Source organism: Schistocerca nitens, chromosome 3, assembly GCF_023898315.1.
Source record: "Schistocerca nitens isolate TAMUIC-IGC-003100 chromosome 3, iqSchNite1.1, whole genome shotgun sequence".
Classification (NCBI taxonomy): Eukaryota; Metazoa; Arthropoda; class Insecta; order Orthoptera; family Acrididae; genus Schistocerca; species Schistocerca nitens.
The window spans coordinates 718,843,751-719,420,466 of NC_064616.1; the positions used below are offsets into that span (position 1 = coordinate 718,843,751).

The 576,716-nt window shown below is 43.2% G+C and overlaps 1 protein-coding gene and 1 non-coding gene across 2 annotated transcripts; one reads left to right on the top strand and one right to left on the bottom strand.

The window, feature by feature from the left end:
* Window positions 1-67,624: 67,624 nt before the first annotated feature.
* LOC126249404 (glutamate receptor ionotropic, kainate 2-like) lies at window positions 67,625-443,768 on the bottom strand. The gene is made up of 16 exons (XM_049951058.1): window positions 443,759-443,768; window positions 443,529-443,711; window positions 427,162-427,349; window positions 390,339-390,523; window positions 327,333-327,474; window positions 318,270-318,431; window positions 306,234-306,386; window positions 281,886-282,104; window positions 276,280-276,489; window positions 214,296-214,380; window positions 175,830-175,968; window positions 171,838-171,975; window positions 169,554-169,752; window positions 113,551-113,782; window positions 97,034-97,302; window positions 67,625-68,097 (listed from the first exon to the last, which is right to left on the bottom strand). Exons 1-16 carry the CDS (start codon window positions 443,766-443,768, stop codon window positions 67,960-67,962), a joined length of 2,652 nt encoding a protein of 883 aa, XP_049807015.1. The 3' UTR covers window positions 67,625-67,959.
* Trnaw-cca (transfer RNA tryptophan (anticodon CCA)) lies at window positions 82,548-82,622 on the top strand. Its single transcript has one exon. It is a non-coding gene; the product is annotated as a tRNA-Trp (tRNA).
* Window positions 443,769-576,716: the final 132,948 nt, after the last annotated feature.

Genomic DNA, 576,716 nt, shown 5'->3' on the forward strand with positions numbered 1-576,716 from the left:
GATAACTCTGTTTGGGAAGTACGAGAAGCTATGAATCGTCGTTTGTACGATGTAATAGATTGTTTTGTTATGTACTTAGGTGCTAACACTATAGGGTATGGTATAATGAACTCGTGGGGGACGGTTGCGTATAGGCGAACCGCACCAATGTTTAAAGCTGCGGGCAGGAAACTCCATTAACTCTATGATGCGTACACTGACAAGGTCAGTCCTCGTTTAAAAGTCTGTAAAAAAATCTTTCTAGTTACAGATTGAAGAGTACAGTCTGACAATCCTCGTGGAGTGATGTTCTACCTGACTATGAAATTATCATACGTTTTCGGCCATCGAGAATCTCCACGCTATTGTCGTGAAGATGCGTCAAGAGAGACTTCTAGTGGACCTTTGGGCTGACACAGTCAGTGGTTGGTTAATAGGTCCGTTCCTGCTTTCTCCCCATTCGTCTGCACCAAAGTACATAGTCTTCCAGGGAGAAATTCTCCCCATATTATTGGTAGATACATCAGGTGGAGATCCTCATACATTTATCTAACATGCTGGATCCCCAGATCATTACAACCACATTTTGCCGGAGAAAAGCTTCATGAGGAGTTCCCAGAGAGGTTAATCGGAAAACGATGTCCTGTTTCGTTGCTAATTTGTTCTCCTATCTGGCTGCACTCGATTTGTTCTTGTGGAGTCCTATGAAAATTATTCTGCGCGAACGTCTGTCGAGACTGAAGAGGATCTCCTGGCAAGACATGACTCAAAGAACATCGGGGTTTTTCGAACGGGTACGACATAACCTTGAGCGACCACGTCATGGCTGCAGAGAAGCTGGATGACAGCACGTTGAAAAACAGTTGTAAACGTAGCAAATTTTGCAGATAAACAAAATAATTACAAAAATGTATCGTTTTGGAGTTTTTCATCTTCAGCAGACCAGAGAGAAATTTCTTTTTTTCCTGACCGTTGCTCGCTATCTGAGATTTGTACATTTTTACCTTCCCCATCAAGAAATTGTTAACAGAAAATCACTTTTATGTTAAAGCGACACAGAATGGATGGATAAATGAGAAACAAAAACATAGCAAATGTGATGACAGACAGATTTCAACACTGAAATCATTTTTTTCTATTCTACACTCCTGGAAATGGAAAAAAGAACACATTGACACCGGTGTGTCAGACCCACCATACTTGCTCCGGACACTGCGAGAGGGCTGTACAAGCAATGATCACACGCACGGCACAGCGGGCACACCAGGAACCGCGGTGTTGGCCGTCGAATGGCACTAGCTGCGCAGCATTTGTGCACCGCCGCCGTCAGTGTCAGCCAGTTTGCCGTGGCATACGGAGCTCCATCGCAGTCTTTAACACTGGTAGCATGCCGCGACAGCGTGGACGTGAACCGTATGTGCAGTTGACGGACTTTGAGCGAGGGCGTATAGTGGGCATGCGGGAGGCCGGGTGGACGTACCGCCGAATTGCTCAACACGTGGGGCGTGATGTCTCCACAGTACATCGATGTTGTCGCCAGTGGTCGGCGGAAGGTGCACGTGCCCGTCGACCTGGGACCGGGCCGCAGCGACGCACGGATGCACGCCAAGACCGTAGGATCCTACGCAGTGCCGTAGGGGACCGCACCGCCACTTCCCAGCAAATTATGGACACTGTTGCTCCTGGGGTATCGGCGAGGACCATTCGCAACCGTCTCCATGAAGCTGGGCTACGGTCCCGCACACCGTTAGGCCGTCTTCCGCTCACGCCCCAACATCGTGCAGCCCGCCTCCAGTGGTGTCGCGACAGGCGTGAATGGAGGGACGAATGGAGACGTGTCGTCTTCAGCGATGAGAGTCGCTTCTGCCTTGGTGCCAATGATGGTCGTATGCGTGTTTGTCGCCGTGCAGGTGAGCGCCACAATCAGGACTGCATACGACCGAGGTACACAGGGCCAACACCCGGCATCATGGTGTGGGGAGCGATCTCCTACACTGGCCGTACACCACTGGTGATCGTCGAGGGGACACTGAATAGTGCACGGTACATCCAAACCGTCATCGAACCCATCGTTCTACCATTCCTAGACCGGCAAGGGAACTTGCTGTTCCAACAGGACAATGCACGTCCGCATGTATCCCGTGCCACCCAACGTGCTCTAGAAGGTGTAAGTCAACTACCCTGGCCAGCAAGATCTCCGGATCTGTCCCCCATTGAGCATGTTTGGGACTGGATGAAGCGTCGTCTCACGCGGTCTGCACGTCCAGCACGAACGCTGGTCCAACTGAGGCGCCAGGTGGAAATGGCATGGCAAGCCGTTCCACAGGACTACATCCAGCATCTCTACGATCGTCTCCATGGGAGAATAGCAGCCTGCATTGCTGCGAAAGGTGGATATACACTGTACTAGTGCCGACATTGTGCATGGTCTGTTGCCTGTGTCTATGTGCCTGTGGTTCTGTCAGTGTGATCATGTGATGTATCTGACCCCAGGAATGTGTCAATAAAGTTCCCCCTTCCTGGGACAATGAATTCACGGTGTTCTTATTTCAATTTCCAGGAGTGTAGAAATGTTTCTTGTACGGTCACCAAGATGGTATACAACGTGTAAATTGAAGGGGATCACTGCCTTAGCTGCAGCTGGACGTTATGCAGAATCAGAGGCGGCGAGTGAAAAATGTGTACCGGACCAAGATTCGAACCTTGGTTCTCCTGCTCTCTAGGCAGGTACGTTAACCACTGTGCCATCCGGAACGCAGCGGAATCGCCACTCCACGGACAATCGCAGCCGATCCACATTCCCACTGATCGCCGCCTGTCCACAGTCCCTGTCCATTTTACTCCCGTTCGCTACTCTCAGATTCTCACAGGAGATCTGACGTATTTGTGCATCCGCACTGAAGAAGGTGGATCACTCGTCGCCACTGATTCCGCGTAATGTCCCGCTGCAACTGACAGCAGTGATCCCTTTCAATATGCATGTAAGGTTTCACAGCTGCGAATTTTACATGGTGTCTGTGCTTGCGGACATTCAAATAGTGATATAAAACGCTCTACTTACTGCAATATTCCATTATGCTAACACTACAGCTGATGTCTCAGAGTGATGATGTTCCCCAGCAAGGCTGTTAAGCCATGTTTATGCTTCATACAGTCAAAGAGAATGTGGTTTATTTCCGAAACGAAAGCGTTGTTTGAATGGTTTAAACCAACCGTGTTTAAACATCAAATGGGATACGGTAACCAAAGCTTGCTGCCCGTAGCCATATATACCAACGTTCACTAATATGGTTCATGTTATTATGATTTAGTGTTTTGGTATCACTTGTGACATTTTCTAGCCCTAGTCCCAATATTTCTTTATTACATTCTTCACCTTTCAAGAAAGTCTCTCCATGCTACCAGAGTTTATATTTATCTTTGGCATACTACCTGATTAGGAACCGTAACTGTGTAGGATAATTATGTGTAATTTTCTGCTCTCAGTCACATTTACTTTATGTTTAATTTAACATGTTGCAAGTGTTTCACATATGTTTTGCTCATCATCAGGTATCTATCCGTACCGCTGTAAGTTACTTGAAATAACATAGATCTCTATGCATAAATACCTGATGGTGAACAAAACGTGCTTAAAACGCATTGCAGTACGTTAAATTTAACATAAGGTGAATGAATGTACCGCAGTATATCCTTCTTTGCTATTGCGAACATAAATCTTTGGTATTTAATTAACTTGGGTATTAATTTCTCTTTTATACATAAAACTACAACGCGATGCTCTTTCCTAGTGTGTCAGCAAATGTTTCTTACTATCAAGTAGGTTGTTACATGGTATGAGTGCCCTATCTTCGGGTATTTAAGCAAGTTGATCACTGATTATGCATTGGTCACGGTGACGTGCATCTCTGTTAACAATTATACATTCGTCACTAGGTCCAAGACACTTGTAGACTCTGCTGTCATATTGATGACGTCGTTCTTTAATTTCTAGTTTATTTCATATCACCCTGTAAGAGCTTAGAATGAGTACACAGTTGTCATCCTTGTTCTTTGAGCTCTTCGTGTATTCTAGCGCGTGGATGCGTTATTCGTAGCTCATTTAGGTCCGCTCTACGGCTTCCTGTTGCACTAAGAGAACCACCTTCATGCCTAGCGCCAAGTCCAAATTGTATGGTTGTTGCTCAAATAACAAAATTCGCTGTGTGGACGTGGATGAAAATCTGTCCAATCTAGCTGTTCTGAGAGATGGTGGAAGGTTTTTACCGATCAGAATGGAGTGGCGAGATAAGTAGCAGAAAGAGTCTGTTCGTTATCCAGGAAGACACTCTTCACCAGGAATTCGTGGATGAAGTATTTCTGCCGAAAATGCAATGTTAACTCCTTAGGTTTCATTAGCAAGACATTTGCTGAAGTCGAAGCCGCAACCTCTAGACATATTATTGTTGTTGTAAAGCAGTGTTTAATGAGCTTTATTAATAGCAGAGATGTGGTCGTAGGTGAGGTGGGGGGGGGGGAGGTTGTAGATGTTGATGCTCGTTTCATAACTGGTATTTCAGCTGGTACCTGCTGCTGCATGAAGCCTGTTGATAGATTTTTCTCTTCATTTTGCAACGTATTTTATGAGAACCGCTGCTTACTGTCAGTATAGAGACCAAGGTATTTGGCACTCTCTCCTCATGCATGTCCGCAGCTCGTGGTCGTGCAGTAGCGTTCTCGCTTCCCACGCCCGGGTTCCCGTGTTCGATTCCCGGCGGGGTCAGGGATTTTCTCTGCCTCGTGATGACTGGGTGTTGTGTGATGTCCTTAGGTTAGTTAGGTTTAAGTAGTTCTAGGTGACTGGTGACCATAGATGTTAAGTCCCATAGTTCTCAGAGCCATTTGAACCCTTTTTTCCTCATGCATGTTGTTGGGTCCCAGTGCCCCTGCTGCCAGGTACAGAATTTTATCGTCGATTTTAGCGTCGCGGATTTAGTAATAAATGTTTTAATCCATTTTGACAGAGACGCATATTTAACTTTGCAAGGGTTAATCCCTCCAACAGCATCTCTCATCTAAGATTGAGTGGTCTTGTAACACAACTCGGGGTTCAGAATACTTGCTGATATTACGGGAGTGCTGCACAGTCGTCGTTTACTACCATGCACGATATTTCAGCTGGGTACCTGCTAGACAACTTCAGGTGAGCCATCGAAGACTGGCAGTGGCAACACACATCGCAGAGTTTATTATCACGCTATACACTAGCTGATCAGATGTATCCAGACTGCCCTATGTAACGCGGAGTTGTCCACTAGATGTCACGAGAGGCGGACCCACCAGTGTAAAAGTAGGAGGGAAGTATTGTGTTGTCAGTACAGAAGCAGTAACAGCAGGATGGGTCAGTCAAGAGAGATTAGTGACTGAACGTGGACAAGTAGTTGGATTTAAAATCCACCAATGACATTTCAACCAATTTATAGCTGCCCAAAGCAACTGTTGGTGATGTTATTGTGGAGTGGCAACACGAAGGAACAACCACAGCCAAACCAAGATCAGACAGACCTTATGAACTGACGGAGAGAACCCGTCGCCCGTGAGATTCAAAGTGATACCAGCAGTGCAGCTAGCACGGTGACTGGGCGTAGGGAGTTAAAATAATGAGGAACGCTCGTCGAGCAGCTCCTTATAAACCACACATTTTATTAGTCAGTCCTAAGCAACGCTTGAGATAGTGTAAAGTGAATGAATGGAAACGTGAGTGACGAATCACGCTGTATCCCGTGGGAATCCTACGGAAGGCAGCAGCGTTGGCTAATGCCTGGAGGACGTTACCTGCTTTCATGTGTAGTACCAACAATGAAGTACAGACGAGGTGGAGTTACGCTATAGCCGTGTTTTTTGTCGTTAGGATGTGGTCTCCTAATTGTGATTAAAAAAACGGGAAAAATGTTGCAGCATATTGCGGCGATCTGCAGCGCACGCATTGTAGGATGGTGGATAGCGCTGCTGCTGGCATGCTACAGGTTGTCAGTTTAACCACCCAGCCACAATCATTTTTTTACTGAATATTTTTCAAGTCTGGAAGGTTATTGAAATACCTTATGGTTGTAATGTTTGTATTTTCTGGAATATACAATTCTAGCATTCTGGAATATTCAGTGTTTTTATAAATACACTACGTGATCAAATCTATCCGGACACCTGGCTGAAAATGACTTACAAGTTCGTGGCGCTCTCCATCGGTAATGCTGGAATTCAGTATGGTGTTGTCCCACCCTTAGCCTTGATGATAGCTTCCACTCTCGCAGGCATACGTTCAGAGAGGTGCTGGGAGGTTTCTTGGGAAATGGCAGCCCATTCTTCACTAAGGAGAGATATCGATGTTGGTCGGTGAGGCGTGGCACGAAGTCGGCGTTCCGAAACATCCCAAAGGTGTTCTTTAGGATTCAGGTCGGGACTCTGGGCAGGCCAGTCCATTACAGGGATGTTACTGTCGTGTAACCACTCCGCCACAGGCCGTGCATTATGGACAGGTACTCGATCGTGTTGATAGATGCAATCGCCATCCCCGAAATGCCCTTCAACAGTGGGAGGCAAGAAGGTGCTTTAAAAATCAATATAGGCCTGTGCTGTGATAGTGTCAACCAAAATAACAAGGGCGTAAGCCCCCTCCATGAAAAATACAACTCACCACAACACCAACGCCTCCGAATTTTACTGTTGGCGCCACACACGCTGGCAGATGTTCAGCGGGCATTCGCCATACCCAAAGCCTGCCATCGGATCGCCACATTATGTACCGTGATTCGTCTCTCCCCACAACGTTTTTCCACTGTTCAGTCGTCCAGTGTTTACGCTCCTTACACCAAGCCAGGGGTCGTTTGGCATTTACCGGTGTGATGTGTGGCTTATGAGCAGCCGCTCGATCATGAAATCCAAGTTTTCTCACCTCCCGCCTAACTGTCATAGTACTTGCAGTGTATCCTGATGCAGTTTGTAAACCCTGTGTGATGGTCTAGATAGATGTCTGCCTATTACACATTACGACCCTCTTCAACTGTCGGCGGTTTCTGTCAGTCAACATACGAGGTCGGCCTGTACGCTTTTGTGCTGTACGTGTCCCTTCACGTTTCCATTTCACTATCACATCGGAATTAGTTGACCTAGGGATGTTCAGGAGTGTGGAAATCTCGTGTACAGACGTATGACACAAGTGACACCCATTAACCTGACCACTTTCACAGTTTGTGTGTTCCGCGGAGCGCCCCATTCTGCTCTCTCACGATGTCTAATGAATACTGACGTCGCTGATACGGAGTACGTGGCAATAGGTGGCAGCACAATACAGCTAATATGAAGAACGTATGTTTTTGGGAGTGTCCGGATACTTTTGATCACTTCGTGCAGGTGCATTCTCTGTCAAATGTCAGTCCTGTTCTGGTTGTACGTTGGTCTCTGTAATAAGTATTCTTTCAATTCTAAATTTTGTACTTCACGGACGACGCTGCGTTCGGATTTGGACTCAATCGTGGTTTCGATGTGACAGTATGACCATCTTTTACAACACTGTGTACTGTGTTCATCAGAGGACTATTTTGGATAAAACGGTTGTTTGTATCAGCATTACAATACACCCTGTCATAAAGGAACCTGTGGAAGGTAATTGTTTGTGGACAATAACATTCGTGAAATCGACTGACATGAACCCTATGGAACATCTATGGAACGATTTAGAATGTCGACTTCGCTCCAGAACCCAGCGACCAATATCACTACCTTCTCTGGTTTCGACTGTTGAGGAAGAATGGGGCTGCCATCCCTCCACAGACTTTCATACGCTTCACTGAAAGTGTTCCCAGTGGAGGTCAAGACTCCATAAAGCCGAAGGGTGGACACATCCCATGATAATGTTCACTAATAGCTGCCTGGATACGTTTGGTCAGACAGCCTATGCGTTTCGCACATGGTTCATGATAGTAAGAGCAACACCGACCATAGTGCCAGCAGACATCAGCCTCGACAGCGTCAATGTTAAGCTCAACTCGCAGGTGTGTTCCGCTTGCCCTAGCCCATGGTGTACTTTGCTGTCTTCACCTAGAGAAACCTATGAAAATAATGAGACTCCATACGTTATGTAACTGATAGCTGCTGTCCTTGTAAACGTTTTCTGTCATGCGTGTCTCCATTGACTATTTATTAATGGAAACCCAAAGCGAGCGAGCAGTAGCCAGAGTTGTTGTTTCATCGTATTGCACTGGGTTCCCTGTGGATATGGATAATGTTCAGCAGTGGCATACTTCGGGGGCAGCAAAAGGTGAGAGCAGCTTTGATGTTCTACGCAACGCTCTTCTACGCTGCATGTGGTCTGACCTAAGTAAGCCACAGACATTGGCAAGCAGTTTTATTCACTATTGCCTTTCACAATGGTAAATCACCCTTCACCTATCCAAGGCGGTCTCAGATGGTCGACGGAAAACCACTTTAGCTTGAGGTTTATGGAGTATCCTGCCTGTCGTAAACGAGACGTTGCCAACAAACCGAATACATGTCCATCCATACTGCATCCGACGATGCAACTGGCAGAAGATGACAAGGCGGTCGGTCTAGGGCCAGAACAAGGAAATGGCTATTAGATGGGCGAGATCATTAGATAAACTCTCAGAAATGGAAAGTATGTGTGTCCTTCGTGCAAGCGTTTAGAGCGCTCTCCTAGTTTGTAATGGAGGATGACCACTAGAAGATTGTAAATATAAATCCGTGTGACTGGATTTATCATAAACTGAATGACCCAGTGACTGACCAGAACGTCCAAGAACAGTAAGCCTACACAACTATCTCTTCAAGTTTCCATGGTAAACTGGAAATTCTTATAAATGGAGTTTGGGTTTAATATCTGTTAATTTTAGCAAGACGTTGTCATAGCTTTTATTTCGATGTCCTACTTTTGAAAATAAAACAAATGGATTTCCTAAAGAGTGCTCTCATGTGTGTACAGGGTGCAGTTAGTCAAGGAATATTTTAGGGAACTGGATTAAGACCCAGTGAAATATTTACAAGTTTTCTCCCAGAGCAACTTACGCTGTGCCTATGTGACACAAGTTGCTTGTCTTTCGGAACCGAGGCAGGTCTGTCCAGTTAAAGCTGCTGACAAGAGACACCTTGAGCAGTTTGCTGAAACTGCTAGCGAATTTAGCCAATAGCGTGCGTGGGCTACAGTTCACGTGTATGAATTATGGGGGCTTCTGCAGTTGCAGAACACAGTTGCCAGGCTCTCTTGTGATCCAAACCACGAGCAGAGCAGACGTCTTTCGTGGGAGGCAGAGCGTCCGGTTGTGCGTTTCACGACCGGCCACCAATATACCTTAACATGAACCGCCTCCCCTTATTTAGTTGTTCGACCTCCTAGACTGGCCTAAACCTGGTAACTTCCTCCCTAGAAGCACCCTCTGTATTCTGTACACTGAAATATATTCTCTTTATTTTACCTAATTTTCTGTTCTGTCATTTAACGGCAGCCCTGGATGCCCACTTAGAAGTCCTGACCGCTCGACCTCCTGCACATTGTCGTCCTAAGCCGGATGCTACAACCTTATCTCCCTTTCCCTGCCCATGTACATGTGGTTCGACAGTTACCCGAGAAACAGAGAAGGGGTCGATGAAAGAAAGTGCTAACCCTCGACTCAGCTAAAATTAGATCGATCACACAATCTTTTTGAATTCAGTACATGCCGTAAACATGTAGTTCAATTTGCGGCGCTAGAAAGCACCGTCTGCTACATATGTATTGTTCTGTCTTATCGTACTTACGTTCTTGACTTCGGATGAAGAGAGTGTCTACATGGAACTGACATCGAAACCTTGTAATCGGGTAACGAGACTACTGTTTAGAAACACTATGTCAGTGAAGGTCATATATTAAGTGACTGCATGCACCTGTAAATCGTTATTATGCTGATAGTCTTCAAGTGAATAACAAAGTCAATGATGATTCGGAATTGCTTTTATCTGTATTATAAATGCGCGTTTTTGTAGAGTTTTCTGTACCTATTGCGTTTCTCATGCAAAAGTAAATGAACTTGGAAGCTTGGGGGCACCTTTGGTAGTAATTAAATTTAGAATAAAACTGACATTTTTGATGTTGTGGATTGCTTAGGGTTACTATTATTTTTCTTTATTAGGTTTAGAGACTTTGATATGATGTTCTTTGATGTAAGACAATATAAGTTACACATATTCTCACAAAATATTTTCAGATACTGTTCTATAAAGACATTGCTATCTGCCGATATTAGTGACAATATAACAAGTAAACCAATTTTATGGGACTTTGATATACTACATAGCTAAAAAAAAATGTGTAACATATCGTAGATTTGTGGATGAGCATAAAACCCTTGTCTCAAAATAAACGCTAAATACTCACATGTATTCATTATATCGCACCAACATTTGATCAGTAGTCCTTTTGGTGAGGAACTTCCATGTAAACCCCTTAATGGCACCAAGTGCCTTAAAAAAAAGAAAAAATACCTTCTCATTTGCATGTATATGAATAAAAAATTTCGAAAAATATTTTCCCCTAAAATTAAGCGAGTCCACCCATTCATCCACCTGACATCTGCGATGTAGTCCAATAGGACACAAACAGTAAAAACTCCAAACGTCCCGATATAGGTGTGAATACTTGAGTAAGACGTGTAACTCTCATAATGTATGGAAAGTTCTGGTTGAAAATAACGCATTGTTTAGGAATAAAGGAGATAACTCACATAAAGGCAGAAGCACTGCGTCGTTGACAGATACACACACGAAAGGTACAGAGCTTAACTTTGCTAGCTTTCAGAATTGAATTCCTTTCTCAAGCTGTAGGAGAAACATGTACACAAACCCACACTCACTCTCATGCACATGCCTGTCCCACTACATTGCACTCATTTGACTGGCAGCTCTTTCCGGGCCCATGGTGGGTGTACTGGGATGAGGTAGGGGTGCAGTGTGGGCTGGGGTGATGGATGAAGAGAGGCGGGAGGCAGCGAGGGGGTTGGAGGGAAGCGTCTAGCGGCTCATGGGAGAGTGGGGATTTGAGCTAGCTAGGGGTGCAAATAGAGGGGCACATGGCAGATGGCTGAGTTGCAAAACACAAGGTGGACCACCCAGTGGCACAACATGCAGCAGAGCACAATGTGCGAGGTTTCAATGGCTGCTTCACAACCCATGCCGTCTGGATCCTCCCCACCACCTTCAGCTTTTCTGAGCTTCACAGACAGGAGCTATCCTTACAGCACATCCTTCAGTCCCATACCCTCCCTGGCCTAAACCTAAAGTAACTCGCTGTCCTCCCACCACCGTCAAATAGTATGTTTGTTTGTTTCTGTGCGTGTATGTGTGTGTGTGTGTGTGTGTGTGTGTGTGTGTGTGTGTGTGTACACAACCCCTTTCCCATTACCCCCTCCCAATACGTGTCAGCTAGTTGTGTGCTGCCATCTCGGGCCCTAACCTGTGAAATCGAGTGCTCAGCCATCTGCCACGTGCCCCCTCTACCTGCACCCCTAGATAGCCCATTGATGGATCCCCACTCTCCCACGAGCCGCTAGACGCTTTCCCCCAACCCCCTCTCTGCCTCCCACCTCTCTCCATCCCTCATCCCACCACACACGGCACCCCCACCTTGTCCCAGTACACTCACTGTGGACCAGAAAAGAGCTGGTCGTCAAATGAGCACAATGTAGGGAGACTGGCATGTGTGTGTGTGTGTGTGTGTGTACGTGCATGTTTCTCCTACAACACGAGAAAGGAATTCCATTCCGAAAGCTAGCAAAGTAAAGCTCTGTACATTTTATATGTGTATCCATTGACGACACAGCTCTTCTGCCTTTAGGAAAGTCGTTTCCTTTATTCCTAAATAATATGTAACATTCAGTTTTTCGTCTTTAACTTTTCAACGACTAACGAATAATTCATTAAATTTCGTGCATGTTGCATTGTAAATTTCAACCGATGCTCTTAGATTTCGGCCGCATATTTTCCGCCCACAATCGCTGTGAGCAACCAGACTGGGATGCTGCCTTCTGAATTAAAATACATACTGTGAGCAATGTGGTTAAGGCTATATGGGTCTTCCACAATTATTCGTCAGCAAAAAACTTGTTACCAGTGGGTGACTCTTGACACTGATGAACTGCAATAAACTTAAAAATCATTTACTTCCATCGCAACGTACTAGATCTGTAGTTTCGGTACACAATTTCACGAGTTCAAAAATGACTTTAGCAGCACCATACTGACCGAGATGTCGCGGTGGTTAATACGCCGCATTCGCATTCTGGAGGACGACGGTTCAAATCCCCATCAACTTTCTAGATTTAGGTTTTCCATGATTTCTCTAAATCATTCAAAGCAAATGTCAGGATGGTTACTTTGAAGGGGCACGGAAGTTTTGCTTCTTCATCCTTCCCTAATTTGAGCTTGTGATCCGTCTCTAATGACTTCGTTGTCAGCTGAACGTTAAACACCAATCTTCCTTCAACAGCACCAAAGATGATGTGTCCTTGCATTCAGAAAATATCAATTAGCGGCCGAGTTGGGTTTGATAGTTTAGCAGTAAAGCGCGTGCCTGGAAACCGAGAGGTCGTGGAATCAAATCTCGGTCGGATCACGGACATTTTCAAACCTTCTTTAATCTAGCCTACATCTCTTAACGATGTAAGAAGTCGTCTGGAATGACACGTGGTTCAAATTGCGTGTCAGATTGTAGGTCCCCTTTCCCCTGTTGGATAACAGAAGTAGATTAGCGGCACGCAAGTCGCCGAAGTGGTGTTGAATTAAAAGGGTTGCACTCAACCATTAAGCCACACGAAACTATTAGCAAACGCCGGTGCTTAGTTAATTTACTGGACGCAGTATTGATTTAACTTTATGTTATCGATAAAACGTTATTTTGATTTATTTTGTCACCGTTTAGTTAGAAAGGGAACAACAACTCATATACGTGGTGTAAATTCGGTTTTATTACCTCAGAATACTTTTTTCCCCCTTAACTACCGTGTCGTACAGAAAATGTTATTTACATGGTAGTTCCATCTATTCTTCTGACTTTGTAGCAACGAGACAGCAAGCAAATGCACTGCACCGCGCAAAGGGTGGGTAACTGTGTCATCGCCACAAGCCTCGCATAGCTCGGGGCTGTTGGCCACAGTTGCGCTCCCCTCCCCCCCCCCCCCTTGTGTGGCAGTGTACGCAGCGCCTTTTAAAAGGACGCGATAAAAAAAACAACGACGCTCTGGCCGCACTGCCTGCTTCCAACTACACGGCTAGCCTCTATGTCTATACCTGTGAAGAAAAATACCATACTTCTTCCCTGAAAATCTTTCGGTAGTGCCTTATGTAAACCCTTAATAACTGTAAAATTTGCAGTAATTATCCTAGTGTAAGACCTACATGGCCTGAAATTGAACTATTTACGTTACTGGAAGGAAAATGCTCTGATAATTTTATCGTTGTCCCATAAGCTGTAAGCTTTCCTTCACTGATTCAAAAAATCAGAACGAAGATTTAGGGGTAACAAGCCTTAATTCGCAGTGCGTAGGGACTAAGAAAACTCCGAATAATATTACATAGAGTTAAAGAACATACGAGATATCTCTCTGTGTTCCTCTCACTCTAATATCTGAAGCTAGAAATATCATCCACTAACGACACTCCCAAATAAACTAGCTTTCCCAAAAGTTACGTTTTATCGATCCCAAAATGTGTCTTCCAATACGAGGGCTACAGAAAATGAATTTTCTTTACAATGTGAAACAAAATAAAAACCTACACATGACAGTAATAACATAATAGTTTATTATGCGTGCAACTATACACTGATCAGCCAGAACATTATGACCACCTACGAAATAGCCGGTATGTCCTCCTTTGGTACGGATGTAAGCGGCAACGCGTTGTGACATGGAAGCAATGAGGCCTTGGGAGGTCGCTGGAGGGAGTTGGCACCATATGTGCTACCACAAGTCACCTAAATCCCATAAATTCTGGGGAGGGAGACGATGAACTCTGACGCCACGTTCAATCACATCCCATATATGTTCTATCGGGTTCAGATCTGGCGAGTTGGGAGACCAGCACATCAACTGGAACTCACCAGTGTGTTCCTCGAACTACTCCATCACATTCATGTTCTTGTGACATGGTGCATTACCTTGTTGAAAAATACCTGCCGTCTGGAAACCTTATGGTCATGAAAGCGTGTACGTGGTCTGCAACCAGTGTACGACAGTCCTTGGCCGCCATGGTTCCTTGCACAAGCTCCACTGGACCCATGGATGTCCACTTGAATGTTTTTTAGAGCATAATGGAACCGCCACCGGCTTGTCTCCGTCCCACAGTCAGGTGTCAAGGAACTGTTCCGCTGAAAGACGACGGATTCGCGCCCTCCCATAAGCGTGATGAAGAAGATATCGGGATTCACCAAGTCCTGCAACTCTCTGCCACTGGACCAACATCCAGTGTCGACGGTCACGAGCTCATTTCATCCGTAGTTGCCGATGTCGTGGTGTTAACATTGCCACATGTATGGGTCATCGGATGCAGAGGCCCACCGTTAGGAGTGTTCGGTGCATTGTGTATTCACACACACTTGTACTCTGCCCAGCATTAAAGTCTGATGTTAATTCTGCCATAGATCGCCGCTTGTCCTGTTTTACCAGCCTGCCCAGACTACGACGTCCGAGATCTGTAATGAGGGATGGCCGCTCAACCCCACTACGTCTGGACGTGGTTTCATCTTGGTTTCGGCACGTGGTGAAGACACTCACAACAGCACATCTCGAACACCCGACAAGTTGTGCAGTTTCAGAAATGCTCATGCCAAGTCTCCGGACCGTCACAATCTGCCCACGGTCAAACTAAGATAGATCGCTACTCATGGACAGCAGGCTCGCTGATACTACATGCGCCTTGCGTATGTCTGACTAGCAGTCATTCCTCTCCAGGTGGCGCTGCTACCGCCTGGACGGCTTTACATCGATAGTAGGTCGGTGGTGCCCTGGACCGTTTTTCTGGGCAGCCGCCTCTGCTTTTGAGACACACATCGGCTCGTGTGACCAGGTATTCTACAACTCTGTTGCAGAAATTTGGAGTCTATTATGACGATTTAATGCAGAATTGTGCTGTAAAAGTCTGCAAATTAGATCACAAGCGATACTTTACCCATAAATGATCCTTATATGGAAAAGACAGAAATCTCAGCACTCTTACGATGCCAGAAAAAATTATTACACCCTTTTAGAGGTTTCCAGTTCACCCAAGATTTATTGTTGCGACAGTATATATAGAGTACATTAAATTATTGGAGATCAAAACGCCGCGCGGAGTGGCCGCGCGGTTTAGGGCGCCATTTCACGGATCGTGCGGCCCCTCCCGCTGGGGGTTCGAGTCCTCCCTCGGGCATGGGTGTGTGTGTTGTTGTTAGTGTAAGTTAGTTTAAGTTAATTTAAGTAGTATGTAAGTCTAGGGACCGACGACCCCAGCAGTCTGGCCCCTTAGGTATTCACACACATTTGAACAGATCAAAAGCACAAGCGGTTCTGAGGTGTCAGATTTCGTCGACCCATGCTGAAACAACCATATTATTACGTGGTATAGCCTCCACGGGCGGCAGTGAAGGCACTGACTCTGGTATCCAATCAATCGTACAGATGGTGAAAATTTCCCAGGGATACGTTGTGCCACACCTTTTTTCGACCCTTCCACCCAGTTCTGTAAAGAGTTATTGGTTGACGAGTCGCACGAGTCAAGTCTCGTCCCATCAAATCACACCCGTGCTTGATTGGAAGAAAGTCTGGAGTTCTTGCTCGCCAGCAGAGCATGTTGAGTTCCACGGGCAGTGTGTGGGTGAGCATTTCACTGTTAGAACAAGACACCATTTTCTTGTTGCAAGAACGGCAAAAGAACGGGTCTGACAACATTCTGCATGTGCCGAGTGCTGGTTAGCGTCCCCTCCAAAAACACCAAAGGTGAACGAGAGTTGTAGCTTATCCGACGCCAGACCATAAAGCATGGGGTGTGGCCAGTGTGTCTTGGGCGAATGCACTCTACGAGATAGCGCTCACCAGGTCTATGTCGTACACACCAACAACCGCCACTTGGGTGCAGGCAGAATCTACTTTCATTACTGAGGACCGCGGTTCGTGTTGACACGTCTGGGCTCACAAGACCTCTTGTCCGTGCTGTGGCAGCTGCCCTTACAATACGATAATCGTGGTGGTCGTCTGTGTTGTGTGGACGTCCAGAACGTCGTCTACGGCTGTGAGAATGTTCACCTGACTACTAATAACAGTATCGTTGCACATCAGACACAGCACCTCCAACTTAAGTGGCAGTTCTCTGAAAGGACCATCCCACCACTCGGAAGGCCACAATCTGATCCATTTCAAACTCGCTCATTTGGCTGTAGGAAGCACGAGTGCGTTTCCGTGGCATGGTTGCCTGCTTTCCTCGCACGCTTGCACCACACTGAGCCTTCTGGTTGTGAGAATTCCCTATTAAAGGGTAGACGCAGATGGCGCTCTGGCAGCTATGCCACTACGCTATTGTTGGCGGATGATATTGAAACCATTATAAGTACATCTACTATCCCCCAGGTGGCATACGCAGTCATCGGATCAAAACCGACGTCATCTTGCCAGGTGTCCTAATTTTTTTTTCCGTCAGTTTGTTTACATGTAAAATTAAATACGCACCTTCTAAAGATGGACCTGAAAACATTCGAAACTACCCAAGGAAAGAATAGTGCATTTCAATATCTAAGTTCTGATCGGTTATTGTATATTCTGCCATCAGTAACGCAATGCAAGTGTCGAAGTGGTGAAACATGTTTCGCAGAGTGAGTAAGCCGTCTGGTATCAGCGCTTTTAATTGCTGCTAGATAGCTGGTGGACAGCGATTCGGACACTGCATCTCTGATGCTGTGTGGAAAGTGGGCTTTACGTACGCCACCATGTCAAGAGTATATCGTGAGTAAAACTGCCGCCGCCGGCTGCGAGTCAGGGTCGTCGTCTGCTGTTATGCGACTAGACGAACCACAGTGCAGCAAAGCACTCCCCATTGTAGCACTGGACAACAACAAATAGTGAACAGAAATTTTTTGAGTCAATTGTCTTCGGACTTGTTTGATGCTGTCCGCCATATATTCCTCTCTTGTGCCAACATCTTCATCTTGAGTAGTATTTGTATCCTGTCCTCAGTTCCAAGATCCAGTCACATGTACGTGACCAACGTCCGTCTTCCACGTCGACGCGCAATAGCCATAGACGGCAGGTGGTCGCACTAGCAGTGGAGGGTATACAGGGTGGTCATTTGATCGCGACCGGGCCAAATACCTCACGAAATAAGCGTCAAACGAAAAAACTAAAAAAGAACGAAACTTGTCAAGATTGAAGGGGGAAACCAGATGGCGCTATGTTTGACCCTCTAGATGGCGCTATCATAGATCAAACGGACATCAACTGTGTTTTTTAAAATAGAAACCCCCATTTTTATTACATATTCGTGTAGCACGTAAAGAAATATGAATGTTTTAGTTGGACCACTTTTTTCGCTTTGTGATAGATGGCGCTGTAATAGTCACAAAGATATGGCTCACAATTTTAGACTAAAAGTTGGTAACAGGTAGGTTTTATAAATTAAAATACAGAACGTAGGTACGTTTGAACATTTTATTTCGGTTGTTCCAATGTGATACATGTACCTTTGTGAACTTATCATTTCTGAGAACGCATGCTGTTACAGCGTGATTACCTGTAAATAAATGCTCAAAATGATGTCCGTCAACCTCAATGCATTTGGCAATACGTGTAACGACATTCCTCTCAACAGCGAGTAGCTTGCCTTCCGTAATGTTCGCACATGCATTGACAATGCGCTGACGCATGTTGTCAGGCGTTGTCGGTGGATCACGATAACAAATATCCTTCAACTTTCCCCACAGAAAGGAATTCGGGGACGTCAGATCCGGTGAACGTGCGGGCCATGGTATGGTGCTTCGAAGACCAATCCACCTGCCATGAAATATGTTATTCAATACCGCTTCAACTGCACGCGGCCCGCATCTCGTGGTCGTGCGGTAGCGTTCTCGCTTCCCACGCCCGGGTTCCCGGGTTCGATTCCCGGCGGGGTCAGGGATTTTCTCTGCCCCGTGATGGCTGGGTGTTGTGTGATGTCCTTAGGTTAGTTAGGTTTAAGTAGTTCTAAGTTCTAGGGGACTGATGACCATAGCTGTTACGTCCCATAGTGCTCAGAGCCATTTGAACCATTTGAACTGCACGCGATCTATGTGCCGGACATCCATCATGTTGGAAGTACATCGCCATTCTGTCATGCAGTGAAACATCTTGTAGTAACATCGGTAGAACATTACATAGGAAATCAGCATACATTGCACCATTCAGATTGCCATCGATAAAATGGGGGCCAATTATCCTTCCTCCCATAACGCCGCACCATACATTAACCCGCCAAGGTCGCTGATGTTCCACTTGTCGCAGCCATCGTGGATTTTCCGTTGGCCAGTAGTGCATATTATGCCGGTTTACGTTGCCGCTGTTGGTGAATGACGCTTCGTCGCTAAATAGAACGCGTGCAAAAATCTGTCATCTTCCCGTAATTTCTCTTGTGCCCAGTGGCAGAACTGTACACGACGTTCAAAGTCGTCGCCATGCAATTCCTGGTGCATAGAAATACGGTACGGGTCCAATCGATGTTGATGTAGCATTCTCAACACCGACGTTTTTGAGATTCCCGATTGTCGCGCAATTTGTCTGCTACTGATGTGCGGATTAGCCGCGACAGCAGCTAAAACTCCTACTTGGGCATCATCATTTGTTGCAGGCCGTGGTTGACGTTACACATGTGTCTGAACACTTCCTGTTTCCTTAAATAACGTAACTATTCGGCGAACGGTCCGGACACTTGGATGATGTCGTCCAGGATACCGAGCAGGCTACACAGCACACGCGCGTTGGGCATTTTGATCCCAATAGCCATACATCAACACGATATCGACATTTTCCGCAGTTGGTAAACGGTCCATTTTAACACGGGTAATGTATCACGAAGCAGATACAGTCCACACTGGCGGAATGTTACGTGATACCACGTACTTTTACGTTTGTGACTATTACAGTACCATCTGTCACAAAGCGAAAAAAGTGGTCCAACTAAAACATTCATATTTCTTTACGTACTACACGAATATGTAATAAAATGGGGGTTCCTATTTTTAAAAAAACGCAGTTGATATCCGTTTGACCTATGGCAACTCCATCTAGCTGGCCAACCATAGCGCCATCTGGTTTCCCCCTTCAAGCTAGCCGAGTTTCGTGCTTTGTATTGTTTTCGTTCGATGCTTATTTCGTGAGATATTTGGCCCGGTCACTATCACTGGACCACCCTGTATCAAGCGTGTCGGGGAGATGCGGAAAATAGAGCGATCTTCGTAATACGGAAAAGGAGCGATTTACCTTATGTCCGAAAGGGCGTGATCCTTGTCTTTAGGGCCAAGGGCAGAGGCATTTCTGAAACGACTACATTTGTAAATTATACGCGTGCCGCCGTGGCTAAAGTTTAGCGTGCAAGGAAAAATGGCGCTATCGAAAACTAGTGCCGTGGTAACTGTGGTGCACCACGGACCATAGGTGACAGGGGTGAACGACAGCTGCGGAGATCTGCACGGGCGGATAATCGTGCAACTGTTGAACAACTAACCATCCAGATGAAAGAAGGAGCTATCAACGGTGTATCCTCGCTGACCGTTCAGCGAACGTTGCTGTGGATTGGCCTCCGTAGCACCCGCCTGTTTCAAGCACCCATGCTGAATGCTATCCATTGGCGGCGAAAGCTGGAATTTTCACCCCAATACCACAACTGGAAGTCCACTGAATGGCGACAGGTGGCCTTTTCAGGTAGCTCAAATTTTGTGTTCCATGTGACAAATGGCCGTTGGCGCGTATGGAATGAAACGTCTGAATGGAAACACCCTGCAGGAGGGAGCGTTATGATCTGGAGAATGCTTTAGTGGCATTCTGGAATGCATAATGGATCGACACAATTATGCATCTATCCTTGGGGACCATGCCCACCCCTGCATGTAGTTTGTTTTTCTTCGGCACAATGTATTGTGTCACACAGCTCGCAGTGCGTGCGTAGTTCGAAGAGCACCAGTATGAGTTTACCGTACTTCCTTGGCCACCAAAATTCCCAGTTTTAAACACAACTGAGTATCTGTGAGACCACCTCGATCGGGCTACAGCACTGGAGTCGACAGGCTCCATATCCCTGCAGGTAACTTCCAGAACATGATTGAAGTCTTCCTGCCCATCTCGTAGCGTTCCGTGGAATTTTGACAAGTGTCCACCTTAATGTGACTCGACAATGTATTTGTTGGATGTATTCTAATTTCCGCCTTTCATGGCAATTTTTATCTTGTGTTTCACCCTCTGGTACTACTGAAGTTATTCCCTGACGACTCAAATCGTATCCTACCATTCTGTCCCTTCTTGTCAGTGATCTTCATAGTTTCCTTTCTTCGCTGACTTTGGAAAAGACTGTCCATTCGAAAGAATCTGCCAATTTCAACATCCATCTAAAGCACTGCGTATCAGACGCTTCGATTATCTTCTTCTCCGGTTTTCCCACAGTCCGTGATTCACTTCCATTTCACAGACATACGTTCTCAGAATTTTCTTCCTCAGATTAACGCCGATATCTGATACTAGTAAACTTTTATGGCAAGGAATATCCTCTTCATTTGCGTTATTCTGCTTTTTATGTCATCGTTACTTCGTCCGTCATACGTCACTTCACTTCAAAGGTAGCAGAATTACTACCATTCTTTTACTTCTTGGTCCCCAATTTAGATGTTAAGTTTACCAATAATCTCGTTTTTTATCTCTTCATTACTTTCTTGTTTCTTCGGTTTACTCTCAATGTTGCCCATGATAGTCTTTTACCAAGAACTTTCCGAGCGGTTCTAGGCGCTTCAGTCTGGAACAGCGCGACCGCTACGGTCGCAGGTTCGAATCCTGCCTCGGGCATGAATGTCTGTGATGTCCTTAGGTTAGTTAGGTATATGTAGTTCCAAGTTCTAGGGGACTGATGACCTCAGATGTTAAGTCCCATAGTGCTCAGAGCCATTTGAACAATTTGAACCAAGAACTTTAGTTCTACTGCTGAACCTATCTTTTATTGAATAGTAGGGGAGAAAGACTGCAAACCATGTTTAACACCTTTTTTAGTGCGAGAATTTCGTTCTTGGTCTTCCACACTTATTATTCCATCTTCGTTTTTACACATATAGTACACTACACGTCTTTCCCTATATCTTATACCAATTTTTTTGAACATTTCGGATATCTTGCACAATTTTCAAAAGTCTATCGTTTTTCTCAGGTCGACGTATCCTATACTAGGTGTAGAAGTATGAAACCAGAATTTCCGTATAGATGATGCTAGCCGTCAGTGTAGAGCCCGTGAGACAGCGTCTGCAGCGCCAACTGCTAGTTGTAACGGCTGACGACGAATGTCCACACACAGGAACCCAAGTTCCATACATCAGTATCTGTTTCAAACCCATAAACATGTCAAATTTTGTGCCTATGAACTACGATTTGCAACCAGCATTGGTTTTCTGTTATCATTTGAAGAAAACTGCTGCAGAATCGCATCGAATGCTTTTCGAAGCTTTTGGCGAATATGCTCTTGGGAAAACATAGTATTTCAAGTGGTTCAAAAAATTCAAAAGTGATGATTTTGACATGAGAAACGACAAGCGCGGGAAACCACCAAAAAAGTTAGAAGACAACGAATTGCAGGCCTTATTGGATGAAGATGATACTCAAACTCGACAGGAACTCGCGGAACAACTGAATGTGACGTAGAAAGCCATTGCTCTTCGGTTGAAAGCTACGGGAAAGGTGCAGAAAGTGGGACAGGGGGTTCCGTATGAACTGAATGAAAGACAGTAAGCAGATCGAAAGACCATTTTTGAAATGCTGTTCGCCAGATAGGAAAGAAAGTCGTTTCTCCATCGAACAGTGACATGTGATGAAAAATGGATATATTTTGAGAATCCTAAGCATCGTAAAATATGGATGAACCCAGGTAAATCATCGACATCCACTGCAAGACCAAATCGCTTTGGTAAGAAGACAATGCTTTGTGTTTGGTGGATTCAGAAGGATGAGCTGTTAAAAGCTGGCGAAACCGTTAACACTGATCGCTGCCAACAGCGAATGATCGATTTAAATCTAACATTACGTGTAAAACGACCAGGATATGGAAAATGCAACATAAAGTCATATTTCTCCATGATAATGCCCCATCACACACAGCAAAACGGGTCAGGGAAACGATCGAGGCATTCAGTTGGGGGAAATACTAGGGTATGCGGCGTAATCTCCAGACTTGGCCACGTTCGGTTATCACCTTTTTCATCACTGGGACACGCTCTCCCTGAACAACGCTTCAATTCGTATAAAAATTCACGAAAATGGCTCGCTGACTAGTTCGCTTCAAAATAAGAATTGTTTTTCCGGCGTGGCATTCATAGCTTGCAGGAGAGGAGGGAGAAATATATATATAGCAGTAGAGATGATTTTGAATAAAATCTTGTTATCAGTTTCAAGCAACAGACTTGTAGTTATTGCAACCAAATTCTGGTTTCATACTTCTTCACCTGGTAAACGCACAACGTAGAAACGTCAGACTCACCTCTCTAGTGCCTTTACCTTTCCGAAACCCAAACTGACAAATCCTCGATTACTTTTGCCAGCAGCTTGGATGCATGAGCTGTTAAGCTGAATGTAGAATAGCTCTCTCACTTATCGGCCATTAATGTCTTCGGGACAGTGTGCATGATATTTTTCCGAAAGTCTAACGGTACTTCCCCAGCTTCATAGCTTTTACATATCGTTTGGGTGCCACTTCCCCCAATGTGTTTAGAAATTTCGGAGGAATTTTATTTATCGCTTCTGCATTATTTGTTTATAAATCTTCCAAAGCTCTGACAATCACGATATTAGACAAGTCCTTCCCCTCGTAGAGGCCTTCGTAGTACACTTTCCGCTCCCTCCTCTGCATTTAACAGTGGAATTCCCATTTCACTCTTAATGTTGACGCCCTTACTTTTAATTTCGCCGAAGTCAGTTTTGACTTTTCCATCTGCTGAATCAGTCCTTCCGAGTACCATATATTTTTCGATTTCTTCACATTTTTCCTCTGGTTATTTCTCCTTGGCTCTCCCCCACTTTACCGAGCGAGGTGGCGCAGTGGTTAGACACTGGACTCGCATTCGGGAGGACGACGGTTCAATCCCGCGTCCGGCCATCCTGATTTAGGTTTTCCGTGATTTCCCTAAATCGCTCCAGGCAAATGCCGGGATGGTTCCTTTGAAAGGGCACGGCCGACTTCCTTCCCTAATCCGATGAGACCGATGACCTCGCTGTCTGGTCTCCTTCCCCAAACAACCCAACCCAAACTCTCCCGCACTTTCTGTTTGTTTCATTCCTAAGTGATTTACGATACTGTATTCCTGTCTTTCCTGAACATTTCTACGTTTCCTTCTTCTGTCGATCAGTTGAAGTATTTCATCCGTAATCCACGGTACCTTGACAGCAACCTTCCTTCTACTTCTGTTTTTCCGTCCAGCTTCTGTGGTTACCCTTCTTAGAGATGGCCACTCCTCTTCAACTGAACTGGCTATTAAGGTATTCATTGCGCACAGCCTCACAGAACTTCAACCGCATCTCATCGTTTCTCAGTACTTCTATATCCCACTTCTTTCCACGTTGATTCTTCCGGGCCTTTCTTTTAAAGCTGCGTTTGCTATTCATCGCTATGAAATAGTGGACTCAGTCCGAATCTGCTCCTGGGGTGCGCCTTACGGTCGAATATCCGATTGCAGAGTCCGTGTTTGACCATGATGTAATTCAGTTGTAATCTTCTCGTGTCTCTACGCCTTTTCATAGTGTACCACCTCCTTTCGTGAGAGCTAAACAGCGTATTCGGTAGCACTAACTAGAATTTAATGCATATCTCAACTGGGCCTTCGCGTCTCTCATTCCTACTACGAAGTTCATATTGTCCCGTAACACCGTTTTCAGTTCCTTCCCTTGGTAAAGTGCGCCAGTCCTCCATGATTATTAGATTATCATCTACCTTCATATACTGAATTACCCATTCAATATCCTCATATACGAGGGCTATATTTTTCTAAAGTCCGATCGATCTCAAATTAAAACCATAGCGAAAATCCAGTGAAGCTTTGTGGAGATAAGTTGCGCAGTGTGTTTCAGTCGATCGCGTCAGGCATCGCTATTTTTAGTCCTGAGAGCACAGTGAGGACGTGAAGATGCCTATAACGACTGAGTCTCATGATAGGTGTGAAGTGCGTGCTGTCATTCGATTTCTTCATGCTGAGGGGCTCCCCTTGATTGTCATGCAGCCCACATAACGTAACTGTCATGACTAACAGCAAAGTGCAGCAGTGGTGCAGGAACTTTGAATCAGGACGCAGTTCATGACACAGGCGATTAGAGAATGAAGCGAGGAGTAACCAATGATCTTGTTCAGCTAGCGGATCGAGAAAATCATCTACGAATGGCAATTCAGAACAAGCTAAGAGGAATGTTGTCTTCAGGAAATGACCTTCGTGACAATGCTCGGCCGCACACTGTAGCTGTAACGAAGACGCTCCTTCAGCGTTTTTGATGGTAAGTAATTGATCACTCGCCATACTGCTTGGAATTGGCCCCCCTGTTTTCATGGTTTTGCCAACATGGAACGCTGGCTGGCTATGAGGACAGCATTTTGGCACAGGCAACGAGCTGCATACCGGCGATGAGAATTGTCAGAAAGCACACGCCAGTGCCTTCTATGACGAGGCTATTGGAAAGTTGGTACCACGCTACGACCAATGTCGAAGTCGGAGGGGCGACTATGTAGAGAAGTTGTTGGAAGGTGTGCCTAAACGTCCCACATAAAACGGTTTTGATTTTCACTGTGGTTTCCATTTCGCGACAATGAAAAAAGTAGCCGACGCACTCTCCCTATCTTTTCGTCTTCTGCTTGTGACGTCGACATGTACACCTGCGTTGGATTGCCATCAGTTCTGACGAGAACAACTCTGTCACTGAATTGGACGCAGCAACACACTCTCTACCCTACCTTTCTATTCATAACAAGTCCTACTCCAGTTAAACGATTTTACTCGGCTGTTGATGTTACCCTATATGAGTCTGACCAGAAATCCTTATTATTCTTCCATTTCATTTCATTGTACCCCAATATATCGAGATTGAGCCTTTGCATATGATCCAGAAACACCTTCTCGCTTTAGACGTGGATATTCGAAGAATCGAAAAGTCGTCTGTTATGATGAGACGTGGTAAAAATTCGTAGAAGCCGGTGGCAGACACTGCTTGTATAAAAAAGTCGGTGAGGCGATGCATTATACTTACCCACAGGGCACTGCTCAGACAGGTTGTGATGCCAAACACTCGAAGGATTGCAGTAAAGCGGCAAAAATTATAATTGCTTAGATTAAAGAAGACGAAGCGCATGAGGCTAAAAATTCAGTCAGGAACTTTCGTGATTACTAAGCAAAATAGCATATCACTTTCATCTGTGGTACGAGGGTGTCCAGAGATGATAAATGAGTAAGGACGCCGGCCTTTGTCGCCATGCGGTTCTAGGCGCTTCAGTCTGGAACCGCGCGACCGCTACGGTCACAGGTTCGAATCCTGCCTGGGGCATGGATGTGTGTGATGTCCTTAGGTTAGTTAGGTTTAAGTAGTTCTAAGTTCTAGGGGACTGATGACCTCAGATGTTAAGTCCCATAGTGCTCAGAGCCATTTGAACCATTTCAGTAAGGACGATACATTGGTGCAGAAGTTTTTTTCCCCCCAGTTTTTGCTAGTCAGCACTTTTTGTACTGAAAAATTACTAATTATCGCCAAGGTGGTGATTTCTGTTAAAACCAGCTAGTTGTGTGAATATGAACGCTTTCACACTAAAGGATGCACCGGCAAGGTGAAGTTAACCATTGGGTGAAGCCAGTCCAGGTACCACCATTTTTAGAGCGTCAATGACAAGTCAACATACACTTTCGTGTTAGGTACGGCCACTCTCCGGGGCCACATGAACCAAAAGTTCAGGCGCTAAGCTGTAGCGGTGTGTTCCTTAGCGCTGAAACGCCGGAGCCGGCTTTCGAAGAGCAACCCACTGAAGCATCTGAGTGTCAAATCAAAACATCTTTGAGTCGTCTCATATTCTAAAATGTTATTTTATTGAGCAACCAGTTTCGGCTATATATTACGTCGTCTTCAGGTCCCCTGGCCGATGTATCAAGGGCCCTAAAAGTCTGTGGTAAGGTCTTATGGGACCAAACTGCTGAAGTCATCGGTCCCTAAGCTTACACACTATTTAATCTAACTTAAACAAACTTACGCTAAGGATGATACATATACCCACGCCCGAGGGAGGACTCAAACCTCCGACGGGGGGAGCCGTGCGGACCGTGACAAGACGCCTGAGACCACGCGGCTACCCCGCGCGGCCTGGGGCCCTGAAGATGGCGTAATATATTGTCAAAACTGGTTGCTCAATAAAATAACATTTTGGAAATTTAGACGGGTGAAATATGTTTTGATGTGACATCCTGTACTGAACAGCCGAGGTCGCTCAACCATTTGCATAAAGATGGAAATATAGAGACTGCAGCATCTTGTTGCTCGCTAGTCGCGGGTTCAAAAAATGTTTCAAATGGCTCTGAGCACTATGGGACTTAACATCTTAGGTCATCAGTCCCCTAGAACTTAGAACTACTTAAACCTAACTAACCTAAGGACATCACACACATCCATGCCCGGGCAGGATTCGAACCTGCGACCGTAGCAGTCCCGCGGTGCTAGTCGCGGGATCTCGGTTAGTAGCTATTACGATGATGGTTCTAACGTGGTCCATGCTGTCGCACGGGTAACTTTAAATGTTCTAATGCCGTCATATCATCATTGGACAGAACGTCTCTCTCGCTCGCCTTCATTTTCTTTTATTTTTCAATAATTCTTGCATGTGATTCGCTCCTTTGACTCAGCAGTGACAGCTGGTCCAATAAACACTGCACAGTTTATGCCCGTTTTGTCAGTCATTCCAGTGATATCACATTAAATGATTAACTGGGCTTTCAGTATCTGCAATTCAGGACTTCATTTAATACACACATCAAAAAAAGTTTTGCACTACCCCGGTTCCCAGAACTCCTGAATACAGACGTTAACTGTGGATGTTGTATCACAGACACAGTCCCTTTGACTGTTCAGAGATGTCACTAAACCCGCCCAAAGATGTAAACAGCCATTCATGAGCAGCGCCTGTTAGACGGAGGGGGTCCGACAGCCGTCCAGTTTCAGTCATTCCCCCAGCAGGTACACCGCTCGTGTTGTCTGTAGTTCAACCATGCCTAGACGACCAACACCGCGGTTCGATCGCATCCACGTTGTTACTTAGTGCCAGGAAGGGCTCTCAACATGGAAAGTGTCCAGGCGTCTCGAAGTGAACCAAAGCGATTTTATTCGGACATGGAGGAGATACAGAGAGACAGGAACTCTCGATGACATGACTCTCTCAGATCGCCCAAAGGCTACTACTGCAGTGGATGACCGCTACCTACGGATTATGGTTCGGAGGAACCCTGACAGCAACACCACCATGTTGAATAATAGTTTTCATGCAGCCACAGGAGGTGGTGTTAGGACTCAAACTGTGCGCAGTAGGCCGATGATGTGCAACTTAACTGGCGGCGTCCACGGCGAGGTCCATCTTTGCAACCACATCATTATGCAGCGCTGTACAGATGGGCCCAACAACATGCCGAAAGGACCGCTCAGGATTGGAACTACGTTCTCTTCACCGACGAGTGTCGCACATGTCTTCAACCAGAGAATCGTCGCCGACGTGTTTGGAGGCAACCCGGTCAGGCTGAACGTCTTAGACACACTGTTCAGCGAGTGCAGCAAGGTGGAGCTTCCCTGATGTTTTGGGGTGGCATTATGTGGGGCCGACGTACGTCGCTGGTGATCATGGAAGGCGCCGTAACGGCTGTACGATGCGTGAATGCTATCCTCCGACCGATAGTGCAGCCATATCGGCAGCGTATTGGCGAGGCATTCGCCTTCATTGGCGACAATTCGCGCCCCCATCGTGCACATCTTGTGAATGACCTCCTTCATGATAACGACATCGCTCGACTAGAGTGGCCAGCATGTTCTCCAGACATGAACCCTATCGAATATGCCTTGGATAGATTGAAAAGGGCTGTTTATAGACGACGTGACCCACCAGCCACACTGAGGGATCTACGCCGAATCGCCGTTGTGGAGTGGGACAGTCTGGACTAACAGTGCCATGATGAACTTGTGGATAGTATGCCACGACGAATACAGGCATCCATCAATGCAAGAGGACGTGCTACTGGGTATTAGGGGTACAGGAATGTACAGCAAAATGGACGACCATCTCTGAAGGTTTCGCTGTATGGTGCTGCAACATGCAATGTTTTGTTTTCATGAGCAATAAAAAGGGCGGAGATGATGTTTACGTTGATCTCAATTCCTATTTTCTGTACAGGATCCGGAACTCTCGGAACAAATGTGATCCAAAACATTTTTTGATGTGTGTATATTTGTTTATTTGACTCTCATTTACATAGTTTTTTTGTAATGTCCCCACATGTCTATAATGTTATATCTGTCAGTAGCTTGACCATAATCACAGTGCTTACGCGAAAGGCCGAAGTTAATTACGACTAAACGTACGATAGGAAGGTGATGCCTGGGTTACAGCCGTGACAGGAAGCTGTAAGGCATGTGATCATTTTAGTAAAAAAAAACTGCCACAGGGGAAGGAGACAGTAAAAGTTACGTGAGGCATTCTCTTGTGGAGGCTGCTTACGTGCAATTCACGACAGATCTCCCGTAGTCTCTCACCGACGTACTGCACAGAAACTTATTGTCTACACTTGTGTATCTGCTTGTTGGTCTACAAACGTCAGCAGACGATTTTTATTTTTCAGAACACACTACTACATGGTATCACTTCTTATATGGGTTAGAATGGTGTTAGAAAGATGTCACGGACGTAAGAATGCAAGCTCTTATACCAGTGAGACGGTATCTTTTCTTTCTCTCATCAGTGCGGTAACGTGATGGAGATCACAAAGCTCTCAATTACCTTGTGATGGGAAAGCATGTTCAATATTACGTCCATATTTTCCACGGCACTAAAATAAATTTTTTAGATTAAAGTCTAGTCACTGAAAACTTCTTTTTATTTCCCATTAGCAGTGAAGCCTTTAAGAGAAATTTTCACTTTTGGTTGATAAGTGTGAGAAACAGAAGGTATCGTGGGATATTCTTCGAACCATTGCCTGGAAGAGGGTTCAATGAACCACCTTCATGCTGTCTCTCTACCGTTCCACTCTCGAACAGCGAGCGGGAAAAACGAGCACTTAAATTTTTCTGCGCGAGCCCTGATTTCTCTTATTTTATAGTGATGGTCATTTCTCCCTTTGTAGGTGGGTGCCAACAGAATGTTTTCGCAATCGGAGGAGGAAACTGGTGATTGAAATTTCATGAGAAGATCCCGTCGCAACGAAAAACGCATTTGTTTTAATGATTGCCACTCCAATTCACGATCATGTCTGTGCCACTATCGACCCTATTTCGGCATAATACAAAACGAGCTGGCCTTATTTGAACTTTTTCGATGTCATTCGTCAGTCCCACCTGATACGGATCCCACACCGCACAGCAATACTCCGGAATAGGGCGGACAAGCGTGATCTAAGCAGTCTCTTTAGTAGACCTGTGGCACCTTCTAAGTGTTTTGCGAATGACTCGCAGTCTTTGGTTTGCTCTACCCACAACATTATATATGTGATCGTTCCAATTTAAGTTATTTGTAATTGTAATCCCTAAGTATTTAGTTGAATTTACAGCCTTCAGAATTGTGTGACTTATCGAGTAATCGAAATTTAGCGGATTTCTTTTAGTACTCATGTGAATAACTTCACACTTTTCTTTATTCAGGGTCAACAGTCACTTTTCGCGCCATACAGGTATCGTATCTAAATCGTTTTGCAATTCGATTTGGTATCTGATGACTTTACAAGACGGTAAATGACAGCATCATCTGCAAACAATCTAAGACGTCTACTCAGATTGTCTCTTACGTCGTTAATATAGATCAGGAACAGTAGATGGCCTGTAACACTACCCTGTGGAACGCCGGATATTACTTCTGTTTTACTCGATGACTTTCCGTCAGTTACCACGAACTGCGACCTTTCTAACAGGAAATCACGAATCCAGTCGCACAACTGAGGCGATATTCTATAGGCACGCAGTTTGGTTAGATGACGCTAGTGAGGAACGGCGTCGAAAGCCTTTTGGAATCTAAAATTATGGGATCAATTTGGCATCTCCTGTCGATAGCACTCATTACTTCACGAGTATAAAGAGCGAGTTGTGTTTCACAAGAACGACATTTTTTGAATCCATGCTGACTATGCGTGAAGAAATCGTTTTCTTCGAGGTAAGTCATGATTTTCGAATACCCTACCGCAAATCGACGTTAGTGATATGGGCCTGTAATTCAGCAGATTACTCCTATTTCCCTTTTTGGGTATTGGTGAGACCTGAGGAATTTTCCAGTCTTTAGGTTCAAATGGCTCTGAGCACTATGGGACTTAACTTCTGAGATCATCATTCCCCTAGAACTTCGAACTACTTAAACCTAACTAACCTAAGGACATCACACACATCCATGCCCGAGGCAGGAATCGAACCTGCGACCGCAGCGGTCGCGCGGTTCCAGACTGTAGCGACTAGAACCGCTCGGCCACCCTGGTCGGCCAGTCTTTAGGTGCGGATCTTTCTGTGAGCGAGCGACTGCATATAATTGCTGAATATGGAGCTATTGTATCTGCCTACTCTGAAAGAAACCTGACTGGTATGCAATCTGGACCGGAGGCCTTGCCTTTATTAATTGATTTAAGCTGCTTTGCTACCCCGAGGATATAATAATAATGATAATAATAATAATAATAATACCCGTGGAGGCCCGGGAAAAGAATAGGCCTCCGGTATGTTCTGCCAGTCGTAAAAGGCGACGAAAAGAACAAACCACTAATAGGGCTAACCCCCCTTTAGTGTGATTAGTTGGTTCAGGACAGAACTAAAGAAGCCTCGGACAAGCGCCGTCATGGTCGGGGACGACGCTTGAACCCTATGCCCGCCCACAATGGTAACGACACTGCTAGCCAACTGGAAAATGATTTAAATCCAAATAGAGGTGTTTTGCAGGATATGCTTCCTGCAACCACCCTAGAAGGAAAACAAAGACAGAGGATGAGATGGTCAGATGAAGTTAATCGACACCTCATGGTCTGTTATTACCAAGCAACTAACCTAGGAACCAACACAACTGGATACAGATCACAAGTATACACAACATTTATTACCAGATACCCAGAATTAAAATTTTTAACAGAACAACGACTAGCTGATCAGATCCGTGTAATAATCAAAAATAACAGGATACCCCAGTCAGAATTAGAAAACATCAAACAACAAGTACAACAAATACTGGAACAAAATAATGTGCAATCAGAAGAAGAAGAACATACAGTAATGGACTCAAACATCCCAGAACAAACAAACAAAGAACAACACGCACCAATTAAACAATCAGAGGAAATCGAAATCTTGCGACAGCCACCAGAACAAGCACAAATAGAACACGAAGTGACACACATGTTAGATATAGAAGAAAAATTTCAGCTGACATATATAGAACACAAAGACACAAATACAGACATTAGACCATTCTTGCATAGACCACCAAATAACCCACAAGTCGAAACAACAATAAAAACTATCAACACAATCATACACAACAAAATAAATGAAAACACAACTATGGAAGAGTTACAACTACTGGTTTATATAGGAGCACTCACTACACTAAATATACACACTAGACAGAGATCAGAACCAACCAACACACAGAAGAAACCCACAAAACCAGCATGGCAACACAGGCTACAGATCAGAATAGAAAAACTGAGAAAAGACATCGGACAGCTAACACAATTTATCAGAAATGAAATCTCGGAAAAAAAACGTAAAAGGTTAGGTAAAATCTCACAACAAGAAGCGACAGAGCAATTAGACGAAAAGAAGCAGAAATTACAAGCATTAGCCAAACGACTCAGAAGATACAAAAAAAGTGAAAATAGAAGGAAACAAAACCAAACATTCAACACAAACCAAAAGAAATTTTACCAGACAATAGATAACACACACATTAAAATAAACAATCCACCAAACATTACAGACATGGAACACTTCTGGAGCAACATATGGTCAAACCCGGTACAACATAACAGGCATGCACGGTGGATACAAGCAGAAACAGACACATACAAGATGATACCACAAATGCCTGAAGTGATAATTTTGCAACATGAAGTCACCCAAGCAATTAATTCTACTCACAATTGGAAAGCCCCTGGAAATGATAAAATAGCAAATTTCTGGTTAAAGAAGTTCACCTCAGCACATTCACATCTAACTAAATTATTTAACAGTTACATTGCAGACCCATACACATTCCCCGATACACTTACACATGGAATAACTTATCTGAAACCTAAAGATCAAGCAGACACAGCGAACCCAGCTAAATATCGCCCCATAACATGCCTACCAACAATATACAAAATATTGACTTCAATCATTAAACAGAAATTAATGACACATACAACACAGAACAAAATTATAAATGAAGAACAAAAAGGCTGTTGCAAAGGAGCACGAGGATGTAAAGAGCAACTTATAATAGATGCAGAGGTGACATATCAAGCTAAAACTAAACAAAGGTCGCTACACTACGCATACATTGATTACCAAAAAGCTTTTGATAGTGTACCCCACTCATGGTTACTACAAATATTGGAAATATACAAAGTAGATCCTAAATTGATACAGTTCCTAAACATAGTAATGAAAAACTGGAAAACCACACTTAATATCCAAACAAATTCAGATAATATCACATCACAGCCAATACAGATTAAGCGTGGAATATACCAAGGAGACTCATTAAGTCCTTTCTGGTTCTGCCTTGCTCTGAACCCACTATCCAACATGCTAAATAATACAAATTATGGATACAATATTACTGGAACATACCCACACAAAATCACACATTTGCTATACATGGATGATCTAAAACTACTGGCAGCAACAAATCAACAACTCAACCAATTACTAAAGATAACAGAAGTATTCAGCAATGATATAAGTATGGCTTTTGGAACAGACAAATGTAAGAAAAATAGCATAGTCAAGGGAAAACACACTAAACAAGAAGATTACATGTTGGATAACCACAGCGACTGCATAGAAGCGATGGAAAAAACGGATGCCTATAAATATCTAGGATACAGACAAAAAATAGGAATAGATAATACAAATATTAAAGAAGAACTAAAAGAAAAATATAGACATAGACTAACAAAAATACTGAAAACAGAATTGACAGCAAGAAACAAGACCAAAGCTATAAATACTTATGCCATACCAATACTGACCTACTCATTTGGAGTAGTGAAATGGAGTAACACAGACCTAGAAGCACTCAATACACTTACACGATCACAATGCCACAAATATAGAATACATCACATACATTCAGCAACAGAAAGATTCACACTAAGCAGAAAGGAAGGAGGAAGGGGATTTATCGATATAAAAAACCTACATTATGGACAGGTAGACAATTTAAGAAAATTCTTTATAGAACGAGCAGAAACTAGCAAAATACACAAAGCAATCACTCATATAAATACATCGGCTACACCACTACAATTTCATAACCACCTCTACAACCCTTTAGACCACATAACATCAACAGATACGAAGAAAGTAAATTGGAAAAAGAAAACACTTCATGGCAAGCACCCGTATCATCTAACACAGCCACACATCGATCAAGACGCATCCAACACATGGCTAAGAAAAGGCAATATATACAGTGAGACAGAAGGATTCATGATTGCAATACAGGATCAAACAATAAACACCAGGTATTACAGCAAGCATATTATTAAAGATCCCAATACCACAACAGATAAATGCAGACTTTGTAAACAACAAATAGAAACAGTAGATCACATCACAAGCGGATGTACAATACTAGCAAATACAGAATACCCCAGAAGACATGACAATGTCGCAAAAATAATACATCAACAGCTTGCCTTACAACATAAACTCTTAAAACAACAAGTCCCTACATACAAGTATGCACCACAAAATGTACTGGAGAATGATGAATACAAATTATACTGGAACAGAACCATTATAACAGATAAAACAACGCCACATAACAAACCTGACATCATACTCACCAATAAAAAGAAGAAATTGACACAACTAATCGAAATATCCATACCCAATACAACAAATATACAAAAGAAAACAGGAGAAAAAATTGAAAAATACATCCAACTGGCTGAGGAAGTCAAAGACATGTGGCATCAGGATAAAGTTGACATCATACCAATTATAGTATCAACTACAGGAGTCGTACCACACAATATCCACCAGTACATCAATGCAATACAGCTACATCCAAACACATATATACAACTACAGAAATCCGTAATTATTGATACATGTTCAATTACCCGAAAGTTCCTAAATGCAATATAACACATACCGTACAGTTAATAGGAAGTGACGCTTGATCAAGGTCCGCGTCATATTCCATTCTCAACCAGACTTAACGTCTGAGAAAGTAAAGAAATAATAATAATAAATACTGTGTAGTCCTCACAGCAATGTAGCAGTCACTACACAGTTACTGTTGTGTCTTGCTGTCAATTACTTCATTTATCTGTTACCAAGTGACTAATAAAGCAATTTATGATCCATTGCGGTTAACATGTACAATTCAAAGAAGGCATTCTCACGAGATATTTAAGCATATAAGATGTATATGAATTTCACTGTCATGGATGGATGATGTAAAGTGCAAAGTATGTGTCTTGTGGGTGGAGTACCGCTAAGTGGAGTTCATACATTTGTTTAAAAAACTGTAACCTCCACCACACTGCGTCATGTGTTAAAAAATGCAATTACTGGTAACTTTCGTAACCAGTATTACAGTCTTATGAAAAGAGATAATACTAATTATCTTTATAAATAATTTAGTTTTGTGACCGAAACACAATCGAACCCTTTTGTTTTTTACTGCTTAAAAAATTTCATTTTACCGCTCAGGGAGTAATCATCTCCAAGCTGGGAACCCCTGCCCTAGAGGCTATATTTTAACATTCGCCTAGGCAGACAGACTGCTGATGTGCGGAGAGGGATTCAAACAACAGGTCCGCTTTACTTTTTGTCACTGGTCATCCTCCAATACCTTGACAGAATAAAGGACATGAGTTATCAGGAGACACTTTCGGGTTCACTGTACATTTACACCACAATTTTTTTACATGGCCTCGGTACGTATTTTGCAACAGCTGTTCCAGTGTAATTGTAATTATAGCATGAGTGCGAATTTTTGTTGTTCTTCCTTTGGTGTTTTTCCTGTGTACTTTAACCTCACAGTAGTGCTGCAGTTCTTGTACCAGAACGCCGGCGTTTTCCCCTTCGCTTCCGTAATCAGCTTCTGGTGGCTGGGGAGTCCAGTTTCCGGCCTACGTTGGAAAGACGTCTGGCTCCGTGTTGTTCGTTTCTGTCTCAGGATATTAAATTTCCGGAAACAGGTATAGTATTTTCTACTTCCGAAACTGAAAATGAGGCTTGCCTCGAAAATAAAGACAATCTCGCAGTTTGCAGAGTATCATTTTGGTGTCTGCTTCAATAACACCGTTTATCATTAGCAAAAGGAGCAACTCAACACGGAAAATAACTGGAAATGAAAGTACGAAATTTTAACTCATTTGATTTCACTGTATATCCAGGTTCGAAATTCAACAGTTCGAAATGAGAGGAAAACCGATATAGATATCGGCTTAGGCAGGCTCCTGGGCTGTGTTTTATTTACCTCTTAATTTGGTTTACTTATAGACAAATACTGAACAGAACACAGTTAAGAATCAAGTTTTACGTTTAGTAATACGAAAACAAGAAACTACTATAAAATGTTTCGACTGTTGCGTTGGCGTAGTGTTCTTTGTCCTTGTAGACTCTGAATCTTCACTAAAATTGCAAGACAGGCGAGAGACTTGAGTTGGAAATGGAACCTCTCGAGAAATTTTCTCGTTGTGAACGACTATTTTTGTAACATTTTGTGGTGTTTCCTTCGATAGAAGGATCCTTTATTCGGCTGGGCGTTAATTTACTTTATAAATAAACTGGCTCTACGCAGCGGAGTGTTGACTGGTTGCTGCAGGACACAGCACTGTTACACTGTATCCATTTGCTGCTGTTGGGACTTCCCGTCTCTACAGATATTTTTATTATTTTTTGATTTTAATTTATACACGTAAGGTAATCTTTAGTATGTGCTGTAGTAATATTACTTTTCGACACTGCATAAGTGACTGTGTGTAGTCTGGATGTTGTTTATGAATTCTGCGCTACTATGTGATATTTTACATATAATTTGTAACTGGTTTTCCCAACTGAAGAAATGAACCCTGTAGTAGGAAGTGCAGCCATAGCAATGCCCTTAAGTTTTTTAAACTATGTAAAATAATGAATTCACCTGAGGGTTAGAATAGGGCATATTTAGCTTAAAAAACTGTCATTGTTTGAAACTGAGTGCCCGTGAGAAGTCGCGATTATAAGAGAGAGTTGAGTAGTAGCCCTAATGGCGTCGAGTAGAAATACGGATACCATGATCCAAGAGTTCACGACCTACATGATACCGCTAGGTTGTATCCAATTGAGGCGGAACAATGGACAATCCGAAACAAATTTAATTTTTAACGAGGTCTGGAGCAGATATCTGAAGGTGACTGCTGCCCCCGTAGTATTATGGCCTAGATAATTTCTAACTTATGTAATTGTACCCTCCTTTACAGACATAAAGTTTAATCAGTACATCGGTCTAAACTACAACATGAATCCGTGGCGTGCAATATTCCTCTATAGCAGCCTCATTCCTGTTTGCAACTAACATCCATCACATCATTGCTTTTTATCGCAGAGCATGCGTTACAGTGAACTGCAGTAACTCTAGCATGACTAAAGTTTGCAATACGCTGATAGATCCAGCTTAATTATTGAACAGAGCATCTAAATTACTAATTTACACTGTGATTTTGTGAATCAGTGCCCATCCCATAGCGCTGAAGTGGGTCAGCAACCTCAATTAAACAAATATTATTACTGCGACTGATTCCTGAGTAATTAGTCTCTGTGCTGTGTTAATGCATATGTGTACGAATCTGATGACACGATTTACAGGGACAGAGTAGGGGAACGAGAGGGAGAGAGAGAGAGAGAGAGAGAGAGAGAGAGAGAGAGAATACGTCATTTCAAATTCGTTTTCAGTGTCTGATAATCAGGGTTTCTATGTTGCCTGTCTGTTTTCTGGTGATGATTCATTATCGGTTGTCAATCTGTCAATGCCATTTGTCTATTCGTTAGAACAGGCTTTTCGAAAACTAGTGTGGAAGTTTCGTAATTCACTTTTCGTTTATTTATTTTGCTTGTGCATTATGAGGACGCTTGCAGCGTCGTGTACAGTAGTAGTCAAATTTTCATTATAATAGTTTGTTTAGTGTGTCTGATTTCTATTAAGGTACTGTATATGGCCTGTAGTCTGATTACTATTTCTTATTTCTGTTAAGGTTCCGTTTACGGTAGGAATAGCCTAACACGCTTCATTGTGTAACTTTGTTGAAGAAAAAAAGCGTTATGGGACCAGTCATCAGTTTCAAGAGTATTTACACATACCACATTACAATGTTCGCACACTAATACTTATCTGAACATTACAAACTAGGCAACAACAGAAGAATATAAAACTCCATAGTATTAATCAGAAACGTAACAGTTATAAACATCCCACCAACTGCCGGCCGGTGTGGCCGAGCGGTTCTAGGCGCTACAGTCTGGAACCGCTCGACCGCTACGGTCGCAGGTTCGAATCCTGTCCCGGGCATGGATGTGTGTGATGTCCTTAGGTTAGTTAGGTTTAAGTAGTTCTAAGTTCTATGGGACTGATGACCTCAGAAGTTAAGTCCCATAGTGCTCAGAGCCATTTGAACCATTTTTTTGAACCCACCAACTGCAGGATGATATCCTTTTGTGTGAAATACGTGAACACTTCAAACCCGCTCGGTGACACAATCGACTTCATAAAACAACAACCGACAGGAACCCCAGAAATCCCAAATACCGAGAAAGAAGAACTAATACGACTCGTAAAGTAATCGCTGAGGAAAAGTGCTTTGAATTTAACAATTCATTTTTTACAATGTCAAACTCAAACTCACATTTGCAAAATAATATAGTAATGAAACCACATCTCTTACGTATTAACGACAGAACAGGTGTACCGGCAGACGGCGAGCCGAGAGGGCACGCCAGCAGCGGTAGCAGCAGCAGCAGTAGTTTTCTGATACTCAGTAATTTAGTTTCTGTTTTTTCTTTTTTTTTTTTTCAAGTACTTCTGCAAAGAAGTGAACCATACCTGTGTGTTTTACTGTGTGGATTAAAACTAAAACCAAACTCCGTCCGAACAGGCCATGAAGGCGCAACAGTTCCGAGCGGCCGCCGTGTCATCCTCAGCCCACAGGCATCACTGGATGCGGATATGGAGGGGCATGTGGTCAGCACACCGCTCTCCCGGCCGCATGTCAGTTTACGATACCGGAGCCGCTACTTCTCAATCAAGTAGCTCCTCAGTTTGCGTCACAAGGGCTGAGTGAACCCCGCTTGCCAACAGCGCTCGGAAGACCGGATGGTCACCCATTCAAGTGCCCAACAGCGCTTAACTTCGGTGATCCGACGGGAACTGGAGTTACCACTGCGGCAAGGCCGTTGGCACTGTGTAGACTAGTGGTTAACAAATTGCCCTAAGTTTTGTTTTTGCGTAAATCTTTGTGGATACCCTTGTGTAAGTTGGTTTCCTAAAGTAATCTGACCGCTGACAGAAGCTCCACGTCACGCCACCAAGTTTAAATCTCGTGCTAGTACACAGCATATGGTTTAGATCAGTGCATTCCACTTTGCATACTTACCTCGTGCGGTAGCTTTTGGGTAAGCAGAGCTTCTAGTAGCAGATAACTGTAGATACATCCACTTCAGCGGAGAAATTTACTTCTAGAATGAGATTTTCACTCTGCAGCGGAGTGTGCGCTGATATGAAACTTCCTGGCAGATTAAAACTGTGTGCCCGACCGAGACTCGAACTCGGGACCTTTGCCTTTCGCGGGCAAGTGCTCTACCATCTGAGCTACCGAAGCACGACTCACGCCCGGTACTCACAGCTTTACTTCTGCCAGTATCTCGTCTCCTACCTTCCAAACTTTACAGAAGCTCTCCTGCGAACCTCGCAGAACTAGCACTCCTGAAAGAAAGGATACTGCGGAGACATGGTAGAGCACTTGCCCGCGAAAGGCAAAGGTCCCGAGTTCAAGTCTCGGTCGGACGCACAGTTTTAATCTGCCAGGAAGTTTCAAATTTACTTCTGTTTAAGAGCGTACCATCTCAGGGTGTTGTGAGAAATCTGCAATGCAGTTTTTAGCGTTTCTTTATTCTCTTTGTTATATTTTGCGTACATTACAAACTCAGCAGCGCCATTTGAGCTCTTATATCTATTGTTTACACTCTACGATATGGCTAGGGACTGTGCTTGTTGTGAGTGGACACAAGAGGAATTGGCTGCTGTCAGTAAACAGCTGGAAGCTGCGTTGACTACCGTCGACATGCTATGCCTAACGCTCAAAGTTGCAGCGACATCGAGGAGCTGGTGACGAGACCTCCGACACCTTTGGTGACGTTGGAGTCCTCTGGTGACCCTGGTGTCGCTGTATCTTCTGAAACGCGGCATCTAGCTGTTCCTTCCTCACTCGAGTGTGACTAGCAGAGGTGGGTTCGCGTGTTACTGGACCGAAAGCGAAAAAGGGAGCAGTCGCGCGGCTGGCTCCCTGCGCCTTAGCAACAGGTACGAGGTGCTAGCCTGTGCTGATGATGACTCTGAGCCAGCACGGGATGCCTCCTGTTGGGCCAGCGGCCGATTTTCCTGCCCAGTCCGGACAAGTGTAGAGGGTGGGTATGCTTCTCATTGGGAGCTCCAATGTTAGGCAGATGATGGAGCTCCTCAGGGAAAGCAGGTCAAGCGGGAAAGTATGCCTGTAGGTACTCGGCATGTTTGCCGGGGAGTCTCGTGCATGATGTGGAGGGGACCCTGCCGACGATTATGGACGTCACTGGGTTCGACCGGCTGCATATAGTGGCCAGAATGACACCTACCACTTGGATTCTGATGGAATCCTCGGCTCCTTTAGGTGGATGGCCGATTTGGGTAAGGCAACTAGCACGCACGCGGGGTGCAGGCTAAGCTGTCTATTTGCAACATCTAATCCAGGGCTGATCGCGGTCCTCTGGTTTGGAGCAGAGTGGCAGATCTAAACCAGAGGCTCAGACGACTCTGCGACGGTGTCGGATATGAATTTATCGACCTCAACTACGGTGTGAGAATTGTAGTGTTTCATTTAATAGGTGAGTAGTACACCACAAGCAGGAAGCGGCTGCTAGGGTAGTAGAGTAGTGCGACGTTCTCATGGGGCTCTTCTATATTAGAGAACCCCTCCATTCGGATCAAAGAGGACGTGCCTGATAAATTAGCCACAATATCTGCAGACAAAATTCTTCGTCGCAGAACAGAGACAGCAGAGGTTAATGTGATTCTTGTAAACTGCAGGAGCATCCAAGGAAAGATCTCAGAATTAGTACCACTTGCTCAGGTAGTGTTAGGAACAGAAAGTTGGTTGAAACCGGACGTTACTAACATCGAAATCCTAAGTTCAGAATGGAATATTTATCGTAAGTATAGATTAGTCACCAATGGTGGCAGTGTATTTATTACCGTAAGGAATTCGATAAAATCTAGCAAGGTTATCAAGGATTCCGACTGTAAATTAATCTGCCTGAAGTGAAGTACGAAAGATCGGTCAAAAATGGCAATTGAATACTTTTATAGACAGCCTGGAACAGGAGCTCTAGTGATAGAGTGCTTCAGCCAGAACTTGCACAACATCGTTAATAATTTTCCTGATCATTACGTTGTAATAGGGGGTGACTTGAACTTGCCAAGTATAGATTGGGAGTGTCATGCTATCAAAACTGATGCCAAAAACAGGGATTCGTGTGACATTGTTCTGAATGCCTTTTACGAAAATTTATTTGAGCAGACAGTTAGAGAACCAATTTGTGAGGATAATGTCTTAGACCTCCTCGGCAACAATCAGACCTGAACTTATCGAATAAGTTAACGTAGAGGAAGGTATCAGTGATCACGAGGCTGTGATAGCATTTATGACAACGTGCCTTACAAAGAATGTTAAGAAAGAAAGGAAGATTTTTTGCTTAGCAAAAGTGACATGATACAAATTTCAGAGTATCGAAGCAGTCAGCATCAAATTTTCGGTGATGAGGACGAAAATGTGGAGAACAAATGGAAAAAAAAAATTCAAAGACATCGTGCAATACGCCACAGACAAGTATGTTTCGAGAAAGGTCTTAAGCGGTGGAAAAACCCACCATGGTTTAATAGCCGTATTAGAAAAGTGATACGTAAACAAAGAGAACTTCATCTCAGATGAAACACAAGTAAAAACCTAGATGACAAACAAAAGCTGAAGTAAGCGAAAATGAGCGTAAAGAGAGCAGTGAGAGAAGCGTTCAATGACTCCGAAAGTAAAACCTTGTCAACCGATCTGAGTAAAAACACTAATAGATTTAGGGTGTATGTAAAATCAGTAAGCAGGTTAAAATCATCTATTCATTCACTCAGTGACCATACTGGAATCGAAACGGAAGATAACAGAGAGAAGGTTGAAATAGTGAATTTGGTCTTCCAAAATTGTTTCACCGCGGACGATCTTAACATTGTCCCTCCTTTCGTTCGTCGTACAAACGTCGACAAGTCGGATATTGAGATAACCTATCAATAATGGTTCAAATGGCTGTGAGCACTATGGGTCTTAACTTCTGAGGTCATCAGTCCCCAAGAACTTAGAACTATTTAAACCTAACTAACCTAAGGACATCACAAACATCCATGCCCGAGGCAGGATTCGAACCTGCGACCGTAGCGATCGCGCAGTTCCGAGATAACCTATCGCGGAATAGAAAAACAACTACAGTCGCTTAGTAGTTGAAAGGTGTCAGGACCAGATGAGACATCTATAAGGTTTTACAAAGATTATGCGAAAGAACTTGCTCCCCCTATAACATTAATTTATGGTAGATTGCTTGAGCAACGAAAAGTACCTAACAACTGGAAAAAAAACGCAGGTCATTTTCTTTTTCAAGAAGGACGGTAGGACGGATGCGCACAATTATAGACCTATATCGTTGACGTCAGTCTGTTTTAGAACTGTGGAACATGTTTTATGATCAAGAATTATGATGTTTTGGGGGAATAGAAACCTCTTCTATAAAAATCAACATGGATTCCGCAAACAGAGAACCAGCGAAACTCAGCTCACTCTGTTCCTCCGTGAGATTCACAGTGACGTAGACAACGACACTCAGGTTGACGTGATGTTCCTTGACTTCAGAAAGGCATTTGACACCATCACGCACTGGCGTTTAGTGAAAAAATTACGAGTTTATCGACTATCGAAGCAGATTTGCGACTGGATTCAAGACTTCCTTGCAGACAGAACTCAACACGTCGCTCTTAACGAAACAAAAGCAACGGATGTAAAGATAACTTTCCGCGTACTCCAAGGAAGTGTGATAGGGTTGTTACTGTTTGCAATGTACATAAATGATAGAGTAGAAAGCGTCGAATGCTCTTTAAGGCTGTTCGCAGATGATGCGGTTCTCTATAACAAAGTAGCAACGCCAGAAGATGATAACGATTTGCAGAATGACCTCCAGCGACTTGATGAGTCCGGCAGTTTATCCTGAACGAAAATACACGTAACATATTGCGCGTACATAGGAAAATGAATTCACTATTGCACAGCTACACTACTCATAAAAAACCTCTGGAATCAGTATCTACCGTAAAATATCTAGGAGTAACTATTCAGAGCGACCTTAAGTGGAATGTCCATACAAAACAAATGGCGGGAAAAGCAGGTGCCAGACTCAGATTCATAGGAAAAACCTTAAGAAAATGTAACTCATCCACGAAGGAAGTGGCTTATAAGGCGCTTGTTCTACCTATTCTTGACTATTGTTCATCTGTCTGGGATCCCTACGAGATAGGACTAATAGAAGGGATAGAGAAGATCCAGTGAAGAGCGGTACGTCTCGTCACGGGATTGTTTAGTCGGGACGAGAACGTTACGGATATGCTCAACAAACTCCATTGTCAGGCATTGTAAGAGAGGTGTTTTGCATCACGAAGAGATTTACTATTGAAATTTCGAGAGGTCACTTTCCGGAAAGAGTCGGACAACATATTACTTCCTCCCACATACGTCTCGCGTAATGACCACGAGGAGAGAATTCGAGAAATTAGGGCCAATATAGAGGCTTGCCGACAATCATTCTTCTCACGCGCTATTCGCGAGTGGTTCAAATGGTTCAAATGGCTCTGAGCACTATGGGACTCAACTGCTGTGGTCATAAGTCCCCTAGAACTTAGAACTAATTAAACCTAACTAACCTAAGGACATCACACACATCCATGCCCGAGGCAGGATTCGAACCTGCGACCGTAGCGGTCGTGTGGTTTCAGACTGTAGCGCCTTTAACCGCTCGGCCACTCCGGCCGGCTATTCGCGAGTGGAATTGGGTTGGAGGGCTCTGTTAGTGGTACAAAAGGTACCTTCCGCCACACACCATTAGGTGGCTTGCGAAGAATGATGTAGATGAACATGTAAACAGTTCACACATGCTAGCAAATACTATATACCGTAACATTAAGTTCATTATAGAAATGGAAACAGGGCGAGCAATACCCCACTTTGACTTCAGAATCACAAAATTCAATAAGAGACACAGTTCCAGTATTTTCAGAAAAGCACCAGCAGCAGACATGAAAAAACACAAGAAATAAAACCACCTTCATTCTCAAAAAATAACAGTATTCAGTCATATAGTATACAGACACTGTAGAACACTTTTGAGCAAAAATAACTATCATCAACATAGCAACACCCCACCCCACTCTCTACCCTCTCTCTATCGCTACCCATCACCACACCCTATTCTTTCCCTCTACAGCGTGTTACCTGACGATTTCTTGAATATCATATTCCTTCCACACAGTTTTTATAATAGGTTTTTTCTTTTATTATGCACGAGTACTACAATGTTACTTTTGTCTGCTGTTGTAGCTATTACCCCCCCCCCCCCCCCCCAAGCGTGCATTTTCTCTAGTTTTCTCCTTAATAACTTAATTGTTATTGCTTCTTTGTTATATTCTTGTTTGTTTGTATGGTGTTTTCTTGTTGTAATTACGCTATTTACTTGTTTTACTATCAGTGCCTTGATTAGACCTGCACTTACATAATTGTCTTTGTGTTTTTCCTTTTTGCGCTACATTATGTTACATGTCTATTACTATGACCCTATTGTCTGCATTTGTTAATTTTTTCTTGCTAATGTTATATTTAAGACCTTTCACAAAGAATTTGGTTTCCGCTTCGCTCAGTTGTATATCAGTGAGATGCATTATCGTTGGGCAAAATGGAATGTTTCAGAAGGTTTAACTATGTGTATGTGTATGTGGGTGTATTTTCCTGCAGTTGTTTTTTAATGAGCACATTTAATTGCTTTTTTGTGTCTACTGCTGTTCTCTTGAGTTTTTAAAAACTATTTTGCTTTATCTATTACACGCCAAAGGATTGCAATATTTCTCAGATAAATTTCTATCTACAGGTGCAAATTTCCCAGTTTTTTGTTTAGTTCAGTATTTTTGCATACTGTTGGCCAATTGTTTAACCAAGATGTCTCTGCTCCTGACATAGCTTTGTGTGTTGCTTGAAAATCACTATTTATCTTTATATAATTGTAATTTGTACTCATAATGATTAAAGATTTTGTTGGATTTCAGATTGTTTCTTGTGCTGTGAAATCAGATGAGGGCCGTCCTGTGTGTGTGTTGTGAGTCTGTAATGGAAAATACTCGACAGCTGGTAATAAAATTTTTAATATATGCAGTCATTCTTCCTCAGTTGCTACTTCAGTTACGTTTATTATGTAGATAATAAATGTTAACCATCCCAGTACAACATAACTTCAGTTCTTCCTAAAACCAAAATAGATGTAAGCTATATGCAATGAGGTTCAAAAATGGCTCTAAGCACTATGGGACTTAACATCTGAGGTCATCAGTCCCCTAGACTTACAACTACTTAACCTAACTAACCTAAGGACATCACACACATCCATGTCCGAGGCAGGATTCGAACCTGCAACCGTAGCAGCAGCGCGGTTCCGGACTGAAGCACCTAGAACCGCTCGGCCATATACAATGAGGGGACAAAAGTTTTGGGATACCTTCTAATATCGTGCCGGACCTACTTTTACCCGGCATAGTGCATCACCTCGAGGTGGCATGGACTCAACAAGTCGTTAGAAGTCTCCTGTTGAAATACACTCCTGGAAATGGAAAAAAGAACACATTGACACCGGTGTGTCAGACCCACCATACTTGCTCCGGACACTGCGAGAGGGCTGTACAAGCAATGATCACACGCACGGCACAGCGGACACACCAGGAACCGCGGTGTTGGCCGTCGAATGGCGCTATCTGCGCAGCATTTGTGCACCGCCGCCGTCAGTGTCAGCCAGTTTGCCGTGGCATACGGAGCTCCATCGCAGTATTTAACACTGGTAGCATGCCGCGACAGCGTGGACGTGAACCGTATGTGCAGTTGACGGACTTTGAGCGAGGGCGTATAGTGGGCATGCGGGAGGCCGGGTGGACGTACCGCCGAATTGCTCAACACGTGGGGCGTGAGGTCTCCACAGTACATCGATGTTGTCGCCAGTGGTCGGCGGAAGGTGCACGTGCCCGTCGACCTGGGACCGGACCGCAGCGACGCACGGGTGCACGCCAAGAGCGTAGGATCCTATGCAGTGCCGTAGGGGACCGCACCGCCACTTCCCAGCAAATTAGGGACACTGTTGCTCCTGGGGTATCGGCGAGGACCATTCGCAACCGTCTCCATGAAGCTGGGCTACGGTCCCGCACACCGTTAGGCCGTCTTCCGCTCACGCCCAAACATCGTGCAGCCCGCCTCCAGTGGTGTCGAGACAGGCGTGAATGGAGGGACGAATGGAGACGTGTCGTCTTCAGCGATGAGAGTCGCTTCTGCCTTGGTGCCAATGATGGTCGTATGCGTGTTTGGCGCCGTGCAGGTGAGCGCCACAATCAGGACTGCATACGACCGAGGCACACAGGGCCAACACCCGGCATCATGGTGTGGGGAGCGATCTCCTACACTGGCCGTACACCACTGGTGATCGTCGAGGGGACACTGAATAGTGCACGGTACATCCAAACCGTCATCGAACCCATCGTTCTACCATTCCTAGACCGGCAAGGGAACTTGCTGTTCCACCAGGACAATGCACGTCCGCATGTATCCCGTGCCACCCAACGTGCTCTAGAAGGTGTAAGTCAACTACCCTGGCCAGCAAGATCTCCGGATCTGTCCCCCATTGAGCATGTTTGGGACTGGATGAAGCGTCGTCTCACGCGGTCTGCACGTCCAGCACGAACGCTGGTCCAACTGAGGCGCCAGGTGGAAATGGCATGGCAAGCCGTTCCACAGGACTACATCCAGCATCTCTACGATCGTCTCCATGGGAGAATAGCAGCCTGCATTGCTGCGAAAGGTGGATATACACTGTACTAGTGCCGACATTGTGCATGCTCTGTTGCCTGTGTCTATGTGCCTGTGGTTCTGTCAGTGTGATCATGTGATGTATCTGACCCCAGGAATGTATCAATAAAGTTTCCCCTTCCTGGGACAATGAAATGACGGTGTTCTTATTTCAATTTCCAGGAGTGTATGATCCATGCTGCCTCTATAGCCTTCCATAACTGCGAAAGTGTTGCTGTTGTATGATTTTGTGCACGAACTGACCTCTCGATTATGTCGCGTAAATGTTTGATGGGATTCATGTCGGCCGATCTGGATGGCCATATCATTCACTCAAATTGTCCAGAATGTTCTTCGAATCAAATGTGAGCAATTGAGGCCCGGTGACATGGCGCAATGTCATCCACAAAAATTCCATCGTTGTTTTGGAACATTAAGTCCATGAATGGCCGCAAATGCTCTCCAAGTAGCCAGACACAACCAATTCTGGTCAATGATCGGTTTAGTTGGACGAGAGGACGCAGTCCATTACATGTAAACAAAGCCCACACCATCATGTAGCCACCTCCAGCTTGCACAGTGCCTTGTTGAGAAGTTGGGTCCATGACTTTGTGTCGTCGGCGCCACACTCGAATCCTACCGTCAGCTCTTACCAACTGAAATTGGGACTCATCTGACCAGTCCAGGGTTTTCCAGCCGTTTTGGTTCCAAATCACGCCACTCTGGTCTCATGCTAGCCAGTGCCTCCCATCTGTTTGTGTCGATTCCAAAGATCTCCATATCTCGTTTACAGGAGTCCATGAAGCTCAATACAGGACGTCCTACAGGTCTTTTGGCTATAGAGATCTCTCCAATGCTACCACTGCTCCTGCCTCAGCAGCCAGATACACTTGTAACAATTGCGGCAAGAGATGCCGTGCTGCCACTGGCTTGACAAGTAATATGAAAAAATGCAACCCATAAACATACAGACCTTGCAACAATCATCTACCAAGATGTCGTGGCCAATGTATATGGTTCCAAATGATATGGTCATGAGACCAGGAGAGACGCTGTAGGCGATGTCTTGGTGCTAGAAAAGCACTCGTATCTGTCGTCTGCAGCTGTAACTTGTTAACGCCAAAATTTCGCCGCATTGTCTTAACGGACACGTTTGCCGTACGTGCCACATTGATTTATGCGGTTATTGTGTTGCTTGTGTGTTAGCACTGACAATTCTAAGCAAACGCCGCTACTGTCAGTAGTGAAGTGAAGGCCATGGGCCACGGAGTTGTCTGTGGCGAGAAGTAATGCCTGAAGTATGATATTCTCGGCACGCTCTTGGCTATGTGGATCTCGAAATATTGAATTCCCTAACGATTTCCGAAGTGGAATGTCCCATGCATTTGGCTCCAAGTACCATTCTGCGTTCAAATCCTGTTAATTCCCGTCGTGTGGCCATAATCACATCAGAAACCGTTTGACGCGAATCACCTGTATACAAATGACAGCTCCACCAATGTACTGCCCTTTTATACCTTACGCGATACTACCGACATCTGTATATGTATCTCGCTATCCCGTGACTTTTGTCATCTCAGTTTACATTCGTCCGCCAAAAACACCAATTATACAGGGTGTATCATAATTAATGGCGTAAACGCAGACAGTTGAAAGTACACGGAACTAGAAGCAAAAAAGTCTCAGTAAACACAGGGTCGAGAATGCATAGTTACGATCGCAGGTTCGAATCCTGCCTCGGACATGTATGTGTGTGATGTCCTTAGGTTAGTTAGGTTTAAGTCCCATAGTGCTCAGAGCCATTTGAACCGTTGGAAAATTCATACCTTAAGAGCTACGAGCAATTTTTCATTTTCTATACTGTGAAACAAATCTCTTCTACTGCAAGCTCCTTGCTTTCCATATTTTGGGAAGTGACAGTATGGACCAAAACAAAAAAAAAAAAGTGCAGTAAACATGTGTTCTAAAATGCATACGTTAAGAGCTGTGAGCACTTTTTCATCTTCGCTACTTTGAAACATAAGTCTTCTAATGAACAAATGCTCATACCTTTTAAGGTTTGCTTTTTAGAGCACATATTTACTGGGAATTTTTTTCCTGTTTTGGTCCATACTGCCTCTTCCCAAAATATGGAAAGCAAAGAGCTTGCAGTGGAAGAGATTTGATTCATAGTATCGAAGATGAAGAATTGCTCGTAGCTCTTAAGATGTGCATTTTCGACCCTATGTTTACTGAGACTCTTTTGCTTCTAGTATCGTGTACTTTAAAAAAAAATGGTTCAAATGGCTCTGAGCACTATGGGACTTAACTTCTTAGGTCATCAGTCGCCTAGAACTTAGAACTACTTCAACCTAACTAACCTAAGGACATCACACACATCCATGCCCGAGGCAGGATTCGAACCTGCGACCGTAGCGTCACGCGGTTCCAGACTGAAGCGCCTAGAACCGCACGGCCACAGCGGCCGGCGTACTTTCAACTGTATGCGTTTACGCCATTAATTAAGATACACCCTGTATTTTCTAGTGTAGCACATTATGCATTATCATCTTTTTCTCCTTAAATGGTAGTTGGAGAAGTGCACCATTCCTGAAAAACTTCTAAAGACGTCAGGTGATGAAAGCACGTTTTTCGTACCCACTTTTCCTTGGATTCATTGCAATAACAAATTTTAATCCTCATCGCACACAAGACTACCATCAAAATTCAGTGCGTTTAAGTTGGAATGTTGTGACTTCTACATCTACATCTATACCCATACTCCGCAAGCCACCTGACGGTGTGTGGCGGAGGGTACTTTGAGTACCTATCGGTTCTCCCTTCTATTCCAGTCTCGTATTGTTCGTGGAAAGAAAGATCGTCGGTACGTCTCTGTGTGGGCTCTAATCTCTCTGATTTTATCCTCATGGTCTCTTCGCGGGATATACGTAGGAGGTAGCAATATACTGCTTGACTCATCGGTGAAGGTATGTTCTCGAAACTTCGACAAAAGCCCGTATCGAGCTACTGAGTGTCTCTCCTGCAGAGTCTTCCACTGGAGTTTATCTAGGAACTATTCAATCCAATCACACAATTGGTCTGATAGTCCATATGCTCTTAATTTGTTCATTAAACGATTGTGGGGAACTGTATCGAACGCCTTGCGGAAGTCAAGAAAAACGGCATCTACCTGTGAACCCGTGTCTATGGCCCTCTGAGTCTCGTGGACGAATAGCGCGAGCTGGGTTTCACACGATCGTCTTATTTCGAAACCCATGCTGATTCCTACAGAGTAGATTTCTAGTCTCCAGAAAAGTCATTATACTCGAACATAATACGTCTTCCAAAATTCTACAACTGATCGACGTTAGAGATATAGGTCTATAGTTCTGCACATCTGTTCGACGTCCCTTCTTGAAAACGGGGATGACCTGTGCCCTTTTCCACTCCTTTGGAACGCTACGCTCTTCTAGAGACCTACGGTACATCGCTGCAAGAAGGGGGGCACGTTCCTGCGCGTACTCTGTAAAATCGAACTGGTATCCCATGAGGTCCAGCGGCCTTTCCTCTTTTGAGCGAATTTAATTGTTTTCCTATCCCTCTGTCATCTATTTCGATATCTACCATTTTGTCATCTGTGCGACAATCTAGAGAATGAACTACAGTGCAGTCTTCCTCTGTGAAACAGCTTTGGAAAAAGACATTTAGTATTTCGGCCTTTAGTCTGTCATCCTCTGTTTCAGTACCATTTTGGTCACAGAGTGTCTGGACATTCTGTTTTGATCCACCTACCGCTTCGATTGGTTCAAATGGCTCTGAGCACTATGGGACTTAACTTCTAAGGACATCAGTCCCCTAGAACTTAGAACTACTTAAACCTAACTAACCTAAGGACATCATACACATCCATGCCCGAGGCAGGATTCGAACCTGCGACCGTAGCGCCTAGAACCGCTCGGCCACCCCGACCGGCTACCGCTTCCACATAAGACCAAAATTTCTTAGGATTTTCTGTCAAGTCAATATATAGAATTTTACTTTCGAATTCATTGAACGCCTCGCTCATAGCCCTCCTCACACTACATTTCGCTTCGCGTAATTTTTGTTTGTCTGCAAGGCTTTGGCTGTGTTTATGTTTGCTGTGAAGTTCCTTTTGCTTCCGAGGCAGTTTTTTAACTCGGTTGTTGTACCACGGTGGCTTTTTTCCATCTCTTACGATCTTGCTTGGCACATACTCATCTAATGCATATTGTACGATGGTTTTGAACTTTGTCCACTGATCCTCAACACTATCTGTACTTAAGACAAAACTTTTGTGTTGAGCCGTCAATTACTTTGAAATCTGCTTTTTATCACTTTTGATAAACAGTAAAATCTTCCTAACTTTATTAATATTTCTATTTGCGGCTGAAATCATCGACGCAGTAACCGCTTTATGATCGCTGATTCCCTGTTCTGCGTTAACTGTTTCAAATAGTTCGGGTCTGTTTGTCACCAGAAGGTCTAATATATTATCGCCACGAGTCGGTTCTTAATAACAAAAAGTTATAGTATATAGTAAGTAAACGAACTGTTTCATAGTTTGTTCACAAATGCTTAAGACTTAATTTAAAATATACGAGGGGCGTTCAATAAATAATGCAACACTTTTTCTTCTCGACGAGTTTCGGTTGAAAGAATATAGACTATTTTGTGGCACTCCGGGGAATAATCCCATTTCAGCCCCTATAGTTTCATGATGTTCCGATAGGTGGCGGCGCTTTAGGTAACCTGTGAAATGGCGGCTGTTACGGAGGTGCGTCCCAAAAAGAGAGCTGTCACTGAGTTTCTTATGGTGGAAACCAGAGCATCGCAGATATTCACAGGAGTATTTTGATGCATATTTTTTACAATGTCGTACATAAATTACGAAATATTCAGAGGAGGATCCACTATGTAACGTTTACCGAAACGACTGTAACTTCAAATCTATTTTTTCCGCTCAAAACGTGAAAATACGAAATAGAGCCAACAAAAGCATTATACTACGATCTGTTTGCGACGATCACTAGGTCAAAACACACTTGTTAAGGTACTTTCTGCTCACAATAGCTATACCTAAAACAGAAAATCTACCAAAATAAGTCATTTATATACTCTCCGAGCTGCTCATAGCATAATGTTTCACCTTTTCAGCTCAGCGAAGTGTGAGAAAGTAACTATCGTTGGCGATGGCGCCAATATGTCCAACCCCATGCTGAAATTACGCAATTTCCATCACCGCTGTTAGAGAATTATGTCATGACCCGCCTATCCATGCCATAAGAAAATTGTTCGAGCCGATTTGGCACTAAAATACTGAGCTGTAACTGGTAAATCTAAATATGTGTTTACTGTAATTCATTTGGCTTACAAGTTGGCCGATTGGTCTTTTGTCAAGAAAGGGGTCTTCCTTTTGTAATGGAGGGGCATGATGACATCATCCATTTACCCCCACCCCTGACCCTGTGCCTGCATGTAGGCAACTCAAAGATCAAAGATAATATTTTATCCAAAGCCGTAATTGCACTTCTCCCAAGATGCAAAATGCCTGTTTAATTTCTATTGGTCTCTCTAATTTTCAAATCTGTTTCTTATAAACACCAACACAGCGGTCTTCTATGCGCTAGGAGATTCCGTCTATCCACATGTGTCCTGAACCTATTGATGTTCCATTGTAGTAGGCGCGCCATCTTAGCGGTGAGGCTTTTCTCCGACATTCCCCCTGTCGTTCCTTGGTGGGCAGGAATATGCAGCAGAAGCGATGGATGGGGGTCACTTGAAGGAGTATCCCGTTTCTTCAGGGAGACTATCGCAGCTATGATCACTGTCTCATCATTAAACGGGCCAAGGGCACACAATATGATGGTATTGAGCCTGATCTATTTGGAAAGCTGTTCGACTCCAGCTTGGATTTTCGAGACTTCTTCTCGTCATATTTTTCCTTCTCCTGGTAGGGTTTATTATTTTTCCTGACTGCACCTTCTGTTGTCACTACTGTTTCAGTTGTATGTAACCATGTTGGTTTAATGAGTGTGCACGAGCGGTTCTAGACACTTTAGTTCGGAACCGCGCTGCTGCTACGGTCGCAGGTTCGAATCCTGCCTCGGGCATGGATGTGTGTGTTGTCCTTAGGTTAGTAAGGTTTAAGTAGTTGTACGTCTAGGGACTGATGACCTCAGATGTTAAGTCCCATAGTGCTTAGAGCCATTTGAATTTAATGAGTGTGCAGATTTGCAAGTACCTTTGCAGATTTACTTGTAGGTTCTTGTGCCGTGTGCAACTGTCACCGCCTTGGTGCATACACTAGTCTTCGGGACAAGTTGCTTCAATACCGAGGTGAACGATTTCACAGAAGCATGTGCCCGTGAGGCCTTCGCTTCAGGATGTGAGATACGTTGTATAATCTTTATCTATTGGATTTTGGGATCGTGTACATTCTCCAAACTGAATTGATTTGAGAGCATGTAACACACATGGAAGGGGCAGTGCACTGAATGCATGATTCGTGGGCTGCAGAACCGCATCTCCCATGCGTAGTTGGACTTTCGCAAAACATGATAGTGCAACTAAAGTGTTGTCACTTAAAGCAGCGCATAGGGTTAGGTATGAGAGGCCTAACTTTAAGGAGGATAAAGCCTGCTACAGTGTACTCGGCTAACCTTTGCGGATTGGATGTGGGAACATGAGGTGGTGCTTCTCGACTTCAGCGTTTACTCTTTTCATAAAATGCTTGACTTTGATGAGTCCTTCGCTTTTCCCATTGGCGTTGGAAGTCTTTGGCATCTATATTCACGATGTCCCGAATGGCTACAGCTCCCTTACAGCAGTTTAGTGCATTGTGCAGTTCGCTGTTGATGGCATATTCTTCAAGTTATTTGACATTTAATAGGTTATTTACTTTGGTGAATTTCTTTGCCTCGGAGAGAAAGTTACCGTTACGCAGGTTCTTAATATATTAAAAATGCTCTATAAGTCCCTCTAAAGCCTTACATATGTTGAAGGGCGACAATTTCTCGAATGAACTTTCCGCACGTTTAATAACTACGAAAACCTCTGTCAAATTGTGTGGTCTGCCACTGTGCGTGCTCTCTCTGATATTCATAGAGATCGCAAGTGTACTAGCCACGGAGGTCTCCTTGGGGTTCGGGTGTTAATACTGCCCAACGAATCACCCGAACAGATGGGAGTGTTTGAAGCTGATGTAGGCTTCATGGACGTCCCACGACGAGCTATGGAAGTAAGAGACCAACCAGAGGGAGTCCTGGGTGACTGGGTAAGGTTATACGACTGAGTTGTGGCAGCTTTCCCTGAGGTTGCAACGTAACGACTCCTTCACCTCAACAACCATTCACCTCATCAACGTGCAGCACACACTGAGATTGAAGTTTATTTTTTATTTGCATTTTATTTACTTTTTAAGAGGTTTGTACCATTCTCGCTATTTGGGCTTTTAATTCGGAGCCCCATTCTCTGTGAAACAACGTTCCACAGTAGCGCCGCGCGGTGGTCGCTCAAGCATGCCCAGAGCTTATGATTACAGGGTACTGGCGGCGTTCATCAGACCCCGGCTTAGGAACCCCGGCTTTACTACGAACTTAACAAGAATATTAAAGTATTTCTGCACAAACTCCTCTCTTAGTTTACTCTACTGCGTATGTTTACGTTAGTAGGGCACCTGTATATGACCCACGCCATACGGTGCTGTTCCCGCAGAACATACCACGATAACCCACCCTAACCATATATCTCAACAATGGCCACCCATAACAATGAATTTGTAATAACTTGAACCTAAACAAGACTGGTGAGTCCAATAACGTTACACTATAAATGAAAAATCTAGACTAACATTTCTGAAAACCTTGCAAACACTGTAAATATGTAACTATGTAAAGATGGTTACCATCCATGTTCAGGCTGTTAACTGTTTTCGAAGCAGATAAATTTTGATGATATACTCCGCTGATATAATACATTTCCATTCATAACAATATGACAAGGAAAAAATCGAGTGATATTTCACTTGAATTAGGCAGCTGAATAACACTAAAGGTTTCTATGTCAATTCAGATGCTAACAGTATTAATTGTTGGAAAAGCACAATTTGAAGAGCAAAATAACAAAACACATTAACATAGCATTGAAAATAATATCTAGTTAATTGCAAGCGCAGCTCCGAAACACTTGGTGCAAATCTACATGCATGCCACAACTGTGTACGATAAAGAAATCTACAACTACAAAGGAAATTCTCTCTGTAATTACGCGCTAGCAATAAACAAAAGCTACACTAATTACACAAACTACAAGAAAAAATCAGAAGATTCCAGTGAGGTATCATCGGCTAAGGGTCGACATATGAAACGTCCCCTTTGAACAATTATACATGACTGCGCTTAAACTGACACACAATATTTTTAGCGCAACGCAATCTGACTTTCAAAAATCCCTACAAAAGAATGGCCCTGACTAACATTAACCTATACCTTTCACAAATCACTTACCTCACAAAAATCTTCGTTACTCGAACTACTGCAATACAGCGAGCGCCACTACTGCCAGCTAAATAAAAGATTCAAACTACGGAAGGCACTAACTACTGATAGGCATAGTTAGCAAATGAAAGATTTTAATAGAGAACAAACAATGTAATTACCTTAATAGTGTTGAAAAATCATAATATACATAGCAGTTCATGACATCCAGTCTTACAAATTTCAAAACTCCGCCATTTCTCTCCCCACATCCACCACTGCTGGCGGCTCACCTCCAACTGCGCAACGCTACGCGCTGTTAACATCCAGCTGCCCAACACTACAATGGCAGACAACAATGCAAACTAGCCACAGACTGCACACAGCACAGCCAGTGATTTTCATACAGAGCGCTACGTGGCGTTACCAATACAGCCTACTTACATAGCCCCCATACTCCCCACAAAAAATTTTACAAATTGTTTTGGGCACTGGCCAATACATATTTGTTAAAAAATTTTTCACAATTACAATAACAAAGGAATCATATGCACACACTTATTGATACAATGTTGGTCAAAAGCTAAAATTTTCTCACAGTCCATAAAGACAGTCCTGATCATTCTCACAGTAAAATTGTAGTTTTTTTTTCAAAGTCTGAGCAGTAAAAGACAATGCACACGGAAGTAGTGAATTTCAATGCAGTCTTGAAGAAGTAGTGTTGTTTCCAACAGAAGGACAGTGCTGACTCTTGACATGCAGACAGGTAATGGTCCACAACAGAGCAAACCCACAGCAGATTCAGCCGAAGTTTTGAAGAATATTGGTAGGTAGGTCGTCACAGAGTAGACCCACTGTAGTCCTGGTAGAGAGTAAGGTATTGGTGGGCCACCAGAGGTGCAGACCCACTGCCGTCCTTGTAGAAATAATGGTATTGGTGAGTCATCAAAGATGTAGACCCACTGTAGTCCTTGTAGAGATGGCCAGCAGCCATTTGCTGCGACTGTGCAGGTGCACAATCACCATCGAAGAGTCTTGCGGACAATATAGCAAGTCCATAAACCACCACTTGTGCACTTACAAAGTTTTTGGAATTGTCCTTAGAACCAGCAATGCTGTTAATCAGTCCCTTGCTGAATTATTAGCACACGTCCAAACACTAACAGTCCCAACTTCTCACATATTTTGCATATACTATGACCATCAGAAATTTGATGAACTGGTGTCAATGACAATTTTATAACATGAGAATACAATACCAAAGGTACAAAATACATTATTAAAGAACATAAGCCGGCCGAAGTGGCCGTGCGGTTAAAGGCGCTGCAGTCTGGAACCGCAAGACCGCTACGGTCGCAGGTTCGAATCCTGCCTCGGGCATGGATGTTTGTGATGTCATTAGGTTAGTTAGGTTTAACTAGTTCTAAGTTCTAGGGGACTAATGACCTCAGCAGTTGAGTCCCATAGTGCTCAGAGCCATTTGAACCATTAAAGAACATAACAATACAGATAAATTTGTAGTAGTACAGGCTTTACAAAAGAATAGAAATAAACAGATACATCAGTGTTACAGGAATTATGACAAAGAAAATAACATATTATCAGAAAAATTCCACAACATAACTCTTCTTAGCTAAACACATTAAGGCAGGAGAAACACAAATTCACATAGTGTAATAACACAAAAATACAGGACAGGGTTTGTTTTCAGTGTGACATTTGGTACTGCAGTCCACCCCAAAACTTCATTCCATAGACCTTTCGTCTTATTTCAACATTTGTTTCCACCAAAAAAATTCAATCCAAGCTTGCGTTCAGTATTCTGTTCACATCCTCTTTCAAAATTCTTTTTTGGCCAAACCATTTTCTTATAGCTTCCCAATGCATTTCTTCCAATTCATCACAACTCGTTCTCACATATAGCCTACTTAAATCTACTGAGCTCAGATGCTAAACTAAGGGACGAGGCAATGCAGCAGCACAAAACAATTAACACAAACAGCAATGACAAAAAAATGGAAATTGGCAAAGCAAGCTACAGTAAATCTAAATTACCAAGCAAATGCAACATTTCAACTAATATGAGCCAATGTACAGCAACAAGAAAAATAAATCAGTAGTAAAACTAGCTTAATACAATGTAAAATTCAGTAGAACTATGCCTGGCAAACAGCAGCAGCAAATGCAATAACTTATACCTAAACATGACATGGCTCAAGCAGAAAAAATATTACAGTAAAAATGGCCATGTTTAATACCTATGTCACATCTGAACACTAGAGTGATGCATCACGAGAACTTACACTAGCAGATAAGTTACCAAATCGTAAAAAAATTATTTATGCAATTCCTGTGAAGGGAAATGTCTATTTATGCGCCCTCGTTTTCTTGGAAGTAGATCATAAATTTCTTATTGACTGGATCTGTAGGCATAAAATAACTATATTAGTACATCTATTAAATTTTATTTTCACCAATGCTGCAGTGCAGCTAGAAACTAGATATTAAACAAATTGAGTAAATAAATACATAAAGCAAGCCATATGGCATTTCTCTCAACTAGCAAGACAATAGCCGTAAATGTTTCTCATCATTTCATTAGGTATTTTAGTAAATATCATAAATTAAGAGCTCCACAGTATAATCATATGTTTTCAAGTTTGAGCGTGTGAAAGGCACACACTAATGGCTTTTTTCCAGGCGACTGTCACGCAGCTGGGTGCCCACGATGCGTTACGTGCAGGTGGTCACTTAACTTTCTTACCGAAATATTTACAACACCAGTTTCCGCTACAGTGACAGTCTCATATGAAAATTTCACAGGTCGAACATTTACGTTATAAATGTGTAGAAACAAAATCCTGTAAATATAACAGTGTCCAAAAATTTTTCGGCGGAATTGTGATACATTCACGCATGTACACACATTTCATAACTCTTCAAAGTACGATTCTCAGCTTATTGATCATAAACGTACCTCAATAGCATAATACACATCGTCATCGCAATAATAAGATCATAACAGATCAATCACATCTCAGAATCGTCGCAGCTTCTTTCAATAATTTCAAAACCTAAAAAAAATTCTCTGCTCATGTCAAAAGTTTCATCTACCTCAAACTTACTTTAAAAATCATGATCTCATACCAAATACATCATTCAAAGCCCTCATAGTATCACAATGGTTCTGAAAAATATGAAGGGTTCACACAGTACAGACAAAATACAATTTCATAAGTGTGAAGTTATCCACCTGTGTAATTTCGTAAACATCTGTCACTGACGTAGAAAAAAAATGTTTGTTTCTCTGTTAAATAATCAGGTAGCTGTGTATTTTGTGTTGGAGAAATATGGTACCGATGTGTAAAGTTGTATAAGCAAATACCATATTAGCTAGGGCTCCTTGTGCTGGCCACACACATGGTACACAAAGTAAGCGTGTACCCCCTTGAGGATTAATGTAATTATACCCTCAGGTGTTACAGATTATTGCAATGGAATGAAATGTATCACGGAAAAACTTTGTATCACTGTACTTCAAATATCTTTAAAAATAAATGTTTTAAGTACAAAATTAATCACTCAAATACGTGTACTGTAGCGCTAAACTGTGCGTCTTGTTGTAAGATAATCTCTGTGGAAGTGTCGTAGTTATCGTCCTCCGCAAGCTAAGTTCTGCAGAAGTCAATGTACTTATCTCATCATAAACGAAAGTGAAATTCTTTGCGTATAGATATCGTAGTTATTACGTACCTTACCGTGATCAAGAAAGTACTATAATGTAACGTATTGTTGTGCTTCGGAAAAGGCTGTCTCATTGTAGCTATACCACAAAATTTACTACTAAAACATGTTTTACTTTCCAGAATAATACAGAAAAACTGTGCAGATATAAAACAGAAACACTGAAAAAGCAACATTGTAAATTGTCACTCATTAGTAGCGTCGTGATAAAATCGTGTAGCTGTCACATAAACTAACCACTGTGTCATCTGGTATCTCACAGAAAGTATTTTAAATCCAGAATGTATTTTCAAGTAAACCAAAATGTTGCATTAAAATCTCATTAGCAGTACCAGTATGTGTCCTAAGTATGTAAGCCTGATAGTCGTTACGTAATCGTGCAACTAACAAGCAAGAATATACAAATACAACATTGTGTCGTCTGTTCACTATAACAATGCATTCGTAATTTCTGTTTAAAAATGTTCCCTAGGTTCTAGACTGGATATTTAACTTCAAACATTGTTGCATGTTAACAGTTTCTTAAGTCTGACAAAGCATACTAGAAATGTGAAGTGAAAAGTTTTATGGCAAAGACAATGTTAAAAAGCAGATTATCTTTCAATAAATGGTTTTACATGTGAAATGTGGTGTAAACCTTTACTCTTCCTAGTACGCAGAGTTTCAACTTCAACGCAATTATCATGTGGTATACGTCGGATTCTGTAAGGTCCATTGTAAACTAGAAAGAATTTGTGACTCAAGTGTTTCTTCTTATGTGACAATGAATGAGCTTTAATGAGAACTTTCTGACCAATATATAATTTCTTTGCATTTGCTTTACCGTGTAGTTTTCTCCTTTTGTCTGCTGCAGATTTTATATTTTTAATAGCCAAATCAATTATGTCTTTGTGTCGAAGTTTACGTGTATTCGGGAAAGGTACAAGCTCTCTGATTCTGTTCGGTGGTTCTTCATTCTTCAGTACAAGAGTAGGTGGTAAAGCAGTGGAGTCATGAGGCATTTCATTCAGCACATTTTGAAATAAGTGTAAATATCTGTCCCAATGCTGATGCTTTCTGTGACAATAAAGTCTGCAAAGCTTATTGATTTCTTTCGTAATCCGTTCGGAGGGGTTACAATGTGGTGAGTACAATGAAATAAAAAAAGGTTTGATTTTATGGTTCCGAAGCATGCGTGACCAAACAGCAGATCTGAATTGCGGTCCGTTATCTGAAATGACTTTACTAACGTGTCCAACTTCACGTAAAAAATTTTTAACAAAGGCGTTGGATACAGACCGTCCAGTGGGTTTACGTAACGGTGTGAAAGAAACAAATTTTGAAGTAAGTTCAACAGCGACTAGAACGTACGAAAATCCATTAGATGTTCTGAGAAGCGGTCCCAAGAGATCAACAGCAGCAATTTCTTTTAATTTAGAAGGAATGATAGGAAACAGCGGAGCACGATGGGAGATAGTAGATGGTTTCACCTTTTGACAAAGTTTACAAATAGACAAGACTCTTCGAATTCTCTTTTCCATATTGTTAAAATAACAAGTCGTTCGAAGAATATGATAACATTTTCGTGGGCCAAAATGTGCATAGCTGAAATGAATGTACCAAATGAGCTTATTAACAAAATCGTCAGGAATGCAAAGTACCCATAGCTTGTCATCAACAGTGCAGCGTTTGAACAGTATGTTGTTTCTAACCAGATAATAATGCCGAATCTGTGTGTGTGTCTCTTTTCATGCCATTTGCTTTTGATGTCTTTCCAAATCGGATCTTTATCTTGTTCATGAGCAATGCCCTTTAAAGATGTGGTGATGAAGTTTTCAAAGGCGACTTTCTGAATGTAAAGAATACTGAAATTTTTTTCGAGGTTGCCTTCTGTGTTACTTTTCTCAAGCCCAGCCGGTGCGCGTGACAGTGCGTCCGCAACAGTGTTCTCCTTGCCGGGAATGTAGACTATTGTGAAGTGGAATTCTTGCAGAAACAATGCCCAACGTTTTAACCTGTCATGATTTAATTTTGAAGACATAGGAAATTGTAATGCACGATGATCACTGTATACTTTTACGTGCTTACCAGAAAGAAAGAAACGGAATTTGTTAAATGCCCAAACGATAGCTAAAGCTTCTAATTCAGTAACGGAATAATTTTTTTCAGATTTTGTTAGCACTCGGCTAGCAAAAGCAATGGTTTTCTGAACGGTAGTGTCATTTTCTATGGCTTCTTGAAATAAATGGGTACCAAGACCGACTTTAGAAGAATCCGTGCTAAGGCAGAAATCTTGTGACAGATCTGGATGAGCTAGTATTGGCGCGTTAGGTAGCGATACTTTCAAAGAATTGAATTCCAACTGTGCTTGTTTGTCCCAGTTCCAAATTGTATTTTTTCCAGTGAGAGAACAAAGTTTTGGTGAATTTGCATATTCAGAAAACGACGGTAAAAATTTACGAGACCTAGAAAACTGCAGACTTGTTTTTTTGTGGATGGAACTGGAATGGCTCTGATTGCTTCTAACTTTTCAGGATCCGGCTGAATGCCTTCAGAAGAAATGATATGTCCCAAAAACCTCACCTTCGACCTACCGAATTCAGACTTTTCCAAGTTAACTGCAATTCCAGATTCTGCAAAAATACGTAACAAACTGTTGAGGATGCAATTATGTTGTTCCCATGAAGCTTCTGCTGTTAGAATATCATACACATATAAGGTGATGTGACGTTTTAAGAACTCAGGTAATATGGAATTTAGCCCGTGAATGAATGCTGCCGAAGAAATGTTCAGACCAAAAGGAAGTTTACGAAACTGATAACAAACGCCGAAACAAAGGCAAGCTGTGTATTTTCTACATTCTGAATGAAGTTCGATCTGATAAAAGCTGGATCTGAGATAAATGGAAGACATCACTTTTACACCATTAAAATTTTGAAGAAGTTCTTCCAACGTTTGCGGCCTGTCTGTTTCAGGAATAATGATAGTATTGATTTGTCTCGAATCTAAGACAAGCCTGATCGATCCATTTTTCTCCTCAGCAACATGTAATGGATTGTTGTATAAGCTTACTGCAGGCTCAATAATGCCTTCGTCAAGCATAGATTGTATTTCTGTTCTGACACGGTCCCTATAATGTGCTGGAATTACGTATGGTCTAACACAAAATTTAGTATGCTCACGAACACGAAATTGGTATTGAAATCCCGTGATTGTTCCTGTTTTGTGAGTAAAAACTGTGGAATGTGCTTGTAAAATCTCAAAAAGGTCCTGCCTATCACTGTCATTACAATTGTCAATTGTTTGAATTTTATTCTGAATTAACTCATTAGTATCAAATGCGCCGTCGATATCATCCCTGTCAGTACTTGCAGAGTGATTGTTAGTGTCTAATTCCGTAGAAAATTCCGAACTGTTGTCTAACAGAAGGTAAAGCCGATTAATTTCCTCGTCATGATTTGAGAGCCAATCTTCAAATTTCAAAGCTATTGACTTACCTTCTTTCTCTAAACTTATTTCAGCATCGTGAAAATTTAAGATTGCTTTGTATTCATTCAAAAAGTCTACTCCCAGTATAATTTCCGTCGACAATAATGGAACAATAAGAAAGTTCATAGAGAAGCTGTGGCTTTGACAAAAGGATTCTAAGTTGGTTTGTTGGCATACATCTACACTTTTTCCAAAGATTGCACCTTGTAATTTAATCTTACGTAACGGAAGTGTGGGGCAATCGTTCGATTTGTTACATTTGCTAAAGGCTGTTTCACTAATTACTGAAATGGGACTGCCAGAGTCAAGCACTGCCGTAAATTTTACGTCATTTACTGTAATGTGAATCACAGGATATGCAATGTTGTTATGTTTTACGTCGTGTTCCTGGAGTAAGATGTCCCTAATGTCTTCCATTTTTACGTAATTACTAGCTACGGCAGCTGCGTCGTCAGTTTCATACGTACGTTTCGTGGCTGCCAGCGGTATGAGTCATTGCCTATTGTCTCTTTGTTGGCGCGCGTTGTTATGGGGATTTGGAGACCTAACTTCTACAAATTCATTTTGTCGAGAGGACCCTGCTCTGTTTGAATCCCGCCAGTTCTGATGCAATTCAGGTCTGTCGTTACGATCATATCGTCTGTCGTCAGGTCAGTAGATTCCATAGTTTCTTTCTTGTCGGTCACTTAGTGGAGAACTTCTCCCTGAATCGTAACTGCGCGCTGGTCTGTTGCGTCTAAAGTTATTCTGTCTCCCTTGATAATATTTATTTTGGTTCCCATATTGTCTGTTTCTCTGATTGTCTCTGTGATAGTCATTACCGTGGAGAGGTGATCTTTCCCTGTAGTTATTACTACTCTGCCAACGGTTGTCATACGGGTGGTGTCTGTTTTGGTCACGATTTGTGTTGTGAGAATAGCCTTGTCGTGTCAAGTTACTATTTCTTTCATCGCGGAATTGCGACGGATGTGACCTGTAATTGTTGTGTTCCTGTTTTCGCGTTCCGCGATTATCAGTGTCAATTTCTAATTCTTGTAAGAGTCCCTGACAAGCTTCAATGTCGTCTTTGCAACGTCCTGCCAAAATAATATGTCGTAAATGTTCAGGTAATTTGATTAAGCAAATGCGGATGAGTTCTGAGGGGCTGTATGGGTTTGACAGATACTGATTCTTGTGCAACATGTCTTCAAAATATTTCACAAGAGTGGAGAATTCAGATTGTTCGAAATGTTTCATCATTATGATGCTATGTTTTACTCGGTCTTGTGTAGTTTGAGACCAATATGCTGAGAGGAAGGCATGATAAAATTCTCCTTCACTGTGACAATCGTGAATGACCGATCGCATTCTTACAGCTGGTTCATTCTCTAAGTAGCCACACATAAATTCTAATCTGTGCTGCAATGACCAGTTGGGAGGAAAACAATGAGAGAATTGATGAAGCCATGCTCGTGGATGAATGTCGTTGCCAGAATTCTTAAATGTTTTGAATTTACGTGTAGTAATGAACAGCTTATAGTCAAAATCATCGTGTCGGCGAGTCGCACATCGCTCATTGTTACTTCGTTTCTGCGGTTCCATCTCAAAATTCAATGCACCTTGCCAATTTCTTTCATAATTTCCGAAGTGTCCTGTGTTATTATTTTGTGGTTGCTCCGTATTTCTATGTCCCTCTTCCCGTACTGGAGCGCGAGTGTCCTCTGAAATATGTAATTCTTGTATTACTTGTGCCAACTGATCTTGTACTTCCCGGATTTCTCTTTTGTACTGTGTATTGATTTGATTTTGATTTTGTTTGAATTTTCTAATTTGTTCATACTCTTCAGTGTCAGTGAAAGCTACAAGTCTTGTGTCATTCAGATCATCATCTACCTTTGTAGATAAGTTAGTGAACTGATCTGAAAGTTCGGCTACTTTATCCGATAGTGTAATTATTTCCTCTGTGTGTTTGTCTGAACCAAGTTTCAGAGTGTCCATTTGTGTTGAAATCGTATCTACCGTGTCCTTTAAGTTTTCCTGAGTTTTTGCAAGTTGCGTAACCGAATCGGTAGATGCAACTGAGTCAATTTTAGCTTGCAAGGCCTCATGATTTTCATGAACAATAATTTGCAGTTCTTTTATGGCTGCTTCGTGATTCTGTAATGCATTTTCATGCCGCGAGAAAATATGTTGAAAATGCTCACAAATTTGTGTTTTTACGTCATTACAGGCTTTTTGACATTTCGATTCAATGCTATGTAACTCAGTAGTTAAAACTTCACGTGTTTGTTCAAGTGTGATGTCTAACTTTTGAAGCTTTTGTCCCATTGTGTCTAACTTTTGAAGCTTTTGCTATGTTTGTCTCTGATTTTGTTCCATTTGTTGCATTAATTGCAATAATAATGTATTAGTGTCTGGAATGTGTTTCTCTATGCTTTTTGGCAGTGCATTTTCACCGGCAACATTCACGTTTTGACAAGCAGAAAATGTGTCTTGACTCATTTGAGAAAACGGTGAGGACCTAAAACCTGAATCTACAGTATTTGCAATATTGTTTTCTGTCCTTTCGGATTCCTGAGGCGAGCTGTTGGCGACCGATCGATCGATAATGCTTCCTTGTTCACTAATTGTTTCATTGACTATACCATTATTTGCAGCCCGCTCCATTTCCATATGCACAATTACCAAATTACTACTTCGAACATTAGTTAATTCATTACTCTGCGGCGCTAACACACTGCTTTCGTCTTCACTGTCATTTCTCAGTTTACTTTGGAGCCTAGTATTACGTTTTTCACACGCCATTACTGTCACAATATTTCACACGCGCGACTGCTACGGTCGCAGGTTCGAATCCTGCCTCGGGCATGGATGTGTGTGATGTCCTTAGGTTAGTTAGGTTTAAGTAGTTCTAAGTTCTAGGGGACTAATGACCTCAGCAGTTGAGTCCCATAGTGCTCAGAGCCATTTGAACCATTTATTTCACACGACAACACAGAAAAGCACAATTTGAAGAGCAAAATAACAAAACACATTAACATAGCATTGAAAATAATATCTAGTTAATTGCAAGCGCAGCTCCGAAACACTTGGTGCAAATCTACATGCATGCCACAACTGTGTACGATAAAGAAATCTACAACTACAAAGGAAATTCTCTCTGTAATTACGCGCTAGCAATAAACAAAAGCTACACTAATTACACAAACTACAAGAAAAAATCAGAAGATTCCAGTGAGGTATCATCGGCTAAGGGTCGACATATGAAACGTCCCCTTTGAACAATTATACATGACTGTGCTTAAACTGACACACAATATTTTTAGAGCAACGCAATCTGACTTTCAAAAATCCCTACAAAAGAATGGCCCTGACTAACATTAACCTATACCTTTCACAAATCACTTACCTCACAAAAATCTTCGTTACTCGAACTACTGCAATACAGCGAGCGCCACTACTGCCAGCTAAATAAAAGATTCAAACTACGGAAGGCACTAACTACTGATAGGCATAGTTAGCAAATGAAAGATTTTAATAGAGAACAAACAATGTAATTACCTTAATAGTGTTGAAAAATCATAATACACATAGCAGTTCATGACATCCAGTCTTACAAATTTCAAAACTCCGCCATTTCTCTCCCCACATCCACCACTGCTGGCGGCTCTCCTCCAACTGCGCAACGCTACGCGCTGTTAACATTTAGCTGCCCAACACTACATTGGCAGACAACAATGCAAACTAGCCACAGACTGCACACAGCACAGCCAGTGATTTTCATACAGAGCGCTACGTGGTGTTACCAATACAGCCTACTTACAAAATATTATTTCCGATATGATTTTTCACTCTGCAGTGGATGGCGTGTTGAATTTAAACTTCGCGGCAGATTAAAACCTGATGCTGGACCGGAACTCGAACAATGGACCTTTGACTTCGTGGGCAGTTGCTCTACTAACTGAGCTAGGTCCCAGCATACAGTTTTAATCCACCACGAAATCTCAAATCAGCGCACACTGAGCTGAAGGGTGAAAATTATTTCTGGACACAAACCCCCTGGCTGTGCTTATGGGATTTCTCCGCGCTACCCTTTTTTCCAGCGGTACTAGTCCCGCAAGTTGTGGAGGAGAACTTCTGTGAAGTTTGGAATGTAGGAGATGAGGTACTACCGGAACTGAAGTTGTGAGGGTCTGTCCTGAGTGGTGCTTGGGTAGTTCAGTGCGTAGAGCATTTTCCCACGAAAGACAAAAGTCCCAAGTTCATGTTCCGCTCTGGAACACAGTTTTAATCTTCCAGGAAGCTTCAAAAATATTAATATCAGAGTAAAAGTAATTAGCACAGAAGTACATTTGCACAGGTAATGTAATGTGATAGAGGGATTCTGTATGAAAAGATATGAGTAATTTTTTATCAATCATTTAACGACCAAATGTCCTGTTCGAGAATACTGGCATTTTTAATGACGAATATGAGATTTCCTCTGCAACAGAGGAACAACGTCTTCCATTTCCTTGTAGCTTGAATCTTCGCTGTTTATCACTCCCGAGGTAATGGCTGTAAAAAGGAATTCAATTTTCTAAAATTTTTGGACTTGTGACGCTCTTTTGTCTTAGGTGGCAAATATAAGGCCGACTATTAGCCCACGTTGCTCCCCTGTGTATACAGGTACAAAACAAATTACTGGTAAATATTTGGACAGGTACTTAATGGATCTGAGGGCCGTGCTTATGACATTAACTGATGCTATTTCGTATTTTTATTTGACTGCTGTATTGCATTTTGACCTGCTGTCTGGTTTCTCTTAGTGGGTCGATCGACCGAGCAACAGATGATGAGCGACTAGTGGTTGATGTTGTGGACTGAAAAGTTTCCTAAACATCTACTGAACTAAATACGACTAGCAGAACAACAATTTTTTTATTTTTACTAATCAAGTAAATTACTGCTTAATGTTTAAATATTAAAAATTCTACTAATAAAAAAGCTACTGTATTTAAGTGTACTTTGTTATTCTGCTTCAAAAACCTCTCATGTCAAATATATCTCCTACGAGTAGCTTTACCATGTGGGCTATAAATTACATGAAGTGCATGTATCATTACGTTGCTGTTTATGATTGTTAACAGCTGCTGTCTAACGTCATGGTACATAGGGATGTATTCGATGCACGTGAGACACTACAGCTTCACTTGCATTCTGTTCCCATAGTAGTGGTAATGTGGCGAGCAGTCCCAGTCACTACTGCCGCAGATAGGAGTCGTCGTAGCTGCCCGTTCCGGAAGTGGAATCGACGCGACGGGGCCGCACAGGCTTGCTGTTGTTGCTGCACTGGACCACGAAGCGCAGCTCGCTCACCAGCGCCTCCCACGGCGTCATCTGGCAACAATTTCAAACTTAAATTCATTCTAGTTCCTACTTTTCCCGCAGTTCAATTAAGACACAGGTATAGATATGTCTCATTTATCTTTACCGCCCCAAATAACGTTTTGTCCAGGAACAAAATAAATGAGTGTCAAGCAAATGATGTTTAGTCATCAGAGTACATCAATCAGCATGATTGTTTTTTGTGTAACTTTTTTCGTTACGAAGATATGAATAACACTACGTGTTTTTCAAGTAGCATCCTATATTTTTCGATAATTCACTTCCGCTTCTCAAGAAATGTTCATAAACGCATGACTGAGTACCATGCTAGTAAACCCGCCGTTATTAAAAACGTAACACAGAACTGACTTGGACCCTTTGGTACTAAGCACAAAATGCAGCTATTGGGGGTAACGTAACTCATCCACTTGCGGGAGTTGACGTAAGCAAATGAAAACGTAAGCAACACGCACACCAGTCACCCTGTCAACCGTCTTCATTTGAAAGTTGTGTGAGTAAAGTGTGCAGTAAGTAAGAGAAGTTAGAAATGCTACTCATCTATGGGGAATGTAAGTTAGAGTAAAAAGAGGCCTGTACACAACAGAGGAGAGGTGTCAAAAGCAAACCTTTCAACTTAAATGTAAGTACTTGGAGTCTATCACTGATTTTTTTCACTTTTACCTGAACCTTGTGAACGGTGTACATCTTTCATTCTGAACAATGTTTAAAGAAATGTGATGCAAGTGGATATAGTTTTTCCGTTTAGTTTTCACTGAATGAATGTTTCAGTTTCTTCTGAAGGAGTCAACTTATCAACTACAAATCCCACGATACACGGACGACAGATTTAAAATTCTGCCGGCTTGTGTGGCCGAGCGGTTCTAGGCGCTTCAGTCAGGTTCGAATCCTGCCTCGGGTATGGATGTGTGTGATGTACTTAGGTTAGTTAGGTTAAAGTAGTTCTAAGTTCTAGGGGACTGATAGCCTCAGATGTTAAGTCCCATAGTGCTCAGAGCCATTTGAACCTTTTTTTTTGGGATAAAACTACCCAAAGTAAACAAGCCTTTGCTTTTCGGGGTCAGAGACAGTAGAGGTTATTGTCATATTGAAGGTAGCAGCGTTCAGCTTCTGCATCGCGATATTTCAAAGGAACCTTTATAGCACAGGAAAAGAAGCCCTAAAAACGGCTGCGCTGGGCAGTAAATATGCACACGCTGGAAATATTTTTAATCGACGCTATGCATCCAAAATAATAAATGAGTCTGCGACGGTTTCTGGCTTGTGCTAAGCTTTTGAGGGCCGAAAAATGACGAAAGTTTTCGATTTTTTTTTAGTTTTTCACCTATAAATCGAAAACGATACATCTTACGTAAAATTTCCAAAAACAACAGAATGATAAAGCATAAATGTGCTCGTATAGTCACCTAGTTAAAAGTTGAAATCGGCTCCGTCATTTACACACAATCGATAATAAAAAATCGTCGGTTTTATCAATTTGGCGGAAAAGTGAGTTTTGCTCATGTTAGAAAGGCTGTAATTCAAAAAGGGCTACTAAAAATGAAAAGTGTCATGCATAAAAGTTGTAGAGCATCAAGTTCTTCATAAAAAAGCTTCAAAGTTTTGAAATTACAAAGATACAAATAAAACCATGAAAATTTACGTAGCGCTAAATACCTGTTAAGAACTGTTTGTGGAGCCAAATTAATTTTTAACCCCTAAAATCATGCACATTAGTCCAAATATTCAAATTTAACAGCACTGATGTGGAAAAATTCACTAGGTGGTTTGATTCACCATGCCGTCCAGTCATGTGCATTAGTACTGAAGTGTTGGGACGTGATGACAGCAACTGCCAAGAGGCTTATGAAAAACAGAAAAATGCATGGAAAATATGAGAGGGACGAGCCGTGAGCCGTGAAGTTTACAGTCAAGATAAACGTTGAACCAGTCCCTGTCAGTCCAGATACAATTTTCCGCAGAATCCCTTTCGATATGAAGTCACCATAACAGCTCGAGCCATACTTCGCTTTTCAGTTAGCCCCATATCCATTAACTCTTTTTGATGACGAAGGAATAATGCGCGAGACAAGGAAATCAGAGCGTTTTAAACAGCTCAATCCAGTCAAGATTTTCACAAGCAACACAGACTTTGTCCTTGACGGTGGGTTTATCTTACACTGAGCTGTGTGGAATACTGATTAAGATTTTTCCTCCATCCTTGAAAAGTATGTAAACTAAGTTAACGACACTTTGGGTCCAGTTGCACCATAGCGTTTGATGGATAGCCTGAGGAGGGATCTGAGAAAAGCATAAAATCTGCCGAACGTGCTTGAAGAGCCTGCTCTGCATCATCTGCTTCTGCTTTATTTGATGAGATGAGGTCACCATCAATGCCAAAAGACTGTTTCTTATTAAAAGAAGTTAATAAGAAATGCCTTATCCCAACGTTGTGAGAAAATTATATGGTGAAGGGTATCAGGCGAAGCAGGCCATTGAGGATGGAAACCCCTTGTTGGTTGGCACAGCTATAGAGAAGACGTGTCACAGGGAGGTAACATCTTCATTGCCAGGGAAGACACTGATTTGTTGGTCCTGCTGACTGACGACATAGCTGATAATAGAGAGCAGGATGAAACCGTCACCAATATCTTCTTTATGAAACCTGGATAAAGGCAACCAAGACACACTCATTTACACCTACAGTTCTATGCCCTCCGAAGAAGTCAAAAAACATGTATTATTTCTTCACACCTTCACTGACTGTCACAACACCTGTGCACTTTTTCGCCAGGGTAAAATCAAATTCACAAACACATTTCAAAAGAACGCGAATCTCCAACATGTTGCCTCATAGTTCACGGATCACAGCATCACTCCTGGTAAGATCGCTGACGCTAGAGTGAAGTTCATTGTGTGTTTGTAAACAGGTGGCAGTTCCCAACTTTCGGATGAAATTCGTTTGAAAATGTTCCAGATAGCAGTTCAGTTGGGCAAGTTTGCTTCCCACCGAAGACGACTCTTGCCAGCACTCCCTCAGGGTCCACTTGCAGGTTCATATGCTGAGGAACAATCAGCTCGATGCACTGAGATGATGATGGAAGTGCACAAAAACGACCTAATCCCCATAGCAAACGCCCAACCACCAACATCCCGGGAACTGCTAAACATAATATTCAGCACGTATGAAGTGTATAAAGTGCTCGGCTATATGCAACTGATAGCAAGGGGCTTTCATGTCTGATCTCTCCAACAGAAGAGGACATCTTCCTTGATTCGACGCAAATCGACGATGAGATTGATATCTACTAGGAGGAAATCGATTTAGGTCCCATGCCAGAAGGAGGCGAAGAACTGGACGACAACGTTTCCTCCTCGGGACCATCTTACCAGAAACGCAGAAAAAAATAAAAAAAATATAAATTAATGTAAATATGGAACAATTATTATTAAAGAATGTTTTTGTAAGATTCATCTCTCATCAATTTTATACTGCAACTGATTTATTTTTCCATTGATAAAACCTGTCATTTGGAATGGTCTTTTTCATTTTTAGACCTGTTTATTAGCATCTTGGACTGGCATGATAATTAATAAATATTAATACTTACAGTTAACTATCTAGGTAGGTAAGTAGTTAGGCAGCTAACTAAACTGCCTGAAAATCTGAATATTTGGACGAATGTGGATGATTTGGGGTTCAAAAGTAATTTGACTTCAGAAAGATGTCTTAGCACGAATTTAGCGCTTTGAATACTGTCACATTTTTATTTGTATCTTTGAAAAGCTGTGAGTGAATTTTAAAATTTAGTAGCTCTTTTTACCCAAAAATTGATGTTCTACAACTTTCATGCATGACACATTTCATATGTAGTAGCCATTTTTGAGTTACAGGCGTTGGAACACGAACACAACTCACTTTCTCACCAAGGTGACAAAATTGCCTATTTTGACGATCGATTGTAGCTAAACGGTAAACTGATTTTCAGTAGATCATCCACGCGAAATTTTATGTTCTATCAGTTTTATGTCTTGGAAATTCTCTGCAGGATGTATCGCTTTCGAGTTATAAGAGATAAACTGAAAAAAGCCCAAAACTTTCGTGGTTTTTCGGCTCTCAGAAGTTTAGCACGAGCGTGAAACTGCCGCAAACACATTTAACTCTTATTTGGGATGCATAACGTCGATTAAAATTATTTGTAGCTTGTGCTTATTTATTGGCCAGTAAAAGTCCAATTTTCCTGCACTATTACTCTTACCCTGGGTTCTAAGAATTTAAAATGGTTGACGTCACAGACTGAGCATCTCGGGACAGTAAAATTTCGCTTTTACAACAGTTCCGTCGGAGAAGCTCCATGCATTGCGTTTTGCTGCATTTAATCCTTAATCTGTCCCCTGAAAGCTACATGCTCGGGTCACCACCTATCCTTTTAACAACAGAATTTTACCACGTTCTACGTCTTTCACAATAACACTTGCGCCATTTGCAAAGAGAAAAGCTGTTTAGTCATTTGCCAAGTCTAGTAGATCATTGATTTATATCAGGAAAAGCTACGGATCCAGGGCAGAAACTTGGCGCACCGTCCCCCCCCCCCCCCCCTTTACATGACCCGAGTGACATTGTACTTTCTTCCTTATCTGTTAACACTAGAAGACAACCACTCCTTTCTACTTTCAAGATATGAACTAAATTAATATTGAGCATTTTTCCCAATTAGATAACGTTAAATTTATGGAGAAGTACTAGAAGGTCCACACAAGCAAATGCCTCAAACTCTAAAGAATAAATTACTATTTCTATGACTACGCCTCTCCTGAAGCCAAACTGCGCATTTGACAGCAAACAATGTGTACTGAGTTGTGCCAATACTCTCTTATACAATGCTTCCTTAAAAACTTTTGAAAACACTGGTAGCAAAGAAATTGGAAGATAATGATCTAAATTATCTCTTTCCCATTATTAAAAGCGTTATCATGAACGAGTATTTCAATATCACAAGAAAATAATCACACCTGAAAGATACATTGCCGAAGTGGCTGAGTATAGGAGTAATATATGGCGCACTGATCTTCAAAATCCTACTTGTTATTTCATCGTACCCAAGGGGACCTTCACTCTTAAGTGATTTAACAATCGATTCGATTTCATCTTGCTTGTTTGATGTAGCTGTATGTGATGTAGCTGCCCAGGAACACCAACTTATAAGAGTTTTGCATACTTACCTGTACAAATATGATTGTGATAGAACTGGCCGACTTTTGACAGGCAGTATTTATTAAATATTTTTCTGAATTATGGAACATAGTTAGGCGTTTCATCAGCTGAACACTGGCAAAATCGTGACTCGTCGGACGACGCAATACGCCTCCAGTCAGCAACTGCCCAACTACTATGTTGTTTGCTCCACTCGAGACGTGCACCTTTATGTGACACTGTGAGAAATGACCTTGTAAGAGGTATTCGACTCTGATTGCCTACTGCATGCCGTTACCCCTGCAATGTTCACTCGGAAACTGGTTGAGCTGGATCTGCATTCACTGACAGCAGAAATTTCTGTCGGGTTTGAAAACGACTGCCATTGACAAGGCGTAAGACTCGTCTGTGTCATGTACGACTGTTTTACGAACACTGTTCTTACGGAGTGTTAAGTGAGTGTGAATGGTATACTATTTCTTGTAGACTCGTCGGACAGTTCACGTTGATATTCCCGTAGACTGCCCAGTCACATTAATGTGACCACCTGTTAAAAGTCTGAATAATCACCTTTTGCGGCGCGAACCACTGCAAGAACAGTCATCGAAGTTCTATGAGTAGAAAGGACCGACAGGGATGTGTATCCATGTCGACTCCAGTGCCGTTGACAGCTGCGCTAGCTTTCTCGGTCGAAGATCCATAGCGCCTACAGCCCGATAGAGGTGGTCCCGCAGATTCTCGATTGGGCATAAATCCGGGTGGTCTGGTGACCAGGGGAGTCCGATAAACTCTTTGCGGTGCCCTTCGAACCACAGACGTACACTGCGAGCTATATGAAACGTTGCATTCTTGTGCTGGTAAATGCCATCGTGCCGAGGAAAGAACAACTGCTTCTAAAGGTGTACATGATCTCCAGGGACAGATGCATACTTGTGATGATCCATTTTGCCTTCCCGAATGTTGAGATAATCCAGGGAATGCAATAAAAACGTGCCCCATACAATAACCCTCCCTCCTGATTGCAGGGTGTGTGCTTTCACACGCTTAACGCCAGACACATCAACGGGCATCTGTCCGATGGAACTTAAAGCATGATTCATCTGAAAAACCTGCCTCGAGATGACTGGGTGTTTGTGTTGTCCATATCATTCCATTATCATTCATGAAAGTGCCGAGACTGGACTGTTTCAAGATTGGGAATTTGTACGGGCGCTGATAACCGCGCTGTTGAGAACCTCACAAACCTAATATCGTCATCACCTAAATTTTCTCAATTGTGTTTCACGAAAAGAACGTAGTCTTCCCTCCAGGAATTGTTATTTATGTTCACGAAGCACGTCCGTAATACTCGCGAGTTGATAGAACCTCAGGTTAACAAGTCTAGCAGCGCGCTTGTGAATTGTTTCGGTGCCTTCTTTTAATCCGACCAGATGGGGATCTCAAACACTTGAGCAGTACTCAATAATGTTTTGCACGCAGTCTCTTTAATAGATGAGCTAAATGTTCCTCGAATTCTCCGAATAAATCGGAGCCGACCATACGCTTTTCTCGAAAGCGACTTATTGCTCGTTACAATTAATGCCGCTTAGCATCGTTACGCCTCGATATTAAGTCGATGAAACTGTATTAGGCAGCACACCAGTCACACTGTATTCGAACGTTAGAGGACTAATCTGAATTAAGTTACATTTTTTCCAAATTTATACCAAGCTAACACTGATCACACCAACAAAATTTCTCTTCAGGTCATCCTGTATCTTTCTACAGTCATTCAACGATGACGCTTTCCCGTACATTAGAACGTTATCAACAAACAGTTGCAGATAGCTGCTCATCCTATCCGCCAAATAGTTTACTCATGTAGGGAACAAGAGTGGTTCTATCACACTGCCCTGGGACACTCATGACGATACCGTAGGCTGTGTTTAACGCTCGTCGTCAAGGATAAAGTGGTGGGTTCTATTACTTAAAAAGTCTTCCAGCGATTGGTATATCTCAAGACCTATTCCATACTCTTGGACCTTCTTTATCAGTCTGCAGTGGGACACTGTCAAACGCTTTCTGGAAATATAGGTAAATGGAATCCCTCTGTTACTCTTCATTTATGGTTCGCAGGATATCATGCAACGAAAGGGCAAGCTGATATTTGCGAGAGCGATACTTGGCGAAGTATGGACAGAAGCTTTTCGGTCTCAACGAAATTTATTACAATCGAACTTAGGCCATAATAGTGATACAGAACTCACGTAGACGACTTGGGCACCAAATTCGCCTGATCTGAACCCGGAGGAACACATCAGGGACGCTATGGGGCGCTAGCTCCGCACCCATAGACCGTCAGCTCATAATTTACTGAGTGACCTGTGCGCAAACATATGGCCTTCGGAAGCCTACCTGTTTAAATCCATGCTGCTCATAATCGCTGCTGTACTGCGTTCCAAAATTGGACAAGCACGTTGTTACGCTGGTTGTCACGATGTTTTGACTTGTCAGTAGAAGCAACAATAATGAAATAATCACTCTAATACTGTATAAAACGAAACACAGAAATAAAAAAAAATCTTTAAATCGCTTACCGGATTGGTCCCATTGAAAAGAACTTAGACGGTTTGCTTCCTCACCTTTGTGTCACATGAACTTGTGCTCCGTGTATGGCAGTGGTTCGAAACCGGGTGTAATTGGCCCCTGAGAAGTGAAATGAAATTTTCTAACGCGTAAAAGCGAAAGTTCAACTTATTCGCTCAAGCAATTACATTATTTTTAAATTTCATTACGATTATCACTATTTCGTGAGGCTAATGCTGATTACTTAGGTCACCAATAATTACATCTTTTAATCTCAAAACTAGCACAAACGCGTGACACAGTGTGGTTTGGGTTACAGCCCGTGAAAGGAATGTACGAACATCTTCCTCACATTGTGCACCCAAATACTTTCTGCTTCGTACCATGCATCTGTTACAATAAAACTGAAACATATACAGGCTGACTCTGTGGTGACGTTACATACTTTTAGCGATTATTGAGAAGGCTAAATGTATCAATTAGAGGTAAGGGACTCTTGTCAGAAAACGACCAAGTCGAACGTTATAAGCGAAACATCGTACTGATACCTCAGAGAGTAGATCTCTTCTGCTGCAAGTTTTTTGTTTTCAATATTTTGGGAGGAGGTTGTATGGATCAAAACAAGAAAAAAGTCTAGTAAACATGAGCTCTAAAATGCATACGTGAAGAGCTATGAGCATTTGTTCAGTAGAAAATATGTGTTTCACAGTAGTAAAGATGTTCACTGGAGCTTTTTCCCCCTGTTTTACATACTAACATCTCCCAGTATATGGAAAGGAAGGTGCTTCCAGTAGGAGAGGTGTATTATCAGAGGTATCAGAAATACATTAACTTATAACTTTCGACAAGATTGTTTACGAACCATGGTCTCACACCTCAAATTGATACGTTTACCCTTTTCTATGATCCCTAAATGTTTGTAACATCATCACTCTCTACACTACGTATGACTGAATATCTCATGAAAACGTCTTGTCTGAGATGTAGGTAGGTCTCTCAGTATATCATAAATCGTTTCATTATTCATCTCGTTGCAATAAACGAAATAATTGACAGCAAGACAAACAGTAACTTCGCAATCCTACTATCCTGCTACGGCATACACAACATTGTTATTATTATTATTGTTAGTGGTAGTGGTCAAGCATAAAGCGTTGTCAGCCTAAGGTCTTCGAATTTCTGTGAAGTAATGAGTCGAAAAATCGAGTGATTTACAAACGGTAAAAATGGTGCACACATTTTAAATTGCTTAATTTTGAATGGGATTCAGAATGAGGGTGAGGCAGGTGTCAGTAGCGAAGGGAGTGGTGCAGAGGAAGAATGTTTTTTACGAATGAAAAGTGTCTGCTCTCAATGTATTTTCTGATGAGGAATTGTAGGCTGCGGTTCACTGAGAACTGCCTCATCAATCTATAAAAAAGGTTGTTAGAAATAAGCAGTCTCAGTGACTCTTTAGATAGTGGTTTAAAAAAAACTACAAAAACTGAAAATAATTTGTCTATAATTTTAAAAATAAAAGTATTGAAAAGAAAATTCTTATGCATTCTGAAGTTTAGTTAGGCACTGATGGTGATGACGGTGTGGTGCGGGGGGGGGGGGGGGGGGGGGTGATTGCACTCAGGGGTAATGAACTGAGGAAGGTTGGGAACCATTGTCTATGAAGAACTCGTTACCAAAGAGTCGCTTTCCTTCCATTTTGAGAAATTACGTCGCCGATAGTAGGCTACCTCACGGTTTCATTTGCTGAACAAACCTGCAGGAGGAATTCCGATGAGCGTAGTTCAATCGTAACAAAAGTCACTTATGTATGGACTTTTGTGTTCTCCATAAATCATACAGGAATAATAATTTTAGCAATTCTGTGAACTATTCCTTGTCTCCTAGTTACAACAGCTAAGCAACAGTTCAATATTATTCAGTATTAAACGATCTCTTGTCGACAGAATATCGATCTCTATCTGTGAAATATCTTGCTCACAGCTAAGGGAGAGCGATACTAAGATTTTGATGTGGGGAAAAAATGACAGGCAGCGATTCATCGCAAGAATTCTGAGATTTGTAGGTTATCTATGAATATAAGATGTAAGGAGGTGATACGCCCAAACTTTCAGGACACATTTGTCACACTAAAAAATCTAAGATATACTATTATATAGAAATGGGTCTAGAAACGCTTTTTTTCACATTAGAACTCATTTTCTACAACTCTTCGTCACGCATTAATCATGGGAAACACGAGAACACAACGTACAGGAATAGCACTAACACTTCTTCCATGAAATGTTGAAAATGCTCTGATGACACATGCATCAACACTCAGCAATTATGGATGCGGTGTTACATCCCTGTGGAAATGTAAATGGTTTTGCAGTCTTCCACAACGCGGACGTGACGATTCTCGGCAACCTACACTGTGGTTGGTTGGTTGATTCGGGGGGATGGGACCAAACAGCGGTCCCCGCATTTACCTGAAACGATTTAGAAAAATGGTTCAAATGGCTCTGGGCACTATGGGACTTAACATGTGAGGTCATCAGTCCCCTAGAACTTAGAATTACTTAAACCTAACTAACCTAAGGACATCACACACAGCCATGCCCGAGGCAGGATTCAAACCTGCGACCGTAGCGGTCGCGCGGTTCCAGACTGAAGCGCCTAGAACCGCTCGGCCACACCGGCCGGCGAAGCGATTTAGAGAAATTACGGAAAACTTAAATCGGGATGGACGGACGCGGGGTTTGAACCATCGTCCTCCCGGATGAGAGTCCAGTGTGCTGACCACTGCGCCATCTCGCTCGGTCTTATAGTGTGGTTCGTCACGCAAAAGCTTTCGAAGTATTTTTAATATTACATATGAGAGTTTCAGGTGATACGCCACCACGTCCTCTTCCTACGTGTTTAAACCATTAATATACTTTTGAAAATAAACCATTAATGTAGTTTTATGGACCTTGCCGATGGTGGAGAGGCTCGGGTGCCTCAGCGATACAGAAGATAGCGGTATCGTAGGTGTAACCACAACGGAGGGGAATCTGTCGATGAGAGGCCGGACAAACGTGTGGTTCCTGAAGAGGGCAGCATCCTTTTCAGTAGTTGCAAGTGCAACAGTCTGTATGATTAACTGATCTGGCCTGTAACATCAACCAAAACGGTCATTCTGTGCTGGTATTGCGAGCAGGCGAAAGCAATGGGAAACTACAGCCGTATTTTTTCCCGAGGGCATGCAGCTCTACTGTATGATTAAATGATGATGGCATCATCTTGGGTAAAATATACTGGAGGTAAGATACTCCCCCATTCGGATTTCCGGGCAGGGACCACTCAGGAGGAAGTCATCATCAGGCGATACAAAACTGGCATTCTATGGATCAAAGCGTGGAATGCCACATCCCTTAATCGGGTAGTTAGGTTATAAAGTTTAAAAAGGGAAATGGATAGGATAGTTCGGTCACAGGAGGAACAGGACTTCTGGTCAGGCGAATATAGGGTTATAAATACGAAATCAGACAGGGATAATGCAGAAGTAGGTTTAATAATGAGCAAAAAAAAAAAAAAAAATAGGAACTCGGATAAGCTATTATGAATACCATAGTGAACGCATCATTGCAGCCATGACTGACACGAAGCCCACAAACACCACAGTAGTACAGGTTTGTGTGCCAACTATCTCTGCACATGAGGAGGAGATGGAGAAAATGTACGATGAGATAAAAAAATTATTTAGAGACTTAAGGGAGCCGAAAATTTGATAGTCATGGGGGACTGGAATTCGATAGTAGGAAAAGGAACAGAACGAAAAGTAGTAGGTAAATATGGACTGGGGGAATTGTAGAATTTCACACATAGCATAATTTAATCATAGCTTACAACTGGTTTAGGGTTCATGAGACAAGGTTGTATACGTGGAAGAGACCTGGAGACACCGGAGGGTTTCAGATTGATTATACACACATCAAAAAAGTTTTACATCACCTTGGTTCCGAGAGTTCCATGACCTGTGCAGAAAATTGGAATAGAGATCAACATAAACATCATTTCCGCCCTTTTTATTGCTGATGAAAACCACGCATTGCACCACCATACCGCGTGACCTTCAGAGGTGGTGGTCCAGACTGCTGTACACAGCGGTACCTCTAATACCCAGTAGCACGTCCTCTGGCATTGATGCATGCCTGTATTCGCCGTGGCATACTAGGTCCACATTGTCCCACTCCTCAACGGCGATTCGGCGTAGATCCCTCAGAGTGGTTGGTGTGTCAAGTAGTCAATAAACAGCCCTTTTAAATCTATCCCAGGCATGTTCAATAGGGTTCATGTCTCGAAAAAATGCTAGACACTCTAGTCGAGTGATGTCGTTATCCTAAAGGAAGTCATTCACAAGATGTGCACGATGGGGGCGCGAATTGTCATCCATGAAGACGAATGCCTCGCCATTATGCTGGCGATATGGTTGCACTATCGGTCGGAGGATGGTATTCACGTATCGTACAGCCGTTACGGCGCCTTCCATGAACACCAGCGGCGTACGTCGGCAACACGTAATGCCACCCCAAAACAGCAAGGAACCTCCACCTTGCTGCACTCGCTGGACAGTTTGTCTAAGGCGTTCAGCCTGACCGGGTTGCCTCCAAACACGTCTACAGCGTTTGTCTGGTTGAAGGCAAAGGCGACACTCATCGGTGAAGAGAACGTGATGCCAATCCTGAGCAGTCCATCCGGCATGTTGTTGGGCCCATCTGTAGCGCGTTGCCTGGTGTCGTGGTTGCAAAGATTGACCTCTCCGTGGACGTCGGGAGTGAAGCTGCGCATCATGTAGCCTATTGCGCGCGGTTTGAGTCGTAACACGACGTCCTGTGGCTGCAAGAAAAGCGTTATTCAACATGGTGGTGTTGCTGTCAGGGTTCCTCCGAGCCATAATTCGTATGTAGCGTCATCTACTGCAGTAGTAGCCCTTGGGCGGCTAGAGCGAGGCATGTAATCGACGGTTCCTGTATCTCTGTATCTCGTCCACGTCCGAACAACATCGCTTTGGTTCACTCTGAGACGCCTGGACACAGCCCTTGCTGAGATTCCTTCCTGGCACAAAGTAACAATGCGGACGCGATCGAACCGCGGTGTTGACCATCTACACACAACACAAGCCGTGTACATCCTTCCTCGTGGAACGACTGGAACACATCGGCTGTCGGACCTCCTCCGTGTAACAGGCGCTGCTCATGTATGGTTGTTTATAACTTTGGAAGGGGGGGGGGGGGGGAGGTTTAGTGTCGTCCCTGAACAGTCAAAGGAACTGTGTCTGTGATACAATATCCACAGTCAACGTCTATCTTCAGGTGTTCTGGAAACCGGGCTGAAGCAAAACTTTTTTTGATGTGTGTATAAAATGCAGTCCTCGATTGCAGATACTAAAAGTTCACTTAATCATTTAATGTAATATCACTGGAATGACTGGCAAAACGGGCTTAAATTGTGCAGTTTTTATTGGACCAGCAGTCACTGCTGAGTCAAAGGAGCCAATCACATGCAAGAATTATTGAAAAATAAAAGAAAATGAAGGCGAGCGTGAGAGAAGTTCTGTCCAATGATGATATCACGGCATTAGAACAAAAGGCGAAAAGGAATACAAACGTCTATAGAATGAGACTGACAGGAAGTGCAAAATGGCTAAGCAGGAATGGCTAGAGGACAAATGTAAGGATGTAGAAGTATATACCACTAGGGGTAAGATAGATATTGCCTGTAGGAAAATTAAAGAGACCTTTGGAGAAAAGAGAACCGCCAGTATGAATATCAAGAGCTCAGATGGAAACCAGACCTAAGCAAAGAAGGGCAAGCAGGAAGGTGGAAAGAGTATATTGAGAGTCTATACAAGGTAGATGCACTTGAGGGCAATATTATGGAAGTGGTAGTAGCCGATTGTTATGTGTAATACGAGCCGAGTTGGTGACACTTCGCTCTCAGCTTCAGGCTGTGATGGCTTCAGTTACACAGATTGAGGCTTCAGTGGATGGGCACCAGTGTTGTGGGCCAACCGTGGGGATCCAATGGACGTCCAGCCCGTCCGAGTCCTTCGATCGGTCCTCACCGGTGGCCCACCCACTTACTGCTCGCGCTGAGGTTGACCACTCACCTGCGATCGTGTGGGAGGTCGCCCCGGGGCGAAGCAGGCAGCGAAAGATTTCCCAGGCGGCTGCACTTAAGTCCTCCCGGTTTGTCTGACAAACAGGTTCCAGGTGCTGTCTGTGTCTGACACTATCGCTGAGCCAGATGCTGTCGCCTGTCCTGTTTCAGAGGAAACCACTCAGCCGGCAAGATCAGGACAATCACAGAGGGTGAGACTTTGGTAGCTGGGAGCTCCAAAGTTAGGCGCATTAGGGGCCCCTTAGGGACTTCGCTGACAAAAAGGGAAACAAAATCAATGTGCACTCTGAAACTTCCTGGCAGATTAAAACTGTGTGCCCGACCGAGACTCGAACTCGGGACCTTTGCCTTTCGCGGGCAAGTTACATATCAGCGCACACTCCGCTGCAGAGTGAAAATCTCATTCTGGAAACATCCCCCAGGCTGTGGCTAAGCCATGTCTCCGCAATATCCTTTCTTTCAGGAGTGCTAGTTCTGCAGGGTTCGCAGGAGAGCTTCTGTAAAGTTTGGAAGGTAGGAGACGAGATACTGGCGGAAGTAAAGCTGTGAGACCGGGCGTGAGTCGTGCTTCGGTAGCTCAGTTGGTAGAGCACTTGCCCGCCAAAGGCAAAGGTCCCGAGTTCGAGTCTCGGTCGGGCACACAGTTTTAATCTGCCAGGAAGTTTCATATCAGCGCACACTCCGCTGCAGAGTGAAAATCTCATACTGGAAACATCTCCCAGGCTGTGGCTAAGCCATGTCTCCGCAATATCCTTTGTTTCAGGAGTGCTAGTTCTGCAGGGTTCGCAGGAGAGCTTCTGTAAAGTTTGGAAGGTAGGAGACGAGATACTGGCGGAAGTAAAGCTGTGAGACCGGGCGTGAGTCGTGCTTCGGTAGCTCAGTTGGTAGAGCACTTGCCCGCGAAAGGCAAAGGTCCCGAGTTCGAGTCTCGGTCGGGCACACAGTTTTAATCTGCCAGGAAGTTTCATATCAGCGCACACTCCGCTGCAGAGTGAAAATCTCATTCTTAATGTGCACTCTGTCTGCATACCGAGTGGAGTTATTCCAGATGTGGAAAGGGTCCTCGCAGATGCCATGAAGAGCACAGGTTGCAGCCAATTGCAGGTGGTTTCTCACGTCGGTACCAATGATGTGTGTCACTTTTGATCAGAAGAGGTTCTCTCTGGTTTCGAGCGGCTAACAGAAGCGGTAAAGGCTGCCATTCTTGCATGCAAGGTGAAAGCAGATCTCACCATTTGCAGCATAGTCGACAGGACCGTTTAGGGACCTCTGGTATAGAGCCGAAGGTCTGAAAGAGACTGAGACGGTTCTGCGACCGTGTAGGCTGCAGATTCCTCGACCTGCACCAGAGGGTGGTTGGGTTTAGGGTTCCGCTGAATAGGTCAGGTGCCCACTATACGCAGGAAGTGGATACACGGGTAGCAGGGGCTGTGTGGCGTGGACTGGGCGGGTTTTTAGGTAAGAGGGTCTCAGGAAAACGCAAGAAGGGCTTCAGTCACAAAGGGTGCAGGCCGAACACAGAAAGAACGTAGATACAGGAACCATTGGTATAATAGTTGTAAATATAGTCGTAGCTGTGTTGGGAAAGTACCAGAACTCCAAGCGCTAACAGAAAGCACTGACGCTCAAATCGTTATAGCCACTGAAAGCTGGCTAAAGCCGGATATAAGCTCAGCCGAAATTTTTGCGAAGAACCTGGCGATGTTCCGAAAGGATAAGCTAAACACGGTTGGCGGTGGCGTGTTGTTGGTGTTAGAAGTAGTTTGACTTGTCGCGAAATTGAGGTAGATACTTCCTGTGAGTTAGTATGGGCAAAGGTCATTGTTGGCAACCGGAATAAAATAATAATAGGGTCCTTTTACCAATCTCCCGATTCAGATGATACAGTTGCTGAAAGGTTCAAAGAAAACTTGAGTTTGATTTCAAACACGTACCCGACTCATACGATAATAGTTGGTGGTGACTTTAATTTACCCTCGATATGTTGGCGAAAATACATGTTTAAATCCAGAGGTACGCATAAAACATCATCCGAAATTGTGTCTCTGAAAATTATTTCAACCAGTTAGTTCATGAGCCCACGCGAATAGTAAACGTTTGTGAAAACACACTTGAACTCTTAGCAACAAATAATACTGAGTTAATAACGTGCATCAAAACCGATACAGGGATTAGTGAACACAGGGCTGTCGTAGCGAGATTGAATGTTGTAATCCCCAAATCCTCCAAAAATAAGCTAAAAATATACCTATTCAAAACAGGAGATAAAAATTCACTTGACGCCTTCCTGAGAGACAATCTCCACTCATTCCAAATTAATAATATAAGTGTGGACCAGATGTGGATTGAATTCAGAGAAATTTTATTGGCAGCAATTGAAAGATTTATACCAAATAAATTAACAAACGACGGAGCTGATCCTCCTTGGTACACAGAACGGGTTAGAACACTGTTGCAGAAACAACGAAACAAACATGCCAAATTTAAATAAACGCAAAATCCCCAAGATTGGAGATCTTTTACAGAAGCTCTAAACTTAGCGCGGACTTCAATGCGAGATGCTTATAACAGTTTCCATAACGAAACTTTGTCTCGCAACCTGGCAGAAAATCCAAAGAGATTATGGTCGTATGTGAAGTAGGTTAGCGGCAAGAAACTATCAATGCCTTCTCTGTGTGATAGCAATGGAGATACCATCGAAGACAGTGCTGCCAAATCAGAGTTAATAAGCACAGCCTTCTGAAGTGCCTTCACAAAAGAAGAGAAAGTAAATAATCCAGAATTCGAATCGAGAACAGCTGCCAACATGAGTAACGTAGAAGTAAATATCCTCGGAGTAGTGAAGCAACTTAAATCACTTAATAAAAGCAAGTCTTCTGGTCCAGACTGTATACCAGTTAGGTTCCTTTCGGGGTATGCTGATGCATTAGCTACATACGTAACAATCATATACAACCGTTCGCTCGACGAAAGACCCGTACCCAAAGACTGGAAAGTTGCTGAAATCACACCAATATTCAAGAAAGGTAGCAGGAATAATCCACTAAATTATAGGCCCATATCGTTAACGTCGATATGCAGCAGGATTTTGGAACGTATATTGTGTTCAAACATTATGAATTACATGATCTGAGGCTTTCCCGGCGAATGTGCTGTATCCAAGGTTCTCGGGTGTCCAGCCGCATCCGATCGTCGAAGTTCCACGATATTTAGGCGAATAATCGTTCCGCCATCATCAGGTGGTGCTGATGGATTCCATCAGCACCACCTTGAATACATTATGAATTACTTCGAAGAAAACTGTCTATTGAGACATAGTCAGCATGGGTTTAGAAAAAAATCGTTCCTGTGAAACACAACTAGCTCTTTATTGACATGAAGTGTTGAATGCTGCTGACAAGGGATCTCAGATCGATTCCGTATTTATGGATTTCCTGGCTGGTCCTGGCGGAGGTTCGAGTCCTTCCTCGGGCATGGGTGTGTGTATGTCCTTAGGATAATTTAGGCTAAGTAGAGTGTAAGCTTAGGGACTGATAACTTTAGCAGTTAAGTCCCATAAGATTTCACACACATTTGAACATTTTTTTATGAAGTTCCGGAAGGCGTTTGGCGCTGTTCAAATGGTTCAAATGGCTCTGAGCACTATGGGACTTAACTGCTGAGGTCATCAGTCCCCTAGAACTCAGAACTACTTAAACCTAATTAACCTAAGGACATCACACACATCCACGCCCGGTTTAGGATTCGAACCTGCGACCGTAGCGGCCGCGCGGTTGCAGACTGTAGCGCCTAGAACCGCTCGGCCGGCTATGGCACTGTGCCACACAAGCGGTTTGTAGTGAAATTGCGTGCTTATGGAACATCATCTCAGTTATGTGACTGGATCTGTGCTTTCCTGTCAGAGAGGTCACAGTTCGTAGTAATTGACGGATAGTCATCGAGTAAAACAGAAGTGATTTCTGGTGTTCCCCAAGGCAGTGTTATAGGCCCTTTGCTGTTCCTTATCTATATAAACGATTTGGGAGGCAATCTGAGCAGCCGTCTTAGGTTGTTTGCAGATGACGCTGTCGTTTATCGACTAATAAAGTCATCAGAAGATCAAAACAAATTGCAAAACGATTTAAAAAAGATATCTGAATGTTACTAAAATTGGCAGTTGACCCTAAATAACGAAAAGTATGAGGTCATCCACATGATTGCTAAAAGTAATTCGTTAAACTTCCGCTACGCGATAAATCAGTCTAATCTAAAAGCCGTAAATTCAACTAAATGCCTAGGTATTACAATTACGAACAACTTAAATTGGAAGGGACACGTAGAAAATATTGTGAGGAAGGCTAACCAAAGTCTGCGTTTTATTGACAGGACACTTAGAAAATGTAACAGATCTACTAAGCCACTAAGGATTCTGCCCACACTACCCTTGTTCGTCCTCTTTTAGAATACTGCTGCGCGGTGTGTATCCTTACCAGATAATACTGACGGAGTACATTGAAGAAGTTCAAAGAAGGGCAGTAAACTTTGTATTATCGCGAAATATGGGAGAGAGTGCCACAGAAATGATACAGGATTTGGGTTGGACATCATTAAAAGAAAGACCGATAAAATAATGGAAATCAGAGCTCGTACGGAGAGATATATGTGTTCGTTCCTTCCGCGCGCTATACGAGTTTGGAATAATAGAGAATTGTGAAAGTGGTTCGATAAACCCTCTGCCAGGCACTTAAATGTGATTTGCAGAGTATCCATGCAGATGTAGAAGAGGACGTAGAGACAGATGGGGAGGAAGATATGATACTGCGTGAAGAATTTGACAAAGCACTGACAGACCAAAGTCGAAACTAGGGCCCGGGAGTACACAACATTCCGTTAGAGCTACTGATAGCCCTGGGAGAGGCATCCGTGACAAAACTCTTCCATCTGGTGAGCAAGATTTACAAGGCAGGCGAGATACCCTCAGACTTCAAGAAAAATATAATAATCCCAGTTCCAAAGAAAGCAGGTTTTGACAGTTGTGAAAATTACCGAACTATCAGTTTACGAAAAGAAAAGAAAAGCTTGGAGTAGGAATTAAAGTCCAGGGAGAAGATATAAAAACTTTGAAGTTAGCCAATGACATTGCAATTTTGGCAGAGACAGCAAAGGACTTGGAAAAGCAGTTGAACGGTATGGACATTATTTGAAAGGAGGTACGAGATGAATATCATCAACAAAATCAAAACGAGGATAACGGAATGTAGTCGAATTAAATCAGTTGATGCTGAGGGAATTACATTAGGAAATGAGGCACTTAAAGTAGTAAGTGAGTTTTGCTATGTGGGAAGCAAAGCAACTGATGATGGTCGTAGTAGGAAGGATATAAAATGCAGACTGGCAATGGCAAGAAAAGCGGTTCTGAAGAAGAGAAAGCTGTTAACGTCGAGTATAGATTTAAGTGTCAGGATCTCCTTTCTGAAAGTATTTGTTTGGGGTACAGCCATGTATGGAAATGCAAAATGGACGATAAATGGTTTAGACAAGAAGAGAATAGAAGCTTTTGAAATGTGGTGCTACAGATGAATGCTTAAGATTAGATGGGTAGGTCACGTAACGAATGAGGAGGTATTGAACAGAAATGGGGAGAAGAGAAATTTGTGGTGCAACCTTACCAAAGGAAGGGATCGGTTGGTAGGACACATTATGAGACATCAAGGGATCAACAATTTAGTACTGGAGGGAAGCGTGTGGGGTAAAAATCGTAAAGGGAGACCAGTAAACCGATTCAGAGGGATGTAGGTTGCAGTAGTTACTCGGAGAAGAAGAGCCTTGTACAGGATAGAGTAGCACGGAGAGCTGCAGCAAACCAGTCTTCGGACTGAAGACCACAACAACAACAAATCCTTATACCATATTTCCTTCTTCTGCGTGTTTGGCACATTTCCTGAGGGATTATCAGTACCTTTTTGCTACACCCTGCATAATACGTATTTTGCTAAGGAAGGAAGGTTAGCCGGCCGCTGTGACCGAGCGGTTCTAGGCGCTTCAGTCCGGATCCGCGCTGCTGCTACGGTCGCAGGTTCGATTCCTGCCTCGGGCACGGATGTGTGTGATGTTCTTAGGTTAGTTACGTTTAAGTAGTTCTAAGACTAGGAGACTGATGACCTCAGATGTTAAGTCCCATAGTGCTTAGAGCCATTTGAACCAGTTTTTGAAGGAAGGTTGGCGTGTAACGTCTCTTCGATAACGAGGTTATTAGAGACAGAGCACAAGCTCGGATAAGGATAAAAACGGCCGTGTACTTTCAATGGACGTATTCGGGCGTTTGCCTTAAGTGATTTAGGAAAATCATAGGAAACCGTGGCCGGACGGAAATTTGAACTGTCGTCCTCCCGAATGCGCATCCGGCTTGGTAACCAACGCGCCGCTTCGCTCGGTTACGTTGTCTGACTGGCGGATGGGTTTAAGACGCATCAAAGAAGAGTCGAAAGCTTTGTGGAAGCATTTTCTTTCAGAATTTTTATGGTGACGTAGCTCCAATGGAAGAATATGCAGTAGAAGCGGTTCGTGTTATGAGTTGACAGACATGTGTGGCTAGGTGAACGCAAGTTTGACAGGCGGCGAGAGTCAAGGCACAGGGAGCACAGTTAACGAGGAGGTAGCGTGTGGAGGCGTTAGTCTGAGTGCAGACGACACCTGCGCCTCTGCCATTAGCAAAATGTACGGACAACGGAGTAAGCCGGTTGTCACATGGCCAGCGAGTAAACTGGTGGGTTACTGCGAGTGCCTTTCCCCGGGTGAGTGGCCCTTACAGCTCCTCGCGTGGTGTAGGGGTTACGCCGTGGCGTAAACTCAATAGCTGCAAATTATTTCACGACCGCAGCGTAAGTAAAATCCATACTAATAAAGACACAGAACAGACAATGCTATCACGCGAAAGAGAAAAACGAGGTGAGGAAGCATTTCTTTAACATCCACTCTGTCGGTGTATTAGTGTTTTAGATATTGACGATGGAAGGTATGAATATACCCGCTTCCTTCAAAAATTAATAATTTCTAAACGCTTTAAGCGATCTTAACGAGCAAAATGGCAACTGATAGCACTTGAACAGCACTACCAAAAATCTACTTCAGAAATTTCTTTTATGGCAGTAGATGTTGAAGTACGATCCAGAATGATGATTCTGAGCGTTAAACAACGCATTTAAGTAGAAAATAAATTGCAGAACAGTAAGTGTAGCGGCAATATTAGATAAGAGACTACACTAGCTATCTGCAGAGGTGTAATTCTTCTTAGTTTTCAAACAGATTATGGTAAATAATTCTAATGTTAAACATTTCACAATCTAAGATGCAAATGAGCCAAAAGCTGGACACCCCAACGAAAACCTAACACCACCACCAAATACTGGTGGAATTATAGCCCTAATTTGTGTGAAATACTAACAGTAGCCGTAAGTTTAATGTAATTTTTATTCGTTATATAGTTCACGCGCAACCAACAAGAGAGTTTACCGGAATGTAAGGGGTGAGTCTTGTAAGGTGTTTAAAAGTCTAGTTTCAATAGGGTTTTTTTTTTTTTTTTTTTTTTTTTTCAACAGAAGACGGAGGCTATTTAAGAGCAGCGGCCATGTTGGCCTGGGGGTCAGTTAGTTAGACGAACTCGGTGAGTCGAGATATGCACGGGAGAGCAGCTTGGCAGTTGCGATTAAAATGTTTGAAATTTTTCAGGTAACAAGTCTCCGGTTCAAAAAATGGTTCAAATGGCTCTGAGCACTATGGGACTCAACTGCTGTGGTCATAAGTCCCATAGAACTTAGAACTAGTTAAACCTAACTAACCTAAGGACATCACAAACATCCATGCCCGAGGCAGGATTCGAACCTGCGACCGTAGCGGTCGCGCGGTTCCAGACTGTAGCGCCCAGAACCGCAAGGCCATTTCGGCCGGCAACAAGTCTACGGACTTGAAGAATTTCTGCAGGAGTTGGGGTACTTAAGAGAAGTTTTAAACAGTCGCTCTCCTGAGCTCTAATTCTGAAGAGCAGCGTGTTGTTAAAAGACTTGTAAAATTTCCGTGTAGTTTCATAGACTGGGCAGTTAATAAAACAGTAACAGGATGGACGTCCCTAGTCACCTACTAAGTCAACAAAATTTGAGAATCGGACACGCACTATATTAAGAAATGAAATGATCGTATGGCATTACTGGCCAGGAGACGCCATCTGCGGTTGTTCGGCCGCCTGATGGAAGTCTTTCTATTTGACGCTAGTTCGGAGACTTGCGAGTCAATGAAGGTGTGATGAAATTTTTGTAACAAAACAAACACCCAATCCCCCAGAGAAAAAAATCTCCGACCCGTCTGGGAATCCAACCCGGGAAGGCAACGACGCTAACCACTAGACCACGAGTTGTGGCGTTGTTAAGCCTTTTTATATGAAGAGTGGGTACGTTTCAGTGTATCTCGTAAACAGCTACCGCTTCGAGTTGGCACAGTGGCTCAGACAAGAACTCGTGTGAGAGTAAAGTTCAAGTTTCTATTCGACAAATCTGAATTACGTTTTCATCTTACACCTAAACAATTGCAGAAAAAACTGCGACGATTTGCTAAAATTAATTTTTTCATCACATTGGGTGCAGAACTTCGGTTTGAATCCCATCTAAAATGCAGGCTGCCTTAGTCGCTCACAAAAGACTTATTACCCCTCAGTTCAGAGAACTTCTTCCACCCTTAATCCTAAACGGCACAAAAACAACTTTTTCTTCTTCTGAAAACAACTTGGAAATAATTCTGAACAATCACTTCGACCGGTCTTCACATGCACGCATGTAGTCTGTAAAAAGGTGTCAGTGTCACTTCATTCGCTACAGAAACATAAAAAAGTACTTCCTTCGAGCCTAAACACAGACTTGTGGAGCCGGCCGCGGTGGCCGTGCGGTTCTAGGCGCTCCAGTCCGGAGCCGCGCTGCTGCTACGGTCGCAGGTTCGAATCCTGCCTCGGGCATGGGTGTGTGTGATGTTCTTAGGTAAGTTAGGTTTAAGTAGTTCTAAGTTCTAGGGGACTGATGACCACAGAAGTTGAGTCCCATAGTGCTCAGAGCCATTTGAACCATTTTTAGACTTGTGGAATCACACCCCGTATTTGATTATGGTGATCCTATTCTCCAACGGCTTTCGTTGACAGTTTACGCCTGCTGGAACTGGTGATGAACGATTGTGTGCGATACAATTGTGGCGTATGCGACTTTGATCATATCATTCCTAGCTACAAACAGTTGTGGCTATGTTCCAATAATCACAGAAACTGTCAAACCATATGTTTCCTCTATCGCCTTCTCCATCACTCCACTCCCTCTTGTTTATCTTCAACTCTTACACTACTGTCGAAACAGCACCACGGAAATGCTCGTTCTCAACTAAGTAAAATGCAATCTATACTGCAACACAACACAACCATCTTCCCAAAAGTATTTTCTTCGTTAGAAACCCGACTTCGGAGTAATCTTCTGCAAATATCAGAGGAATTAATTTACTTCTAACTTCAACAGACAGTTAATGGCCCACCTTCTGTCTCAATAGCTAGCTCTTCCATACACTTGTCTTGCAGCTCCCTCTCGTCAGTCCCTCTCCCCAACCCCTGTTCGCTTTCCTAGATGTACAGAGTTCTCTATTTAAAGTCTGTTCTTTCTTAACAGCCATGACCACTGCCAATTCAACCTTCTTCTCTTTCATTAATCCTTCCGTTTCTAATGATACTAAACATGGCGTCAAATGTGCTAAGCAGCTCAGTATGGAAAACGGAGGTGGTGTATTTGCCGCAGTAGACAAGAAACGCAGGTCCACCGAGACGGAAATTGCAACTCCATGTGGGAATCTTTAGGTAGGACTCAGTATGAGGGGTGACCACAAAATGGTAACTGGAGTCTTCTATCGCCCACCAGACATCCCAACCACACTACAATCATTGATGGCGACTTTAATCATCCAACAATCAATAGGGAAAATTACAGTTTGGATAGTGGTGGGCGTGATAAGGCATCCTGTCAAACTAAATGACTTCTCTGAAAACTACCTAGAACAGATAGTTCGGAACCCCACTCATGATGGAAATATGTTGGATGTAATGGGAACAACTGGAGCTTACTCCTTTGAGGATGCCGAAATCTAAACTGGAATAGTGACCATGGCGCTGTTGTGGCAATGATGATTACCAAAGTACAAAGTACAACTAAAACAAGCAGAAAATAAATATCTTTAGTAAATTAGATAAAAAATCAGTAGTGTCATATCTCAATCAGGAACTTGAACCTTTCAGCAAATGGCAGGAGCATGTAGAAGAACCTTAGCTCAAGTTTAAAAGAATAATAGACAATGCACCGGATAGATATGTGCCCAGTAGAGCTGTTAATAATGGGAGAGACCATCCATGGTATTGACACATTTAGGATAACTGATTGTCTATGTTGAACATGACATAATTTTTTGCAGCAAACTGGAGTAAGTCCATAATTCTCTCTTTTCCTTACAAGGTGCAGCATTTTCGTATTGCTGTTAGAAATTTCCTCCATTATCAGTGCAGTAGTAAAGTAATTCCATGCTATTGTGAAAGACAGATTTGAGTGGTGAATATATTGATACTGAGCCGCGCGGAGTGGCCGCGCGGTTAGAGGCGCCATATCACGGATTGCGCCGCCCCTCCCGCCGGAGGTTCGAGTCCTCTCTCGGGCATGGTTGTGTGTGTTGTTCTTAGCATAAGTTAGTTTAAGTAGCGTGTAAGTCTAGGGTCGGCTGACCTCAGCAGTTTGGTCTCTTAGGAATTCACACACATTTGAACATTTCTGATACTGAACTTTCTGAAATGGTAGAACATGATCAACGCAATCAGAATAACTCGTCAAACATGACTAGAATCAAAGTAAAATCCAAATTGCATGTATATCACTCGACTTGTTGATTTTAGATTAGTTGTTAAACTTAGATTGTGAAACAAAATTAAAGCTAGACCTGTTTCTTTTAAGAATTTACGAGGTTTTAATACAGTAATTTCTGGAACTACAGTTTAACTTCATATTGTAGTGAAAGGTGCAGTTGGAACAGTTTAGTTTAATTCATATTTCAGGTTCATCTGTCAGCAGTACACCAAGAGGACAGAAAAGAAGCAGGAACGCAACTTCATGGTTAGAATCTATTTGGAACGCTTGTCGCAGCTCTGGAGAATCCTATTTAAATGAAAAAGGAAACGATGATTGAGTATATGCAGTAAAAACTGCTAAATGAAAAGTGTGACTATGATGTAATATGAATTGCATATACTCAGTCACTTGAAACTTGCATTTACACACTCACCTGAAAAATCTGTAACAAAACGGGAAAAAAACTGTTGTCCGAATAGATATAAATAGAGGGAAAATAAAGTGGTTACGAATTACGAGGTATGATTCCCTTTTCCATTAAACTGAAAGATACATACAACCCTGAGTTAGATTTCTGTTCGATAATTCTCATAAAGAGTCAGAGTCATCCACCAAGTTCTCTTTCGGTGGTTGACCAAGAGGAACTGTTTTTGACGAGAGGACCTTTAACAGGACGGAAGAAAAAAAGGATTTGATGGATTTATTACCTTTTACTTCTCCAAGTCGACATGCTTTGTTGAGAAAATTGGTTGTGGTTCAAATGGCTCTGAGCACTATGGGACTTAACATCTACGGTCATCAATCCCCTAGAGCTTAGAACTACTTAAACCTAACTAACCTAAGGCCAGCACACAACACCCAGTCATCACGAGGCAGAGAAAATCCCTGACCCCGCCGGGAATCGAACCCGGGAACCCGGGCGTGGGAAGCGAGAACGCTACCGCACGACCACGAGATGCAAAATTAGTTGCGATTTGACACATCAGGGAAATGCCGCCACGCCAGCAACAATGACCAAGACGGTGACGGTGATGAACCATTGTATGACATTAAATTTGTTAAGCAATGGATTATCATTTCTCGTAGAAGTGGGATGTCAATCTTAGAAGGATTGTAATATTAGGTTCAGAACCACAGTAACTCCATTTAATTACAATATTTTGTTCTAACTGCTTAATAATACACTCCTGGAAATTGAACTAAGAACACCGTGAATTCATTGTCCCAGGAAGGGGAAACTTTATTGACACATTCCTGGGATCAGATACATCACATGATCACACTGACAGAACCACAGGCACATAGACACAGGCAACAGAGCATGCACAATGTCGGCACTAGTACAGTGTATATCCACCTTTCGCAGCAATGCAGGCTGCTATTCTCCCATGGAGACGATCGTAGAGATGCTGGATGTAGTCCTGTGGAACGGCTTGCCATGCCATTTCCACCTGGCGCCTCAGTTGGACCAGCGTTCGTGCTGGACGTGCAGACCGCGTGAGACGACGCTTCATCCAGTCCCAAACATGCTCATTGGGGGACAGATCCGGAGATCTTGCTGGCCAGGGTAGTTGACTTACACCTTCTAGAGCACGTTGGGTGGCACGGGATACATGCGGACGTGCATTGTCCTGTTGGAACAGCAAGTTCCCTTGCCGGTCTAGGAATGGTAGAACGATGGGTTCGATGACGGTTTGGATATACCGTGCACTATTCAGTGTCCCCTCGACGATCACCAGTGGTGTACGGCCAGTGTAGGAGATCGCTCCCCACACCATGATGCCGGGTATTGGCCCTGTGTGCCTCGGTCGTATGCAGTCCTGATTGTGGCGCTCACCTGCACGGCGCCAAACACGCATACGACCATCATTGGCACCAAAGCAGAAGCGACTCTCATCGCTGAAGACGACACGTCTCCATTCGTCCCTCCATTCACGCCTGTCGCGACACCACTGGAGGCGGGCTGCACGATGTTGGGGCGTGAGCGGAAGACGGCCTAACGGTGTGCGGGACCGTAGCCCAGCTTCATGGAGACGGTTGCGAATGGTCCTCGCCGATACCCCAGGAGCAACGGTGTCCCTAATTTGCTGGGAAGTGGCGGTGCGGTCCCCTACGGCACTGCGTAGGATCCGACGGTCTTGGCGTGCATCCGTGCGTCGCTGCGGTCCGGTCCCAGGTCGACGGGCACGTGCACCTTCCGCCGACCACTGGCGACAACATCGATGTACTGTGGAGACCTCACGCCCCCACGTGTTGAGCAATTCGGCGGTACGTCCACCCGGCCTCCCGCATGCCCACTATACGCCCTCGCTCAAAGTCCGTCAACTGCACATACGGTTCACGTCCACGCTGTCGCGGCATGCTACCAGTGTTAAAGACTGCGATGGAGCTCCGTATGCCACGGCAAACTGCCTGACACTGACGGCGGCGGTGCACAAATGCTGCGCAGCTAGCGCCATTCGACGGCCAACACCGCGGTTCCTGGTGTGTCCGCTGTGCCGTGCGTGTGATCATTGCTTGTACAGCCCTCTCGCAATGTCCGGAGCAAGTATGGTGGGTCTGACACAACGGTGTCAATGTGTTCTTTTTTCCATTTCGAGGAGTGTATGACCAAGAAATCAATATTTCCATTATCGTAATATATGTGTTTTACTTTATTAAACAACTATTTCCAAATAAAACAGTGTACTTCATAAATAGTTGTTATTTTCAATTTTTTAAAATTCGTGTTGTTCTCCAAACCATGTTTTTAGATTAGCACCACTTCTGCCCTACACCTCTCAAATACCTTTAGCAAAGTATGGTAAATGACTGCTAAGTGTAAATTTAGACATTCATATAAATTTAGACCTCCCCCCCCCCCCCCCAAAAGAAAAAAAAAAAACACGGAATTTACCGCGTCGAGATGGCTTCCGTGCCTCAACGACACAGATGGACGTACTGTAGGTGTAAACACAGCGGAGGGGAATATGTAGAAAGGCCAGACTAACACATAGTTCTTGACTGGGGTCCGTAGCTCGTTGTAGTGCGGTAGCGTTCTCGCTCCCCACGCCCGGGTTCCCGGGTTCGATTCCCGGCGGGGTCAGGGATTTTCTCTGCCTCGTGATGACTGGGTGTTGCCGGCCGAAGTGGCCGCGCGGTTCTGGCGCTGCAGTCTGGAACCGCGAGACCGCTACGGTCGCAGGTTCGAATCCTGCCTCGGTCATGGATGTGTGTGATGTCCTTAGGTTAGTTAGGTTTAACTAGTTCTAAGTTCTTGGGGACTAATGACCTCAGCAGTTGAGTCCCATAGTGCTCAGAGCCATTTTTGACTGGGTGTTGTGTGATGTCCTTAGGTTAGTTAGGTTTAAGTAGTTCTAAGTTCTAGGGGACTGATGACCATAGATGTTAAGTCCCATAGTGCTCAGAGCCATTTGAACCATCTTGACTGGGGAAAACAGTTTCTCAATAGTTGCAGGGGCATCAGTCTGTATGTTGATATTGCAAACGGCCGAAATCGAGGGGAAACTACAGCCATCATATTCGCTGAGGGGATCCCTGCTTTATGGCGTAATGATGATGTCATCTTATTGGGTAAAAATATTCCGGAGCGAGGTGGCACAGTGGTTAGCACACTGGTCTCGCATTCGGGAGGACGACGGTTCAATCCCGCGTCCGGCCATCTTGGTTTAGGTTTTCCATGATTTTCCTAAATCGCTTCAGGCAAATTCCGGGATGGTTCCTTTGAAAGGGCACGGCCGACTTCCATCCCCGTCCTTCCCTAATCCGATGAGACCGATGACCTCGCTGTTTGGTCTCTTCCCCCAAAACAACCCAACAAAATAGTCCTTCATTCTAATCTCTGGGCAGGGGCTGCTCAGGAGAATGTTGTCATCACGAGAAACAAGGAGCAATAGGCTAACAGCACATATTATGAGCCCTTAAGAAATCATCAGTAAGGTAGGGGCGGGAATGATAGGAGTTAAACATTTTACAGGGTCATGAAGACTTGACTGCATTAAGCAGGTTCAAGTGGATGTAAGTTGTGGAGTTAAGTAAAAATAAGTTGGCTTGCACAGGATAGACTGGTGTGGAGACTGCATAAAATCCGCGTTGGGGCTGAGCACCACCACCACAACAACAACAACAACAAATTTTGATTTGGATTTTTACTAACAGAGACCTGCTCGTCAACGGCGATCCGGCGGCAGTTCCACAGGAACTCTAGAATGGCGATGAGGAAGGCTGCGAGTGTGCCGACGAGCAGAACGAGGAAGACGCCGCCCACGTTTAGTAGGACGAGCTCGTCGCTGGACTTCTGCACGCCATCCTCATCCGTGTTGTCGCAGCCGGGGCCCTCCGCCTTCCACCAGTGCGACTTGAGAGCGCTCAGGTTCCCGCGCTCCTGAAGCATCAGCACTGCGCCGCTCACAGCCGTCCGAAACGGCGAGTCTGCAAGCAAACCGTGGTCGTTACTCTAAGCGCACTCTTCTCTTGATCTATCGTGAGAGTACTTACTAATAATTTCGGATGGAATATTGGTTTAATCTGAATTAATAAATATTGAAAGAGCTTAAGGGGGATAGGACGTCAAATGGGCCGACTTGGAGCAGGAGAGGCACCACAGGACATTTTAATTTCCACTGTTTATACTTTTAAGAATAAATTAATAAAACTTTGTCAGCATGACCAGGAAGGATTCAGAATTCACACTCATAGCAGTGGAAGTTCGAAAACATAACGAAGTATTTTTTTTTACTTGTGAAATTTCATAATTTTTTTCACTTACTAATTGCAGCATTTGTTACTATAGGTACACTTTTCTTCATAAGTAAGAGAGATGGTTCGATGAATTTTGCACAGTATACAAACCATACTTATAGGTGTATGAAACTCCAGAATTTTCCAAATCTATTAAAAACTGTGGTAAAAATTGAAATAATCAACTACAAAATTTGTGTTTTTTTTTCTAAACACGAAATTTAAAATACAACAGATCATTCGTTTTTTCATAAATTAAATAAATTCTAGAGTTTCATACACCTGTAAGTATGGTATGTATGCTGTGCAAAATTCATCGAAGAATATCTCTAACTATGAAGAAAAGTGTACCTATAGCAACAAATGCAGCCATTAGTAAGTGAAAAAATGATGAAATTTCACACGTAAAAAATAATTATTTTGCTATGTTTTCGAACTTCCACTGCAATGAGTGTGAATCCTGAGTCCTTCCTGGTGATGCTGTCAAAGTTTTATGAATTTATTTGTAAAAGTATAGACACTGGAAATTAAAATGTCCTGTGATGCCTCTCCTGCTCCAAGTCGGCCCGTTTGACGTCCTACCCCCCCCCCCCCCCCTTAAACAGAAATGGTATATAGACCTGCAAATAAACTTGATCATTAAGCACCTGTTCTGAAAAGGAAATTTCGTACTTGTTCAAAATGTACACCAGTAATAAGTTTACGCAGGCGTTCTGTAATCCTTTGTAAACTTGTTTCGCAATGTGTCGTACGAGAGTGGGAAATCAGGAAATTTAAAGAAATTCTGTTGTATTATAAGAGAAAGTGGGATTAATAAAACGTGACAAAATACGCGCTACGGTTAGAGATGGAGACAGCAAGAGAGAGAGAGAGAACTCTTTCATATGAGAAAATACAAACTTCGCTGTTGTGAAGGTGAGGAATTTTTTCTGATGTGACGGCGGCAGAGCCCAATCCGATGAAAAATGGGGCAGAAATATAACAGTCCAGGAGTCAGCAGTTTCTTAGTAGGCTCATCTCGAATTGAAAATTGGACAAGCAGCCATATATATCTTTATATTATAAATAAAATTCATTCAGCTGTACACCGTCAGTTCAAAAAGTTTTGACTCTATATTAATAAAAAGCAGAAAACTTTTAATGCTCCGAGTTTTCTACATGGTCCACCCCATTTTGAGTACAACACACGTAGTCGGTTATGTCGTCAGAGCGGTGATGGTTCTGAGCACTATGGGACTTAACTGCTGAGGTCATCAGTGCCCTAGAACTCAGAACTACTTAAACCTAACTAACCTAAGGACATCACACACATCCATGCCCGAGGCAGGATTCTAACCTGTGACAGTAGTGGTCGCGCGGTTCCAGACTGTAGTACCTAGAGCCGCTCGGCCACCCCGGCCAGAGCTGTGATCCCTCTTGTGAATTTATGGTACGTACATATTGATAATACCAAGTCTCATCACCTGTGATGATTTCTTACAGAAGAGAACTGTCCGTGTTTTGCATTTCAATCAAATCATGGAAACCGTAAATTTAAAACCGATGGAATAACGACATTCAATCGACACTCATTTGAAAAAAATTGCAAACATTAAGTTCTATACGGAAATTCTGCAAGAATCTGCAGCAGAAGAGTTGCCAACGCACACCCAGGAAGATGTGGCGGTTTCTAATAATAGTGTCATCGAGGAGTTAAGAAGCAAACTTACAATCCGCAAATGCTCTCACCTACAGGAACTGTGGAAAGGAACAGAGCTAATTGTTAAGGCCATAAAACAGCTGTTATACTGGAAGAAAATTAGATTTGTACTGAAATGCGAGAATATTCCTACTTTTTATTTGTCAGATTACTGGCTGCAGTAACAAATGGCTGATACACATGTAGATTAAAATTATAAGTTAAAAATTAAGCTGAATGTTATTAAAAATACACCAAATAAAAATAAATAAGGAGTTGTTTTTTGTGTGTAAATATATACGCCATAATTAATAAAGTTTATGCACAAGAACGTATTATGCTTTTTTACTTGCTGCCCTGCCTATAATCCTAAAAGTCTCCTTTTTACGACGATCTACGCGTGTGGGATGTGGGTAGTTACGTGACCTTGAAAAGTAGTTGAAACTAGATACCTGAAAGCATAGCGACCCTTTTTACGTACTTAATATAACATGGGCAATTGCGTGGGATTTTCCACAATGACGTCTTGGTTAGGGTTATCCAGTTCTCTCCTTGCCACCCTACTCTGTCGTCCACACGTCGTTGTCTTTGTTCGTGAGTCAAGGTGTGCAGGACAGACGTGAGACACACCTTTTTCTTCTTGAAACCATTACGGAAAATGTCTCGAACACTTGATTTAGAGATGTTGCTCCATTGCGATTTGTGACAGTACAACGGTAACACATTACAGCCACTGTCCACTACGTAGCACTGTGTGCTGACAAGTAATTGCTGGAACGCACATATGTTGTTTACAGTTGTCAGTTCCAGCTGTCACCGCAGTTGCTGCGCTGAAGTCAACTACACGTTAGCAATGAAATCAGTCACGGAACTTTTGGGATGGACGGGGTAAGTTCACGCATAGCACATTTGTGTTACACAATTAATTTGTTATCAACGAAATTTTAAATATTTTAGAACTGATCTCAGTGAACAAACTTTACTGACTGCTGGATAACGTATATTGCTTAAGAAGTTAAAAGTTATGGACCTTGCTGGCGGAAATCCATCACTTTCGGATTTTAAAGTCACAAAGGCCCTTACTATTAGGCACGCTGATGTCTCAACGAGATTTGTTGACATGAGTTATAAGATTGGCGTAAATACAGTTGTATTACTTATGAGGTATCCTATAGCTAAAAAATAATATTTACAACTGAATTCAATGTAGAAAACAGAATAAGAAATGTAAGAGGAAAAGCAATGCCCTATGATGAGCCAAATTTACAACTAATAAATAGGGACTAACTTATACCACAGCATTCCTATAGTGCGCTTCTTTGCTATTATAACAACTATAAGAATGAGGTGTCGAAAAAAAGTGAAGTAAAACTGGAGGCAGAATGCTCTCAGAATTCAGATTAAAAAGGAAATAGTGAAGAAGCGATTTGGAGACAATTTTAAACCCTCTGCCTAAATACTGCTGAAGAGAGGAAGCTGTGGCTGCAGAGACAAGACTTAGCCTTTTGAAAGAGGCAGAAGACCTAAACGGCTACTTCACAGTGAGCATTGAAATATCTTCTTGAAGTAAGAAAAATATAATTATTTAACATAAAACGCCAGGTAGCATTTCCATTCCCATAATAAAAGAAAACAGTTGAGAAGCTACTTTAGAGCAGTAATGTGAGGGTGAGAATGTGCTATTGTTAACATGTGTACGAAAGCGTCTAGGAGAGAGGGACAAATTTTTCTAAAGAAATGCCTTGGTAGCAACTCAGAACTGCTGAAGCTACGAAAATTTTCACACTTCGTGAGGATATTGTGAAGAAAGTGCGAATGAATTCGGTGGAGATTGTGACCCATACGGTCGGCGGTTTAAAATTAAAACAGTTATATCACTTGATGCAAGTGATCCGAATGTTAAGTTTGCTTTTCCATATACGTCGAGGAAAAATTCGAGGAGCGATAGGTTCCGAGTATTGGTTACAAAACTCCTAAAAGTAAGAACTTATCCCAGGCAACAGAAACACTTTAAAACATAGAGAAGTAACGCGAGTGACGATTAGAATGACTGAGGAAATGGAGCTAAGCTCCTGGGAATCATCAGAATGCTTAAACCCATTTACAGCGTTACAAACGAAATATAGGAGTGTATGTTGCATTGACGCAAGAAACGAACAGTTACCGTTTGTCTCTTGAAAATGGTTAGCGGGATTTGTATAATTTAAGGTTACATTGTCATGACATAATGAGTTGTATCAGTTAACTTTTTCTCGCTGTATCAAACAACGTTTCATTACGTAGCGTTACTGAGTTGTCAGTACTGTGTGGACCGTCGGTGAGTATGCTCGTGTGTTGACGCTGTTATATTCATGAAAATTTCATAGAAAACATGTGCAACAGTGTCTGTCGTTAGTTTTTTATTGGCAATCTGATTTGTATCTACATATTATTAAAAGAAACCGAGAAGTTCATAAATGTGGGTCCTAGGCGTGATTTTTCTTAGGTTTTGGGCGAAGCAAAGAAGTAGTGTAAATTTTAATAGACATGCATCGCAGAATTTTCACAGTCCCCTGTTGTCCATATGAAGCCGCGTATGTGTGTAATTTCTGAAACCACGTGTTCTCGTTTACTCGGTGATATATTAACTTATTGTTGCTAGATCATTGTAATTTACCAATAGTGAAAAGTGCTTGACAGACCTTTGAAACAACAATATCACGATACTGTGTGATAGCTGCAATAGTTTATTTCCCATCAGGTGTGATACCTGCAACAGTTTATTTTCCATTTATGTGACTGTAGTGGCGTAGGCATGGGAAAGTAAATGACTCTTCAATGGTTGTGTGGGACATGCGGTGAGGATAGCGAGGTAATAGAACACATAGAGGGAAGTCTTGTACTTCAAGCTGAGTTAGGTAAGGACAGGAAAATGTCCGTACGGTTTAAGAAGGAAAGATTGTGAAAAAAGGTGAGAAGTTGAAATAAGTAATACGATGAAGATGCATAGGACTTTTTGGACAGCTGTATACTGAATCAAGAAAATAAGTTTGGTCTTTTGCTTCAGCTGTGAAGGATCACCCTTCGACGAATGTGGGTGCAGACTGAAAAAAAAAAAAAAAAAAGGACAGGCACGAATTCAGGCATACTTTGATTACTTTCATTCCGCAAAGTCCAAAAATGTGTAATGAGTATTATTTTTGGTGTGAATTCAACAAATTGCCACAGAGTTCTGTTCAAAGACTTGGAAATACTAACTACTCGTTGTCCTTGTATTTACTCCTTACTGACGTTTGTCATTAATAATGTACGCTACCGGAAATAAATTAGCACACCTATAAAGACGACGTCGATTTTGATCCGATAACGGCACATGTCTCCTGGGGAAAAGTAGATGTGCTGATAAACGTTTCAACGTAGTCCGCCAACACGTAGCGGGGTAGCTTCGCTACCAGAGTGCCATCTGTGTCTACCCTTAACACGGAATGCTCAGAACCAGAAGGCTAAGTGTGACGCAAACGAGTGAAACAGACAACCGTGCCACGGAGAAGCGTTCGTGCTTCCTGCAGCCAGCTGAGCTTGTTTGAACAGAGTCAAATTGTGTCCTTCCGAGTGGTGGGATTGTCCTTTCGGAGAACTGCCACACAAGTTGGAAGTGCTGCGTCAGTTGTGCAACGATGCTGGTATCAGTGGTCACATGAAAATTCTCACACCCGTAGACGAGGTTCTGGACGCCCACACAGCACAGTGCCTGCCAGGATTGTCGTATTGGCAGATCTTAGAGCTACTACATCACAGATACGAGGGCTTGTGAGCCAAGACGTGTCTAAACGAGCTGTTGCGAACCAGTTATTAGAAGTGAAACTACGGGTAATCACACCTCTAGCCCGTCTTCCACTCACGTAACAGCATCGGCGTGCACCACCCGACTGGTGCCGTCAGAGGATCACTAGGAAGATGGAATGGCCGTGGTCTTCAGCGATGAAAGCAGATTCTGCCTGCATGCATGTGATGGTCGCTTGCGTGTATGACGTAGACCTGGTGAACGATGTCTTGTAGAGTGCGTTCGTCCAAGACACAGTGATCTCACCCCAGGCCTTATGGTATGGAGTGCGCTAAGCCACAACACTCGTTCACCTTTGGTGTTTCTGGAAGGAACGCTAACCAGCGCTCGGTACGTGCAGAATATTGTTAGACTTCTTCTCTTGCAACAATAAGGTGATGTATTGTTCCTACAGGATAATGCTCGACCACACACTGCCCGTGAAACTCAGCGTGCTCTGCAACTTCCCTGGCCGACCGCAGTGGCCTAGCGGATCTAGGCGCTTCAGTCTGGAACCACGCGACCGCTACGGTCACAGGTTCGAATCCTGCCTCGGGAATGTATGTGTGTGATGTCCTTAGGTTGGTTAGGTTTAAGTAGTTTTAAGTTCTAGGGGACTGATGACCTCAGATGTTAAGTCCCATAGTCCTCAGAGCCATTTGAACCATTTTGCAACTTCCCTGGCATGTGTAGGATATGATGGGACGAGAAGTAACTCGTTCGATTCGTCAACCGTCAACTCTTATAGAACTACGCGAACAGACCCAACAGGCGTGACATAACGTATCCCAGGGTGGTATTCGCCATCTCTACGATCGACTGTACGCCAGAGTCAGTGCCGGTGTTGACGCCCGTGAACGCTACATCACATTTGTTTCATAATGGGTAGATACCTGGTGTCTCAGAACCGCTCGTGCTGTTGATCTGTAAATGTAATCATTCATCAGTGCTCACTGTTGCAACAATAAATCTTGAGTGAATTGGAAACCTCTGAAAGGGTGTGCTATTTTGTTCCGGCCATGTATTTCTTTTACATACCAACAGATAATTTCATAGACGATACTGGAACTAAGAAGAATCTTCATAAAGACTTAAAATCGTTTACTTTGACCCGGAAATGCGCCCGACCTTTGCATTATCCGATTTACGGAAACACGGAAAACCAAAATCTATATGGCTGCAGGGATATGAACTACCGTTCTCCCGAATGTCACTCTATTGTCTTACCACTTACCACAACCTGCATTTACAGACACTTCCGTGCGTGCAGCCTTCAACGGAGGGAGTAAACTCAATACGAGAACCCTCCTTACAAAGCAAAAGCAATAAACAAATTAACATTTATCACAGAGCTTACGTGAGATATGTTCATTAGTGGTTAAAGACAATGCTGCAATGAATAAAGACCTTAGGAATGATAGCTGACGTCTTAAAAAGACAAATAAATGAGTAAAGAAAAAACGCAAGTTTAGCCTTAAGCTTCTCCTTGCTGACGAGGCCATTAGAGACGGAGCCTAAGGGGAAGATAGCGTAGAGATGGGGAAGAAAATCGGCAGCGTCCTTTTCAAAGGAACTCTAAGATACACTACAGGCCATTAAAATTGCAACACCAAGAAGAAATCCAGATGATAAACGGGTATTCATTGGACAAATATAATATACTAGAACTGACATGTGATTACTGTTTCACGCAATTTGGGGGCATAGATCCTGAGAAATCAGTACCCAGAACAACCACCTCTGGCCGTAATAACGGACTTGATACGCCTGGACATTGAGTCAAACAGAGCTTGGATGGCGTGTACAGGTACAGCTGCCCATGCAGCTTCAACACGATACCACAGTTCACTGCGCCACTTCTTATAATAGTATTTTTGTTTATATAAATACTGGAATTCATTTTGCCTCGCACCTCACTCCGTTTGGGGTATGACTATCCAGGTTTTCTGAAACCAGTTTCCAGCCGGTAGCGACAGCTTTGAGCAGGTCAGAAGAGCTGATTAGTGGCGGCAATCCGTGTTGGTAGAGTAGTGTCTCATTTCTCAAGACATCATGCGGACATGTCGATGAAGGAGTGGAATTTTAGTGCTGGCAGGACGTAAGGGCGGGGCACAGGGGAGAAAAGTGATTACGACTAAGTGCAGTAGTCTATGCTGTTGGAGGAAGGAAATGACATCTCCTAGAAGAAAAATAAAAGAGAAAATATTTTGAGGCTGATGATTGCAGGACTAATTTATTTTAGCAAAATGCATTATGAAGGACGCGTTAGTGTAATTGCTAACTTTGTATGAGTTACTCAAAATTAACAATGGTATCAAACAGAGCAAACAAAGGTTTATATTAATAAGTCACAGCTGCAAAATACTAACGCGAATTCTTTACGGACGAATGGAAAAACTGCTAGAAGCCGACCTCGGAGAAGATCAGTTTGGATTCCGCAGAAATGATGGAACACGTGAGGCAATACTGACCCTACGACTTATCCTAGAAGCTAGATAAAGGAAAGGCAAACCTACATTTCTGGCATTTGTGGACTTAGAGAAAGCTTTTGACAATGTTGACTGGAATACTCTCTTTCAAATTCTAAAGGTGGTAGGGGTAAAATACAGGAAGCGAAAGGCTATTTACAATTTGTACAGAAACCAGATGGCAGTTATTAGAGTCGAGGGGCATGAAAGGGAAGCAGTGGTTGGTAAGGGAGTGAGACGGGGTTGTAGCCTCTCCCCGATGTTATTCAATCTGCATATTGAGCAAGCAGTAAAGGAAACAAAAGAAAAATTCGGAGTAGGTATTAAAATCCATGGAGAAGAAATAAAAACGTTGAGGTTCGCCGATGACATTGTAATTCTATCAGAGACAGCAAAGGACTTGGAAGAGCAGTTGAACGGAATGGACAGTGTTTTGAAAGGAGGACATAAGATGAACATCAAAAAAAGGAAAACGAGGATAATGGAATGTAGTCGAATTAAGTCGGGTGATGCTGAGGGAATTAGATTAGGAAATGAGACACTTAAAGTAGTAAAGGAGTTTGGCTATTTGGGGAGCAAAATAACTGATGATGGTCGAAGTAGAGAGGACATAAAATGTAGACTGGCAATGGCAAGGAAAGCGTTTCTGAAGAAGAGAAATTTGTTAACATGGAGTATAGATTTGAGTGTCAGGAAGTCGTTTCTGAAAGTATTTGTATGGAATGTAGCCATGTATGGAAGTGAAACATGGACGATAAATAGTTTGGACAAGAAGAGAATAGAAGCTTTCGAAATGTGGTGCTACAGAAGAATGCTGAAGATTAGATGGGTAGATCACATAACTAATGAGGAGGTATTGAATAGAATTGGGGAGAAGAGGAGCTTGTGGCACAACTTGACAAGAAGAAGGGACCGGTTGGTAGGACATGTTCTGAGGCATCAAGGGATCACAAATTTAGCATTGGAGGGCAGCGTAGAGAGTAAAAATCGTAGAGGGAGACCAAGAGATGAATACACTAAGCAGATTCAGAAGGATGTAGGTTGCAGTAAGTACTGGGAGGTGAAGAAGCTTGCACAGGATAGGGTAGCATGGAGAGCTGCATCAAACCAGTCTCAGGACTGAAGACAACAACAACAACAACAAGACATCACGACTCTAGTTGCGGACGTCTTGGAACCTCTTACATGTCATGTTGTTTTGCCATGGCTAGCTATGCGACGCGACATTCTTCATCTTCAGTGTACGTCCCATCAACTTCTCCGTGAGAAAAATTATATTCAGAAGCTCGAGGTTTCAGGGCGTCTTTCAGAAATATAAATACTTTTTCTGACTGAAATTAAACACAGCAACACTAAATATCTCAAAAAACTTGTCTCTGGCAGAAGGTAGTTGTCATCGGAAGAACAGTTACCAATTTCTGACGTTGTTGCACCTTACGTATTTTTGGCGAATGAAGCATTTGTCCTCACTACCCTCCTAATGCGACTTCTTTACCCGCAAGAACAGTGATAAGGCAACACAGCTTGAACGTTATTCAACCAGGAATTATCTGTGTCAGGAATCTCAGTAGAATGTACTTTCTATATAACTGCTGCCAAATTTCAGATTCTGCTGAAGGCTATGTAGAAACAACCGTTGGCTACGCAATAAAAATAGTTCGGATAGTTTGCCTTTTGCATAATATTATATTAGAAAAAGACAGCTCTTTAACAACACCAGAAACTATAAACCAGCCTCAGATATTTACAAACGTTATGCCATCAAGAGGAAACAATAGGACAATCAGTGACGTTATTATTGCAAGAGAGAACTCCTCTGCTTATTTCTTTACTAGTATATAAATTACGTTTGTTGGTGTGCTTCAGAAGTGAATATTATTTCGTTAAGGTAGGAAATGTTTGTAATAAATAACAGTAGTTCAAATAAATTCTTTTCAGTGTGAATACTTATTTTCTTCAAGTTTCGCGCAACTGCCTCCCTCTCCTGGTCTTATTACAGACGATTTTTATTATTTCCATGTCTATTAACTCACATAACTGGAGCGAGCTTTCTTCTAGAAATAAATGCTCTTCAGAAATCATGGAATTCTAGTTGCTCGTTGTATACGTGCCCAACGACCACGCGATGAAAAAACAAACCAGTTTGTCTTTCATTGCGCCGGTCGGACGTAACGCTCGCGCGACAGTTACAAAGGATCCCTGTGTACTGCACGTATTTCAATTGTAACTGTTCGTATGAGTGCGATGGCGCAATGGAAAAACAAACATGATTGATTGCGCGATTCGGCGGCGCCACATCACGTGATCTACTTCGGTCTACAATACGGACAGTTCCCACTTCTCCTTCTACTTATCTTTTTGATCGCGCGAGCTAGCAGCGATTGTCGCTCTCCGGCTCGCACAACGACCGTCAATTAAGACGTAGCCTTGAGTGCTCTATAGACTGGTAACGTCTAGTCGACAGAGATGCGAATTGCCATATACAAGCCTGCTGTCCCATAGGAAATATTTCTAGATAAAACGACCTCAAAGTGTTCCAGGCCAGGTAACAATAAATTTTTGAAACTAACTGTTTAAATGCGTCCCGGACTATTACTATTTTTTTTTACCAAATCACGCTGAAGTGCGTAATAGTGTCTTTCCTTTTTATATAATCACGTACAGTTCATGTATGTTCATCAGGCTTTTACTAACAAATGCGTTTTTCTGCACTGAGTGTCATTGCATGCACTGCAGTCTTGCACCTAGCAAATTAATGAACACACTAAACTGAATTCAACAGAGTAAGAAAATAAATAGCTGCCATGAAGTCCGCAATATCAAGGAACAACACATAGTAAGTCCATCGGATGGCCAGTAGTGAAGGCAGAGTGAAATTATGACGATTTGCTTCTCTTTAGCCAGAATGGAGAATCGTCAAAAAAATCCTTCTGTACAGACTGTACACTGATTAGCCAAAATCCTATGACCACCGCCCTACTATCGATAGCAACCTGTCCAGGCGACAACAGCGTTCCCTGGCGAGGAATGACTGCTAATGAGACATACGCACTGTGCATGTAGTATTAGCGAGAGTGCTGTCCATGTGTAAAATGGGGAAGGCGCGTGATCTATCTGAGTTTGACAGAGGGTAGATTGTGATCGCCCAGAGGCTCGGCACGAGCATTTCTGAAACTGCACGACGTGTCGGGTGTTCGAGGAGTGCTATGGTGAGAGTCTTCAGCACGTGGCAAAACCAAGGTGAAACCACGTCCAAACGTCGTGGGGTTGGGCGACCACTCCTCATTGCAGACGTCGAACGTCGTCGGCTGGGCAGCCTGGTAAAACAGGACAGGCGGCGAACTGTGGCGGAAGTAACTCCAGACTTTAATGCTGGGCAGAGTACAAGTGTGTATGAACGCACTGTGCACCGAACGCTCCTAACGATGGGCCTCCGCAGCAGACGACCCATGTATGTGGCAATATTGCATCGGTAACTATGTCTGAAATGGGCACATGACCATCAGCACTGGACGTTGGCCCAGTGTCAGAGCGTTCCATGGTCTCATGAATCCCGATATCTTCTTCATCATGCCGATAGGAGGACGTTGCTGCGTCTTCTTCCAGGGGAACAGCTCCTTGACACTTGTACTGTGGGAGGAAGACAAGCTGGCGGCGGCTCCATTATGCTCTGGGAAACATTCAAGTGGGCATCCACGGATCCAGTGCAGCTTGTGCAAAGTACCATGACCGCCAAGGAGTATCGTTCACTGATTGCGGACCACGTACAATACTTCTTGACGATCTTGTTTCCCGACGGCAGTGACATTTTTCAACCAGATAATGCGCCATGTCACAAGACCGGGAGTAGTTCGAGGAACGCAGTGGCTAGTTCCAATTGATGTGCCGACCCCCACATCTCTAGATCTGAAGCCAATCGAACACCTCTGGGATGTGATTCAACGTGGCGTCAGAGCTCATCACCCCCTTTCTCGGAATTTATGGGGTTAGGTGACTTGTGTGTGCAGATGTGGTGCCAACTCTATCCAGTGACCTACCAAAGCCTCACTGCTTCCATGCCACGACGCGTCGCTATTGTTATCTGTACGGAAGGTGGACATATCGGCTATTAGGTAAGTGTTCATAATGTCCGGGCTGATCAGTGTAGGTTACATACCGTCTTTAGCGACTAAGTCTTATTTAGACCATACGCATTTCACTTTATTTTAAGAAATCTTCTTTGGTCAATGTGACAATGTTGTTTTTCTTACAAATCTATTTGGCAAGATCGTAAACAGTCCCCATGTTTTAAATTACTACTATTAAACAGTATTAAATTACTATCACTACTCACGTTTTTATCTTGTTCCCTGCTTCGTTCCTATCGTACTTCTACACATAGATGATATAACTTAGTACATTTCACAACACAGACAAGGTATACTTTTTCGTCTTCAAGTTGTGGAGGTCCACTTACATTTCGTCTCCTTTTTTTGATGTTGTGGGGTGTGATCGTCTTTTGTTTTGATTTTGTCATTGTTGAAGGGTCTGGTATTCCTCAGGGAGCGTGTTTATTTCTTTTAGTGGTGTATATTACATACTGTTTTAAGAAAAATAAGGCATATGGGGTAGCGTGATATGTTCTAACTTGTGTGACTGAGTGCGTGAGTGAAAGTGTGATTTTATTCAGCTTTTTTAGTGTGTGTGTGTGTGTGTGTGTGTGTGTGTGTGTGTGTGTGGTTGATAACGTTTGTTTCATCATTTATTATGTGTTTCGCATTTGTGATTTCCTTTTGGATTTTGAAGTTTTCTTGTAGTGTTATTTGTTACTCTATTTGATTATTTTAATGTACGTATGTTGTGGTAGGACGGTGGTTTTCTTGTCAGAGGTGCTGTGAGAATCTTGAATGGCTGGTGCCATATTTCCACGCTCTTTTATGCTCTTTATATCTCATGTCAAATGTTTCACTGGTCAGTCCTAAGTATAGAGCATCACAACTGTTACACTGAAGCAGGTAAATGCCAGATTTGTTTATATACGTCAGTATCATCATCCTTCTTTAAACAATTCTCAATTAAGTAATTACTTTGGTAGGCTGGGTTTATTTCTTGTTGCTTAAGGGTGCTATCAATTAGATATCAGTTTGTTTCCATATGTCTGTGTGTACTAGCTTATCTGTTGAGATTTGATGTGTCCTTGTTGTGTAGTAGTGGTATACTTGCTGTGTATGTATTGGTGACTGTTTAGTTACGATTTGACATTGCCTGGCATCGAGGTCTTGAGCAGCTAACAGTAGGTTACCTAGAAATGGAAAGGTAACATCCAAACTTTTCTGAGGAAATCATCTTGTAACTCAGCTTAAAAAATTGAGGGAAGCTACAAAATATACAAATCGAGGTGCGCAGACAGTTGTCTGTTCATAGCTGTTTCCAAATACGATCCGTTTGTCTGAACCACTCTAAAATCTTTCCGTTCCGATCGAATTATCAACAGCCTGAGTTAAAGTATTAGAGCGTTAATCGAGAAAGTATTGAACTTAAAAAAGGCGTCACGAATCTGGGAGAGGCCTTGTACCGGGTGGTTATAATTAAAGCGGAGCTACTCACACAGGTCCAGTGTGGGCTGCAATTATCGTAAGGCAGTGAAACTTGGTAGATATTCTAATGCATTAATGCAGAACCGATTTACACTGGAGAAAATGAGTTCCAGTTTTGGCCACCTGGTGCAAATCTGGTGCCCTGAATGCAATAAAGACGTACAGAAAGACGTTCCATATGTAATGGGTCAGGAACGGGACGTGGGCTGCTGTACAGCGTCAGATCTGCATGCGGTGTCCAAAATTGGAACTAATTCTCTCCAGCATAAATCTGTTACGCATTAACGCATTAGGATATCAAACAAGTTTCGCTGCCATGCGACGATTACAGCCCACATTGGACGTCTGTGAGTAGCTGAACTATAACTACCCGGTACGTTATAGAAGTCATGTAAAAATGGAGGACAGTAGAAAATAATATAATAAGCAAAAGGAGTAATCAATACGTACATAAAATCGGTTATAAGGAAGCCAAAAAAGAGAACCTGAAGAAGTAGAGAAACGAGGCAGCAATACAACAAGGATAATTGTATTTACGTAGCGCGGATTGAGAACGAGTAGGGGTATAGGAACAATTCGGAAAAGGAGATTGACACTAATGCAAACCTGCGGAATTACTCACATGAAGCAGATACCTTTTAGTCAGCTTGAATAAAATATACCATTCTCATAAGACATGGCTTTTACTTGCAAGGAAACAAGAAAACAACTAACGAGTTACGATATCGGTTAAAGCGCTATAATGAAATTAATGAATCGATGTTGCAGAAATCGGCGAAAAAGAAATGGCATTAAATTACACTGATGAGTCAAAACATTATGACCACCTTCTTTGTCCGTCTTTGTAATGAAATACATCACTGATTCTGCATATCAGGGATCCGACAGTTTGTTGGTTTTGTGGAGGTATGTGGCATTAGATGTCAACTCACAGGTCATGTAAGTCGCGTAAATAACGGGGCGCTGATTTGCGTACACCGAGATGGCACCCGACAGCGACCTAGATGGGTTCCATAGGATTTAAATTAGGCGAAATTGGTCGCCGAGTCATCAACGTGAGTTCACTATAATGCTCCTCAACCCACGGTAGCACGGTTCTGGCTCCGAGACACCGACAGTTATACTGCCGAAAGGTGATGTCGCCGTCAGAGAAGACATCAAGCGTGAAGCGAAGCAAGTGTTTCGCAGCTGTAAGCGTGTCTTAGATTAGTACTACAGGTCCCATGCAAGCGTAGGGCATGTCTCCCATAGTATAATACTGCTCCCACCAGCCTGCGTCCGTGGAGCGCTGCACGTTTCGAGGCGCCGTTCACCTCGATGGCGGCGTTTGTGGAGACGGCCATCGACTTAGTGTAGCAAAAATGTGATTCGTCAGAAGACCAGACACGTTTAGATTGATCGACTTTCGAATCCCGATGACCCCGTGCCCACTGCAGTCGTAATTGACGATGTCGTTGGGTCAACATGTGAACACGTAGGGGTGGTCTACTGCGCAGCTCTATGTTCAACAGAGTACGATGAACGGTGTGCTCCGAAACACTTGTCCGCGCACCAGCATTCTGCTGTTACGGAAGATATGCCACAGATCACCATCTATCCTACTTTACAGAGCAGACAAGCCCCCGAACTCGTTCACAGGTTCTGCGTAGTTCAAATGGCTCAAATGGCTCTGAGCACTATGGGACTCAACTGCTGTGGTCATTAGTCCCCTAGAACTTAGAACTACTTAAACCTAACTAACCTAAGGACATCACACACATCCATGCCCGAGGCAGGATTCGAACCTGCGACCGTAGCAGTCGCACGGTTCCGGACTGCGCGCCTAGAACCGCGAGACCACCGCGGCCGGCTTCTGCGTAGTAATAACCTGTTATTTGCCAAAATCGCTTATCTGAATGGATTTCTCCATTTGCAGCCCATGTTTTCGCTAGGGTGATCCCCCGACAGTGTCTGCTCCACTTACACACCTTTGTTACGACACCACGTGCCCGCAACACCAACAGGAGGCATCCAACGTCGCGGTGATCAGTGGTCATACTGTTTTGGCTTATCAGTGTATATTACTCAAATAATATTTATAAAAAATACTTATCCATCACTTTCTTATCACCAACCAAATGTCACAATCATTATCGTCACTGGTAATACAGTAATTCCAAATTTCAAGTGTCTTTTTATCTAATCATCTTTCCTCTCGCAGTGGCAATCTTTCCTTTATTCGGAAGGACCCACATTTTTAATTCGCCGATCTCTTACAGGAGCCTAACTTATTGCCATGTACTCATACAACAGTTTTATTTGTGTTACTTTTTTCCTACTCCATGAGTAGAACACGCCATGCGGTTAGAAATATGTGAAACATCAATTTAAAAAAAATTCTAAGCTATCGGCTGCGAAAAAGGGACATGCACGTACTGCGAGGGAGAGCTATCCCATAGCCTTTGGAGTCAAGCAAACCGCCAACTTTGCGCAAGTCGCAGTCGAGCGCTGTTTGGTACTCTATAGTGGTGGACTCCATGAAGAAGGCGTAGTCGCCCTTCTGCTTCTTGACGCGCTCCACCCCCTCCATGTTGTCGTTGGTAAACACATCTGGGCGGGCCTGCTTCATCACGGTCCACATGCGTTGATACAGCGAGTCGTTCGATGTCTACAACATACAATACAAGGTGGAACTGACAGATTTTACAGCACTTATCAATGTCACCAGTGTAGAGTCAGAGTGACATAGTGAATGAGACAGAGACGCAGAAAAGGACTAACGTTATAGATTTATATTGAGAACAGTGTTGTAAAAGTATCAAGTATCTTACAACAGCAAGAGTTCTCATAACTACGAAACTGTAATATATTAAACCAGTCTTTCATTATTAAACATTGAATCCTTATTTAGCATCTTTAGCCATTATCAAAATAACATTATATTAGAACCAAATTAATGCTCCCCACCTCTATCTGTCTGTCTGTCTCTCTCTCATATATATATATATATATACATATATATATATATATATATATATATATATATATATATATATATATATATATAGGGTGAGTCACCTAACGTTACCGCTGGATATATTTCGTAAACCACATCAAATACTGACGAACCGTTTCCACAGACCGAACGTGAGGGGAGGGGCTAGTGTATCTGTTTAATACAAACCATACAAAAATGCACGGAAGTATGTTTTTTAACACAAACCTACGTTTTTTTAAATGGAACCACGTTAGTTTTTTTAGCACATCTGAACATATAAACAAATACGTAATCAGTGCCGTTTGTTGCATTGTAAAATGTTAATTACATCCGGAGATATTGTAACCTAAAGTTGACGCTTGAAACCTCCGACGTTCAGTTGCGTGTTGTAACAAACACGGGCCACGGTCGGCGAGCAGCATCTGTAGGGACATGTTTACGATGACGACCGTGTTTCCGAGTGTGGCTGTAGTGCACTGTTGTGGTTTGGTCTAGCTGTCGCAGTGTCCGCATGTAGCGCTTGCTGCTATTGTTATTCTACATTCGTCTCCGCAGGCAGACCAACTGTAGTACACCGTGTTACCAGACGTCTGTGATAGTGTAGTGTTGTAGGAACTGTGACCATGGTGTATTCGAACTCTGAAAAGGCGGAGATGATACTCATCTATGGCGAGTGTCGACGAAATGGTGCTGAAGCCTGCAGGGTGTATGCAGAACGGTACCCGGACAGAGAGCATTCAACGTGCCGCACATTGCAAAACATCTACCGCCAACTGTATGCAACAGGTATGGTCGAAACACGCAAACGGGTCCGTAACAGACCCGTCACGGGAGAAGCGGGTGCAGTTGGTGTGTTAGCTGCTGTTGCCATGAACCCACACATGAGCAGTCCGGAACCGCGGGACTGCTACGGTCGTAGGTTCGAATCCTGCCTCGGGCATGGGTGTGTGTGATGTCCTTAGGTTAGTTAGGTTTAAGTAGTTCTAAGTTCTAGGGGACTTATGACCTAAGATGTTGAGTCCCATAGTGCTCAGAGCCATTTGAACCATTTTAGAGCCACACATGAGTACACGGGACATTGCGAGAGCCGGTGGACTGAGTCAAAGTAGTGTCATGCGCATACTGCATCGTCACCGCTTTCACCCGTTTCATGTGTCGCTACATGGTGATGACTTTAATCATCGAGTGCAATTCTGTCAATGGGCATTAACAGAGAATGCGTTGCAGTTCTACCTGTTTACCGATGAAGCGGGTTTCACAAACCACGGGGTAGTGAATCTACGGAACATGCATTACTGGTCCGTGGATAATCCTCGCTGGCTCAGACAGGTAGAGCGACAGCGACCGTGGACTGTAAATGTATAGTGCGGAATCATTGGCGACCACCTCATTGGTCCTCTCTTCATTGCAGGGGCCCAAACAGCTGCAACATAACATCGCGTTGCTACAGAATGATCTGCCAACGTTGCTCGAAAATGTCCCACTGGAAACGCGTCGACGTATGTGGTATCAGCATGATGGTGCACCTGCACATTCCGCAATTAACACTAGGCTGACCCTTGACAGGATGTTCGACGGGCGTATCATAGGACGTGGAGGACGCATAAATTGGCCAGCCCGTTCTCCTGATCTTACACCTCTGGATTTCTTTCTGTGGGGTACGTTAAAGGAGAATGTGTAACGTGATGTGCCTACAACCCCAGAGGATATGAAACAACGTATTGTGGCAGCCTGCGGCGACATTACACCAGATGTACTGCGGCGTGTACGACATTCATTACGCCAGAGATTGCAATTGTGTGCAGCAAATGATGGCCACCACATTGAACATCTATTGGCCTGACATGTCGGGACACACTCTATTCCACTCCGTAATTGAAAACGGAAACCACGTGTGTACGTGTACCTCACCCCTCATGGTAATGTACATGTGCGTCAGTGAAAAAGACCAATAAAAAGGTGTTAGCATGTGGACGTAATGTGCTGTTCCAGTCTCTTCAGTCTCTTCTGTTCCCTTTGGATCCCTACGTAATTCGGTGCTCTCCGATACACACGATCGAACAGCGGAGGAGTGGTACTCAAGCGTCAACTTTAGGTTACAATATCTCCGGATGTAATTAACATTTTACAATGCAACAAACGGCACTGATTACGTATTTGTTTATATGTTCAGATGTGTTAACAAAACTAACGGGGTTCCATTCAAAAAAATGTAGGTTTGTGTTAAAAAACATACTCCCGTGCATTTTTGTATGGTTTGTATTAACCAATTACACTATCCCCTCTCCTCACGTTCGGTCTGTGGAATCGATTCGTCAGTATTTGATGTGGTTTACGAAATATATCCAGCGGTAATGTTAGGTGACTCACCCTGTATATACTATATAGTCATAAAATGAGCATCAACTAGGAGAATGTTCAGAGGTCAACAGTGGTAGTCACCCTTCAAATACCATTTGTGGTATCCAAATTCCCCCCTGCCACATCAATTCGGCGAACCTTATTGCGTTTGAGGCACGCAACTATCCATCCACTTGAGAGAGAATGGTGACGAGATCGTTTTTACGGCTCTTATTTCCATAGTAAGTCTAGGGGTCACTGCAAATAAGCTAACTATTGCCAGAATATACAGGTTGATTTAGCTAAATGGGGGAAAAACTGCAGGGAACTACTCCTGAGAGAATACGGAACATAAAAGGTCATTCGGACGTATGGCCGGAAATGCGTTCTAGCGGAGGTACATCCACTTGAAGCTGAAGACAACAAATGTTTGACAGTGTAGGTTTCATAGACTGAAAGCATACAGGAGAACGCGCCACGATAATGGGAATTTTCGGCTTGTACTTGCGTTTTAGCTCCACACTCGAGAGGGCAGTGAGCTGGAGCATCATCATGTAGATATGTAGTAAGCACACTACCGTTCGTACCTCCAAAGGCACGTCTTAGGCAGTGCCACTCACAGGAAATGCTACTACAGCCCGCATGTGGCGCTGAACAGGGCCAGAGGGTTCGTTGCAGCCCACAGTCGGGTGTTGTGAAGCTGATGATATCGCCGCTCGTAAGGGTAGCCTATTTGTTAAGAGAATGGATAACAGAAATCCCAGCGCCGTGGTGGCCTGTGAGACGAACCAACGACAAAACCGTCGCCGCGGAGGCAAGTCCGTAGGTAATACCGTCTGCGCATCTTGTGAGTGGTAGTTTTCGTGTAGAATGTTCCACACGGTCGTCTGGCTTGTCACATACTGAGAGGCCACCTGCCTGGAGCAGATACCACGGTCACTGTTAAAGATCTTTTGTCTCCATCTTCAAGTGTGTGAACCCGACACCACCTAGATGAGAAGGCCGAACAACTGCGAGAACTCGGGGCTGTGATGTCAGCGAAAAGCGGGGAATGTCAACAGCTGTTTTCCGCTGCATCAACAACGTTCTGGATATTAAAATCTCATTCTGCTATGTGATCGTTAATACGTTATTATTTAAGTACACGGAAATCATATTATGTGTTAATAACATATGTCTGTGTGCGTTTAGCGCAACGTAAAATACACTGAAGAGCCACAGAATCTGGTACACCTGCCTAATATCGTGGAGGGCTCCCGCGAGCATGCAGAAGTGCCGCAACACGACGGGGCATGGACTCGACTAATGTCTGAAGTAGTGCTGGAGGGAATTGACACCATGAATTCTGCAGAGCTGTCCATAAATCCGTAAGAGTACGAGGGGGCGGAGATCTCTTCTGAACAGCACATTGCAAGGCATCTCAGATATGCCCAATAATGTTCATGTCTGGGGAGTTTGGTGGCCAGCGGAAGTGCTGAAACTTAGAAGAGTGCTCCTGGTGACACTCTGGAGCAGTTCTGGACGTGTGCGGTGTCATATTGTCCTGCGGGAATTGTCCAAGTGCGTCGGAATGCTCAATGGACACGGATGGATTCAGGTGATCTGACAGGATGGTTACGTACGTGTCACCAGTCAGAGTCTTATCTAGACGTATCAGGGGTCCCATATCACACCAACTGCACACTCCCCACACCATTACAGAGCATCCACCAGCTTGATCAGTCCTCTGCTGATATGCAGGACCCATGGATTGATGAGGTTGTCTCCATACCCGTACACGTCCATCCACTCGATACAGTATGAAACGAGGCTCGTCCGACCAGGCAACATGTTTTTGGTCATCAACAGTCCAATGTCGATTTTGTTGCGCCCAGGCGAGGCATAAAGCTTTGTGTCTTGCAGTCATCAAAGGTAAACGAGTGGGTCTTCGGCACAGAAAGCCCATATCGATGATGTTTCGTTGAATGGTTCGCACGCTGACACTTGTTGGTGGCCGAGCATTGAAATCTGAAGCAATTTACGGAAGGGTTGCACTTCTGTGACGCTGAATGATTCTCTTCAGTCGTTGTTGGTCCCAATCTTGCAGGATGTTTCTCCGGCCGCGGTTATGTCAGAGATTTGATGTTTTACCCGATTCCTGATCTTCACAGTACACTCGTGAAATGGCCGTACGGGATAATCCCCAGTTCATTGCTACCTCTGAGATACTGTGTCCCATCGCTCGTGCGTCGACTGTAACACCATGTTCAAACTCACTTAAATTTTGATAACCTGCCTTTGTAGCAGCAGTAACCGATCTAACAACTGCGCCAGGCACATGTTGTCTTACATAGGCGTTGCCGACCGCAGCGCCGTATTCCGCTTGTTTACATATCTCTTTAATTGAATACGCATGCCAACGCCAGTTTCTTTGGCGCTTTGGTGTAGGATGGTGCCGTGTCATCTTCATTGTGATTTTGAAGTGTTGCATACCGAAATTTAATGGAAATTACACAACAGAAAAAAGGTTAATGTTTTCGAGTTTTTTAAAGACTATGTAATCAGAGGGGAATGGTTCCACGGGAGGATTCCACACTAACTTATTCAGTGGTAAATTTCACATTTTTCTTTGTTTAGAGTTGTTTTCAATATAATTTACTAATGGGTGTTTTACATTTTGGTATATTAATGTCTGTAGGGGTATTTTGCTTGTATTATGATTACTGTACTTCACTGCTCATTTTTCAGGTGTGTCACAGAAAAATCAAAGCTACCGATATTGTCTGTGAAGTACTTGCCACAGACAGAAAACCATAACTACTTCACTTTCAAATCCTCGGCTTCATCCAGACGCTGTGCCATGCATTTTTCAGATCTGCCCATACTATCTTTTTTCAATATCTGGACCATCGAGAGAGAGACCAGAACAAAAAAGGAAAGCATCATTGTTAACCAACCATAATGAATATTTAGAGACAATATAATATAACAGCGCCGGCCGGGGTGGCCGAGCGGTTCTAGGCGCTACAGTCTGGAACCGCGCGACCGCTACGGTCGCAGGTTCGAATCCCGCCCCGGGCATGGATGTGTGTGATGTCCTTAGGCTAGGTAGCTTTAAGTAGTTCTAAGTTCTAGGGGAATGATGACCTCAGAAGTTAAGTCCCATAGTGCTCAGAGCCATTTTAATATGACAGCATTCAGCAACTGGAAGAGAAGGTTAATGTAATATCTTTACAGAAGAAATCGAAGAAAACAGTGAATGAAGAGTGTGTTATTTTTATGTATATTGATTTATACGAGGTGCAGTCCCATTACATAGAATATATCGTGACTGATAATAATTTGGAAGCGGAGGTCTGTTCGAAATGTGTTTCATGAAACCAAGTTCTAATTACCGAATATGTTCTTGAAGTTTCACTGCTAACAGGAAAAAGTGTGAACACAACCGACTGTCATGGGCATGGCTGAGTATTTTGATGCAAAAATATTGTTTGGAAAATGTGTGAATGTTTCATCAAACAACTACTGTACATATAAAAATGCTCCAGATGTTCCTAACAGTTCATACCCATGAAAATAACGGATTTTTCAAAGACGTTAGCAGCTTCGTTTACAAATGTACTAGTCATGTTTTATATGCTACGCACAAAAAATAGCTGTTATACGTTCTTAATTGTTTTTGTATCATTTCCTCATAAACAGCTGTACCTTTTTTGTCTGTTAACTAACCTAATTCAAATATCAACTCAGAACTCAGTAATTTTATGAGCCACGCAATTCTTTTGTTTTTGGCTGCTTTATATTACGATCGCCGCTTGGCTACGGCATCACGGTATAGTTGTTTGTCCTTGCCTCTATGTGATGCTTGTGTATCTCCCTTGGAATTTGCAATTCATTTCCGGCCGGAAGTCCAACGACCTTTTTTGCTGCTTATCCCCAGAGGGGTCACTTCCTGCAGTTTGTACCCATTTAACAAAACCACCATGCGTAGGCACTCCAGTCACATGGGAACGGCCGTTAGTCCTCTCACGATGGACTGGTTGGTAGTTTTTAGTTTATTTAGTTTTTAGTTCTTTAATTTTTAGTTTTTAGTTCTTTAATGATATCATAGTTACGCCGACTCTCGAATACAACTATTACCCAAGTTTCTGAACCAGGGCTTTGGAACTCTGTTTGAGTGTACGACGATTCTGGCTTCCGTTCATCGGACTGATTCGGGCTCACTTCACGTACATTTAATCGTGGGCTCCCTTTTTACTGCGTCTTTGGTTTGCACACACTAAGTAGTTCACGGCAGTAACCTGCCTTGTTCAGTGTCAGGCTATGATACCTGTGTGTTGACGATGAAGTCAAACCCTTGCATGTTGTTAGTGCACCAAGGACGCGAAGTTTATTGAATAGTTACAACAGCAGTTGGTGCCGCAACAGCAGCCGTGACAGCGACAACAGTAAATTCAGATTCAATCTGACGTACTACAGAAACAGAAGTGTGAAATGTTGAAGGGCTTTTCAGAGGGGAACAAAACTCCGCCAGCAGCATCAACATCGCTGGTACGTACGCCAGCACTGTCCGTACCTATGTTTCCGGCCTTTGAGGTATCGAAGGAAACTTAACATACATCTGTGCAACGGTTTCTGCTGTTTTGTCAGGCTAACAACGCTTCTGATACTCCTGTATAGTTTGCGTTTCTTATTGTTTTGCGCTGGCTCGCAAATTACGAGCAGACGTATCATTTGATGTCTCACGTAGTTTGTTGTCAGCTTATTCTAAGAGGTAAACGATTATGATAAGTGAAAGGCAAAGTTTCAACCTGTGCTGGAAGAAAGTGAAGCGGTGGTATAAATTCTAGTTGGTCGATCTACAAAATTTTAGTCGCCAGTGCAGTTGTCTGTGCTCAGAGTACAACCCATCTTGCGTCAAATCTTTGAGTCGAAATATACAGGGTGAGTGAGAAGTCGTTCCCCAGTTTTAAATTTCCACAAGTTTTTTGTCTGTTGGTATTTATTAATGAACATTGTTTCCTGAGAATACCTCGACCGTCCGTACTATCTTCTTACGGGTAACAACGAGGTGGCAGGAAAGTTGCTTTTAAAAGTAAGCACCCAGATCGCTTCGCGGTTTGAAGTGTGACAGTCTGTAGCCCTTGTCCAGGGACGGTGGTAGGATGTTCATAGCCCACATACAACACTCGATGCTAAAACCAGTTCACTTGGAGGGCTAATATTTTTTCGTAAAATTCACACACACACACACACACACACACACACACACACACACACACACACACACACACACACCGTAATGTCAAAATATCACACGTTAATATTTACCACCATTTCGTGGAATATGCTATGACGTCACACACACACTGGAGTGTCAAAGTATGTCACCTCGCAATTTTATTATTTTTCAAACTATACCTCTCACTACAGTGCATTTGGATGGCAGCAGTTGATCAGTCATTAATGCACAGCACTTAAATATTTCGTAATGTAAATGCACATCCGCAAGAATGGATGTATTTACACATCCACCAATTCTGTTTTGGCTGATACGTCTGCATTTTAGTCTTTCTACCAATTCGCCTATTTCTGGATTTGGCGGCCTACCAATTAACCGGTTGTACAGCCAGTTTACCAATATCCGGACATGGCATGCTAAAATTTACCATTTTCCGTTTTGGCGTCCCACAAATTTGACCAATATCACCCATTTCCCACCTATTTTAAACGTGATAAAGCTAACAGTTACAAGACCCTCCTGCTGCAAGGTCAGCTGCTAGCATTTTATAAACTGCAAGTGTAGGTGCTGTTATTTGTTGATAGGGCTGAAAATAAAAAAAGGCAATTATATAGGATCTATATGTATATCGTCAATTTACAACCGAAAATTACAGTAACAACCACTCACTGCTATGCTATATTCCTCCTGACTGCCTGTCAGTCCAAATAAACTGTTATGTCATGATGTAGAAGTCTGCTCCTGTGACTCAGACAATAGTAGCTCCTAAAACACCACCACGTCCGGGACCAGCAGTTCTACCGGCATTGGAAGAAGGAAGGAAGACTGGGTTTAAGGTCCCTTCGACATCGAGGTCGATAGAAATGGAGCACAAGCTCGGATTAGGGAAAGGCTGGAATCATCCTGGCATTTGCCTTAAACGATATAGGGAAATCTTGAAAAACCTAAATCACGATAGCCGGGCTCGGGTTTGAACCATCGTCCTCCCGAATGCGTGTCCAGTGGGCTAACCAATACGCCACCTCGGTCTGTACTTGGATTGGAATATGGCTGTTTCGGCTATAGGTGGTTGCTGCGGCGGCTGTGCCACGGCATAGTCTAAAGATAAGTGGCCGGATAGTTGGGGAAAACGCCCTGTGAACAATTGCTGCTGCTGACTCAATAGTGCGTCATGGAGCAAATCCATGTCATGGTCCAGCACCAGTTCAGAGACTGTAGCAATAACAACAAGACCTAAGTATAAACACATTAAATATGTGTGGTGTGTACAGACAACGCCATAACGTTATTAATTTATCACAGTAGGTCAACCCGCCTGTAAAATATTCATGCATTAGTTCTGCAAGTCATGCATGGAAGCAGTACATTGATCGTTGCTGCTCTCGCGCTGCGTTGAACTGCTGTGATGTGGGTACGCAGATTAATGGCTTTTACTAATAACAACCATTCTGTTACAAGAAAAAGAAAAATTGACTAATAGTTATTGTCCGTCTTCTTCTCCCCAGCTGATCGCTGATGCTGCTGGCGCGCTTCATACTGGACAAAGTACAGGCAGTAAAAGATGGCACTCACGCAATAGAATTATAGAAATTAAAATAGCTCTAAGAGGAGGGGAGGAAGGAGGGAGCCGTTCTTGCACACCATTAGCGACGTGGGGCACCGCAGCGATTAGTACATATGTATCGCCATTGGCCTCTTTAAACAGCACCGCACGCAAATTAATTACATCGCTCCCGCGATGCAACCGCTATGGTGAAGCGGGGGCACAATTGCTGAGGGTCGGATGGTGGCGGGATCGCGGAATAGGAGTGGCCTCCACAGGGAAGTGACATGATACTGTCATGGTCTTGGTACAGCTGTCCTCCTGCGAGTACGTGAGGATTTCAGTAATGTTGGTACGAAATGCACAGACGAAAAAAAATCCCAGTGCCAAGAAATAATTGAAGTCGAGCCATGAAATTTTGGGAATACCTTTGTCCATGTAACATATTTAAGTGATTAACGTTGCAACACCATAGGTTAATGTAGGAGCGAGAAAGACTATTACAAATGTGAAATGATGGTATATTAATAACCGGTGCAACGCCAGAATGTTTAATGCAAGAATGCAAATGTGCGTGCACTGTGTCTTAGAGGTGCCAGATTTCAGTTTGTGGGATGGAGTTCCATGATTCTTGCACTTGGTGGGCCAATACAGGGACGGTTAATGCTGTTTGTGGATGACGCTTGAGATGTCTTTCGATCATGTCCCATATGTGCTCGACTGGAGACAGATCTGGTGATCGAGCGGACTAAGGCAACATGTCAACATTCTATAAAGATGCGCTACAAAGGTATGTGAGCGAGCTTTAACCTGTTGGAAAACATCCCTGGGAATGATACACTGTTGGCCATTAAAATTGCTACACCACAAAGATGACATGCTAAAGACGCGAAATTTAACCGACAGGAAGAAGATGATGTGATATGCAAATGATGAGCTTTTCAGAGCATTCACGCAAGGTTGGCGCCGGTGGCGACACCTACAACGTGCTGACATGAATAAAGTTTCCAACCGATTACTAATACACAAACATCAGTTGACCGGCGTTGCCTGGTGAAACGTTGTTGTGATGCCTCGTGTAAGGAGGAGAAATGCGTACTATCACGTTTCCGACTTTGATAAAGGTCGGATTGCGGTTTATCGTATCGCGACAGTGCTGCTCGCGTTGGTCGAGATCCAATGACTGTTAGCAGAATATGGAATCGGTGGGTTCAGGAGAGTAATACGGAACGCCGTGCTGGATCCCAACGGCCCCGTATCACTAGCAGTCGATATGACAGGCATCTTATCCGCATGGCTGTAACGGGTCGTGCAGCCACGTCTCGACCCCTGAGTCTACAGATGGGGACGTTTGCAAGACAACGACCACCTGCGCGAACAGTTCGACGACGTTTGTAGCAGCACGGACTATCAGCTCGGAGACCATGGCTGCGGTTACCCTTGACGCTGCATCACAGACAGGAGCGCCTGCGATGGTGTACTCAACGACGAACCTGGGTGCACGAATGGCAAAACGTCATTTTGTCGGATGACTCCAGGTTCTGTTTGCAGCATCATGATGGTCGCATCCGTGTTAGGCGACATCGCGGTGAACGCACATTGGAAGCGTGTGTTGGTCATCGCCATACTGGCGTATCACCCGGTGTGATGGTATGGGGTACCATTAGTTACACGTTTCGGTCACCTCTTGTTCGCATTGTCGGCACTTTGAACAGTGGACGTTACATTTAAGATGTGTTACGACCCGTGGCTTTGCCCTTCATTCGATCCCTGCGAAATCCTACATTTCAGCAGGATATTGCACGACCGCATGATGCAGATCCTGTACGAGCCTTTCTGGATTCAGAAAATGCTCGACTGCTGCCCTGGCCAGCACATTCTCCAGATCTCTCACCAATTGAAAATGTCTGGTCAATGGTGGCCGAGCAACTGGCTCGTCACAATATGCCAGTCACTACTCTTGATGAACTGTGGTATCGTGTTGAAATTGCATGGGCAGCTGTACCTGTACACGCCATCCAAGCTCTGTTTGACTCAATGCCCAGGCGTATCAAGGCCGTTATTACGGGCATAGATGGTTGTTCTGGGTACTGATTTCTCAGAATCTATACACCCAAATTGCGTGAAAATATTAATCACATGTCAGTTCTAGTATAATATATTTGTCCAATGAATACCCGTTTATCATCTGCATTTCTTCTTGGTGTAGCAATTTTAATGGCCAGTAGTGTATTTATGAATGAGAGCACAAAAGGTCGAACAACCAGGCTAACGTAAAAATGTGCAGTCAGGATGCTTCTGATAACCACGAGAGTGCTCGTGTTGTCACAGTAAATCACACCCCTGACCATTACTTCAGGTGTAGGTCCATTGTGTCTAGGCCGCAGACAGGTTGGGTGCAGACGCTGCCGTCACTGGCACCCAGACGGAACGGGCTTTCATCATAAAAGACAACAGATCTCCACTCCGCCCTACAACGAGCCCTCTCTTGACACCACTGAAGTCGCAGTCGGCGGTGGTTTGAGGTCAGTGGAATGTACGCTACAGCGTGTCTGGCTCGGAGCTGTCCTTGAAGTAGCCGATTTGTAACAGTTCGTTGTGTCACTGTGGTGGCAACTGCTGCTCAAATTGCTGCTGTAGATGAATTATGATTTGCCAGAGCCGTACGCCAAACGTGAGCTGCCGGTAGTGCCACGTGGCAGACTGGAGTCCAGTCTTGTTGCGACTGTACATACTCGTGACTACCACTGCCAGCAATCAGGTACAGTGGCTATATTCCTGCCAAGCCTTTCTGCAATATCACAGAAGGAACATCCCGCTTCTCGTAGCTCTATTATGTGACCTCGTTCAAACGCAGTGAGGTGTTTATAAAGGCGTTTTCGTCGTTTTAAAGGAATTGTTAACACCAACTTAGTACCTCAAGTCTCAAAGGTAACTAACACTCCCGACCATTATAGCGCGTAATTAAAACAAACCTGAACTGTACACTCATAGAGGCGCCACTCCTATGCGACTGGCATGAAACCCGTATAGACGTCATGTTTCAGATGTAGAAACACACCTACTAGCTTTCGTTTGTCTTGCACAACTCTTATGCTAGGTGCTGTCATTTTATATCAAGTACAATTGCCTGAGCACCTCATGATGATGTCAACGTTTCGAGGAATGCTGATAGTGATGTCAATGAATCCGGGAATACTGACGCTGACGTCAACGGATTCAAGAATACTGATGTTGACGTCGGCGGTCCCGGAAAGTCTGATTCTGACGTCGACGATTCCGGGAACATTGAATATTAAGGATTGTGGGAATGCTGACAGGTATCATGGAATTCCTGGCCAGAACATTCACTACGCCCCTACTTTCGTGTCTGTGTTCAAAAATTGTATGGCTCTGTGGATCATGGGACTTAACTTCTGAGGGCATCAGTCCCCTAGAGCTTAGAACTACTTAAACCTAACTAACCTAAGGACATCACACACGTCCATGCCCGAGGCAGGATTCGAACCTGCGACCGTAGCGGTCACGCGGTTTGAGACTGTAGCGCCTAGAACCACTCGGCCAGCCCGGCCGGCCGTGTCAGTGTTGTTGATGCTGATGAAAGAGAAGGGAGACGGTGAAATCCGGTATCGTCGCACTAGTTACTTTTCTAAAAGTCTCTGTCCCATTTAGAAAAACACCATACACTGTGCGTCACATTCCCTGACTGCGTGAGTTATCGCGTGGTGATTTTTTTTTTTTTTTCCAGAGGGGGACGATACCACAACTCCTCTTCTGAGTTAAATACTATTAACGCAAATTTCGCGATTGATTTTGATAATAAGCCTGTTTATTAGATCACTCAACATGTCTCCTTTGAACAGCGTAACTAGTATATTTAGGTGCTGAACAATAATACGGAGGAAACAGCGAGAAATGCATGTTTGAACATAAATGCGGATGCTAGCCACTACTGCAGGTTGCACTGTCGTTTTTGACCGCAAACCGCAGCTGCTGTCAATACGTTGCAAGTGCCAGTCGTGGTCAGAACAGAGTTTTGTGTAGTTGTGAGTGCATTATGTCGGAGGCAATCGAATTCGAACGTGGGCAAATCGTTGTTGCTCTGGTGGCGGGTGTTCCCTTATCCAAGGTAGCTGGAGTGTTAGGTGTTTCAGGAGACACCGTATCGAAGATGTACACCACATACAGGGAAAGCGGAAAACATTATCCGCTAAGTCACAACGCGGACTAAAATTTGTGCTTGAGTGATCGTGATAGACAGTCACTAACGAGGACTGTGACGAGAAATAAGACGACGACAGCAGAAAAACTCACTTCAGGAATGAATGTTGCACTCGCAAACCCTGTCAGCCGGCCGAGGTGGCCGAGCGGTTCTAGGCGCTACAGTCTGGAACCACGCGACCGCTGCGGTCGCAGGTTCGAATCCTGCCTCCGGCATGGATGTGTGTGATGTCCTTAGGTTAGTTAGGTTTAAGTAGTTCTAGGTTCTAGGGGACTGATGAACTCAGAAGTTAAGTCCCATAGTGCTCAGACCCATCTGAACCATTTGAAACCCTGTCAGCACTGAAACAACACGAAGGGAGCTCCAGAAACTGTGAACTCCAGGGCGAGCTGGAATTCCAAAACCAATCACCAGTCATGCAAATGCCCCGCAACATGAAAAAGTGGTGTCGAAGCCATAAAACTTGAACTATGAAACGATGGAAGAAAGTAATGTGGTGTTGTTTCACACTGTTTCCAACTTCTGGGCGAGTTTAAGTTCCAATAGTGAAACATGTTAGAGGGATTTGGTGATGGTTGGGCAGATATATCATGGTATTCCATGGGTGCTATCACTACTCTGCAAGGTCATATTACTGCCAAAGATTATGTGACTATTTTGGCTGACCACGTCCATCCCATGCTACAGTGTTTGCAGTTTTCCAGTTCTCCAAGAGGACAATTTCACACAGCTCACATCGCCCAGGACTAGCTTTGTGAGCACAAGAATGAATTGTATCTTGCATGGTCACCATAGTCACCAGACCTCAATATTAGTGAGTCTTTGTGGTCTACTTTGGAATTAAATTGCGTGATCGCTATCCACCTTCATCATCGTCACCTAAACTTGCCACCATATTCCAGGAATAATGGTATAATATTCCCTTCAATACCACATAGGACTTGTAATTATCCATTCCGAGACGAGTGGAAGCTGTTTTTAATGTCACCTTGTACCCTGTGTCATCTTAGACATAGTAATGGGCTGGGTTTTTGGTGTTACTACACTACTGGCCATTAAAATTGCTACACCAAGAAGAAATGCAGATGATAAACGGGTATTCATTGGACAAATATATTATACTAGAACTGACATGTGATTAATATTTTCACGCAATTTGGGTGTATAGATTCTGAGAAATCAGTACCCAGAACAACCATCTATGCCCGTAATAACGGCCTTGATACGCCTGGGCATTGAGTCAAACAGAGCTTGGATGGCGTGTACAGGTACAGCTGCCCATGCAATTTCAACACGATACCACAGTTCATCAACAGTAGTGACCGGCGTATTGTGAGGAGCCAGTTGCTCGGCCACCATTGACCAAACGTTTTCAGTTGGTGAGATATCTGAAGAATGTGCTGGCCAGGGCAGCAGTCGAACATTTTCTGTATCCAGAAAGGCCCGCACAGGACCTGCAACATGTGGTCGTGCATTATCCTGCTGAAATGTAGGGTTTCGCAGGGATCGAATTAAGGGTAGAGTCACGGATTGTAACACATCTGAAATGTAACGTCCAAAGTGCCGTCAACGCGTACAAGAGGTGACAGAGACGTGTAACTAATGGCACCCCACACCGTCTCGCCGGATGATACGCCAGTATGTCGATGGCGAATACACGCTATACACGCTTCCAATGTGCGTTCACCGCGATGTCACCAAACACGGAAGCGACCATCATGATTCTGTAAACAGAACCTGGATTCATCCGAAAAAATGACGTTTTGTCATTCGTGCACCCAGGTTCGTCGTTGAGTACACCATCGTAGGCGCTCCAGTCTGTGATGCAGCGTCAAGGGTAACCACAGCCATGGTCTCCGAGCTGATAGTCCATGCTGCTGCAAACGTTATTTAACTGTTCGTGCAGATGGTTGTTGTCTTGCAAACGTCCCCATCTGATGACTCCGGGATAGAGACGTGGCTGCACGACCCGTTACAGCCATGAGGATAAGATGCCTGTCATCTCGACTGCTAGTGATACGAGGCCGTTGGGATCCAGCACGGCGTTCCGTATTACCCTCCTGAACCCACCGGTTCCATATTCTGCTAACAGTCATTGGATCTCGACCAACGCGAGCAGCAATGTCGCGATACGATAAACCGCAATCGCGATAGGCTACAATCTGACCTTTATCAAAGTCGGAAACGTGATGGTACGCATTTCTTCCCCTTACACGAGGCATCACAACAACGTTTCACCAGGCAACGCCGGTCAACTGCTGTTTGTGTATGAGAAATTGGTTGGAAACTTTCCTCATGTCAGCACGTTGTAGATGTCGCCACCGGCGCCAACCTTGTGTGAATGCTCTGAAAGGCTAATCATTTGCATATCAGAGCATGTCATTCCTGTCGGTTAAATTTCGCGTCTGTAGCACGCCATCTTCGTGGTGTGAAAATTTTAATGGCCACTTGTGTATATTTTGTCCATCCCGTTTGTAAGTCACTTATTTCTTGCTACCATTAGTACAGCTATCGGAGAATGTTGTTACAGCTTGTCTTTAGATCGATTCTCGAGTAAAAATCATGGCACAATCAGCATAGGGATACTCTAATATACTGTTCTAAATCTTTATTATGTGTGAATCAGCTCTTTCCTGTCTGTATCTCTTGCGTGTGTGGTAGAGAATAGTGTAGTTCACTGAGGATATCAAACTTATGACTACCGGAGGCTGTTGAAAGGTCCATCTGTCTTCATCGTTATGACAATCAGATATTCAAAATTAATTACTTACATCAAATAATTTCATGATTTTAAAGCCAAATGAAGCTGCAAAACACTAATGTACGTACGTTGCTTACGTTTTATTCTTGTAATTTATGCTACCACTCTTTATTTTTAATGAAAAGAGAAACGGAATTTTTACATGGTGATATGTTGGTCAACAAACAATGATTTTAGAAATTTTAAACTAAAAGCAATTATAGAGACTTACTTCATAGCGTATAGTATTTTCTTCAACCAAATTAAACGTTTCACATCGAGTTATGAACATTGAAGCTGATCTGACCATTAGTTTCTACAGAATAATATCAGCTCAAAGAGAAATTTCATATTTGCCAATATTCTGTTTTGTCCTCTGCGATAAAATAACATGCAGCAGCGCAGAGAGTCCACAGTTTACCGCGATGAACTCTAATTCACAGTTTAAATCTGTTAAGAGTAATTACTTTATCTGCTCGCCGAGAAATTCACAAAAATAAAATAATCACTTTTACAGCACTCACACATCCGTAACACCGGAGCAGCGTATGTGAACCAGCCAACGCTTCAGATATAACTGTGAATCGAAGCACATGAAGACCAAAAGGACGTAAAGCGTTAGTGATCCTCCATTTAAAGGTAATTGCACTGAAAATCGCCGATATATATCCAACGCGTCACTGAAAAGTGGAATCAGTTACGAAATTTGATTATTATCCGGGTTGCTATGATTCACTAAGCAACTAACGTAAATATCTGTTAGAAATACAGAAAAGCAGTAAAATTCATTAGATCAGATAAAATTTCGATGTACCTACAAGTTAAATTCCATGTTCATTTAAGCGATCTGTCTAACGCAACTGAGAAATATCTTTTCGTGTATTAATTTAATTTTTACTCAAACCGAGTTTCAGAAACGTATTAGTATTACAATGCTATGCTGAAAGATACAAAAAAGGTTGCTACTTTAAGAACAGTCATTTCTTTCTGATGCCACAACGAATATCTTAGCTACAGAATTAGTTTTCCAAACCAGCAAACACGTAGAAACAGGTAATGTGGATATTCATGAGTTTAGAAGTCAATAAACTCATATTATGCTATTTACAGCAAATAAATAGTAACGGTGAATAGTGACGTGACACAGAAATAATTATGGACAGTTCTCGATGAATGTAACAGAACCACTCCTGTTCATGTCATGTTTAAATGTACACTCCTGGAAATTGAAATAAGAACACCGTGAATTCATTGTCCCAGGAAGGGGAAACTTTATTTACACATTCCTGGGGTCAGATACATCACATGATCACACTGACAGAACCACAGGCACATAGACACAGGCAACAGAGCATGCACAATGTCGGCACTAGTACAGTGTATATCCACCTTTCGCAGCAATGCAGGCTGCTATTCTCCCATGGAGACGATCGTAGAGATGCTGGATGTAGTCCTGTGGAACGGCTTGCCATGCCATTTCCACCTGGCGCCTCAGTTGGACCAGCGTTCGTGCTGGACGTGCAGACCGCGTGAGACGACGCTTCATCCAGTCCCAAACATGCTCAATGGGGGACAGATCCGGAGATCTTGCTGGCCAGGGTAGTTGACTTACACCTTCTAGAGCACGTTGGGTGGTACGGGATACATGCGGACGTGCATTGTCCTGTTGGAACAGCAAGTTCCCTTGCCGGTCTAGGAATGGTAGAACGATGGGTTCGATGACGGTTTGGATGTACCGTGCACTATTCAGTGTCCCCTCGACGATCACCAGTGGTGTACGGCCAGTGTAGGAGATCGCTCCCCACACCATGATGCCGGGTGTTGGCCCTGTGTGCCTCGGCCGTATGCAGTCCTGATTGTGGCGCTCACCTGCACGGCGCCAAACACGCATACGACCATCATTGGCACCAAGGCAGAAGCGACTCTCATCGCTGAAGACGACACGTCTCCATTCGTCCCTCCATTCACGCCTGTCGCGACACCACTGGAGGCGGGCTGCACGATGTTGGGGCGTGAGCGGAAGACGGCCTAACGGTGTGCGGGACCGTAGCCCAGCTTCATGGAGACGGTTGCGAATGGTCCTCGCCGATACCCCAGGAGCAACAGTGTCCCTAATTTGCTGGGAAGTGGCGGTGCGGTCCCCTACGGCACTGCGTAGGATCCTACGGTATTGGCGTGCATCCGTGCGTCGCTGCGGTCCGGTCCCAGGTCGACGGGCACGTGCACCTTCCGCCGACCACTGGCGACAACATCGATGTACTGTGGAGACCTCACGCCCCACGTGTTGAGCAATTCGGCGGTACGTCCACCAGGCCTCCCGCATGCCCACTATACGCCCTTGCTCAAAGTCTGTCAGCTGCACATACGGTTCACGTCCACGCTGTCGCGGCATGCTACCAGTGTTAAAGACTGCGATGGAGCTCCGTATGCCACGGCAAACTGCCTGACACTGACGGCGGCGGTGCACAAATGCTGCGCAGCTAGCGCCATTCGACGGCCAACACCGCGGTTCCTGGTGTGTCCGTTGTGCCGTGCGTGTGATCATTGCTTGTACAGCCCTCTCGCAGTGTCCGGAGCAAGTATGGTGGGTCTGACACACCGGTGTCAATGTGTTCTTTTTTCCATTTCCAGGAGTGTATAATGTTACTAGCAAACTCTCACTTTTTGGCAGACGGCGTGGCTGTATTTTCTGAAATAGTATCCGGTGAGGCATTTATGGCTCTCGCCATCAAGAGAATTTTATGTTATTGTTCACAAATGGAGGTAGTTTTGTATTAAAAAGACCTGGGAGTAACAATACGTGCAAATATGAAGTGAGACGACCACATATTTATTCCTGAATGATGGGACACGAAGAAAATTTAGTTAGTGCACGAAAGAGATGGCCTACACAGTCCCTTTAAAGGCGATACTGAAATACAGATCTAGTGTATAAACTCAATATAAGGATGAGATAAAGAAGAGGCGACAAGCAGAAATTAAGAAGAGCGTCCTGAATAGTCAAAATATTGTTAGACTCAATTTTGTCTCAGTATTCTCAATAATCTTAGTCAGCAGATATTAGGAGTAAAAACTCCCATCACCTCAAGAAAACCAACTTAGAAAAATAAGAACTAGCATAGAGGTATGCAGATAAGTGCTCTTCCCTCATTCCGCCTGCGAATAGAACCAGAGGAAATACTGACTCACGGCACTATAAAACGTACCCCACTCTTTGGCGTGGATTCGCCTAGTGTAGGTGTAAATGTACATGGTGTACATAATTAAAGTTCCAGTTTCAAAACACTGTAGCAGGAGAAGAACAGCTCAGAATGACGTCATATCCTATTTGAACAATATGTTACTACGCAACGGGAAACTTCATGGAAAAAAAGTAATGAAAATTGTACGAATACTGCTGCAAGTGTCTTCACGTAAATGTGGTCGGCTACAAATGACTGACGAATCGCAATGCGACGGCAATAGTTTAAGTTGCTCATTTCATCACCAGTACTGTACAACGCACATGACTGCACAAGTTCTGCAGTCATTAATTGCGGCACTGTAAGATCGTACCACATACGACGGAAAATTCAGTTTTTAATTCGTCTAGGGCGTAAAATTGGATAAAAATAAAAAATGACGTAAGTTTCTATTTGTCCTGGAGTCAAAAACCGCTTAAAAAGGAAAATGACGTCGGTTTATAACTGTCGTGAGACTTGCGCAAGACACGTTCACTGTGCTGCCTACCGTTTTCTACCGCAAGTTGAAGTCGAGAAACAGAATGTTCCGCAACGGATCGGAGTGTCTCAGGGGTCACGTGAAGAATGCGTCGCCTTCAATTCAGCTTCTTTCGCAACTGGAGTTCAGAATACAACATCCTTCAGATACACCCACAGCCAGAAGTCACACGGATTAAGTAAGATCGGGTGATCTGGACGCCAAGGATGTAAGGAAATGACAGCTGATAATTCTAGCATATCCGAAATGCCTCTGCAGAGCCGCTTGACTGGCTGGGTAATGTGCGGAGGGGCGCCATCTCGTATACAAATGATCCTACCCACATAACCACATTATTGAAGGATTGGCTTAACGTTGGTGCTCAAAAAATTTCCATACATCTACCACCGTCGATACAGGTAACAGGAACCGCAGGACTTATCTGCACGATAAAATACGACCCTAGCATAAACGATTCGATCAACACGCACCGCACAGTCACTTTTGCAGAATGAAGTGGTACAGATTCATGTACGAGCTGTTTTTGTGTTGCCCATATTCTGAAATACTGCATATTGACATGTTCTTCGAGATGGGAATAGACTTCGAGTGTCCACAGGAGTTCCATGGTAGTTCATAGCCCACTTCCATGCGAACAATAAATTCAAGAGCGGATGTTTGTCTTACTGGCAGATCAGCAGGAAGCAACTCCTGAAGATGGGTGATTTTGTAGGGACAGCAATGCAAGATGGGTTGGGTTGTTTGAGGGAAGAGACCAAACAGCGAGGTCGTCGGTCTCATCGGATTAGGGAAGAACGGGGAAGAAAGTCGGCCGTGCCTTTTGAAAGAAACCATCCCGGCATTTGTCTGGAGCGCTTTAGGGAAATCGCGGAAAACCTAAATCAGGATGGCCGGACGCGGGATTGAACCGTCGTCCTCCCGAATGCGAGTCCAGTGTGCTAACCATTGCGCCACCTCGCTCGGTGCAATGCAAGATGTTTCGAAGTGTTTTATGCACTATGCTCGCAGGCATGGCTAACGTCCAGGCAATTCCCCACGCACCACATTTTTGCACACTAACGCTCGACCCCTCCGGCAAAGTTGTAGCCACATCCTCGGCAGACGTCAGATAAATTGCTTTCTCCTTCGGCCGCATTACATTTCAAAAGATCCTGTCTTTTCGAAGTTTGTAATCATTTTCTTCTGACCAATGCCTTTCTTCATATCCGTGAGTGTCAGGAACTTCTCCAGGGTGACTGGCGCACAGTCACCGTTCTTATAAAAGGGCTTTACCAGCAGCGCGTGACCCTTCATGGAGACAGTCATGTTGGGCTATCATCCGCAAACTGAGAAACAGCAGTGTGCCTCTCATCTTTTGGTGTGGATATTCTGACACTTACAACACCATCTATTGATCAAATTTTCTTTAAATTTTGTTTTGTTTCGTGATGTTTCAAAAATATGCGGTTCAAATTTGACATCATTCTGGGCAGCGGTTCTCTTTCTACAGCGTTTTGAAGCCGGAGCTTTAATCATGGATATCCTGTATATATATCTACATCTACATCTACATCTACGTCCATACTACGCAAGCCACCTGATGGTGTGTGGCGGAGGGTTCCTTGAGTACCTCTATCGGTTCTCCCTTCTATTTCAGTCTCGTATTGTTCGTGGAATATACGAGTGATTCTGAGTCGTATGATGAAGAATACTGAACATGAAATGGCACCATCAGTGCATAAATACAGCAGTTAATGCTCTGCGAATTCACGTAACTTTCAGATCCTTGATTACATTCAGTGAAAGCATTTCAGTCTGAACGGGACATCATAGTGATTGTAATGTCTAACAGACACTTTACTTCCGTAGCTGCCACTAAGCGAGTGGAAATTTCTGAATTTGTGGTAAAGTTCTATGGGACCAAATTGCTGAAGTCATTTGTCCCAGCAGGCCGCTGGTGGCCGAGCGGTTCTAGGCGCTTCAGTCTGAAACCGCGCGACCGCTACGGTCGCAGGTTCGAATCCTGCCTCGAGCATGGATGTGTGTGATGTTCTTAGGTTAGTTAGGTTTAAGTAGTTCTAAGTTCTAGAGGACTGATGACCTGAGATGGTAAGTCCCATAGTGCTCAAAGCCATTTGAACCATTTCATCTGTCCCTAGGCTTACACACTCATTAATCTAACTTAAACAAACTTATGACAAGGACAACACACACACCCATGGCCCAGGGAGGACTCGAACGTCCGACGGGGGGGAGCCGCGCGAACCGTGACAAGACGCCACAGACTGCGCGGCTGCCCCGCTCGGCCTAATCGAGTGGCGTAGTGATTAGAACACTGCATTCATATTCGGGATTAGGGGCGTAGTGATTAGTACGCTGGATTCACATGAGGGAGGAATGTGTTTCAAATCGCCATCTGTGAGCCCAGACTTCTCAAAATTTCCCTGGATCACTTTGGATAAAAATTGTGATTGTTAGTTTGAAAAGGATACGGCTGATTTCCTTGTCCAGTTCTAGCTTCCATAACTATAAGGCCTTTCGACTGGTAAAACGTGCGCATCGAGAATACTGTACTGAACATACGCTCTGGCTATTACACTATCCAGTCACATTAATATGACCATCTGTCAAAAGTCTGACTAACGATCTATTTCAGAGCGGCCAGCTGCGAGTCGTGCTGGAAGACAGTGAATGAGGTTCTGGAAGGTACCGACAAGGATGTGGAGCCATACTGACTCCAGGGCCGTGGCCAGTGTGCTAGGTTTCTGGGATGAGAATTCATGGAGCGAACAGCCCGATCGAGGTGGTCCTACAGATTCCAGATTGGCTTTAAATCTGAGGAGTGTGGTGGCCAGTGGAGTACGGTAAACTCATCCTGATGCTCTCCGAACTACGTACGTTCGGTGTGAGCTGTGATATGTAGCATTGTCTTGCTGGTAGATGTCATCGTGACGAGGAAATAGCCATCTGTCCGAAGGAGTATAAAGTGCGATCCATCTGAAAAGGCCACCTGCCACCACTCAGTGAAGGTCCATTTGTGGTGTTAGCTTGCAAATGCCAGCCTTCGTCGCCGATGAACCACAGTCGGCAAAGGTTCATGAACCAGGCGGCTGCTGTGAACGCCCATATACAGCAATGTTCGGTGAACGTTCGGCTATGAGAGAGACACTGTTAGTAGCTTCTTGTTCCGTCTGGGCGGTCAGTTTTCCAACAGTTGTACGTCTATTCGTCTGTTCACATCTCCACTGCCGTTGTTCACTCCTTTCATCTGTGACCCGTGGTGCACAACAGTTGCTTTGGCTCCGGTTTTGGATGGCGCCATTATGCTACGCATGGTATACTTTAACAACGGCGGCGCGTGGACAATTTACAGATTTACCCGTTTCGGAAATGCTTGCACCATTGGCCCGATACCCAATGATGCCCTTTTGGACGTCAGATAAATCGCTCCTTTTCCACATTACAACAACAGCTGCATTGTTGTCTGGGTCGCCTGGACATGCTTTATATATCCTCCACTCCTAGTGATGCCACCTGCTGTCTCCGAGTGATCTTGCAGGTTGAAAGTAAACATGGGCTGTGGTAACATTAATGTGATTGGACCGTGTACAACACCGTGAAGACAGAATGCAACAAACTTCAAATTGCCCTGTTACGATATGAAAATGATTAGCATTTTAGTGCAACCGAAGATACAACTTAGGAGAAACGCCATTTCCATTCTGTATACAAGCGAAGATCATGCACCGGATTTCTCTTTTACGAACTAAATTTGAATTTTGTTTGGTTGTGAGAAGATCATGTAAGAAGGAGAAACGTCTCCCAGTTCATGTCAGAATTTGACAGCGGTAGGATCTTGGCCTGCGGAGACTATGATTTATCGTTCCGCGGTATTGATAAACGCGTTGATCAGAATCTTACGACTGACACGCGAATATGGAAATTATTGATTCAGGAGGCACATGCTTGGCGCCACGTGTGATTTCAGCAGCATCTTCATCCGGACATGGCTGCTTGTCCTGTTCCACAGGTTGCCCCTCAGTCTGCAAGATCCGGGCGGTCGCAGAGGGTGGGCTTACTGGTAGTTGGCAGCTCCAACGTCAGGCGCGTAATGGGGCCCCTTAGGGATATGGCAGCAAGAGAGCGGAAGAAAACCAATGTGCACACCGTGTGCATGCCGGGGGGAGTCATTCCAGATGTGGAAAGGGTCCTTCCGGATGCTATGAAGGATACAGGGTGCACCCATCTGCAGGTGGTCGCTCATGTCGGCACCAATGATGTGTGTCGCTATGGATCGGAGGAAATCCTCTCTGGCTTCCAGCGGCTATCTGATTTGGTGAAGACTGCCAGTCTCGCTAGCGGGATGAAAGCAGAGCTCACCATCTGCAGCATCGTCGACAGGACTGACTGCGGACCTTTGGTACAGAGCCGAGTGGAGGGTCTGAATCAGAGGCTGAGACGGTTCTGCGACCGTGTGGGCTGCAGATTCCTCGACTTGCGCCATAGGGTGGTGGGGTTTCGGGTTCCGCTGGACAGGTCAGGAGTCCACTACACGCAGCAAGCGGCTACACGGGTAGCAAGGGTTGTGTGGCGTGGACTGGGCGGTTTTTTAGGTTAGATGGCCTCGGGCAAGTACAGAAAGGGCAGCAGCCTCAAAGGGTGAGGGGCAAAGTCAGGACATGCGGGGGCCAAGCAGCAATCGGTATTGTAGTTGTGAACTGTCGAAGCTGCATTGGTAAAGTACCGGAACTTCAAGCGCTGATAGGAGGCACCGAAGCTGAAATCGTTATAGGTACAGAAAGCTGGCTGAAGACAGAGATCAATTCTGCCGAAATTTTTACAAAGGCACAGAGGTGTTTAGAAAGGATAGATTGCATGCAACCGGTGGTGGCGTGTTTGTCGCTGTTAGTAGTAGTTTATCCTGTAGTGTTGTAGAAGTAGATAGTTCCTGTGAAATATTATGGGTGGAGGTTACACTCAACAACCGAGCTAGGTTGATGGTTGGCTCCTTTTACCGACCTCCCTATTCAGCAGCATTAGTGGCAGAACAACTGAGAGAAAATTTGGAATACATTGCACATAAATTTTCTCAGCATATTATAGTCTTAGGTGGAGATTTCAATTTACCTGATATAGACTGGGACACTCAGATGTTTAGGACGGGTGGTAGGGACAGAGCATCGAGTGACATTATACTGAGTGCACTATATGAAAATTACCTCGAGCAATTAAACAGAGAACCGACTCGTGGAGATAACATGGTGGACCTACTGATAACAAAGACCCGAACTTTTCGACTCTGTAAGTGCAGAACAGGGAATCAGTGATGATAAGGCCGTTGCAGCATCCCTGAATATGGAAGTTAATAGGAATATAAAAAAAGGGAGGAAGGTTTATCTGTTTAGCAAGAGTAATAGAAGGCAGATTTCAGACTAACTAACAGATCAAAACGAAAATTTCTGTTCCAACACTGACAATGTTGAATGTTTATGGAAAAGTTCAAGGGGCAATCGTAAAATGCGTTTTAGACAGGTACGTGCCGAATAAAACTGTGAGGGACGGGAAAAACCCACCGTGGTTCAACAACAAAGTTACGAAACTACTGCGAAAGCAAAGAGAGCTTCACTCCAAGTGTAAACGCAGCCAGAACCTCTCAGACAAACTGAAGCTAAACGATGTCAAAGTTAGTGTAAGGAGGGCTATGCGTGAAGCGTTCAGTGAATTCGAAAGTAAAATTCTATGTACCGACTTTACAGAAAATCCTAGGAAGTTCTGGTCTTACGTTAAATCAGTAAGTGGCTCGAAACAGCATATCTAGACACTCCGGGATGATGATGGCATTGAAACAGAGGATGACACGCGTAAAGCTGAAATACTAAACACCTTTTTCCAAAGCTGTTTCACTGCAGTTCCTTCTCTAAATCCTCGCACAAACGAAAAAATGGCTGACATCGAAATAAGTGTCCAAGGAATAGAAAAGCAACTGGAATCACTCAACAGAGGAAAGTCCACTGGACCTGACGGGATACCAATTCGATTCTACACAGAGTACGCGAAAGAACTTGCCCCCCTTCTAACAGCCGTGTACCGCAAGTCTCTAGAGGAACGGAAGGTTCCAAATGATTGGAAAAGAGCACAGGTAGTCCCAGTCTTCAAGAAGGGTCGTCGAGCAGATGCGCAAAACTATAGACCTATATCTCTGACGTCGATCTGTTGTAGAATTTTAGAACATGTTTTTTGCTCGAGTATCGTCGTTTTTGGAAACCCAGAATCTACTCTATAGGAATCAACATGGGTTCCGGAAACAGCGATCGTGTGAGACCCAACTCGCTTTATTTGTCCATGAGACCCAGAAAATATTAGATACAGGCTCCCAGGTAATTGCTATTTTTCTTGACTTCCGGAAGGCGTTCGATACAGTTCCGCACTGTCGCCTGATAAACAAAGTAAGAGCCTACGGAATATCAGACCAGCTGTGTGGCTGGATTGAAGAGTTTTTAGCAAACAGAACACATCATGTTGTTATCAATGGAGAGACGTCTACAGACGCTAAAGTAACCTCTGGCGTGCCACAGGGGAGTGTTATGGGACCATTGCTTTTCACAATATATATAAATGACCTAGTAGATAGTGTCGAAAGTTCCATGCGGCTTTTCGCGGATGATGCTGTAGAAAATTGTAGCGGAATGCAGGAAGATCTGCAGCGGATAGGCAGTTGGTGCAGGGAGTGGCAACTGACCCTTAACATAGACAAATGTAATGTATTTCGAATACATAGAAAGAAGGATCCTTTATTGTATGATTATATGATAGCGGAACAAACACTGGAAGCAGTTACTTCTGTAAAATATCTGGGAGTATGCGTGCGGAACGATTTGAAGTGGAATGATCATATAAAATTAATTGTTGGTAAGGCGGGTACCAGGTTGAGATTCATTGGGAGAGTCCTTAGAAAATGTAGTCCATCAACAAAGGAGGTGGCTTACAAAACACTCGTTCGACCTATACTTGAGTATTGCTCAACAGTGTGGGATCCGTACCAAATCGGGTTGACGGAGGAGATAGAGAAGATCCAAAGAAGAGCGGCGCGTTTCGTCACAGGGTTATTTGGTAACCGTGATAGCGTTACGGAGATTTTTAGCAAACTCAAGTGGCAGACTCTGCAAGAGAGGCGCTCTGCATCGCGGTGTAGCTTGCTCGCCAGGTTACGAGGGTGCGTTTCTGGATGAGGTATCGAATATATTGCTTCCTCCTGCTTATACCTCCCGAGGAGATCACGAATGTAAAATTAGAGAGATTCAAGCGCGCACGGAGGCTTTCAGACAGTCGTTCTTCCCGCGAACCATACGCGACTGGAACAGAAAAGGGAGGTGCCCTCCGCCACACACCGTTGGGTGGCTTGCGGAGTATAAATGTAGATGTAGATGTAGATGGTGCGACTAGTGCGCGAAAGGCCAGGGACATTGTTCGCTGGACCGTGTACGATCTTACAGCCATGTCACATATCTGGATTCAGGATATGGACTTGTTTGCAGCAAGATAACTATCCACCCTCAAGGAAGACTGACAGAGCGACGACGCCTGGCGCTACATGGACTGTTAAGTCGGGGATCGTTAACTCGTATTCCCTTGACGCGGCAGGAAAGTGAGACGAGCCCCTAACGACAACACTTTAAAGTCGAGTTTCATCGTGTCGTCTTTTCAGACGATTCCCGGTTTTGTTGACAGCATCACGAAGGACGTATCCTCTTATCGAGGTTCTGGGGAGAACGAATGTTACCAGATTGCAGTCTTCATCATCATAAAGACTCAGTGCCCTGCACGATTGTGTGGAGTGACACTGGATACATAACGCCATCACCTCAGGTTCAGGTAGCCGGTAATTTGGATAGCAGCCTCTACATTTCTGACGAGTTAAAGGTAGTAGCTGTACCCTAACTAAAAGGTCTACAAGGCGTTATCTTTGGACAAGATAATGCAAGACCATGTGTTGCACATGTGGCTCTGGCCTACCCAGGGGTAGAGGGTGAGCGACTTCTGCCGTGGCCAGCAGGTTCTGCAGATCTCTTACCCACTGAAAGCATTCAGTCTGCCGGCCGCTGTGGCCGATCGGTTATAGGCGCTTCAGTACGGAACTGCGCTGCTGCTACGGTCGCAGGTTCGAATTTAAGTAGTTCTAAGTGCAGGGGACTGATGACCTCAGGTGTTAAGTCCCATAGTGCTTAGAGCCATTTGAACCATTTGAACCATTCAGTCTTCGGCTGCCGAGGGACTGGTGCACCAACAGTCCCTTGCCAATACAACTGAAAAGTGTTGAAGCCGCATCGGATGAAGTGTACAGACATGTCATCCAAGCTCAGTTTGCTTAGAGACGTTGTTGCTGTCACGGGAGACAGTCATTTGCACTAAGTTTCGCATCTTGTATACTCCAATACACCTACAAATTTAATAGTGTAATTCTGCTGTACGCACTATAATTAAAATTTAGTTATTTGGTATCATTCTTGGTACTGCAGTTTTAATGGCGAGTGATATATTAGCGACCATCGTTGATATGGCACTCATCGATCAGGGATACTCCGTATTTCGTCATCTCTCCAATAGGCAAGCACCAGCTTAACTTATTTACATATTTATCTTCAATATGAGTGTGTCCACTGCTGCAGCTGTTATGTACAAAACAATAGTTTCTTCAGAGGCCACATTTTTGATATTTTTCTTTGTGTGTGTGTGTGTGTGTGTGTGTGTGTGTGTGTGTGTGGGTGTGTGTGTGTGTGCTTTCCGAGCACATAAAAGGCTAATATGCTCTTGTTTTAAACTACTGAAGCTATCTCATTCCACCTTCCTCAGCACCTTTAAAAATTTTGGCACGAGAACAGATTCGCACTTTTTTGAACTTGCAACTCCTCTCTCACTCTCACAAGCTACCTTAACTGTAACTATCTCACACCCACTACTGAAAATCGCTCATATCAATCCATTCCCACTTGCCCATTCTCACTCACTCATTGTCATCAAGAGATCTTTGTGTCTCTCTAAATGTCACAGCCACAGTCTCCTTCGTACTTTCCTGCTAAAACCGTCTCCTCTCACTTTCAGTGCTCCCACTTACTACTACCACCTCATTCACTCCTTCCCACCACTTTTTCTCTTATCACTGTCACTGTCTCTCCTTTCCTCATTGTCATTGACATAGACTGCCTCTCATTATCACTTGCTCTCACCCACTTCCACTTCCTCTGTCCCTTTATTCCTCACTCACTGGCACTGTCTCCTTGGCTCTTTACCTAGCATTGCTCTGTCTCTGTCAACTATGTTCCACTGCTGCAGTTTCCCTCTCTTTCTCTCTGACTGCTATTATCTTCTTCACTCTTTCTATACCATAATCAACATCTTCCAATATATGTTGTTTTTCCGTCTCCCTCCCACTGCCACTGTCTCCTCCTCCCTCCTCTACCAGCATAAAAAACCTCAATATGTTCGGATACTAATATTTTACGGAACATTTTTAAAGGTCCTGAGGAAAGTAGAATGAGACAGCTGCTACCTCACTTTTCAGTCATAGTCTTCTATACAAACAGGAGCATATTCGCATTTTTGTGCTCCGATAGGAACACTTTTCCGCTGTTTCCCTTCTTTTCCCTGCTGCAATAGGGCATGTTACTCATATGAAAAGAAATGTATTGGTCAGTAAAATTCAGATACTTTACTCATATGAAATTGGAATAATGCAAAACTAATTTTACATGTGAGACCGGATTTTAAGTGACCCAAAATTTTTCATGTGCTTCATTACTACAACAGGAGGTTCCCAGGTCATAACGAAGACACTTTACAGCATATTTCTCCGTGCTAAGTCACTACGTCACTTTATAAACTACGTTTTTGCCTCACACCATATTTTACCAGTGTATTGTACGACTACAAACAGGGTAACTTAGAACCTCTGTCTCTCGGGAATGGATAAATATAGGAAGAAAATTTTCAAGTTTCCTTGAGATTGGAATCTTAGGAATGTATGGTAAAAATTACAGCCATCTGCTATGCATAGCCGTCTTGGAATCCACTGTCGATTTTTGTACCCAGAGACCATGTTTTTGGGCTATTTCTCGATAACTGTTAAGGATTTTTGAAAACAGTAAGATGTTGCTTATAGATACATGCCTAGAGAATGTACCGTTAAAATTTGAACAAGTTGCTATGTTAGTTATTTAGATACCCGCTTCTGACGCCGAAAAATGGAGAAAAACGATTTTTTCGGCTTTTCTCAGGACCCGCCATGGAACTAAATGGTGCCTCTTAATCCCCATAAGGCGAACCGTAGACCCCATCTAATGCAAATAGAGCCAACCTATTTGCTCCATTTTCCTAAGCTGGAGGAAGCGCGTAATATTCAGACTTATGACCCTGTATTGCAGTATAGTTACAGTAACACAATCCTCCTATTGGGTATACAAATAGTCCATAGCCCAAAGGCTAGACAGAACGCTTGACCTTATCTTCCTATCACCAATACAACACGAAGTATGAGCGCTGAAAAATACCGTTTTCATGGGCGCCGTTTTGGAACATATTGGTAGCACATACTGTCTGATGCGTACCGATTATGAGAACCAATAACCGAGCTCAAGTGTAACGTACTCTCAAGATCAGAATTCAGTGTTAACCTACCGGATGTTTACCCTGTTGGTCTGTATGTTACTAGTTCAGGAAAGATGTTTTTCAACCTTACTTATCCGTAAATTGAAAACTTTCTCCTATGAGCACAGTAACCGAACTGATCGGCGTAATTAATCTTAAAGAAAGCACTATACGTGTTGTTAGCAGTTTCGTGGAAGTTTGGTGCGTTTACCTGCATCAACTGATCTACATGTATAGAATGAAGGTAACATCAATTCATACTCTAAGACATTTTGAATTGGAAACACGTCTGGGAAGTCAGTAAGAATATTTAGTATTTAGTGGCTCCACATTGTCCTTTGAACTTCGAAGGTAATTATTAGTTTTACGAGTTTCAGTGCTTTCGTTGGACATAGTTTCGACACGTTCCGGATAAGACACATTTGGATTTGAGGTTCTAAGACACTCCCTCTACTCTGATCTGCATTTTGAACAGAAAATATTGAATGTTTCTTTTAGTGCCTTCGACCTGTCTGTATTAAGTTTTGAGGACTTTATGTTCCACATCATTATACCGTTATGAAAAAAAATCTTACTTTTTCTGCATCGGGGTGCACGTCTCCTTTTAACGCTTACGTATACATCTTACGATCCATAATTCCTGCAGTGAAGTCATGCACTCTCATGAACAGAACGACGCTCTAAAAGACTTAAATTTCCTCTCGTGGTCAAAAAATTATAAGTACGTTGTTGTGATAGCCTATGACAGGACTTCAGTACTGTGTGGCAAATACGAGGAGAGACTTTCGAGTTATACCACTAATTCTTTTGTAACCAGCTCTACATTGATTTCTCATTGGATTTACTCTAAGGGGAAAATGTATCAGTAGTTCAGAAGATATTTACAGAGATCTTATCTTCCAGTCTGATACTGTGCAGGTTATACTGCATTCGATATCCGTGGGAGTAATACACACATCAGCAAAGGTTTAGCGTCGCCCCTTCGTTTCGAAATTCGGGGTACAGAAAAAAAAATGATTCTGAACCAATCTGTATACAGTCTGAAAAGCTTGTGAGGGTGTTGCTGGGTAGGTTGCGCTGAGAAATAACTGTTACGAAAAAACTTCGATAATTTGTGCCGTTTCTGAGTTAATTAGCATTAAACTTAGCGAATCAGACAGTTAACCCCGCAGATTCAAGGGGCCCGCCAGGGACGGTGTCGCTAAAAGTGTTCTAAGTGTGATTTCCTAAAACAAGAGGGCGATACAAGAATTGGATATGGGACGGTAGTAAGGATTGAACCCGAGCCGAAGGCTGTGCAGCCTCGTGCGCTACCATCTACGTTATGAAAACAACTGACGCTAATTTTATCTGGCAGGCCGGTTCAATTTGTGCGCGCAACGGCCTAATTGACTAATTACAACATTAATTAAACCGGAAACGTCGTAAAGTATCGAATTTTTTTCTTGACAATTGTTTCTCAGCACAGCCTAACCTTCAACAGCATTACAAGCTTTTCAGACAGTTTCTGGCCATTGTGGATGTTCATTTTCAATGTTTACAGATCATTAAATTAAAAAGAAAGAAATCAAAGCAAAAAAGAAAAAAACTGTAATGACAAAGTTGTCTGTTCCCAAATTTTTTACAGCATTCCTGAGCAATGCCAATACGTGGTGGGGCGTCTCCTTGCTCGGATGAAAGCTTGAAACCATCATGGCATATCGTCGATCTTGAACCCATCATTGCATATCTTCGATGAGATCATGAAGACAGCCCTCTCTTCAATGGTGATTCTGTGTAAGTCGCACAGAGTACATGGTTGTTATCGACGCCCAAAATCGGCTCGTCTCAATCGATCTCACACATGTTCGATTGCGTTTATTTATGGACAATTGGCAGGCCACTCCTTTCTGGTGGTCCTAGCATGCTCAAGGAACATGTTCACCAGAACAGCATGATAAGTACGCGAGTTATTATCCATCAAGACGAGATTACTGCCAAAATGTTGGCGATATAGTCTCATTATTGGTTGCAGAATGTCATTCCTGTATTGTAGAGCAGTGAGATTGCAGTCAACAGACACGAGAGTTCTACTATGGATCTATGTAATGCCATCCCAGAATTTCATCACCTTTTGGCACATGTGTGACACAGAACTAGAGGCATTCGATATTGTCGGGTTGTCTCCAAGGAGGTTTCCTGTTATTATCGGAGTACAAACATATCCGAGTTTCGTCCGTGAAGGACATCCGACGCCTGTACTGGGATGTCCATTCTGCATGATTTCCTGCCCATCTGCAACGGAATCAGATGTTCAAATGTTGAAACGTGTGTGAATTTCTAAGGGACCAAAGTGCTCAGGTCATCGGTCCCTAGACTTACACACTGGTCAAACTACCTTAAACTAACTTATACTAAGAACAACATAGACACCCATGCCCGAAGGAGGACTCGAACCTCCGGCGGGAGGGGTCGCGCAATCGGTGACATGGCGCCTCTAACCGCGCGGCCACTCACCGCAGCGCAATGGAGTCCATGTTGCTATGGAGTACGATGTGGTGTTCGCGATTCTCCACATCCTGTAGCCTCTTCGAACGCACGCCGAATTCAGTTCTGAAGCACTCAACCCACGGTTTCCTTGACTCAAGCGTCGTAGATATCTACAACCTACTCTCATGCCGAACGTAAACGGCCTGTGCGATGTAAGTCCTCTAAGTGCTCAGCCTGTAGTTGGAACCACGTCCGCATCACATCACTTTGTCTGTGGTGCAGACGTCGAGCAACTTCCTTGGTTGGCGTGGCTACTGCACGAAACGTGATGATGCTGACCTGACCACTGCTCGCGACTATCCTTCGTGGCATGACGGACGTTCACTCTACTGCTCCACAGATGTCTCTACTGGTGCGTTACTTTCTACCTAAATGTTGCAGCCCGTTTGGTGCGGCGTTTTACCCACAGGTATCGGTCGTGGTAGAATTGTGTATTATTACAGACAACGTCAGGAGCGACCTGATCGGTACAGGAACAGTCACAATAGCAACCCACCTGCACGGCAAATCGGAGTTGTGCGACACTGTCGCTGATGTGCGTCGTTTATCTTCTAACTTAGTTTCAATTTCTCGAAACTTAAAAGCAATGTAGAACTTCTTGTACAGGGTGTCCATAATTAAAAGTCAAGTTTCAAAACGCTGCATGAAGAGAACAACCGCTCAGAATGACGTCAAATTTGAACAGAGTATTATTTATGCAAGGAGAAAGGTCGAAAAAAAAAGCAAGAAACCTGTAACACCATAGCTCTAATGTTGTACTGATTTATTTCGCCTTTGTTTCATTTAATGTTACATCGCTGAGCTTCTGTAAATGTGTGTGATTGAGTCGATAACATAAAACTGTATATTTCTTTCTTTGCACAAACTTTGATGTCATGGTTTGGTTCTATGCAGTCGTTTAAATGCTTTGTCCCATTTGGAGGGAACAAAACTTACTGTATATAATTGTAATTTTGTGTGAATAATTTTTTGTAGAAATGTATATATGTGCAAATGTTCTGTTTTGTTCAAAATGATTGTTTACTGTTATGTAAACTGCTGATCCTCACTTAGAGTTCTTAGTTAGTTTGTATGTGAAAGGTGTAGTGGTTCCCCTCGGCAACGGAACTGTGTAGCGCGCGCAAATTGTGGTTGGCCTATGTAGAAAAGGTGGAACTGATAGTCAGTCGGGGACGAGCTACGAGTCGGGGACTGCCATGTAAAAGATGCATATTGTGCTGGTTCCGAGAGAGGCTTTTCCTGCCGCTTTCCAATGCCTCGGAAGAATGGATAAGTAGCTGGAAATATTCTGGGATTGGTATCAATCATCGCCACCAAGAAATGACAGAGTCCAGCATTTCTACTTGCAATTCCATCTAACAACATGCAGTTGCCACCACATTGCGCAATCATTACATCGGAATACTACAATGATGTACAGTGAAGGATCAGCTTAATGGATGTGTTAGTGTGCTTAAATATAAGGTAAATTTTATCTGAATTTATGTACTTACCCTGATTTTTTTTCCTAATCATAACACCTCTCAGGTTCCTCTCCGTTTGAGCTAAAGTGATATCCGAGTGTCCTTACTAAAAGAACATTAAAGCCCAATATTTTGCTCATCAGTGCCTCTTCAACATAGTAAAAAGAAAGTTAAAATTAAGGTGGTAAGAGAGTGAGTTAAAGTAAATGTTGTTTGCTGAAAATATTCCTATTAAAACTGCTTATTAAAGTGCTGTTGCTAACTTCAAAATTAAAAGTTCTTAAGACTGAGGCTTATAAAACAAATGATCACATTGTTGTCTGTAGTAAATTCTAAACGGTGAGTCAGTTTCTTGCAATTTTGTCAACATTGTGTTTCGCTGTAGTAAAAGTGAGAAAACTGCAGTTGTGAAACGTTATATACTCATGTTTGCTAATTGTTTGTCTCTCTTGTGTATTAGAAGTGCATATTAATAGTAATGTTATAAAGACCATTCACTTTATGTAAGCCCTGAAAGTAATAGTGTGTTTCGGTATCTGTTATAATTTTGCAAATTGTTTCTGCTGCTCTGTTAGTTCCAATCTTACCGTAAACATATGTATGTGTAAGAGTTCACTGCACTCGCGTGTGACAAAGTATAGGTTGTGTTTATCCGTTAAAATTACTAATAACTATTTTCTTGAACGAGAATGTTAATCATTCTCTTGCCTAGTTAGGCTGGCGACCGTTTTCTTTATACGTTAAACAGTGCAGATAGTCAAAAATCTTGTTTGTTACTGTTCGAATATTTACGTAATTCTGACTTTCATTTCCGATAAGCCACCTCCGTTAGGTACAACACGGTCAACTTAACAAAATTCCTCTCAGAGGGTAACACTGCTCTGCTGCTTTATACCATAATTGCTTTAACAAAATAGTTTTATTTCACAACTTGTTTCCGGCTTTAATGTTATGGTACAGCAGTAGCGGACAGGAGTGTTATAAACCTAACGAAAATCTGAACAATACATGGCGTTGTAAGCGTCATAGTACACGACACACGACTGTTCCTCAGCATGCGTCCGAGACCCGCCACATGACTTTCTCCATTAAGGATTGCGCGCTGCTGGTGAAGGTATTTTGCAAGAGTAATGACTGTGCGTCAGTAGCCCTCCATAAGTTCCGGACACTCAGGGGTATCAAAAACGGCATTCGTCCGATGTCTGCTAACGGTATGGAGAAAATGATTACAAAATTACAAAAGACATGTTCTTTTGAAGTACAATGTGGCAGAGGGAGGAAAGCAGTTCATATGTCATCTGTCGAAGTGTGGCCACAGCATTGCCGGATGGATCGAACGGTGGTGCGCAAACATGCGGTCCACTCGGAACTGCCGGGACGTTTCACATGCCTGCGAGCGTGGTGCGTCAAATCCTACGAAACCTCCTACATTGCTATCGGTAGAAACTCACTTGTCTTTAGGAGTTGCTTCCTGCTGACCTACCAGCAAGATAAACGTTCACTCTGGTATTTCTTGTTCGCTTGGAAGTGGACTATGAATGGCCATGGAACATTCTGTGAACAGACGAAGTCCATTTCCATCTCTATGGGCATATCAATACGCAGAACTACAGTATATGGGCAACTCAAAAGCTGTATGCACATCAAACGGTACCACTTCATTCTGCAAAAGTGACTGTGGTTAGTAATGACGGCAGCGTTTATTGTAGGGTCCTATTTCTTCGTATTGATGGGTCCTGTGGGTCGTATTACCTGTGCCGTCACTGATAAACGCTATGAGAGTCTTCTGCGAACCAATGTAATTCCAATACTTGAAAAGCACGTGTGTGGGTATGGTCATTTCTATGCAAGATGGCGCTCATCTGCACATTGCACAACCAGTGAAGCGGCTGCTGCAAAGGTATTTCGGAAATGCTTAAATTATCTGTCGTCATTTCCCTACAGCCTGGCCGTCTAGAGCATCTGATCTAAATCCATGTGACTTCTGTCCGTGGAGTTATATGAAAGATGCTGTGTTCGGTATTCCAATTACGAACGTAGCCGCACTGAAGGCACGCACTGCGGAATGCACTCCGAACGTGACCCCAGAGACATTCCGAGCTGTCGTGGAACGTTGTGTTGCTCGATTTCAGCTTGTGGCATGAAATGGTGAGCAGCCTACTCAACATGTCTTGCGCGTCTCACGACAGTTAGAAACCAACGTCATTTTGCTTTTTATCCTGTTTTTTTGGGCCCAGAACAATCAAAAACAGATGATTTTATGCGGGTTTTGGCCTCAGGATAACAAAAACCGCTTTTGCCCATCCGATATGTTACGACCTGGCAGTGGTGGACGGGATTACCTAACAGTGCCACATCCGTTTGCTGTCGAACTTCTGTAGTCATGCACATTGAACAGAGCGAATGGTGCAATGTGGGAGTCAAACCCTAGCCGTCTTATTGCGATTTATCTGTCATTTATAGCCGACCCCATCTACGTTAAGACGCTTACAGCGAGATCTATTGGTAAGATTTTCGTTGCCTTTTTTCCATGACCTTTCCTCCAGCGTCAAGAATATGCTTGCCAAACTTGACGACATTCTGAGCAGAGACTCTCTTTTGACTGTGTTTTGAAACTGGAACTTTAACTCATCCTGTGTATGGTGGAAGATGCGTCGTACTTGCCGTCTCCGCGTCTTAAGAGTTTTGGAAATTGAAAGGATTTTTGTAAGTGTGTAACCGATTTAATGTTGTTTGGCTACTTTGGTGTCTAGGGTACGGTCAAACATCTGTCGCATTATCAATTGCATTCAGGATTTTTCTCAGCAGGTAAATAATGATGATCTAAATACTAGTTTGTTCATATTTAGAAACAGAAACGTTTGTTGAAATTTTGTTTAATATTGTGAAAGAAATGGTATATAGAGTCATCCGCTAAATTACGAAAGTGCTAAGTCCAACACACCACATTACTATTCACAGTTAAAGTTCAGGAAGCTATGTGGAGGAAAGACCAAATATATTGCAGTTCCAGCACACGAAACTAACTGGCGAAAAATTCCTAAGTCCGAATGTGATTCTTCCCAAAGTTAGAGTTCACCAAGCTAGCTGTCCAAACTTTAGAGCTCCTGCATAACATTTTACAAGTCCACAAACTGTCGCTGGAAATATTTTAATCACTTAAAATGCAACCGACACATCGCTCATAAACCCATACATCCGTACCTGGTACTTTCTCAAGGCTAATTATCTACAGCCAATATGGCAGCCGCCCTTTAGTAGACTCGACCTGTCGTTGCAAATACACAAATTTACATTTACCTTACTGTTGTTGCACATATTACACACAAACTAAGATTAGAATTTCACCAGTTTTCCCGAAGTGACATCAGACTTTTGCTGAGGTCCTTGGTTTTCTCATAATTTAAATTTTAAACAGTGAAATAGTTCACATACCCTTATTTGCTTTCACCTAATACTAAAAATAATGAAATGTATACGTTTAAAAATAACTATGGGCTTCTACTGTCTCATACTGTCGCTGCATTCATTCGTTTGTAATTTATTTCGTGTTAAAATACTTTTTTAACTCTCGGAATTAATATTCCAGGTTTGAACACAATAAATAATAAATTAACACAAATTTTAAAAATTTATTTAGATAACAGCGTTATCTACAGACACGTGGTTCTTTAAAATTAGTTAGGACATTTAAAAGTTAGTAATTTTTGAGGACAACAGGTGTTTTGAAATCTCACACCTTCAATACACTGAGGTGACAGAATCATGGGATAGCGATATGCACACATGCAGATGGCGGTAGTATCGAGATATGAAAGGACAGTGCACTGGCGGAGCTGTCATTTGTACTCGGATAATTCATGTGGAGAGGTTATTTTCTACCCCTCCCTTTCTTGTTGTTGCTACTGTGCACGATGGTGAAGTCCCTCCGGAAAATTCGAGAGGAGTAAGATTTACAATACACTTTTTACTTATCTTTTCTCGCAGAGTTGACTCCAGTTCTTCATGTCTACGAGTCTGATTCTTGAAGCTGAATCTCTCACATTTTAGGTTCCCATGGTTCAATTGATCTAAATAATTTTGAAGAATGTCTTTGCAGGATTTTTGTCTTCACAATAATTTATTGTCTCACATTTTACTATATCACACTGTCTTTTGAATTTTCACACTCAAAGCCGAAATTACGTTGTTCGTCAAAAACACAAAAATACGTCCGATCACATCAGAAGCATGCTAACTATTACTTCACTCTGCAGTGCTAAAAATATTCCACAGGGTTTAAAATTTTCTTTGACAAATGAATTTCCGTTAGTTTAGATTATTATTTCTTAAATTAATCCAGAAATAAACATAATAAACAGTACTAGATTGCGTAATTAATAATAGAAATTTTAAGAGTGCCAAATACGAGAGTTGTCCATAAAGTACGTTCCGAACGGTCGCGAAATGGAAACCACTGGGAAAATCCGGTAAAGGTTTGCATAGATGTGTTGGGCAGTGTCTGTGGTATGCCCATCGATCGTGTCGCGTCGCTCTTTTCAGTTTTGAGTGAACAGTGAGCACGTAAAGATGCGTAGGGAATAGCGTCTCCCGCCAAGTATGAAGGCCTGATTAGATATTTCGCCTGTGTCATGCAGCCCACATAACACAAATGTCGAGCAGTTCCTTTTTCATGCCAATTCTCGGCCGCACACTGCAGGGGCAATAAAAATGCTTCTGCAGCATTCCCGATGAGAAGTGTTTCACCACCCACAATACAGTCCATAATTGGCTCCCCCTGAGTCTCATCTCTGCTCACAAGAACCCCTGGCTATGAAGACAAAATTTTTCCACGGACAACGAGCTGCAGATCAGTGCAGGTAACTGGCACAGGCGGCTGCTTTCTATGACGAGGATATTGGTAAGTTGATACAACACTACGACAAAACTCGAAGTTGGAGCGGCGACTATGTAGAGAAGTAGGTGGGAGGTGTACCTAATTGTTGCAAATAAAACGTGTCTGGTTTTCACTGTGGTTTCCATTTCTTGAGCGATCGGAACTTTCTTTCTGGACAACCCTCGTATTTGGTAATTTCAAATCTGTCTATAAAAGAATTTAACTGTACATTCAGAGCTAGTTCATATCGATTGTAACAACGAAAACAAAGTAATTAGTTTTCATAAATTTTAGCTTGAAGTATTACATATTCTGTATAAGATTATATGAAAATTTTCAGAAATACAACTGAGATAATATTGACCTCTTAAAAATTCGAAAAATATTTCAGGTATCGACTACTACTGGTGAGGAAAAGTAATGCTAGAAGAGGATGTCCCTTTACAATGTGTCCGGCGTGATTATGGCCGCGGGAATTAATGGACTTCGAATACGAAATGGCAGTTGGAACTAGACACATGGGACATTCCAGTCTGAAAATCGTTAGGGAATTCAGTATTCCTAGATTCACAGTGTCAAGAGTGTGCCGAGAATACCAGATTTCAGGCATTACATCTCAGCACAGACAACGTAGTGGCCGACGCCCTTGACTGAACGACCAAGAACATCGGCGTTTTCGTTAAGTTGTCAGTGCTTACAGACAAGCAGCACTGCGTGAAACAACCGTAGTAGTCAATGTGGGATGGAGTACGAACGCACCCGTCAGGACAGTGCGGTGAAATGTGGCGTTAATGGGCTATGGAAGCAGACAACCGAAACGAGTGCCTTTGCTGATAGGACGACATCGCCTGCAGCTCCTCTCTTGGCCTCGTGATGAGATCGGTTGGACCCCAGACGACTGGGTCTGATAAGTCCAGATTTCAACTGGTAGTAACTGATGGTCCCTCGGGAGAGTCTAAAACCCCTAGAGGGCGTGTCCCCAGGTGGAGGATCGGGGAACGCCTCCCAGATATGGGTGGTAAGAAGGAAATCAAATACCTCCCCCAGACCAACAAGCAGCTGCAGTGTCTGACTCAGAGTGAGCGACTGCAAACAGCGTCTGACCCAGAGTGGGCGGCTGGTATCATACGTGGAAAGCAACTGGAAGCTACCACATTACTACTCCCAAGGCGCACTTGACATGGCCCTCTATGTGCAAAATAGTGATTCCGGAGGTAAAACATCCCCTCTGTCGGATCTCCGGGAGGGGAGTACATCGAGGCTAATTGAAAGCGTGAAGATAAAGAAAAAAAAAAAAGGAAAGAGGAAAAGCTTAGGATTGGTACATGGAACGTTCGCACCCTCTTACAATCTGGCTAATAGGAAAGCGCGAAAAAAGACATGGAGCACAGCAACATAGATATTCTTGGAATGTGCGAGGTGAGATGGGGGAAAAATACGGAATGTATGGAGTAGTTGCCATGGTAAAGAAGAAGGTAAAAACCATGGTAATGAAGGTGGAATACATAAATAGCAGATTGATGGTTCTGAGGTTGAAAGGTCACAAGAAAGATGTAGTTCTGATACAGGTCTACATGTCAACCAGCCAGCACAGCGACGATGAGATTGAAGAGTGCTACAGCAGAATTGAATCACTGGTGGAGAGAGAGAAGAAAAAGGCGTACATCATAGTAATGGGAGATTGGAACGTGGTGGTTGGCGAAGGGAAAGACGGAGATATGGTTGGAAAGTTTGGATTGGGCAACAGAAACGAAAGAGGTGCGAGAACGGTCAGATTTTGTAAGGAAAACTCATTGTTAGTTGGAAACACGCTTTTTGAACATCACAAAAGAAGACGGTACACATGGACATCGAATATAGACTATAGCAGATACCAGATCGATTACATATTAATACAGAGTAGATTCCGGACATGCATGAGAAATACCAAGGCTTATCCAGGAGCAGATATTAACTCTGACCGCAACTTGGTTGTAGCAGATGTGCGGGTTGGATTGAAAAGAATGTTGGTAGGTAAAGTGAGAGAGAAATTTAACTCGGATGCTCTAAAGGAAGAAGGAATAACCAAGAAGCTTGAAGAAGAGTTCCGAGACAAGTGGAAAATTAGAGAAAAGACAGAGGGCCTAAATGAACAGTGGAACCAGTTCAGAGACACCCTGAAAGCAACCAGTAAAGATGTTGTTGGTCTGGTGAAGTGCAAGCGGAGAAGGAAATCATGGGTTACCGATGACATGATCATGAAGATGGTAGAAAGGATAAATTGGAAAAACGCACAAACTGATGAAGGAAAAAGGCAATGCAGAAGACTTAACAATGAGCTCAGAAGAGTAACTGACCAGGCCACGGAAACATGGACGAGAGAAATCTGCTCAGAAACTGAGACACAGGAGAAAGAGGGCAAGTACGAAAAGATGTATTGAGTAACCAACGAAATAGTATTTCAGGGAAGGAAGAACGAAAAAAACATGGAGATAAAAGGGAAAGATGGAACTCTTAAGTCACCCACACCCTGTTCAGAATAGATGGAAAGGATATACTGAAACTCTCTATGAATCGGATCAAAGACCTTCCGATCTGCAGATTGAGATGGAAGAATCAGTAAATGAAAATGAAATAGGAGAGTTTATCCTAGGTTCAGAGGTAAATAAAGCATTGGGAGAACCTTAAAAAACAACAAAGCGTGTGGCGTAAATGACATTTCGGCAGAAATCGTAAAGAGTTTCAAAGAAACAGGCAAAAATGAGTTGATCTCGCTTTGCAACTACATCTATGACAAAAGGGAATGGCCAGAAGACTTTCTTGTAAGTATAATAGTCCAAATCCCAAAGACTAATAATCCCAAAATGTGTGATGACCTCAGGACAATCAGCCTAATATCGCAGTCAGCAAAAGTATTCTGAATAGGAGGCTATATGGAACGCAGGAAGACACACTTGGCGAAGGACAATATGGTTTCATAAGGGGAAAGGGAACACGAGATGCCATTGAACTTCTAAGAATCATCGGCGAAAGATAAAGAGAAAAGGGCAAAGAAGTGTATGCTGTCTTCATAGATCTCGAAAAGGTCTTTGATAGAGTTCAGTAGGATAAACTGCTAGATATCTTCAAAAGAAGGGAGTAAAGTGGAAGGAGAGAATATTCATCGCAAATCTGTATCTGAATCAGAATGTTCGGGTACGAATAGTTAATGGGATCTCTGAAGACAGCAAGATTGGGAGAGGTGCTAGACAGGGCTGTCGTCTCTCGCCGATCCTATTTAACGTCTATCTGGAGGAAGTACTGGAAAGCTGTGTGGATGGGACAAGAGGCGTCAGGATAGGTGGGTGGAAAATTGAATGTACAAGATTTGCAGATGACATGACGATCCTCTCAGAAAATCAAGAGACGCTGACTCAAATACCAAATGACCTGAATGAAGCCTGTGCATCAAATGGTATGAAAATTAATAAAAGTAAAACCAAAAGCATGGACATAGGCCTAAAGAAAAGAAAAGTGAAAATTAAGTTGGGGTCAGAAATCATAGTACAGATATGAACATTCAAGTATTTGGGAAGTTGAATTAAAGAAGACATGGATTGCCAACAAGATATCAAAGTGAGAATGGCTCTGGCGAAAGAGGCATTTCAAAAACAGAGAAGACTCCTAACCAGTTGTTTAAACAAGGAATTAAGGAAACAGCTGGTTAAGTGCTTAATATGGAGCGTGGTCTCGTATGGAGCAGAAACGTGGACTTTGAGAAAGCAGTATGAGAAGAGAACTGAAGCTTGTGAAATGTGGATATGACGTAGAACGGAGATCAGCTGGACTGATAAAGTTAGGAATGAAGAAGTACTGAGGAGAGTTGGAGAAGGACGGAGGATGCTGCTGACGGTGAAGAACAGGAAACTAAACTAGATAGGCCACAATCTACGAAGACATTGCCTTCTAGTAGAGGCAATTGAAGGTTTCGTTCCGGGAAAGAGGGGGAAGTGCAGAAGAAGGTTCCAGATGCTGGATTATGTCAGCAGGCCACAAGGAGGGTACCAAAGAATGAAGAGGAACGCAGAAGACAGAAGTATGGAGGGATATGCAGTCAAACCGGCCGCAAGCAGACAACCAGATGATGATGACGATGAACTGATGGTAGAGTTTTAGTGTGGCACAGTCCCTACGAAACCATGGACCCCGTTTGTCAACAAGGCACTGTGTAAGCAGGTGGTTGCTCCATAATGGTGTGGGCTGTGTTTACATGGAATGGACTGGGTCACTGACTGGAAATACACTCCTGGAAATTGAAATAAGAACACCGTGAATTCATTGTCCCAGGAAGGGGAAACTTTATTGACACATTCCTGGGGTCAGATACATCACATGATCACACTGACAGAACCACAGGCACATAGACACAGGCAACAGAGCATGCACAATGTCGGCACTAGTACAGTGTATATCCACCTTTCGCAGCAATGCAGGCTGCTATTCTCCCATGGAGACGATCGTAGAGATGCTGGATGTAGTCCTGTGGAACGGCTTGCCATGCCATTTCCACCTGGCGCCTCAGTTGGACCAGCGTTCGTGCTGGACGTGCAGACCGCGTGAGACGACGCTTCATCCAGTCCCAAACATGCTCAATGGGGGACAGATCCGGAGATCTTGCTGGCCAGGGTAGTTGACTTACACCTTCTAGAGCACGTTGGGTGGCACGGGATACATGCGGACGTGCATTGTCCTGTTGGAACAGCAAGTTCCCTTGCCGGCCTAGGAATGGTAGAACGATGGGTTCGATGACGGTTTGGATGTACCGTGCACTATTCAGTGTCCCCTCGACGATCACCAGTGGTGTACGGCCAGTGTAGGAGATCGCTCCCCACACCATGATGCCGGGTGTTGGCCCTGTGTGCCTCGGTCGTATGCAGTCCTGATTGTGGCGCTCACCTGCACGGCGCCAAACACGCATACGACCATCATTGGCACCAAGGCAGAAGCGACTCTCATCGCTGAAGACGACACGTCTCCATTCGTCCCTCCATTCACGCCTGTCGCGACACCACTGGAGGCGGGCTGCACGATGTTGGGGCGTGAGCGGAAGACGGCCTAACGGTGTGCGGGACCGTAGCCCAGCTTCATGGAGACGGTTGCGAATGGTCCTCGCCGATACCCCAGGAGCAACAGTGTCCCTAATTTGCTGGGAAGTGGCGGTGCGGTCCCCTACGGCACGGCGTAGGATCCTACGGTCTTGGCGTGCATCCGTGCGTCGCTGCGGTCCGGTCCCAGGTCGACGGGCACGTGCACCTTCCGCCGACCATTGGCGACAACATCGATGTACTGTGGAGACCTCACGCCCCACGTGTTGAGCAATTCGGCGGTACGTCCACCCGGCCTCCCGCATGCCCACTATACGCCCTCGCTCAAAGTCCGTCAACTGCACATACGGTTCACGTCCACGCTGTCGCGGCATGCTGCCAGTGTTAAAGACTGCGATGGAGCTCCGTATGCCACGGCAAACTGGCTGACACTGACGGCGGCGGTGCACAAATGCTGCGTAGCTAGCGCCATTCGACGGCCAACACCGCGGTTCCTGGTGTGTCCGCTGTGCCGTGCGTGTGATCATTGGTTGTACAGCCCTCTCGCAGTGTCCGGAGCAAGTATGGTGGGTCTGACACACCGGTGTCAATGTGTTCTTTTCTCCATTTCCAGGAGTGTAGTTATGTTGGGCAACTTCGAGACCATTTGCAGTCATCCATGGACTTAATGTTCCCAAAAAACGATGGAATTTTTAGGGATGAAAATGTGCCATGGCACTGTACCACAACTGTTCGCGATTGGTTTGAAGAACATTCTGAACAATTCGAGCGAATGATGTGGTCAAATAGATCGCTCGACATAAATCTCATCCAGCATTTATGGTACATAATCGAAAGGTCAGTACGTGCACAAAATCCTACTTTGACAATACTTTCGCAATTATGGACGATTATAGAGGCAGGATGGCTCAGTATTTCTGCAGGGGACTTCGAAAGACTTGTTGAGTCCATGCCGCGTCGAGTTGCTGCGCTACGTCGACCAAAAGGAGATCCGACAAGATATTAGGAGGTATTACATGATTTCTGTCACCTCAGTATATCGTAAGTACTATTCAGTCTACAGTGGGCGCCTGGACATAATTTCTCCTCTCGTTGTTATCTTTCGTTTGGTGGCCTTGCTTTTTTGTTACTTCATTAGTCTGAAATTTTGTGCCCGTGATATCATCTTGTGGACCCTGACTCAGCGCCATGGCACCACCTAGGCGCACATGTAGCAACGGCCAAGCACGCGGGGAAAACCCACTCTCAGTAACTATTCAGGTTACCTGCACCATTTCTGATATCTGGCTTACATCGTCGATTCTCTTTTCACCAACTGTAGTGGCTGAACTGTTGTCTGCTGGCTAGCAGAGAGCTCCACTCCCTACGTCCTACAGATTTGTGTTCACTTGTGTCGGGAATCGCCCGTTATGCCTCACCTGATCAACCAGAGCGCGTATAGCCGCGCCAAACTAACGTTTCAAGGTTCGGAAAGCTATGTACAATTATTTTTGCTACTGCGTTATTGCAGGTCCACCAGGGCTTTCTTATTCATTTCTTCTTCGTATAAGTACTGCTGCAAATTCGCATCTGAACTTGACGTTGCTAAATACGATACGACATCTCTGTTGAAACGTTATGGGGACTGACGAGTAATGATTTAAGATCGTTCCTGATCTCAGAACGAACGTTAGCATCATGTAACTCCACCTTGTGTCAGTAACACGAATGAGTGAACTTTATATCAAAAATCAGGTGAACAACATAACTGGAGGACGAAAATGGAATCTTAATATTAAGTCTTACTGGAAAAGTTAATTTTCCAGTGACCGTAAATAAATGAAGCACTTCGGAGGCATATTGTGTCTACAACTCCCATCTTACAAGATGCTTAAGTATAGCTCACAGACATGATGCAATAATGTATTCAAAACATTATATTTTTCACCACGAGTTTTTTTGTGTTGTATGTAACTCTCGCTGTTAACAAATATCTGTGTGTGATATGGTCTTTGATCGAAATCGATCGCTCGATAAAGAATAAATTTAACAGCAGTTTAAGGGGTTACAAGATGTGATGTCTTCAATTTAGAAAAGCTGTGGACCACATTCAACAAAATGTATTTTCGTATCATACAATGACTCTTTTTCTGATTCTGTCACCCAGTGAAGTGTGAGGCTATTTCTAATCGCCTTGAGGAATCACTCAGTCTTTAAATTTTGCTCCGCAGAGCAAAAATTTACATTTATAACATAAATAGTATGTTCTCCCACGGAAATTCGTTCCTTTACTCGCCTCACTGATCCCAAGTCACATAACTGAAATACTTTAAAGAAGATTTTGTACTTTCAATTAGCCAGTTCTTCGTAACTACGTAGTAACTTTTAATTGCTTGCATGGAGGTTCATTTTTGAGCAGCTGATGATATACTGAACAATACGTCGACTTGAAACTATTGCTTTACTTTACGAAAAATTATTTAGTAGATAAAATGTTTTCATTGACAGAAACTTCAAATTTCTTCACTGTTTGTAAAATGCTGTAAATGTAAATGAAACTAACAAAAGACTGTTGTTGTTATGGTCTTCAGTCCAAAGACTGGTTTGATGTATCTCCATGCTACTCTATCCTGTGCAAACTGCTTTATCTCCGAGTAACTACTGCAACCTACATCCTTCTGAATCTCCTTAGTGTATTCATACCTTGGTCTCCCTCTACGATTTTCACCCTCCGCTTTTCCTTCCAATACTAAAGTGATGACCTTGATGCCCGAGAACGTGTCCTACCAACCGATCTCTTCTTCTAGTCAAGTTGTGCCACAAATTCTTCTCCTCCCCGATTCTATTCAGTACCTCCTCATTAGTTACGTGATCTATCCATCTACTCTTCTGTGGTACCACGTTTCGAAAGCTTCTGTTCTCTTCTTGTCTAAACTATTTATCGTCCACGTTTCACTTCCATACACAGCTAGACTCCATACAAATACTTTCAGAAAATACTTCCTGACACTTAAATCTACACTCAATGTTAGCACACATCTCTTCTTCACAGACGCTTGCCTTGCCGTGGACAGTCTTCATTTTATAGCCTCTCTGCTTCCACCGTCATCAGTTATTTTGCTCCCCAAATAGCAAAAGTCATCTACAACAAAAGATGTCTCTTGTTTATTTATTCCAATCAACGAACATTGCGCATCTGGGAAAATATTGGTTAAATACACTACTGGTCATTAAAATTGCTGCACCAAGAACAAATGCAGATGATAAACGGGTATTCATTGGACAAATATATTATACTAGAACTGACATGTGATAACATTTTCACGCAATGTGGGTGCATAGATCCTGAGAAATCAGTACCCAGAACAACCACCTCTGGCCGTAATAACGGCCTTGATACGCCTGGGTATTGAGTCAAACAGAGCTTGGATGGTGTGTACGGGTACAGCAGCCCATGCAGTTTCAACACGATAACACAGTTCATCAAGAGTAGTGACTGGCGTATTGTGACGAGCCAGTTGCTCGCCCACCATTGACCAGACGTTTTCAGTTGGTGAGAGATCTGGAGAATGTGCTGGCCAGGGCAGCAGTCGAACATTTTATGTATCCTGAAAGGCCTGTACAGGACCTGCAACATGGGGTCGTGCGTTATCCTGCTGAAATGTAGGGTTTCGCACGGATCGAATGGAGGGTAGAGCTCTAGGCGCGCAGTCCGAAACCGTGCGACTGCTACGGTCGCAGGTTCGAATCCTGCCTCGGGCATGGATGTGTGTGATGTTCCTAGGTTAGTTAGGTTTACGTAGTTCTAAGTTCTAGGGGACTTATGACCACAGCAGTTGAGTCCCATAGTGCTCAGAGCCATTTTTTGAGGGTAGAGCCACGGGTCGCATCACATGTGAAATGTAACGTCCACTATTCAAAGTGCCGTCAATGCGAACAAGAGGTGACCGAGACGTGTAACCAATGGCACCCCATACCATCACGCCGGGTGATACGCCAGTATGGCGATGACGAAAACACGCTTCCAATGTGCGTTCACCGCGATGTCGCCAAACACGGATGCGACCACCTTGATGCTGTAAACAGAACCTAGATTCATTCGAGAAAATGACGTTTTGCCATTCGTACACCCAGGATTGTCGTTGAGTACACCATCGCAGGCGCTCCTGTCTGTGATGCAGCGTCAAGGGTAACGGCAGCCATGCTCTTCGAGCTGATAGTACATGCTGCTGCAAACGTCGTCGAACTGTTCGTGCAGATGGTTGTTGTTTTGCAAACGTCCCCATCTGTTGACTCAGGAATCGCGACGTGGCTGTACGATCCGTTACAACCATGCGGATAAAATGCCTGTCATCTCGGTGCTAGTGATACGAGGCCTTTGGGATCCAGCACGGAGTTCCGTATTACCCTCCTGAACCCACCGATTCCATATTCTGCTAACAGTCATTGGATCTCGACTAACGCGAGCAGCAACGTCGCGATACGATAAACCGCAATCGCGATAGGCTACAATCCGACCTTTATCAAAGTCGTAAACGTGATGGTACGCATTTCTCGTCCTTACACGTGGCATCACAACAACGTTTCACCAGGCAACGCCGGTCAACTGCTGTTTGTGTATGAGAAATCGGTTGGAAACTTTCCTCATGTCAGCACGTTGTAGGTGTCGCCACCGGTGCCAACCTTGTGCGAATGCTCTGAAAGGCTAATCATTTGCATACCACAGCATCTTATTCCTGTCGGTTAAATTTCGCGTCTGTAGCACATCATCTTCGTGGTGTAGCAATTTTAATGGCCAGTAGTGTAATTGTATGAGTGTTCTGTAGCCGTGAATTGCATAGTTAAGTCAGTCTCTTCCATGATGTTCAAAAAATATAGCGATTATTGCCAATTTTGTCAGACACAGTTTTGTATGCCAATTCATTTACGAACAACCTTTTCCATCAATAGTTTTAATACGTCGTGACTGAGTCTGCAAATACAGCAATTTTCACAAAGTTTCATCCGCGTGCAAGTTAAAAAATCCTTAATAACGACCTCTACTATAGCTCATGTGAATGGCATGATGTACATTTAAACGTTATTTCGCATCGCTAACAGCACGAGACCACTTTTATTTTTTAAACAGGCTTTTGTCACAAGCGTGTCCGTTAGTCAGAAACTTCAGTTAAGATACAAGCCCCAATCTCCGGTACCATTGTTTTTAAATACCTCATACCTTTTTGGTGTGTTTGTTACGAACAGAGATGACAAAATGTCGCAAAAAGTCTTTGCACTGCTACCAAGCAGTAACAACTTGCTAGAATTTTGTAATGAAAATACTGAATGTAAGTAGTAATAACGGAAATAAAATCCTTCAGAGTACGTTGCCTAGTGCGCTTTCTTGTGGAGAGGTGGCAGAGGCTGTGTGTGTGGCTGTGGGCCCGCTGCGCAGGCACGGGTCCTCAGTCTGTATGGCTCTCCTGGCGAGAGCCTCCGCTGTTGACTGAACAGCGCTAACTACGGCTCCTCTCACTCCCGCAAGCTTTTTCTTTCTTTCTTTTTTGTCTCTTTCGTTTGTGAAGCGTTGGGAGTAATCAGCAAGCTCACAGGACACGAACAAAAGAGACGAGAAGGGTGTAAATACTTTAAGAGCAGCTGGTTAATGATACATACTGAATATGAAGATTGCACTCATTGTTGTCCACCCCGTCTGCGTCACGAAGAGGGTAAGAGCGCAGAATTTTCCGTGTAGCGAAACTCTGTGCACATGTTTGCCCCTTTTCTGCTTTATACGCGCTCAAACTGATAATCTTGTTTGGTTGTTCTGTTGAATATACGTTAAAGGTAATATCTACTTCATCGTATATAGTGGTCAGTGAAGATTAACCCTCCAAATGTATATAATTAATTCATACCGAGCTACAGTATGGGATGCTGCTCTGCAAACGGCTGTAGACCGTCTTGAGCTAGCATAACTAGCTTCTGTTAGATGACAGTTGGTTAAATTCTACAGCTCTACAAGAAGTAATTGGATTCCTCATTTCAGCTTGGTCTGCAATAAATGTGATCGGAACTAACAGATTTTTTTTTTCGTGGTAGTTTTCCACAGCTCTAAAGTAAACCTATATCGTCGTTCGTTTCTATCATCCTCATTTCAGACAAAATTTTGTATTAAGTAATGAATAGACGTTTATGTCCCGCAGAATGATTGTCATGAGTACATGAAGATCTGTCGAAAGTGTTACTTGTCAGACTGAAATTATAGAATCCACGACTAAAATTTAATTGTGTTTAGGAGAAGTTGATATTTTACACATTAACACATTAAAGGGGAGACGTTTATGAAACACACGAACTATTTAAAAGATGCACCAGGTCCACTATTTTGAAGATACAGCAATGAAGTTTTGTACTATGCTTTACATGAAATTAACACATTTACTGTTAAGTTCCTTTGATTATATATATTTAACTTTTTATAAAATTTTAAAATTTTTCTTTCAAAAACTAATACATATACATTTTTCATAGAAACTATTCAAGAGATTTCTATAAAATGTTCTCTGTTTAATCTCTTTGCATATCGTAAGCTTCTATAATGAGAATTTTTGAGAATCTTAATAATTTTTAATCGCAGTTCTGTAAGCAGTCCTGTTTTTCTGGGGGAACGCTGGGGGATGCGTACCCCTAAACTTTTTCGTCGACAAAGTAATTTTTTTTACGATGCTGAGAACTTGGAAGAGTGCCAAAGATTTATTTCATGGACGTAATTTTTTTATTTCATTTTTTCGTGTTGGTAATTGCAATGCGAACGATAGCAGTGCAGTTTTTGGTGGAAAAAGCGATGCCATTGACTGTTCAAGCATTTCGAAGCAGTAGCCGGTATAATTTTTTTTTTAGTTCGACATGTTGATGATGTCATGGCTAAAAGCAGACGGGTGGTATCCCATGCATCAGTTATAAGTAATTTTCGCTGCATTATATCCAATGTCGGAGTACCCTCAAACTTTTTTTTAGAAAAAAAGCACTTTCTGTAAGTATAATATAAAACTCATGCAGAATTCAAAGTACTTTGTCCCATATCTCAATTTAAACTGATAATTTCAAAATTTACTCTTGAGACAGTATTTACTGTGTTTACAGAAAGAAGTATACAAAATTTCATTCATAGATTCTGAGAGGAAGGTATATAAACATTAAAAAACATAATTTTCAGGAAATGGAATTGAAAGTTCAACTTAACGTTTTTTCTTTTGTCACATCTTCAGAAGGCTCCATATTTGTACTCAGGGTCCTATTTCCCTTCAAAGTTTCTCCCCTGCTAAGCTTCTTTTCTGGTTTCTGCCTTTTTTCCTTTACTATGTCTTTAACTGTGGTTTCAGCTGCAGAAAGACGCTGTAAATCTATTTTTCTCAAGATGTTTTGAGTGAAATTTCCTATCTTGAAGCCCATTCTCTCTAATACCTTCATCCTTCCTACGTTACCATCATTAAATACAAAAACTGCATCATAAGATGCAATTCTGAGAACTGTAGCAGATAAAATGTGGTTTTAGTCGTTTCCATATGAGCGAATGTAGAGACTAATTTGGATTCTGGGTTTTGCCATGAGTACCCATTTTTAGAACTTAAGGATCGGCCAGAAAACAGATAGTGAGTTTGGCAAAATCCAGAATACAATTTTCAGGCTTCTCCTTTAATGTGGGTGTTGTTATTCCTCTGAGCCTGTAGATACTGAAGTATTGCTTCAAAAAATGGACATGGCCGGAAGGCCTAGTCACATATTTAATTATTTTTCAGGCATTTCGGATACGATGTATGAACTTATTACCCATGAGTTCCTCTAATAAACAAAAAGTATATTGGAAATGGACATTTTCGATCGATTTTATGAACGTCCCCCTTAAAATCAGTCTCTTGTCCTTACACTAAGAGGAAGTTTTAACTCTGTCTGTACGTTCGTAGAACTTTTAGGATAAACCATAATCCGTTGCAGGCACGATTGTTATAGTAATCCATTACGTGACAAAGGTTCGTACTAGTAGCTCATCCTATGTAATTTGTGCGACATGATAGTGAACATCCGGCACCTATAGTTACAAAGGCGCATCAGTACCGTCTTCAGCTTACACTTTTGATGGCAAGTTTCATTGTTAGCTGGCACTCGCGAGTAATTTTTAAGCGTGATACTACGACGAACGTTAGACTAGATGGTGTGGTCAGATTCAAGTGTAATTGCTATTCCAAGTTACTGTAAGTATTGTAATGACTACGCGCGACGTACTGTTTGCTGAATCGATCTTCAGTACACTCTGAAGTCAATTTTCGCAATTCCATATCCCATCACGTATTTCATGTAAGCCCAAACATTCTTCATAGGACAACGCATACAACATTTTCTCCGACTTAACTGCTATGTGACTCCCAGTGTTTAGAAACATGAAATATCTTCTCAATGGTGTATTTATCAACTTGAATCAAGATATCTTGGTGCATAATCTCAGAAAAACGCATCTCTTTGACTTCATTCCCTCATACAATAACTTTGTTACAGTTCTTGATGGTGTCGAATACATAAGCTTTTGTGTAGAATTGTAACTGGATAAATCATACAGTTTTATCGTTTACTGTATCACTATGTGAGCCAGCTACGTATTTTAGATTTTCTGGCGATTCAATTAAGCCGTCATTTTTTTCCTAAATGAGCATGTATGTCCGTAGATTATCTGCTAAGACATAACGAAGGTGAGAGATTTATCTCACGCTCCTATTTCGTCCATTCTCTGATAATTATTCTCCGGCGAGGGTAACCTGCTTCCTTTCTCCCTGTCAATTATTCTTTTTTGCGGACAAATAACCTACTACATTTATCACAACATCACAGTTTCTATGATGTGCGAGAGTATTAAGTCCCTAATTTGTAGAATGTTCTGTGAGAAGGACGAGAATACCTCGCTACACGCGTGACTTGACTCCTTAGAAATGAGGCCAATATGCGGACTAAAAATGAGAAAGTATTGCTAAAAAAGATGGTATGTATCAGTACAGTCTATTTTCAAGGAAGTGCGGCTGGAATTATTACTTAGCCATCAGTATGTGAACGAGTTTTTAAACAATCAATTTTTTAACAAATTCTTCACACCGAATATTAGAAAAGCTATAGGGCCGATTACTATTTTGTGTTTCTCTGATTACACATATTAGTTATAATTAATTTTCGCTACTTGACTCAGTGGAGACAGAACACTGTTTATCGTTTGGGTACCCAACTTTATAGGAATGATGTTCAGATCGTGTGCTGGACGATTTGCGTTGTTAGTGGTGTTACGTATCATGACTTGTCCTTAGGCTCCGACACGGTTGCGAAGACGTAGGGTTGAAACACAACCATCAGGGTACTTCACAGTTGCAGACAGTCAACATGGGTCTGGAATACGTGAGCAAGTCTTTACTCGTAAACCTGTTTTATCAAAACAATAGCAACAGTGTTGCAGCTCTTTGCGAGTATCGACGCATTAGGAATACAGAGAGGTTCCCTTTCGGCACCGGGGTTGGATTTGGGAATTGCTTCTGGGAGAGGTCGACAGCCAGTTGCGCTACAAATTGTTGAAGAAGTTACTGTTGCCGTGCCTGAGAGTGCTGGACGCACTGTGTGATCTTCAAGCAATGCACGAGCTGTGTCACTGCAGCTTAACATTCCACGTTCCACCGTTCGAAAAGTGCTGTGAACAGTTGTGAAGTGTTACGGTGTATTGATAATTTTTACTTTGCGGGTCGTCTGACAGCAACCGAATGAAACACTATTTTAGGGCTTACGCGTTTCGCCTTTATTTTCTGCAAGGCATCTTCAGTGGCCTGAAATATGTACTGTACATATGTTTGCTATTTAATTTACATTTTGGTCACTGTACCTATAGGTTACAAACAGTTCTGGTGGTTGGTATTTCCTATTAGGTAGTAATGTTTTGAACTGTACTTACAGGTTGCGTAGACGATTTCCTACATATTACGCTCCTGTTGCATTTTTAGTGTTGTTGTTCTTCTTGTAAATGCCAATTTGCGGTTTTTTCCCACGTTTCACAGCACTATGAACTTGACACCTGTTTCGATGCAATGTTTTGGTTTGTGCTGCCGACTGACAGATGTTATTTCCAAAGATCGAATGTTATTGCCGAACATCTGACAGTCGGCAACACAAACCAAAACATTGCATCGAAACAAGTGTCAAGTTGATAGTTCTGTGAAATGAGGGAAAAAACCGCAAATTGGCATTTACAAGAAGAACAACAACACTAAAAATGCAACAGGAGCGTAATATGTAGGAAATCGTCCACGCAACCTGTAAGTACAGTTCAAAACATTACTACCTAATAGGAAATACCAACCACCAGAACTGTTTGTAACCTATAGGTACAGTGACCAAAATGTAAATTAAATAGCAAACATATGTACATATTCCAGGCCACTAAAAATGCCTTGCAGAAAATAAAGGCGAAACGCGTATGGCACTAAAATTGTGTTTCATTCAGTTTCTGTCAGACGGCCCGCAAAGTAAAAATATCAGTATACTGTAATATTACAAGCAACTGAGGAAGTCAAGACTACAAACGTTGAAGTTGTGAAATGGTATCTAACGTGGCTTCAGGCTGTGGTGGATGCAGATGGTCGTCACACTGAGCAACGTTTGTAACCTGGACTGTAAACATGGCACGCTATTAATAGATGTTACCTTCTCATGTTGAGATTAAAATGTGTTTCTTTCAATGGTTTAGTCGTTATTTCGCTTCCACATGTCCTTACAAATGTTTCCACGTTTCATTGTCCTACGGTCATTCATGTTTCATGGGGGGTCCTCTCACGCAGCGAAAGTTTGCTTATAGCCACCCTGTACTATGGCAACAGAACAGCTGTTCAGAAGCAGATATTTTATATTTATAAGCCGTATAAATTCTAAATAAAGTGAACATTCATAACAGGAGAACCGTATGAAGCATAATATCCCAAGTTACTGATTATGACAGATCAGTATTGGTGCTGTGAGCAACAGGGTATCATTAATAGTGATTCGTAGCTGGAGTTCAGCTGAAGCATTCAGAATACTAGCACAATTCGTTAGCACTAGAGCAAGAAACGAACTAACTTACTCGAAAGAAGGCTGCAGTCGATCCCCTCTCGAAGGTTCCGTACTTAATTTTGGATTGCTTGGCGAGATCTTGAGCACTGTTTATCGGGAAGTCCATCCTTGTGACTGTAAGGAACGCTGCAAGATTTGCAGTGTACGAAGAGATCATGATGAGAGTGAAGAACCACCAGATTCCTGCTACCATCCGCGTCGAAATAGCTCTGAAATGAGACCACAGCATATGTTACTTTCGATAGTAAGAATAATGTCAAAAACATGTTCTAAATTGTCTGTTAGAACACACTCATTAAGGTCTGGTCTGCATTGTGTTAATCAATGCAATAGTACAGATGTTAGAAAGTTTAACTTTACGTTGCTTAGTGGAGCCACCAAAATTTTTTGAACTTACTTTCATTCGCAAAATTCGCATCGAGTAACTGTTAAAATTCTATTAGTTTTCATATTGGTTGCTGATGTATATACACTGAACTGATATCCTTTAGTGATTTTGTGAACCTATTCGAATCCTTAGAAGGAACTGATACTTTCGTGCTTTGGTTGTATTGTGCGGCATCTCTCCCGACATTTTTGAGTAAACGAGTGTATTGATAGAAATAAACTCCGCTGTTAAAGGGAATAATTAATTTATAACGACCTTCATATCATGGAAATTTAAAAGAACGCTAAGCTTATTTTGAATTCTTGCAGAACTTGCTTAATAAGTCAAAACAATATTTTGTTTCACTTATCTATACAACGTACCTCAAAGCTGCTCTGACATGGTAGTAAAGTATAAGATAGTCTGCTGCTATCTTCTTTATGAATTATTAAGGACTACGGAATACGAACTACTTACAGTAATATTAGTTTACAGAAATCTGTTGTCAGTTCCTATCAGGCACAAAGGAACATATGAGTGACACTGGAAAAGAAAAGCAGAGAACCTGAGGAAAATTACATAAAATATATGTGAGGTGGAAGAACTGCAGCTTCCTCTAATATTAAGTGGTGTGTGTACGTCCCGATCATATGTGGCATTTCGTGACGTCCTATTGGTAAGTTTGGAAAATAATTAAACTGATGCAACTCCCCTTTAACGCAGTATTTTCTGCTGGCGTCAGATCAAAACGAAATCCATAAAAAGGTAACGGACAACACGCACTTATCTCTACTGGTCTGAACCCTGACACTAATCATGATCGATCCATAACATTACGCAAAAAAAATGTGCTTATGGGCATATGAGAGCTCAAAGTGGAGTACAAGCTGTCAACAAAATGACCATTCTCTGGGCAACAGCAATGTTGTCTATTTTGTTGCTCCACACAAATCGTTTCCTTAGTTAATCCGTTTGACGCCATTCGTCAACGAGCACAATTTTGATATCCGTATGGGCGCCATAATAAATCGTATCTAAATGTCAGGTATTAAAACGCGAAACGCAAAAGGCAAAGACAACGTCTGCGGCACAAGCCCGTGACCAGGATATTGGCCTGACTAGAGGAAGAGGCCAGTTTGTCTTCGCCGTGGCGTCCGCAGCCTCATGGTCTAGTTTACCCGCCGGGGAGACGCGATTTTTTGGGCGGCACGGTAGCTCAGCGTGTTCGGTCAGAGGGTGTAGCTACCCTCCGTAATAAAAAACTGAGTAAACGGATCAACGAACAACCTGAACGAGTGTCATCGGACGTCCGCCACGAACAAATTCAACGAACAATATAGAACAAAATGAGATTAAAAAAAAAAAGTGACTAGCGTTGCTGCCTCTAGATCACGGGGTCCCGGGTACGATACCCGGCCGGACTGGGGAATTTCTCTGCCCGGGGACTTGGTGTTTGTGTTGTCATCATCATTCGTGACAGTGGCTAAACTGGACTGTGTAAAAAAGTTGGGGAGGAAAAAAATTGGGACTTCGTACGGGCGCTGATGACCGCGCAGACATCATCATCTTCGCCGTAGCACTAGAAGTGGGATGGTGGCAGGCCTATGGCTCCGATCGCTTTTTACCCCTGGAGAAGGTTTCCGGTCTAGTTTCATAGCAGGCTGAATCGACCTAGGGCCATCTTGGCAGGATTGTAATGAAGGAAAATCCCCGTCTCTATTCCAGATTGAATACGAGACATGTAGGGCCAGAATCTTGTGCTCTATCCAATAGACCACCACGGCTACAAAACACGAACCGAATCTTACAATATTAACAAACTAAACTGTGACAGTCTACAACTTTTAATTCGTTTTTGAGCTATTTAAAGCGTACATTTACAAATATTAAAACTGACGATAGAATATCAAGAACGCCTTAGACTTACTGTGGAGCTATATCGGATCCCTGCTGCATTATGGAGCCACAGTTGTGCCAGATAGAGTTGCTCATGGTGAGTGTATTCTCTAGCTCTTCCGATTCCGCAGAGCATGGGTGCGAAGATTTCCACTCGGACGGTGTAGCTCTGCAGAAAGATAATTGGTTTACAATTTACGAAAGAAACTAGATGACAAGAAAATTAAATCAGTGCAATCAAATAATATGTTACACATTCCCGACATATTATCGGTAGAACGGCGACCCCTGTAATACTGAAAAAGTGTATGTTTTAGTCTACAGTAGCAATGTAATTATTTTGCCGATTGGCTATGTACTTCGGTACCGCAATGCTGTCTTCGGGCCATCCGCTGGCACGAACTCGTAGCACTGGTTTCCCAACTAGGTTTGTCAAAATTGACACAGCTACTTGGGAAGCCAGTGTGACGACTGCGTGCCAGGGGATAGCCTGAAAGTGGTACAGTGTACAACCGGTAGCCAGTCGGCAAAGTAAATAAATTGCGACTACAGATTAAAATATATATTTTTCAAATAATATATTGCTCAAATAATGATATAATAGTCAATGTAATGAGGTATCTGAAAAATCTGCAAATGAATATGAAATGCGCTGGTAATATTTCAAACCGTTTGTGCACTTCATTGTAAAACAGATCGCAAAATAGTTTAAAAGCCTACATAAAACTGATTTAATGTTAAAAATGGTTTAATCACTCAGAATTTTCTCTTGAACTGTTATTTTACGGGCACTCAGAGCTTATCAATAAAATCATTGTAGGCTGATTACATGAACAAAACTCACGCTATATACCAAAATCTAGAGAAGTGTGCAAGCAGTACGTAAATCGTAAACGGGACAGTACGTCGGAAACAGCCTTGGACATTGTTTCAAGTAATACCCACGGTGGGATAAATAACACACAAAGAAACAGAATGAAATAAATCTCAAAATATTTGCACATCGATCCACATACATTCCATATCATACTTTTGCTGCCGTAAGTGTAACAGTATTTACTGTGCGACAAAAGTCAAGTGCAAAGGTGAATCACTTCTGAAATATTTCATAAATGTTCTTTGTACTCATTTACACTGCAAGAAATTTACAGATATCTTATGTTATTCCTGAAACAATCTAATAAGTAACCAAAAAATACTGAAATAAAACATAAAAAGACATTTTGGGTGAAATTAAGGATCTGATTCGTTTTTTCTTTGCAGCAGTGAAAGTAATCAAAAATTCGAATCTCAAAGGTTATCTGAAACCTAATAGTATTGACTTCGACTCCTGAAACTAATTCAGTTTACTTACTTCTGCCCGGCCGTTGGTGGCCGAGCGGTTCTAGGCGCTTCAGTCTGGAACCGCGCGACCGCTACGGTCGCATGTTCGAATCCTGCCTCGGGCATGGATGTGTGTGATGTCCTTAGGTTAGTTAGATTTAAGTAGTTCTAAGTTCTAGGGGACTGATGACCTCAGATGTTAAGTCCCATAGTGCTCAGAGCCATTTTTGAACTTATTTCTGCTCCTAAATTTATACCAAATTTATACACTGTATTATGGCTGCTTGAACAAGGACAGATTAAATGGTCCGACATTTAATGACTGGACTTTTCTAGTAAATTTATCTGTGAGTCAACGTGAATTTTACCATTTGCAGTTCTTTATAGTGGGTAAATACCACCTTCATTGGGGCTAACCCTAGTAGAGGAGTAAACCAATGGCCTTAATCACATATTACTACTAGGAACGTACATTTCTCAGGGTTGCATGATGTAATACGTCCGACTTCTCCTGCAGAAAGAATTAATCCTGTTAGTAGCCGTTATTGTTACTTAAAACCGTACTGGCATGCGGTTGGTACACTGTCTCTTACAGTTACGTTCGTGCTACCTTCAGTAAAGTAGCAGGACATACCTCGCGGAATAATAATAATAATGATAATAATAATAAGTTTAACTGTTCAAAGCTCTAACTGTGCTAGATAAAGACTTGTCACTGCATGCTCTGTTGGCAGTGTTGTCAATAAAACATGTTTCTAGCATACTTACAGTATTCCCTTCCACCGTAGTCATCCCTGACAATTATCAACTCAAAGCAGAAATACGAAGCGACCAATAAGCGTTTCTGAAGATAAACGGCACTGAAACACGATATTTGCGCGTAAGAGGCACTGCACGTTATGTGGTGGCAAGCAAATCGGAACTGTCGAGTCGTTTATTTCACCTGGAGAACCTTATCATATTTAACAGTTAAAAAGAATTCCAAACAGAGACATGATCAAACAAGGAGCAGCGTCTCACACGTCTACCAGTGTGTGTGACAGCGGGGAAGATTAATTCATGTCAGGCGTGAGGCTGTCTGTGATTTCGGTCTAGTAAGACCGGCTAGAATCACTTTCTGAGACTTCCGCACACAATCTACCTAAGAGAGTGATTGGAACGCGAACAGGAATAAACTCAGAGATAAAGGAACACTAAAAGAAGAAAACGGCTGCAATATTGGCAGCTTTACGGGGCAGATTTACATCGACGAAATGTAGACACAACGCAACAGTGCTTCAAACTGAAACAACAGACACTTGGAACAATTACATTTTTATTTTATTTAATTGTTGAGTGTCATTTCTCTTTTACATAGCTGATAATGTGAGTCAAAAACTCCTTTCTTCCAGGAGTGCTAGTTCTGCAAGGTATGCAGGAGAGCTTCTGCGAAGTTTGGAAAGCTCGAGACGAGGTACTGGAGGAATTAAAGCTGTGAGGACGGGGCGTGAGTCGTGCTTGGGTAGCTGAGTTGGTAGAGCACTTGCCCGCGAATGGCAAAGGTCCCAAGTTCGAGTCTCGGTCCGGCACACAGTTTTGATCTGCCAGAAAGTTTCAACTCATTATTTATTATCTAACTAGGAAAAAAGTTTTGTTGAACTCCTTTCTGAACCACTGGCAGTTGTATTGTTGGGTGATAAAGGTCATTCTTTCCTGTAGTGTTGTAGGAATGGATATGACTGTTTTTCTCAAATTGTGATGGATTATTTGTGACGAATTTCATTAGCGAATGTATGTATTATGACGGTGCAGTTAAAACTCCTTGAAAAGGTACCTACATGATGATCGCGTGTGAATATCATATATTATTCTTACTGCTCGCTTTTGTACAATCAATACTTTTTTTATAAGTGTTGAGTTATTCTAGAAAATTATTCCATAAGACATTACTGAGTGTAAATAAGTCAAAAGTCAACGGGTAAAAGCCTTAATAAATGGTACAGTGTTACGTACCCTCGGCCATGCACTTTACAGTAATCCGCATGAGTACAGATGTAGATGTAGAAAATGTATCAGGAGGTTGATTGATTCGTTTCCAAGGCTAGCAGTTATCGAAGAGCGAATGTAGCTTAATTTAATTGTTTGAGAAGCTCAGTAATAAGCTTCTTTTATTTCAAGTTTTCCATCAATGTGTTCAACAAAACTTTGGAGCAGTCTACCCTGTTTACTATTAGCAGACCTCTATCATTCTTTTTTAGGAGACCAGGCGTATTATCTTAAATGACCTGCATATCAGTAAGTTACTAAACTCTAACCTTCGTTTCTGAAGAAATAAATGGTATCATAGGTAATAGTTTTTCGCGGAAACTCTAGAAGTACGTAACAACCAGTTTCGTTGCTAGCTGCACTGACAGTGTGAAGGTACCTTCCCATATGAGTTGCCCCTAAAGAAATATCTACGTTGTGAAAGTGTGCACACGAGAGTATAAATTAGTTAGCTGGAAACATTCGACATGCTATAAATACAGTTGCTGCAAATTATTTTATAATTTGCAACAAATGAGAAATAAGTTAATATTAATTATTTTAACTGACTTTTCACAAAAATTAATTTAACTATCTGAATTCCTCTATTAAATTTCCTTCGATTTTGAAGCAGAGAGAAATGATTGTAATCTAATTAGACTTATTGTGTGGATCGATTATTATTATTAAGCTTACCGTGCTAGTAGAAACAGCATCACAGACACTCCGAGGAAAGCTGTAGCCACGTAGATCCAGACATCGATGGTGAACGGCTCCAGAAATGAAAACATATTTCTTTGCGGTCTCTCTGACTTTGTATACAGTATGCTGATTCCTGTCGAATGACAATAGAATATCAACATTTTTTTCTATTATTTTTTAAAATCTTCTGCTCGATTATATCATCAGATAATTTTGATGTACGGTAAAGTTGAATAGATTTTTTTAACAAATTTCTGATTTGTAGTATTGAAACTAAATGCTGACTTTTGATAATATCTCATTAAAGTGAAATCAATTCTGAATGATGGTAAAACATGCACTGCAAGGAAGATTAGTCTATCTGAATGTACCTGTTAAATTTCCTTCGCTTTTGAAGCAGAGAGGAATGATTACAATTTAATTTCACTGATTGTGTGGTTCAATTACGATCATTAAGTTTACCGTGGTAGTAGAAACACTATGCCAGACACTCCGAGAAACGCTGAAGCCATGTAACCATGCCTCTCTAGCACCGATGTGATAATGGATTTTGAGTTATCGAGAGACGGCGAGACACTGTAATAACGTTTTATCATGCTTTGGGAGTACAGATAGAAAGATTGTACTATAAAAATATCTCTGTAGCCAAGTACGCTAGGAAACACTGATGTGCAGCGGAAAATCTCTGTTATTGACTATAAACACTAATGCAGCATGTTTCAAATACACGGTTTCACGTCTACATAAATGACGACAGAAGCATGGGGTAAATTTTATCTTACGCATAAAGACATTAAAGTTTTTTGAAGGACATCATCTTTACGCCAGTGACTGTTATAAGTTTTTATTACACTATTGCAATTTCGGCCTTAGGCCATTATCAAGTGCTGATATTATGGCACTTGATATTGGCCTAAGGCTGAAATTGCAATAGTGTAATAAAATCTTATAACAGTCACTGGCGTAAAGACGATGTCCTTCAAAAAATTTGTTATGATTGTGAATCCTAGCTACAACAAGTTTATACATAAAAGTTTATCTTCGCGCCAATTCCAACTGCTGGTTCACGTGGTTGCCGATAGGTTGTCTCTGGTACACCTAGTTTTCTCGCTCGCTCTTTTGTTATCAAGGTGGCGATAATGCAGCAACAATAAGCATTGCGATCTCTGTTTAAACAGTTGCAATGCATTTACAACTGAGTGGCGTGATTTTAGTCGAGAGTAGTCCTTCAAAAAAATTTTTAGGACTGTGAATCCTAGCTACAACAAGCTTATACATAAAAGTTTATCTTGGCACCAATTCCAACCGACAGACCGACAAACTTGGACGTGTGCAGCCACTTTGGCAACCGCCGACCAACCATCCGACAGTTGACACCCCCCCCCCCCCCCCTCTCGCCAACCATCCGACAAAAGTTCGTTTTTTGTTAATGCGTGCGGGATTAAATGCTGTTGTAGTGTAGATGATTGAGTTCGAGGTTGACGAAACTTTAATTGCTTGGTTGGTTGATTCGGAGGACCAAACAGCGAGGTCATCGGCCCCATCGGATTAGGGAAGGATGGGAAAAGAAGTCGGCCGTGCCTTTTCAAAGGAACCAGCCCGGCATTTCCCTGAAGCGATTTACGGAAATCATGAAAAACCTAAATCAGGGTGACCGGACGCTGGTTTGCACCGGCGTGCTCCAAAAATGAGAGGTCAGTGTGCTAACCACTGCGCCACCAAGCTCGGTAAACTTTAATTACAGAATTCTTGGAGAAATTTAAAGCTCGCGAGGAGTTTGGCATTAGAAAGGCAAGAAATGAAGCATCTGTTTCATTTTTTAACGAATTTATAATGGTTTCATGTGGTACACAGAGAGAGTAAAAGACATATATTTTGTGAATAGACATCAGTCGATGTTATGTATTTCGGTTTTTAGGTTTCATTTCCAATACTGCCGGAAATGAAATCTAATAACCGAAATGCAGACATATTTGATCTTAGCTTTAATTTCCGATGCGTGTAGGAAGTAAAATCTGAAAAGCGAAATATAGACAGTCCACGGACATTTATTGGCTCAAATGGCTCTGAGCACTATGGGACTTAACTTCTGAGGTCATCAGTCCCCTAGAACTTAGAACTACTTAAACCTAACTAACCTAAGGACATCACACACATCCATGCCCGAGGCAGGATTCTAACCTGCGACCGCAGCGGTCGCGCGGTTCCTGACTGCAGCGCCTAGAACCGCTCAGCCACTCCGGCCGGCGGATTTTTATTCATAAAAAATGCTTGCTTCATTGTTAAAAAGTGTTGAAACATCCAGCCTCCATCCAAACCTTCTCCTATGAAGAGCAAATCTGCTAAACGTTTCATTTCTTGTGTGTCTTGTTTATGCTAAGTACATAATGAGTTAATAAAGTTTACACATCATTTTCTTAGGCAACTCTAAGTCACGTTGCAGGCTTGAGGACTCATTTTAGATAGTAGCTGTGGGGATACAACTGCACTGAATTTGAACCCCTCGTAACACCTGGTAGCAGCTGGAAACCGTGGAGTAGCTAAGTCCTCCTCGCAGCTTACAGACTATCTCAGGTCTGTATTCTCTTTCTTTAACAATGTTTGTATGATGTTCAGCTTCAAAATGCATTTTTCAGTCATTTTTTGATGATTTCGAAAATCATCGGCTCCCAGCTCCTTAAGTAACAGAGCGTGGGCGAATTTCTTTCTTTGTATTAGCCGCTTCTTTGATCATAGCTTTCTCTCGGCTTTTTTTTGACCTTGTTGTCTCTAAAACACCCAAGACAAAGCGTAGTTTTTGTTTCGGTGTAAAACGAGTCCGAATCTCGTGGAACATAGCCTCAACTTAAGATTAAAAAAATCGCAATACGGCGGCATTATAATCGCTGATTGCAATTAATACGGACATGTGTAGGCTGCCACGAAGTTGATCGGTCGGTCAGTCGGCCAATATGTTACAGCACAAAGCACTCGAGAACGACACCAGCAGTTTAGAGACAGTTGTGTATGTAAGAGGAAATCCCCAGGTCTACTCGTTGTGCCAGCTGAGAGATATCGGATGAATTAACTCCAGAAGTGTGGGATGAATGTGACCACCGTATGGTTGATGTGCGTCCGGTGGAAGGCATATTGAATATTTGTGAAATATCAGTGAAAACTTTGGTCCTAAAATTGTGAAACGTACTGCAAGATTGTATGTGCATGCATGGAAAAGGTATACCCTTGCAAAAGCAGCTGGTTCTTTTGAAAAATATAAACTTTTTACTCCTATTGGTAAGTTAAGATTTGTCCCAAGTTTCTGTCTTCAATGATGTTGAAGATACAGCCTTTCTGAAATTGGATGAATGTTTAGGAAATGCCCTGAGTAAACAGTATTTACATGTCTTACACAGTAATCTAAGAGTGTTGCAACGAATCCATTGCTACCTATTTCATTATGTTCGAGGAAGTCAGGGAGGTTTCGATTGTTCGGCTCAAGACGCCACACATGTGCAAATATCTACATGATAAATTACGGCTTAGCTACTGCTAAAGTCGTGAAATTCTGTAATTGTTCAAAAGTGGACTCGAGACAGTAAATTTTAGTTTATTTCAATTTGCTGCAGAAAAGTTGCATTGTCGATTCGTTTAACGTTGAATTTATACATTTGCCACTTCTGCAACCGATAAATTGGAAGTGTATGGTGATACTATTGTATACACGAATCTAAGTTGATAAGAAAAGGAAATTGATGTATTTAGATTTTATACCGTGTGACGTGACAGCAAATGGTATGCCTTCTTAACTAAAATGCGTTTAAAGGTGGGTCGATACAGCTGTCAGCGTGGGAGCGATGCGGAAGGCAACAGCAGTACACATGTTGCAACACGGCAGTAATCTGTCCAGCCAACAATTACATTACATCAGCAGGCTGGACAGCGACAGCGCCACTGACATGGTTTACAATATTCCAAATTACCCGTATGCAAATTAACATCTGCCACGCCGCGACCCAGCCCAGCAATATTAGTGGAGCCACTTACTTTACAGCTGCGACGTAATAGGAAGAAATATGAAGCACAGAATTGACAGCACGTTTAGAAAGACTTTGCAAGACAGACTCGTACGAACCATAACGTTTAGTTGAACTCTAGTAACCGATACCAACATTAGCTTTTTTTATTGGCTGCTCGAATTACTGCGTTAAAAACATTTGGCAGTGATGAATTATAAATGTAGCTTACAGATAATATAAAAACCAATCTGAACATTTAAGCGTACTTCACAGTGCATGTACAGGAACGTACGTACTGGAAGCACACATTTCACGAAGTAGTGGCCGTGAAGTATATCTGAAAGTGTTACCAATAAGAATATAATTAAATACGATAAAACTGATCTTCATAAGGACACAACGAGAAAACTGGCCTTCTTCTGTGCGCAAAGCAGTGTAACAAATCTATCAAAAACATTCATTCCCTTGTTTCTACCGAGCGAGGTGGCGCAGTGGTTAGCACCCTGGACTCGCATTCGGGAGGACGACGGTTCAAACCCGCGTCCGGCCATCCAGATTTAGGGTTTCCGTAAATTCCCTAAATCGCTTCAGGCAAACGTCGAGATGGTTCTTTTGAAAGGGCACAGCCGATTTCCTTCCCCGTCCTTCCCTAATCCGATGGGACCGATGACCTCGCTGTTTGGTCCCCTCTCCCGAATCAACCAACCAACTGTTATTTCGTTCTAGATCTGTCAAAGGCCACGATGTCTCGATCCTAGTTATCGTCTCACACATGATGTTCGTTTCAACTGTCAGCTGGAAACGCTCACACATGATGTTCGTTTTTACTGTCAGCTGGAAACGCCATCAGCCTTTTCTTCGGTTTCCAGGCTATGGTGAGCACTATACAGGGTGTTACAAAAAGGTACGGCCAAACTTTCAAGAAACATTCCTCATACACAAATAAAGAAAAGATGTTATGTGGACATGTGTCCGGAAACGCTTAATTTCCATGTTAGAGGTCATTTTAGTTTCGTCAGTATGTACTGTTCTTCCTCGATTCACCGCCAGTTGGCCCAAATGAAGGAAGGTAATGTTGACTTCGGTGCTTGTGTTGACATGCGACTCGTTACTCTACAGTACTAGCGTCAAGCACATCAGTACGTAGCGTCAACAGGTTAGTGTTCATCACGAACGTGGTTTTGCAGTCAGTGCAATGTTTACAAATGCGGGGTTGGCAGATGCCCATTTGATGTATGGATTAGCACGGGGCAATAGCCGTGGCGCGGTACGTTTGTATCGAGACAGATTTCCAGAACGAAGGTGTCCCGACAGGAAGACGTTCGAAGCAATGGATCGGCGTCTTAGGGAGCACGGAACATTCCAGCCTATGACTCGCGACTGGGGAAGACCTAGAACGACGAGGACACCTGCAATGGACGAGGCAATTCTTCGTGCAGTTGACGATAACCCTAATGTCAGCGTCAGAGAAGTTGCTGCTGTACAAGGTAACGTTGACCACGTCACTGTATGGAGAGTGCTACGGGAGAACCAGTTGTTTCCGTACCATGTACAGCGTGTGCAGGCACTATCAGCAGCTGATTGGCCTCCACTGGTACACTTCTGCGAATGGTTCATCCAACAATGTGTCAATCCTCAGTTTAGTGCAAATGTTCTCTTTACGGATGAGGCTTGATTCCAACGTGATCAAATTGTAAATTTTCACAATCAACATGTGTGGGCTGATGAGAATCCGCACGCAGCTGTGCAATCACGTCATCAACACAGATTTTCTGTGAACGTTTGGGCAGGCATTGTTGGTGATGTCTTGATTGGGCCCCATGTTCTTCCACCTACGCTCAATGGAGCACGTTATCATGATTTCATACGGGATACTCTACCTGTGCTGCTAGAACATGTGCCTTTACAAGTACGACACAACACGTGGTTCATGCACGATGGAGCTCCTGCACATTTCAGTCGAAGTGTTCGTACGCTTCCCAACAACAGATTCGGTGACCGATGGATTGGTAGAGGCTGATCAATTCCATGGCCTCCACGCTCTCCTTACCTCAACCCTCTTGACTTTCATTTATGGGGGCATTTGAAAGCTCTTGTCTACGCAACCCCGGTACCAAATGTAGAGACTCTTCGTGCTCTTATTGTGGACGGCTGTGATACAATACGCCATTCTCCAGGGCTACATCAGCGCATCAGGGATTCCATGCGACGGAGGGTGGATGCATGTATCCTCGCTAACGGAGGACATTTTGAACATTTCCTGTAACGAAGTGTTTGAAGTCACGCTGGTACGTTCTGTTGCTGTGTGTTTCCATTCCATGATTAATGTGATTTGAAGAGAAGTAATAAAATGAGCTCTAACATGGAAAGTAAGCGTTTCCGGACACATGTCCACATAACATATTTTCTTTCTTTGTGTGTGAGGAATGTTTCCTGAAAGTTTGGCCGTACCTTTTTGTAACACCCTGTATATATGAGTTGCCTATGGCTCTCCGTTCCCTTACAACCTATAATTTGTGAGATGATAGATAGGAAAGGCTAAAGCGCGCGGGTATGACAGACGACATGGTAGCGCGATTCCGTACACAGGTGGGCATAGTTGCGAGAGGGTATCATATTGCTATTAGATTATAGCATACGGCACGTGCTAATCAGCAATTGGCGGGCTGTACCGCCCACGATTTAATACGCGGCTTTCAGAACGGTAGCAGCATAATTGAAGGTTACTACGAGTGGCTTTCTCCAAGCGAGTGGCCGTTGAAATTGGTGCATGGCGGGAGGGTGCCGATATGACAGAAACACAAATGTGGCTAATTATTTCACGGCCACATGAATAAAACCAATACTAATGAATCTACGTAATTGGAAATGGCACCACTAGAAAGAGAAACATAAGGCAAGGATACACGTTTAATGACCCTCTTTGTCTGGTGGAATAGTGCATTATCTAAGGATGATGAAAGTGTAGATTTACATTTTTTAACGTAAAACGTGGTCGGCGGCCGCAGAGTCTAAGTCCGCGTCGGTCGAGACACTGGACAAATCACAAGGCTAAGCTGATACTTCCTCAAGTACGGCTATCCGCACAATCTGCAACAATATAGGCTGCCGAAGTTACTGGAGGAAGTTTGTCTTCTGTTTCAGCTGTTATGAAACGCCCGTAGACTACTGGTAAACAGCGCGTCGTCTGAATGCAGTTTCTTGCAGTCGAAACTACTCGTTGCCTAAACTTTCATAGCATCTTTCGAGTGAATGCTGAAGTCCTGAATGTAATGGTGGAACAGCTACAACGTATTTTATTTTCTGACATACCAGTGGTAATAGTTCCGTCCAATAATATTTTTCGACAAATTTCTTGGCAGATTGTCTGCCTTTGAACGTCGCTAACGTCAGACCTCCCCAGGACCTAATGCTGGCACAAGGCAGCGGCTGTCGCGACGGAGCCCTCGCCTTGTGACGAAAGCGTCAGATACCGCTCATCGCATTGAGGAGTATTAAGTGCTTTAATGTTGTCGAGTAATGCTCCACAAAAAAGTCTATGTCTTGCATTACACCTAAACTACGTTGTTTAATGCTATTATTAATACTTTCTATCTCGTTTATTTTCCATTTAGAAACGATTCCCCATGTAGTTGTTCGTCAGTAATTCGCAGTTTTTCGTCAGGCCGCACTAAGTAACTGTGGTGTAATGAGTTTTACTGTCACCGTCTTATTTCTTACCGTAAATGTATGCGATAAACTGTGTGAAAACCTTGCAGTGCTTGCTCTATATTAGCGCAGGCACACTACACATTTTGAGATAGCCGGCCGAAGTGGCCGAGTTGTTCGAGGCGCTACAGTCTGGAACCGCGCGACCGCTACGGTCGCAGGTTCGAATCCTGCCTCGGGCATGGATGTGTGTGATGTCCTTAGGTTAGTTAGGTTTAAGTGGTTCTATGTTCTAGGGGACTGATAACGCCAGAAGTTAAGTCCCATAGTACTCAGAGCCATTTGAACAAACATTTTGAGATACACAAATGGATTCATGGGGAACTTAACGCTGATCGAAAGTGATATTTAAGGTACTGAATTGCTGATTTTTGAAGCTACACAGAGTGGAAGGAAGCTGCTAGAGTCGGTGTCAGCAAACATCTACGGGGGTTCCTAATTGCTCTTACACAGATTTAGCACGGAGAAACTATTCCCCCGACATTACGTCCCACGAGACGAACAAAACTCAAATTCGTGTCGTTGACGGTCAAGTCGAGGTTCTTCAGAGACGTCTGTTTAGTGAAAAAGCTTGGTACTCACAAAACAGACATCTATGACCATTAACAAAGTCTACTGATTCGACCTTGTGAGAAGACTACTTCTTACAATATGCAGCTCAACTAAAAAATAAAAAGAAGAACCAATTAGTGTACTGAGCTGGACTGCGATAAGACCTGAGTAATAACACCATCCGTACATCACAGGACATGTGTGGGACCACTGATCTGAGTCTGACCGAGGGAAGATTATAATAGCCCGGAGGCTCGGCTCGAGCATTTCGGAAACAGCACGACTTGTTGGGTGTTCGAGGAGTGTTGTGGTGAGTGTCTTCAACACGTGGCGAAACCAAAGTGAAACCACGTCCAGACGTTATGGGGTTGGGTACCCACCTCTCATTACAGATGTCGGCATCAGACTAACACTGGGCAAAGTACAAGACTGTATGAAACTTACTGGCAGATTAAAACTGTGTGCCGGACCGAGACTCGAACTCGGGACCTTTGCTTTTCGCGGGCAAGTGCTCTATCAACTGAGCTACCCAAGCACGACTCACGCCCCGTCCTCACAGCTTTAATTCTGCCAGTACCTCGTCCCCTACCTTACTGGCAGAAGTAAAGCTGTGAGGACGGGGCGTGAGTCGTGCTTGGGTAGCTCAGTAGGTAGAGCACTTGCCCGCGAAAGGCAAAGGTCCCGAGTTCGAGTCTCGTTCCGGCACACAGTTTTAATCTGCCAGGAAGTTTCATATCAGCGCACACTCCGCTGCAGGGTGAAAATCTCATTCTGGAAACATCCCCCAGGCTGTGGCTAAGCCATGTCCCCGCAATATCCTTTCTTTCAGGAGTGCTAGTTCTGCAAGTTTCGCAGGAGAGCTTCTGTAAAGTTTGGAAGGTATGGGACGAGGTACTGGCAGAATTAAAGCTGTGAGGACGGGACGTGAGTCGTGCTTGGGTAGCTCAGTTGGTAGAGCACTTGCCCGCGAAAGGCAAAGGTCCCGAGTTCGAGTCTCGTTCCGGCACACAGTTTTAATCTGCCAGGAAGTTTCATATCAGCGCCCACTCCGCTGCAGGGTGAAAATCTCATTCTGGATCGTGTGTATCGTGCTCTGGTTGCAGGCCACGTATACCCCTTCATGACGAACATGTTTCCCGACGGCAGAGACATTTTTCAGCAAGATAGTACGACATGCCACAAGGCCCGGAGTGTGATGGAGAGATCGAGAAACACTGTGGTGAGTTCCAGTTGATGTTCTGACCCCCTAACTCGCCAGATCTAAACCCGATCGAACACATCTGGCATGTGATTGAACGTGGCGTCAGAGCTCATCGTCCGTCCCCGGAATTTACGGAAATTAGGTGGCTTACGTGTGCGGATGTGGTGATACTCCATCCAGCGACCTACCAAGTCCTCATTACATCCATACCACGACGCGTCGCCGCTGTTATCGGTGTCAAAGATGGATATACCGGCTATTGGGTAGATGGTCATTGTGTTCTGGCTGATCATTGTATGTAGCAGTGGCAGAGTTCATACTACATATTCGATTGTTGAATAATATACTGTGACAATAATATACCCGTCGTTACGGTGTGAAACCAACAGAATTTGTTGCGAAGTTTTATCTTCGTCACCGGCCTCCTGGTGTCTCCTTAGTTATTGTGCTTTTCCTATTGCCCGACTAACGAAACGATACGGCAAATGTGCGTATTCCGTTTGGCGAAACATCCGACACTCGATTCTTCCAGATTCACTGGTCATGTGAACTGGTACTAAATAGGGATACGAAAGGTCTTGCGAGTGAACGAGTAGCAATAATAATCATCATAGTAACAATAACACAATAATAACGAATGAAGTTTATTGCATTGGAGAGGAAAGTGAATGAATAAAAACAATAAATAAAAGTTGGCTGATCATTCAGTTGGCACGATGAAAAGATTTTCTTAGCATTTTAGCACTGAGTTACGTTTTGGCTATTTGCTGAGAAAAAAGAATAACTGAAGCGATATACATTGGTAATACAACGAAATTTGAACCAGCAACTACCCTTGCCTTAGATCACGGGAACAGCATGGCGCCATGCAGCAAACATGACGCAGCTTAGTTTAACTCTCTGCCATTGCTCTAGTAGTAATTAATGATGACAGTTCACAACATGAAATACAACAACAGTTAAAATTTAAGCTTTGAATTACCTTCCTAGAATAGAAAAATGAAATTTATGATCTCGATGTTATATAAACGCTGTGACTATTCAGATTATTTCATCAGTATGAAAAAACTATATATTACAAGACTTAATAATTTCATTCCCGAACGGGAATGAACGATCAGGATGATCCAGACACACTATCATCTGCATTAGCGTCTGCGTCTTATCTGCACTGGCAGTATGTAGAACTTCATAACTGTTCGCAGTGTCTTCACTTCTTTCCACAGCATGCTCCCACCAGTTCACAGTCGAGTTGCGCTTGCAGACGCCAATATAATGAATGGCTGCAAACGAATAGTACATCACACCATTGGAAAAAGGGGCTTCCGGCGAAAGCTTCTTTTAACGAAACTAAGAATGTGTTTTGTCAAATGGCTCAAATGGCTTTGAGCACTATGCGACTTAACTTCTGAGGTCATCAGTCGCCTAGAACTTAGAACTAATTAAACCTAACTAACCTAAGGACATCACAACATCCATGCCCGAGGCAGGATTCGAACCTGCGACCGTAGCGGTCGCTCGGCTCCGTACTGTAGCGCCTAGAACCGCACGGCCACTCCGGCCGGCTGTGTTTTGTCCAGAATGTCAAGAAACAGTAAGGTGAAATGCACTGCTGCCCCAAACGGGCTGTATCTGCATGTAGTCTTGTGGTATATACAACTAGAATATGAGAAATACCACCAAGTTGTGGATATGTTTTCGACAATAGCTTAATACATGGTTGACACAGAATAATAATAAATGAAATTGTGAATTCGTAGGGGAGCATTGAACATATTACTATTGAAGCTCAAACAAAATAGAAGAAATAAGCAAATGTGCAGTTGCATGCACTTCCATAAGTTTTTGACTTCCAGATCTGCTATAGGTAATGAATAATAACAAGTTTGTTAATTGCTTCCGCGATTTTTCCCGTCTTGGTTGACACCGAGATGATGAACAAAATACACATTCTTGCCACTGATAGTTCCTACGAATCTGTTCAGAGCGTTTCTCTTGTTTTGTTGGTGACGTAAGTTGGTATTCACGAAGCAGACGACTACTGCTACACCTGCGAGGCTGCCAGGTGACACATGGCATGGAGGATTAAGATTTGTCACTTATGACAGTTAGCAATCCACTTAAAGATGCGGCGAAAGGTATTTGTAAAATACACCTTTTGTAGCAAAATTGGAACTGATTTCGGAAGCAGCTACCGTTTTAGAAAGTGAGCACTTTACATCTACGTGGACAAGGCATTGCTGAAGTAAACATTCTCTCATTGCAATAATCGTAGCTGAGGTAGATACCTTGTAACGTGAAAGGTGAGAGTAAGGGTAGCTCATACAAGAAGCGACACTTTTGGAATCAAAAACTTTTGCTTTACCAACCCAGAGTGATATCTTAAGTTGGAGTTATTCAGAATACTTAATCAAGCTGACAAGAAAACTTCAAGCGAATTTAGCAGGATCAATCAGTCTCACACCTGCAATTCATTGTTACGACAACAGAGTCGTCAAAACAAAATATAAGACGTTGCAACGCCTTCACTTCTCTAGTGGCAAGAAGAATGCGTTGTGGTAGCTGGAATCATGCTTAATCGGGACTGAACTACCGATGTAGTACATTGCCCCACACTAGACTGGATCATACATGGTTCCAGCTACGATAAAGCATTTTGCTTGCCACAAGCGTAATAAAGACTTCCTGCGTTGTACGCATTTTTGGCAGCTCTATTGTCATGACAATTATATGTTTCTGAGATGGGGGTGACGAACTTAAGCCCACTTCTTGTTCCCATAAATTAATACTCACGACCAAAAATGTAGTAAATTGATTGTGAACCTTTACAACCACAGTTATTTGATACAATATAGTCATTTAATTTTTGGTAGCAGAAACGTCGTGAGCAGAACATAAAAACAAAAGAAAAACATGGTAAAGGCGGGAAACGAGCCACCAGTGTTTATGGTTGCTGACCAATGTTATGTCAGCTGGAGAGAGTTAACGAGTAAGTGACTTTTTTTAGCAGTGATGTGATTAAATCATTTGCAGTTTTAATAATACTGAAGGGTCGCATACTCTATGAAGAGATCACTGTAACCCTGAAAAAATTTGAAAAGCAACTGGAAAAACCATATAATGGCGTAACACCAAACGAACTTTTCGAAGCCATGTGTTCACAAACAGATAACGATTTCTTTTATTTCCTATTTTGTGATGGTGACAAAAAACTAAATTTCGTTTGCAGGTAACATTCGGAGTCTTCATTTGCTACGATTTCCACCTCTGTCGTTGTCTAATTCAAATTGACTCCACCCCAGTTGGTAGCTGGGGACATCATGTCACAATGAGATTCCGAACAAAGGTAGAGACCTACCATCTTCATCATCTTCATTTGGCTTTTCCAGAGGTGAAGGACGTCTTTTCGAGCGTTTTAGAATTTTTGACTCAGTTTATAATCTAAAACGAGACCACTGGAATACTGAGCAAGAACCAACCCACTGGCCCACACGAACCCACAAAAATCCTTTCCCAGCCATCGACTTACATTGAAATTGCTCAATAATATCAGCTTACTACATCTAAATATACATGATTACTCTGCAGTTCATATTTATGTACCTGGCGGAGGGTTCATCGAACCATCTTCAAGCTACTTCTCTACCGTTCCACTCTCGAACAGCGTGGGAAAACCGAACACTCAAATCTACCCGTGTGAGCTTCTATTTCTCTTAATGTGTTGTGATGATAATTTCTCCCTATGTAGATATTTGACGCTCTGAGGCGAAAGTTGATGACTGAAATTTCATGAGAAGGTTCTGTCGCAGCGAAAAACGCCTTTGTTATAATGACTACCGCCCCAATTCGTGTATCATATCCGTGCCACTCTCTTCCCTATTTTCCTATTTCACGATAATACAAAACGAGCTGCCCTTCTTTACACTTTTTCGATGATCTCCGTCAGTTCTATCTGATACGAATCTGACACTACACAGTAGTACTTCAGAAGAGGGCGGACAAGAATAGTAGAAGCAGCCTCTGTAGTAGACCTGTAGCATTTTCTAAGTGTTCTGCCTATAAATCGCAGCCTTTGGTTTGCTTTCCTCACAGCATTACTTATGTCATCGTTCCAGTTTAAGGTATTCATAATTTTAATTCCTAACTGTTTAGGTCAGCCTACAGCCTTTTGATTTGAGTGATTTATCGTGTAACCTAAATTTTGCGGATTCCTTTCAATACTCATGCGGATGACTCAACACTTTTCATTATTTAGAGTCAAGTTTCACTACTTGCGCCATACAGATGCCTTGTCTAAGTCATTTTGCAACTCGTTTTGATCATCTGATGACTTTACAACATGGTAAATGATAGTATCATCTGCAAACAATTTAAGAGGGCTGCTTAGACTGTCTCCTAAATCGTTTTCGTAGATCAGGAACAGCGGAGGGCCTATAACACTTCCTTGGGAAACGCCAGGTATTAGTCCTGTTTTACTCGATGACTTCGCGTCAGTTGCTACGAACTGTGGCCTTTCTGACAGGAAATCATGAATCCAGTCACACTACCACCTTTATTTACTAAACTACAATAACACTGCAAAAGGTGTCTGTCTGATGGAACCGCAAATATAATTTACTTCACATTGTAAGTCGTCAATAATAGCTAAACCTATCAAGAACATATCCCGGAAAGAGCTCGCGGTTGCCTGTCCTGGTCAGAGTAGTTACTGCGCGAGAGCTTCCTGTCGATGCAGGAGAGGACAGCCCGAAGACGCCGGCCGGCTAACGTCAGGCAATGCAGGTCAGGTCATCACTATGCATCGCTCGTTGTACCTATGACCTACGGCGCACGTTGCTGCACTCGTATAGCAAGGGTATAATTATTTATTTACAGTGTATGATTCGATATTTTGTGCGAAATACCGTGTAATCGAAAAGTCAGTATAAATTTTGAAACTGAATAAATCACGGAATAATGTAGATAGAGAGGTACAAATTGACACACATGCTTGGAATGACATAGGGTTGTATTAGAACCAAAAAAAAATACAAAAGTTCAAAAAATGTCCGACAGATGGCACTTTAACTGATCAGAATAGCAATAATTAGCATAACAAAGTAAGACAAAGCAAAGATGATGTTCGATTCAGGAAATGCTCAATATGTCCACCATCATTCCTCAACAATAGCTGTAGTCGAGGAATAATGTTGTGAACAGCACTGTAAAGCATGTCCGGAGTTATGGTAAGGCATTGACGTCGGATGTTGTCTTTCAGCATCCCTAGAGATGTCGGTCGATCACGATACACTTGCGACTTCAGGTAACCCCAAAGCCAATAATCGCACGGACTGAGGTCTGGGGACCTGGGAGGCCAAACATGACGAAAGTGGCGGCTGAGCACACGATCATCACCAAAGAGATCTTTCACGCGTCTAGCCATATGGGGTGGAGCGCCATCCTGCATAAACATCGTACGTTCCAGCAGGTGTTTATCAGCCAGGCTGGGGATGATGCGATTCTGTAACATATCGGCGTACATCTCACCCGTCACGGTAGCAGTTACAAAACCAGAATCACGCATTTCCTCGAAGAAAAAAGCCCGATAACGGTAGATGTGGTAAATCCAACCCATACCGTGACTTTCTCGTCGTGCAATGGAGTTTCCACGACAGTTCTAGGATTTTCTGTTGCCCAAATTCTGCAGTTGTGGGCGTTGACAGACCCTCGGAGCGTGAAATGAGCTTCGTCGGTCCACAACACGTTACTCAATCAATCGTCATCTTCCGCCATCTTTTGAAACACCCACACCGCAAATGCCCTCCGCTTCACTAAATCGCCAGGTAACAGTTCATGATTCCGATGGATTTTGTACGGATAGCATCGGAGGGTACGCCTAAGTGCCAACCAAACAGTAGTGTATGGAATGCCTGTGCGACGTGCGACTGCACGAGCGCTGACTTCCCCGTGCATAGACGAACCCGCTACAGCCTCCATTTCTTCCAGAACTGTCTCAGCAGCATTACGCCTTGCGCTCGGTCGGCCACTACGGGGTCTATGGTCTAAACAACCCGTGGCTTCGAACTTCCAAATCATTCTTGCCACAGCTGCATTTGTCAACGGACCTTGATCCATTCGAATCCCCTTCCTATGGCGTTAGGATCATAACGCTGAACCAGCACATTCCCCATTCTGGTAATACAGCTTCATTAAAAGCGCCTTTTCAGGTAACGTCAACATGCTGCGACTGCTGGCGCATCTGATCCTCTCTCTCATTACAGCTCCTTTTATACATGATTGTCATGCGCAGTCACTGACGTTTTGCTGTCCAGCGCCATCTGTCGGTCATTTTGTGAACTTAGTTTTTTTTTCTTAACAAAACCCCATGTCATTCCAAGCATGTGTGTCAATTTTTACCTCTCTACCTACATTATTCCGTGGTTTATTAAGTTTTCAAATTTATACTGACTTTTTGATCACCCGGTATCTTCGGTAAGCCGAGTGAACACCGCGCAGTAACAACACCGTTGTGACCATCACTCATGAAACAAGTTACGCTGGGAATATTGAAGCATGTGATTTAACATTGTCACTAAATTTTGTCTGAAAAGAATACGAGAGCACAAGTTCAAAAACAGGTTGTGACATTAAATGATACTCTGTTTGTGGCTGACTACAATTCAGTCTACTACACTAATTTTAATTTCATTCCTTCTGCTGATAATATCCAGAACGAATTCCCACCTGCTCTGAACTTTGCGTTGCCTGCGTGGTGAAAGTAAGTAAGACAGTTTTGTGTCAGTTGACAATCTGAAATGATTACAGGCAAGCGCAAAGCTTTTCACTGTTATACAGTTTTTCTCCTCTTTACAACTTGTTACTCACTACAGTACTTCGCAGAATAATGTAGGGGATTCTCCGTCTGAAGGGAGCAATGAATACAAGACCGTAAATAAAAAAGAAGAGAATTACAAGGCCGTAAATAAAAAAGAAGAGAATTGAAACTCAGAGCTGTGTTTAAACTCAGATCAATTGGTAAATAAATGTGACGGTACATCGGCGAAGTCTGTGGTATAATACGTGAACAGTATCGAGATGCTTCTGAAGCATCATGCCAGACAATTCTCACTGTCCAACAACGGCTGTTACAATCGATACCTAATTCTGGCCACGGAAAGAACTGCCCAGCTGTACGTTACTTTCACGGAGACTATAATACCCAGAACACTACACAGATGCTCCATCTTAGTTGGTGGATAAATTATTTATTATTTAGATTATAGATTGTTCGGTTAGGTGAAAGGAATTTTCTGTTCTAACTAAAGCCCTTCGGCTAAGAATTGTTGCAGAAGGGGTCATCACTGACAGCAGCTTTAGTGTCATGTAAACAAAGTCCTTCGATAGCTCGTGAGATAATGGATGTAACTGACGAAAGGAGAAAAATAGAGAAATGCATCAAATGAAGCAGACACAAGAGAAAAAAAAAATGTTCAAACGTGTGTGAAATCTTATGGGACTTAACTGCTAAGGTCATCAGTCCCTAAGCTTACACACGACTTAACCTAAATTATCCTAAGGACAACATACACACACCCATGCCCAAGGGAGGACTCGAACCTCCGCCGGGACCAGACGCACAGTCCATGACTACAGCGCCTTAGACCGCACGGCTAATATCGCGCGGCAGACACAAGAGAATACGAACGTCTAAAATATGAGATTGTCAGGAAGTGCAAAATGGCTAGGTCGGAAGAGCTGGAGGAAAAATGCAAGGTCTTAGGACCATGCTTGAGTATGGGAATGACAGATGGCACATGTAACAAAATGAGAGATACACGTAGAAAAGAGAATCAGCTGCATGAATATCACGAGTTCAGATGGCAATCCAATATTAAGTAAAGAACGGAAAGCTGAATGGCGGAACAAGAACACAAGAAGGCTATGTAAGGGATAGAAAGAGAGGAGCAGGCAGGTGAAGGTAAGTTGAGAGATACGATACTGTGAAAAGAATTTGGCAGAGCATTGAAAGAGCTAATTCGAAAGAAGGCACCTGGTGTTTATGACATTCCTTAAAAATTGACATGCTTGGGAGGAAATACGATGATAAAACTTTTCGCTTCGTATGCAAGTTATACGATACAGGAGAGATACCTCTAGACTTCAAATGGTTCAAATGGCTCTGAGCACTATGGCACTTAATTACTAAGGTCATCAGTCCCCTAGAACTTAGAAATACTTAAACCTAACTAAGCTAAGGACATCACACACATCCATGCCCGAGGCAGGATTCGAACCCGCGACCGTAGCGGTAGCGCGGTTCCAGACTGTAGCGCCTAGAACCGCTCGGCCACTCTGGCCGGCTCCAGACTTCAAAAGGACGTCACAATTTCAGTTCCACAGGAGGAAAAAGTTGAGAGGTGCGAATATTGCGGAACTTTCATTCTAGTAAGTCATGACTGCAAAGTATTGAAAGAAATTACGAGTATTTAAACAAAAATTGGAAATATGGCAAAAACTGAACTCAGAGGAGATCATTTTCGGATCCGGAGAAAAGTAGCAACATGTGAAGCAATACTGACGTTAGGATTTACACGGTAATTAGGGGAAGGCAAATCTATGTTTATAGCGATTGTGGATTTTGAGAAAACGTTTGACAATGCTGACTTGGACTTACCCTGAAAGTCTGAAGAGCAGAGTAAAATACAGGAAGAGATCAGTTAATAACCTTTATAGAAATCAGTCTGCAGCCGAAGGCCATGAAAGAGGAGCAGTAGTTGAAAAAGAACTGAGAGACTTTTGTTGCCTATTCTTGATGTAATTCTCGCTGTGCACTGAGCACACCACAGAACTGCAGAAACGCCTTAACAAATCTGTATTTGCAATTCGAGTGTTAGCAGACATAGTCGACATAAAAATAAGAAAGCTTGCATACTTTGCTTACTTTCATTACATAATGTCATATGGTATAATATTTTGGGGTAACTCTTCAAATCAAACAAAAGTTTTCAGAGTCCAAAAGCGTGTAATACGTATTATTTGTGGAGTAAATTCACGGACGTCCTGTAGAAACCCTCTTCAAAGAACTGGTTATACTAACTACTGCCTCTCAGTATATTTACTCCTTAATGAAATTTGTCCTAAATAATGCGTCTCTTTTTCCAACAAACAGCTCAGTTCATACATACAATACCAGGAACAAAAATGATCTGCACAAGGATTTAAAAGCACTTTAGTTCAAAAAGCGGTCCACTACTCAGGAACACTCATCTTCAATAATTTGCCAGCAAACATAAGATGGTTCAAATGGCTCTGAGCACTATGGGACTCAACTGCTGAGGTCATTAGTCCCCTAGAACTTAGAACTAGTTAAACCTAACTAACCTAAGGACATCACAAACATCCATGCCCGAGGCAGGATTCGAACCTGCGACCGTAGCGGTCTTGCGGTTCCAGACTGCAGCGCCTTTAACCGCACGGCCACTTCGGCCGGCAGCAAACATAAGAAATTTAGTTACAAATGAAGATCAGTTTAAAAGGAGTCTGAAAGACTTACTAGTGGCCAACTCCTTCTACTTCATTGACGAAATTTTTAATAGAAACAAATGATGTATTGTATATAATCATACTATTAGTATTGTTATTTCAGCTTAAAAAAAAAAACAACTGACATGTTCCACATCCACGAGGATCTCCTCAGCACGGATCTATGGAACGAGAAACTAATCTGATCTAATATAATCTAATCTAAAGCAGGTAGTAAAGAAAACCAAGGAGAAGTTTGGAACGTGAAATAAAGTTCTGGACAAGATAATGAAAACTTTGAAGTTTGCGAATGACGTTATAATTCTGTCAAAAACGGCAAAATACTAGGAAGAGCAGTTGAATGGAATGTACAACGTCACGAATGTAAATGAAAGGTAATTGAGTTCAGTAAAATTAAATCAGGCTATGCTGAAGAAATTTTATAAGGAAATGAGACACTAAAAGTAGTAAATGAGTTTACTTACTTAGGCAGCAAAATAAGTGAAGATGGCAAAAGTAGAGATGATATACAAAATTCAGAGCGGCAATAGCAATAGAAGCATTTCTCAAAAAGAAGAACTTGTTGACATTAATACAATGTTAAGAGTTGGAAAGCTTTTTCGCGGTGTATTTGTCTGGGTTGTAGCCTTGTACGGAAGTGAAACGTGGACGATGATCAGTCCAGACAATAAGAAAATGAAAGCTTTTGAAATGTGATGCTACAGAAGAATGCTGTAAATGAGAATACTGAGGTGGTACCGAATCGAATTGGAAAGAAATTTATGTCACAGCTTGATTAAAAAGTAGTATCGGTTGAAAGGACGGTTTTTGTGTTATCAAGGAATCATCAGTTTGGTAATGAATGAAGTGTGGGGTGGCAAAAATAGATGAGGAAGACCAAGACTTGAATACAGTAAGTAACTTCAAATGAATGTATGTTGCATTAGTAATTCACAGTTGAACAGAATAGTTGATTGATAATGTCACTACAGAATGTTTCATTTTATTGACTGAACCACAAGGTCACCTCTTCTTGCATTGCTTCATCATTATCGAAATGAAGTCCTCAGTGATCTTTTAGTTTTGTAAACAGATAAGAATCGGACGACACCAAGTCAGGACTGTATGTAAGATGATCGAGGACAGTGAACACAAGACGTCGGATTGTCGCAGAAGTGGCAGCCCTCGATTGTGGTCTGGCATTTTCATTTTGAAGGAGAGGGTGCTCTACGTGTGGACGAACTCGATTACAGCCACGCTGTTTCTCACCCACCGACATCTTTACGTTACACACCGTCATTTTACACGCTACTATTTGGAGGCCTCTACCAACAGCGGGATGCAAATATGTAGATATCAATAATAAAGATATAGAATGTTAATAATGTTTGTTTTATTCAAAAAGCGTTAAGAGTTGTCACATAAAGGTTTGGTGGCGATACTTTTCCACACGCCATCGTACATGAGAGGGGAACTCATGAAAGGACAAGGCACACGCTGTTATCGAATGCTTCTTACCCAAATGTTAACGTTTTGTTAAACAGCCTCTGCACCGACGTCAGCATACGCGCATATCTGTAACAGTTGATTTGCGAAGCGGCCAACCATCACACCCCTTGATGGGGTCACCAGGGCCCAACCCCCAACTGCAGCTCATCACACCGCTCTTCCTACCGTTAATAAACCTTTCATACGTCCCGTCGACCATGTCATCAGCTCAAAACGCGGTTAAATCAGTGCTCCGTACATTCTCACCTCAGATTAAAAAGCTGGTAAAGAAAAGTGATTTTCATAATAATAAACAAGTAGTGCAGCTAATATCTACCCAAACTTTCTCAGAGTGTAATCAAATACGAGGGGCGTTTGAAAAGTCCGTGCAAAAATAAAAACTACTTACGTGTTTGGGGTAAACCTTTTTTATTTTTCAACAAGGTATCCTTTTATACTTATACACTTCGTCCAACGCTGTTCTAATTTGTTGATCCCTTCCGAATAATAGGAATTGTCCAAGTGTGCAAAATAGCTATTAGTTGCTGCAATCACCTTCTTGTTTGAATAAAATCTTTGTCCCGCCAGCCATTTCTTCAAATTGGGGAACAAATAGTATTCCGAGGGAACCAAGTCTGGAGAATAGTGGGATGTGAAACGAGTTGGAATCCTATTTCCATTAATTTTGCGACCACAACTGCTGAGGTGTGTGCTGGTGCATTGTCTTGATAGAAAAGGACTTTTTTGTGATCCAATCGCCGGCGTTTATCTTGCAGCTCGGTTTTCAAACTGTCCAATAACGATGAATAATATGCACCTGTAATAGTTTTACCCTTTTCCAGATAGTCGATGATGATTATCCCTTGCTAATCCCAAAAGACAGTCGCCATAACCTTTCCAGCCGAAAGACTGCTCTTCGCCTTTTTTAGTATAGATTCTCCCTTGGTAACGCATTGTTTAGATTGTTGTTCGGTCTCAGGAGTGTAGTAATGTATCCATGTTCTATCCACAATGACGAAACGATGCTTAAAGTCCTGCGGATTCTTCCTGAACAGCTGCAAACCATCCTTGCAACACTTCACACGATTCCGTTTTTGGTGAATTGTGAGAAATCACGGAACCCATCTTGCGGATAGATTTCTCATGTCCAAACGTTTATGTAAAATATTATGTACCCGTTCATTCGAGATGCCCACAGCACTAGTAATCACACGCACCTTAACTCTTCTGTCATCCGTCACCATATCAAGGATTTTATCAAGGATTTCTGGAGTCATAACCTCCACAGGGCATCCAGAACGCTCAGCGTCACTTGTGCCCACATGGCCACTCCGAAAATTTTGAAACCACTTAAAAACTGTTCTAAACGAAGGTGCTGAGTCACCGTAATGTTTATCAAGCTTCTCTTTAGTCCCCTGCGGCGTTTTTCTTTTCATAAAGTAATATTTAATCACTACACGAAATTCTTGTTCGTCCATTTTTTGACAATCACTCGACTTCCTTGATTCTCACATATACCAAACACAAAGAAATAGACCAATATGGCTGAAACTTGGAGTGCGTACATTCCAAAGATGCTACTAACTAAACATGACCTCGATACTCGCCGGTGGTGCCATCTCTCGGACTTTGCACACACTTTCCAAACGCCCCTAGTATTTGCTACATAGCCGCGTTAGCAACTGCTTCACAAGTGACTTATGTAAAAACAGACACATATATAGCCATTTTGACAAAGTTCAGTACGCTGTAGTCTTAAGTATACATTCGTATGAAGAAACACGAGAATCCACGCATTCAAGTTTACACGTATTCGGTAATCATTTAACACGTGAAGACGTAAACATTCTCCTAAGGTAATTTACATGACTTTATAACTGCGTACATTCTTGTGAACGTTCTAAAGCACTAAAAGAAGCAGTTAAATCTGAAAACCGCATGGAATGCCAAAGTGATTTCGTAGGTGGCCCCCAAAAATGTCTAGGGCTTCTTGCTTTTAGTTTGTTACCATAGCATGTCCCACTCTCATTTTTGTTAATTGTCGCCACTTTTGTACAATTTTACTGCTCACTCCTCAGCATAAACTGAGAAAGTAGTAATGCTACTCAGCTAGCCGATCACATAACTCACCACACACCAACGTCTTATCGTGATAACTACAGGAGTTCACAAAATGTCCATAATGTGGGGTTGAACAAAATGGATGTATGTTCAGCACTAGAGGGTTCAGAGCTACCTGTGACCACTCTCACTTAGGCTTATAATAGCTTTCCCAAAACATTTTGGCGTAAGTATCAATAATTTCGTTAACAAGGACATGGCCAAATTCCATTCCCATCCTTGTCCAGTTTATGGAGTACTCCGCCTCCTATGATATTCTCGAAGAGATAGTAAACATTAACTTTACAGCCTTTCCAAAACTCGCACTTACATAGCTGAAATACGCAATTTAGTCATATGATGACATGTTGGAGACCGTGGCTGTTTTTGAAGACAAATGTTGATATCATAGCATCTGTGACACTCATATGTTTGTAAGCTCTTTGTATGTGTCAAAACATGTGGTGTGTGGTTGGAATGATCTCAGCGACAAATCTAAAGTGTACAGTGAGAACTATTACGTGTGCAACAACGAGGATGCAGTGGGAATGCATTCACATCGATTGGATGAACATTATGAAAACAATCACTCGAAACCGACGTTTCACGTAAGTCACTTGCAATGAAAATCTGCAACGCAACCATCTGCGTGTGGCGTGTTTGTAATTATGTTTTATTTATATTTTAGGACAATTAATCTATAAAAACACACCAAATGTCAGAAAGAAAGCGTAAACCGTCTGATGATGAATCGCAACGATTCGAAACCGGTAACGGTTTCCTTTGAATAAAGGAACTCAAAGTAAATTTGTGGCTGGTTGCTGTCCTAACACCATCAACATAGCTGAAATAATCTAAAAATTGAATGTAGGTGTCCAGTTTACTACATTCATCAACGAAAACTTCACATTACAAGGATAAATTCACTAGTGTGCAAAACTTCAGGGTGAAAGTAACTTTCGCATAATGTGTCACTGCCAAGTAACATAGCTTGATGAGACATGGACCGTGCATACAAAGAACTGCTGCAATATAATGCAGAAGGCAACTGAAATAAAACGCAGTGAGATGAACAGAAATGTCACTTTTCTTCAAAGACAATAGTTACACTTAAATCACCACGAGTTATGATGGTCCCCTGTACATTACAGAAGGCAGGACATGGTTCTTAATAGGATGTATGATCACCACGGGCGGCAGTGAATGCTGTACAACGTGTTCCCATGTTGGTCAGAAGATTGGTAAAGAGTTTCTGTAGTAGGTCGTTCTATTCCTTTATCAGTGCGGTTGACACTGGCTGTTTGGTTGTTCGTGCAGGTGGTTTTGCTGCCGTACGTCTCCCCAGCGCATTCCTCTCGTACTCAATGGGATATAGGCCTAAGTTGGGGCAACGGGCAGGTCACTCCATTCGTCAAATATACTCTCATTCAAAGAACTCCTCCACTTGCGCAGTTCGATGCGGTCGCGCATTATCTTCCATAAAAATGTAGTCAGGGCCGGATGCTCCCTGAAGGGACGTACCGAGCGAGGTGGCGCAGTGGTTAGACACTGCACTCGCATTCGGGAGGACGACGGTTCAATCCCGCGTCCGGCCATCCTGATGTAGGTTTCCCGTGCTTTCCCTAAATCACTCCAGGCAAATGCCGGGATGGTTCCTCTGAAAGGGTACGGCCGACTTCCTTCCCCATCCTTCCCAAATCCGATGAGACCGATGACCTCGCTGTCTGGTCTCCTTCCCAAACAACCCAACTGAAGGGACGTACATCGGGAAGGCGTACGATGAGATGATAAAATTGCCAGGTGGGCGTAACGTGTTCAGAGATTTTGATATCAGTACGCCCATGCGACATTATGCCTGTCCACAACACATCACCTGGACCACAAAAATGATCATGTTTGACAATATTCTGGATGAATTACGTGTTCCCACCTCTCGCCGTATGGGGGTACGCCCAGACTCACTAGTCAGACTGTATCTGTTCTTAACGGAGGAGATTAAGCAACCCCACTCCTCGTTGGCCCAGTCCCGGTGCCCTTTGCACCATTGCAAACTACCTCTGGATTACGGGGCCCGGGTTCGATTCCCGGCAGGGTTGGGTATTTTCTCCGCCCGGGAGCTAGGTGTCTGTGTTGCCCTTATCATCTCATCATCATCATCATTCCGGTAGCGGCGAAATTGGAAATGGAAAGATTGGAACTTGTAAGGGCGCTGATTACCACGATGTTGAGTACCCCACAAACCAACATCATCATCATCATTATCACCACCACCATAGCAAACGGTGCATCCTATGTGCGGGTGTCAACGTAACGTACTGGTCGTTGGGCAAAGAAAGGACTCCCATGGAGTCGCCGTGACGCTCTGTGCAGTAATACTGCTTGCACTGCAATCCTGTTTAATGTAGTTGCAATTGCACCCGCTGTTTGATGTGGGTGACTTATTGCCTGTTGCATAATGTAGTCGTTATCTGCTCTTTTACCTGACTGTGGCCGTCTACCCCATCTCCTTTGGGCAGCGGTCCCTGTGGTCCGGAACACTCTCCATGGACATAAAACGATGCTGTGAGCAATACCATACTTCTGTCTACACTCGCCACCCTTAGTCCTTCTTCCAGTTTCCCGATGGTCCTTCCCCGAATAAAGTCAATAAGATGTTGTCTCTGGACCATGTTGTAAGGAAGAACACGACTGCAGTGCACCGTAACTGTTAGCTGATTGATACGTAATCTCTTTTCCCGCTTCTTCAACTGCCTCGTGTTCCGAGGCCAGCCGCATTAGGCGGTACAGTCAGGCTGATCTCACGCAGAGTGGCGTCCAGCTTCCTGAACACGACTTGGAGACTTCTGGCAACATGACAGTGCACATTAATTCATTTCCGCCCGGTTGTTCACATGTTACGTTTCTTTATCTGTCTCGTCTTTAAACTTTTCAGAGCAGTATAGTTCTCACCAACACTTCTAAATATTGGTCCTTCCTGCTGCCCACTCCGTCTTCAAATAGTAGCTGCATGCCTAACTACGTAAGTTTAAGACTACGAATCCAGAGTTCTACAGTTGAAGCTTTGGTCGGATCTAGAATTTCTTTCTGTTGCGTATCGCTTCTTTTGCTTCTGAGAATAATTATTAATGAGAAAAGCGCAAAATTGCACTATCATATTTAACTGTAGTACCCCTGTAACTGTCTGGGCAGTCAAACTTGTCTTTCATCATAGGAGCCGCGCGGGATTAGCCGAGCGCTCTAGGCGCTGCAGTCATGGACTGTGCGGCTGGTCCCGGCGGAAGTTCGAGTCCTCCCTCGGGCATGGGTGTGTGTGTTTGTCTTTAGGATAATTTAGCTTAAGTAGTGTGTAAGCTTAGGGACTGATGACCTTAGCAGTTAACTCCCATAAGATTTCACACACATTTGAACATTTTCATCATATGCTTCACTCATTCAGTTTCCTGTTCCATGCGGCCAGTCGCAACGTCGTTCCGAACTGTGAGTACTGTTTCCCAAATATTACGGAGTCATCAAGAAGCTAAAATATCCTCCCCTTTGGTTTCACTGATGGCCAGAAACATGCACGAATATCAAAGGCTACTCAGTGGTTAGCGGATGTAATTGCTCTTCATGTAGTCAAACTGTTAGGTCGTCAGTTCGAGTCTCTTGTGAATAAGTGTAATTAATGACGAAGTAATGCTCGAGAGGTGACATACCGCATCCGCTAGCGATGTTTAAAAAGAGTCAGTGTCTGATGCGGAACTGGTTTTAGCATAGGACGTGTACACAATATGCCCTTCGACACGCCCAAAGCCGTAATACATAATGCTTTGCCTCCCTACTGTTCAGAACTTCAGATAAATAACCAAAAGGAACGTCTAAAAGTTTATTCAATGTCGATTACAGTGCCCGAATTTTACGCATGGAATTAAAGAGACAGTATACTGTTTTATGTTACTACAAATGACCTTAAAGTATTAGTAATTTATCCAGGGGCAACCGCGTACGTAACTCAAACTGCGGCTCTTCCGATTATCTGTGTACTCAATACCACTCCACGCCCCTCTAGCGAAGCGATACACAACGGTCTCAAACGGCGGTGGCCCAGCTTACATTTCTCTTTACCTATATCGATAAAGTTAATGGGGCGCCTCATTCACTTCCTAGCAGACCGTAACTGCCAGTTACGTACATGCGAAAAGCAAATCCGAGCCACTGCTCCAGCCTCGAAGACTGCACAGCTCATCGATCATCGACTGTCGCAATCTCTTGTAGCACGCAGCCGTCCACAGTTGCTGCGAAAGTCGAATGTGTATGTGGATCTCGCTGCTACCGGGAATGATGCTGTCCAAAATAGATCTATCACTGTCAATGGAAACAACACCGAGTGTTCCCGCAGATGCGTTATCTGCGTCAATACCAGCTGGCTACAAGACAGCGAGCAGCGGCGAAGTAGCCCCAGCAGCCCACAGATCATACTCCTCTAACGTCTGCTCTCAGTTGCTAGATCTTTTGTGACCTAAGGACGAGAACTCCAACACAGCAGAATCTTGAAATATGTCAACAACGTGACTTATCTGACTTCTTAACCAACACCTCAGTGCCATGAAAAAGATTCGCAATGATCCAGAATTCTTAAATTTATGTCATAGATACAAGATCTATAGGAATGTGCTGATTGCTGCATAAAAGTCATTTAATGACAAAATAACATGTAATGCAGAGAATAAAAGCAAAGTAGTCTGGGATGTTATGAAAAAGGATACGGGAAGAGGCAAACAAAGGCGGAATAACATACTGCTAAGGGAGGGGGATAAAGTAATAAATGATCCAGAGCACTAAGCAAACTATGTAAACAAGCATTTTTCAAGTATTGCAGAGAAGTTACAGCAAAAATTCCCCCAAACAAATACAAAACCTGTAAATAATTTTGCACTAAATACAATGATCTTACTTCCAACCACAGAGAATGAAGTCAGTAAAACAATTCAAAAAGTAAAAAATAAAAAGGCAGTAGGCTTAGATGAAGTACCAATGTGTGTACTGAAACAATGCATAGGGATTATACAAGGCCCATAACAGATATAATAAATGAATCCTTCACATCAGGGACATTTCCAGAGCAGTTAAAACAAGCAAGAGTTGTACCTTTGCTTAAGAAAGATAATGCACAAGACATAGAAAATTACCGGCCCATTTCCCTGCTGTCAGCATTCTCAAAAATAATAGAAACAATAATGAAAGACAGATTAATGAATTACTTGAATAAATACAATCACTCAAGCGAATCGCAGTTTGGTTTCCGAAGTGGCAAAAATACGGAGTCAGCCATAGTAGAATTCACAAAAGTTCTACTTGATGCTCTTGTTAAAGATGAGTGTGTCACAGGTATATTTTTGGATCTTTCTAAGGCGTTTGATACATTCGACCACAACATTCTATTAAATAAATTAGAAGCATTAGGAATAAGAGGGGCAGCTAACGACTGGTATCGATCATACGTGACAGATAGAGCACAAGGAAACTACAAATAGATATAAACATTTAGTAAAACACTTATCAGAACTAAGATACATTAATATAGGTGTTCCGCAGGATAGCATATTAGGACCAATACTGTTCCTGATATACATCAATGACTTTCCCAGTAGAGTTACTCATGGTGAAAAAATCCTCTTCGCTGATGACAGCAATATTATAGTCACCGAGAAAACAAGAGAACTCCTTGCCGAGAAAGCAAATAAAACTCTCAAGGACGTTTATGATTGGTCAATAAGTAATAAACTGACATTGAACATAAAGAAAACTAATACCATGAATTTCAGTTTAAAGATGAAAAATGACAATGTTAAACGAAATGTAGATGGCACCTCTATAGACTGTGTAACAAATGCAAAATTTCTAGGAATGAATATTGATTCTCAGTTGAAGTGGTGTGAACACACAAAGGTACTTGCAAGCAGAATGTCATCAGCATGTTATGCCCTTAGAATCCTATCATCAGTGTGTAACATGCAGTGTCTTTTAGTTACATATTATTCACATGTACACTCAATTCTTAGCTATGGAATTCTTTTTTGGGGAACAAATGCACAAAATATGAACACAGTTTTCAAACTCCGCAACAGAGCCATAAGAATAATAACCAAAAATACTAGTCGAGCTCATTGTGAAGATCTGTTCAGAACACTGGGGATTTATCTGCTCCATGTGAATACATTTACCAGTCAGTTGTATACATCAAAAATAACATTGGTAATTACTGCACAAACAACTCTGTCCATGACCATGCGACAAGAGATAGACTCAACTTACATTTACTAAGAAAAAATAAACATAAAACTCAAAACAGCATTTTCTACCAAGGAATAAAACTGTACAAAGGCAGCTAAAAATTGCCTGTTATGCAATACATTTTATACATTGAAGGATTACTTAGCTAAAACAGAGTAGGGGTTTGATAAAAAATTTTATACAAATAAATAATAATATTAATGATTATAAAATATCCAACATTCCACATAACACCTTCACTTTATGTTTTTTTCCTTCTTTTTTTCCTTTCTAGAAATATTTACCCCAAAGCTATGCATAGCACAATGCTAACACCTCTCCCTGTTTCTGAGCTCAACAACTCATTATGGAGGGATGCTGACTCAGTTTTTCAGGATAGCAAATGGGAAGTTGCGGTTCAGGAAATGACTCAGAGATCACCAGTGTGTGTGTGTGTGTGTGTGTGTGTGTGTGTGTGTGTGTGTGTGTGTGTGTGTGTGAGGTGAGTGAAGTGTTATGAAACAATGTGTATATAGTGTGTGCAGTGACTGATAGTGAGATATGAGTGAACAATGTGGCATTACATTATTTAATAAGTTATTTGTAAAAAAAGTATTGTATACCAGGAGTAAATCTAATGATTGTTTCTAACTAGAAGTCTGTAAATAAATGTGTATACGAATGAGCTTATTTTAAATTGATCTAAATTTGCAAATACTTTGACATGTCCTATATCCTTGTAAAAAGAGATCTACGGATGAATAAAGCTACTACTACTACTATTGCTACCACCCCTGACTTCGTAACCAAAACAGTGTCGAACGGACGCACCAGCAAAACAGACACTGAATCTCCATGACTGTACCACCGATTGATAGGCCTCAAAGGCGGATGCCAAACCTGACGCAATCAATGTCCAGTTGCCTTTTGAATTGTAGAATTGTGCTTAGGTCATCAAAACATGGCTCTGAGCATTATCGGACTTAACATCTGAGGCCATCAGTCCCCTAGAACTTAGAACTACTTAAACCTAACTAACCTAAGGACATCACACACATCCGTGCCCGAGGCAGAATTCGAACCTGCGACCGTAGCGGTCGCGATGTCCCAGACTGAAGCGCCTAGAAGCGCTTGGCCACTACGGCCGGCGCTTAGGTCATTGGTCCCTAAGCTTACATACTACTTATTCTAACTTAAACTAACTTACGCTATGGACAACACAAACACACACACACACACACACACACACACACACACACACACACACACACACACACACACACACCCATGCCCGAAGTCGGCCGCTGTGACCGAGCGATTCTAGGCGCCAGTCCGGAACCGCTTTGCTGCTACGGTCGCAGGCTCGAATCCTGCCTCGGGCATGGATGTATGTGATGTCCTTAGGTTAGTTAGGTTTAAGTAGTTCTAAGTCTAGGGGACTGATGACCTCAGATGTTAAGTCCCATAGTGCTCAGTGCCATTTGAACCATTTGAACCATGCCCGCGGGAGGATTCGAACCTCCGACGGGAGGAGCCGCGCGGTCCGTGACAAGACGCCTTTTGAACGTGACATTGTGTGGGTAGACGACCAGTACAAATAATATGACGACTATGTCACGCGATCTTAAGTTATCGCTACCCTCAACCTAATTCCAGTGTCTTCCTAGGCCAATAGGCTAATTTTCCGTGAATATTTTCGTGCAACCGCTGAAGATAATGCTTCCCTTCAAAGAATGTGTTCACACGGTGTTATGAAATTTTCTGAATGCTTTGCAATTGACAACATCAGACAAGATGCTGGCACGGCAGTTATGTTCAACATAACACGTAGTTGCTCCTCCATGTCACTACTGGGAATCCATTAAAATTAGGATGGCAGATAACATTATAAATAAAGTCAAGGTCTATTCTTTAAGTAAAATGTGGATTCCTGTTTGATCTGCAATTAAAAACAGTCTTAATCTGAGCCGACAGAGGTACGTTCTCCTTAGAGTTCATCGTTTCAGCCAGCATTGAACAATGGGGTGCTGCTCCTTCATTTTGCGTTATGGAGCAGCAGCGAGAAGTTCGCTCGCAGGGCATTTGGTTCACCATGATGTCCAAAGGGGCCGCCGTTCACAACAGGATTACACAAAAGTGCTTCAGTCAATTCCCACAGAAGGAGACATTATTCTCTGTCGACTATATTTTCAAATTTTCATTTTCTGCAGAATTAGACAAACATTCGCAACATAAACGAAATTCCGTGATCACAGTATCACGTTATCAAGATCACTGAGGTAATATGAAGATACATAAGCCAGAACATCAGGCAACCAATCACAGCAGGGGTTTTTTCGGCCAAGAGGTATTTCTCTCAACCGTAATGCGAACGCTGGAATTTGGAATGAAGAAAACTTACACAACAACATGTTCCTCTCAACTATCCATTTATATGCAATTAAAAATCCTACAGAATTACATAAGCACCCAATTGCCCTGAATACATGGTGTCAAAAGAGAACAAAGCACAACTACTGGCTGAAAAGGGCTATGCTCTCCCAGCCGGCCGGGGTGGCCGAGCTGTTCTAGGCGCTACAGTCTGGATCCGCGCGACCGCTACGGTTGCAGGTTCGAATCCTGCCTCGGGCATGGATGTGTGTAACGTCCTTAGGTTAGTTAGGTTTAAGTAGTTCTAAGTTCTAGGGGACTGATGACATTAGAAGTTAAGTCCCCTAGTGCTCAGAGCCACTTGAACCATTTTTTATGCTCTCCTACAGCCCACCATCTCCTTCAGAGGTGGAATGGAAGATGAAAAAAAAAAGAAAGAAAAGGTTCCAGTCAAATTTTGCGAAGAGCGTTATTAACTGAAGAAGGCAGTCAGAAGGGTCGCTAAAATATTGTGTCAAGACGACTCTATGATCCGGCTGCAGACTCGACAAGAATGAAACCAATTAATACACCGGGAAAGTTTACGTAATCAGAGAGCACTTCTTGTTTCCCACAAGCTATCCTCTCATCGAGGCGTGACATCGCCGTACAATTTTATGAAATTTTTCTAGTTAATATTTACTCTCCTTTCAACATCCAGTGGCACGCAGAACGCTGGGAATTTTTATCACGGACTTACTCAATGAAAATCGCACGCCGATACTTTTTGACGGGATAAGTAAACCTGGGTGAGATCTTCATCGACGCTGAAATAGAACAAGAGTGACTCACAAGCCTAATGTTCCTACCGAGATTTCCTTCACCCATGCTTTGGCGGAGACGTGTTGCGAAATTCTCATTGATCAGTTGCCCATATTGTAAACCATCAATCAGATGCTCTGGACCAAGCTAACCGAAGCGCATTAATTTAAGCCCTTCGAAAAAATTTGCAGCACCTAATCGTTTCTGGAAAATGCCAGCACTGTTATAAGCGCATCAAAGCAAAACTCACTGCCTTCATGGCTATGCAGTTTACTCATCACTCACAGAGGTATTATGGACGACTATGTATTAAATAGGAAGAGGGATGTCTTTATGGGAAGGACTGATAGTTTGGGTCCGACCCTAGTAGCTGAGTGGTCAGCGCGACGGAATGTCATACCTAACGGCCCGGGTTCGATTCCCAGCTGGGTCGGAGATTTTCTCCGCTCAGGGACTGAGTGTTGTCCTTATCATCGTCATTTCATCCCCATCGATACCCACCTCTCCGAAGAGGCGTCAATTCGAAAGACTTGCACAAGGCGAACGGTCTACCCGAAGGGAGGCCCCAGCCGCACGGCATTATCATTTATCACTCACAAACCCCACAGATCGTACAAAGGAGCTGAAATGTAACCAGTCCTGTGTAACTGTGATCCTCGACGACAATTTGGGCGTTTATACCGAGCGAGATGCCGCAGTGGTTAGCACAATGGACTCGTATTCTGGAGGACTAAGGTTCAAACCCGCGTCCGGACATCCAAATTTATGTTTCCCATGATTTCCCTAAATCATTCCAGGCATATGCAAGGATGGTTCCTTTTAAAGGGCACGGCCGTTTACCTTCCTTACCCTTGACACAATCTGAGCCTGTTCTCCGTCCCTATTGACGGAACCTTAAACCCAATCTTCCTTTTTTTCATGCGTTTATATTCTCACAATGGAAGTAACCCAACTCGAATCGCTAAAACACAATAAACACTATATGAAAACACAGAGATTTCTGTTATACCATCTATCAAGGTCACTCATCAGTAAAAATCTGTACTTGTGTGTAAATGATGTTTGGAAGTTAATCAATGGAAATACTACAAAAGCATAAGTTGTCTAAGAAACAATCTCGAGTTAACAGACAGCGATGACCAGCAGATTCACAAGAGTCATGAATGAGCTATTATTTGGCACAAAGCTTAACATTGGCTTAAAACAATATACATTAGCACATGCAGTACTTACACAGTCATACATCCCACGAAATAAGTTTCTCTGTTGTCGAATGTTCTTCCCTTATTTCTCATCGAATTACAATGAAGTAGTTAAAATACGGTGGATTGGAACAAAAGTCTCACTTGACAAGGACTATATGTGGGCATGCTACTTCATCTTCAGTGAATCCATACTACAGAAGTTCAGTATCAAAAGTCATAGTGATCACAATGTCAAATGATGCAGCAGGACAGTTTTGCTTACAGTTAACTAACTTTTTTCTGTATTCTTTTTAATATCAGCTGCTACAAAAGGAAATATACAAATCAGAGAGGTAAACTTAACATCCTATGTAATGTGATCATTAATATTCACCGACTGGGAGGGGGTGAGGGAGGAGAGATTTGCGGTGGGTTGCAAAGCTCTGTCTCACTAAACGCTATGTTTCCCAGAACATTGCCATACATAGCTGCTTAGAACTCAGGTGTAACTGAGTTAAGACTAGTCTCCAATAGAGGGTGCACAAGGTAACAATTATTTTCTGGTTGTTCCTTATGTCACTAAAATAGTTCCCAAGTAAACATCTGTATACTAAACGCAGGTTTCAGCTGACGCACGGCTCCACTCAAGACATATTCGCACATTATCAACAGTATCTCAAAACAGCATCCAGCCCGTGTCTGCAGTCGTTGCCAAGAAGAGTCAAAATTGACATTGCTCAAGTGATAGTCGTTATTGTTCACTGAATTCAGGACTAGGTCAGATGTAAAGACAGATCCGTACCAGTGAAAATTGAACTGTTACCACGCACTCTATTTACGCTACATTTAGGCGTTATAAAGTTTCTGTTAAGAAATTATAGGAAATTGTTGCTAATCCGTGTTGCTATCACTTTTGCCCAACTGTCGCCAAAGCCTGTTTGGCCTTGTGACGAGACGTTCAGCTGCTGCCTGCAAGCGAGCCATCACATTGCAGAATCTACCTTCGATGGTAAATAGTACTCTTCCCGCAACATTATTATGTTTGGTGCCTAGAGTATGTGGTGAATACAAGACAAAAGCCTGACGATGACGACAAAAGAGTAAGAACGTGGAACAAAAAATAGGAGTGAAAGTGAAGTTTTTCTGACACTATAAACAGCCTATAATTAATTGTGAGGCATTTTCAGTACTACGTTTTGGCTGCTAACCACATTTCATTTTCAGGAAGCTATCTCAGAATAAAATATACTGTTCAGAATGTTTTTGGAAATAGTTCAACCAGACATATTACAACCCATTCTGGTGCTGCTGCAACAATTCTCTACAAAGCTAGAACTTTCGGTGACAAGATTATCAAAGTTCAAATGCTTCAAATGGCTCTAAGCACTATGGGACTTAACATCTGAGGTGATCAGTCCCCTAGACTTAGAACTACTTAAACCTAACTAACCTAAGGACAACACACACACCCATGCCCGAGGCAGGATTCGAACCTGCGACCGTAGCTGCAGCGCGGTTCCGGATTGAAGCGCCTAGAACCGCTCGGCCACGGCGGGCGGCAGATTATCAAAGCTAGAAGCAGAGAACGAAGATGATAAAGAAAATACCGCAATTTCCGGCTTTCAATAGGGAGATAGAATCATGACCAAAATATATATCAAGACTGAAGCAACATTCCATCATTCTGAATTATCAGGTGATGTTGAATGGAAGTTATTGCTTCTTACTAATGCTGGTGCGGATATTTTGAAATTAATTCAAAAGATATGTCCAGAAGTAGAAGGTAAGCTAAAATCTTATTTTGAAACTCAAGTGCGCAGCAGCGGCCAGTCACAAATTTTTTCCACTATTTTAAAAAATCAAATGAAGGTTGAAAAGGGTGGGTAGCACTGGAGACTGAAAATTTCTTTGGGAAAATGAGAAAAGCAAAAGTCTTGCGCTGATTGTTTCATTCTTGACATGTTCATTATGGACTAGCATTATCTTCGTGTGGAGTTAACACGGAAAAAGGAGGAGTTGCTACACATATAAAAGTTAGACACAAAGTAAAAAAAAATTACTGCCGGCCGTGGTGGTCTAGCGGTTCTAGGCGCTCAGTCCGGAACCGCGCGACTGCTACGGTCGCAGGTTCGAATCCTGCCTCGGGCATGGATGTGTGTGATGTCCTTAGGTTAGTTAGGTTTAAGTAGTTCTAAGTTCTAGGGGACTGATGACCACAGATGTTAAGTCCCATAGTGCTCAGAGCCATTTAAAAATTACTGAAAAAAATAATTTTTGTGTTGATCAGAACCTAGAAACATGTGCTTTTGAGTTGTTACTTCAGAATGCTTATCTGACAAATATTTAACAGTCTACAGATCCCCTCTAGCTACTTACAAAAAATCTAGATGCATCATCGAGCTACCTGTCAGACAAGAAGAAACAGTTAGTAGTTTGCGGTTATTTCAATGTCGATTGCTTAAAAGATACAGACAGGAAAAATGAAACAGAATGATAATCTGGTTGTTTCAATCTAATTTCAGTAGTAGATTTTTGCAACTCGTTGCAGAAAAATAGTAGAACACTGATAGATAAAATTTTTATGGGCAGTGCTCAGGCTGAAATAATTAATGTGAACTGTATTATTGATGGACTAACAGGTCATCATGCCCAGTCAAAGGAAATAAACAACATGACACTAGCAGCCCTGAGGCAGGTTCATACAAACCAATGAGACTTATTAATGAGAACAGAATATTACGTTTTAACAGTACATTGCCGGCCGGAGTGACCGTGCGGTCCTAGGCGCTACAGTCTGGAGCCGAGCGACCGCTACGATCGCAGGTTCGAATCCTGCCTCAGGCATGGATGTGTGTGATGTCCTTAGGTTAGTTAGGTTTAATTGGTTCTAAGCTCTAGGCGACTGATGACCTCAGAAGTTAAGTCGCATAGTGCTGAGAGCCCTTTGAACCAGCCATAACAGTACTTTAAAAGATGTGGTATGGGATGAGGTGTGTAAATAGACAGAGAAGTTAATGTCAGATTCAATTTATTCCACAGCAAATTTGTGTCAATATTTGAAATTATCTTCCCTAAAGAGTTATCCAGATGATACATTAGAAACATGAAAACGGTGGATAACTAAAGGGATTAAATTCTCAAGTATGGAGAAGACGAAAATTTATACAGAGGTCAGACATATTGTAGTATTTTAAGGAAACTCATTAAAATTTCCAGACGTATGCACGTCCTAAGAAAAATAAATAATCCAGGTAATAAGATTAAAGCTTTGTGTGATATTGTCAAACAAGAGACAGCACAGCCAGTCATTTCAAAAGATACAATAACAATTGTACGAACTGACATTGTTATAACTGATAATTCTCAAGATGTAAGTACGTTCATCAGTAACTTTCTAAATGTAGCAGCAGAAGTGGAATAAAGTGTTTCAGTTGAAGAAGCATGAAAACGTATTAAAAATGTCATTCTACAAAATTTTAAGCTACTAGAAACAGCACCAATATCCTTCGCTGAATTCTAAAAATTGTAAAAAGCAAAAGTTTATGTGTTGTTGATGGAATTTCAAACATCATTTTGAGAATTTGTTCCAACTTAATAAGTAATTTATACGAAATAGGAAATGGGGAAAGTAACATAAGGGATAGGCTAGAACTCGTGATTTCCAGCAGCACAAGGGACTGCGCTAATGCAATAGCGAAAGTTGAAAATTTGTGCCAGACCTGGACTCGAGCCCTGATTTACCGCTTCTCTTGAGCGGTTGCCTTAACCCTTTAGCTGCTCTCTACCGGTCCCTGACCAACTCTGATTTCCAACTTATCGCACGCTGCAATGCAGCGTCCCTCGTCCATTACCGATTACTTGCAAATTTGGACGCTATTGGCGCATCCGCACTGAAACGAATGTGAAGGAGCCGCAACGCTCTTACAGAAATGTATGTATTTAAATGTTATCCGTTTTGTCGGACATGTTTGGATTCCAGAAAGGTTGCTCGACTGAGAATGTTATTTATATATTCACTCATGAAAGAGTACAGACCTTTATACAAACAATGTTGGAAGGATAGGAAATTTTAGTGACTGGAGGGAAATAAAAAAGAGAATCCCACAGGCTTCAATTTTCAGCCCACTCCTATTCTTTACAAATGTGAATGACCTTCCGCTTAACGTTCAAGAATTGGTACTTTTTACAGACAATACTGGTGTCATAACAGATTCCATTAGAGAGAAAGCAACAGAAGAGATTGTTAAGGATGTTTTTCAACGAATTATTCAGTGGTTCTCAGATAATGGAGGCTACCTAAATATTCAAAAACAACAAACAGAGCCATACCAACAATTGACTTAACACATGATCAGGAGTCAGTACCTTGGACAGAATTCTCCAGATTGTTGGATCTAGATATTGATGGAAACTTGGACTGGAAGAAACATGTTACTGAGCTTCTCAGTAATTGCTAATCTTGGTAGCAAGGAAATTAACCTCCTGATATATTTCGAGTATTTCCACTCAGTAATGTGTTATGCAATAATTTTGTGCGCTAAGTCATCGGTTAGAGAGAAGTCACTAACTGACAAAAGGGGTAGTAAAGATGCCATGTGGCGTTCACCCACGGTCATCATGTAGATACCTCTTCAAGGAGATAGGCGTTTTAACTGCGCAGCCACAACACATAAAATGTCTGACAGCAAAAAAAAAAAAAAAAAAAAAAAAAAAAAAAAAAAAAAAAAAAATTAAGCCTATTATCATGAGTAGGAGAAAATAGTAATATGTTAATGCTAACACTACTCATGTATACATGCGGTGTAAACTTACTTATTGCATATCATTTCGATAAAAGAATCGTTCAGACGATCTGTGGAACATTAAGTGGCTAACTAACTAACTTTCTAAAATTATAAAAGAATGTTAAACTGACGAAAAAAACAAGTAATTTGTAGTTCGAAGTAGCATCATTGCCAGTCGGTGAGTGTGGAAGGGCATGGGCAGGAGCGCGCATCTATGAGTCTCACTATTGAAGTAACTATACATTATACAACAAATTTATTATACAATAACTTTTTTACATGATTTATGTTCACTGATACAAAAAATGATGTTCATTTCCCCACTTAATTTCCTTTGGGATCGTCATCTTTTGTTTTATTTTTTATTTTTATTTTTTCCTCTTTACTTTCTATGTTCTTCCTCAGGGTGCAAGCTGTATCTATACCGAATTTCATCAAAATTAGTTCAGCAGTTTAGTCATGAAAACGTATCAAACAGAATTACTTTTGTATTTATAATATTAATAAGGATAAGTGCTACTTACCTAGATTCATGAAAGGCATTGTGAAGTCCACAACTGATTCCCGCTCGTAAGTTATCGTCAGGTCACATATTGCCAGATCCGCTCTCTGCAATTTAAGGAAGAGAAACTTCTTTGTGAGTTCCATTGACAACGCGATTATTGATATTTCAGAATTATAGCGCACAGGACATTTAAATCCAGTCTTAGTAATCGCTATAGACATTTCTATAATTAAAAGTATTCATAAATAAACAGCATAGTAAAAGATTCAGAAACATAAAATAACTTTCCTTCTTGAACTTCACTTTTCTATTGGTCTGATATTGTCTTTTATTCCTATTCGCTATTGGTCTGATATTGTTTTTTATTCCTATTCGCCCTGTGACAGTTTCTGTATCTCCACTTATATAGCGTCACCAACATCATCGTAATTTGTGGCATATGTTTTTATCTTGCTCTTCTTAAAGGGATGATCACTGCGTTATTAGCGTAATCATTCGTAGATATGACAACAATTTCCTATCAACTTGATATTCTTATAATAATTTTTTTTAGAAATTTCTTCCCAGGCTTGTTCTGACACCTTTAATAACATATTTTATTAGGCTACGTAAGATTTTACGCTACAGTATCAGTTACATAGCCCATTAATTGTGAAATTACGATCAGCAGTCTCGGACATAAGGCAAAAGATTATTTTTGTTTCTACAGATTAGAGAAACAGCTTGGCGTGAGCTCTCGAATTGTTAAACTATTGTTCAGATATCTCATTTGAGTGATCGTTGGTTATACCTGCTAATTACACAGGAGTTTGTCTGGCTGATGATGCGTTAACTTACGTAAGCAATGTATATCTAATTCCACAACAAATCACACTCATTCACTGAAAGTAATCCAAGCGGATTTAGGTTTAGGAATATAATGAAATTAGTTTACTAAATAATGTACGGGCGTAGGAACGAGTAATTTCAAAGTACCGCTTTATTCACACTACACGCAAGGCGAGGTCCCGCTTCATGTGTGACGATGGGACACCTTTCAGTTTCGATAGAGGTGAAGCAGACACCAAAACCTAAGATCCACTTCCTGTGTTATGTCCCATGTGTGCTGGATGCATTCTTGCAGACTGATCTACACATTCACCAAAACTACGGACGCCCTACACACAGGACATGCTCCGCACGCTGACACACTATAAATTAACCCATTCCATCCCCAGTACGTTAGCAAATGTACCTATACTTTGCTACGGTTTCTCCATTTCTTAAAACTGACGACCGTGAAAATTTACCAATAAAACTTCTACAGTTCATAATAAATGTCTTTTGGGCTTTTATTCTGCAATTTGGATTATCCTGCAGTACAGTGAAATATGACACACTCCATGATTTATTAATAAATATGGCCCCGACTTCTTTTATAGGTAATTAATTAAAAATTCTTTTTAAGCGATCATTCAAATTTTGTACTTTTATACACACAAGAGTGATATCAATATAGACCAATTTTCTATCTACAGTCAACTGGTGCGATTGATTAAGTTATACTTCATTGTATCCAAAGGTTGACACTTATCAACATAAAAGAAGGTGACTTATTACCCCATTTCATACGCCTGCGGTATCATGACGACCGCACAGTTAGAAATACATACAAATAGGGGAACTCCATGGAGAACAGGATACTTAACGTTTAACAAATTTTGTAAAATAAAGGTGCACAAGAAAACACTTCTTAAAGGTAGATAAATTCGCCTCGTGATATAGTCTAACACATCTTGCTTGAGAATCACTTACTGTATGACACACATTTCATAAATTTTTCCAAAGAAATTCTTACATATTTACCGTTCTGCCCCATCCACGAGGCAAAAGTGGATAAGGCAACTTTTAGTGAAACTATTGGATACACGTTAAAATTATTGGGAATATCATCTTAAAACAAGATATAACGTTGTTTAACAAACAGTTTTTACCAAAGAATAGAGGTTCTTCAAAAAATCATTAACGACAAGAAAGTATTTACTGTTATTTTGAAAAAGGTACAATTATTTTTAATGTTTATAACTGTTAAATCTACTTTGTTGAATCTCATCGCTCATGCACCAAATGTATTTTCTGCCTCACGAACAGACAAGAAACGATGCCTAGTAATAAATACTATAGCCTAGGTCTGCCCTAGCAAACAAGTTTTTTTTTGCTTCATATCTGTATGTTACGTCATTTCCTTATTCTAGCTGATACGTTAGTGATCTGATAATGATATTTCATCGTTGGACTGAAACGTCTGCTCTTCATTAACTTCCGATATGCTACCAGCTCGTCTTTTTGTACTCAGTCAACACATTCTCGAATTTCCCATTTGATTTGTCAACTCTGCAATTGGAATATTACTTGCAACGTAGTTCTTAATTTGGATCTGAATCAGTTCGGTTGGCTCAAAATGGCTGTAACGAGGTGGCAAACTAATGGCTGTGTGCCCAAATGGTATTACCAGCTCGTCCTTCGCAGCTAAAGCAGTCTTGAAACAGACTGTGGCGCCGAGTAGCCCGGCACTAGACATGCAGTTTGAGATCATGCACGTGACACTGCTGAGTACTTCTTGGCCGGAGAAGTAAAGAAAGTAGGCTCACGTGCAAACGCCTGGTAGAAACACGGTAACGACCGCCTCAAAATGGTATCAGGACTGACGGTTTTTTGTTAAGAAAATCTACCGGCACACACACGAGTTAGGTGGCACGCAGGAGTAACTTGGTTTCCCCCCCTCCCCCCCCCCCCCAAAATGTATGTAACCGATTCGAAATGAACAGATGCTGGGCGCCAGCATCTCGTGGTCGTGCGGTAGCGTTCTCGCTTCCCACGCCCGGGTTCCCGGGTTCGATTCCCGGCGGGGTCAGGGATTTTCTCTGCCTCGTAATGGCTGGGTGTTGTGTGCTGTCCTTAGGTTAGTTAGGTTTAAGTAGTTCTAAGTTCTAGGGGACTTATGACCACAGCAGTTGAGTCCCATAGTGCTCAGAGCCATTTGAACCATTTAGATGCTGGGCCTTTGAAAGAAAGCGAACTCAGTAGTTAAAAACAGAATGTCTGATTTGTAGTTGTGCAGTTCCGCTGTACGGATATAGATTTAATTCATGAATGCTGTATTTTTAATGAAACTACGATGGGCGTGGCAGATTGTGACTGTGCCCTTGTAACAATACAACGCTCGTTCCGATACGTGTCTGAAAAGTGCGACTGCAATCCCTAAAACGAGGTACCACTTACTGCCAAACCCACTGTATTCTGCTGAGTTGACCGCTTCTGATTACCACCTGTTCGGGGCTATGAAGAAACCTCTCCGACGACATTATTTCGCTGCCATCCAGGAACCGAGAACAGCCGCCCTGTGGTGAGTGCGACACACTCGAAAAAATGTTTAGAGGAGAACCTTCAGAAGTTAACGAGGCAGATTCACAATTATACTGTGTGGCAGTACCTGGAACCCTGTTTCAGTGATGGCTATGCTTTTCCGACTCGTGTGAGGACGAGCGTTGTCATGTTGCTAGAGCACTTTTCGTGATGGTGCATACTCGGCACACACTGCAACCCATACCCTGTGAATATCCGTAGTGTTTACATCTTCCTTCTACAAAACCACGTCGTCCATGCTGTAGTTGATGATGACAGTCAATGTTGTCCCATCACATAACGACGGCAGTTTGGTAAACGAGCTGGACTGTGCAGTGATTAAACTTCTAGTAATTATCCTGCCACCTACGGTTAGAGCAAAACACTGCATATTTGCCACTGTAATAATGAGTAAAACGAGGCACCGTGAATGATGGGAAAAAAATAAAGTGTAAATCAACGTGCGCCTCGTGCAATTATATGGATGAAGACCAAAGAAAGTTTGAATCTTCCTGATGCACTTCAAGCGATGAATGTAGGAGTTGCTGGAGTCTTGATTTGCCGCCCCCTTTGTGGCCGAGCGGTTTTAGGCGCTTCATTCTGGAACCGCATGACCGCTACTGTCGCAGGTTCGAATCCTGCCTCGGGCATGGAAGTGTGTGATGTCCTTAGGTTAGTTAGGTTTAAGTGGTTCTAAGTTGTAGGGGACTGATGACCTCAGATGTTAAGTCCCATAGTGCTCAGAGCCATTTGAATCATTCTTGATTTAATATTCCGCATCAATATTGTGAACCATCAAAAATTAACTGAATTGTTTCTCACATGCCGTGCTGCACTCACTCACTTGCAATTTTCCTCAACAAAAACTATACAATAAAATGATTCAAATGGCTCTAAGCACTATGGGACTTAACATCTGAGGTCATCAGTCTCCTAGACTTAGAACTAATTAAACCTAACTAACCTAAGGACATCACACACATCCATGCCCGAGGCAGGATTCGAACCTGCGACCCTACCAACAGCGCGGTTCCGGACTGAAGCGCCTAGAACCGCTAGGCAACAGCGGCCGGTACTGTACAATAATTTTATCTTTTCCACATTGGAATTCCATATCTTTAATTGTTTTTGTCTTACAAGGAACCCATCGAGTGCGAGGTATCAAAAGGCCAATGATGTTTGCGGCATTCGACGCTACACATAGTGTCTGTCATGCAACCACAATATTGGCTGCTAACCGCAACAGGGTGCGGGACTGGAGGTATCTTATGGTGAGCACATCCTGAGGCTATGGAGCGTAGTTGAACAGTTTAGTCGACGAGTAACCCACAACAGTGCTAAGATTCTAGTGGTGTAGATAGAAAGCAGAGCAATGGAAAGGGTAAAAAAAGCAAACATTGCATTATATCTACAACAACAGTTATCGAAGCTGACATTTCGTCAGAAAGGAACCCAAGAAATTTCGCAGAGTGAGAAAGAGGTGCCAGCTGAAATATTAGCGTTTCTGCATTATGTGTCAGAAGAATGTGTGGTATTGTATAAGCTCGATTATGCGAACAATGCACATGAGGAACACAATGATGACGATACGTGCTTAACAACTGAAATTGATACTGAAACAGGCGTCGAACCATGTAGTTCATGATCGTTGTGGGACAGGGAGTCACAAATCCCGTCTCCAGTGAAAGGGTAGTAAAACACAATCGTTGTCCAGGCAGCGGGTACTAAATATAATTACGTACATGGAAGATAATCTTCAGCAAAATACATTTCGAATAAGTATGCAGCAATATGACAGTGCAGCGCACAAGAGAAACCATGGTTATTCAAAGAAGAACAAGGCGCACTTATTACAGAAACTGGTGTTTACACGTTTCGAGGATGCTCGGTACAATTTGGAGGATATGCGTGGTAGTGACCTACTACGTTATGCACATCAAATCACGCTCAAAAGACAGGGTGATTATAATTAAAGTTAAACTTACAAAACACTGTAGAACTAACAAACTGGTCAGAATGGCGCCAAATTGCAACAGAATATTACCAGAGAAGGGAGCTAACGTATGGCAAAAGAAAAGAAATAGTGTGAAAATTGATCAATAGATGGCACTGTACGTGTCAGAATACGTAAATGAAAACACCTCTCATGCGCACGACCCACTGAAGTTGATATAAACACGCCGGGCATGCGGTTTTTCCTACACACCCAGGTCGAAAGTCACAACCCTACCCTCCAATCTCCTGACATCTCCCGAACCGCTACCTTGACTGACGCCGAAGCCGTCCATATCCCTACCAAAGCCATCCACCCTCACCGTCCAGCCCTGCCCTCACAGGCCGTCGTTCTCCTTCGTGAATTCCGTTACCTCTACTGATCCTTCCTCCGCACTCGTGACTGGGACACATTCACTCGCTACCGGTAATTAGAACGACACGTCCGCAACATGCTTCCTGCGAATAAACGCCGTGCCTGGCGATAGATATGCACACAAGTCAGCGCCACGCTCCCAATAAACCCTTCCAAGTATTGGTCTGCTTTCTACCGCTTTACTGGGAATCGCCCTACCCCACAATACCATCTCCCTCTTGATAAAGGCCCCTTTCCTGATAACCTCAGTAAGGGCACCCACTTTGCGTCCCACCTATCCGATGTCTTTTCCATTCCAGATGATCCCCAATTTGATTATTCCCTCTTCCCCGACGTCATCAAATGTATAGGTACCTCCGCTTCTCCCCTTGCTCATAGCCTCCAGTACTTGGGCCACACACCACCATTGGAACTTAACACTCCCATCACTACACAGGGCATCATCCTCACACTCCGCACTAAAAGCAACACTGCCCCTGGCCACAACCACATTACCTACCACCATCACAAACACTGCCCTCCATCCTTCCTTGCAGTCCTTGCCGCCCTCTACAACGTAATCCTTGCCACCAGCTTCTACCCCCACCTGTGGAGAACCTCCTGCATCCCAATGTTCCTCAAACCTAACAAGCCTCCGTTTGATGCCTCTTCCTATCGCCCTATAATGTCTCACCTTGGTGTTCAGCAAGCTCTTGGAATGGATCCTTACCTGGTGCATCCACCACCACCACCTCCATCAACACCACCTCCTCCCCAACACCCACTGTGGCTTTCGACCTTCCTTCTTTGCTCACGATCAACTCCTACACCTCACAAATCTCCTCTTCCTCCAGCTTAATTCCCGTTGCTCAGCCTATTTTGTATCTGTAGACCTTGAAAAGACCTACAACTGCATATGGCATCCCAGTCTCCTGTTTAAACGCCAGACCTACGCCCTTCCTATTAACTACACTCCTGGAAATTGAAATAAGAACACCGTGAATTCATTGTCCCAGGAAGGGGAAACTTTATTGACACATTCCTGGGGTCAGATACATCACATGATCACACTGACAGAACCACAGGCACATAGACACAGGCAACAGAGCATGCACAATGTCGGCACTAGTACAGTGTATATCCACCTTTCGCAGCAATGCAGGCTGCTATTCTCCCATGGAGACGATCGTAGAGATGCTGGATGTAGTCCTGTGGAACGGCTTGCCATGCCATTTCCACCTGGCGCCTCAGTTGGACCAGCGTTCGTGCTGGACGTGCAGACCGCGTGAGACGACGCTTCATCCAGTCCCAAACATGCTCAATGGGGGACAGATCCGGAGATCTTGCTGGCCAGGGTAGTTGACTTACACCTTCTAGAGCACGTTGGGTGGCACGGGATACATGCGGACGTGCATTGTCCTGTTGGAACAGCAAGTTCCCTTGCCGGTCTAGGAATGGTAGAACGATGGGTTCGATGACGGTTTTGATGTACCGTGCACTATTCAGTGTCCCCTCGACGATCACCAGTGGTGTACGGCCAGTGTAGGAGATCGCTCCCCACACCATGATGCCGGGTGTTGGCCATGTGTGCCTCGGTCGTATGCAGTCCTGATTGTGGCGCTCACCTGTACGGCGCCAAACACGCATACGACCATCATTGGCACCAAGGCAGAAGCGACTCTCATCGCTGAAGACCACACGTCTCCATTCGTCCCTCCATTCACACGTTGGGTGGCACGGGATACATGCGGACGTGCATTGTCCTGTTGGAACAGCAAGTTCCCTTGCCGGTCTAGGAATGGTAGAACGATGGGTTCGATGACGGTTTGGATGTACCGTGCACTATTCAGTGTCCCCTCGACGATCACCAGTGGTGTACGGCCAGTGTAGGAGATCGCTCCCCACACCATGATGCCGGGTGTTGGCCATGTGTGCCTCGGTCGTATGCAGTCCTGATTGTGGCGCTCACCTGTACGGCGCCAAACACGCATACGACCATCATTGGCACCAAGGCAGAAGCGACTCTCATCGCTGAAGACCACACGTCTCCATTCGTCCCTCCATTCACACGTTGGGTGGCACGGGATACATGCGGACGTGCATTGTCCTGTTGGAACAGCAAGTTCCCTTGCCGGTCTAGGAATGGTAGAACGATGGGTTCGATGACGGTTTGGATGTACCGTGCACTATTCAGTGTCCCCTCGACGATCACCAGTGGTGTACGGCCAGTGTAGGAGATCGCTCCCCACACCATGATGCCGGGTGTTGGCCCTGTGTGCCTCGGTCGTATGCAGTCCTGATTGTGGCGCTCACCTGCACGGCGCCAAACACGCATACGACCATCATTGGCACCAAGGCAGAAGCAACTCTCATCGCTGAAGACCACACGTCTCCATTCGTCCCTCCATTCACGCCTGTCGCGACACCACTGGAGGCGGGCTGCACGATGTTGGGGCGTGAGCGGAAGACGGCCTAACGGTGTGCGGGACCGTAGCCCAGCTTCATGGAGACGGTTGCGAATGGTCCTCGCCGATACCCCAGGAGCAACAGTGTCCCTAATTTGCTGGGAAGTGGCGGTGCGGTCCCCTACGGCACTGCGTAGGATCCTACGGTCTTGGCGTGCATCCGTGCGTCGCTGCGGTCCGGTCCCAGGTCGACGGGCACGTGCACCTTCCGCCGACCACTGGCGACAACATCGATGTACTGTGGAGACCTCACGCCCCACGTGTTGAGCAATTCGGCGGTACGTCCACCCGGCCTCCCGCATGCCCACTATACGCCCTCGCTCAAAGTCCGTCAACTGCACATACGGTTCACGTCCACGCTGTCGCGGCATGCTACCAGTGTTAAAGACTGCGATGGAGCTCCGTATGCCACGGCAAACTGGCTGACACTGACGGCGGCGGTGCACAAATGCTGCGCAGCTAGCGCCATTCGACGGCCAACACCGCGGTTCCTGGTGTGTCCGCTGTGCCGTGCGTGTGATCATAGCTTGTACAGCCCTCTCGCAGTGTCCGGAGCAAGTATGGTGGGCCTGACACACCGGTGTCAATGTGCTCTTTTTTCCATTTCCAGGAGTGTATGTGCATATGATTGCCTCCTTCCTCTCCTGCCACCCATCGTATGTTACCATCCACAACACTGATTCCTGCACCCTCTACGCCTCCGTGGGTGTGCCCAGGGCTCTGCCCTTTCCCCTCTCCTCTACCTCCTGTACACAGCAGATATGCTGAGACCCCCCTCCAGTCCACCTCCTGCAGTATGCTGATGGCACCGCATTCCTTGCCCTCGCTCCTACCCTTCAATAATCCCAACGCCTACGCCAGGATCACTTTTACCTTTTTGCCACATGGTGTAACCAGTGGCTCCTAAAAATCAGTGCTGCCAAGACCCAGGCAATCACCATAGTTCATACCACTCACTCCTTCCGGCTCCTTGATTTTTTTCCTTATCATCTGTGCCCATCCAGTCCGCCTCTCCACCACCCTCACCTAACTTGGACTCACCATTGACCGTCACCTCACCTGGATCCCTTATCTCCACTCTAACCAATCCAAAGCCCACAACTGCCTTCATGTCCTTAAACTCCTTTCTGGCCAGACATGAGGGTTGAACCCCTCTACCATCCTCCACACCTACAAATCTTTGATCTGTCCCATCCTCTGTTATGCTGTTACTGCCGAGATATCTGCTACCCCAAATTCTGTAACTCCCTCCAGATCCTCGAGGGCCATGCACTCTGCTTTGCCTTACATATACACCTCCAACCCCCCCCCCCATGGATCCTCTATGACCTGATTCCTTTCTCCCATCTGCTCCTTTTCCTTAAACATATTTGAGTGATCTACACTTCCCGCCCGCTTGATCCCCCCATCCCCTGGTTGCTCCTGTCTTCTCCAACCCCTACTCGCTGCTGTCCCTTCGCCGTTGTGTCCCCCCTACCCTCCAACTCTACACCCTTCATCTTCTTTCCCAAGGTGGCTGGCTTCCATCAACGTCCCCTCCCAGATGTGCCTTCTGTCCCTCCATTTATTCCTCCTATCAACTCTGATCATCACCTTCCCATCCCTACCTCTGTCCTTTTCCTGGGCCCCCTCTTGCTCCCTCCCCCTTTCCATCCTGTTTTTCCTTGCCTACCCTCACTTTGACTCCATTCCTCTACCAAGTCCTTTTGCTTTCCTCTCCTCTGTCTTCCCCACTCCTTTACACGTCTGTCCTGCCCCCCATTGGCTCCCTCCCCACTTGCTCCCCCCCCATTTTTCCCCCATCTGCCTTAAGGTGTAGTGAGTCATCTTCGTATCTACTCTATAGTGTGGTCTTTAAGTGAGTGTTCTGTGTTGCGTGTCGCCTTTTTTCGTGTTGCAAACAGAACCCATATGTCGCTAGGTGTGATTTTTTATCTCTTGCGAACAGAAAACTGACTTTTGCCATGTTTTTTTTAACTGTCTGTCTACAAGTGTACCTGTCTACTTACTGTGTGTCTTAATTAGCACCACTAACCCTTTGTTTTTTATGTTTTAACATCCACAACTTTCCGCCATTTTACAGTTTTAAAAAGTCACCGTTTTTATCGCCTGTTTTTATTGTTTGTTATCTTCTCATGTTTTTAACTCTTCTGTAGGCTGTGGAGCGGCATATTAAGCTGCTGCCAGCCCGTCCGCCACTGGGGGGAATCTGAACTTAATATATCTACATTTACACTCCGCAAGCCACCCAACGGTGTGTGGAGGATGGCAATTTACGTGCCACTGTCATTACCTCCCTTTTCTGTTCCAGTCGCGTATGGTTCGCGGGAAGAACGACTGTCTGAAAGCCTCCGTGCGCGCTCGAATCTCTCTAATTTTACATTCATGATCTCCTCGGGAGGTATAAGTAGGGGGAAGCAATATATTCGATACCTCATCCAGAAACGCACCCTCTCGAAACCTGGACAGCAAGCTACACCGCGATGCAGAGCGCCTCTCTTGCAGAGTCTGCCACTTGAGTTTGCTAAACATCTCCGTAACGCTATCACGGTTACCAAATAACCCTGTGACGAAACGCGCCGCTCTTCTTTGGATCTTCTCTATCTCCTCCGTCAACCCGATCTGGTACGGATCCCACACTGTTGAGCAATACTCAAGTATAGGTCGAACGAGTGTTTTGTAAGCCACCTCCTTTGTTGATGGACTACATTTTCTAAGGACTGTTGAGCAATACTCAAGTATAGGTCGAACGAGTGTTTTGTAAGCCACCTCCTTTGTTGATGGACTACATTTTCTAAGGACTCTCCCAATGAATCTCAACCTGGTACCCGCCTTACCAACAATTAATTTTATATGATCATTCCACTTCAAATCGTTCCGCACGCATACTCCCAGATATTTTACAGAAGTAACTGCTACCAGTGTTTGTTCCGCTATCATATAATCATACAATAAAGGATCCTTCTTTCTATGTATTCGCAATACATTACATTTGTCTATGTTAAGGGACAGTTGCCACTCCCTGCACCAAGTGCCTATCCGCTGCAGATCTTCCTGCATTTCGCTACAATTTTCTAATGCTGCAACTTCTCTGTATACTACAGCATCATCCGCGAAAAGCCGCATGGAACTTCCGACACTATCTACTAGGTCATTTATATATATTGTGAAAAGCAATGGTCCCATTACACTCCCCTGTGGCACGCCAGAGGTTACTTTAACGTCTGTAGACGTCTCTCCATTGATAACAACATGATGTGTTCTGTTTGCTAAAACCTCTTCAATCCAGCCACACAGCTGGTCTGATTTTCCGTAGGCTATTACATTGTTTATCAGGCGACAGTGCGGAACTGTATCGAACGCCTTCCGGAAGTCAAGGAAAATAGCATCTACCTGGGAGCCTGTATCTAATATTTTCTGGGTCTCATGAACAAATAAAGCGAGTTGGGTCTCACACGATCGCTGTTTCCGGAACCCATGCTGATTCCTAGAGTAGATTCTGGGTTTCCAAAAACGACGATACTCGAGCAAAAAACATGTTCTAAAATTCTACAACAGATCGACGTCAGAGATATACACTCCTGGAAATGCAAAAAAGAACACATTGACACCGGTGTGTCAGACCCACCATACTTGCTCCGGACACTGCGAGAGGGCTGTACAAGCTATGATCACACGCACGGCACAGCGGACACACCAGGAACCGCGGTGTGGGCCGTCGAATGGCGCTAGCTGCGCAGCATTTGTGCACCGCCGCCGTCAGTGTCAGCCAGTTTGCCGTGGCATACGGAGCTCCATCGCAGTCTTTAACACTGGTAGCATGCCGCGACAGAGTGGACGTGAACCGTATGTGGAGTTGACGGACTTTGAGTGAGGGCGTATAGTGGGCATGCGGGAGGTCGGGTGGACGTACCGCCGAATTGCTCAACACGTGGGGCGTGAGGTCTCCACAGTACATCGATGTTGTCGCCAGTGGTCGGCGGAAGGTGCACGTGCCCGTCGACCTGGGACCGGACCGCAGCGACGCACGGATGCACGCCAAGACCGTAGGATCCTACGCAGTGCCGTAGGGGACCGCACCGCCACTTCCCAGCAAATTAGGGACACTGTTGCTCCTGGGGTATCGGCGAGGACCATTCGCAACCGTCTCCATGAAGCTGGGCTACGGTCCCGCACACCGTTAGGCTGTCTTCCGCTCACGCCCCAACATCGTGCAGCCCGCCCCCAGTGGTGTCGCGACAGGCGTGAATGGAGGGACGAATGGAGACGTGTCGTCTTCAGCGATGAGAGTTGCTTCTGCCTTGGTGCCAATGATGGTCGTATGCGTGTTTGGCGCCGTGCAGGTGAGCGCCACAATCAGGACTGCATACGACCGAGGCACACAGGGCCAACACCCGGCATCATGGTGTGGGGAGCGATCTCCTACACTGGCCGTACACCACTGGTGATCGTCGAGGGGACACTGAATAGTGCACGGTACATCCAAACCGTCATCGAACCCATCGTTCTACCATTCCTAGACCGGCAAGGGAACTTGCTGTTCCAACAGGACAATGCACGTCCGCATGTATCTCGTGCCACCCAACGTGCTCTAGAAGGTGTAAGTCAACTACCCTGGCCAGCAAGATCTCCGGATCTGTCCCCCATTGAGCATGTTTGGGACTGGATGAAGCGTCGTCTCACGCGGTCTGCACGTCCAGCACGAACGCTGGTCCAACTGAGGCGCCAGGTGGAAATGGCATGGCAAGCCGTTCCACAGGACTACATCCAGCATCTCTACGATCGTCTCCATGGGAGAATAGCAGCCTGCATTGCTGCGAAAGGTGGATATACACTGTACTAGTGCCGACATTGTGCATGCTCTGTTGCCTGTGTCTATGTGCCTGTGGTTCTGTCAGTGTGATCATGTGCTGTATCTGACCCCAGGAATGTGTCAATAAAGTTTCCCCTTCCTGGGACAATGAATTCACGGTGTTCTTATTTCAGTTTCCAGGAGTGTAGGTCTATAGTTTTGCGCATCTGCTCGACGACCCTTCTTGAAGACTGGGACTACCTGTGCTCTTTTCCAATCATTTGGAACCTTCCGTTCCTCTAGAGACTTGCGGTACACGGCTGTTAGAAGGGGGGCAAGTTCTTTCGCGTACTCTGTGTAGAATCGAATTGGTATCCCGTCAGGTCCAGTGGACTTTCCTCTGTTGAGTGATTCCAGTTGCTTTTCTATTCCTTGGACACTTATTTCGATGTCAACCATTTTTTCGTTTGTGCGAGGATTTAGAGAAGGAACTGCAGTGAAACAGCTTTGGAAAAAGGTGTTTAGTATTTCAGCTTTACGCGTGTCATCCTCTGTTTCAATGCCATCATCATCCCGGAGTGTCTAGATATGCTGTTTCGAGCCACTTACTGATATAACGTAAGACCAGAACTTCCTAGGATTTTCTGTTAAGTCGGTACATAGAATTTTACTTTCGAATTCACTGAACGCTTCACGCATAGCCCTCCTTACGCTAACTTTGACATCGTTTAGCTTCTGTTTGTCTGAGAGGTTTTGGCTGCGTTTAAACTTGGAGTGAAGCTCTCTTTGCTTTCGCAGTAGCTTCCTAACTTTGTTGTTGAACCACGGTGGGTGTTTCCCGTCCCTCACAGGTTTACTCGGCACGTACCTGTCTAAAACGCATTTTACAATTGCCTTAAACTTTTTCCATAAACACTCAACATTGTCAGTGTCGGAACAGAAATTTTCGTTTTGATCTGTTAGGTAGTCTGAAATCTGCCTTCTATTACTCTTGCTAAACAGATAAACCTTCCTCCCTTTTTTTATATTCCTATTAACTTCCATATTCAGGGATGCTGCAATGGCCTTATGATCACTGATTCCCTGTTCTGCACATACAGAGTCGAAAAGTTCGGGTTTGTTTGTTATCAGTAGGTCCAAGATGTTATCTCCACGAGTCGGTTCTCTGTTTAATTGCTCGAGGTAATTTTCGGATAGTGCACTCAGTATAATGTCACTCGATGTTCTGTCCCTACCACCCGTCCTAAACATCTGAGTGTCCCAGTCTATATCTGGTAAATTGAAATCTCCACCTAAGACTATAATATGCTGAGAAAATTTATGTGCAATGTATTCCAAATTTTCTCTCAGTTGCTCTGCAACTAATGCTGCTGAGTCGGGAGGTCGGTAAAAGGAGCCAATTATTAACCTAGCTCGGTTGTTGAGTGTAACCTCCACCCATAATATTTCACAGGAACTATCCACTTCTACAACACTACAGGATAAACTACTACTAACAGCGACAAACACGCCACCACCGGTTGCATGCAATCTATCCTTTCTAAACACCGTCTGTGCCTTTGTAAAAATTTCGAACGAATTTATCTCTGGCTTCAGCCAGCTTTCTGTACCTATAACGATTTCAGCTTCGGTGCTTTCTATCAGCGCTTTAAGTTCCGGTACTTTACCAATGCAGCTTCGACAATTTACAATTACAATACCGATTGCTGCTTGGTCCCCGCATGTCCTGACTTTGCCCCGCACCCTTTGAGGCTGTTGCCATTTCTGTACATGCCCGAGACCATCTAACCTAAAAAACCGCCCGTCCACGCCACACAACCCCTGCTACCCGTGTAGCCGCTTGCTGCGTGTAGTGGACACCCGACCTATCCAGCGGAACCCGAAACCCGACCACCTTATGGCGCAAGTCGAGGAATCTGCAGCCCACACGGTCGCAGAACCGTCTCAGCCTCTGATTCAGACCCTCCACTCGGCTCTGTACCAAAGGTCCGCAGTCAGTCCTGTCGACGATGCTGCAGATGGTGAGCTCTGCTTTCATCCCGCTAGCGAGAGTGGCAGTCTTCACCAAATCAGATAGCCGCCGGAAGCCAGAGAGGATTTCCTCCGATCCATAGCGACACACATCATTGGTGCCGACATGAGCGACCACCTGCAGATGGGTGCACCCTGTACCCTTCATGGCATCCGGAAGGACCCTTTCCACAGCTGGAATGACTCCCCCCGGTATGCACACGGAGTGCACATTGGTTTTCTTCCCCTCTCTTGCTGCCATATCCCTAAGGGGCCCCATTACGGGCCTGACGTTGGAGCTCCCAACTATCAGTAAGCCCACCCTCTGCGACTGCCCGGATCTTGCAGACTGAGGGGCAACCTCTGGAACAGGACAAGCAGCCATCTCCGGCAGAACATCAGTATCAGCCGGAGACAGAGCCTGAAACCGGTTCATCAGACAAACTGGAGAGGCCTTCCGTTCAGCCCTCCGGAATGTCTTTCGCCCCCTGCCACACCTCGAGATGACCTCCCACTCTACCACAGGTGAAGGATCAGCCTCAATGTGGGCAGTATCCCGGGCAGCCACAGTCTTAGTCCGATCAGGGGATGCGTGGGACGAGCTGGTCGTCCCCGACAAACCCCCATCCGGACCCCCACAGTGATGCCCATTGGCAACAGCCTCAAGCTGTGTGACCGAAGCCAACACTGCCTGAAGCTGGGAGCGAAGGGATGTCAACTCAGCCTGCATCCGAGCACAGCAGTTGCAGTCCCTATCCATGCTAAAAACTGTTGTGCAACGAACGTCTGAACTAATCTACAGAGAGCACAAACAAATCGACACAAAACTTAAACGGTTATTAAAATACAAGATTGCCTAGTAAATGCAGTAATGCTGCTACTTGCGCACTGCTGACACACTGCTTGGGGGCGGAGGGAGACTACGCGATTTTACACTATTCAGGTACTAAAACGCGATGCTACAACTCTCAAATACTGTAATACGCCCGAAATTTATGAATTAGAATAATGCAAGTACCAAAAACACGCAAAGAAATTAAGAATTAAACTATGTAACAAATGAGTAAGCTAGGAGTATACGACTTTCTGCTGGCAGCTGCTTATCCAACGGCGGCAAGGAGCATAAAGGAAAGAAAAGGCTCAAAAATGGTTCAAATGGCTCTGAGCACTATGGGACTTAACATCTATGGTCATCAGTCCCCTAGAACTCAGAACTACTTAAACCTAACTAACCTGAGGACATCGAACCCGGGAACCCGGGCGCGGGAAGCGAGAACGCTACCGCACGACCACGAGCTGCGGACGGAAAGAAAAGGCTTTTCCTCCTTTCGCGTCTGCAATGTTCGCCATGACTGTTTCAATGCAGGATCGCGCTCTGCTTGTAAAGCTGTATTACATGAATAATGACTCTGCACACGTCGCTCTGCAGAAGTTCCTGACACTGAAGGGTTTGAAAAAAAGCCTTGGTCCGATGACTGCCGTGGGTCTGGGTAAAATGATTCGGAAATTCGAAAATATGGATTCTTTTTTATGTGCAACCTGGTAGAGGGAGGAAACGAATTGATTCTACGACAGTGGAAGCAGTGACCACAGCAATGCAGGACGAGATGAGTGTTGGTGTGCAAACGTCTAGTGCACAGAGAATTGCCTGAACATTGGACATACCCGTGAGCACGGTGCATAAAATCCTACGAAACATCCATCTTTGCTATCCATTCAGAACTACCCATGTACATGAGTATGATTGGCCGTGGAAGATTTTGCGGACAGACGAAGCTAACTTAAATTTGACGTAATATGTCAATACACAGAATTTTCGAATATGAGCAACGGAAAATCCACACGCAAATCAGCCAGTACCACTTCTTCCTCAAAATGTCCCTGTGTGGTGCGGATTTACTGCATCATTTATCATTAGGCCATATTTTTTCGAAGAGACGAGCGCTGCCGGTCCTGTTACCTATACCATCACTAGTGAGCGCTATGAGTGCCTTTGACGCAACCACGTCATTCCAGCCGGCCGCGGTGGCCGAGCGGTTCTAGGCGCTTCAGTCCAGAACCGCGCGACTGCTACGGTCGCAGGTTCGAATCCTGTCTCGGGCATGAATGTGTGTGATGTTAGTTAGGTTTAAGTAGTTCTAAGTTCTAGGGGACTGATGACCTCACCTGTTAAGTCCCATAGTACTCAGAGCCAATTTGAACCACGACATTCCAGCTCTCCAACTGCGTGGATGTGTGGATGGGATCATTTTTATGCAAGATGGCGCACCTTCGCACATTGCAAATCCAGTTACGTTAGTGCTAAAGCGCCATTTCGGAAATTCTAGTATTATCTGCCGCCATTTCCCCACAGCCTGGCCGTCCCGATCACCTGATCTTAATCCGTGTGACTTCTGGCTGTGGGGCTATCTGAAAGATGTTGTGTTAAGTGTTCCGATTGCAGACATAGCTGCATTGAAGGCACGCATTGCGCTACACATTCTGAACATGACCCCGGAAACACTTCGATCAGTTGTGGAACATGCTGTTTCTCGATTTCAACTTGTTACAGAAAACGGGGACAGCATACTGAAGACGTTTTGCGTAAGTCACAAGGAAATCAATAATCCGATTTGATTTTGATTGATGCTTTTTATGCGGGTTTTGGCCTGAGGACAGTTAAAAACCCGTCTGATTCATGCTTTTTATGCGGTTTTTGGCAGCAGGACAATTAAAAACCGATGTGAGTGATGCTTTTTATGCGGATTTTGGCCTTAGGACAACTAAAAATCGTTATTTCCCATCCCATGTGATATGACCTTGCCGTGGTGGACGGGCTTACGTAACCGATGCACATTGAGTAGTACAGTTTGTTTAACGTCAAACGTACACCTGAGGCATTGGTGTATGATTCATCTGTCATTTATTGTGGACCACTATTCAATTATGATGCTTACAGCGCTAACTGTTGCTACATTTTGTAACTATTTATTTTTCATCTGCCATACGTTTTCTACATTCTCCGATAATATTCCGTTGCAATTTGACGTCATTCTGACCGGTAGTGTTATTTCTACAGCGGTTTGAAAGTTTAACTTTAATTATAAGCACCCTGTAGATTATAGTAATTTCAAGGGAAGCAGTGGATGGTTGCATGACTTTAAACAGTGGTACAGTATTGGAAGACGTGAGATATCGAAATTTAAAAACAGCATGAACTTGGCGATGCACAACAAACTGCAGAATAGGCCCGAAATTGGTAAATGAGATTAACAAACTGATTCCATCGTTCAGTAAGGCACTTGTTTTTAACTCTGATCAATCGGTATTTGAAGAGGAAATGCATATGAAAGGAATCCTGGAAATTAGAGGTATCAAAAGAGTTGTATGAAGATCAGCTAAAATCCACGCCTTAACCCATTATTATACACGTACAATTATGCCGACCGTAAATCTGAATCAGTCGTGGCTCGTGATTCCCATACTGGGGAAGGCTGCGGTAGTTATCGATCGGAACTAACCTAGACCTCGGGATACGCCACAGATCTAGCCAAACGTTTACATACTGTACCTTCTTTCCGTTTCATAATTACGTACTAAATAGCATGAAAAGCTAACTCCGAGATAAAATTTATAGGTGGGTTATTTGTCTCCTGATGTCGTATTTCCCTACAGTTTACAACAACAAATCGTATTGAAAGACGGGTTTTGGAGAGATCTTTAATGCGGTGTATGTTAGCTTCGTTGCATGCTTAATGTTTTTGCTGTATTCGTTTCCAAACTTCGGAGGTTTAATGTTTTGAGTGCTGAGACCGCGGTGTTTGTGTTTGCGTGACGACACGGATCTTGTGCTGTGACTGGCTGATGTGAGCAACCGGCATGTTAATTTACATACCATATTTATCGTACTGTTTAGATTTCTGGGTTACGAATTTATGTATTTTAAGTGATATAGCGCATGGAAGATCTCTCCCAAACGTGTAGTTTTTAGCACGGTTTCTTGTGCTAAACTGTCGGCAAATTGGACACAACAGGCCGCATTTTGGAAAATATAACGTCAGCAGCTAAACATGTCACTACTCTTTCTTTTGCTCTTTATTTCCTAAGATAAACTAATAGTTACAACAAAGGAATTGCTTCATATCACCTATTCATGCATTTTTGCTTACCTTAATTCATTTGTTTGTAGATGAAATCATCTTGTCTCCCCTTCTGCGCTCCAAAATGGTCTATGACCATTTCACTGAAATTTGGCTGATTCAGTAGTTATTTTTCGAGAGAACATACCGCATGTGCACGAAGGCTGTCCTCATTCATAGTATTACGGACGAATGTTTTTACTCGCTTCAGTGTAGAGAAGCCTCTCCTGTTGCCATTTGAAAGGTTACTGTCATCTGCAGAAGTTTAATACTCTCAGGAAAAGCTTTTTGCCAAATTGTTTTAGTAAAGAAAGTTCAACAAAGTCATAGCGCTTGACGCTTTCATAAAATTATTTCCGCTGTGTAGCACATTCAGTTCATGACGTAAGTCTGCACACTAATTTAAACAAATTGAAAGCTAATTTCAGTTCTTTTTCTGGGAAAACAATTGCGTGTTAGGAAAGCAAGGGTGGTTCAGAGAGTTGTGCAACTGACAAGTGATAATTAAAATTGAATCGATCACTGCCCTGAGTCATGATGCGGTTGAAGGGTTGTGGTGCACACGCCATTCTTGATTCAATTAAATGTCTTCTTTTTGCTGTTGGCTCTTCCTGTTCCCAGTGATCGTCAGTGTCTATTGAGACCCTAACATGCTAGACAGAAGTTGCAGAGTGAGATACATATTCAACACTTTTCACTGCATCAGTATTCCGTTGCTGGAGTTGATTGAACAGAATGACATAATGAGGTATGACTTTATTAAAAAGGTAGCTAGAAGAGAAAATCTTCGTCTTGCAGGAAGCCTTTGAGAGTCATAGCCTTGTTTATTGTCTCGTAATCATTACTATCATCATCAATGATTTTTCCATGCACTCAACAATTTCTTTTTGGTATTCGTGTATAGCTGTTACGCTCCGTGATTTGAAATTCCATCTAATGGACTGAGGGCAAGTAGGAATACGTTTCTTCACTACCTCGTCAAAACATCTGAGCATTCAGGAGACTGGGAAAAAAAGGCACGAATTCGTTACCAGTTGCTTCAGAGGATTCGCACTTACTTATTGTCTGTCACAAAACGTTCAATAATTAAATTTAACAATTGTGCAAAAGAGTGAATGAAGTGAGCGTTTCTATACAACTCTTGAACGCTGACAGTTCTTTTCTGGTCAGATTTAGCTATACCTCGTAAATTGATTTCAGCAGTTCATTTCGAATTATTTTGGAAAGGCCCAAGAAAACCCGGTTTCCCTATTTTTCAATGTGCTGCTACAAGACGTCGTCCAGTTCTGCCATCAGATCAACTAGACATCGAAAAATTCCTGGGTTCCTGGAATCCTCTGTTTCGTCAAGCTCGAATTTGCCTCAAAATTTAATGTAGTCTCAAGATATACCGTTTTTCTGAGACATTTCCGTTGTATGTCATTACATTAAGGCGGTAAGCACAGTCTAGTTGGCACATCATGACTACTTTCAGAGCCGGCGGCGGTGGTCTCGCGGTTCTAGGCGCTACAGTCTGGAACCGCGCGACTGCTACGGTCGCAGGTTCGAATCCTGCCTCGGGCATGGATGTGTGTGATGTCCTTAGGTTAGTTAGGTTTAAGTAGTTCTAAGTTCTAGGGGACTGATGACCACAGCAGTTGAATCCCATAGTGCTCAGAGCCATTTGAACTACTTTCAGTAGCATTGAAAACTCACCAAATCTATTTAAATGTTTTACTGGAATTGTGTTTTTTTCACCTTTGTGTGAAATTTTTTTAAGTCTGAATTACCATACTCAGTACAGGCACTATCATTACTATCTATCACAAGAAAGGTGAAAAAGGAAAATGGATTTTTCACTTCATAACCACACAACCATTCAGCTGCATTGTACACTGTTGTGCCGGCCGGGGTGGTCGAGCGGTTCTAGGCGATACAGTCTGGAACCGCGCGACCGCTACGGTCGCAGGTTCGAATCCTGCAGCGGGCATGGATGTGTGTGATGTCCTTAGGTTAGTTAGGTTTAAGTAGTTCTATGTTCTAGGGGACTGATGAGCTCAGAAGTTAAGTCCCATAGTGCTCAGAGCCAATTGAGCCATTTTTGTACACTGTTGTGCTAAATCGTGTGGTTTTACACTGTTTTGTTCTTGACTGATTTTCATGTATGGTCTAGACGCCTCAAGTTTCTTCACTCTCATCCTTTCCTCATGTTCCAAATTTTTACCTAATAAATTGCACACTGAACTCACACTGTGCCGTTTTTAAACTCGTGTTATGCTACAGTTATTAGGAAGATACTATAGCTCACCCGTTTTTAAACTCGTGTTATGCTACAGTTATTAGGAAGATACTATAGCTCACTTAACTCCAGCCAATACCCTCATAAAAAGAAACAAAATCAGAAAAATAACACACGTTACCCCTAAACACCGTCAGCAAGAAGGGAACTTAAGTAACAGAAAGTATTTCGAGCGCTTTTTTCCACTAATTGTTCGAGAAACTCTCGCTGGGAAGTGATACTTATGTTACCGTATCCTAGTGCACTTTGGAGAGAGATTTGCAAACTTATTTTAACAGTTGATAGAACAGCTAATAGCAGAATCAAAAAAACTATCTAAACCGCTTTTAAAAACAATAATACTAAACGTTGATTAACGATGCATCAAAGCATAATAGAAATATACTGAGGTGTGGATTCGATAGCGATGTTTCTGCAACTCTGTTAATTCCCTTTTGGTACAAGCAGCGAAACGCGAAAGCTACTCGGGGTTGGTAGCACACGCCTAGGCCGAACGACTACAGCTCTACTCAGTAGAAACCACGCCACCAAACTTCTGCTGCATAGAGATAAGCACCATTTCAAGTAGGACTGTTGATATTTTTAAGAATATCGGGACTACAATATATCGATATTTAAAGAATATTTCCCAATCTGTCCTCGATATATCGTAAAAAGTATCGATATGTCAATGGGGGAAATATCGACGTACCGACCTATAAAAATATCGGCTGAACATCGTAAATATACCGCTGTTTTTAGAGCTGCATATTTAAGTATTGATTTATTATTAGATGTTCTCTACCTCAAGAAGCTAGTAGCCTGCCTACCCCACTTAGAGTAAGGACTGATAGGAAAACGAGGCATGTTCACCTTTGAAAGTAACCACTTTGATAACAATGGTAACTGCATGTACGAGGGTTGCCCAGAAAGTAATGCACCGCATTTTTTTCTCAGCCGGAAACAATGCTACGACTGCGAAACGTTATGTATGTATTATTTGAAGTTTCCTGAGTGAGCGCACCAAGTTTCCGTCACTTCCGACAGATATCGTAGCTGCAGGACAGTATCAAAATGGCGTCTGTAGGTGACGTACGTTACAAGCAACGTGCCGTCATTGAATTTCTCACTGCAGAGAAAGAAACTGTGGGGTGTGGTGTCACCGCCAGACACCACACTTGCTAGGTGGTAGCTTAAATCGGCCGCGGTCCATTAGTACATGTCGGACCCGCGTGTCGCCACTGAGTGATCGCAGACCGAGCGCCACCACGAGGCAGGTCTCGAGAGACGTACTAGCACTCGCCCCAGTTGTACGACGACTTTGCTAGCGACTACACTGACGAAGCCTTTCTCTCATTTGCCGAGAGACAGTTAGAATAGCCTTCAGCTAAGTCCTTGGCTACGGCCTAGCAAGGCGCCATTAGTTACTTCATGAATCTAAAGAGTCTCACTTGTATCATCAAGAATGCTGTATACCAAAGGACGATATAAAAGTTAAGTGTTCTAGTAGCTACGTTCTTTTCTTTATCACATTCATTACGAATCCTGTTCCAGACTTAACGCCAGACGGCGTGAGTTGACGCGTGCCCTTTCGGCTACTTCACTGTGGACTGGCTGCCTTAACAGTCCACTACATGGGGAATATTGACAAACGCTTGTGGAAAGTCTATGGAGCATCTGCTGTGGACAGAGGTACAGTTAGCCTCTGGGCATGGAGAGTGAGGTCATCAGAAGGTGGTTTAGCGGAGCTCCACGACTTGCAGCGGTCGGGGAGACCATCCACCTGACATGTTGCAGCGACCTGATGTTGTCACTTGCGGGGCCGTATTAAAGGATGCCATTCGTGGAAGATTATTTGAAGACGACGAGGAGGTGATTCATACAGTGAAGCACTGGCTCTGCCACCAGGATAACGATTGATACCGACAGAATTTTCAGGAGGGATAGTTTGCTCTAAAGAGGAATGATTTTTATATGCAGACCAGGAATCAAGCAACAGAAAGATAGTTTGACCAGCTATTGGCCAAAATCAGTTGCAGTTCTCTTACGCCCATTTTCCCACCGTTGCTTGCTGTAGTGTGGACATTCCCTATTGCCCTTGCAAGATCACACACACGAGAAAGATTGTAGGGTATAGAGCACCTCCAACTTCTCGCACCACAATAAATAACTTTCCAACCAATTTATCATCCAGACTAGGTGTGGCTCGTAATTAAAGTCTCTGAATCAGAGTCTCTCTAAAATATAGAGGGTGGCAATTATTGGACCATACGAAAAAAAAACCTAAATTAGTTGGAAACTACGGCGTGCACACACTTTATTCAACATGTAAACGTCACTACAGGTATTAAGATTTAGGTTATGACTTGTTCGATATGCCTGCGATCATTGGGGATGATGTGGCGCAGACGAATAACGAAATTATGCATGACCCGCTGAAGTGTCGGAACATCGATGCTCTCGCTGACCTCCTGAATGGCTGGTTTCAGCTCAGCAATAGTTTTGGGGCTATTGCTGTACTTCTTGTCTTTAACATTGCTCCACAAAAAGGAGTCATATGTGTTCAGATCCGGAGAATATGGCGGCCAATCGAGGCCCATGCCAGTAACCTGCGGGTACCCCAGAGCCAGAATGCGGTCCACAAAGTGATCCTCCTCCAGGACATTAAACACTCTCCTGCTTCGATGCGGTCGAGCTCAGTCTTGCATGAGCCACATCTTGTCGAAATCAGGGTCACTTTGGATAATGGGGATGAAATCATCTCCCAGACCGTTCATGTACCGCTCTGCAGTCACCGTGCCATCAAGGAATATCGCAGACTATTCCGTGACTGCACATAGACTCCCGGCTACCCCGAGCAGCAGTGCGAGCTCTGTTGCTTAAATTACCGAGCTTCTAGGGCTCACAAACACATTCATTCATGCCACCGTTCTGTCCATTTCACCAGTACCAGAGAGAATATCGGTGTATTGACTTTCAATGAAACGACGAGAAAGTGATCTATAATGGTCTGCCTGCTTCCTCCTTGCTGACTTCGATGCTGAGACGCAGCCATTCGGATGCAAGCCACTGCCGTGGTCTGCTGGAGTACTGGAAGCCTTCCACCAGTAAGGGTCATTTATGGATAATTTGCAAGCTGTCATCCGCACACCGTCCAGACAGCTCCCTGGCAAACTCTGAGAGCACCTGCTGTAGTCTTGGTCGTCCCATGGCGGGAGACTGGGGACTGCCTTTCACAGCATCTGTCATCCTGGACTGCGACGTCAGCTATACTCGCCTAAGTGTATGACCGACCATGCCTGAGAGTTCTGAGGTGTAGAAGCACCCTGTGCTGTTAAAACGTGTGGTAGTGGACAACACCTACTTATCTCCCTCAATGCAGCCTCGAACCCACTGCGCTAGCCAGTGCCACCGATCTGCAGCACCAGCATCACGATTTGTTCATGGGGTGTGTCAACAGTTCTATCCTGTACACCCCCGAGGCCCACACACTGCGCACCACTTTGCAGCAGCTTCATTAATCTGTGGATTCATCCTGATAAAAAAAAAAAATGTTGTTCCAGATGTCGCTGTGTTGCCTTCGGCCGTAGCACCCGACCACGCTCGGCTCCCTAACGCGAAGCAGTCGAAGTCAAACTGGGTCATTACATTTGGTATTAGGAGTGTTCTCCAGAAACCCTGACGTTGCTACTTCTGGTGACAGCGGTAGGTGTCATCTCAACGGTTCTTTGGTACCACATCTGCAGCAACGTCCTTCATCTCCCAGTACCAGCATAATGCGGTCCAGTGAGTAATAATTTCTCCTTATTGTTGGCCTTTTGCGTGTGTGGCCATGGTAGGACGTAGGATCATTCGTCAAAACCTTAAGGTTACCGTTGTCCGGCAACTGGAACCTGCAGATTTATCGCAAATTAGAGGAATTTTTAAACAGACATGTTTAAGGCCAAAGCCGCTTAATTTCTGTAACCTTTCGGGGCATGAGTTGGCATGTGCTAAGATTGTGCTGGTCACAGGCACTATTAGGGCGTGCTAAAAAGTAATGCCTCCAAATTCATGTGAAAACTCCTGCAGCGTTTTGAGTGAAACAAACTTTATTAACATTCTACATCTTTATTCTTCATATCTACCGTTTTTATTTCTCACCGTTGTCACTCTGGCAATGAACACATTTCTCCTAAGGAGAGACCAGTTTGTTGATGCCGTCATTGTAGAATGTTTGAACTTTTTGGCGGAGTTACAACCTCACCTCTGCTTGCACCATTGATCACTATCGAAGTGAAGACCTCGAATGAAAATGGGATGAGGCCAAGTCAGGACTATATGGTGAATGATCGATGGAAGTGTATCAAAGGCGTCGGGTTGTTGCAGATGTTGCAGCGCTCGTGTGTGGTCTGGCATTTTCATGTTGAGCGAGAGATTGCTCTATTTGCAAATAAACCCTTCAAATTCGAAACTCGATTACAGTACACTGTTTCTCATGAACCAACAGAGTTACGATACACACCACCATGTTACACGTTACAATTCGGAGCCCTCTAGTGGCAGAGGGATTGTTTGTTATTGTAAACAGCAGTTGTAGTTTATACAAGATGCCAAACACAGATCAAGTATAGCCACTGTTAAATGTGAATTCTCAGCAACGCCAGTGTGTAATTAATGGTTACTTTGCAAGTTGAAGCTTTACATGGCGTTCAGCAAAAACTGCAACTGGAATCAAATGAGCTAAGGCAGTTTTGAGTGTACCGTCTCCTCCTCTGAATCCATCAGCAATTACATTAATAAGGCCTTTCTCTTTCAAAATGACCAAAGATGTAACTATGACCATTAACGATATTATGGCTACCGCGGCAATGAGTGATTGTTCAGGCGAGACTTGTCTCTGCGTGGTTAATTTGCGACTGACAGACGAAGCTTAAGTAAACATTTTATATTAAGAATTATTACCAAGACACAGACGTTTCAACAGTTGGCTTACTGTTTATGTAAGCAGAATAACACAAAGTTCTTCAGAGAAGAGCTGAGTACTTTAACGCAAAAGCATTGTGAATTGGTAGAAGCCTTTCCCGATGGTATTCGGAAGATTAACATACAGACGTATTCACTGATGCAAAACACAGAAGCTGAAACATTCTTACTGCTTGTTACGACTACAGATCTCAATGCTAAGACAGTGACTGACGCATATACGATTCCAAACAGTACAGATATGAGATATGTTGAACAACTTAGGACAGTGACATTAATTTGCAGTGATGGATGGAATAAGTGGATATCACCAGCTATTGGTAGTCCTAGAGGATAGACCAAAGACAGCTTTCACAGTACCATGAGGTCATTACCAGTACAACAGTGTGCCGTGTGCTCCTGCGATTTGATTGTTCCGGTGTAGTGTGTTCGATCTCTTTCGATTCGCTTCGCGGTGCGCGGGTTGGTGCGCCCTCTGGGATTCCGTGGGGAAGCCGAAAGGGAGTCTCAGGCAGAGAGAGAGAGAGAGAGAGAGAGAGAGAGAGAGAGAGAGACGAGCGGGCTGGGCGGAGCGACGCCGGAAGATCGCCGAAGTCGCGTCGGCAAGTGGTGTGAGTGTGGCAGCTGCATTTGGGCCGGCCGAGCAGCGGAACTGGAGGTGCTGCAGTGACTCGCTGTCGTTCGTTCTGTTTACGAGTTCAACCTTCCTCACGCTGTGGCTACGGGCTGCTGCTATTCTGGCCATTACCTTATTAGCGGCATTTGAATCAATATTGTTAAAGGTGAGCTGTTAGTTTGGTGCATCTTCATCTAGTGGAGTTACAGCGAGACATCTTTCCGTCGTATTCTGGCTTGCGCTGCTGAGCAGTGAGTGTTCCCACGTCGCGTGTCGAAATACTGACTTGTGCCCTGGTTGATTTACGTATGAACTGGGGTGCCTATGTGGGCGTGTTTGCTTAAATTGTTGATAAAGTGTTTCACAATACCCTTACTTGAGTGTCTTTAAATTGCATTTCAGTTCGTTACTGATCTTATGTCACTTAAGGGACGCCCAAATTGTCACGCTAGTCAAGTAAAGTTTAAGTCTACTGTGACACCTCTGTTTACCTATCTGTTGCCCTACGACTATTGATGGATTTCTGTGGTAAAATTCAAATGGAGTCACTGTCTTGTTAACTTGTCTGAACTGAATGTGATTGCCTTGTAAAACAGTTCATTACTGATTCTGAGTAGTTTAATCAGTGGTAGGGCACTCGTTATTCTGGACCAGACTGTACTTGGCATTAATTTTATTGTCTTGGTAAATCGGTGTGCTACGTAAGATTACAACGCAAGCGCCATTGTGGGTAATATTTACCAATTAACTATATGAGTTGGTTCTGTGAATCATTGTGGCACAGAAGGTCACGTAAGACAGTGCTGTAGTGGGCAGATATTGCTATACGTCTGTGATATTATTTCCTGTAAGCCATTGTGCCCATTAGGTTGGTTATGTAAGGCCTAAATACAGTGACCTGTTTGGTAATTTTCTGTGTTTCGTAATAACATTTTACAAGCATTACAATTTTGGGAAAGTTTTAAATCTCATTTTTGCAGATTGTTTGATGTTAGACAAATTGTTGATGATTCCTGTTAAATCAGGTGATGTACATTTATATTGAACAAGTTATATGTCAATATGTTGTTACCAGTACCTTGCATGACTTTTCCTGCGCAATAAATTAAAATTTATATTCTATCCTCAATTTGTTGCTCAGCCTTCCACTCCAGCAGCCCCTGTTTCCTGCTCTCAACCATATTAAATAGGATGCGGTTTTGACTCAAAAACACACCAGCCACATTTCAGATGTTATTAGACAGTGCTAATTGGACCGAAGCTTAAAGCATGCATGGTATATTTGGACACTATCATTCTATTCTTGAAAGATATGGCAGAACATGTGAAACGTCCAGTAGACCAAAATCAGCATGTCTGACGCTTAGCACAGATAAATGTCATTTTTTGCAGGCACAGGTGAACTACCTGTGATATGTGATTAGGAGGGGGTTCAAATTAATCCACACCTAACAGACGCAATTCAGAACATTGCATCGTCACAGACCACGAAGCAACTGCAGTCATTTGTGGGCTTGGTAATTATCATTGAAAATTCCCGAATGAGATTTTCACTCTGCAGCGGAGTGTGCGCTGATATGAAACTTCCTGGCAGATTAAAACTGTGTGCCCGACCGAGACTCGAACTCGGGACCTTTGCCTTTCGCGGGCAAGTGCTCTACCAACTGAGCTACCGAAGCACGACTCACGCCCGGTCTCACAGCTTTACTTCTGCCAGTATCTCGTCTCCTACCTTCCAAACTTTACAGAAGCTCTCCTGCGAACCTTGCAGAACTAGCACTCCTGAAAGAAAGGATATTGCGGAGACATGGCTTAGCCACAGCCTGGGGGATGTTTCCAGAATGAGATTTTCACTCTGCAGCGGAGTGTGCGCTGATATGAAACTTCCTGGCAGATTAAAACTGTGTGCCCGACCGAGACTCGAACTCGGGACCTTTGCCTTTCGCGGGCAAGTGCTCTACCAACTGAGCTACCGAAGCACGACTCACGCCCGGTCTCACAGCTTCCGGTCGGGCACACAGTTTTAATCTGCCAGGAAGTTTCATCATTGAAAATTGATAAAAATGTTTGCACAGATCACAGAACCACTGAATCGATTATTAAGGAAAGGTTGTGAAGTTCCAGTGACCAGAAGAATGTGAAATGGCGTTTGAAACTGTGAAGACAGCTTTAAATTCTGATCCAATACTGATTGTTCCCGATTTTGAGAAGGAAGTTACTCTCTTGGGCGATACCGGCTATGAAGTGGTTGGTTGTATTCTGAGCCAGAATATTGATGGAATGGAACATGCAGCAGCGTATGCTTCAAGACAGCTGAACAAAACAGATTGTAACTACCGCAGTATGGAAAAGGAAAAGCTAGCGTTTTTATATGTTTTTTTTATATGGCTAGAAATTTAGTGCGATAACAGATCACACATAATTGAAATAACTGTTACGGCCGAAAGTGCCTTCAAGTGGGTTAACAAGGTGAGCACTAAAACTCTGAGTTTGATTACGAGATTTTTCATAAAGCAGTTAGAAAACTCAGTAATGTAGATACGTTGAGTAGAAAGGCTGCATTATTAACACACTTGGGAAAAATGTAATGGAGTGGCATTGAACACAGGCATGTCATGGCTTCCAATGCGATGTTGCAACAAGCACATGACCAGATGGATGGATGCATAATGATAGACAGACAAGTCACGGAAAGATTCTGGTGTAAGACAAGAAAACGCGATGTTCAGCAGCACATAAAGGACTGTGTAACCTGTGCTCAGATAGCAGATCTTATTCATCGAAAAATCCCTTTGCAAAGATTACCAGAAGCGTCAAGCCTTTTCAGATGATTATGCTAATAACCAGGGACTGTTCAGTAGAATACCCATAGGGATTAAAACATACTGGCAATTATAGATCACCTTTCAAGGTTTGCGGCAATGGTAGCGATTCGTGATCAGCAGGCTGATACGTAGCTCATACTATAGTTAACAGCTTGATACTTAAATCTGCTGTCCCTGACAACATAATTACAGATCAGGGAAAAAATTTTGTATCATAATTAATGAAGCAGTTATGTCATGTACCTCATATCTGGATATTAGAAACAAGTCGGTTCCATCCACAGACTAATGGCAGAACAAAGTGAGTAAATAGCACAATTTCTAAAATATTTGATTTTCACATTAACAGTCAGCACACTGATTGGGATACATACCTCTAATAAATAGCTTCTGCCTGTAATTCTAAAGAAGATTCTAGCATCAGTTTATTAGCATTTGTGGTGGTGTACAGCAGGAAAATACCATCCCACCTTGACATCATGATTTCTAAATTAGGACGTAACTGTGAATCAGTCAAAATATTTGCGAAGAGGATAGATGAGGTATGGCAGAAAGTGAACTGAGCCAACACTAAAGCCTTGGTACGACAAGAACAGTAAGAACAGCATGTAGGAAAGCTACCTCAATATCGAGTGTGTCAGTGCGTGTTAGTCACTGATCCTTACATTCCTAAGGAAAAGAAGAAGAAGCTCTTGACTAAGTTTCAGGGTTCTCATCAAGTCATTGAGATGACTTCACGAGTGAACGTTAATGTGCAACCAACTAAAACGTCCATTGGCCATGTCAGTATAGTTAAATAGTTAAACCTTTTAAAGGGATGATGGTTGCATTACTAAAAATTCCAGCAACCAAGCCAGTGACGTGAAAACGACTAAGAAAGTCAGTAACCATTTACCGATAGGTAAGCAAGATACGTGTAGCATACATTACGCATTGAGGTCACGTGACACTTAGTAACATTTGGATTTTGTTATGTTATGTCTGAAGTTATTTAATGCCTTCTTCATTTTTTTATTCTTGTTAAAACGTTATTGTGATTTTATGCTTATTTTAGTTACTGTGGGTCATTACTGTTAGTGTTTTTTAATACAGGTTACTTCACAGTTGATTTCTTATGTATACGCGTTTTTGAAGGAGGAAGGGAATTATCAAATTCTCTTCCTCAGGTGGCAGATCAGCAAGGACAACCGGACAGTTGTTGTAGTCCTGATGCTGCTACATTTCACCAGCAGAGGAATAATGCACACAGTTCACAATCAGCCATTAGAATCAGGTGTGTTGTTTGCCAGATAAATGAGCGTGCTGCTTCCAATCATCAGTGGATATGATGGTTGACTTTTGATGTGTGGGAATAAGGAACGAAGTTTGCAGCTTGCAAGATGCATTCGTAGAGTTCCACAAAGAAGCACAGAAGAACAAAGTTCTCACTGAGATACAGGGCGAATACCAAGAATTGAGGCTATCATGTGACAAACTAAGAGCTCAACTGTCGTACATGACTGCCACTGTGTCACAGACGCCAGTTCATGAGAAAAGAGGCTGGTTGGAAGCAGTAGTAGTAGTAGAGGGGTTTTTTGGGCGCACGTCAGCTAGGTCTTCAGCGCCCGCTCAGTAACATAGTGAGACGGGTGTCAAGAAAAAACTCAGAACAGTAATATAAAACAGAACATAAACAGGAGGAAAGACAATGAAGACGGTATTTCAAACAGTGGATAATGAGGATTTACGTAAGTTGAACGACATGACTGGGCAACTACAACTGATGGCGGGCACTACCAAAATTATGTGTAATGGCATACCAAGCAACCTTCGAATTCAGGAAAGATTATTCTAAGGAACACCAACATGAGACGTGAGTTAACTAGGAAGGTAGAACGGTACACATGGAATACAATTAAAACAGTAAGCAGTGCTTTGGGAAAAGTACAGAATTTTTCGAGCATACTGGGCAACAAAGTGACAGTAGCTGGATTGTTCCAAACTGATGATCCCCGAGGTCGGCTTCTACCAGTTTTTCCATTCGTCTGAAAAGAATTCGCGTTAGTAGCTGTGACTTATAAAACTGGTAGTTCTGTAATTTTCATACCTGTCAACACCTGCTTTCTTTGTGATTTGAATTAATATATTCTTCTTTAAGTCTGAGGGTATTCCGCCTGTCTCATACATCTTGTTGACTAGATGGTAGGGTTTTGTCATGGCTGGCTATCCCAAGGCTATCAGTAGTTCTAATGGAATATTGTCTACACCCGGGGCCTTGTTTCGACTTAGGTCTTTAAGTGCTCTGTGAAATTCTTCACGTAGTATCATATCTCCCATTTCATTTTCATCTATGTGCTCTTCCATTTCCATAATATTGCCCTGAACTACTGTACAATGGGCTTGTATAGATCCTCTATATTCTCCTTCCACCTTTCTGCTTTCCCTTCTTTCTTAGAACTAGTTTTCCACCTCAGCTCTTGATATTCATACAGATGGTTCTCTTTTCTCCAAAGCTCTTATTAATTTTTCTGTAGGCAGTATCTATCTTACCCCAAGTGATGTATGCCTCTACATTCTTATATTTCCCGCTTAGCCATTTTGCACTTCCTGTGGATCTCGTTTTTGAGACGTTTGTATTCCTTTTTGCCTGCTTCATTTACTGCGTTTCTATATTTTCTCCTTTTATTAACTAAATTCAATATCTTTTCTGTTACCCAAGGATTTCTACTAGCCCTCGACATTTTACCTACTTGATCCTCTGCTGCCGTCACTATTTCATCTCTCAAAGCTATCCATTCTTCTTCTACTGTATTTCTTTTCCTCGTTCTCGTCAATCGTTCCCTAGTGCTCTCTCTGAAACTCTCTACAACCTCTCGCACTTTCAGTTTATCCAGGTCAGAGTCAACATCTGCCCCCTGGAAATGTCTTACAGTTTAAAACCTGGTTCCTAAATCTCTGTCTTACCATTATATAATCTATCTGAAACCTTTCAGTGTATCCAGGCCTCTTCCACATATACAACCTTCTTTCGTGATTCTTAAACCGAGTGTTAGCTATTATTAAGTTATGTTCTGCGAAAAATTCTACCAGGCGGCTTCCTCCTTCATTCCTTACCCCCATTCCTTATTCACCTACTACTTTTCCTCCTCTTCCTTTTCCTACTATCGAATTCCAGTCCCCCATGACTATTAAATTTTTGTCTCCCGTCACTATCTGAATAATTTCTATTATCGCATCATACATTTCTTCAGTCTCTTCATCATCTGCAGAGCTAGTTCGAATATAAACTCTTACTACTATGGTAGGCGTGGGCATCGTGTCTGTCTTGGCTATAATAATGCGTTCACTATGCTGTTCTTAGTAGCTTACCAGCGCTCCTATTTTCTTATTCATTATGAAACCTATTCCTGCATTACCCTTATTTCATTTTGTATTTGTAACCCTGTGTTCGCTTGACCAAAAGTCTGGTTCTTCCTGCTACCCAACTTCACTAATTCCCACTATATCTAACTTGAAACTATCCATTTCCATTTTCAAATTTTGTAACCTACCTGCCCTATCAAGGGATCTAACATTCCATGCTCCTTTCCGTAGTACGCCAGTTTTCTTTCTCCTGATAACGACGTCCTCCTGAGTGGTCCCCACCCGGAGATCCGAATGGGGGACCATTTTACCTCAGCAGTAATTTACCCAAGAGGACGCCATCATCATTTAACCATGCAGTAAAGCTGTATGCCCTCTGGAAAAATTGCGGCTGTAGTTTCCCCTTGCTTTCAGCCGTTCGCATTACTAGCACAGCGTGGCCGTTTTGGTTAATGTTACAAGGCCAGATCAGTCACTCTTCCAGACTGTTGCCCCTGAAAATACTGAAAAGGCTGCTGCCCCTCTTCAGGAACCACACGTTTGTCTGGCCTCTCAACAGATATCCCTCCGTTGTGGTTCCACCTACGATACGGCTGTCTGTATCGCCGAGGCACGCAAGCCTCCCCACCAACGTCAGTGTCCATGGTTCAAGGGGGGAGAATAAGATAAAGTTCGCAAATATTGCTATTGGTGCTAGCAAAAAAGCACAGAATCGATGCTACTTCAAGGTGATATGTGAATACTTTCAATGGAAAATCAAGAAGAATGAAATTACCTCACAGAAAGAATAGTTAGATATTTACTGAAACAGAAGTATCAAAGAGTAAAGGTAAAGAAAATTAAAATGATTAACAAATCTGTAAAAGGGGTATTAAAGAATTTTCTTTGAAAATAACAGCATGTGTTTTCAAACAAGGCAGGTTTATTGAAATATGAGTAAGACAGCGAATTTTTACGATATTTTTGTATACCAGTATGTAGTGAGTAGAGCACCTTACCAAACTGCATTAGAGGTAGCCGGCCGGAGTGGCCGAGCGGTTCTAGGTGCTATAGTCTGGAACCGCGCGACCGCTACGGTCGCAGGTTCGAATCCTGCCTCGGGCGTGGATGTGTGTGATGTCCTTAGGTTAGTTATGTTTAAGTAGTTCTAAGTTCTAGGGGACTGATGACCTCAGAAGTTAAGTCCCATAGTGCCTAGAGCCATGTGAACCATTAGAGGTATCACGTTCTACGTTAAAATCGGTGAAAGGAGAATAATGTTGTAGATACAGAAAAAGGGTCGAGGTACTTAGGGGAAAGCTGTTTGGCTATGATAAACATAAATACGGAATGTTAAGTAATAAATAGTGCCCTAAAAAATAAATGTAAATGTCATGTCACTAGGGCATCCCGTCGAGTAGACCGTTTGCCAGGTGCAAGTCTTTCGATTTGACGCCACTTCGGCGACTTGCGCGTCGATGGGGATGAAATGATAAATGATGGTTAGGACAACACAACACCCAGTCCCTGAGCGGAGAAAATTTCCGACCCAGCCAGGAATCGAACCCGGGCCTTTAGGAGTGACATTCTGTCGGGCTGACCACTTAGATACCGGGGGCGGACGGAATATTAAGTAGAGTTGAATGTATATCGTACTGTAATGAAATGTAATATTACAGAAAGACTAATAACATGTTTTGCTTAATGTTTGTAAATATGCACAAGATGCTGCCAGTGCTCAATGAGCACATTACGGTGAATGAACGGAGTGGATTATGGACAGGCAAGGCGTTTAAAGGGCGATGGTGTCTCGCTGCTAATAACCTTTCGGAATGTGCCAGACACTGTCAATGCTGGAGCGAGCCAGGGGGTGCATTCCGGGTCCCCGCGCGGTTGCCTGTTGCCCGGCCTGCCGAAGTAGCGCGGTGTGACGTCACTGGGCAGCTACGCAAAAGCCTTCTATTTTTTATAGATAGTCTAGGTGGCGTTGAGCTACGGCTCAGTGTCTACGGGATAGTGATGAGAAAACCGACTAATTTTAACAACCGATTGCCGACTCGATTGGTTTTTCCTTCAGTCGGTTTTTTTCACTCGAATGTAACAACCTAATGAAACTAAACAGAGTCTCTGCTTTCACGTCAGCTACATGAAACGTTTTTACTCACTCTCCAGGTTTGAGTGCTTTCACGTAATCTGAAACAACCTACTGACGCAAGTCTCTGACAATTACGTCTGTCGTATGATAGCTTTATCTCGCTAGGTCTCTAGGTTTGAGTGATTCTCGCTTTTTTTTTCAGCGCTTTTTCCGTCTGGTGGCGGAGCTGCGTCGTTAGGACCGTGAGTGTGGTACCGCCGCCGGCAGACTTCGGCAGCCAGGAGTACAACCGGCGCAAAGAGATGCCCTGGCCACGCGTGCAGTGATGCTGGTTGGCCACCTCCTCGTGCCGGATGCACACCTGGCAGCAGGAGGAGGCAGAGCGCCGCCTCCTGATTCAATTGGTGGTTTTTTAACTAATAGTCACCATCATTATTTTTCAGTAAAACAGAGTGCATGCAAACAGTCGCTAAAATTTGGCAGTGTTCCTTTCTTCTTCACTCTCCTCCAAGGAAACTTTTATGCTCATTAGCTATACCTTAATTGCATCTGGAACACCTTTATCCTATTTGTTAATCACTTTTAAATGACTGAAAGAAGAATTTGTCTTAAAGGCATATGTATAATGCTTATTTTAACTTTCGCGAATCTGTGCAATGTCTTTACGTAGCCCCAGGGATAGGGCATTAGGAGAAGAATGAATGGGTAACTCAGTCAACTGAAATAGTGAAGAGTGGTTTTAGCTGAAAGAACGAATAAAATACATGGTTCTACCGACAGAAAAAACTGCAGACTGGTTTGACTTGAAAAGATAGAAGGAATAACTTAGTCAATACGCAAAAAAATCTGTAACGACTGTTTCCATCGTTTGTTCCCACAAACTGGTTTCACTTAAAAAAAAAGGGGAAAAAGAGTGAATGATCAAACCGATATGTAATCCTACAACTGAATGAGTCTGTTGTTTTCCACCTACCGACTCAAAGCATTGTTTTTATTCGGTTGTTCCCGTCACTATCACAGGAGTCACGCTGTTGTTGGTAGTGTTGTGTTCTCGACTTCCTGTGTGTAGTTCGTTACTTGTGGTGTATTCCTGTACGAAATATCTTTTGTAATCTTGTGAGCTGTTCACTATATTTTGCGAGTGAAATGTGCAAAACACGCTGTATTGCGCTGTTGCTAACTAACTACTCGAGTAACTGTCTGCGTACAACCGAGGGCGCTCGTTACCATAGGTTTCCGAAAGTCTTTGAAATCCAACGTGAACGGCTGTCTCGTTGTAAATGTGAGGACAAGATCAACATTAAAAATACAAGGATATGTTCCGTAAACTTTCGTCCACGGGATTACAAACGCGACGTCCAAGATGAGTTGTGACCTACAGTAAATTTGCCGAAGTCAGATGCTCCATCCCATAAAATACCTAACTGGCATGGAAATAAACCTGGTGCTGCAGGTTCTGACCACACATAAGATGACTTAACATGAAGAGAACGTCTAATAACATCAAAGCAGCATGGGGGAGGGCTGTCATAGCATTGGAAGTTGTGTCTCCTAAGAAAACAAAATTAGACAAATCAATAAACACAGAAATTCCTTCTGATCCGATCGTTGTAACTAAAGAGCAAGAATTTAAGAACGTATAGAAAGAATTGGCTATTGTAAAGAAACGCTTTACCGGAACAAAAAACTGCAGCTTGAAAGAAAGCTTAGAAACAGACAGTACCTCTAAAAACATATGTTCCTGTTAGTAATACTAGAGGAAGAGTAAATAAGGAGGTTAAGAATATACTGTCTCAGTGTTTCACCCGGGCAAAAAATTCAGTGCCTGATGAAGGAAAAAAAGTGTAAAGTAGAATTCGGGGGACATTGCAAATACCCAACTTAGAGCGCTTTGTCTGCAAAAGCATATGCTTATTTAAGAAGAAAGAACTACCCTTTGTCCTGTCTATCAACAGTGTAAAAATGGATAAAGTGGTTTAAGTGTCCACAAGGCATTTTAAAGGAAGTGCTGGATTTAATTAACGGTAGGTAAGCAATGTTTACACCATCTGATGCCATGACTGTCCTAAGCTTTGATGAAATGAACAATGACTGTCGTGTGAGCTACGATTCATCTGACGATGTCATAATTGGTCCACACAGGAACGTTCAAGTAGCCATGATAAGATGTTCATTGTCCAAGTGGAAGCAGCCAATATATTACGGTGTGAGAATGACAACCAACTTGTTGCAGACAATCATTAAAGAACTTGAAGGAGATGGGCTTCCTGTTGCAGTGATAACATGCGATATGAGAGCGAAAAATTCAAAACTATGGGAACAACTTAGATGTATTTTTCGAACCCTGTGGACAATACGTGGATTTATTTTTACGACGTACTGAATTTGCTAAAATCATTAAGAAATAGCTTTGTTGACGGCAGGATAACCTAGCCTAACGATACAGTATTTACAAAGGCGGTAATAGAAGATATTCTGCAGTAACCGACAAGTGATCTTTCGATCACCTATCACTTATCAGAGGCTCACATGAATACTAGTGCGCATCAAAACGTTAGAATTGCTGCACAGTTATTCGCACGTCGCACTGGCCGAGCTTCAACCTCCATACGCGAAGGAAGCTTCATTGAATTAACAGACAACGTTTTTGATGAGTAGAACTTCAGGTACACCCTAGATCAAGAAGCTCCCCTTAGAAGTTGGTAAGTCAAAAACATTTCCCATAAGAAGTTTTGGTAAATCTGCTCGGAAGTGCAAGTAGGGAAAAGAAACAGTCTTCCCCCATTAAAAAAAAGATTTGTTACATTAATAAATTCATTTTCTGAACTTTTCATAGGTGTGAAATGTGGAAATGTACTGTAGCAACCTACATACCGATTGTCAGACTGTTTCAAGATTGTCTCTAAAATTTCTTTTCTAGAATTCGTGGTCTTGGTGCATTATTTTATAATGGCCCCATCCCTTCTAGGTGACAAATACAACTTTTTCTCTTGCTGTTTCCATTGCAGAGGACAAAGACGAAAATTCAAAAAGAAAAAAAAAGTGGGAGAATTCGAGAATTTTATTTCTTGTGAGTTCTGCAGCAAAGCGGCTGACAGGTCACACTACGATTTTATAGATTAAGAATATTTGCTTGGAAATTCCGATCTTGGTGATTGAGCGAGCTCCAATGAAGACTTTACTCACGATGCCTTAAAATACCTGACAAGATGTATCGCATTCAAGTAGAAAAACATATACAAGTCATTAAGAATTGCAACAGCAAAATGCCATGTCGATGCACAAATAATAGCCAAACGAGAAAGGATAAATGTACTTTTGAAAAGTGGGCTTACTTCTCCATCACCTAAGTTGTTTGCTGCAATCTCAGATTTCGAAATTATTTTTGCGATTTTTTTCATGGAGCAGACATTTCACGTTGCAGACGCATGATGGAATCATTAGCATCATTAATACAATCAAGTTTTCCGCAGTCGAAAAGAAAATCCTTGATTTGCATGTAGGAACGAGAACTTTCATTCGCATTAGATTTTTGAGTATAAGAACCAAATGGGATGCAGTGAAGTGGGCTTCGACGAAAATAAATGTTGTCTGTACAGCGTCGTCTTCAGGTACTTCGCGTTAAATTTTCCGCGTCAACATCACAAGGGAATTTCGTCATCTCTATCGTAATATACTCTAAATATGTCTGAATTAAAATAGGACTCAAAATTATAAATATTCAGTGCAATCGTGTTTTTAAGCTGGAAGCAGCTTAGGATCATGAAATGTGTTGTTATCAGTGCTTTTGCCACTTGACATTTCCTTTCCAATATTTCAAATAGTAATTCTTTCGAAACATCTTGAACCCTATCAATGAGATGCCCAAAATCGAACGAAAAGAGACATGAAAAAGTGTTTTACTGTGTGAGATTCCCATTAGCGAGTATGTATTTGCGCCAGCACTGGCTATCAAGTGACGTAACACGTCGCTGATCAATGAGAGCGTCCTCACAGCAATGGCTTACCTTTCAAGTCTATGTACACTCCTGGAAATTGAAATAAGAACACCGTGAATTCATTGTCCCAGGAAGGGGAAACTTTATTGACACATTCCTGGGGTCAGATACATCACACGATCACACTGACAGAACCACAGGCACATAGACACAGGCAACAGAGCATGCACAATGTCGGCACTAGTACAGTGTATATCCACCTTTCGCAGCAATGCAGGCTGCTATTCTCCCATGGAGACGATCGTAGAGATGCTGGATGTAGTCCTGTGGAACGGCTTGCCATGCCATTTCCACCTGGCGCCTCAGTTGGACCAGCGTTCGTGCTGGACGTGCAGACCGCGTGAGACGACGCTTCATCCAGTCCCAAACATGCTCAATGGGGGACAGATCCGGAGATCTTGCTGGCCAGGGTAGTTGACGTACACCTTCTAGAGCACGTTGGGTGGCACGGGATACTTGCGGACGTGCATTGTCCTGTTGGAACAGCAAGTTCCCTTGCCGGTCTAGGAATGGTAGAACGATGGGTTCGATGACGGTTTGGATGTACCGTGCACTATTCAGTGTCCCCTCGACGATCACCAGTGGTGTACGGCCAGTGTAGGAGATCGCTCCCCACACCATGATGCCGGGTGTTGGCCCTGTGTGCCTCGGTCGTATGCAGTCCTGATTGTGGCGCTCACCTGCACGGCGCCAAACACGCATACGACCATCATTGGCACCAAGGCAGAAGCGACTCTCATCGCTGAAGACGACACGTCTCCATTCGTCCCTCCATTCACGCCTGTCGCGACACCACTGGAGGCGGGCTGCACGATGTTGGGGCGTGAGCGGAAGACGGCCTAACGGTGTGCGGGACCGTAGCCCAGCTTCATGGAGACGGTTGCGAATGGTCCTCGCCGATACCCCAGGAGCAACAGTGTCCCTAATTTGCTGGGAAGTGGCGGTGCGGTCCCCTACGGCACTGCGTAGGATCCTACGGTCTTGGCGTGCATCCGTGCGTCGCTGCGGTCCGGTCCCAGGTCGACGGGCACGTGCACCTTCCGCCGACCACTGGCGACAACATCGATGTACTGTGGAGACCTCACGCCCCACGTGTTGAACAATTCGGCGGTACGTCCACCCGGCCTCCCGCATGCCCACTATACGCCCTCGCTCAAAGTCCGTCAACTGCACATACGGTTCACGTCCACGCTGTCGCGGCATGCTACCAGTGTTAAAGACTGCGATGGAGCTCCGTATGCCACGGAAAACTGGCTGACACTGACGGCGGCGGTGCACAAATGCTGCGCAGCTAGCGCCATTCGACGGCCAACACCGCGGTTCCTGGTGTGTCCGCTGTGCCGTGCGTGTAATCATTGCTTGTACAGCCCTCTCGCAGTGTCCGGAGCAAGTATAGTGAGTCTGACACACCGGTGTCAATGTGTTCTTTTTTCCATTTCCAGGAGTGTATATTGGGAGCGAGAAGTGAGGTCTCGATGATGTGATAGTGGGTGCGTCACAGTGCGATATGTTTATAAACACAAGATGTAAATACTGACTTTATCATGGGATGGATTGATATCCTTGTAAGATAACTCAATTGAAGAATATTATTTTCTATCCAAAGAAGTAAATTCTATAACTAATTATCTGTAAAATTGGACGAGAAAAATTGATAAGAATTTGCGAGCATTATGGAAAATGTAAAAATATTTGGTATGTTTTGTCCAAAACATAACGTTTTTTACATGAAATGTTAATGTAGACGGTGCTCATATGTATTCTAACAGATGGTACTCAGGCTGGATAAAAGCGTGGGTGCAATGTTTCTTTGTATATACAGAGTGGTGTAAAAATGAAATTTGTGTGATGATTATCTTCAAAACTTTATTTAACAAGAACATTTGAAATTTTATGTAATGTGCAATTTGAAAAAGAATTTATACTGGAATTCAATATGGTGTTGGCAAACCCTTAGCCTTGATGACAGCTTCTACTTTCCACAGGCATACGTTCAATCAGGTGCTGGAAGGATTCTTGGGGAATGGCAGCCCATTCTATACGGAGTGCTGCACTGAGGCGAGGTATCGATGTCGGTCGGTGAGGCCTGGCACGAAGTCGGCGTTCCAAAACATCCCAAAGGTGTTCTGTAGGATTTAAGCCAAGACTTCGTGCAGGCCAGTCCATTACGTGGATGTTACTGTCGTGTAACCACTACACCACAAGCCGTGCATTATGATCTGGTGCTCGATCGTGTTGAAAGATGCAATCGCCATCCCCAAATTGCTCTTCAACAGTGGGTAGCAAGAAGGTGCTTAACACATCAATGTAGGTCTGTGCTGTGATAGTTCCACTCAAAACAACAAGGGGTGCAAGCCTTGTCCATTGAAAAACACGACCACACCATAACATCCGAATTTTACTATTGGCACTACACACACTGGCAGATGACGTTCACCGGGCATTCGTCATACCCACACCATGCCATCGGATCGCCACACTGTGTACCGTGATTTGTCACTCCACACAATGTTTTCCCACTGTTTAGTCGACTAATGTTAACGCTTCTTACACAAAGCGATGCGTGGTTTGGCATTTCCGGCGTGATGCGTGGCTTACGAGCAGCCACTCGACCATGAAATCCAAGTTGTCTCACCTCCCGCCCAACTGTCATAGTACTTGCAGTGGATCCTGATGCAGCTTTAAATTCCTGTGTGATGGCCTGGATTGATGTCTGCCTATTACACATTACGGCCCCCTTCAACTGTCGGCGGTTTCTGTCAGTCAAGGCCGGCCGATGTGGCCGAGAGGTTCTAGGCGCTTCAGTCTGGAAACGCGCGACCGCTAATGTCGCAGGTTCGAATCCTGGCTCGGACATGGATGTGTGTGATGTCCTTAGGTTAGTTAGGTTTAAGTAGTTCTAAGTTCTAGTGGACTGATGACCTCAGATGTTAAGTCCCATAGTGCTCAGAGCCATTTGAACCATTCTGTCAGTGAACAGACGAGGCCGGCTTATACGCTTTTGTGCTGTACGTGTCTCTTCACGTTTCCACTTCACTATCACATCGGAAACAGTGGACCTCGGGCTGTTTAGAAGTGTGGAAATCTCGCGTGAAGACGCATGACGCAAGTGACACCCAATCACCTGACCGCGTTCGAAGTTCGTGAGTTCCGCCGAGTGCCCCATTCTGCTCTCAAACGATGTCTGATGGCTACTGAAGTCCCTGATATGGAGTACCTCGCAGTAGGTGGGGTACAATGCACCTAATACGAAAAATGTAAGTGCTTAAGTGACAAATGGATGTTCCGCTATTTTTCCTTTCGAATTGGTACCTAAGAACTGTACTGTGTCACGACTAATTCAGTTCCTCAAACAGAAGTGAATACCGTTTCCGGACGTGGGTTCCTATTCAAAATATTACGTACTTACTCCCCTCAAGATATCGTGAAAGTTTGTAATGGGAATTTCCGAACACCCTGTATATTCTAATCTCGGTCTCCCCCTACAGTATTTTACCCTCTACAGCTCCCTCTAGTACCATAGAGGTAATTCTCTGATGTATTAACACATGCCCTACCATCCTGCACCTTCGTCTTGTCAGTATTTACCACATAGTTGATTCCTCGCCGGTTATGTGGAGAAACTTATTTTTTATGTTAACAGTTCTATTAATTTTCAACACCTTTGAAAGCGCCATGTCTCGATCGCTTCGTTTCCCTTCTTTTCCGGTTTCCTCCAGTCGATAATTCACTTCCACCCAAAGGTGTGCTCCAGAAGTACATTCAAAAGCTTCATCCTCAAACTAAGGTCAATGTTTAATACTGGCAAAATTATTTTCGCCATGAATGCCCTGTATGACTATTCTACTCTGTTTTTATGTCTTACCTTGCTTCTCAGGTAACAAAATTTCTTCATTTCGTCTGCCACGTGGTCCCCAATTTTGATTGTAAATTTCTCAATAAACTCATTAGTAGGAGGAGAAAAACTGCTTCCTTGTGTTACACACTTTATAATCACAGCACTTGGGTTTTGGTCTTCCACTCTCATTATTACTTTTCGGTTTTTATACGTATTGTATATTACCCGTCTTTTCTTACAGCATACATCCATTTTTCTGAAAATTTAAAATATATTCGTACATTTAACTTTATTGAACACGTTTATCAATCGATACAGCTTACGAAGGTGACTTGATTTTCATTAGCTCTTGCTTCCATAATCAAGCCCAACCTCAGAAGTATCTCTTCTTGAATATACTGTTACAACGGTAGTCAGAAACAGTCTGAAAATCTTGTTAGGGTGTTGCAAAGTAAGTTCTGCTGAGAAACAACTGTTAAGAAAAAAATCGATACATTGAGCGTTTTCGAGTGAATTAGCACTGAAGTTAGCCAATCAAGCCGTTGCACGCGCAATTAAAGCTTCCTGCCAGATATAATTATTGTCACTAGTTCTCATAGCATAGATGACAGCGCACGAGACTGATCAGCCTTGGGCTCGGGTTCGATTCCTACTATCGACCCATGTGCAATTTTTGTATGGCTCTCTTGCTCGGTTTCAGGAAACCAAACGAAGGACATGTTTGACGATACAGTCTCTGACGGGTCGACTGAATTTGGGCTCGAAATGGTCTGATTTGCTAACTTCAATACTAATTAACTCAGAAAGGAACAACGTATAGAATTTTTTTTAGCAGTTATTTCTCAGCACAGCTTACTCTATAACACCTTTAATAGCTTTTAAGACTGTTTCGGACCACCTTATATAACGACGCACGACACCGTTCAAGTTTTTGTAACTGGTGATTTATTGTTGGAGTTCCAGAAGATGTGCAGATAATGTTGGAATGGTAGGTTTGGATTCCTCACGCTAGACTTGACGAAAGAGTTAGACGACGAGAACTTTCGTAACAAGACTAAAGATTTGCAACATAATAAACATTAACACAAATAACAACGTAAACATGGACGGTTTAGTTGTAGGCTGGAGGGCACGCATTTGAGGAGGAGATTAGTGTTTAACGTCCCGTCGACAACGAGGTCATTAGAGACGGAGCACAAGCTCGGATTAGGGAAGGAAATCAGCCGTGCCCTTTCGAAGGAACCATCCCGGCATTTGCCTGAAGTAATTTAGGGAAATCACGGAAAAACTAAATCAGGATGGCCGGACGCGGGTTTGAACCGTCGTCCTCCCGAATGCGAGTCCAGTGTGCCAACCACTGCACCACCTAGCTCGGTAGCACACAGCTGACATTTTGGTTGCACTGTCTATAAATTACCTCAATGAATTGCGTCTGTGTGAGCAATGCAGAGTGGAGTGTGTAAATAGGAAGTTTATTTTCATATGCGGATGTAATTCATGCAAAGTATTTTATACACATCTCAGTTGTTGCGCACTGGAACTGTGTTATGTGTGGCACTGTAAGCGTCACAATATTATAGCGCTTGTTACAAAATGGTTCAAATGGCTCTGAGCACTATGTGGCTTAACTGCTGAGGTCATCAGTCCCCTAGAACTTAGAACTACTTAACCCTAACTAACCTAAGGACATCACACAACACCCAGTCATCACGAGGCAGAGAAAATCTCTGACCATCTGACTGTGTGTGGGCACACTGTGGCTATGTTGTGGACCCTATTTGTGACCAGCCATGTGGCTGTTTTCACCATTTCAAAACAGAACAGGTGTGTCAGCTGGCAATTAGAGTTTGGAGCTAGTAGGTAGTGGTGTGATGGTGGAGCTGACACACCCGAACCTTGGACTTGACCACTATAAAATTGTACACCACAAAGGCGAACATGTTGGTGCAGACCAGCTTGGCAGGGGGTGGGGGGGGTGGGGGTTGGTGAACTGGTTGACCTGTGAATGGGCAGTTTAAAAAACGCGAGAGCTGTCCTGGCGGACATTGTAAAGCCACCCAGTCACAGGCTGACCAGTCGTCCAACGCCCCCTGCACCACATGCACCATTGCAGTGTATGATTTTATAGCGGCTGGGTCAAGGGTCTAGGTGTGTCGGCTTCTTTGGCGCACTGCTACTGTTAGCTCCAACCTCTACCTGCCAGCCCACACTCCAACCATTTCCCTTCTGTTTTGGTTTGATGAAAACTGCCATGCCATTGGGAGCAGGTAGTGTCCAGGGGCTCCGAGACCCATCCGACATAAATCCGGCTGTGTCTGTCCACTTTTCATGAAGGGACAGCAGTAAAGCGGCCCTTTTCGCCTTTTACCTGTGGCGAGCTTTCCTTCGCCTAGCCACAGGGGCAACTGTTCACCAATGCAGTCCTGTCCTGTCACCTCTAATTGTTGTATGCAATAAGTTACTAATAAACTTAGAGCGAGGTGGCGCCGTGGTTAGCACACTGGATTCGCACTTGGGAGGACGAATATTCAAAGCTGTGTCCGGTCATCCTGATTTAGGTTTTCCATGATTTCACTAATTTACTTCAGGCAAATCCTGAGATGGTTCCTTTGAAAGGGCGTGGCCGACTTCCTTCCCCAACCTTTCCTAATCCGATGGGACTGAGGACCTCACTGTTTGGTCTCCTCCCCTGAATCAACCAACCAACCAACTAATGAACTTAGTACCCAACCGCCGTCAACCCTCCTTAAATAAACGTTATATCGACCTCATTTCATCAGAACTCGGTATAAGCACCCTAACTGCGTATGTCTTCACATACTGAATAGTTGAGAGTGGTAGAGAGGCCAGCCCGAAGGACTTGCCAGTTTTCAGCATTTCAAACGAGCTGACAGAAGAACTGAGTAGGTTAAGCCATGGCACTGTGTCAGTTGACCCATTGTCAAATGAGTTTAATAGTAAAGAAAGTAATGTTGTGGGACAAAACTAGAATCAGTCGACAGAGCCAGTTTTGAGATAAAAGTTAGCAAGGCACAAGGAAACTAAAGACGACATAAAAAAGGAACTTACAAAAGATAATAAAAAATCAGAAGCAGAGTTAGATGCAGCATAAGAAGAACAAAAAGAACCAAAGACGGAAAACAATTTCAAAGTATAGCAAGATGAAATTATTAATAACTTCAAGGACATAGATCAAAAAGTTCCAAAACTTGAAGGTAAAACTGACATTATCATCAATGAAATAGTGCAGAAACAGAAGAATGAATTAAAAATTTAAACAAGCGTCATGATAAAATGGAGGGTAAGATGGAGAAAAAAAATTAAGGTCTGGAAAGCGCAACTCGACGCTCCGTGGTTTTCACTAATCAAATAAGCCATAGCTTCAATAAAATCGATAACACACAAACACAGTAGAGCAGAAAATTAGAATCTGTTGCAAGTGAACATTGTAAACTTAGCAGCAAAATTTCCAATGCAGAAACCAAATGTACAGATAAGAAAAAAGTTAAACTGAGAGGAATCGAGGAAAAGGTAGAAAAACGTCCCTGAACAGAATCTGTAGATAATAATGTCACTAAAGTAGAAGCAGAAATTAAACAATGATTGGAAACGTGGTATGAACAAGAAAAGAGGAAAGGCAGCATTCGTGTAGGTGATTCAGTAGATTATCTTAGTGCATGTAAATTCCACCATTTCTCATTAACAGGTAACTTACATTCTTCGTTTGGCAGTTTAAGGGTATTATTCCTGAACATCGGCCAGAACAACAAAAAATTAAGTAGATTGCTAAAAATCTCAAGGCGATGTCATATCGTAGGTAACAGAGCAATTAACACATGTAAAACTTATGATGAATTTGGGCACACATTTCTGAATCAACAGCGATTCACGGCACTACACAGAATAGCGATAGTAGTGAAATATTTGGAAGTAGATGCTTTGCCAGTAGTGGTTGTGGTAGTTACAAAGAATTTTTCCAATACTACTGTGTGAAAAATACCTATTCGACTGACCCATTAAAAGTATATGACTTAACTGCAGTTGTACTGAAAGTCTCTGTATCGTTAGAGAAAAATATCTTATTAGCATTCAAAAATACGACGTCTGTAACTTGTTGCATGTACTTGACCAGTTAGATTCGCTGTTAAATAATATGAGGGCAGTATGGATGGAGAAGAAACAGATGGCATGTCACGGAGAAAAGCAGAGGTAGCTGCAAAGACAGGAATGAGACGTGTCGCTGGTGGGAAGAGAGTTAATCAACGTGACATAACCACAGCCTATATAGAAGAAAGCGGGGTATATTTCAGCGGGGCATGAATAGAGGAAGAAACAGAGAGTAATAGAACGGTTAACATCAGGACACACACGGAAGAGATAGAATTTGCGATGTACAGGGAAACTAGAGTAACAACGTCAGGGGGCGTGCGCAGTTTGCATTGCCAAGTAACTACCGTTTACCTAGTTCGCGAGTTAATTGACAATGTTATTTCATTTTAGTTTCATATTGTCTTCTTTCATTCAGAACTACATCTTTCGTCTATGTTATTTTTCACTATCGGAGATCAGAAAGACAGTAATTACGTCGGGAATAAATGTAAGAGAAATGAGCAAAGTTAGCTGATGTGAGTAAAGTATGTGTTATGTTAATCTGATTTAACGTTAAATGATTTGCATATGTGAACGTCATATGAAAATCCATGAAATTATTAATATGAGACATCATTATACTAATATGTAAGGATGTTTCGCAATGAGCACATGGAATGGACACAAATTTTTGACACAGTCTTTATATCTAGACTAGATACTAAAGAAGAACAAATAGCGAAAGGTTTTTCTCGTTAAGAGAACACGTACTCGTTTTTGGATTAGCATTAAGCACAACCAACAGTTAATTAAAGTATGATTGAAGTATTTATGGAGCAACTTATTTGTAAATTAGATACACAAAGGACTCAGTTGCGTATAACACATTAATGGACACAGTTTATGAACAAACACTATTTTTTAGTAAAATAAAGAGGTAAAGAGATTTAACTGATGCTCATGAAGGCTTTTAAGAAACGTACGACACAAAAACTAGACAGTATTGTATAAGCTCGCCGCAGCAGAAAAAGTGGATTGCACCAAAGAAATTAAGTGGCCATGACGAGATAATAAAGCAGTGAAGTAACAGGACTTTTCAGAGGTGGTAACAAAGAGTGTCACAGCTAGTACGCTGTCTCGTGGTCATTATAAAGTGGAGGTTGTGTAAGGTGGGCATGTTATTTCTAAGTTTTATAAGTTATCTATGTGTACGTCAGACAGAGAGGAAATAATGTTACTATTAACCAATCTTTGGTCTTTTTGTGGCACAGGCTTTGCCTCTGCGCGGTCTGAACCATTCTTAGTTGAAGTGTGGTAGGTGATGGACGTATTCAATATTGCTGCGTTAACTTGTGATTGTATCTGTTAGCTGAAGAAAGATTTATTGTAAAGGACTACAAGAATGAATATTATGTATACCTTGGAAGGCAAAAGGAATATAAGTTTTGAATAATGTTATTATTTTTGAAGAGAAGAAGTTTAAGGTAAGACTACGGCACTGCTTAACTAGTTTCTCGGAATGATTATTGTCAGCTAGTGAACTTGTGCAGAGGCGAGAGAAAGACCACCGACCTCTACGGTCGCAGGTTCGAATCCTGCCTCGGGATGAATGTGTGTGATGTCCTTAGGTTAGTTAGGCTTAAGTAGTACTAAGTTCTAGGGGACTGATGACCTCAAATGTTAAGTCCCATAGTGCTCAGAGCCATTTTTGACAGACCACCTCACTTCCCTGAGTCATGCATTAAAATATCAAATGATTAAGCTTTTTGATTTTTACAGAAATCCTCTGTTAACGCTGTATCCTTTTCAAATCATTGTCCACTTTGTTAAGCATAGTATTGTTCAGACTAATGCTGTGTGAAGATCATGCGAGGTTTTACTTTGTCTTCTTTAATACATACTTAATTCTAAAATCTTCGTCTTGGAATATCATTACGCATTACCACATTGCAACACATGGTATGCAACAATTTGAATACTGTTTGGAAATTTTATTAAAAAAAAAAAACAGAAATCCAGTTTACCACTGCCTTCTTGCTGTTTGCTGTTGTGCTCTCGAGAAATCTGCAAAGAAGCGAGGTAAGTGGAAATTTTGATTAGGGATAGTTAATTGTTGTACTTTAGTTGCGCATTTAATATATAAACAAGTTGTATTCGATAAACTTAGAGTCCAATTCAAATTAGGTTCTGTTTAGTAGAAGGTTAGCATACGAGTTTAAGCTGTATAATAATTAGTCGGTACATGATTTTGGTAATATGTAGACTTTTTATAGAGTGGGAGGGAAAATTTGGCTTCGTTTCACACAGAAAGAAATATTGGGGAGGTTACAGTTGTACCACGTACGAGCACTGGTACGCTGTTATGGTGACAGTCTCTGTGCGGATGGTCCCGGCGGAGGGACCATCCTCATGGTGAAGAAGTATTAAGAAAAACAACGTAAAGTATTTATGGAGATATTAAAATATATTGAGGGTCATTAGAAGTTGTTATTTATTTCAGGCTTGGACTGTGCGGACGAGCTGAATAATTAATGCCATTTTTTGTGTTTTGCATGTGAATATGTACCCGTGCTGTCGATGGAGACAAGAGAAAATAGAAACAACATTCATTCCTATCTCAGTTTGGGGAAATATGAAATCATACAATGTACGGTCACATTACTGATTGATGATTCAGGTCTAGGTATCAATGACATACCTATGCCACGCCACAGTCGCCTATCAAGTTAAAGAAATCCTTCGTCTCCATGTCTATAAAAATTGTTTATGTATAATGCAGTGTTTAATGAAAGTGCGCGTGAATGTGACGGCTGTAAAACTCTATAAAAGTACATTGTTTAAAAGTAGTGTATTATGGAAAGAGAACGTAAAAGTGACGAAATTAATAAATGGTACCGTCATAGGATAGCAATCTGCTGAAGAGAAAAGTTTTTTAATAATAAATTGTCTGTGCTGATGTAAAATCTCCAACTTGATGGGAGGATTTCCGTTGCACGTATTCGAACATAAACGTATTTTTGTAGGACATTAGTAAAGGTATCAGTTATTGGGTTGACGAGGGATGTTCGAAATTACGAAAAAAATAGAGGGATGCTATAGTGAAAGACGGGTAACATACAATACGTACAAGAGAAAATAGGGAGCAGTAAGAGTGGACGACCAAGAGCGAAGTTCTCGGATTAAAAAGGGTGTGAGACTAGGATGTAGTCTTTCACACCTACTACTCAGTCTCATTGTATACACCGAAGAAGCAATAATGGAAATTAAAAAAAAGGTTGAAAAGTGGAATTAAAATTCAAGGTGAAAGGATGTCAATGATGAGATTCGCTGATGACATTGCAATCCTCAATGAAAGTGAAGGAGAATTACAGGATCTGGTGAATGGAATGAACAGTCTAATGAGTAAGGAATATGGATTGAGGGTAAATCTAAGAAAGACGAAAGTAATGATAAACAGTAGAAATTAGAATAGCAAGAAACTTAACATTTGGATTGGTGATCACCGAAATTTCACCTTTCAGAGTGCGGCTTACACAAACTCAAACACGTGAAGGAACTGGACCAGGGTTTGAAGTACACATCATTCACTATTAGACAGACTTTATTACAATTAAAAAACAATATATAAACTGAAAGAAACAATTTGTGAGATCAGTGCAAATTACATTAACAGCAATTAAAAGGGGAACAACAGTTTGGATACCAACAAGCGCTGCCTCTGTATCTCCAGCGAGAAATAAATTCCAGTGCCGTACGTAGCGTTAGAATTCAATGAGTGAAGAAACAAATTTAATATTTGGCACTGCGGCCTAATCTTGCAGAAATTCCGCAAAAGAAAACTAAAATGACTTAATTTCTCCACGCTCTTGCAGGGACTGAGGAAACATGGATGATGATGTTCGATTAGTGGGGCGCTCAATTACGCGGTTATCAGTGCCCGTACAAAATCCCAATCTGTACACAGTACAAACTCGCCACTTGCACGAATGATGATGAAATGATGAGGACAACAGAAAAACCCCCAGCCCGGCCGGCAATCGAATCCGGGGCCCCGTGATCCAGAGGCAGCAACGCTAGCCGCTAGACGAGGAACCATGGAGCCAGTTTACTAGCGTAACGCGCTTCCCTTTTTAAGGTGACGTTGGGGCTCCACACAAAAACTCGGACCCCTGCTTTACCTTCTAACTTCTTACAACCACGATTTTAACACCTCCCTAACTTCTGATGGGAATGTTGGATGCTGCATCTCGCCTTTCTCCAGTTACGCTGAATAATTTCCGGACTAACCTGCTCCAGAAGAAGGTTATTAATAGACCATAAGTTAACTAAAGGGAAGTTCTGTAAATTGAAGGAGGAGGGGGGGGGGGGGGGGGAAACGAAAGGAAAGGGACTTTGCGGAGCACAGTGTGGTGAGAACAATACTGTACGTGCCAGATGGTAGAATGAAGGTTTTCCGGCTAGCCAACAACTTGCAAGTGACAGGGTGAGGCTTCCCCCTACTTATACCTCCTGAGGAGATCACGAATGTAAAATTAGAGAGATTAGAGCACGCACGGAGGCTTTCAGACAGTCGTTCTTCCCGAGAACCATACGCGACTGGAAAGTCTACAGAAACGTCAGATTTCTCTTTCTGTCAGCCTGCAGAGTCCGGTGCAGAAAAATGATCAGTGGTGCACACCAGCTGGAGAGTTGCACAGCTGGAGAAGGAGACAGGGATGCTACCGTGACACTGGGCAACTTCACAACTGCAGTACTAAATTTGAGGTCGTACGTCTTCCGGCTAGCCAACAACTTGCAAGTGACAGGGTGAGGCTTCCCCCTACTTATACCTCCTGAGGAGATCATGAATGTAAAATTAGAGAGATTAGAGCACGCACGGAGGCTTTCAGACAGTCGTTCTTCCCGAGAACCATACGCGACTGGAAAGTCTACAGAAACGTCAGATTTCTCTTTCTGTCAGCCTGCAGAGTCCGGTACAGAAAAATGATCAGTGGTGCACACCAGCTGGAGAGTTGCACAGCTGGAGAAGGAGACAGGGATGCTACCGTGACACTGGGCAACTTCACACCTGCAGTACTAAATTTGAGGTCGTACGTCTGTGTGGCCGCGTCCTTTGCGGAGCACAGTGTGGTGAGAACAATACTGTACGTGCCAGATGGTAGAATGAAGGTTTTCCGGCTAGCCAACAACTTGCAAGTGACAGGGTGAGGCTTCCCCCTACTTATACCTCCCGAGGAGATCACGAATGTAAAATTAGAGAGATTAGAGCACGCACGGAGGCTTTCAGACAGTCGTTCTTCCCGCGAACCATACGCGACTCGAACAGGAAAGGGAGGTAATGACAGTGGCACGTAAAGTGCCCTCCGCCACACACCGTTGGGTGGCTTGCGGAGTATAAATGTAGATGTAGATGTAGATGTAGATTTATATCAGCTTTATGAGGACTTTGTGCGGCACCAGGAGCAATGAGTCAAAATGTGGGCGAGACCGCGATTTGAGCCTGGGATCTCCTGCTTAACGAGGGAGTTACGTTAACCACTGCGTCACCAGAACGTTTATCGCAAGTGCGCGGGCTATCTAGAGGAGCCTGCCGGCCGATCCACATTCCTACCTAACACCACCTATCCGCAGTCCTTGACCATGTCCTACATGCTCGCTACTTAGAGATTCCCACAGGAGGTCGGATGCAGCTGTACATCCGCACTGAATTCGATGGATTCATTGCCCGTCGAGGGGAATCAATAACGTATGTGTCGTGTCTGATGTCTCAGACATGACCGAAAGGACAGACACCATGCATTCATATAACTGATTCACCTCAATGGGCAATGACTCCATTAGTGGTCTGAACTTGCAAAATTGCTTTCACTCGAGTTCATTTTTAATACGGGGTGAAAGCTTAAACTCAGTAATACGCCTCCGAATACCTTTCAGTTCCCCTTGCTCTTGCAGGACTTCGGAAAATATACGGCTTAAAACCCCATATGTCAAAGGATACAACAACTGAAGTAGAATATCATGTGACATCACCAAAGTGTTAGCATGAAATTCAAACTTAATTGTAAGCCACAAAACGTATTTTACCCCCCTCAGATTCTTCACCGAGAGTTGCTTAATATCCTGGAGGCAATTTACCAAAGACACCTCCAGATTATTACTGAACCCCATCTACCACCTGACCATTGCTCTCGAGCATTACTTATTCGGACGAAAATTCCTGCTCGCCACTCGCCGTTCTCAAGTCCTCGAAACCAAAACGGCTTGTAAATCCCGCACCTGAGAATGAAAATCTTGATTGAGTTTACTCTGTTCGGAAATAAACTGCCGAACATCACTCAAACGGTTTTCCCAGTGAATTAGTTGGGCTTAGATCCTATGTGACATTGTAGTGTGCGATGGTGGGATCACTCATGGGAAAATTTCTGTAGTAGTCTGTGATAGAGCTGCACCTTTTTTAGACTGAAGTCAGCTGGTATTCCTGCGTATAGGAAGTTTCTCTAACAAAGAAACCACCTTCAAAGAAGGTCAGGCATCAAAGTAGTGAAGGGACTAACAAAGTTCATCAAAATATAAGAGTTATTAGAAATAAAGTTAGCGAACTGCTTATAGATGCTGACACTGACATTATTGGTATATTGGAGCACCGCTTACATAATCTGACAATTCAGAGACTTCCTCTACCAGGTTACAGATTAGCTGGCTGGTTTCCAAGGGGTTCTTTGCGGAGTGAGGGGTGGCAGTTTACTTAAAAAACAGTACTCCGTTTGAGTCCACAGATGTATCAAAACACTGCACTGAACAGGTAATTGAATGTTATGCACGGGCAGTTGAATATAGTGAAACTAAACTTCTGATTGTTGTTATTTATAGGTCCTCTAACTCTGACTTCAGAACATTTCTGCTCAAGCTAGATAGGGTTCTTCGTTAACTTTACAGGAACTACCATAAATTAGTTGTATGTGGTGATTTCAATATTAATTTTGTAAGTGACTGTGTAAGAAAAAGGATGTTGAAAGATCTTCGAAATTCATATGATCTGATGCGGACTGTATTTTTTCCAACCAGGATGCAACGGAACAGCAGCACAACCATAGAAAATATTTTTATTCCTTCTTCATTACTAGATGGACATTGTATTAGTAAAAGGGTGAATGGCCTCTCAGAAAATGTTGCATAAATTTTAATCCTGAAAGGTTTTTGTACTTAAACAAATGTTACATATAATTACAAACTATGTAGAAGAGCTTATTCAACGGCAATAGAGACTTTTTTAAACCTCATTAACGGACAAGAGTGGCAGGAAGTTTATAGTGCTGATAACATAGAGGACAAATATAAAGCTTTCCTTAACACATTTCTCAGGCTCTTTGAAAGCTGCTTTCCATTATAACGTTCTAAACAGGATACTAACAGTAAAAGGCAGGTGGGTGGTTGACTAATGGGATAAGGGAATCATGTAGAACAAAGTGAGAATTATATCAGAATGTTAGTAGTCACAATCGAGCCCGAGTAGCCCATTACAAACAGTATTGTAAGATTCTTAAAAATGTTATTAGGAAGACAAAGAGTATGTGGTACGCAAATATAACAGCTAAGTCAGAGGATAAAATTAAAATCTTATGGTCAGCTACAAAGGTAGTGTCCTGTCAGCAGCACAAGGTCCAGGACATGAAGTCAGTACGTAGTAAAAATGTTACTAATACTCATAAGTCAGACATATGTACAGTATTTCACTATTACTTTCAGTGCATAGCTGGTGGTTCGAATAAAAACTCAGTTTCTGCAGGGAATCATATAACTCTCCTGGAAAATGCCTTTCCGAGACTGATATCTGAACGTGCGAAAATACCGTTATACATGCCAGTGATACTCCATCGACCAACGCTCTAGGCACTTTGTCTCCTGTTGCCGAGCTGTACATTGAGATGAGAAATGCCGTGGGATATCCCCCAATATCGTGTCGGACCTCCTTTGTCCCGGTGTAGTGCTGCAGCTCGACGTGGCATGGATTCAACAAGTCGTTGGAAGTCCCCAGCCGAAATATAGACGTACATAATTGCGAAAGTGTTGCCGGTGAAGGATTTTGTGCACGAATTGACCTCTCGATTACGTCCCATAAACGTTCTCTGCGATTTATTTCGGGCGATCCGGGTGGCCAAAACGTTAGCCCGAACTGTCTAGAATGTTCTTCAAACAAATCACGAACAACTGTGGCCTGGTGACATGAGCTGGCATGACGCATTATCATCCAAAAAAATTCCACCGTTGCGTGGGAACGTGAAGTCCATGAATGGCTGCAAATGGTCTCTAACTAGCCTACCGTAACCGTTTTCAGTCAACGATAGGTCCAGTTGGACCAGAGGACCCATTCCCTTCTATGTAAATACAGCCCACACCATCATGGAGCCACCACTAGCTTGCTCAGTGTCTTGTTGACAGCTTGGGTCCATAGCTTCGCGTGCCACACTGGTACTCTACCATCAGCTCTTACCAACTGAAATCCGGACTCACCTGACCAGGCCACGGTTTTTCAGTCGTCTAGGGTCCAACCGATAAGGTCATAAGCCCAGGAGAGGCGCTGCAGGCGATGTGCTGTTACCAAAGACACTCGCATCGGCTGTCTGATCACATAGCTCAGTAATGCCATAATTCGCCGCTCTGTCCTAACAGATACGTTCGTCGTGTGGCCCACATTGATCTCTGCTGCTATTTCACACATTCTTGCTTGTCTGTTAGCACTGACAGCACTATTCAAAGGCCTCTGCTCTCGGTCGTTAAGAGATGACCGTCCGCGACTGTGTTGTCTGTGGTGAGAGGCAATGCCTGAAAATTGGTATTCTCGGCACACTCTTGACACTGTAAGTCTTGGAATATTGAATTCCCTAACAATTTCCGAAATTGAATCTCGTATGAGTATAGCTCCAACTACCACTCCGCGTTCAAAGTCTGTTAATTCCTTTCGTACGGCCATTACCACGTCGGACACCTTTTCATGCGAATCACCTGAGTACAAATGACAGTTGCGCCAATGCACTAGACTTATATACCTTGTGTAAGCGATACTACTGCCATCTATATACGTGTATGTCGCTATCGCATGACATTTGTCACCTCACTGTAAGCAGTCTACTGCAATTACTCGGTGTAATCGTGAATATTCGTTTTGAAGCATAGTTGCTAAAATTGGTGAGAGCAGAGATTTATTCACTTAAATTACGCAGTATAAAATATTTTTGTTTAAATTCCCGAATTATTTCATTAAAACTCAGGCGTGATGTATGAACTTGTAACAGTACTTTGGGTCTGGTCAAGATCTTACCACATGAATTCGACTGCTCCGGCAGTTACTTCGTAGCTGTTTCCCATAAGTTTGCTAGTTAATGTCTCTCACTGTGTTAAGTCAGTGGAGTAGTTGATTTTGTCATAATGATGATGACATGATGAACGAGTGACAGACTACCGAGTGATGTTCTAATCATGTAAAATTTTGAAATATTCAGAGCATTCAGTAAATCGATCTCCTTCAGTGATTTTCTCGTACTGTTTCCGCGTGCCTCATGTTGAAGTTATAGTGGTTTTATAGATATTTCCGTCTGTTAACTGAGCTCACCCTTTGTGTACGTATGCAACCACTGTAGCAAAATCAACGATATGCCAATGGAGACAAGCTCTATTCATAAGTATAGAGAATTATGAACAGAACGAATCCTCCTATGTATGGTAAATTTTCACCCGTTAGTAGTTTATAGATTTTAATCCGTTTTGTAGTATATCCACCACTTGGTGTGAGCACAGAATCACGCGTTATGAAATCCATAGTCGACCAGTGTAGAATAGCTGCATTCAACAGCACAGAGAGTTTCGAGTAAAACGAGAAATTAGCATGAATATGGATTTATCGATTTTATAGTAATTTTTCTGGGAGAGCCTGGACTTCTTTATCACTGTTTGAAACTGTAACGATATGGTTACCCCAAGACAGTAAAAAACATATAAGTACATTCACTTTGAACACACAATGACACAGCATAAATTTGATTCATGTATTTGTCAATTTCAGCTGTCAATCCAGTTTCAGGTATTTTGAAGTATGTGTCAATGTTCTGTAAATGTAACAAAAATGGTTCAAATGGCTCTGAGAGCTTGGGACTTAACTTCTAAGGTCATTAGTCCCCTAGAAATTAGAACTACTTAAACCTAACTAACCTAAGGACATCACAGACCTCCATGCCCGAGACAAGATTCGAACCTGAGACAGTAGCGGGCCCGCGGCTCCAGACTGTAGCGCCTAGAACCGCTCGGCCACGCCGACCGGCTGTAAATGTAACAAGTAACGCCATCTGTTAAGGTAGTATTTGCATAAATGTTGTCATATTTGTGCCTGAACAGACTAGCAGTTGTAGATGCTATTTTGTGGTACATTTTCTAAACCCTAAACTACACGGAAACAGAAGAATATATAATAAAAAGAAACAAAATGTATAAAAACATCTTATTATGCCTGTAGGAGAACAGCACCAGTTATTCAGAGACTTTATTTATCATAACAGCATCGAGAGCTATAGTCTGTGGCAGTCTATCGCTATTGTGGTGTGTGGTCTGAATAAAGCTGCGTGCGTTTGTGATAATCGAGGAAAAGTAAATGAGAAATACCTATAATGTGCCTGTACAGGGTGAGTCACGAGATTTTCCGCCGGTTTCTGGAAGGTATTCCTTAGCTTACTTGGAACAAAAAATGTAAATACAGTAATGGGATCAACTCCATAACTAAGGAGCTACGGTAATTGAAAAACCCAGGAAAATGGTAGAAAAAATTTATTGTAGGATTTCACTATCAAAAATGCACGTAATAATTAATTTAAACAATTTCGTAGCAGCTTCTTGCATTCAGAGTAGATTTAGAGTAAGTGTTCAAAATTTCCTCCCTGCATTTGAAGGCAAAGATTCGCACTGGAGTGAATCGCGCGAGTAGCATTTCGTAATTTCAGGTGCTCTTTCCTTATTGACGTTGCGGCATCGAAAATGCGTTGTATTAATTCTTCTCGTGTTTCCACCTTAACTTCGTACACGATGTCTTTTATCCACCCCCAGATGCAGTGATCTAGGGGTGTTAAATCTGGGGATTTGGCAGGCCAGTTGATAGGGACCCCGCGACCTATCCATCGATGTGGGAATTGCTGATTAAGATAAGCTGCTACCACATGGTGGAAGTGTGCAGGTGCCCCGTCATGTTGGACGTACATGTGCCGTCTTGTTTCCAGAGGAACATCTTGAAAAAGCTGCGAAGTCTTTTCGCAAAAACTTACGGTACATCTGGCCATTTTAATTTCCCGGGAGAATAGAAGGCCCTAGTAACTGGTCACACACAGCACCACACCAGACATGATACTGAATCTGTGTTGAAACTGAAATACTATCGTGACATGGAGATTTTCGTCTGCCCAGACATGCATGTTATGCAAGTTGCTGATGCCATCTCTTGTAAAGGTTCCCTCATCACTGAACATTATGAAGCGATAGAGCCGGTTTCCGTTTAACCAGTTACAAAAGTGCAAACGGTTGGCACAATCATGTGGCTCTAAATGGTGAACTTTCTGCACATGGAAAGGATAGAGTCCATTCTCATGAAGAATCCTACATACCTGAGATTGTGAAACGTTCAATCGGGTAGCTAGGCGTCTTTTACTTGAACGAGGACTGCGCTCTACTCAATTAAGAAAGAGTGTTTTCCTCTTCTTGAACGTCACGATGACTTTCGGAATGAATACGAATAATGGGAAGAGTACCAGTTTCTAGCAATGTTCGATATGTTCCACTAAATGTTTTGGCACTCGGAATCCTACGATTAGGATACCGACAGTGGTATTCGGCAACGGCAGATTTCGCATTTTCATCACAGAAGCCCAAAATGTACACCATCTCTCCATACTCCTGCGATGAAAACTTGTACGGCATCGTAAAATGTACTGTACATAGGAGACATTAACAGCAAACAGTGGCTGCAGTGGTTCAACAAATGGTTCAAATGGCTCTGAGTACTATGGGACTTAACATATGAGGTCAGCAGTCCCCTAGAACTTAGAACTACTTAAACCTAACTAACCTAAGAACACCACACATATCCATGCCCGAGGCAGGATTCGAACCTGCGACCGCAGCGGTCGCGCGGTTACGGACCGAAGCGCCTAGAACCGCTCGGCCACAACGGCCGGCCATCAACGTGTTTATTATACAAACGTACCACTCGCTGCACTTGTTACCCAAGACTGATCGTGTGTCCTGTGAACACAAGTGCAGCGCTCCTTACACCGTGGCATGGTCAGGGACTTTGTTGTAGCTCCTTAATTATGGATCTCATCACATTACTGTATTTACATTTTTTTGTTGCAAATCACCTAAGGAATAGCCTCCAGCAACCAGTGGAAAACCTCGTGACTCATCCTGTATATAGAGGTGCCAGAAGAAGAGGTTCGTCATTATGAAATAATTAACATAACACTGCAATAGAATAAACGACACAGAACATGGAGACTATCTGCCACTTAACCACGGCGCTTGAGTGACAATCCTATATCCTACCTGTCTCTAAAGTGCAGTTTCACGATAACTCTTTTCGCTCACATTCAGCAACCTAAGAATAACAACAGTGTAGACAACTTGTTTCTTTGATTAAGTAGTTTTCAAATGTTCAAATATGTGTGAAATCTTATGGGACTTAACTGCTAAGGTCATCAGTACCTAAGCTTACACACTACTTAACCTAAATTATCCCAAGGACAAACACACACACCCATGCCCGAGGGAGGACTCGAACCTCCGCCGGGATAGCCGCACAGTCCATGACTGCAGCGCCCTAGACCGCTCGGCTAATCCCGCGCGGCTAAGTATTTTTACAACCCACCATCATAAAAATTTTTGGCACTAAAGTATGAAGTCTCTTTAAAAACGTTATGTTCTGTCATTACAGTAAATTATGAAGTGCGATCCAATAGTTTCCGTTTGACGGCCATACAGTCCAGAATCGGTATGACAACCAGACGAAATCGTTGTGAGCATTGAGGCAATCATCTCACCGATGCACCAGGTTGGTAAAACACTGTGTTTTGATACGTGAAGACATCCGTAACTACCTGCTTCACATCTTCCTCCGACAGGTTCAAATGGTTCAAATGGCTCTGAGCACTATGGGACTTAACTTCTGAGGTCATCAGTCCCCGAGAACTTAGAACTACTAAACCTAACTAACCTAAGTACATCACACACATCCATGCTCGAGGCAGGATTCGAACCTGCGACCGTAGCGGTCGTGCGGTTCCAGACTGTAGCGCCTAGAACCGCTCGGCCACTCCGGCCGGCCCTCCGACAGGAATCATCGACTTTTCAAGGCCTTTTTTTAAATGACCGTGGGCGGGGTAATCGAATGCGGAGGACTCAGGACTATAGGACGGGTGCTCGAGTATTGGTCTTGTTTGGAGGCATAATGTCGCCACAGTTCAGTCATCTGCGTTCACGACACGCACGTCTGAAAGTCATGATGACACACTAATCCTTGCACTTACCTTCATGTTTGTGCTTATATACCCGCATCGAAATCTCGCTACATTGCATATACGCTGCAGCAACGCCTTCACACATAATATTTTTGATAGCCTATTATAACTTATTTATTAACTGCACAATATTATCCACAGAAATATATCGATTGAATAGTTCATGACTAGTAGTATAGTTTGGATGTATGAGTGTGTGATTGGTTATTATATTTATTACGACTCTAGGTTACAATGCGATACAGTACTACTGTATATTACAACATTAACAAACGTACGTCAGCCTTGCAATATCGTGAATCTTTTCTTTCTTTCTAATTTAATATCATCAAATAGTTCACTTAAAAGTGAAATATAATTACTGCGTATACTTGAGATTTCGTTATAACACGGCGTTGGGTAGTCCTGCATTCACGGCTATTTTCTTAACAATGCAGTATAATTACATAGTAAATCCCGACGGTTGAGTTATGACCCCCCCTCCCCGTCCGTTTTAATTAAGTTTCCTTGTAGTGGTTTGGTTAAGTAGAAATACTCACAGTTTTCTTTGTGTGAATGTTTAAATGAATCGTGATGCAAAATTACTATGTTTTTGGAGACTCTTCCCACTCCCAGTGTATGTTAAGGGATCGATTTTAATTAATTTATTGATAAATTATTTCATTGTTTGTAGAGGGACCATTATATGTTGAAAATAATAAACAGCCACTTTATTCATGCGTAATCTTCTTCTTGCTATCGTCGTAAGCTCATACCACCTTTCTTGCGCTCCGTGTTAGACCACCTCCCAGAATATTTAAATCTCAGCTTTGCTTCTCTAGCAGGTTCATGATGTATATAAACAATTAAATGATTAACGTCACTTTAGTCTTCATTACACGGTCTAGCGAAACGAAAGCATTATGCATTGCTTGCGTCAAAAGATATTTTTCATTTCACTGGGTTTAATAAGAAAAGTAGCTTACCGTTTCACTCGGCATTGCACTCCTATTGTTTGGAAACAAAAAGTAAATCCATGAGCAATCCTTCCCCCCTTTATCTCGTGAACCTGTCTAGGCTTTTCTTGTTCGCCATAGCTAATACAAAATCTATTACATGACTAAGACCCTGCTTTTAGGTTTACCTAATGCTGATTTTTTTTATTTGGATTTTGTTTACTCTTACTTTTCAAAATAGTATATACATAATGGGATAGTGAGGGCATATTTCATCAAAATTTGAGTGAAGAAGGAGAAGAAAGGATTTTGGGATATTGCATGTATTAACACATTACTCATCTATTTGAAGCCAATGTAATATTTACAGTGTTGGGAAAATGAAGCTCGTAACTTACCCTGGAAATGAGTTCTCCAATGAGCCCATTCCATCTCTGGGTACGTGGATTGTAGGTTCCATACTCGCCATCTGACACCAGCTGGAATTCGAAGGTGAAATTCAGTATTTCTGAGATTTGTGTGATTAGATCCATTGAATATCCCTCATAACGGTCGTTTCCTATTCGAGGTGGGACCTTCTTTGGCTTTTCACGCAAGTAAGGAGGACCCTGAAACAAGTCATACTACTGTGAATAGAGTGATTTGTAATTTCATGGAAGCAATAGCAGCTACTGTTGACAAAACCAAAACAATTAAAGGAATGGAGAACTTAATAATGAAGTCTGTCTACTGCCTTTCAGCTGACTGAAGCCCTGAAGATGAAACTGGGTTTCTAAACATACAATGACGAATAAAATACGCCATTAAAAACACAGAAGATCCACTTTCTTATTCCATTTTCCTTGCATTTATAGTTGTTTATAAATATTTATAAAATATCTCCATTAACAAATACTGCTAACGTTCAACCACTTTGTAGGTGACGACACGCAGCCTTTTCCAGGAACTGTGAGATAAGTGTACCTGTTAGCAAATGAATTATAGACGCTTATCCTGTGGTTTGTAACACAGTGTATTTCCGTGATGAAGGCTGGGATGTGTCGTAGAATGAACAGGGGATACTCAAAGTATTAGAGGAGCTATCGTGATCCATGTCGGTTCTGCTGCCGGCCACAACTCATAGTCATTGATCTAATATGGGTCCCTAATGTCAACATCTTGCTAGATGGCATCCCTGATGTGCTCAAGAAGATTTAGATGAAGTGACCTTGGGGATATAGAAGCATCCTTCTGACCATGGACTGCATATAAAATCATGAAGGAATGAAGGGTGATAAATATTCCTTCTGACGGGTCACCTGTGGTCGTACTGTCGGTGGGGAAGCAGTACGTTTCTTTACCGTTCCCGTTGAAACGCAGTCGCAGATCCATCAATCATCATATTTTATATCACGTAAACATTCCTCTTTCGAGAACTTCTCCACCGCGTCTCTGAATGGTGTCCTGTTAATGAACGGGATGAATGGCCTCAAGATATTTCGACTGCTCGTACCTCGATGTCGATTAGTACTGGCGTGCACTGCGCATCAGTCCGAGTGAACTTTTTCCGTGCTTTTTATGTTCAATAGTAATGTTGCGTTATCCATGCTAACCTCTTGTCCCCTTAGAGGCACAGTTAACGTATGTACAAATGTGGAGTAGTGGTTTTATGCCCCATAACGAGTTTCCGACTGTATGCCTGGTCACCAACTGTTGTTATGCCCTCCGGCATGGTGACTTGCGTTGTAAACTATCTATCCACAGTTACGATCAGCGATACTCGAAGTCGACCATTGTGTTCAATACATTAATTCCCACGACTGTAGGCTCTGATGGTGGCGCTTTTCTCGTATCGAGCTTCTCACAGCACACCCTCGACATAGTGACACACCAATAGCCCAGTGCGGGCACGACTTCTAAGGTGGAGCGACTTCTGTGTTGGGCACCCACAAACCGGACGAAATCGAATCCGTTGATATCGCGTATTTTTCCAGGCCAAGCTCGACTGTCACTCGATGGCCAGTACAGCATTCGAAAAAATCCCATACTAGAAACACGAGGAACTATTCGATTCGCTGTGGTGCCAGGAGCGCTATCTCTGGCTCAGTTGCTCTGAATGTAAAGTAGGTGCGGGCATATAACTAGCTGTTAACATTAGTATGACATCTGTTGAATTTAAAGGCTCAATCTTGACAAATAGGTAGGAATTATCGCTGACAAAGTAAAAGGTTTGCTGTTACTAAGTAACTGGGTAGTGTATCAAATCTGTCATTGCGATTTATATAGGGTGTACAATATTCTAAAGATAGATACACGAGGCTGCAACTGTGATTTTTAATGGTATACAAGCACTCTTTCTATCGACACTAACAGACTATGGTAACGAAGAAACAACCTGCCATATGTACACCTGTGGAGAATATGTGCAGGACTATCAATTTCGTCTAGGAGCATTTGTAAAATCAGTATCAATAATTTTTCTTGGTAATTATTTTGTGTAGCTAATATGTTGGCAGCTTGCATATTGAGTATATGTGGTTAGTGCAAGATGACTATGATGATTATTGAACGCAGTTTTCCGAAATTCCTTCACCAGGGAAGACGAATGGAATATTCCAGAATTTGAAACACGAACAGCGGCTAGCATGAGTTTCTTAGAAGTAGATACCTTATGGGTTGCGAAGCAACTCAAATCGCTTTATACGGGCAAGTCTTCAGGTCCAGATTGTATACCGATTAGGTTCCTTTCAGATTACGCTGGTACAATAGCTCCCTACTTAGCAATCATATACAACCGCTCCCTCACCGATAGATCTGTACCTACAGATTGGAAAATTGCACAGGTCGCACCAGTGTTTAAGAAGGGTAGTAGGAGTAATCCATCGTACTACAGACCTATATCATTGACGTCGCTTTGCAGTAGGGTTTTAGAACATATACTGTATTCAAACATTATGAATCACCTCGAAGGGAACGATCTATTGACACGTAATCAGCATGGTTTCGGAAAACATCGTTCTTGTGCAACGCAGCTAGCTCTTTATTCGCACGAAGTAATGGCCGCTATCGACAGGGGATCTCAAGTTGATTCCGTATTTCCGGATTTCCGTAAAGCTTTTGACACCGTTCCTCACAAGCGACTTATAATCAAGCTGCGGGCCTATGGGGTATCGTCTCAGTTGTGCGACTGGATTCGTGATTTCCTGTCAGGAAGGTCGCAGTTCGTAGTAATAGACGGCAAATCATCGAGTAAAACTGAAGTGATATCAGGTGTTCCCCAGGAAAGCGTCCTGGGACCTCTGCTGTTCCTGGTCTATATAAATGACCTGGGTAGCAATCTGAGCAGTTCTCTTAGGTTGTTCGCAGATGATGCTGTAATTTACCGTCTAGTAAGGTCATCCGAAGACCAGTATCAGTTGCAAAGCGATTTAGAAAAGATTGCTGTATGGTGTGGCAGGTGGCAGTTGAGGCTAAATAACGAGAAGTGTGAGGTGATCCACATGAGTTCCAAAAGAAATCCGTTGGAATTCTGTTACTCGATAAATGGTAAAATTCTCAAGGCTGTCAATTCAACTAAGTACCTGGGTGTTAAAATTACGAACAACTTCAGTTGGAAAGACCACATAGATAATATTGTGGGGAAGGCGAGCCAAAGGTTACGTTTCATTGGCAGGACACTTAGAAGATGCAAAAAGTCCACTAAAGAGCCAGCTTACACTACACTCGTTCGTCCTCTGTTAGAATATTGCTGCGCGGTGTGGGATCCTTACCAGGTGGGATTGACGGAGGACATCGAAAGGGTGCAAAAAAGGCAGCTCGTTTTGTATTATCACGTAATAGGGGAGAGAGTGTGGCAGATATGATACACGAATTGGGATGGAAGTCATTAAAACAAAGACGTTTTTGGTCGCGGCGAGATCTACACTCCTGGAAATTGAAATAAGAACACCGTGAATTCATTGTCCCAGGAAGGGGAAACTTTATTGACACATTCCTGGGGTCAGATACATCACATGATCACACTGACAGAACCACAGGCACATAGACACAGGCAACAGAGCATGCACAATGTCGGCACTAGTACGGTGTATATCCACCTTTCGCAGCAATGCAGGCTGCTATTCTCCCATGGAGACGATCGTAGAGATGCTGGATGTAGTCCTGTGGAACGGCTTGCCATGCCATTTCCACCTAGCGCCTCAGTTGGACCAGCGTTCGTGCTGGACGTGCAGACCGCGTGAGACGACGCTTCATCCAGTCCCAAACATGCTCAATGGGGGACAGATCCGGAGATCTTGCTGGCCAGGGTAGTTGACGTACACCTTCTAGAGCACGTTGGGTGGCACGGGATACATGCGGACGTGCATTGTCCTGTTGGAACAGCAAGTTCCCTTGCCGGTCTAGGAATGGTAGAACGATGGGTTCGATGACGGTTTGGATGTACCGTGCACTATTCAGTGTCCCCTCGACGATCACCAGTGGTGTACGGCCAGTGTAGGAGATCGCTCCCCACACCATGATGCCGTGTGTTGGCCCTGTGTGCCTCGGTCGTATGCAGTCCTGATTGTGGCGCTCACCTGCACGGCGCCAAACACGCATACGACCATCATTGGCACCAAGGCAGAAGCGACTCTCATCGCTGAAGACGACACGTCTCCATTCGTCCCTCCATTCACGCCTGTCGCGACACCACTGGAGGCGGGCTGCACGATGTTGGGGCGTGAGCGGAAGACGGCCTAACGGTGTGCGGGACCGTAGCCCAACTTCATGGAGACGGTTGCGAATGGTCCTCGTCGATACCCTAGGAGCAACAGTGTCCCTAATTTGCTGGGAAGTGGCGGTGCGGTCCCCTACGGCACTGCGTAGGATCCTACGGTCTTGGCGTGCATCCGTGCGTCGCTGCGGTCCGGTCCCAGGTCGACGGGCACGTGCACCTTCCGCCGACCACTGGCGACAACATCGATGTACTGTGGAGACCTCACGCCCCAAGTGTTGAGCAATTCGGCGGTACGTCCACCGGGCCTCCCGCATGCCCACTATACGCCCTCGCTCAAAGTCCGTCAACTGCACATACGGTTCACGTCCACGCTGTCGCGGCATGCTACCAGTGTTAAAGACTGCGATGGAGCTCCGTATGCCACGGCAAACTGGCTGACACTGACGGCGGCGGTGCACAAATGCTGCGCAGCTAGCGCCATTCGACGGCCAACACCGCGGTTCCTGGTGTGTCCGCTGTGCCGTGCGTGTGATCATTGCTTGTACAGCCCTCTCGCAGTGTCCGGAGCAAGTATGGTGGGTCTGACACACCGGTGTCAATGTGTTCTTTTTTCCATTTCCAGGAGTGTATTTACGAAATTTCAGTCACCAGATTTCTCTTCCGAATGCGAAAATATTTTGTTGAGCCCAACCTATATAGGTAGGAATGATCATCAAAATAAAATAAGAGAAATCAGAGCTCGAACAGAAAGGTTTAGGTGTTCGTTTTTCCCGCGCGCTATTCGGGAGTGGAATGGTAGAGAGATAGTATGATTGTGGTTCGATGAACCCTCTGCCAAGCACTTAAACGTGAATTGCAGAGTAGTCATGTAGATGTAGATTGTGCGTAATGTATATCATCCAAAGTGGATTGCTGATAATGATCAGAAACAAGGCTTACAGCGAAACACAGTCTATTCTTCTCGCCGAAGCTACCGTCCCTATTTGCCATAATGATGATCACCAGCACCGGATGATCACCAACAATGTCGTATGAAAACTGAGGCGATATTTGGAACTTTACTGAGTACTATAACACACAGCCAGACGATAAGGTAAGATTACGCCTCAACCTCGTCTCTTATCCGAGAATGTAGTGGCGATGAAAATCCAGTGACCTCCAGGGTGTGAAACGATTACTTCCGAGTCTAGTGCCAATCCGCGACATTCCTTAGTGGTATCGTCTACTGAGACGGCTATTATCTCTTACACTAAACATTTTCTCGCCGTGTGTGACAACAAATCAGTGACGAAGTGTCTTCGTACTCACCAATCTGGAAGCGACAATCAGATGGCGGCCATAAATTTTGTGTAGAGTATCATCGATGGTTTCCTTTTCTGTCCTGGCAGAGGAGAAGCCGTTTTCTGGTGTCCATGTGCCAATGCGCTTGAAGCCTGCAGCGGATAACTCGACGGCCTCGAGTGTGAATCCGACTCGAGTCCCCATGCTGTCGAACATGATGCTACCCGTAAGGCCCTCGTGTTCCATCTGCAACAAAAACGCTTCTGGTCACATTTTTACGTTATATTGTTCGCAGTAATATCTTCTCTGATTATCTTGTCGAATGTGACGCCGCCCGACAGGCTCTCGTGTCCCTTCTGCAACACAAATGCTTCTGGTCACATTCCTGCATTATACTGTCCACAATTACATCTTTTTTGGTTACGAATGATAATGCACTGCTTGCTTTTTACCGTTCGGCTTATTTACAGCCAAGTTGTAAGGGGCCACCAAAAAGTTTCCGTTTGTAGGCCGTACAGTCCGGAATAGATATGCCCAGTCAAAGTCGCCGTAAGCATTGAGTCACTGAAGGTTTGATAACCACACTCGAAGGGATCAAGACTACAGGGCGAGTGTCTGAGTGTCGCCCACTTGAGTTGGTGTAACTTTTGCGCTACATCATTTGTGATATGGGTAAGTGTGTTATCATGAAGCACCAGCTACGTTGCATACTCGCTGCAGCAACGTCCTCAAAAGGAAAATATTTGAACGCATTATAAAATTACTGTTGTGTACCTCATACCTTTAATTCCATTAATATCTACATAGCTTCCAATACATTCATAATTCTGCGCTGTTCACACTTTTGATATGCACATATTCTCAAAATGATCGTGTGATTGGTTTGTAATAAGTAAATGTGCTTCACTCTTTGTGGAAAGTATTTAATTCAAAGTTGCACATTAGAATGTTTACCAATAACAAACGGCCTCAGTAACGCGTAGTTTCAAAGCAACCGCTGTTTGCACTCTCTCTACTAATCATTAAGTCATACTGTACCAGCTGTACCAGTCCTATTCGTATCTCTGGAAATTAAAAGGTTGGACCTATACCAATGAAATCCATAATGTAATGTTTTGAGGGCTGCGACTGTCAATTAAAATGGGAAATCATATACACTACTGGCCATTAAAATTGCTACGCCACGAAGATGACTTGCTACAGACGCGAAATTTAACCGACAGGAAGGAGATGCTGTGATATGCAAATGGTTAGCTTTTCAGAGCATTCACACAAGGTTGGCGCCGGTGGCGCAACCTACAACGTGCTGACATGAGGAAAGTTTCCAATGGATTTCTTATCCACAAACAGCAGTTGACCGGCGTTGCCTGGTGAAACGTTTTTGTGATGGCTCGTGTAAGGAGGAGAAATGCGTACCATCACGTTTCCGACTTTGATAAAGGTCGGATTGTAGCTTATCGCGACTGCGGTTCATCGTATCGCGACATTGCTGCTCGCGTTGATCGAGATCCAATGACTGTTAGCAGAATACGGAATCGGTGAGTTCAGGAGGTTAATAAGGAACGCCGTGCTGGGTCCCAACGGCCTCGTATCACTAGCAGTCGAGATGACAGGCATCTTATCCGCATGGCTGTAACGGATCGTGCAGCCACGTCTCGATCCCTGAGTTAACAGATGGGGACGTTAGCAAGACAACAACCATCTGCACGAACAGTTCGACGACGTTTGCAGCAGTATGGACTATCAGCTCGGAGACCATTGCTGCGGTTACCCTTGACGCTGCATCACACACAGGAGCAGCTGCGATAGTGTACTCAACGACGAACCTGGGTGTACGAATGGCAAAACGTCATTTTTTCGGATGAATCCAGGTTCCGTTTACAGCATCATGATGGTCGCATCCCTGTTTGGCGACATCGCGGCGAACACACATTAGAAGCGTGTATTCGTCATCGCCGTACTGGTGTATTACCCGGCGTGATGGTATGGGGTGCCATTAGTTGCACGTCTCGGTCACCTCTTGTTTGCATTGACTGCACTTTGAACAGTGGACGTTACATTTCAGATATGTTACGACCCGTGGCTCTACCCTTCATTCGATCCCTGCGAAACCCTACATTTCAGCAGGATAATGCACGACCGCATGTTGCAGGTCCTGTACGGGCCTTTCTGGATACAGAAAATGTTCGACTGCTGCCCTGGCCAGCACATTCTCCAGATCTTTCACCAACTGAAAACATCGGGTCGATGGTGGCCGAGCAACTGGCTCGTCACAATACGCCAGTCACTACTCTTGATGAACTGTGGTATCGTGTTGAAGCTTCATAGGCTGTACACGCCATCCAAGCTCTGTTTGACTCAATGCCCAGGCGCCGTATCAAGGCCGTGAATATATTTGTCCAATGAATACCCGTTCATCATCTGCATTTGTTCTTGGTGTAGCAATTTTAATGGCCAGTAGTGTAATTCTGTGTCAGTCATGATGTTTTATTTTATCCATACACTTTTAGAAGGTCAACCATCATTATCAGGTTGAAGACGTATTCTACACTCCTGGAAATGGAAAAAAGAACACACTGACACCGGTGTGTCAGACCCACCATACTTGCTCCGGACACTGCGAGAGGGCTGTACAAGCAATGATCACACGCACGGCACAGCGGACACACCAGGAACCGCGGTGTTGGCCGTCGAATGGCGCTAGCTGCGCAGCATTTGTGCACCGCCGCCGTCAGTGTCAGCCAGTTTGCCGTGGCATACGGAGCTCCATCGCAGTCTTTAACACTGGTAGCATGCCGCGACAGCGTGGACGTGAACCGTATGTGCAGTTGACGGACTTTGAGCGAGGGCGTATAGCGGGCATGCGGGAGGCCGGGTGGACGTACCGCCGAATTGCTCAACGCGTGGGGCGTGAGGTCTCCACAGTACATCGATGTTGTCGCCAGTGGTCGGCGGAAGGTGCACGTGCCCGTCGACCTGGGACCGGACCGCAGCGACGCACGGATGCACGCCAAGACCGTAGGATCCTACGCAGTGCCGTAGGGGACCGCACCGCCACTTCCCAGCAAATTAGGGACACTGTTGCTCCTGGGGTATCGGCGAGGACCATTCGCAACCGTCTCCATGAAGCTGGGCTACGGTCCCGCACACCGTTAGGCCGTCTTCCACTCACGCCCCAACATCGTGCAACCCGCCTCCAGTGGTGTCGCGACAGGCGTGAATGGAGGGACGAATGGAGACGTGTCGTCTTCAGCGATGAGAGTCGCTTCTGCCTTGGTGCCAATGATGGTCGTATGCGTGTTTGGCGCCGTGCAGGTGAGCGCCACAATCAGGACTGCATACGACCGAGGCACACAGGGCCAACACACGGCATCATGGTGTGGGGAGCGATCTCCTACACTGGCCGTACACCACTGGTGATCGTCGAGGGGACACTGAATAGTGCACGGTACATCCAAACCGTCATCGAACCCATCGTTCTACCATTCCTAGACCGGCAAGGGAACTTGCTGTTCCAACAGGACAATGCACGTCCCCATGTATCCCGTGCCACCCAACGTGCTCTAGAAGGTGTACGTCAACTACCCTGGCCAGCAAGATCTCCGGATCTGTCCCCCATTGAGCATGTTTGGCACTGGATGAAGCGTCGTCTCACGCGGTCTGCACGTCCAGCACGAACGCTGGTCCAACTGAGGCGCCAGGTGGAAATGGCATGGCAAGCCGTTCCACAGGACTACATCCAGCATCTCTACGATCGTCTCCATGGGAGAATAGCAGCCTGCATTGCTGCGAAAGGTGGATATACACTGTACTAGTGCCGACATTGTGCATGCTCTGTTGCCTGTGTCTATGTGCCTGTGGTTCTGTCAGTGTGATCATGTGATGTATCTGATGCCAGGAATGTGTCAATAAAGTTTCCCCTTCCTGGGACAATGAATTCACGGTGTTCTTATTTCAATTTCCAGGAGTGTATATGGTTGTTATTAGTGGAAAGCACTGGTGATTTGGCGCAGCAACATGTGAAGCATTCAAGGGTTTATATTGCGATATGTGCTGCTGATAAATGAGCGAATTAACGACAGAACTTATAGACGTAATGCAGCAGGGAGTTTAAAGTTATTAAAAGTAATTGTAGTGCATGCGAAGCAGTATTTGTGCTGCACTGTACCGCCGAAAATCGTAATTGCCTCTCTCTGTGCATCACCACTGGTTCATATAGCTGATGATTTGAGCAGCAGGCACTACATCATTTTTGACATATTAAATCTGAATCCTGCACTTTATCTTTGAGGTCCCTGTGACGATAGGTTTCAAGAGGTTAACACAAGACCACATAATTCTCATGCTTTCCCGCCCTACCTTGATGAGAAGTAGATCTTTGTCCAGCACACCACTCCCATACTTCCCAACCTCCCTGCTGAGGAAGTAGGTATGGCATATGTTACACAGTCCTACAAAATCAGTGAATCTATGGTGGAAAAGTTATAAGTGAATTTCACAAAACATGAATTTCTCTTTGTTTTCGAGTAGTTTATGATTAGCATCATCATGATCACAATCATTACTCTTATTGAATCTTACCATTATTGAACTGAACTAAATTAAATTTCCCCATCTTTCTCTGTTTTCTATTTTTCTAAGATTCTTCTCTCTTGTCCCAATTTCATCAATATCTACCTTCATTCCCAATTTCTTGTTTTATACAATGACATCTTTCCAAACTCAGTGGTAAGAGCATTTTTTTCTGATAAATGAATAATTTGCTTTCAGAAATTGTTTGATAACTGTGAGCCAAAGTGTATTTGGTTTCCTTCCTTATAACTACAGGTTTTTTATTACTCTATTTACTATTTTTTTATGTTGAAGTTCCAATATCTTCAATTTTCATTTTACGTCTACAACAGATATTTAATATTCTCATTACTTTATATTCATCAAATACCGTTTGTTTACAGGGCACTCATCAGTTTTATCTACTATAATTCTTATTTCTGCTATCTCTTTTCTATTATACATGCTTCATGGGTACATAAATGTAAACATTACATTTGTTCAGTAATTATAGGATGGCAAATTATATGATAAACAGTTGTGGCTTAACCAAACATTTTTACATTTTCTTGTTATTTATAATTATTGTTTTATTTTTTTTTCAGTATAGGCAATATCTCTAATTACTACACTGTCTTTTGCAGTTTCCATTTCTTTTCATATGTTTCTTTCAATTTTCTAATCTTTCTTAACATTCTGAATAAATTTTCAGTGATGTCTATTCGCTAAACTGTCTCAACAGTTTATATATGTTGCTGCTACAACTAATTCTGTGGAAATATTATGAAGTAGTTTACATTATAACAAACAGTTTATTTCCCTAACAATTAAAACTATTCTAATAGTGACTAATATTATTTTATCATTTATTGAAAAACAGAGTTGAATATTCAAAATGACATGCAATCTCCTTTTTCATTTTACCATTTATTTTGAATAGCTGAGATAATATTCCTGTGAGTGATTCACTAAATATTAAACTTATTATGGTTTTATAAACTGTTTTTAACGTAGAGTAATGTATTAGCTTTTTTTAATGTTTCCATATTTAGTTAACCGTTATTTGTGAAGTATTAATTGATATTATTATATTTTACTCTATGTGATTCAGTCCCAAATTCTAATGAGAATTCTCGGGTGTTCATTATAGTTTGTCCAATTTAATAATTGTCTTCTCTTAAACCATACTGACATTCTTCAGACTGTATTTAATTTACTATGACTAAGCTTCTAAAAATGTAGGATAATGTTTCATATGTTGCTGCTTAATGTGATACTTCTCTCGATTAGAAAATACAGTTATTCCGGTATTGAGCAGTGTGCATCTGAATGGTATTTTCCGATTTTGAAAGTTTATATCCTCTTTTCTACTGTTCTAAAAAGGAACTTTCATAATGTTTGAGTTCTCACAGTTTCAATAAATCTGGCATTATTATTTGTTTTCCTTAGCTTCGTCATTCTAAAATGGTTTCATGTGTTAGTGACGCAGTTTTTCTCTTCGTGAGAAATCCTCATTCTGCTATAGTGAATATGCCAATTCAAATATTGTAACTAGAAATTTATACATATCTATAAGAGTGTCATAATATATCATGATTCTCGTATTTTTTAACAGCATGTTTCCTGTCGATTTTTGAAAAAACAGCTCATTTTAGATATCGAGTGAGCTTTTCCTTAAGGGTTTGACGAAAATCGGCAAAATCTGTGAAATTTCTCTGATTTCCTTAAGTTGTCATATTTTAACGATCTTTTGAGCTTCCAAATTATCCGTCTTTTTTATTTTATTTTAAGATTTATTTATTCTTGAAATCTATTTTTTATCCTAATATATTTTGCTATCATTAATTTTACTACCTTTAGTAGAAAATACTTAGTTATCTGTTCTCCGTAGACAGTATTACTTCATAGCAAATAGCTCTAAGCGAGCAGTAAAGAAAATAACGTTCCTATTAATGACGGAGCAGTTTTCTGTATTTTAACATTTTATGCTCACAGCTCAGATCATAATACTGTGGTGGATCCTGAATAGAAATGACCTCTGCCGCCACGGTATCTCGTTTCAACATTTTCTTCTGAGCCCGTAGGATTTAAACAAATCCGCTAGCTGACAAGGTTCTCGCTAACGGTGGGCGACGAAGTGCTTTTGACGCTGAAGCGGCAGTGAGAGCGGGGCAGCCTTCCTGCACATCAAAGGGAGCCCGCAGAAACCAATTAGTAACGGAGCTTGCGCGCCCGACGCTTGTTACTGGAAAGCAAACAGTGCGGGCCTTAGCAGTCACGCATACTGCTCACGCCCGCACCACAGGCAGCTTTAGACTCCATATTCATTACAAACTGCATGCCTTACCTAGCACAGATTGCTACAAAACAGCATTACTCAATTCGCACCACTTAACACTACTACTTATCAGAGATTTGGTCTGGCGCATAAGGAATAAGGTAGACTGAGATGTAATTTAAGTCAGTTTATGGGGTGAGGTATTTTAATGGTTTTCTGTTTAAAACACAGCGTCGGATGTTGTTGCAGTTCCTGCATCACATTTCTATTGGGTAGCTTCCCATCATCTTAATTTACTACAGTAATATTCAACGGTACGTACGAGTATCATTAAAATAGTTATTACGTTGGGAAAGCTTCAAACAGAACGCATCCGGTACATCTACAGGGAGAATATGTTCAACAAGATAAGGAAGTTACGTTTTAAATTGCTAATAGTATACATACACAGATACATGTTGAAAGATTCCTGTACGTATTTGAAAGGTTCCTGTTACGGGGAACGCTCGTTTCATGGAAATATTTTTGTTAATGGAACAAGTACAAAGATTCCTGGGCGTGTGTAGGGTTAATAAAAGGTTCTCCTTCTAACGCTTCTAGATTATTTATTATTCTATCTTTCTCTGATAATTACTTCTCTGATTTTCATTCTCATTATAAATACGGGATTCCATTTTAATTGTTTGGAATAACAGCAAACCAATGAGTTAAACATTAATTTATTTTACTGATTGCAACATTTAACATCTCGATAATATATGTTAATCTCATGGGTGCCTTTACAATTATAAGCCAACGGGTAATTTACTCAGGTAATGGATGAGGACTGGATGTATTCATATTCATGCTAGTGCTTGTGTGCTAGAGTCATATATTTACTGCACACCGGATTTTATTTCATGCATCACGATTAGTATGGTGCAACAAGTTACAAGTAATGCACCACAGTCGAACGCTGCCTGGGCTTCGTTACGAAATTCCGAGCTAAGGTGCATTTCGCGATTCTAAATTAGCAGAGGTCTGGCCGAAAGCTCCGCACACTAACGAGCAGCTACACTTTGCTTAGAGGGCCCCCTTTATGCTCGCCTCCAAGACGGCGGATTTCCCCAGAGCGACCAGAATTCGGTCCATCACAGCCTCTGTCCCTTCTGCACAATTCGGTATCTTACCTTTCAGACTCGAACGCTAAGAGGGTTCCTTAAGCAAACTGCCGACTAGGGTCTGTTCCTGCAGTGAAGCCACACGTATAGCTTAACTAAGAGAAACTGTCCAAGAATGGAATATTGCTGTCGCTACTCACAACGCTAATAAGACAGGCTAATTCATGTAAGGTACGTGACATTCCCTGGACTATAAGATCGAAGCCATGTGTTACTTCGAACCTTCATAAACATTATCCACATGATGATTATTAAAATCGTCCTACAATATACGAGTGACCATTGGTTTTGCCTTCCTTGAGTTTGCTATTACATTTTCTCTTCTAACTGAGTTTACTTTTATGATTTTCATTACATTTTCTACTCAAACTGAGTTTATTTCTATGAGAGAGTCCAAGCAGGGACCTCTCAATGTATATTGGGTCCATCAAACTACAGCAACGCTCGTGAAACTTCCAGAATGAATGCACTTTCTGGCCACCAACAGAAATAAATGAGTCAGCAGGGGGCTGGAGTGAGAAAGGTGATACCTGTAATCCGCGGCATGGATTAGGCAGTTCTTGAGACACTACATTCACTTAATTTGAAACCCCGTCACGTTTATCAATCGATCATTGGGAGTCGTTTAAGGCGTTACATTTTTTTTCAGACTAAGATCGATAACAACTTCTTTTTTCAGATTGATTTGATGCGGCCCATCATGACTTTGGTCCCGTGCCTGCTCTTTATTTCAGAGTAGCAGATTCTCCCTCGAATATTTTTTGTGGGATATATTCCACTCTTTGTCTTCCCCTACAGTTTTGCCGGCTTTGGCTCCCTCTAGTATCATGGAACTGTTCCCTTATTACTTAACATATATCCTCTCATCCTGTCCCTTCGTACAGTTAGTGTTTTCCACATATTCATTTCTTAGTCGATTCAGCAGAGAACTTCTTCATTCATTATCTTATCAGTCAACCTAATTTCAGACATCATTCTGTCACACGTCTGAATCGCTTTGATTCTCTTGTTTTCCGGTTTTCCCACTGTCGATCAGTCAGTCTGTCAGTCAGTTAGTTACTTAGTTAGTTTCAAGTTCCGTTGATCATTTTTATGATTTATCATAATGATGTGAAACCAGTCATTTTACATTTATATTATACACTTATTTGGAAATATGGCTACAGGCTGATGATCATTTACTAGCATTTCTTCACGTGGATAAAAATTAGTGTATCCTACCTACCAGATTTTAAGTATTACTTAAATAGAAATCCATCTACGGAAAAGAAGTTGTCAAGGAGAAACTTTTTCAGTTCGTTTTCAGAGTTAATTTGAGTGAACCTTTGGGAGGCCATATAATGGAAGTGGGCGAGATGCCTGAGGGAAGAGCTTTTTAACGACACTTTCTTCCAGTGAAGACTGCTTGAAAAACTCCGAGGTCTTCCTCATTATTCTAGATGTTAAGTCCTTTGATAGTTTTTGATACGTCTCGTTATAGCCAATCTATTTATGAAGTACTTTGGGGATATCGCCCTTTATACAGCCTCTGAAAAGTCTAGTTGCTTTTATCGTTACCTCGAGGACACGTTTGTTATCTGATCTCATGGACCTGAAAAGCAGGAAGAATTGTTGGACCACATCAGCAGCAATCATGAAAACATCAAGTTTACGATGGGGAGATGGTGTCTTGCCTTTTCTTGACGTCCTAGTTCACCGTAAGGAAAATAGGCGACTCAGCCATAGTGTTTAATGGAAACTTACCCACACAAACCGATATCTGCATGCTACCAGCTATCACCACCCTTCGCAGAAAAGTTCTGTTCTGAGGACCTTAGTGCATCTAGTGGAAGCCGTCTCAGACTTTGAAAACCTTGCGAAGGAAGTGAAGCATTTGCGAAAGGTACTCAAGGAAAACGGCTGCAACAACCGACAGATTTCACAAGCCATCTTACCGAAGAAACGTAAGTAGAAGTCCGCCGAGGAGGACACGAAGATGCTCGCTTTTTTGCCATTCATTGGTTCAATAACAGGAAAGATTAGCCGGATTCTAAAGTGGCATAAAATCGATTCAGTCTTCAGGGCACTAGGTACAATTCGACAACTGATGACGCCTGTGAAAGACGATGTAAGTCTCAGAACGCCAGGGGTATACGAAATACCGTGGGGGTGTTGGCATTTTATGTCCGATAAACTGTACGTGCTATTGAACAGCGCCGTGTAGAACACAAGAGATGTTTTCGCCTACAGTATCCTGAGAAATCAGCCGTAACACAACACGATTTAGAAAACGGACACCATATTGCATTTGCCGAAACATTTGTTATTACGCGAACTAATAGTTTCTGGTTCAAAATTGGCTCTGAGCACTATGGGACCTAACATCTATGGTCATCAGTACCCTAGAACTTAGAACTACTTAAACCTAACTAACCTAAGGACATCACACACATCCATGCCCGAGGCAGGATTCGAACCTGCAACCGTAGCGGTCACGCGGTTCCAGACTGAAGCGCCTAGAACCGCACGGCCACACCGGCCGGCACAGTTTCTGGCACAGCATTGTAAAAGAACTGATAGATGTAAAAATTTCTGAGAACATCCGCAATGAAGATGGTGGTCTATAGCTAAGCACAGCTTGGAACCCGCCCACCGGAAGGCTAAAGATGGCGCAGGCAATTGCGCAACGGAAACAGTACCATGTACGGCGCTAGAGCGAGCACAGGTGTGCTCACTGAGGGCAGTGTCGCTATATAAGGACGGCAGCAGCAATTATTGGACACGCTTGAAGCCTGAGAGAATTTAATCAGTTCTTTTTATAGTTTCGAACCATTCTAGAAGCAAAACGGCAGAATGAGGAAGAGTAAAAACATTGCATTCGAGGATACAGCTAGAATTGATAGGTGAAAATATGTGTTACGCAGTGTCCCATAAGTAATAATTTTCAATTTATATTAGTCTCGTTGTAGTTGAATATATGAACAGAAGTTACGAGTTTTGGAAGAAGAAAAGAAAAAAAAATTAAACATTGCATAAGTGTTACCGGATTAGAGTCAATGCGGGATGCAATTTGCTCTCATAAGAATTGCATTGGATGTGATCTAGACATTGACAACATTAGCTCTATTAAAATTCATAAGAATACTTACTTTCAAAAAAGAGAACAGCGTGGGAGGGTGGCCTTGTAGTCACACGTGCTCCTGTTTAAATGAATCATTATACCGCGTCGCCATATTGTAATTAATTTAGTTCCTTTACGAAAATGTTTTAAACGTATATCACTGTATACAATGTCAAAATAATATTTAACTCACTTCCCTGTTTAGTAAGGGCGTAGCTTGTAGTACAGAACAAAATACCACAAGGAAGCAAAATATTCCTTCACTAACAATTAAACATAACATGCGTGCCCTTACTCGTTTGCTAATCAGACTGCACCGACGCGTTTGTGGAAAGACGACGGTATTGTTACCAGCAACCTCCTTGGTAGGTACGTATTCTAATGGCAGTTTAACGAAATCATACGAATTGGCCACCATGCCCCTATGGCCAGTGTGGTCCAGTCTCCCCCAATATCCTGATGAGCTTTATTTTTGAGAGGATATACGGTTTTCTTAGTTTCCAAATTCACTTAGCGCACATGTGACTTCTCTTTGAATCCCATAGGTAGGAAACCGTGAAAACAACAGCTGCATTTCGGAAGACTTCTCACAAGGTCTAAGGAACTTCCTTCTCAAGTCATTTCACATGTCAGCTAATTTTGTCGTACCTCTATTTATGTACCAGTGCCTCGTATGGAGTCTACACCTATCTACAACAGGGGCGTGGATTTGGGGGGGGGGGGGGGGGAGACCAAGGGGATCCTACCCTTCCCTGGTGACACGAAGTTCTTTTTAATAAATATGACAGCTACTAGTTGTAATGAATATGATTTTTGCCTGTTGAACTCTTACAATGACAGACTGCAGGGAAAAGTTGCACGATGTCTCTAAAGCCACGGCCACACCGGCCGCTCCGCGCAAAAACGAAAAAATTTCCGCGCTATATCGGTACATCAAAGGAAATGGTTCGTTCGTGTACTGCTTGATTTGAAGGGAGTTTCTCGTTTTCGAATGTTATTGACTTCCACGCGTGCACACTAGGACATTGCTCCGCATCCACAAGTACTCTGCTCTATTTACGCTGCTATGCGCCGTTCTGCGCCGTCCTGCGCCACGCGTTTGCGGACGGCGCACCCAGTGTACACACGATTTAAATTGTCGGGTTATGAGTTGAGCTTCGGCTCCCTACTTGTTATCAGTACATGTCGGTACATTTCGTGTCGATTTCTTGCGTTTAAGACTGCTGCCATCTTCAGGGACAGAACAACTGTAGCACTATAGCAACGCGACAAACTCGTGTGTCAAGTGAAAAGCGTAACGAGTGTGTTTCAACATGAACAACTCTATGCTTTCACATAACCTTGTTACTTCTGTGTGTTACTTATATTATAGCTGCTGATTACCTGTGCCTACACATGTCTAAAGTTACATCACTTTATAGAAGACTTACAACCCTCCTCAACTTGAGGACAAAGTTCTCCTTCCTGCTTTCTGCGCACCTCACACTCCACTGAGGTCGAAGCTCTGCCGTAGAAAAGATGATGTTAATCATCTTTGACTGCCACAGAAGGTATCAAGAAACTAAGAAACTAGTACAGCACCTAATGACCTCTGTAAATGCTTTAGCAAAAAACATTAAAACTTTTTTAGCAACAAAAGACATAAAATCGAATAAGTTTGTATACGATTTTATAACAAAAAAAAAATGGCTCTGAGCACTATGGGACTCAACATCTTAGGTCATAAGTCCCCTAGAACTTAGAACTACTTAAACCTAACTAACCTAAGGACATCACACACACCCATGCCCGAGGCAGGATTCGAACCTGCGACCGTAGCAGTCCCGCGGTTCCGGACTGCAGCGCCAGAACCGCTAGACCACCGCGGCCGGCTGATTTTATAACAGAGATTCAAATTAAAATATATGAAAAGTGATTTTGTTACGTTATAACGTCGGTTCTTTTGTATCTTAACCACCTGGGGAACCAAGATTGAGATCTCCATTTGTCAACAAATTTCAGCTGTTTCTCAAAAATAGTCTTGATAGTTTTGTAGCATCAGATCTCAGACTTTACAGCTCTTGTCTAGTGCCTTCAACTACTTTCATGGCTTCTCTCAAACGTGTTATTGGTTTATTAAGTCACATTTCCACTCAAAACGTAGTATTAAATGGATGATACAAAGTTATATTTATTATCATGTGACGTTAGCATGATTAAATTAAAACAATTACTTCATAACACTTCACTCTTACTAAATATAAGCAAAAAGACTTACCTAGATTCACTTCAGATGAACTGAATCTCAGTCACACTAAGTACTGCAACCACCTTCGTCCTATCAGTATGACAAAAAGTTTCAAAACTTCCACAGACGTATTCATCCTTTACCCGTTTGCAAGCAAACAGACACACACACACACACAGACAGTGATTTGTCTGTGACACCACTCTAAAACGACGCACCGTGATGGAGTTATTCGATTGGGACGGAAATCGGCAGATGTGAAGTACATTTACAGACAAACATTTGATTACAATTTCAGAAACTGAATGATTTATTCCAGAGAAAGAGCTTCACAAATTGAGCAATTCGGTAAAGCTCTGGTCCACATCTGGCATTTATGCAAGTAGTTATTCGGCTTGGCAGTGATTGATAGGGGGATTGGATACCGTCCTGAGGGATATCATGCCAGCTGGCCGCTGTGGTTGAGCGGTTCTAGGCGCTTCAGTCCGGAACCACGCTGCTGCTACGGTCGTAGGTTCGAATCCTTCTTCGGGCATGGATGTGTGTGATGTCTTTAGGTTAGTTAGGTTTAAGTAGTTCTAAGTTCTAGGGGACTGATGACCTCAGATGTTAAGTCCCATAGTGCTAAGAACCATTTCTGTACCCATTTGATATCGTGCCAAATGGTGCGTTGGATCGTCAAAATTGTCGTCGCTGGAGCATTATGGGTAGGGCCCTCTTCGGAATTTTGACGATCCAAAGCGCCAGTTGGACAGCATTTGACACGATAACCCTCGGGAGGACATCCTACAACTTAAACAATGAACGGCAAGCGGAGTAATTTCTTGCATAGGAGCCAGAGTTGAACCAACGCGTTATTGACTTACTCAATTTGTGAAGCTCTTTCTCTTGAATAAATCATCCAATCTTTCTGAAACTATAATCATTTGTTTGTCTGCACGTGTACATCACATCTACTTATTTGCGTCCCATTCGGGTAGTTCCTTCGTTGTGCACCATTTTTTTTATCTTAGTGTGTACGTTAATCCGCTTAGATTTTTGATTTAAGTTCTGTTTAAGTGGGTGTAACAGATAATTTTTTTATGGGTCTGAGATTGGCAGTGCTTGTGATACCCGAAAGCTATAAAAAAATTGGCAGTGGCAACTTACGCCGACTGCTATCGATATCTACAGAGCGGAGTAATTGAGTCTGTGGTCGCTAAAACTTGAAATAAAAGAAACATGGCTTAAAAAACATAGACGTTATCAAAAGTTTGAAGGTTTCCAGTACTTCAGGTTTTAGAGTATCTCAGAGTACATTTCGTAGTCATGTAACAATGATATACATAATACCTAACTTAGACCTATTTTCAATGGCGTAACAACACCCGGTTGATGTGTCGTTGGGTCACCGACAAATCACTGTCTGTGTGTGTGTGTGTGTCTGTTTGTTTACAAACCGATAAAGGATGAATACGTCTGTGGAAGTTCTGAAACTTTTCGTCATACTGATAGGACGAAGGTGGTTTCAGTACTTAGTGTGACTGAGATTCAGTTCATCTGAAGTGAATCTAGGTAAGTCTTTTTGCTTATATTTCGGAAGAGTGAAGCGTTATTAATTAATTGTTTTAATTTAATCATGCTAACTTCACATGATAATAAATATAACTTTGTATCATCCATTTAATACTACGTTTTGAGTGGAAATGTGACTTAATAAACCAATAACACGTTTGAGAGGAGCCATGAAAGTAGTTGAAGGCACTAGAGCTGTAAAGTCTGAGGTGTGATGCTACAAAACTATCAAGACTGTTTTTGAGAAACAGATGAAATTTGTCAACAAATGGAGATCTCAATCTTGGTTCCCCAGGTGGTTAAGATACAAAAGAACCGTCCAAACTACTTGATGGATGGGTGACCCCGAAGAGCACTTCCAAGAGGTCGTCTTCATCCCATTTCTAGATTGTTGTATAACAGAGTTGAAGTTTGCAGAACATAAGAAACTGCTGTTTGCATTTTCTTCACACTTATCGATTTCAAACAGTGAAGTACTCTTAAACAATGAAAAAGAGAAGATTTGAAGGCCTTAATTGAATTTTACATTGAAGATATGGAATGTGGAGTTGAAGACGTTCTTGCTAAATTACATTTACAGAGAAGTAAGTCTGTGAAAGAAGATTCCAGATTTTCAACTTCCATGGAAGCACTTCAGTTACACATCGAAGACATGTATTCAAATATGAACAACCTTCTGAAGATACTGACCACACTTTCTGTAACTACAACCACAGCAGAGATGTCATTCTCCACACATCTGCTAAATTCAACAGAACAGGTCAGTTTTGAAGTTTATTTCATCACATCACGTCGTATGACAGTTATTAGGTTATATTTTATTAATATTTACGAGTTCTAAACATAAATGATATATTCTGCTGGATCAGTTTAATTAATTTGATAATTGTGCTTCATCCTTTCAGGAAAGATTAAATGAACTAACCCTCTCGTCCATTCATCATCCAGTATCTATAACACCATAAGGTGTTATAGACAACCCCGCCAAGAAGAATGAACTGGATATGTTGATATAAAGAAGATGCTTATTGTCTTCTGCTACTTTCGTTTCACATTTAACTATTTGAAGCCATGATTTATTTATTCATCTATAGAACAATATAGACTTATGTGGCATGGACGTCGTCGGTACTTCGCACAATGCTTCTTATGTTTAGTCTTAAATCTTTCAGAAATACTAATTTTCAGGTCGACTAATGGTTTGCCCCTTTATTCTAATGCGTGCCATGTTTTGCAAAGTGCCTTCTTTCTAGATAACTGTACTGGAAAAGAAAGCATTTGAATTGGCCTGTCGAGTCACATGCAGTTTATAGATGATAAATGTTAGTGATTTACGTCAACGCCAATACGCGTCGAAATTTTTCTAGTGCAGTGGCAGAATCTTCATTCATTTGTACCTATATCGAATGCCGTCAGATCGTTCGCAGCTTGTGGTCTTGCGGTAGCGTTCTCCCTTCCCGCTCACGGGGTCCCGGATTCGATTCCCGGCGGGGTCAGGGATTTTCTCTGCCTCGTGATGACTGCGTGTTGTGTGTTCTTCTTAATCATTGACTCGCAAGCCGCCGAAGTGGCGTCAACTAAAAAGGACCTGCAATACGGCGGCCGAACTTCCCCGCATTGGGCCTCCCGACCTACAATGCCATATAATCATTTCATTTTCCATTTCCGTCAGATGACCGAGCCGTTCTGAACAAGCGCCGAACGGCTGTGGCTATTCTGCGCGCCCAGCACCAAAGCCTTCTAGATACAAGGCCTACGCACAGCGGCCATATTGGCACGTGACGTCACAAACTGTTGGCCATCTTATCTTTAGTCGGTAGTCCTGTTGGCGTGTATGTTGTGTTGAAAGTGTGTGCCACGTGAAAGTGATATATATTTCATACAGTATTCGCCTACCGTTCTTCGAAGTATGGGATACAAGTGTTGCGTACCCTTTTTCCAGGGAAATTATAAATCCCAAAAAGGCATGAAAGTGCACATGTTTCGGTTTCCCAAATGTGTGAAGTTGAGAAATCGCCGGATTGCAGCTATTCCCAGACAGGAATTTGTGTCTACTCATCATTCAAGGATAAGTAAATGACAAAAAATTTATAGCGTGTTATTTGTGTCCATTGCACCACATTTGCCAATTGTTTTTAAAAGCAGTTATGTATCATGTGCCAGTATAATTTGTTTCTTAATTCTGGACCATTGCTGCGAGGCTAACACGAAGCTGGCTGTGAAATGTCTCTCATATTTGCAACTATTGTCACACAGAATATTTATATTAATTAGTGTGGCTCGAAAATGTTTAGTATTCCTTATCATTCCTACCAGATTATTGAGTTTCCAGTACTTTTATTTGGAAGAGCTACAGAATCATTTTGTTCAGTTTTACATGTACAGCTATTCGTAAATAATTTCAATTTGAGTAAACTACCTTAGAAAATTGCTTTAATGAATTCAGTGTTCGACAGATTAAGCAGTATAGAAAGCAGAATTTCGAGGTAAGTGCATTGTGATTAAATTAACAGCACTCTGTGACACGAATTTCAGTCAAGGATATAGGAGAAACAATCTTTTCATGTTTAAGGTTCTAAAATTCTGGAGAAACAGGGAAATAAAATATTTTTTCGGTATTTTTTATTTACTAAACATTATGTCAGGAGGAGCTACATTTCGTCGAATGATTTGAGTTTCGTGTGAGGTGAGCAAGTTTTGAAGTGGAGAGGAAAATTTACGAAAATAACCGGGCAAACAAATTCTTAAATTCTGTAGGAGCTCCAGCTGCTTTTTTTAAAACCGAAAACGTCTACTTGTTATTGCATATTGCCGATATTTTACTGCAAAAAAACGTAGCTCCTGAGGTAAAAGACAGAATTTAAAATTACAGTTTGTATTCAAGCCTAGAAACGCGTATTTACGGGAAATCGTCAAAATAATTTTACAGCTCGGAATAACATAGGGCAGTTTTGTTCAGTTACTTTACGCAATGATATAAATTTCCATACTTTCATTACAAGGCCATGTAGAAGAGGAAAGCACGAGAATCCCTATGCGCTGTCAGCTCTAAAACTCGTAAAGTTCGTATAGCTGCAGAGTACTTAACAGGAGCGTTCCGATACAGACCCGGCCATCACTATGTGACGTCACAGGTGTGCGCACAGGCCTGTAGTCTAGGTGGTGTTGCCTGCACACGCTCGCCACGGGGCTCGTTCAGGCGGCGCTGCTTTCCGAGCATAGTCTTCTTTATCGAGCGACCAGCATCGTCTGTCACCTCACCGGCGGTCCCTCTGATGTGTGTGTCACGTGCCTCGACCTACTGAGAAGCTGCACCCACCAACAAGATTTGCCGCCGGCATGTTACCTTGGGTCTGTATCTGCTCAGTTTGGCTTGTATGGAATGGAGCTTAAGTGCATTGAATTTTTGTCTCGCTGGAAACTTGATAGGTGTCAGGACCATATGGTTGCGGACGTCCTATAAACTCCGCTATTGACATGTTTAATGGAGATTATGTTCTTTATTTGTACAAATGTTTTCTATTCATTACAGAGTAGTAGTTGTAAGTGCCAAGATGAATTATGTTGCCATTCCAATGTTAGTAGCTGTTTCTTTCTTTCCTTTTAAAAGAAGTCAGTCTGTGGTAACGGGAAGCAATATTCTGGTAATGTTTTGAGTATTGAGTAAGTGGTCCTATTTTGACTATTTCTTAAAACCTCTCTTAAGGCTGATTTTTATTTTGAAAGGATCTGCCTGGATTTAAAATCACAATGCATGTTATGTAATTGTTTTAAAAAGGTAAACGTAAATGGCGCCACAGATCCGAAATTTTTAGGGTATTTCAGTAGTGGCACTGGCAGCTGAATCCTGTTGTTGTTGTTGTGGTCTTCAGTCCTGAGACTGGTTTGATGCAGCTTTCCACGCTACTCTATCCTGTGCCAGCTTCTTCATCTCCCAGTACCTACTGCAACCTACATCCTTCTGAACCCGCTTAGTGGTCTCCCTCTACGATTTTTACCCTCCACGCTGCCCTCCAATACTAAATTGGTGATCCCTTTATGCCTCAGAACATGTCCTACAAACCGATCCCTTCATCTAGTCAAGTTGTGCCACAAACTTCTCTTCTCCCCAATCCTATTCAATACCTCCTCATTAGTTACGTGATCTACCCACCTTATCTTCAGAATTCTTCTGTAGCACCACATTTCGAAAGCTTCTATTCTCTTCTTGTCCAAACTAGTTATTGTCCATGTTTCACTTCCATACATGGCTACACTCCATACAAATACTTTCAGAAACGACTTTCTGACACTTAAATCTATACTCGATGTTAACAAATTTCTCTTCTTGAGAAACGCTTTCCTTGCCATTGCCAGTCTACATTTTATATCCTCTCTACTTCGACCATCATCAGATATTTTGCTCCCCAAATAGCAAAACTCCTTTACTACTTCAAGTGTCTCATTTCCTAACCTAATTCCCTCAGCATCACCCGACTTAATTCGACTACATTCCATTATCCTCGTTTTACTTTTGTTGATGTTCATCTTATATCCTCCTTTCAAGACGCTATCCATTCCATTCAACTGCTCTTCCAAGTCCTTTGTTGTCTCTGACAGAATTACAATATCATTTGCGAACCTCAAAGTTTTTATTTCTTCTCCATGGATTTTAATAGCTACTCCAAACTTTTCTTTTGTTTCCTTTACTGCTTGCTCAATATACAGATTGAATAACATCGGGGAGAGGCTACAACCCTGTCTCACTCCCTTCCCAACCACTGCTTCCCTTTCATGCCACTCGACTCTTATAACTGCCATCTGGTTTCTGTACAAATTGTAAATAGCCTTTCGCTCCCTGTATTTTACCCCTGCCACCTTCAGAATTTGAAAGAGAGTATTCCAATGAGCATTGTCGAAAGCTTTCTCAAAGTCTACAAATGCTAGAAACATAGGTTTGCCTTTCCTTAATCTTTCTTTTAAGATAAGTCGTAGGGTCAGTATTGCCTCACGTGTTCCAACATTTGTACGGAATCCGAACTGATCTTCCCCGAGATCGGCTACTTTTAGTTTTTCCATTTGTCTGTAAAGAATTCGCGTTAGTATTTTGCAACTGTGACTTATTAAACTGATAGTTCGGTAATTTTCACATCTGTCAACACCTGCTTTCTTTGGGATTGGAATTATTATATTCTTCTTGAATTCTGAGGGTATTTCGCCTGTCTCATACATCTTGCTCACCAGATGGTAGAATTTTGTCAGGACTGGCTCTCCCCAGGCTGTCAGTAGTTCTAATGGAATTTGGTCTACTCCGGGGGCCTTGTTTCGACTCAGGTCTTTCAGTGTTCTGTCAAACTCTTTACGCAGTATCATATCCTCCATTTCATCTTTATCCTCTTCCATTTCCATAACATTGTCTCAAGTATGTCGCCCTTGTATAGACACTCTATATATTCCTTCCACCTTTCTGCTTTCCCTTCTTTGGTTAGAACTGGGTTTCCATCTAAGCTCTTGATATTCATGCAAGTGTTTCTCTCTTCTCCAAAGGTCTCTTTAATTTTCCTGTAAGCAGTATCTATTTTACCCCTAGTGAGATAAGCCTCCACATCCTTACATTTGTCCTCTAGCCATCCCTGCTTAGCCATTTTGCACTTCCTGTCGATCTCATTTTTGAGACGTTTGTATTCCTTTTTGCTGCTTCATTTACTGCATTTTTATATTTTCTCCTTTCATCAATTTAATTCAATATTTCTTCTGTTACCCAAGGGTTTCTACTAGCCCTCGTCTTTTTACCTATTTGATCCTCTGCTGCCTTCACTATTTCATCCCTCAAAGCTACCCATTGTTCTTCTACTGTATTTCTTTCCACCATTCTTGTCAATTGTTCCCTTATGCTCTCCCTGAAACTCTGTACACATCTGGTTCTTTCAGTTCATCCAGGTCCCACCTCCTTAAATTCCCACCTTTTTGCAGTTTCTTCAGTTTTAATCTACAGTTCATAACCAATAGATTTTGGTCAGAGTCCACATCTGCCCCTGGAAATGTCTTACAATTTAAAACCTGGTTCCTAAATCTCTGTCTTACCATTATATTATCTGTCTGATACCTTTTCGTATCCCCAGGGTTCTTCGATGTATGCAACCTTCTTTCATGATTCTTGAACCAAGTGTTAGCTATGATTAAGTTATGTTCTGTGCAAAATGCTACCAGACGGCTTCCTCTTTCATTTCTTAGTCCCAATCCATATTCACCTACTATGTTTCCTTCTCTCCCTTTTCCTACTGACGAATTCCAGTCACCCATGACTATTAAATTTTCGTCTCCGTTCACTATCTGAATAATTTATTGTTTCTCATCATACATTTCATCAATTTCTTCGTCATCTGCAGAACTAGTTGGCTTATAAACTTGTACTACTGTAGTAGGCGTGGGCTTTGTGTCTATCTTGGCCACAATAATGCGTTCACTATGCTGTTTGTAGTAGCTTACCTGCACTCCTATTTTTTATTCATTATTAAACCTACTCCTGCATTACCCCTATTTGCTTTTGTATTTATAACCCTGTATTCACCTGACCAAAAGTCTTGTTCCTCCTGCCACCGAACTTCACTAATTCCCATTATATCTAACTTTAACCTATCCATTTCCCTTTCTAAATTTTCTAACCTACCTGCCCGTTTAAGGGATCTGACATTCCACGCTCCGATCCGTAGAACGCCAGTTTTCTTTCTCCTGATAACGACGTCCTCTTGAGTAGTCCCCGCCCAGAGATCCGAATGGGGGACTATTTTACCTCAGGAATATTTTACCCAAGAGGACGCCATCATCATTTAATCATACAGTAAAGCTGCATGCCCTCGGGAAAAATTACGGTTGTAGTTTCCCCTTGCTTTCAGCCGTTCGCAGTACCAGAACAGCAAGGCCATTTTGGTTAGTGTTACAAGGCCAGATGAGTCAATCATCCCAACTGTTGCTCCTGCAACTACTGAAAAGGCTGCTGCCCCTCTTCAGAAACTGCACGTTTGTCTGGCCTCTCAACAGATACCATCTGAGCACCGAAGCACGACTCACGCCCGGTCCTCACAGCTTTACTTCTGCCAGTATCTCGTCTCCTACCTTCCAAACTTTTGTGCTTCGGTAGCTCAGATAGTAGAGCACTTGCCCGCGAAAGGCAAAGGTCCCGAGTTCGAGTCTCGGTCGGGCACACAGTTTTAATCTGCCAGGAAGTTTCATTTTAAAACTATTTGTGATATTAAAATTTTAATATCTTAGGAAACTTTGATGTAAGAAAGATACTGTAGGTGTGAAACACTGGTCCAAAGTAAGAGAGGGCTTGATGGCCCTAATCAGGTCAGGTTGAATAAATAAATCAATTAATAAATGCCTCCATATGAGCCATAATTTGTTATATTTTCTTCATGGTTCTTATGCAACATGTGTATTGGCACTAGTAGAATCATCCTACAGTCATTGCAAATGCTGACTCTGTAAGTTTTTCAACAGTTTTTCTCAAAAAGAACATCGTCTTTGTTCAAGTGATTTCCATTTTAGGAAAAGGCCATGTGCACTTTACTAGAACCTGCTACCTAAGTATGTGTGTAGTGCACACCTGACGTATGAAGGAGAGTCCTAAAATTCTCTACACAATAATGCACACTTACCAAATAAAAAATTATTGAACTCATCCACTTGTAATATTTGATAAATATCTGCGAAACTCATACTGCCTTAATATTACTTCTAGCTGTAGATGGATTATAGGACGTGAAAATTTGTGTATTATGTTTAATAAACTTGTCTGTAGTTCTTTATACATGCCTGGTTTTAAATGTGGTTTTTTGTGTTGTCTACTTATACCGTCAGATTTCAAGCGGCAAATAATATGATCAGACTGCTCCAGTTGTTAATTTTTTATTAATCTTATAATATATTGCAATTCCAAATAACAGTAAATTTTACAATAAGAATCCTAGTATCATACTTGAAGTTGCATTGAACTCATCAACTAGACACAATACCTCTGGTGTATTTGCTTTTTTTGTGTAATGTTTGTATGGTCTGTAATGTAATTTCACTGAAAATATGTATTATCTCTCATTCATTTAATACCTCTAATCGGCTACAGTGTCGTCTCCACCCCATTAAGTCAGTGGGTACACACCTCCTCAGAAATACCTGTATCCTGAGGCTCAACCAACAACTCTACCTGAATATCTCGCAAGCTTCATCTGGCTTTCTAGCCACGGCTAGCTGGACAAGTCATCAAATACTTAACACTGTCCCTCACACCACAAGCTAGCTTCTAGTGCTGTCACAAATATTATTGCACCATCCTTCGTGCTTGATGCATTATCTGACAGTGATGGTATCTTCAAGAATAATAACTGTCCATGTTACAAGATGAGAATTCTACTACAGTGGTTTGGGAAAGATGATACTGAATGCATATTGACATCTTGGCGTCTGGGAACCTACCGCACGCCAGCTCTGCATGTAAAAACCATGGGCCCTTTCATTTACAAGGACTGTGTGACCTGTGCAATGATGCGTGGTACGACACCTCTGGATACGACCAAGGACTTCCCAAACTGAAGGCACTTATTATCAATATTGTTGGTTGGTTGGTTGGTTTGAGGATGAAAGGGACCAAACTACAAAGGTCATCGGTCCCATCAATATTGTACTGCAAAGGTTGTTGCAAAGGTGGACCAGCACGATATTAAGCAGGTGGTCATAATTTTTTTGGTAGTCACTTCATACTAGAGATAAAAAGTATAGTGATACGGCATGCTTTGCTGGGAAACCCCAAAGTGGAAGTTCAGGGACCTAACTGGAGATATTTTCGTTTCCTTCTCGCGCAATGGCAGCTTTCCTTGGTGAAGTTTGAGAGTTATCTGTTTTAAGTGTATCTGAAAAGTGTATGTGACTATAATGGTGGTGTAGTGTCACATTTGTGTTGAATGGTGGTGAGAAAAGGGAGATGTAACCCAATTCCAGCACATGCCTACTCCTGTCGAATAGCTCTCAGGAGAGACTTGGAATTTTATCCAGGATTTGGCGCAAAGTCTGGTGATCAGGAATTCTGCATCACTACCACACCTTCCATTGCGCCAGATGGACATTCACATAAGATGCATTCCAACACAAACATATAGCGCAACCATTTTGGTTACACATTTGTGAATTCTACATTACTGTTCATCATAGGGAAACACACAGGAAACCAGTGTATTGTTGAAAGAATGAAAAAAATGTCATGATGAATTGTGAAAAATTCGAAACTGTTAACGGCACTTTTTGAATAAAATAATGTAAAACCAGTTTGTGGTTTGTTGCTGTTCATCATCAACAAAGCATTTTTGTTTAACCATGTCTCATTGATGGACTTTAAGTACACAGTCAAATGACTTTCAAGTGGCTCAAGGACGCTATTATATGCAGCAGTGTGTTAGTCATAATATTCTGGCTACACATTTCATTAATGATGTATCTGGGAACAGAAGTCTTTAGGTTCATTAGGTCTTACCTTCAACATAAAATCACGGACGCTGATGCCATGGTCCCACACGAGGCTGTCGTTGCAGAAGAGCCTCTCGTCGGCCACTGGTACAGCTGTCTCTCGCTTGAACAACGCATTTGCATAAACATGCACTGCGTCGTACGCCAGTGCTGTTTCCACCTGTAATATAAATGATAATTGCGCCTCATTGTCTCTGTTGATAAAGATGGTGACAATCTATCTAACCGTCTACACTTTTTCTCAATCGTGTTTCTCAAAGACTTTATCATTTTAACATTGCTGTTACCTGTAGTATTTTCTTATATAAATATATTTTTTCTTGTGATTTCATATCTCTCAGTGTTGCATAAGTGTCGAGTTAACAGTCATGTTTCAAAAATAAAGCGTTAAAACAATTAGTAATACACGGATCTTCATTAGAATTTACCATCTCATGAATAATTCTGAAGTAGTGAAAGAATTTAAGTAGTACTTTAGATCTATGAGAATAATTTCGTCGAAAATGAGCTACGAGAGGTGTTCAATAAGTAAAGCAGCCCACTTTGTATTCTGAGCCAGTTTCTGTTGAAAATATGCGAATTTTTTTACAGAATGTCGTGGAATATTCCCACTTTAGCCCCTGTAGTTACACGAAGTTCCGATAGGTAGCGGTGCGTTCCAAGCAGAGAGCTGTCATTGATTTTTTTATTTTTTTTTTTTATTTTTTTGCGGTAAACCATACCATGACAGATATTCATAGGCGCTTGTAGAATGTCTACGGAGACCTGGTAGTGAACAACAGCACGGTGAGTCATTGGGCGAGGCGTCTCTCATCATCACGACAAGGTTGCACAAACCTGACCGATCTCCCTCGTACCGGCCAACAGCACACAGCTGTGACTCCAGCAATGTTGGAAAGTGCGGACACTCTCATTCTAGGTGGTGGATGGATCTCAAACAAACACCTCGCTGCTCAACCGGATGTCTCTTTTGGTTTTCTTCAAAAGACTTGATTAGTCTATTCTTCCTCAGCCACCCTACAGGCCAGATCTCGCATCTTCCGACTTCCATCTGTTTGGCCCAATGAAGGCTGCACTCACGTGAACTAGTACATGGATGACGGGGAGGTTATTGATGCTGTAAGACATTGGCTCTGGCGTTGACCGGTAGAGTGGTGCCGTGAGGACATAGAGCCCCTCTCAGTAACGTGACGTAAGGACGTTGCATTGAACGGAGTTTATGCTGAAATATAGAGTTTTGTAGCCAAACGATTGAGGAATAACATGGTATACTGGAGTCTTGAATAAAACCAATCTGCTTTCAGAAAGAAAAATGTGTTGCATTACTTATTGAACGCCCCTCATAACAAGCGTCTGGATTAAAAATGAACAGTTGGTGCGCATTGTTCGAATTAGAGTTACTTTGTACACATATCAAAAAGCCTGCGGCAATGAAGTAAAGATAAGTTGTCTAGCAGTTGGTGTAACTTACATTACTTATCCGTTGAACAAGTATGAGACTTAAATGTTATCAACTGATGCTTAAGGAATCCCGTTTCTTAGAATATTAGGATAGGTGAAATTTAAACGTTCGATTTGTTCATAATGGCCTCAATTAAATCTTCCTGCCCCACGACTAAAGTAATCTGTTTTTGCATTATCCAGCGTTAAACCGTCTCTTCAGTGCCTTATCCCTTAACATGAAGTAGGTTAAAAGTTTATTGAATACCGCCATAAAGCAGAGGATACAAACAAGATCTTCAAACTAATCTCAACTTGCCGCGATACAACTTATATACCGCTTACGAAGCCATTGAAAACTGTTAACGAAGTATACGGAAATCGAAGAAGTGATGTCACAATTGTGTGGGTACTCGTCGAAATACGTATGTGGAAATATGTTCTATGGCCGTTGGGATCGATATGACAGAAGCAGGTCTCATCCTCTGCAATGATTGTTTGCAGAAAACGAGATCCTTGGTCATAATTGTCAATAAAATCTCCAGCAGCAGCTAACAGTAATAGTTCATCTAATGAAGCGGTCGAAAGAAATCAAACACTAAACGTTACTCAGAACTGGACTGCACTGTTACCTCAGGTTCTCTCCACATGGAGTATATAAAGATCTTATGTTAATAGAGGTGTAAAACCACTCACAGTAACTTACAAGTACAGAATCCAAAAATGAAACAGCGTCATGTGGCTTGCTTTTCGCCTGATTAACGGTCAAACTAATGATCCACAGTCTCTAGCCCCTCTTCTGAGGCGATTTTTGCCACATATTGTCAATATCACCTCCGCTATGGGATAATGTATGTAAAAATGCAAATTCATAGTGTAATTCATATTTCATGTTAAGCGGCAGTTGTTTTATATCTGTATCTACGTCTGTACTTAGCAAGTCACCTTACGATGTGCAGTGAAATGTACTTTGTGTTCGTTTAAATTTGGCATGCTTTCTTCGTTGTTTCCGCAACTGTGTTCTGACCTGTTTTGTGTACCATGAGGGGTCAGTTCCGTCTTTTGTTAATGTCTTTGGTACAAATTGCTCAGTCGCTGTTGATACTACTTCTCTGAATGAAAGCCACATCTGGTCTACACTTACATTGTTAATTTGGAAGGAGTGGAGATTGTCTCTCAGGAAGGCTTTCCTGAATAAATGTATTTTTCGATTATTTTTGGTGGATTTGGGAGTTAACGGTATTCAGTCTCGCTACGACAACGCTGTATTCACTAATTCCTGTACCTGTTTTGGTGCACGTTATCAGCTGAGAATTTTTTGTTAGTAGTTGGCCAAGTGTTTTTTCACAACCGTTTACTGTCCGAGTGGGCCAGTGAACTAACTGCACCAAATAATTTTCAGAGATTGCGTTAGCACAATTTCGGATGATGTTTTATGCATACCTCCACATTTAAACATCAATTTTCGCCAACATATTGAAGTCACCACCAACTATAATTGTATGAGCCTGATATTCGTTTTAAACTAGACTCAAGGTTTCTGTGAACCTTTCAGAAATTGTATCATCTGAGTTGGGAGGTCAGTAAAAGAATCCAATTATTATTTTATTTCAGTTGCCAGGAATGACCTCTAGCCATACTAACTCACAGGAAATGTCTGCTTTAATTTCGCTACAACATAAACTACTTCTAACAGGAACAAATACGCCATCACTAACTGTATTCAGCATATCCTTTCTGAATACTGTTAAGTCCTTCACAAAAATTTCGGCTGAATTTATTTCCGACTTTAGCCAGCTTTCAGTGCCTATAGCGATATTAGCATCAATGAGTTCTAATAGCGCTTCGAGCTCTGGAGCTCTGGTATTTTCCCAACACAGCTACGGCAGCTTCAATTTTTATACCGATAGTACTAGATCTGTATTCTTCCTGTGTTCGACCTGGACCCATTGAGACTGAAGCCCTGTTTGTGTTTCCTCGAGGCCCTCTATCCTAAAAACCGCCCAGACCACGCCACAAGCCCCTCTACCTGTGTAGCCGTCTCCTGTGTGTAATGGGCTCCTGAACTATGTATTTAGCGTAATCCGAAAAGCCACCACCTAATGGCGCAAATCGAGGAATCTGAAGCCTACATGGCCGCAGAACGGTCTCAGCCTTTAATTCGAATCCTACACTTGGCTCCATAGTAAGAGGTCCGCAGTTAGTTCTGTCGTCTATACAACAAATGGTGAACTCTGTTTTCATCTCGCAAGCGCGACTGGTAGCCTTTACCACTTCAGACACCCGCTAAAAACCAGAGACAATCTCTTCCAGTTCAAAGCGACATATATCATTGGTACCGACGTGAGTCACCACCTGCAGATGGCTGCATCCTATGCTCTTCGTGGTATCCGGAACGACTCAATCCATGTCTGGAATGACTCCACCTGGTATGCACATGGAGTGCACACAGGCTTTCTTCACCTTGTTGGTAATCACATCCTAAGGAACCCCATAACGTGCACCGAGCGAGGTTTCGCAGTGGTTAGCATACTGGACTCGCACTCGGGATGGCGACGGTTCAATCCCGCGTCCGGCCATCCTGATTTAGGTTTTCCGTGATTTCCCTAAATCGCTCCAGGCCAATGCCGGGATGGTTCCTTTGAAAGGGCACTGCCGACTTCCATCCCCGTCCTTCCCTAATCCGATGAGACCGATGACCTCGCTGTCTGGTCTCCTCCCCCAAACAATCCAACCCAACCCATAACGTGCCTAACCCTGGGGCTCCCTACTTCCAATAATTCCACACTCTGTGACTGCCCAGATTTTGCAGGTTAAGAGGTTTCCTCAGAAACAGGTCAAGCGACTGCGTCTTGAGTGAGAGACATTGTCAGCCACAGACACTATCTGGAATCTATTTGTCAAACTAACCAGGGAGGCCTTACGTTTGGGCCCCGGGAAGTCTTTGGCAGTATGCCACTCTCCTGCGTGACCTCCCATTCGACCACGGGTGAGGGGTCAGCTTCAATGAGAGCAGTAACTGGGCTGGTCATCTGTGCGAAACAATCGACCATCTCGTGGGTCGTGCTGGACGTCCAGTTGGTCCCCACGGCCGCTCCACAACAGTGATGCCCATCCACTGCAGTCTCAAACTGTGTAACCAAAACCAACACAGTCTAGAATTGAGACTGAAGAGTCACCAAGTCAGCTCGCGTCCTCACACAGCAATCACAGTCCCTAGCCATACTAAAGACCGTGGAAAACTACGCTACACAGACAAACGATTATCGACACGAACTGCGGAACTCTGCTGTAGACACTAACGAACATAGAACTGTGTTTAGTAAATTTGATTAACACGCAGAGATTCAAACACTAAACAACCAAAGCACACAGATGAGACTAAATAACTCGTTCCTTGTTAGAAACTTGTAAAATGTCACAAAAATGGTTACTTTTCGACACAAACGAAAACGCAAGAACTGTGTCTCGTGAATAATTTAACACGTAGAAATACAAAAAATAAACTACCAAATCATACAGATGAAAATTTATAATTCGCTCCAGGTTAGAAACTCTAAAAATGTCCTAAAATCAATTACTTCCCTGATGTTGCTGTTGCTCAGTCGGCGGCTGCCGCCTGATTGGCCGGACTGCTGCCTACGAGTGACCACTAGCTTTCCATTCTGTTGCATCACCTGCAACTAATTTTGGACGAGCATCTCTGTAACTCTTCGTAAATGAACCAGTGAGTAAACTCTCTTTGTTTATTTGGACCATGTTTTGATTTTCGCTCTCAATCCTATCTGCTATGGATGGCACAAATGGTTCAAATGGCTCTGATCACTATGGGACTTAAAATCTGAGGTCATCAGTCCCCTAGAACTTAGAACTACTTAAACATAACTAACCTAATTACGTCACATACATCCATGCCCGAGGCATGATCGAACCTGCGACCGTAGCAGTCGCGCGGTTCCGGATTGAAGCGCTTATAACCGCTCGGCCACCGCGGCCGGCTTGTCTGCTATGTATCCCAGACTGAAGAGCAATATTCAAGCATTGGTCGAATGAGAGTTCTGTAAGCTACCTCCTTCGTAGGCAAATAGGTCACACACGGTATGTGTTCGGAGCCATCTTTTGAACTAATGAAAGGAAATTTCATCTGCAACCAAGATCGCTGGATAATAATTTTATTTCACTATGACCTGTTTCGACATATGCTCTCTGTCGTCATCCGATCTTCGGAGTTCCTGACTTGATGCTGTCGGTGAACAAAGATACTTTTCACCGCTATGTCACTCCAGTGAACACGAATGGTGCTAAGCGTATCTTATATTCTTATTACTGACAAACCATGTAGTCTGTACTATATCTCAAACTGAACATTGGTCTGTAGTTCAACTGATGAAGTTAATTATTGTTTTTTCTTTCGTGTGTCATTACAAGGTGTTTTGTGGCTGAATTCATATTCCACGGAAATAGTTAATGAATGTATTACTGTCCTGTGATACACGCATCTGATAGCTCTCGAATTAATTTCAGATACTGCGTTACCCAAAGTGTCTAGCTGACTGTTTTGCAAATGTTTGCCGGCCGGAGTGGCCGTGCGGTTCTAGGCACTACAGTCTGGAGCCGAGCGACCGCTACGGTCGCAGGTTCGAATCCTGCCTCGGGCATGGATGTGTGTGATGTCCTTAGGTTAGTTAGGTTTAATTAGTTCTAAGCTCTAGGCGACTGATGACCTCAGAGGTTAAGTCGCATAGTGCTCAGAGCCATTTTAACCATTTTTTTTGCAAATGTTTGATCGCCAACGACAGCCGTGTTTGAGAAATAGTCGGTATCAGTAATGGCGTTGAATATGAAGATTATAATGCCAACAATGCAGTGTTTGATACATACAGTGAATCAGACGCCGACTAGTCGTATCCATTCGTCACCTTGCAACATATGCTGTTCAGTTTTCGAGAATCTACGTAATGTCACTGGGATCACGCCAATATGTAAACATACCAGTGAGATAGATATGTGTATTTTCAAAACACTGAATATCCTGACTGCGCCACTTGATCGAGACTGTTGTATGATCCCAGCTATCCTAATCAAATCGTTAATAAGATAGATTGCGATGTCGTATACGATAAAAGCTGTTTAAATGTCAGAACACTTCACAGCTATTGGTTTTCCCTTCTAATGTGAGCATTCGCAGCAATTACATTTTGGAACGGATTTCTTTACTACTACCTCTCTATCAACCAAATAGCACAAGTTTTAATTACACCATCTTGAAATAGTTCACACATACACCCAGGAACACTGAAAATAGCGCACCCAGAGGGGAGAACGGTACAAACTGCTGTCGGACAGGGGCCTATTTAAACGGCGCATGGTGGGCGAGTCATTTAAGTGACGATCACATCCCGATTCAAGGAGAACGTTAGTAGTTGCAGAATTCTAAATGGAAAATTTGGAAATTTGTGGTAAGATCTTATGGGACCAAACCGCTGAGGTCATCGGTTCCTAATCTTACACACTACTTAATCTAACTTATGATAAGGACAACACACACACCCATGCCCGAGGGAGGACTCGAACCTCTGACGGGGGGAGCCGCGCGAACAGTGACAAGGCGCCTTAGACCGCACGGCTACACCTCGCTGCGATTCTACATGGACGTCCGCCTCCATAGCCGAGTGGTCACCGCGACAAAATGCCATGCAAGCGGACCGGGTTCTGTTCCCGGCCGGGTCGGAGATTTTTCCAGCACGGGGACTGGCTGGTGTGTTGTCTTAATCATCATCCCATTCTCATCGACATGCAAGTCGCCCAAGTGGCGTCAACTGGAAGGATTTGCACCAGGCAACCGGTCTACATGACGGAAGGTCCTAGTGAAATGCACATTTCACTTCCACTTAGAAGTGTTAGATGACATTTCTCACAGTTAAGCCGGTTTGAGAAGGGTCTACCTAGCGGTATGAAAACCGCAGGCTAGTCGACACGTCAAGTGGCTCGCAAGGTCGATCCTTCGGAGTGTTCCATGAGACGACGTTGGGAGCAGTGGACACGAGATAGCACCCACGGTGCGACGTACCTTATCTGGAGCGACAAGGAAGACGACGAAGCGAGGTGATCGAAGGATCGTGCGGCAAGCGATCAGGGATCCTACAGTGGCTCGCACCACGACACAAGTAGGTGTACTGGCTCCGGTATTTTCTCATACCATCCTTGCGGATGTGAATTTGCAACCTAGGCGCCCTTGTCGTGTGCTAACGTTAGCAGCGAGACAACGGCCACTCCGTCTACAGTGGTGCCCAGCGAGAACGGTGTGTACTGCTACAGACTGGCGAAACATGCTGTTTAGTGACGAATACCGATTCGCTTTGGGGAGAGATGATAACCATATACGGGTGTGGAGATATCCTGGTAACGATATACCTACGCTTTCGTGCGCCACACCGCTCGCACAGCTGGTGCCATAGCCTATGATAGCCGATCCCCTGTAACTGTGGTATGTGTAACCTTAACAGGCCAGGTTATATTGAAGTCTTTCTTCAGCCCCGTTGTGGAAGCTTTCCTACATGGTCTACCAAGGGCCCTTTTCCAGCAAGATAACACTCATCAGCATACAGGTCGAGTTGCTTAAGACTTCCTACGTCATGTTCCGAGTCTTCTATGGCCGGCCGCTCCCCGGAATTGTCCCTACAGAGCATGTGTGGAACCAGCTGGAACGCCAGAAGCCCCCGTGCCACTCTGTACGTGGTTTGGAGGTGTCTGTCCAAGAGTTGTGGGCCAGTCTACTTCAGGACAACATCAGACGTCTCATCAACTCGATGCGGAACCATGTTGCGGCATGTATTGCAGCAAAAGGTGGTCCAACGCTTTACTGATGTTGCACTGTATTTATTTATTTGTCTTGATTTTGGGATCAAGTGAATCTCTCATCTGTATCACTATGTCTAATAAATTTCATTTCGAACCGATATTCCTCTCTTGTGCGCTACTTTCATCGTTCTTGAGTATATATGGGTAAATCTAAAAGACATTTAATACTGCTGTATACTCATAGAGCGCGTTCACTAGTCTTATCTGCTACTAATTTTCTGTGACGGGGAGTTTCTTGGTCTTTGATAATGTTCATGAATGCAAAGAACGACGTCTTCATTTAAAATAAATGAAGGTTGAAAACAAATTCTGTATCAGAAGGACTGCGGAAGATGTAAGAGAATAGAACAGAACTTGAAGTGACCATAAAACATAAAATGTAAAAAGAACAACATCAGACGTCTCATCAACTCGATGCCGAACTATGTTGCGGCATGTATTGCAGCAAAAGGTGGTCCAACGCTTTACTGATGTTGCACTGTATTTGTCTATTTGTACGCACTGTATTTATTTGTCTTGATTTTGGGATCAAGTGAATCTCTCATCTGTATCACTATGGCTAATAAATTTTATTTCGAACCGATATTCCTCTCTTGTGCGCTATTTTCATCGTTCTTGAGTATACATGGGTAAATCTTCATATATCTTCATATAATCTTATGCAAACCGTATTCTTTCCAACGAGAGTGCAAGGGAACAGTAGAACAACCATAGACAACATTTTTGTTCATTCCTCATTACTAGAAGGGCATTCTGTTAGCAAAAAGGTGAATGGCCTTTCAGATCATGATGCACAAATTTTAAGTCTAAAAGATTTTTGTGCTACAACACGTGTTAAATATAGTCATCAGCTGTTTAGGAAAGCTGATCCAGTTGCTGTAGAGACCTTTGTAAACCTTATCAAGGAACAAGAGTGGCAAGATGTTTATAGCGCTGATACAGTAGACGATAAATATAACGCTTTTCTCAAGACTTTTCTCGTGCTCTTTGAAAGTTTCTTTCCGTTAGAACGTTCAAAACAGGGTACTAGCACAAACAGGCAGCCTGGGTGGATGACTAGAGGGATAAGAATATCTTGTAGAACAAAGTGGCAATTATATCAAAACGTTAGAAACTGTCAAAATCTAAATGCAGCAGCCCATTACAAACAGTATTGTAAGGTACTGAAAAATGTTATTAGGAAGGCAAAAAGTATGTGGTATGCAGATAGAATAGCTAAGTCTCAGGATAAAATTAAAACCGTACGGTCAGTCGTAAAGGAAGTGGCTGGTCTGCAGAGACAGATCGAGGATATAGAATCAGTGCGTAGTGGGAATGTCCGTGTTACTGATAAGTCGCATATATGTACAGTATTTAATAATCACTTTCTGAATATAGCAGGTAAACTAAATAGAAACCTGGTCCCAACAGGGAATCATATAGCGCTCTTAGAAAAAAGTGCTCCGAGACTGTTACCTCAAACGCTCCTCCATGATACTGACAAGAGGAAGATTGAGTTAATAATTAAATCACTAAAGACCAAGAACTCTCATGGATATGACGGGGTATCTAGCAGAATACTGAAGTATTGTTCCACGTATGTTAGCTCAGTACTTAGCCATATATGTAACTTTTCCTTTAGGAGTGGTCGGTTTCCTGACCGATTAAAGTACTCGGTAGTGAAGCCACTTTATAAAAAGGGAGACAGGGATAATGTTGACAATTATAGACCTATTTCTATGACATTGGTGTTTGCTAAAGTTATCGAGAAGCTTGTATATACAAGGTTACTGGAGCATTTAAATTCACATAATTTGCTGTCAAATGTTCAGTTTGGTTTTAGAAATGGTTAACAACTGAAAATGCTATATTCTCTTTTCTCTGTGAGGTTTAGGACGGATTAAATAAAAGGTTGCGAACGCTAGGTGTTTTCTTTGATTTAACGAAGGCTTTTGACTGTGTTGACCACAAAATATTACTGCAGAAGTTGGATCATTATGGAGTAAGGGAAGTAGCTTACAATTGGTTTGCCTCTTACTTTAAGAACAGAAAGCAGAAGGTAATTCTCCGCAATATTGAGACTGGTAGTGATGTTCAGTCCCAATGGGGCACTGTTAAGTGGGGCGTTCCCCAAGGGTCGGTGCTGGGGCCACTGCTGTTTCTTATTTATATAAATGATATTACTTCTAGTATTACAGGTCATTCAAAAATATTTCTGTTTGCTGATGACACCAGCTTGATAGTGAAGGATCTTGTGTGTAATATTGAAACAGTATCAAATAATGTAGTTCATGAAATAAGTTCATGGCTTGATGAAAATAATTTGATGCTAAATCACAGTAAGACTCAGTTTTTACAGTTTCTAACTCACAATTCAACAAGAACCGATATTTTGATCAGACAGAATGGGCATATTATAAGCGAGACGGAACAGTTCAAGTTCCTAGGCGTTCGTATAGATAGTAAGCTGTTGTGGAAAGCCCATGTCCAGGATCTTGTTCAGAAACTAAACGCTGCTTTATTTACCATTAGAACAGTATCTGAAATAAGTGACACTTCAACACGAAAAGTAGTCTACTTCGCATATTTTCATACGCTTATGTCGTATGGTATTATTTTTTGGGGTAATTCTTCTGATTCAAAAAGGGTATTTTTGGCTCAAAAACGGGCTGTTTGAGCTATATGTGGTTTAAGTTCGAGAACCTCTTGTCGACCCCTATTCAATAGTCTGGGAATTCTGACATTGCCCTCACAGTATATATTTTCTTTAATGTCGTTTGTTGTTAGCAATATTAGCCTATTCCCAAGAGTTAGCAGCTTTCACTCAGTTAATACTAGGCAGAAATCCAATCTGCATGTGGAATGCACTTCCTTGACTCTTGTGCAGAAAGGAGTGCAGTATTCTGCTGCATCCATTTTCAATAAGCTACCACAAGAACTCAAAAATCTTAGCAGTAGCCCAAACTCTTTTAAGTCTAAACTGAAGAGTTTCCTCATGGCTCACTCCTTCTATTCTGTCGAGGAGCTCCTGGAAGAGCTAAAAAATTAAGCAAATTCCAGTGTTACATTGTTGATTTTCTTTATTTAAACTTACTACCTGTCACCTGAATATGTTTTTTTTATATTTCATTTTATCTGTTTCTAATATCGTGTTATAATTTCATGTATTGACTCGTTCCATGACCATGGAGACTTCTCCTTAATTTGGTCCCACGGAACAATAAATAAATAAATAAATAAAAATAAAAGAAGAGTTTCAAAGTGCTTGTGCTCATGAGACAGATTTTCTTCTTTTCAATAACACTATTGCTATGCAAAAATGGTTGTTTCTTGTACGGAAAATGAGTCAGCATCTCTTGCTCCATCTACTACATATGAATAAGAATGTCTGATGACTTTGGCCTTAATAGAACTATCTTTAGCAAATCATCTTTTTTCCCATCAAGAAAAGTAAATTACCGTGGACTGTGTACATTTTCTAGGCAACGGAGGCACCACGTTTTTCAAATACTGTTTGCTCACAAGAACAATATTCAGATGAGGTTTGTTTGACGCACTGTTGAGAGTTAATGGTGGTCAGAAGTAAGTAGGTAACAACAAAAAATCATTTTCTTAATTAATTGTAACGAGTGATGCCTGTGAAACAGGAATATTACTTTGCTGAGTAGCTCCACAACCTTATTATGGCAGTGGTTAATATCAGCTATACATCTAAACCTAAAAGGTAAGCGGCGGAGAAAGGGACAAACAGTTAGTAGCTCACCCTGATTCTCTCTGGCTTCAGGAGTTCTCTATTGTAGTATTTTCCGTAAGTAAAGTCTTGCATCTTCTTAATGACGGACTCCCGCCCGGGTTGGATTAAACGCAACGTTGTGATATTTATTCCACTCTTCAGGAACTGCGTGTAGTCTACGGTGTGGGCATCCTGTGAATGATTACAAAGACTGTATAGCTTTGTACTCTATTACAAATCGAAAGGTAATCTACACCTACTAGGTTATCTGCAACTGTCTACAATTCATCTAATTCATGACATACAAAAAAATTTATGAATATTCATTATTGTTATCCATTTTATTTTCTTTATGAGTAGAAGAATTAAATGTTATATATTAATGAACACTGATTAATTCCTCATTTCAAAATATAACGAACTTGTGTACAAATGGATATTTCTTCCGAGCAAAAGGCACTTTGAACGACCGACTACAGCATTATCTCCAGTCATTACAAAATCCAACAAAAAGGTATTTTAGATTGCCATTTGTAAGGTAATAGCTTAATCTCATGGATTTTTTTTTTTTTGGAAATTCAACCCATATTCAGATATAATTTCCAAAAAAATCCATGAGATTAAACTATTGCCTAAAAAATGGCAATCTAAAATAGTTTTTCGTTGGATTTTGTAATGACTGAAGATATCGTTGTAATCGGCAGTTCAAAGTGCCTTTTGCTCGGAAGAAACTTTTTGTAGTATGTATAGTTTCTAGCACGTTTAGTTTTGGCATAGTATTATTCTACTGTTGCTGTTTTTGTGGTTGTTCTTGTTGTTGACTTCATTCCAAAGATTGATTTTATACAGCTTTCTACGCTAGTTTGTCCTGTGTGAAGTCCTTCATCTCTGCGGAACTACTGTAGCCTACAGCCAGCAAAGCCTGCTTAACGTAGTCAGTCACTGGTCTCCCTTTACAACAGTTCCCTTCTTTTAATCAAGTTGTGCCAAAAGTTTCTTTTCTCCCCAATTCTGTTCAGTTCCTCCTTATTCGTAATCTGATCCACCCATCTAATTTTCAACATTCTTTTGTAGCACAACACCGCTATAGCTTATATTCCTTTCTTGTCTGAATCGTTTGTAGAACATTTTTCACAATCGTACACTCCAGACAAATGCCTTCAGAAGAGAGTTCCTAACATTTAAATTTATATTGAATGTTAACAAATATCTCTTTTTAGGAACGGTTTTCTTGATGTTTATTGTTAGTCTGTATTGTATATTCTCTCTAGTACAGCCACTGTCAGTTATTTGCTCCCTAAACAGAGAAATTAATTTCTGCTTTTAGTGTCTCATTTCCTAATCTAATTCCTTTAGCACAGCCTGATTTAATTTGGCCACATTCCGTTGTTTATATTCAGCTTTTAATCAGTTTTCGACAGAATTGTAACATCACAGGTAAGGCTCAAAATTTTTGTTTCTTCTCCCTGTACTTTAATTTACCTCTGAATATCTCCTTAGTTTCCTTTACTGCTTGCTGAAGGTACAGATTGAATACATCGCCCATAGGCTACAACAGTGTCTTACTCCCTTCTAAACTATTGCTTCCTTTTCGAGTCCTTCGGCTCTTGTAACTGTAGTCTATTTTCTGCAGAATCCTAGACAAGCAGACAATCATTCAGTCCTAGTTTTGTATACCCGCTACATTCGGTATTTAAAAGAGTGTATTCCCATCGAACCTGTCAAAAGCTTTCTCTAAATTTATAAGTGTTTAAACGCAGATTTACTTTCTTCAGTGTATCTTCAAACATAGGCCGTAGGGTCGGTATTTCCTCGTATGGTCCTATGTTTCTCCGAAAAATAAACTGACCATCCCTGATGTCGGCATACCAGTTTTTTCCATTCTTCTGTGAATAATTCGTGTCAGTATCTTGCCACGATTTGTTATTAAATTGGTCGTTCTGTAATATTCACAGCTGCCATCACCTGCTTTCTTTGGAATTGGACTGACAATATTCTTCTTGAAGTCTGAGGGTATTTCATCTCTCTCATGCATCTTGCATACCAGGTTGAATAATTTTACGTGGAGTGTTCTTGCAAGGATCTTAATCATTCTGAGGGAATACCACCTCCTACAGGTGCTTATTTCGGCTAAAGTCTCTCAGTGTTTGACAAATTATTCTCGCACAATCAAATATCTCACATCATATCAATCTACTTCTTCCTCCCTATACATAATGTTGTCTTTATGATCGTTTTCCTTTCGTACCCTTTCAATGGATTCTTTCCCCCTATCACCCTTTCCTCCTTTGCATGGTACTGACTTGGATCAGAGTTCTTAATAGTCATACAGGGATTTTTCTCTTTAAAGGTCTCTCAAATTTTTTATCTTTGCCATAGCCATACGTGATTCTAGAGCTTTGCATTTCTTCTCTAACGATGCCCCCTTGGCAAATTTGCACTTTCTGTTACATGTTCGTTGTGAAAAACTACAGCTAAATGAGTGACATGTTAAGTTGACTTTTGGTGCAGATACAATGATTTTATGTTCTCATACATATGTTCAAAAAGCAATTCATGGGGATGGATTAGCAGTATCATAACCATAGTTATTTTCTCAAAATCTCAGGGACCATCTACCACAGCTCTTGTGAGATTATGTGCTGTTTTGCGTTTACTCCTTTGCTCTACCGCTGCTGTAATGCCACATGCACAATCATTTACCATAAATACAGCTTGCTGAGGTTGTTTCACTTCCCTTTTCATAATTTGTCACCATATTTAGTAATGTAAACATGCTTCCTCAGCAGATACGATCCCTTTAGAGGCGTAATTTCATACGGCAAACGCCATTTTCATTTTCGTGGCAGAGCTATCGTAGATACTCAGCTTTTTTTATCAGTAATTGCGTGAGTCAGATAATGCATGACTTTTTGGATAATACGTATGATTGCAAGAGCTTCCTTCTCCATTACTGTATCTCGCCTCTACCACCTGGTTTGTACACACATTATTACAAAAGTTTTATTTGTTTCTTATTGCTTGGAACTGGTTAGTCTAAATACGTTCCCTCTTCCAGGACTAATTGATTTGCCTCACATTGATACTATGTGTCTCGAATATACACATTTTCACCAAATCTGAGTTTTCTAAATTCGTTGTTAAGTAGTTCCTACAAAATTAGAAGAATATGTTTTTTAATATTTCTTTAAGTTTCTGTAAAATCTTTCCTCTGATGAAGACTCTATCCATTTATACTGTAACCTTGGCTAGTAATTCATAAAATTATGCTTAGACATTATTTACAAACTATAGTGTTAAAACGTTTATTCTGAAAAGAGACACCAAGAATTGATAGCTCCCACCAAAATAAACAAAAGTCCTGTATAGCTGACATTCAACCCCCAGAATACTTACCAATAGCCCATCATACTACAGAAGAACACATGTATCATAGTGTTTTGTGGAACACTCATGTGTTCCCCACCAGATAATATAGCCACATTCAGTGTGTAGTATCAATGAACGGTTCTCTTAACAGCGGAGCGTTATATGGCTGTACAGGGTGGTCAAAAACAGCCTGAAAGTTTGTAAGGGTGTTGCAGGATGGGTTGTCTCCTCCGTCCGAACAGGCCTCGGAAGGCTCAACGCTACCGACCGACCGCCGTGTCATTCTAAGTCCTTACGTGTCACTGATGGAGGGATGGAGAGGCATGTGGTCAACACACCGCTCTCTCGGCCGTTGCCAGCTTTCGTGACAAAAGCCGCTACTTCTCAGACAAGTGGCTCCACAATCAGCTTCACAAGGGCTGAGTGCACCTCGCTTACCAACAGCACTCGGCAGATTCGGACGATAACCAAACCAAGTGCTAGCGAAACCTGAGAGTGCTTAAATTTGTGGACCTGATGGAAAACTCTGCTACCACTGGGCAAGGACATTGGCTTGGAGAGCTTGTGCTGATAAATAATTGTTAAGAAAAAAATTCGATAACTTGCGCCGTTTCCGAGTCATTTAGCATTGAAGTTAGCCAATAAGGTTATTGCGTACGTAAAGTGAAGCACTTGCATACACTAAAATGCGGTAATGCACAGAGATCTATGGGCTCGTGAATTACCACTTGTTACAATGCCCATTACTAGTTGAAACGTGCCTTTTTCGGAAGTGATAAATTTAAGCTAGGTGAGCAAATGCGACGTTTATTCGGTTTGAGAACACGTTAGGCGACACTGCCTTTTGCAGGCTGCTTGAATTTGCGCGCTCGACTACCTGATCGGTTAACTTCAACATTCAGTAACTCTAAAACGGCGCAACAGGTAGAATTCTTTCCTTAACGGTTATTTCTCAGCACATCATCTCTTTCAACACCATAACAAGTTTTTCAGACTGTTTCTGATCACCCTGTATAAGTGAAGTAACAGGAATTTGATTCATCACACTAGACAACTCGTTTCCATTGCTCCCTGTTACAAACACGAACCTTCTACGCCGACAGTAGTCACAAGCGATGATACTGTGAATTCAGCAAAATGTATTTTTCGTCTGTTTTGCCACTGCTTGTTGACGATTCACTTCTACAGAAGTGGCAAGCCTCCATTATTCCCACCTTGTCATGTGACAGAGTTCAGTCTCTTTAGATAAAAGCTAATGATAGCAGTATGACAAGATCAGATGAGCATTGACGTTTCTGTGGTACTCACAGCCGCCATATCGATCACGCCTTTGTTCATCAGCTATTCTTTGGAATTATAGTTTACCGTATGATTTCTCTGGATCTTCAACCCCTTTCCAAACCTTTCTCGTCACCAGCAGATCAAGTGAGCGAGTAATGCTTATTCTAATAACCACGAAGACGTCATAATACGTTGGCTGATTATAGTAAACTGTCTGTATAAGTAACAGGCTGCACGACGTTATATCTGTACTTGAAAAGAGCAATAGTCGTGTTTGTGAAACAAATAATATTTGATTTCCCAAATACACTGGTGTGCAAAACTTAAAAATGAAAGTAACAGAGCGACCACTACGGTCGCAGGTTCGAATCCTGCCTCGGGCATGGATGTGTGTGATGTCCTTGGGTTAGTTAGGTTTAATTAGTTCTAAGTTCAAGGCGACTGATGACCTCATTACGTAAGTCGTATAGTGCTCAGAGCCATTTTTGAAAGTAACTTTCGCATGATGTGTCAATGCCGAGTACACAGCTCTATGAAACTTGGACCACACATAAGACCTGCTACAGTGTAGTACAGTACAGCAGAGTACAGTACGCTAGAGTACAGAAGATAACAGAAATACGCAGTGAGACCAACAGAAAAGACACTTTTATTCAAGAGAGTGTTTACAGTAAAGTGACCACGATTTATGATAGTCACCTACACGGTACAAACGACTGTTCTGGCCACGCGGTTCTAGGCGCTGCAGTCCGGAACCGCGCGACCGCTACGGTCGCGGGTTCGAATCCTGCCTCGGGCATGGATTTGTGTGATGTCCTTAGGTTAGTTAGGTTTAAGTAGTTCTAAGTTCTAGGGGACTTATGACCTCAGCAGTTGAGTCCCATAGTGCTCAGAGCCCTTTTTGAACCTAACGACTGTGCATTCTTCTTGTTAGGGAGTTTGATTACCATGGACGGCAGTTAATGCTCTGCAACGTGCTCACATGTTGTTCACAAGGCTGGTAAGCAGTTCTTGTGGTAGAGCGTTCCATTTTTCCAACAGCGCGGTTGACAAGTGCTGGATGGTCGGTGGTCATGCGGACATGCTGCAATACGTCTTCCCAATGCGTACCACACGTCATCAGTGGGATTTATGTACTGCAGCGGACAGCAAGTTCATTCGGCGAATATCCCCTCGTTCCAAGAACTCCTCCGCCTGCTCTGTTCGATGTGGTCGCTGTAGTCATGCATAAAAGTAGAGTCGGGGCCGAATGCATTCCTGGGAAAACGCACTTTGGGAGGAGTACAGTGTCACAATAACACTGACCGGTGAGTGAACCGCGTTCAAAGATTTGGAGGCAAGTACGCCCATTCAACATTATGCCTCCCTACATAACACCTGGATCACAAAATCGATGCCGGCCGAAGTGGCCGTGCGGTTAAAGGCGCTGCAGCCTGGAACCGCGAGACCGCTACGGTCGCAGGTTCGAATCCTGCCTCGGGCATGGATGTTTGTGATGTCATTAGGTTAGTTAGGTTTAACTAGTTCTAAGTTCTAGGGGACTAATGACCTCAGCAGTTGAGTCCCATAGTGCTCAGAACCATTTGAACCATTTGAACAAAATCGATCATGTGCGAGAATGTTTCTCAGTGCGTTATGTGTTCTCACCTTTCGCCTTATGTGAGTACGTCCAGCATCGTCTCTAAAATGTTTATTTTGGTTGTCCAGGCGTTATGGTGTAGTGTGGAGGGTGGATTGTGGCATGGGTATACTCACCACGAAATCTTTGAGCATGGTTACGTTATTGTTGTTTTATCCTGCCTACTCGTCAAATATGGGGTGCCTAGGAAGCTAGATTTCTTGGATCGCTAGACAACAATTCAAGAAAGTCGTATTCGTGAATCGTATTACAGTCAATAAATGACAGTACTTAATTTTGAGAAACACAGATGTGTCGCAAGCAAAGAGTGACGTAAAATGTAATCAATGCCCTTCAGTATAGCGATTCCAATACAAGTCAAGTAATACAGAGGATGCATCTATACAGGTCGGTGGTCTTGATGCTACCGTAAAATTGGGCGCGACCAGTTGGGAGCGGTGATTATGTTCACTTCGACTAGAGGCCGCTGCTGTAGCGTTGCCGTCCTAGAGAGGGGTCGGTCAGCGTGCTATTGGCTGACGTCTTCTTCACAGCCCTCTCTGCTCTATTGTTCCCGACTGGCTTGCCGGCGCTTGACTTTGCGCGGGAGCAATTGTGACACTGTACTGCTTGCCCATGTGCGTCTTTCGCCCATGACATCATATTTGTTGATGAGAATGCGCGGTCGCATCGAACAGCGCAGGTGTAGAAGCATTTGGAAGGAGAGGGTATTTGGCGAATGGACTGCCCTGTCCCTTCCCCCAACGTCAATCACCTAGAACGATTGTGTGATGCGTTGGGGAGATGTATTGCAAATGTCCACATGTAGCAATGAGCATCAAGCAGTTGGCAACCGTGTTGCTGGAAACATGGGGACCCTACCACAAGAACTCCTTACCAACCTTGCGGCCAGCATGCGAGCACATTACAGAACATGATGCATTGCTGTCCACAGTGACCACACACCCTATTAAGAACCACGTCCCTCCTTTTGTAATGTCCAGGGGACCTTCATAAATTGCTGTGACTTTAACGTAATTTTTGTCTTTGAATAAAAGTGTCACTTCTGTTTGTCTCATTGCGTATTTCCTTCAGTTGCCTTCTGTCCTATGCTGTAGTAGTTCTTTACATACATCGTCCAACTTTCATCGAGTAATACATTAAGCGGACGTTACTTTCGGCCTTTAATTTTGCACACCAATATACAGGGTGTTACAAAAAGGTACGGCCAAACTTTCAGGAAACATTCCTCACACACAAAGAAAGAAAATATGTTATGTGGACATGTGTCCGGAAATGCTTACTTTCCATGTTAGAGCTCATTTTATTACTTCTCTTCAAATCACATTAATCGTGGAATGGAAACACACAGCAACAGAACGTACCAGCGTGACTTCAAACACTTTGTTACAGGTAATGTTCAAAATGTCATCCGTTAGCGAGGATACATGCATCCACCCTCCGTCACATGGAATCCCTGATGCGCTGATGCAGCCCTGGAGAATGACGTGTTGTATCACAGCCGTCCACAATACGAGCACGAAGAGTCTCTACATTTGGTACCGGGGTTGCGTAGACAAGAGCTTTCAAATGCCCCCATAAATGAAAGTCAAGAGGGTTGAGGTCAGGAGAGCGTGGAGGCCATGGAATTGGTCCGCCTCTACCAATCCATCGGTCACCGAATCTGTTGTTGAGAAGCGTACTAACACTTCGACTGAAATGTGCAGGAGCTCCGTCGTGCATGAACCACATGTTGTGTCGTACTTGTAAAGGCACATGTTCTAGCAGCACAGGTACAGTATCCCGTACGAAATCATGATAACGTGCTCCATTGAGCGTAGGTGGAAGAACATGGGGCCCAATCAAGACATCACCAACAATGCCTGCCCAAACGTTCACAGAAAATCTGTGTTGACGACGTGATTGCACAATTGCGTGCGGATTCTCGTCAGCCCACACATGTTGATGGTGAAAATTTACAATTTGATCACGTTGGAATGAAGCCTCATCCGTAAAGAGAACATTTGCACTGAAATGAGGACTGACACATTGTTGGATGAACCATTCGCAGAAGTGTACCCGTGGAGGCCAATCAGCTGCTGATAGTGCCTGCACACGCTGTACATGGTACGGAAACAACTGGTTCTTCCGTAGCACTCTCCATACAGTGACGTGGTCAACGTTACCTTGTACAGCAGCAACTTCTCTGACGCTGACATTAGGGTTATCGTCAACTGCACGAAGAATTGTCTCGTCCATTGCAGGTGTCCTCGTCGTTCTAGGACTTCCGCAGTCGCGAGTCATAGGCTGCAATGTTCCATGCTCCCTAAGACGCCGATCAATTGCTTCGAACGTCTTCCTGTCGGGACACCTTCGTCCTGCAAATCTGTCTCGATACAAACGTACCGCGCCACGGCTATTGTCCCGTGCTAATCCATACATCAAATGGGCATCTGCCAACTCCGCATTTGTAAACATTGCACTGACTGCAAATCCACGTTCGTGATGAACACTAACCTGTTGATGCTACGAACTGATGTGCTTGATGCTAGTACTGTAGAGCAATAAGTCGCATGTCAACACAAGCACCGAAGTCAACATTACCTTCCTTCAATTGGGCCAACTGGCGGTGAATCGAGGAAGTACAGTACATACTGACGAAACTAAAATGAGCTCTAACATGGAAATTAAGCGTTTCTGGACACATGTTCACATAACATCTTTTCTTTATTTGTGTGTGAGGAATGTTTCCTGAAAGTTTGGCCGTACCTTTTTGTAACACCCTGTAGATACTCTAATGAGTTTCAGACTCCATGATGTCTCACCAGAGAAGTGATGAAAAATGACTGGTAAACGTGCATCAGTTTGACCTCGTCTGCCTGGCGCAGAACGTCCAGTATGAGGTCCGGCTCACAGTCCAGGACTACTCGCGTCTCCGAGGACTTCTTCACTTCCTTGAGAAGCGGCCTGTGGATGAAAATTCACTGGTTCGTTATCATCACCATACAGAATGACTAGATACGTATATTACATTAAAACTGAACCTGGCAAGAACACATCAGACCAGGCACCCTCTAAAGAACAGAGGTTGTAATAAATTACTTTTAATTCCACCCAGAAGAAACATATCACAGTAACTTTTAGATAGAAAACGTACGATCAGATCAAGCAGCGTATAATAGTTGGTGTTAATGCAAGCAGTTACTCAGGTCCTATAATTTTACCATTGTTGTGTTATATCACATTCACATCACCATTCTTCTTGCGAAATAGTGGGAAGTTCAGGTAAGGATGATGGAGGTGGGTAGCAATTATGCACCCTTCTTTCCAATGTAGACCACAAAGGCTCAATAATATTGAAATCTGGTGACTGGTGGTCAGGGTTTCATCCTAGTCCTCACGAAACCAGTCCTGGACGATGCGAACTGTGTGGACAGGGTCCTGTCGTCAGGGAACACAGCGTCGACATTAGAGAACAAACATTGTACCATGGGACGGACCTGATCAGTCAAACTTGTCTTATAATCCCTGGCAGTAATGCGACAGTACAAAGTAGCTATCGTGCCCATGGAATATCACGATATGGCTTCCCAAAACATCACCGAATCCCCGCCATGTTTCACTCTCGGGGCGTATACTTTGCCAGAAGATGGAAACAGTGTGAAAGAAGACTCGTCCGACCAAATGACTTACTTCCATTGCTTCACAGTCCAGGTTTTATGGCTTCGGCACCGAGTTTTCCTGTGACGGGCACAGGCATGAGTGATGAATGGTTCTGGAATTCCACCTCGCCCTTCGGTTCCCCTTTTACGGAGCTCCGTTGTGTTGTTGCGCTGCACGGGTTCGCAAGTGCGATATTAGATTCTGCAGTAACTTTTGCAGCTCTCACCTTCTTATTTGTTGTTGCTATCCTCTTCAGTAACCGTCTGTGACGATCACTCAACTGATATTTTCCTCCGGGCTGTGGCTCTGAGCACTATGGAACTTAACATCTATGGTCATCAGTCCCCTAGAACTTAGAACTACTTAAACCTAACTAACCTAAGGACAGCACACAACACCCAGTCATCACGAGGCAGAGAAAATCCCTGACCCCGCCGGGAATCGAACCCGGGAACCCGGGCGCGGGAAGCGAGAACGCTACCGCACGACCACGAGCTGCGGACCCTCCGGGCTGTGACTAAGCGGATGGTGTTCTCCCGCTTTCCCTGTATGCAGTATAAATCTTTGATATAATGCCTCCCAAAGCACAAAACCCTTCGGGTGCCTTGGTTACAGAAGCACTCACGATATGTGCACCAAAAATTTGCTCACAAAGTCACTTAGCTCCGACATAACGCACTCACTACCCAGAACACTATTATGATCATGACTGACACTTGCAACGTATTGAGGAAACTGCACAGATGCCGTTCGTGGTCAGATACAACAGCACAACCTGCAGGCTTGGTCTGCATCCACATTTATGTTTAAGCCTGCATTTCTCGCGGTGTTTCCATATTTCTGACCAACCCCTGTACTTTGTTAGTACATACACTCCTGGAAATTGAAATAAGAACACCGTGAATTCATTGTCCCAGGAAGGGGAAACTTTATTGACACATTCCTGGGGTCAGATACATCACATGATCACACTGACAGAACCACAGGCACATAGACACAGGCAACAGAGCATGCACAATGTCGGCACTAGTACAGTGTATATCCACCTTTCGCAGCAATGCAGGCTGCTATTCTCCCATGGAGACGATCGTAGAGATGCTGGATGTAGTCCTGTGGAACGGCTTGCCATGCCATTTCCACCTGGCGCCTCAGTTGGACCAGCGTTCGTGCTGGACGTGCAGACCGCGTGAGACGACGCTTCATCCAGTCCCAAACATGCTGAATGGGGGACAGATCCGGAGATCTTGCTGGCCAGGGTAGTTGACTTACACCTTCTAGAGCACGTTGGGTGGCACGGGATACATGCGGACGTGCATTGTCCTGTTGGAACAGCAAGTTCCCTTGCCGGTCTAGGAATGGTAGAACGATGGGTTCGATGACGGTTTGGATGTACCGTGCACTATTCAGTGTCCCCTCGACGATTACCAGTGGTGTACGGCCAGTGTAGGAGATCGCTCCCCACACCATGATGCCGGGTGTTGGCCCTGTGTGCCTCGGTCGTATGCAGTCCTGATTGTGGCGCTCACCTGCACGGCGCCAAACACGCATACGACCATCATTGGCACCAAGGCAGAAGCGACTCTCATCGCTGAAGACGACACGTCTCCATTCGTCCCTCCATTCACGCCTGTCGCGACACCACTGGAGGCGGGCTGCACGATGTTGAGGCGTGAGCGGAAGACGGCCTAACGGTGTGCGGGACCGTAGCCCAGCTTCATGGAGACGGTTGCGAATGGTCCTCGCCGATACCCCAGGAGCAACAGTGTCCCTAATTTGCTGGGAAGTGGCGGTGCGGTCCCCTACGGCACTGCGTAGGATCCTACGGTCTTGGCGTGCATCCGTGCGTCGCTGCGGTCCGGTCCCAGGTCGACGGGCACGTGCACCTTCCGCCGACCACTGGCGACAACATCGATGTACTGTGGAGACCTCACGCCCCACGTGTTGAGCAATTCGGCGGTACGTCCACCCGGCCTCCCGCATGCCCACTATACGCCCTCGCTCAAAGTCCGTCAACTGCACATACGGTTCACGTCCACGCTGTCGCGGCATGCTACCAGTGTTAAAGACTGCGATGGAGCTCCGTATGCCACGGCAAACTGGCTGACACTGACGGCGGCGGTGCACAAATGCTGCGCAGCTAGCGCCATTCGACGGCCAACACCGCGGTTCCTGGCGTGTCCGCTGTGCCGTGCGTGTGATCATTGCTTTTACAGCCCTCTCGCAGTGTCCGGAGCAACTATGGTGAGTCTGCACACCGGTGTCAATGTGTTCTTTTTTCCATTTCCAGGAGTGTATTTGATTATTTATAATGATATACACAATAAAGTTGGTCCTTCGTATGTGACACTCGTTTCTTCTTTTTTGTACTTAATTTCTAACTCATTATTTCACGGACTTCGAGATGGTTAGGAAAATGTTAAGTTTCAAAAGCGTACCTCGCCACGAGTGACTTCCGCCGTCAGTTCTTCTCATTTTGTTAGCTATTCGTGAAGAAAGCATACATATCCTGAGAAGAGTATCGTTCGCTGTGTCCTTTTGGGAAAGCAAGTGCAGCTTCCTATACAGGACCCAGGTGGTGATTAGCCTCAAGTGCCCTGCGGAGCTGGGTATCCCGGCACTGCATGCAGCAGCTGGCGCTAGGTATGGCGTGTCGCTTGATGACAGGGACTGGCCAATAACACATCATCAGAATAATTGATGTATGGCCCACATAAAGGCCGCCACACGCGAGCCGTCCGCTCAGCCGTAGTCCGTTTTGACTGGTTCGATTAACCGCTGCCCTTATGACGGAGATACGAATGAGCCACACAGAGCCGAGTGGCTATAGGTCTCCTGTTCGGAGTGGTTTGTGACTGTGAAGTGTGAAGCACTTTCAGGAAACTACCGTGGCTATGAACAACGCAAATTTAGGTGCCGCTGTACTCTGCATTTGCAAAAAGAAAAGGAAACTGAAAAGGAAATAACAGGAAATACGGCTTTCAGCTAGAAGGCTACTGAGACATTTAAAGTTGTTGCAGAAACTCTCATTCGAATTTGGTGATTGGTGAAATTATTTATGAAGGGACGTAAATTGCTCCAAATCGAGGGAAAGGAGTAAACACGACACAAGCCGTCACCCTGCACAAGAGATTGACGGCTGCACAACGGCACGTTGCATGTGGCAGTACCTATGAGGAACTGAATTACAGCCATTTCAATTCATTCTTTCGGCAAATAAATCGTGACACCTGCAACATGATTCTGCTTGAAGTGCGTGTAATCAGAATAATAGCTGGAGTCCACCCAAGATCATCCTGCAGACATTTATTTAAGGATCTAGGGATATTCACAGTAGCTTCTCAGTATATATACTCTCTTATGAAATTTGTTATTAACAACCAAACCCAATTCAAAAGTAATAGCAGTGTGCATAACTACAATACTAGGAGAAAGGATGATCTTCACTATTCAAGATTAAATCTAACTTTGGTACAGAAAGGGGTGAATCATACTGGCACTAAAGTCTTTGGTCACTTACCAAATAGTATCAAATGTCTGACAGATAACCGACAAGTATTTAAGAAGAAATTAAAAGAATTTCTGAATGACAACTCCTTCTACTCCATAGAGGAATTTTTAGATATAAATTAAGAAAAAAAAATATTAAAAAAATAAAAATAAAAAATAAAGAAAAACAAAAAAACACAAAAAATAAAGTTGTTGTATTAACTTAAGTGTGTTGTTAAATTAACCTAATTATGTCATGTATTGGAAAATTTGACTCGTTCCACATCATTACGAAATATCGTATTCATGATCCATGGAACTAGTATTAATCTAATCTAATCTAATCTTCATGACTGCAGGAATCTATTAAAATATTTTTTCAGTGACGTGTTAACAGTTGTCTATTATTATAGTACAGTACAGTACAGAAATAATACAATTCACAAGTAATTTTTGGTAAGCAAAGACAACGTGTATCAAATATCTTTAATTTTGCGATTTTCCTACTCATAATTATCATCAACTAATTTGAAAGATATGTAAAATACTGCCATAACTGTTTCCTTACTTCTGGCTGACGGATCAGCATTTGTCTGTTCAGTAACTACCCTAGAGGATAATTCAATTTCTGCGTCTCTGCCAAGAAAACAGCATCGTTTATTATTTTCTGGCAGTAAGGGGCCAGAGAGATTATCAACTATAGAAATTTCTCTGCAAATTTCTCACACTTGACATGAGGGTGGTTCAAGACTCTGAAAACAAGAGTTAAATTAAAATATCACCCATAATATATCGAATGCTATTGTTAGTAACAGACCTTACTTTTTTGTGAGGCAGCTGTGACTGCTACTTTAAGTGAACGAATTCTAATAATTAAACACTGTCTCCAGTCACTGTTTTTAATTTTCTTATTCATTTACAACGTGGTTCGAGTCGTAGCTCAATATCCAGCGCCTATAGATTGCGTTTAAATTTACATCGTTTTCCGTTTTTGTCAGGTAGCGACCGAAAGAAGTAGTCAGTTATTATATGGTGGGACAGTATGTCGTTTTAAATAGAGAGAGTTTGTGGATGGGGCTGTGTACTGCGGAGGGTGGTTGATGGATGTGCGACTGTGAAAAACATCAGTAGTGCCATTTATTATCAAGGGGATAGTTTACGAGGAGATGTTCAGTGCTAAATATAGGAAACAATGTATTCACTGTCCGTTTGTTTATTATTCACGTCTGTGGATTGTAGGTTCTGTTGTCTGCATATTTCTAGGGCCTTTAAACATGAGTTTCTGTTGACAATTTGTGTTGTATATTTAATCGTAGAACTGCAATATTCATGGTACTATACATCAAATTATCTGTCTGTCCTATTTCTGTAAAACCTCGGACAGTGTGAACGTATGATCTTGAAGACACGTGGTGCTTACATTTACCCTGTCTGTTGGTACTGTGAGACAAGACCACGTTTACTTTTAATTGAATGAGCTTACTTTCACTACTTGTCTTGAAAAGTGGTAACCATGTTTAGAACGTTCTTCCAATCAAGGGAATATTAAAATATTTCATGGGAATCGTTCTGTCTGCTCCACGACTGCCCCTTCCATTCCACAACACATTAACTAGCAGTATATACAAGGAGTCACAGGAGGAATGGTCCATAATGTGGGATATGACAGGAACGCTCATTTGAAACTAAAAACTTCATATTGACATAAGCCGTACGCAGAGAGGTTTCCGAGATAGACCACATTTAATGTATAATGGGCATCGAGACATGTAAAATCTGTGAATTGTTTATTATTTCAAAAGTAATTGCCATAGCTGTTAATACATTTATCCCACTGTGAAACAAGAAGGACAATGCATTCACGGAAAAATGTTTGCTGTTGCCTGTAGAACCATGATTGTACCCAGGCGTGCACCTGTTAGTCCGAAGCAAATCGGCGATCACCAGTGTCTTTCTTCGGAGCTCCAAAAATATCGAAACCACATGGGAAGAGATCGGGACTCTATGGAGGATGTGTAACAGCTTCCCATCGAAACTTCTGGATCGTAGTCAAAACAACCTTGGTACAGTATGGGCGGGGATTATTCTGCAACAGAATGATGCCGTCAATATTCCTGGGCATTTGAACTTGATGACCCGCTTCAACTGTAACAAAGTGTCGAAGTACCAACATAGGAAGCACATAGATTCACCCCCATCGAAAAATCCAAAGCTGTCCAGTAAAGTCACGATGACCCTTCTCTTTGACAGCAAGGGCCTGCTGCTCATTTACTTTCTGGAACATAGTGTCACAGCTAACGCACAACGATGTAGGGACAATCTGCAAAAACTGCATTAAGTCCTAATACCAGGAATGTTGACGGAAAGGATCATTTTTGTTGCAAAATATTGCCCCCGCCCCTCTTCCCTCCACAAGTTTCAAGTTGCCAAGGTTGTGTGGATTACATTGCAGAGGTTCCGCTGGCAAGCCCTCACATATTTTCCATACAGTCCTGGTCTCTCCCTATACGATTTAAATATTTGTTGAGACTTGGAGAAAGACATTCGTGGCCGTTGATTTGCTTCGGACGAAGAGGTGCACGCCTGGGTGCAGTCATGCTTCTTTATGCAACCGTAAACATTTTTCCCTGAAGGCAATGACCGCGTTGTCTCACAGCTGTGGCGATTATCTTTGAAATAATAAACAATATACATTCATGCTCATAAATTAATGATAATGCTGATACATGGTGAAACAACGCTCTGGTGGGCGGTTTTCGGGTTTAAATCACCTCGGGGTATGACCATGTGGTGCACTTGACCTTCGGTCGTCGCACGGTGGCGCTGGCAGCAGTCCACATACGCAGAGGTGTGTTGGTGCACGTCAGAGTACGGTGCAGCGAGTAAGTGTGCAGACGTTTTCTGACGTGCTAATGGTGATAGCGTGTTGAAAATGGCTCAAAGAACACACATTGATGACGTTATGAGGGGTAGAATACTAGGGCGACTGGAGGCTGGTCAAATACAGCAGGTCGTAGCACGGGCCCTCCGTGTGCCACAAAGTGTGATCTCAAGATTATGGCAACGATTCCAGCAGACAGGAAATGTGTCCGGGCGCTACAGTACGGGACGTCCACAGTGTAAAACACCACAAGAAGACCGATGTCTCATCATCAGTGCCCACAGACGGCCACGGAGTACTTCAGGTAGCCGTGCTCGGGACCTTACCGCAGCCACTGGAACAGTTGTCACCAGACACACAGTCTACAGACGGCTGAACAAACATGGTTTATTCTCCCGGAGACCTGCAAGGTGCATTCCACTGACCCCTGGTCACAGGAGAGCCCGTAAAGCCTGGTGTCAGGAACACATTACATGGTTATTGGAACAGTGGTCCCAGATTATGTTCACGGACGAGTCCAGGTATACCCTGAACAGTGATTATCGCCGGGTTTTCATCTGTCGTGAACCAGGAACCAGATACCAACCCCTTAATGTCCTTGAAATGGACCTGTATGGAGGTCGTGGTTTGATGATGTGGGGTGGGATTATGATTGGTGCACGTACACCCCTGCATGTCTTCGACAGAGGAACAGTAACAGGTCAGGTGTATCGGGACGTCATTTTGCAGCAGTATGTCCGCCTTTTCAGGAATGCAGTGGGTCCCACCTTCCTCCTGATGGATGATAACGCACGGTCCTACCGAGCTGCCATCGTGGAGGAGTACCTTGAAACAGAAGATATCAGGCGAATGGAGTGGCCTGCCTGCTCTCCAGACCTAAGCCCCATCGAGTACGTCTGGGATGCTCTCAGTCGACGTATCGCTGCACGTCTTCAAACCCCTAGGACACTTCAAGAGCTCCGACAGGCACTGGTGCAAGAATGGGAGGCTATACCCCAGCAGCTGCTCGACCACCTGATCCAGAATATGTCAACCCGTTGTGCGGCCTGTGTACATGTGCATGGTTATCATATCCCATATTGATGTCAGGGTGCTTGCGCAGGAAACAGAGGCGTTTTGTAGCACATGTGTTTCGGGACGGTTTTCTCAACTTATCACCAATACCGTGGACTTACAGATTTGTGTCGTGTGTGTTCCCTATGTACCTATGCTATTAGCGCCTGTTTTGTGTAGTGCCACGTTGTGTGGCACCACATTCTGCAATTATCCTTAATTTATGAGCATGAGTGTAGTTACTTTTTATTCATCTGTCTCGTTTTCATTTGACTCTACTAATAAATTTGTTTTTGAGCTAGTGACGCATACTTATGTGTCTTAGCCACCTAAACTCTCTGACATTTTATTCCAGTTCAGCCTACCTCGTTGCTTTCAGCCTCTTTGCTCAGGATGTCTTTCTGCCATTAAACTAGCCCGTGGAACACGCCGATGTCCATGGTCTATTGTGAATGATGTAGTGCGAGGGATTGCGAGTGTATCAAAGAGAAGCATCAGTTAACTGTATTTGTACATACGCTGGCTAAAATGCCAAACATCTAAACTGATGAAGAATATACAGATATGGAGTATGTTTAAGGCTTCTGCGATACTAGTGTTCCTCCTGCTGTCGAAGAATACCGTCAGCAGGTTCCGACAAGTCGAACTCCTATTTGTAGAGTGTTTACCATATTTTTGGCGCATTGTGTGAAACAGATATTCTTCGAAATTCCCAGTTTTTTCTGAACGTATAGTTCAATAACCTGTGCATGAACAGCAACACATTTTTGAAATGGTGCAGCGTAGTCCTATCGTCACACGACTACTTTCTGCACATATCAATGTGTCACGAACATGTGTATGGCGAACGTTACATGCGGAAAACTTATACCCATTTCACTTACAGAACGTGTATAGCCTTAAGGTTGGCGACAATGCCACATGACTATAATTTTGTCACTGGTTAAATGACAGTCGTTATTTGCTTCCACTAACACTATTCACTGATGAAACCGCGTTTACACGGAATGGAATCACATGTAAATCCACACAATACAGTGGAAATCAGTTTCCAAGTTTGTTTTTCGATTAATGTTTGGCGCGGTATGATCAGTAACGTGTTGATGGGTCCAGTCATTTCAGAAGAGCGGATGACGGAGGAGAATTACCTTTATTTTTTGCAAAATTCGTTCGTTGAATATCTTGAGGACTTCTTTTGGATACGCGGACTGCAATGCATTTCCAGTATGAGAGAGCGCCTCCACATTTTACCTAACCTGTGAGGAAACGTCTCAACCATACTTACCTTAATCGCAGCATTGGTTGTGGTAGTAGAGTTAACTTGCCATCAAAATCGTCAGACCTTACGCCATTAGATTTTTGTTTGTGGAGTTGGGTGAAGCCTGAAGCGTAAAAAGAAAGGTGAATACACGAGATGAACTGTTTGGTCGCATCATGGACGCTGCTAACCTCATTAGGGCACGTGTAGAGGCAGTGAAACAAGCAACACATATTCTCCCAAGAGTACACAAATGCACTGAAGTTCACGACGGGAAATTCGAACATTTCTTGTGTACTGTCAAAAGCTGGAATGTGATGTGGATGATAATACTTAGAGGTTAATGTGTTAAAAATAATTATTTTTCAGTTGATACTTTGTAAATCGCATATTGTAACTTTTACAAACTGTTGAACATGTGTAAATCTTACAATGTACTGAATGTTACAGAAAATAAATAACAGTGTACATTAAATGTGTTCTATCTCGGAAACCATTCGGAACAGGCCATAAGTTCATATGAAGTTCTTTGTTCCAAATTATCGTTTCTGTAATATCCCTGAATAATAACAATTTCCTCCTGGGACATCATATATAAGCATGATGAAAACTATAATGAACACACCTAAGGGGCAAAAATAACGTGAATATGCAATTAGGGGAGTAAATATCCTAAAATAACGGTTATCTACCATCCACAATGACCTGTGTACCTTAATACAAATAATAAACAACAACAAAATTGAAATTGCCTCCTTGCTAGCAACAGGCACGATAAAAGTAAGTTGTCTTACTATTCCCTTCATTCGAAAAGCGCCTAAAAATTATCAATGAACATGCCCTAAAACGAAACTTCCAAAATAAAAGGAAAATTTATGCTTTCACCGGACATTATTACTCTAGACTGGCACACATGAACTATCTAATTTGCCAAGTGGTCTCGCTCTGAGCTAAACCTTGTGGACTGTCCGGAATCTCAGCTGGACTGCCACTTTGGATCTCTCACACACGAAAGCAAGGCTAACACTGGCTTGGTTGCTCGGCGCGACATACTCTGGACATTTCGAAAAAAAAAAAAAAAGCCGGCTGCGTCACATCAGTCCATATGAGTTTCCTGCATATGGTGAGGTTTGCCTTGCTGCGAGGTCATTTGGCCAACTGAATCGTTCGTGAGTGGCGGCTTTAAATATTTTAAGACATACGATGCTATGTATGTGAAGACATACAATGCTATCTATGTGAAGACAAATAATTTCAAGCATTTTTCTTAATTTTAAAGAGTATTTTTCGAGATATTTCATTTTATTTCGTAAAATTTAGGGCCACTGCAAACAATAGCTGCAAAATTGAAAGTTGCAGGATACGTGAGTTTTACCATGAAAACATCGTTCGAAAGGCCATTTTGGAATGTTTTCATTATCGTCTTATTGGGGAAAATGTTATTTTCAACTATACAAGATAAAAACATTGCGGAGTAACTACTTGTTAGAACTGGGAAACGGTTCAGAAGTTGCGGCATCATTTTCAATTAAATAAGTAAGAAAATTGTACCAAATTTTATCAGTATATCTGTACTACTTTGCTGTGCGCTCAACTTCCGTAGCAGATAAGCCACTATGCTTGCATGGCATATGGAAGATCCGTGTTGGATTCCCAGTACTTCCAGGGAATTTTGCTCGTTGGGAGGACTGAAAAGGAGCGAACATAGCCTCATGAGGCAATCTGAGGAGTTTCTTGAAAGAAAAGCTGCAGTCACGGACTGTGCGGCTGGTCCCGGCGGAGGTTCGAGTCCTCCCTCGGGCACGGGTGTTTGTGTTTGTCCTTAAGATAATTTAGGGTAAGTAGTGTGTAAGCTTAGGGACTGATGACCTTAGCAGTTAAGTCCCATAAGATTTCACACACGTTTGAAAATTTTTTACAAGTCTAGAAAGCTGACAATTGGCTCCTCCATACCGTATACAAATGATGTCATATCAATGAGGATGACGTGGCGGCCTATCAACATCGCATGGTATTCTGGATCAGATTGTGGAGTTGATTTTTTTTTCACTTAATTTTAAATACATTGTGTTGGAAATGAAGGGCTATGTTTTCACTCCAGTTTTACTTTTTTATTAAGAATGTTTACTAAATCATGGGATAGGATTTTTTCAGGTTCAATATAAGATTATCCTGTATCGTAAATAAAATAAGTCGCTATAGCAAAAACCAATATGAGAAAGTCATAAGCGATTACATGAAGAGGTAGAGGTATTTCGCAGATATGGCCTGGGTTCGCACCAAGCTTTAGGAAGGTGTTCCATATGCCGTCTGCGTCAAGGTACGCCTACAGGAGCGTCGCAGAGGGCCTTCTCAGTCTCCGCTGTACAGTCATAGCAGTCAAGCTGTGAGAGAACCTACGCTGATAGTGTTATTAAAACTGCATATCACGAATGAAATTGTAAAAATTTACCGAGTAATATAAGTGTGCAGTACCTCGGAAATGACTGTTCTATCACATAGTAAAGAACATGTTAAATGGTATTTCATGTGTAAAACCGTTATGGAACGCTGACGTAATTTCAATTAGCTGCCCCCATAAATTAAGAACTTACAATGTTTTATTGATATGCTAGTAAAATTAGAATTCTACTAGTTGATAGAGTCCAGGACACTGTTCTATGCATTTAGGAATTCTGTCTGAGTTTGCACTGATTTATGAGTGGAAATTTTGCAGCCACGTTGGTAAAAATATTCAAATTTTCACACTTTTTCCAGTCTTCCTCTAGTTCCACAAAAATCAAAGCTTTTGAAGTATACCAGTTCAAAAAATATAGATCATCGTGTGATGGCGTAAGCTGGCGCCAGCACACCGATCGTCAAGGAGGCTGCGAGAAGGTCGGTAGTAGGCACCGGAGCAAGTGAGCCTATGAGAAGAGTAGCCAAAGACAAACTCTCAAGAAACGCGCCACCAATGCCCTCTCGACCACCAGTATTTAGATCGCCGCCGCGGACCAGAGGCTCCAGTCAGTAGCAGACACAGTCACTCATCCAGTGAGTCATCAGTCACAGCCCAGTGGGTGTCGCAGTCGCAGTTAGCTCAGCCTCTAACTCAGAGTCAGTCAGTGCCTAGTGACCACAGTAGTGCACATAGCGGACTTGTACTTCACCAGCTGTGAGGCTAATGTCGACTGTTAGGTAACAGCTTGTACCACAACAACTACCTTAAGTTAAGTTACTTTCTTATACTTATGAATAGAGAATCTGTTAATATACGCTTGCAGTTATGTTATAGAAAGGGGATACCGGCCACCAAACAATATCCTCTCCTTGCTTCTCAGGGTACAAGCATATAATGACAATGAGACGACACAAAAAATCGTATATTCAGTCGTTTAACACCCGATACGTTTAAATTCGATGAAGAGATGCATACCAAGAAAAATGTAGCGTTGAGTGACCGCTACGGTTGGTGGCGAGGTTGGCTGTGATAGATCAGGTTGCCTTCAGTTTACCGCCCTGGGCGGCGCTGTAGTGCTGTGGTGTCAGGTGTCGGGTGATAAGCCGCCACGGAAACTATACTTGTTGAATAAATTCTCTGTTTCACAACAACCGTAGCAGTGAGGACCAGGCTGGAAAGGCGGCCAACAGCCCACAGTAACATAGGCGGCCACAGCCAGCGAAATCTACAGGTGTCAGCAGTGGCCCGTCGGGAGGATGGTGTGCTACATGTTCCCTGAGGCGGTGGTGACAGTTGGTAACAACACTGACTCAGGAGTGGGTGCAACGGGTGGTGCGAGACAGACAGACAACGCATGGGTTACCGTATTTAGCCTAGCTCTGTTGCTCAGCACGAGGTGTACTAGACTAGGAGGGATCAAAATGCGGCCCCCAGCACGGATGATGATGTTGGTGCGTGCCTGCACTGGGTGATGATGAAAAGCAGCAATAGGTGCCCACTCAGATGGAGGCTTCTGGCAGCTAGATGGCCCAGACTCGAAGCCCGGTCCGTCAGATGGGCGACAAGCAGTAGCTGATAGTCACCCAGTGAGTGGCCCGCCGATGGAAAGGCACCATGTCGGCTGCATTCTGACTCAGCATAGGCAGCGGCCGACAGCTACTGTCAGCATCAGCGTGCTGGGTTATCCCAGACAGCGGATAGGTGTGGACCTCTCCTCGTGACTAGTGGCTGACGATAACTGCATGACTGACACCGACAGTCTGCATTAGGTGGTGTATATGCAAGCCACGTAAAATGTAAATGTCGTGTGACTAGGGCCTCCCGTCGGGTAGACCGTTCGCCGGGTGCAAGTCTTTCGATTTGACGCCACTTCGGTGACATGCGCGTCGATGGGGATGAAATGATAATGATTAAGACAACACAACACCAAGTCCCTGAGAGGAGAAAATTTCCGAGCCAGTCGGGAATCGAGCCCGGGCCTTTAGGATTGACATTCTGACCACTCAACTACCGGGGGCGGACGCAATCCAGGTGAGTTAGTGTTTCTGAAGCCTCAGCTATCCTGCCTGCTATGTTATAATAGGGCTGAGGTGCCGGCCGTTAGCTTTGTGTGATCATGGCGTCATTTGCCATAGATTTCGTGTCATGCCATCGCCTCCAGAAGCCCTGTCGGCGTTGCAATGTGTATAACTTCTGCTTTCACTCTTCTGCAGTGCCAGCTTCATGACTACATGTTCCTGCGTCAGGGTGCCTAGTTACTGAGGGGTCCTGCATTGCCCTCCTTATGACGTCGGTTTGCTCAGTCGGACCCAAGAGCCGTTCGCTATTCCAGGCTGAACAGTAGCACAACAAAAAGGCAAAACAACACTGTATGCCTACAAATTGTAATGAATGCCTTCCTCCACATTACCTGCTATCCCAGAACAAAGGGACTTTACAGATTCAACATCAGAAAAATGATCATGGAATGAAAACAGCCATACAACTTCCTGGCATTTAAAATATTTCTTTCTGTTCTTGATGTTCTAGCTTCCACCTTGTAACCTCCGTCTTACTAATCGGCCTATCCTGCTTGCGATATAAAATATGGCCATGGATCGCGTGTATGCCTAATCGATTTTTTTCTGATTGTATAAGGCTATCTTTCCCGAACAAGTGATACAGATAAGTAGGAGGAAAGTGTACAACCAACGCTTCTGATGAAAAGCCTACTAAAAATAAAAGTAATTAAACCGAACAGGGCTACAATTTGGAAAATGAAAGTTATTTTGTGCATTCGCTCACGAACAACACTGGACAGAAAGGGGTACCACCGATCATGAATCCAAAAGTTACACTAATGAACGAAAAGGAAGTAATTAACGGTCGCCAGCCCACTAGAGTTATTTACATCCAAAATTAAAGGTTGCCACGATTTTTTTGACACCTATTTTAAGTGAGTATGTAATGATAGAGAAAACTGAGAAGTCACTCTTACGTTATGTTTGGCATTAAATTTTATAAAGGGCAATCGAGTAATGATTTGAAAATATGCAATTAAACTATATGTTAGTACTGAACTTCGTTACGTGAACAATGACTTTCAGTGACCTCAGCATAACGTCATCAAAGACATTTAGAAAAAAAGCAAGCACTTTTTACTTTTGCCGTTACTTATTTTGCAAATTGGATTTCATATTATTGTCTGAACAACTGAGGCTTTTTTACTGACTTGAACAGAATTAAATACTAGAATATGTACCAAACCAAACAGCCATGTGCTCCAAGCTGTATGTAAAATAAATAAAACTTCCGTACTCTTAATTTGTACATTTCTTTAGATTTGGATTTTTCCAGTGACTGATTCTCAAACTTGAAAAATGAAATTCCTTTACGTTAGTCATATACTGAAGCCTCTGTTGTACAACAGTTAACTGAAAGTAGAGTGAGGCTAAAATTCTTAAGAGAGAAATTATTCATTAATAAACTGGCTGTAACTATTCAATTTGTTTCTTATGACACTCAGTTAGCATATTAGGAAAAAAAAAAGGAACAAGGATCCTGCTTGGTAACAATGTCTGGGGCAAAGAGGACACAATCACCCTGAGTCTAACTGATTATTATTTAAATAAATCTTATCAATCAAATCACATTCAGTTGTGCTGTTGCGTTAGCCGTTAATACTTTCTACCAACGAACAGTCTTACTTCAGTGTTGTGCATACGACGAAACTCGGAGCCGACGACGAAACTGTGCTCCTGGAACTGCTGCTGTTGTTGACGACAGCTGCATGTTGTGGAGCCACGGCTAATTATAGGAACGGGCAATCGTAATTAATACAGCGTCTTCCGCCCGTCCACTGTCCGTACTCCTGCTCTAGACATCTGGCCGGCGCGCGAACATGATGCCGCCGAAAATGGTACTCCCTACTGCGAGAGCGTTAACACCACACTTCCGCGCACTACAAGCGCTGGAACCCGTCTCCCTCTCTCTCCATGCGCTCTGCGCAACAACTACCTACCCAAAGATTTTACAACGCACAAGCACTGCTATTATCGTTGCTAGTCGATGCAAATAACAATTCCTTTGGCTTTTTTCCAGAGCTTATAAGTTTCACAGTAAAATACTGATAAATACAATGAAACGTCAACAGACCTCTACCTGAATGTACACATACAGTGAAGCAATGTCCTTAATTATTAAAAGAAATCGTTTAAATTACAAATATTTACATACAGTTCAGGAAAAAAGTTATATATCGTTAGCAGGTGCCATGCATCCTGCATTTTCGGTGTTACAACCTGCTGCTCACTAGTTTCAAACGACACTCCACAACATTTTTAGACTTGTTCTAGGACGTCAACAACTGTAGCGTCGAAGCAAGCAAGCAATCCTCTGCCGTGTGCTAAGCCCCCAGAACTATTCACTTATCGCATCATTGTCTGTTCTACAGTCATTTCTGACCAAATGCCTGCCCCCTGTTTTCCTGACCTTCGGCTTATAAACTATCCTTTGTCACAAATTGATCATACTCTGGAATGGTAACTTTGGTTCTGTATTCAGCCATATTTTGTAAGCATAAATGGCATGACTTCACACAGAGGTAGTGGTGAACGAAGGAGAAGATGCTCAAACCGATTATGGTCTCACGAGAATGCAGCAGATGCACTGGCAGTATAATGGAGGAGCAAGGGGTCGAAACAGATGGATAGTGGAGCACAGCTATACAGGTACATATTCATAGAGGAATAGCTTCCTTCACTCTCTTTTTGATGACATTCGTAAGTTACAATGCCGTGTTGCAGTAAGCTATAATACTTGGTTTCGAACAAAGAAAGGCATTCATTGCAGTTTGTATTCTTACTGTGTTATATTACATTTGTATTAGTTTAGTGTTTGTACAGTACTCATTCATTGAATTGAAGCGTATTAGTACTTAATCGGCCAACCGGAGTGGCCTTGCGGTTCTAGGCGCTACAGTCTGGAACCGCGTGACCGCTACAGTCGCAGGTTCGAATCCTGTCTCGGGCATGGATGTGTGTGTTGTCCTTAGGTTAGTTAGGTTTAAGTAGTTCTAAGTTCTAGGGGACTTATGACCTCAGCAGTTGAGTCCCATAGTGCTCAGAGCCATTTCAACCAAAACCAGTACTTAATCGATTCAGAATGTAGTTTTCTATGTTTTATGTGCATGTATCCTTTTGGATTGAAAGCTTAGTTCCTGAGAAATAGTAGGAAAAGTGGAAAAAGTCTGAAAATTTCGATGTTCTGTCAATCTGGTGGCGGAAGCTCCTCTCGGAAATCGGAATAAATTCAGACTGGTTATAAATGAGGCATTCTTGAGTATTTAAATATTTGCTAGAGCTCCACCAGTTTTTCTAAAGCTTCCCCTTTTGTGGCTCTGTCAAACTGCGTAGAAAGTGGAACTCAAGTTAAAATCTATTTGTTTTATGGCGAGAAAACTTTATTCTGAAGCTGGCAGCCAGTTACTTTCTATTCATTGTGTTGAACTAAGGAGCCTTCATAGTTTTTCATTTCTAATGGGTGCAATGTATTATTAGTTAAAATTTGTGAACTGTTTGTTTGTACATGGAAAGTTTTGAATCGATACTCATTTATTTATCCATGACGGAATTCATGTGAATTCAACAGAAAGCTTTTAATTGCCCTAAAGCAGATGGTAGCTCTATTTCTCTTCGTGCTATACAAAACATAGCTTTCCTTTAGCGCTACAACTGAGATGTCAGTTAGTCGACAACAGATCGCAAGTATTGAGCTTCTGACTATTACCCACAGAAGTTTTCCGCTGACCGTCGTTGACTGAGTGTCAAGAAAGAATGGTTACAACGAAAACAGCTACTAATGAATTTTAGCAGAATGAAGGATCAAACCTGCATCCAAATGCCGTCTCGAATTTGGATTAGTAGCTACAATGAAAGGAACTTGCTGCGATTTCCTTGTAGGAAATGTTACAGCTTTTTCCGCTATGATTCAGGAAAAGCAATGGCCACTTTCCCCCCAGGGGGTCCACAACTCTTTTGTGGATACATGCGCAGCGAGCACGGGACCCCGAACTAATGTGGCCCTCCTTCCTTTCCGTGCTGCATACCTTCCTTTTCCGCATCCTTCCCCATCCCCAATCTTCGCCCCCCCCCCTCACCTCCGCCTCTTTCCTTCCCTTTCTCCCCCTCTGGGAGTATGTTTTGTGCCTACATCCGGAGACGGACGCTTGAAAATGTAACACATTCTTCGCTTTCTCTGCTTGCAAGTCTTCGTCCTTCCTTTGTCCTTCTCTTCTCCTTACCTCTTCTCTTTACCCTTTTCTCCGCTGCGGCGTTTGAGACCTCTCTTCTTTCCTTTCCCTTTCTTTGTTTTTCCCTTTCTCTTTTTTCCTCCCTGTGCGTGTCTGAAGGCCGACCCACGCATTTCCATGCGTAGCCGGTGACGGGGTAGAGCGTAATTCCCCACCCCAGGTAGACAGGTAGGACGCGTACGTACCCCCTGGTAACGGCCAGGCCCAGGGAGGGGTGATTACCCAAGCTGATACCTTCCGAAAGTGCCGATTGGTCCCTCAGAGAGGGTCCCCACAAGGGAGGAGCGCGCCATTGGAGACGCCGGTAATCATGGGGGATACTTCTGCAATGGTTTCCTCATCTTCTACTATGTCTTCTCACAAGTAAGTTCAATGAGTCTCAGCCACCGACAGTTCTTCCATCGTTGCCACAGTTCCTTGTTGTTTCTCGGTCTGACGAAGGTCACGAATTCTCCACGGTCAACCCTTTCATTATTCAGAAAGGTGTCGACGCAATTGCAGGTCCTGTAAAGTCTTGTTCCAGATTACGAAATGGCACCTTGTTGTTAGAAACAGTCAGTGCCCTCCAGGCACAAAAATTACTGCGTACTTCACTGCTACACACCTTCCCTGTCCAGGTGGAAGCGCACCGCACTTTAAATTCCTCACGTGGGGTTGTTTATACGCACTCCCTTGACAGATTGTCCGACAATGAAATTCAACGCTACCTCTCTGACCAGGGAATAACGGCCGTTCATCGAGTTATGAAAAGGGTTGACACGAACATTGTTCCAACCCATACTGTCTTCTTGACATTTGACAGAGTTCAACTCCCATCGGACATAAAAGCAGGCTATGAGATAATTTTCGTTCGCCCTTACATCCCAAACCCTATGCGTTGTTATCAGTGTCAGCAGTTCAATCATACCAGCCAGTCCTGTTCCAAACTGGCCAAATGTGTAACGTGTGGCAAGGATGCCCATGAGGGTGCTTGTCCACCTCCATCCCCTCGTTGCATCAACTGTATGGGTGACCCCGCTGCTTCCTCTAGAGATTGCCCCATTTTTAAAACCGAACGGCTCATTCAGGAAATCATAGTGAAGGAAAAGGTGTCGACCTTTGCTGCTCGAAAATTATTCACCAGTCGAAAGCCCACTGTGTCTCAGACAGGTAAATACAGCACTGTCCTTGCCTCTCCTCGGCCAAGAAAGGAGGCGGCCACTCAGACTTGTGATCTCACCTTTAGTGCCAGTGGTCGTCAGATCGGCCAGCGCAAAGATCGCCCGTTCAACCTCCCCGCTTTCGCCTGCTCACTCTGTGGCTCACCCTTCACCGGGTTCTGCTAAATCTCGAGCCCAAAAGTCAGACACCCGGACTTCCAAAAAGGAGCCTACTCGTGAAGATTTTTTACGTACCCCAACTTCACAACCATCGGTTCCTCCTTCATCTAAACATCCTGTCTCCAAGAAGGCTAATAAGAAACCCAGTTCCTCTCCTTCTCCGCCATGGCGTGTCTCATCTACAGCACCACCTGGCGGTAGCCGCCCTCGCCCGTCTTCTGTGTCGCTGAGGTGCACTGCTGGCTGCCGATCAACCGGCCGATCGCTGGTGGCAGGAGCTGCTCCTGAGCAACCTATCGATCAGGATCTTCTGCCTTGGGCTGAATGCCGTTCCACGCTGTCGGTCGCAAGCTCTGAGCAGTCGTTGAGTTGAGGGCAACCTTGGTCACATTCTTCCATTTTCTGTCCACCCTATGTCCATTATCCATTGGAATATCCGCTCCATTCGAGTCAATCGGGACCCTATGTCCATTATCCATTGGAATATCCGCGCCATTCGAGCCAATCGGGATGAATTGTCGATCCTCTTACGATCCTACTCGCCGCTCATCTTCTGTCTTCGGGAAACAAAGCTGTGACCCCACGACTGCTTTGTTTTCCCCCATTTTCAGTCAGTCCGATTTGATCTGCCCTCTGTTGAAGGCACTCCAGCACATGGAGGACTCATGATTCTTCTCCATGATACTCTCCATTATCACCCAGTCCCCTTAAACACTTCCTTCCAAGCTGTCGCTGTCCGTCTTTCCCTTTCTGGATACACCTTCTCTCTTTGTACTGTATACATTCCATCATCCACACCAACGGCACGAGCTGATCTCCTTCATCTTCTTGGTCAGCTTTCAGCCCCCTATTTGCTGGTTGGGGACTTCAATGCCCACCAACCGCCTTGGGGATCTCCACATCCTTGTCCGCGTGGCTCACAATTGATAGACGTCTTCCACCAAGCGGATCTTGTTTGCCTCAATACTGGGGACCCTACATTTTTGACAGCCTCCACGACAAATTTCTCTCATTTGGACCTTTCGGTCGGTACTGTTCCGCTAGCTCGGCGCTTCGAATGGTTCGCCCTTGCTCAGAAACACTCGAGTGACCACTTTCCATGTGCCCTTAGATTGCAGCCACAATCGCCATATATGCGCCCGCGACACTGGAAGTTTGCCCAAGCCGATTGGACACTTTTTTCGTCTCTAGCGACATTCGATGACCGTCACTTTCCTATCGTCGACGATGAGGTCACTCATATTACAGAAGTTATTCTTATAGCTGCGGAACTTTCAATACCTCGCACCTCCGAATTGCCCCAGCGTCCCCCAGTTCCTTGGTGGAACGAGGCATGCCGTGATGCACAACGTGAGCGGCGACGTGCTCTTTGCGTTTTCAGACACCGTCCTACTTTGGCCAACTGTATCCGCTATTAGCAGTTCCGTGCGCGATGCTGTCGCGTCATCCGCGATAGCAAGAAGGCAAGCTGGGACTTCTTTACTAGCTCATTTAACACCTTCGCTCCCACCTCGGAAGTTTGGAGTCGGATTCGACGGTTATCTGGCGCGCCTAGTTTCTCCCTGGTCTCTGGGCTCACTGTCGCGCATGATACGCTAGTGGACCCCGTCGCAATTTCTAACTCATTGGGTCAACACTTTGCTGAGGTTTCGAGCTCTTCAAATTACCCGCCAGCGTTTCTCCCGAAGAAACGTGCAGCGGAAGTGCAACCTCTTGCTTTCTCCTCTCAAAATCGCGAAAGCTATAATGCTGTTTTCTCCATGCGGGAACTCCAACATGCACTCTCTTCTTCTCGCTCCTCCGCCCCAGGACCGGATGGAATCCACATCCAAATGTTGCTGCATTTAACATACCGTAGTCTGCGTTACCTCCTTCGCCTTTATAATCGAATTTGGACCGACAGTGCTTTTCCCAGACGTTGGCGGGAAGCTATCGTCGTTCCTGTTCCGAAACCTGGAAAGGACAAACATCTCCCCTCTAGCTATCACCCCATTTCTTTCACGAGTAGTGTATGTAAGGTTTTGGAGCGTATGGTGAATTGCCGTTTAGCTTGGTGGCTTGAGTCCCGCAGTCTTTTAACACCTGCCCAATGCGGTTTCCGAAAGCATCGTTCTGCAGTTGACCATCTTGTTGCTCTCTCCACTTATATCATGAACAATTTTCTCCGGAAACGCCAAACAGTAGCAATATTTTTTGATCTGGAGAGAGCATACGATACCTGTTGGAGGACAGGCATCCTCCGCACACTCTTCTCTTGGGGCTTTCGAGGTCGGCTGCCCCTTTTTCTTCGCGAATTTATGGCAGAGTGCACATTTAGAGTGCGGGTGAACACTACTCTCTCCCGTACTTTCTCCCAAGAGAACGGGGTACCCCAGGGCTCCGTGCTAAGTGTTGTACTGTTTGCCATTGCCATAAATCCAATTATGGATTGTCTCCTTCCTGATGTCTCGGGCTCCCTCTTTGTGGACGATTTTGCGATCTACTACAGCTCTCAACGAACCAGCCTTCTTGGACGACGTCTTGAGGGATGTCTCGATCGCCTCCACTCTTGGAGCATCGAAACAGGCTTCCGCTTTTCTCCCAGTAAGACCGTTTGTGTTAATTTTTGACGTCGTACGGAGTTTCTTCCACCTTCCCTACATCTAGGACCTGTCAACCTTCCGTTTTCGGACTTCGCTAAATTCTTGGGTCTTATGTTTGGCAGAAACGTGTGCTGGTCCTCCCACGTTTCCTATCTTTCGGCTCGCTGTCTGCGATCCCTCAACACCCTCCGTGTCCTGAATGGTACTTCCTGGGGAGCGGACCGAGTGGTCCTTCACCGCCTCTATCGCGCCTTAGTGCGCTCGAAATTGGACTATGGAAGCATAGTTTACTCCTCCGCTCGGCCGTCTATTCTTCGGCGTCTCGACTCTATCCACCACCGTGGATTACGTTTAGTGTCTGGAGCTTTTTACACCAGCCCTGTGGAAAGCCTTTATGCCGAGACTGCTGAACCTCCGCTGTCCAATCGGCGAGCTGTCCTTCTGAGTCGTTATACTAGCCATCTGTCTTCCATGCCTGCTAATCCGGCCCATGACATTTTTTTCGACGCCTCCTTGGATTTAGGGTATGCAGGCCGCCCTTCCTCCCTACTACCACCGGGAGTCCGCTTCCGTCAACTGCTCCATTCTCTTTCCTTCCGCTTCCCTAAAACTTTTTTGACAACTTGGGGTACAGCACCGCCTTGGCTCCGTCCCCGGACCTGCCTGCTCCGTGACCTTTGTCAGTTTCCCAAGGATGGTACCCCTTCACTTGTTTATCGTCGGGCATTTGCTGCTCTATGTGCACAAATGATGGAAGCCACATTTATTTACACTGATGGCTCAAAAACATCGTTTGGTGTAGGGAGTGCTTATATTGTTGGCGACACCCCAAATCGATTTCGGCTTCCCGACCAGTGTTCGGTTTATTCTGCGGAGCTTTACGCTGTTCTCCAGGCTGTCCAATACATCCGTCGCAATCAGCGGATACAGTATGTTATCTGTTCAGATTCTCTCAGCTCTCTCCTCAGTCTCCAAGCTCTCTACCCTGTCCACCCTCTGGTCCACCGGATTCAGGACTGTCTCCACTTGCTCCACTTGAGGGGCGTCTCTGTGGCGTTCCTCTGGATCCCAGGACACGTTGGTATCTGTGGAAATGAGGCGGCCGATATAGCGACCAAGGCTGCAGTCTCTCTTCTTCAGCCAGCTATTCGCATGATTCCCTTCGCCGATCTACGGAGTGTTTTATGTCGTCGTGTTGCTCTTTTATGGCACGCACAATGGCCGACACTTCCCAATAATAAATTGCGGGACGTGAAAGCTCTTCCCTGTGCTTGGACCTCTTCCCCCCGAACTCGTCGCCGAGAGGAGGTCATTTTAACTAGACTCTGGATAGAGCACCGTCTTTTTAGCCATCGACATTCTTTTAAGTGGCGATCCTCCCCCACTCTGTCCCCACTGCTCTCAGCAGTGCCCCTATTTTACTCCGTTACGCGCCAGTCTACAGCTGTCTTCCATTTTAGCAGATGACACGCGCTCAGCCGATCGCGTTCTCGAGTTTATTAGTGCCAGTGAGATGACGTCAGTCATTTGAAGCTCTTTTTGGGGACAACCAACCCCCTTCTATAGTGGTTTTTTAAGCTTTCCTTCTGTTTTTAGTTTCTCCAATTTTTTGAGTTCCGTTCCCATTGCTGCTGGTTTCTGAATTGGTTTTTTTACCTTTTCCTAAGTCACAGACCGGGCGCGCGCTACTGACCGTAGCAGTTTTGCGCCCTAAAACCATAGCAAAAAAAAAAAAAAAACGGCCACTTTAATTCGTGTGGTCAGATTCGGATTTGAAACCAACGTTTTACTGTTAGACAACGTCAGTCAGTTCTGTCGTCACTTATCTGCACGGAAAGATGTATTTTCCGATTATTTCGTAGAAACAGTTGAATTTGGATGAGTGCAATGTACGAACTGTATCCCGAGACAAGTGTGGTGCTTTAGCTAACTTTCTCGAAATAGAAATCACTTATGTTATTTCTCATACAAAGTTTTATGGTAATATAATTTTCGAGGGAAATTTTGTTACAGGACAAAGCTATTTGGCCATTTTGATACCAAATGAGGAGCCAGGCCTCGGTAATTTCTACTTTCAGGTGATTGAATTAGCTCCAGCGAAGCAAAACGACATATTAATTTTCTAAATGATGTCAAAATTAACGCTAGGTTGGTCCTGGAAGACATGGAAACTCAGTCACAAAGACGTACCAGTAGTCCCTCTTACTTTTGTAGGGATAAATGAAAAAACATGTTTTGCATCCCCTAATATCGACAGATTTTTGTATCTCAAAACCCGAGTGACGTACTCAGCGGAGGGAGACAATACCGATTCTCGTTTACATACTCTCCGTGTTCGTCTACAAAAAATTCTAGAACTGTTTCAGTGTTGTGTATGTGAGACGAAAACCATCTAACAATACCGCTACTGTTGTCTGCCATCCTGATTCTGTCGAATCAGGTTGCGCTACTTCAGAGACGAAGAAACGTTTAATGCCGTGCTTATTCCTCAATAGCGTGTTAAGCTTTGCGGAATGAATAATGCAGAACCTGACTTGCCATCTCTGAAAGCTTCTTTTCCTTAGAATCTCAATTTATCACTCCTAATGTATTTCACAGCACATAAAAGAGGTTTCCAACATTTAATGGTCTGCAATATCGAATAAAAGAGAAATGTCTGTACTAAGTGATTGGGAGACGCAATCAATACTGTAGTGTAGGGAATGGATGGTACTACTGCAGACAGAAGTCGTTTTTGGAGAGATTTACATGTCGATGTGACATTGACGTATATTTATTAAACTCAAATATGCTCTCATTGATCAATCCGTTATATCCTAATAAAATTTGTGTCATAGTTTTTTCTATCAATTTTAGATTCACACATCTGTTGCAAGAACGGAAGAGACATCATTGTAATCCTTCATAAAATAAAATAAGATCACAGTATGATATGAAAGGATATAAATTTGATTTTATAGAGGAAAACACGGATAATCCGATTGTTAACTAAAGCCGATTCCAGCAAATATTCTGATCTTTTGTAGGTAACGCGTACAAAGGGTACAAATCGTTTTGAAATAGGTGCCTTACTTGCAACAGCACATTATAGAAGTTTGGTACATAATGTGATCGCTGCTTTATCACTGCCTATCAAATTATATGAAGGTCGGGCGATCGACTCCGGTATAGCAGCTGTCTTGATGCGGCAATGTTTTAATGAAGAGCCAATAGCAGTCTTGTGGCATAACCAAGCAACCAGCGTGTTGTGTGGACTACAGTATCGGAACTGATGAGATGCATGTATCGACTAACGGATGTGTCGGTTCATGAAGTCTCACAACTCTTCAGACATTACCATCTGGTGAGATTGAGTCTTGTGAACTGATATGAACTGGTTTGAAGGCATTAAAACTGACATCGCGTTGCTAGAAATATGAGCTCGGGCGTGGACAAATACAGTAACGGAAATGGTAAGTTTTACACCATGAACACCTGCAGCGAACCCTACGAAACTGAAACTACAGTATTTCAAAGCGTCAGGGATAATTTTATTAAAGCTTAATTTTCAGAACAGGAAAAAGCCATTTCTATTACTGAGGAATGGTTACTGGGTGTGTCGAATGTTGTTTGAAATTTTCGTGTGGAGAACTCAACACAGCCCTCCCAGATGAATGAAAGTTCGGCTTATCGCCATATTCCATGGTGTGAGAAAAATCGAATCATTGGCAAATAATTGGGGCATCGGAGCATCATACCGACAGATCGGACAGACAGCTGACTGCAGCGCAATGAGAACAGAGCGTGAAGTGACAAGATGGACTGAGGACAAAAGTCTGAGGAAAAGAGTAGTCACGGGTCCTTCCAAAAGGACTACACCACAAGATCGTAGAACTGTGTGAGTGGCACTGACAAGTAGACGGATCACAACAACTGAAACCAGACCAGAGTTTGTAGGCGGAGTGTCAGCACGAGTAGTTGGAAAGAGATTACTGGAAACTGGGTTCCAATGTCGAGTCATTTACCGCTGACCCCATACCTCAGACAACAGAGACTTGTACGGAGTTAAGCCAGAGTCAACTGAGACACTGAGCGGCATTCTGCGGTGTTCAGCTATGAGTCTCGCTTCTTTTTGTGTAGATGACAATGACGCCATCGTGTCCATAGACTGTCTGGAGAAAGAGCACAGCCAGCAGCCGTTGTCGATGCCCATAGCTCTTCAACTCCTGGAATAATGATGTGTGGAGCATTTCGATCCGACAATAAGACTGATTTGGCAATTGCAAAAGGGAGGCTGAATGCTCGCCAGTATGTGACAAGACTGTTAAACCTAGTTTTCAAGCCCTTCATGACAAGGCACCAAGCGGTTGATGCTAGAAGGATAGTATAAGAAGTTCACACCACAGATACTTAGAATGGCGTACCCGTTTCCCTAGCATGCCTTGTGTATGAAACGAATAGGAATCCTTACACACCAGCTTTCAACTAGCAATATTCACCAACTGTCACAGCATGCATGACAAAAAATCCCTAAAGATGACATTCGGTGGCTAGTTGCTTCCATACAACGACGAATAAAAGAATGTGTTCGTGGCTGTGAAGAACACAGTTCAGACCGATGTTGCTGATGGAAATCAGTTCTGAATGATATCAAAGTTTAAACTTTTAATACCCGTTATGTGATAAACATCTCCTCAGTGTTTGTCGAATACCAGACTGGTGCTTTATGGTGCAACATTTTTAATTTCTGTCAGTATAACAAGGTCAATTGGACAAGTCTCGCCAATCGAGACACATGTCGCAACTCATTCGCTTCCCACTCTGTAACAGCTGCTGCTCTTTCCGTCTATGTTATGCTTCGAGTTACTGGACTAGATTTACACCACAGACTCTCACTGATAGCAGCTGACTTTACAAGGAATGAACGTCTATTTATAGATATTGTGTGCTTACTTACTGAATTCTATTTGCACAGTGCATCTGAAACTTTAAAATTTTTGCTCGTTTCCTTGTGATGAACCCGCACCACTTGATTGTCTATATTTTTGAATGTGTAGCCGTCCTTTGTCTCTACCAAAACTGAAGGGAAATAAATCGCTCTCCAGATGGAAGTAACATATGTTACCAAATGTAGGTAACATATTGGACTACTCTTTAAACTTGGGATGGGATTTATAATTCGCCTGCATTCTGAAAAAATAAACTGTATATAGTGCACTCCAATTCGATCGCAAGATCAGACTTTAAAGCGAGAGTTAAATGTTCGTAACACCCTTGCATCTCATAAACGATTTGAAATATCGAAACGAGATTTTCGCAAATGGTAGAACACAAAGAGGAGAGCTTGTTGCATGTGGTTACAGTGTATAACTTCCTTTTTAGCGCGATATACAAGTAAATACGGATTTTTTCAATGGAATAATGTAATTTTTAAGTGTCATTGAAAACTGTAAATCGAGAATTGTTACAGATTCATGGAATTCAGAAGAATTTTTTTGGGGTATGGCTCTGACATTCACAACAGGATTCACAACCATTGCAAGAATTTAGGAGTCAACCACCAACGCCTCCAGCCACTCCACATGAGAATCATCCTCTGTAGCTGAGTTGTCAGAGTGGCTGACTGACATGTGGAGGACCCATGTTCGATTACCGCTAGTGCAAGAGACTCAACCTTGCGAGGCGAACTGAGGAGCTACTCGACCGATTAGTAACGGTTCTAAGCTTAAGAAACTCGACGACAACCGAAAGAGCGGCGGGCGGTCGGGCCCGAATGTCCCGTCCAAGGCCAGAACACGAAATTTGGCTAACGAACCTACTCCACACGAGAGTGCCTTTTGTTGTTGACTTTCTAAATACTGTAAATGATTTATAGAACATACAGAACTTTCTAAATGTACTTGCCGATGTACAATTTAGCGCCAAAGAAACTGGTATAGGCGTGCGTATTCAAATACAGAGATATGAAAACAGGCAGAATACGGCGCTGCGGTCAAATGGTTCAAATGGCTCTGAGCACTATGGGACATAACATCTTAGGTCATCAGTCCCCTAGAACTTAGAACTACTTAAACCTAACTAACCTAAGGACATCACACACATCCATGTCCGAGGCAGGATTCGAACCTGCGACCGTAGCGGTCGCGCGGTTCCAGACTGAAGCGCCTAGAACCGCTCGGCCACTTCGGCCGGCCAGGCGCTGCGGTCGGCAACGCCTATATAAGACAACAAGTGTCGGGTGCAGTTATTAGATCGGGCAATGCTGCTACAATGGTATGTTATCAAGATTTAAGTGAGTTTGAACATGGTGTTATAGTCGATGCACTAGCGATGGGACACAGCACTTCCGAGGTAGCGAGGAAGTGGGGATTTCCCGCACGACCATTTCACGAGTGTACCGTGAATATCAAGAATCCGGTAAAACGTCACATCTCCGACATCGCTGCGGCCAGAAAAAGATCCTGCAAGAACGGGACCAACGACGACTGAAGGAAATCTTTCAACATGACAGAAGTGCAATGCGAGCGAACCATTCAACGAAACATCGTCGATATGGGCTTTCGGAGCCAGTGGCCCACTCGTGTACCGTTGATGACTGCACGACACAAAGCTTTACGCCTCGCCTGAGCCCATCAACACCGACATTGGACTGTTGATGACTGGAAACAAGTTGTCTGGTCGGACGAGTCTAGTTTCAAATTGTATGGAGCAGACGGACGTGTACGGGTATGGATACAGTCTCATGAATCCATGGACCTTGCATATCATCAGGGGACTGTTCAAGCTGGTGGAGGCTCTTTTATGGTGTCGGGCGAGAATATTGGAGTAATTGGGACCACTGACAGGACTAGATACGACTCTGACGGGTGACACGTACGTAAGCATCCTGTCTTATCACCTGCATCCGTTCATGTCCCTTGTGCATTCCAAAGGACTTTGGCAATACCAGCAGTACAATGCGGCAACCCACAAATCCAGAATTTCTCTTTTGACTTTAAACACGTCCGTTGGCCACCTAACTCCTCAGACATAAACATTATTGAGCATACTGGAATGCCTTACAACGTGCTGTTGAGAAGACATCTCCACCCCTCGTACTCTTACGGATTTATGGACAGCACTGCAGGATTCATGTTGTCAATTCCCTTCAGCAGTACTTCAGACATTAGTCGAGTCTATACCACGTTGTGTTCCGACACTTTTGTGTGGGGACCCTACACAACATGAGGCAGGTGTACCAGTTTCTTCGACTCTTCAGTGTGGATGGAAAACATAATTCTGTAAAATGCCTAGAAAATTCTGGTACAGTGTTTTATAGTTATAAACGTTTTATTCAATTGTACTACAGGAAGCTGCACATCCTTAGGGGGCCGGCCGGAGTGGCCGTGCGGTTCTAGGCGCTACAGTCTGGAACCGAGCGACCGCTATGGTCGCAGGTTCGAATCCTGCCTCGGGCATGGATGTGTGTGATGTCCTTAGGTTAGTTAGGTTTAATTAGTTCTAAGTTCTAGGCGACTGATGACCTCAGAAGTTAAGTCGCATAGTTCTCAGAGCCATTTGAACCATCCTTACGGGAAATACACTACAATCGATGTTGGTGGATACAGAAAGGGAAGCGATGGTGCAAGAAGAGGAGCTTCAGATACTGCCAGACTATCTACTACGAAACGCATCAGTTGGATTGCCTTTTTTATTAATTGGAAATGAGGCGTATCCATTGTTGAGGTATTTTATCAAATCTTAGAGACGATGGGTTTTGGATCCAGGGAAAGAATTTTGCAGCAAACGGTGTTCCAGACCACGGCAAGTAATTGACAGGAGCCTATTTTGGAAGACAACAGAACTTCACCACAGTTTGCTGACAGTATTGTGAATTGTACATTTGTTCCCAAAAACACTATCATTGACCTAGAAGGACCCCTGAGTGTCAATTAGCTATATATAGTAGAAATCGCGCGTTCTACATAAGGCACTTACCAGACAGGAAGAAACTTCAACAGAACTTTAAATGAAGCTGTCCAAATGAGAGACGATTTTGCAAACTTTTTATCTGCTCGTAAAACATGATTATTATGTGTTCGTCAGCTATGCTACTTAAACTTATTGTATACTCCCATTTTAATGCAACGAAACAAATTATCCACATGTAGCCTGTACTTCTGTTGTCACCTCATCACTTGTTGTTGTTGTTGTGGTCTTCAGTCCGAGGACTGGTTTGCTGCAGCTCTACGTACTTCTCTATCCTGTGTGAGCCTCTTCATCTCCAAATAACTACTGCAGCCTACATATTTCTGAATATGCTTCGTGTATTCATCTCTTGGTCTGCCTCTACGAGTTTTACCCTCCACACTTCCCTTCAATACTAAATTCCAGATTCATTGATGTCTCAGAATGTGCCCTATCAACCGATCCCTTCTTTTGGTCACGTTGTGTCACAAATATCTTGTAGCCCAAATTCTATTCATTACCTCCTCATTAGTTACCGAATTTGCCTATCTAATCTTCAACATGCTTCTGTAGCACCACATTTCGAAAGCTTCTATCCTCTTTTTGTCTAAACTGTTTATCGTCGATGTTTCCCTTCCATACACGGCTACATTCCGTACAAATACTTTTACAAAAGACGTAGTTACATCTAAATCTATATTCGATGTTAAACAGTTTCTACTCTTAAGCAGTGCTTTTCTTTCCATAGCCACTCTACATTTTAATCCGCTCTACTTTGGCCATCATCAGTTATTTTGCTGCCCAAATAGCAAAATTAATGTACCACTTCAAGTGTCTCATTTCCTCATCTAATTACCTCAGCATCACCTGATTTAATTCGACTACATCACTTTGTCCCTGTTTTGCTTTTGTTCATGTTCATCTTATATCCTTCTTTCGAGACAATGTCCATTCCGAACTGCTCTTCCAAGTCCTTTGTTGTCTGTGACAAAACCCCCTTCCGCAAACCCCATAATTTTTATTTTTTCTCCCTGAACTTTAATACCTACTCCCAATTTTTCTTTTTTTCCGTTATTGCTTACTCATTGTACAGACTAAATAACGCAGGTGACAGGCTACAAACCTGTCTCGCTCCCTTCTCAACCACTGCTTACCTTTCATGCCTCTCGACTCTAATAACTGCCGTCTGGTTTCTTTACAAGTGTTAAATAGCCTTTCGCTCCTAGTATTTTACCCCTGCTACCTTCAGAATTTCAAAGAGAGTATTCCAGTCAACACTGTCAAAAGCTTTCTCTAAGTCTGCTTACTCATTGTACAGACTAAATAACGCAGGTGACAGGCTACAAACCTGTCTCGCTCCCTTCTCAACCACTGCTTACCTTTCATGCCTCTCGACTCTTCTGTAGCACCACATTTCGAAAGCTTCTATCCTCTTTTTGTCTAAACTGTTTATCGTCGATGTTTCCCTTCCATACACGGCTACATTCCGTACAAATACTTTTACAAAAGACGTAGTTACATCTAAATCTATATTCGATGTTAAAAAGTTTCTACTCTTAAGCAGTGCTTTTCTTTCCATAGCCACTCTACATTTTAATCCGCTCTACTTTGGCCATCTACCTATCTACTAAGATAAGTCGTAGGGTCAGTACTGCCCCACATGTGCCTACATTTCTCCGGAATCCAAACTGATCTTTCCCAAAAGTCGGCTTCTACCAGTTTTTCCCGTGTTAGTGTTTTGCAACAACGACTTACTAAACTGTTGGTTCAGTAATTTTCGCAACCATCAGTAACTGTTTTCCTTGGAATTGGAATTATTGCATTCTTCTCGCAATCTGCGGGTATTTCAAGTGTCTCATACATCTTACACGCCAGGTGCTTTACAAGATTGTCGTGAATCCGAATTTTGATTGACTCTTGTATGACGCTGTCCCAACAGCGGGCGGTTCGGCAGAGCACCTTGGTGTTCTCGAAATCAAATGTGTGGTTTTCCTTGATGCTGTGTTCTGCTATCGCCGATTTATCCGTCTGTCCCAGCCGCACATGCCTGACATGTTCCTCGTAGCGTTTCGAAGTACATCGCTGGGTTTGTCCAATGTATCTGCAGGCGATGCTGTAAATTCCTGGTTCGTTGAGCTTAAGTGGGTCTTTCACAGAGCCAAGCCACTCTTTCCCTTCGGTGGTGGTCGGAAGACAGTTTTAAAGTTCTATTTTTCCAGAAGCCTCCTAATTTTGGCTGACAACGAAATACGGAAGAAAAGCGTATTTCTTGTCTTCCTCTCCCACCTCTCGGTTTTCCATGATCATCTCGTCTTAAACACCCTCCTAATCTGCGCTTCGCTGTACCTATTTTTGCGAAATACCTCCTCTAGGTGCTACAGTTCGTCTGAGAGGGTTTCTTTGTCACAGGAGACGTGAGCACCGTGTACCAAGGTGGACACTACTGTTTGCCGCTGCACTGGATGGTGGCAGCTTGTTGCATGCAGGTACATGTCTGTGTGAATCTTCTTGCTATATACTGAATGGCCTAATGTATCATCTGCCTTCTTCCTTACTAGTATATCCAGAAATGGGAGACAGCCATTCTCCTCTATTTCCACAGTGAAGACAATGTTTTCGTTAATGCTCTTAAGGTGGTCGAGAAACTCATCCAGTGCCATAATCCCAAACCACGAAAGTATTGTCACCATAGTTGTAGAAGTGCTAGGGTTTTTGGCGAGCCGTTTACAGGGCCAACTCCTAAAAGTGTTCCATGTGTAGATCTGCGATCTCTGGAGCAAGAGGGATCCCATGGCCACTCCATCCGTCTGTCCGTAAATTCCTCCAATGCACTTAAACGCACTGAAACGATTCAAAATATTTTTCAATGAAGCGAATACGTGACCAGTTATTAACTAAGAAAGGATCGGTATAATCTATGAAATTTGTACGTTCCGCCCACCTACGAACACGAACATTAAATGACAGAGCGGAATCATTACAATTTGAAATAGGCTCAGCATAATACTTCGTTATATAAATCAATGCTGTTTTCCTACTTCTACATTTTTGGACATCAAAAACACCAGTTATACTACCAAACATAAATTCGAGGCCGCTCCTAACCTCCCTTAAAAGCTTAGGTTCACTCAACTTTAAATATGCATGGTCGTTACTGCATGTTCAAAGAGTTTCACTATCTGAGGATCGAAATGTTGATTCAGCTGAGCTAAAGAGTTTTGCAGATAAACGTTAGCGAAGTTAGGTCGAAGCTCACTAGAAGGTCATCTCTTTGTAATCGCATATCCTTAAGTATTCTTACGAAATCTGCGGAGTTCTTCACGTGACGTTAACAGTGTTCCATAAGGGGCTTTAGGAGTGTCGCCAGATATTTGATCAGTCCGTGGTTATGCGAATTGATGGTGTCGAGTATTGGCCGTAGAGGCAACCCTTCTCTGTGTATCTTTGGCAGTCCATGTAGGCGAGGTGTCGTTGGCGCTCTGGGATACAGCCGGCTCCTCACTTCCTCTGGTAGATCTGAGTTCTTCAGCAGCGCCACTATTTTTCTGGTCATTGTCGAGTCCGGGTCCTTCTTGATTTTTGGCATGGCTGGCACTCCCAAGGCTCTCGGCAGTTCTGGTGGATATCGTCTACGTAACTTGTTCGAAATGAATCAGTGGGACGATTCTTTCTTCCCTGGTCCCATAAAAGACGGTGACTAAGAACACCTACTGTCATGGTGTCCGCTGACATCATTTTGTCATATTACACGAAAAAGACACAGGCCCCAGCGACAGTACTGATACTGCTGCTGAAGGATCTCTACATGAGCCTCTTCATGATTTGGATTAACATTTAACGTAATATCCACACCTCTGAAACCTCAATTCTGGGAGCAAAATGTGAACTAAATAAAGAAAAAGACTGAGCAGCTGAGCATGTCTATAGTGGCCACAATGTATATTATATTTATTCCATTAAGATTTTTGGCAATTATCGGAGCCTCACACGCATATTCAATACATTTATGTATAATATACCGTCCTCTCACCTGATGAATGAAAAGCATCAATGAGCGTGTGAAAGATAAATTTCAGTATCTAGATCTGTGGGAGTGAAAGTAGTCTGCTACTGTGGCAGGCTAGCCAACCCTATAAAGGACGTACCACGTAGCAAAGAGTTTTCTGTTCGCCTTGGACGAAGTTCTTGCACAGGTTGGCATCACACGGTAGGGAGCATCCTGGGCACTTTCGGAGGAACAGGACCTGTGGCTTCCAAAAGAGTTCGCTCGGCGGTGTTCCGAGAGACACGAGATGGGCGACACCCGACTAAGTGTGAGTGTGCCTATCCATGGTTAATTCAGTATATTAATTTTGTAGATTTCAGCTCCAGTCAAAACTAATGTCTTGCTCTCATCGCCCATTGCTCGTTGACCGGTATACGAAATTTTTCTTGTTAATTTCGGAACATCATAAACCAGTTGCACTTAGCCACGCATCAAACCATTTTCTTCTCTACCTCTGTTCAAACATGTGGACTAGTGATGTATTTTCTCAGTTCAGTCTGATTTAGTCCGTTGGTTATCTCTCGAGTATAGTATAATTGAACAGACTTCTGAAACTTAGCTAATTTCGATTTCTGTTCGCAATCAAGTTTCCGCATGTTTTCCTTGTCTCAGCACGCGTTAAGTACGGATCTGAGAGCCTTTAGTTCGCACATTGTGTCTCACAATAATGTATCCTGTCCAATTTGCTTAGCTAATCTCAGTTTTATCATTCATTTTATGCAGAATTTTTGTTTGTCATGACACCATGTTCGTGGATTGTGAGAAAAACGTTACATGTCACAGTTACTGATTCTCGGGATAAAACTTCCAAACTAGTTTCTGAATTTCTTCTATGATGCAATTATTAACATTTTATTCTCATCTATGAATTCTTCCTCACTTGCTTCGTGCATTCAAGCCAATGGAACAACTGTTTGCCAACCATGTGCATACTGGTGAAGTGTTTCTTTATTCTTATATTTGTCCTGAATCCCTGTTATATGTGTATACGTGCGTGAATGTCGCTATTGCAAGATTCCTCTGACCCTTCCATAATTAATAATCAATGGTAAATCGTGCTGGGGTCTCCAAGACACAGTTGTAAATGTAATTTTGTAACTCAGCCGAGAGTGGTATGAACTCAGCTATGACCCATTTATTAGTTGTTTGGTTTATTAGTCTGTTCATTTGTGTCTTCAATAAACCTGATATTCTTAACAGAGCACGTGCTTACGCATTCCCTCGCAGACTTCCATTTTTACGTCCTACTTCTACCCATTGTGCAACAGAGAAAAATAGCCAAGTTATTTATTTAATATTTATCCAACTATGAGAAATCTGCAGATCCGGCAACTCAGTTCATTTAAACGTAAAAGGTCGAGGCATACGGTCTCCAACGGAGCCAATCGAATTCCTCGAACAATATTACATTGTGTATACGTGGGTCGTAGCCGCCAAAACCAAATTCGGAACAATACGGCATATACACATGTTGTTTACGTGTCAATAACTTCTCTACCAACGTGGATTTGCCTATATTCGTATCGCCATACAAATACAATTGCCTCTTACGTACCATTTTGGACCGAAAGGCCTCATTATACCAGCGGACCACGCGGCCCGCCCAGCCATTGTACGTAAGGTGACACTCGGTTAATGACCGTGCTACGTGTTTCTTCCCCTGGAAAGATTCGAAATATTTCTCTATAAATCTCACACGTGACCAATTGTTCACCAAAAATGGATCGGTATAATCGATATATTGTGTACGTTCGGCCCATCGCCGAAGCCTTACATTAAAAGAAAGAGCAGATTCATTACAGTTACATATAGGATCCGGATATGTTTTGGTGATATATGTCAATGCATTTTTCCTGCTACGACACTTCTGAACATCAAAAACACCCGTTATGCTACCAAACATAAACTCAATACCGGTCCTTACTTCATTTAATAACTTGCCTTCAGCTAATTTAAGAAAACAATGCAAGTGCGTTGCGTTACCTTTCGCAAATAGCTCTTCCGCAACACAATACTCCAATACGTTCCAAATTGATAGCACAGTTTTGATAAAATTAGCTTTCCCGCCAACGGACTGTGAGTCGACTGTAACAAGAAAGAGGTGGCTCGGCCTTTTATACCCTTGCCTACCGGTTGCAGAACGTGTTGGAACATAACAAAATAAAGATTATTGGTTACAGCTAATGTCTGCGTTGGAATTCTTTTATCAAAACTGGGAACATATAAGGACCTATCCAGACGATCTTCGCTTGGCATTCCTTGTACCAACGAATCAACAACGAATCGACGAGCTTGCTATTACATTTTATGGAAACAAGATTAACTATTCGGCGGCAGTTATTGTAATAGAAGAACTTTGGTTTTATAAGCCAAATCTGCAACAGTTGATACAACAATTTAGGGACGCTTACAGGGAATATGTCTTTATGCCGAACGGTATAAGATGTGCTAACAGATATTATGATTTCAGACAAGGGAGGTATAGACCTCTGTGGTATACATATTAGAACCACTGTAGTATACTCTCAGTCCTTCTCAGACACACAGCCGTAGGCCATCCTAGAAAATGGCCTCACGTCCAGTGAGGTCTCCTTCTGAGGGTAGACAGAAATATAGGCTTGTACACAAGTTGAGAAACGAGAAACATAAATGGCATTGTAATTGTTTATATGAGTTATGTCTTCACTACCGAGCACAATGGCTATCTAGGTTCATGTATATCCAGATACCGTCTTCCCACCTTCCATGTTAACTAAACTAAATTCCGTCCGAACAGGACTCGGAAGACCCAACGGTACCGAACGGCCACTGTGTCGTCTTCAGCCCACAGGCGTCACTGGATGTCCATGTTAACAGATACCTCATATTTAAGGACACCTTCATCACGAGCACCAATCTCCAACCAGATCCTTCACGCGCAGACACCCTTCATATGGGGACCCTGACCTTTGAGTACGCACTTCCTAGGAATTTTCTGCGAAAAATTTCCGTAGGATGTGTAAATGTACTAACCAAAAGTTTTTTCCACTTAGCACTTGAACAAATTCTGCGCTGTTTAAAGTACCCATCAGCAAGAAAACAGTGTTGTGTTGTGTACCTCTTTGTTTCTTTTGTACTATTCACGTATTTAAATTTTTTGTCTGCCGGTTAATTCTATTCCGATCAGTAGGATCCTGTAACATTTGTAATTTGCTCCCGAAGTATAGGAAGTGTGTAGGAACTTCTTCATTGTGTTTTGCGTGTGGGAAGTTTTATTAGCGTTACACGGTTTCAGCCTACGCGTAATGTGCAGTAATTTTCGTGCTAGGCGCGTCTCCGACTATTAGTCAGATATCAGCTATAAGGATGGACACGCGTAGCCGCTCTAAGAGCAGTTCGAAACGCAATGAAATTGAAAATACCGTGCCATCAGCAGAAGCTTCACTTTACAAGTCACAAAACATGGAGAATATTGTAAACAATGTACCTGCCTCACATAGTTAGTGATCCATACGTATCGTTCTGCCCGGCGGGGTCAGGGATTTTCTCTGCCTCGTGATGGCTGGGTGTTGTGTGCTGTCCTTAGGTTAGTTAGGTTTAAGTAGTTCTAAGTTCTAGGGGACTTATGACCACAGCAGTTGAGCCCCATAGTGCTCAGAGCCATTTGAACCGTATCGTTCTGCATACTTGATTTCATTGGTGCTGCTGAAGTACACTACTCGCCATTAAAATTGCTACACCAAGAAGATGACGTGCTACAGACGCGAAATTTGACCGACAGGAAGAAGATGCTGTGATATGCAAATGATTAGCTTTTCGGACCATTCACACAAGGTTGGCGCCGGTGACGACATCTACGACGTGCTGACATGAGGAAAGTTTCCAACTGATTTCTCATACACAAACAGCAGTTGACCGGCGTTGCCTGGTGAAACGTAGTTGTGATGCCTCGTGTAAGGAGGAGAAATGCGTTTCATCACGTTTCCGGCGTTGATAGACGTCGGATTGTAGTCTATCGCGATTGCGGTTTATCGTATCGCGACACTGCTGCTCGCGTTGGTCGAGATCCCATGACTTCGCAGAATATGGAACCGGTGGGTTCAGGAGGTTAATACGGAATGCCATGCTGGATCCCAACGGCCTCGTATCACTAGCAGTCGAGGTGACAGGCATCTCATCCGCATGGCTATAACGGATCGTGCAGCCACGTCTCGATCCCTGAGTCAACAGATCGGGATGTTTGCAAAACAACAACCATCTGCACGAACAGTTCGACGACGTTTGCAGCCGCATGGACTATCAGCTCGGAGACCATGGCTGCGGTTACCCTTGACGCTGCATCACAGACAGGAGCGCCTGCGATGATGTACTCAACGACGAACCTGGGTGCACGAATGGCAAAAAGTCATTTTTTCGGATGAATCCAGGTTCTGCTTACAGCATTATGATGCTAGCATCCGTGTTTGACGACATCGCGGTTAACGCACAATGGAACCGTGTATTCGTCATCGCCATACTGGCGTATCACCCGGCGAGATGGTATGGGGTGCCATTGGTTACACGTCTCGGTCACCTCTTGTTCGCATTGACGTCACTTTGAACAGTGAACGTTGCATTTCCGATGTGCTACGACCCGTAGCTCTATCCTTCATTCGATCCCTGCGAAACCCTACATTTCAGCAGGATAATGCACGACCGCATGTTGCAAGTCCTGTACGGGCCTTTCTGGATACAGAAAATATTCGACTGCTGCCCTGACCAGCACATTCTCCAGATCTCTCACCAACTGAAAACGTATGGTCAATGGTGGCCGAGCAACTGGCTCGTCACAATACGCCAGTCACTACTCTTGATGAACTGTGGTCTCGTGTTGAAGCTGCATGGGTAGCTGTACCTGTACACGCCATCCAAGCTCTGTTTGATTCAATGCCGAGGCGTATCAAGGCCGTTATTACGGCCAGAGCTGGTTGTTCTGGGTACTGATTTCTTAGGATCTATGCACCCAAATTGCGTGAAAATGTAATCACATGTCAGTTTTAGTGTAACATATTTGTCCATTGAATACCCGTTTATCATCTGCATTTCTTCTTGGTGTAGCAATTTTAATGGGCAGTAGTGTAGCTATAATCGCAAAGTGTACAACCCTATCACTTGACAGCTCTGAGAAACAGTGTGCAACACAGAGTTCCCAAAGTGCAGACAACACACTTGCTGCATCCGCTAACGGCATAGTCACGAACCAGGTGCCGTGTGTGACAGATTGGGTGCAGTTCACGGCGCATGTGAGGCGCTAATGGTCGCGGACAACGCGCATACGTTTGCGTCCAACGCTAAAATAGGAAATTTAGGAGCACAAATGACCGGCAATAACGAACAATTACAGGCGCCCATGACCGTCAATAACGAACAATTAGTGGCGCGCATGACACTAGCAACGAACACTTACAGGCGAGGATCACCACCAACAACGAACAGCTAAGGGAACAAATGGCAGATGTTCAAAGCGAATTACGAGACGTAGCAACAAACACCGGATGGGCTGAACAAGAGTGGAGTTCAAGTTCACCCTGTATACTAAGGCGTACAGCACGTCCACCTCAGAAGTAGTGTGTAAAGTTGTTGCATCTTATGTAGCTACAATAAATAGATTAAACATCTATTCTTTGGTCGCTTCAGATTCCCATCAGTGTGAGCTAGTGCCAAGTGTCTGATACTATCGATGTAGTGGTGTGCTGAACTTCATTCAGCCTTCTCACAAGCAGAAAGTGCTCTTGTGCCCCAGCCAGAATCGTATTTTTAAACGCTATAAATTGTAATGAGTGAATATATGCATGTGTATGAGAATGTAGCGTCCTTCCAAGTTGCTTGCAAATATGCCGGATAAATCTGAGACATGGTAGATTTCACACGTCCTTCAGTCAGGGAATATGCATATAAGGGCTCTTCAAAAATTAGTAAGATGGCTATTTAATTGTAAATAGTGTTAGTCTGTGTTGTCGATTTAAACTTAGCTTACAGGTAAGTTTCCCACTTTAAGAAACGAATTGTCGTTAAATGCAGTTATTCGGTTTTAAACTCCGAAAATGGCTTTTAGGTGTTAGATATAGAAAGTAATATTTTTATAACCAAAGTCGATGCTGTGCACATCACAGCACAGCAAATATTCTCTAGTTTTCACCACATTGAACCATATGTCATGGAGTGCATTGTAAATACTCATTGACGGGGTAAGGTTAATAACACTAGTTATAAATGTTAGCTTCCAGTCTGATAATACCACGTTCACATATCAGAACAATCTGTACAATATGGAAGAAGGCATGCAGCCAATTGTTAGACTGTATATCGATGGTACCTATCCACCACAGACTTGTATCTCGTCTAAAACGCCAAGGTCGGAACACCAGGTCAACCAGTGATTCACGATATCTAAAGTAAAAATCTCGTTCCATGTTGGCAAAAATGGGTGATGGAAACGTTTCTGTCTCCAGAATGATGTGGTTGAAGAAGCTAGTTGTCGTCATATACTACCATTACGGATGTGAGAGTGGTGTCATACACATCTGTAGCATGGAACCTTCTGTGGGTATACTTTATATAAATCTGAAAAAAAAAGTCATATGATGTGATCCGAAACGCCAAAGTGTCATTGTACTTTTGTGTGTAGCATACAGAATGAGTTTGAGGCATTCTAAAAAATACTATAATTGTGGTTGATTATTTTTATTTGAAACATTTTAAGTCTTTGGCTATGGAATATTTAACTAATAGAACATAGTCCATTATAACATGAGGCAGACGTCACACGTATCGGTATTCATAAACTGTTTAGCAGATAGAACCAGCAGCACAGTAAGACTGTTTAACGAGGATGTTTTTGTAACAACGAAAGTATCATTATTGGACAGTCATAAAGAATTGCAGAGAATTAAGGACAAAACGTATGATAATGGCTACACCATAGAGAAATAACCTGTTAATATCTAGATTAGTGGTGAATAACTCACAATTATTTAGGCATAATACTATTAAGTGGAATGATGGCATAAAATCGGTGTTAGGGAATGTAAATGGGTCTACGAAAATACAATGCAACTGTAAAGGAAGTAATGTATAAAGCGTTAATTCCAGAAGTTCCAGGGTTTTGTTCCAGCGTTTGCAGCCCTTGTCAAGAAGGTGTGACAACAATTATTGAAATTGAGAGATGCACTGCTATGATCTTAACAGCTCGATACAGGCGTCATACGAAAGAGTAACAGAAATTCTAGGGGAAGAAAGACGACATAATTCTCATCAAACTATGTTGGGAAAATTTCGAGAACTTGTGTTTGAAGAAGACTACGTGACTGTAATGCTGCCACCATCCTAAATCTCTCATAGGGATCGTAAGATAAGAGTTATTGTGACACAGTCATTTGCCCTCATTCAACACACAAATGGAATAAGTTGGATCAAGTAGTAAGTAATATAAATAACGCCTCTTCTCTGAAGCGTAATTTCTGATTACGTTTTAGGCGCAGACTAAGTCCTGTATCCAGCTGTAGCTATTAGTACGTGTGCTACCGTTATGGTGGAGTTACTAAGCTGTAAAACCAGATATAACAGACTTTGAATGGGACCAAATGGAAGACAATTGTTGCAGAGCTACTTGAGGATTACAATGGTACTCCATCATGTCTTTCGGGAGCATGCACGGTTTATAGTGATATTGCTAAACGTAATGCAAATACAATAACTAAATTTAGTTACGGACAAAGAGCAGTATTAAAGGAGATGGCGACTAATCTATGACATGTGTCTGGAAAACAGTGCCAACGAAAACAGTGGGGCAGAAACTGCAGAAAGCATACAGTCATGAATGGAGTACTTCACTACAATTTTGCTGTAATTTGGTTATATATGATACAATTAGTTGTAGTTAGGATATATAGAGAGCATTTTGTTTCAGTTTTGCTGTTTCGTTTATATTAATGGGGAAATTCGCCACAATTTTGCCGTTATGTAGCAATGTGGCGAATATTATGCTACAAATTTGCTGTAATATGATGAATTTTGAAACACTGTGTTATAACAGCGATGTATGGAGCATCTTTTTACAATTTTGCTGTTACATGACAATTCACATTGTAATCTGTTACATTAGGAATGTATAAAGCGTCTTGCTGCAATTCTTCTGTAACATGATGTTGTGGGTGTGGGTGTTGTCCTCAGCAGTTTGGTCCCATAAGACCTTACCACAAATTTCCATTTCCATGATGATGTACGAGATATCTAGAATGAAATTTTCACTCTACAGCGGAGTGTGCGCTGATATGAAACTTCCTGGCAGATTAAAACTGTGTGTCGGACCGAGACTCGAACTCGGGACCTTTGACTTTCGCGGGCAAGCGCTCTACCGACTGAGCTACCCAAGCATGACTCACGCCCCGTCCTCACAGCCTCACTTCTGCCAGTACCTCGTCTCCCACCTTCCAAAGGAGAGCTTCTGTAAAGTTTGGAAGGTGGGAGACGAGGTACTGGCAGAAGTGAGGCTGTGAGGACGGGGCGTGAGTCGTGCTTGGGTAGCTCAGTCGGTAGAGCGCTTGCCCGCGAAAGGCAAAAGTCCCGAGGTCGAGTCTCGGTCCGGCACACAGTTTTAATCTGCCAGGAAGTTTCATGTACGAGGTAATTCGTTAAAATTTTGCTACAACATGGCGATTTGTGGGAGAGTTTATGAGGTTTAGGATGTCCAGGAAAATGACATCCTGGTAGCACAGACATTTGAATGTAACCAAGCCAGAATGTAGCTGAATCTATTTCTTTAACTCAGTCTGTTCAAATGAGTGTGAGGACACATATTCAGCCATGAATACAATGTTCTGATATCGTAGAATGTAAAAGTAAACTGATACGAATGCAGCAGGGGGATTTCCATATGAGCTTGATAATTTTTTGCTGTGACATGCCGATACATAGAGCACTTTGTTACAGTTTTGCTTAACAAGGCGATACAAGGTTGGGACAATTTTTTAGAACTTTGTTGTAAAATGGCGATGTATGAGGCGAAGTGACATGTTGTTTTCGCTGTGCGATTGCATTAGTTAACGTTATCAGCAAAGGATGACAAACGTTTTGTACTGTAAGATGAAGTTAATACCCTACCATGGAGTCGCTATAATGTTTGGATGACTCTGAAAGAGAGTAGCTGAAACCATAGGAATCCTTGTTTATGACCCATACAAATATGTATTATAACTGATCAGCATGCTATTTAATGGAAATATTACGTAGATTCCAATGCGTGACAGCATTTTAACCTGAAAGTTAGAAAGTAACAGAAGCACGTATGTCTCTGTGGGTACAGACGTACAACAGGAGATGTTATGTGTGGTTGAGCCACTTGGAAATAAAAAGCGTTTGTATACATTCCACTATTTTGTATGGAGAAGCGTAGCATATATAAGTAACGTAAATGGTGAATGTATGATTCTGGCTAGGCTACACAGTTTCGGAATGGATGATGAGAGTGCACCATAGGGCGTAATGACCGCCAAAAGCATACCATAAGTGATTCTGCACAGAGGTGTACAAATTCCCATTGCAACCTGCTTGCCCCTAGCTCCTCTGCAACCATTCATGGAGGTCAGCCTGCCGCGACGTAAACACAAGAGTACGCATGTACTGAGGCATAGTGGGTAATGCGACCGACTTGGGCTCCCGCAAGCCCGGGCAACCTGGGTTCCCGCAGGCCTGTCAAGCTTCACGGGACCCGCTCAGCTTGCTGCGCCTGACAACAGGTTGCGCTTCAAGCTACCGTGACTAGAGTAGCCAGGTAGTTAGCCGGCAGTACATTTATCGCAACGGTGGGGGCAGCACAATGAATAGGTCGGACTTTAGTGAGATTGAAAAAAAATTGACAACTGGCGAATACATGCTGGTAACGAAACAGAGAACAAGTGCCCCATAGGAAACGTTTTCGTGTGTTTATGAGGCCGCTTCAAATAAATCGGTAGGTGTGTCTCAATGCAAACTATGTAAAAAGCTCTTAAGTACTTATTTAGGAACCTCGAGTATGTTACGACATGTGTGCAAATTTGACAAGCAGTTCCCCCACTCCGTAAATATCTTGAAAGAGGGCAATGATTTAGTGGCCGAAAAGGTCGTTGAAATGTGTGCTAAGGACCTGAGACCATTTAGCAGTATAGAGGGAGAAGGATTTCATGGTAACCCGCAAACGATGTCAAAATATTTTGTAAGGTACTCTATTCCATGCACTGTCCGAAATATTATGTAGACAGTAATGTTCCTCTTGATGGTCACGTGTGCAAAATTTCTTCAAGATCGGAATAAAACTGTAGTTTGGTGTAGAAGTGTGTAAGTAAAGTACCCTCCGCCATGTACCATTCAGAATTTTAAGCAGACAGCGCCCTTCATTCTGCTTTGAGTATCAAGTATGCCAAATTTCATCAAGATCGGAATAAAAACGTATAATTTGTCGAATTCCGTTAGGTAAAGTAACCTCTGCCATGCATCCTACGAAATTTTAAGTAGACTGTGACCTTCCTCTTAGTTTCAAGGTATAGTGTGCAAAATTTCATCAAGATTGTATACAATACAAACACACGGACACAATGAAAACACACTTTCAGTTTTTCTCAAATTTTCCAATTTTTCGGTCGATTTTCGAAAAATTTTATTTCGTAAAAACCTTGTCCTGAGAATTACGAACACAGCAAAAAAAAAAAAAATTGCCGAATTGGTCCAGCCGTTCTCGAGTTTTGCGCTTATTAACGCATTTGGCAATTCATTTTTATTTATATAGATAATAAGCCCGAAATATACGCGTAAAGGAAGAATGTACAAATAAAACCCAATATTTTTTGACCTGAAATTAATATACATATATAATGTTAGGGTTTGTCTTTTGGTGCTCAGGTAAAATAAAAACTTTTAAATAACGTTCGTAGTGCGACAATGAAGCGCGCAGACTAAACGGCTGGGTAGCGCAGCTCAGCAGTAATATGGGCAGGCAAGCAAGTTTCCCGCAGCCTGCCCGGGTTGGGTTCTGCTTGGCTTGGCTGGGAGTGAAGCAGCCTGCCCGTTCTGTTGACAACGCGCGGCGGCCTGCCCGCCTGGCCACCGGGCAAGCATGGGCGGGTTAAAAGCGGAACACGTACACCTCTAATTCTGCATGACGTCACAAAGTGAGTCATCTGCAGGGCAGTGACTGGAGAGCTATGGAAGCACTACTGCTACAATTTAAGGTTTTGTTTAATGCACAATGTCCATTACCCACCACCTCAGTTACCCAACATAGGGAATATTGCTCCTGTTTGTAGGAGGCCGTATCATATACCAAAACGTTGCAACCACTCATGGATGAGTTCACCGACTAACATGTGGCAGAAGGCATCATAGATCCCAGTGATAGCCCCGGGGGGCACCTGTGGTCATTTGTTGAAAAAGGTGTTAAATCTAAATAATAGCCATTATCTGAGTGTGACTTTCAGGCATTGAGAAAAGCATTAACCAAACCCCCGGTACTGGTGTTTCCTGATTTTGACAAAGAATCCATCGTGCCCTTGGCTGTTTTCTCAGCCAGGATATAGACAGTAAAGAGTATCCTGCACAGTACACAACTTAACAGATAAACAGTGCGAAAAGCAATTAATCTACCACAGAGTAGGAAACGTTGTCAATGATCTATGGGATCACTTACTTTTGATGCTACCTGTACAAGAAAAGGTTTTGATGCATCTAGCAACCTTTGGAGAGGAATCCTTTTATGGCTGAGTTTGGCCCGTTGCACACATGGTATGCAGTTTTTAACGTACTGATCCACATCTCGTTTTCTCGTCCAACACCAAAATTTTCCTGCTGTCCTTCTGTCCATCGGTCCTCGACAACGATGACCCAACAACCCATGGTCATGTGCCTGTTGCAACACCTTGTTCCTCAGTGACAGTGGAACCACTATGCATGCTCCAGATTTTATTGACTTGGATAGTAGGCCCTCGTGCCTTATGAACTGCAGCTGTGAGCTAAATACCTGACAGTCTGCGCCATTTGCTGCGTTCTCTGCCAATCACTCACAGTTTTCCCAAGTGCTTGTAGCACTGGAATCCTGTAGCTCGAAGTGTCCGCTATGTGTTTCTTCCCAGGTTTATGAATGACTTTGTAGTCGAACTCATTCAACTTAAGAGCCCACCTTATTAACCTGTAAGAGGGTTCCCTCAAACCGAACAGCCCTCACAATGAAGTGTGGCCTGTGACAACTTTGTATTTCTACGTGTACAGGTAGCATCAAAAGTAAGTGATCCCATAGATCATTGACAACATTTCCTACTCTGTGGTAGATTAATTGCTTTTCGCACTGTTTATCTGTTAAGTTACGTACTGTGCAGGATACTCTTTACTGTCTATATCCTGGCTGAGAAAACAGCCAAGAGCACGATGGATTCTTTGTCAAAATCAGGAAACACCAGTACCGGGGGTTTGGTTAATGCTTTTCTCAATGCCTGAAGGTCACACTCATATACTGGCTATCATTCAAATTTAACACCTTTTTCAACAAGTGATTTAATGATCTACCAATTTACTTAATGTTTTTGACACGTTTTCGGTAATAATTACAGAGACCGGGATAAGGTTACAACGGTTACGTTGTTTGAAGGGTTGAAAATTCAGAGACTGCCGACACTAAAGGCGGTGTTATTCATACATCATCTTAACTAATAGCATGGTCAAGGTATCTGAGTCGTGCAAAATTACATTTTTCAATACTTCGCTTAAGATACACTGCCTGTAGTCAACTCAGTACTTCCTCCAGCTTTTTTCATGTTCACGCATAAATTCCAAAGAAATTATAATATCATCAATATATTCCATATATTTTCAAAGTTTTAGGCCACGCAAAACCCTGTTTAGCAATATTTTGAAAGCGGCCTGTGCATTTTTAAGACCAAATGGCATCCTGCGATATTGAAAAAAGTGCCCATTTCAATGTAAAACTTGTTTTAGGTCTGTCCTCTGACAATTCCTCCATCTGGTGGTAACCACTCCACATATGACTAGTGGAGAAGTATTTGCATCTGCCTAAGTTATCAAGCTTCTCTGTGATGCTGTATATCGGATGTGCACTGGTGGTGGTTCGAGCGTTCAGGTATCTACATCCGGAACAAAAGTGATATTTATTCCTGCCATCCGTTGTTTTTTACGTGACCAAGACCAAAGGTTCTCCCCGGGACTATCACTGGGATCTATGATGCCTTCTGCCACATGTTAGTCAGTGAACTCATCCACGAGTGGTTGCAACGTTTTGGTATATGATACGGCCTCCTACAAACAGGAGCAATATTCGCTTTGTTGGGTAACTGAAGTCGTGGGTGATGGACGCTGTGTATTAAACAAATCCTTAAATTGTAATAGTAGTGCTTCCATAGCTCTCCAGTAACTGCCCTGAGGATAACTCACTTTTTCACGTCATGCAGAATCATTTATGGTATGCTTGTGGCGGTCATTACGCCCTATGGTATACTCTCATCATTCATACCGAAACTATCTTGGCTAGCCAGAATCATACATTCACCATTTACGTTACTTATATATGCTACGCTTCTCCATGCAAAATAGTGCAATGTATACAAACGCTCCTTATTTTCAAGTGGCTCAACCACACATAACATCTCCTGTTGTACGTCTGTACCCACAGAGACCCAAACTAATGTTGCTGTACTTGATGGTACATTACCATGGGAACCCATATTTAGCGTGCGTTTATGCAGTGAAAATGGCAACACATTCGTGATTGGTGCGCCTTGCAACATTGCCTCCCTTGAAGTGGTATCACTCACCAAAAAAAAGTCTCTCCAAATCCAACACTATGACGCGAACGATCGATTGTAGCATGAAGTTTAATAATATGAAGAGCTTTGTCTCTTTCTACCCAAGAGATCTAGCGTGACGAATAACACATGCACTCCTGTATCTACTAAAATCTCATGTTCCTTGTCACTAACTAAACTCCACATGAGGCATTCGATCTCTGCGTCTACTCGTCCAATACTTCACTTCAGTGGGAACGTTTTTCGACGGTTGATACGTTCCTGTTCACGTTCAACGAACGCTTTTGCTGATACAGATTTTCCCGTTTCTTACTCATGCAATACCGAGATTTGTGACCAACTTGGCTGACGATATCATTGTTGCACATGGCCCTGCTGTCCATATCTGTGCCATTTTGTTACTGAAGCGATCAGACAGCAGTCACCACGTCCCCTAGTAGCTGTACCTATCTCTTTCAACTGTGTAGTTGTACTAATCTGTGGCCAAATCAGGCGAATGCTCTATCCTAACCCTACGTGACATTTCAGAGGGAATGCCGCGCAAAAGTACTTGACTTTTTGTAGCACTGTATTGATTTCCTCATTCCCCGTAAGCTATACAAAAGGATTCTATCCGCGAATGACTGAATGGGCTCGTTATGCTTCTGTGTTAGCATATTCAATTTCTCCATAAACAAGCGAGTACTGTTCTGTTCACAATACCACTGTAGTAACCTCTCACCTAACTGTCCGAATGTTTGTGCATCCTGCAAGGTCTCTTGTTAGGTAACGCATGTCTTAGCCTCTCTGATCAAACACAAATTGATCATACGGAGGCAAATTTCGTCAGACCAACCGCCCAACTTGGGTGTAGCTGAGATGTTATCGTCCTCTGTTGCCTTGCCAGAAACAGGCGACATCTCATTCGCTACTACAGGATCGATAGAAGGAGAGAGAACACTCTGTATAGTCTTAACGTACTCAAGTTGTCCTAGTACTTGTTCCTTCTCGGCACACAGTACCTCTTCCCGGTCCTACTAGTCTTACAATTCCTCGTCTTTCTCTTCAAGATCTGCTTGTAAAGTAACGACCTACTCCGTCATGGCGGCAGCAGAATCACACATACTAGTAGTGCTTGTTTCTACCAGCTTCTTGCATATTCTGCTACTGCCCAAACAATAAAGAAATGTATAATACAAAAGAGAATGACAAGGTTCACACTAGAAAGTAAACCATAAGCAATGACTTACTCTAGTACTTACGGCATATCATAACCCTCCATTCACTACAGTGACGCGCCAAAGGACCCCAATGTCAACAAGTGAAACATATGGCTGGCACAATCTTCGTTCATAGCAGCTTGTGCCCAGAAAGATTGTAAAATGTACCTGACAGGTGCTAATTATGACTCATGACAGTTACCCTTAAAAGCAGGCAAGTTAAAACATAAAAAAATACTTCCCACTCACCACCCTGTATGCATTGCACGAAGAATTGACTGCAACATGAGCGAAGCTGCTGTCGTGGTGGCGTGGTTGTAGCCCTCAGTTATAGAGCGGCAGTGTGAGGCTCACTTGTGGCCACCAGTTGTCACAGTGGTCAGTGATTTCTAGCTCCAGTTGAAGAGGCGTCAGCGTGAGGCCCACTTCTGGTCACTAGTCGTAACTGTCACCCCTCATGTTATTAGTTTTAGTGGGCATGGAGTCTGAGCAGGCGAGGTGGAGGTGCTACAGTTACAGGAAGTTGACCTCAGGAACCGCTGTGGGTGACTGTCATATGTCCCAAGGAATCTGTAGGTCAGGACCCAGCAGTGATGTCGTGTACGTGGCAAGAACAGTAATCTATAGGAGAAAGCCTACCATGACTCGCCAATAACTCCCTAGGACCGCCCCACCGCTCTCAAAGACAGATGTGTGCTTAAGCGGATGGCAACGGCATACCAAGGAAAGCAGGTGTCGTGAAGATCCAAATCGGCAACACAGTATACAGTCAGGGAGGTGGTACTACTTACTGCCAGGGAGGTGATACTCAAGTGTCAGGTTGTAGGCAGTAGTTTGCAGTAACTTGGTATGTCCCTTCACCACGGGAAGGCTCAGTCTCTTCCACATCTGCTACTAGTCACATAGGTGTTAGAATAGCAGTGGAAGCTTGCAGTGGCTAGGTTCGACTACAGTCGGCTGACTGCAGGGTCGGAAGCGAAGCACATCGGAATTCGCTAACCAAGTTGTCCTGTAACTTGCGAGACTGTCATTCCATCGGAATCAGAGATGCAGATGGGATGACGAGACACTGAGTCTGAGGCTTCTAAAACAGTCGTATTTAAGGTGGACATAACACCATTGCGGGAAAAGGGGAGTTGATATGTATGGTGCTATTCATTTCCAGTTATTCATTGACTGATTGATTGATTGATGATGCCTTGAGCTCAGGGTCATTGAAGACGTCAAGCTAACCTTAAGGATCATGTGATGACACTGTAAAGGTTAATCACTGGATTCAAGGTCAAAGTGGGTTAGGTAATGTGTCTTTAACGATTCTAGCTGTTCTAGACTCGTCGGAGCATTACCACTATTATGATGTAGTAAAAACATTTTGTGGTATATGTCCATTGCCAATGGTTGGATCACGTGAACTTAACGATATTTTGTTTTTGCTTGCTGTTGTCATACGCTCATTGCAAGTTAAACAAACCTACTACATTCTCACCAGAAAAAGAATTTAGTGGGCAACATTTAAAGTACAGAAGTATTGTGTTCTAAGAAAAAAAAAGTTCAAATGTGTGTGAAATCTTATGGGACATAACTGCTAAGGTCATCAGTCCCTAAGCTTACACACTACTTAACCTAAATTATCCTAACGACAAACACACACACACCCATGCCCGAGGGAGGACTCGAACCTCCGCCGGGACCAGCCGCACAGTCCATGACTGCAGCGCCTTAGACCGCTCGGCTAATCCCACGCGGCTGTGTTCTAAGAAAACAAAATGTAATCCTAGTGTAATTTCTTAAGATGAGAGACATTATTCGTTAGATATCTCTTTGTGTACTGTGTGTGTGTGTGTGTGTGTGTGTGTGTGTGTTTGTGTATGTATTGAACCTAGAAACGATGGAGAGGCTTCGTCCCGCCGTTGCCTTCAGTGGTTCACAACAGGCCACAGCAGTCCACCCAACTCACCGCCACTCCACACCGAACAGAGGGTTATTGCGCTGTTCGACCCTTAGAAACTCCCCCGCCCGCCCCCCCCCCCCCTCCTCCCGGGACTTCTCATACCAGACGAGTGTAACCCCAAGGTTTGCATGGTAGAGTAATTATGGTGTACACGTACGTGGAGACAGTGTTTGCGCAGCAATCGCCAACATAGTGTAACTGAGGCGGAATAAGGAGAACCAGCCCTCATTCGCCGAGGCAGATGGAAAACCGGCTTAAAAACCATCCACAGGGTGGCCGGCACACCCGACGTCGACACTAATCCGCCGGGCCGATTCGTGCCGGTAACCGGCACCCCTTCCCGCTCGGGATGCAGCGCGTTAGACCGCGCGGATAGCCGGGCGGGCTAGACATCTCTCAGTCAGAGTAATATTTACACAGTTGATATCCTACAAGTTATGAAACTAAAGATACGAGTGGAACTGAAACTCTATGTTTAAAGCAGTTGTAACTTCATTATGGTGCTTGAATGAGCATTGCTAAGACGCTATACTACTGAATATACAGGTGTTACAACTTTTAGGCTGCAGTACTAATGCGTTCATTTTAAAAAATAACTCGCTGCGTAAATGGTCAGCACGTGTACGTAGGCGGTAAACAGAGTCATTCAATTTAATTTAAACAGAAGTATCATTAATGACACATGAAACGTAGAGCTGAGTACGAATAAATAAAACTTCTCTAGCTTCCAGCCACGTCATGTGGTTGGTTATACGTTCAAGAGCTTTAGACCATGTGCCCTCTCCTTCCCCCCCCCCCTCTTCCCCCCCTCGCCGCCATTGTAAAATGGCAATTGAATGTCGTATGGCTGCTACCCTTGTCCTTATAGTCATGCTACTGGCTGTCGAAGTACCGTTGCTCACAAGGAACAGTCCAATCCGACCTGGCGTAACCTGCCTTGAAATTTTTTATACCAAAAGAAAGACTACGTAAAAATCTTAGCTGCTAAGACAAACTGCGAGTACTTTTTTAAAAATATTGAAAATTGCCAAATTTGTAGTTGAACAGGCTGCTGGGGAAAGGTATACCCCTCTCATACTTATAGCAGGCAGCAAACGCGCAACACGGCAGGTGCATAGTCTTGGTTGATGGCGCATCGATAAACAGATAACACGACACAATATGATCGTAATTTGTAAAGTGAATTTCAGGTTCTGTCGATATTTTCTCTGATACAATCATTCACAGTTACTATCCACTCAAATTTGCAACTTATTTCATATCCATCGCCTTTGCGATATAGCTAATTGTTTACAATGTAGATGGTTCAAATGGCTCTGAGCACTATGGGACTCAACTGCTGTGGTCATTAGTCCCCTAGAACTTAGAACTACTTAAACCTACCTAACCTAAGGACATCACACACATCCATGCCCGAGGCAGGATTCGAACCTGCGACCGTAGCAGTCGCACGGTTCCGGACTGCGCGCCTAGAACCGCGAGACCACCGCGGCCGGCACAATGTAGATGAAACTGAATTAATTTCCTTTGTGTTTTCGTCAGATATGCTTGCTAGTAGCATCTTTCTTTTTGCAGCTTCGAGAGTTACACAGTAATGTGCAATCCAATTAATTGTTTCAACCTTCCGAAGATGAAATATGAAGAACGTCAGAGACAACCGAAATCACCTACTTCTCCTGAAGACCTACGTATGTGTTATTTAGTAGTTAATTTCTTGGACATTTATTTGAATGGTGTCGATATTTCGTTAGAAACTGTGGAAACATTAGAAGAAACAGGAAATAACTTGGACGATTCCTTTAACTATGGTTCGAACGATGATAATTAAAGTCCATAACAAAGAAACAATACCTTCCTAGCCCAAAGAAAATATTACAGTAATAGTTTTCATAAACAGAAGAAAGTCTGTAAATTTTTTGGCTAAGCAAAGGAGGGAGAAAACGCTTATAGTTAAGCACTGTGCAAAGCTGGTTTCGTTTCGTAAAATCTGAAAGTGAATTTTATAAGTGGAAGAAACTATGAAATATGCTCCAAAATGAAACTCGCAAAAGTGTGAAAGAAAAGCTATTCGAAATATTTAGAACTGCTCGTGAGAGTCACTGCACTTTTACTGAGATGGATCGTTGAGACTCGGCCTCTAAATTACAAGTGACATGAATGTTATTGATTTCCAGGCTTCTTTGACTTGGTTAGTTAAAAGGACTCAGGAAATTATACCAAAAACGACGTCTCAAAATTATGAAATTTACTTCAAACGTGTAGAGGAAATGTCATTAACAGGTAATGCTACAGCGAAATTTGTAGCTGACGTAAGACGTAGCTTCTTGTTATCCCTTAAAATGCTGCCTATAAAGCCAGTCAGTCAGATTTCGTCCAAGAACTGCGTGCAAAGCACACGTTTATCTTTTTGAATTTAAAAAAAAGAAAAAGATATACAGAGGCGCTTTGCAATCGATGAACGCTCTAGAACATTCGTATACAACAATTCCCGTGACTGGATTACTGTTTCCGCAGCTTTATACCTATTTTCAGGAACCTTCGGGCAAATTAGGACCAAAAATTTAAAAACCGACTCTTTACCTGCAAAAAGCGTCTTAGCAAAATTAGGAGAATTTGACAGAATGAGTTTCAATATTACGCCCGAAACGTCTTCTTACAAGCTGAAGAAAATAATTGATTGCTTTTGTTGCATTCGTGGCCTGGACATAACAACATCTCTGTCTTTAAGAGGACGATGAAAGAACTTTTAATATAATTTGGATTCCACATGGAGCTAATAGTGTGATTCACCCTATTGATAAAGAAACTTTTCGACAGTGTAAAGTGTATTTCAGAAAATTGTCAGACAATGTAATTTCCGATATCCCTTTGTCATTTAAGATCAGTGGAAGAGTATTGTTAAACTTCAGTCATTGTGCATTGGCAGTTGGCATCACTACGTTTTAGCAGTTTGATAAAAAAAAAAAAAAATGAAATGATCGTGTGGCATTGATGATCGGGAGGCCTCATCCGGGGAAGTTCTGCTGCCAGATGCAAGTCTTATTTCTGGTGACGCCACAGTGGATGACGTTTGCGTCGATGATGATGAAGACAGCACAACACGAAGTCCACGAGCGGAGAAAATCTCCAACTGGTCGCGAATCGAAACCTGGCCCGCTGCATGGTGGGCAAACACGTTACCACTCAGCTAAGCAGGACAACACCAATTTGCTCAAGTATACCTCGTACAGAGCACGATACCCAGAACAGTGGCCACGACCATTTCCTGCTGCATTCCTATTCTGCCTAAATAAAACTAGTAATTACTGTGAAGTGTCTGAATATATTAATTTTTTCTCTTATCAGAAGTGCCTTGTGTAAGAAAAATGTTCGTTTTCGTGATCCAACAGTCACTTTGAATTTTTGTGATAAACACAGGGAATAAACAAGGAACCGTTTCATTGTTAGTACTGTGCGGCTGGTCCCGGCGGAGGTTCGAGTCCTCCCTCGGGCATGGGTGTGTGTGTTTGTCCTTAGGATAATTTAGGTTAAGTAGTGTGTAAGCTAAGGGACTGATGAACTTAGCAATTAAGTCCCATAAGATTTCACAAACGTTTGAACATTTTTGAACATTGTTCGTAAAATACACATTACTGAAAAATTATAATATGAACTGTGCTACAGGAATTGTTATAAAATATAAAGTTCCGATTGATGGAAGTCGTCTGCAATGTAACATCATACACTGTCTTGATTTTGTTTCGTCTACTAGTCATTTATGCACCAATTACATCTGAAATAGTTTAGCTGTCGATATGAACTGCAATTTATTCAAAAAATTAATGATTTGAGACATTTTTGGTATGAGAGCTTAAGATTCGCGTGTGTGCACTTTGGACTTCGCGCTACATGGCACTACTTTCTCTTGATAACGCAGCATCTGTTTATTTGCCGAGTCGCGTGATAGGCAGGAAAAGCTGTACAAACCGCTGTTTTGTGCACCAAAAATTAGTAACTTCAGCATTTAAAAAAATAATAACTTGCAGCGCGTCTTAGCACCTACAAATCTGCCAGTGCATTTCTTTTGGTGCTTTCTTTCTAAGTGAAAATATTCAGGGTAGGTTTCCAGGGTAGGTGGAAGGAGGTAATTTTTATAATCGAAGACTGACTTGATGTTAAGTCCCTTCAGGAGCCGACTATTAATTGCAGCTGAGCACAGGATGGAACCGACCATCGGGAGGTTAAAGTGGGTGCGGCAGACGTGGGTTAATAATATTGCCTTATACGGCGATGGACTGAGAACTGTTGACGTCAGAGCCTTTACTACGACATAACTAAAAAAAAAATCTCTTCGCAAGTGACACATGTGTTACAGCGAAACACGTGGAACGTAGGGTTAATGGTGTAGCCAATAAGGTAGTCAGTAACATCAGCACGTGGCTTTCAGAGAACACATCAATGCGTAACTGCAACACAACGCAATACATACAGTTTCTGATATGGTACTCTTGTGAAAGTTAAATTTTACTGTCCCATGCTGGTCAAACAGTGAGGGAAGTCGAGCATTTTAAATTTGTATGACTGAAGGTAGGTGGAAAGTTTTTTAGAAGTATAATGTTCAAGATCTTGTGCCGATGTTGCTATTTTTACTATAAGGTTGATCTCCACTGTCACTACTGACATTGAACCCGGAAGGCTGATTTAGTTTACTTATTTTCACTCTATCATCTCATAAGCTGTTATATTTTGGGGCACCTGTGTTCAATGACCAAGAATATTCTTTTGCCAGAAAGGAGCAATCACACAGATCTGCAGTGTCAGTTCACGAATTTCGCATAGACCATTCTTCAGGAGTCACGGAATCCTAACTCTAGCATCGCTGTACATATATTCCTTCATTGGATATGTTGTTGACGACAAAGACTCATTCAGTAGAAATTGCAACATTCATTCAGTGAACACTAAACGTGTACAAAATACCACAAGTTTACTTTTTAATAAGCTCCCAGCAGAATTTTTTTAAAAAAAGGATTGTTAACTTCCAAGCACTTAAATCCATGTTCAAAAGTTTCCTTGTAGCTCCCTTCTTCTACTCTGTAAAGGCCGGAGTTGAGAACTTTCCTCTGTATTGAGTTATTTAGTTATACACTCCTTCAGAATGTTCTTTGTGTATTTTTAATTCCTTAACTCTTTTGTTCATAAATTTTCTTATCAGAACTCTGTAAAATAAACTGCCTGACAAAAAAGTAAAGCATCCAGCAGGGGAGCAGGAAATGAAATGAAAATCACGGGTTGAGGGGGTATGTTATATTTTTCAGTATGTTATGTTATTTCAGTGATTACAAAATCGAGACAGTACTTGGCTCAAATACTTCGCAGTATGCGTCCCTTTATTAATATGACGTTACGTCCTCTCAGAACTGGATGCATACACTGATTAGGTTTGAAAGCCATTGTATCCTGTCCTGAGGCAAGCTAGCTCACAACTTTCGTATCTGGTTCTTGATATCCTGGTTATTGGATCTGGGATGGAGCTGAGGTCCTGGCTGGTCCTACACATGTTATATAGAGGACAAATATGAAGATTTTTCTGGCCACGGGAATGCATCAACATCGAGCAAAAGGTTCATACAGACACATGTCACGCGTGGACGAGTGTGGTCGTGTTGAAAAGTGGCATCACGATACTGTCGCATGCGAGGTAACACACAAGGAAGCAGGATGACCGTGACGTCAGAGTTCCTTCAGTTACTACCAATCATGACCTAAGGTCATACCTGATGCCCACACCATGAGGCCATGAGTATCCCCGCTGCGCCTCTCCAAAACATTGGAAAAATGAGAGCTCTTCCCAGATCGCCATCATAATCGTCGACGACGGTCATCCAGAGTAACGCAGAAAAGCGATTCATCGCTGAACACAACACGACATCATTCATCAGCAGTCAATGCTTCCCTGACACGCAACCACTCCAAACGTAGTCGTTCGTGTTGTAGTGATAACGGCAGCTTACGCTTCAGGTGATAATTCCCTAATCCGGCTACTCCTCAAATTCTGCGGAAACTAACTATGAATTCCGGAACACGACACAATTTAATGATTCACAGTATTAAAAGATGTCCAAAATTTCACACGACTGTTCACCAAGGCATTGATATAAAACTTGTAGAGCGTGTTAAACACAAACGTTTTCCAAGCCGCTGTTGATTGCAACTACTAATTGTTGGCATCGTATTGCACTTGATCGTCCCGACGCGTGTTGCCCGCTCGTAAACGATAGAAGACTGGTGGTAGTTACGGTAACAGTCTGGCGCCTGCTTGTTCAGTGCGCGCTTCTGACTGGCTCATCGTCTTCCACCAATGACGACCAAGTTAAAATGTTTTTCTCGTTTACGGTTTTACTTAATCTAATGATTTTATGGCATTATTATTAACCTTCTATCAGTGCAACTTACGTTGACGGTATGGCTGGAGGAGCATAGCAGTGTTTAAATAATAAAGATGGCTCTGAGCACTATGAGACTTAACTTCTGAGGTGATCAGTCCCCTAGAACTTAGAACTACTTAAACCTAACTAACCTAAGAACATCACACACATCCATGCCCGAGGCAGGATTCGAACCTGCGATCGTGGCGGTCGCGCGGTTCCAGACTGTAGCGCCTAGAACCGCTCGGCCACCCTTTCCGGTTAAATAATAGAGATTAACTAACAACATTGTACTGCTTCGCGTCACGCTCAGTATGTGATACCCGGCTGTACATATGGTACTCCAACACGGTACAGTCACTGCTAGCAGGCCGCTCGGGATTAGCCGAGCGGTCTGATGGCGCTGCAGTCATGGACTGTAAGGCTAGTCCCCGCGGAGGTTCGAGTCCTCCCTCGGGCATCGGTGTGTGTGTTTGTCCTTAGGATAATTTAGGTTAAGTAGTGTGTAAGCTTAGGGACTGATGACCTTAGCAGTTAAGTCCCATAAGATTTCAGTCACATTTGAACACAGACTGCTAGCAGGTGTGTTCCCAAGCTCGGAAACCATCCGCCGCACAAATCAGTGCCCTGTCTCTACCTTGCTGCTACTGAATGTTCATGTCTGCCTGATAACAAGTACAAGTAAAATTAAAATGTAATGTAGGCATAAAATGCGGCAGAAACACCATACCACGGAAACTAACAGATAAATAGATTAAAATGGTTCAAATGGCTCTAAGCACTATGGAACTTAACATCTGAGGTCATCAGTCCACTATTATTAGAACTACTTAAACCTAACTAACCTAAGGACGTCACACACATCCATGCCCGAGGCAGGATTCGAATCTGCGACCGTAGCAGCAGCGCGATTCCGGACTGAAGCGCCTAGAAGCGCTCGGTCAAGCGGTCAGTAAACTAAAATAAATAGATAAATTCGAGACCAGCATCCACACGGCAATACTACTCCAACAAAAAGCCGGCCGAAGTGGCCGTGCGGTTAAAGGCGCTGCAGTCTGGAACCGCAAGACCGCTACGGTCGCAGGTTCGAATCCTGCCTCGGGCATGGATGTTTGTGATGTCCTTAGGTTAGTTAGGTTTAACTAGTTCTAAGTTCTAGGGGACTAATGACCTCAGAAGTTGAGTCCCATAGTGCTCAGAACCATTTGAACCATACTCCAACAAAATAGGTACACTGGTAATGTCGGGCAAGTCGTCACCTTCATTCAATATGTTGTTGTTGTGGTCTTCAGTCCTGAGACTGGTTTGATGCAGCTCTCCATGCTACTCTATCCTGTGCAAGCTTCTTCATCTCCCAGTACCTACTGCAACCTATATCCTTCTGAATCTGCTTAGTGTATTCATCTCTTGGTCTCCCTCTACGATTTTTACCCTCCACGCTGCCCTCCAGTGCTAAATTTGTGATCCCTTGATGCCTCAAAACATGTCCTACCAACCGATCCCTTCTTCTAGCCAAGTTGTGCCACAAACTTCTCTTCTCCCCAATCCTATTCAATACCTCCTCATTAGTTACGTGATCTACCCACCTTATCTTCAGCATTCTTCTGTAGCACCACATTTCGAAAGCTTCTATTTTCTTCTTGTCCAAACTAGTTATCGTCCATGTTTCACTTCCATACATGGCTACACTCCATACAAATATTTTCAGAAACGACTTCCTGACACTTAAATCTATACTCGATGTTAACAAATTTCTCTTCTTGAGAAACGCTTTCCTTGCCATTGCCAGTCTACATTTTATATCCTCTCTACTTCGACCATCATCAGTTATTTTACTCCCTAAATAGCAAAACTCCTTTACTACTTTAAGTGTCTCATTTCCTAATCTAATCCCCTCAGCATCACCCGATTTAATTTGACTACATTCCATTATCCTCGTTTTGCTTTTGTTGATGTTCATCTTATATCCTCCTTTCAAGACACTGTCCATTCCATTCAACTGCTCTTCCAAGTCCTTTGCTGTCTCTGACAGAATTACAATGTCATCGGCGAACCTAAAAGTTTTTACTTCTTCTCCATGAATTTTAATACCTACTCCGAATTTTTCTTTTGTTTCCTTTACTGCTTGCTCAATACACAGATTGAATAACATCGGGGAGAGGCTACAACCCTGTCTCACTCCTTTCCCAACCACTGCTTCCCTTTCATGCCCCTCGACTCTTATAACTGCCATCTGGTTTCTGTACAAATTGTAAATAGCCTTTCGCTCCCTGTATTTTACCCCTGCCACCTTTAGAATTTGAAAAAGAGTATTCCAGTTAACGTTGTCAAAAGCTTTCTCTAAGTCTACAAATGCTAGAAATGTAGGTTTGCCTTTTCTTAATCTTTCTTCTAAGATAAGTCGTAAGGTTAGTATTGCCTCACGTGTTCCAACATTTCTACGGAATCCAAACTGATCTTCCCCGAGGTCCGCTTCTACCAGTTTTTCCATTCGTCTGTAAAGAATTCGCGTTAGTATTTTGCAGCTGTGACTTATTAAACTGATAGTTCGGTAATTTTCACATCTGTCAACACCTGCTTTCTTTGGGATTGGAATTATTATATTCTTCTTGAAGTCTGTGGGTATTTCGCCTGTCTCATACATCTTGCTCACCAGATGGTAGAGTTTCGTCATGACTGGCTCTCCCAAGGCCATCAGTAGTTCTAATGGAATGTTGTCTACTCCCGGGGCCTTGTTTCGACTCAGGTCTTTCAGCGCTCTGTCAAACTCTTCACGCAGTATCTTAGCTCCCATTTCATCTTCATCTACATCCTCTTCCATTTCCATAATACTGTCCTCAAGTACATCGCCCTTGTATAAACCCTCTATATACTCCTTCCACCTTTCTGCCTTCCCTTCTTTGCTTAGAACTGGGTTGCCATCTGAGCTCTTGATGTTCATACAAGTGGTTCTCTTCTCTCCAAAGGTCTCTTTAATTTTCCTGTAGGCAGTATCTATCTTACCCCTAGTGAGACAAGCCTCTACATCCTTACATTTGTCCTCTAGCCATCCCTGCTTAGCCAGTTTGCACTTTCTGTCGATCTCATTTTTGAGACGTTTGTATTCCCTTTTGCCTGCTTCATTTACTGCATTTTTATATTTTCTCCTTTCATCAATTAAATTCAATATTTCTTCTGTTATCAAAGGATTTCTATTAGCCCTCGTCTTTTCACCTACTTGATCGTCTGCTGCCTTCACTACTTCATCCCTCAGAGCTACCCATTCTTCTTCTACTGTATTTCTTTCCCCCATTCCTGTCAATTGTTCCCTTATGCTCTCCCTGAAACTCTCTACAACCTCTGGTTCTTTCAGTTTATCCAGGTTCCATCTCCTTAAATTCCCACTTTTTTGCAGTTTCTTCAGTTTCAATCTGCAGTTCATAACCAATAGATTGTGGTCAGAATCCACATCTGCCCCTGGAAATGTCTTACAATTTAAAACCTGGTTCCTAAATCTCTGTCTTACCATTATATAATCTATCTGATACCTATTAGTATCTCCAGGATTCTTCCAGGTATACAACCTTCAATATACACATAAGGAAATACACTTTCACATACATTATTACATTATTTTTTATTCCAGAATTAAATTCAAATTAGACCCAATTCCCCTGTTCTGACCAAGGTTTTCTGAAGGTTTCCCTTCGTTGTAAGCAAGTGCTGGAACTGGAAATCTTTTCTCCGATATCCCCAATTGGGATTCCCTCTGCCCCTTTACCTTTATTGAACTAAGAAGTTGTTACTCGAACAAACTGCTCTACGTTTAGGAGTTGCAAATGAGAAATATTGAAAAAAAATCAATACGAAAATCATTTTCCATTAGTTAATGGACGAGAAGTATAAGTTTGTAAGCCCCTAGATGTACACTATCTCATAAAAAGTATCTGGATCCATTTCGGTGCAAACTAATATGGGGTGTATCCATCCTTAGCCTTTATTGCAGCTTGAACTCTGCTGGGTAAACGATCAAGGAGGTGTCTGAATGTCTATGGCGGAACGCCTGCCCATTCGTCCACAAGAGAAGAAACCAGAGAAGGTAGTGATGTTGGATGCTCGATTCTGGGGCGAGATCGACGTTCTAGCTCATCCCAAAGCTGTTTCATTGGGTTCCATGGAATTTTGGTAGGCCAGACCATTTCTGGAATGTTAATATTAACAAACCATTGCGTCACAGTTTTGGTTTATGACGGGTCCAATGGCATGCTGATACACATAATCATAATCTCTGCTGTGTTCCTCTACTGTAAGCAGAAGTGCTGTAAAATACATTCTTATCCTCCCACATTTAGCGTTTTCTTAAGTGCAGTAAGGGATCCAGAGCACAGCCACGAAAACACCCCCAAATTGTAACACCACCTCCTCTGTACTACGCACTACGCATGATGTCAGGTAGCGTTATCAGGCATTCGGCCAGCCGAAACGCTTCCATTGGATTGCCACAGATTACAGCGTTATTCATCAAACCAAATCAATCGTTTCCAGTCATCGACTGCAGTGGCGATGCTCTTTACACTACCTCAAGTGTCGCTTAGCATTGACTTTAAAACGTGTGGCTTATAAGGAGCTGCTCGACTGCTGCACTCGATTCTTTTAACTCCTAAAGCCGAGTCATTGCGCCACCTGCAGTGCTGGTAGCGCTTCTTAATTCACGAGTTATTTCTTCTGCTGCTTTCGTGCGACTTTTTATAACCACTGTCCGCAAGAATTGAAATGTCGCGGATGGATTTTGTACATCTAAATCTACATCTAATTACATACTCCGCAATCCGCGTGGAGGAGGGTACCTCGTACCACAACTAGCATCTTCTCTCCCTGTTCCACTCCCAAACAGAACGAGGGAAGAATGACTGCCTATATGCCTGTGTACGATCCCTAATCTCTCTTATCTTATCTTTGTAGTCTTTCCGCGAAATGTAAGTTGGCGGCAGCAAAATTGTACTGCAGTCAGCCTCAAATGCTGGTTCTCTAAATTTCCTCAGTAGCGATTCACGAAAAGAACGCCTCCTTTCCTCTAGAGACTCCCACCCGAGTTCCTGAAGCATTTCCGTAACACTCGCGTGATGATCAAACCTACCAGTAACAAATCTAGCAGCCCGCCTCTGAATTGCTTCTATGTCCTCCCTCAATCCGACCTGATAGGGATCCCAAACGCTCGAGCAGTACACAAGAATAGGTCGTATTAATATTTTATAAGCGGTCTCCTTTACAGATGAACCACATCTTCCCTTCCGATGACTTGTCCACGTTCGAAGCCACTGGCATCTCCTGACCGACCCATCTTGCTGTTGCTCCTCCTATACTGACAACACAACACAGCCCGCCTCCTATTATACCGGCAGGCCCGCCTATTGTGACATCAGGTGATCAATCCACATTACATAGGGGTGCCCGTCTACTTTTCATCAGATAGTATACAGCCCGGAAGCTCGTCACGATTTGTTCAGTCACACTGCTGTGAGACCGTGCATTGATACACGGAATGAAGTACGTAGTGAGATATGAAGCTGTAACTGGCCTGTGGTCGCCGTCAGGGGAGAGCTGCCGCAGGGCGAGCGGCGGGTGGCCGCGGTCCCGCGCCTGGAGCAGGTCGCGGAGCCTGCGCAGCGCGTCGTCGCCCTCGTACAGCAGCGCGTACGATCTCCAGCCCAGCGCCCTCACAACATCGGCCAGCGCCTGTCCCATAAACACACACAAGGTTGTTACCACTGGGCATTTATCAGGATTAATCCAATGATTTACACGCAGTTTCAAAAATACTCATTCGATTTCACAATAATATGTCTTCTAGATGGATGAAGAAAGAAATTGGGGTTCGACCCGCCAGGGCAGCCGAGCGCGCTAACGCGCTGCTTCCTGGACTCGGGTCGGCGCGCCGGCCCCGGATCGAAACCGCCCGGAGGATTAACGACGAAGCCCGGTGTGCCGGCCAGCCTGGATGTGGTTTTTAGGTGGTTTTCCACATCCCGCTAGGTGAATACCGGGCTGGTCCCCACGATCCGCCTCAGTTACACGCGTCGCAGACATTTGAAACGCGTCCGCACTATTTCACAATTTACACTAGACGCAGACAGTTGGGGTACACTGATTCCGTCCTGGGGGTACGGGGTGGCGGCAGGAAGGGCATCTGGCCATCCCTCAAACTAACATTGCCAAATCCGCTGTAACCACGCCGACCCTGCGATCGCTGCGGGACTCTGGCGTAAGCGAAAGAAAGAGAAGAAAAAAGAAGAAAGAAACTGGGGTTCATTTTAATTTATACATAGACTAAAAAAAGTAAAGGAAAGAACCATGAGATTCTAAAAGTGTATATGTTTCACATGAATACACGTACAAGTTTAGGATGCCCTTTACAATTAGTAATTGACAGTTTCAGAGTTTCACTTCAGCTTTCACAGATATTCAGTGTCCCCTTATCCGGATGCGCGACAAAAATCCAGAAAATATTAATCTCGTCTCATATTTTTTCCAACATGTCTGCTACTGCTATTGCAATGTGGCGTCGCAGTTTGCCCAACCGTAGTCGAAGAGGAGGCGTGAGAAGTCATTTGTAGACCCTCATCACAACAAAACGTCACAAGCCGTGTGATCGGACGAACGTGGAGGCCAATGGTGATATGCGAGATTCATAGGCCACTTAAATCCGATCAATCTTGAGGCAGTTGATTCTTATGAAATACACTCCTGGAAATGGAAAAAAGAACACATTGACACCGGTGTGTCAGACCCACCATACTTGCTCCGGACACTGCGAGAGGGCTGTACAAGCAATGATCACACGTACGGCACAGCGGACACACCAGGAACCGCGGTGTTGGCCGTCGAATGGCGCTAGCTGCGCAGCATTTGTGCACCGCCGCCGTCAGTGTCAGCCAGTTTGCCGTGGCATACGGAGCTCCATCGCAGTCTTTAACACTGGTAGCATGCCGCGACAGCGTGGACGTGAACCGTATGTGCAGTTGACGGACTTTGAGCGAGGGCGTATAGTGGGCATGCGGGAGGCCGGGTGGACGTACCGCCGAATTGCTCAACACGTGGGGTTTGAGGTCTCCACAGTACATCGATGTTGTCGCCAGTGGTCGGCGGAAGGTGCACGTGCCCGTCGACCTGGGACCGGACCGCAGCGACGCACGGATGCACGCCAAGACCGTAGGATCCTACGCAGTGCCGTAGGGGACCGCACCGCCACTTCCCAGCAAATTAGGGACACTGTTGCTCCTGAGGTATCGGCGCGGACCATTCGCAACCGTCTCCATGAAGCTGGGCTACGGTCCCGCACACCGTTAGGCCGTCTTCCGCTCACGCCCCAACATCGTGCAGCCCGCCTCCAGTGGTGTCGCGACAGGCGTGAATGGAGGGACGAATGGAGACGTGTCGCCTTCAGCGATGAGAGTCGCTTCTGCCTTGGTGCCAATGATGGTCGTATGCGTGTTTGGCGCCGTGCAGGTGAGCGCCACAATCAGGACTGCATACGACCGAGGCACACAGGGCCATCACCCGGCATCATGGTGTGGGGAGCGATCTCCTACACTGGCCGTACACCACTGGTGATCGTCGAGGGGACACTGAATAGTGCACGGTACATCCAAACCGTCATCGAACCCATCGTTCTACCATTCCTAGACCGGCAAGGGAACTTGCTGTTCCAACAGGACAATGCACGTCCGCATGTATCCAGTGCCACCCAACATGCTCTAGAAGGTGTAAGTCAACGACCCTGACCAGCAAGATCTCCGGATCTGTCCCCCATTGAGCAGGTTTGGGACTGGATGAAGCGTCGTCTCACGCGGTCTGCACGTCCAGCACGAACGCTGGTCCAACTGAGGCGCCAGGTGGAAATGGCATGGCAAGCCGTTCCACAGGACTACATCCAGCATCTCTACGATCGTCTCCATGGGAGAATAGCAGCCTGCATTGCTGCGAAAGGTGGATATACACTGTACTAGTGCCGACATTGTGCATGCTCTGTTGCCTGTGTCTATGTGCCTGTGGTTCTGTCAGTGTGATCATGTGATGTATCTGACCCCAGGAATGTGTCAATAAAGTTTCCCCTTCCTGGGACAATGAATTCACGGTGTTCTTATTTCAATTTCCAGGAGTCTATATACTTATATGGACATGTCCGAAAGAACAGACACCATATCCATATAAGTATATAGTCCTGGCAATACCGGCCATGACCTTCCTCTTCTGAGCGGATGCACACATATTCCCCGAACTCTTACGGGGCTTGGTAAGAATATCTTCCACTAGTTGTATGTTGGGGTGGGACACTGCAAATGTAGTGTGTGGACATACAAGGTGAGAATGTGATCTCGCGGGAGACGTGCACGAGATAGTCCCTGCAGTCGGGCTATCGTCTGTGCCCTCGGTGGCTCAGATGGATAGCGCCTCTGCCATGTAAGCAAGTAATCCCGGGTTCGAATCCCCGTCGGGGCACAAAGTTTCAACTGTCTCCGTTGACTGATATCAACGCCCGTCAGCAGCTGAAGGTATTAATATAATTATAATTTAATTAATTAACAGTTCATCTAATTTTATTATTGAATTGATGCTACCAAATTAATTCTGCCACGTCCACAAACACTATCGAGGTATTGTCTACATAGAGGACAGTCGGTTGGAGGGAGTCGGACAAATTTAACATTCCTCGTTTAATTAAGATAGAAAACGCCCAAGATGGGGAAATCTATCTCGGTTTTCTGGCCGTTAATTCGAACCGTCGTGCAGCCATGCGGTGGTGGAGGCACCGACAGTTCTCCCGCGTTCTAAGAACTCACGCCAGTACAGGTCATCCAACTTGAGGGCCGGAACTCACCCACTCCAGGCAGCCTGTACAGCAGCAACGGTTGCACCTCTGTTAGTAGTTACAAGGACATTTTCGTGTACCGCGGAGGTGCACCATAGCTCATTGACCGAATCTTAAAATAAGCTGCGGAGTAGTTCTCCACTCCCATGCCGTTGCAGTTTTAGATGTGTCAACATCGCAAGGTTTAGTGTATGGCAGTTACCGTCATTTAGCGGCTAGTATTCCCATTAACGTAGAAGCAGCCTAGGTTAGTCATCCACGACCCACTAATGATGTTTACAGTTACTAAGTACATCACAGTTACAGTGGTTGCGACTGTACTACCGCTACGTCTGCGGACGATACTGGCGCTACAGATCGACAAGTTTAAGATGTTATGGCCGACGTCTGTTACTTTCATCGAAAGCGTGACCAATGGTTAGTTTCTTCTGTCACAGCGATACCGTTATTTCATTTCTGTGCTCTCTCTGTGGACTGGTCTTTATTCTGAATACGGTTTTGTTGTGTGAACATGTGTACTTTCAACTTGTCCTACAGCATGTAAGTCTATTGCTCGCCAGCGGCTACATTCTGTGAATGATAATTTACGAAAAATTGTGTCAGGCCTACCTCATTATCCCGACTTTCATTGTGTGTAGCTTCCCTAATGGCCCTGCTGTAAACCAGTTCCTTATTAGTGATGAAGCACCCGTTGTAAGGAATGAAGTCCGACACCTGGGACAGAATATTCCCAGGTGAGTGATCTGCTAGGGAACAATGTTAGTTGGTGATTCTTTGCTAATCTGCTACAGTTAGATCCACCAACACACAAAGGCTAGATTTTCTCTCGCGAATCGATGAAAAACGCACTAAACTCTTGAGAGCCGGTCTCGTTCTCGACTACGTTACGTTGCTGCAACTGTATGTTTCTCATGTTATTACGGTTCACTTTACCACTTAAATGGAAGGTAATCTCATCAATGAACATCAAACACGAAAAGAGATTACTACCTTCTTCCACAATGATTTCACTAAGTTTCACACGTTGCTGTTTACCACAATAATGAAGGACTTGTAGCAACTTAATCCTCTATGGTTTGAAAGACTAAAGTCACCGAACAGCACGCCATACTGGTGCATCATGAATTGCAAAACCTCGGCTGACACGACGAGCAGATATTTGCGGACTGTTTGTAAACCTCACTTCACTGTGCTCAACGTCTGGAACGAACTGACTGGGGCGACCTCCCGACTTCCCCTTACATTAACAGCTTGAAACTGCACGCGCCATCGTCGAATCCTGTGCCCTGTAGAAGTATGAGTGCCGTACTCATGACTATAGCCATGCGGCGCAGGTGTAACTCAAGTTCACCTGTTCAAACTGACGGTCGCAGGTTCGAATCCTGCCTCGGGCATGGATGTGTGTGATGTCCTTAGGTTAGTTAGGTTTAAGTAGTTCTAAGTTCTAGGGGACTAATGACCACAGCAGTTGAGTCCCATAGTGCTCAGAGCCATTTGAACCATTTTGTTCAAACTGATACGCAAAACGCCTATTGTTGCTGGGTTAGCGCTATATCGGCTCGTCGCACATTGGATAATTAACAAGCAAGTGATCTAAATCCACCCATAACAGCAACCAACTGCAGCGGTTGCCTAACGCTAGCCTCAAGGTAAACTTTTAATTTCTAAGCACAAATATAATCCAACCAGAATTTCTATTTCCATTCATATAGAAGGTATAGTATTTTGAAATCGGATGAATCTTCTTTAAACATATTGTACAATATAATGAAAGAAACATTCCGATCTGTAGCACTGTTGAACGGAAGTTTGGTAAGAAAGTCTCTGCTTGTGCCTGAGAGAACCACAAGGCGCCTGGAAACACACATGGAAAAGTTAGAGAGAGGCGAGACATATCTCGCTGCAGATGCTGTCCAGTAACCCACTGCACAAGGTGGACACATGGAAACAGGCTGGCAAAATACACGGTACCGTCACATTAATGTGACTATAGCCAATATTCAACTTCAGCTTGCAATAACCACTCACTAACGGTATGTGGCAGCACTAGAAATGAAGGATATACATGCGTTGGATAGAAATTATTGGCATCACTGCCGTAACACGAAGTATATGCGTCACACGGCATGCCTGCTGTCTGTAGCTGATGAGGTGGTCAGTTGAAGTAGTCCCCTGAGCTGCGATGGTTGCGTTTGAGTCAGTCGCTGTGTGTACCGTCTGTAAGTGCGAGAGGCCAGTTCAAGCGGCCTAACAGCGTGTTCCCCCCCCCCCCCCCCCCCAAGAACCATGGACCTTGCCGTTGGTGGGGAGGCTTGCGTGCCTCAGCGATACAGATGGCCGTACCGTAGGTGCAACCACAACGGAGGGGTATCTGTTGAGATGCCAGACAAACATGTGGTTCCTGAGGAGGGGTAGCAGCCTTTTCAGTAGATGCAGGGGCAACAGTCTGGATGATTGACTGATCTGGCCTTGTAACATTAACCAAAACGGCCTTGCTGTGCTGGTACTGCGAACGGCTGAAAGCAAGGGGAAACTACAGCCGTAATTTTTCCGAGGACATGCAGCTTTACTGTATGATTAAATGATGATGGCGTCCTCTTGGGTAAAATATTCCGGAGGTAAAATAGTCCCCCATTCGGATCTCCGGGCGGGGACTACTCAAGAGGACGTCGTTATCAGGAGAAAGAAAACTGGCGTTCTACGGATCAGAGCGTGGAATGTCAGATCCTTTAATCGGGCAGGTAGGATAGAAAATTTGAAAAGGGAAATGGATAGGTCAAAGTTAGATATAGTGGGAATTAGTGAAGTTCGGTGGCAGGAGGAACAAGACTTTTGGTCTGGTGATTACAGGGTTATAAATACAAAATCAAATAGGGGTAATGCAGGAGTAGGTTTAATAATGAATAAAAAAAATAGGAGTGCGGGTTAGCTACTACAAACAGCATAGTGAACGCATTATTGTGGCCAAGATAGACACAAAGCCCATGCCTACTACAGTAGTACAAGTTTATATGCCAACTAGCTCTGCAGATGATGAAGAAATAGATGAAATGTATGACGAGATAAAAGAAATTATTCAGGTAGTGAAGGGAGACGAAAATTTAATAGTCATGGGTGACTGGAATTCGTCAGTAGGAAAAGGGAGAGAAGGAAACATAGTAGGTGAATATGGATTGGGGGGAAGAAATGAAAGAGGAAGCCGCCTTGTAGAATTTTGCACGGAGCATAACTTAATCATAGCTAACACTTCGTTCAAGAATCATAAAAGAAGGTGGTATACCTGGAAGAATCCTGGAGATTCTAAAAGGTATCAGATAGATTATATAATGATAAGACAGAGATTTAGGAACCAGGTTTTAAATTGTAAGACATTTCTAAGGGCAGACGTGGATTCTGACCACAATCTATTGGTTATGAACTGCAGATTGAAACTGAAGAAACTGCAAAAAGGTGGGAATTTAAGGAGATGGGACCTGGATAAACTGAAAGAACCAGAGGTTGTACAGAGTTTTAGGGAGAGCATAAGGGAACAATTGACAGGAATGGGGGAAAGAAATACAGTAGAAGAAGAATGGGTAGCTCTGAGGGATGAAGTAGTGAAGGCAGCAGACGATCAAGTAGGTGAAAAGACGAGGGCTAATAGAAATCCTTGGATAACAGATGAAATATTGAATTTAATTGATGAAAGGAGAAAATATAAAAATGCAGTAAATGAAGCAGGCAAAAAGGAATACAAACGTCTCAAAAATGATATCGACAGGAAGTGCAAAATGGCTAAGCAGGGATGGCTAGAGGACAAATGTAAGGATGTAGAGGCTTGTCTTACTAAGGTAAGATAGATACTGCCTACAGGAAAATTAAAGAGACCTTTGGAGAGAAGAGAACCACTTGTATGAATATCAAGAGCTCAGATGGCAACCCAGTTCTAAGCAAAGAAAGGGAAGGCAGAAAGGTGGAAGGAGTATATAGAGGGTTTATACAAGGGCAATGTACTTGAGGACAATATTATGGAAATGGAAAAGGATGTAGATGTAGACGAAATCGGAGATAAGATACTGCGTGAAAAGTTTGACAGAGCACTGAAAGACCTGAGTCGAAACAAGGTCCCTGGAGTAGACAACATTCCATTGGAACTACTGTTGGCCTTGGGAGAGCCAGTCATGACAAAACTCTACCATCTGGTGAGCAAGATGTATGAGACAGGCGAAATACCCTCAGACTTCAAGAAGAATATAATAATTCCAATCCCAAAGAAAGCAGGTGTTGACAGATGTGAAAATTACCGAACTATCAGTTTAATATGTCACAGCTGCAAAATACTAACGTGAATTCTTTACAGACGAATGGAAAAACTGGTAGAAGCGGACCTCGGGGAAGATCAGTTTGGATTCCGTAGAAATGTTGGAACACGTGAGGCAATACTAACCTTACGACTTACCTTAGAAGAAAGATTAAGAAAAGGCAAACCTACGTTTCTAGCATTTGTAGACTTAGAGAAAGCTTTTGAAAATGTTAACTGGAATACTCTCTTTCAAATTCTGAAGGTGCAAGGGGTAAAATACAGGGAGCGAATGGCTATTTACAATTTGTACAGAAACCAGATGGCAGTTATAAGAGTCGAGGGGCATGAAAGCGATGCAGTGGTTGGGAAAGGAGTGAGACAGGGTTGTAGCCTCTCCCCGATGTTATTCAATCTGTATATTGAGCAAGCAGTAAAGGAAACAAAAGAAAAATTCGGAGTAGGTATTAAAATTCATGGAGAAGAAGTAAAAACTTTTAGGTTCGCCGATGACATTGTGATTCTGTCAGAGACAGCAAAGGACTTGGAAGAGCAGTTGAACGGAATGGACAGTGTCTTGAAAGGAGGATATAAGATGAACATCAACAAAAGCAAAACGAGGATAATGGAATGCAGTCAAATTAAGTCGGGTGATGCTGAGGGAATTAGATTAGGAAATGAGACACTTAAGGTAGTAAAGGAGTTTTGCTATTTAGGGAGTAAAATAACTGATGATGTTCGAAGTAGAGAGGATATAAAATGTAGACTGGCAATGGCAAGGAAAGCGTTTCTCAAGAAGAGAAATTTGTTAACATCGAGTATAGATTTAAGTGTGAGGAAGTCGTTTCTGAAAGTATTTGTATGGAGTGTAGCCATGTATGGAAGTGAAACATGGACAATAACTAGTTTGGACAGGAAGAGAATAGAAGCTTTCGAAATGTGGTGCTACAGAAGAATGCTGAAGATAAGGTGGGTAGATCACGTAACTAATGAAGAGGTATTGAATAGGATTGGGGAGAAGAGAAGTTTGTGGCACAACTTGACTAGAAGAAGGGATCGGTTGCTAGGACATATTTTGAGGCATCAAGGGATCACAAATTTAGCATTGGAGGGCAGCGTGGAGGGTAAAAATCGTAGAGGGAGACCAAGAGATCAATACACTAAGCAGATTCAGAAGGATGTAGGTTGCAGTAGGTACTGGGAGATGAAGAAGCTTGCACAGGATAGAGTAGCATGGAGAGCTGCATCAAACCAGTCTCAGGACTGAAGACCACAACAACAACAACAACAACAGCGTGTTTAGGAAACACGATCAACGCGCGTAGATCAAGGTTGAAGTGGCCTGTGGTCGGAGCGCTCAACAATGTTTCCTTCTGGCACTGCATACCATCATCCATCATAACAATGTGCTATGCCACCCGACGAACCCCGTGCAGGAGTTCCTGCATGCGTGACGGTGGCAGATACTGGAACATGCACCGTAGTCACCCGATACGCGTCCGTGCGATTACGATCTGTTCGCCAAAATGTAGGACTCTCTTCGTGGCACGCGCTATAACAGAAGACAAGACATCATCCGTACCATAGGGCGGTCCTTGAGAGACATCGATTGAGATGGATTCGCTGACGGTGTACGACGGCTTCCACCTGTGCGAGAGAAGGAGATCGAGATGGGGGCGATTATATTGAGGGCATTTAATACAACGAACGTCTGCCAATAAAGTATAGTATGAATTATGACCGTGTTGCCACTAATTTTTACCCAACCCATGTACAAACCATATCGAGGAGACGCACAAAATGTGTCAGTCGTTCTGGTAATGTGGAAAGGGAACGGTTCTTCTGACGACCGGATTGCGGGCCAAGAGTTGAATAATTTCCTTAATAGCTAGTCGTAAACTGTTCGCTTGCCGCCGTGGTCAAGGTATATCGTGTATGGCCGAGTGACGCTATCCAAAGCCGACGCCCAGGCAAATATGGTGCACCACGGGCCATAGATAACAGGGCTCAGCGAGGGCTGCTGGGATTTGTGCAGGGGAATAGACGTCCAACTTTTGAGCAGCTGACCGCCCAGATGAACCTAGGGACTACTAACAGTGCTTCCTCAACAACCATTCAGCGAACATTGGTGCATATGAGCATCCTTACCACTAGCCAGGTTCATGCACGAAGCCGACTGCTGTTCATCGGCGACAAAGGCAGTACCGATACTGGACGTCCACTGAGTGGAGACAGGTGGCCTTTTCAGATGAATCACGTTTTATGCTCCATCGGACTGGAAGTAAAAACGCTGCAACAATCCTCGGAAGGGTTCGGGCCAGAGGAGAGAGCATTTTGGTCAGGGGAATGTTTTTGTGTCATTCCCTGGATGATTTCGTCATTCTGGAAGGTATGATGGATCAATACAAGTATGTATCTATCCCTGGTAACAACGTCCACCCTCAAATGCAATTTGTTTTTCCTCCACGCAGTGGCATCTATCAGCAGGACAGTGTATCGTGTTACACAGATCGCACTGTACAGGGATGATTCTAGAAGTACCTGGCTACCAAACTCCCCGGATTTAAATCCAATCGAGAGTCTGTGGGACCACCTCTATCAGGCTGTTCGCGCCACGGATCATCAACCGAGAAAACTATTGTAGCTGGACACGGCACTGGAGTCGGCATAGCTACACATCCCTGTTGGTACCTTCCAGAATCCCACTGGCTGTCTTCCTGCTGCAAGAGGTGGTAATTCAGGCTTTTGACAGATGGTCATTTCAGTCTGACTGGACAGTGTATTTCATACACCTTTATGAAGACAGGAAACCCATGTTATACCATCCACGCTGTGTGAGGATAATGTAAGTTGGTTTGCCTGTCATAAGCCGCATGAAATATGTTCCGGGTCAGTTTTATATTTCCATCCCTATAGATGCACGACTGAAGAACCCCCGCTGATCCATGTTGTTATCCTATCGGTGGTAAGAATATAATAGGGATTGTTGTCACCCGACAAACTGACGACTCAGTGGAACGTAAAGTTTTTCAGATCCTGGAGAAACTGAATGGCAACTCAGGACGACGCAGGAATTCATTTGGAGAGGGCCTTTTCTGGATTAACAGTTAGCGTGAAGAAAAAGCGTTACACTACTGCAAGAAAATTGATACCGAATAATTTAACTGGTAAGATGAAGAAGCTGAGCTATCCAATCCGATGGATGTACACATCCACAGAAAGCTTTTAAAAATCCTTCAGCGAGGTTCTCCTACAGTGTAGAAGGCTTTGCTGTGAGTTTGTAACCTCGCTGCTAGTTTTAATGATAGACACTTCACTGCTAGGTCTCATGCGAAGCAGCGGTGGGATTTTCACTGGCGTAATGAGTAAACTATTACTTAGCCGTCCGTCGGTAATTTGATTATGAGCACAATGACTGTCATTCAGAGTTGCAACCAGCAGATAACTGTCAGAGTGCAGCACGGACTACAGCCACACACAAAGCAGTTAGACACAACAAACCATCGTCCAGATGCTGCCTACTGACCCGTGCCACCTGACACAAGTACACCACCAACTTACTGCGACAAACCGCCTGGTAATAACAAACACTGAAGCACTCACGCAAAGTCCTTCCAATATTTTATTTGCCTCAAAGTAACAACTGAACCTGGGACAGCAGCGGCGAGATTTTCATTGGCGTAATGGGCAAACTATTACTTAGCAAATGGTAACCGTAATCAATGTAACAGGGTCTAAAACCGATATTTGTAAAAATAAAACGATTTTAATATTTTGCATTTACATTGTTGCACATGACGCATCTAATCCCTTTATTTGATACTGTAAATACCACATTCGACTGTAATTACTTATTAATTAATAAATATGATCAACATTAATTAGCTAAAAACGTGGTGTCCTATCAGACCTACCATCAAATTATTGTCGTCAAACACCGGCCTAAGCAAACGCATCACACATGAAATACATGTGAGGCGAGGCTGGAGCCGTGTCCTGAAACGATGGGGCGTTCATTACCTCGACAGTGTATTTGATATGTACACTACTGGCCATTAAAATTGCTACACCAAGAAGAAATGCAGGTGATAAACGGGTATTCATTAGACAAATATATTATTCTAGACTGACATGTGATTACATTTTCACACAATTTCGGTGAAATCAGAAATCAGTACCCAGAACAATCACCTCTGGCCGTAATAACGGCCTTGATACGCCTCGGCATTGAATCAAACAGAGCTTGGATGGCGTGTACAGGTACAGCTACCCATGCAGCTTCAACACGAGACCACAGTTCATCAAGAATAGTGACTGGCGTATTGTGACGAGCCAGTTGCTCGGCCACCATTGACCAGACGTTTTCAATTGGTGAGAGATCTCGAGAATGTGCTGGCCAGGGCAGAAGTCGAACATTTTCTGTATCCAGAAAGGCCCGTACAGGACCTGCAAATTGCGGTCGTGCATTATCCTGCTGAAATGTAGGGTTTCGCAGGGATCGAATGAAGGGTAGAGCCACGTGTCGTAATACATCTGAAATGTAACGTTCACTGTTCAAAGTGCCGTCAATGCGATCAAGAGGTGACCGAGACGTGTAATCTGTGGCACTCCATACCATCACGCCGGGTGATACGCCAGTATGTCGATGACGAATACACGCTTCCAATGTGCGTTCACCGCGTTGTCGCCAAACACGGATGCTGTAAACAGAACCTGGATTCATCCGAAAAAATGACGTTTTGCCATTCGTGCACCCAGGTTCGTCGTTGAGTACACCATCGCAGGCGCTCCTGTCTGTGATGCAGCGTCAAGGGTAACTGCAGCCATGGTCTCCGAGCTGATAGTCCATGCTGCTGAAAACGTCGTCGAACTGTTCGTGCAGATGGTTGTTGTCTTGCAAACATCCCCATCTATTGACTCAGGAATCGAGACTTGGTTGCACGATCCGTTACAGCCATGCGGATAAGATGCCTGTCATCTCGACTGCTAGTGATACGAGGCCGTTGGGATCCAGCACGGCGTTCCGTATTACCCTCCTGAACACACCGATTCCATATTCTACTAACAGTCATTGGATATCGACCAACGCGAGCAGCAATGTCGCGATACGATAAACCGCAATCGCGATGGGCTACAATCCGACCTTTATCAACGTCGGAAACGTGATGATACGCATTTCTCCTCCTTACACGAGGCATCACAACAACGTTTCACCAGGCAACGCCGGTCAACTTCTGTTTCTGTATGAGAAATCGGTTGGAAACTTTCCTGTCAGCGCGTTGTAGGTGTCGCCACCGGCGCCAACCTTGTGTGAATGCTCTGAAAAGCTAATCATTTGCATATCACAGCATCTTCTTCCTGACGTCTGTAGCACGTCATCTTCGTAGTAAAATATACACGATAGGCTATCAGGAGAGTACTGCAACATACTGACTAAAGGCGGGTAACCAAGCCAAACTCCGGAGGTAAGAGCGTGGCTGCAAATCACGGTCCAGCGCGCGCGCAGGGAGTGTTGGCGTCCAGCTTAAAGTAACCGGACTCCGATTCCCCGTCATGGTCGACTCGTTGTATTCGTAGGTCTGCGGCCAACGATGCCTTAGTAACACCAATGCTGGTTCTCGTGTCTTGCTAAGTATAAATCCCGTGCCTCCATTAATCAGGTCGTCATTTGTATGTATTGCGATTGCTTGTTTGATGATGGAGTCTCATTGCGTAGAGGTGGGCGAAAGGATCTTTGTCTCTCCGTAGTTCAAGCTATGCCCCATGTCAAGACAGTGTGAAGCAACAGTAGACTTCTCTGCTGATCTAATGTGGTGTGGCGTCTATGTTCAGCGCATCTATCTTTAACAGTGCAACACGCCTGGCCACTGGATTTTTTATATCCCTGGCCTCCTTAGACATCGGTTGTCTTTAACAAAACCCAAAATCCCTTGCAGTCGCGCTGGAGGGTGGAAGATATTTCTTCAATATCCAGTCGATCTTAAAGGACACACCACCTACATGGAAAAAAAAATCCTCGTGGGGTTCTTCGTTTCTTCTGCCTGTTCTTGAGGTTTGATACTTGCAGGTTGAAAGACATTTCGAATCTGCTTATCAGAGAACCTTTTCTGCAGAGAAACAAAGAGAAGATCTCTAAGCGCTACTGATAAGCTCTTAGAATCTGAGATAGCTCTAGCCGTATGGAAGAGAGACCGTAATACAACACTATTTTGGATTGGTGACGGTAGCTCGTAGATATAGATCAGTTTGAGTTTGTTTGCGGAACACACTGTAACTCAAGGAACCGCAATCTTTTCTGCGGACCAAGACAACTTGGGTCTAAGGAGACCAGGGATATACAAAATCCCGTGCCAGTGTGGGGGTCATACATTGGGCAGACGTATCGCACTGTTACTATAGCTGCACTGAACATAGACACCACTCCTGACACGTGACATAGCACGAATTATGGAGAGACAAAGATGCCTACGCACGCCTCCAAGCACTAGGACTTCATCATCAAAGAAGCAGTCGAAATACGTTTAAGTGACGAGATACCGGATTTCAACTTATCAAGACTTGGGAACCAGCGCTGGCAGACCAACGAATCCAGCGCGTTAACAGAGACAGGTAATCGGAGCCGTCACATTTAAACTGGGGGCCAACACTCATCCCGAGCTCGCGCTAGGTCGTGATTTGCCGGCGTGCTTTTCCGCGACGCGCATGAGAAGACCGTGGCCTGTTTCTCCAGTAGGGGCTCTAGATGTCGACGGCCTCGATGATTCGTCTATGATGACGTTATACCGCACACTTTGGCGCCTGCGTTTTTATCGCGATCCAGTGCATATACCGGAAAGCCACTGCAGCGACACGCCATTAGCCAGGTTGGATCCCGGAAGCACTTACTGCTTGGAGCATTTACGAGACACTAAGCAGAAAAACTGTCGTAATTTCGTTCTTATGACTAGTGGAAGATTGTTAGGGCCTGACAGGTGAGACGTATTTCGAGACTAGCTAGAGATTAGGGACGTTGGTAGAGGGAAAACGCAGGTCAATGGCCCCTGTTGAGCTGTGACCAACTCACGGCCGGTAGGCGAAGTTATGTCAGACACTAACAGGTTCGCAAATATTGACAACCTCCCACTACCACTACCACCACTAGGAACAATGGAGAACCCAGCCACCAACATGGCTACGCCAGAGACAACGAAGACCCACCTACATGAACGAAAGCAATCGAGGAACGAGGCAGAAGAGGGGAGAAGACAATGAAGAAAAACGGCATTAGGATAAATCAGGATATTCCAACAAGACCTTTTACAGAAAGAAAGCAGTTCAGAAGAAAACAGAAAAGGAAAATCTAACGATGGTTCACATTCTTATGTAAAAACGGAAGTTCAAGAATACGACTACGAATAACAGTTCATCAACGTCCTTCATCGGAGATCCATGCGTCGGAAGATTGCGCAAAGGACACAAGAACAGAAAAAAAGGAAGATGAACATCAACTAACAAATACGACGGTTTGGCAACAACTTCTAATGAGCTACCTGTACAACAGATCACAGAACCACAAGCCAACGTTGAGAAGAAACAATCAGCAACGCCGTTAGTCATCCACTACGACGCAAACCATACAAAACTTAAGAAGTCTATGAAAAACGTGACGGTAGGAAGCCTCAGCGGAATATTCAAAGGAGAAAACATATCATACAATTTTCATAGCATGGAATACTATACAAGAGGATTCAATTTTTGCCAAGACAACAAAAAACCGTTCCACACCCAACAGAAATAAAAAAAAGGTATTTGAAAGTGGTCATCAGATACCAGTCATGAGATACAAAAGAAGAAGAAGAAGTCCTGCAGGATCTTCGAAACACAGGCTTCACGGTCCGAGAAGTGCACCAGCATCACAAGAAGGATCCCAAAACTGGACAACTGGTTCCACAACCTGTATTTACGTTTACTCTGCCAAACAATCGGAGCCTAGATGCCATCTAGAATGTCAAATATATAAGTTGCGTAAACGTCACAATAGAAAATTATATTCTACGAGAGGTTCTCCTCATTGAACAAATTGCCATAAATGGAGTCATACAAGAAACTACTGTTGGCTCCTAGCAAAATACGTTAGATGCGGAGGACCCAAAAAAAGTGAAGCTTGTACTCACCGAAGGACAAACCAGCCAAATGGTCAAATTGCAAAGAAGATTATCATCCAGAAAATCGGAAAGAATGCAAGAAAGCCTAGGGAGGCATCCGAACCCACGAGGCACGAACCAATGCCAAACCAAAAACTACAACCTTGACTGCACTGAAAATAGTGACACCAACAACGACGAAAGAACCACTTATGACAACACAAGCCAGCACATCAATAACGAGAACAACCAAACATCAAGATACATTAAGGAGAATGCACTCAAAAGGAAAACTGCATTCAGGAGTACTGAGCAACAAGGCAGAGGAGGTGACAGGAAACTAGGACAACAACACAAAAAAACTAGAAGCTGGTGAAGCTCTATCAAAGGTCGCCAAACTGTTAAACTCCCTAAAAAGCGGCAACTTATTCCAAAAATTGATTCAATTGCGGACGAAGCAGAGGAAAGCACTCGACACGATTACTAAGTGATTGTCTTAGTCATAAAACTAATGCATATCGTTGACTAAAAGTCACACCATGGTAAGAAGATGCACGAAGGATTTAAAAATCCGCATTTGGAATGCGAATAGAGTTTGAAACAAGAAAGCGGAACTACAGTACTTTGTCTCCTCTAACAATACTGGCTCTCTATTATTAACAGAAACACATCACCACGTGTCTGAAACCTTCCGACTATGGAATATGAACATGTTATTGAACGGACAGGTTAGAAGAGGAGGTGGGACGGACTTGTTCCTCCGCAACAGCATCACGCATCGGGCAAAAAGACTGCGACCATTACAACAACTTGGGGTAACGACAGTAACCTTCTGAGAAACAGCAGGACAAGTAACGTTGGTAGCGGCTTACGTAAGACCAAATACCCAGTTAATGCGTGAAGATCTACAGACGACATTTCACAGTTTGGACAAAGTACTTCTCGGTGGCGAAATCAACGCCAAAGACCTGATGTCACACTGCCAGAACAAATCCGAATGGGGAACAGCTCTTGAACTTGGAGGGAGATCTTTATACCACCATATGGGAACCTCTCGAGCCTACCCATAGCCCCATACAAACTGATTATCGACCTGATGTATTGGACGTAGCGATACTTAAGAGGGAGCTACAGGGTGAAGGTAGACACTCCAGTGGCGATGCGCTCAGCGACGAAAAGGGCTTCGACGACGAAAATGAGGGCTTATCAGGTCAAAGCAGCAGAAAGCATCCAACCGCTAGTAGGGGCGGTAGTTATTATGAACTAAAATTACGTTTGTAATAATCATGGTGATAAGTTACTTTCATGTTTCAGATAACCCTATATTAATATTTTTAAATAAAAAATACAAATAAAAACTTCAATGCTTGCTTTATTCATTGCAGTAAACCCCATATGTGTACTACATTCCAGTATGCAGAAAAGAATTCTGAATCTGCGGTGTATTCTACATCTACATGATTACTCTGCAATTCACATTTAAGTGCTTGGCAGAGGGTTCATCGAACCACAATCATACTATCTCTCTACCATTCCACTCCTGAACAGCGCGCGGGAAAAACGAACACCTAAACCTTCCTGTTCGAGCTCTGATTTCTCTTAATTTATTTTGATGATCGTTCCTACCTAGGTAGGTTGGGTATTTTCGTACGTCTTTCTGTCGTTCCCCGTTAAGAGCATGGACGGTGACCCCGAACTGTCGACAGCGGTGGATCTTACTCCTTATCACCACCCAGTAATTGGATAATTCCAAAGAGCTATAAAACATCCACAGCGTTCGAAGACAACTGATACTGGAAAAGTTTCGGTAGATGTATGAACGACACAGCAGACCAACTCTAAAAATCGCAACTAAGGAAGACGTAGATACAATTAATGATTACATTACCAAAAACATAATAAAGATGCTACGATTATAAGCAACAGATTGCGATAAGAGGCTTTACCTTCACTAGTACAGGAACTCAAGTACCAGCAAAATTGAACCAGGAAGAGGTGGCAACAATTTCTAGCGCCCAATGACAGATGGAACTTAAATATATTGCATCATGAACTACGGAAGCGACTGTTGGATTGTGTTACTTGACACCACCTGTGTAAAAGAGTGCCAAAAACGCTTCTGACAATCAGGCCTAAATAATTGTTTAAACGATATTTAGCGATAATCTGTGATCATTTATCGTGAGCTCACACGCGAGTAACCACATTTAAAGGCACAACGGGTTTGCTGTTACGGGATGCCGTTTGGAAGAGCAACTACATTAGCAGTAACCTTTAGGTACAGTCGCAAAATGGAAACAGAGAAATGGCAGGACAAAGCGTCCAACTATCTGCTACAAACCAGACATGAGTGGCAACTGATCAGAAGACTGAGAAGGAGAAAAACTTGAAACAGCCTCTGGACACTGGAAGCAGACTTACAAACGACCCTTTTGACTAAGCACAAGCCTTTGCTAAGACTACAGAAATTCAAACTCGACTAATACAAGAAGACCTCGACATCCGCGAAACTTAGTGCAAAATAGCAACCAATCAAACAGCGCAACAGACAGCCGTACGAAAGGCCAGGAACGCACCTCTTATAACAACATCCAGCGAAGAGAAGACCAAGTTAAAGAATCTTAGGAACAATAGAGCACCTGAGCCGGATGCAACAACAAATGAACAATCAAGGAACAACCGAGGCAACCACTCGTCCTATTGACTAGAATTTACAGCAGCAGTATGCTCAACTGCTATTTCCGGGAAAAATGGCAGCTGGCAAACATCATTCCAATTCCAAAACCAAGTAAAGACTGAACTCAACCTGCCAATCACAGACAGATTAGTTTACTGAACAGTGCTGGAAAAACTTCCGAAAGGATCATTGTGGATAGACTCCCAGAGATTTTAATTGAAGATGAGACGATCCGTCTACAGCAATATGAGTTTCAGCGTAAGATTTCGGCAGAGTACCAAGTATTGAGGATTACGGAAAATGTCACGAAGAATTTCAGTACGATATCCTCTACAGCTGCGGTTCTTATAGACATGGAAAAGGCCTACGAAACGGTCTGGCGTGAGAACTTCTTACGGAACACGAGAAATCAGACAACGACCCCAGACAACTACATTGCTAAAAATAATCAGGGGAGCATGACTTTAGATGTCTGCCATACTTCACTGAGCAGTAATTGAGGACTGGGTACGTTACCACGTTATACTTTTATCTATAACAAATTAAATATACAATAATACATCATTAAATCCTCGTTCATTTACATAACAAGAACTGAAACATCCTACAGGTGTCGAAAACAAAGTGTAAAAAATCATTCATCACGTCAAACTGTGTGCTTTTCACTGAACTTCGAGAGCTTCAATAATGTGTATGTACTCCGTGAGCGTTCATTACCACCTGACACCTACGTGGCATGCTCCGTGTAAGTTTACGGAGGTCACCCTCTGGTATCCATTTCCATTGTTCAGTGAGAGCGCTTAAGAGTTATTGGAGATTCTGGGGTGCAACGAACACGTCTGTCAAGCGCGTTCCACACATGTTCGACGGGGCTTACGTCGGGAATCACTGTTGGCCATTCCATTACTTCAATTTCTAAGCTTCGCAAGACCTCCCTGGTGACGGCCGCCACACGCAATCTGGCATTATTGTGCATGGGAAAGAATTCAGGACCACCACCGTACCCAGCAGAGACCACGTGGTCCAACCGGATCTGTTCGATGCACTCCATGGCGTAAGGCGATCATGTACAGCGACAAAATCCGTACGACTGTCAACAAAGACGTCTTACCGGCCATCACAGAATCTTAGCCCAATCTTTCGATTTCCTGGACAACATTTGGCAGGTAATGCTCGCCACGGCGTCTCCACACACGGATACGGCTGTCGCTTTGCTTCAGAGGACTTCTGCACTTGCCTATGAATAATATATTTCGTCAGTGACGAAGTTGTCAGTTGACATGGGAAGGACAACACTGACGGCGAGCTGCGAGATATTGTCGCGACAAGTGGGGTTCTCGAACAGGACGTCTGGGTCGTAAGAACCTTTCTCGTAACCTGTTCCTTACAGTCTGATCGGACACAGCAGCTCCAGTGATCCTTCTGAGATCGTCTTGCAGTGCTCCGCTAGGAGCCGTACGACGCGGCAGCGATGAGACGTCCACATATTGGCCTTCACGTGGGTTTGTAATGCGTCATTGACCTTGTCCAACTTTCCATGTTAACTGACCTGTATCCCAGTAGGGTGTCATCAACCTATGAATGACAGATGGAGAGGCATTGGCAACTGCAGCATTGAAAGTTCATCCTTCTTGAATCAACCACAATCCCTTGCAACTTGCACTGGTTAAGAGGTCGCATTGAATGTGGTTGGTTGAACACAACATCCATAAATGATAACTGCCGCTACTTACTTACTTCTGAGGGTCACTTGATACTTTGATGCATAACACAGCCGATAGATGGTGAATACTTTAGTTGTTGCGCAGTTTGAGAGTGAAGATCTCAGGCTATGCAATAAGCCTGTAATAAATTTATTCTAATGTGCCGGAGGTTGATACACGTGTTTCCCCAATTCTTCTGAGTAGTGTATATTAAACTTACAGCGAGCTCTCTGTCCAACAGAAAAAAGCGATTGCAAACAGATCGGAAATCAAAGTCGTAGAGGTCGAAATTCCTCAAGGTTCCGTCTTGTCATCACTCTTCTTTACAATCCACGTCAACGACATGCCAACGATTGCAGACGATCAACTGGTACATTTCGCAGATGACAATGTGTACTTTACGAGTGGACGCCAACATAACCCCAGCATCAGAAGACTACATACACAGGTGAACCTGACCACGAACTGGTGCAGACATAACAAGATCGAAATTAACTCGGACAAAATAACAGCAACATACTTTAGCAAAAAACGTCCACAGCTAGACAGGAACCTTATTGTCCAAGGACAAGAGGTAACATGGAACTTGACTGTAAAGTACGAGCGTTGCTCGGAAAGTAAGGAACGATCGGTCACGAAACGGAAATCAAAGTGAAAATCAAAACTGTTTTGTTTGTAGATTTAGTTACATCTTCCCGGTACTCCTCTACATAGTCGCCGCTCCGAATTACACATTTGTCGGAGCGCCATACCAAATTTCCAACACCATCGTCATAGAAGGCAGACGCCTGCGCTTTCAGAGTATTCTCTACGCTTGTCTATAGCTCGTAGCCTGCGCTCAAGTGTTGTCCTCGTATCCAGCGTCTCATGTGAATAGAGATGATGCTCAGGACGAGCAAATTAGGACTGTGTTGTGGGTGATCGAACACTTCCCATCGAAAAGGCTGCAGGAGCGTCTTCACTGCCCCGACAGAGTGCGGCTGATAACTGCCATGAAGGAGGAAGTGCGTGGCAGTTGTGTCATGTGGGCTGCACTCATTAAGGCGAAGCCTCTCAGCGGGCCCTCCTACTTGGTGGAAGACATTCTTGTTCTAGGCACCTTTACTCGCTCACAGCGCGCTCACAACTGAAAAGAGCGTCTTGATGCGATCGCTGGCAATACTAGAGACACTGCCCAAAACGTCTGTGAAAAGCTTCGTCAACTTTTCACAGTGGTTTCCATTTCGCAACCGATCGTTCCTCACTTTCCAAATAGCCCTCGTATTTGGGAGTCACACTAGATGGACACCATTTTCCTTGTCATAGAGACATGCAAGACCTAAAAATTAAAGCTTCTGGCATGGTGAGGGAACTGACGCCACTATTCTACAATACGGAGCTCAACATCTTCATAAAAGCTAGACTTTACAAGGCAACTGTACTATCAAAAATCCTTTGTGGGAGCACATCATGGGGCCTCGCTAGAAAGATTCAAATACAGCACATCCAAGTATTACAAAATAAAGTCCTTCGGTGGATACTTACGGCTTCACGATACATGTGTATCGAGACACTGGATGAGCAGCTCAGTATGGAACCTATTGTAGTAATTTTCAAAAACAGGTACACAAAAACTCATAAGAAATTAGACTAACTCAGACACGTCATATGGCACGTCCGAGAAGCAGGTACTACCAGAGCAGAACCCTGGCATCGGTGTAGAGTAACCAAGACATTAGCTGATAATGAAATTAGAAATGTGACAATAGAAATAATGAAACAAACCCTCGGAGGCGAGACTTAAGGATCTGTGGCCCTTACAAGTCCTCCCCAAGTGCGACAAATAAAGTGGTGAAAACTAAACCTTAACCTGTCACCGAGAAGAGAAGATCGCTAAAGAAACAATGAGGCTTTAAAAAATAAAAATTTAAAATTTAAAAAACAATACGTAATTATGCAACTGAAGATCATGAGAAGCTCTCTCGTTGAAATATTATGTAGCTTTCACAACATCATCCAATGCGACGCCCCTGTACCAGTGGAGCAGTATGCTCAGTATTCACCAACCTCAGGTAGTGAATAAGAATGGAAGGTGTCAAAGCCACTTGATCAAGACGTACTACCTAGCAGGTATATATATAAATGACCTAGTAGATGGTGTCGGAAGTTCCATGCGGCTTTTCGCGGATGATGCTGTAGTATACAGAGAAGTTGCAGCATTAGAAAATTGTAGCGAAATGCAGGAAGATCTGCAGCGGATAGGCACTTGGTGCAGGGAGTGGCAACTGTCCCTTAACATAGACAAATGTAATGTATTGCGAATACATAGAATGAAGGATCCTTTATTGTATGATTATATGATAGCGGAACAAACACTGATAGCAGTTACTTCTGTAAAATATCTACATCTACATCTACATTCATACTCCGCAAGCCACCCAACGGTGTGTGGCGGAGGGCACTTTACGTGCCACTGTCATTACCTCCCTTTCCTGTTCCAGTCCCGTATGGTTCGCGGGAAGAACGACTGTCTGAAAGCCTCCGTGCGCGCTCTAATCTCTCTAATTTTACATTCGTGATCTCCTCGGGAGGTATAAGTAGGGGGAAGCAATATATTCGATACCTCATCCAGAAACGCACCCTCTCGAAACCTGGCGAGCAAGCTACACCGCGATGCAGAGCGCCTCTCTTGCAGAGTCTGCCACTTGAGTTTATTAAACATCTCCGTAACGCTATCACGGTTACCAAATAACCCTGTGATGAAACGCGCCGCTCTTCTTTGGATCTTCTCTATCTCCTCCGTCAACCCGATCTGGTACGGATCCCACACTGATGAGCAATACTCAAGTATAGGTCGAACGAGTGTTTTGTAAGCCACCTCCTTTGTTGCTGGACTACATTTTCTAAGCACTCTCCCAATGAATCTCAACCTGGTACCCGCCTTACCAACAATTAATTTTATATGATCATTCCACTTCAAATCGTTCCGCACGCATACTCCCAGATATTTTACAGAAGTAACTGCTACCAGTGTTTGTTCCGCTATCATATAATCATACAATAAAGGATCCTTCTTTCTATGTATTCGCAATACATTACATTTGTCTATGTTAAGGGACAGTTGCCACTCCCTGCACCAAGTGCCTATCCGCTGCAGATCTTCCTGCATTTCGCTACAATTTTCTAATGCTGCAACTTCTCTGTATACTACAGCATCATCCGCGAAAAGCCGCATGGAACTTCCGACACTATCTACTAGGTCATTTATATATATATATTGTGAAAAGCAATGGTCCCATAACACTCCCCTGTGGCACGCCCGAGGTTACCTTAACGTCTGTAGACGTCTCTCCATTGATAACAAAATGCTGTGTTCTGTTTGCTAAAAAATCTTCAATCCAGCCACACAGCTGGTCTGATATTCCGTAGGCTCTTACTTTGTTTATCAGGCGACAGTGCGGAACTGTATCGAACGCCTTCCGGAAGTCAAGAAAAATAGCATCTACCTGGGAGCCTGTATCTAATATTTTCTGGGTCTCATGAACAAATAACGCGAGTTGGGTCTCACACGATCGCTGTTTCCGGAATCCATGTTGATTCCTACATAGTAGATTCTGGGTTTCCAAAAACGACATGATACTCGAGCAAAAAACATGTTCTAAAATTCTACAACAGATCGACGTCAGAGATATAGGTCTATAGTTTTGCGCATCTGCTCGACGACCCTTCTTGAAGACTGGGACTACCTGTGCTCTTTTCCAATCATTTGGAACCCTCTGTTCCTCTAGAGACTTGCGGTACACGGCTGTTAGAAGGGAGGGCAAGTTCTTTCGCGTACTCTGTGTAGAATCGAATTGGTATCCCGTCAGGTCCAGTGGACTTTCCTCTGTTGAGTGATTCCAGTTGCTTTTCTATTCCTTGGACACTTATTTCGATGTCAGCCATTTTTTCGTTTGTGCGAGGATTTAGAGAAGGAACTGCAGTGCGGTCTTCCTCTGTGAAACAGCTTTGGAAAAAGGTGTTTAGTATTTCAGCTTTACGCGTGTCATCCTCTGTTTCAATGCCATCATCATCCCGGAGTGTCTGGATATGTTGTTTCGAGCCACTTACTGATTTAACGTAAGACCAGAACTTCCTAGGATTTTCTGTCAAGTCTGTACATAGAATTTTACTTTCGAATTCACTGAACGCTTCTCGCATAGCCCTCCTTACGCTAACTTTGACATCGCTTAGCTTCTGTTTGTCTGAGAGGTTTTGGCTGCATTTAAACTTGGAATGAAGCTCTCTTTGCTTTCGCAGTAGTTTCCTAACTTTGTTGTTGTACCACGGTGGGTTTTTCCCGTCCCTCACAGTTTTACTCGGCACGTACCTGTCTAAAACGTATTTTACGATTGCCTTGAACTTTTTCCATAAACACTCAACATTGTCAGTGTCGGAACAGAAATTTTCGTTTTGATCTGTTAGGTGGTCTGAAATCTGCCTTCTATTACTCTTGCTAAACAGATAAACCTTCCTCCCTTTTTTTATATTCCTATTAACTTCCATATTCAGGGATGCTACAACGGCCTTATGATCACTGATTCCCTGTTCTGCACTTACAGAGTCGAAAAGTTCGGGTCTGTTTGTTATCAGTAGGTCCAAGATGTTATCTCCACGAGTCGGTTCTCTGTTTAATTGCTCGAGGTAATTTTCGGATAGTGCACTCAGTATAATGTCACTCGATGCTCTGTCCCTACCACCCGTCCTAAACATCTGAGTGTCCCAGTCTATATCTGGTAAATTGAAATCTCCACCTAAGACTATAACATGCTGAGGAAATTTATGCGAAATGTATTCCAAATTTTCTCTCAGTTGTTCTGCCACTAACGCTGCTGAGTCGGGAGGTCGGTTAAAGGAGCCAATTATTAACCCAGCTCGGTTGTTGAGTGTAACCTCCACCCATAATAATTCACAGGAACTATCCACTTCTACTTCACTACAGGATAAACTACTACTAACAGCGACAAACACTCCACCACCGGTTGCATGCAATCTAAGCCAGCTCTCTGTACCTATAACGATTTCAGCTTCGGTGCTTTCTATCAGCGCTTGAAGTTCCGGTACTTTACCAACGCAGCTTCGACAGTTTACAATTACAATACCGATTGCTGCTTGGTCCCCGCATGTCCTGACTTTGCTCCGCACCCTTTGAGGCTGTTGCCCTTTCTGTACTTGCCCGAGGCCATCTAACCTAAAAAACCGCCCAGTCCACGCCACACAACCCCTGCTACCCGTGTAGCCGCTTGCTGCGTGTAGTGGACTCCTGACCTATCCAGCGGAACCCGAAACCCCACCACCCTATGGCGCAAGTCGAGGAATCTGCAGCCCACATGGTCGCAGAACCGTCTCAGCCTCTGATTCAGACCCTCCACTCGGCTCTGTACCACAGGTCCGCAGTCAGTCCTGTCGACGATGCTGCAGATGGTGAGCTCTGCTTTCATCCCGCTAGCGAGACTGGCAGTCTTCACCAAATCAGATAGCCGTCGGAAGCCAGAGAGGATTTCCTCCGATCCATAGCGACACACATCATTGGTGCCGACATGAGCGACCACCTGCAGATGGGTGCACCCTGTACCCTTCATGGCATCCGGAAGGACCCTTTCCACATCTGGAATGACTCCCCCCGGTATGCACACGGAGTGCACATTGGTTTTCTTCCCCTCTCTTGCTGCCATTTCTCTAAGGGGCCCCATTACGCGCCTGACGTTGGAGCTCCCAACTACCAGTAAGCCCACCCTCTGCGACCGCCCGGATCTTGCAGACTGAGGGGCAACCTCTGGAACAGGACAAGCAGCCATGTCAGGCCGAAGATCAGTATCAGCCTGAGACAGAACCTGAAACCGGTTCGTCAGACAAACTGGAGAGGCCTTCCGTTCAGCCCTCCGGAATGTCTTTCGCCCCCTGCCACACCTTGAGACTACCTCCCACTCTACCACAGGTGAGGGATCAGCCTCAATGCGGACAGTATGCCGGGCAACCACAGTCTTAGTCCGATCGGGGGATGCGTGGGACGAGCTGGCCGTCCCCGACAAACCCCCATCCGGACCCCCACAGTGATGCCCATTGGCAACAGCCTCAAGCTGTGTGACCGAAGCCAACACTGCCTGAAGCTGGGAGCGAAGGGATGCCAACTCAGCCTGCATCCGAACACAGCAGTTGCAGTCCCTATCCATGCTAAAAACTGTTTTGCAAAGAACGTCTGAACTAATCTACAGAGAGCGCAAACAAATCGACAAAATTTAAACGGTTATTAAAATACAAGATTGCCTAGTAAATGCAGTAATGCTGCTACTAACGCACTGCTGACACACTGCTCGGCAGCGGAAGGAGACTACGCGATTTTACACTATTCAGGTACTAAAACGCGATGCTACAACTCGCAAATACTATAATACCCCCGAAATTTATGTATCAAACAATGCAAGTACCAAAACCACTCAAAGAAATTAAGAATTAAACTATGTAAGAAATGAGTGAGCTAGGAGTATACGACTTGCTGCTGCAGCTGCTTATCCAAAGGCGGCAGGGAGCACACTGACTGTGACCAACCGACACTGGCCGTTCAAAACAAAAACAAAAGACAAACGACTACGCGAATTTACACTATTCAGGTACTAGAACGCGATGCTACAACTCGCAAATACTATAATACGCCCGAAATTTATGTACCAAACAATGCAAGTACCAAAAACACGCAAAGAAATTAAGAATTAAACTATGTAAGAAATGAGTGAGCTAGGAGTATACAACTTGCTGCTGCAGCTGCTTATCCAACGGCGGCAGGGAGCACACTGACTGTGACATATCTGGGAGTATGCGTGCGGAACGATTTGAAGTGGAATGATCATATAAAATTAATTGTTGGTAAGGCGGGTACCAGGTTGAGATTCATTGGGAGAGTCCTTAGAAAATGTAGTCCATCAACAGAGGAGGTGGCTTACAAAACACTCGTTCGACCTATACTTGAGTATTGCTCATCAGTGTGGGATCCGTACCAGATCGGGTTGACGGAGGAGATAGAGAAGATCCAAAGAAGAGCGGCGCGTTTCGTCACAGGGTTATTTGGTAACTGTGATAGCGTTACGGAGATGTTTAATAAACTCAAGTGGCAGACTCTGCAAGAGAGGCGCTCTGCATCGCGGTGTAGCTTGCTCGCCAGGTTTCGAGAGGGTGCGTTTCTGGATGAGGTATCGAATATATTGCTTCCCCCTACTTATACCTCCCGAGGAGATCACGAATGTAAAATTAGAGAGATTAGAGCGCGCACGGAGGCTTTCAGACAGTCGTTCTTCCCGCGAACCATACGCGACTGGAAGAGGAAAGGGAGGTAATGACAGTGGCACGTAAAGTGCCCTCCGCCACACACCGTTGGGTGGCTTGCGGAGTATAAATGTAGATGTAGATGTACATCCGCCGTATCTCGCGTATGTATAGCGTATGTATTGCCTTGCAGGAAAGAGAAAACTCCCGATCCTGTAATCGTAAACATCAATATTTATAGCAGAGATCACAAACCAAAATTAGGTATAACGATCTGGGCACTTCTCAACCTGGGCGGTAATCGATATCTTTGGTAATAGGATTTTGAACCGGTTACTTACTGTACACTGGTATAGTCGTCGTACATGACGTGTGGTTGATAGTGAATGTGAAAGAAGATAAGGGTTTGGTGAAAACAGTAAGAACAGTGACTTATAAAGCTTGTTACAACTTCATCACAGTACGAGATATAATCCAGAATAATTATAAAAATTTTGCAGAGACTGTATATGTAAACTATTAACATAATTTATAAGTTTTGTTTACATCTTTCCTTCGGTTGGTATTCAATGCAATTTGGAAGACTTATCTTCTAGGTTGTTTATCAGACGAACGTATGCATACAGACTAATGCTAAGATACGTAGTATTTGTCAATGATTATCCTGACTAATACATTCAGAATCATTACTAAACTCTCCAGATGAAACGGAGCAACTAAGTTAAAGAAAGGCACCTAGCATCAAAAAAATTGCTTACCGATTCTTGAGTATTTCTCATTCATCTGGAACACTTACCAGATCGCGTTAATATATGAGGCAGATAAAATTTAACCACGAGCAATATGTTTCGTCACTGATTCATTTAGTAATCCTAACAACAAAACAACGCAGCTGTCATCTCGAATATGTGCACCCTAGATTTGTCATTTTGGTTACAAATTACACATTCTGTGTTTAATTATAAACTCTACAAGTGTATGACTACTGAAATACTTTTACAGATATGGATAACTCGAAACGGCCAATTTTGTGGGAGTCTGGAAGTAATTCGTTCTTGGAACACGTGAAACATTATACGCATATCTGTGGTTGCTACGGGGATGAGATAGTGATTATAGCAATGGTTCCCAAATGGGTCCGAATCTGTGTTTCAGAACGTGAAGATGGTTGAGATGCCGAAGAAATCGGGAGGTAATTTCAAGTGACTAGGCATTTGATACAAAGTAGCAATGTCGTGATTACAGATACCCTGACAACATTAGAATTCAAGTTTACAGAAGAAAGAAAAAAAAAGTAATCACCTATCGCTGTCATCGACACAAGCAAATTTCCAGTATGAGCTTAGTCAAAAACTGGTGTAAGTGTCTCAAAATGCATGCAGTTTTGTAAAGTAGTAAGCCTGCTCCTGTCATTAGTTCGAAAATAATGATTTTTCAGGAGATGTGTTTGAAATTTCAAAATTGTTGTAATTTTTGGAAAGTGTAATATCAAACTAACAAATTGCCACAGTTTGATCAAGTAATATTTGGTTATGACGTGGACTTGAATTACAGACAAAAATTCATAGTACATAATTTCTTGTAACTCTTCAGAATTTTCGTTCTTCACTTATGACGTTCTTTTTGCTGCAATAAGTTTTGTAGGTTGACATAAGTGGAACTGTGGTGTTACTGTTGATGCCAAAAAGGATGATTATCCAATGTCTATCACATGTTTGCACTTGTGACAGTATTATTTTTCCCGCAATTGAAAATAAGAATAGACACCGGTTGTATCCAAGAAAACGAAATAATAATCATTATATTCATAGCATACTTTATTTGTAATAAACATTACAAAAATTAACTGAAGTACAAACAATAGAGACTACAATTGCTCGTAGGATAGTTTATAAAATTTAGGGATGTGGTTTTCTGGATTAATTGAAGCACATCGTGTTTCTTGTTGTTCTCCATTTGAGGTTTGTCTTAAAAACTCGGTGAGAGTAATATTATCCTACTTCTTTTTCTTTCTGTTGATATTGTTTGTCACATTAAAGGTTTCATCCTTATGAGACTTTTTTTTTTAAAAAAACGGAAGTTGGTGACTCACGTTCCACGTGGAGAATTTTCACTAATTATTTTTACCTGTGACATATTCAAAAGCCCCATTTCAGTTGCTAAGGCATTAATATCAAAAATATCTTCAAAGCACAGTTCTGTAACACTGAAGGAGTTTCCAGTAATTTTAGCCGAACTTATAGCTGTAGTGAATGACTCCGGCATGTACATTGGGCCGCCATTCAGCTGTCGTTTCACTTGGCGCTCGATTAAAGAGTGCTCAGAATCTCCCCGATTTTGCGTGTGGCCTTTGTTGAGATATTTATGGGTTATGGTTTTTATGTTGAGATAAGATATAGCGTAGAGGTGCAGAGCGACCATGAAATTATTCTTTTCCTGGACTGCACTGTTATCAGAATAAAAAACCAAGTCTTGGTCACCCGAAGCAGCTCTTCCATTGAAAAACTGAAGAGCTACGTCCAACGCATTCATCCAAAACAAAACCTACACATTCGTTACTCTTGTGTTCCTTAAAATAAAATATATTTAATTTAGACCTATAATAAAGAAAAATTGAGACGTCGCCCTTGGGAATTTCCATAACCGCTTGTATGCCGTACACTGCCACCGCATCAGTGAGTTCGTCCTTATCATGCTTCTTGTCCTTTCAACACAATTCTTTCTCCAGTAAGTGTTAATCATAACATTCCTTTTTCTTCTCTCTAGGCGTTATCGTAGGAATAGCATGTTTCACGTAAGTCTTTTTTGGGCACAAAGAATGAAATGTTAAAATCTTCTGGAAACATCTGATAAAACAATAAGCAATTTACAAACGGTATCTTCTTCTTGTTCTGTTTTTTTTTTTTTTTTTTTTTTTTTTACTGATGTTGGCACGGGTACAATGACTTCCGATTTTTGTGATTTTATCGATTAAGTTTTCAACAACTCCCGTCAAATCTCCAACAACTTCCATTTGGTTGCCATGTTTCCCTCGGTGATCCTCCTCAAGTAGGATAGTTCCCACCTTGTTTCGTTTCTCCTGTATTGTCGGAATAGGACGACCGTTTATATTTAATGTGTTTTTGAAAACCAGTTTGCATATTCATACTTCCTGATCATTCAGTCGGAAATAGAAGGCGTTATTATTACTCTTTTCTTGCTCGTACCACCAACACACCCACATACAGATATTTCGGTTGAATGGGTTCCATATTATTGTGAACAAAATGTAATCATTGTTTCTGTACATCATCCAACGCCCAATATGAAGTAAAAATTTGCATCCGTTTCATCCTGTAAACTTTGTAGATCATTTCAACTTACGCTTTTCCTTACACGGAGGTTGCATTTTCCTCTCGTTTCGGAATTTCTTGCCCATGGTGCGCATTTTGTATGCCTTTCCACTGTTTATTAATTTCTTATTTACATTCCTTATCCTGGAATTCTCATTTCTTTTGTACTTCACTCCTTTGTTTAGTAGACTGGATAAGATCATCGGAGTTACGACTTGCATCACCGTTACCTCTGTTCGAATTACCTTCATCATCAATGTCGTTCTCATGATAACGGTGGGTGGTACATACCTGGCATCAATTACATCGTCATCTTCTTCGGAAAATAAACGTAATCTTGATCGCGAATCTGATCTCGAACCAACAGTTGAACTTCGTACAGTATTACTCTCAACCTCACAGTTAGTAACTGATTTGGTGGCAGCAGCTAATACCATCCCTTAAAAATTAACAATGTTGTATTAGATTGCAGAACTGGTTGTTACAAGATGTAATGACGTGGGATATAATTTCGTAAAATAATGAAGCAGATAATAATATACCACTTTCTTCAGAAGGACCTTTCCGAGACACCGAATTGGTATTCAGTTCTACAGAAGAAGCTGATGAGGTACGTTTTATTTGCCATTCCCCCACATTTCCTACTTGATTCTTGAGAGTCATTAGCACAATTTTTGTTTCTTGAGTACGTGATTGCATAGTTCTCTGACTGGAATATCATGTGAAGTAACTCAGTCATTCATAATAATTTTTCCAAGTCCATTTGCTGCTTATTAAGCATTAAATTTCAGCAAGTTATCAGAACAATACTGACGCAAATATAAATAATTCAAAGTAAAACATGAATACTAAAAACTACTTAGTGCAAGAGCGTCATAACAACACATACTTCTAAAACTAATGATTAAGAAACGAATGCTTGATAGTTACAACAACGTATTAAAACAAAATATGGGCACAATGATAAAGATTATTTTCTGCAATAACATCTAACATCAAATAAGTCAAACGCTACTCATTCCAGTTTTTTCGTGCAAAACGTTATATCTTTAAATAAGAGATAGTGCATAATGAAGAAAAAGATATAAAGCGCACTTATCTTTCAGTAATACAGTCACAGCACGAAACATGTCACTATTTTAGAGAACTTAACATGTTACTTAAAACAGCTGACCCACTACTGGGATAATACATTGTTGCAACTATCACCCCGGAGGAAACGTAGTTTGGGAAAAACAATAGTACCACCATCCTGTGATTAACCTTAAAAGCTCAGATATGACACTCTACTACTTAAAAGTTCGCTTCATTGTCATTGCGCTGTACTAAATCGAAAATCATGTTTTTTTTTAGTTATAACTGTGTTGCAGCAAATGAGCGAGTGGTGGAAGGTGAGCTAGAATTTACAATAAACATAGTTTATTGCTAATTTGTTTATTTTCTTTTTCGTCATGTTGAAATTTATATTTGAAATACCCCTCATAAGCAGGTAAGTCACGGACAAACTGAAAAACACCAAACCAGAGACAATGTTTTAGATGGATGTGTGTAATTAAGTCTCCTTGTCGGTAGGTAAGCATTTTCGATCATGTTTTCTCACAGGCAGCAGGTCAATTTTCTATTCTCATGCATTACTCTCCCCGTAAACATCTAGAGGCGGGCAACTGCGAATCATATATGTTAGGAACATGACGCGTGAACAATAGTAAATTACCACACTGCTTTTACACTTAGTCAATGTGTATCGATCATGACAAAGAACATAAATTAAGTAACGCCCACCGAAGCCACCAACTACTAAGACAATGTAGAAATGTCTGTACAGCATGCTAACAGATCGCAAACGATTTCTAAATGCTTTTCTTTTTCTAAAAAAATAAGAAAAGGAAAACAACAGTCAAATTTCTTTGAATATTATTATCAACTGACAAAACGAATAAGCCTTTAGAGAAAAAGCATTTGCGACAGCTGCGAGCCTTCGAAGAATAACATGTTTATAACATGGATATGAAATGAAATAAAACAAGTAAAATACACTCCTGGAAATTGAAATAAGAACACCGTGAATTCATTGTCCCAGGAAGGGGAAACTTTATTGACACATTCCTGGGGTCAGATACATCACATGATCACACTGACAGAACCACAGGCACATAGACACAGGCAACAGAGCATGCACAATGTCGGCACTAGTACAGTGTATATCCACCTTTCGCAGCAATGCAGGCTGCTATTCTCCCATGGAGACGATCGTAGAGATGCTGGATGTAGTCCTGTGGAACGGCTTGCCATGCCATTTCCACCTGGCGCCTCAGTTGGACCAGCGTTCGTGCTGGACGTGCAGACCGCGTGAGACGACGCTTCATCCAGTCCCAAACATGCTCAATGGGGGACAGATCCGGAGATCTTGCTGGCCAGGGTAGTTGACTTGCACCTTCTAGAGCACGTTGGGTGGCACGGGATACATGCGGACGTACATTGTCCTGTTGGAACAGCAAGTTCCCTTGCCGGTCTAGGAATGGTAGAACGATGGGTTCGATGACGGTTTGGATGTACCGTGCACTATTCAGTGTCCCCTCAACGATCACCAGTGGTGTACGGCCAGTGTAGGAGATCGCTCCCCACACCATGATGCCGGGTGTTGGCCCTGTGTGCCTCGGTCGTATGCAGTCCTGATTGTGGCGCTCACCTGCACGGCGCCAAACACGCGTACGACCATCATTGGCACCAAGGCAGAAGCGACTCTCATCGCTGAAGACGACACGTCTCCATTCGTCCCTCCATTCACGCCTGTCGCGACACCACTGGAGGCGGGCTGCACGATGTTGGGGCGTGAGCGGAAGACGGCCCAACGGTGTGCGGGACCGTAGCCCAGCTTCATGGAGACGGTTGCGAATGGTCCTCGCCGATACCCCAGGAGCAACAGTGTCCCTAATTTGCTGGGAAGTGGCGGTGCGGTCCCCTACGGCACTGCGTAGGATCCTACGGTCTTGGCGTGCATCCGTGCGTCGCTGCGGTCCGGTCCCAGGTCGACGGGCACGTGCACCTTCCGCCGACCACTGGCGACAACATCGATGTACTGTGGAGACCTCACGCCCCACGTGTTGATCAATTCGGCGGTACGTCCACCCGGCCTCCCGCATGCCCACTATACGCCCTCGCTCAAAGTCCGTCAACTGCACATACGGTTCACGTCCACGCTGTCGCGGCATGCTACCAGTGTTAAAGACTGCGATGGAGCTCCGTATGCCACGGCAAACTGGCTGACACTGACGGCGGCGGTGCACAAATGCTGCGCAGCTAGCGCCATTCGACGGCCAACACCGCGGTTCCTGGTGTGTCCGCTGTGCCGTGCGTGTGATCATTGCTTGTACAGCCCTCTCGCAGTGTCCGGAGCAAGTATGGTGGGTCTGACACACCGGTGTCAATGTGTTCTTTTTTCCATTTCCAGGAGTGTATTAAGATGGGAGTGATATGTACCGACTATTCGGTACAAAATAGATATTCATGTTAAAGTAAGCTCTTACTTTAGTTTGACGTACGAAACCTTCTCCATAAAGACATGGTTGGAATGAAAATTTTTGTAATCTAATCTGATGCCACGAACGATATCAAGATGATCGGAAACGGATCACTAACTCGGACCTGGACTAGGATCGGAATTAGTGTTGCAGTCTTGTTGATGGAACCATCCCAGCAGTCACCTAAAACGACTTAGGGGAAACCACATAAATCTCGATACGTTTGGTAGCAGCGCGGTTCAAATCCCTGTCCGGCCATCTATAAAGGAGAGGTTCCTTTGGACAAAAAAAAAATTTAAAAAAATGCGGCTAGCTGGAATGCCCATCCATATCCTTATACTATCTGACATAGTACTCATTTTCTAATGAGCCCATCGTCATCCGAGTATGAAACACAAATTATCCGTCCTTGATATTTAAAGTATGGTAACGCAGCACCTACCGAATATGGGTCTAGAGTTTCAACCATTGCACTATTTCCTTCCATATAGTAACATTACTGCCTCTTATACAACAAAACCAGCAGAGAAACCAGTAGATGGTGACTCATTACGTTCCTTCTCAGAAACTGATCGGTCTTAGTACTAGTGATGAAATAAAAATATTGTCTTCTGTTATATGTGTTCTATACATTATGCTTCTTTAAATACATGGTTAAAAACATAATTTTATAGTGATGCTACATCCACTGCCTCTTTATCACCTTCACTTTCATTATAAACATAGCAGCTAAGGACGACTAGTTGCCACCTCAACAAACATTTGATGATATAAAGTGTAGAACACGTCAAAATGCCATTACGAAACTTTTTCTAATTTGGAAAGCGTCGGGATAGTAGTTAAATTTACTAGGAGGCCTTTATTTTGCGGAGGTGTTTAGGTTAATGCTGACGTTTCTGTGCACACTTAGTAACTGCAATACATCTAATTATGAACCGTTATATAGCATGTGCTGCTGAGGAACGTCTGAAAATGTACATTTAAACAAAAAGTCCACATTTTAAAAAAAATTTAAAAGCCACGATCGCTTCAATCGTTTATTAGATGATCGTTTTCAGCACTCTGAATGTGCCATCATCAGGTCTGTGAAGGTATAACATAACAGATTTGAGGGAGGGCTTACATGAGTTAACTATATACATTACAATTATTACAGAACCACATACCTGAAACGTGGATTAACATTTATAAAACCATATGGGCATCATGGCATATGAGGCAGACCTTCTGATAAAATCATTGCTACAACCAATAAAAAATAATAAAAAAACTTCTCTCATGGTCGTTCTTTCCATAAAATATAAAACTGAAGTCACGAGATGAAACTACCACTGCTCGCCTAACACCGGTCGGTATCATCACTGCCACATTCCGCGCAGGCTGCAAAAAAGTCAACAATTTATGAACAATGGTGAGTTTCAGTGTATACTAAATCTTCTTTTTTCAAAATCGACTCTCATCGGCATTCATTAAATTTCTTGAAGGCCTCTGATTTTTTTAACATTATGGGATTACTCTCGATTGCTCAAAAGGACAATAAGGCTAAGAATGAAGACAGACGGTTATGTATATGATAAACGAGTATTAAACTACAATAATTCAAACATAATGTCGGCGTCAATTTGTAATGTGTGCATAGAGAAGTTATAAATAATCTAGGTGAGTAGAATCTCAGAGCAAGTTTGCCACAAAATTTAAGATCGGACAAACTTTGTTAGAGATTTGGAAGTAATTGTGGCGAACAAAAATAATAATTTAAGTAGTAACTAAGTCTCAGGACATCAGTTTATATCTTGAGATAGAATAAGAAGTCATTACTATTAGTCTGTGCAATAATCAGTGTGCTCGTTATTAGCAACGCTGAAATACAAGCATTAACGCGACGTATCTATTTCATCAGTAAAAAAGAAAAAAAAGACATTGTAAGATAAACTGTTTTGTGTCTAACATTCTTCTATATTACAGATGACTTTTGTGTCGAGCTGAAGATGCATGAATTAAACAACGAAAAACTCGTACACATGTGCATTTTCAACTTCTCGCGGCGCAATGAATAGTCCATTAAATTTAGGGCATGCAGCCGCGCAAATAAAATTTCCTCCACTGATATTTCGGCCGCGTATCCTCACTCTGAGGATGGCCGGACGGTACGCGGCCTAAATATCAGTGGAGGAAATTTTATTTGAGTGGCTGCATGCCCGAAATTTAATGGACAACTCGTACACAGTTTTAAGCGTAAACAGCATCACATTTAGATTTAACTAGCTCATAGCTTGTTAATATCCTCACATAAATACGCATAACTACCGTTTGAACGCATTTCAGACTTTTTCTATCTGATGTCAGTGCAATATTATTGATATCCCACGAATTAATTAAGTTTCAAACTTAATTAATTCTACATTAACTCAAAATTTTGTACGTCATGTTTTTATAGCGAATTTTGACATCGCTGTTTAGCGAAGACTAAAGTTGGCTTAGCAGACAGCTCTCCTCTGACTCAGCGATCTATCCATATTTTTATGGAGCTTAACTTTAGCAGACATTATCTAAAAAGACGTGCACAAACGAAAAAACCCACACATTCCTTACCTGGGAAATGAACTGAGCTGCAGGATGAAGATTTATCTGATAATTTCGAGGCACTGCTGGGCTAGGATCCCAGTTGGTTACTATCTGCGGGATTTCCAGTGTATCGCAGATGGAGCGCACGATGTCCATGGATGCAGAGTGTCGAGGCCCGATAATGCCCGATAACCCAGTGCTCGTCAGCCTGCAGACTGTACAACACCAACACACGTGAAATCAACTGGCTAAGACCAACATGACATGAATCAGAGCTCCTGTTTAACATAAAGTACTGCATGATGGAAATATATAATAATGAGACGGCCGCACACAAGAGAACTATTGACAAAATTGGTACATAAACACCAGTGAACAAATAAATCACAGGTTATGTTGTGTTATGAGGAATATACGTATGTGGAGACTGAAATGACCACAATGTACAGACGTTCCTCACATACGTTTTTCTTCTAAAAAGTCAAGCACTCACAATTAAAAGTCAGGCATTTGAAGTGTTTGCTATACTTTGGCTGTGAAGCTGATACAGTAGACAGTTACAGTGAATTTCAACTTAATGTAGACTACAACAAGAATTACAAGTGAAGTAAAATATACAAATAACTCTGTTTGCGATTTGAGGTACGTTGGATTGCGTGATTAAGAATAAGAATGGCAATATATCTGTTTTTATTTAGATAAGAACAAAGTGATTCAGTGAGTAAATTATCAGAAGGTGAAACTTTTAAGAGAACGGTATGATGACATAACACCCAGACGGCGTTCCAGTATGAACAGAAAGATAATAGTGTTTGGTTTAGGGTGGCAGAAAATTTCTGCGATGTGCCACTAGACGCACTGTCTGTGGTAGTTGGATACGATGTCATACTGCAAAGTAATTTTAGCTCTCCACGGTAAGAAGAGGAAATCTATTACGTTTTGATTGGCATGAGAAACGTGCATAGCGTGAAAACAGAGTACCGGTAGCACTCTAATTATCGTGTGCACGATTAAAAGTTAATAATTATTCATTCAGCATTAAGTGTCTGATATATCTGTGTTCATTTTAATGTTTGGGTAATCTTCGGCAACGTTCCTATCTAAACATCAGGCAGGTCATGTTTTAATAAGTGTAAAAAGTTGAAACTTTATGTAGACAATGAGAATTTCAAGACGATCAATGATAAACCTCAATGACGTTTGAAACTATTTCAATGAGCATCAACATCTCACACAACGTCGTAGATAGGGTAGGTAAGCCACCGCCTGTACGTAAGCACATGGTATTATCGAACGTCGGCTGTAAATTTCGCGTAACAGTAAAAGCAGCGGGTGGCGGGAATGGCCTCGTGGCGGTAACAACTATCAGAGCAGATTCACTCATTATATGCGGGCGCGTGTGTGGCAGTATTCCATATGAGCGTCATGACTACAAAAGATACGTGCTGACTTACACTGATGAGCCAAAACGTTATGACCAGTAACCATTGCGAGATTTGATACTAGCTTGGAGCACTGATACCACGTGACGCAGTATGGAGATGAATGGGGTATCATTCTAGCGAGTATACGAGTCGCATACAGGGAAATGCATTGACATAAGCGACTTTGACAAATGGCACATTTGTTGACAAAGAGCCGGTAGCAGGTGTAAAACATCGTCAGAAATTGTACAAAATACTTTCTCCGAAATTATTTTGAGCATTTAATTCAGAAGTCCATTAGAAATGTAACTGTTTGCGAAAACATACTTGACGCAAACAAATATTGCTTAGCAAACAGGGAACATCATGACAGACACAGGGTTTAGTGACCACAAGATCGTTACAGCGAGACTGACCACAGCAATAACCAAATCCACCAGAAGTAAACGCAAAATATGTCTGTTAAAAAAAAGAAGAGAAAAATACGTTTGACACCTTCCGAAGAGACAGCTTCCAATCCTTCCCAACTAATTATGTAAGTGTAGACAGGATGTGGCTTCGATTCAGAGAAATATTGTCTGAGGCAATTGAGAGATAAATACCAGATAAACCAATAAAAAAATGGTGCTGATCCCCCATAGTACACAAAACAGGTCAGAAGTGTTGCAGAAGCAACAAAAAAAGCATACTAATTTTAAAAGAACACAAAATCTCCAAGACTGGCTACGTTTTATTGTACTTCGAAACGTTTCGCGGACTTCAAAGCGAGGTGCTTTAAATAGCTTCCACAATGAAACTCTGCCTCAAAATCTGAGGGAAAATCCAAAGAGATTCAGGTCGTATGTAAAGTGCACCAAGGCAGGGCACGATCAATACCTTCACTGCGCGATAACAATGGTGACGTTACTGATGATAGCGCCAACAAAGTGGAGTTATTAAACAGTTTTCAAAATTCCTTCAGCACAGAAGATGAAGCAAATATTCCAGAATTCGAATCGAGAACAACTACCAACACGAGTAACGTAGGAATAGATAACCTCGGTGTAGCGAAGCAGCTTAAAGCACTTAAGGCAAGTCTTCCGGTTCAGACAGCATACCAATAACGTTCCTTTCAGAGTATGCTGATACAGTAGCCCCATACTTAACAATTATATACAACCGCTAGCTCGATGACAGATCTGTAGCCGGCCGCGGTGGTCTAGCGGTTCTAGGCGCTCAGTCAGGAACCGCGCGACTGCTACGGTCGTAGGTTCGAATCCTGCCTCGGGCATGGATGTGTGTGATGTCTTTAGGTTAGTTAGGTTTAAGTATTTCTAAGTTCTAGGGGACTGATGACCTCAGATGTTAAGTCCCATAGTGCTCAGAGCCATTTTTGAGCAGATCTGTACCAAAAGAATAGAAAATTCCATAGGCCACACCAGTACTCAAGAGAGTAAATAGGTGTACCCAGTTGAAATGCAGACCCATATCAAAAACATCGATTTCCAGTAGGATTTTGGTAAATATACGGCGTTCGAACATTATGAATTAAATTCAGGGTAATGATCTGCTGACAGACATTCAGCACGGATGCAGGAAGAGGCTCAACTTGCTCTTTATTCCCAAGAAGTAATGTGTGCTATCGACTGGGCGTCTCTAATTGGTTACATATTTCTAGATTTCCAGAGGGCTTTTGACACAATTCCTCACAAGAGACTTCTAATCAAAATGTTTGCGTTTGGAGTATCGCTTCGGTTGTGCGGCTGGATCCGTGATTTCCTCTAAGAAAAGTCACGGTACGTAGTAATCGACGGAAAATCATCGGGTAAAACAGAAGTGATACCCGCGCTCCCCAAAGAAGTGTTATAGGTCCTGTGCTATTCCTAAGCTACATAAAGGATTAAGGAGACAATTTCATCAGGCCTCTTAGATTATCTGCAGATGATGCTATCATTTACCATCTAGTAAAGTCATCAGAAGATCAAAACAAATAGCAAAATGACTCAGACAAAACATCTGAATGGTGCAAAATGTGGCAATTGTCTCTCAATAAGTGTGATGTCATCCACATGGGTACATAAATAAATCCGTTAAATTTCGATTGCGTGATACATCACACAAATTTAAAAGCTGTCATTTTGACTAAATATCTAGAAAATATAACTATGAACACTTTAAGTTGGAATGAGAACATAGATAATGTAATGGGGAAGAAAAAACAAAGACTACGTTCTACTGGGAAAACACTTCGAATATGCAACAGGTCTGTTAAACAGACGACCTAAACTGTGCTTATTCCTCGTCTGCTAGAGTACTGCTGTGCTGTATGCGATCCTTATCAGATAGAATTGACCGACGACACATAAAAAGTTCAAAGAAGGGTAGCTCTTTTTGTATTGTTACGAAACAGGGGAGTGTGCGTCACAGATGTGAAAAGCAAGTTGGGATGGCTTTCATTAAAACGGATGCGTTTTTCGCTGCGACGAGAGCTTTCCACGGAACATCAGTCAACAACTTACTCCTCTTAACGTGAAAATATTTTATTGTCACCAGCCCGCATAGGGAAAAATGATCATCATAACAAAATAAGAGAAATCAGAGCTCGCACAGATAGCTTTAAGTGTTCACTTTGTCCACGCGTTGTTAGAGAGTGGAGCGGTAGAGAAATATTCCGAAAATGGTTCGAAGAACCCTGGGCCAGGCACTGAGGTGCCAGTTGCTGGGTATTTATGTAGACGTAGATGCTATGTCCCGGCGCTTGGGACTGAGCTTCTCGGATGTATTCAGCTGTTCGCGTGCTATTGACGTGAACATCTGTGAAAAGGACGGCGAAATCCTGAGCAGACAAGGCATTCGATGTCGATGTCTCATGACAGACTGTGTACTGAACGATGAGTGGCGATGTCTGGAGGATCTGACGCCAGGGTCAGGCACAAGTGTTTGGGAGCACACTGTTCAGCAACGACCTATGTGTTCCCATTTTGACACCACGACATCATCAGTTACGACTGCATTTGGATCAGGATCATAGACACTGGACGGTGGATCAATGGGAACGTGTGCCTGGTCGGATGAATCAGGTTTATTTTTATGCTATGTCGACGATCGTGTTCAGAGACGCCATACAGACGAACGGCTGCTCGAAACATGCACCGCAGCACGGAAGCAGGATGGTGGGGCTACATTATGCCATGCGACACTTTCACATGGGTATCAAGGGACCTGTGGTAGTAATCGAAGGCATCATGACGGCCGTGGGCCACGTGAAAATTATTGAAGACCACCTACATCCCTTCGTGCTTGATGTCTTCCTCGATGGCGATGGCATCTCCCAGCAGAATAAATGTCAGTTGGTTGGTTTTTGGGGGAAGAGACCAAACAGTGAGGTCATCGGTCTCATCGGATTAGGGAAGGAAGTCGGCTGTGCCCTTTCAGAGGAACCATCCCGGCATTTGCCTGGAGTGATTTAGGGAAATCACGGAAAACCTAAATCAGGATGGCCGGACGCGGGATTGAACCGTCGTCCTCCCGAATGCGAGTCCAGTGTGCTAACCACTGCGCCACCTCGCTCGGTATAAATGTCAGTACCACAAGGCCAGGATAGTGCTACTGTGGTTTTAGGAGCATGACAACGAGATCGCGTTGATGTCTTGAACACCTAATTTGCCTATTCTGAAACCGACATGGAACATGTCTGGGACGCTATCAGGCGCCTGATCCGTCCTCACAAACCGTCAGCCCGTAATTTACCGGAAATTTGTGATTTGAGCGTAGCTATCTGCTGCCACATACCTCTGTAAATCGACAAAACACTTGTCGAATCCTTTCGACATAAAAAATCATAAATTTGTAGCATAATACAACAAAAAGCAATTGAAAATGTGAATCATTTCCAGAAACGCGTCGTGCAAAATATAAACAGAAAGAAAATCATGTCTGTCAGAGGAAAATAATTATTTTATAAAAAAACATCGTTTTTACAGTTTCTGACTTTCACTAAACATTTTAATGGACAGAACAATGAGAAACAATTATCATTTTACGTATCATATCATGTTAACTTGCCTGAAAATGGCTATCTAAGTGCGCTAGTACCATTAAAATTGATCTAGTAGTGGCTGAATTACTATAAGAGCCACAAGTGAAATGAATTGCGAATGTTTGGTAGCAGAATGGGCCTCACACCAGCTGCAGATCTTCATTTTTGTTATTTTCGGTATCTTCTTCCCACACTCACTTTATTACAGATTTTTCATTTATATAACCATGTTGTCTGCAGATGTAGCATAAGGACTTAATTATTGTGCAATACATATGACTGCTACAGTTTTCGACATACGAGTTTAATTTAGTTATTAAAAACTAAGCTTTCAGCTTGAAACATTGCTTTGTATTAGTGATTTAGAAATTATGAACAGCTTGTTTATTGTGGCACGCATGCTGTAGTCGCCACCCTGATTGGAGTGTCGAGACCGGCGTAAATATTCTCCGGGTGCTGATAACCGGACATTAGGAGGCTCGTTTCAGTCACAAGGAGCTGAACTGCTGTCATCATCCTGAGATGTGGTAACGCTATGGAAACGAAGAATTCTCGCTTTCTTTCACAGGTGCCCAGCCTTATCAGCAACAGTCGTGACGTGCTCACTGTTGTTGTGAACAAAACTTACCACTATCTGCTATCAAACTGCATACAAAACACCTGTAAAATCAGAATCGACGGCGTTATGAGAGGAGACACTTAGAAGACATAAAAAGAATATGAACTACTTAATTTTGTGTAACGTAGGCACACCCATATCTATCTGACCTAAGCTGCCTGCTCTTCATAGTCTTGTAAGCACCCGATACCGGGTTAACACCACAAAAGAAGAGAAGAAATCGTCGGCAGAGATTATGGATAGAGAGACATGGTGAGGTTTTTGCAACATTACTCACGACTGATAAACTAAACAAGACGCGAAGTGGAGGTATTCGAGATATTGTTGTTTGGTCTTCAATCACAAGACTGGTTTAACGCAGCTGTCCATGATACGAGATATTACACGCAATAAAATTTGAATAGCTTTATTTTTCAACTTTATCTTAGGGCTATATTTAGCATATTGCAAAGATGTAAAAGCGTGTAGGCGCGTGGTTCTCTGGTGGAGGTAGGTGGTGGTGCAGAAGATGCACGCAGCCAGTGGTGGTTGGTAAGATTTATTGGTTTTCTTGTTAGACAGGCGTAATAAAGGCGCGCACACGAAAATTGATATCGCGCAGCAAGCGCTGACTTCCACTGGGGCAGGCTAGCGTAGACGCGCAATTCTCGCCTACACAGCTCTGCAGCGAGCGGCCTTATTTAGATTCACATTCCAAGCTACTCCGTAATGCTGTCAGGCGACGGCGCCTTGGCTCTTGTAACTGTGAGCAGAGCGGGACGGCCTTCAGCCTAGCAATAGTCGGCAGTGTTGCGCAGAGTGAAGCCCGATGGCTTGAGAGCGGCGGCTGGTAGTGGCAGACCCCAGTGGCTCGGGACAGGGTGGGTCTAAATTCGACCCTCGCAAATCTAAGCAGCGGCTGTACCACCGGGCTGACGGTCCCATCAAGATGGAGGAGAAATGTTGGCGGCTTCGGAGCAGACTGCGATTCGAAGTCCTGATGTACCCAGGATTAGCCTGGTCGGATGGCTAGATTTTATACACGACACGACAGGTCTGGTTGCTGAAAATGTCACGTAAGGTGCTCAGCAAGCGCAGCCGAAACGTCTTCAACGCTGGTTATTGCCCCAGCGGTCGGGTCGTGGTCCTCGAGCTGCTGACATAACGTAATGCTGAGCCAGCGCATGACAGCAAGTGCCTCGATGATGGCATCGAGCGCCGGCCACTGTGGCCGAACGGTTCTAGGTGCTTCAGTCCGGAACCACGCGGCTGCTACAGTCGCAGGTTCGAATCCTGCCTCGGGAATGGTTGTGTGTGATGTCCTTAGGTTAGTTAGGTTTAAGTAGTTGTAAGTCTAGGGGACTGATGACCTCAGATGTTAAGTTCCATAGTGCTTAGAGCCATTCCCGAACCATGGCATCGAGCCCTAAGATACCATTACAATATCTTACATCGCGTTCTGCAAGGCTGATCTTTGGAGATAGGCCTTATTCTGTGCCTCTCCAAGTCTAAGACTGAATGTTCTTGCACTGAGGCTGAGATGTCTTACACTGACTTCTATGGATGGAGAAAATCGGCTAAAACTACAGGTCCCACCCTACACTGAGAGTTTCTTACTGATGTACCACAGCCCAGGCACTGAAAACTGCTACGCTTTTATTACGTCAGGATAATCAGTGGTGAGCAGTCGTCTCTAAATTATCAGTGATCGGCTTTGGAAGAATACGATTCCCTTTGTTTTGTGGTCTAGGTACCGCAGCATTCTGAACTTGATTCGATTATGACCCTCCTGGAGAAATCCATCCCACAGCTACCGAAATCCTCCTTATGGCTTCCCATACTTATCTTAAACTAGTGGAATCTTCGATTTGTCGCAGAAACTCTCGATTCGACGCCTTCTTGTTCCGTTTAATAGTTTGTACAACTAGTTGGGCTTCTGAACTCTCGAGCCGAAATGCTGTGAAGTTTTCTGCGGTTTCTCGGCATTTGAGCAACGTCAGAGCTAAAGCGTTGTCCGTTGTTCCCCAGTGAAAATCCTAACTTCATTGAGGCACAGACTGTCTTTGTAGCTAGAGGATCCACCTATATCTCAATGTTGTTGCGGCCTTCGAACTGTCAGCAGCCACTTTAGCTGCTTCATTTCAGGCAGTAATCGATTTGCAAACTGTACCCTAATAGGAAAGTGGCAGGACGCCAGACTTTAATGCTGGAAAGAGTACAAGTATGTCTGAACACACATTGCACCGAACACTCGTAACAATGGGCCTCCGCAGCCGACAACCCGTGAATAAGCCGATGTTAACACCATGACATCGGTAACTACGACTCAAATGGACACGTGACCGTCGGCAGTGGACGTTGGCGCAATGGCAGAGCATTGCATGGTCTGGTGAATCCCGATACCTTCTTCATTAAAAAAAAAGGACTCGAATCCGTCGTCTTGCAGGGGAACAGCTGCTTGACACCCGTACTGCGGGACGGAGACAAGCTGGCGGCGGTTCCAATACTCTTTTTGGAACACTCACGTGGGCATCCATGGGTCCAGTGGAGCTCGTACAAGGCACGGAGTATCGTACACTTGTTGCAGACCACGTACACCCCTTTATGACGATCATGTTTCTCGATGGCAGTGGCGTTTTTCAGCTAGATATTGCGCCATGTCACACGGGTAAGATTGTGATGGAGTGGTTCGAGGAAGAAAGTGGCGAGTTACAATAGATGTGCTAGTCTCCCAAATCACCAGATCTGAGCCCGAACGAACACATCTGTGACGTGATTTAACGTGGCCCCCTCCCTGGAATTTAGGGGAATTATGTGACTTGTGTGTACAGATGTGATGCTAACTCCCTCCAGCGACCTACCAAAGCCTCATAGCTTCCTAGCTTCCATGCCACTACGCGTCGCCGCTGTTATCCGTGTCAAAGGTGGACTTACCGGCTATTAGGTAGGTGGTCATAATGTTCTGGCTGATCAGTGTTGGAACTCTCTGTGCTATGTACACTATTACAGCAACTGCACGTTGGTTGTGACCCAGAAAGGTGAGGTGGGATGGTTTTCCCAGTGTAGCGAATACTCCTACATGTTATGACTCGTACTTCCATTCAGTAGAATGATGTCATAAGGAGGGAAGTGCAAGTCAGTCTGATAAATAGGTGCCATGGCACAACAGTGCGTATCCAGTTGGCAATAACATATATTCAGTACACTGACGATGCGGAAGATGCGATCCAGCAGCTCTGAAAGCAGAAGTGGAGAAACATTGCAGCACTGACAGGGCTTCTGGAGGAGCTAATAGGACACGAAAGCTGGGACAGATGATGTCATGATTTTCCAACGATTCCCATGGCATTTCCAGCCTGTTGTGACTTACAGAGGAGGAATGTTTCCATTTGAGAAACACTAGCCAGTCCAGGTTATGTAGGTACCAAACAACGTAGACTTTCTTAGTTGTGCCCAGGATTCTGTTACATAGCTGACACCAACTGCTTGCAGTTCCAGATGAATCAGCCAGCTACCACCGTTAGACTTTCCTGTCAATAGCAGCAGGCCACTGCTTTAACTGAGTCTGAATGGTAACTAACCTTTGCACGATCGAATCACCTACTGGTTAACTACTTGCTGCCCAAGCCCGCCTGCCTGGTGGGCTGTGGGTTCGAGTCCAGCCACCCGCACCCATGCAGGTACACTGTTGCAGTACATCACCCTGCGCATGTATGCACTGTTGCCGGGCTACAAAAACAGGTCAGCAGCCAAGGCCTAGTAGTGCCTGCCGCGAGTAGCCGCTGCTGCGTTCCATCAGCGCTCTGTGGCTGTACCGACCGCAGCACAGCGTCGACGGCTGCCAACCCATGGGCAATCTCCAGGCAAGGAATCGCTGCTACTAGCACGCTTCAGTAACCGTGGCCGCCTTCGTCACAGAGATCGACCTTTCTCAGTGTAGAAGGTACACTACAGAAGATTATACTAGTAGTGAGATGTATGCACGCAATTTATTGGGACAAAGCGCACCTTGTGCAGAGTGAGCACCTGTAAAAGAGTAGTACATGCCAGCACTACGGTCATTTATCGTATTACGCTGAGCAATGTGCAGAGTCAGGATTAATGATGATTTCACGCAAAGATAAGGAGCAGTGTGTTGCTATTTTTGAGTGTCTGTAGCAGTGCGTCTCTGTTTTTGTTACTGTGTGTTTTGCGGCTTAATTTTTTCTCTTTTTTGGTAAAAGTTTTAAATGTCAGAGTAATATACGCAAGATGTTTCCTCGCAGGAAGCGTTTCAATCTTTATTAAAGCAAGTAAAGATGTTGCCATCAAACAACACGCGTATGTAAGATCAGTTAGCTGAGATGAGGGAAGGAAACTCTCCATTCAGTGTAGCTACATCTTTATGTATTCGACTGCTGTCAGTCTAATCACCCCTTTAGTGGGCAGAACAACCGAGGACGTGTTCGCATTGTAGGTGACCCACAAGCTACCGCAAGAGTTGACGTTTGGTCAGATGACAAGCTATTACAGATGGCCAAACTGGACGTAGTAGGGGAAGCAAAAATGCATTTAATTTACAACAGGGATTTAAAGAATGCGTGTACATTTCAGTACCTGAAAGGAGGGCTCTTGCAGCACTACTAGAAACAGAATGGTTACGGATTCTTTCGTGAACATCTCAGTGGAATATCAAAAACTAAATGAATCGGTAGAAAGTTTTCTGGCCAGGATAAGGAAAATGGACGTTCGACCTATCAGTAACGAGAACTATGAGGCAAACAGGGTTATTATTCAAGAGTCTGAGCATCTGGTTGCTTTTCTGAGAGGTTCCAACTGACATGTCTAGAAGAGTCCGTACACAAAACCCAAAGGTTTCGGTCGCTGCCATCAGGATACTCATGCAGTCAGAAGAGATGAAAGGGGTGTACTTCCTACAGACATAAAGCGGTATAGATGTGGATGCACAGTAACTCATTAAAATGCGGGCTTGCGACTTTCAAGTGATTCACAAAGTGCGTAGAAAGCAAGGTAACATAGATGGACTAAGCAGAAAGATTAATGTCTTGCTGGCGACAGGTGGCAGCCTTGCAGTGTGGCAGAGGGGCAAAGCCACTGATGCAAACTGCAAGGAAACTCATGACCACGTGTTATAGGGACATGGAGGATGAAGAAAAACAGATCGCAGGGAAGTGAAAATGTATTGGTGGAGAATTGAGAATACGGAGACAGGATGTTGGCTAGTATGTGAGAAATTGTGTACCATGCGCACAGAGAGCAGATTTGAGTCATCGACAAATGCTACTTAAAAGAAAACGCCTTTCGAACAGATCTTAAAGGACAGAGGGTACCGATCGGCCGCCGTATCGGCCTCAGCCCTTAGGAGTCACCAGATGTGGATACAGAGGGACATGTGGTCAGCACACCGCTCTCCGGGCCCCTGTCAGTTTTCGTGACCAGTGTCGCTACTTGTCAATCAATGCACAAGGGCTGAGTGTACACCGCTTGCCAACAGCACTCAGCAGACCTCGACGGTGACCCATTCACGTGCTAGCCAAGGCAGACAGCACTTAACTTTGATGATTGGATAGGACAGGAAAGGAAATGACAAGTAGTGGTACAGTCAGACTTTTCTGTCAATAGCTGCAGCTCACTGCCTTAACGGAGTCTGAATGCAGTACCGTGGCTTACGGAGTATCTACGTAGAAGTAGATGTAGAACTGGTGTTACCACTGTGGCAAAGGCATTGGAACCAGAGGCATTCAAGCCGTTAGAAATGGTTGTGAAGGACAACTTGGATCCATTTAGGAAAACACTAATGGATTATAAGCCTGTTTTGACTATCGTAGACCATTTTTTGCTTTGAGTTGTGATGACAGCCATTCCAAATCAGCAAACAAGTACAGTAGCACAAGCAATGGTGAACAATTCGTTATTGAAGTTTCGTGTCCCTGACATGATAATTATGGCTCACGTTAATAACTTTGTGGTATCGCTACGTAACGCTACGCTACGCCACGTAGTCGCGGCTCTGACACCAACGTTCGTGCTTTAGTTCAGAGAGCCTCATCCTTGTTGCTATTGTATTAGAGGGACTCTATCTCTTTCTGCGTTATTTGCAATGACTCTCTGTACACTTGGATCTATACAAGTTAAGTAAACCTTCATTTTACTTTGTTAACTTGTTCGCTAATCGTTTCTGCTTCTGTAATGCTTCTGCACTTCATGTCAGAGCTAATGAAACAGCAGTTTAACCTGTTAAAGCCCAGATACTGAGACGTAGTCCCTTCCACCCACAAGCTAATGGGAGGAGTAGACACATTCACCGAACCATCAGTGAGATGCTGAGCTATTATGTCAGCATTCTCCGTAAGATCTGGAACGTTTACCTACTCTGCTTCATGGTTGAATATAAGTCAAAAGTGCATGATAGCACTGAGATCTGGTCATATGAGGTCATGGATGGAGGAAAGATGCCATGGCCTGTTCATGCTATTAAGTCTAATGTTGGAAAAATGGGGAATTCGTGCATAATTTTGTTGAAATATTAAAAGGGGTGTGGAGGTGAGTACACAAGGCAAATACTAAGGCACTCGAATGACAAGAAAAAATGAGATGACGTACAATTAAACTGCTAGAGTACAGGGTTGGTCAATGGGAAATATTAACAAGCAGCTGTACACCAAAAGATAACATTTGGAAATTTATTACGCGATCAAGGGCGACACAAGTTGTGGAAATTACGTCATCAGTAATGGTTAAGCTGCTATCACCAACACAGACAACCACTGTCCAAGTACAAAGGCATCTTACCATAACTGAATGAATTATGTCGTTGTTGGTATGGAACAATGGACCACGGCGGCCGGCCTTTTCAATATAGGGACGGATTGTGTTGTGAATTCCTTTTCCCATGTGACTTTACCACTGGGACAACAACAATGCGTGCCGCGTAATTCTGCTGTTGCTACACATCCATACTGGGGAAGTGGTAGGCATATTGCAGAACCGGCGACTCGATGAAGAATGAGCTGTTCTCCAGGCAAGAGGTTGTCCAAATCAGAAAACCATTGGACACTGAGATTGACTTACGATATGTGAGAAGTAATGAACGAAGTTCAGACGCTGGAGAAGACTTTTGCTCAATAACATTTTGAGGCTGAGAGGAAGGGAATACTGAAGGAAGTCCGAGGAAAGTACCAGGGGTTGCTTGTCTCTTATGAATGAGTATGGGAACATTTACGCTAAGTAATAGATACGGTGCCTCACACATTACTGCGTCGCAAGACAGGATAGTTAGATACAGGTGGGAAGTTGTTGAAGACAGTTTTTGGGACTGAAGACACAGAAACGATATCCAAGCATTAAATGACACTCTTGGACGATTGAATGAAGTCTCTGTTGATCCATAGTGGACGCGGGACAGCGGCTGGTCAAATGTTTACCGAGTAAAATCACCAAATAGCCGAAGTTTTGAGAACAACTCTGTTATTGTCAAGTTTTAGAAGGAAGCACTCGAATAACGAATTCACGGTATCCAGATACTGATGGCTCCATTATGTCAATAACGATATATCTTAATGTCTATACATCAAGTGCGTATCGGGCTTTAAGATGGCACATTGAAATTTCGAACCTGGTTGTCAAAATTAAATAAAATAACTTCTCAAATCTACGGCTGTTTTCTGATTTTCCTTGGTAAACGTTGAAGGAAGTGGTGAATAGCAATAGAGCTGTTACAGGGTGGCATAACTCGCAACTAACGAGCTTTTAGCTCGGAGTGTTAAATAACACTCGAAGGTTGAAGGAACTGACATCAAAACTGACAGGATGTGTGAAAGCAGCCTTGGGAACGGTGAATATGGATCTGAAAGTGATACAAACCCTGTTGGACACTAAAGTGGCAGTGGCAACACTCCCACAGTTACTAGCTTATATAATTGAAAATACTAGAGTGGAGGTAATAACATTACATGATTTGCGTCAGTGCTCTGTGGCTGTGCCAACTGCAGCACGACATCGACAGCTACCATCAAGTTTCGTGCCGTCCTCTGGGCAGGTGACTGCTGACGGTAGTATGCCTCAGTGACCATGGGCACCTATGTCAGACGGGTTATCAACCTCCTCTAAAACTCCGACTCCACCATTCGATTTGCTGTGGAATAAGTTATGAAACGGAGTTCAATGTTTACAGCAAAAAAAAGTCACACAGATTGGAATTGGAAATGTGCGATCCTTGAATGAAACAGGTCGGCTTGAACAATTACTTCATGAATTCCATCCGCATAAGCTACACCAATCAGCCACATTATTATGACCACCTGCCTAACAGCAAATATGTCCACTTTTGGCACGGATAACAGAAGCGACGAGTCGGGCATGAACTGTAGCCTTAGAAGGTCTCTGGATGGAGGTGGCACCACGTATGCAAGCAACATGTCATTTTATTCCCGTAAATTCCAGGGAAGGGGAGCGATGAGCTCTGACGTCATGTTCAATCACATCCCAGATGTGTTCGATTGGGTTCAGATCTGGTGAGTTGGGGGGCCAGCTGGTACACGCCACTGTGTTCCTAGAACCACTCCACCACACTCCTGGCTTTGTGAGTTGGCGCATTATCTTGTTAAAAAATGCTACTGCCTTCGGGAAACTTGATCGTCATGAAAGAGTGTACGTGGTCTGCAACCATTGTACAAAACATCTTGGCCGTCATGGTGCCTTTTACGAGCTCCACTGGACAAATGGATGCCCATGTGAATGTTCCATAGAGCATAACGGAGCCGCCGCCAGCTTGTCTCCGTCCCACAGTACAGGTGTCAATGAGCTGTTACCTGGAAGACGACGGAATCGCACCCACCCATCGAAATTATAAAGAAGGTATCGGGATTTGTCCAGTACCGATGGTCGCGTTCCCATTTCAGTCGTAGTTGCCGATGTCGTGGTGTTAACATAGGCACATGCATGGGTCGTCGGCTACGAAAGCCCATGGTTAAGGGTGTATGGTGCACTGTGTGTTCAGACACACTTGTACTCTGCCCAGCATTAAAGTCTGATGTTAGTTCCGCCACGGTTTGCCGCCTGTCCTGTTTTACCAGTCTATCCAGCCTTCGACGTCCGACATCTGTAATGAGCGATGGCCGCCCAACCCCACGACGTCTGTGCGTGGTTTTACCTTGATTTCACCACGTGATGAAGACACAGCAGCACTTCTCGAACACCCAAAAAGTCGTCCAGTTCCCGAAATGCTCGCTCCGAACCATCACAATTTGCCTTCCGTCAAACTCAGGTAGATCGCGCGCCTTCCCCATTTTACACACGGACAGCACGCTCATTGATACTACGTTGAAGAGCCCAAGATACTACACTGTTTGAAGTTCGCCGCCTCACCTCCGAGGACGTCTCCCGCAGCCAGGGACGAGATGTTAGGGGAGCGTTTTACATGCCGACCATGGCCCGTCCGCCCGTAAGCTATATATAATAGAGGACACCATAGTTCATCACTTGACATCCGCTCCGCTACGAGACCATCTCTAGTAGTGGCAACGTTCTCGACTGGAAGTAATCGCTCGTTATTCTGTCGGTACAAACCCGACATCCATATTTTAAATAATTTAACGAGTTCCTCTTTTCTTTTAAAGTTATTACTGTGTTCATGAATTTGTATAAATTCCCTGTACTTGCGCATATGATAATGTAACGTTTTCGTTACGACGCTCGTCTCACTGGATTTTACTTCATGCTTACTCTCTTGGTACATATATATTAAGCGCGCTCTCCAGTTCTGTTTGAAGTTCGCCGCCTCACCTTCGAGGACGTCTCCCGCAGCCAGAGACGAGATGTTAGGGGAGCGTTTTACATGCCGACCATGGCCCGTCCGCCCGGAAGCTATACGTGAAGTTAACACCAGCCGTGAAAGCCTACAATGTGTGATCTAACTAGTTTGTTTTCCTAAAGGATCTCCGTCCAGCACCTGACGCTACCACCACCAGCACCACCACCACCACCACCACCATTACAAAAATGGTTCAAATGGCTCTGAGAACTATGGGACTTAACATCTGAGGTCATCAGTCCCCTAGAACTTAGAACTACCTTAGCCTATCTAACCTAAGGACATCACACACATCCATGCCCGAGGCAGGATGACATACCAGCAGACCAGTTCACCCGCCACCATAGGGGTCACGAACCCGACCCCTACACCACTATAGTATATATGAACCATATGCAAAATTTCTTTATTTTTTATATCCTGGTGTAGCTGTTTTCATGGACAGAGGAATATGTTTGCTCAGAATCGCTGGAAAATAGCTATGTGAAATTGTATATTTCATTGCACTCACACGAAGAAGTGTTGATGCGGAGGGGTACTGACCGAGCCTGCCGGTGGTGAAGCCGTCCCCTCGGCGCAGCTGGTGGACGCGCAGGCTGAGCAGCGGGCGCAGCACGCCGGTGGTCTGCAGCAGCGCCACCGTCTGCCGGTTGATGGCCTCCGCCGCCGCCTCCAGCGCCGCGCGTCGCTCCGACAGTCCGCTCTCACCCTCCTCCAGCAACGCCACTGCACAAGCCACACATTCCTTGTTACACTGCACCGTGTTCCCAGACCAGTTAGCATCGCTGGACCTCTACCGAGTCAAAAAAATTTCGTACCAAGTGTGTTGTTAAGCTTAGCGCAGCGACGCGGAGACGTGACAGAATGACAGAAAACAAAGGTTCAAATGGCTCTGAGCACTATGGGACTTAACATCTGAGGTCATCATTTCCCTATAACTTAGAACTACTGAAACCTAACTAACCAAAGGACATCACAGACATCCATGCCCCAGGCAGGATTCGAACCTGCAACCGTAGCGGTCGCGCGGTTCTGGACTGAAGCGCCTAGAAGCCCCCGCCACAGTGGCCGGCACAGAATGACAGAAGACATCTATTGTGAACAAGGAGTGGAGTATCAGTCTTAACCGAACAATACGCCGTAGGAACACTGATTGTTAAAAAAAAAAAGATTCCGACCAACTGAGATTCCACACGAGTGTAACACCACGACAGTTAGTTTAAAAACCTACAGGAATTGCTGTTGTCAGGGCGTGTGCGTCTACATCTACATGAATATTCTGCAATTGACAGTTAAGTACCTATCTGACGCTTCATCGAACCACTTTCACACAATTTCTCTAACCTTCACTCTCTAACAGCGCATGAGAAAAACGAAGATTTAAGTCTTTCCGTGCGAGCTCTGAATTCTCTTATTTTATTATGAAGATCATTCCTCCCTAGATAGGAGTCGGTCAACAAAATATTTTTGCACTCGGAGAGAAACGTTGGAGATTGAAATATCGTGAAAAGACCTCGAAAAACTCAACTGTTTTAAAGATTGCCGCCCCAATTCACGTATAATATGAATGACACTTTCTCCCCTGTTTCTCCGTACTACAAAACAAGCTGCACTTCCTTGAACTTTTTCAGTGTCATCTGTCACTCCTATCTCGTAAGGATAACATATTGCACGGCAGTACTCTAGAAGGAGACAGACAAGCGTAGTGTAGACAGTCTCCTTAGCAGACATGTTGCATCTTCTAAGTGTCCCGCCAATAAAACACAGCCTTGGTTTGCCTTCCCCACAAAATTATCTATGTGAGCATTCCAATTACAGTTGTTCGTAATTGTAAATCCTAGGCATTTACTTGAAATGACAGCCTTTATATTTGTGTGATTCACCAGCCGTTGTGGCCGAGCAGTTCTCGGCACTTCAGTCCGGAACCGTGCTACTGCTACGGTGGCAGGTTCGAATCCTGCCTCGGGCATGGTTGTGTGTGATGTCCTTAGGTTAGCTAGGTTTAAGTAGTTCTAAGTTCTAGGGGACTGATGACCTCAGATGTTAAGTACCATAGTGCTCAGAGCCATTTGATTTTTTTGTGCGATTTATTGTGTAGCCGAAATTTAGCGGATTCCTTTAAGAACTCATGTGGATGACATCTCAGTTTTCATTATTTAGGGTCATTTACCACTTTTTTCACCATACAGGTACTTTGTCTAAATCATTTTACAGTTTGTTTTGATCTTCTGATGACACTACTAGACGTTAAGCATCATCTGGAAACATTCTAAAAGGGCTACTCTGTTTGCTTCCTATATCGTTTATATGGATAAAGAACAGCAGAGGGCCTATAACTCTTCCTTAGAAAACGCCAAATATCACTTCCGTTTTACTCGATGAATTCCTGTCAATTACTACGAACTTTGACCATTCTGACAGGAAATCACGATACCAGTCGCACAGCTGAGGTGATACTCCGTAGACATGCAATGTGATTAGAAGTCGTTTGTGAGGAACGGTATCAAAAGTCTTTCGGAAATCTAGAAATACGAAATACGTTTTGGATTCCTGTCGATAATACTCATTGCTTCGTGAGGATAAAGAGCTAGTTGTGTTTAACAAGAACTTTATTTTCTGAATCCATGCTGACTGTGTGTCAACAGATCATTTCACACGACGTAATTCGTAATGTTAGACACCATATACACTCCTGGAAATGGAAAAAGGAACACATTGACACCGGTGTGTCAGACCCACCGTACTTGCTCCGGACACTGCGAGAGGGCTGTACAAGCAATGATCACACGCACGGCACAGCGGACACACCAGGAACCGCGGTGTTGGCCGTCGAATGGCGCTAGCTGCGCAGCATTTGTGCACCGCCGCCGTCAGTGTCAGCCAGTTTGCCGTGGCATACGGAGCTCCATCGCAGTCTTTAACACTGGTAGCATGCCGCGACAGCGTGGTCGTGAACCGTATGTGCAGTTGACGGACTTTGAGCGAGGGCGTATAGTGGGCATGCGGGAGGCCGGGTGGACGTACCGCCGAATTGCTCAACACGTGGGGCGTGAGGTCTCCACAGTACATCGATGTTGTCGCCAGTGGTCGGCGGAAGGTGCACGTGCCCGTCGACCTGGGACCGGACCGCAGCGACGCACGGATGCACGCCAAGACCGCAGGATCCTACGCAGTGCCGTAGGGGACCGCACCGCCACTTCCCAGCAAATTAGGGACACTGTTGCTCCTGGGGTATCGGCGAGGACCATTCGCAACCGTCTCCATGAAGCACACCGTTAGGCCGTCTTCCGCTCACGCCCCAACATCGTGCAGCCCGCCTCCAGTGGTGTCGCGACAGGCGTGAATGGAGGGACGAATGGAGACGTGTCGTCTTCAGCGATGAGAGTCGCTTCTGCCTTGGTGCCAATGATGGTCGTATGCGTGTTTGGCGCCGTGCAGGTGAGCGCCACAATCAGGACTGCATACGACCGAGGCACACAGGGCCAACACCCGGCATCATGGTGTGGGGAGCGATCTCCTACACTGGCCGTACACCACTGGTGATCGTCGAGGGGACACTGAATAGTGCACGGTACACCCAAACCGTCATCGAACCCATCGTTCTACCATTCCTAGACCGGCAAGGGAACTTGCTGTTCCAACAGGACAATGCACGTCCGCATGTATCCCGTGCCACCCAACGTGCTCTAGAAGGTGTAAGTCAACTACCCTGGCCAGCAAGATCTCCGGATCTGTCCCCCATTGAGCATGTTTGGGACTGGATGAAGCGTCGTCTCACGCGGTCTGCACGTCCAGCACGAACGCTGGTCCAACTGAGGCGCCAGGTGGAAATGGCATGGCAAGCCGTTCCACAGGACTACATCCAGCATCTCTACGATCGTCTCCATGGGAGAATAGCAGCCTGCATTGCTGCGAAAGGTGGATATACACTGTACTAGTGTCGACATTGTGCATGCTCTGTTGCCCGTGTCTATGTGCCAGTGGTTCTGTCAATGTGATCATGTGATGTATCTGACCCCAGGAATGTGTCAATAAAGTTTCCCCTTCCTGGGACAATGAATTCACGGTGTTCTTATTTCAATTTCCAGGAGTGTATGTTACAGACTCGTACTGCAAATCGACGTCAGTGATGTAGGTCTGTAATTCATCAGATGACTCCTATTTCCTTTCGTGAGAATTGGTAGACCAATGAAACTTTCCTGTCTTTTGGTACGGATCTTTCGTCGAGCGAGTGGCTGTATGTGACTGTTAAGTACGGAGCTATTATATCAGCTTACGCTGAAAAGAATCTGATTGGAATACAATCTGGATCGGAAGACTTCGCTTGATTGACTTAATCTGCTTCACGACACCGTGGATATTTTCTGCTAAGTTCTCATATTGGTAGCATTTCCGGATCCGAATTCTAGAATATTTACTTCGTTGTCTTTGGTGAAAGAATTTCGGAAACATGTTTTTAATAACTCCGCATTAGTGGCACTTTCATTGGTAATATTACCTTTGCTATTGCGTAGTAAATGTATTGATTGTGTCTTGCCACTGGTGTACTTTACATACGACCAGAACCTCTTTGAATTTTTTCTCAGTTATCGAGACAGAATTTCACTTTCGAACCTCCACATTGAAGTTCGCGTTAAATTTCGAGATTCTGTAAAACTTCACCCATCTTATAAATTTGGCATATATTTTTCGTAGCTTCTACAATAGTTTTCTGGCCTATTTTCTGTACCATGGAAGGGGGGGGGGTGGTCAGTTCCGTCTCTTATTAATTTATTTGGTATACATCACTCTAATGCTGTCGATATTACTTCTTTGAACCTAAGCCATCCTTGTTCTACAATTTTAGTTAGATCGGAAGGAGTGGAAGCTGTCTCTTAGGAAGACGTCAAGCGAATTTAAATCTGACTTTTTAAATAGATGAGTTTGATTTTAGTAGATTTGGATTTTACGGTATTCAGTCTGGTCACTAATCTGTCTCTATATCCGTCATAATGGTCCCTATTTGCTCGGGAGTATTTGTTGCTAAGAGATCAAGTATATATTTGCAACCATTCACACTTCGAGTGGAGACCTGACCTAACAGTTCAAAATTATTTTCTGAGAAAGCGATTAGTGCGAGTTCGGACAATATTTATGTGTACCACCGACTTTAAAAATTATTTTCGTCAACATGTCGGGGGAGGTTGACGTCATCATCATGTATCTCCATCTCAAACAAATTACGAACAAAAATTGCCAAGGGAACTGTATACAATGGACATTTGCAGTCGGGCACCTCACAAAATGCCTAATAACGTGGTACCTGGCTAGAAGTTGTTTTGAATATGTAGTGTGTGCCGAGAAGTTGCCATTTAGCCACTTTTCACATGATGCAAGACTTCTGGTGTACTGACGGCCCAATGAGACGATTACGTACACTGTTGTCTTCCACGATGATAACAGCCTTGTTCACTGGGCTGTATGCATACTTTCCGCGCTTGACAAACATTGAAGCACCGAATAGCACGTCGACTGGCCTACTGAAATCGCCCGTTTTCAGTCACATAGAAAACGTCTCGAACCATTTGGAATAGTGTGTGAAACGTAGGGATCAACATCCTAGGAATTTGTTAGCTGTACGGGATTTAATCACCGGCGAATGGTTTACCTGGTATGGAGTACTTGTACACACTTGTACCAGTGCTAGCGTGAAGCCTCCCAGAGAAAGCTACTCTTTTCTCACGTGCGCTTACCTTTCCTGTATTGGAGTTAGTAACTGTTACACTTAAACATGTCGACTACGTTGACTCAAATGAAATGGTCGTATGGTATTACTGGTCGGGAGATCCCACCTACGGTTGTTCCGTCTTCTGGTGCAAGTCTTCCTATTTGACGCCATTTGGGCCACCAGCCCGTCTCTGTGGTGACGATGAGATGAAATAATCAGGACAACACAATCACCCAGTCCCCGAGAGAAGAAAATCTCAGACCCAGCAGGAAATCAAATCTTTCTTTCTTTCTAGTTCCTTCTTCGTCATTTGTTTACTGCATTTTAGTGTGGATGTCACATGACATTTAGCTTCCAACTATGAGAACACTATCCAGTTTGTATTACAGAGGATGACCAGTCCCCTGCCCGAACACGATGAGATATTGTGCCAGCAACCACTAGACCGCAAGCTGCGGGCTATAATGACTGCATCCACGAGCGTACAGCAGAGGATCGAAGGTTCGTGGGTAATAATGGCTCTCGTTCGCTAGTCATATCACAGTTCCGCGGGCTCTCAGCAGCGGAAGATACACAGAAACACTTTACACAAGACGAAACTGGTCGCGGAAAATGGCTGCCAGATGCCATTAATTTCGAGCAACAACGCTCCTCGGCGGCACAGTCACTAGGATAACAACGAGGTACTTCATTATTCTAAAACTATCATACATTGCAATTTGTGTCGGTTCCCACCGGAACGTGTTACTGTTGGTGGTTATTCCGCCTGAATTTCAAGATTGAATTACTTAACCGGTAATATTAATAACAATGGCAAACTTTTAGTAGAGAAAGCGATTATCTACAATGGACTGTTATCTATTTACGATTAAAACAATATGCAATCAAATATTTAAGAAAATATGAGAAGAGAGTGATAGCTACGACACCATACAGAAAAAAATTTAGAGTTTTGCGTTTCACAGAACAATTATTTAAATAAAACTAAATTTTTAACATACACCGTTTTAAATCGATTTAAAACTATAAAATAATTTCTCATAACCCCATACAGCTTGCTAACCTCCTGGAAATTAGTGAGTCTCCATTTTTCATAGCTATGAAAATACTTGTAGGATTTAAAACAAATACGTAGATCATATGAAACGGATAGTGGTAAGGGGGTGAACTATTAATTCATCACTCAGTAAGTAGCGTAACAGTAACAAGATGAACTACTCATGCATCAGTTGCGGTCTGTATGCACCCCACATTTTTCATTCTAAATCTCACAAGTATTTTAATATCTATTAAAAATTCACAATCAGAAATTCTCAGGACTAAATATATGGGTTTAGGAATCCGTATGACGCTAGCAGAAATTATTATACCTTTTAGTCTGATTTAAAAACGCGGTTTATTAAAATTTAATTTTACTTTAAATAATTAGCTTAAGATTTTTATTCCCGTGCATGTGAAATTTTTCTATCGATTTCAAACATTTTGATGAGATTACAATAGAGACATGTTGTAGGTTTCAGTTTTATTTCAGTTTCTCTTAATCTGAATCAACCAATATGTTGCTTACTTATAAGTACATCACGCGAAAAAAACGGGAAGGTAAAAATGAAAGAGATTCGAGCTCACATGAAGGCTTACCAGCAACTGTCCCTTCTGTGAAGAAGAAAAGGGGAAAATGGCAATGGTACCCAAAGTATTGAAATATTGAATACGCAAAATATTGAATTTAATTGATGAAAGGAGAAAATATTAAAACGCAGTAAATGAAGCAGTCAAAAAGGAATACAAACGTCTCAAAAATGAGATCGACAGGAAGTGCAAAATGGCTAAGCAGGGATGGCTAGAGGACAAATGTAAGGATGTAGAGGCTTGTCTCACTAGGGGCAAAATAGATACTGACTACAGGAAAACTGAAGAGACCTTTGGAGAAAATAGAGCCACTTGTATGAATATCAAGAGCTCAGATGGAAACCCAGTTCTTAGCAAAGAAGGGAAAGCAGAAAGGTGGAAGGAATATATAGAGGGCCTATACAAGGGCGATGTACTTGAGGACAATATTATGGAAATGAAAGAGGATGTAGATGAAGATGAAATGGGAGATACGATATTGCGTGAAGAGTTTGACAGAGCACTGAAAGACCTGAGTCGAAACAAGGCCCCGGGAGTAGACAACATTCCATTGGAACTACTGACGGCCTTGGGAGAGCCAGTCCTGACAAGACTCTATCATCTGGTGAGCAAGATGTATGAGACAGGTGAAATACCCTCAGACTTCAAGAAGTATATAACAATTCCAATCCCAAAGAAAGCAGGTGTTGACAGATGTGAAAATTACCGAACTATCAGTTTAATAAGTCATGGCTGCAAAATAATAACACGAATTCTTTACAGACGAATGGAAAAACTAGTAGAAGCCGACCTCAGGGAAGATCAGTTTGGATTCCGTATCAATGTTGGAACACGTGAGGCAATACTGACCCTACGACTTATCTTATAAAATAGATTAAGGAAAGACAAACCTACGTTTCTAGCATTTGTAGACTTAGAGAAAGCTTTTGACAATGTTGACTGGAATACTCTCTTTCAAATTCTGAGGGTGGCAGGGGTAAAATACAGGGAGCGAAAGGCTATTTACAATTTGTTCAGAAACCAGACGAATGTTGAAAATTAGGTGGACTGATAAGGTAAGGAATGAGGAGGTTCTACGCAGAATCGGAGAGGAAAGGAATATGTGGAAAACACTGATAAGGAGAAGGGACAGGATGATAGGACAGATGGCAGTTATAAGAGTCGAGGGGCATGAAAGAGAAGCAGCGGTTGGGAAGAGAGTGAGACAGGGTTGCAGCCTGTCCCCGATGTTATTCAATCTGTATATTGAGCAAGCAGTAAAGGAAACAAAAGAAAAATTCGGAGTAGGTATTAAAATTCATGGAGAAGAAGTAAAAACTTTTAGGTTCGCCGATGACATTGTGATTCTGTCAGAGACAGCAAAGGACTTGGAAGAGCAGTTGAACGGAATGGACAGTGTCTTGAAAGGAGGATATAAGATGAACATCAACAAAAGCAAAACGAGGATAATGGAATGTGGTCAAATTAAGTCGTGTGATGCTGAGGGAATTAGATTAGGAAATGAGACACTTAAAGTAGTAAAGGAGTTTTACTATTTGGGGAGCAAAATAACTGATGATGGTCGAAGTAGAGGGGATATAAAATGTAGACTGGCAATGACAAGGAAAGCGTTTCTGAAGAAGAGAAATTTGTTAACATCGAGTATAGGTTTAAGCGTGAGGAAGTCGTTTCTGAAAGTATTTGTATGGAGTGTAGCCATGTATGGAAGTGAATCATGGACGATAAATAGTTTGGACAAGAAAAGAATAGAAGCTTTCGAAATGTGGTGCTACAGAAGAATGCTGAAGATTAGATGGGTAGATCACATAACTAATGAGGAGGTATTGAATAGGATTGGGGAGAAGAGAAGTTTGTGGCATAACTTGACAAGAAGAAGGGACCGGTTGGTAGGACATGTTCTGAGGCATCAAGGGGTCACAAATGTAGCATTGGAGGGCAGCATGGAGGGTAAAAATCGTTGAGGGTGACCAAGAGATGAATACACTAAACAGATTCAGAAGGATGTAGGTTGCAGTAAGTACTGGGAGATGAAGAAGCTTGCACAGGATAGAGTAGCATGGAGAGCTGCATCATACCAGTCTCAGGACTGATGCCAACAACAAAAACAACGCAAAGTGCCCTCCGCCAGACACCAGACAAGAAAGCGAGTTAATATTGCATTGTCACCCAGTTCTGAGCTATGTCTAAAATTTAATGTCTCTAAATCGGGAAAGTTTAAAATCAATTGCAAAATTTTTGGCGAACAGACAGACAAGAAAGCAACATCCGTGTGTTCTTCGCTGTCTCTTTTGAGTTGTGCCTGTCCCTTAACATACCACCTGGAATACATTCTGATGCTACCCACACGACACCTTGATCCTGCATGGTACCCGAGATGTTGAACGTTACCAGTCTTTCTCCGTTGCAGGGATGGTTTGGAACACTTCCACGACATCACTGCAGGTCTAGGGATCTGCAAGAACTATCAGGTAAATGGGAAATTCAGGAGTACTGATGACATATTCTAAAAAGCCAGCACTTCAGTGAAATTTTGCTAACACTATTTTTTCTACATTTTTCTGGTAAGTGATTTCAGTGGTGGAAGCAGGCACATGATTGACACATCAAATCTATTAGTAAACTTCGAGAGGACATATCACGCAGTATGTCACCCCACAAAAATTAATTCTCGATATTCATTGTCTGATTCTTACAGACCGATTATCTGAAGCTCTTTGGTCCCAATACTTTTTTCTCTGACACGTCTCTGAATAGTTGACCTGCTTGACTACAGTCCACTAGGTTTGTCCACCCCCTGTTGGGCTTCATTGCACTAGGGCAACGATATGCCGTAGACTTTGGGCGCTCGTTCGCTAGGTCAGTGCACCATTATAATCTGCCAGAGTGGATCTACTCAGCCTAGTATATCACAACCGTATAACCGTCGAATGACTTTTAACTTTATGACTTGCGTTTGATCTTTCATTACATATCATAAATAAAAGTCCCTGCCGCGTTTATCTGTCTGTTTACGAAGTCTAATTTCAGGCCACGTGGGAACAATTGTGCTGCTGTATGTACAGTGCAACATTCTCAAGCAGCCAAAATCAATGGCGTTTTGGAAGACCTGGAAGTATCACATGGTAACATTCTTTAGGCAGTGCAGTTTAATGGCTTCGCCGGGTCACTCTTCGTTAAATGTTCTTTGCGACTGAGAAGATGCAATAGGAAATGAAAATGGAGGTACATTTATCACTAAGTGATGGCAAATGAGTAGGTGGCTTAAACCTCGTTGTTATAAATAGGCTTATTGTCGTGTCGAAACCACAATAAAGTCCAAATTCGAAGGCAGCTTCGTCAATGAATTATAACACATTTATTGCTGACACCAACGTACGGCCAGAGACGAACTGAACTCCTGAATGGAGAGTGCTTCTATTAATACAAACATTGAATAATACAGAATATATTAACATTACAGGTTTCGAAAAGCTTCTAGAAACTAAATAACAAATAATTTCAGGTGTTCGGGCAGAACTTGTTGTTCACATTATGCCAACCAGGGGTGCTATCCGTTATGCCGTATTGGAACAACGCAACTCCCGGAATTGCTCTCTCTCTCCTAAAGAAACAGCAACCCTCTGTTTCAGAAGTTCTCAGTCGAGCCGATTACAGCATCCTGGACTCATCTCTTGTGGTACATCACAACGGCGAATGGTTTGCCACATAAATACGGTCAAAAGTTATTGATGGCTCAAACAATTGCAAGGCACTTTTCTCAGATACGCAGTAGTTCAACTCAGACTTCGACCGTGCTCTGCAAGATTAAGATATCACCTTTTCAGTATCTTCCTGAGTTTGCACTAGAGCTGCAACAATAGATGTGTAGTTTTGTCTCGGCATTTTGTTAGCGCTCCCTTGAGTACAAGGAAAGATCTTTCTTGTACCTCGTTTCAGAAAAATTTGGCTTCTATCTGCAGAAGTCCTTGCAATGGGCGTGGCTTTGTACAAAAGTCTTCTATGAATTGCCTGTAGTGTGAGCACATTCCAAGAAAATTTCTCGGGTCATGATTATTCCGAGGAGTCAGAAAATCAGTGACTGTTTTTTTTTTCTCTCTGGATCAGGACTGATCCTACTGCCAATCACTAAGTGCCCAAGATTTTTATTTTTTAGTGGGAAAAGAGCCACTTATTCTTACACAGGCGGAAGACTACAGTCTGAACACAATTCAACACGGTATGAGGTGGCTTAGATGTTCCTAAAATGTCTGGGATAATATGACAATATCATCAATATAACAAAGACGTGTCGTCCGTTTAAGATGTCGAAGCAAGTTATCCATCTTACGTTCAAAGGTCGATGAAGTGTTACAGAGCCCAAGAGAGTACGGCATAAGTTTCAACTAATAGAGACCATCTGCATTTACGAAGGGAATCCTTTCCTAGTCATCCTTGACAACCTCGATTTGTCAGTAGCCTCCCTGCATTTCCACAGTTGAAAAATACTCACCTCCTTTCAAGCGGTCTAGAATGTCATCAATGGGCTCAAAGGGTAGACATTATTTTTCGCGGGTCTTTTCAGCGAACAGCAGTCGTTTAAGAAACTGCCATATACCATCCTTCTCCTTCACAAGATCGACATAAAAGGACCAATGTCTCCCTGAAACTTCACTGATTTCATCTTCCAGCATCTTCTCTATTACCACCTGGTCTATCCGTCGTTCATCCAGCGATACGCTATACAAACGCTGGCTAATCTGTGGATTATCTCCAGTGTTGATCCAGTGTTTTACCATAGGCCACACAGTTTATATTTCCTTCACGCCGTATTTTATAGATTCCGAAAACAAACAGCTAACACTCGCCGACGTTGTTCGTCGATTAGGTTAGATCCTATTGACAGCTCTTTACTAGCTTCCTCAAGTTCGTTGTCTGTAGTGGTAGCGGAGTACGGTTCTTCATTGATGCCACTAATCTGCCCCACAAGGTCTGCCCTATTCACTTACCAGGATGAGTTTTGCTACTCGTAATAGAGTGTGATCCAGAGATAACCTTGAAAAAAAATGAAATGAGTGAATGGTATTGCTGGCCATGGGACTCCTTCTGGAGTTTTCGGCCAGTTAGTGCCAGTCTTTCAATTTCACGCCACTTTAGGAACCTGCGCTTCGATAACGATAAAAGATTATGACGACAACACACACACACACACACACACACACAACTCCGATCGGAGAAAATCCCTGATATGGCAACAAATCGAGCCTAGGGCCCTGTGATCGAGTCAGTAGCGCAAACCAAAAGTCCCTCAGCTGATCTCTAAAGCTCTCTTTGCTTGTGATAGTGGCTGGCATGTAGATTTCCTTTGTGAGCCTGAGTAGCTTTCTGCACTCTACAAAACGACAATTTAACTGAGCTTTTCGACTGAAGCCTGGAACTCGTCCCATTGATGACAGCGGGGTAACAACGTATTCAACAGCAAATAACTGCCGAGAGCAGTCTTTGTTATATGTGTGTTTGCTGAAATAATTATTCCAATCTGGAGCTCTGATCTTCCACAGTCCATGACTGCTTGTGATATCTGCAAGACGTCCTATCTAAGAATAACTTTATGACTTAATTCTGCTAAAACGACAAATTGGCGGAGCTGTGATTTGTCATTGATAGACATTCCTATAATACATTTTCCTGTCATCTGGAAATATTTCCCATTTATGACCTTTAGCATAATCGCTTTCATAAAAAATCACAATCTACTTGAGCCGACAGCGATAAGCATTCAACATTACAGAAAAGGAGGCCCAACAGTCGAATAGTGCCTGGACAGGTTGGCCATCGACGATAATGTCAGTGAGTGTTTGACATCTTGATGGCTGTCGTCCATTGACGATTTTCGTCTGTGGCGGTCCCACTTCCATATGTGGTCGTCTCACTTAGTTTTGCGGAATGTGGTGACCAAGCGAGCGGTTGGTATCAACGCACGGCGACGGGGGAACGGCAACAGAGTGTTTGGGAGCAACTTTTGCCTTGGTACAGCGGCTGGCTACGTCCCACAGCTCGACTATAATCATTTGCAGTTCACTGGCGTGAATAGGACTGTTGTGGTGGTTGGCATCTTGCGGTATAATAGTCGCTGATCACTCATCTCCTCTCTCTGCAGTAGCGAATGTGTCCAGAGCCTCCACAGTGAAAACACATCAGCATGTAGTTCTCCGTCCTTAATTGTCTTTTCTTCTGCAGGCCATTGTACTTAGTAGAGGAGTTGGTTGTGTCTACCTCGGTTGGATGCTAAATTGTCGTTTTTGGTGGTCGAGCGGTTCTAGGCGCTACAGTCTGGAACCGCGCGACCGCTACGGTCGCAGGTTCGAATCCTGCCTCGGACATGGATGTGTGTGATGTCATTAGGTTAGTCTTGTTTGACATTCTCTGTTACCTTCTTCCACATAGGGTCGAAATTCATGGGTGCTATCTCTTGTGTACTTGGTCCGACATTTCTGGCTGCCTACCACTAAACACTGTCTTGTCTTCCTATCTGGCATATGAGAGAGAGCAGCTTTTGGTGATCTTCCACAACTACCCTGTGGACCATATTCAGCAGCAAGTAATACTTCTTTCGTCCGAATCTTTTCTATAGCACTTCCTCGATTCTCTGCCACCGCTTGATGAATTCCAGTCTCGTTCTGACATCCTTTGTTAAAAAATTCTATCTATAGGACTGAGTCGTTTCCCCATAGTGTAGGGCCGTGTTCTTCAATTATTCTTCCGCTAACTGAGATTTCTGCTGATTGCCGCCAAAAGATTCCTTCAGTCTGACCAGGAATCTGCCCCAACTGATGAGCTACTCTTCGTTGTTCTCGAACCACTACCGCGTAGTGCCATCCAAATAAAAGTACACATTTTCTCACTGCGTCACGTCATCGCACCTGTTGTATTTAATGATTCGGTCGAAACCTTTCAGGCATTTCGTCGGCACCTGAACAGTCTCGCTGGAAACACTGATGGATGCCTGATGTGTAGATGACTTACTGCTGTTTTGGAATCCACCTTTCTCTTGAATGTGTGGATCTTAGGAAGGATGTACTGCTTGTATAACAGAACCGGTCCATGCAGGCAACGGTTTTAACGTTGCCTAATTTGAGCCACGTAGATGCAGATTTTTTGAAGTACCTGGGTCCTACACCAAACAATCACATGTCGAAACCACAATCAAGTTCAAACCCGAAAGCAGGATCGTCCATAAAGTCTGACGCTTAGCACTGCCAGTACGCTTATTACTAACACCGACGCACAGCCAGAATAGAGCTGAATATTCCAGAACGTACAACCATTACAAACATAAGCGCATTCGGGAACCTTCTAAAAATTTCAAATACTGAATATGAAATAATTGCTAGGGGTCGTGTTTGCGCTGGCGACCGGAAGCACGCCAGCCAGCGATGCTGAAAATTATGCCTGACTGCATGCAGCACATTTCACGGCAATATAAATAAATTAATCAGGTCAGACAAGGAAATAGCATGGGTGACACGATTTATGCCTTCATTATCAAACCCCTCTGTTTGAAAGGCAGCTAGATATGAAAATGAACATATTTCGAACGACTTTCGTCGCTACAATTATTTTTAGATTCGCGTTAGTCTTATAACAGTAAAACAATGCAGAGCTTCACCAGTTCAGATACATAATCTCAGATCAATCAACCATGCAAATAAACGGGAAATGGTTTTTAGTTGTCCTCAGATAGTGCACATTTGCAAGTGCAATTACATGTTATTAACCTATAAAATTCTAGGGCACTAAAGGACAGTTGTTGTAACACTATAAACTTTTGTAATGATGTGACGTACGTGCAAAAGAAGTTCAAAAAGTCCACAGAAATGTGATCGAAAAGATGGTTATACACTATAAGAAAAATAAAAAAAAAATAAAAAAACAATGAAGCACCACGAAGGAATTATCAGAATGCGGCGGAAATCGGTAGATGTGATGTACATGTACAGACAAACAATTTATTACAGTTTTAAAAGAATAGGATGATTAATTCAAGAGAAAGAGCCTCAGTAACGCGTTGGTCCACTTCTGGCCCATATGCAAGCAGTTATTCGGTTTGGCATTGATTGACAGAGATTTTGGATATCCTCCTGAGGGATAGTGTTGGATAGTCAAAATCCCGAGATGGCTGGAGATCCTTGCCCACGTGCTCCAAACGTTCTGAATTGGGGAGAGAAGCCGGCCGCTGTGGCCGAGCGGTTCTAGGCGCTTCAGTCCGGAACCGCGCTGCTGCTACGGTCGCAGGTTCGAACATGCCTCGTGTATGGATGTGTGTGATGTCCTTAGGTTAGTTAGGTTTAAGTAGTTCTAGGTCTAGGGGACTGATGATCTCAGATGTTAAGTCTCATAGTGATTGGAGCCATTTGAACCAATTGTGGAGAGATCCGGTGACGCTGCTGGCTACGGTAGGGTTTGGCAAGCCGAAGACAAGCAGTGGAACCTCTCGCCGTATGCGGGCGGGCATTACCTTGCTGAAAAGAGGACCGGATGGCTTCCCATGATGCGCTAAAAAACGGGGACTAAGAATATCGTCATCCTACCGCTCTTCAGTAAGGGTGTCGTGCATAAGAAGCAAAGGGGTCCTGCTATAAAAAGAAATGGCACCCTAGATCATAACTCGTGTTTATAGGATCGTATGGCGGGTGATAGGTTGCCAACCCATCGCTCTCCAGGACGTCTCCAGACATGTCTTCGTCTTGGACTCTCATTGATTGATAGAACTGTCTTCAGTAATGGGTCCCGCTCCGAACTGAGTACCGACGACCAGCGAAGACGTATCTGGAAACGCTCTCCGACAGTGGTGGGATACCAACCTGATTATCACCGGCCATACCGTCCGACAACCAGAAGTGATGATCTGGGTGGTCACTTGTTTTCATAGAAGGACCACTTTGGTTGTCATCCGCGGCACCCTTACAGCACAGCAGTACGTCGACGATATTTTACGTCCCGTTTCTTGCATTTCATGAACCACACTGGGCTTAGGTTTCAGCAAGATAATACCCGCCCGCACAGGGCGAGAGTTTCTACTACTTGTCTTCATGCTTGCCAAACCTACCTTAGCCAGCAACGTCACCGGATCTCTCCCCAATTCAGAGCGTTTGCAGCAGTGTGGTTCAAAATGGATCAAATGGCTCTAAGCACTATGGGACCTAACATATGAGGTCATCAGTCCCCTAGACTTAGAACTACTTAAACCTAACTAACCTAAGGACATCACACACATCCATGCCCGAGGCAGGATTCGAAGCTGCGACCGTAGCAGCAGCGCGGTTCCGGACTGAAACGCCTAGATTCACTCGGCCACAGCGGCCGGCTTGCAGCATTGTGGGCAGGACCCTCGAACCATCTCAGGAATTTGACGATTTGACACTCCAACTTGACAGAATGAGGCACGATATCCCTCAGGAGGACTTCCAACAGCTCTGTCAATCAATGCCAAGTGGAATAACTGCTTGCATAACGTCCAGAGGTGGACCAAAGCGTTATTGACTCGCTCAATTTGTGAGGTTCTTTCTCTTGAATTAGTCAGCCTATTCTTTTAAAACTGTAATAAATTGTTTGTCGGTACATGTACGTCACATCTACCGATTTCCGTCCCATTACGGTTATTCCTTAGTGGTGGGTCTTTTTTTTCTGTCTTACAGTGCATGTCGATTGGATCAAGTACACTGATATGAAATAGCTTGCATCAGTGAAGATTTAAGAAGTGGTACTGGATGATATCAGTGAAATCCGTTCAGAAACGCTGAACCAACTTTGTAATAAATAAGACGTGACAGATGACAGAGGGATAGGATAATGCGAGTTTAATAAGTGGCATTAAAGTGCATACAAGTGACAAAGATATTCAGTGGAAGTATGGTGGCAAAGAGGATCGGTCAAGAGTAAGAGCGTCTAGGAAATCTACTTCATAAATAAGTGGTAGTAACTGATCTAAGTGAGAATTTGCAGGTGACTATTTTTCGATACACGTTACATTTTGCTGTTATAAAATGTGAAGTAGGAGGGATTAGATTAATTTAGGGCATCCAATATGGAATAACTAAAATATTTGGCATGGTACTAATAAGTACTTGCTACTATTTACATCAGGGACGTGCATAGGTAACGTGGAAGCAATGTTATTGTGCTCCTCTTCGATTGTCATTTTTACTGCTAACATTCTACGATTAATCTCGTTAGTTTTCTCTGGATAATAATTCAATAACTAATCACAGATCTAAATCTGATACCACACAAGGAAGCACAACCCGATTGACGAAACTGGAAAATTTCATGGTAATGAGACGTGAAAGAGCGCTTGAGGAGACACTTTTAAAATCTTAATCTGCGAAGCCCGCAGTAAAAATGTGCACCAGTTCTTGTTAGTTCAGTGTAAGTTACTTCAGTATAAATACTTTTTCTTATCATTATCTGTCTAGTCTTCTATCATGAAATTTAGAATAGCTACGTACGTAACCACCAGCTGGCAGCTTCATGCTAAAGAACACCCAAACATTAAATTTAATAAGTACTGTAAGGTGATTTTAAAGAAGAAAATTGAATGTTTGATTTCTTAAGATGTTGCATTTGTTATTTATGGGATTGAGCTAGGCTTTAAGAATAACAATGAGCGCCCAGTGCATAAGGACGATTAATCGTTTTCCTTGCTATGCAGGTAGTAGGCATGTCGATCAGTCAGACGCTCTCGACAACGCACTTGTAGATAACATAATTCAAAACCACACAACTTAGAATGTAGCACAGACTGGCAATGATGTCTTCATAGTTAGAGGGAAAGAATTATCTAAATTACAGAGCAAAGCATAAATGCTTATCAGTGATCTTTAACTGTGTCACAAATATTGGATAAGCGACCAACATACATTATTAGCGTAAGTGTGACTTTCGCCCACATGCGAACTACGTTGAATGGTAATAAATACTCAAACCTAAGCGCTTTTTCGCTCATATCTTAGAGCTAAGTACTCTCAAGTACACTCACAAAATACACTTAGATACTTTTCAGACGAGTTCTGAGTCTAATAAAAGCTTTCTATTTTGCTTGTTTTCTAAATGAAGAGTTAAATATATAACAAGTATTCTCTTGAAAGGATACCACTAGCCATTTACGAAGAATTTGTCAAGATAAGTGGACTAATAGCATCATTGGCTTTTGATGTTTGGATCAAATTAAATTTAGTTCAAAAGGTCGTCTCTTCCTGATATGAATCGATCACAATGTTTACAGAAGAACCTAGTCTAGATGTTAACAGATTTCATGTGCTGTGTTTTGTTCAGGTAAGAGTCACCGTAGCCATCTATTACAGCAAGGATTATTCGCTTCTGGTATCAGCCATGTTACATAACTGCCGATTATTTCTTACAATTCTGACAAACATGAAGAAAGTATACGTATAATTTGAAAACTACGATGCATATAAATCAAGATATGTTTCATAAGTGATTTCAACTTTAGAGTGATTGCACCTATATCAACTGTGTCCGAATAACCATGTGAAAGTCTGTGGTGGAGTTTGAATGTCGTCAGCGATATATGTTGGATGAGTTCGTAGCATGAACTATCTATGTGTTGATATTGTGACTCCCAATAATTGGTTTGATTTCACGAAAATAATTTGCTTTAACGTGCAACATTAAACCGCTGTCCACAGCACAGCATTTTTGGTATACACAGAAGACCTGGAACCAGTAAGTTGTAAATTCAGTTGTTGACCAGGACAAATAACCTCAACTCAGAATAACAACTCAGCCACACGTAAGTAACAAACAATATAATTCCATCATGAGTACCTCTGTAAACAATGAGTACTGTTAAAATAGTGCCATTGTCTATACCCTTGCGTGCCCTACACCAATAAATATTGTTGTACTAATTCATAAAAATGGTTCAAATGGCTCTGAGCACTATGGGACTCAACTGCTGTGGTCATTAGTCCCCTAGAACTTAGAACTACTTAAACCTAACTAACCTAAGGACATCACACACATCCATGCCCGAGGCAGGATTCGAACCTGCGACCGTAGCAGTCGCACGGTTCCGGACTGCGCGCCTAGAACCGCGAGACCACCGCGGCCGGCTTCATAAGAAATAACATTTATTTAAAAGAAAGCTATTTTAAGCACTTTTCCTGTCAAGTTTTTAAAAGAAATTATTGTATGTAGTTCATGAACCGTTTATATGCGACGCTCTACAACAAAATGAAGGAACTCTTTCTTAAAAATTCTGTGCAGTAAAACTGTTTTTTAGAAACCTGGGCCTATTATTAAAGCCAAAGCTGAAAAACTTTAGTCTGATTTGGTATTCAAGACAGAAATGTTGCTTCGGAGTTTCCTGAAATTCTACATAAAGAAATGGAGGATGAAAATTTAAATGATCATCAAGATTATAATTATGATGAATGGGCGCTTTATTTTCGATTGCATCCAAAAATCAGGAAATAATACGTGCTTTGTAAATGAATGAAGACAGAATAACCCTCATCTTTTCCACAAATAATTAGGGCAGCCATAAGCTGAAACCTCTTTGTATAGGGAAAAGTAAAAGCCCGAGGTGTTTCAAGCACGTAACCTCGTCATCATTGCAATTCACTTAAAGGCACTCAAAGAATGTTTGGAAGACATGCGACATGTTCACCAACTGGTATCAAGAAGAGGTGGTTCCGTCAGTGAAAAATGTCTTATTGTCACAACCTGAGAGAAGAAGCTCTATTAATCCTTGATCGCTGTCCAGATCATCCACCTGATGATGGGATTCAATTAGAAGATGTAAAAATAAAAAGTTTTTGGGAAAAAAAACACGACGGCATTAATTCAGTCCATGGATCAGGGCATCATACTAGCATTTAAGACTCATTACTGCCATGAACTGGTCACGTTAATAGTAAATTCAGATGAGGAAATGGAAATGTTCTTGAAATTTGCAAATCCTGTAAATCTTAAGAGCATTGCGTATTCAGTAGACCTGGCATGGCAAAGCATGGGTCCGAGTAGTAGTAAGTTTTTCTGAAACATGTGTTCCGTTGAAGCCGGCCGGAGTGACCGTGCGGTTCTAGGCGCTACAGTCTGGAGCCGAGCGACCGCTACGGTCGCAGGTTCGAATCCTGCCTCGGGCATGGATGTGTGTGATGTCCTTAGGTTAGTTAGGTTTAATTAGTTCTAAGTTTTAGGCGACTGACGACCTCAGAAGTTAAGTCGCATAGTGCTCAGAGCCATTTGAACCATTTTTTTTATTCCGTTGAAGAAAATGCAACAGATTATCTCTGCAGTTACACAGATTTCAACAACAATGACATTCAGTCTGCATCTCACGTTCTACAGTGCGATATTGGTCTTGAAGGCTTGAACGGTTGGGTAGTTGCCGACAACGAAGAATCGGTTTCGGAGATCATAGATGACAAGGACATTACTGATGGGTTTCGAAATGAGCGTAGTAAATCTATAGAGGATTTGGATGATGAAGTTAAAGGAAAAAGTATAGACGATGTTCCTAGTACACATGAAATACTGGATAATATAAATAAAGTGATTACACGTATGGAGCGACAAATTGAGTCAAACCAAACTAAATTGTTACACCTGATGAGCATAAAACAATAAGTACTAATGAAACTGCATGAAATAACCCACCAAAGAAAGTAAACTCACTTCTCTAAAATAGGAGAATAATGACGTACAGTAGCTTTGCAGACAATGTTGTAAATTATCATACTGTATTTGATACTGTACTTTATATACCGTATTGAAGTTCATGTTATTGTTTGGTAGACGTTTGAGCAAAGTTGGTCTAATTGCTATACCTTACTTGGCAAGTTTCTGAAATGTTTTACTGCTGATGTTGTTTAAATTTAAATACAATATCGTATAATATGTATAATACTGCATTATGCATTCTTTCTAACTTGTCTTCCAACTTGTTATTAGATGCCTCACTCTCGATATACTGCGTGTACGCTATAACGCGGGAGTTAAGCACGTCCCCCGACAACCGCATTATATCGGGATTCTACCGCACATTATAAATTGTTCTGAGGCACAATGTTTGTCATATATTCTGAAAATATACACCCAATAAGAAACAGATACAGCAATTTTAAGCTGAACTTCGTTTTTAAGCTATACAGTAATTTGTATCGCTCTACAATGATACCGAGCGGGGTGGCGCAGTGGTTCGACACTGGACTCGCATTCGGGAGGACGACGGTTCAATCCCGCGTCCGGCCATCCTGATTTAGGTTTTCCGTGATTTCCCTAAATCACTCCAGGCAAATGCCAGGATGGTTCCTCTGAAAGGGCACGGCCGACTTCCTTCCCAATCCTTCCCAAATCCGATGAGACCGATGACCACGCTGTCTGGTCTCCTTCCCCAAACCAACCAACCAACCAACCAATCTACAATGATGTGCTAATATATAAATCCAACGTAGGAGTATAACTTCATACTAAAATGACATGTCGCGGTATTATTGTTGGCCTTCCTTACGGTCGAATAAATGGGAACACAGTTTAAATTCATACATGGCCTTACCACCGCTAGCGATGAGTGACATTTTGAAATATCAGGAGCTGAAATAATAGTTAATGGTATTTAAGAACAAAAGATAATCATTTTTTGTATGTACTGATAGCCTGCAGTTAATACAGATATCGTTTTTAATAAGTTAACTGAGGTTCGGGACAAAGTTTCAGTGTCCAAGAATAAACCGATCTTTTAGGTGGACATAAACACAAGTATTACGGAATGGCTATTACCCGCGGCTACGCTCTCATTTCAGTAGTTTTGTTACGATAGTGATGGTGAATAAGTAAGCTGTTCTGCGTGCAACAGTATCAGCTATCCTCACATTTCTGCCTGTTATGACAAGCATAGTTACTAGCTATGTGCTCCCCCCCGCCCCCTCTCCCTCTCCCCCTTTCTCGCTGCACTACTGGCCAATGCTCAACACGGCGGCATGCACAGCATCGCTACGGAAGTAACTATACATCATACAGTGTGGACATTACGCAACTAATTTAATAATTTTTAACTTATTTAAAAATGGTGTTCCATCTCCTACTTCCCGCTCTTAGGGGTCGATTTTTTTTGATACTTTCTGCAGTAGCCTATGTTCTTCCTCGGGGTTCAAGCTATCTCAATACTAAATTTCATCGAAAGCGGCTCAACAGGCTAGACACGGAAACTTAACAGACAGACTTGTTTTCGTATTTAATAATATAGTATGGAAGTATGGATTAAACACTATGAGGTCTGTATAAGCATTTTACCAATTGCGTATAATCGTGTTACATAGAACATATGAATTAATAAAAGCATTTTCACAAATATGATACAGTTCAAACGTTAAAAAGTCAACAGCTTTTGAAACAGTAAATATGGTTCCCTGTGTGACGTTATGTTCCTCAAATGGTGATCTGATTATGATGAAACAAAGCATATACGTTGCCTGAAGCTACGCTCAAATTATCTGTGAAAATTCCATGGAAATTCGTCTAGTAGTTTCGGTGGTTAGCGTATTCAGACAGACAGGCAATCACACCAATTTTAGATAAAATTTTAAATTACGATATCTTTTACCCCATGATTCGAGTTTGGTGAAATAAAGCCTATATGTTGCCCTAAGCTAAGCTTAAATTATCTGTGAAAACTGTATGAAAACTCGTCTAGTAGGTTTGGGGATTAGCATGTTCAGACAGACAGACTGAAAGACACGACAGTTCTAGATAAAACTTCAAATCACTATATCTTTTTTCTGTGATTAGATTTTGATGAAATGAGGCCTATACGTTGCCCCAAGCTACGAACAAGTTACCTGTGAACCTCCCGCGAAAATTCGTCCAATAGCTTGGAAGATTGGCGTGTTGAAATAGACACACAGACAGACACAACAGTTTTACAGTTCTATTATTAGGATGGATATAAATGAAACCAGTATCACTCTCACAAAATATCTTCCCAGTTTTAGTATGTCACAGCTGGTGAACAGTGCAACCAGAGTAACAAGTCTGCACGCCTACGAAAGCCAAATCCCAAAAATCAAATTACTTCAAGTGTGTTGTATTACAAAATGTATATAGAAAATCACGAAGGTTTAAAATTCTCTGCTCTGTAAAATATTCAAACTAAAGTTTGAGCATCATTTCCTTATGTTTACACATCAATAGCAGTGATCAATAAAACAAACTGATAACCATAAAATATATCAGTTCAATTAGAAGAAACCCAAAGAAAGACAGAATTCGTAAACTGTTATGAAAGACCCAAAATGATTTACAAGGACATATCACTTAAAAAAAACAGGAAATGGTGAAACAATAGTTAATGCTGAAAGAAAAAAGTAAATCAGTCTGGGAGGTCGTAAAACAATTAACAGGAAAACATAAACAGAACAGCAATAACTTACGTATAAAAGACAGGGGTAAATGAAAAATGATTCATAGAAATGTGCAGATTTTGTGAATGAATATTTTTCACATATAAAAGAGCAACTACATCAAAAACCTCCATAATTAAATCTTCTTCTTGCAAAAATGTACGCGGAAAGTATAACGATGTTGTTACCACCGAAAGTATGTAGTCAGGAAACCAGTACCAAAATTTAAAAAAAATGAGAAGTCGACAGCCATTGATGAAACGTGAATCTGTTTACTTAAAGACTGCACTGGCAGTATACAAACCTCATTACTTAACTTAAAAAATTGGCTTCTCAATGCATGCGACTATCCAGAGTTTCTACAAGAGGCAAGAGTTGTCTCTTTAATAATAAGAGGCGATACAAAAGATAAAAGAAAACTACAAACCCATTTCACTTTTTCATTGTTTTCAAAAATACCAGAATCCATTATGAAAGGCGGACTAAAGAATCACTTGAATAAAAGCAATCCCCTAAGCGTAGCACAGTTTCGTTTCCGGAGTAGCTAAAGTACTGAATCAGTTTCCAGAATGAATCAGTTGTATTAAAGATTACTTGAGTGGTTCTTGTTGCACAACATAAGCATGAAGATGTCACTGGTATAATTTTAAATCTATCAAAGACTATTGATACTGTTGCACATAAAATTTTGCTAAAAAATAGAATAATTGGGAATAAGAAGAATTTTAGTCATATCCGAAAAACAGCTTACAAAAAGAAGATGAAGTATGAGTTCAGTAAAATAAAATTTTTTGTGAATTAACAGATTAGAAACAGATTAACATAGTAGTCCCTCAGGGCAACATGTTAGGATCAATTTTGTTTTTGTTATACATCAATGACTTTCTATAAATGTTAGACATAGAAAAAAAAATCTTTTTACTGATGACATCAACATTACAGTCACAAATAAAACACCATAACTCCTAATTCAGCAAGGAAATGAAATCATAAAGCATGGTTATAATTCGTGATCGTGAAATTAAGTTACACTAAACATAAAGAAAACAAACAGTATGAATTTCTGTTTAAAGAGGAAAAATAATTCTGTAAAATTAAATGGGAATAAAAAGGTTACAGTTCATATAGTAAACAGTTTTTTTAGGAATGAATACTTACTGTCACCTGAAGCTGAATAAACGTACAAATATACTAACAAAGAAAATTGGCTGGTTACACCTTTAGAGACCTGCCGTCATTGTGTAACGGACAATGCCCTATAGTTACGTGCTACTTCTGTATGTACACCATTTTTAGCTACGTAATAAATTTCTGGGAGCCCCATACACAAAACATGGATCCATTCCTCAAATTACAGAAAAATTCTGTTAGAATAATGACTAAAAACAGTAACCAAGATCCCAGTAAAGATGTGTTGAAACAGCTACTGATTCTAAATGCACCATTTGAATACATATCCCAGCCTGTTACGCACATCAAGAATAAACTATTTTCCTCCTCTTCTGCCACTCTACAGTTAGACCTAGGTTCTGTTTTGGTCCCACCATCTCTTCCTCGGTCTTCCCACAGCTTTCTTGCGCTATGGTTTATAATCCACTGCTAGTTTAGGACGGCCTTATGGCGGCATATGAAGTACACGTTCGCTCCATTTTTCTTTGTACTGTATTGCCTTTTGGGATATTGGTTGCATCACTAATTCTTCCCTTATTACTTCGTTTCTAGTTTTGTCTTACCTAGCGCATCCTTTCACAGATTTGAGACATTTCAAAATGGCTCTGAGCACTATCGTTAACATCTCAGGCCATCAGTGCCTTAGAACTTAGAACTACTTAAACCTAGCTAACCTAAATACATCACACACATCCATGCCCGAGGCAGGATTCGAACCTGCGACCGTAGCAGCAGCGTGGTTCCGGGCTGAAGCGCCTGGAACCGCTCGGTCACCGCGGCCGGCTCAGACATTTCATTTCTGATGGTTCTAGATGCGCAACATCCAGCTTTCCACCTGTGTAATAAATTGGGAACTGTCATCACTTTACATAATTTAAGATGTCCCTCTTTCCTTCTTTTACTCTTAACTTTTCTCCTTGTTGTGCCACATATACGCTGGTAAGTATTAGTTTCTTCTATATACCAGTATCTTGATCGTATGGTATGTCACATCCCAACAGAAAGTACAATAGAAATTATCTCTGAACAGCAGCATTCGTTATTACATTTATTAAAACAAACAGAAAACAAAAAAAACAACAATTCTACATGGTAAATTGTGCTATGAAATTCCCAAGGATTAAAGAAGTAATTGAAATTCAAATATTGAAAAAGTCTTCAACAAATGGTGCTCTTCAGCTTGCAAATATTTGAAATACGTGATACATACGTACACACGTAAGCAACTTATGGGGAGTACTTTTATTTATTTATATATTTATTGTCAGACTAGTATTGGGAACATGCCCTTCGTTAGCGGCATGTTATGTACTGGCTATGAACTGGTTTCTTAGCTCATGCAGAAGACATTTGCCAATATTTCTTTCTTTCTTTCGTTCGCTTACGCCATAGTCCCGCAGCGATCGCAGGGTCGGCGTGGTTACAACGGATTTGGCAATGTTGTGTTTAGGGATGTCCGGATGCCCTTCCTGCCGCCACCCCGTAGCCCCCAGGACGGAATCAGTGTACCCCAACTGTCTGCATCTAGTGTAAATCGTGAAATAGTGCGGACGTGTGTCAAATGTCTGCGACACGTGTAACTGAGGCGGAACGTGGGGACCAGCCCGGTATTCACCTATCAGGATGTGGAAAACCGCCTAAAAACCACATCCAGGCTGGCCTGCACACCGGCCCTCGTCGTTAATCCGCCGGGCGGATTCGATCCGGGGCGGGCGCACCTACCCGAGTCCAGGAACCAGCGCGTTAGCGCGCTCAGCTACCCTGGCGGTTCCAAGACATTTGCCAATATCAGGTTTATAATTATGTAATTAGGCTGTCTATAAATTCATACCGTCAGTTGAATCCATAGTGATGCAAGTAAGCCATGGCGTCTGTCTTATGATCTGATGCTGGCCAGTGATGGCGAAAACTGGAAATTTAGTTTTGAATTTAATGCCGTTGTGCTACAAAATAAATTATTTTGAAAACAAATAATCACTATACGTATCCATTTCGACCGAAGTCGCTCTTTCTAAAAGTTATCTGTTATGTTGTTCTGAGAATATATGCTCTTTCCTCACATATAATTTTGTTATGCAGGATTTTTAGCTCTAATTTGTATTGAAGATATTATAGGGAACTGAGTAGTTATATGTTAAGAACATTTGTTTATCTATCCTTACAACCACTTTTGAAAGAAATTAATTTAGGGAGTATTTTTCTTTCAAGAGGAGATCTGCAGCTGTCGTCATTGTGATAGGTGAGAAGAGCGATCAGTGCTTTTAATTGTATTTTCTTGTGCCGTTGATATCATTTGTACAGGGTAATCTTGACTATAAATGAAAGGAACATTTAGATGCAATGGTTTTATTAGCACAGACATTGTGTACTGATCTTCCCTACAAATATTGCTTCAGTTTGATTGCTGATCATACGTGATGCGGCATTTCCAAGCATGAATTTTACCGAATTTACACTTGACGTCAGATTCAGCAGTACTTTCGGAGAATTTCTACAATAACAACTGTTTAGAACTAGGGTACTTGCAACCGCGATTATTATATAACCTGCATTCCTGAAGCCGAATTACAGTAGGACAATATTCATCCATATGCTGCAAAGAATTATCACGGCTGCTACTCTGCGTAACAGCCCTGCTTTCTTGTCCTACCGCCGGCCGTTGGTGGCCGAGCGGTTCTAGGCGCTTCAGTCTGGAACCGGGTGACCGCTACGGTCGCAGGTTCCAATCCTGCCTCGGACATGGATGTGTGTGATGTCCTTAGGTTAGTTAGGTTTAAGTAGTTCTAAGTTCTAGGGGACTGATGACCCGAGATGTTAAGTCCCATAGTGCTCAGAGCCATTTTTCTTATCTTACCTATTCCCTGGACATGTCACCTACTAAACATACTATGGGTTGCCACGGCCAGTGACTGGATCATCACTCTCACACTATAGCCAATACCACTGAAATTTGGGCAACGATAAAAGTTGTCCCTGAGTAATATACCCAAAGCCTAGTCGAAAACGTACCACAAAACCTAAAATATGCAACAATGTGTGTCACCTTCACTAAATCCTGATTTTGAGCTCATAATATTACTTTATTATTTCCTTTCTCTGTGTCCTTAATTGGCCGGCCGAAGTGGCCGTGCGGTTAAAGGCACTGCAGTCTGGAACCGCAAGACCGCTACGGTCGCAGGTTCGAAACCTGCCTCGGGCATGGATGTTTGTGATGTCCTTAGGTTAGTTAGGTTTAACTAGTTCTAAGTTCTAGGGGACTAATGACCTCAGCAGTTGAGTCTCATAGTGCTCAGAGCCATTTGAACCATTTGTCCTTAATTGTTTCTTAATATTTGCACAGGTTATTTGTAGATTACATTTAATTCTTTTCTGAACGAATAATTTATGGCTTTTCAATGTTCACAAGTAGTGGCGCATCTATGGATAACAGGCAGTTATTTCAAATTCCTTGGTCATTTATGTTTCATCGTCAACAAAGGATTTTGTTAACCTCTCAATTTATTTTTTTTAACACTGCAAAACTGTAGTTTGTATATGAAAATTAGGTCTCATGAACTATAAGTACGAGGCCTACGAGACAGATAGGCCGCGGCGCGTACGTCACGCAGGTAAGAAAATCTCGCTAAAAAAAAAAAATAAAATAAAAAAAAATAAAGAGAGTTCAAATGGCTCTGAGCACTATGCGACTTAACTTCTAAGGTCATCAGTCACCTAGAACTTAGAACTAATTATACCTAACTAACCTAAGGACATCACACACATCCATGCCCGAGGCAGGATTCGAACCTGCGACCGGAGCGGTCGCTCGGCTCCAGACCGTAGCGCCTAGAACCGCACGGCCACTCCGGCCGGCGAATCTCGGTCAACTCAGCAGACAAACTGCGTTTCCACACCTGTTAACTTGTAACTAGGTGTGCATGTACAAACCAGAATTGCATCTTCTGCTGGAATCCACTATTATGGAATCTTACTGTTATTAGTCCTACAATGATAAAAAATCCATAGGCCTACTAATAATTTGTCAAGGATGTACTGGGTACTATGGGAGTACTGGGGTACAATACAACTAAAATCATGCCAAAATGATTATCAGTTGCATAAGGCACCACATCTTCTATGAAATGAGGACTGTTACGCAGAAGAGATCAATGCTATAAACAAGCCGTTATACCATTTATGTTAATAATTGATTTTGAATTTTGTTGTACGACTAGTAATCAGCAAGACTTCATAATAGCAGATTCCACTAGAAGATGCAACTCTCGTACGTACGTGCACACCCAGCTGCGAGATAAGAGGTTTAGAAACGCATTTTGCCCGCTGAGTTAAGCGAGCGAGCGTGGTCAGGCCTACCTTCGTGATGTACGCCCCGCAGCCTGTCTTCCTCGTCTGCCTCGCTATGAGTATTATGTGTGTGTGACGTAGTCTGGTTTAGTTCCGGAGCGTTTAGGGTTCTTCGACTGTTACATCTTGCCGATGTGAGGTACTGCCTCGTGCCCTTTCACAGAGACTGCCCGCCGTCTTGTACCCGACAAGCCTGCTCGCCACACCAGTGAACCGCCACACCAGGCCGACAGGTTTCGATCGTCGATTGCCTCAAACAATTGCTGCTAATTGGTTAGGGTCGCCAATCTGTAGTAGCCGTGATCGAGCCTTTATACTGCGCTTTCACTGCGTCTCTAGAAAGCCATCTAATTAGTGCAATTCCGGCAAGGCGAATCGTCTACGTGACAGGGGAAGAAACCAGACATTCGGTTCAGAGTTCCTATATTGCGTTTGATGCCTTGCAACTTCCTAGCCGACTTTATAGCAGAGGAGCAGGTGATAACGTTTTTGCGGCTGACACAAAAGTCTTTAAATGTCCAAGCACTTTCTATATTAAAATTGAACCCATCCCAGAATAAACCGCGAGATAAATAAAAGAATGCGCAGGAAGCCAATACTGATCAACAAAATGAACTCAGCTTACACAGAGCGGAAATACTGCAACGGCACAACTGAAGTCCTAGATCTGTGAGCCAAACCTAGCTGTGTAATGGATATACAATTGCCAAGGGAATGGTGGTTTGTCTCTCTGTCAATCCTTTTTAGGACACAAAATGAGACTTTACGCCTCTGAATACGTGGTGCGCGTAAAATCTCCTCGTCTCACAGTACTTTGCATGTAATTGACAATCCAGGCTAAACATCACGTCGAAGAAAGGCAAGAGCATACCAGTAGCAGTACGACAGTTCATAGTAACCAACTGTGGTGTTGCACGCAAACTCTGGTAGATGACCGCTTGCCGTTGTTACAAGTGAAACTATGTTTAGGCAACGTAACTCCAGCTGCGTTGGATTCGGTAGAGCATAAACAAAATCGTATCCATATACCCAAGAAGAAATTTCTGAAACCAGCCAGATGACATTAGTCAACTACTTAAAATCTGATGACGCACTCGTGATGCTTAAGTTTCAGTATATAAATCATGGAGACTTAAGAAAGAATCATGTAACACAAGAGGATTATAGAAAATTTGGAAAAACGAAGACATGATTTAGTCAAGTGTTCACTCTTTGACCGCAGCTGCCGTCATTGTGATAGGTATAAATGAAACAAACAAAACTTACAGGGTGCAGAAAAAACTGATAATAAGGTCAGAACTGGGTAAGGGGCATCGAATCGAACAAAATCTGCGTCATATCCTTAAGTCAGATACGTAACATTCTAAAGCTACGGTTGCAAAATTGCAGTCAGTCAGTCACGCTCGGGTGAAAGTATGTACGTTTTCATGAGTTGCCCCAGCTAATGTCTTCTATGCTAAATCGTGTTTTTACAGTTCAAAATAGCTCAAGGTAACTCACTAAGCTGAATATTCACAGGTAAGGATTTATTAAATTTCTGCTCACAGCTTATTTCATTAGACGTGATTTCTCTGTGATGATTACTGCATAGAGATCCATCTTTAAACCAACCAAACTGTAATTACCGTAAAGACATCAATTTCTTGGGACAATAAATCGCACTACAAAAGAACTCAAATAAGGTAACTGACATATGGTATCGTAAGGAGCATTTTTACGTAATGAGATGCACAGATCACCAGATTTAATGTGCAGAGAGCGTGGCTGATCTATAATTCCAACAAGTAGATCAGTACAGGAAAGGATAATGTACGTAGGAACACATGATGTTTCTTGGTTGGTATGTCAGTCTAGTGACCGATATACAATCACAAGTAGGAACACATACTAGAGACTGCATAAGCAGTTTTAAGCAATTTCTGCTTTTTTGTTATTGTTATGCACTAGAGGTATTTTGTGCAGCTCATGTAAATATTATGAGTTCTACAAATTTAAGTGCTGTATAATATATTAAAGCTATTAGGAGGCTATTGTTAATCCTTTGGTTCCAGAGTTGTATGTGAGTAAAATTCTGTATATGCAGTATCTTTTAATATCTTAACAATGTTCCGTCTCTTGAAAACTGAATTTTTTTAGTTGACAATAGCTTCTATTTCAAAACGTTTTTGCCTTATAACTGGTCTTTGGTAATACTTTTTAATGTGATTTCAAATACTGATTATTGGTGTGTAGTAGAGTAATAATTTGACATATAGATAATCGTACTGACAAGATTTTCTCTACTGAAACACTTTTAAACCTGAACAGAATATTTTCCATAGATACACACTCATGTTGTACATTGTAACAATTTGTCACAATTGGGAAAAAAAACTTAGTTTTCTCGAGTAGTTTCTGTAATTTCAGAAAAAGTCTGAAACACATATAAAGAGAATGTTATCACTGCAAAACGGAGTAAGAAAATATATTAAACTTCTAATAAAGGGCTGGCAAGAGGTTGAAGTCCATAAAATTTTCCAAGATACAACACTCTCCCCAACGTAAAAAGCCAGACACTGACGGAAAAGAAACGCTCATGTTTTCAAAAATATATATACTGGAAATTTGTGCTTCAAGTATAACTACAAAATTGACATACTGTAAGAAATGATTCGCTTATTTTGTCGAAAATACCTCGTATATTGCGAATGGCTATCGCGACTTCATTTGCACCAGCTTCCGCTCTTCTTGGGTGTTAGCTTCAGTGCGCTCGTCGCTGAAATTTTCTGACAGTAGCTCCACAACACTGCATTTCCGACCTATGATTATTGTGAGTATTTTGGTCGACACAGCATCATCTTCACTGATCCGACCATATTATTAGGTTTTTATTCTGCACCCTGCATGTTTTCTATGATACCGGAAAAATATTACATGACAGTTGCTATCGCGGTCAAGTTTATTACGGATTACGAATACCCTATAGACTCTTCATAGCGTATGTGTAAATATTAAGGGAGCCCATTTCTAAGAAAGATAGTATTCAATGAACTATAGGTGAATTTGTCGAACTGTAAATATGGAAATTACCCAACTGCCTAAACATCTGTTCCTTACACAAATTATGAGCTGAAGGTAGTGGAAAACTCTAAGTGGCAGTGTAATGATACCACTAATGAACTGAATATCAGGTTTTCTGCTTTGTTCAGTTATATAGTAAAACAACTCAGCAGTGAATCTGTAGCGTCCGCAAGGATGTGGCGGCAAGGCTGAGCAGACGACTGTAGTATTCAGACTCAGTGACTGGCGGACAATGCTGGACATATCCTCATTTGGGTAAAGATGGGAACACTAATGAACCCACGGACATTGTCAAACATGATGATCTTGATGGTACAGGTGCTATGGTGTGGTGAGGCATACTGTTAAATGTGTTTACTGACCGCCACAGCTTTGAACACTCTACACTCACCAGTCAATGTTATGATGACATTGTACTCCTTCCCAATGTGCGTCTTTTCAGGGGTGCATTCCGCCATGACTTCATTTCTAAGAGTGACACTGCACGATCACATCGAACTGAGCAGACTGAGGAGCTCTTGAAGGGAGAGGATATTCGGGGAATGGACTGACCTGCCGGTTCTCCTGACTTAAATCCCATCGATCACGCGGGAAATGCGTTGAGGAGAAAACTGCAGCACGCCCATATTCACGAACGACCATCTGGCAGTTGTTAACCGAGCTGACGGAAAAGCATGTTGCAAGCAATGCCGTCCATAATGATCACAGACCCTATTAAAAACTTTGTACCACCCTTAACACTTTTCAAGAGACCGTCATGAATCGCTTCAGAGTAATTATTGTCTTTAAATAAAAGTGTTATTTCTGTTCGTCTCATTGGGTATTACTTTCAGTTACCTCCTGTACTACGCCGTAACAGCTCTTTCCATGTATGGTCCAAGATTCGTCGAGCTATGTTACTTGGCAGTGACTAGTCGTGCTAAAGTTCGACGTTCATCATAAAGCATTGCAGACCAGTGTAGTTAAAGAGTCACTCCACTGCATGTGTTGACCTTACCGACAAAACAGTGGTTTAATTGTCTGTCTGTAAAAAGCTGAACAAAATTACAATTGGATAATAATATTTTAAGTTTACAAATAGACAGTAATAAATAACCATAATGGATCTACAGTCGACAATCGGTTACCGATAGGTACAGGTGGAACAAGAGAGTGATAAACTCTCCCTGCTGTGGATATAGAAAAAGACTGATCATAATGAAAGGGTCAACTGAAAAAAAGGCGATCAACAAAATTACAAAGCACATATTAAAACAAGAAATGACAGAGATAAAGTGGCAGTGACAGTGCAAGAAAATAAAATTCCTTGGTCATTGAGACAAATGGTGAATTTGGTTTAAATGCAAATGAAATCAGGGAATGTAAAACATGGAAAGAAGTTATGAAAGATTTGCAAACAGTTCCAAAGGTTGAGTACAAAGCACAGAACTATGAGAAAAGTCTTCGGTTGGGGTGTTGTTCAGCTCCTACATCACATTGGCTTGAATGTCGGTATGTCGTCAAAGCGTTGAAGCATCTCGTGAATTTTTGCACTTTGACGTTTTTTGGTTGGATGACACCAAGTCTCGTCACCTGTGATGATTATTTTGAGAAAATAACTATCCACATATTTCATTTTATCCAAGTCGCGACAGGCGTCTGCGTGTAGTTGCTTTTGTTTGGGAGTCAAGATATGCGAGAGAAGCTTTGCACACATTTTTCTCTTCTTCGAAATGTTCTAGAGAACGTCTTTAAGACTTGATCTCGAGATGTTGATCAGCTGTAATTTGTCACATAATGGTGCTGACACACTACGCCCGCCCGTCCACTAAGTAACACTGCACGCTCAAAAATGACTGGTCGAGTGCACATCCGTTGTTCACAGTAGGTACTGCTGTGGCCGCCCACTTTGGACATAGTAGCGCCTACTGCATCGGCATGCCACTTCACGTCCAACCATCACGGTATGCCTGCAACACAGGGCGTATATTCATCAGGAAAACCTACGTCGTCTGTGTTATCAAAACAAATACTTACCGGCGGCCACAACACAACACAACACCAGGTCTCGACCAACGGCCGCAAGCCGCCAGGGACCGCTACCCGTTCGCGGAGCCTGCAGAACAGCTACACCAGAGGTCGTAGCTAACCCAGGAACTACTTTGCTACGCCTGGCATGTGATCGCAAATAGTTCCGGTAGACACATCCACCAACAGTCTTTGTAAGGCAGCGCACTGCAGGCAAAAGGCAGTTCGACGCTCCGCTTGGAAGGATACAGAGCTGCCACCCCGGCAGCCACGGCCGGAAGCCTCTTCTAGCTGGCCGATCTGTTGGTATAGTCGACAAACCACTTGACGTTTGTTTATTGTGTTCGCTCACCGTGAAGAGACGGGCCTTTTCTATTATTATTATTAATAATAGTTATTTTGTATTTGTGTCGATCCGCAGTTGGGATCGAGTCGGTTGTTCTTTTGGAGATTGTATTATTGTTTCGTTTTGGGTGAGTCCAATAAATTGTTTTCGGACTGGTTTTCCGCATTTCTATTCTGTTAGCGCAGATACTTCAGTTACTGCGCTGTCCTCACTTGTACACCAGGAATAAAAGTCAGTGTTGGAACCGTCTGGACGGACTTTGTACAAGAGGTCGCAACTAAAGTGAACGAAAGACATGAATCGGCAGAACAAAACGTTCACCAGAAAATGAAGCGTCTAGACAATGGCGTAGAACAAAATACAGCAGAAAGTGATTACAAAATCTAAAATACCAAAGAAGTCTGCAAACGATTTCTTTTAAGCTCGAGATAGAGAAATCTGAAAGCTACCCCGCATCGCGTTACATATAAGAACCAAATTAAGCTTTCCGAGGAAGAACATTAAAATAAGGACAAGCTTCAATAGCAGTAGCGCATGCTGCAGCGGGAGACTTGCTACAGACAAGATCTTTGATGCCGAACGTTGTTCTTTTTTTATTGAGGAGTGCACATAATTCAATAATGTACACATGATCAGGAAAAACATTCGCACGGTCGAAGACACTTGTAGCCTTATGATGCCCGTGCATGGGCGACAAAAGGGTTATTCATTATAGAGCCAAGGTAACTGGTACACCTGTCTAATATCATACAGGGCTTCCGCGAGCACGCAGAGGTCCCGCAACTGGACGTGGCAATTGCTCGACTAATGTCTGAAGTAGTGTTGGAGGGAATTGACACCATGAACTCTACAGGGCTGTCCATAAATCCGTAAGAGTACGAGGGGGAGGAGATCTCTTCTGAACAGCACATTGCAAGGCATCCCAGATTTGCTCAATAATGTTCATGTCTGGGGAGTTTTATGGTCAGCGGAAGTGTTTAAACTCAGAAGAGTGTTCCTGGAGCCACTCTGTAGCAATTTTGGACGTGTGGAATGTCGCATTGTCATGCTGGAATTGCTGAAGACCATCGGAATGCACAATGGACATGAATGGATGCAGGTGATAGAGAGGATGCTTACGTACGTGTCACCTGTAGGAGTCGTATCTAGACGTATCAGGGGTCCCCTATCACTCCAACTGCACACGCCCCAAACCATAACAGAGCCTCCACCAGTTTGAACAATCGCCTGCTGACATGCAGGGTCCATGGATTCATAAGGTTGTCTCCATACCCGTACACGTCCACCCACCCGATATAATTTGAAACGATACTCGTCCGACCAGGCAACATGTTTCCAGTCATCAACAGTCCAACGTCGGTGTTGACGGGCCCAGGCGAGGCGTAAAGCCTTGTTTCGTGCATTCATCAACGGTACACGAGTGGGCCTTCGGTTCTGGAAACCCATATAAATGATGTTTCGTTGGATGGTTCGCACACTGAGAGTTGTTCATGGCGCAGCATTGAAACCTGCAGCAGTTTGCGGAAGGGTTGCACTTCTATCACGTTGAACGATTATCTTCCGGTGCATAGCTAATGTCTTCGCAGTAATTACAGTGGCAGCTTGCACCAACAGCTGCAAATAACGGATGTATATTCTAACAGTCAGTTGCGAGCATAACGTTTCTCTGTTTTTATTAATCCAGTTTCGAACCTTTTTTGGACTGACAGGGTATGTAGACATTTGATTTTACATTATTATACCGAAAAACTGTAAATACAGACGCTGTAAATTTTGATTACACTTTCATGTTTTGACGGAATGAAACGTCAGTTATCACTGAATGTGGAGTGCAAATTGGATTACTTACAATAAAGAGTGATGGGGGTTTAAGCGACTGATGTAAATTACAACTCCTCACTTAAATCATAGAACTGTGATTTTGATTCTGAACACAGAATTGTGATTTTGACGCTGATTCACATTCCTGTTCCACTGTGCTGTGTTTACTAAGCCAATCAGGGATATGGTATAATGTTGTTTGAAGTTGATTAAACGAGCAGCACAATGCCTCGTTATTTTTAAGAAAATGAAGTGCATGCTCAAACAGACTTGCTTTAATTTATTAACATATTTGAACTTGTAACTTGACCGCATACATAGCCACTACCCCGCACTGACGTAGTGGATTCGAAAGTGTAAGGATTTTGTTACTTTATTGATGTTAAAATGTTTCTTTAATTTGGTATTTTATCCTGTTGATAACCTGCAGCGGAGCATTTTTCCCCAGTTCGGTTGATCTTAATATGAAGGAAATTTAAATAACTCTTTGCTAAATCGAAATATGTTTAAAGAAGTAGAACTATTTGCAGTCATCGACTATTCAAATTCGAATGATACTATAACGTACAGCACAAATGAGAAGTGGGAGTTCAGTAAATACAATGGTACATATATCTCTATTATGCGATAGAATTTCTTATCGATGTTGAAGGATTCAGAGCCGAACGAAGTTCGGCTTGGTATTTCTGGCTTGGGCTTGGGTTTGCTATTTCTGGGTGTGTTATTTCAATGTTCAGTGGATAAATAGCGTTTTCAGGCTACATGGACCGCTGAAATCTCAAGAAACCAGAGAAAGTGTGTACAACCTGTTACTTTCACCTCATTTCTTGAAATTATGGGTTGCTTGTACTCCAAGGTTATTCAAATTTCAGAGTTTTTTGCCATGCCGATGTAAATATTCATGTAAGCCAACAAAAAACCCATGTAATTGCAAGAATTCTTTCCGTACGTCACATTCAACGACTTGGCAAATTGTGGATACACCTTGCGATATCAGCACAAAAGTCGAGCAGTCATCATCGGTTATAGTAAGCGTGTTATGAATTTCATATATTCAGTTATATTGATTATTCGGCTTATGACGAAACAGTTTTTTACTTTAGCTTTGAAATATCTGATGTGCAAGCAAAACATTTCTCATCTGCTGAACATGAAACACAAGGAATATCAAGCCAGACTGAGCTGTCACACTTCAACGATACAGAGGAATACACTCTTTTAAGAAACGTTAGGTCATAAATATTATTCTGTATGTGTGTGTGTGGGTGTGCGTGTGTGATGAAGCTCGGTTTGCATATATTTCTTTTCCTCATGTTTCCATATACATTAACATCCATACGGTGTGTAGGAGAGTTGCATGGTGTTAGAGTACCACACTGTATGATGAAGTATTTGTGAGTTTAGGAGATACTAACTGATACGTTTTGTTATGCAGCAAATAAAATTAGGAACATTTTACCTTTTATTCAATACATTTATGCAACATACCCATTTTCATTTTAAATCCGCGCCCTGCACAGACATGGGTTCACTACCCCATCTGGTTTGAATTCTTGTTGCCGTCCTCAGTCCCAGGTCTGGTTTGATGCAGCCCTCCATGCTACTCTATTCCTCTACATCTACATCTACATTTATACTCCGCAAGCCACCCAACGGTGTGTGGCGGAGGGCACTTTACGTGCCACTGTCATTACCTCCCTTTCCTGTTCCAGTCGCGTATGGTTCGCGGGAAGAACGACTATCTGAAAGCCTCCGTGCGCGCTCTAATCTCTCTAATTTTACATTCGTGATCTCCTCGGGAGGTATAAGTAGGGGGAAGCAATATATTCGATACCTCATCCAGAAACGCACCCTCTCGAAACCTGGCGAGCAAGCTACACCGCGATGAAGAGCGCCTCTCTTGCAGAGTCTGCCACTTGAGTTTGTTAAACATCTCCGTAACGCTATCACGGTTACCAAATAACCCTGTGACGAAACACGCCGCTCTTCTTTGGATCTTCTCTATCTCCTCCGTCAACCCGATCTGGTACGGATCCCACACTGATGAGCAATACTCAAGTATAGGTCGAACGAGTGTTTTGTAAGCCACCTCCTTTGTTGATGGACATTTTCTAAGCACTCTCCCAATGAATCTCAACCTGGTACCCGCCTTACCAACAATTAATTTTATATGATCATTACACTTCAAATCGTTCCGCACACATACTCCCAGATATTTGTTCCGCTATCATATAATCATACAATAAAGAATCCTTCTTTCTATGTATTCGCAATACATTACATTTGTCTATGTTAAGGGTCAGTTGCACTCCCTACACCAAGTGCCAATCCGCTGCAGATCTTCCTGCATTTCGCTACAATTTTCTAATGCTGCAACTTCTCTGTATACTACAGCATCATCCGCGAAAAGCCGCATGGAACTTCCGACACTATCTACTAGGTCATTTATATATATTGTGAAAAGCAATGGTCCCATAACACTCCCCTGTGGCACGCCAGAGGTTACTTTAACGTCTGTAGACGTCTCTCCATTGATAACAACATGTTGTGTTCTGTTTGCTAAAAACTCTTCAATCCAGCCACACAGCTGGTCTGATATTCCGTAGGCTCTTACTTTGTTTATCAAGCGACAGTGCGGAACTGTATCGAACGCCTTCCGGAAGTCAAGGAAAATAGCATCTACCTGGGAGCCTGTATCTAACATTTTCTGGGTCTCATGAACAAATAAAGCGAGTTGGGTCTCACACGATCGCTGTTTCCGGAACCCATGTTGATTCCTACAGAGTAGATTCTGGGTTTCCTAAAACGACATGATACTCGAGCAAAAAACATGTTCTAAAATTCTACAACAGATCGACGTCAGAGATATAGGTCTATAGTTTTGCGCATCTGCTCGACGACCCTTCTTGAAGACTGGGACTACCTGTGCTCTTTTCCAATCATTTGGAACCTTCCGTTCGTCTAGAGACTTGCGGTACACGGCTGTTAGAAGGGGGGCAAGTTCTTTCGCGTACTCTGTGTAGAATCGAATTGGTATCCCGTCAGGTCCAGTGGACTTCCCTCTGTTGAGTGCTTCCAGTTGCTTTTATATTCCTTGGACACTTATTTCGATGTCAGCCATTTTTTCGTTTGTGCGAGGATTTAGAGAAGGAACTGCAGTGAAACAGCTTTGGAAAAAGGTGTTTAGTATTTCAGCTTTACGCGTGTCATCCTCTGTTTCAATGCCATCATCATCCCGGAGTGTCTGGATATGCTGTTTCGAGCCACTTACTGATTTAACGTAAGACCAGAACTTCCTAGGATTTTCTGTCAAGTCGGTACATAGAATATTACTTTCGAATTCACTGAACGCTTCACGCATAGCCCTCCTTATGCTAACTTTGACATCGTTTAGCTTCTGTTTGTCTGAGAGGTTTTGGCTGCGATTAGACTTGGAGTGAAGGTCTCTTTGCTTTCGCAGTAGTTTCCTAACTTTGTTGTTGTACCACGGTGGGTTTTTCCTGTCCCTCACAGTTTTACTCGGCACGTACCTGTCTAAAACGCATTTTACGAGTGCCTTGAACTTTTTCCATAAACACTCAACATTGTCAGTGTCGGAACAGAAACTTTCGTTTTGATCTGTTAGGTAGTCTGAAATCTGCCTTCTATTACTCTTGCTAAACAGATAAACCTTCCTCCCTTTTTTAATATTCCTATTAACTTCCATATTCAGGGATGCTGCAACGGCCTTATGATCACTGATTCCCTGTTCTGCACATACAGAGTCGAAAAGTTCGGGTCTGTTTGTTATCAGTAGGTCCAAGATGTTATCTCCACGAGTCGGTTCTCTGTTTAATTGCTCGAGGTAATTTTCGGATAGTGCACTCAGTATAATGTCACTCGATGTTCTGTCCCTACCACCCGTCCTAAACATCTGAGTGTCCCAGTCTATATCTGGTAAATTGACATCTCCACCTAAGACTATAACATGCTGAGAAAATTTATGTGAAATGTATTCCAAATTTTCTCTCAGTTGTTCTGCCACTAATGCTGCTGAGTAGGGAGGTCGGTAAAAGGAGCCACTAACAACCTCTGTAGTCATGCAAGAAAAGTTTATCTTACATCCTACAAACGTAATAGGACCTCCAAGTAGTTGCTGTTGTTCAGTCTGCTTGGGCTTCATATCAAACGTATCTACATACTTGTAAACTGGAAGTCTTGATCTTCGATATCTTCTGCGTCGGTAAGGCATGGCTGTCTGTACTGTGCGGCTGCCTCGAGTCGAATGAGCGTGCAGCTGCCTCAGCAGAGAATCAGGGCCCCCAGCGGATGTGCCTACTGATAAGAACGCCCAGGCAGCCAATCAGAGTCCGTCCGGAAGGGCGTTGCCGCAGCGGAAGTACCCTTTAGCAGCGGATCGCGCTTAGAACTAGAGCGCGATCCTCCGCTGCTGCATACCAGCGACAACTAGAGCGCGATCCTCCGCTGCTGCATACCAGCGACTAAGTCCGTTTCAAGGTCACCCGCCTTTCGTAGCTGCAGCGGCTAAGTGAAAACAGTCTCTTCATCTGCGAGTAACTACTGCAACCTACATCCTTCTGAACGTGCTTGGTGTATTCATCTCTTGATCTCCCTCTACGATTTTTACCCTCCAACACTAAATTGGAGATCCATTGATGCTTCAGAAAGTGTCCTGCCAACCCATCACTTCTTCTTGTCAAGTTGTACCACAAATCTCTCTTCTCTCCAAATCTATTCAGTACCTTCTCATTATTTAGGTGATCTACCCATCTAATCATCAGCATGCTTCTGTAGTACCACATTTCAAAAGCTTCTGTTCTCTTCCTGTCTAAACTGTTTATCGAATATGTTTCACTTCCATACATAGCTACATTCCATACAAATACTTACAGAAAATACTTCCTGACACTTAAATGTATACGCGATGTCAACAATTTTCTCATCTTCAGAAACACTTTCCTTGCAGTCGCCAGTCTACATTTTATATCCTCTCTTCTTCGACCATAATCAGTTATTTTGCTGCCCGAATAGCAAAATCCATGTACTTCTGTAAGTGTCTCATTTTCTAATCTAATCCCCTCAGCATCATCTGATTTAATTTGACTACATTCCATTATCCTCGTTTTGCTTTTATTGATGTTCATCTTATATCGTCCTTTCAAGATACTGTCCATTCCGTTCAACTGCTCTTCCAAGTCTTTGCTGTCTCTGACGGAATTACAGTGTCATTGGCTAACATCAAGGTTTTCATTTCTTCTCCCTGCACTTTAATTTCTACTCCAAATTTTCTTTTGTAACCTTTACTGCTTGCTCAATGTACAGATTGAATAACATAGGAGACAGGCTACAACACTGCCTCACTCCTTTCTCAACCACTGCTTCCCTTTCGTGCCCATCGACTCTTATAACTGCCATCTGGTTTCTGTACGAATTGTAAATATCCTTTCGCTCCCTGTATTTTACCACTGCCACCTTTAGGATTTGAAAAGGAGTATTCCACTCACCATTGTCGGAAGCCATCCCTAATTGTACAAATGCTATAAACGTAGGTTTAGTATATTCTTGTTGGTGTTTTGCAGCAGTGATTTATTAAACTGATAGTTCGGTAATTTTTACATCTGTCAGCACCTGCTTTCTTTGGAATTATTATATTCTTATTGAAGTCTGAGGGTATTTCCCATACATCTTGCTCACCAGATGGAAGAGCATTGTCATAGCTGGCTCTCCCAAGGCTATCAGTACTTCTAACGGAATGTTGTCTACTCCCTGGGTATTGTTTCGACACAGATCTTCCAGGGCTCTGTCAGATTCTTCACGCAGTATCATATCTCCCATCTGACTTACCTACGTCCTCTTATATTTCCATAATGTTGCCCTCAAATACATCGCCCTTGTATGGACCATCTATATACTCCTTCCACCTTTCTGGAAATTTTTCGAAATTTGTGGTAAGTTCCTATGGGACCAAACTGCTGAGTTCATCGGTTCTTAGGCTTACACATATTTAATCTAACTTTAACTTACGCTAAGGACAACATGCACACCCATGCCGTAGGGAGGACTCGAACCTACGACGCGGGGAGCCGCGCGAACCGTGACAATGCGCCTAGACCGCGCAGCTACCTCGCGCGTCTCCACCTTTCAGCTTTCCCTTCTGTGCTTGGAACTGGTTTTCCATTTGAGCTCTTCATATTCATACCAGTGCTTCTTTTTCCTCCAAAGGTGTCTTTAATTTTCCTGTAGGTGGCAAGTTTCATGCAAGTGTGTAGCTATTGCATGAAACAAAACACCATGTTAACAACACAAGTATTAGCATCCTACACATCCAACCAAAAGGCAGAAAACTAGACATCCTTGAAACACTCCAAATATACAAACATCAAATGAAACAACCAGAATCTATCTTAAATGACAAAAATGACAATATTTACAATAGTATCATCTCCATTTTCAGCGACTGCCTACACTCATAAAATGCACACACACACACACACACACACACACACACACACTTACACACACACACACACACCTAATATTTACCATAAATATTGACAGCTGCCAAGAGTACAAGAGATTGACCTCATTCACAGATAATTCATCACACCAACAGCTTGTACCCCTTGTCAGCTTAAAACTGTATGTACATCAACTACTGGCACAAATGTATATCTATCTGCATATTTCATAGCATTAACCAAAGTATTACTCCAACCTTTAGGCAGCTACTATATGCAACATGCAATCTTAAGACTCCTTGCCATGTAAATGTTTCCCCCCAATAATCTCTCTCTCTCTCTCTCCCTCTCTCTCTCTCTCTCTCTCTCTCTCTCCCTCCCTCCCTCCCTCTCCCTCTCCCTTTCACTCACTCACACACACACACACACACACACACACACACACACACACTTTTTCTCTCTCTCTACCTCTCCTTCTGCCTCCAGCCCCTCACTTCATATCTGTCTATTAACCCCAATCAAAGAATGTAATGTATGTATGATTTTACTGTTGTAGCCAATATGATCATTGTAATTATAGTCTGTAACATTTCACCTAATTGTTATCAATAAGAATGAAGTTTAAGCCATTTTAACATTTCACCTGATTGTATAAACGAGTACGAATGTTTGCTGTTCTAACTTGTCAGAATTGGATTTATATACCACCTGAAGTACACACACATATATTTGACTCCTCAAAACAAACACCACCAAATGCTTAAAGCAATTATTCTGTAATAATATTGTTATGATGTATATTCTTTGCACTTTGCGATTATGTCTTCACTTCTGTTATACGAACTTTGCACCCAGCTGATTCCAGACGCCATATTTGTTTACAAATGTGGCAGTATACATGTGATGTGTTACGACAGCAAAAGGAACCTGTGATCACTGAAGGTACTGTAGTTTACTTATTTAATGTTTACCATTAGATATCAGTTTAATTTTTCGTCAAAAGTTATCCTAAACCATATTCTGAAATAGTGTCTCGTTTCTCTACTAGGCAGTGCCACAAGTTCCTCCAAAAATCGTAACACAACACACACACAAATGTAATACTTACTAATGTAAATCCACCCGATGATGGAGGTTTAAACCTTCGAAACGCGTCGTGGAAATAAATAAAACGGTGACTGGTAACAGTGAACTTATTGTTTCATTTAATGTCAGTAACAGTCACGGTAAAGCCTAACCTAAAAATGTTCGCATTTAAAGTGTAAGCAGTATTCTGTTCACGGATGAGGCTGGATTTACCCGTGACGGCATTTTTAATTACCGTAACTGTCACACTTGAGTCGATGTCAATCCTAATGCAACACACGTATCGTGACATCAGCAACGACATTCGTTAAACGTCTGGGCAGGACTGCTCGGAGACCGCATAATTGGACCACACTTCCTACCACAGAGATTAACCGCACAGCAGTACATGCGGATTCTGCGGACTATACTTCCAGATGTACATGATGATGTCCCACTGAACCAACGCCTGAACATGTGTTTCATGCATGACGGTGCACCAGCACATTTTCATTTACGAGTGCGCCAGCTTTTAACTCGGACGTATGGTCAACATTGGATAGGTAGAGGAGGGCCTGTGCCTTGGCCTCCAAGTTCTCAAAATTTAAATCCCAAGGATTTCTGTGTGTGGGGTCATGTCAGAAGCCAGGTCTACGCTACCGAAGTCAACTCTCTTGAGAAAACTCGCTTGCGGATGGAAGCAGCCTACCAGTATTAACAGAATTCCCCAGGACTGCCTGAGAGGATTTGCAACTCATTTCATAGACAAGTTCAGTGTTGCATTCAGACGCATGGACAACATTTCGGACACCTACTGTAACGTTTAGAGATGTCATGTGTTCCTAGACACTGATGTATCGCAACAGAAAATGTGTTGTATCTCGAAAATAGTTGATCTGTGTACACATGTTTAATTGAGCTTTTTAGCTACTTTTGGCCTGTACTTTCCATGTGCGAATTATTGACCGTCGCTTTTGAAACACCCTCTGTATTAAAAACATGTGGACTATGTACGTCCGAACGTTTATTAGAGTATCATGTAAAAGTGTGAAGTAAATTTGACAAGAACTTTTTGAGTTTTTGCTAACAGTCTTTCTTCATTATGTACTATATACACAATTATGCACCACATAAATTACAGAAATATGTAGCCTGTCTCCGTCCGAACATTTATTACAGTATGGTGTAAAAATATTAAGTAAATCGTTCAAGAACTTTCCGAAATTGCTGCTAAAAGCATTTCCACTTTATATAGCATTTGTATATATTTATACGTCCCACATATATACTTAAAACATGTAGCCTATATCTGTCTGAACGTTTATTAGAGTCTCGAGTAGATACGCGAAATAAATCGGTCAGCAACTATTAAAGTATTTTGCTAACAATGTTTGTCTTCTTATATCCGTCCGTACGTTTAGTAGAGTATGGCGCAAAAATGTGAAGTAATTTCGTCAAGAACTTTTAGAGATTTTTGTTAACGATCTTTCCCATTTATATAGCATATCATGTACCATATACAGGGTGGTCCATTGATCGTGACCAGGCGAAATATCTCACGAAATAAGCGTCAAACGAAAAAACTACAAAGAACGAAACAGGTCTAGCTTGAAGGGGGAAACAAGGTGGCGCTATAGTTGGCCCGCTAGATGGCGCTGCAATAGGTCAAACGGATATCCACTGCGTTTTTTTTAAATAGGAACCCCCATTTTTATTACATATTCGTGTAGTACGTAAAAAAATATGAATGTTTTAGTTGGACCACTTTTTTCGCTTTGTGATAGATGGCGCTGTAATAGTCACAAATTATATGGCTCACAATTTTAGACGAACAGCTGGTAACAGGTAGGTTTTTAAAATTATAATACGGAACGTAGGTACGTTTGAACGTTTTATTTCTCACCGAATTTTAGATCACCAATTCTTTGAACACTCATCCTGCCCCACTTTATTGGCTCACTTTTAAAACAATATATTTGGGAATAATTAATATGAATTACTGTTTTATGTGGATACGTCTCAGACGTGTATATTGCTTCACTTACATCAACATCTATACGCTGCAAACCACCATGAACTGCATGGCAGAGGGTACGTCCCGTTGTACCAGTTATTAGGGTTTCTTCCAGTTCCACTCACATATGGACAGCGGGAAGAATGACTGTTTCAATGCCTCTGTGCGTGTTGTAATTCCTCTAATCTTATCCTCACGATCCCTATGTGAGTCATACGTGGGGGTTGTAGTATATTCCTAGCGTCATCATTTAAAGCCGGTTCTTGAAACTTTGTTAGTAGCCTTTTTCGGGATAGTTTACGTCTGTCTTCAAGAGTCTGCCACTTCACTTTCTTCAGTATCCCTGAGACGCTTTCCCACGGATCAAACAAACCTGTGACCATTCGTCTTGCCCTTCTCTATAATGTTAAATGCCCCTCGTTAGTCCTATTTGGTACGGGACTCACACACTTGAGCAATATTCTAGAACCGATAGCACAACGGATTTGTAAGCAATTTCTTTTGTACACTGATTGTACTTCCCCAGTATTCTACCAATAAACCGAAGTCTGCCACCTGCTTCATCCACTACTGATTCTATGTCATCATTCCATTTCATATCCCTACATTTCACATCCATACAGAGTGTTACACCCAGGTATTTGTATGAGTTGGCTGAGCCGAACAGTGGTTCATTGATACTATAGTCATATGATGCTATTTTTCTTTTTGTTCTGTGAAGTGCACAGTCTTACATTTTTGATCATTTACAGCAAGTTGCCAATCTTTGCACCGCATTGAAATCTTATCAAGATGTCACTGAATTCATTTCAGATAACTGCATCATCTGCAAAACTCCTGAGGCTGCCATTAATATTGTCTGCAAGTTCATTAATATACAACATTAACCTAACATGGCCCTCAACACACTTCCCTGGGGCACAGCCGAAGTTACTTCTACATTTGACGATGACTCTCCGTCCGAGTTAACACGATGCGTCCTCTTTACCGAAATGTCCTCAACCCAGTCATAAATTTCACTTGACACCCATATGATCCTACTTCTGACAATAAGGGTAGGTGTGCTACAGAGTCAAATGCTTTTCGGAAATCAAGAAATATTGCATCTACCTTACTGCCTTGATCCAACGCTAGTATGTCATGTGAGAAAATTGCGAGTTGGGTTTCACGTGATCGATGTTTTCCGAATCTATGTTGGTTGACATTGACGAGGTCATTCTGTTCGAGGTAACTCATTACGTTTGAGCTCAGAATATGTTCTAAGATTCTACAACAAAGCTGTGTCAACGATACTGGACGGCAGATTTGTGGATCGCTTCTACAACTCTTCCTGTAGAAGGCTGTGACCTGTGCTTTTTTCCAAGAACTGGGCACGGTTTTTTGTTAGAGGGTTCTGCTATAGATTATGATTAGAAAAGGGGCTAACTCAACCCCAAATTCAGTGTACAATCTGATAGGGATTCCAAATGGGCCTTGAGCTTTGTTCAGTTCTAACGATTTCAGCTGCTTCTCAACATCACTAACACTAATACTTATTTCTATGACGTTTTCAGTGGTACAAGGATCAAATTAGGGCAATGCTCCAGGGATTTCCTTTCTAAAGGAACATTTGAAAATGGAGTTAGGCATTTCAGCTTTCTCTTTGCTACTGGACTAGGGACTGGACACTAACTTTGTGCCACTAATAGCCTTTGCATACGTCCAGAATTTCTTTGGGTTCTGTGAAAGATCGTTTGACAATATTCTGCTACGGTAGTGATTGAAAGCTTCACGCATTTCTCTCTTGACAGCGAAACGCGTTTAATTCAGTATCTCTCTATCTATAGCCCTATGCTTTGTATTACACCTAACGTGCCGTATTCTCTTTTCTTTACACTGACTGCATATCATTGAGGCTCCCTTCCATGATGAACTATTCTGCTGGGTATATATCTATCCAGTGTATAGTAAATTATTCTTTCAAACTTGAGCCATAGTTCCTCTACATGCTCGTACCCTGCGCTGAAAGTTTCAAGTTCCTCATTGTAATATGACACTACTGATCTTTTATCTAGTTCACTGAATACATATATCTTTCTGCCTGTTTTAGTTGTCCATTACAATTTGGTAAACATTGTTGCCACAGCTGCGTCATAGTCACTGATACCAGTTTAGATGTGGACATCCTCAAAAGGGTGAGGTCTATTTGTTGCCATTAGATCCAATATATTTTCAGCATGAGTAGGGCTCCGAACTATGTGTGCTAGGGAGTTTTCAGAGAAGCCATTTAGTAATGGTTCACAGGATGTCTTATCACGTACACTACTAACCAAACTGTAACTTTCCCAATTGATTTTTGGATGATTAAAGTCTCCACCGATAATTACAGTATGGTTGGTGAACTTACGTGCAAGTCAACTGAGGTTTTCTCTAAAGTTTTTCGTTACGTCAGGAGATGAGTCTCATGGGCGACAGAAAGATCCAGTTATCATTTTATGCCCACTCCTGATAATGAGTCTTGCCCAAACAATCACACATGCAGCTTCAGTATCTATGTCAGTTGATTTGAGTTTTTTGTCTACTGCGACAAATACACCGCCTCCATTTTCCATTTGCCTATCCTTTCGATGTACACTTAAATTTGCTCCACGTATGGAGCGCGAGAAGAATGATCGTTCGAGTTCCTCTGTGCCTGCAGTAATTTTTTCAATCTTATTCCTTCATTCACGTATGGAGCGAGGGAAGTCTTTTCCCCAAAAATTTTAGTGTATATCGAAAGGATAGGCAAACGGGAAACGGAGGTGACATATTTGTCTCTATTTCGTTTGGGCAAATGTATCCGCCACAGTCAGATAATGAATTAAAAATGTGGTAAACAGTTTTTAGAGCCTGGATATGGCGTACGGTAGTTAGGTCGTGTTACCTCACAGTACACGAGTTGGAAAACCCACTAGTGGAATAAGACTCTAACAACCGAATGAAGTGTCCCGTCAGAAACTTTTAATAAATCTGCATTGAAATTTGCAGATACTATTAAATATTTCTTCTTGTCGGATAGGTACCACAACATTTAATTTATATTTCTCATAAGTAGCTGAAAGCTTGCTAGTGGGTTTCCGTACACTGCTATTCTACATGAAAGTAATGGTAATAATAATTTCGCCAGTTCTGACTGATAATGAACTACGAGTTAATATTTCAATAAGGCCGACAATTATCTAAGGGAATACGAAAATTATCTTGTCAGTACATTGAAAGTACGACTCCAAAGAGTAACAAAAATTTCATTCAAACAGTCGACAAATTAATGTACTTTGGCCTACAAATATAGCGTGCAGATAGACCATAAACAACGCAAATAAACAATGGACTAAAAATGCTAGAAGATCATTTTGTAAGAGACTTTCATATACAGGAGCAAAGTCCCATTGCCTTTGAATCATAAATTCTGCATCGAGACAGAGCTAAGGTAGTGCCGTAAGGGACTTCAATAATAAAAATCGTGGTGTTCATCGACTAGAAAACTGGAAAGTAGCCCGTTGGGAAATGCGAGACAAGACAACTATGGGCAAAGGGAGAAAATGAGGCAACCTTAGTGGCTACCCTAAAAAATGAAATGGAGATGACCTGAGCTTATAAATAGGTATGTTAACGGCAGGTAGACTAAAGATATTCTGTGTGGGATGTTCAGTAGTGAAAACCAACGTAGACGACGATCTAATAAAATATAGGTAGATGGCATCATCAAAGAGGTGGGACAAACGTGTATGGCTAAAACCCGACCTGTCTGTACCACATTCTGTGTTAATAATCCTCTCCCACAGAGGTTGCTAACAGTGCAGAGAGTCCCGCGCTTTTCAAGTAGCCAGATGGCGCAGCGATAATGCCATTACATACGTAATCAGGATAAACTGTATGTACATCCCGATTCTTCCCTGTACAATTTAAAGCGAATGCTGGCGACATTCCCTGACATCTGCCACGGACGATTTCTATCCCCATCCCTGCCTGATCCGAGTTTGTGCTACGTCTGTTAACGACCTCGTTGACGGCGGGACGTTAAGCCCCAGTCTCCTTCTCTCTTCCTTCTTTCCTTCGATCCGTCGGGTGGCAACATTAAGCTCGGCTTCCCCTTGGTGCTTTTTGAGAAGAGTAGGCTATGCTCTGCCTTCTCTCTCTCTCGGTATCATCAACAACTCTCTACACGCACTCTTGAGCAGGCTCAGTGGGCGGAATGTGTATCGATCGCGGTACGGCGCCGGCTGTGCGGAGACAGCAGCACGACAGGAAGGGTCAACTGAGCTGAAAAGTCGGCAACAGGCAGTGGTGACTACGAAAGCCACGTTGACTGGACTGCAGCACTGTGATTAAAGGATGTTCTGTGCCGTGTACGAAAGTAATTTCAATTATACAGAACGTTTCAGATGAAATGTTTTTCTCTGTAACTTACAATATAATAAGAGAATGGAACGTTTATTTACATGGTTAAACATAAGAAACGTTATTGTTTCTGTGGAGCTATGAACATAGTTCATTTAGTTATTTTAAGGTGAGGTATAGCAACAATTGTGCACAGCATGCCGAGTGGCCTGCAATCAGTGCTCCCTTGCTTCTGGCAGGCGACCGACGGATTGTTTATATGATCGTCAGTTCCAGAACGTGTATTTAACGTTAGGTAAGAAAAGTAGCTTTCTTATGTTATGATAGTGTCACCACTCTGTGGGGATTCCTTATGAAGATGATGTTATTTCGAACGAAACCCATTTGAAGTAATAAACGTGTATCGATATAGCTGTGGTATTAACTACGGATTAATTTATGATATCTTTTAAATGACTAGCTTTTGTTTGCCCGCAGCCCGTGGTCGTGCGGTAGCGCTCTCGCTTCCCACGCCCGGGTTCCCGGGTTCGATTCCCGGCGGGGTCAGGGATTTTCTCTGCCTCGTGATGGCTGGGTGTTGTGTGATGTCCTTAGATTAGTTAGGTTTAAGTAGTTCTAAGTTCTAGGATGCCGGCACGGTAGCTCAGCGTGTTCGGTCAGAGGGTTAGCTGCCCTCTGCAATAAAAAAAAACTGAGTTAATCGATCAACAACGAACTTAACCGGATGTCTTACGACGTCCGCCCCGAGCAGATGAAACGAACACAAGCGAACAAAATGAGATTAAAAAAAAAGGGGACTGATAACCATAGATGTTAAGTCCCATAGTGCTCAGAGCCATTTTTTGAACTAGCTTTTGTTTCACGTAACGTCTAGTTTTGAATTTACTGTCCCACTTGTTCTGTCTTACCAAGTAGTTGATCAAATTATGTTCAAACCTTCGTACGTAACGTATTCAAAACAGTTGTTTCAAAGCAATAATAATTAAATAATATAATATAAACGTGAAACTGGAGCTTTCTATATTTGTATGTGTAGGGGTAGACAGGGAATTGCAGTATAGAGCAAATAGCTCACTTTTGTGAATACCACCTTCTCTGGTGACGAAATTACTGCTTTCTAATTATGTTTGTTGTTTCATTTTCCATGGGAAGATAATAATAAACTTTCAACTCAAGAAAATGCCCGAATAGTTTTTGAAGTTTAGTTCTAGTATATTTTTATTTTAAAGAGCTGGTGGAGTAGATATATTTGAGCATAGTATCAGCAGAAACTAGTTTCTACTGGTCAAGGCCCAAAATACGTGGACTGCCTCGAGAAGTTATTAATAAAGGAAACAAATTCCCGAATGAACGAACGTTCGCGAATAATACTAGCTACATGTATTCATGTTTCCTTAATGTTATTTCATTGTTGGCATGCTTTGGCAGCTGGCAGCACCAGATCTAGACTGAAAACTTGTGAAGCAAAGTTCAATGGCAGCTGAATAAAACGCCCCGCTTCTGATTGGTTATTATTGGAACTGACTGTACTTCCTTTCACGAGTTCTACTTTTTGTCTAGGTGATTACGGTACCGGAAACATTTCAATAATGCAAAAAATAAATTTAAAAGGACCATGAAGCAGTCTAGGCAGTATCATTAGCAATAATTAGTTAGTGAGTTTCTCGACATAAGCGTGAGCGATGAAGATGTGGTTCAATAACCGAATTAGAAAGTTGTTAGGAATGGGACGAAAGTTTAATCATAGATTTAAACGAGACAAAAGCTGATGAAGCCTATATTAACTTCAAAGTTTGCCAATGCATCTACGTAAAAATCCTAAGATAAAAATGACTTACATAAAGTGAGACAAAATCATTTGTTCAGTAGTTCAATGGCCGTACTGGCACCGAGGTGGAAGGTTATAAACCGAAGGCTGAAATATTGAATTTGGGTTGTCGGAATTGGTCCATTGTAGAAGATTGTAAATGATTTCTCCTTTCTATCGTCTCACGAACGCCGAAATTTCTGATATCGAGACAAATGATTACGGAATAGAAAACAAATGATATCGCTCAACAGAGAAAAGGATCAGGATCCGATGAGATATCTGTAGAATTGTATACAGATTACGCGAAAGATCTTGTTCGCCTTATAGCAGAAGTTTATTGTAAGTCACTGGAGAAATGAAAGGAGCCTAAGTGATTGAAAAAGGACGCAGATAATATCCAATTTCAAGAACGGACGTAAGGCGGATGTATATAATTATAGGCCTATACCGCTGACGTCAAGCAGTTGCAGAATAATGGAACATGTATTATGCTCACGCATTATGACTTTCTGTAGAATCAGAAATGGAAACAGGTACAGAAAAATCTTAGAGGAAATATACCTGGTAGAAGAGGACAAGGAAGAAGAATATCTTGACTCGTAATCTTAAGGACACTAACTTCACACACGAGCGACGATTTTTTTTTAACACGCCAAGGTGATGTAGGTATGATGGTCATCAACTTCCAAAAAAGGATAGGCGCTAGAAGAAGCAGACTGCTAGACCATTCCTCACGGAAGATAACCATTCCGATCTACTCTTCGCAGGCAGCACTATAACTCTGTTACACACTGCTCTGCAAAACTTATGGGCGAAATATATAAAGTAACATGAACCTAAAAACAGAATACAGCATCTACACAAAGACATAAATACTGTACACAAAAACATAAAGTTCACAATAGAAGAAGAACAAGAAAACACACTCGACTTTTTAGAAATGACCATAATAAAAGACAATAAACAATACACATTTGACATATACAGAAAAACCATAAGAAGTGACGTTATCTTAAATGCAACTTCAAACCACCCACAGAACCACAAACAAGCAGCAGTCAGATACATGTTAAACAGGCTGAACAGGATCCCCCTATACAATTCTAATTACCAGAAAGAGTTATCCATTAGAAACCAAATAGCATTAAAAATGGACACAAAGAAACAATAGTAGACAAACTAAACGAAAAAAGATAAAGAGACTAATAATGAAAAAACTAACCAAACCACACTAGCTCGTACAACTTGCACTACAACAAAAAAAAAGGCATACAATGACCGACCACAACAAATTCGATCATAAAATAGGAAACATATGCAAAAAACAAGGCATAAACATAACAAACAATTCCAAAAAAGAGCATATCCAAAAACTAAAATCGAAACCAGACAGATACCAACAGTGTGGTATCTATCAGCTCAGTTGCAGAGATTGTGAGAACACGTACATTGGAATAACTAGCAGGACATTTGACACGAGATATAGAGAACACATCAGAGCATTAAAATATGGTACAGATCATTCAACATTTGCGAATCATCTCAAAGAAGAACACCATAGACCAAGCAATATTGAAAACGACATCAATATCATAAAAATCAGTAAAAACAGACACCTCTTCCCTTTCCAAGAAAATTTTCACATACAAAAAGTATTAACACAAAATAAACAGTTTGCTCAGTGACCAGATAAACACTAGAAACCAGACTCTATATAGAATAACTGATGAAATTATATGGAAAAAGAAAAGAGCCTTTTCCATCCTTCGCCCCCTACTACTCTCCCACAACCGCCCCCCCCCCCCCCCCAATCCACTCAGTTTCATTTCACTTCTCGCTCCTCACCTTCTCCTCTAACTCATCTTCCATCACACTGCTATATACTTATGTCCACTCATCATAGTTTCTCCCTCCCTTAAAAAAAATATATAAAAAACTGGGAGAAGGAAGACAAGTGAGACGAGTGCAGCCCATGTGTTTGGTACAGCTCACAACGTTCTTTCACATACATGGGGAGCGTTCCAAACCACAGGCACAGCTGGTAGAAGGAGAGGAGGTGGTCGACAACGATCAACTACAGTTGCAGATGACTGCTATATTGTGCAACAAGCAAACAGCGGGTGCAGTTGAGACCACATTTAACAGGGCTGCACAACACGCAGTCTCATAAATGTTTCAAATGCCTCTGAGCACTATGGGACTTAACATCTGAGGTCATCAGTCCCCTAGAACTTGGAACTACTTAAACCTAACTAACCTAAAAACATCACACACATCCATGCCCTAACCTGCGACCGTAGTTGTCGCGCGGTTCCAGACCGTAGCGTCTAGAACCGCTCGGCCACCCCGGCCGGCGCAGTCTCATACAGCGACTCGGCAACTACATGGGGATTGTCTCTTTCCCCGACAACCAAGTTATGTTCCGTTGACACCCGATGGGCAGCATCGTCTGCGATGTTGCCAAGAGTATAGTAACTTGACCAAAGAGAAGTGGTGCTGTGTACTCTTTTCGGTTGAGAGTAGATTCAGTCTGAGTAGTGATTCTGGACGTAACCTCATATGGCGAGAGGTGGAAACAACCTCATATGGCGAGAGGTGGAAACAAGTAATGCACCCAAGAACACTGTCAAGTATGATCGTTTTGGTGGTCCAGATGTTATAGTTTGGAGAGGCATAATGTTCCTTGGGCGTACTGACCTCCAAATTTTGGAACATGGCACCTTTACCGGTGAACATCACTGTGGCACTATACTCCTTCGCCAAGTCCGTCTTTTCAGGGGTGCATTTGGCCATGACTTCACGTTTATGGATGACAATGAACGACCGCATCGAACAGCGAAGATGGAGTAGTTCTTGGAATGAGAGGATACTTAGTGAGTGGACCGGCCAGGCGTTTACCCAACTTAAATCCCATCGAGAACGTGTGAGATGCGTTGGAGAGACGTATTGTAGTATGTTCAAATGCACCAACGACCTTCCGGCAGTCGTCAGCCGCGCTGGTGGAGGAGTGGAACACCCTGCTACAAGAACTCCTTTCCAACCCTACGGCCAGCATGGGAACACGTTGCAGAATATGTGTTGGCATCCGTGATGATCACACAACCTGTTAAGAAACGTGTTCCGCCTCTTGTAATGTCCAGGGAATCATCACGATTCGCGGCGACTTCAGTGTAATTATCATCTTTGAATAAAACTGTCAGATCTGTTCGTCTCATTGTGTATTTAGTTCAGTTACATTCTGTACTACACTCTGGCAGTTCATTCTATGCACAGTAGGCCCTTGTGCGTATGGTGACGTGAAACATTTATGTTACGAGATTTGTGAAGCTAGACTTGGTATACTGATTTCTGTACTTTCCACAATGTTGTCACAAGCGAACTACACACATGCAGTGAAATGCCTCAACCGTGTTTCTCCTGAGAACCTCAGTAACACGTTTACGGTCCAACAGAATTGGTTTAAGCCCATTTACGCGCAATTCATGTTCACATAATTAAGCAATATACATAGCACTTTCTTGCCAGTCTTTTTAAAACCCACCACTGCACTGATTTCATATTAGACACACCTTTCCTGTTGTCGCTACTATATGTTCTTATCCCAGAAGTCCACATCCCTCCAACTCTGGCAGCATTGTTATTACCACTTCACATTCATTTATATTTTACATGTACGTCTAAACTATTTATTACGAGAATAGTAGTAGTAGTAGTAGTAGCATATTCATGCAACACAAAGGGCTTGTAATATAAGAAGACATATTCTGCCTACTTTCATCGAACTTTACTATACTGTTCTATCCTAAAAGAAAAAGGAACATATGATCGTAGATCCAGTCAATATTAAATAAAGTCCAGTAAATACGTTCTTCGGGAAATGCTTATAGACATTCTGAGTACGAATATCTTTTTATGACATCTGCATTTACACTCTGCAAACCAACTTACTGGCTGTTATGGATGGTATCTTTGGTGTTATTGTTCCTATTGAGGTCTTGAGTTCGAAAATGGTTTAATGGATCTCTCAACGCGAGTCTATCCTGTTAAATCTTCTACATTTGTACATAACTAATGTAACTTATCAGCATTTGAACCTGTTAGCTGTATTCGAGCCCTGGTCTCTCTCAGTTTTAACCCACTCCCCAGCCCCATCCCTTCTCCGCATATATCTACATTACCCACAATTTCCAAATTGACAATTCATTTATGCCTAAGGATGTGACCTATCAACAAGTCCTTTCTTTCAGTCAAGTTCTACCATAACTTTCTCTTTTTCTCTCGTTCGATTCAATACCAAATTTCAAAAAGTTCTTTTCTTGTTTGAACTGTTTATAGTCCACGTTTAAATTCCATCTAAGGATACACTCCAGACAAATACCTTCAGAAAATACGTCCTAACATTTAAACTTATGTTAAATGTTAACAATTTTTTTTTCAGAAATCTTTTGCTTGCTCTTCCGAGTCTGCATTTTATATCCTAACTACTACGTCCATCATCAGTTATTTTGCTGCCCAAATTGCAAAACTCATCTACTACTTTTAGTATCTCGTTTCCATATCTGATTCCCTCAGCGTAGCGCTATTTAATTACACTACATTCCATTACCCTTGTTTTACTTTTGTTGAAATCGTCTTTATACACTCTATTCAGAGCACTATTTATTACGCTCCACTGTTCTTCTAGGTCTTTTGCCGTCTCTGATGGAACTGCTATATCACTGACAGACCTCAAAATTTTTGTTTTTTCTTCCTGTAGTTTAATTCTCTTTTCAGATTTCTCCTTGGTTTACTTTAGTGCTTGCCCAGTTTATAGGCAAAATTATGCCACTGATAGGCTGAACCCTGCCGCACTCCCTTTTCAGCTGCTACAAGTACTTCCCTTTCATGTCCTTCGAACTTAAGTCTGTAGTCTGGTTTCTTCACAAACTGAAGATAGCTTTCGCTCCCTGTATTTTATCCCTACTACCTTCAGAACTTCAAAAAATGTATTCCTGTCAACATTGCGAAAAGCTTTCACTGAATATACAAGTGTTTTAAACGTCGATTTGCCTTTCTTGAGCATACCTTCAAAGATAAATCGTAGGGTCAATATTGTCTCGCGTGTTCCTACGTTTCTCCCAAACCCAAACTGATTTTCCTTACACAGAGTGGCCAGTATCTCCAATACTTTTGTTTCCGCACATATGTCTATTTGTAACGGATTATACGTGGGCTACGAGCGTCGCAAGTGCTGACTGCCATTGTGAGTGATAGCGCTGGCTTGTCAGTATCCGTGGGACCGCAGCAGTTCCTCAACCTGAAGGTAAGGAATTGGATTCCACTAATCCGGCGAAAGGGTAGCGGCCTGGCCCAGCTGAGTGGTCTTCAAAGGCGAATGTTCCTCACGCAGAATGGCTGGCGTTTTCTAGTACCCTTTGGGAAACAAACTTCTGAAAGCGACACATCACACATGGACGACACATGGAAATTTGGGTCTGGTCATAAGTCTTGTTCGGATAGCCGAAGCGGTTAAGGCGACTGCTCGTGTAAAGTTGGAAATCCGGTTAGAGCCCCGGTCTGACACAGATTTTCATTGCTGTCATTCTATCATACAGCTGGGGATGGTTCATATTCGCTACTGCATATACATTAACTGAACTTCTGAAAGTGTTGGCAGGCAGCAGCACTTTACAGATCTACTCTGAGCGTTAGCAGGAAATGGCCCATCGCAGTGACTACTTTCTGCTCTGGAGGCTCATTGATCGAAATTTCCGCATGTGAAAATCATATCGTGGAGACGAAGGCAGCTCGCAAAAACGAGGAGTCGGTCCGTGCACTGGTAGGCTGCAGGAGGCGAGTTTGAGCCCTCTGGGGTAGAGATGCATTTTGGAAGTTCGTAGCCAGAGAGCGGTAAGGTTGTTTCTCTACATGTGGAAAGTTCAAAAGTGTTCGGAACAGCGTTCCCTTTGGCGCGCGTCGGAAGCGTCTTAACTTATTGTTGGTTTTCGAGGTTGGGGTATGATGTTAGCGAGCGTACACGAACTGCTCAGTAAGAGGCGACCTAACGGAGAGCAGAGCACTAGCCTAGTTGGATATTAGATGAGAATAAACTGTGTTTTGTTTCAACAGAAATTTGGATGTGGAGTTCTCGTATATCCCCTCACCCTCTTTGACTTTAGACTGTGTTACTGTGCTGTTTACTAAGGAGATGGTTGAAACCCGTTGGTGAAGGTGCGGGGACTGATTGCGGTGTTTGTTGACCAATCCAGTGCAAGGAATTGGGAGGTTTTGAAGGTAATTAGATGGCTGCAGGGCACTGAATAGTCGTATAGCGAAAGGGACTGTTTTAACCCGGTCTCGCGGGTCTAAGCGAGGCTGGCGATCCTTATTCGGCTTTTAGCGTAGATGCAGCAGCGCCTAGAAATTATCCAGGTCCGGCAATACACGTGGGAAGGAATTCTACGGAGCAATACGACGCGTAACTTGTCTCGCGGACTGAACGGCTCAAGAGTTCCTGTGCTCTGGTCGCTGCACGGGGGGTCTTCACCAGAATTTGCAAAATCTCCGCTACGACGGACGAGGAGGAATGTTTAACTTCTTCCTAGATTTGATCAGTACCATCTACTGTAGCAATATGGGACTCATTTTTCAAACACCCAGAATACTTTCTAATCATCCAAAGAAATATTGTAAGTCAGAACTCCGAGTATGTCAGCACGTTGCGCGTGGAAAACAGATCACGAGTCTCTTGTTCATTGTTTTTCTTTTCAGAATTTACTGGAAGTACGGGTGATATTGGAACTCATTGGCTGTGGTCAAAGTTGTCTATCTTCCCTGATTTTTGTTAAGACATTACCACTGAATATTTAAATAAGTCAGGGAACATGTTTACTTTAAAAGCCATATTATACAAGAAACAAAACATAATGCTAACGCAACATCTCTGTCATACTTGAGTATTTTTCGTATCTCGGTAATGTCAGCAACATCTGTATTATGTTTTGATTTTCTTTTTACTGAGTTTTGTGTACTTTACTGCGAACTCTAACATTCCTAGCGTCGCCAATAACAACACTATATTTTCTTTCATGAGAAATTGCTGACGAGTTTTCATTTAGTTCTAACCTTTAAAAAGATTACCTCTTTCTTTTACATGAGCTTCCAAAGTTTTGTGTTATCCTCACTGGCTGTCTGCTACTACTGGAATTGTTTCATGTTCCTCAGTGGATAACAGTATACGTAAATCATTATAAGAGCCTATCTGGAAACAGTGGTTACTGTCAAAGTTGTGTGCGTGTACTGTATGCCTCCCGCCACAATAAATGATCGAATTACTAGTGGATTGATGACTGTAAAACTATGCGCATTTGTGTTCCCATTTCTTTCTCAATAGACCCTATTATTAATAACATATCCCATTAATAGCCGCTTCTACTTCGAACCAGTCCACTAAAAAGACAACGATGAAGTCAGTACCTGTTGGTGTACTGCTGCTGTTAGTTTCACATTCGTATTAGTCCACAGGCAGCATGGTACTAACAGTCCACAGTGCATAGACAGCGGACCCTAGTACAGTACGTAACTACGAGCTTCTCACAGGAAGAGGTTCCCAAAATGACGTAAAAGGCAGTACGTAGTAGAGGTTCGTGCATTGCTACTGAACGATTGCTGTCTGTAGCGTCCAGCGGTGGAGTGATACAGGAAAGTAGCGCGTTATATTTGCGATGAGCGGCGATAACTTTGGACGTCGTAAATGATGAGGCAGAAAGTTTAACAAATTGGCCCACTGGCGCTTAATAGTGCGCGGTTCTCGTTCCATCGATATCCGTGAATGATGCGGTTGCTTCCAGTTGTACACGGTCTTGCCCTCTGCCAGAGTGAACGCCATGTGGAACTCAGAATCGGTAAAAGCTTCTGGTATGGCGAGGAATAAGGTGCTAAACGCTTTCGGCGATACCCAATTCCAGCCTCCTTCCTCCCCATGAAGTACGAGTAAGGCCTTGCGTCACATCGAATGAAGCATGGAGAGTTCTGGGCGACAGGTATGATCTGACGCTTCGATTTTGGGTATCCTGGTATCTGACAGCCAGGCATGAATCAAGATTTGTTTCCTTGAAACATGGACTGCATGGACGAATCGGTTCAAGATATAAGGCTCTGGACCAAGAGGTAGAATAGTCTCGTGGTAGGCTTATAGCAGCCGTGAGTTAGACAGGCTTCACAACTCCAGCTCCAGTGAATTGTTACCGTGTCACAGTCAGTCAGTCCTGGGTGACCACGCCCAAAAAACAAGTGATTAAAGGTAAAGCTGCCGTCAACCCGAAGGTTAGATTGAACTCCACGGTACTTTAGTAGGCATGGTCCTAGTTAAGGCGGTATGCCATTTCCATTCTCCAAACTTTCAACTGACTTACACATTCTGTAATAATAAAAAAGACGAACAAATATCGTCAGTTAAAATCTTAAATCCGATCAATTAATTTCTGCAGAACTTCTGTGCGGATTCAGGAGCAATTTCTTTAAAGGCACCAGTTACATTTGATAGATTCATCATTCTCTGATGAAGACATAGTCTCTGACAAATATTTTGTCAATATTTAGTGTGTCTGCGTCCTATAATGCGGCTGTTTTCACGCATAAAGAGTAAGTAGTGCTGCTAAGTTCCTATGGGACCAAAGTGCTGAGGTCATCGGTCCCTAGGCTTACACTATCTAACTTAAACTAACTTACGATAAGAACAACACGCACCCATGCCCGAGGGAGGACTCGAACCTTCGATTGGGCGGCGGGGGGGGGGGGGGGGGGAGAGGAGTAAGTAATGTATAAGAAGTGTAGTGTATAAGCTCATGCGTTTTCCTTTTTTCCCTTTCCTTTAGTTATGAGTACAACTACCCTCACTTAGTTCCCATTCCGAAGCAGCTTTCAGCTTGAGAAATACTTCCCCATAAGTAAATGCTATGATGCTAATAAAAATAGGTAGTGCTAATTAAAAACAGTGATGAACTCTGTAAACACATCATAACTTATTTGGAAGAAAAAATGATAATGTACCTGTACTAACATGAGACATCGCACTATCCCCAAATACACTGTCAGTACAGAGCATTAAAACTGTTTAGGTATAACTTATTGACACGCATGCTTAAATTACATGCTAAAATCTTTAAAAATTCTGAGGAAATACACACATCAAAAAAAGTTTTGCATCACCCCGGTTCCCAGAACTCCTGAAGACAGACGTTGACTGCGGATATTGTATCACAGACACAGTCCCTTTGACTGTTCAGAGACGTCACTAAACCCGCCCAAAGATGAAAATAACCATGCATGAGCAGCGCCTATTAGACGGAGGGGGTCCGACAGCCGATCATTTCCAGTCCTTCCACGAGGAAGGAGGTACAAGGCTCGTATTGTGTGTAGTTCAATCATGCCTAGACGGCCAGTGCCGCGGTTCGATCGCGTCCGCATTGTTACTTTGTGCCAGAAAGGGCTCTCAACATGTAATGTGTCCAGGCGTCTCGGAGTGAACCAAAGCGATGTTATTCCGACATGGAGGACATACAGAGAGACGGGAACTGTCGACGACATGCCTCGCTCAAGCCGCCCAGGGATTACTGCTGCAGTGGATGACCGCTAACTACGGATTATGACTCGGAGGAACGTTGACAGCAACGCCACCATATTGAAAAATGCTTTTCGTGCAGCCACAGTACGTCGTGTTACGACTCAAACTGTGAGCAATAGGCTGCATGACGCGCAAATTCACTCCCGACGTCCATGGCAAGGACCTTCCTTGCAACCACGACACCACTCAGCGCGGTGCAGATGGGCCCAACAACATGCCGAATGGAACGCTCAGGATTGGCATCACGTTCTCTTCGTCGATGAGTGTCGCATATGCCTTCAACCAGACAATCGTCGGAGATATGTTTGGAGCCAATAAGATCAGGTTGAACGCCTTAAACGCACTGTCCAGCGAGTGCAGCAAGGTGGAGGTTCCCTGCTGTTTTGTGGTGGCATTATGTGTGGCCGACGTACGCCGTTGGTGGTGATGGAACGCGCCGAAACAGCTGAACGATACGTGAATGCCATCCTCCGACCGATAGTGCAACCATATCGGCAGTATATTGGCGAGGCTTTCGTCTTCATGGACGACAATTCGCGCCCCCATCGTGCACATCTTGTGGATGCCTTCCTTCAGGATAACGACATCGCTCGACTAGAGTGGACAGCATGTTCTCCAGACATGAACCCTATCGAGCATGCCTAGGATAGATTGAAAAGGGCTGTTTACGGACGACATGACCCACCAACCACTCTGAGGGATCTACGCCGAATCGCCGTTGAGAAGTGGGACAATCTGGACCAACAGCGCCTTGATGAACTTGTGGACAGTATGCCACGACGAATAAAGGTATCTATCAATGCCAGAGGACGTGCTGCTCGGTATTAGTGGTACCGGGGTGTACAGCAATGTGGACCATCACCTCTGCAGGTGTGGCAGTATGGTGGTCCAACACGCAATGTGTGGTGAGCAATAAAAAGGGCGGAAATGATATTCATGTTGATCGCTATTCCAATTTTCTGTACAGGTTCCGGAACTCTCGGAACCGAGGTGATGCAATTTCTTTTTTTTCATGTGTGCATATACCTGAGGGATTTGAGTATTCTTTCATTAATTTACAAATATGATTTCTTTTCGTAGATATATTTCTAAGCCCTACAGATGTAATGAATTTCTTCTTGAGGTAATTTACGAAAAAAAGGACCGTACCAACTTACGTCATGGATTATAGCCGTTAGAGCTACAATTTAATACTGTTAGAACGAAAAATTTGCTACGCAGAGACATCATCTGTCCACAACAAAGTTGTTGAAGAGTTTTTAAAATTTCTGCTGGAAGGAGGGTAAACACTGGACTTACCTCTGCTGATGAGCCCATTCGCTTAACAGCGTGTTCCTGCCGTCTGGTCCTCCAAGTCACTGCAAATTTCTCAAGTCACGCTTCACCTGCTATTCGAAGCATGGCGCCATACCCAGAGCCGGAAGACCTTTTAGGCGGCTCGCTTCAGAAGGTCAGGTCAATTCCGCGAATACCTCCCAAATTGAAGTTGCCCTTTCTGACAGGAAGAAAAAGGAAATACCTGCCACGTCTCAAGAGTATTTGCGGAAGCGAGTCTGCTACCTGGCTTCCTGTTTTCCGCCTGCACGTGCGCCAGGCGGCACGCTTTTACAAGGGGCCCTGCCGCTGGGGACCCGCCCACGGACCTCCTCCCGTCTGCATTTACACTTTGCGCGTCACTGTGGAACTGGTGGACTGGAGCATACGGAATTTTACGAAGGAATTGACGGGACATCTCGTTCCACACGTCTACTTTACGTGTAACCAGAAAGTTTTACATTCTTAAATCATACATGAAGTGATGTTATTATTATTATTATTATTACTATTTATTTTATGACCTTCATTAGACCTCTCAAGTCAGTTATGCAGAGGCTTAGACAAGTTGTTGTTATTCAGTAATACAATTAGTTAAATAAAAATTCAATAAGACAATTCAGCAATACAGTGGCTACACAAGGATAACTACAAATTTTTATTAGTCGTTTCGCTCTTCTGTCTGCTGAATACTTCTTCATTCTTTCAATTTTTTTCTCATTCTTCAACTGAGATCAATCTTCCTGTAGTCCATTCATTGATCTTCGTTTGTAATCTGGTTTATGTGTCTTGCAGTATTCTGTGTTTCTCTGTTTTCTTTTTTAGGTCATCTACTGTAATTTGGATTTCTCTCATGTTTTTCTCAATTCCTGTTACCCATTTCAGTTGCTTCTACTATTCCACAATTTTTCTTTTTTCTGGTGTTCCCATCAGATCTCCAAAGAATGAGATACTTATCTTCTTAATCTTGCTTATTACTGGTTCAATTTTCTCGTATACTGTTTCATCTGAAGCTATTCTCCACTGTCCATTTACTTGATTCTGTTTTTTATATATGTCTTAATTATTCTTTTTCTATCTTTAGTATTTTGTCTGCTGCATCGAATGTTTTGAAGATCGTTTCAGCTGTATATGTTATTTCTGGATGTGTAACTGTTTTATAATATTTTAATTTTTGCAGCTATAGAGATAATTTTTTGTTGTATGTGTTTTGTTAATGTAATTTGCTTTGTCCAGTTTTTTTTTTGTTTGTTTTCCCACGTTGGTTTCACATTTAGATTGTATGTTATAATTTCACCTAAATATTTAAATTCATCAATAGCTTTGATTTCCTACTCTTGTATTGTAATTTTGTTCGCAAATGGTGGATCAGTTAGCATAACTCTTGTTTTTTCAAATGATATTCTTATTCCCATTTTCTGTGCTATTTCTTGTAGTGATTTAATTTGTCGTCTGGTTTCTTGGACATTATTGGCTAGTAGAGCAAGGTAATCAGCAAATCTAAAGCAGTTTAAAATTATCATTTCTCACACTTCGATTTCTTAATTTTTTGTGTCATCCTTGTACCATTCCCTCACTGAGTATTTCAGTGCACAGTATTTTACGCAGAATGGTTCATAATGTTCTCTTTAAAACTTCGCTTCCCATTTAGTGTTAGAGTAAGTTCTTTTAGTTTAGTTAGACTAAAGGTCTATGGAGACAGTCCTATTCCTTCTCCAAGTATAGAAATGTTACTGCCAGAGGTTTGTCCCATTTCCTCTATTATGCCACAATCAATTTTAAATTAATGACCTTCTCTGCACAGCTTCTCCATGGTCTGAAACCTCTATGGTATTCCGCTAATTCCTGTTTTAGTTGTTCCTTGATTCTTCCATATATGATCTTGGACAAAATCTTGCATGTGCAGTCTAGGAGAGAGATTCCTCTGAGTTGCCAGATTACTTATATACCCATTTTTGTAGTGTGGATAATGCCCGTGGTCTAATACTCGGGAAAATGTTCCGTCATCCGATTTTTATTACAGTCATGTGTAAGAAGGTCTTGACTGTGTCACTTGAATATTTCCACATTTCAACAAACACCTGACCATCCCCACATACCTTTAAGTTTTTTGTCCTTTGAGCGCTTTTTCTACCATCTGCAATATGCTGAGGAACATTTTTTCCTCATTCATACCACTTTCGAAACTGTGAAAGTAATTCCTCTTCCTGACAGATTATTAAGTTCTTACTTAACCATAGTAATCCAGTTATTACCAATATCTTAGCTAAATTTCTAGTGAATACCAGGACAATGTTTGGACTGTAACGTAAGTTTTACGTTTAGCACAGCCTTCTGCTTACGAAAAATGTAATTTTCCATTGTAGAGGTTTCGATATAAGCCACTGGACTTGTTTTCGAGAATAGCGTGTTGCTGATCTCATAGTGGCAGTTTTCCGTGATTTCCCCAAATCGACTAAGGCGAATGCCGCAAATCTCCCTTTAAAAGAAAAAGAAAAGTTGTTTTGAAATCTTATTTGGGACGACATGGATTTGCAATCATATTCATTCAAACCTAATTTGTGTTTTTCATGGTTTCCCTAATCCAGAACAAAGCCTGTGCTTCATTTATGTAATCCCACGTTCCGTACCTTCCCAGTAGCTTGTACACCCACCGCTCTTTCTCTAACGACATCACTATCGACCTGCGACGTGACATTGCACTCAAAGTTTCCTCCCTTTCTGACCGTATTAATTGATTTAAAAAGCTAGAGGAAATCAAGGGCATACAACGTCCACTGAGATCACTCCAAATAAGCTACTATAAAGTCTATTTAAATTTAGGATTAATATTGTCATTTTAATATTTTCCCCCATTAATCAACGAAGATAAGGTTTTTTTTCCATTCCTTATTTTCTTCGATTTTTCCTTTGTTTCTACAATTTCATTAACTTCTGCTAGTTGTTTTATTATTTTCATTTCTAGAATATTCGCTGACAGACTAAGTGGTGATATCAGCTGCCTTCCTACACAGTGAAAACGTAATCTTAACGTGGAAGCCACGTAGTATTCTGACTGGGACGTAAACAATTCATTTTTACGGGTATGTGAACACATATTTTTTACTATCTATGTTGTCCTCGTTGTTCCAGATCATAAATAAATATCATCGGACATATAAAAATTACCATAAAAAGGTACTCATGCATAGATAGCAAACATACCGGAGGTAGCATCTGGTAGTGACTTTTGCGTCACAAGAAACGAAATAAGAACTCCATTTTCTAACATGGTTCAGATGGCTCTGAGCACTATGGGACTTAACATCTGAGGTCATCAGTTCCCTAGAACTTAGAACTACTTAAACCTAAGTAACCTAAGGACATCACACACATCCATGCCCGAGGCAGGATTCGAACTTGCGACCGTAGCGGTAGCGCGGTTCCAGACTGAAGCGCCTAGAACCGCTCGGCCACATCGGCGGGCCTTTATAACATGAAAATTAAGTTATGAACAATAGACCACCAAGAAAGTTAAGTTTCGTTGATACGTCACATAACCAAGCCAACACTTTCTTCATTGTGAACCCAGTAGTTTCGATATCTGATTAAAAAGAAATGATATTTACTTATGAGCTGTGTGTGAATTCCGGCCGGTTTTCCTTAACAAGAAAGGAAACAAGATAGGTACCGCAAGTTGTTACCGCTCAAGAGTTTGGGATCCCTATCAGGTCAGATTGAGGGAGGACATAGAAGCAGTCAGAGGCGGGCTGCTAGATTTGTTACTGGTAGGTTTGATCATCACGCGAGTGTTACGGAAATGCTCCAGGAACTCGGGTCAGAGTCGTATCTATGCATATCAGGGGTCCATTATCACTCCAACTGCACACGCCCACACCATTACAGAGACTCCACCTGCTTGAACAGTCCCCTGCTGACATGCGGGGTCCATGGATTCATGAGGTTGTCTCCATACGTTCCCAGTTCCCTCGCCACGTAACTCCAACACTGTGATGCACCTGTTATTCGTACCGCAGCAGAACTGTGTCCGCAGGAAACTGGGGATACTCTCTCTCTTCTGACAATGCGCCACCCTTGTTGCATAGCAATCTTAGCCTGGGGACGACATGGGAAACTTGGTTTTGAAGCTCCCTCATAGATTAGATGAGTAGACTCGATAACTAATGAAGTGGTACTGAATCTATAAGGGGAAAAATATCAGGGGTCCATTATCACTCCAACTGCACACGCCCACACCATTACAGAGACTCCACCTGCTTGAACAGTCCCCTGCTGACATGCGGGGTCCATGGATTCATGAGGTTGTCTCCATACGTTCCCAGTTCCCTCGCCACGTAACTCCAACACTGTGATGCACCTGTTATTCGTACCGCAGCAGAACTGTGTCCGCAGGAAACTGGGGATACTCTCTCTCTTCTGACAATGCGCCACCCTTGTTGCATAGCAATCTTAGCCTGGGGACGACATGGGAAACTTGGTTTTGAAGCTCCCTCATAGATTAGATGAGTAGACTCGATAACTAATGAAGTGGTACTGAATCTATAAGGGGAAAAATAAATTTCTGGCAGTACAGGTGACAGGATACATCTTGAGGTATCAAGCAACTGTCCGTTGTAGTACGTAGGGCAGTACGACTCTTGTGCTCAAAACTATTAAATTTCACGCAGATTCACCGTAAAATTGTGACGGTATATAGAACAAATAAAATGTCGCGTCCTGCCGCAGCGAAATGATGCCTACAATTTGACCAAGGCCGCACAGGTTTGAGTGATGCTGATGGGTAAGGAAGACCATCGACATCGGCCACAGATGACAATGCCCAGGCAATCGAGGAACTGTTTCACAGTAGTCGCAGGTTTTCAGACGATGAGGACGTTCACAGCGGTTCTCGAATGGCTCCGTGACACTGGAGTGGATTTCTATCGTTCGGGTATTGAACAATTGGTGGAACGTTTCGACCATTGTTTACAGAGATTTGGTGACTATGTTCACAAACAGTGTCTATGTTTGTGTACTTGGTAATCTAGTGCAGCCTGCCATAGTAATATGTAGCTTACTTTTGAAGTCCCCTTGTACAATATCGTTCAGTAGCAGCACATTCATAAAGCTTTAATTCTCTCCTCGTCTTGACTGTTTATCGCGCACGACTCATTTCTGTAAAACGGAACAATCAAGACAAAAACCTTCAGAAAAGGCTTCCTAAGACTTACATTTAAATTCGGGATTTAAAAATTTCCCCTTTTCAGAAATTATTTTCTTTCTATTACCAGTCTGCAATTTAAATATTCTCTGTTTCAGGTATCATTAGTTATTTTGTTGTCCAACTCATGAATTACATTTACGTCTCATTTCCGTACCTAATTCCTGCAGCAACGCCTAATTTCATTCGACCCCACTCTTTTAACTTTGTTTTACTTAACTTCTACTTCGATAGCCCGCAAGCCGCAATACGTTACGTGGTGGGGGGTACCATGTACCTCTACTAGTCATTTCCTTTCCTGTTCCACTCACAAACAGAGCGAGGGAAAAACGACTCTGTATGACCCCTAATTCCTCGAATCTTATCTCCGTGGTTCTTATGCCCAGTGAACGTTGGCGGCAGTAGAATCGTTCGGCAGTCATATTCAAATGTCTGTTCTCTAAATTTTCTCAGTTGTGTGTCTGGAAAAGAACGTCGCCTACCCTCTAGGTGTCTAGGAATTCCCATTTCAGTTCCCGAAGCATCTCTGTAACACTTTCGTGTTGTTCGAACTTGCCGGTAACAAATCTAGTAGCCCGTCTCTTAGTTGCTTCGATGTCTTCCTTCAATACGACCTGGTACGGATCCCAAACACTCGAGCAGCACTCAAGAATAGGTCGCACCAGCATCCTACATGCGGTCTCTTTAGGTTTGCATTCGTCTTATAATTTCTTCTCAGGACACCATCCATTCTGATCAACTAGTTTTCTGAGTCCTTTGCCCTCTTTGACAGAATTACAATGTCACTGGTAACTTGGTTTGCCTATCAACAAAAATTTATTCATGAATTCATAGTAGTCGTGTCTTAGGACGACAACGGTCTAGTTAATTATTATGTGATCTATTGGTCAATGAATTAATTCATGGCTGTGGCGATCTGTTCTAGCACTTGTGCCAGACATGGGTGGAAGTGTGAATTGCCGCGCGGGATTAGCCGAGCGGTCTCAGGCGCTGCAGTCGTCGAATGTGCGCTGGTCCCGGTGGAGGTTCGAGTCCTCCCCCGGGCATGGGTGTGTGTGTTTATCCTTAGGATAATTTAGGTTAAGTAGTGTGTAAGCTTAGGGACTGATGACCTTAGCAGTTAAGTCTCATAAGATTTCACACACATTTGAACATTTTTTTGAAGTGTGAATTGACCAAGGATGGGAGAATAAAATTTTATCGTGATGAAACATATACATATAAGTGCGTATTTTTAGAGGAACGATTGCATTTAATTAACACGTCGTATTATTTGTGCAATATGGTAAAGACACAATTAAACAGAAGATTGTGTTAATTTTAAAATAGCGTATTGTTTTCTGTGTATCAATCAAGTATCGAACTCAAAAGGCCTGTTCTCTCGCTCTCGGGGCACACTTTCGCCTGCTGCTTATAAACGCACATAAATAAGGTGGCCAATGACGGCATCATTCAGGTGTGTATCCAAGGGGGGGGATGACCACACCCCCTTACCTTCACACCATAACACATTTCAGTAATAAGCTCTTACATTTCCGCAGATATTTGTCTCTAAAGGGCATAGGTCTCGCAAGTGCAAGGAGCTGTATAAATTACAAACGACAGGTAACACAGGATACCTTTTCGTGGCTTATGTGAAGACCTTCCTATGTGGATGGGCTTGCATCCCGGGCAGTAACATTCCAGACAGGTAAAAGCGAACTTTCAGAGGCTGACCGTGCTTGCTGCTTGCTGTCAACACCAAATCCGACAAGTTTCGTAAGTCCACAGGTAGAATTGACAAACGCCTCGAGTCGGGTAACGCAAAACAGAAAGGAAAAGAACCTCCACTAAGAGAAAAAAGAAGCACAACGACTGACTTCCCGAGCATAGGCGCAAACGGCTGCAAGAACAGCATTTTCAACATCTGTCCGCTCACACAGCCAGAATCCTCATAGCTGTGTTCATTGTCGTAGTGCTAACTTAAGTGAAGCACTGATAATGGTGAGCGCACACTTCGATTTTATATTTTCTAAATTATAGTGTTGTGAAAGTTGTGAGAATTTGTTGCTGTTATATTTCTTATATTTCAAGGGCATACTGAAAAGTAATGCCTCCTCATTTTTTATATGGAAACTCTTCCAGCTTTTTAAATAAAACAAACTTTGCTAACATTTTATATCTTTATGCATCGTGTCCACATATTTATTTCTCAACATAGTCACCTTGGTGAGGAGCACATTTCTCACTGCGAGGAACCAGTTCGTTGACGCCGTCACGTTAGAATGTTTGACATTGTTGACGAAGCCATAACCTCACTTCTGCTTGCACCACATCACTATCAAAGTTAAAACTTTGAAGGTGTTCTTTAAGTTTTGGAAACAGATGAAAATCGGAAGGGGCCAAGCCGGGACTGTACGGAGGATGACCGATGACGGTGAACCCAAGGCATCGGATTGCTGCAGATATCGCAGCGCTCGTGTGTGGCTTGGCATTATCACGCTGTACGAGAGGATGCCCCATGAACGCACGAATACTTCGAATTTGAAACTCGGTTACAGCACGTTGTTTCTTACTCACCGACATAGTTACGTTTCACACTGACAATGTTACGCGCTACAGTTCTGAGCCCTCTAGCGGCAGAGGGCTGCAAATATGCAGACATGAAGATTAAAAATGTAGAATTTTAATGACATGTATTTTATTTAAAAAGCTATAAGAGTTTTCACGTAAAGAATTCGGAGGCGTCACTTTCCAGCACTCTCTCGAATTTGTATGACACATGTTCTCAAATTTTCGGACGAATTCAATTATCTGGAACTTTTCTAAAGCAATATACTAAATACTGATAGTAAAAACAATGTAATTCAAATGGTTCAAATGGCTCTGAGCACTATGGGACTCAACTGCTGAGGTCATTAGTCCCCTAGAACTTAGAACTAGTTAAACCTAACTAACCTAAGGACATCACAAACATCCATGCCCGAGGCAGGATTCGAACCTGCGACCGTAGCGGTCTTGCGGTTCCAGACAAACAATGTAATTATTATTATATTTGATATGTCCTCCAGTAGATACGAGACAGCCACACACACAGAGGGTGTCACACAGCAACACCAGTCTTCACTGAGGCACGTGGTAGTTATGGCCTGACGCCCTAAGATGGCGCACACAACACGGATTAGGTCATGTTTCCGCCTTACCTCATCCGACTGGTTCACAGACATCTATCAGCCAAACGTGGATGCATGCTGAGACAGCGGATGCCGTTCAGAGCACGCCAGGATTTTTGGATCGTGTGCAATTGAATATTTTCCTCAGTTACACTATGTGCAACGAAACTGATGGTCACCACTTCGAGCATACGTTGTAGTCCACGCAGGTACGAGTTGGTTGATGCATGTGTGGCGCATCTTTCGACGTTCTTTCAAAGTTGTTTATCTTTCAAACGGTGCATCTCCGGACGTGGATATATGGCCTAATCTGCCCTGAGCACGCTCTACAACTGTACCTGTGTAACAGTAATTCTTAATTAGCCCGTATATGTAATTACACAATTTTATCTTAATTCAATTTTGGTTCATTTTACCTATTTCTGTGTTGAGTATAAGGTGATTAGTTCATCTAAAGGTTTTTCCGGAATTTCAAGGTACTCTTAGTTGATTAGGGTTGACATTTTCGTGTGCGGTCCAGTTTTCGAACTGGGGACGGTGGTAAATATTCTGATTGCGTTTAAAAACACATAGTAAGACCTTGCAAATGTCGCAAATGTCGTAAAATTAAACCATCCTTTTCAGAAAATATAAATTGCTTCATGTTCGTAAGCAGCTAACTCCACAATGTAGTTTATTTGCAAGAAACGATACACCTCTTAAAGACGACTTTACCTATCGTCAGTCCTTTTTATTCCATTTAGATCCAGTGATGTAGTTGCAGACGCACATACACACAAAATAATTGTGTATGAACAGCATATCAGTATGAAGCAAACGGTGAAACCAGCCGATTTTGCTGAGCTGTTTAAAATTAAGTAACAGCCGATACACTAGTATGAAGATAAAAAATACATTAGCCGAGTCAGACTAATTTAACAGCACCAGTTGCTCATACTGATCTACAGAAAATAAACTGCAAATAATGTTAGAGTGGTGTCTGTTTCCACTTAGAGTGTACCAACAGTCAGTTCGAGTGTTCCGACAGTCAATAGAGCAGTATTAAGAGAGTTCCTCAGGAAAGCACCAGGTCGTAGCTACAGTCGGCGCCCAGAAGAGCCCAATTCCATATACTGAGAGTTATACTAGTCATCGCCCTCTAAATTCAAGACTAGAGCATTGTTCGCAAGTATATCAGTTCAAGTGAACATCGTACTACAGTGCCACGCACCATCTTCACACTCAAGATACGTAATGTATAAGTTCATTTAGTAAATTTTGTAACATCCTGCTAATCAGTGTTGACATAATTTCTGCTGTAGTTTATCGAAACATATTTCACCGCGGGATGTGACTGCGTAGTTGTTACGTGCAAGCAAACCACCTCCCTAACATTAACTACTTTCGGAGGTAGGGATTTTTCTTCTTGCCAGATTTATGTTGGACGCCATGAGTAATTGGTGAATACAACGATAGCAACACATTTGTGTATTTTAGCGATATTATTACTTAAATTTAAGCGCTAGTACTAGGACGGAGAGATGCACAGACTCCGGATTCAGTCCAAAAAATGGTCAAATGTGTGTGAGATCTTATGGGACGTAACTGCTAAGGTCATCAGTCCCTACGCTTACACACTACTTAACCTAAATTATCCTAAGGACAAACATACACACACCCATGCCCGAGGGAGGACTCGAACCTCCGCCGGGACCAGCCGCACAGTCCACGACTGCAGCGCCTTAGAACGCTCCGCTAATCCCGCGCGGCGGATTCAGTCCGCCTGTTGGATTAACGAGGAGAGTCAGTGTACCGGCCAGACTGGATATGGTATTTAGATGGTTTACCACAACCCACTAGGTTAACACAGCAAACGTTAGGTCCTTCATGGCTCTCCCCACTCCTTCACTATTCTAGCAATCGCTGTGGGAAGTGGCATCAAACATACGTGACACTCGATGCGACATTCGTCATATTGGTTTCGTGGCGTTATTCTTTCTTGTATTATAACTAGTAGTATGCCGTTTCAAGGAAATGGCACATTGAAGAAACACGTCATCCGTGGTATGAATTCTTGTAATCAGATGCCTGTTAATGACGCAGTGGCAGTAAAAGCCTGCAGGACATCGTAAGATCAATAATGGTGCTGATCATGTAATGTGCTCACATTGTATTCTTCTTTCTGCGAAGCTAACATGACATATTTGGTGGTTTCCACATATACACTTGCGTATCACGAAAATGCACTATTTCTGTGATACATCACATTAAAGATCTTTCTAAAACGAGTCATTTGTTAGTGCGGTTTATTCTGACAAAGCGTCGAGTAATGTGCGTAAACGTGAAACGTGTGGAGATACTAGACTGAGCACTGAATTGAAGTTAGAACTTAGCATTGGACTTACGTAGGTTGACATTTTTTGCTGGCTTCTGATTACAAGTGAGGAGGTAATGTGAAAGCAGAACACTAATTACTGACCACCAACATAACCTGAAGAAAGACTGGTATTAACACTCCGGTTTTTAGCAACCGTAGACATTTACGACAGTGATTGTTTTGCATTTCAATGCCTGCTATACATGAGGTAGTTTCTGTTGTGCGCAATGACATACGCGAAGCAATTCAAAGATCTAATAAAAGTAACTTATGTATCAGAAATATAATGCCAATGAAATATGAGTTATGAAATGTGAAATAGACATACGACCTGTCACATAGATCACTTGATGAAATCTGCTATACAGTTTGTTAGAGGGCACATAGCGTGGTCCTGAGTAAACCATTTTCATTTGTCATCAAAAAATTTTCAACATAACAGTGATACATCAGCAATGTATTTACGGATACGCAACGAGGATGGTCAGGTTTTACGTATAAATTTAATTTTAATCAGCATAACACATACATACTCGCACTTTCTACTTTAACGAAAATTTATTGTACTTTTCCTTTTTAATAAAAGTGTGCTCATTTACTCCGTTTCTGCCTGGTGCATAAATCTGTAATGAAATTTATCGTCTTTCTTACGTCCCCAACTGGGCCAAATTGCTGCGAGTGAAATATTTAGCCGGCCGTGGTGGCCGAGCGGTTCTAAGCGCTTCAGTCCGGATCCGCGCGACTGCTACGGTCGCAGGTTCGAATTCTGCCTCGGGCATGGATGTGTGTGATGTCTTTAGGTTAGTAAGGTTTAAGTAGTTCTAAGTTCTAGGGGACTGATGACCTCAGATGTTAAGTTCCATAGTACTCAGAGCCATTTGAACCATCTGAAATATTTAACTGTCGTTTCTGCGATTTCCAAGGGGCCACTCACCCAAGGGACAAGGTGATGTCAGTGTCACGCTTAGCTTACTCGAAATGCGTTGGTGGGCTCCGGAGCTCTGGAGCCGCGCAGGTTCTAAGCTCATGCGGTTAAGCGGGACTGGTACCCAAGTCATGCCTCGGTTGCACGGTTCGCAAACATTTACAAACTTTTCGCTGAGATTCACATGAATATCACTAATCACAGATAGTTGTGGTAGAAATACTGAGTTCCTAGGAGGGGCGGTGGAAGGGTAACGGGGTCGTGACAGGAGGGGAATAAATCCTGCGATCCCTTGAATTAACCATACCACATCCGTTAATATCCATCCCGACCCTGCGCCATTGCGGGACAAATGCACAAGACTGAAAAAGAACATTGTTATTATTATGTAAATCGTAGGCATCTGCAGAACGTTGAAATCCTGCGTTACAGCAGGTAATATGTGAGGAAAAAGGGGGTCGGGGGATGAATTGGAAGACAGTAACCATTTATGACACCCACCTCGCTCCAAAACCGTATTATCGATCCATGCCTGTCACCATTAAAACAGCGGAGGTCAGTTTTAAATCAACGATTATAGTCCCTGGTAAATCCATATTCAGCCTTTATTAGTTTTCATGTGCAAAGACTGAAGGAAGCCTCTATGACGACCATATGTGGGACCTTCCTGAATAACATAATCAAAATATGTCAGAAAATTAGCATTTGGTTAGGTTGTATTCCGACACATGAGGGCCGAGACATAAGTTGGCCACCCTCGTAAAGAGCTGCTACGCGCAGGCGTCCATCGCGTCGGCGGTGGCACGGCACGCGGCAGTAAGTTGTAGGCTGGAATGCGAGCAGACATCCGGTGCACGCTGGCGCCACTCCAAGCGGCTCTCATATCCGGTCTCACGCCTCTGCGCGCTCGATTTACTACACCGCTCGGTATTTAAAGTGTACGCTCCTACTCCACTCTCACTCGCTCTAGCTGAGTTAGGTATCTCATTTTTATATTTCTTGTGCTTCGCGTGGGGACGTTGGCCATTGTGCTACCACACGCGCTATCCAACAATGGTATTGTTACTTAGCTTTGGAATTTAAGAGGCTACGCGAGAAAACTAGTATGTTAATTATTACACAGTACAAGAAGACAACTATGAACACGTACAGTTGTTACACGTATTCACCTTAGACACTGGTGCCACCATTGAAAGAGCTTTCCTGCACTAAACTACACTACTGGCCATTAAAATTGCTACACCAAGAAGAAATGTAGATGATGAACGGGTATTCATTGGACGAATATATTATACTAGAACTGACATGTGATTACATTTTCACGCAATTTTGGTGCATAGATCCTGAGAAATCAGTATCCAGAACAACCACCTCTGGCCGTAATAACGGCCTTGATACGCCTGGGCATTGAGTCAAACAGAGCTTGGATGGCGTGTACAGGTACAGCTGCCTATGCAGCTTCAACACCATACCACAGTTCATCAAGAGTAGTGACTGGCGTATTGTGACGAGCCAGTTGCTCGGTCACCATTCACCAGACGTTGTCAGTTGGTGAGAGATCTGGAGAATGTGCTGGCCAAGGCAGCATAAAGGCCCGCACAGGACCTGCAACATGCGATCGTGCATTATCCTGCTGAAATGTAGAGTTTCGCAGGGATCGAATGAAGGGTAGAGCCACGGGTCGTAACACATCTGAAATGTAACGCCCACTGTTCAAAGTGCAATCAGTGCGAACAAGAGGTGACCGAGACGTGTAACCAAAGCCACCCCATACCATCACGCCGGGTGATACGCCAGTATGGCGATGACGAACACACGCTTCCAATGTGGGTTCACCGCGATGTCGCCAAACACGAATGCGACCATCATGGAGCTGTAAATAGAACCTGGATTCATGCGAAAAAAATGACGTTTTGCCATTCGTGCACCCAGGTTCGTCGTTGAGTACACCATCCCAGGCGCTCCTGTCTGTGATGCAGCGTCAAGGGTAACCGCAGCCATGGTCTCCGAGCTGATAGTCCATGCTGCTGCAAACGTCGTCGAACTGTTCGTGCAGATGGTTGTTGTCTTGCAAACGTCCCCATCTGTTGACTCAGGGATCGAGATGTGGCTGCACGATCCGTTACAGCAATGCGGATAAGATGCCTGTCATCTCGACTGCTAGTGATACGAAGCCGTTGGGATCCATCACGGCGATCCGTATTACCCTCCTGAACCCAGCGATTCGATATTCTGCTAACAGTCACTGGATCTCGACCAACGCGGGCAGCAATGTCGCGATACGATAAACCGCAATAGCGATAGGCTACAATCTGATCTTTATCAAAGTCGGAAACGTGATGGTACTCATTTCTCCTCCTTACACGAGGCATCACAACAACGTTTCACCAGGCAACGCCGGTCAACTGCTGTTCGTGTATGAAAAATCGGTTGGAAACTTTCCTCATGTCAGCACGTTGTAGGTGTCGCCACCGGCACCAACCTTGTGTGAATGCTTTGAAAAGCTAATCATTTGCATATCACAGCATCTTCTTCCTGTCGGTTAAATTTCGCGTCTGTAGCACGTCATCTTCGTGGTGTAGCAATTTTAATAGCCAGTAGTGTATATCCGAGCATTGGATTAAGATATCCATGATACCCTCTTCATCATTTCCACCTACAGTAAATCGCACGGATCCCTTTACAGTTACGCTGCAACAGTATTTCTTAAAATGATTCTCATGATGAGATGTAACGTCTCGTTAACAGCAAGGACATTACAGCTAGTACACTAGAGTAGTCTCTCAACCCTGAGAGGAAAATCGTTATCGGTCTTGGTAATAGAACCAGCTACACATTCGCCTGCATTTAAAAAATACCATTGCTATCGCTGATGCATATATTTCGCTACCGGAACGTCGACCATGTAATGTGGTTGTGGCACTCTAACGAGGAGACCGCGGCAAGTGCCGTAAGTCGATTTCCCACAAAATTCGCTCAGTAGAAGTCACTTTGGATAATGGGGATGAAATTATCATCCAAAACCTTCACGTACCGTTCGGTAGCCACCGTGCCCTCAAGGAATACCATACCGATTATTCGGTGACTGGACATTGCACACCACACCGTCACCCGTTGACGTTGAAAAGACTCCTCGATCGCGAAATACGGATTCTCAGTACCCCATATTCGCCAATTTTGCTCATTGACGAACCCATCCAAATGAAAGTGGCTTCGTCACTAGACTGAACAACAATGCTCATACTAATTCCCATCATGCCCCGCTGCCAACCGCGCAGTTTGAACGTCCTAACGCAAACCACTCAGAAGTTATGACGATTTTATTTCATATCGTTCAATAATTTTCACCTTGTATATTATATAATAAATGTGTGGCAGTTATTGTGAAACCCAGAGGTAATTTTATAATTAATGCAACGCTCTTGTATCCCCTACCTTCATAATGAACATTCGTGTAGTAGTAACTTTCTACGAATACGGGTAGATAACTGAAAAAATAAAATAAATAAAAACAGTAATCAGGTTTCGAACACGGGACGCAAAAGAGAAAGTCCACGGTGCTAGCCACTGTGCCACCAGTTGGAGTGAATGCTAAAAGGAGTCTAACTTACATCGAAAGCTCTGACGTCGTTTCCTCAGCAACGGTCGATCATCTACGGATAAGCTGACACACCCCTCTTCCACCGAGTGAAATTTCTGGGAAAACATATTATGGCGCTTACTGCGTTCTCCTCGTACTTCTACTACACCGTGGAAAAGCGACAGCAGTGCGTAGGGATGAGAAATGAAGTGCGTGTCACGAGATACTCGAGAACAACTCGAGCTACAAATATTGCATGAGACTCTCGAGAGTGTATCAGTCGACCATAATATTGTTACACCTGTGATAGAGGGTGCTTCGGTTGGCGTATCACGAGTTTTTTATCTTGACATTTCGCGCGGACTCGCTGAACCACTTGATAGAATACCCACACCTATCTTGAAATAATTCACAGTGCGATACGTCTTCATGAGTCACCACTGTACTTGTTTGCCGTAAAGCCACCGCGTGTTTCCTACAATGCCCACGGGAGGCCAAGTGCAACAATATCGTGGTCAAGTAATAAGAATGCTTGGGACGGCATGACACCACAACACTCCGAGAGTCTGCAGACATTAGGCTCACACTTTTGCGGAATTGGCCAATAGGCTGACTCATCTACATCTACATTTCCGTGATTATTTGGCTGTTCCCAATAAAGTGCCTGGCAGAGGGTTCAATGAACCACCTTCAAGCTGTCTCTCTACCGTTCTACTCTCGAACGGCCCGCGGGAAAAACGAGCACTTAAATTTTTCTGTGCGAGCTCAAGATTACTCTTAGTTTGCCGTGATGATCATTTCTCCCTCTGTAGGTGGGTGCCAACAGAATGTTTTAGCGGTTGGAGGAGAAAACTGGTGACTGAAATTTCATGAGAAGATCCCGTCCCAACGAAAAACGCCATTGTTTCAATAATTGCCACTCCAATTCACGTATCATGTCTGTGGCACAATCTCCCCTATTTCGCGATAATACAAAACGAGCTGCCCTTCTTTGTACTTTTTCGATGTCATCCGTCAGTCCTCCTTGATGCGAATTTCACACCACACAGCAATACTCCAGAATAGGACGAACAAGCATGGTGTAAGCAGTCCCTTTAATAGACCTGTTGCACTTTCTAAGTGTTCTGCCAATGAATCGCAGTCTTCGGTTTGCTCTACACATAACATTATCTATGTGATTGTTCCAATTTAGGTTATTTGTAATTATAATCCCTAAGTGTTTAATTGAATTTACAGCCTTCAGATTTGTGTGACTTATCGCGTAATCGAAATTTAGCGGATTTCTTTTAGTACTCGTGGGAATAACTTGACACTTTTCTTTATTCAGGGTCAGTTGCCACTTTTCGCACCATACAGATATCTTATCTAAATCATTTTGCAATTTTTTTGGTCATCTGATAACTTTACAAGACTAAATGACAGCACCATCTGAAAACAGTCTAAGACGGCTACTCAGATTGCTTCCTATATCGTTTATATAGATAAGGAACAATAGAGGGTCTGTAACACTTCTGCCGAAGTGGCCGAGCGGTTCTCGGCGCTACAGTCTGGAACCACGTGACCGCTACGGTCGCAGGTTCGAATCCTGCCTCGGGCATGGATGTGTGTGCTGTCCTTCGGTTAGTTAGGTTTAAGTAGTTCTAAGTTCTAGGGGACTGCTGACCACAGCAGTTAAGTCCCGTAGTGCTCAGAGCCATTTGAATTTATGTAACAATTTCTTGGGGAACGACGGATATTACTTCTGTTTTACTCGATGCCTTTCCATCTATTACTACGAACTGTGACCTTTCTGACGGGAAATCACGAATCCAGTGGCAAAACTGAGGTGATATTCCATAGGCACACGGTTTGGTTCAGTTTGGTTAGAAGACGCTTGTGACGAACTGTGTCTAAAGCCTTCTGGAAATCTCAAGATATCGAATCAATTTGACATCCCCTGTCGATAGCACTCAATACTTCATGAGTATAAAGAGCTAGTTGTGTTTCTCAAGAACGATACTTTCTGAATCCGTGCTGAATATGTATCAATAAATCGTTTTCTTCGAGATACTTCATAATGTTCGAATCAGTATATGTTCCAAAACCCTACTGCAAATCAATGTTAATGATATGGGCCTGTAATTCAGCGGATTACTCCGTTCCCTTTTTGGGTATTGGTGTGAATTGATCAATTTTCCAGTCTTTAGGTACGGTTCAAAATGGTTCAAATGGCTCTGAGCACTATGGGACTCAACTGCTGTGGTCATTAGTCCCCTAGAACTTAGAACTACTTAAACCTAACTAACCTAAGGACATCACAAACATCCATGCCCGAGGCAGGATTCGAACCTGCGACCGTAGCAGTCGCACGGTTCCGGACTGCGCGCCTAGAACCGCGAGACCACCGCGGCCGGCTCTTTAGGTACGGCTCTTTCTGTGAGCGAGCGGTTGTATATAATTGCTACATATGGAGCTATTGTATCAGCATACTCTCAGAGGAACCTGACTGTTTTACAATCTGGACCGGAGGCCATGGCTTTATTAAGTGATTTAAGCTGCTTTGCTGCACCGAGAATATCTACTTCTATGTTTCTCATCTTGGCAGTTGTTCTTGACTGGAATTCAGGAATATTTACTTCGTCTTCTTTGGTGAAGGAGTTTCGGAAAACCGTGTATAATAACTCTGCTTTACTGGCATTGATATCAGTGACTTCACCGTTGTTATCGCGCAGTGAAGGTACTGACTGCGTCTTGCCACTGGTGTGCTTTATGTATGACCAGAATCTCTTTGGGTTTTCTGACAGATTTCGAGACAGAGTTTCGTTGTGGAAATTATTAAAAGCATCTCGCATTCAAGTACGCGCTATATTTCGATCTTCTGCAGAACTTTGCCAGTCTTGGGGATTTTGCGTTCTTTTAAATTTGGCATTCTTTTTTCGCTGCTTCTGCAACAGCGATCTGACCAGTTTTGTGTACCATGAGGGATCAGTACCATCACTTATTAATTTACGTGGCATATCTCTCTCTATTGCTGTCGATACTATCTCTTTCAAATCATTCCACAACTTTTCTACGTTTACATGATCAGATAGCAAGGTGCGAAGACTGCCTCTTAAAAAGGCGTTAAGAGCATTTTTATCAGCTTTTTTTAAAATATATATACTTTGCGTTTCTTTTTGATGGTTGTAGGTGTTACGGTATTCAGCCTAACAGCAGCTGCCTTGTGGTCGCTAATCCCTGTATTCGTCACGATACTCACTATCTGTCCAGGATAATTTGTTGCTAAGAGTTCAAGTATGCTTTCGCAACCATTCACGCTTCGAGTGGCCTCATGAACTAACTGTTCAAAAGAATTTTCTGAGAAAGCATTTAGTACAATTTCGGATGATGTTTTATGCCTGCCACCTGCTTTAAACGTATAATTTTTCCAGCATATCGAGGGTAGACTGAAGTCACCACCGACTATAACTGCATGAGTGAGGTACCTACAAGTATTTGAAATGAGACTCAAGTTTTGTTTGAACTGTTCAGCAACTATATCTTCTGAGACGGGGGGTCAGTAAAACGATCCAATTAATAGTTTAGTCCGTTTGTCAAGTATAACCTCTACCCATACTATTTCGCAGCAACTATCTACTTCAATTTCATGTTAGATCGTTTGAAAAAATTTCGGCTGAACTTATTTCCGGCTTTAGCCAGCTAACTATACCTATAACTATTTGAGCTTCAGTACTTTCTGTTAGGGCTTGGAGCTCTGGTTCTTTCCCAAACAGCTACGACAATTTCCAACTACAATACCGACCGTTTCTACACCCACCTTACTGTGTTTTACCTGCCCCCTTTTAGAAGGACGCCCTTTCTGTGGTCCCTTGAGACCCTCTAACCAAAAAAAAAAAAAAAACTGCCTGATCCTTCTACACAGCCCCTGCTACCCGTGTAGCTGCCTCCTGTGTGTAGCGGACTCCTGACCTATTAAACGGAACCCGGAAACCCACCACTCAATGACGCAAGTCAAGGAATCTGCAGCCTGCACGATCACAGAACGGCCTGAGCCTCTGATTCAGACCCTCCACTCGGCTCTGCACCAAAGGACCACAGTCGGTTCTATCGACGATGCTGCAGATGGTGAGCTCCGCCTTAGTCTCGGTAGCAAGACTGTCAGTCTTTACCGTTTCCGCTATCCGCCCGAAACCAGAGAGAATCTCCTCCGATCGAAAGCGACACACGTCACTGGTACCGACATGAGTCACCACCTGCAGTTGGCTGCACCCTGTACTTTTCATGGCATCCGGAGCCACCCTTCCCACATCCCGAATAACTGCAACTGCTCTCCGTATGCACACGGAGGGCATACTGGCTTCGTTCCCCTCCTTGGCAGCCATGTTCCTAAGGGGTCCCATTACGCGCCTCCCTATGCAAAGTCATTGTGGTATACTCCGTTCATCATCAGAATAAACCTGATGTAAACAAGCCCAAACGCGATGATTGGTCAGAAGCTGTATCACATGTATACTGGTATTACTGCGCTCTTGGAAGTAGGTCCTTCCTATAAATTAGATATGTTATTGCTAAGTTACGTTAAATGAAACTTTAAAATATTCAAATGTATTAGCAGCCATCGACGTTTTTCTTAATCACGCTTTAGTAGTGTAGTTTTTATTTCAAAAATCATGTATAGTCAAATGGTTCAAATGGCTCTGAGCACTATGGGACTTAACTGCTGAGGTCATCAGTCCCCTAGAACTTAGAACTACTTAAATGTAACTAACCTAAGGACATCACACACATCCATGCCCAAGGCAGGATTCGAACCTGCGACCGGAGCGGTCGCGCGTTTCTAGACTGTAGTGCCTACAATCGCTCGGCCACCACGGGCCGGCCGTGTATAGTCACAGCCTCTGCACTGTTAATACGTAGTATGGAAATGGCTGAGGCTGCTTCCTACTCCGTAGTGTATGTGTGTGTGTGTGTGTGGTGCTTTTCACAGTATGGTGATGTACAAATTATGTAAGTGCTGGATATATTTAGGAATATTCGAAAAATACAATCCTGCAATTTCGCAACAAAATCGCCCGGAATTTTCGACGTAAGTACCATAACCACTTAACCTCACTGTAAGAACGCTGTGCGAGAAAGGAAGGACCCAGTTCTCTCCAGACGCTGATTAGCGCACCACCTGTGCCAGGAGTCGCGTAGCGTCGGTATCGTTGATATAAACAGCCTTGGATGGAGTAATAAGTTACTCGGGATACGCATAACCATGAAATCGTTTTCGAGTGATGTGTTAATTTTGGGATGACGTTAATGATCTATCTTTAGTTTGCGTATGTCGTATTTTCACATGCCGCCGCGGGACAGACATTCTACCATTATTTAGCGTGGCGTTTGATGAACATTATCATCAAATTATGGCGAGCATTCACTTAAACATTTAATTTGAACAGTTATAGTTGCATCAGCGCATTAGACTCTGAACTGCTCTGGTAGTTGGATTGTGTGGATCCTTTTTGGTCTGTGATTTTCAGAATATAGTGAACATTTTAGAGAGAATGGTTTTTGATTATGAATCCCAGACAATCTCCTAATTCCTCAGAGCTATAAGCTGTAGCTATAAATGGATTTCTCAGATGAAGTGGGCACTAGGAATTCTAATTACAGGCTTCACGTTTTGCTAATCACTTTCTGGTTGCCAATATTGTAGTTAGAGAGCCAGTGTTGAGAACGGCAAATAACAGCATTAAATAAATAATAGGAACATTTAACAATTATTCCACCCGCCGCCCCACACTCACATATTTATTTACGTAGTGTTTCATCGTTTGGAGGTTAGTTATTTTCACATAGGGCGCTTCTAAAACTGTTTTCTACCGTAGGGCAACAACTCACCAAAAATACTTCGCCACAGTGGAATAATAAAAATCGAAAACGGACGATAATGTAAAGTGTATCTTGAAAATCATGTGAACAGCCGTCTGATGATGAGGTTGCCAGTTCGAAACCGGTAACGGCGCTATTTACCTAAGTAAATAGCAGTATTTATAGTGGCTGGTTGCTGTTTTCTTCTTTGTAGAAAAACTAAATACTCTTTATTTGGACTATTTTCATTGTTTTATACCACAGATGATATGTAGTAGAAACATGAAAAACGATCATTTTCACAGCATCGAGCACACCATACAAATGTTGCATTTTTACATTTGCCACTGTACCATTACAATATGAACACAACAGAACTGATCTGGAGCCAAGTTAAGGGATTTGGCTCGAGAAATGACAAGACTGTTAAGCGGCAAGACGTACTAACGCACACAGCTTTTTCACATGTCATTGCCGAACGTTGGCGAGATATAGAACGGCGCGTCGAAAAAGAAGAGGAGGAAATGCGGAGCCTGAGTGGCTTTGTTGATTCTGTTGTTGATCGACTCGTTATCAACGTAATAGATGACAGTTCCAGTACTGAAATGTATTTCTCGGATTCGGATAAGGAAGGAGCTAAGAGATTACCAGACGATTGACTGTAATTAATACCTTCAGCGGCTTCAGTATTCAACAGTACTGTGGAATCCCTGCTGTATGCTTTTGCATCACTCATAGCTCACTCATAAAAATTACCCAGTTTTTGAGTTAGGAATTTTCGTCACTCTCGTTTGCAATTAGAATACTGTTTTAGGTGAGAACGAGAGCATTTTATGCATTTCGTCTGGTTGCCTAAGAAGTGCACGGTAGTGTTAGAGTTTCGCCGAATATTATTTCATTCTCTTTAAAAATTAAATGACATTCGAAGTTATATTGTTTCTTAGCCCGTCTCTTTTTAGGTCTGAACTGCAACTGCTCACATCATTGCAGGCTAGTTGGACCGCTGGTTGGCCAATGCTGTCCAAGTTCAATGCGTCGGTAATGGTGTTGTCCCGCACATTATCGGTCAGTCTGTGAGCTTGTAACACAGCATAAATCGTGTCCTTATGATCTTGCTTGACTGTACTCGTCACAACTTGGCTTCCACTCCATGTGAAACGAAATCCAATGAGATTCAAGGAAAAGCGGAAGAATGTATAGCGTAATGGTTACATCAAGGTTATTCTTATGATGAATGGAGTATAGCTGGACTGCTAGTAGTACTTCGGAAATCACGTGTGATTCCTTTCACTGATTCCAAGCAATTCTTTCCAGTCAGTTCGACGGTCCGTGCCTGTACATGAGATCCGCCTCGTCTTGGTTTATCTGTAGTTGTTCTTTCGCGTGTGCGTTTACCAATCATACTACCAACGGTCGACTTATGCAGCTTTAGAAGGGTTAGGATGTCCCTGACGGATTTATTTCTTAGGTGACATCCAAAGACTGGTTCACTTTCGAAGTTAGTAAGTTGTCCTGACCGACCCATTCTAATATTATTGCTTCTGTGCTGACAACACAGTATTCCCTGCCACCTTTTATACTGTCACGTGCGCGTGGCGTCTGGTGGTAAATTCCGTACTCCACAGGGGTGTCTCCATAATTTTAATCTATAATGTACGTGATGTAGTGAATATAATTAAAAATAATGAAATGCATTCATTTTAGATGCAGTTCTCATACTTGCGGTTTTAGTATATTACGAATTATGATCATATTCTCGTGCTAACATCACTTAAAATGTATTGCAAGGTGGCTGCAATTTAGCACCTTACAAGCACTCATCAACATACTTTGCCGTGATTTAAAACTGGAATTGGGTATCATTTTATAAGTTGTACATAGTAAATATGAATATTTAAAGAAGACTGACACTGTCGCGTACACCCTGTAAATGGTTGTTAACGCTTATTGCATAAAAGGTGATGGAGTGACTTTATTATCAAAACGGCGTAATGAATGATTGCCTATGCTAGTAGAGGTTGCAACACTAGTGGAAACGGAACGTCAGGCGTAACTCAGGCCCTGGTTGGAAAAGCCCCCACAGGTGTGTTGGTCCTGCTTAACACAGGAAGTGGCCCCAGACGGACGGTCAGGGCTCCTGGGCGCTAAAGCATAATAGAGGAGCGGCTAGGCGGTATTGTAGCTAAGCTGGAAGTATAACCGAATAATACTTCGGAAACTTTGAAAATCTTGGACGCACCAGAGAGGAACGAGGAAGTGTTACCTCAGAAAACACGCAGGCTGGGTTATTTCCAAGCATTTTTACTCTGAGAAGCGTACCATTGTATGTATTCCTAATTAACGAGGATAGGTATTTCCTCGCAAACTTTCCGTGCTGGACGACAAAAGACTAAAATATGGTTGGTCGGCGCTCGGAAGAATCTGTAGAGAGGGAGAATATTTCGTTGTTTCGAGAAAATGATTCGCTTTCTGCAGTTACGAGGGATGGGAGCCGAGCTATGCTGGGAAGCCAACGGTGGAGAGAAAGAGGTCTTCGGTTTTGAGCGCCCGTGTCTGACAGTCGCTCAGTATCAGCTTTGTTGCTACAGATGGAGTTGCTGTCTTTGCTCTCAGGAGATTTTATAGTTGGAACGGTTAGGCACTGTACTGTTGCGAACTTATACGAGCCTGGACCTCGCCTCTGGGTAGGAAGTTGTCGTTAAGACGCAGCATTCAGTGATTGAGAGCACTTCTTCTGCCTATAATCAAACTGAGACGTTATCTGAACTCCGTCCTTGTGGCTGGGAGTTCGTGTTTCTCGACTGTAGAACACAGAGAGGGGAAGACAATATACTAGTCAGATGACCGTCTTCTTCCGTCCTAGTGTTTAAAAGAGTTGTTTTTATATTTTTGGGCTGGACTTCTTCCGTCGTCCCAGACGTGTACGAGAACCATCACTCCGACGCACCGGACGCAGTACATTCGGTAATATTGCTAATTGCTTCGGCTTATTAAGGCTATAAAGCTAAACAGCTGTGATCACCTAACTTTTATTTCCATGAGATTGCACACTACTGTAGATCATCTTTGAAAAGTAGTGTCTTCTAGTGTTTGGTACGTAGATGATGTCAGTCATCTCACGTTACTTACATTAGATCGCGTAGCCATAAAAGGGGGCAGAGTAGGGAAATTTATCAATTACATTAGTTAGGAAATTCATTTGTATCTCTTTATGTCCATTTGACATTGATATATAAAAATTTGTAATATATAAAGGGGTTTTAATCTACAATAAATGTATAAGCAGAAACGGCATTTATCATTTGTAGTTACTAGTTCCCTTAATCATTCATTTATGTTTATGTTGTAATTTATATGTTAAGGAGCAAGAAGGAGGAGATAATATCACCATTATGAGATCCTAAGATCTGCTTCAGGGGGTAGTCAGACAGGGAAAAATCTTCATTTTAGCGTTAAGTATTTTCCGTTGTGCACATACATTTTTACACCTGCCTGGAGTAGCATCTTGGAGTATGTACAAACTTAAAATAAAGTTTTCTGACACAAAGGAACTTGTCGTTGACGGTTGTATGAAGTTTGTGACAATATTACACACAGATAAGACTGAAACTTCGAAACTGTGACCTTTCTACAAAAAAAGGCGCAGAAAACATTTTGTCATACCAAGCTTTCTTAATTTTACAGTAAAATACATCATTAGTTCGATAATGTTCTTTTGAGATCTTCAAAACATAGTACGTGGTGCCAGCGTCTGAGGCATAGATGTTTGCATTAAGGAAATGTTACTGTTCACTTTGTTAGTGGCGCGACGAAGAAAGTGAAGCACTCAGAAGACATTTTAGGATGTGTGTGGAATTGAACTGCTGATGAATGGCGTCCCATTGTAGTCAGCTATAAATCGCAGTTATGCACTACGCCAGATGATCATCGTCGGCGAGTATGGCGGCGACCTGGAGAGATGTCCAACTCTTCCAATATTTTGGAGAGGTACAACGGAGTTACTCCTGGAATAATGGTGTGCGGATACTGGCAATGAGACGGAGTTGACGTCCGAGCTGGTCCCACACTCTGGACAGATTTAGGGATATTGTTGGTCACGGAATTGAGTGAACAATATGCAGACAGTTCGTAGGGATCCGTGCCAAGTTTGAAAGAGCACTGTCCTGTTGAAAAATGGCACCACGAGTCTGTCGTGTGAGAATTAACAAAAGAGCAGACAGGATGTCTGTGACCTATCGTTGTGCCTTCAGAGTTCCCTCAATCACGAGCAGTCATGACCTGATGCCACACACGATGGCTCCACACACCATTATGCCAGGAGTAACTCCGTTGCACCTCTTCAAAATATTGGAAGAGTAGGACCTCTCCCAGGATCGCCGCCATACGCGCCGACAGTGATCATCTGGCATAGTGCAGACGCAATTCATCAGCAGTTCAGTTGCATACACAATGTCTTCTGGATGCTTCACTTTCTTCATCACGTCGTTTATAAAGTGAACAGTAACATTCCATTGATGCAGATTTCTATGCCTCAGACGATTGCATTCTCTTTAAGAACCAAGCAATATGTTCTGAAGCTCTCAAAAGAATATTATCGAACTAATGATGGATTTCACTGTAAAATTAAAAAATGCAACATTTGTAAAAACTAATTTGGTTGCTGTCTGAGAATCAGTGCAGCAGCTGCATAATAATGAATCCATTACTACAAAACATTTGTATCGGCGAAAGATCCGCAAGGTTGTTCCCCTAGTGAGATTCGTTGTCAATGTATGGAGTACTCGAGGCTACAAAGCAACGTAACTGTCCTATGGGATCCATTGAAAACATCAGTATTTTGGAATTATATGCTCTACTGGAGATTATTTCTGCTAAAACAGGGGATACGCAAAAAAAATTATCAGCACCAAAGATCAGAATGTTCATTTGTTTGATGAATATAAATTGTTACACAAATGGATTACGTATACAACTGGGCATTGTACAATATAAAAAAACATAAAATAATAATGAAAAAGCCAATAAACTTTCTCAAGCTGTACATCAGGAAGAAAAATCAGGCTTACTAGTTTCGAACATAATGACATATAACATACGGTGATATTATCCTTCAGAACTTAAGGCAAAAGTGGTTCCACTTTACAGCTAAATTACGCAGAACACTCACTTTGGGTTTACCATAACCTAATTTACAATAACAAACAGCTACAGATAACATACAGGATATCCCTAAACAACAGATACTCAGCAGGCCTACTGACAAATCATTCTCAGTGATACGGGAATTCAGAAAACAAAATAAAACTACCTACGATATTAAATTTTAAAACATCCAAGATCACTTAGTGACATATTAAACAAGTTGCCAACTTAAGACGGTTGACACGTGCACAACCTTGTCAACAAGGGAGAAACTTGGACAATCGCAAACACGCAAAATAAAATCACATACGAAGAGACACAGAACAAGATGTCTGCATAGATTTCCCTATGTGCTGTTTTGTTTATGCGTAGATACAGATTGTAGAGGTTTCCAAAGCGTTTTAGCAAAGACATGGATACTTTTTGTATGAAATAGTTTCGACAAATCATTTCTGACTATGTATTTCTCTAGCGTGTCAGGGTTTCAAAATGGTTCAAATGGCTCTGAGCACTATAGGACTTAACTGCTGAGGTCATCAGTCCCCTAGAACTTAGAACTACTTAAACCTAACTAACCTAAGGACACCACACACATCCACGGCCGAGGCAGGATTCGAACCTGCGACCGGAGCGGTCGCGCGGTTCCAGACTGAGGCGCCTAGAACCGCTCGGCCACACCGGCCGCTGCTCTACCGACAGTTGTTGGGTTTCTTGACCTTGTAACCGCCACTAAACGGTAGTTCTGCAGTGGTCTCAAGAGGTTGAGAGAAATCTGTACAAATTCTTCCACCAAGGTAAAATCCCTGGCAGTACCGAGAATTGAACCCGAGTCCTCCACATGGCAGGCAGCTGAACTGACCTCTCAGTTACGGAGGTAGAAACTAATGCGTTAACCCTCTTGGATTTTGTGCTAATACCCCTTACTCACCTGACCAGAGATCCTGTATTTCCTGCCACCGCACTTCCCTAATTCCACCTATAGCTAACTATTTTTGTTTATTTTAAATTCTCTAACCAACATACTTGATAAAGGGATCTAATATTCCACGCTCTTGCCCACAGAAGGCAATCTTACTGAGTAGTCCTCAATGGGGGACTATTTTACCTCCTTGCTATATTACGCAACAGGATAACATAATTATTAAGGCATACAGTAGAGCTACATGTCTTCGGAAAACGTATGTGCTGTTGTTTCCCCTGCGTTCAACTGCTCGCTGTTCCAAGGCAGCAAGGCCTTGTTAGCTGTTGTTACAAGACCAGATCAATCAGTCATCCAGATTGTTGCCCCTGCAAGAACCGAAAAGGCTGCTGCTCCTCGTCAGGAGTCATGTGTAAGTCTGGCCTCTCCAAAGTACTGCTGTGATGTGGTTGCACCTATGTCACGGATGTATGTATAGTTCAGATACGCAAACAACCTCACCGCAGCAGTGTCCGTGGTTTGTGGAGGGAGGCAATTGTGAGTAAACCAAGGAATTTATAAATTTAAGGTTTTTGGTTGTACAGAAACAATAGCTTGAGGTCAGTACCGTCGTTCGTCTGAAGCGAAAGTTGTCTTCACTGTTCGCTCTTCGTTCTTGGCGTGCATATCGTGTGTCAACACATGCTGTAAAGTTGAAGCTCACACCCAGATCACTTGGATTACCACTTGAAGCAAACGACGACACAAGAGTCTGACCGCGATAGCATGTTAATACTGTCCCTTCCTACGTCACTACTGATTTGCGTGATTAGGACTGTCCTGTCGAGCATGCCACAATAATCTGTATACCGGTCTCCTTTCATACCAACAAAACAGAGCAAATTCATATCTTCAAATCTTGCTGTTTATGATTTCAGCAGAGTTTTGTAGTTTAAAGAATTACAGTTTTAATAGTATTCATCACATAAACCGATATACATACCGCCGTATTAACTTACACTTCATAGCATGGGTTGGTTTTCCATTATTCTAGAATCGTGTGCTGCTCAAGAGCTACAGGACATTGTGGATAGACCATATTAGAGTTGTTTGAGGCTACCAGTTGGTGTCACACTATTACACCGACGTAAAAGAAACGAATTATGAGCGAGGAAGATGAGCGTCATGTACCTTAAACCTAATCTGACGCTCGAGCTTGTTGGGCGGCAGGTGGAATCATTGTTATTAAATGTTCCCATTATTTATTTATGCTGTTGTTTGCCGTTCTCAACACTGGCTCTCTAACTACAATACTGGCAACCAGAAAGTGATTAGCAAAACGTGAAGCCTGTAATTAGAATTCCTAGGGCCCACTTCATCTGAGAAATACATTTATAGCTACAGCTTATAGCTCTGAGGAATTAGGAGATTGTCTGGGATTCATAATCAAAAACCATTCTCTCTAAAATGTTCACTATATTCTGAAAGTCACAGACCATAAAGAATCCACACAATCCAACTATCAGAGCAGTTCAGAGTCTAATGCGCTGATGCAACTATAACTGTTCAAATTAAATGTTTAAGTGAATGCTCGCCATAATTTGATTATAATGTTCAACAAACGCCACGCAAAATAATGGTAGAATGTCTGTCCCACGGCGACACGTGAAAATACGACATAAGCAAACTGAAGATAGATCATTAAAGTCATCCCAGAATTAACACTTCACTCGAAAACGATTTCATGGTTACGCGTATCCCGAGTAACTTATTATGGTATCCGAGGCTGTTTATAGCAATGATACCCACGCGACGCGACTCCCGGCACAGGTGGTGCGCTAATCAGCGTCTGGAGACAACTGGGGCCTTCCTTTCTCACGCAGCGTTCTTATATATAAAGCCGCGGTGCGGACGGCTAAGGGAACGCCTGATCAAATCCGCTCTCCCGACTAGCCGCTGGGCTAGTAATGCACCACTTTAAGTTATCGAATAAATCATTGCTTCCTTTGCTGATGGCCAATGAAGCTCTCAATTTAAATGTGCAATCAGCACACGGGTAAGTAATCATAATAAAAGTCTGACGTGGCTAAGTGAAATATTTTGGGCGAGAGAATTAATTTAATTACACTACACGCAGTAGATGAGCTCTGGACTTGCTCTTTGGAGATACGCTGTAGCTATAGTTTTATAGTTATTCAGTTGAAACTTCTCACATCTTTATGATTATAGCGGATCTCCCTTCTACTTAAATTTAAACATCCTAGCTTTATTTATTCGCCTACTTAATCTATCTTGCTTCCTTAATTTCTAAGACAAAAACCAGAAAATCATGAATTTCAACTAAAATTTTAATTTGTGACATCCAGAATACTGTTTCTACTAAATTATTATGAAAAAGGAATCTAAATATAAGTTTTTAAGTTTCTAGCTCTTTTCTGTTGCGCCAATGATTTTTCTCTTGGGAGAACCAGTCATGACAAAACTCTACCATCTGGTGAGCAAGATGTATGAGACAGGCGAAATACCCACAAACTTCAAGAAGAATATGATAATTCCAATACCAAAGAAAGCAGGTGTTGACAGATGTGAAAATTACCAAACTATCAGTTTAATAAGTCACAGCTGCAAAATACTAACGCGAATTCTTTACAGACGAATGGAAAAACTGGTAGAAGCGGACCTCGGGGAAGATCAGTTTAGATTCCGTAGAAATGTTGGAACACGTGAGGCAATACTAACCTTACGACTTATCTTAGAAGAAAGATTAAGAAAAGGCAAACCTACGTTTCTAGCATTTGTAGACTTAGAGAAAGCTTTTGACAATGTTAACTGGAATACTCTCTTTCAAATTCTGAAGGTGGCAGGGGTAAAATACAAGGAGCGAAAGGCTATTTACAATTTGTACAGAAACCAGATGGCAGTTATAAGAGTCGAGGGGCATGAAAGGGAAGCAGTGGTTGGGAAAGGAGTGAGACAGGGTTGTAGCCTCTCCCCGATGTTATTCAATCTGTATATTGAGCAAGCAGTAAAGTAAACAAAGGAAAAATTCGGAGTAGGTATTAAAATTCATGGAGAAGAAGTAAAAACGTTGAGGTTCGCCGATGACATTGTAATTCTGTCAGAGACAGCAAAGGACTTGGAAGAGCAGTTGAACGGAATGGACAGTGTCTTGAAAGGAGGATATAAGATGAACATCAACAAAAGCAAAACGAGGATAATGGAATGTAGTCAAATTAAGTCGGGTGATGCTGAGGGGATTAGATTAGGAAATGAGACACTTAAAGTAGTAAAGGAGTTTTGCTATTTAGGGAGTAAAATAACTGATGATGGTCGAAGTAGAGAGGATATAAAATGTAGACTGGCAATGGCAAGGAAATCGTTTCTGAAGAAGAGAAATTTGTTAACATCGAGTATAGATTTAAGTATCAGGAAGTCGTTTCTTAAAGTATTTGTATGGAGTGTAGCCATGTATGGAAGTGAAACATGGACGATTACCAGTTTGGACAAGAAGAGAATAGAAGCTTTCGAAATGTGGTGCTACAGAAGAATGCTGAAGATAAGGTGGGTAGATCACGTAACTAATGAGGAGGTATTGAATAGGATTGGGGAGAAGAGAAGTTTGTGGCACAACTTGACTAGAAGAAGGGATCGGTTGGTAGGACATGTTTTGAGGCATCAAGGGATCACAAATTTAGCATTGGAGGGCAGCGTGGATGGTAAAAATCGTAGAGGGAGACCAAGAGATCAATACACTAAGCAGATTCAGAAGGATGTAGGTTGCAGTAGGTATTGGGAGATGAAGAAGCTTGCACAGGATAGAGTAGCATGGAGAGCTGCATCAAACCAGTCTCAGGACTGAAGACCACAACAACAACAACAACAACTCTTTTCTGTTGCGCCAATGATTTTTACAGAATAACGTCCAAATTTCGAAAATGGTTAAAGTTATTGAACTGATATTCAACACATATTGAATTAGTATTACTCCTGACATGCTAGAAACGTTTCAGGTTATTTACTTGATTTTTAAAGTATTGCACAACATTTATGACGTCAGAGCTAGTTACAGCGGACTAGGCTGGCACACAATGGAAAGACTGATGTGAATTTTATAAGGCGTGAGTAGGCTGCTTCCCTACAAGCTACAAAAAGATATAAGCATAATCTTCCACGCTCTTGTATGAAGGCGCGCTAAAAATTAATGCCTCCGATATTTTTATGTGAAAACTCTTACAGCTTTTTTAAATAAAACAAACGCTGTTAACATTCTACATCATTATTCTTCTTGTCTACGTATTTATTTCTCAACCTGATCACCGTGGCGACGAACACACTTCTCCGAATGAGACACCAGTTTGTTGATGCCGCACCTGTAGAATGTTTGGCTTTGTGGACGGAGCCACAACCTCGCCTCTGCTTGCACCACTTCATCACTATCAAAGTGAAGTCCTCGAAAATGTTCTTTAAGTTCTGGAAACAGCTGAAAATCCGATGGTGTGAAGTCGGGACTGTATGGAGGATGATCGATGACATTGAACACAAGATAGTTGTATATGTCACAGGTCTCGTGGGTGATGTGGCATTATCGTGCTGAAGGAGAGAGTACTCTCCAAGTGTGGAAAAACTCTTCGAATTCGAAAATCGATTACAACACGCTATTTCTCACTCACCGACAAAGTTACGTTACACATCACGTTACTGTCTGGAGCCCTACAGCGGAATGGGCTGCTAATACGTAGGCATGAAGAGTAAAGATGTAAAATGTTAGTAACGATTGTTTTATTTAAGAAACATTAAAATCTCTCACATGAAAATTCGGAGTCATTACTTTTCAGCACGCCCACGTAATTACTAACAATGACAGGAGGTACAAAATATGTATTTAGAGAAAAGCTACCAACACCGATTTGTTCATAAATGCGAAATAATTTTATACACTAGTATGTGGATAAACCTTTCTCAGGTCTGTTATACGCAGAATCGTGAAGTTAACGCTGGATGAAGGCTAAATTGAAAAAGACCTTCAAATAATTATGCAAACAGGTCGTGCAAATGGATACATGGATAGTGACTCAATCAAAAAGTACAAGAAGATTAAGTACAGAAAAGATACTCGATTAGGGCGGCGTGGAAATAATAAAAGATATACAGTTTTAACATTTAGTGGTTTGCACTCAGAAAGCATTACTTACAGTTTCGAGAAAGCTAATGTGTGTATAAGCTTTGAAACTGGAGGGGGCCTGGGAAAAAGTTAGTCTACACAATTGGAAATAGACTCAAAAAAATACTGTGGCGCACGAATGTATAAAATAAGCCGCATCGATAGGACAAACTGGAAGGAGCTCCATGACTAGAGTTAGGGAACAATATTATGACGGGAATGGTAGCGCACTGACGACACACTTAAAAACGCAGAAGCATTATTTAAGGACAGGTAAGTGGAATATGTAAGTATTGCACCAATACTTTGAATATTCTGGAAGACCTAGATATTTTTATCTACAAAAACAGAGCTCCACAAACCACTTTGAATTAACAGAGCCGGCCGGAGTGGCCGAGCTGTTCTAGGCGCTACAGTCTGGAACCGCGCGACCGCTACAGTCGCAGGTTCGAATCCTGCCTCGGACATGGATGTGTGTGATGTCCTTAGGTTAGTTCGGTTTAAGTAGTTCTAAGTTCTAGGGGACTGATGGTCTCAGATGTTAAGTCCCATAGTGCTCAGAGCCATTTGAACCATTTCAATTAACAGTCATTTATCCCCAACTAGCTTGTTGACTTTTTCGAGAAGTGCTATTGTGACGTGAGCTTACTGGGGCGTGGTATACCGCTGCTGACTGGGCCACAGCTCGTTTCGCGTCCTCTGCGGAGGCCCCCCTCGCGCGCTCCGTGCGACCTTACGAGGGGACCGAGGAGGAGAAGATTAGTGTTTAACGTCCCGTCGACAATGAGGTCATTAGAGACGGAGCACAAGTTCGGATTAGGGAAGGATGGGAAAGGGGACGAAGCTCCTCGTTCTTGCGCAAGAGGGATCTGCTTTCCTAGTTATTTTACTTTAATAACCTGTTTTATTCTTTGTAATCTTTTTCACAAATTTAAACATATTAATGTATTGTTTGTCGGTGTTTCAATTTATTGGGCAAAGTTTTTTTATTTATGAGACACGTGTGGTTACAACAGAGAATACTACGTTTATAATCGCAACACCTTGTCAATGCAAAACTGAATTATTGCTGGCCGTAGTGGCCGAGCGGTTCTAGGCGCTACAGTCTGGAACCGCGCACCACTACGGTCGCAGGTTCGAATCCTGCCTCGGGCATTGGTGTGTGTGATGTCCTTAGGTTAGTTAGGTTTAAGTAGTTCTAAGTTCTAGGGGACTGATGACCTCAGAAGTTAAGTCCCATAGTGCTCACAGCCATTTGAACCATTTTTGAACTGAATTATTGAAAATATAAAGTAGGTGACTAGAGCTATCGCTGGAGGATTCGGGTATTCTACAGTATATCCGTACTGTTCACCTGTACGTCGTTGAGAAGTTCCGAGTACACAACTTAGTCGCTTCAGCTACACTCACGCTCATAAATTAAGGATAATGCTGATACATGGTGAAACAATGCTCTGGTGGGCGGTTTGCGCGTTTAAATCACCTCGGGGTATGACTATGCGGTGCATTTGACCTTCGGTCGTCGCACGGTCGCGCTGGCAGCAGTCCACATACGCAGAGGTGTGTTGGTGCATGTCAGAGTACAATGCAGCGAGTAAGTGTGCAGACGTTTTCAGACGTGCTAATGGTGACTGTGTGTAGAATATGGCTCAAAGAACTCATATTGATGACGTTATGAGGGGTAGAGTACTAAGGCGACTGGAGGCTGATCAAACATAGCAGGTCGTAGCACGGGTCTTCCGTGTGCCACAAAGTGTTCAAAAATGGCTCTGAGCACTATGGGACTTAACATCGGTGGTCATCAGTCTCCTAGAACGTTGAACTACTTAAACCTAACTAACCTAAAGACATCACACACATCCATGCCCGAAGCAGGATTCTAACCTGCGACCGTAGCGGTCACGCAGTTCCAGACTGAAGCGCCTAGAACCGCACGGCCACACTGGCCGGCCCACAAAGTGTGATCTCAAGTTTATGGCAACGATTTCAGCAGACAGGAAACGTGTCCAGGCGCTACAGTACGGGACGTCCATAGTGTACAACACCACAAGAAGACCGATATCTCACCATCAGCGCCCGCAGACGGCCACGGATTACTGCAGGTAGCCTTGCTCGGGACCTTACCGCAGCCACTAGAACAGTTGTCTCCAGACACACAGTCTACAGATGACTGAAAGGACATGGTTCATTTGCCTGGAGACCTGCAAGGAACATTCCACTGACTCCTGGTCACAGGAGAGGCCGTAAAGCCTTGTGTCAGGAACACAGTACATGGTCATTGGAACAGTGGTCCCTTGTTATGTTCACGGACGAGTGAAGGTATAGTCAGAACAGTGATTCTCGCCGGGTTTTCATCTTGCGTGAAACACAAACCAGATACCAACCCGTTAAAGTCCTTGAAAGGGGCCTGTATGGAGGCTAAAATGGTTCAAATGGCTGTGAGCACTATGGGACTTAACAGCTGTGGTCATCAGTCTCCTAGAACTTAGAACTACTTAAACCTAACTAACCTAAGGACATCAAACACATCCATGCCCGAGGCAGGATTCGAACCTGCGACCGTAGCAGTCGCGCGGTTCCGGACTGCGCGCCTAGAACCGCGAGACCACCGCGGCCGGCTTTATGGAGGTCGTGGTTCGATGGTGTGGGGGTGGGATTGTGATTGGTGCACGTACACCCCTGCATGTCTTTGACAGAGGAACTGTAACAGATCAGGTGTATCGGGACTTCATTTTGCACCAGTACGTCCGCCTTTTCAGGGGTACAGTGGGTCCCACCTTCCTCCTGATGGATGATAACGCACGGCCCCACCGAGCTGCCATCGTGGAGGAGTACCTTGCAACAGAAAATATAAGGCGAATGGAGTGGCCTGCCTGTTTCTCCAGACCTAAACCCCATCGATCACGTCTGGGATGGTCTCGTTCGACGTATCGCTGCACGTCTTCAAATCCCTAAGACACTTCAGGAGCTCCGACAGGCACTGGTGCAAGAGTGGGAGGCTATACCCCAGCAGCTGCTCGACCACCTGATCCAGACGGCCTGTGTACGTGTGCATGGTGATTATATCCCATATTGATGTCGGGGTACATGCGCAGCCGGCCGGTGTGGCCGTGCGGTTCTAGGTGCTTCAGTCTGGAACCGCGTGACCGTTACGGTCGCAGGTTCGAATCCTGCCTCGGGCATGGATGTGTGTGATGTCCTTAGGTTAGTTAGGTTTAATTAGTTCTAAGTTCTAGGCGACTGATGACCTCAGAAGTTAAGTCGCATAGTGCTCAGAGCCATTTGAACCATTTGGTACATGCGCAGGAAACAGTGGCGTTTTGTAGCACATGTGTTTCGGGGCGGTTTTCTCAAATTATCACCAATACCGTGGACTTACAAATCTGTGTCGTGTGTGTTCCATATGTGCCTATGCTATTAGCACCAGTTTTGTGTAGTGCCACGTTGCGTGGCACCACATTCTGCAATTATCCTTAATTTATGGTTCAAATGGCTCTGAGCACTATGGGACTCAACTGCTGTGGTCATAAGTCCCCTAGAACTTAGAACTACTTAAACCTAACTAACCTAAGGACAGCACACAACACCCAGCCATCACGAGGCAGAGAAAATCCCTGACCCCGCCGGGAATCGAACCCGGGAACCCGGGCGTGGGAAGCGAGAACGCTACCGCACGACCACGAGATGCGGGCCCTTAATTTATGGGCATGAGTGTAGATGAAAACATCAGAAGGATGAAAGTGGCAATGTTTCTATAAATATACTAGCAGTTTGTAGCAAAAACTAATTGTAATATGCTGTTGTACAGATAATAGAGTACTTGCAAAGACTATTGTTGCTAGATTGCTCACTCCAAAACCTTATCCTTGGATGGCGAAGTTCGGGGGTGCCTTCAGTCATACATATCATTGCAAAAATGGCCACAAGTAATTCTTGTAGATACAGTTCAGACAGTATGTATACAATAGGTAAATCGAACTCCTATACGATAACGTAAGGGTAAAGGACAGGAGGCACGAGTGAATCACTTAGAAGTACGAATGCCTGTTAAGTACTGAAAAACGTTGTGCAGCATTTGGGGTTTTGGTGGAAATAACTGTAACAGTTAAGCGCTGGAAGGTCCGGCTGACAATGTTACCCAGCAGATCAGTCACCTGAGGATGTTCTGTCCCAGGCGTCTGACTTCGTCTCTTCTGCGTGTGTTTCGTAGGCTAGTAGGAAACAGGTTTACAAAACGGACAGTTGGGAAGCCCCAGACAGTGAAAGTAGGGGTAATCTGGCGAAACATGTATTCAGAAATGAACACACAAAATCAGAGTGAGCCCTGTCACAATTATTCATAAATTATTACACACCGAATGTAGCCGCTGGGCGAGCATAGTTGCTGTAGGACAAGCTGAAAGCGCACAAATCATTCACAAACCCGTCTTCAGTATGAAGTCCAGTCCCTAGAGAGACTATAGAAATGTAATACCGGGTATCACTATACCTTGAGTCACTCTAACATCAACAGGGAAGACGCTTATTACGCTACATGTCGGTCTGCGGCGCTAATATTTGCGGTACTGACGTAGCACTAACGCAGTTGCAACCATCGTAATTGCGGAGTGCCTCAGAAACAACACGAGTGGTTCCTGGATGACTAAACCTATGCAGTTTCCAAGGCAATGGGAAGCCCCAGCCACTAAACGTCGGTAACCGCCGTACACTGAACTTCGCAATGTTGACTCCTCTAGAAACTGCAACGGAATGAGGATGAGGAGCTCAAAAAATGGCTCTGAGCACAATGGGACTTAACTTCTGAGGTCATCAGTCCCCTAGAACTGAGAACTACTTAAACCTAACTAACCTAAGGACATCACACACATCCATGCCCGAGGCAGGATTCGAACCTGCGACCGTAGCAGTCGCGTGGTTCCAGACTGAAGCGCCTAGAACCGCTCGGCCACTCCGGCCGGCGGATGATGAGCTGCTGTCCAGGTTATTTAAACGCTCGCTCGATGAGCCGCAGTCCACCTCCACGGTAAGCGAAAAGATCCTTGTAGCCAACCTAACAGGGATGAGACGTGGAATCGTTCCTGTTGTTCTGGCCGCCTTGAGTGTTGGACCTCCGCCCCCTCACGTTGGGTGCCCTGAACTGGCGAGAATTCTCAGAAATCGGGAGAAACGTGTGTGCCTTCGTCACCTCGTGGCCCAACGACGATTTACAATAACGGCCAGAAAAGAAAGCTAGTTCTCGCCGTCTTGGGCGTTTTCTATATTAATTAAATGGTGAATGTTAAAATTATCCTGTGCCCCCTCTAACCAATAGTCCTCTACGTAGATAATACCTCGGTAGTGCCTGTGCACTTCGGAAAATTAATTTAGCGGTATTAATTCAGTGATCAAGTTTGATGAATTGTTAATTAATTATTCGGCTGTTCAGAGTTACGTATCAGTTTATTCAGAATTTTACATGAAGTTCGAATCTGTGATCAGAATTAAAGGAATAATTTTATTTCTCTCTCTTCCTCTGTGGTAAGGACTGGTCTGGACAGATGTTATGGCCTTGCCACGTGCTTGACAAAGTCACAAAGTCATTTAAAGTTATGACTGAGGTCGTTATGTGTTGATAATAGCTATAATAATAATGGCGAGTGACGAGGGCATCCCGTCGGGTTGACCGCTCGCCTGGTGCAAGTCTGTCGATTTGACGCCACTTCGGCGACTTGCGCGTCGATGAGGATAAAATGATGATGATTAGGACAACGCAACACCCAGTCCCTCAGCGGAGAAAAATCTCCGACCCAGCCGGGAATCGAACCTGGGCCCTTAGGATCGACAGTCCGTCGCGCTGACCACTTTTTTCTTTTTTTTTTTTTTACGATCGGAGAGTACATATATATATACACAAATCAAAAGTTCTTCAAGGTGTCCGTTAAACATATACAAATGAGTCTTAGGTAAACAAATTATTAGAATAACATTAAATACAACAAAAAAGAACATATCCTGTTTTCCTTTTTTTTTGTTCTTTTTTTTGTTGTTGTTTTTGTTTAAAAATTTGTATTGAACAAACTAAAAGTACATATATATTCACTATGCAAGAGTTCTTCAAGGTACCATTTAAAAATATACAAATGACTGTTAGTTAAACAAAAAAAAATACTAAAAAAGAAAAACATTAAATACAACAAAATATAACATATTCTGTCTTCTTCCTTTTTTTAAAAAAAATTGTGTTTGTTTTTGGTCGATGCATGAGAACGTGGATAAGGGTGTTGCATCATGTGACAGGTAGGCATGGTACTCCCCAACTTTGAGGGGGGTCAAGGAAGACGCTGCGGAGATAACCGGCAAAAGTTTGTCGGTAAGATGGTTTTCGGGTGAGGGTGCTATGCGCGGTCACAACTTTGTACCAGAAGTCAAGGACTGTATGCGGACCACTCTGAAGGAGATATTCTAAAGCGTGTCCTCGAAACCAGATTAGGGTATGGTGCTTAGCAAGAGGGTAGTGAAATGTCTGGGGCAACAACAGGAAATCCGGGGTTACCGTCGTTGGTGGGGCACGGAGGTAAAAGCCCACGATTCGTTGGATGAGGAGCCATACGTTTTGTTTCAGGGGGCACGTAAGACGGTGCTCGTCGGTGTCTTCGAGCTGACAGTCAGGGCAGAGTGGGGAGGTGGCCAGTCCTATGCGATAAAGGCGACTATTAGTCGGGAATTTTCCATAGACTAAAACATACCAGAGTGCAGACACAGACGACGGTAAAAAGGGTGCATGCACACACCCCCAAACCGTGCGCCAGTTAATGTCAGGATGGTGTAGCACCATGGGGTCGCAAGGGTTGGACAGCATAAACAAACGATAATAATATTTTGTACGGGGAGGACGGGTGACTGGAAGATCGGCCCGAATGTAGCTGAGTTCTATGAAACAATTGGCGACGTAGTACAATAATGGAGAAATAGGTGCCACATTGATCGGTGGATCGAGAGAAGCTGGTCGGAGGATATCTAAGAGACTGCGTGTTAAGGACGGGACCGGCCCCTGCCAGTGCCGCAACAGAGTGTGGACAAAGAGTGCAGAAGATCGTGCCCGCACGTTGACGAGTCCGAGGCCACCTTTTGCAGGAGGCAGTGTTAGAGTGTTGTAGCGGACTTTGAAAAGTGCCCCTGCTGACACGAAATATCCAAAGGCTGATTGGATGCGGCGGCCAAGGAGTAACGGCATTGGGAGGATCTGGGCGACGTGTACCAGTTTAGGGGCGACATAGATGTTGACATAGGACACACGTTGGAGTTGGTTTAAGTTACGGTGCACTTGACCGCGGACATGGTGCCGAATCGACTGCAAAAGCCGCCGGTAAGCCAGGGCCACTGTGCGGTGTGTGGAGCTCGTAAATTCGATACCCAAGTAACGAAGGGTGGCACTGACTGGGAGTGGAGTCGGCACCATAGCCGGGAGGCCGCGCCCAATGTGCATCATAGTCGATTTACGGACATTAAGAATGCTACCAGAAAGACGTCCATATTGGTGGATCCATTGGATGGCGTCATTGAGTTCCGTGGAGGAGCAGGTGAGAAAGAGGAGATCGTCCGCATAAGCCCTACAGTGGAAGGTGTGGTCACGCAAAGTGAGGCCCTGCAGTCTAGAGGTAAGTCCAGTGATGAGGGGCTCAAGTGCAATGGCATATAGTAAAGTAGACATAGGGCATCCTTGACGCACAGAGCGGCGTATAGGGATCGGTCCTACAAGCCTCCCATTGACTTGTACCATCGAGACCGCGGGAAGTAGTAACCGGCGAATGGCATCGACAAAAAGCAATGTGAACCCCATACGTGTCGCCACCATGAGGAGGAATGGGTGTCGAACGCGATCAAAGGCACTCGTGAAATCGACGGATACCAGTGCTGCACGAAGGCGACAAACCGACGCCAGTGCAATGAGGTCACGGCATTCTCCTAGGGCTGTTTGTAAGGTGGCCCCACAACCACGTGCAGTCTGCTCAGGTGAAAGGACCGTAGGTAAGACGGTGCGTATGCGCGCTGCTAAGAGGCGTGCATAGATTTTATAGTCTGCATTCAGTAGTGTAAGGGGACGATATGCAGAGACATGAGACCCTCCCTTCGGTTTAGGCACAGGTAGAAGAATGCCAGTGACGAATTCAGGTGGAATTGGGAAGGACGGAGTAAAGAGTTCCTGAATCATTTCCGTCCAGCGAGGAAGCATTAACGTGGTGAACGCCCGGTAAAACTCCACTGGGAGACCATCTGGTCCGGGTGATTTGTTCTTGGCCCCTTTGCTGATCGCATCTACCACCTCTTCTGCGGTGATTGCAGACATCATGGACGTTGACTCCGGTACGGTGAGGGTCCGATCAGGGGAGGGACGGAGAGCATCAGGAATGGGCGTCGCCATCGGTTCATCATCATAAAAGTGGCGATAATGTTCAGCAAAGGCAGACACGACTGCCGCCTGTGTTGTGTGGTGAACACCATCGGAGGTCGTGATGTTGGGGACGAAAAGCCGACGTCGACGACTATGGTCGGATGCGGCATGGATTGTGGATGGGGTTTCGTCGTGGAGGAGGTCTTGTCGTCGGGAACGCACCACGACACCATGCAGTCGTGCACGTTGAAGAGAGAGGAGACGAGCTTTAGTACGTTGTCGTTCCCTGTGGGTGTCAGGTGATGGAGGGAGCGCATCGAGCTCAGGGAGGACGGCGTAGTGAAAATTTGTGGTGTCTCGATGCCATGCTGCTGCTTCCTTGCCACATTGTATGAAGGCCTTTCTGATCGCAGGTTTGGCACATTTGAGCCACCAATGGAACGTGGATGTGTACTGCGGAAGGCGTCTTTCGCAAGACGCCCATGTAGTGGCAATACATTGTCGGCAGTGTGGATCATTAAGGAGGGAGGTATTAAGCTTCCAGTAACCTCTGCTGCGCCACACTGACTGAGGTGGCAGATCCAGGGAGCAAATGACGGCGCAATGGTCCGAAAATGCAAGGGGCCATCGTTCAGCTTGGGCGACTTCATTGCCGAGGTGAGCAGAGACATAAAACCGGTCCAGTCTGCTCGCAGAATGTGCTGTATAATGGGTAAAACCGGGGGTATTGCCATGAATTTTCTCCCAAACGTCCACTAGATGAAAATCTTCGATTAAGGTGAGCAGCGCCGGGCATGGCGAATAACCAGGCACTTGGTCCTGCGGATGGAGGACACAGTTGAAATCGCCTCCCATGATAAGGCGATCGTAGCGTCCAGAAAACAGGGGCGCCACGTCATGTCCGAAGAAAGTGGACCGCTGCCGACGGTTCGTGGAGCCAGACGGAGCGTAGATATTGACGACGCGCGTGTCGAAGATGGTAACAGCCATGCCTCTTCCACAGGGAAGGATTGTCGTGTCCGTGAGTGGGATTCCTTCGCGTATGTAGAAAGCCACTCCACGCCCTGATTCATCACATGTGGACGTGTATGAGTCGTAGCCGTAGACTGGTGGTAGTGTGGCAACGCGTACTTCCTGAAGAAGGGCGACGTCGACGCCAGAGGCCCGAAGCATGTCACATAGGAGTTGCAGCTTGGGTGCAGTGCCGATCATGTTGATATTCAGTGTGGCAAACCGGTACGTTTGTTTCAGTGGTGGTGGACGCGCATCTACCATCACCAAGGGAAGTAAGAGGAGGGCACCGACAGGAAGTCCCGTCCCATCAGCTGCAATGCCTCGCTTTTGATGTTAACAGGCAGCCTCGTCCGGCGGAGGCAACTCATCCGGAGGAGGGGGCGTACCTTCCTCAATGTCGTCGGCCCATGCTCCTGTGTCGTGGGTCTGTCCAATGTCCATGGGAATTGCGTCGTGGTGAGAGAGATCTGGAGTTGTCGGCGGGGAGACAGGCGTCTCAACCGGCGCACCGATCGCTACATTGTGCGTGGCGACCTCCATAGTCGTCCCGTCCTGCGAAACGTCTTGTTCATCGTGAAAGTTGTCCGCCGACCTCTGCGTGGAAATGTCGGCTGCTTGGGTGTCTTCTTCGTCGTCGCGGGTGGCAACGCTCTGAGAGCCCGTGGGTGAACGGCGACGGCGTTTGCGCCTACGTGGCGAGCGTTGTTTGCGCACGTGTTCCTCAGTGTCGGACGACGGCAACGAGGAGCGTCGACCTGGTTCGAAGGCGTCGGTGGGTACAATGAAATTGTCAAACAGGTGTTGTGAAGATGTACTGGTCTCCTCAGCGTCCGGTGCGGGAGCCTGTTCGGCGGCAAGGTTGTCAGGTGGGACGTCTGCACCGTCCGTTGGTGACTGGGACGGCGGGACGTGCCGATCGGAAGGACCGGGCGACGGACTGGACGAAACTGTAGACGTGGCAAGAGCCGCTGCGTAAGTGACCGGTAGGGCGGTCATCGTGGGTGTGACGGACGCTTCCGACAACGGGAGCTGCGCGACACGTCGTTGAATGCATTCAGACCGTAGGTGACCTTCTTTCCCGCAACCGGAACAGGTCCGAGGTTGGCCGTCGTACATTATAATGGCACGGCAGCCTCCGATACGTAGATAGGAAGGCACGTGTTTCTGCAACTCGATGCGGACCTGTCTAACACCGTTTAAAACGGGATAGGTTTGAAATTGTACCCATCGTTCGGCAACATGTTCCAGAACGTTGCCATAGGGACGGAGCGCCTCGATGACGACGTCTGCAGGTAGTTCGAACGGCAGTTCGAAGATCCTTATCGTCCGTGTGCCGAGACCTGCGTGATCGACGGTAACGGGTCCGACGTTGCCGTCGGAATGACAGAAGCGCAGTCCACGTTTTGCCTCTTGAAGCACCTTGTCGCACGCCGCATCGTTGATCATTTTGACGTAGACGGTACTGCTAACTATGGACAAGTGGATACCAATTAGATCCGTTGGTGGTATTTTAACTTCATCGCGTATAAATCGTTCCACCTCCAGGGCCTTGGGTCGGGCGAAGTCGGAACAAAAGTTGAAACGTAATGTCTTCTTCCGATAGTTGTGCGCCATGGTGGTCTAGAAGGAAAACGGCACTTACAGCGGCCGAAGTAAACACAAACACACCGTGCGCGCCTCGCCCGCAGCGCTCTGGCGCGTGACCGCCTCGCAGCACTGCCGGCGGCAGACTGTCCACTCAGCTACCGGGGGCGGACTTCATAATAGTTGAAGTCGCCATTCTACTACTTTCGCAAATGTTGGTGCTGCATCACATAGTGAGTGAATGAGTGAGATTAGTCATTTCAATTTAAATCAATGAACGAAATTAGATCAAACTACGAATGCCTGTCTTGATAGTCGGGGAATTGAACGTCTCTTTTCTGTTTGTTGCGTGATGATGTGTGATATACTGTACACAGCTATGAACTATATGAAACATTTATAATCCTGTGACCCAGGATTACAGAACATAAGTGATACTGCAAGTTGGGGCTGGTGGAAAAATCGGACGTGGCTGTGTGAGACCGCCCACATAGTAAAATTCGCCGATACGGAAGTTCTGGCTATAGAGAAGAGCTATCACACCCACTTGTTCAGAGAAGCTACAGAAATACACAAACACAAGAATAGCTTCAACAAGAAAGAAGAAACCCTCAACATAAATGGATCCTGGCTTCCCGTGCTGCAGCGAACGACCGTTGCACGTCGCAAGAGGAGAACCGCACCGGAAATGTCTGCGGAGAAGGCGTTGGACGCTGGCAGCGCCAGATTCATATAGTCTGCGGCCGCGAGCTCGGCTCCAGTCCACTACCAGCAATGGAAGTTGAAGCTCTAACAATGCCAGCCACTCGTGCTGGCGAAACGTCAGAAAAATCATCAGACGAACGTCGGCTATAGAATCCGAGACAGAAGCCAACAGGCAGTTTGTCAACAAGTGGCCACGAAACCCTTAAAAATTTTGTCACAAATATTCTGTTCAAAATTAAAAGAGCGGCAATCGGCAAAATCTTGTTAGTGCTGTATTTAACAGCCTGGATGTTACGTAGCGACTGTACTACATACCAGCAACTAGTAAATAAAATCAAATTCAAATGACGTGTTATCAAAAACCAGTAACAAGTTAAAAACATTTTGAATGACAAGCTATTGGCAACTAACTAAAATTTCCATTTTCAAGGCAGGAAAATTTGTTAAGGCATTGAAGAAACATCATTAATTTGCAAATATCACGTGTTCCATGGCAGGAGATATTACGTTTCAAGGTACAAAACAGTGCACGATCGACGAAGAGTGACTTAACTGTCAACACATTATGTACCTAGTTTTGAAAATATACAGAATTTTACTCGCCATGAAACTCTTTAACTGAAGAATTAACAATATATACCAATAGGTTTAATATATTGTAAAGCACTTAGAAAAATAGTACGCTTAGTATTTACAGATGCTGCATAAAACTTAACATCATGTCTCACAACAACAAAACCTGTATAAAAATGCCGGGAACTGCTTATTGCTTTTGCTAGTATGCATTCCTCTATTATTCTAAAATCAGTCAGTAGACTGAAACATCGAACAGGAAACATCATGTGCTCCTAGGTACAACAAAAAATTGTTCGAATGGTTCTGAGCACTACGGAACTTAACATCTATGGTTGTCAGTCCCCTAGAACTGAGAACTACTTAAACCTAAGTAACCTAAGGACGTCACACAACACCCATTCACCACGAGGCAGAGAAAATCCATGACCCCGCCGGGAATCGAACCCGGGAACCCGGGTGCGAGAAGCGAGAACGCTACCGCACGACCACGAGCTGCGGACGTGCTAGGTACAACACTCCCCCCTACTTATTTGCTAACTATCTGTATCAAATTATTATACTTTGGACTCTCATTAATAGTCGTACGCGAAATTCTTATTGAAATAGCGGGGAAATATGTCTAGGTTTATAAAATATTTACTAAACATACTGTATGAGCAAAACTTGGAAACAAAAAGCTTTAAAACGTCAAAACCTGCGACCAGGTTAAGGAAAGAAACAAGCGGAATTGACTTGAATTGGATAGGAAATTTAAAATTAGAAAATCAGGTGGAAGAAAGGAAAATGTTTTTATTTAGCTACCAAAAATTAATTTTCGCCTTTTATCCTCTTAACAACAGCAGTACATTAAACTCTAATTTCCCTTTTTGAAAAAGAAATTACCATCTTTTTCATAAAGATTTTAAGCTGTGCTGCGTTGCAAATACGCTGAAGAATACCAAAATTGGTACGTCAAGAGCGAAACAAGTCAGTAACGAGGTTATTGTTATCTGTCGCGCTATGGAGAAATTTACCTTATTAATCTAGATGCATTGTGTTTTGTGATGAATTACGCTTGTGCCACGATGTAGATGGTATTCGCGGCTAAAAGGCCTATCGCTGGAGTGTTAACGGCATTAAACGCTTACAACAGTCACACTCGATGGTCCCAGAGTTTCTAGCGAGCACAGAGATAACAAAGCGGAACACAGAGGAAGTTCTACGACGCTATATTCTTTCCCTTTCTGTTTTTGTGGTTCGTTGGTTGGTTTGGGGAGTAAGGGGACCAAAGTAACGGGGTCATGAGTTCCTTCTCCACATTCAAATAGGTGTTGGGTTAAAAACATTCCCAAAAGGAGTCAGGGATTGTAAATGATGTAAGACTAACTCGGAACCACACTGAAGCAGGAAACAAAAGAAGCTAATAAAAGGAGAAAACCTATATTAAAAGGAAAAATTAGTGGAAGCTAGTAAAATAATATAGCAGATGGCCTGGGCTGCCTGATCGTAAAATTAAAACTAATGAGTTAGCCACTCTGCAACACACTAACATCGCCAGCCTAAAAGACAGCTTTGGGAGCTACAGAACAAGATGTGCCCCCAGCCACCGGTAGGGGTGTTGGAGGGGGGCGGCCCTGAGGGACCACTGGAGCAGTTTTAGATGAGGACACTGTTTTCGCTAAGGAAAGTGATGTCGTTGTGGTGACATTCTAAGATGATAGCAATCAAACGGGATGCAACCTCTCATATTTCAGTTTAGCCTCTCTGTAAGTCATCCTGTCCAGGGTCTTGTACTCCATAATTTTCCGCTCCTTTTGGAGTAACTTGCAGTTTAGCGGGCAGGGGGAGTCCTGCTCTCCACAGTTGACACAGGTGGGAGCAGGGGCACATGGAGTATTCGTATGCAGTGTGTAGTGTCGGCAGACTTGCCAACACTACGCACACTAATTGAAAGAGGCGGCCAAGATGCACGCGCTAACTCACGAAGGATGGAGTGAGGTCTGAAACAGGAGACTTAATGAATGTGATAAAGAAAATACGTATCTTTGGAATGTACTTAACTTTTAATACATCCTTGTATACATCGTTCTTGATGAGACATCTGGAGATTGTGGCGATACAAGTGACTCTTTATATACAAGCTATTTAAGGCTAATGGCGCCTTGCTAAGTCGTAGCCATTAACTTAGCTGAAGGCTATTCTAACTGTCTCTCGGCAAATGAGAGCAAAGGCTTCGTCCGTATAGTCGCTAGCAACGTCGTCGTACAACTGGAGCGAGTTCTCGTACGTCTCTCGAGACCTGCCGTGTGGTGGCGCTCGGTCTGCGATCACACAGTGGCGACAAGCGGGTCCGACATGTACTAATGGATAGCGGCCGATTTAAGCTACCACCTAGCAAGTGTGGTGTCTGGCAGTGACACCACACAGTGGACGTCCGCAATCTCAACATGTGGCGCTGGAATTGTACCGGGAGGACATGTGCTCGAATTCCCAGCACTTAAAGCACCGAATAGGGGGAGGGGGGACATATGTTTGACGTCACATTGGTATACCATCATCTTGACCTTCTCAGGTAACGAATCATCCTCAGAGGCCAAGATGAAGGCACTGGTGACAACCTTATTCTCTTTAGACCTGCTATAGACGCGCCGGACGAAGTGAACGCCCTGTCGTTCTAAATTGGCGCGTAAATCGTCGTCGAACTACAACAGGAGGTTGCGATGAAAAATAATTCCCTGGATCATGTTAAGACTTTGATGGGGAGTGACTGAAACAGGAATATCAACCAGCTTGTCACAGGCGATTAAAGTCCTGGGCTGGGGATGCTTTCTGAATCAGGACTTACCCAGTGTGCATATTAGACAGAGATGTCACTTCCCCAAACTTATCCTCCAGGTGCTCAACCAAAAATAGAGGCTTCTTATCCAAAAACGAGTTCTGCTGCACACTAAATTCTCCCCATGGTGTAGCTACGGATGAGAACAAGTTGGGGTCATACGTTTCAGCATTGTATTCTACCTTTCCTTTCTTAGAGATTACTGGAGGCATTTGGTCCCCAGCAAAAGATGACTCAGTCCACTTCACTGCGGGTCATCTGCTCTGATGTCACCCACTCTGATCAGGGGCTCTTCCCACAGGCGCCCCCCAGCCACAGTAAAGGCCACCTGGCGCGATGGCCATTGCTGGGAGTCCCGATACCCCAAGACGATAGTCACCTACTCCTTGGCATCCATCGGGAGAATGCAGCTCAGGCATCAGTAGTGCCATCCCTGTGCAGTCAGGGCACTACGACCAAGAGGGTACATGACGACCCAACCACGATGGACTGGCTGCTGTGCTGGATATTGGGTGCTGAGAAATCCACTATTGTCATGAAAGAGGACATCAGACTATGGAAGTAGATGATGTAACCTGTAAGATGTCCTTGCCCAGATAACTGGATTGGAGATGGAGTTGCAGATCCAGGACAATATGAGAAGATGGTCCAATCGCATTCTGGATATATGGTGCACCATGTAATGTATCCTTCCACAAATGGCTCACACTTTGGATAATTTTGGAAGTCGTGTAGGTCAAAGCGTAAAAGGGGACCATAACTGATTAGGCCGGAAAGTGGCAGACTCCAGCGCCTGTTAATGTGTGTATATACAGGGCAATTCCGCCATGACATTACAAACTTTCTAGGATGATGGAGAAGGATAAATGTATCAATCTGATGTGAGGATCCCTGTACCGAAAACGAACGAGTCGAAAATTATAAAGGAAAACTGTTCTGGTATCTCTGACAGTGGAATACATGTAATGGTACTGTTGGTGCTAACGTTGTAGGGTAGGAAACTTTCGGAGGTGGTAATATGGATGATTAAACATGGGCTCTAAAATGCATACCTTAAGAGCTATGAGCACCAGTTCAGTAGAGGCGATGTGTTTCACAGTAGCGAAGATGAACAAGTGCTCATAGTTCCTCAGGTATGCATTTTAGAGCCTATGTTTACTGAACATTTTTTGTTAAAATGTTCAAGTGTGTGCGAATTTCTAAGGGACCAAACTGCTGACGTCCTCGGTCCCCAGACATACACACTACTTAAACTATCTTAAACTAACTTATGCTAAGAACAACACACACACGCATGCCCGAGGGAGAACAAGAAACCTCCGACGGGAGGGGCCGCGCAATCCGTGACATGGCGCCTGAAACAGCGCAGCCATTTTTTTTTTTTTTGTTTTTTCCAACACTGAAAACTGTCTACCCTACAGTTTCATCAACAACAGTACCAGTACAGGTATTCCACTGTCAGAGGTATCACAATGGTTTTCGCTTATAAATTTTGACACGTTCGTTTCCGGTACAGGGACCCTCACCTAAGATAGATACATTTATCCTTCTCCATTATCCTAGAAACTTTGTAACATCATGACGTAATCACCGTGTATATACATACATTTACAGGAGCCGGCCCTTATGACTTTGACGCTCTGTGCCGTCGTTGCATGACGTTTCCGTACATAGCTTTTTATGTCAAACTTGATCTGGTCAGTCCTCTCTATAAACCCCAGAAGTGTGTAACATGGATTGTGAAATACCTGTATGTCGGTCTACTTTCAAAGGCGCCGGCCGCGGTGGTCTCGCGGTTCTAGGCGCTCAGTCCGGAACCGCGCGACTGCTACGGTCGCAGGTTCGAATCCTGCCTCGGGCATGGATGTGTGTGATGTCCTTAGGTTAGTTAGGTTTAAGTAGTTCTAAGTTCTAGGGGACTGATGACCACAGATGTTAAGTCCCATAGTGCTCAGAGCCATTTTGAACTTTCAAAGGCACGTGGAACGAGAACGCCAGTATTTGGCCGGTGAGGTCACAGAAACTAAACCTGTTTAAAATCTACTGCTTGAAGGAATTACCCGTAAATATACTGCTGTGTGTGGGCAGAGAAAGACATAAGAGTTAAAAAAACAGATATGCTTAGATTAAATTCTTGTTTGATGTGAGCAATAGATCCAAGGACTCCTTGGACAGCTTCAGAAACCGCGAGCACTATGCCAGAAACCAACGGTAGGGTGACATGATCAAGGAATTGATTGTATTTCCAAAATTTAAAGGTTAATGAAGATAAAATGAGCTGAAAAAGGGTGTGATGGAATCTGCGGACCTCATTAACAGTCCAACTGTCAGTTTAAAATAATTAAAGTTTCTTGAATGAAAGAGCCATTCACCCAGGAATCTATTTTATTTTCATTCGTGCAGTTTTGCATAACAAAAAACGTTTCTTTTTCATTTGGGCATCAAAATTACGTACCATATTGTGTGCGTGTATATATTTATTTCTGAAAATACGTAGCACAGTTGTGGAAGACTTCGAACATTTATCTTTTTAATCTAAACTACTACATGCACGTACATTTCTCTTAATACTACTCAGTTTCATGTGTATTATCTACGTCTCATTGTACATGGCACCCATTTTACAATAAACTGTTCAGACAGACATTACTTCGTCTCCCAAGGAACCATGAAACAGTCCGTCTTTTGCTGAAGAATTTACAGGAATATCGATAGCAATTACAACGCAATTATTATTTTGAAAAAAAAATGTTTTCTGGGAGGACGAAAGTAAAGTTTTTGTCCTTATTTTATGGCTAAAAATGGCTCTGAGCACTATGGGACTCAACATCTTAGGTCATAAGTCCCCTAGAACTTAGAACTACTAAAAACCTAACTAACCTAAGGACATCACACACACCCATGCCCGAGGCAGGATTCGAACCTGCGACCGTAGCAGTCCCGCGGTTCCGGACTGCAGCGCCAGAACCGCTAGACCACCGCGGCCGGCCCTTATTTTATGGATGACATACTGTGAATACTTACAGCTTACCAGAAATGTACTCCTTAAGTTGTTACGTAGTGCCGGCCGGAGTGGCCGAGCGGTTCTAGGTGCTACAGTCTGGAACCGCGTCACCGTTGCGGTCGCAGGTTCGAATCCTGCCTCGGGCATGGATGTGTGTGATGTCAAATGGCTCTGAGCACTATACGACTTAACTTCTGAGGTCATCAGTCGCCTAGAACTTAGAACTAATTAAACCTAACTAACCTAAGGACATCACACACATCCATGCCCGCGGCAGGATTCGAACCTGCGACCGTAGCGGTCGCTCGGTTCCAGGCAGTAGCGCCCAGAACCGCACGGCCACTCCGGCCGGCGATTTTTTTTTCTTGTTACGTAGTGACATGCCTTATAGAGAGTAACAACAACAAAATACACACTCACGCAACCAATTACGCTCGAACCATACTAAACGATCAACCCATTTTCAGAAACAAATAAATAAAAGTACGAAACAGAAGGTGTAAATTGCATGAATAACCAAAATGGGGAAAATATTTCGTCCTTCGTACAAGGAACAGTTACAATAATGAAATTTATTTCATATAAACGAATACCATAAGTGTCAAAGATCATGCTTATATAACGTATAGACACACACAAAAGCCCCTCACAATAGGTTAAGTTAATATCACCTGTAACTGCGATTCGTAGCACTTAGGACTTAGCTTCATAACGTTTGTACAAAACAGATCACTGTTAGGTAAATTCCGTTAAAGGCGAACGTGAGACTTTCGCTATCAGTTATTGTAACAGCGTGCTTGTTAGCGAGATGAATAAAGTGCGCTAATGTTGGCAAAACGAGTGCTTTGCGAAGTTATTACGAGCAGCGATGAGCACTTCTATATCTCCAACACTCTGTAGTCACTCTGTGCAGAACACGAGTTGTCGTACCAGCGATGTGGTTCCACTGACGTGAAAATCCGTTCTTTTTTTCAATAACTGTCGGTAACCCGTGTTATAACTATCATGCATAGCTACGTAGTCCATTGTAGTGATCCTCTATAACTTTAAAATAGCAGTGTTCTTAATATCAAAATGCTCAATCTTTATACATGATTTAGCTAGAGCTAATTTGTGGCTGTCTAATACTGTACACTGGAAAACTGAATTAGAGAAAGCTGTTGAGTTGGAGAGAGAAGACTGCTGACGGACAAAGCAAATTGAATAGTTGGGCTAGTTATGTGCCCAGAATGCCGGCCGCTGTGGGCGAGCGGTTCTAGGCGCTTCAGTCCGGAACCGCGCTGCTGCTACGGTCCCAGTTTCGAATCCTGCCTCGGTCATGGATGTGTGTGATGACCTTAGGTTATTTAGGTTTAAGTAGTTCTAATTCTAGGCGACTGATGACCTCAGATGTTAAGTCCCATAGTGCTTAGACCCTTTTTTTTATGTGCCCAGAATAGTGACAGACTTTGCATTGGCCATCGGTGTGGTAGTTGAGAATGAGAGCTGGATGAGGCTCGATATTAGTGCATGTAATGTTGTCCAAATCGTGACTGACTGGTGCTAGACCACTTCCGAGATCCCATAGGTACGGGAATTTTTACGTCCACAGAGTCATGAATGTTCAGTGAGGATCTCGATTAGGGGTAAACAGTCACCGAGCGAATTTGCGCAGTTATTAAGACTTTCGAGAGGATGGTGGTTCAAATCCCTCTCCAGATTTAAGTTCTTCGTGGTTTCCCTAAATACCCAAAATCAAATGCCAGGTTGGTTCCTTTGAAAATAGCTTTCCCCATCCTTCCCGAAACCGAGTTATGTCTCGTCTGTAATTACCAAATCGTCTCTGAGACGTTTAACTCTAATCTTTCTTCTTGCCATCCTTAAAACGGCAGTCGGCAGAATCAACTGCCGTGAGAGAGTACAGAACTAAATAACGTACTACGGAGAAAAGTTTTCCACTACTGCGAGGAACCCCTGTCCATAAAACAAAGTGCGTGGCACAAGGAAACTTCTCAGCTTGAATTTGAGTACTTGGGGTTTATCAGTCAATTTCTTTGTGCAGGAACAAGAGTTATCTAAGTGTATATCGTATTCAGTCTCGTGTTCACTGAATGAATGTTGCAGTTTCTCCTGAATGAGTCAGTATTGTCGACAACAAATCCCATACCCCCAGGGGGCTCGCCACTCTTTGGCGGGTCCGTGCTTGGCTGCCATGGGGTCCCAGCCTTTGCAGCATCTTTTCCCTTCCGTGCTGCATGTCTATCCTCTTGCTATTCTTTTTCTCCTCCCTTGGGGAACATGCCTGGGATGTTGTTGGAAATGTGGTCCTCATATTCAGTCGCCGATATCAGAGCAGTCTCTCCACTGACTTTCGTTCCTTCTTTCTTTTTCCGTTCCCCTTCTCCTATCCTTCCTCCGCTTCGGCGTTTGAGTTTCCTCTTTTTCTTCTTCCTCCCTGTGCTCTCCTGAAGGCCAGCCTGCGCGTCTGACGCGAGACAGGTGACTGGGTAACGTGTAATTCCGAGTCCAGTGTTGACAGGCAGAGTTCGCATGTACCCACTGGTGAAGGCCAGACCCAACGGCAGGGTGATTAGCTGAGCTGCTACCTAAATTGCCGATTGATCCCTCCATCAGGTGCGACCTGAGGTGTGAACAATCACCTAAGGCGAGTGCGGCCCCTTCTGACGGCGCCCCCAGGTGGAAGGAGCGCTGGCAATCATAGTGGATTTTCTTCCAATGACAGCACACTTCCTTCAGCTTATTGCGCAACTCCTTCACCCCTTTCTGCTGCTTGGTAACTTTAAGGTGCATCGTCCACTTTGTGGCTAACCCAGAACCTGTTGGAGAGGTGCCCTCTTTCTTGATCTTCTCAATCATCTAAGCCTCATCTGTCTTAACACGAGAACACCCACATTCCCTTCAGACTCCACTCACACCTATTCCCACTTGCACCTCTCCTTCTGCACTGCCCAGCTTGCCCATCATCTCGAGTGGTCCGTTTTCTCTGACATGTGCTCGAGCAACCATTGCCCATGTGCTATCCGATTGCTGACCCCTACCCCACCTACATGCACACCCAAATAGCAGCTTTCTAAGGCCGACTGGAGGCTTTACTCCTCCCTGGCGATCTTCGACGAACAACATTTCCACAGTTGCGACGACCAGGTAGAATATCTTACAAACATTATCCTTACCGCCGCAGAATGTTCCATTCCTCGCACTTTTTCTTTACCGCGCTGTGTCCCAGTCCCTTGGTGGACTGAGACGTGCTGCGACGCCATTAGCAAGTGGAGACGTGCTCTCGACGTTTTTAATCGTCATCCTACGTTGGCAAACTGCATTCATTATAAACGGTTGCTTGAACAGTGTCGTCACGTTCTTCGGGATAGCAGAAAAGGTAGCTGGGTTTCATTTACTAGTTCTTTTAACAGTTCCACTACCTTTTCCGTCGTGTGGGACAACCTCTGACGGCTCTCTGGGACCAAGGTCCATTCCCCAGTTTCCAGCCCGACAGTAGCACACGATGTGTTAGTGACCCTATTGCTATCTCCAACATCTTGGGCCTCCATTTTGCGGAGATTTCGAGCTCCTCCGACTGTCACTCTGCCTTCCTCCATCGAAAACGAGTGGAGGAGGCTCAGGCAATACCCTTCTCTTCTCAAAATAGTGTGAGGTATAATGCCGCCTTTACTATGATGGAGCTAGTCATGCTATCACTTCATCCCGATCCTCCACCTCAGGATCAGACGATGTTCACATTTAGATTTTGCAGTACCTTTCTCTTGTGGGCAAGCACTTTCTCCTTCGTACTTACAGCTGCGTCTGGGCAGAGGACACTTTTCCCAGACTCTGGCGTGAAGCCACTGTCATACCCATTCCTAAGCCCGGTAAGGACGAATACCTTGCTTCTAGCTACCGCCCCATTTCTCTCACTAGCTGTGTTTGCAAGGTGATGGAACGTATGATTCATGCCCAGCTGGTATGGTGGCTCGAGTCTCGCAATTTAATAACCACTGCACAGTGTGGGTTTCGAGCACGCAGTTCTGCAGATGACTGTCTCATAACTTTTTCCACCCATGTCATGAATTGTTTTCTGCCGCGTTTTTCGATTTGGAGAAAGCCTACGAACCTGCTGGAGGACTTGTATCCTACGTACTTTCTACAAGTAGGGCTTTCATGGCCGCATGCACTGTTTTCTTCAGGAATTTTTAAAGGACCGAGTTTTCAAAGCATGTGTGGGTTCCGCCTTTTCGAACACCTTTATGCAGGAAAACAGTTTGCCTCAGGGTTCCGGCATGGGCGTCGTCCACTTTGCTATCACCATGAAGCCTATAATGGCCTGTCTCCTGCCGGGCATCTCCGCCTCTCTTTTTCGTTGACGATTTTGCCAACTATTGCAGTTCTACACGGACCTGTCTCATTGAGCGGCGTCTTCAGTGATGTCTCGGTCGTCTTTACACAAAGAGCATCGACAATGGCTTTCGTTTTTCGACTGACAAAACCGTACGTATGAATTTCTGGCGGCGCAATTGTTTTCTTACATTGTCTTTAGATCTTGGGCATGTTGCTCTACCGTTAGTTGAATATACGAAATTCCTGGGGCTCATTCTCAATAGAAAACTCGCTTGGTCCTCCCACGTGTCTTACCTGGTGGCCAGCTGGATGAGCTCCCTCATGTCCTCAATGGTACATCCTGGGGAGCAGATCGAACCACCCTCCTCCGTTGGTCCCAGTCCCCTGTCCGTTCGAAACTAGACTATGGGTGTTTCGTTTATTTATCTGCACGTCCGTCCCTCTTATGCCGTCTCAGTACTATCATCCATCGTAGTGATATTCGTTTGGCCAGTGCCGCCTTTTACACTAGCCTGGTTGAGACTGTATGCAGAAGCTGCCGAACTACCGCTGTCCATGCGTAGCCATCCATCCTATACCTCCTTCTTCGATGCCTCCTTTGATCCTCAGCATGGGGCGCGTCCCCCTTCTCTGTTATCTCCTGGAGTTCGCTTTCGGCTCTTGCTTCGGCAGCCTAACTTCACCAGCCACTTTCCCGATGGGCGTGAACCATTCACCACGTTGGCTTCGTGTGGCGGCCCGTGTTCACCTTGGCCTTCATTCGCTTCCTAAGGACACTTCTTCAGCCTCACTCTATCGCCTTCAGTTTCACGGCCTGATGGCTCTCGGACCGACAGTGGTGTCGGGTGTGCCTTCGTCATTGGCACCGGCATTTTTCGGTATCGGCTTCTGGAACACTGCACAGTATTTACAGCAGAGCTCTTTGAGACCCAGGCTTTTAAATTGCGTCATGTGCTCCGACTCTCTCAGAGCCTTGTGTGATTCGTGTCTGTTGCATTCCCATACGTGGAAACAGTCTGCTTTTCTTCTTTGTAACTTAAAATCATACTTCCAAATGTCTTTTTCCGATCAGGTGATTATGTCACTGACCATCCAAGTACGACTCACGACCCGTCCTCACAGATTCTCTCCCGCCAGTACCTCATCTCCTAACTTTCACGCAACAGGCAAAGTTCCCAGTTTCGAGTATCGGTCCGGCACAAAGTTTTAATCTGTCAGGAAGTTTCAAAACATACGTTGATCATACATTGTTGAACTGCAGCTGGGTGGCCTGCTATGGAAGAAAGACAGTTTAATAAAAAAGTGGTCGGCATACAATACCGAGTAACAAGATATAATAAAATATTTTACTAAATTATTGGACTTCAATAAAATAAACAAAACGGCAGTATATGTTTTTTCGTAGCTGTGAAGTAACATTACATTTGCATGTATAAAATTGTTCTGGGCTAAATGCTACTGTCACACTTAGCTCAGTAACACCACCATTGAGCCCAGCACGCTAGTATAACGGCAAGTTGTATGTTACGTCACGCCTTTCCCCCTAGTTATCATTGGGTATTATTACTGTTTAGTGTATACTTCTCCGTAAACGTTCTGGAGAAAGTAAGTGGAGCTATACCGACCCAGTACTGAAACACATGTGAAGCTACACTTGTACCCATTAAAACTGCAGCACTAGAAAGGATAACAATAATTTTACTAATCGTGAGTATAAAGTATAGCAGGACGAATACGTGATTACATTTGCAGATGATTTGAGGCTGTATGGAGTGTGAAATTTAGCACCCATAACTGCTACCTTCTGCAGCAAACAACGACTCTAACCCTGATGCGCATCAAGCGGAACTCAGCTTTAATGACAAAAATGAATAAAAAATTCCATACTGTTTCAGATCGGTGCGAAAGTTCATCAATCCTCGTGCGTGCTATGTGGTAGCGTACCAGTCTCTCGGCAACCCTTGGCCAGATATTTTCAACTGGCTATCAGTCCGCATAACGTATTTTCCAGGTAACAGTCGAACATACTCTGAATCGACGTAGGTTAGTACATCTCGGGTAAAAAGTGGTCTTGGGTTATCTTGTTCGAAGATAACGCCGTGGAAAAATCGCAGATAGGACGCAGCCTTTGGCGTTGACAAGTCAGAAATGTAACGCCTGTTGTCCAAATTGCTAGCTGCGCAAACAAGAGGTGATCATGTGATCGTATTGGGTGCCCAATGACACCCGCTACCGTCATGCCAGGTGCTGGTCCCGAATGACGATGACGAATGTAATAGGGAAACCTTCGTCCTCCTCGAAGTGTATCTCTTCTTAACCCTTCGATTCCATATTCGCATTATGGTCAACGTTTCCAGGATAATTCGAGCAGCAGAATCGTGGAACGAGGAACTAAAATCACGACAGAGCACGAACCTGGCGCTGTCGAATTCAGACACGTGATGGTAGACCGTTCGCTTTCTTGGGCAAAGCATAACGCGATCTTCTCTCAAACTAGCAATCGTCAAATGCGATTACTGAATAATAAACTTGCAGCGTAGTCGTCCTTTATACAGGGTGAGTCAGGAGGAAAGGCACTTGCTTTGAGGGGTGATGTTATTGGTGGTTCTTGAACAAAAAACTTCAAATGAACGTACGTCATTTTCTTAACCGTATCCGACATACGAGGGCAGTTCAATAAGTAATGCAACACATTTTTTTCTCGGCCAATTTTGGTTGAAAAAACCGGAAATTTCTTGTGGAATATTTTCAAACATTTCCTCTTCGTCTCGTATAGTTTCATTGACTTCCGACAGGTGGCAGTGCTGTACGGAGCTGTTAAAATGGCGTCTGTAACGGATGTGCGTTGCAAACAACGGGCAGTGATCGAGTTTCCTTTGGCGGAAAACCAGGGCATCTCAGATATTCATAGGCGCTTGCAGAATGTCTACGGTGATCTGGCAGTGGACAAAAGCACGGTGAGTCGTTGGGCAAAGCGTGTGTCATCATCGCCGCAAGGTCAAGCAAGACTGTCTGATCTCCCGCGTGCAGGCCGGCCGTGCACAGCTGTGACTCCTGCAATGGCGGAGCGTGCGAACACACTCGTTCGAGATGATCGACGGATCACCATCAAACAATTCAGTGCTCAACTTGACATCTCTGTTGGTAGTGCTGTCACAATTGTTCACCAGTTGGGATATTCAAAGGTTTGTTCTCGCTGGGTCCCTCATTGTCTATCCGAACACCATAAAGAGCAAAGGAGAACCATCTGTGCGGAATTGCTTGCTCGTCATGTGGCTGAGGGTGACAATTTCTTGTCAAAGATGGTTACAGGCGATGAAACATGGGTTCATCACTTCGAGCCTGAAACAAAACGGCAATCAATGGAGTGGCGCCACACCCACTCCCCTACCAAGAAAAAGTTTAAAGCCATACCCTCAGCCGGTAAAGTCATGGTTACAGTCTTCTGGGACGCTGAAGGGGTTATTCTGTTCGATGTCCTTCCCCATGGTCAAACGATCAACTCTGAAGTGTATTGTGCTACTCTTCATAAATTGAAGAAACGACTTCAGCGTGTTCGTAGACAAAAAAATCTGAACGAACGTCTCCTTCTTCATGACAACGCAAAACCTCACACAAGTCTTCGCACCCGAGAGGAGCTCACAAAACTTCAGTGGACTGTTCTCCCTCATGCACCCTACAGCCCCGGTCTCGCACCGTCGGATTTCCATATGTTTGGCTCAATGAAGGACGCAATCCGTGGGAGGCACTACGCGGATGATGAAGAAGTTATTGATGCAGTACGACGTTGGCTCCGACATCGACCAGTGGAATGGTACCATGCAGGCATACAGGCCCTCATTTCAAGGTGGCGTAAGGCCGTAGCATTGAATGGAGATTACGTTGAAAAATAGTGTTGTGTAGCTAAAAGATTGGGGAATAACCTGGTGTATTTCAATGCTGAATAAAACAACCCCTGTTTCAGAAAAAAAATGTGTTGCATTACTTATTGAACTGCCCTCGTAGAATTGTTTGAAAATTACGGCTTCAGTCGCGTGCCTTTAATCATCAGCAGCCACATACAAATACAACTAAAGCCACATTAAGTAAGATATGTAGTGTTGTCTTACTGGCCACTTCAATACAAACTTTACTTTCCCTTGATGGGGCGACGAGTCATGCTATTGTACACGTTGTTGACGTGACGCTTCTGTACTACAGTGGTTGCATCAGTGCACTACAGTGTTGTACGTGTACAGTCAAAACAGTTAGTTAGTTATGTTAGTGTTGTCTTAACGTCTCGTCGACAACGAGGTCATTAGAGACGGAGCGCAAGCTTGGGTTAGGGAAGGATGGGGAAGGAAATCGGCCGTGCCCTTTCAAAGGAACCATCCCGGTATTTGCCTGAAACGATTTAGGGAAATCACGGAAAACCTAAATCATGATGGCTGGAGACGGGATTGAACCGTCGTCCTCCCGAATGCGAGTCCAGTGTGCTAACCACTGCGCCACCTCGCTCGGTAGTCAAAACAGTAGAGGTCAGTGTAGTGAAAATGCCACAAGCTTTCACACATGCTGAGTATGGTGACATAATCTTTGTCTACGGGTTTTGGAATGGGAATTGCACAGCAACTGTTCGCGAATACAAACGACGATTCTCTAATTGCAGAATTCCGGATAGTAGGATACTTAGCAGGGTGTTTGACAGATTGCTTCAACGTAGTATGCTTCCCAGCGTACATGTTGTATCTGAACGTTCCGTTCAACAAGACCTTAGTGAAACTCAGAACATTCTTGAAATAGTATTAAGACTGTAAGCTCTAGAAGAACTGGTGCAGAGCTTGGTATTACATTAACACGAGAGATGCGAACAGTACATGAGCAGGATCTGCACCCGTACCATGGGCAGTGTGTGCAACTTCTACATATAGCAGATGATGCCAGACGAAAGGAACCCTGTCAATAGACCATTGGCAATGAACGCTGTATTCCAAGTATTCTGTTCACTGGTGAGTCAACGTTTACCCACAAAGGCATCAATAAAACGCGCAAGTGTCACGTGTGGGGAGATGAAAATCGGCATCCTATTGTGGAAACAAGTTTTCAACGACGTTCTCAGTGAAGGTGTGGTGCGGTATTATTGACCAGCAACTCATCGATCCAGTTGTTTTAGATAACCGTCTTACTGGAATACAGTACCCTGACTCCATTCAAAATGTGTTACCAGTATACTGGAGGATATTGCTTTGGCTACACAATGTCTTACGTACGTTCAGCACGACGGAGTTCTAGCACATTCCGTACGGCCACTGACACAGTACCTCACTGAAACGTATCCTGGGCGTTGGATCCGTCTCCGTGGGGTCATTTCCTGGCCACCGAGGTCAGCTGATCTTACTCCATTAGATTATTGTTTGTGGTTTGGCTTAATAGAAAAGTCCACAAGCGCAGAGTGGACACAAAGGAGGAACTTCTCGCTCGTCTTTTACATGCGTGTGCTCAAGTAAAGGGTCGTACGAATCAGCTCAGATCAGAAACACACCAGCTGTCTACAACTAATACAAAATGTGAAACGTCCCCTTAGAACAATTATACATGACTGTGCTTGAAGTGACACACAATATTTTTGGTACAACGCAATCTGACTTTCAAAAATCCCTACAAAAGAATGGCCCTGACTAACATTAACCTATACCTTTCACAAATCACTTACCTCACCAAAAATCTTCGTTACTCGAACTACTGCAATACAGCGAGTGCCACTACTGCCAGCTAAATAAAAGATTCAAACTACTGAAGGCACTAACTACTGATAGGCATAGTTAGAAAATGAAAGATTTTGATAGAGAACAAACAATGTATTTACCTCACTAGTGTTCAAAAGTCATAATATATATATAGCAGTTCATGACATGCAGTCTTACAAATTTCAAAACTCCGCCATTTCCCTCCCCACATCCACCACTGCTGGCGGCTCACCTCCAACTGCGCAACGCTACGCGCTGTTAACAGCCAACTGCCCAACACTACAATGGCAGACAACAATGCAAACTAGCCAGAGACTGCACACAGCACAGCCAGTGATTTTCATACAGAGCACTACGTGGCGTTACCAATAAAAAAAACCTAAACAGCCAACTTACAAATGCATTGCAGTTGGCGGCGGGCTTTTCTAAATCTTTCGTGAGGAAATACACACAATTAAACAAAGCATTAGGTCACAATACTTCATTTACTGTCACCTGCATTTGTCCTGTTCCGCATTGTTTCCTCGGAATGTGTTAAGAACAGGACATATGTTCAGATGACTTTTTTGTTCAGAATCATTAATACTATCACCTCTTAAAGCATGTACCTTTCGTCCTGATTCACCCTATATGCAGAATGAAGATGACGTTAATCCTACCTTACGTGTGCAGTTGCGCTGAAACGCTGATCATTTGCTTGCCTGCAGTACACTTATGCCAGTTGACTTTTGTTGCGTATCACCGTCACAGTGCTGCAGTTTTAAATGGGTGCAATTTAAAATGTGCTTCAGGACTAAACTGCAAAGTCAGAGTTTCAGTTGTTTTGTTGTGTTTAGTCTCTGCTGTAGTATTTAAATTTTCAGGCAATGTTACCGTTACGATGCAAAGTTGTTCTAACATTACAAGCTGCAATTTCATCGAGAGAGATTTCCAACCGCTGCACTGCAATTGCTAGAGGTAGCAAAATTTACAGCCAGCCAAAAGCGTGTGTGGTTCCTGCGCTGCCCGAATTCCGCTTCGCACGGAAACGGCTGTGCAACTTCAGTCGGTGCAAACACCTAATACTAACTATGAATAACTCCCGCGTGTGAGAAAGTTCGGCGCTTCATTGTGTGGTCAGTTCACACAGTAGCTCAACATGTGAGTGCTGCTATACGAAGCTATGTTCGGAAATACAGTATAACGAACAGCCAGTTGTTTTGTTATCAGTTATTCAAAATAACTACCAAAGCAGCTTAACTAATGATATTCAGTTCCTGTGCGCTTTAACCTGTGTTCAAATGACGGACATATTATTTGAGTTATTTGCATGAAACTTCGAAATGGTACGTAAAAATGTAAATGTCGTGTGACTAGGAATGGCGCCTCGAACGGTTACCTGCGTAAAACGCACAACGTCGTGATTATCTTAATAAAAAGGAAGTTCATACCTTTAACGCCACGGCGTCGTGCGTTTTACGCAGGTAACCGTTGGAGGCGTCATTAGCAACGAATACTACTCCAAGCGATTAAATTATAATATCTATATTTTACGATCTCTTGAAATTACTTTCTTTATTTGTGTTCAAGAAATTTGAATAAATGACAGTGATAAAACTGTGGGTATTATGTCCTGATTTTTCTAGAAATAGTGTAGTAGACATGTTTCAAAGTATACAAGACTTTGTCTCAGTTGTAGTACGCTGCCTAGAAATAACAAAATTAAGCACCCAGAATGGAGAAGGAAACGAAGTGAAACTTCACGAGTTGAGAGGATATATGATGTTACTGTAGTTATTACAAAATCGAGTGAAATGTAGAAATATGCCGGCCGGGGTGGCCGAGCGGTTCTAGGCGCTACAGTCTGGAACCGCGCAACCGCAACGGTCGCAGGTTCGAATCCTGCCTCGGGCATGTATGTGTGTGATGTCCTTAGGTTAGTTATGTTTAAGTAGTTCTTAGTTCTAGGAGACTGATGACCTCAGAAGTTAAAACCCATAGTGCTCAGAGCCATTTTTGTAGAAGTAACTTCGCAGCATTAGTCCACTTATCAGTATAACGTTCCACGCCGTCTGGCCCGGATGCATGCACTGATTCGGTTGGGAAGGGTGTCATCAAACCGTTGTATCGTCTCGCCAGCCAAACTGGCCCACAACTGTCGTAACTGGTCCTAGTCCAAGCTGGTGCCTCGGATTTGGGGATCTTCCTGGCCACAGGTGTACCTCAACATCACGCAGACAGTCCATAGAGACTCGTACTGTGTGTGGACGAGCATTGTCCTGTTGAAAAATGACGCCACGTTACTGACACATGGCATGGAAGAAATTGAGACTGGGATGTCTGACATGCCGGTGTGCCGTCAGAGTTCCCTTAACCACTAACAGCCATCACCTGAAGTTATATCCGATGGTTTCTCACACAGTAACACCAGGAGTGACACACCTATGTATCTTCAAAGAATGGGAAAAATGGGACCTCTACCCAGTTCTCCGACATACTAGCCGACGATGGTCTTCCTGGATAGTGCAGAACTGCGATTCATCACTGAACACAGTGCGATGCCAATCATCAAGGCACCATGCGAAAAGCAACCGCTTTTGGCGTCGTGTTAACGCTAGCCTACACATGGAACGGGAGTTTCCTAATCCAGCTGTAGCTAGTCTCGTGCCAATGGTATGGGAAAACACAGAATGTTGCAAGGAGTCCATTACATTTCCTCGAATGGAAGATCCAGACGTACAGGGCTAGCGATCTGCTTTGTGCACAATTCAGCTAACGTCCCTTGCGGTGGTATCGACTGGAACCTTGACGACGTGTATGGCTGCCCTTACGTGCCATGCAGTCCATCATCGGGCCACTGTCACATCTGAATGCCCCACAAATGTGGACCCTGCACTATTCGATCATTTGGCCAAATGGAGACCCAAAATAAGGCCCATTTCAAACTCTGTCCCTTATATACCATACCATGCTTGGTAACCACACTAAACACGAACGTCATTGAAGCGATCTGATAACCGTTCTATCTGCCACTGAGAAATAAAATACTAATGGTTCAAATGGCTCTGAGCACTATGGGACTTAACATCTATGGTCATCAGTCCCCTAGAACTTAGAACTACTTAAACCTAACTAACCTAAGGACATCACACAACACCCAGCCATCACGAGGCAGAGAAAATCCCTGACCCCGCCGGGAATCGAACCCGGGAACCCGGGCGTGGGAAGCGAGAACGCTACCGCACGACCACGAGATGCAAAACACTAATAATTTACGTATTTGACAGTGGTGTGTGCTTGAACGGATTTGCATAAACATCCGACCGTGTCTTCTGGACCCTTCACGTGTTTGGTCAGGCCGTATCTACACACATCGACAATTATAGTCTGAAAGGAATACCGGTCATACACCTAAAGAATGAAGCGCGGGAAAAATTATTACTTCCATGCTTCCAATAATACTGTAGTTAATCGACTCTCGACTCTTCTTTTTTTTTCCGAGGGTGTTTTGCCGGGACGGTTGAAGGTTTCAGAATATTCCAAAATTCCTCACTTGAATATGTTTTCTGGAAATGTATAAATAATTTCTCGGTCGTGCTTATGATCCTTCAACTATTATTCCACATTGTTGAGCTTTCCTGTATCACTTATTGTACCCTCTTTGATGTCCATCTTCTATAGTACAGTGACGGCAGCTTTACCTGATACGTGTCTTTCACGATAGGTTGTACAAAAATTTATCCGTAGGATATTATAAGATCACAAATGATCTACGTTAGTATTACAAATAATATTGTTTGCGGTGCTATCTATACATGTCTAGAAAAACAGTGCTCGTGTTACACGCGCCTTGGAGCATTTGAAATCATCTCAGTCTCCTTACATTTATTGTTTTAACTTTCTCTGTATACAGACTGTTGGCTTCAAGTATATTCACAATGAGTCGAACCATTCAGTATGTTTTACCCGCGACAGAATTATGTAGTTTTTCCAATTCACATCGCCACAAATTTTGTTGGAAATGACCGACTGTAATTGAAATGTATTAATCATTTAGTTAAAGGTTATTGTATTTTTACGTTTTCGGCGTGCATTACGTAACATTTATTCGAATTACAGCTAAGATTCGAACCAGTTTGACACCTTGTCAATTATTGACTACAATTTTGCTATTCTGTCAGAGGACATCTAATAAGTAACCATGTTGCATGTTCGAAGTCTACAATCGCATGTTATATTACTCAGTGTCTGATTGATTTCCACGGTGAATTACATTAGCTTTTAATCACAAATACAAGTTATTTCACGACCTCACTGACAAACTCATTGGCCGAACACAGAGAAGAGCATATCTTTTTCATAACATGAGAATGCAGCTTTCTGTCAGGTTTACTGGTGAAATCATCCTGCATAACTCCGTAAAATTTGATTCCGCCATAATCAAATAGTGGCACATTCCAAATACAGGAGGTCTCGCTCACAGGGAAAATCTGGAAATTTGTCGTAAGGTCTTATGGGACCAAACTGCTGAGATCATCGGTCCCTAAGCTTACGCGCTACTTAATCTAACTTAAACTAACTTACACTTAAGGGCAATACACGGACCCATGCCCGAGGGATGACTCGAACCTCCGATGGGAGAAACCGCGCGGACCGTGACAAGGCGCCCAAGACCGCGCGGCTACAGCGCGGCCGCTCACAGGAGTGAGTCCCAATATACACTGGGCAACGCAATTAAAGGGTCACCTTTCTGAAACTTCGTAATTGTCTCCCAGATCTTTCAAATTTGGCGCAGTGGTCCCCAAAACCTTCCTCTATAATAACGCAAACGTGTGGCCCACTGTGACGTCACAATCGGGCTCGGCAACGGTTGAAACAGCAAGGTGACTTGTGGCGACACATGCGAAGAAAAGGCCTAAACTCAGAAATTCATGTAACGTGGAAGGTGGGTTAGTGTCACATTGACACCAAATTTCACCACAATTCTGCCCAAAGCCACGATGGATGTGTCACACGGTGGGAAGGTCCTCACAACTCCTTTTGCAGACATTTCATCCCTTCTTCTGTCGCCTATGCGACTGAGGTGAGAACCACGACGTCCAGTGTTGAAAGCACGTGGTTTTCGTATGGGTAGCAGTGGAAAACATTTGAGACACACCGCCTCTCAAAACTGACACGAAAAGGCCTCAGGAGGTATCATAAATTACGTCAATAAAAGGGTCCCATCCCTTTGCGCGTGGATTGCCACATATTCCTCGGTCGAAAACGATAGTTTGCAGTCTGACGAGCAACAGGACGACTTTCTTGATACCATTCGACACTGCTGGCACCCACCGAACGATTCAATATTTCTACACTCCTGGAAATGGAAAAAAGAACACATTGACACCGGTGTGTCAGACCCACCATACTTGCTCCGGACACTGCGAGAGGGCTGTACAAGCAATGATCACACGCACGGCACAGCGGACACACCAGGAACCGCGGTGTTGGCCGTCGAATGGCGCTAGCTGCGCAGCATTTGTGCACCGCCGCCGTCAGTGTCAGCCAGTTTGCCGTGGCATACGGAGCTCCATCGCAGTCTTTAACACTGGTAGCATGCCGCGACAGCGTGGACGTGAACCGTATGTGCAGTTGACGGACTTTGAGCGAGGGCGTATAGTGGGCATGTGGGAGGCCGGGTGGACGTACCGCCGAATTGCTCAACACGTGGGGCGTGAGGTCTCCACAGTACATCGATGTTGTCGCCAGTGGTCGGCGGAAGGTGCACGTGCCCGTCGACCTTGGACCGGACCGCAGCGACGCACGGATGCACGCCAAGACCGTAGGATCCTACACAGTGCCGTAGGGGACCGCACCGCCACTTCCCAGCAAATTAGGGACACTGTTGCTCCTGGGGTATCGGCGAGGACCATTCGCAACCGTCTCCATGAAGCTGGGCTACGGTCCCGCACACCGTTAGGCCGTCTTCCGCTCACGCCCCAACATCGTGCAGCCCGCCTCCAGTGGTGTCGCGACTGGCGTGAATGGAGGGACAAATGGAGACGTGTCGTCTTCAGCGATGAGAGTCGCTTCTGCCTTGGTGCCAATGATGGTCGTATGCGTGTTTGGCGCCGTGCAGGTGAGCGCCACAATCAGGACTGCATACGACCGAGGCACACAGGGCCAACACCCGGCATCATGGTGTGGGGAGCAATCTCCTACACTGGCCGTACACCACTGGTGATCGTCGAGGGGACACTGAATAGTGCACGGTACATCCAAACCGTCATCGAACCCATCGTTCTACCATTCCTAGACCGGCAAGGGAACTTGCTGTTCCAACAGGACAATGCACGTCCGCATGTATCCCGTGCCACCCAACGTGCTCTAGAAGGTGTAAGTCAACTACCCTGGCCAGCAAGATCTCCGGATCTGTCCCCCATTGAGCATGTTTGGGACTGGATGAAGCGTCGTCTCACGCGGTCTGCACGTCCAGCACGAATGCTGGTCCAACTGAAGCGCCAGGTGGAAATGGCATGGCAAGCCGTTCCACAGGACTACATCCAGCATCTCTACGATCGTCTCCATGGGAGAATAGCAGCCTGCATTGCTGCGAAAGGTGGATATACACTGTACTAGTGCCGACATTGTGCATGCTCTGTTGCCTGTGTCTATGTGCCTGTGGTTCTGTCAGTGTGATCATGTGATGTATCTGACCCCAGGAATGTGTCAATAAAGTTTCCCCTTCCTGGGACAATGAATTCACGGTGTTCTTATTTCAATTTCCAGGAGTGTATAAAGGCATCGTGTGCCTGCATCTCCTGTATATGTGTTTGATCCCTTTGGAGTGTAGTGTGACCACAGTGTTTACTCTGGTATGCAGAGTGGAACACGAGAGTCCGTTGAGAACAATTCGAAAAACATGGAAATGGAGCGCACGGCATTGAGGGCCGGGAGTCCCCCATTCGGGGATGTTCGGTCGCCGAGGGACAGTACTTATTGCATTCGACGCCACATTTGGCGACTTACACGTCGGAGATGGGGATGAAATGATGATGAGGACAACACAACACCCAGTCCCTGAGCGGAGAAAATCTCCTGCCCCAGCCGGGAATCGAACCCGGGCCCCCTGGCGTGACATTTCGCCGCGCTGACCACTCAGCTAACGGGGGCAGACATTCGATTAATTCGAAAAAATTTGAATGTGACCGAAAGCAGCAAAGAGTGTTTATGCTTTCAGTCCTCTAATTTCAACCTTTCCATGGCGTAATCACAGGGGGTGCAATACTGACACACGTGTGAATAAAATGACAAAGGGTTTCTCTGAATTCTTCAGTTCGGCAACACGTTCGCCATGCCACCCGCACACCTTCGTTAAGCACTTTAAAATGTATCTGTACAGAGACTTCGACACCCATCGAGCTGAGTGGCACTCTGCTACTGCAGCGGCTCTGGAGCCTATTTCTGGGCATGCAGAATGTAGGGGGTGTCGAAGAGGCTGCCTGCCCTCAGGGCGTAAAGCAGTCACGCAGTGCCAATCAACTGAGTGCTGTCGATGTCTCTTTACAGGTACATTTTTAAGTGCTCAACAAAAATGCGCTGGTGACACCGAGAGTGTTACTAAAGTGGGGAGTCGTATAGGAACCCTTTCACGTATGTTCCCATGTTGCAATCCCTTTGATCACGCCACAGCGGGACGGCGAACTGGAGGCCTAAGACAATGAATACACAAACTGCGTTCTAGCCACAACCTGGGCAAATAACGATCCGAAAAATGTGCTTATGACGTCTTATCGTTTCAAAAAACGGCAATGCTGCAATAACGTTATGTACTTCCCAATGCAGAACAACAGTTCAAGAGTACAACAGCTCAGGGGGTTCTCATGGATATATGAAAACGGTACAGTGAATTTTTCGCCCATATGAATATCTCTGAAATTTTGCACAATATTCCTGGCAACTACTGCGTCACTAAGTCATGATGCATCTGCACCCTAATAGGCCTCATGTACCAGGAACTACCCATATAGTAACAGAGAGGTGCTGCGCCACTCTATGCCAGCCGTGTCGACAGAGCCACGCAGGTCACCAGCAACATAAAACATCCTACTGCCGAAAGAAGTGCACCACCAATGATGAACATTACTTTTGAAGAAATGCCTCCTCATATACACATATTGCACTCTTCCAGTTAGTTTAATGTTTAAATACTGCTTCTCCCTGTCTTAATGTGAAAAATCATGTCATGTTTTGTCACCTTAGAAATTTTGTGTGTTATTATGTAAATTATTTTGTCCATTTCAAGTATATCTTACTTACCATACACTTTTATAATGCTCCTATACCTTTCACTTTGTTACAGTGATAATGATATAAAGAATAATATTTACGGAAAATTGTTTTTAAGTCACATACAGAGAATGTATATTTTATAACTCTAGGAATAGGAGGAGAAACCACGTAGAGTTCTTTTGTTTCTTTGTTTTTTTTATGTATATATATAAAGTCATCAGACTTCTGAATGTTTTGATATAGCCTGCCGCGAAATTCTCTCTTACTCCAACCTCTTCATGTACAGTTTTCATCCTCTACAGCTCTCTCTAATACTACTGAAGTTATTTCCTAATGGCCTAAGCCTACCATCCTCTCCCTTCTTCTTATCTTTGTTTTCCATACGTTACTTCCATTTCTGATTCTGCTGAAAAATCTCCTTATTCCTTATCTTATCAGTCAATCTAATCTTCAGCGTTCTTCTGTAGCGTCACATCTCAAACGTTTCGAGTCCCTTCTTTTTCGATCTTTCCGCAGTGCATTATTCACTACCATACAATGCTGTGCACCAAACTTGAATTTTAAGAAATTTCTTTCTCAGACTGTCTTATGTTTGATCATAGTAGATTTCTCTTGGCTGGGAAGGCCCTCTTTGCCTGTGCTCGTCTGTTCTTTACGTCCTCCTTGCTTCGTTCGTCATGTGTTATTTTGCTTTCAAGGTAGCAGAATTCCTTAACTTCATGTACTTCATGGTCGTCATTTATGATGTTGCATTTGCACCTAATCTCATTTCTGCTACTCCTAATTACTGTCGTCTGTCTTCAGTTTACTCTCAATGCTTAGTGTATGCTCAGTAGACTCTTCATTCCATGCAACGAGTCTTGCAATTTCTACTCACTGTCACTGAGGATAGCAATGCCATCAGGCAATGCGGAGGCTGCTATGCTGCCATCTCGAAATGTGACTGTGCTTTTTTGTGGGATGACACTTGCCCAGGTTAGTCCCTGAATCTACAGAGAGCAAGATCTGCAGTACTGACAATTACTTCTCATTAATGTATCCTGTTTGGTTATTATTTAAATATTCACACATTTTACACTGTCTTACTACACTCGACATAACTTTCTTAATTGTACGGTAACTTTTCCATCTAACTTCCGATATAGAGTAAGACATGTCCATCCCTCCAGAACGTCAGAAACAGAGATACATGTCCGGCTCTGAATAACGCCCGAAACAGAGTGACTAGCGCAGCGGAAGTACTTCATCTCCCAGGCGCGCCATGGCGACCCGAAGGTGTCCGAAGCGCTTCGGTTGCAATATCGTTACTATTATGTTTTATCAAAACTAGTGAAATTTAATGAACAAAAACGATGGACTCATAGAGTAACTATGAGAGATTGTCATTGTAAAAACTGGGTTAAATACAATGAAAAGCATATAAATAATTAATAAGAGAAGTTAGGCGTTTTGGCGCCTAGCACCCGTATGTGAGGACCAGTCAGAAGCAAATTCAGTACAATTGGCGGACTCTCCCACGGGACTGGTACATACTGCACCATCTACTGCTTGTTCCTCACTCCACTTTTGTACCATATGCTACTTCACGTGTATCAAGCTGCATCACGGCTAGCTTCTAGCAAAATAAAATACTGGCGGCCGCAGCCAGGAATACCACAATATCTCTTCACAATATCTATCAGTTCTGTTACATTCATTTCATAAATAAAAGTTGGCGATACCCACTTCTGGAAAAAGGTTGAATGTTATGACATAAGGGAGCGAATTCTGGTTTAATTTGAGTTTACTGTCCAGGTCCGATAGAAAAAATTTTACAAAGCCTCAAGAAATAGGTGATAGCTACTTGGAAGGCTTCCACGGACAAGTGCGGTGGTCCACCTGCGAAATTCTGAAGTGGCCAGATCCTAACATAAATGCCTAAGTAGTGGAGTTAGGCGGTTTCTTTGACAAATAATTTATTGAAAATCCTGGCTGGATTTTCTCCAACTCCATAT

Coding starts and splice junctions, on each gene's coding strand:
- LOC126249404 (XM_049951058.1), bottom strand. Junction 427,350..443,528: donor CTTCACCACCGGCAGGCTCG/GTCAGTACCCCT, acceptor GGTGTTGTACAG/TCTGCAGGCTGACGAGCACT. Junction 327,475..390,338: donor ACAGCTTCATATCTCACTAC/GTACTTCATTCC, acceptor TTTCATCCACAG/GCCGCTTCTCAAGGAAGTGA.